The sequence below is a fragment of the Eretmochelys imbricata genome, chromosome 1, assembly GCF_965152235.1.
Source record: "Eretmochelys imbricata isolate rEreImb1 chromosome 1, rEreImb1.hap1, whole genome shotgun sequence".
Taxonomy (NCBI): domain Eukaryota; kingdom Metazoa; phylum Chordata; order Testudines; family Cheloniidae; genus Eretmochelys; species Eretmochelys imbricata.
Window position 1 is genome coordinate 261,748,420 of NC_135572.1, and position 505,018 is coordinate 262,253,437.

General features: G+C 43.7%; 5 protein-coding genes across 7 annotated transcripts; 3 read left to right on the forward strand and 2 right to left on the reverse strand.

Annotated features, from left to right (window-relative positions):
• Positions 1-82,361: 82,361 nt before the first annotated feature.
• LOC144259339 (uncharacterized) lies at positions 82,362-85,643 on the reverse strand. Its single transcript, XM_077807548.1, has 2 exons — positions 83,608-85,643; positions 82,362-83,019 (listed from the first exon to the last, which is right to left on the reverse strand). The coding sequence occupies exons 1-2, from the start codon at positions 84,272-84,274 to the stop codon at positions 82,934-82,936; spliced, it is 753 nt and encodes a 250-aa protein (XP_077663674.1). The 5' UTR covers positions 84,275-85,643; the 3' UTR covers positions 82,362-82,933.
• A 7,837-nt stretch (positions 85,644-93,480) lies between these two features.
• On the forward strand, positions 93,481-366,425 carry ABTB3 (ankyrin repeat and BTB domain containing 3). The gene is made up of 17 exons (XM_077829043.1): positions 93,481-94,661; positions 256,440-256,589; positions 280,888-281,092; positions 301,272-301,424; positions 319,833-319,998; positions 324,388-324,477; positions 328,826-328,927; positions 330,005-330,098; positions 330,204-330,339; positions 332,771-332,991; positions 335,614-335,792; positions 352,077-352,182; positions 352,986-353,088; positions 356,890-356,971; positions 358,249-358,317; positions 361,300-361,413; positions 364,496-366,425. Exons 1-17 carry the CDS (start codon positions 93,695-93,697, stop codon positions 364,703-364,705), a joined length of 3,147 nt encoding a protein of 1,048 aa, XP_077685169.1. The 5' UTR covers positions 93,481-93,694; the 3' UTR covers positions 364,706-366,425.
• Positions 366,426-382,671: 16,246 nt separating this feature from the next.
• On the forward strand, positions 382,672-421,785 carry PWP1 (PWP1 homolog, endonuclein). Of its 2 annotated transcripts, XM_077829075.1 has the most exons (15): positions 382,672-382,813; positions 383,027-383,085; positions 386,558-386,745; positions 389,437-389,522; positions 395,950-396,046; positions 396,694-396,804; positions 399,154-399,287; positions 400,249-400,322; positions 407,453-407,549; positions 411,049-411,110; positions 415,497-415,608; positions 417,588-417,678; positions 418,518-418,639; positions 418,983-419,088; positions 420,201-421,785. In XM_077829075.1, the coding sequence occupies exons 1-15, from the start codon at positions 382,748-382,750 to the stop codon at positions 420,314-420,316; spliced, it is 1,521 nt and encodes a 506-aa protein (XP_077685201.1). In that variant the 5' UTR covers positions 382,672-382,747; the 3' UTR covers positions 420,317-421,785. The 2 variants fall into 2 exon arrangements, with proteins under 2 accessions (XP_077685201.1, XP_077685211.1); XM_077829085.1 differs by lacking the exon at positions 383,027-383,085 and having other exon boundaries at positions 382,698-382,813.
• Positions 421,786-423,499: 1,714 nt separating this feature from the next.
• Positions 423,500-450,524, reverse strand: PRDM4 (PR/SET domain 4). 2 transcript variants are annotated; one of them, XM_077829063.1, is made up of 11 exons: positions 450,243-450,524; positions 447,831-447,964; positions 445,767-445,952; positions 443,549-444,343; positions 440,168-440,317; positions 437,278-437,396; positions 431,072-431,157; positions 429,206-429,333; positions 427,610-427,924; positions 425,894-426,062; positions 423,500-424,663 (listed from the first exon to the last, which is right to left on the reverse strand). In XM_077829063.1, exons 2-11 carry the CDS (start codon positions 447,961-447,963, stop codon positions 424,360-424,362), a joined length of 2,385 nt encoding a protein of 794 aa, XP_077685189.1. In that variant the 5' UTR covers position 447,964; positions 450,243-450,524; the 3' UTR covers positions 423,500-424,359. The 2 variants fall into 2 exon arrangements, with proteins under 2 accessions (XP_077685189.1, XP_077685180.1); XM_077829054.1 differs by lacking the exon at positions 450,243-450,524 and adding an exon at positions 449,439-449,506.
• Positions 450,525-463,004: 12,480 nt separating this feature from the next.
• Positions 463,005-463,610, forward strand: ASCL4 (achaete-scute family bHLH transcription factor 4). Its single transcript, XM_077807550.1, has one exon. It carries the CDS (start codon positions 463,005-463,007, stop codon positions 463,608-463,610), a length of 606 nt encoding a protein of 201 aa, XP_077663676.1.
• The last annotated feature ends 41,408 nt before the right edge of the window (positions 463,611-505,018 follow it).

Here is a 505,018-nt window from a genome sequence, read left to right on the forward strand (position 1 = left end):
AGAGGAACCTTATGTCCATTTTGCTCATTTTAGGGTTCTAAAATCTTGAAGAGCAAAGAATAAAAGTGAAATGTTTTTGAAAATACCTTTTTATGTTGTTGAAACAAAGTCTTATTGGAAGTTATATACCAATCCCAGTTGAGAACAAATGCTACCATCCAAGCATTCTGCAGCCCAGTGCCAGTGTCTCCCATAATTCTGGACATCTGGGCTGCTCTCCTATCTCTGCAGCTCATGGAGGCAGATCAGCATTTTGGTGCTGTGTGCTGTGGCCCTGCCCCCTTTGCTCCTGGTTGCTGCCAGTTTCTCATCCTCCACAGCAGCAGCAGACAGTGGAGGTTTCTGTTGCTCCTGTCCTTACTCCTCCAGTTTTAACTTTTTTGTCCATGGGCAATGGGGAGCAGTGTTTTCTTTCCTCAGCATTCCTCCTCCTCGGGTCATTTAGCCTGCACTGCACCCTCTCCCTACCAGCTCTTCTGCCCCTTAGCTGCTCTGCCATGCCTGTAAGAAAGCACTAGATTAAATCCAGGCTGTGCTCTATATGTAAGGCAGCCTTCCCAGAGTTGGTAGATGATGAGTTGTGCCAGGCCTGCACACAGCCTTCTATCCCTAACTCCGTTAGGTCCCGGGACTATGAGTCAGACAGACAGGTGGGGTCCCCCTAAGCCATGACTCCCAATGAGGGGAAATTGGACCAGGACCTCAGAGCAAGGAGATGCTCCAAAAGCAAGAAGGGCCCTGACCACTTGACTTGGGATAAATTCCAGGGGACCCTTTCAGAACAAAGGGGCAGGGGCCTGTGGGGCCACAAGACTCCCTCTGCTCCCAGTCTTAAAGTTTGTCCTGAGCACCCTGGGGGAAAGAAGCAGAGGTTCTAGTCAGCCTCCCAAGCTGACCAGGAGGGCTCTAACAAGTTCTTCCCTTCTCCTTCCCAGGGGAATGGGACCCAGTTGGGGAGGGTTCTGAGACTGATCTCTTGAAGGGAAGGCAAGCTGCAAAAGGCCTCACCAAAGCCATAGTAGAGCTGCTACACTGCCAAGGTGTGCTAAAAGAGTTTAAAAAATCTAAAAAGGGGAAGAAAAAAAACACAAATCCAGGAGATCTGAGTTTTCTGACTCCTCCACTCAGGAAGGGGAGCTGTCTGGTGCTGGCACCTGAGCAGGCTCCCATGAGTAAGCCTCAAAGAAAATGTTTCCCTCCAAACTCCTCCCCTGAGGTTGCAATTCCCCATTTGTTCCTTCTTCAAGGCAGTGATTAGGGATGAATGGAGAGAGCCAGGTAAGGGCAAGGCTTTATAACATTTAAGAACCAAAGGACTCTGTTGCTGAGATACCGAAGGTTGACGCTGCTGTTGTGGGGTTCGTCAGGGATATGTTACTTCCTCAGGGGGTGGGAGTGCTAAGCTAAGGAACCCACAGATGGAAAGATGGAGCCATTTTGCAGCCTGGCGTCTCCCACGATTCTTTACATCTAGACTGTTCTCCTCTCTCTGCAGCTCACTGAAGTGGATCAAAGTTTCAAAGCAACATTGTCTAGCCACGCCCCCTCAGAGCCTGTTTGCTTCCAGGTTCTCTGCCTCCGAGCCATCATGTGGACAGCAGTTTTTACAGTTCCTGCCTTCATACTGGCTTAAAGTGGCCTTTTTTGTCAAAAATTGGGGGGCAGGGTGAGCAGTGAGTTCCTCTTACTCCCTCTCCCCAACCCCCTCGGGTCAGTTTTTTTTAGCCAGGTGTTGGAACCATCCAGAGCCTCAGCTGTATTGTCCCCATGCTGACTCCTCTGCACCTTCCAGGTATGGCAGAGCAGCCTAAAAAGCACTGAATGAAATGCAAATAGTCTCACAGCCAGAGCACCATCTCCCAAGTGCAGCAAATGGTGAGTTGTGCCCAGCCTGCAGCCAGCCTTCTGTCTCTAATTTCTGTTAGGTCTGATGGCTATGAGTTGGTCGTGCATGTGAGATCCTCTATCCACTGGAGCAACCGTGACTTCAACGTGGGGAAAATGGACTAGGAGTTCATGGGCAGAGCAGGGAGAGGCTCTAAGGATGAGAAAGATTCCAGTCAGCTGACTCAGGGAGTAAGTCCCAAGGGGTCCCTTGAGATAGAGAGGAGAGGACGGGGGAAAGTCTCAGCAAAGGTGTTTTTTTGTGGGGGGGGGGGGTCTCCCTCCCTGAGAAATTTGAGTCCATGGGCAGCAAGGTTGTATCCACTTTTCAGATTCAACCTTTAAAAAAATCTTGAGAGCAAGCCTCTGAGCAACTTTCTCCCCTCAATATCCTCCCCTGAGGTCACAGTTCCCTACATGCCTCTTTTGTGGAGGTAATCAGGGATGAACAGACTAAGGCAGAGAAGGACAAGCCCATCAATAGAAATGATCTTAGGTTCAATAGGATCCAGGAACCAAAAGTCCCAATTACTGAGGGTATGTCTACACTACGAAATTAGGTCGAATTTATAGAAGTCGGTTTTTTAGAAATCGAGTGTGTGTGTCCCCACAGAAAATGCTCTAAGTGCATTAAGTGCATTAACTTGGCGGAGTGCTTCCACAGTACGGAGACAAGCGTCGACTTCCGGAGTGTTGCCCTGTGGGTAGCTATCCCACAGTTCCCTGCAGTTTCCGGAAATGAGATTCAAAAGTTCGCGGTTCTTTTCCTGTCTACCTGGCCAGTGCATCTGAGTTGAGAGTGCTGTCCAGAGCGGTCACAATGGAGCACTCTGGGATAGCTCCCGGAGGCCAATACCGTCGAATTGTGTCCACAGTACCCCAAATTCGACCCGGCAAGGCCGATTTAAGCGCTAATCCACTTGTCAGGGGTGGAGTAAGGAAATCGATTTTAAGAGCCCTTTAAGTTGAAAAAAAGGGCTTCATTGTGTGAACGGGTGCAGGTTTACATCGTTTTAACGCTGCTAAATTCGACCTAAAGTCCTAGTGTAGACCAGGGCTGAGATATCAAAGGTTGATGCTGCCATAGCGTTCCTGGCTTAACAATATGGTTGTCCCCTCAGAAAAAGCGTTCTATCCTAAGGGCCCTACAGAAATCAAAATGAGGCCACTTTCAAAAAAGACTTTGAGGTCTCCTTTACCTCCCTCAGGGCATCCCTAGCAGCTGCTTGCGTTGTGAGAGTCGTTCGGCTGGAAGATCTCAGAGCATTCTGGGCAAAAAGAACACACTGACTTTGGGGCTATTTTAAAGGAGTTTCCCTGCTGACACCACAGCGGACGTGATGAGATTCTTCTTCGAGGCGTGTCCCTGTGGGTGCTCCACTTTAGGTGTCTTGGCGCCCTGCACTTCTAATCAGAGATTTGTAGTAGCAGTGTGCCAGTTGGCCATGCACGTGTGGCAGCTGCCTCACGCCGCTCCGAGCGGCTACCCCACGTGCGCAGCCAACTGCCCCCGGTTCCTTTTCTACCATCCTTGGCTTCGGTCGAACAGCAGCAGCACTCCCACCAGTTTTAGCGGTTTCTATTCGTGTAGTGTGTTTTCCCAACTGTTACCCTTTCTTATTAATTTCTCCCTAAAATTTGTTTTGTTTTTGTTTTTAAGAGGAGTAAAGAGATATTCTTTCCCTTTCCCCCCGCCTCAGGCAGGCAGTCGCCTACTAAAAGAGTTATTAGAATGGGACTATGCCCCTTTCTTTCTCCAGCACAGCCTCTCAGACATGCCTGGCTCTGCAGGTTTTAAATGCTGACTTGCAGACTTTCCCTACCTGTCTCAGACAGCCACACACAGTGCGTGAGTTGCCTGGGGAAGACCCATATAACTCAAAAGTGTCTCCACTGCAAAAAGCTTACAGTGAGGACAAAGAAGGCTAGGGATCTCCAATTTAAACTTCTTATGATGAAGAAATCTCTCAGACTAGCCTTTGACCCCGAGTCAGACAGGGGATCCTCCTCAAAAACAGGTACAAAGGACCCCATTCCTAAAAAAGCCATGAGAAAGCGGTCTCAATCTTCACCACAGTGAGATTTGCCTCAAAAAAAGCGATCTCCAACTGCGGAAACTGCCCCGGGACCGATGGCACCGAGAGCGCCGGGCACTGTCGGTACCGAGACATCCCGAGGAGCTAAAGACCCCGTGCGGTCTAGCTCAGTGGTTCTCAAACTTTTTTTTTTCCATAGACCACTTGAAAATTGCTGAGGGTCGTGGCGGACCACTTAATGATCTTTCCAAATATTGTTTGTACTGTTAGCTAACTATTGTAAAGAGCTTTGGATAAAAGCGCTATATAAAGAAAAGTAATAATAATTAACCTTTTTTTGTTCTACAAATAAAAGCACACAACTCATATTTTAATATCAGTAGTCTCACCTTTCTAATGTGATGGATGTGCCCTGTCTCCCCCACCGCAGCAGCCCCCGAGCTGGGGCTGGGAAGGAGGGGGGGGTCTCTTCCCCCCCGCCCCCACAGCCGCTACAGAGCTGAGGCTGGGAAGGAGAACCGTCTCTCCTGGGCAGCCACAGCCCTGGAGCTGGGGAAAGGTGCCTCTTTCTCTGGCCACCACAGCCCTGCATGTCCCAAATTCCCCCCACCCTCTCTTCTGACCCCACTGCCCCCTCCCACCTACTCCCTATTCCCCCCAAGGCCACCACCTCACCTCACATGTGCATCTCCTCCAGGGTCCAGGCACCTAATTTGTGGAGCCATGCCTGCACGGCTCCACTAATTAGGTGGGTGGCCACCCAGGTGCGCACCTTAGAGGGAACTATCTGCGGATCACAGTTTGAGAACCTCTGGTCTAGCTCTCACGGAGGCACACGCAACAAAACTAAGCCGCCTCCTTTGGCACCGGCGGAACCTAAGAAACACCAGGCACTGAGCAGCGCAATAATGCTACCTGCTGCACCAATACAACGTAGCAAGCCTGCGGGCCAGGACTACTACCGCTGATTCCCAGCCAGAGCTTGCCTCTGCCACCGAGTGTTCCGGTGCCTCAACAATTCCTCAGTCAGGTGGACCTCCTCGTTTTCCTCCACTCCAGGGACTCTGCTTTTCAGCACCGGTGGCACCCCAGCCAGACCGGGACCAAGCCTGACAGCTATGCCCACTGGTTCAGCCCCTCCTCTCTCCAGCAATGAGAAGGATGTACACCCCATGCTATTCCTAACCCAAACCTGGACCCTCACGGCACTAAACACCCGTCAGTATGAGGGACTGGCAAGCTCCACAATGGGTGCCACCCCCATGGCACTCCCACCCAACTGGACATATTGGGACCCATGGGCATTATATAGGGCACAGAACATCAGGCTCCTCAATCCTGATAGAGCCGGAAGTACAACAGCTCCTCCATTTGGGTGCCGTGAAACCCATGCCAGTTCAGCACAGGGGCAGAGGTTTCTATACCCACTATTTCCTCACCCAGAAGAAATCAGGCAGATAGAGGCCCATTCTTGACTTGCGAAAACCGAACAAGTTTGTAAAAACACAATGCTTCAAGATGGTGACTCTTCAACTATAATTCCAGCATTGGAGAAAGGAGATTGGCTCTTGACCCTCGATGCTTACTTTCATGTTATGATCCACCCAGCACACAGACGATCCCTACAATTCACTCTAGGCAACCTTCATTACCAGTACAAAATGCTCCGCTTTGGCCTCTCCACCGCCCCGAGAGTGTTTTCCAAGATTCTTGCTGTTGCAGTAGCATACCTTCACAGGCAGGGTGTCATCATCTTTACCTACCTAGACAACTGCCTTCTAAAAGCACCAACACACCAGGCAGCAGTCAACTCCCCTCGAACCACTATAACTGTTTACAGACCTAGGGTTACAAATCAACCATCAAAAATCCACTCAGACACTGATCCAACAGTTGGAGTTCATAGGGGCGCACCTTGACTGCCGCACAGCAACAGCACGCCTACCACAGCAATGCTTCCTGACCTTAACAAACCTAATTGCAATTGTCAGACACAGCCCACAGATGTACGCCAGAATGTGCCTACAACTCCTTGGGCACATGGCTGTTACAACGTTTGTCATGAAACATGCCAGGCTCCACACGAGATGCCTGCAGGCCTGGGACCACACTGTATACATTCCATACAGACACTCCATCAACAGCCCTCTTACAATGCCCAACAGGGTAAAGGACTTGCTCCTATGGTGGACACAACGTATAAATGGTTGCTCAGGTGTCCCCTTCCAGCAAAAACCCCCAATGGTAACACTCACCACAGACACCTCTCTGGTGGGATGGGGAACACACTTGGGAGACAATACCATTCAAGGTCCTGGTCTCCAGAGGAATCCGATCTCCACATAAATCTACTGGGGCTAAGAGCGATCCGAAACACCTGCCAACACTTTCTCCCCCTAATCTGTGACAGGACTGTACAGATTCTTACGGACAACTTGGAGACTATGTTTTATGTAAATCACCAAGGAGGGTCCCGATCTTATCCCCTCTGTGCAGAAGCAGTCTGCCTCTGGCACTGGTGCATCTCCCACAACATACACCTCATAGCATCTTACCTGCCCGGATGGCAGAATGCAACAGCAGATGACCTAAGCAGGAACTTTGCACAAACCCACGAGAGGGCAATGGATCCCGGAATAATAACAACTATATTCAGATAATGGGGATTCTCCTCAATAGATCTCTTTGCAATGAAACACAAAAGTGCCCGTAATACTGTTCACGAGCCAGATTGGGCCACAACTCTCTGGGAGACGCGTTTCTTATGAACTGGGAGGCACCACTAATGTATGCCTTTCCCCCAATCCCTCTATTGCACCGTGTCCTACAAAAGATCAAGCAAGACAAGTCCGGAGTCAGCCTTATTGCACCAACATGGCCTAGATAAACATGGTTTCCGTACCTGAAACAGATGGCTGTGAGACCACTGCAAACCCTTCCCCTTGTGCCTCATCTATTGACACAGGACGCAGGTCGCCTTTGTCACCCCACCATCTCAGTACTCCATCTCAAGGCCTGGCTGATCCATGGCTGATGGGACTGGAGGCCCACTGTTCTAAGGAAGTCAAAGACATACTACTGAACGGTCAACAACTGACCACACAAAAGACATACACCCACAAGTGGAAACTATTCTGTATCTGGTGGCAGAACAAGCACATTACTCCACAGTCAACCCTGCTACCTATAATCCTTGACTATATACTGACTCCCCAAAAAATCGGGCCTATCTACTAGCTCACTGAGAGTACATCTAACAGCCATCACCACCTTCCACTCTAAGGTGGACGGAGTAACCCTCTTTGCTCACCCACTGACTAAATGCTTTCTCAGGGGCATAAAGAACACTACGGGACCCAACCCACATGTGGGATCTCAATCTTGCTCTCCATGCCCTCATGGGCAAGCCCTTTGAATCACTAGCGATGTGTTCACTGTTGCATCTATCCATGAAGGTCGCTTTTCTCATGGCCATCACATCAGGAAGATGAATGGGAGAGCTGGGTGCCCTAATGGCACACCCACCTTATACCATATTCCTCAAAGACAAAGTAATCCTACGACCACCTCCCAAGTTCATACCCAAGGTTGCCTCCCCTTTCCACCTCAATCAGCCCATTTACTTACCTGTATTTTTCCCCAAACCCCATGCTGACAGCAGGGAGGCCTCCGTCCATACACTGGACGTCCACAGAGCGCTAGCGTTCTATTTAGAAAGAATAAAAATGTTTAGAAAATCTTCTAGACTGTTCGTATCCACAACAGAAAGTGCTCAGGGTCAAACGATCTCCAAGCAGAGGCTATCTAAATGGATATCTACATGTATCCAGTTATGTTACCAAAATTATAATATGGAAGCTCCTTCTGGATTTGGCATTCACTCCACTAGGACGCTATCCACATTGTAGCATTTCTCATGAGTATGCCCATTACGGACATTTGTAAAGCAGCTACCTGGGCATCAGCCCATACTTTTACCAAACATTATGCATTAGAACAACTATCAGGTGCAGACATGCAGTTTGGACTATTGCTCCTCTCCACTGTACATAAATCAACTCCGAAGCCCCTACCCTCCACTGAGGGGCACTGCTCTACAGACACCTAAAGTGAAGCATCCACAGGGACACTCTGCAAAGAAGAAGAGAAGGTTACTCAGGTTGTGCAATAACTGAGGTTCTTCAAGATGGTTGTCCCTGTGGGTACTCCACTACCCACTCCTTCCCCTCTACTTCAGAGTTTCACCTCGATTCTCTGGGGTAGAGAAGGAACTGGGGGACAGTTGGCTGCACACGCAGGGTAGCTGCTCGGAGTGGCCAACTGGGGCATTGCTACTACAAACCTCCAAATAGAAGCGCAGGGCGCCGAGACATCTAAAGTGGAGCGCTGACAGAGACAACCATCTCGAAGAACCTCAGTTACTGCACAAGGTGAGTAACCTTCTCTTCTCAGCCAAAGCCAGGATGGAGTGAGGTGCCCTCATTTTGACTGATAGCCAAAACTGAGCCCATCAGCCTGGAAGTCTGGCCTCAGACTATCTACAATGGAACTGAGAATCAGACCTCTATCTATGCCAGTATAGGACGATGAGGATCATCAAACCTTTCTCTCTTAAGCTTTGCCCAGGATCTTCTACCACTGGGACTGCTGGAAAGGCTTACAGGTGCCTCCTGCCCCCATGAATGAAGAAGGCATCCCTCTGCAGCACAATGCTTTCTCAGAGCCATGAACAGACAACCAATAGCATTATATTCAGGTGAGCGACCAGTTTTAGTCTGCTGGCTGTGAGCTCTGGCACCTGTCAGATTTGATAGTACAGTGATCGTGCGGGGTGGTGGGCAGATGCATTCACTCTGTCTCAGCTGACTGAGCTTCACTCAGTTCCCGATTTTGCCCCATCATGGTTGTGGGGTGGTTGCCACAAATGCTAGCCTCCCTAGTGACCAAAGGAAGCACAGTTGTATGGAGGTGTTTTTCAGCAGTTGCACTTCCAAAGTGAATTAAGCTAAACCAAATTCAGGCCACTGTAATTCTGAATGTGAGTGTCCACACAGAGGTTTAATGCAGTTTAACTAATCAACTTTAATATATTTAGTTAATTTGGATTAAATTTCCTGGCTGTTCCCACGTAGACAATCTCTAAGTAAATTAGATAACTTATTCACTGTTGTTATGCTATTACAGGAGCCAAAGTACCCAGAGGATATATTGCAAGGCAGCATTCATGGCATACTTGAGGAATACCTGTCACTGAGCTTTGTATTGCTGCCACCTGGAACTCCAGTCATGTTTTCACTCAGAACTACTGTATTTAGGAGCCAGGGCTGATGCCCAGTTTGGGAGGACAGGCTATAATTAGTACCTGTTTGATCCTTTTGCAGGGGATTATTACTGCTACCTCCTGAGTGTGTGGCTATACAGAGGCAGTTATCTAGGGCAAAAAGATTACTTGCCTATAACTGCCGTTTTCAATCTATATACGTGTTTATGTATATTATAGGTGACACTGGCAGTGCTGCTTATTAAAGTTGTCCAACATTTACCATGATAAGACCCTGTTTTCAGTTGCTTCTAATTTTGCCACACTTCAACCATTTGAAGGAAATGTTCCATGCCAGACCTCTGCCTCAGGCTAAATTTGGTTTGTTTTTATGCACTTGCACTTGCTCTACAGATGGCGCTCTAAGAGTTGAATTATTATATTTTCCTGAGTAGCACTGCGTAGCTGCCACATCATGGCTCAAAGCGTTTACAAGCAAAATATGGGAAACGGGTTCACCAACTTACGAATGTAGTCCTACGTTCTTATGTGCCATCTCGCTTAGAGACTGATCTACAATTCCATCCCCTCTGTGGGGAGAGATAGCATTCACAGTGAATAGCCACTGAAAAGAGCATGCAAAATGCTACCTTCATCTGTAATGGAAATTAAGTATAAGATTGTTCTCATAAATAAAGGTTTCACTCAGTGGCAATGACTCACAGGCCATCAGGATACCTTGCTCACAGCAGGGAGAAAGAATGGGCATGAAAAAAAAATTATTATACACTATAATAGCAAAAATAGATACTGTGATTTTAAAAAAAATCAGTCCTCCACTGCTGGTTCATTCACGTCGTGAGGGTGTTTATACTGAAGCCAACCACCTGTGACAATCTGGTCCTTGTAGCTGAAACAGGCAAGAGGTTCTCTGTCCCTGAGGCAAAAATGACCAAAGAAACCCCACAAAAGAGCCATTCCAATATGCTGCATGTTGATGGCAAATGTAAAACTGGTACCTAGAACATTCAAACATTGTGCAAAACAGCTAATGCGGTCCTCCTCATGAAGCAGTTGAAAAGCCTGAACATTGATAAGTGCGCTGGCCAGGACGTGGTGAAAAGAAAATTGAAGACCATACATTTTTGTTCTCAGGCCATCCCAGTGACTTACTCCAGCAATAGGTAGCCATTGTACTTTCACCCAATTCCCAATGGGCATTGCAGGGTTGGTGGGTGATTAGCGTCTGATTCCATATTGGCTGTGAGCATCTTACCATCTTTGCAGTTTATGGTCCCACCACCACCAAAGCCAATTGGGCAGCTGCAGATACTTTTTGCCAGCAACTGTAGTCAAGTCCTTAATGATATTCTGAGAAGAGATGTCATCATGATCCTGGGTGACTTCAGTGTGCAGGTAGGAAAGGATAATGACAACAGAGCAAGTCCTCTCAGGAAGTTTGGTAGTGGGCAGAAGTACAGGAATAGGCAGCAGTTGCTGGAATTTGCAGCTGACAATGACATGGTGACCACTGATTCACTCTTTCACCACCCAACGATTCACAAGCAGATGGTTTCACCAGGGCTGTTATTGATTGTTCCCTGGTTAACAATCATTGGTGATCAATGGTCAGGGATGTAAGAGTTTGCGGAGATGCTGAACTTGCCCCTGACCACCAGCTTCTGCTGACAAAAGTGTACCTCTGACTTTGAAGACAGGCAATTAATGGGCCAAAATTACAGTGATTCAACCAAAGGCTCTTATTACAGCCAACCTATCAGGTGGCTTGCTGTTCTGGACTGCTTACGGCCATTGAATCATTAGTGACTGAAGTCACTCCCTCTATCTTCTGCTGAGGAATGGTGGTATTTCAAGTGATCAGTGCTGACCACTGCCAGCTCAGTGCTGAGGCCTTAGCCCTTCAAATGTCATCCATGATTCAGTGAAGAGGTGGTCACAGCTAACAAAAAAGCCGGGCTACAATTAGAGTATTCAAAGACATGTTTGTCATGAGCAAAAGCAAAGGCTGGATGAGTTTGATTTCAGAACATCATCAAGTAATTGCGTAAGAAAGATAAGAAATTCTGGTGGCCGACACAGGCAGCCAATTTAGACTTGGCTTCCATCGGGCACAGTCTCTGTACCTTTTATGCAACTTCGCGGTGTTTGTAGGGACAGGTGGTTGCATTGATGGGAAGATCATTTCAAGAGACTCCTCAGTTGTTGCTTGCCACAGTTCCTCTTCCATTTGAAAAGGTCAGGAAATTCTGGTAAAGCCACCTTCCTTCAGCTTAAGGACTGCAATCTGGATTTCTTCCTGGTTGAAGTCTGGGAAGGCGCCAGAGGTTGTAACACTTGCTGCACTCAAGTGAGAGTATTGTATCATGGTTGCACAGGATCTTCCAGACCATCTGGCATACTAATACCATCCTCAATGACTGGAAGAAGGTTATTCAGCCTCTGTTCAAAAAGGGCAATAAGGCTGAATGTATCGACTATAGAGGTATTACGCTATTGTCAGTCCCAGGGAAAGTCCTTGCTTCCGTGTTAAATTCTCTTATAAACAAAGCACTTCATGGCAAAGGCCAGGATATTGAGTGTGGCTTCAGACCTGGTTGTTCCACTATTGACCAGATCATCACCTTTAGATAGCTTTTCAAGAAGATGGCCGACTTTAATAAGACCTGCTCACCACTTTTGAAAGACTTCTATCAGGTTTTTGATTCAGGGCATTGAGCAAGGTTGTTGGAGCCGATGAGGTGACGCAGCAGCCCTGGCAAGATAGTGTCGAGGTTAGAAGAGCTCTATCATGGAACAGAACGCTGTGTTCAAGTCAATGGCAGATACATGGCATGGTTTCCCACCTCCTCAGGAGTGCCTCAAGGCTGTGTTCTGTTACCATCATGGTTCAATATCAGCATTGATTGGTTGATGGATAAGCTCGAAGCTGCGAGCTGAACACTATTCTGCTTCAAGATCTTGAATATGCCAATGACATCGCCTTGTTGGCTCAGTTCGGTGAATAGCTGCAGCTGATGGCTGATCTGGTTGGGCAAGAAGTAGTGCATGTTGGTCCAGATATTTGTCCGGATAAAACTAAATCCTTGGCCATTACCTTCAAGTAGCCTCCACCTCCAGATTACATCCAGCTCAGTATTAACCTGTCGGGATGGAACACTGAGCTGGTGGCCGCTGTCAGATATTTGGGCAGCATCATAGATGGTGCTGGAAGATGCTTGAAAGATGTGTCCACACGAAAAGCACTAGCTGCTGCCTTGTTTCAGGCCCTTCAGCAGCCCCTGTGGGGATGTCATGACATCAAGCTTTCTACAAAGCTGTGGCTCTATAGACCCACAGTTATGCCAACTCTATCGTATGGAGGTGAAATGTGGGAGCTAGGGAAAGCTGAAGAACACCGGATTGACATTTTCAGTTCTCGTCATCTTCGTCAGCTGCTTCATATCAAGTGACTGGATGAGATCGGAAATGAGGATATTTGAAGCTGAACTCCACAATCGCCTCCTTTCACACTGGTTCAGTTTCTGCGATTTTCTTGGTAAGGACATATAAGAATGGAAGACCAAAAAATTTCAAAGCATGTTTATCAAGGAATACCACCACACAGCTGGCAATCACGTGGATGTCAAAAGCTTCAGTGACGCGACAAGATTACCAGTGTTGGACATAAACTGAATATGCAACAAGACCACCTTAAGCATCATGCCAGAGATCCATTTAGGTGGCACTCTGTGTGCAAGGAGGCCACTTCTCTTTGGGATTTGTAATGATAATGATGAATTTGAAATCATGAAACAAAAAGCTGTCCTCTTGCTCTCAGCTACTGATTTTTACTGACGCAGTCCTGCTTGTATTCCTACAGAACTATATATGTATTCTCTGTTTAATCATATTCAGCATACACATTGCATGGAAATTGTGACTTTTCAAAGATTAACTAGGTTCTTCTGTGTTAAACATTTTCTTGAATATATTTGTCCCTTTGGGTGGTCATGTGGTTAAACTATGGAACTGGGATGTAGGAGATCTGGGTTCTATCCTGCCATGGGCTTTTTGTGTAACCTTGGTCAAGTCACTTCACCTCTTTGAGGCCTTTTTTACACACAAACTTGCACTGGTTAAACTAATCGTGTATTTTTAAACTGTGGTTTACTTAAAACCAGTGCAAGTTTCTTATTTTGGCTTATTGAGTGCTTATTTCAGTTTTAAAAAACACCATTCATTAAACCGGTGCAACATTGTGCATAGCCCAGGTCGGAGCCACAATTCCTACATGCCTCACAGAAGTCTTGTGTAGCTACATTAGTTATAACACTCACACCACCAAAAGAAAATGTTTTTATTTTGTTCAACATATTCCATTGGGCCCACAGTGAAAAAAATTCAAAAAGATTTTTTTTTTTTTTACATCTTGTGTTTTTTGTTTGTGGAGTTTGGACACCCAGGTTCCCCCCACCCCCTTTTCAGTTGAAAAAGGTGGGGTTTTTTTTAACTAAGACACAAAATTTTTATTCTCACTGAAACTAAATAAATTTTTTTCAGAAATTTCAAAATTTTTAATTTCAACTGTTTTGCAAAATAAATTAATATATATATTTTTAAAGTACCCAAGTGAATGTTTTTGGAGAAAGTTTTCATTTTAGTCAAAAAGGCATTGTCCGTTCGAAAAATATTGACCCGCTCTATAAATTAGTTAATGTTTGTGAAGTGCTTTGAAATCCTCAGATGGAAGGGGCTACTTAAGTGTAAATTTATTATATTTTATTTAAAAATTATCTAAATATAGTCATTCTCGATATATTTTTGTATGAAATTTCCTATCTTTTTAAAGAAAAAACATGGAAAAGAAAACATGGAAAAGTGCTTCACTCTCCAGGACTTTAATGCTTTCTAACCCAATGTCTTTCTTGTCTATTTAGGCTGTAAGCAGTTTGAGGCAGAACTGTCTCTCACTGTATGTTTGTACATGTTTGTGCCTAGCTCAATGCACCCTGCTTTTGCTTGTTGCTTCTAGTACTACTTTACTACAAGTAATTAAAAACGACATGTGTGGATCTTCCTCTGGCATGGATCCAACTGCAGAATCCTGGCCGCAGACTGGAAAGCTCTTCAGGACCAGGGAATGCCATTTGTCTTGTGTTGCATATGGTGCCAAACACTTTGGTGCCAAACGTGTAATAATAACACTTGATTTTAGATACTAACCAAATATTTACCAATTTTTATGTACCAAAGTTTAAAAGTAAGTGTTGGCCTTAGTTTTACAGGCCGGAGTTTTGATTAAATATGTAGAAAAACCTCTCACAGTTTGTAAAGAAATATTACCTTTGTATTTCTTTAAAGAGACCATCTCAAAGATTTATTACAGCTTTTTTCCATGCTGTAAAGCACTATCTGGAGTAATTAAATCTGTCAATAGAAATTTTTTATTGAAACGTTATCTTTATTGCCATATAGCATTTACATTGTGAGGTGCTTTGTTGTGTGCTATCAATCCTAGGCAAATATGTATTTTTATATCCAGATAAGAAAATATGTTTCTTAAATAATGCAGCAGTATCTCTCCGTGATCTCTTATTTTAGGCTCAAATTTACTTCTGCTTTTGGAAAATGAGTGGTTCATTTCCCCCTGGATACACACATGTAACTCCCTTTTGATATCAATAGATATTAAGAACATGTATCAGGTCATAGTGTTTAAGGTCAGAAGCCTACCCTGTTTTTAACCCTCTCTTAAAATGAAAAATCATGAGAATGAAGTAACAGAAAGTGTTACATATGCTAAAGCAGTGGTTCTCAACCAGGCATACGTATACCTGGGGCTACGCAGAGGTCTTCCAGGGGTACATCCACTCATCAAGATATTTGTCTAGTTTTACAACAGACTACATAAAAAGCACTAGGGAAGTCCATACAAACTAAAATTTCACACAGACAATGACTTGTTTATACTGCTCTGTGTACTACACACTGAAATGGAAGTACAATATTTATATTCCAATGGATTTATTTTATAATTCTATGGTAAAAATCAGAAAGTGAGCCATTTTTCAGTAACAGTGGCTGTGACACCTGTATTTTTTCGTCTGATTTTGGAAACAAGTAGTTTTTAAGTGAGGTGGAACTTGAGGCTATGCAAGACAAATCAGATTCTTGAAAGGAGTACAGTAGTCTGGAAAGGTTGAGAGCCTCTGTGCTAAAGAATATGGGATGGACATACTGGTCAAGTTTGTCAAAACTGGGTGCCTAACCACAGTCTCTAAATCAGTGGTATCCAACCTTTTTATGCCCAAGATCACTTTTTGAATTTAAGGACAACCCAGGATCTGCCCTGCCCATTCCCCAAAGCCCCGCCCCACTCACTCCATCCCCCCCTTTCTCTGTTGCTCACTCTCCCCCACCCTCACTCACTTTCACTGGGCTGTGGTAAGGGGTTGGGGTTCAGGAGGGGGTGCAGGGTGTGGGCTGGGGCCAAGGGGTTTGCAGTGTGGGAGGGAGCTCCAGGCTGAGCTTGACGCAGGGGGTTGGGATGAAGGAGGGGGTGCAGGGTGTGGGCTCTTGGAGGGAGTTTGGGTGCAGAAGTGGGCTCCAGGCTAGGGCAGAGTGTTGAGGTGCTGGCTCTGGGAGGGGATATGGGCTGGGGCAGGGGATTGGAGTGCAGGAGGGGCTACAGGGTGCTGGCTCTGAGAAAGAGGTCAGGGCTGGGGCAGGAGGTTGGGGTGCAGGAGGAAGTATGGGATGCTGGCTCTGGGAGGGGGCTGAGAGCTGGGGGTTGGGGTGTGGCCTCCCGCCGGGTGGCACTTATCTCGGGCAGCTCCTGGTCAGCGGTGCAGCGAACTTAAGGCAGGCTCCCTGCCTTCCCTAGCCCCACGCCACTCCTGGAAGGGGCCAACATACCCCTGTGGCTCCTGAGGGATGCGGGGGTCACGTGGCTCCACGTGCTGCCCCTCTCTGCAGGCACCACCCCCGCAGCTCCCACTGGTCACAGTTCCCCATTCCTGGCCAACGGGAGCTGTGGAGGTGGTGCTTGCAGGCAGGAGCAGCTAGGGGTGAAAGTAACTTAAAGGACTTACTGGTATGCCAAAGTCCTGAGCAGGGGGCATGGCCTCAACTGGAAGAGGCAAGGCCTTTAAATACCCTGGCCCTTTAAATCAAGATTTAAAGGCCCAGGGGCTCCGGCTGTGGCTGGGAGCCCCAGGGCCTTTAAATCACCCCCGGAGCTGCCAGCTGCAGAGGCAGCTGGGAGCCCCGCAGCTCAGGGGCGATTTAAAGGGCTTGGGATTCTGGCTGCTGCTACCACAGCGGAGCTCCAGGCCCTTTAAATCGCTGATGGAGCCCTGCCACTGCTACCCTGGGGCTCCAGCAGTAGGGCTCGGGCGGTGCTTTAAAGGGCCCGGGGCTCTGGCCACTGCAGGGAGCCCTGAGCCCTTTAAATCACCAGCCTGGGGAAGCCGGTCTGGTCCGATACGGTGTACTGGCTCTTGCCAGTACGCCGTACCTGACCGGGCTGGCTTACTTTCACCTCTGGGAACAGCGCACGGAGACTCCTGCCTCCCCACTCCCCCTACCCCCCAGGGCCAAAGGGGTGTGCTGGCTGCTTCTCGGAGCAGCCTGGGGCTGGGGCAGGCAGAGAGCCTGCCTTAGCCCTGCTGCACTGCCGGAGATCACAATTGACTGGGAGAGTCTCTAGGATCAACCAGTCAATCGCAATCGACTGGTTAGTGACCACTGCTCTAAATCCATATTTAGGCATCTAAACAAGTTTCCGTGACATATTTTGTTTTTTACTTTTGTGACGATTGCAAGATCTTTGAGTCAGTGACTATGTACTCTTTATTTGTACTGTGATACATCTGTGACACAGCCATTGGTGTCAACTGGCTAAGGGTTCATTCTTTACAAACTCCTGTCTCAGACTTGAGAAACTCATTTTCACTTTCATTACAGCTAATACACCATTTATCCAGAAAGGGTAGCATCTGAGGTCTCTACTGAAAGCTTGTAATTTGCCAATACTCATAATCCCTGAAAGATTGTGCTTATGGGTAATATTTAAGGAAAAATGTACCTATATTGAAAATCGTGCCCTCATGGTCTTGGAGTAAAAGTGAGTCACTAGGGAATCATGTCTCTGTGATGGCCCATTCAATCAGGAGGGAGTTGGCTAGCCAACTCCTCCCTGGCTAGCCAATCCCATAATGTAATGTAGTCCATGGAAAACCTGTCAAACTATGAACATCAATACCACTTGGAAGTGAAAAAGATGATAGGACAGATAGGTGATCCCCCTGCATGTGAATAAAGATTTAGGATATCACAATGTGGAGAAAGACACTCTGTATCCATTCACACAGGAGGTACCATGATGAGTGGGGGTGCTTCATGAAAGACTGGGTCCTAGCTCCTTGGGGCCAGCAAGCACTGCAAAAGTCTGGACTTTAGGGTGAGACTCTACTTTACTAGATGGGAAAAGTAACTATTAATAAGTGTAGGCCCTAGTTTGCATTTTATGATTTTGTTTTATATGTAAGCATTTGTTTCCATCACTCACGCTTGTTTCTATTTGAATCTCTTCGTTCTTTAGTAAATTTCCAATAGAACTCAAGTGCTGTGTGTGATATGGGAGGGGTGGTCTAAGGTAAAACTGCTAAACTGGGGTACACGCCTCCTTTGGGAATGGAGGATCTGGGATTTCTGTGGGCATCCAGAGATCAGGGGCTGGATACCACAGGGGGACACTTTAAAGGCACCTGGTGACTGGGGTGCATCTATTGTTATCCTGCAGGGCAAAAGCAGGCCTGGCATAGCCCCGAGGAGAGTTCTTGAGTGGCTAGCAGGCTGGTTGTGTTGGGGAGATACACCCAGCTGGCACAGACTCCTTCGCACTGGAGTCATATGGAGACAGGTGGGTCACAGCCCCGAGAAGCATCACAGCATCTCACAGACTTTTGGGTAGTGTAATATAATAAAAATATATGGGCTTATCTTCAAAGATGCTGATCACCCACAACTCCAGTTGAAGTCAGGGTTGCTCAATGCCTTTGAAAATTAAATGAATAATGAATAATCTCAATGCTTTTTTTCTGAAGGAAGCAATTTAACTTATGGGGCACGCAAATATCATGATGCAGTAGACTGTTTGGATGTTGTGTGTGTGTGTAGTGGGGTGGTCACCCCGCTCCAGCCCTGGAAGGGTTAAAAGCAGCCCTACAGAGGGCTGCGGCTGGGTAAAAGGGATTAGGAGCAGTTGGGGAAGCTGACTGTGTAGCTGACCATAGCTGTCGCCAGCTCAATCAGCACCCAGCTGGCCCTGATAAGAGGGCTGTGGGCCAGAAGCTGAAGGAGTCTCACACTAGCTCTGGAGTGGGAAGGACCTAGCTGCCTGGGAACCAGGTACCCAAAGCGGAGCAGTGCTGGGGAAGGGCAAAGGGAGCTTGGGCGCTCCAGCCTGGTAAAACCCCAGGCTGCAGGCCTTGTCAAAGGCCCAAAAAGGTACTGGGGCTCCAGAGGGGCAGCCTGGGGATAGGCAAAGGCAGCAGGTCCTACCCCCTTGCCAATGATGAGTGGTCATTACAGACTGCAGTCTGCCCCAGTGAGTGGGGGCTAGATGATGACTGGCAATAGCCACTGAGGCAAGGTGGGTTTAGAGGGTTGAGGGTTCCCCTGGGAGGAGAGACCCAGAGCGTGTGGGTCCTGCTGGGGCAGAACCTTGAGGTAAAGGGCACCGGGGGTCTAGGAGAGACATGGGGGCCTCAGGCAGGTGAGACACCAGCCTGCAGAGGGCGCTCCATACACTGGAAAAGAGCCAATTCACAGGACAGCCAGCAGGAGGTGCCACACTGGTGAGTCTTGCCCTGCTACAGTGTGAATGAAACATCTGACAGGGATGTGTTACCAAAATATTCCCATCTCCTAGCTACAGATAGTTTCAGTGTGTAAGATATACATTTATTAATTAAAACATCTGCTTAGTAAACATTAAGGGGGAAAGCATGATCCAACAGAGCCAGTGCAGTAAACTGGAGGCAAAGGGCACAGAACTAATGAAATCAATGTTAATTCAAATTATTATGGCCGAAGAAATCATTGGCCTCTGTGCTGTACAGAACATAAGGAAAGATACAGGAACTTCAAAGAACTTTACAATGGCATGGCCTGATCCAAAGCCCAAATAATCCAATGGGAATCTTTCCACTGGCTTAAATGGCCTTTGGATCACTAAGATCCCATTTCTCTAAACGCTTTCACACACCCTTAACTTTGTGCAGATGAGTAATTTCAGTGGGACTGCCCACATGCCTGAAGTTAGGCACATACATAAGTGCATTCAGGATTGGTGTTGGGGTCAAAGGGCCTGATTTTACACCACTAAAGTCAATGGGCTTTTACCATTGAGTTTTACAGGTGCAGGACCAAGCCCTAACTTACAAGCCTATTACATTGTTCAGTGGATCCTATTTCTAGTTAGCATTATTTATGTTTCATTATCACTCCTGTGAAGAACGGCATTATCCCACAAAGTCCATTTAAAATTGAAAGAAGTCTCCTGAAGGTTCAGGTTTTACTCGGGGTTCTTTCAACCCAAAGCTCTTGGTAACTTTTACTCTGTGCGAGGTGGTGTCAGGAAATAAATCCGGGGAGACACAGCCATCTGACCTATAGATGGCTGGCACAAACAGGACAACACGAGTGCTTTCACTTAAAGCTAAACTTTACTTAGTCTCAAGCACTTAGACACATGTCTGCAACAGGTTAGTAAAACACCCCAACCCTTGATAATTACCAAAGCTGAGTGTGGCTCTCGAGTGGCACAGCGGCGTCTGCTAGTGGGGAACACAAGATGCATCCAGAGGCAGAGTCCAGTCCTGAAGAGTCCCCCTACCTCAAACTTTCCCCCCTTATTTATACATTAGTAATAGAATGACATGTCCCTTAAAGAAAACTTGTTAAGCAAGCAGTTCCAATGGGTAAGCAAGAGGCTCCTTCTGATTATCGATTAACCAGGTGTGGGTTTTTCCAGAGTTTGCAGCCTTGAGGCCCCAGTAGACATTCCTGGGACACATACATGCATCTTAGAAGAGCAGGATCAGCAACGTCAACACAATTCTTATCAGGAAGAACGGGGGGTCAAGCTGCCCTTTCTGTGGCACCCAAACCTCCCCCCCTCCCCCCCCTGCCTTGGTTAAGCTAAGCTTGCTGACTTGGCTGCTTTTAGCAATAAGCCATAGTGGTTTCAGGCACTTTACCGGCTTGCCAAAGTCTCCCCGTACACAGGGAGGTGATGATTCATTCCATCCATTATTGAGTGCTTGTAGCATATTTTTATCTATGGTAGGTTTGTGCTGCTGCAGCCATCACGAGGTGATGCTTTTTCATCTGGCAACAGGTATGATTTGTAACAATATTATCAATAATTAAATCCTAACAATTGCAATAATCTTTACAAGTATGATCCTTACGTTTCCTTCATTGTACAGTGTACCAACAATAAAACCAAAGGGATTTTTTAAAATTTTAAATATCTTATTTTTATGCAATAGCATTCTTTTTTCCAAAATGCGCTCTTAATACATGACCAGAGGATATGTGAGTGGGTCCCTTTTTCGCTATGATTGTGCCAGCAGTCGGGCAATCTGTGATGTCTTTATTAGTTACTGAATGTTGGGAAATAGTGGGTATCTATTTTTCCATAGGAATTCTTGGAATGCATGTTGTGATGTGAAAATTTTGGCAAATTTTTCCTCCAATCATCTGTTATAATATCTATTTGTCGTTCTTGTACCAATGTATGCATAATATAGAATTTTCTTTGCTTCTTCTAATTAAGAAGAGAGCTTTGGGATATCTCTTGGATTCTTGACCTTTTTGTACCATTAGAAAACATTCTGCAGATCTAGCAGGAGCTGTCTCAAGGGTTGCAACTGTTTGTGCGAAAATAGGTAGTGTATAATTTGCAAATATTTATAAGATTCTGTTCTTGGTAATTGAAACTGCTGTTAATTGCTCATGATTTCAATCCAGACAGCTGGTTTGTTTTTCTGCAGAGCTCCCACAGGATGGGAGGCATTACTCAGTGCCTCAAACCCCAACTGGCTTTGCTTCTTTGCATCATTTTATTGTGTATATTCCACATTTCTAACCATACTTGACTGAGTAATGAAGGAGGCTGTGGTTTGTTCCATGTATTAGAAAGGGGAGCAGCAGGTATCTGAAGTATCCTAAGCCTTTGACTTCGAGAATTTACCAGCGGATAGAGGCATTGGGAGTTGCATGGAGCTTGAATAAGAAGAGAGGACAGAGAAGAGCCTGCATGAGCTCAGCCTTATGCTAAGTAACGTGGAAGTGGTAGTTGGAAGGATGAATGTCATGAAACATCTTGAACAGTGATTGGAGTTTAATTGAATTACAAATTTAGAATCAGGCCAAGTCCCCAAAAGGCAAGACAATGTTACATTGTTGCAAAGCAAATTTTGTCAAAAATGATGCACGGCTGAACAAATCACACTGGCAAATTGAAATGTGTGGGAAGGACACAGAAAGGAAAATGACAGGGAAGCTGGCAAATATTCTTCCAAGGATAAACGTATTAGAAAAGAGAGAGAATTAGTGTGGGTGACCAGGAAAGTACAAGGGGCTACAAAAGAGAGCATACCAAATCCCTATAAATCAATAGGGTAATCAACAGGAGTTATATAATTACAAGCATGTAAGAAGCTGAAGAAGAACAACATAGCAAAGGACAAACAAAAAAAGGATTTTACATAAATATAAAAGGAGCAGGAGGTCAGTAAGAGATGATAGTGCCCTTGAGGGGGATTTGATGACAGACTGATGAGGCAGATATTGCTGGAGAACGAAATGATTAATTTAAGGAGAGTGAATGAAAAGACAAGTTTCTTGAGAATAGAAAAAGCAAAAGTAATTGAAACTAATGGTGATGCTGAAAAGAGAGAGAAATTCAGAGCATCTAAAATCATGACCTTCAGCTGGAAATATGAAAGTTCTAGTGGATGAAATATAGAAGTCTGAAGTATGGCACTTTAACTCTGCCCTAGGAACATGGGGGCAAGATCCTCAGCTGGTGTAAATCAGACTAGCTTCACTGAAGACACTGATTTATGCCTTCTGATGATCTGGCCCATGAGAGATAACTAGACTGGAGGGAAGCAGATATGTGACTATCATATTTAATAGGAAGAACTTGGAAACTATTGATCTATTCCTCTAATTTCCATACTGCAGTTTCACTTCTGATCCCCATCCTGTGGTCAAGAGTTGTTGGTCAGGGAAAAAGCAGGACAGCCGTTGGTCAGTCTCAGATGGAAAAAGTCCATATGGCTTTAAGTAGACGGTAGTCATAGTTAATCAGCTGGACTGAGCTATCTGAGTCAATCTGAGGCCCAAATAAACAGCTTCATTCTTATTTAGTCAATGAGAATGAATCGGAGTGAAGCAGTTTATCTGGGTTTCCAGTTGACTTTTGATACAATACATATAAAAGATTAATGCATAAGCTTAGCAAATACCTTCACTCAGTTAGATAAACAGCTGACTATGTAAGAGAAGCTGGCTGTGGGTGCTAAATGGTTACAAAACAAGCAGGAGGTAGGCGATCTACTACAGGGATTAGTAATGGACACACTCTTGCTCCGTCTACATATCAGTGACTGAGAAGGCAAAACCATCAGGGCCTGATCCAAAGCCTATTCAAGTCAAGGGAAAGACTCCCATTGACTTTAATGGGCTTTGGATCAGGGCCTGGATATGCAATCATTCAGATGACTCCAAGACCCCAATGTAGCAAGGTTCTTAAGCACCTGCCTAACTTTAAATATTTAATGTAAGTAATCTCATTGACTTCAGTTGATGACTAGGTTTTAAATTAGACAGGCACTTAAGTACCTTGCAGAACCAGGCTTAAATGAGAGGGGTGATCAATACCAAAAGAGGAAGGAGGCTAAATCTAGAGCAGGGGTGGGCAAACTACACCCCAAACTGCATCTGGCCCTAAAGACATTTTAATCCGGCCCTCAAGCTACGGCCGGGAGCAGGGTCCGGAGCTTGTCCCGCTCTGGTGCTCCAGTCGGGCAGTGGGGTCAGGGTCTTGCCCCGCTCCGTGAGGCTCCTGGAAGCAGCAGCATGTTCTCCCTCCAGCTCCTACACCTAGGGGCAGCCAAGGGGCTCCACATGCTGCCCCCGCCCCAGGTGCCACCCCCGCAGCTCCCTTTGGCTGGGAACCATGGCCAATGGGAGCTGCAGGGGCAGCACCTGCAGACAGGACAGTGTACAGAGCTGCTTGGCTGCGCCTCCACGTAGGAGCCAGAGGGGGGACATCCTGCTGCTTCTGGGAGCTGCTAGAGGTAAGCACTGCCCGAAGCCTGCACCCCTGACCCCCTCCCATGCCCCAACCCCCTGCCTCAGCCCTGATCCCTCTCCTGCCCTCCGAACCCCATGGTCCCAGCCCGGAGCACCCTCCTGCACCCCAAACCCTCATCCCCAGCACCCACAATCCCAGCCAGAACCCTCACACACACACCCCTGCACCACAACCCCCTGCCCCAGCCTGGAGCCCCTTCCCACACACTGAACTCCTCATTTCTGGACCCACCACAGAGCCGCACCCCCAGGGGGAGCCCGCACCCCGACCCCCAGTTTCGTGACCATTCATGGCCTGCCATACAATTTCCATACCCAGATGTGGCCCTTGGGCCAAAAAGTTTGCCCACCCCTGATCTGTAGAGACCTTGGAAAAAAACAAGGACATTGACATATAAGTGGCTTATTATTTAATGAAAACAAGTAGAAAATAATGAGAGGAATGAAAATGCAGCGTCCTTGCTTTTTGATAGCAGAGGTAAAAACAGTTTATTTAGACCGTTATTATTAATATCCACATGTTGTTTTATATTTAATACACTGAAAAGGGGTGAGATGTTTTAGTTTAATTTTAAAAATAGCTGTGCACATCTATTGCAGGAACCACCAATTATTTTAACTTTATTTATTTGGGTGGATTAATTTTGTAGCCAGCCACTCTATTAATTCCCTGTAGGATAAGGGAGGACAGAATCCAGAGAAGAGAGACAAATATATTGTCAGTTGTATACGTGTCATTTAATTGACCATCCCGCATATACTGTCATCCCCAATTCCAACATTACCTTTCATAGCAAGTGCTAATGATCGCACAGCCACAGAAAATATCCGAAGAAATAGAGTAACCCTGATAGGCCCCTCCAGCCAAAATGAAATTCCCTGTAAGATCTCCATTAATTAAAATCTCTACAGCTGGATTCCCTTAATTGTAGGAAATGAACACAATCCCTATAGTTAAACTCTTCATTCAAAGGATTTCTTCCTGCATCTACAGAGATAAGCAGCAGTTGTTTGGCATCTAACTTGACTGATGCATGATGTTGCTAACTCTTCTTTAAAATGATCTGCTGCTCAGGGTCCAGCAATAAACCCAGTTTGATCTCTCTTTGAAAATCCCCTCATCAGACTATCACATCTAAAGTCTAAATCTTGGCTTTTAGGTTAATATCAGTATTCACGAAAGCAAGTCACCATCTTGTGTCTTACTGTTTTTTACCCCTGAGGCCAAGCCTACGCTAAGTTTTGCCAACACATGTTACATCAGCATAAAGCTGCCGCAGTTAGTACCTCACTTGTGCGTGTGCATTCTTGGCTTCTTGTGTTAGCGCTGCACATGCTCACCAGGAGTGCTTGTGTCGATGCCCAGTGCAGTGCACAACCTAACACCGTCCAGCTCAACATCCAGGAAGCTTTGGCAATGCAAGGTGGAGCAGAAACAAATCACACAACAGTGACTGGGAACGAGGGATCAACTTTGCAGAGTGCCCTTGTCTCCAACCCACAATGTCATCCATATCCCATAATTTTCACACCTTCTTTAAAAATCCCACAAACCCAGCGTGGTCCTTCATGGGCCACGGACAAGCCAGTGCTTCCCACAGCACATCCAGTTTGTGGCCAGATCTCACTATTTCTTCCTCCACAACAGCTCTAAAGTCCAGCCTTTTCTCCTGGTCACAACATTCAAAGTCTGGTCTGGTCCTCCACCATCTGGATTACTGCATCCTCTCCCTCTCTAGCCTCCCTGCCATCCATCTTGCCCCTCCTCCCACCCCCACCTGTGACACATTGCAAGTGCTATAATCTTCTCTGCCTTTCACACACAACATGTCACCTCCCTCCTCTGGCTTCCCTTTCTGCACTGCATTAAATCCCAGTCATTGTCCTGCTTACTCCTCCTCTCCCACTCAGCCCTCCCCATCCTGGTCCCTCACTTCTGGGCAACTCAAATTGGCAGACCCAAGGAAGGCAGATATGAAAAAGAGGAGCTATGGGCAAAACCTGCCTGAATCCCATGCAGCGAGGACATGTATTTATCTTTTTTTTCCAGCCTGTCAGTCTCAAAAGAAGATTCTCTGGATCAGACCCAGAGCTACTGAGGCTGATTTTACTCCTCAGTTGGTCTTTCCTACCACAGTGAGTGAACAGCTCCCCCCTCAGGGGCGGCCTCTAATCAAAAAAGTGAATTGCAGGACTATGGATGGGAAGATTTCCCCCCAAGTGCCCTATGGATACAGCTACATTTTCTGCTGCTGTTGTATTGATTGAGGGACCCATCAGCAGGGTGCCCCTAAAGGTTCTCAAATAAGTATTTCTAACTATAGACAGAGGAGATGAGATTTTAACCCAGGCAGATACAACTCAACCTGAAAAGAGAGACTAAAGAGATCTAGTTGGACTATATTCAGGGAGCCTTGGAGGGATGAGCAGGGTATCAGGATGCTACAATACTACGGTCATCGATGCCCCACAAAGCAAAGGAAAAAAAGAGTAGAGTTCCATGATTCCTTCCTCTTCCCCTCCTTGAACCAAATTCCCAAGAGATTTAAGAAGGAGAAAAAGGTCATAAAGCCCTAGGGAATCTAGGAAAAACTCTTCAAAGCCAAACAAAAATCTTCCTCTGCAAAGGAAGAATTTTCTGAGTCAGAACAAGGGGAGGGCAACCAATACACTCCTTCCCCATGTCGGTCATAAACCATGGTCTGAGTTACTCTGCAGAGTTGTGAGGAGGGGCAATGCCAAAAAGTCTCCTCCTTTACCAGCCAGGGTTTTCCCTTGGGCTCACTAGGCTATTCTAAAGCATCTAAATATGTTTATGTACCTCTCTTTAATGAAATGGAAAGAGAGAGTTTTCCTCACCTGCTCACTTTGGTTCTTTTTCAGGACATACCCACCAAACTGAACAGGCTGTTTCCTTCATGCTACCTCAGTGTACATTCAGTTACTGTACTGTGTAGCAGGGAGATGCCTCAGAAAGACCACTCTGAGGAAAATTCCAGAGGAAAATATGAAAACCAGGTAGATTGAAAAATGTACACTCAAACACTACAGAGAGGTTGTGATAGTGAGCTTGCTTGATGAGATGAGCTTGCTCAAGGTCTGCTTCACACCCCAGATCTTGCCAGCCAACTTATTTTACTACCACCCCCACACAAGGTTTTTTAGTGTGTGTGTGGACGGGGATTGAGTCAGTGGGAACTCAAGCTATAACGTGGTAACTCTGTTGTGAAGACATGCTATTAAAGAGAAAGCTTATTCATACCATAGCCAGAGGCCTTTGCCATTAGTGTTAAACAGCTCTTAAATGTACCACAAATATGTTATGCTGCTAGGAAAAAAAAACTGGTGTGGTGGAACACTAGCTGTGGCATTTATCTGAACTTCAGCAGAGGTAACAATGAGGTTCAGAAGCAGAGCAATTTTTGCTCCAGTAGATGTGACTGATCTCTGTGTATGCATCAGGGAGTGAACTTAACCCTTTTGGTCCCATATGAAGAGCTAGTTGGAGGCTTCCTGGATGCCAAAATAGTGACAATAGCTTGTTATCTGTTACTACTAAGCAGTAACGTGGATGTTCAGGTAACTTGCCTGGCCTCACACGAAGAGGAATTTGGGGAGCACCACCTGGAGAGAGATCCCCTGGTAAGATGGCTTCACTGGACCCGAGGTCCAGGAGGCAGTGTGGGTGCACAAGGCCATTGTGAAGATAACCTTGATACTTGATTCTTATGGGCTTGGTCCCCTGAGAGCTGCGTTCACCTTAAGGGAGCCACAGCTTTTGAAGAGCAAACTCCCTGTTCATTCTGCTGGGGAACAAATACCCCTCTCCATGAGGGATGGATCCTTTGGAAACTCTGAGTCTTGCCCTACCATGTAATAAACAAAGATTCTGATTTCTGACCCTACCCATCCCGTTGGGGGTGGCTAGCGCTGCAGAACACATGGACTGCAAATGCGTGTGGCCTCCATCTGGGGAGTTATGGGGGGAGACCTTATACACCTACATGGAGGTCAGTCCCAGTCTAGCCACTGTGTGTGTGAAGAAATGCTAATTTTTCTCATATCCATTCCTTCCCCAACTCTCTCTCACAGATTTCCCTTGTTTCCTCCTGGCTACGCTCAGAAATTCATTCTTTTCCCCACATCCCCACCCTGCCTCCACAAATCACCTGCTTCTAGACAGACGACAGACATATCCTTTCAAGCCTCCTTGAGATGGTTCCTGACTCATGTGGAGACAGAAGGCCTCAGAACTGTGAACCTTCCTGGAGTCAGGGGAGGAGCAGCAGAGAACAACTGGCACTGAGGTTGCCTGCTTTTCCACTGGGGCTTTCTCAGTAGCCAGTAGAGGGAGCTGTTTCTCTCTCGAGTGAACGACCTGTGTTTGTTTCAGTTGCTACTAAGACAAAAGGCCCTTTTGGAGACAAAGCTGCATGCAGTAAACACATCTGCCCCTTGACCCTTTCCTGAAAATGGTCATTGGACAAATGTCCAGTTTTCCATTGGTCTAGACTAGGCCCGGTAAGAGAGGATACAATGTGCTGGGACAGTGTAGGATGGTGGATGACTGTCCCTATGTCCAGCACAAGACCTCAAACTCTTCTTGTTACTCCTGCATACCGAAGGCATAATAATAGGTACTTGGCCCAGGAGGTTAGCTGCCTCTTGCTCAGTTATATATCTTTCCCTCATGCTCATCTTCGCCACTCCCCTCTTTTGCTGCCGTAGGATCTGGCCTATAACTCACCACCTTACACATCCTGTTGTACACATATAATGAATTAATGAAAAAAACTACATGAAATGTGGGCCTGCTGAGCTGACTCTCTTAAAAATATATATATATATATATATATATATATATATATACATACATATACAGGATACTATCAAAAATTCTTCAGATTTGTCTTACTATTGCTCTGTATTTATTTCACTGAAGAATGTGATTCTCCACTACCTACAAACTACTGTTTTTGCTTCTCACATGAGATGTGGCCACATTGTGCAGTGCAACAAAGAAAGTGCAAGGCACCTGTGTAACTGAATGGGTGTCTTCTATGCGCATTGGGAAATACAGCCAGCAGAAACCATAATAATCTCTAATAGCTTATGTCCATCCCTCTTTGTTCTGTGATGGCATTTTTAGGGTTTCCTGTTTGTGGCACTTGTCCCAACATTAGAAAAAAAACAATTTTTTTTTTTTTTGGCAAATTGTGACTCATTTATAGGAGTAACAAATCTATATTTAGTTTGTAGTTTTTAAAAATAGTTTCCCTGTGAATCATATCCAGTGTTGCCCCCTTTTTGAAGTCCCTGGTTCCCAGGAAGGAACTCCCAGCTACTGTGGAAGAACTCTCAGGTCCACTATCCCTTCTGCAAACAATTTTCAGCACCACAAGAATAGCAAATGTTGGGTATTGTAACTAAGCCTGGCACCCTTGAGGTTATATGGTGTTCTCTGGGCCAGATCTGGTACTTCATGAAGTCATTCCATCAGGCTCCCTGTCCACACACTGGTCTTCAGAAGGATGGCCTGGTGGCTAGAGCATTAGCCTGTGACTCAGGAGAGCTGAATTCAATTCTCTGCTTCCACAGACTTCCTGTATGATCTTGGGCAGGTCACTTAAGGTAAAATTTTCAAAAGCACCTACCTGACTAAGGAGCCTAACTCCCTTAAGTAGACAGCTGCTTCTTTGTAGCACCATTTGGTGGAGGATTGCAGTCCCTGTTGCTCTCGAGCAAAAATTCAGTTACCCCGGTCCTTAGCCTCCTCCAATGTGAGAGTTCACTTTCCTTCTCTCTGGGAACCCGATAGTTGGTAAATCCAGTATAAACCACCACGTCTAATTCCAGGAATCTTAAATAAAAGCAGGGTTTATTTGGCAGGAGGGCAGAAAATAAAGAGAACATTGAAAGGCATGTGAAGCAGAATTTAGGCCCTGATTCAGCAAAGCTCTCAAACACATGCTTTGCTGGATGGAGTTAAGCAAATGCTTTGCTCAATCAGTGCCATAAGCATCTAGATAAATCCCTAAAATAAGTCCAGCTAAACCATCTCTAGCCTTAAGTGCATAGACTAACGTATAAACAAGATGAAAACCTTTCAGATTGGAATGTCTTTGTTCTGACTCACAGCACCATGCTGTCGGTCAGCTCAGTTTTCCAGCTACTCTCTCACATAGTTTATCTGTCAAGGTATGTCATGTCCCAGTATTTCCCACATCCATCTTGTCTTTGATCTGGAAATGAAGTGTTTGCCCACTTTAATACCTTATAGTTGTCCTTTTAAATCCCTGCTCAACAAGGACCTGATCCTGCCTGGTGCAGACCATTCTTGTCCTGATCTAGCAAAGCACTTAAACATCGACTTTGGTGGTTCACGGGCACGTGCTTAAATTTAAACATGTGCTAGACTGGGGGCAAAATGTTCAACAGCTGGTCAAATTGAGCCCTGCTGCTATAGGTTTGTGTCAGTTCCCAAGCACAGTTATTTTTGTATATAATGCAAGTGTTTCTCTCATTGTTTTATATTAGATTTTAGTTTATTCTCCTGGTTCGGTTTATAAGATTTAAATCCTATAAAAGTTCCTCCCCACATGCACACATACTTTAGCCAAAGACATTTGATCTAAAGGAGTATAACCAGCAGGTGGCTTTGTCAATAAATTCTCATTAACATCATTTTGAGAGGATGTTTCATGCACATTGAGATTGTTATAAACATCCCTTACTAGACCCAAATGACAACTTATTTTATACTAAATATTAAACTGTCTATAGCACTGTATATAGCATTTTGTACAAGCCTTTTCTTAATATTTTGTTTTAATCTAAAATGTGAACCACTACTTATTTTGGATGAGGATATGTGACATTCCCTAGGGTGTAATCTGAACTGCTGTGTTCCCTTAGCTCTCCAGCTATATAAATAATATAGCAACAGCAAACCTCTCCAGGCTCTGCTCGCTCACTCAGCCACCATCATGTAAAGCCACTCCCAGCTGAGTACATGAATGCTATACCCAGCTATCCATGAATTATATATAGGGTGACACCCACATATCCCTCAGTCCCAGCCTTGACCCCCAGAAAGTGGATCTTGTATCGTTCAGTAGCTCACTGGAGTGTACAAGCTCATAAGTAGTGTGTCATTCCAGCAATGGATAATGAATACTCACCAGCCCTTTTGGCCTGAGTAGAGAGTTCCCAAACACTTCAATCAAATAAACCGGTTTAGATAAAACAATAAAGCAAGTTTATTAACTAGAGAAAGATTTTAAGTGATTATAAGTGACAAGGCATAAAAGTCAGAATTGGTTACAAAAGAAATAAAAAAAGAAAACCACACGTTAATTCCTAAATTTTACCAAGCTAAACAAGATTTGAAGCAAACCTCATTCTCACCACACCAGATGCTGCAAGCAATTCTCAGTTCACAGTTCTTCATTCACACTCTGGATTTCCACTCAGCCTGGAACCACTCTGCTTAGTTCAGTGCTCTTCAGTTATACATTGATGTTATGAGCAGAGAGATATAAGGTGGAGAGGAGAGGGTCCTGTGGAGGTCACTGTCTTTTATCTTTATACCCACCTTCTCTCTTTGAGGATTGCCTCTCCACCAGGATAAAGATAAACAGTCCACTGTGTACATGCGAGTCACACCATACCTGGTAGGAAATGTAAATTTCTTGCTTATACTTCCCCGTTGCTGAAGAATGGCTGTTTAAGTAAGTGATAGCCCACTTGGCTTTGTTGAAACCTGTCTGGGGTTGCCCGTGTGACTTTGTCTCTGAAAAACTAGTTTGTGGGCATTACCCAGAACTACAACATAATTCAGTAACAGTCATATAGCAAGATTTTGTAATTTTACATGCATTGATGTTACACACATCTTAATAGGACAATAATGTTCAGCAGCTTATGAGTTATCAGTGATACCTTACAAGGCATGCTTTGTACCAAACATATCATAACCATATGAAAGTGGTGAACATGTGGTACAGGGTGTCACAGGATAGAGAATTTTTTTGTTACACATCTTAAAATATAACATATACATATGTATTTAATTATATGATAAGTTAGCAGACAGCAGTCAAAGTGATTAGTTTGTTGTAGTGTCTAACAATAACAGTAAAGTCCTGTTTTTCCATTGAGTAAGCATAGCCATCAGTCTGTTCACATACTGGCCAACCCTCCTTCATCATCCTTCACATTATTATAGTTGATAGTAGGTTTGCCACTGACTTCAGTGAGGTAGACTTGGGCCATTTACCCTGAATCTCCCAAGTTATTATCGGACCAGTTATTATGTACAATATGATGACTTTGAGTCTGATCCTGTTCCCATTAAAATCAGTGGCAAAACACTGATGGACTTCAACTGGAATTTGCTTGGCCTCATTGGGCCAATTCTTGCTCCAATATTGTTGGAATTCACCAGATGGCACTTTAGAAGTAGTTTTACAGTTTTGTTTAACTGAAGATATAGGCCATTAGATCTTGGAGAAATGTTTGTTGTTAGGTGTGATGCAGTTCTTTCTAGAAGCTAAGCATATCACCAGTAAACATGATTCTCTCTGCCTAAGTGTCTTTGACTAGAATAATCTCACAGGTGCAGAGGTACAGGATAAAAACATCCAAAATAAAGGAAAACATTACATGGTGTCAAAGTATTACAAACTTTAGACATCTCACTTGCTTTTTACTGTTTGAGATATTTGTGCTCTTTCTGATGTTCTCTCAGCTTGGACAGGGAAAAGAGACTTATTATTATTTATATGTATCGCAGAGGTGCGTGGAGGCTACAGCCCTATTTTATAGATCCTCTATAAACATATAAGGAAAAGATGATCCTCCTCAAAGAGGATCTAACTAGTCTGTTCTACTTTTGTTTCTAGTGAGCCTACAGTCAGCTAGATTTTTACTTCCTATATTCTGTTCTATTCAGGTTCTTATATTGTCCTTATCACTGTAGGATCTGAGCACCTTCTAGTAGTGTATTGTGCAATGTAACTAATATTTGTCACATGAGTCTTGCTCTTTCTTTTATCCTCTCCCCAAGAGGAGAATTGTGTGTGCAGTGTCACATTTTGTTTTGGTAGTGATTTGTTTTGGGTAATTTTTAAAATTGTACACAAATTCCATACCCTAGTAGAATGTTACACTGTTGCAAACATTAAAGGGAAATTAATATTGTTTAAAAATTGTTTCCACTGGAATTTGGGAAGTTTAAAAAAAGACTTAATATTTCTATTGGTCTTAGACTTAGTAAAAGCTTATTTTTAAAAAACCTTGCATTGTGGGCCAAATTAGACCTGTCTGTCTCTTTAATTTTACATAGTTTATAACAGAAACAATGATGTGTTGGAAGGACATATACTCACAGTTAATGATTAATTGGGCCTTAGTTTAGGCACTTGCCTATCCCTTGACTCCTGTAATCAAATATGAATTAGCTGAAACACCTCCTTCCCCCGACCATGTGTCCTTTGCTTCATTATATACACCTTCCCGTTAGGTAGCAAATATCTCCCGAAGAGCAAACACAACAAACTACTGATCCTGTGCTCCTTACTCAGGCAAAACTCCCACTGACTTCATTCACTTTGGGAAACGCAAGACTGGGCTGCGATCCTGCAATTCACTGTGTGCAGGCCCTCTGCTGCGTCTGCATGGAGCCTCATTTCAGAGAATGGGGCTGTGCTGGGGTGCACTGCCGTGTTCTTACACAGTGAATTGCAGGATCAGGGACTGCGCAAGGAAACTGATGAAACAAAGGGGCAGATCCTCCACTTTTGTAAACTGGAACAATGACAATTTACTTGTCCCAAGGTCCTTAAACTTCTCTCTTTTGTATAAATGTCCACATGATAGCTCTGCTTCTAATATGTTGATTACAATGCCATACTCCACCTATTCTCAAGCTATCCAATTACACAGGTTCTCTGGCTGATTGTCATCCATTTAGTGTTAAATAGACATGGAAAACAATACAAGGTTAGACTCTTGGTCTTGTTCTGATCTTGAATTCACACTTTTCATGAAACAGGCTGAACTCAGTGTTGCAGCCATATCAATAGTTAACAACTAGAGGCGAAAATGTTCATCTGTTTCTTTTACTTGAGACACTCAGATCAATAGAAAGAGTCTTCTCTCTTTTTGACTTGCCTATGCAAAATTGTCATCAATTATTAATCAAAGTAGATTAGACTTCATTGAAGATATGACTTCCTGCAGCAAGATACAATCTCCATAAATGTTAGTTTAAAGGTGCATCCTTTCTTAAAATGCTGCATGTTAAAAAACAGCAAAAAAAGCTGTTATTAGCCGATTGAAATTGAATTGTCAAACTGAAATGAATTTAATTGGAAAAATGGGTGGTGCAAGTATTTTACAGAAGTATACGTTATTGTGCACAGTAAGCATGCAGAACAATATACTACAAGAAATGTCATGCAGGGACCTCAGTAGGGTGCAGCAAATCCTATCTAGCTTTATCTGCTCTAGAGAATTTTAAGCAACTCTGCCTGGGTGAAATTCACCACTGTGCAAAAGGCCAGCACCACTGAAATACAACATAAACCATAGGGAACGAGCGCACTAGGGAGTGGGGGACCCCTTCGAGCCAACGTTATAAAAGAGACATGAGGTTTCTTCCAAGCAGATAGCCCTGGCTTCCTGTGGATCCCCCCTAATGTGCATGGATCAGCTGGGAATCATCAGGGTTTCTGGATTGGTGCCACTGCCCGTCCCACAGGGGCACAGAATCAATGGGGAGTTTTGCTTGAACCAGGGCTAGGCCCTATTTTTACAATAAACATCTTTTAACAGTTATCCTACATTTCCAGTCACTTAGTTTAAATGCATGTAAAAACATACAGTATGTTGCCTCTTGTATTGTTCTGTCATGAACATTATCCCTCAAATACATTTTGATGCAATACAGCCAGCTAACGTGGCTTAAAGATCAATTTAGAGGGACTGTGTGATCCCTGTCAGAAATCATCAGCGTGCCACACTCTCTTTATTATTTTCTTCAGCTTTACTTTTCAAATGTGTACAGAGAATGAATAGGAAACAAAGTGCTAGACAATTATGACCTATTTAAATTATATATTGATAGCCCAGCACACAGTGGAAAGTCATTAAATAAATCATCATAAGGGAAACAACTCAAAATGATCTTTTTTTTTTGCATTTGCTATACACCGTAAGGGGATGGAAGGCTTTCATAGGGAAATAAAAATTCACATACAATGAATGATACATGCAAAACAATATAGTATATCATAATCTAATGAGAGTGACATTTTAAAACAGAAGATTAAATGGATTCCCATTATGTTCCAGGAGAGGAAAGCTGTAATTTAGTTTCCTTGTGTTAGGTTTCTACTTTTTGTGATTTGTGTGTTTCTTTATAGGAAAATTTAGCCTCTGTTTTTGAGGAAAAAATATCTGTTTCTAGAAAATTGTTTTCCTTGAATTCTATAAAAAGTTGCCCCTTCTAAAGCCAAATGTTCTGGGTATCAGGTCCCAGCCAGGGCTCAATGTTGTTTCCATTGGAGTCAATGGCAAAATGCCAATGAACTTAAATGGGAGTAGCAGTGGTCCCAGCTCCCACAATTTTATCAAGAGTCTCATAACATTTGGTGTTTTCCCTAAAGCTACAGCTCTTGGAGTCATGGGATTATGTGAGACATTTCAGCTTTCATTTTTGAAAGAAGTAAGTTTCTAGCCTTAATGGTAGCATAGAAAAGCTTGAAAATGGAAACCCTAAAAGTTCAAAAAAACCTGAAGGCAAATAAAAAGAATACAAGCGATACTCTTTTTTTTTAAAATCTCATGATTTTTAGGACAATCTTACGATTTGTTATGGAGGACCTGACTCATGATTTTGGAAAAGCCTTAAGGTTGGCAATATTGGAGCAGGTTCAGGTGCTGTTGTTCTGATTCAGCAAAGCATTTAGGCACATGGTTTCAACAGGAGTTAAGCACATGCTTAAAATTAAACATATGCTCAAGGGCTTTGCTAAAAATGGGACCTAAATTACTAGTATCTTTAGACCCTAATCCTGCTATAGGAACTGTTTGGGCAAACCTTAATGCCTGCATGAATCCCTGTGCAGGATCACGGCCTAAATTATTAAAACCGGAAGAATTTTAAAGATCTAATTTGCTTTTCACTGATTATACTATTTGTTTAATTTACCTTTCTCTCAGTTGAGACAATGAGAGTAGACTAAACCATCTTCACTTCGTTTTGCAGCTTTTCATGTTATCATGCAATAGTGCAATGCTGCAATATCTGATTTGCATGCATGGCATGGGAATGTTTGTTTGTTTTTAAAATCTTTGCCTTTAGATTTTTTTTTAAAAAAAGAGAAAGTTTTCCATCAATGTTAAGATTTACAAAAGTTTACTTTACAAAAAGGACATTTTTGGACAAATTTGACCTGTGTCCCTTTAAATTTTGCATCCCTGACCTTTTTGTGTTCAGTTCACAATGGTAACATTCATTTAGTTTTTGCATAAGATTTATATTAGGGCCTAATCCTGAGAGGGCCTAATCCTAATCCCAGTTTTTGGGGGCTGATCATTCTTCAACTGACATCAGTGGGTACAGGATCTGGGCTAGAAATATATCCTTCTTAAGAAAGTAATTTTTTAACACAAAAATTAAAGAAATGAGCTACATTTCAATATCACAACAAATCATGGGTCAGACCCTCTGCTGATATAAATATGCTGATTTACATTAGCTGAGGCTCTCACCCCATGTTGAGAAACCCGAGTAGCAGTAGCAAACCATCAGGAATAGGCTCACATATATTAATACCTCATAAAAGAGAACAAACTGTTCTTCAGAAAGAAGAAAAATTGCACATCCTTGTGTGAGCGAGTTAAGTGTCCGTTACCTATATACAATTTCACTAGGGTGAAGATTCTAACGGCAAGAAAAGAGCACTACGAAAATAAAGCTTTAAAAAAAAAATCCCCTGTCAGTAATACTAGCAATGCAGACAGTAGCTGAATATACTTCGACATGTAAAACTTGTGTTGTTTAATATTTCATTGAATATTACTGCTTTGATTATCTCAGAGAGTTGTTAATATTAGAAAATTAAATCTGCTGTTTATATAAAGGCTAACTCCCTCTGTCCCTCTCCAGGAATTAGTTTTGAGCCAGGACAATTACTAGCTCTGATGGTGGAAGGTTTCTCTGCCACTACTGTTGCTCAACAACAATGAAAAAACCTTCCTTACTAAAAGAATTGCACTAACTGTGCTAGAGAATAAATGTTGGGTCTGTGAACTTTAATTGGCTCCTTTTCATCATAAGGGAGCAACCCCTTCACACAGTGATCTCAGTGCCTGCAAGAGGTGCAGATGTGGATGAAAAGCAGCGCGCTCTCTCTCTCTCTCTCTCTCTCTCAAGCTTAACCCACATAAGATGGGGGTGATGTTAGTAGCAAGAGAGAAAAACATTTTAATAATAACATTTAGCATCCATACACTGCTCCTACTCTGTAGATCTCAAAGCCCTTCACACAGAAGGGGAAGCATTATTATTCCCATTTCCTGACGGGGAAACCAAGGCATAGGGACGTTAAATGACTTGCCCATGGTCAACGATAATCAATAGCAGATCTGGTAACACAACTCAGATCTCCTGATCCTCAATTCAGTGCTCTGTCTACTGAACCGCTCTCTCTATTGAACCACACTGTCTTGAGGAACCAGTTAGATTCTGAGTGAAGCCTCAATCTACTCCCACCTCCCTCCAGTTGTTAAAGTAGCATACAGTGTCTAGTCTCAGAGTCCAGCTCGTCTCATCATTGCTTCTAGATACTCACAGAGCAAAAGTGATAAGAAATGCCTCTTCCCACCTTTGATTTGCCAAGAGATGGTGCCCATTTTTCAGATAATAACCTATTCGCTGTGGTCCAATCTTTTGTTGCCTCCCCGTTGGCCTGCTGCAATACTATCCAAGGCTGAAGGTGGTGAAACCTACACAGGAACTGCAGTTTGTACAACATAAATGCTGTGCTCAGATACCATGGTGATGGGCATCCCTATAAACCCCTAAGGCCTGGTCTACGCTACAGAGTTAGGTCAACGTAAAGCAGCTTATGTTGACCTAACTCTGTAAGTGTCTACACTAAAATGTAGCTCCTACTGGTATAACTCGCCCACTACATGATTTAATAACTCCACCTCTGTAGGAGTCATAGCACTTAGGTCAACATATTTAGGTCGACACAGTGTCAGTGTAGACACTGCATTGCTCACATTGATTGTTGCTGCCTTTCAGAAGCCGTCCCACAATGCCCCACCTAAAAGTTAAATCGGTGTGAGCGCTTCTGGTGAGGACGCGCACCGCTGCCACAAGAAGCGTAGTGTAGACATGTACAAGTGATTCAATTACTGCAGTGGCTGTATGTTGACGTAACTGAGGTTGACTTAATTCTGTAGCGTAGAGTTGCTCTGAGGTAGATACTGTTTAAGCAAGAAAACCTTCCAAGAGCACATCACATGACGGTCTCGCTATTCACTTCTGACTATGATTCAAGATCCAGATCCTGATTTTTAAGGCCTTTCATGGGATAGAGCGTAGTTATCTTAGAGACGCTGGGCCAAATTCTGGCCCCTGTTCTTGCCCCTCTATATCGCTCCAGCCCCAAATGGGCTGTAAAGGGACTGAAGCAACCCCTCAGGGAATTTCTCCACCTCAGCAGAGGTACAGACACAGTCCTGTACAGTGCCCCCTTGCAGCCCTTGGCCTTGGGGTGTGCTGTAGGTGGCAACCCATAGGCAGCTGGGTAGTGCTGCTGTTAGTTAGAGCAGTTCATGGGTCTTCTCAAACTTACACCAACGGCCACATCACTCTTTGGAGCAGCCCAACAGCTGGCACAAAAGCCACAATTGTCGCAGTCCCTCTACGCTGTCAGGCTCCTGAGATGCACAGCTCAGGCTCTGACCCTGCCACTCCAGTCACAATACCCTGGGACAGCAGCGCTCAGTAGACACAGTGCGGCTGATGGAGCCCGGAGCAAAATGGGACAATATGCTCCCAGGGAAAGGCCTCTGACTCTGGAACTCTGGGTGGGAGGGGATCAGATCACTAACCCCCTACGCCTGACCATGTTCAGAGCAGGATGCAACCCCCACCTGGTTAGAGGAGACTCAGCAATAACAAAGACTGAACAAATGGAAGGGGAAAAAAAGACCTGACATAAGAATGCCTGAACATGGGAGTGATAACAGCAGGGTCCCTTATGGACAATTTGCATGGGACTTATATGGGGGAATGGCACGTCTGAGTAAATTGCAGCCCTGCTCCCCATCCCAGGTTGCCCTGCTAGTCCTGAAAGTGGGCCGGAGTCACTAACTTTCATCAAAATGGTCGCTGTGCACTAGCGTTCTGACTTCGGTCTGGGAGGAAGGAGCTCGACCCGTCTCCTCACATGCCCCAATACCATAGCTGGGAGAGTGTGGGTTGGTGCAGATGTGTGTGCACAGTGTGGATGTGGACTCAGAGGTCTATGTGCCCGGAGTCTCCTTAAGCACTAAGGGTGAAATCCTGGCCCTACTGAAGTCAACGGGAGTTTTGTTAGGATTTCACCCCACATGTTGGGCACAAACCAGTTTGCGCCCACCCCCCCCGTAAGCTAAAGCAAGTTTGACCCGTAAGTCAATCACTTTCAAATGCTTGTTCCCTAGCTCACTCACAATAGAATTTGGAGGTTGGCGCCAGCAGACAAAGTAGAGCGGTGTGCTAAAAGAAAGCCCTGGTTTGCAATCTTTACACAAGCAGAAGTCCCCCTGAAATCAACAGAAGACTAAGCCGGTAGTACTCTGGACTTTTTTTTTAATGTTATCCATTCATTGGATATATTTAATCATTAACTTCATATTAACCCCTGATTTTAGTGCTCTCAATGGCTAGAATGTGCTTTCATAGCTTCCTTTCAAGGCCTTTTCCTAGCTTTCATTTTAAAGTCAATCACATCTTATGCCCTGAGATTTTCGTGCAGCTGTGGGAGGAAAAGAGAGACAGAGAAGGCAAAGATCCTTTAATAGTACTGGAGACCTTAAAGAGTGTCCTTGAAATAAATAAATAATGTCACTTAAAAAAATAAGGGGGGAAAAGTCATCTTTCTGAATGAGGCCTGTTCCCAGATTGTGAGGATGAAATAATTAAAACGTGCACATGCATAATTGTGTTCTACCTTTAAACTTGCGAAGATTTCTTACTTTTGCTCCTGTTCTATCTCCTTTACATTACTGACTGGTTTCCATCCCTACTCCGTGTATCCTTGGAAAGGAGAAACAGCAGAACTGAGGCCAACCTTACTCCCAGGTTCCTTGGCAAGAGAGAGTTTTCTGATGAGGGGAGTGTAGAGCGTACGCCTTACCAAAGTAGGCGAACACCTCAGATCTACTACTCTATTAAATTGGCTGGTGCTGCCTTGGATTTTGTTTCCAATCATCCTTCTCTTGAGCTGATGTGGCCACTCCTAGTTTGTCTTTGCTTTGATAGGAAAAAAAACAGCAAATATTCAGGTGACTCCCATGTATTCTGAATATCTGAAAGAACTTATTCAAGTTATGCTTGTGTTCTCTCGTGTGTTCCGACAATCAGCTGATCTCATTGATCACAATGCTTTTGAGGTTCCCCAAAATTTGGCTGGGTAAACACAGATGTTCTACATTTTCTAATCGCTTGTAGTTCTTACTGGGCACCCCAATTTTCCAAACAATTTCTTAAATCTATTTCCTTATTTCTTCCCCCTCCCGCCTGCCATTTCCCCCCCTCTATTATTTCTTGTGCACAAATGTTTAAGTAACAAATATTTTAACTGGCATGGACCAAATCCTTACTCAGTCAAACTCATACTTGATGGATCCTCTTGTTATAGGGAGGCCGCTGAACAGATCTGTGGCAGTGGATGGGGGAATCATGAGTGGCTCTGGGGGAGCTGCTGTTAAGGGTGCATGTGTGGGTCTGTGTCTTCTCATTTTTCTGACCACTTTGTGCCAGCTTTCTTCAGCTGAGCTGGCTCCCCTGTTTATCTGCTAGTACATTTTCTACTCCACAATAGCAGCAGCCACTCAGGGGAAATGGGGGGAATATATGGGCAGAGGGAGGGGGACTAGGCCTCATGTCCACCTTCAACAGCAGCCTCCTTCTTGGGTTAAAGAGGGAAGGGAAAGGAGAGGGAGTGAGAAGGCACAATAAGGGAATGCACCTCAGATAGGAGGAGGAAGCAGGATGGATCTCAGTTGGGAGAGAAAACTCAGTGGAGTGGCCACAGTGGGGAGCAAAGGAGGAAGTGGGTTTGTTGAGAGGAGGGTGAAGGATAAGAGGAACGTGAGGGAGACTCCTTGGAAACTAGAGAAGAGCCAAAGGAGGTGAGGGGAAGAGAGGTCAAGGACAACATAATATGAGGGAGAGCAAGGATGATTGTAAGCAACTTGAGATAGCGACCGTGTCTTCCTTGTGCAGTGTCAAGCACACTGTCAGCGCTTAATCAGTAATGACAGGGGAATCAAGGATGAGGGGACCAAAGGATGAAGGGAAAGGAGAGGCTGCTTTCAAGGAGAAGACCCAACAAGAGGAGCTGTAGGGAGAGGGAATAAGAGAGAAAACAGAACGTGAACATGAAAAAATACATGAAATGGAGATGATAGAATAAATCAGAGATGGGAGGAGAGAAAAAACAGGTTAAAGAAATGAAAGGTGGAAAAAAATCTAGGAAACATTACTAAGTTTGATTTAATGTATTTATGCTTCTATATGTTACTGCATTTCGTTCTCAGGGGGTCTCTGTCAGGGTAAGCTTAGATGGAACCACCATTCTGAGCGCTTATGATATTTATATTGGTGCCTATGCTGGATTCTATCATTAAGTAGCTGGAGAAAAAGTCAGGGAAAAAAGCTAAATTGCACCAGATTGTACTCCAAACATGCTGGGGGCCTAGCAGCTATTCAGACCATGGGCTTATTGGGGAATTGTGTCTGAAAATCCTTTTCAAACATTGGCAGCTGTATGTGCTGCTTCTAGTGCCAGCAGATGAAATGCACTTCTCCTACCACAGAGGAGGCTGGGAGTAGCCTAAGGAGTCTCCCCTGTGTTATTTAAAAAGAATCTTTTAATTTGGAGGGATGCAAAAGGGTTGTGGGCTCCTGTGATGGGGTGTACAAACCTCACACTAGGCAACAAGGGGTTAAGGGATCATTTTGGGCTCAGTCAGCTCTGCCCTGCCACACCTGCAGCAAATGTTCCATCTGCTGGAGGAATTGAAAGGCAGGGAATTAACTCCTTTGGGTGACAGAGTTGGAGGTGGGCAGACCTGTCCCCTACAACTCAAGCAGAGCAGAGGGAAACCTAAAGGCTCTGACACCACTGCCCAAAAGGGGCCCTTCTTGAGGGAAAGGAGGCTCCACTACAGAGACAACCAGAGAGGGCAGTATCCTGTGACCTTGGACATTGGTATCTTCCTCTTATTTCTTTTGGTTTGGCTTTCCTCACCAGGCAAAGGCCTTGGGCTGAGCTGACCCCAGCGGGGGAGACAAGAGGAAGAAGCTCAGGGAGGACAGTCTTAATCAGCCTTGGTTGCCAGATTACTGGTAGCCCAAAGGGCCCTGGGTCTGAGCCCAGTGGAGTGGGAGGGCCTGGGCTCCCCTCCTCACAACCCCCTTGGCGGTCCAGGGTTGTGGTGTGACCACTACGCCACACTTCCCAAACAGACCCTGAGTGAGGACTGTTACAAAAGAATCCCCTCATAATTCTGACACGGGTTGAGTGTATCCCACTGTTCAGTTTTGTGTGTCCCTCTCAGCATGGCCTACAAAGGATAAGAGCCTACTCCTGCTCCCATGAATGGAGCTAGTCCTTTAGTTCACTCTGTAGCAGCTTATGAACCACAGACTTGCAGAGCTCAGACCAATCCCCATGATGACAGTTGTTACAGAGACTTATATCCTCTGCACTGGAGGGCCCAGGTTCAAATGCTAGTGATGACCAAGAATACTGTCTTTACATGGGCATTTTGGTGCTCACCAGAGATAGATACAGAAAGAGAGAAGAAAAATGCAGGTGTAAAATGTATGCTTCTGTCCTGCAAAGCTGGCTGCATATTAACAAAATGCTTTGGTAATAAAGGGGAAAGAATTACTAATTAATCTCTTTCCTTTTTGTTTTCTCTGGAGGAGGCTTCTATTTGTATACCCTCATTAGTGAGACTAGGTACAGGTGTATACCATCTGGAGCATATCTAATTAAATTAGGAAAATACAAAATGGGTGTGGCGGTTCTAAGAGAACATGAGTGATGGGGTGGGGGCAAGGGAGGTATCACTGGGAATCATGTTTCAGCTTCAATATCATTCACTTAGAGCCATGTCCTTAAACAGAATGTACAGCCTAGCTAAATGGGCTTTGTGTTCAGAGGAATGTACATGGGGTTGAGAAACAGACTTCTCAGCCCTGGCCTGCAGTAACCGGCACAGAGGCGCTCCTCATCTGGCACAGCAGGCCGTGGGGAGAGGGAGTTGAAGCAGGCCGCTGCTTTTCCTGTCGCTACTCTAGCATGGGGTTTTGTGGCCAGGACCTCTGTATTTCACATGTACTTCCTGCCCCCACACTCCCCTTACACAGTGACCCTTCATTCAGAAGCGTGTGTGTGTATCAGTTCTGTGGTGTGGAGGAGTATGTGGTGCCCTCCTATGGAGTCTCTTTGCATCCTGTAACAACACCCTCCCGCCCCTGTGCCGAAAAGAAACACGCCATTGAAATCCAGACCTTTGTGAGTGGGCATGGAGAAGATGGGGGGAGGAGGGGGCCATAGTGTTTGGCCCTAAATTCAGAGCTAGCTGATTTTTTTTTTTTTTTTTTTTGGTAAGTGGTGTCCATCAGAGAGAGAGAGAGATGGAAAAGAAGCCATGAAAGATTTTTGCTACCAGGTCTCCCGTTAGCTAGCTGAAAAATAATTGGGGAGTGTGAGAAGCTGTGGGAATCTAGCCATGTGACAGACTGCATGTGGGCAGGAGTTCATCCTGAGAGAGTCACCCAGAGACCGAGGGAGAAGAAGCTGAACACTCTGCTGGAAATGGCCCAACTTGATGATCACTTTAGATAAGCTATTACCAGCAGGACAGTGGGGTGGGAGGAGGTATTGTGTCATGATCTCTGTGTGTATATAATGTCTGCTGCAGTTTCCACGGTATGCATCTCTCATAAATATAAAGGGAAGGGTAAACCCCTTTGAAATCCCTCCTGGCCAGGGGAAAGCTCCTCTCACCTGTAAAGGGTTAAGAAGCTAAAGGTAACCTCGCTGGCACCTGACCAAAATGACCAATGAGGAGACAAGATACTTTCAAAGGCTGGGAAGAGGGAGAGAAACAAAGGGTCTGTGCGTCTGTCATACGCTGGGTTTTCTGCTGGGGATAGACCAGGAATGGAGTCTTAGAACTTTTAGTAAGTAATCTAGCTAGGCATGTGTTAGATTATGATTTCTTTAAATGGCTGAGAAAAGAATTGTGCTGAATAGAATAACTAATTCTGTCTGGTTTCAGAGTAACAGCCGTGTTAGTCTGTATTCGCAAAAAGAAAAGGAGTACTTGTGGCACCTTAGAGACTAACGAATTTATTTGAGCATGAGCTTTCGTGAGCTACAGCTCACTTCATCAGATGCATACCGTGGAAACTGCAGCAGACTCTATATATACACAGAGAATATGAAACAATACCTCCTCCCACCCCACTGTCCTGCTGGTAATAGCTTATCTAAAAGCCATTTCCAGCACAAATCCAGGTTTTCTCACCCTCCACCCCCCCACACAAATTCACTCTCCTGCTGGTGATAGCCCATCCAAAGTGACAACTCTTTACACAATGTGCATGATAATGAAGTTAGGCCATTTCCTGCACAAATCCAGGTTCTCTCACTCCCTCACCCCCCTCCAAAAACCCACCCCCATACACACACAAACTCACTCTCCTGCTGGTAATAGCTCATCCAAACTGGCCACTCTCCAAGTTTAAATCCAAGTTAAACCAGAACATCAGGGGGGGGGGGGTAGGAAAAAACAAGAGGAAATAGGCTACCTTGCATAATGACTTAGCCACTGTCTGTGTATCTTTTTTGTAACTTAAGGTTTTGCCTAGAGGGGTTCTCTATGTTTTTGAATCTAATTACCCTGTAAGATATCTACCATCCTGATTTTACAGGGGGGATTTCTTTATTTCTATTTACTTCTATTTTTGTTAAAAGTCTTCTTGTAAGAAAACTGAATGCTTTTTCATTGTTCTCAGATCCAAGGGTTTGGGTCTGTGGTCACCTATGCAAATTGGTGAGGCTTTTTATCCAACATTTCCCAGGAAAGGGGGTGTGTGCAAGTGTTGGGAGGATTGTTCATTGTTCTTAAGATCCAAGGGTCTGGGTCTGTAGTCACCTAGACAAATTGGTGAGGCTTTTTACCAAACCTTGTCCAGGAAGTGGGGTGCAAGGTTTTGGGAAGTATTTTGGGGAGAAAGATGCGTCCAAACAGCTCTTCCCCAGTAACCAGTATTAGTTTGGTGGTGGTAGCGGCCAATCCAAGGACAACGGGTGGAATATTTTGTACCTTGGGGAAGTTTTAACCTAAGCTGGTAAAGATAAGCTTAGGAGGTTTTTCATGCAGGTCCCCACATCTGTACCCTAGAGTTCAGAGTGGGGGAGGAACCTTGACCGCATCCGATGAAGTGAGCTGTAGCTCACGAAAGCTCATGCTCAAATAAATTGGTTAGTCTCTAAGGTGCCACAAGTACTCCTTTTCTTTTTGCGAATACAGACTAACACGGCTGTTACTCTGAAACTCTGCCTTTTGCAGTATATAAACTGTGCCCCCATAGCTAGAATCCTCAGTAGACTTACTGAGGGGGAACGGTTATAGCTTGATTTCTGAGTTATCTCTGTGGGACTAATCCTATGATTATTGGTAGTCCTTACATCTCCCACTCGCCTTCAGTGGGAGCAGTAGATTCTTAGCGCCACATGTTATCAGGCCCCTTGCAAAGGCTGTTAAAAAAGTAGAGCCATGTTCTGCCATCTCTTACATGACCTATTTTCAGTGTAAATTGCACAACTTTGGCACCTTGTGTCCACTCCTGAGTGTTTTCTGTTAGAATGTGTGCTTGTGCTGCTTTCAAAATCAGTCAGAATCCTGTAATGGGGAAAGGTCACTAATACTTTTTATGCTTAAAAATGAAAGGCACGTGTAAAACATGCTCTTTCCCCACAATTTAGTGCATGAGATACATAGTGGCTTTAAAAATGTAAGAGATGATTTAGCTATAATTTTCTCCTATGGTCACAGGCCTGTCTCCGCATCGTTTTCTCTGTTTGTTACTGTGATGGTTCATTATTTGTACTACAGATGTGCCTAGAGGCTCCAACTGGGACCCCATTGTGATAAGTGCTGTACATACACCTAGTGAGAGACGGTCACTGTTCTAAAGAGCTTACGGTATAAGTAGACAAGACAAAAAAACAACAGCTGAAGTGACTGACCCATGGTCACCCAGCAGGGCAGTAGCCGAGCCAGGAATAGAAATCAAGTCTCCTGTGTCCCAGTCCAGTGCTGTAGACCCTAGACCATACTCCCTCCCCTGGTGAGGCCCCCCTGATCTTGCTTTCATTTCAGTCAATAATAACTCCTAAGCACTTCGATCGGAGATAGATTAAGCCCTGACTTTTATAATCTTACCCTTTTTAATGGTAGAAAAGGTGCTTTTTTTTTTTCTTTTTTCTTCAGTTCTCTCTACATCCTTCAGGTTCCGGGAAGGAAAAAAAAATCTGTAGGACCTGATTCTCCTCTCACAATGGTGTAAATCAGGGCAGTAACATCATTGATAAAACTGGTTTAAGTGAGATAAGAATCAGGGCCCATAGTGTCTTACTATAGGTGACAGGGCTGGAGAAGCCTTCCTAAGTCACATGGTCCAATCACCCTTGTATTAAGTAGGATTTTCATATATCTCACTGAGCTTCTTCCTTACTAATTTTGGATGGGACAGTCATTACAGTAAACACCCTCTGCTGATCATTCTGCTGAAATATCCTGTGTGTCAAAATGTTTTAATGTACACTCTAACTTCCCCTTTGAGTTTCAAGCAGGTGCTCCGTATGCCGTCATGACCTCTGTAGCTAATAATCCCTCCTCTCTTTTTATTATCTCTGAAATATTTGTGGACAGTTACCATTTTCCTTTGCAGGGCCATGAATATTGAGTTCTTGCAACTCCTCCGTATGTCCCCTTCCTAATACTTTTTTATTGCATTTGTCTAGTCTCTCACTCGTTTGTCTTTTTTTTGTGATGCTAGACCCCAATCTATCAACACTATGGTTTTATCTAAGCAGTTGGAAAAGGCATCATTACCTTCCTTGTCCCACATATATATATGGAGGTCTCAGCCAAGGTTCCATAGTAACAATTGTAAATAAAAGTAAAGTAAAATTTTTGCACATAAACTGGGATTTTTTTGTATGAAAAAGTCTGTGTATCCTCCCCAGACCTACAGCACTTTGAGTAGAAATGTTTTTTTTTTCTGAGAATTTACAAATACTTCTGTTGATTAGTTTGAGTTAAAATTAGTTAAAAATGGGGTACTTTAGGAAAGTATGCATCAGTATCAAATCTCTTTTGTCTTTAATGTTCCTAATTACAGAATAACACACATTCTCTGTAGTTAAAATTAATTGAAATTTTGTGCCCAGGCTATTTTTGAAGAAATGAGGTTATAATTATGCAACATTATTAATATTTGTTGTATTTAATTGTTATGATGATCATAGGCTACAACAGGGTCTGGTTATAGCTCAGGTAACTCTAGGGACCATTGTGACATCAGAGGTAACTCAACCAATCACCAGCAGGCCTCTACAGCAAATTTGCATGCAACAATTCTACTGGCTATAATGAGTGGTATGACAGGGACTAGACACGTGTCAAGAGTTCTCATTGGTAGATTACTTGGCCCAGCTGTCGCTGTTCTTTAAAGATTTTGTGGCTGCCTGCTGGCTTGGGCTTCCGTGCTTGCAAGGCTCCCCATGGCACTGATGCCTCAGCTTGTCTGCACACTGAAATGGCACTGCCAGGGGAAGTGAGGCAGGAGTGCAGGCGGAGCCCTTAACACACACAGACATTGGCATTCAAGGACTAGACTCTCCCTACCCCCGTTCACATATCACCAGTTTCACAACCACAGTCCTCTAAACCAATAAGTTAATTGCAAATTAAGGACCAGATTCACCAGTATGCTTTGACTGATTCGGTGATGTAAATGAGCTGTAAACCCAGCTTAACTGGCTGATTGCACTTTGCACTGCTGTGGTGAATCTGCCATTGGAATTTAAAATATAAAAATTAATTCAAGGTTGATAGTACATATCTTCAAATTAGAAATATTGCATGCTGGCATTCTCTTGGGGCTTTTTTTGTTTAGTGTTCTTGTATGACATGACATTTTAAATCATTTTTTTTAAAAACCAAGGAAATTCCTAAACTGTTTGAATTGGATTTTCTTTCAGGTTGAGAGCAAGTACCAATTTAAAGATTAAAAAATATTACTGGGATGTTCCCCAAAAACAAACATTATGAATCCAGGATAGCAAAAGTAAGGTTATACTGAAAAGCAATTCAAATATGCTAAAGTAAGAAATACACAATAAAGGCACATAAATAGCCTTAACTCTGTCCTGTAGTGACACCGTCAGGGAATGTCTTTAAAAATCCATTTAATCTAATCTGAGACCACACACAATAAAATGCCTGAATTATAACTGTATGGTTATTGCATGGTGTCACCACAGGGCAGAATAACCATTGTTCATGCCCACATGGGGATGGTTTAGGAATTAAAGGTCCACATTTGACAAAGGCAATAGTTACCACTCTATTTCATGCCCTTTCCAAATATTTCAACTCTGCAGGCCTAATCTCCTCAACCTCTGCCAGAGATGTTATCTTGCTCGTTAAACTATGTACAAAGGGGCAAGTCAAATGTCCTTCTAATTATACACATCTGATTTTGTAGCAGTGCAGCTTCTATAAAATGCTAGATTTCAATATATACATCATGAGCCTGACTCTTCATTCCACATGAGTTTTACACCCTGGTAATCTTAATTTAATTTGTACCAGGCCTTGCTGGGGCTCAGCCCTGTCTCCCATTGTCATGCTGGGGCACACTTGCATGCAAGGCATGACCTTGTGGTCATGGGTGCTCTGGGGCTGGAAAAAAATTAGTGGGTGCTTAGCATGCACTGACCGCCAACTCTTCTCCCCACCTCATCTACCGGCAGCCCCTCCGATCAACTCCTCCCTGCCCTTCCAATGCCTCCTGCCCGCCCCAGTCAGCTGTTCCATGGCATGCAGGAGGCACTGGGAGGAAGGGGGAGGGGAAGAGACAGGCTGTGGGTGGAATGAGGCGGAGAAGAGTTGTAGCGGGGGTGGGAAGAGCAGGGGCTTGGGGGAAGGGAGGGCAGGGATGGAGTGGGGGTTGAGCACCCCTGGCCAAAGGAAAAAGCCGGTGCCCATGAGGAATGTTATCAGTATTGCTTGAGCCTCAGCACCTCTTTCATTACAAACTGAGCTCTGAGTGTACGTCTGTAGTTACTTATAACATGCAGCCATGTAAATGAAAGGAGAATGAGCTCCAGCCTGTCTACCCACAGCAAGATCCTGATAACCCAGTCGGGGGGGAGGGATAGCTCAGTGGTTTGAGCATTGGCCTGCTAAACCCAGGGTTGTGAGTTCAATCCTTGAGGGGGCCATTTAGGGATTTGGGGCAAAAATTGGGGATTGGTCCTGCTTTGAGCAGGGGGTTGGACTAGATGACCTCCTGAGGTCCCTTCCAATCCTGATATTCTATGATTCTATGAATTACCTCTTTGATCACAGGAGTGAACTAATACAATGTACTTGGGAAACAACGCAGTGGGTTCAGTTTAGAAGTTGAGGTATTTCAACCTTTAGACCAGTAAGATATTACCAGTACAAGCTGTATTTCTTTTTCATATATAAGGAATACCCACTCAAACCGGGCAGGGAAAGGACCCTAATTCAATCACGTACTGTATTCACTATTGCCCACATCCTGAGAGAAAAGAAAGAGGCCCAAGAGCTGTAAGAGTTCTGGGAATGTCTGTCAACCCATGAATTCCTTGTTGTTTGGTGGAATATCATTGCTGATGGCGACAGTCAGTGTGATTAGAACTTCTCTAGTGTGGCAGGAAACGGATGGTTTGAGAACTTGAAATGCAGTCATCAACCTTGAATAGCCCTGTCCTGGCAGGAGCAATGGGGGCTACTAGTAGAGCCATTGACGTCTAACAACCCTCTATCAGCATCCCACTTGATGGCTGGCTCATGGAAAATCTCCGCCTCAGAGGAAGAGCAGGAAAAGGTGTCACAGGTGGATTTTAAAGAGATGGTCTCTATGCCAGAGGGGCAGACCATTGCCAGAACCAGAAGACTAAGCTGGAGGAATATGGGCTGGAGGCACCTCCCTGAAAGACACTGACCAGAACCCAATAGACTCTCTGAAGTGACAAGGATGCTGAGGGAAGAAATTGAGTTCAGGTGTGTGTGTTTTTCGTAAATCTCCTGGGCTGTCTGAGTAAAGTGTGTATTTGCAAAGAAACTTTGTAAATACACACTTTACAAAGCTTCTGCGTCCTTATTACTTTTCACATGGTCCATGAAGGGTTAAACTATAATCAAGATTGCCTACAACGTGGACCCTGGGAGAGTGTGCATCAGTTCCTAGGGCAGTTTGGGGGTTCAGCACTGGTCTCAGGGCTGAGGGCAGTTAGTCTCACATCCCAAAAAGGGGTGTCAGGCAGTCTGCTTCCCAAGACTTATGTCTGAGAGGCCAGAACTAGAAACCGTGTCTGAACACTGCTCTGATCCATTGGGCTTGGGAGCACATCAGAGCTGGAGGTTGGGTCCAATACAGCAAACTGGTGACCATCCACAAAGGGAGGACTCAGCCAGGGCTGCAACAAAAGCAACTCAGCTGTGCACTATGGTGTCATTCTATCAGTACAGCTCCCAGAACTGTGAAGTCAGTACTGTGCCTGAGTGGGAGATGAAGCCTAGTACCTCTCCAGAAAGGAATGTTGAGTACTCACATTAGGAGCAGAGCAATGGAATGCAGTCTCCTGGCCACAGGGTTACCTGGGGGAAAGTGAGGGGGGGGGAGAGAGAAAAGAGACATAAAAATAAAACTTCAAGAGCCAACTTGGGAAGAAGAGGAACCCAGCTGTGTCCCTGAGAACAGGTATAGTAAGGGTACTTTCCTGTGCCATGCAGCTAACACTGGATTCTCAGTGAAGGACATAAGTGTGTGTATTTAGTTCCTCTGTTGGTGCAGACTAGGGAAATCCCTGGATCAGTGAGGCTGTGAAGGCTTGTTCAGCTGCTGAGTGCCAGGAACACAGTGATGGGACAGATGCTGAGACATCAGGGTGGCTGCTAGACTAGGATGGATTCTGAACACCACTGACCTGCAGAATCAGAGAGCAAACAACTTCATACAGAACAATATTCAAAATGCTAAATAAAGTTCTAAAAGGAGCATACATTAATATCTGGGAAAAGATCAGCCATCCAACCAAGTTGCATCACTGCAGAGCCCTAATCAGAACCTCTCCATTATCAGAGCCCTCCCCAGTGTGAGGTACGGAAAACAAAACCGAGCCATACAAAACATAGAATCAGTGATCACAAAGTGGAAGAAGAAAAGGGAGGGCACAGAACACAGTGCAAACCCAGAGATGAATGATAGTGCTCTCCCTGGTGCACAAAGACAGCATCTGTATTGGGATGTCATTCTCTCCACAAAAAAGCCCACCACTGTGAAATCCCTATTGAGGTGCAGAGCTGACCTCACCTGAATGGGACATGGAGCCTGGCTTGCCTCTCCAGAAAGGACTCAGCAGCCCAGTTGAGTGGGAGGAAAATGGCTGAGGGTATGTCTACACTGCAACGCAAGCCTGGACTCAGGCTTGGTCTACACTACAGTTAGGTTGACATGAGGCAGCACCCCTAGTTCCAGCACTTATGCTAGCATTCACAGCTGGCTTGTCCCTGGCAGCTTGGAATAGAATGTCTCTTTGCCATTCAGGAACCATTCAGGATTGTTATGTCCTCCACAATGTGGAATGCCTGAAAGGACTGAGAAACTGTAGCTAGCAAACCATGGCAACTGTCTTCCTTTCTCCCTTCCCCAAAGGCTAGAAGGCTCAATTTTTAAACATCTAATATTTGTGAATTTCACCGTACCATGATATTTGCAGGCGTTACACTCTGCTGAACTCTCAGTTGTGTTCCTGGAGGGTCTGGGAACTTAACCATTACTCTGAGAACTTACTGCATTGAATTTTACAATGCATCAGGGTATGTCTACACTACGAAATTAGGTCAAATTTATAGAAGTCGTTTTTTTAGAAATCAGTTTTATATATTCGAGTGTGTGCCCCCCCCCCCACAGAAAATGCTCTAAGTGCATTAAGTGCATTATCTCGGCGGAGTGCTTCCACAGTACCGAGGCAAGCGTCGACTTCCGGAGTGTTGCACTGTGGGTAGCTATCCCACAGCTCCCGCAGTCTCTGCTGCCCATTGGAATTCTGGGTTGAGATCCCAATGCCTGATGGGGCTAAAACATTGTCGCGGGTGGTTCTGGGTACATATCGTCAGGCCCCCGTTCCCTCCCTCCCTCCGTGAAAGCAAGGGCAGACAATCGTTTTGCGCCTTTTTTCTTGAGTTACCTGTGCAGACGCCATACCACGGCAAGCATGGAGCCCGCTCAGGTAACCATCACCGTATGTCTTCTGGGTGCTGGCAGACGTGGTATTGCATTGCTACACAGCAGCAGCAACCCCTTGCCTTGTGGCAGCAGACGGTACAGTACGACTGGTAGCCGTCATCGTCATGTCCGAGGTGCTCCTGGCCATGTTGGCCAGGAGCGCCTGGGCAGACATGGGTGCAGGGACTACATTAGAAGTGACTTGACCAGGTCATTCTCTTTAGTCCTGCAGTCAGTCCTATTGAACCATCTTATGGTGAGCAGGCAGGCGATACGGATTGCTAGCAGTCCTATTGCACCATCTTCTGCCGGGCAGGCAAGAGATGAGGATGGCTAGCAGTCCTATTGTACCATCTTCTGCCGAGCAGCCATGAGATGTGGATGGCTTGCAGTCCTTCTGCACTGTCTGCTGCCAGCCAAAGATGTAAAAGGTAGATGGAGTGGATCAAAACAAGAAATAGACCAGATTTGTTTTGTACTCATTTGCTTCCCTCCCTCCCCAGTCTAGGGGACTCATTCCTCTAGGTCACACTGCAGTCGCTCACAGAGAAGGTGCAGCAAGGTAAATCTAGCCATGTATCAATCAGAGGCCAGACCAACCTGCTTGTTCCAATAAGAACAATTACTTAGGTGCACCATTTCTTATTGGAACCCTCCGTGAAGTCCTGCCTGAAATTCTCCTTGATGTAAAGACACCCCCTTTGTTGATTTTAATTCCCTGTAAGCCAACCCTGTAAGCCATGTCGTCAGTCACCCCTCCCTCCGTCAGAGCAACGGCAGACAATTGTTCCGTGCCTTTTTTCTGTGCAGACGCCATACCAAGGCAAGCATGGAGGCCGCTCAGATCACTTTGGCCAATTAGGAGCACATTAAACACCACACGCATTATCCAGCAGTATATGCAGCACCGGAACCTGGCAGAGCGATGGCGGGCGAGGAGGCGACGTCAGCGCGGTCATGTGAGTGATCAGGACATGGACACAGATTTCTCTGAAAGTATGGGCCCTGCCAGTGCATGCATCATGGTGCTAATGGGACAGGTTCATGCTGTGGAACGCAGATTCTGGGCTCGGGAAACAAGCACAGACTGGTGGGACCGCATAGTGTTGCAGGTTTGGGACGATTCCCAGTGGCTGCGAAACTTTTGCATGCATAAGGGCACTTTCATGGAACTTTGTGACTTGCTTTCCCCTGCCTTGAAGCGCATGAATACCAAGATGAGAGCAGCCCTCACAGTTGAGAAGCGAGTGGCGATAGCCCTGTGGAAGCTTGCAACACCAGACAGCTACCGGTCAGTTGGGAATCAATTTGGAGTGGGCAAACCTACTGTGTGGGCTGCTGTGATGCAAGTAACCCACGCAATCAAAGAGCTGCTGATATCAAGGGTAGTGACGCTGGGAAATGTGCAGGTCATAGTGGATGGCTTTGCTGCAATGGGATTCCCTAACTGTGGTGGGGCCATAGACGGAACCCATATCCCTATCTTGGCACCGGAGCACCAAGCCAGCGAGTAATAAATCGCAAGGGGTACTTTTCAATAGTGCTGCAAGCTCTGGTGGATCACAAGGGACGTTTCACCAACATCAACGTGGGATGGCCGGGAAAGGTACAGGACGCTCGCATCTTCAGGAACTCTGGTCTGTTTCAAAAGCTGCAGGAAGGGACTTTATTCCCAGACCAGAAAATAACTGTTGGGGATGTTGAAATGCATATAGTTATCCTTGGGGACCCAGCCTACCCCTTAATGCCATGGCTCATGAAGCTGTGGACAGTAGTCAGGAGCTGTTCAACTACAGGCTGAGCAAGGGCAGAATGGTGGTAGAATGTGCATTTGGACGTTTAAAGGCACGCTGGCGCAGTTTACTGACTCGCTTAGACCTCAGCAAAACCAATATTCCCATTGTTATTACTGCTTGCTGTGTGCTCCACAATATCTGTGAGAGTAAGGGGGAGATATTTATGGCGGGGTGGGAGGGTGAGGCAAATCGCCTGGTTGCTGGTTACGCGCAGCCAGACACCAGGACGGTTAGAAAAGCACAGGAGGGTGCGGTACGCATCAGAAAACCGGTTTCTCCGCTTGCTTGCTGTGAGCTATCTACAACCTCATCATCATAATCATCTTCTTCGTCCCCAAAACCTGCTTCCGTGTTGCCTCCATCTCCATTGAAGGAGTCAAACAACACGGCTGGGGTAGTGGTGGCTGAACCCCCTAAAATGGCATGCAGCTCATCATAGAAGCGGCATGTTTGGGGCTCTGACCCGGAGCGGCCGTTCGCCTCTCTGGTTTTCTGGTAGGCTTGCCTCAGCTCCTTCAGTTTCACGCGGCACTGCTTCGGGTCCCTGTTATGGCCTCTGTCCTTCATGCCCTGGGAGATTTTGACAAAGGTTTTGGCATTTCGAAAACTGGAACGGAGTTCTGATAGGATGGATTCCTCTCCCCATACAGTGATCAGATCCTGTACCTCCTGTTCAGTCCATGCTCGAGCTCTTTTGCAATTCTGGGACTCCATCATGGTCACCTGCAGCTTGCCACGCTGGCCAAACGGGAAATGAGATTCTAAAGTTTGCGGTTCTTTTCCTGTCTACCTGGCCAGTGCATCTGAATTGAGAGCGCTGTCCAGAGCGGTCACAATGGAGCACTCTGGGATAGCTCCCGGAGGCCAATACTGTCAAATTGTGTCCACAGTACCCCAAATTCGACCCGGCAAGGCCGATTTAAGCGCTAATCCACTTGTCAGGGGTGGAGTAAGGAAATCGATTTTTAATAGCCCTTTAAGTCAAAAAAAAAAAAAAAAAAAAAGGGCTTCATCGTGTGGACGGGTGCAGGTTTACATCGATTTAACACTGCTAAATTCGACCTAAAGTCCTAGTGTAGACCAGGGCTCAGTTGTGTTCCTGGAGGGTCTGGGAACTTAACGATTACTCTGAGAACTTACTGCATTGAATTTTACAATGCATCATTTTTCAGCCTTGAGATTCCAAAGGCACTCTTTCTGAGGAGGCACCGAACCTCTTTGAAGCACTGAGACAATAATGCACCGTCTAAGGTTTATTTTGAAGCCCTCCCACCTCAGCAGCCCAACCACAGGCCAGCAGGAACATGTGGTTTCACACCAACACAGAGCAGCTGTTAAGAGGAAGTATGTATGCAATGACTTTATGGTGGACGCTGTGAATGGGGCCAAAAAGCAGCTATAGTACCAAAGGGAGAAGGATTCCCAGCAAATGGAAAGACACAGAGACACTGCAGAGTGCAAGAACTGACTTTCAGTGCAGTTTCTATAGCAGGAACATCACTTGAGGGAGAACCTCTCTAAGAGGCTGCTTGTGCTAATGGCTGTGAGTTCAGGCTCCTGCTCCACGTGAGCCCTCTCTGCAGTACCGTGTCCTGCAGACCAGGAATGGATTGGACAATGTCATGGTTGGGTAACCCGTGCAACAGGGACTGAATGCTAGCTGGACAGGGCAAATATACCCCTCCCAGTCCTCTAGCCCCTTGCCGTCCCCACACACATGCAAACTCTCCCCTTATGATGGCTAAGTGGTGATGTCTCTGAGACTGGTTCTCTACCCTGTATACCATGGTGATAGCTGTTGTTGGCGGGAATGCTATTCCTGACTGTCTTCAAAGTTGAACTCGTGGTAGCAGGCAGCTGGTCGCTCTCAGCAGAAGACCCTTGACTCTGGGGTTGCAGTCTACAAAATGCCCACTTTAGTGACCTATATGTATGACATGGTTCAAGACCAGGGATCCTAGAAATCTGTTTGTTTGCTGTGGGGGAAAAAGCAGAATTTGCATTTTTATAGAGAATCTCTTTCGTCTTTTACATTTTTGTGGGGAAAACATGAAAACCTAGACTAACTAAATTTTTACTGAAAGTACCACTGTCACTTATTCCAGTGGTGCCCAACCTTATTACACAGGAGGGCTGCATAAACCTAAGCACAGCCTTGTGTGGGCCAAACAAATCTAGATATTTTAATAAGATATCAGCTGATAGCCTGAGTCCTGCCGCCCAGCACTGAGAGCACAAGCTTGATCTTTTGTACATTTAAAAAAAATTTTCCCTGAAAAATATAGAGTACAGAGAGAAGTATTTGGTGTATGTCAGAAATACAAATTGCAATTCTATAAATTTGATGGTACTGCTAGGCTTCGAACTTGCTTAAGAATTGTAAATATATCAATAAAACATGTTCAACTGATAACTATATATAGTGTGGCTAAGGAAACTAAAGTTCAGCGTTTAATTTTACTCATGGAAAAACAGATTTTTATGGTTTGGGGGTTTTTTGGTGTTTTTTTTTTTTTTTTTTTTTTTAGCAGAGAATTTTGGGTTTTTTATCATAGAAAAGTAGGGTCCCTGCTCAAGACACATCTGTTCAGTCTGACTGCTTAGCTGGCAAGGGGATGTATTGTAAGCGTGTGAACAGTGGGCAGATTTGTAACCAAAAGAGGATTTGGTGGTGGTGGTTGGATGATTGAGTTGAGGGTGGGGAGCAGTTTGGTTATGTGGCCATTATACATGCTGTATGACTGGCACATAAGCAATCACAACACAAATGAGTTCCTGTTCTGGGATATATTCTTTGCCTGAAACTGGTATTTTTGAAAAGCATTCAGGGCCTGATCCTGCAATGTGCTGAACACCATCGCCTCTTACTGCAGACTGTTGGAACGGAGGGGGCTCAGCATCTGGAAATAACTTCCTATTCTTTTCTTTCTCTCTCTCTCTCTCTCTCTCTCACAGCAGGCAGCTATTGCCCCAAGAGGAAGGAATTAAAAGGAAGCTCTGACCTGTCTCTGTCCAACACAACAAAAGATTCTGTACAGTGAAATTACTTCAGCTTCTTCAACTTTTTCAGGGCTACATTGCCATTTACAAAAAAACATGTTTTCACAGCTAAATTGTATTAGCTACAATACAACCCCTAACGGCGCTTAGATCTTCGTGCAATGTTTGAAGTACCTTCAGGGGATCATAAAGGCCTGGGTGGAGAACTAAGCAGCCACAGAAAAACAAAGGGCCATTCCTTGAAATTAAAAAATAATGAAGTTTATATTCAATGCAGAGGGAGCTCCCCGCCCCCTTCCTCCTCCCCCCCCCCCCCCACCAAAGGTAATCAGGATTTGGAATTCCCTGCCCTAGGAAGTCCTGGCAGAATGATGGGGGTGGGGGAATATGGGCATTTACTTGGATACCAATGGTATTTTCAGATATAGGTGAGATAGACTAACCATAATGATTCTTACTGCCATGCATGCAGTGGAACTGTTGGCCATGTTTGGGGTTGGAAGGCATTGCCTCCTATAGCATCCTGGCAGGAACCTTCGAGAGTTTGTCTTACACGAGAGCCTTGAGCGGGGATAATTTTTTTGACTCAGACAGGCTTATCCCACGTGATTTGATTTTTCTGCTCTAGCAGGGAACTGGTTGTTGATGGACGTTGGTCTTTCCCATCTCTTTTGCCTACAGGCTTTCTAATCTTTCGTATGCAGGGAATGGGCTAGTTAACTCACTGCTTTGCCAAGACAAGCCAATGTGCCTTCAAACCCTTAACACCTGGAGTTATAAAAGCCGGGGGGGGGGGGGGGGAGGAAGGAATGTGCTACTGACCTGATTAAAGCTTCATGTTCTGTGCTCACTAGAAAGTAAACAGACAATGGAGAATTTGAAGGCTCTCAAATGAGCAAGAGAAGGACATTCAGAGTGCACATGGCAAAAGGGCAACATGCAGAAAGGGCAGAAGGTAGAGCAGAACCTCACTGATTTGCCTTCTTGATCAAGAGTGGGATTGATGAAGGGATCTAGATGTTGCAATGCTGAACATCACTGTGCCTAACATCTAGGAGCCTAGAAAATCATGAGCACAACTACAATCCTCAAAGCCTACGTTAGGCACCCAGGCTCCCTAAACAATGAATGGGGGGGAGAGAGAGAGAGGTGCCTCACAATGTGATCCACAGAAGCCAGAGTGCTAGGCGGGGAGCCACCCAAGCTAGCCAAGGGGAGAAGCTGACGACAGAATGTGCTAAGTCAGGTGCCTCCCTGCAATCTAATCTCTGACAGTGATCCATGAATGGGAACCTGGAGTCAGGCACCTTAGGTGCCTAAGGTGTTTCTTGCAGGAATGAGTTTGGTGTTTCATCTCTCCACACAAAATTATAAGAGCCGCTTCCCCCATCTAACTTTTATCCCTGTGGGTGAAGCACTCACCTGAGGGATGGGAAACCAGGTTTAATTCCCCCCTTTCTACCTGACCAGGAGAGAGAGGATTTGAACAGGGAGTCTCCCACCTCTGACTGTTGTAACCACTGAACTATGGGGGTAGTTTGGCCGGGGCAGGGGGGACGTCTCTCCTGTTGAAGCTGAACAACTGGGGTCAGCCAAGATGTGGGACCAGAAATTGACCAAGATCTCAAACTTTACCACTCCTGGCTAGGAGCCACCAGGTGCAGGAAGCGCTGACGCAAGACTAATTGAAGACCCCTGGGAGAGTTGCCAGGAGTACAGTTTGGAGTTAGTAATACTTCTTTTGGATTCTGTTACCCTGGAATGGGTGGAACTTACTCATCCAGAGGGCTAAGTCACCACAGCATGGGACCATGCTGGAGGTGGCTGCTGACCTCTGAAGACCCAGTGGGAAACTGAGGCAGAGTGAGTCATGGGCCTCAAAGGGGACACTGCAGCAACCCTGCCTTATTGCTATAAAGACAGAGATTTGGAACCTAATAAGGGGTGTTTTTATGAATCTGCTGACAAGCTGGAACCATAGCTTTAAGAGAACTGTGAATGTCCCTCTTTTCTAAAATGGGATGTTAACTCTGATATCTAATGATAACTATGGTGTATACTTAACTATTTCACAGCTGATCATTGGTCAGAGTTCTCCTAGAGTATCACTACTTTTTATCCTTGTCCTAATGCTTTCTCAAGGCCCTTGGCTGATTTTTAAATCTCTTTTCATAATTCATGGACCAATTCTTTTGAGCCTCACTCATATAAGGGATTGCACTGAAATCATTGGTATGACTAATAGTAGTATGGCAAGCAGGATAGGACTGCGGATATGCAGATTAGTGAAATGCTCATTAGTGAGAATCAGCTATATTCCTTCCCCTTGGGAGTCCCTTATAAAGTTAAAATGATTCTTTGAAAGGACCAAGTCAGAATTTAATTCTTTTCCATTTAGTCCATGTCTAAACTAAGTTTTGTGGGCATATCTGGGTTGGTTAGGAATGGCTTTGTTTGTTTAAATCCCTAACCAACATATTTACACTGCCCCCCCCCACCCCCGATATTAAAGAAATCCCTGTATAGATGCAGTTATACTAGCAAAAGAGTCAGTATAACCTGCATCTCTCCTAGGGACATTTGCTGGCAATAGCTATACCAGCAAAACCTTTCCAGTGTAGACTAATCCTTAGCTAGGCTTTTGCCCTCATCCTGCTCCCAATGAAGTCAATAGCAAAAGTCCCATGGGGCAGGAATCTGGGCCCTTACTTATATAACGCATGAACCTTTCCAAGGAGAACAAACGAATGCAATCCCAGACTGCAACAGCAAGTTATTCAAGGAGGAGGGGGTGCAAAACTTACTACTCTCACAACTCCTGCTTTTTACCTTTTAGACTAGAGAGAAACACAATACTATTATTTAAAACTTAAACAAAAAAGGGGGAGACTCAAAAGTGCCAAAGGGACTTAGGTGCACAAGTTCCATTAAAATCAATGGGACTTATGCTCCTAAACCCCCTAGATGTCTTTGAAAACTTCCTTCATAAATGTAGAAATAACATCACTTTTTTGCAGCTTTTCCTCCATCCTGCCAAGTTCCTATTGGCTGAATTCAGGTCCAATACGTTACCCTGTGTCCTCTCCAAATTTTTCTGTTATTGCTTTCTAAACTTTTTATTAGGGGAAGGAATTAAGAATAAAGGACCTGAAAGAATCAAGTGTAACCAATATTAGGTATTAACTATGTTATCTGAGGGTTTATCTTCACTTTTGTGTTAGCTCAAAGTATAACTCAAGTGTTGTCCATGGACGGAAGTCAGATTAGGGGGGCAAGTCTCTAGTTTTTTAGGTGCTTTAAACTCCAAGTAGCTGGCTCGTCAGAGGGTAGGAGCTGAAGCTTGAGTGCTGATGATGCTCAAACTCCTAATGCACCTAGGGAGGCAGCCACTCTGTGATTACAATCATGTTGCAGTGTGGCTGTGTTAACTTGAGTGTAGATACCACAAGCTAACTTTCCAGTGAAGACATAGCCACATATGCTGAATCTTGGCTCTGGCTAGAAGTAGCAGGTTTTTTTACGATAAAATGTTTGTCTCCAATATCTTTTATGCCCTTCTTGTAGAATCTAGAAAATGGAATTTCTCTTCTGCCTGGCAAACATGGACTTGTCCCACTACCGTATGTCTAAATGTAGACAGTAGGATGACTTGCAGACCTACTGGCTTGCAGGATCACCCTCTCAGTTGCTCATTTTCACTGCCACTGGGTGTGTATATAAATCCCACTTCCAGCCGAGTCAGTTGAGAATTGGGATAGAAATAACATGCAAAGATGATGATGCCTTATTTACAGGGTTAAAAAAATGAGAATTCCCATTATATATGTTCAGCTCCAGTTTTTATGTTCCTAGCAGAACTCCCAAGTGCACCTACATATTTCTGTACACTCCACATCAGACAATAGTTGTTTGAAGGCAGATTACACCCTTGCAGGAGTTATCTAGTTAATCCTTTCAGTGAGAGGTGGGGCCTAGCGGGTTGAGCATAAGAGTGGGAGCCAGACACTCATTGTTTAACATCTATTTTGCAGTAGAGCCTATAGGCCTCAACCAATGAGGGCCCCATTGTGTTAGGCACTGTACACGCCTTTAGTAACTCCTGAGGGCTAATTCTGGGTGTGACACTGAATCTCACTGTGGCCTTGGCCAAGTCAGTTAACTTCTCTGTTTTTTCAATAGAGATGTTTCCTTGCCTTTCCAATGGAGATAGTACATACTTCCCACTAAATTAGTGTCTGAAGACGAAAATGAGGATTATCAGTGATCTTTGGGCACATGGGTTGTTCCTGGAAGGCTCCATTGCTTTTCCCTGAAGTCTTAAGACTTGTCTACCCTGGGGACTTGCTCCAGTCATAGCCATCAATGGCTGTCACTAGTGTAGTTGGAGTGGTGCAAAATGCTAGTACAGATAGGCCCAAAGTCTCTCTGTAGCTTCCCAACCCACATGGACAGACTCGGGCTTGTGCTTCCATGCTAAAAATAGCTGTGTAGACGTTGCGGATTGGGCTCTGAAGCCCCCTCTCCCAAGGCTTCAGAACCCAAGCACTAGCCTGGGTCACAACTTCAAAGCACTGTTTACACAGCTGTTTTTTTAGAGCAAACCCAAGTCTGCCCCAGGCTGGGAGGTTGTGTGTTGCAGGCTGTGTAGACATACCCTGTAAGCCATGATTTGCAACAGTCCTGTTTATCCCAATTTTGAGCGGGGAAAAGCTGCACAAGTGCAAATAGCAGCTTTCCCTGTATACTACATGTTTGTCCTGGGGCAGCTACACCAGTAGTGGCTGCCGCTTTCCCATTGGCCGGGAATGGTGAACCGTGGCCACTGGGCGCTGTGGGCGGCCGTGCAAATGTAAACAAATGGTCTGGTGGCCCACCAGTGGCTTGCCCTGATGGGCCGCAGGTTGCCCACCACTGAGCTACACCGATGGCTGAAATCCACACTGCAGACAAGGTCTTAGGCTTTGTCTATACATGGCATTCAGAAATCAGTGTCCGACAACTGAAGTGGTGCTTGTGCAAACCCCAAGTGAAACCACAGTAAGCCCAACTGGTGCAAATTGTGATTTTTCTTTGTTCACCGTTGGGGTTTGCCCTGATACAACTGTACCAATTTCCAGCCACCAGTTGCAAAACTGGGGCTAATCCTACGTATAGACACATCCCTTTTGTGTAGAGGGGAAAATGTGTGGTGCCTGAGTGTACTCCTTACTGAGCCAGAGATCAGTGCCAGTGACTGCAGCTCCTCTAAGAAGAGCAAAGAGGGATGACTAGTGTATAAAGCTGACCTGCAGAAAACAGGCCAAATTCACCCCTGTTGTAACTCCATTGATTTTTTAATGGAGTTAAACCAGGAATAATTCATTTAAAAGTCCTGCAATTGTAGTATGATGTCTTCATTTCTTGCTGAATACCCTCCCTTACCCTTGTCTTTGGGCAAATCAACTTGCAACGAGGGAAAGTGGCACCCCAGCATACACTCTCCTGGGAAAGGTCACTTCCCACCATAGAACCCCTATGCCAGACCTGAGCTGGGAGTTACAAGGGTTAAGGACAGTTCTGTGAGGATTTTTTTAAACAACCTTCAGCCAGGCCTTAGTATATAGTGCACATCTCACAACTGGGGTTATCTCATTGGGGTATAAAATCAGTCAAAATAGAAAAATCCCTCCTTCCCCCCAAGACCAAATAGACCGAACTTTCCTTACATTCTGCATATCAGCGCCATTCTGCAGGATGTTTCCATGATGGGTGCGTGTCACATGAGTGAATCTGGCTATCAGGAGCTGTAAAAGGGTGGGGAGGAGGCAGACAGTCACAATATGTGCTGTGTGTCCCTCCTGACCCTGTTTGTCTGGGGGCCCTGAGCATGTTGTTATGCAGTTATGTCTGGGTCACATTGGAGGGCTCTATTCTCATGCAAATGAATCAGTTGTAGATTTTTGCCCTCAGGCTTCTGTCTCCCTACCTCCCCCACACACAAAATTTAGCATCTGTAGAAACTAATCAAAATTTGAAGTTGTTTAGTCCTGCGTTTCCCCTGGAATTCAGACTCTGGGTTTAGGCAACGCTCCCTGGCTAACAAGAACCAGCAAGTTGTGCCTTAATTATTCCCATCAATGAAACATGCCCCATTGCCCAATGACGTCAAGAGCGAACTCTGAGCATTCTGAAAGAATATAAACATTGACAAATGGGAACAGACTCCCACTGTGATTAACTGAGAAGATACTTGCAGCTGGAGAATCATAAAGAAGTGTTTACCTTAGCTTTGATGTGGGGATCTACTGACTGGGAGTGCCCCGGCTAATCTAATGTAGTAACTTCTGATAGACTGCAAAGAGAACATGGTTCTTTCTCAGGAAAAGCGCCTATTGCCTGGTGCTTATGATCTGTACCTGTCTTACTGAAGTGACAGTCACCAGACAGCATCCTGTAGTCCTTACTCATTCTATACACAGGCAAACTCCCTTTGACTTCAAAGGCAGTTGGAGAGAATAAATACTGAGAACAAACTGAGTTAAGACCTCGGTATTCAGTGCGCCGTTCCTGTGAATTTATATCCGTGTAACTCCTTTGATTGCACAGAATAGAGAGCCTGATCCAAGTCTCGCTGGAGTCGGTGGGGCTCTTTCCCTTGACTTGTGTGGGAGCTGGATCCAGCCCACAACTAACTGAATTCTGCCTTTCTTTTTCTCTGAAGCAAAACTCTCAGTGAAATCAAAGGGGAATTTAGCTTGCATCAGAACCGCAGAACTTGTCCCAGTGAAGTTACTCTGGCATTGCAGCAGTGCACCTGAGAGCAATATGTGACCCACCATCTTGTTTTGTCTAATGAGTTGTACCCAAAGCCAAGGCTTGATGCATTTTGTCTAGATGAAATAGTTTTGGTTTTATGCTTTTATTTATACAAGGTGTAACACATACACATTCATCATCAAACTGTGCTTATAAAGTGCACTGTGCAGAAGAATCCCACAGCACGGTACAATGAAACTCCATACCAATATCGGTAATGAAGAGCAATTAAAAGTAGCAGCTAACCTATATTTCTTTAGCCTACTTTCAAGTGTTGACGTAAACCCAGGATTGCAAATGGCAGTTGGAAGCACATTGCATTGTCCAGGGGCATAATTACAGAAAGCTCTAGCTCCCTTCATCACATGGTTCTAATTAGCAGGACAGATTAAATAACAAGTTGATACAGCTCTTAATGAATCATTCATAAGCATACATCTAAGATAATTATATGCAATTGGTCACACACACTCATCCCCGTAAGCCCAGGCATGTGCAGAACAAGTGAACTACTCTGAAACCTGAACATATCTTGCCCATGTAAAACTAAGGGGGAAGAGTTGGGGAAGGAGCCAAAGTAGGTGACCTAGCCCAACAAAATGGTTCATTCCTGCATGACAGACAGGCGAGTGGGACAAATGATGAGTCCACCTGGCTTCAGTAGAGGTCCAACTTGAGAAGGCTGGTGTCTCCGCCTCTTGTCACAGTGGCTGTCTTGTTCAATTTTGTAAATGACGACAGAGGTCCTGCTCCTGTGCTGCCTCAGCATTGCTCAGGAGCAAGGTAAAGGCAGTTATGGATTCTGGGGCTAGCTAGGACCTTCAGGCTGCTGTATCTTAACACTTGGCCGCCAACAGCCCCAGAGAGCAGTTCTGGAAGCTAGGAATAGCCAGAGCACAGCAACAGTCTAGTCATGCCCCCTTTCCCCAGCCAGACTTCCTACCTCATGGCTGAGAGGAGTTGGTATATAGAGCAATGACGCCAGCTTTATACCAGCCAGGCATCCTCCATTTCCTCCAGTGCCGGCTTGGGACTAGTTTCCCTTGACTTCTTTCCTCTTCACTCCTTCAGAACTTTACTTGAAAGATGGGACTGAAGGGGTTAATCCCACTCCCCAGGTGTGGTCTGTACCTAGTCCAGCCCATTATGGGATTGTTGTAACACTGCTGGTGGACTGTCTCCTCGCCCCAAAGGAGCCTAGTCAGACTGGACCACTACCTCCCTACGTTACATGGTACATTAGGCATGGAAGACTTTTGGAAATGTGTCAGGGTGCTGCAGGATGGTAGCCAGATTAAGGTCTATAATCTATCTGGCTAAGGTACTCCTGTGGTCCCTCATTACCACAGTATGTATCTGAGCACCTCACAAGCTTTAATGTAGTTGTCCTCATAACTCCCCTGTGAGATAGGGAAGTGTTATTACCTCCATTTTAGAGAGAGAGGTGTTGTAACACTTAATCCCTGGGTGGCTTGCTGCCCATTGGAGTCCTCGGCCCTGAGGTAGGTGCCCAGGTTCCCAACGCAATGCACGGGGAGTTAGGGATCCTCCGACTCCAGCAAGCTGAGCAGGGAGCCATCTAAGCTAGTCAGGAGTGAAATGCTGAGGAGAGGGGCTTAGCAAGATACTCCAACTCAGCTGCTTCGGCACCTGACAGGCCAGAGATAAGTGTCTTCCTGGGAGTTAGGTACCTAAACCAGGTCAGCTGCTCAGGCAATCCATGCCCGAGCAGCCAAAATCGTGTCTGTCTCTGGATATGTCTACACTGTATGGGGGGCTGGAGGGGAACTAACCCCAAGCCCTGCAGCAGTGAGTCTCAGACCCCAAGTCTACAGACACAGGCTTGTAGGCCTCATGCTGTGGTACTAAAAATAGCCAAGTAGATGCTCTCATTTGGCTCCCACCGCGAGCGCAGGCCCTGAAGCTTGGGGAAGGGGGGTTGGTTTCAGAGCCCAAGCTCTAGCCGAGACGGGAACCTCTACGCAGCTATTGTTAGCATTGTAGCATGAGCCCAAGTCTGTAGATGCAGTTTCTGAGACTTATTGCTCTGTGTGTGTGTGTGTGTGTGTGTGTGCGTGAGTGTGTGTGTTACAATGTAGACATATCCTCTGTCTCCTCCTCACGCTCGATGCCTCTCTCACACAGGCCCTGTGCCTCTGGCTGTCTCTTGTGCAGGTGCTGTGCTGCCCCCATTTAGTCTGCAGGAGGGCCTCCTGTCTAACATCTATTGGGTGACATCTATTGGGTCCTAGGCATTCTCTGAGGACACCCACAGGATCAGGCCCCAGTCCCCACTGGTGAGTCAGGCATTTCTCTGCCTCATTGGAGAATCCTGCTTTCGGGGCTTGGCTTGAACTAGGCCTTCGAGCCACTCACTAGCTGTGGGGAAGCATCAGGGCTTAGGTGGCTTTGCAAATGGCCACTGGGAGAAACTTAGGAACCATGCGGACTGAGTCAGTCGCTGAGTGGCAGTTGTACAAATGCCAGTGGAGCCTCAGTGGTGGACTTAGGCACCTAGGCCCACATTGTCAAAGGTACTTAAGTGACATGTCCAAGGCCAACAGGAAGTCTGTGATGAATTAGGGAATTGAAATGGGATCTCCCAAGACCCAGCTTAGTGCCCTAACCACTGGACCATCCTTCCTCTCCATAATAGTGCTAGTCGGTACTTACGTTCTGGGAAGAATCTGGGAAAGTGACTAATTCTATTAGGAAGGAGCCAGGGATAGGGTACTATACCTCCTGATGTTGAAAATGGGCTCCTTGAATTCTAAGCCATCTCACATCTTGGACATAGCGTATACTCTTGTGATGACAAAATTGCTGCAGCACTATGTTCTCAGTGGAACAGATTTTTTTTCCCGATGAATCTCTTGTTCTACTCTCAACATTGTGTGGGCACAGACCCATGTTTACTCAACTATGCAGCCAAAAATATGGTGAGCTCTGGTTCACGTGAGCATGTGGTTATGCTAAATGCGTCATCACAAGTCACCAGCTACACAAAATACTGAGCCATGGCAGGGAAATCAGAGTGTATGGCACAGAAACGAATGGAATAACAGTATTTGAAGCCAGAAACTTTTTTAGAACAATATATTCTTTTTTAAATTCATGTGATCAGAATAGCATTTTCTAAAGTGAAACGTTCCTTTCAAACAGAGCTGTGTTTTGATTTCTGATCTGTACCAGGAATGCATTTTATGGGATAAAATGGAAAGAATTATGGCAGAGATTTGCAGAGCAGGGCAGGAGCTTTACCACACATCTTCTATTAATTATCTCTTAGCTGTGTTGGCTCTGCTGTGATAACAAAAGTAGCATGTCACAAACTTTTATTGTTGGCACATCTTCTCCCTGTCTGTACCGGCCAGGGTAAGAAGGCACTGTTTTGACAGTCACTTTTTTGAGTGGAACTGCACTTTAATGTTGGGTTGGGTGAGGTAAACCCAGCACATCCCTCCCCAGCTATTGTGAACTAGGGAGAGTCAAGGGCCTTCTGCATATTGACCCTGTTCCTACTCTTATCTTCTGGGATGAAGCAGGCTCCTTTGATAAGAAGAGCTGAGAGTAGATGTTGTTGTGCTTTAGCACCTCAGCTGTACATATTTGGAGTGTGGGTAATTAATGCTGATGACATTTTAATGGAAATTATTACTTGTTTTAATGAAGTATACATTTAACTGGGTTTTATGTCCTCCCAAAACATCTTAAATTCAATATTTTGGGTTCAGCGATGCAACTCATCTAGCAAAATTCAGTCTCACTGGTGTATACTGAGCCCTGCTGATAAAGCAGGGGGAGGTAGTGTTGTGTAGTATAGTGGATAGGGCATTACACTGGCACCAAAAAGGTCTCTATGCTCTTCTTGGCTCTGACACTGCACTGCTCTGCAACCTTGGGTAAGTCTCTTCACCTCGCCGTGCTTCCCCTTCCTACCCTTTGTCTTGTCTATTTAGACCATAAACTCTTTGGGGGCAGGGACTGTCTCTGTGGGCTTGTATGTTGCCTAGCACAATAAGGAAAGGGCCTCTAGGCATTTCAGTAATTCACATAATAAATAATAATGATGATGCCATATAAACCTACATGAGCAGGGGAGGGGCTGTCATCAGGGAAAAGGAAGGATAAAAGAGGATTGGGTAGCTATGGTCCCTAAATGTGCATTAACCCCTCTTCTTAATTTAAAAAAAAACAAATAATCAAGAGTGGCCCATAGACTCACCTTACCCACTCCACTTACAGAAAGTGGTGCCAGTGAGCAGAACTGCACTTTAAAGCAGCTCATCTGGCTGCACAGCACATGTGAATATAGCAACTGGGTTGGAAGAAGGAAAGGGGTGCCCAGCCAGGGCAGAGGCTTCCAATGTAAAAATACAATTTAAAAAAATACCCTGAACTCTAGTGTTCAAAAGGTACATCAAATAAACTAAAAGGTAACAGGTTAAGAAAATCGTAACCAATCACGTGTGCTGCAGACACAGACAGGATGGTGTGGAGCCGACACTGATAGCCTATAGCTCTCCACCAGCTGCACTGAAATCACTTCTGATGAGTAGGTTGCACAGCTGTGAAGAGAAGCAGCTGTGACTAACCCTATTTAGGGTGTCATACCCAGTTCAGTTATCTGGATGTGGTAAATAGTCTGTTCCCTACTTTGGAGCAGCTGGTTTAAGAGCTGAGAACAAACTTGGAACCTGAGTTCCTGCACTGTGCACCTGACTTTACTATGTGCCTCTCTGTGTAGGCACAGGGTCTGGCTATGCTGAGCTTATGATATGATTGGGGTTTGGGGTGTTCCCTTCCTTCCCCTTGGCCCATTTACAAAACTACATAGACAGTTTCTGAATAGGGTATCATATCTGTCTTTATTGGAAATTTAAATGAAGCTTTTACCACAAAAGTCCACCTGGCTTGTCAGAACACTGCTTTGCTCTGGACAGCTGGAGTGGAATCTTGTTCCCATTGATTCTAATGGGAGTGTTGTCAATGACTGCAGCAAGGCCAGGATTTCACTCCAAAGCCATGCTACACAATGAAGAAAAATGGGGAATCCTAAACTCTGATACTAACATTCAGCAGAGAAACTCACTTGTTATAATATCCTACATTAGCCCTTTAATGTTCCAGAAAGCCCCGTGTTCCTACTTTGCTTGTAACAGACCCTCTTTATCTAAAAACTTCAGTATGCTAGCACAACGTTCCTGTTCTAAGACCTGTGACTTTCTAACCACAGATCCTAATTTTAAAATGCTTAAAAGCAGCACTCAGTCAACTAATGACTTCATTCATCTAAGCTATGACTACACTTAATACAGAAACATCTTTCAATGTAACAACTTTTTACATTTCCTAAGACTTGTGATCTTAACTCTTTTGGGCCCACACTTTATCATATATTAAGGATACATCTATAAAGGATTAATACAAGTTACAGGCACAAATAGTATGTTCTAGATGGTTACCAGCATCTATAGGGACTCTATAGCAATCTCTAATAACTGATTAACCATTCATTAAAACATCTATTAACCACTTATTAAACCTTTTATGAATAATTTATTATGTGCTCTTAATATAATGTGTGAACTGTTCCCTTCTCATAGTGTATTAAATTTTATAGTGTTGCTAAACTGTGGATGTCTTATGTAAACCTCTTTATTTAGGGTATGTCTACACTACGAAATTAGGTCGATTTTTTTAGAAACCAATTTTATCTAGTCGATTGCATATGTCCACACTAAACACATTAAGTTGGCGGAGTGCGCCCTCACTACCATGGCTAGCATTGACTTACAGAGAGGTGCGCTGTGGGTAGCTATCCCACAGTTCCCAGAGTTTCCGCTGCCCATTGGAATTCTGGGTTAAGCTCCCAATGCCTGATAGGGCAAAAACGTTGTCACGGACGGTTTTGGGAACATGTCGTCAGGCCTTCCTCTGTGAAAGCAATGGCAGACAATCGTTTTGTCCCTTTTTTCCTGGGTTACCCGAGCAGACGCCATACCACGGCAAGCATGGAGCCCGCTCAGTTCACCGTCACCATACGTCTCCTGGGTGCTGCTGGCAGACGCAGTACTGCATTGCTACACCGCAGCAGCTCCTTGCCTTCATGGCAGATGGTGCAGTAGGACTGATAGCCGTTGTACGTCTCTTGAGTGCTCCTGGCAGACCTAGGTGAAGTCTATCAGGCGCCTGGACAGACATGGCTATTCTCTTAGAGCACCGAATGGGAGCCAGAGACTCCAGGTCATTCTCTTCTTTAAGTTTCATCTCATGAAGATTCAGTATATGGAATAGCATGCGAGCTGGAGGCTTCTACCTCAGACTGCTCTCCCAGCTGGCAGCACCGTGTGGTCGCCCTACCCCTTGCTCCCATGGCTCATGAAACCTAGACACTAGTAAGGAGCAGTTCAACTATAGGCTGAGCAAGTGCGGAATGGTGGTAGAATATGCCTTTGGACGTTTGAAAGCTCGCTGGTGCTGTTTGCTGACTAGGTCAGACCTCAGTGCAACCAACATTCCCATTGTTATTGCTGCTTGTTGTGTGCTCCATAATATCTGTGAGCGTAAGGGGGAGATGTTTATGGTGGGGTGGGAGGTTGAGGCAAATCGCCTGGCGTCCAATTTTGAGCAGCCAGACACCAGGGTGATTAGAAGAGCACAGCAAGGTGTGCTGCGCATCAGAGAGGCTTTGAAAACCAGTTTCATGACTGGCCAGGCTTTGGTGTGACAGTTGTGTGTTTTTCTCCTTGATACAAACCCATCCCCTTTGTTGATTTTAATTCCCTGTAAGCTAACCAACCTCCCCTCTTTGAAATAAAGTAACTATTGTTTTGAAACCATGCATTCTTTCTTTATTAATTTGTTTAAAAAATGAGATAATGGACAAGGTAGCCTGGGTGGGGTGGGAAAGGAGGGAAAGACAAAGCCACACTAAAAATCAAACTGTTTGAATGACAGCCTTCTGTTGCTTGGGCCATTCTCTGGAGTGGAGTGGCTAGGTGCTCAGAGCCTCCCACCTCCCCTGCGTTCTTGGGCATCTGGGTGAGGAGGCTATGCAACATAGGGAGGAGGAGAGGTGGTTATACAGTGGATGCAGCGTGGGGTCTGTGCCCTTGTTGGCTTTCCTGCAGCTCCAACAGACACTTCATCATGTCTGTTTGCTCCCCCATTTGCCTCAGCATTGCGTCCTGCCTCCACTCTTTGTGCTCACTTAATTCTTTCCTGGCCTCTGCCACTGAATGCCTCCATGCATTAAGCTGTGCCCTATCAGTGCGGACGGACTGCATGAGCTCAGAAAGCATGTCATCGCGAGTGTGGTTTTTTTCGCCTTCTAATCTGTGATAACCTCAGGGACAGAGATGATAGGAGGAGCGTAGAAACATTCTACGCTCTATGATTCTGGGGGGACTGCATGGTCACCTGTGCTGCTGAGTTTGCCACGCTGACCAAATAGGAAATGAAATTCAAAAGTTCCAGGGGCTTTTCCTGTGTACCTGGCTAGTGCATCAGAGTTCAAAGTGCTGTCCAGAGCGGTCACAAAGGAGCACTCTGGGATAGCTCCTGGAGGCCAATACCGTTGATTTGTGTCCGCAATACCCCAAATTTGACCCAGCATGGTCGATTTTAGCGCTACTCCCCTCGTCAGGGAGGAGTACAGAAGTCAATTTTAAGAGCCCTTTAGGTCGACGGAACGGGGTTGGTTGTGTGGACACAGTCATTTTTAAATCAACCTAACGGGCTAAATTCGACCTAACCCCATAGTGTAGACCAGGCCTTTGTCTCTAGAAAGTGGATTTTGTGTTGGTGTTAGGTTTATGAATAACATTTTGTAATTTTATGGGGGTTTGTATTGGTTGGGGTTTTTTATTAATTGAGGGCAGATTATGGGAAGAGGCACACATGAGAAAAGCAGGAATAGGCAATTTTGGAAGCGCAGAATAGATTAATAGATTCCAAGTTCTGGAAGGGACAATTATGATCATCTAGCCTGATCTCCCGTATAACAAAGACCATAGAACTTCCCCCAAACTTCTACTTCAGATCCTTTTTTTTTTCTGCTAGAAAAATATCCAATCTTTACTTAAAAACTGCCAGTGATGGAGAATGCACCATGACCTGTGATAAGTTATTCCAACAGCTAATTATGTGCTCTGTTAAAAATGTACACCTTATTTCCAATCTGAGTTTGTCTAGCTTCAATTTCCAGGAATTGGATCATATTACACCTTTCTCCGCTTGACTGAAGAGCCCATTGTTAAACAGTTGTTCCCCATGTTGGTACTTATAGATGAATCAAGTCACCCCTTACCCTTCTCTTTAAGACAAATAGATTGAGCTCTTTGAGGCTATTACTAAATGCAACAGGTGGCTCTGGGCAACCTACCGGTGGCCTTAATGCAAGGTAGGGTTAAGCTGGTTCCCCTTCAAAATGACTTAAGTCTGGAAAGCACATTGAAGATGAAGAGCACTACATAAGCATGAATAGGGTGAACAGATGTCCCAATTTTATAGGGACAGTCCCGGTATTTGGGGCTTTTTTTCATATGGGCTCCTATTACCCCCACCCCCGTCCTGATTTTTCCCACTTGCTATCTGGTCACCCTAAGCATGAAGTATAAATAGAGCTGTCAGGGTTCCCTCCCCATTCTGAACTCTAGGGTACAGATGTAGGGACCCGCATGAAAGACCCCCTAAGCTTATTTCTACCAGCTTAGGTTAAAACTTCACCAAGGCACAAATTCTCAGCCCTTGGATGGTAAGCTGCCACCACCAAGTGTTTTAACAAAGAATCAGGGAAAGGACCACTTGGAGTTCCTATTCCCCCAAAGTATCTCCCCAAGCCATGACACCCCCTTTCCTGGGGAGGCTTGAGAATAATATCCTAACCAATTGGTTACAAAGTGATCACAGACCCAAACCCCCGGCTCTTAGGACAATAGAGAAATCAGTCAGGTTCTTAAAAGAAGGATTTTATTTTTAAAAAAAAGGTAAAAATCACCTCTGTAAAATGAGGATGGAAAATAACTTTACAGGGTAACAAAAGATTAAAAAACACAGCAGAACTTTCTCAAGGCTTAGTTTCAAAGTTACAAAAAACAGGAATAAACCTCCCTCCAGCAAAGGAAAAATTCACAAGCAGAACAAAAGATAATCTAACACGCCTTGCCTGGCTTTTACTTACAATTTTTATAATGGTTTATAGGAGAAGGAGTTTTGTGACCTGATGCTTCTCTGCTTCCCAAGAGAACACACAATATAAAGTCTCTTCCCCCTCCCCCACCCCCGATTTGAAAGTATCTTCTTTCCCCATTGGTCCTTTTTGTCAGGTGCCAACCAGGTTATTTGAGCTTCTTATTCCTCCTTACCTGTAAGGGGTTTCTAGGCTACCCTTAGCTGTATGGTTATGGCAAGAGCTATGCATAAAAATTGGTTGTGGATCCTTTTGAAGGACATATGCTAACTAGAGAGATTAGAAGATGTGTTTAAAGGGACATTGTCAAGACAAATTGGAGTCTGATCATCCTGCAAGTTGCACTGAAGTCAATGTGGGAGAGATACACAAATCTGTTAGTGCAATCAGGGAAGGAGCTTCACAGCCAGAATTTCAAAAGTGGGTTTTTTAAGTTAGGCTACTTGTTCAGGTGCCTGGCTTTCTGCTATTAACATAGGTGGGAGTTGCGGATGCTAAACACCTTTTGAAGATCAAACCACTTAATTCAGTGTCTAAAGCCTCGATCCTACCATCCGATTGGGGCAGGTGACCTCGACACCTACGTGGAGTTCCATATGGGCACAGAGGTTCACCAGCAAGGATCAGCCTGCAGGATCAAAGCCTAACAACTGGAATTAGGTGCCTGGCTTCAGGCAATGAAGTTTGGAATCATGGCCTATTTTTAGGGCCAAAGTATTTGTCATGACTAGTAGTTTCAATAATTTAGAATCTAATGCTCTATCTAATGCTTTGGTTTTTTAACTTTTTGTATTTCACTCAATTGTGCAATAAGAACAGCTACACTGGGTCAGACCAATAGTCCATCTAGCCCAGTATCTTGTCTTCTGACAGTGGAGGGAATGAACGGAACAAGGGAATTACCAAATGATCCATCATCTGTTGTCCAGTCCAGTTTCTGGCAGTCAAAAGTATAGGGACACCCAGAGCATGGGGTTGTGTCCCTAACCATCTTGGCTAATAGCCATTTATGGACCTATCCTCCATGAATTTATCTTATTCATTTTTGAACCCAGTTACAGTTTTGGCCTTCACAACATCCCTTGCAATGAGTTTCACAGGGTGACTGTGTGTTGTATGAAGTATTTCCTTATGTTTCTTTTTAAACCTGCTGCCTATTTATGTGATTCAGTGACCCTGGTTCTTGTGTTCTGTGAAGGGGTAAATAATACTTCCCTATTCACTTTCTCTACATCATTTGTATCTTTACAGACCTCTATGATATCCCCCCTTAGTTGTCTTTTTACAAGTTGAACAGTCAGTCTCTTTAATCTCGCCTCATATGGAAGCCATTCCACCCCCCTAATAATTTTTGTTGCCCTTCTCTGTATCTCTTTCTATTCTAATCTCTTTTGAGATGGGGTTGTGACACTCTGTACCCCAAAGCAATACCCAGGCACCCCCATATTCACCACTGTCATACAATTAGGATATGTTTTGTACAAAGTATGCCTTGTGAGGTATCAGTCTAAAAGTCTTGTTCTGTTAAACAGTAATACCCTGTTGGATTGTATGTGCTATCATTGTATGTGAAGTTATGAAGTTTAGCTATGTATGTGCTACTGAAATATGTTGTGAGATAAAGAACACCCAGAAGCACCTTTCAGGTACCACAATAAAAAGGCCAAACAATGTGGATGGCTTATTGAGGAAATACACACAAGCACTAGGATTACCCCAGGAACTGAGTACAATAGAAACCTCTTGGAGATAGCACTACACAATGGGAACTGTTTAACCCAAGTCACAGCAAAAGAGCTCTCCAGCGCCTTGGAAGAAGATATAAAAGGGGAAAGTGACATCATGACTGGACCTCACTCTCCCTACAAAAACACACCTGAAAGTACCAGAGGAAAAAGACTGAACTGGGTTGGAAGTGCTGGCCCCAGGCAGGAAAGAAGGAAGCCTGCTTGTATATGTAAAAGCTAACCTGCTTGTACTAACTGCGTGAAACACTGCTTGATTCAAATCCTAACTAGTACATTAGGCTTAGATTGTGGTCTTGTTTTATTTCTTATGGTATCTACTTTGATCTGTTTACTCTCACTTATAATCACTTAATCTGTCTTTCTGTGGTTAATAAATCTATTTTATATTTTACCTAAAACAGTGTGTGGTGTCTGAAGTGCAAAGGAAAAAATCTCAGCTTAGGAACAAGAGTTGGTGGACGTTCACTTTTCTTTGTAGAAGTGGCAGACTGGGTAATAAATCCATAGTGGTTGAGCTTTTGTGGCATTTGACCAGGGCAGGACAGTACAGCGCTGGGGTCCTAGGCTGGGGTATTTTGGCTGGAACCTCTCTATTCTTGATTCATGCAGTGGCTGGCAGAGCATTCATGAACACTGCTGGGTGTGGCCCATGCCTGTGGATGTTGGTGTAAGTGCAAGCTTGGAAGGCTTGGCAGCTTGTCACTACATCACAGTGCGAAAGGGAACCCAGAATGGTAAGAAAGAGGGCTCAGCCATACCTCAGTCCCAGGGAGCACCCCGGGTGGGGGACCCATCACAGGGGTGACCAGAACTGCAGACAATATTCAAGGTGAGAGTGTACCATGGATTTATATAGAAGCATTATGATATTTTCCATTTTATTCTCTATCCTTTTCCTAATGGTTCTGAACAGTCTGTTAGCTTTTTTGACATCTGCTCAATGTGCAGCAGCAGTTTTTAAAGAACTATCCAAAGTGACTCCAAGATCTTTCTTGAGTGGTAACAGCTAATTTAGACCCCCATCATTTTATATGTATAGTTGGGATTATGTTTTCCAGTGTGCATTGTTTTGCATTTATCAACATTGACAAAATGGCAAAGGAAATTCACAGTCACAGTTCTGTGAGATCCATTTGTAACTCTTTCAGTGTTGGACTTAATTAAGATAATTAACTTTGTCGCTTGAAAATTTTGCCACCTCACTGTTCACCCTCTTCCAGTTCATTTACAAATATGTTGAACAGCACTGGTCCCCATACAATCCCTGGAAGACACTACTAATTACCTCCCTCCCTTCTGAAAACTGACCACTTATTCCTACCCTTTGTATTCTATCTTTTAACCAGTTACTGATCCATGAGAGGACCTTCCCTCTTATTCCATGACTGCTTACTTTGCTCAAGAGCCTTTGATGTGGGACCTTGTCAAAAGCTTTCTGAAAGTCCAAGTACACAATATCAACTGGATCACCCTTGTCAACATGCTTGTTGACTCCCTCAAAGAATTTGAATACATTGGTGAGACATGATTTCCCTTTTAACAAAAGCTGTGTTGACTCTTCCGAAACATAGTGTTCATCTGTTTCTTTACTGTAGTATTCAACCAATGCGCCTGGTACTAAAATTAGGCTTACCAACCTGTAATTCCCAGGATCGCTGGACTGTCAGCTATATCTCTTGCCTTTCGCTCTCTTTGAATAATGCTGGGGTTTTTAATTTTCCATCATAGTGGGGAATAGTTACATCAGTAACACTTGTACATATTGTTTTTTCAAAATATTATGAAATCTTCTCGTTAAACTTTATATTTTAATGTAGTTGTACAAAGTGTTCAAGATTTCAATGTCTGAACTTCCCCATTTGCACTAAGTCTTGTAAAGTTACTCTCCTCACATTGCAACTATCAGTCAGTGTCCCATTTTAATTTTGCATTGTCTACTGTAAGTGGGGCACTACTCTATTCTTATGAATTTCACTTATTTTAAAGAACAGAACTCTTCTTTAAATACAGAAGCTCAGTGAGTTTTTTAAAGCTGTATGCTAAAACTAGGGTTAATTGCCAGAGGTAGAAGATTGTTAGCAGGAAAGCAAGCTCAAAGATGGGAGTTGCATTAGGAATCGGTGTTTGCAGTGGAATGACATTAAGGATGAATTTGTCACAAGCTTTTAATCCACTTGAGTTACTAAAATAGCTTTTAAAGAGAGTTTGATCATTTTGAATGGAAGGATGGGCCAGTGGTTAGGGCACTTGTTTGGTACTCAGAAGACTGAGGTTCAATTCCCTGCTTTACCACAGACTTTGTGACATTAGCCAACTGTCTGTGACTTGCCCAAAGACAGATAGAGTTAAGAAGAACACACAAAGTATCAGTGATGAGAAGGGTATGGCAGCTGGTAGATCTGGAAGGGGATACACAATAAGAAAAGTTTGGTAACCTCTGGGCTAGGCAACAGAAAGCTCAAGGTGCCTCCAACAAAGAGTTTTTAAAAGCCACACTAAACATGCTTCCAGGGAAGGGTGGCTTGTGGGTTCTTCCCCCTCCCCACAGTGATGCACTGCAGAAACCACAAACATGTCCTTCTGCAGACCTATCGCTGCTGCTTTCCTGGGACTCGGTGCTAAGCTTCTAGGCATCAGCAAACATAAGAAATATTTAAGTTACAAAAATTGAAAGCAGCAGCTTGATAGATCGTATTTCTTAAAGAACATGAAATTCCCTCAGGTCACCAGCTGAATAAAGTGGATAAACCATAATCCCTTCCTGGACTGTAAATAGTTTGTCTATTACTGGTGGGAAGGGAGAGGGGAAGAGAGGAATTTGGGATATCAACTAAGAGGAGAGGTCCCCTATAAATACCTCAGGACTTGCCTACACATTGTCTGTGTGAGCAGTAAGGGGATTGTGTAACTAGCTAACTAGTTTCTGAAAATACCTCTGTCTAATAAAAGCACAAACCCACAGCAGGTTTGCACCAAAGTCTTCCTCCTGGGTGGTGATTTGCCCCTTGCAATGTGCTGCCTGGACTCCTTAGGATTTTACAAAGCTGAACTTGAGCTCCCGGAGTCGACTAGACTCCTAAACGGAGAGCCCACTCGTCCTTCCTTAGCTCTAAGCACAGGCTACAATGTTAGTTTATTAACCAATGCTGTACCGGTTCTGAACCAATCTATTCAGATCTCAGCAGGGATGCTGAAACAAGTTCCACAGCTGAGGAGGAGAATTTCAGTTCCACCAGGGCTTACCTTGTTGCCCTAAGAGATGAATGGCCTGTGAATCTTGGACAAGCTGAATTTTGACTCTGGAGACAAAGACAAATCAAGAGTCTTGATCCTTTGCTACTGCCCTGCTGGACCCAAAGCTCCAATACAGTTTACTGATGATGATATTTACTCTTATATAGCACTTTCCATCACCCATCCCATCCCCTCTGCTAGATCGTTGAGATCTGGCTACACTAGAGCTGGAAGGTGTAATTTCTGGCTCAAGGATACATACTCACACTAAAAATGGCAGTGTGGCTGCCACGGTGTGAGCCCCAGAGGGACTGGCCGCTCAGAATACATACCTGTCTGAACCTCTAAGTACGTACTTGGGGCAGCTCACCCCTCCTGCTGCTCATGCCACTGAGGCTACACTTCCATTTTTAGCGTGCTAGCTTCATCAGAGCTAGCACAGGAATGTCTCCTTGAGCTGGAAATTACCCTGAGAGATCTAAATCTGGAAGGTGCCTCTCCGGCTGAGATGTGTGGAAAAGATCATGGCTTTTAAAAAATGGATTTGCCACTGATACTTTGCTACATTTGCTAATCTCAATCTTTTTGTTTTTTAGCATAAGTTTCTGGGTGAGTTCTCCCCAGTCTCCTGCTGTATACAGCTGCTCACTGTTTGCAGTTAGCATTTCAAATGGCCCTGAGTGTATAGTTAAGTTTCTAGGGGATACTTCTAAACATTTTTCAGTCTGTTTTACATTTATTTGTAATGGTTTCAGCCTGACACTTTGGGCAAGAGAATAGAATGAACAAACTGTGATAATGCTCAGACTTGAGCTTTAATCAGTAGTTAAATTAGAAGCATCATACTTGGTGTGGCTGGGAGAGGGAGAAGGAGGGGGAAAAATGCATAAACTTGCTTCATTCTGTAAATCTTCCCTTTGAAACACGTTGGGTGCATTTTTTTAAACCCCTGATGAATTGTTAGAGCAAATAAAACAATGGAAAGACCTTTCATATTGAAACAAATTATTTGGAGTGCTTTTCTAATATGTCAAGTCCTTTATCTGAACTCTGTTTGTTTATAAATGTGCAGCACCCTATATACAGTAATAAAAACAAAATTAGCATGGAAAAAATCTTTACTGTTTAAATAAAAAGTTTATGAAGTTAAGGACATTTGTCCAGAGCACATTTCCCCCCCCCCTTATACCCCCCCGCACCTTGTCCTGTGAGAATACAGCTACCCCAACAGCAGGGTCTTACAGCTGTGCCAGAGGTCAGTGACCCTACAGGCCAAGACTCTATTTTGACTGCTGACCCAAACACAATTGGTGAAGTGCCAAGTACTATGTGCTTGTGCAAGGAGATGCACAGGAGATAAAGGGAGTAGAATTACAGATAGCTGGGGTCAGAACCAAATGACACGGGCACACTGGGAGTGTTTCAGAGATGGTGGCCTGGGGGCAGGAAGGGGAAGGATAATGGAAAACAAATCTTCTATTTAGATGACAATTTCACATTTTTTCCCCCTACACACAAGTATCTTTAAAAAGTATTAATGAGGGAGATTTTCAAAAAATCTTTTGGAAATTCAGCTTAACATGCATAGCCTTTCTTAACAGTAGGAAACAAGCAAGCGCTAATTATTCAACCCCTGTAGTGGGAAGGAAATGGATTTTGAGCGCATCTTCCCTTTGAAATTCCTTTTTCGCAAAAGTGCTCTGCCCATAGCTCAGGGAGGTCCAGCTTATTCCCATCTCTAAGGGTATGTCTACACTACAAAATTAGGTCGAATTTATAGAAGTCGGTTTTGTAGAAAGCGGTTTTATACAGTTGATTGTGTGTGTCCCCACACAAATGCTCGAAGTGCATGTAGTCGGCGGAGTGTGTCCACAGTACCGAGGCAACCGTCAACTTCCGGAGTGTTGCACTGTGGGTGGCTATCCCACAGTTCCCGCAGTCGCCGCCGCCGCCCATTTGAATTCTGGGTAGAAATCCCAATGCCTGATGGGGCTAAAACATTATCGCGGGTGGTTCTGGGTACATATCATCAGGCCCCCGTTCCCTCCCTCCCTCCCTCCGTGAAAGCAAGGGCAGACAATTATTTTGCGCCTTTTTTCTTGAGTACCTGTGCAGACGCCATACCACGGCAAGCATGGAGCCTGCTCAGCAAACTGTCACCGTATGTCTCCTGGGTGCTGGCAGACGTGGTACTGCATTGCTACACAGCAGCAGTTTCTTGCCTTTTGGCAGCAGACAGTGCAGTATGACCGGTAGCCGTAGTCCTGGGTGCTCTTTTAACCGACCTCAAAGGGGTCAGGGGCGCCTGGGCAAACATGGGAGTGACTCAGCCAGGTCATTTCCCTTTTAAGTTTTGTCTCATGGCAATTGAGTCCTACCGGCAGTGCACTGTCTTTTAATCAGCAGCCAGCAGAAGATGATGGCCAGCAGTCATACTGCACCGTCTTCTGCCGAGCACCCACGACATGACGATGGCTAGCACTCGTACTGCACAGTCTGCTGCCAGCAAGATGTATAAAGATATATGAAGTGGATCAAAACAAGAAATAGACCAGATTTGTTTTGTATTCATTGTTTTGAGTTCTATCCCTGAGGGGGCCATTCAGTTTCTTGCAAAGCCACCCCCTTTGTTGATTTTAATTCCCTGTAAGCCAATCCTGTAAGCCATATTGTCAGTCGCCTCTCCCTCCGTTAGAGCAATGGCAGACAATTGTTCCATGCCTTTTTTCTGTGCAGACACCATACCACGGCAAGCATGGAGCCCGCTCAGATCACTTTGGCGATTAGGAGCACATTAAACACCACACGCATTATCCAGCAGTATATACAGCACCAGAACCTGGCAAAGCAAAACCGGGCGAGTAGGCGACGTCAGCGCGGTGATGAGAGTGATGAGGACATGGACACAGACTTCTCTCAAAGCACGGGCCTGGCAATGTGGGCATCATGGTCCTAATGGGGCAAGTTCATGCGGTGGAATGCCGATTCTGGGCTCGGGAAACAAGCACAGACTGGTGGGACCGCACAGTGTTGCAGGGCTGGGATGATCCCAGTGGCTGCGAAACTTTCACATGCGTAAGGGCACTTTCATGGAACTTTGTGACTTGCTTTCCCCTGTCCTGAGGCGCAAGAATACCAAGATGAGAGCAGCCCTCACAGTTGAGAAGCAAGTGGCAATAGCCCTGTGGAAGCTTGCAACGCCAGACAGCTACCGGCCAGTCGGGAATCAATTTGGAGTGGGCAAACCTACTGTGGAGGTTGCTGTGATGCAAGTAGCCAACGCAATCAAAGATCTGCTATCAATGATAGTGACCCTGGGAAATGTGCAGGTCATAGTGGATGGCTTTGCTGCAATGGGATTCCCTAACTGTGGTGGGGCCATAGACAGAACCCATATCCCTATCTTGGCACTGGAGCACCAAGCCAGCGAGTACATAAACTGCAAGGGATACTTTTCAATAGTGCTGCAAGCACTGGTGGATCACAAGGGACGTTTCACCAACATCAACGTGGGATGGCCGGGAAAGGTACATGACGCTCGCATCTTCAGGAACTGTTTCAAAAGCTGCAGGAAGGGACTTTATTCCCAGACCAGAAAATAACCATTGGGGATGTTGAAATGCCTACAGTTATCCTTGGGGACCCAGCCTAACCCTTGACGCCATGGCTCATGAAGCCATGCACAGGCAGCCTGGACAGTAGTCAGGAGCTGTTCAACTACAGGCTGAGCAAGTGCAGAATGGTGGTAGAATGTGCATTTGGACATTTAAAGGCGCGCTGGCGCAGTTTACTGACTCGGTTAGACCTCAACGAAACCAATATTCCCACTGTTATTACTGCTTGCTGTGCGCTCCACAATATCTGTGAGAGTAAGACAGACGTTTATGGCGGGGTGGGAGGTTGAGGCAAATCGCCTGGCTGCTGGTTACGCACAGCCAGACACCAGGGCACTTAGAAGAGCACAGGAGGGTGCGGTGCTCATCAGAGAAGCTTTGAAAACCAGTGTCATGACTGGCCAGGCTACAGTGTGAAAGTTCTGTTTGTTTCTCCTTGATGGAAACCCCCCGCCCCTTGGTTCACTCTACTTCCCTGTAAGCTAACCACCCTCTCATCCTCCCTTCAATCACCGCTTGCAGAGGCAATAAAGTCATTGTTGCTTCACATTCATGCATTCTTTATTAATTCATCATACAAATAGGGGGATAACTACCAAGGTAGCCCAGGAGGGGTGGTGGAGGAGAGAAGCACAAGGAGGGATGGTGGAGGAGGGAAGGACAAGGCCACACAGCACTTTAAAAGTTTAAAACTTATTGAATGCCAGCCTTCTGTTGCTTGGACAATCCTCTGGGGTGGAGTGGCTGGGTGGCCAGAGGCCCCCCCACTGCATTCTTGGGCATCTGGGTGAGGAGGCTATGGAACTTGGGGAGGAGGGCGATTGGTTACACAGAGGCTGTAGTGGCGGTCTGTGCTCCTGCTGCCTTTCCTGCAGCTCAACCATACGCTGGAGCATATTAGTTTGATCCTCCAGCAGCCTCAGCATTTAATCCTGCCTTCTCTCATCACGCTGTTGCCACCTTTCAGCTTCAGCCCTCTCTGCAGCCCGCCACTTACTCTCTCCAGCCCGCCACCGCTCCTCCCGGTCATTTTGTGCTTTCCTGCACTCTGACATTGTCTGCCTCCACGCATTCGTCTGTGCTCTGTCAGTGTGGGAGGACAGCATGAACTCAGAGAACATTTAATCGTGAGTACGTTTTTTTTGCCTTCTAATCTTCGCTAGCCTCTGGGAAGGAGAAGATCCTGTGATCCTTGAAACACATGCAGCTGGTGGAGGATAAAAAAAAGGGACAGTGGTATTTAAAAAGACACATTTTATAGAACAATGGGTACACTCTTTTATGGTAAACCTTGCTGTTAACATTACATACATAGCACATGTGCTTTCGTTCCAAGGTCGCATTTTGCCTCCCCCCGCCGCATGGCTAGCCCCTCATCCCTCCCCTCTCCCCATGGCTAACAGCGGGGAACATTTCTGTTCAGCTACAGGCAAACAGCCCAGCAGGAACGGGCACCTCTGAATGTCCCCTTAAGAAAAGCACCCTATTTCAACCAGGTGACCATGAATGATATCACTCTCCTGAGGATAACACAGAGAGATAAAAAACGGATGTTGTTTGAATGCCAGCAAACATACACTGCAATGCTTTGTTCTACAATGATTCCCAATTACGTGCTACTGGCCTGGAGTGGTAAAGTATCCTACCATGGTGAATGGAATAAGGCTGCCCTCCCCAGAAACCTTTTGCAAAGGCTTTGGGAGTACATCCAGGAGAGCCGCGAATGCCAGGGCAAATTAATCATTAAACATGCTTGCTTTTAAACCATGTATAGTATTTTAAAAGGTACACTCACCAGAGGTCCCTTCTCCACCTGGCGGGTCCAGGAGGCAGCCTTGGGTGGGTTCGGGGGGTACTGGCTCCAGGTCCAGGGTAAGAAACAGTTCCTGGCTGTCGGGAAAACCGGTTTCTCCGCTTGCTCGCTGTGAGCTATCTACAACTTCATCATCATCATCTTCCTTGTTCCCAAAACCTGCTTCTGTGTTGCCTCCATCTCCATTGAAAGAGTCAAACAACACGGCTGGGGTAGTGGTGGCTGAACCCCCTAAAATGGCATGCAGCTCATCATAGAAGCGGCATGTTTGGGGCTCTGACCCAGAGTGGCCGTTCGCCTCTCTGGTTTTCTGGTAGGCTTGCCTCAGTGCTGCGTGAAACTTAAGGAGCTGCTTCGGGTCCCTGTTATGGCCTCTGCCCTTCATGCCTTGGGAGATTTTGACAAATGTTTTGGCATTTCGAAAACTGGAACGTAGTTCTGATAGCACGGATTCCTCTCCCCATACAGTGATCAGATCCCGTACCTCCCGTTTGGTCCATGCTGGAGCTCTTTTGCGAATCTGGGACCCCATAATGGTCACCTCTGCTGATGAGCTCTGCATGGTCACCTGCAGCTTGCCACGCTGGCCAAACAGGAAATTGAAATTCAAAAGTTCGTGGGCCTTTTCCTGTCTACCTGGCCAGTGCATCTGAGTTGAGAGTGCTGTCCAGAGCAGTCACAATGGAGCACTCTGGGATAGCTCACGGAGGCCAATACCATCTAATTGTGTCCACAGTACCCCAAATTCGACCCAGCAATTCGATTTCAGTGCTAATCCCCTTGTCGGGGGTGGAGTAAGGAAATCGATTTTAAGAACCCTTTAAGTCGAAAAAAAGGGCTTCGTCGTGTGGACAGGTGCAGGGTTAAATCGATTTAATGCTGTTAAATTCGACCTCAACTCCTAGTGTAGACCAAGGCTAAATTGGGACAGCCAGCCTGTCCTGCTTGCAGCATGCTCCCTTTGTGTATCTGGCAGCCTGGGTGTCAGCTTCTGTCTGCTGCTGACAACCCACTCCCCACACTGCTCCTTCCTGAGGCCAGCATTCTTTACATGGAGAATTTCCTTTGATCCTAGGCTTGGCCTTGGGAAGACTAACCTGTTCTAGCCTGAATAGAGCCTTATGACCTATTCTCCAGTTAACAGATTTTCCATTGTTTCCTCCAGGACTCTTACCTGGCTCATTGTTTTATCTTGCCTGTTGGGTTTCTGTAACAACTCCCTTTGATTCAACTTCTGGCTCTCAGGAAGGTTGCTATCAAAAAGGTAACCTGAGGGGAATGTGTGGTGGTGATGGATGTTTGTTTGTTTGTTTTTGTTTTTATTTAAAAAACCACCCATAATTCCTTCATTCTTCACAGAGGAGGACACCCATTACCAGACAAGCTACATTTCCAGTCATTCTTTATAGTTCCTAAAATCTGATGTAACTCACACCTTGTACAAGCTTATAATTGTACCATAAAAGTGTGAGTCTCTAAAAAACAGAAAACACTTTTACCCAGAATTATATTTATTTTAGATAAGGAACAAAAGTAAAATCTCTCTCATGGAGAGAGCATACAGTGGTTGTTGCTTTGACCGTCTCCACTGAACTCTGAGAACAAAACAGCTGCTGAACTCAATGCATGGGGAGTACTTAGAGCTCTAAAGTTTCAGTATACAGAAAACAAGGCTACATACAGCACATGCAAAACCAGCCAGAAAGATAACAACTCACAGTAGGAGTGAGGATGCTGCATGACGCATTGTAGGATACCTTCATTGAATTACTTTGTGACTTTGTCCTTACCCATAACTATTTTACATTTGGGGACAATGTATACCTTCAGATCAGCGGCACTGCTATGGGTAGCCGCATGGCCCCACAGTATGCTAACATTTTTATGGCTGACTTAGAACAACGCTTCCTCAGCTCTCGTCCCCTAACGCCCCTACTCTACTTGTGCTATATTGATGACATCTTCATCATCTGGACCCATGGAAAAGAAGCCCTTGAGGAATTCCACCATGATTTCAACAATTTCCATCCCACCATCAACCTCAGCCTGGTCCAGTCCACACAAGAGATCCACTTCCTGGACACTACAGTGGTAATAAACGATGGTCATATAAACACCACCCTACACCGGAAACCTACTGACCGCTATTCCTACCTACATGCCTCCAGCTTTCACCCTGACCACACCACACGATCCATTGTCTACAGCCAAGCTCTGTGATACAACCGCATTTGCTCCAACCCCTCAGACAGAGACAAACACCTACAAGATCTCTATCAAGCATTCTTACAATTACAATACCCACCTGTGGAAGTGAAGAAACAGATTGATAGAGCCAGAAGTGTTCCCAGAAGTCACCTACTACAGGACAGGCCTAACAAAGAAAATAACAGAATGCCACTAGCCGTCACCTTCAGCCCCCAATTAAAACCCCTCCAACGCATTATTAAGGATCTACAACCTATCCTGAAGGATGACCCAACACTCTCACAAATCTCGGGAGACAGGCCAGTCCTTGCCTACAGACAGCCCCCCAACCTGAAGCAAATACTCACCAGCAACCACATACCACACAACAGAACCACTAACCCAGGGACCTAACCTTGCAACAAAGCCCATTGACAACTGTGCCCACATATCTATTCAGGGGACACCATCACGGTGCCTAATAACATCAGCCTCACTATCAGAGGCTTGTTCACCTGCACATCCACCAATGTGATATATGCCATCATGTGCCAGCAATGCTCCTCTGCCATGTACATTGGTCAAACCGGACAGTCTCTACGTAAAAGAATAAATGGACACAAATCCGATGTTAGGATCCTGATCCAAACACCCATTAAAGTTGATAGACTGCTTTGAGTTTTGGATCAGGACTTACTTGAGACTCAAGTGCAGTATTCTGCCTTGGTTTGGGGGTCCTTCCCCCTAGCCTAACAAGCAATTTCATAACCGTATTTCATCTCCTACTCCTGCTGGTGTAGATATGCTAGGGAGCAATCAGTCAGCTACCTGGTTCTGCTACCTTGAACAGTGAGTGACAGTCAATAGCCCTTCAGGGTAAAGTGTTACCTGTGATGTGAGCACTGTTTTCCTTCCTTGCTTGGAGTCACTACAGCAGAGATTTCAAATTTTGCCTCAAATCAAGGCTGCTCTGCCAGGAACACTAGGGCTGCAGATGTTTTGCACATAACTTTACAGGTGGAAAATGACAGTATTTGCTTGTACATTTATCTTTTATGAGTGGTGAATTAGATATGTTACCTGTTTGATTTCACCAGCAATAAGAATGGACACTAATCAGCTATGTCCTCCTCTGCAACTACCAGAACAAGATGGCATTTTAGGACTTTTTAGGGCCACATTTGACCCTCAGGCTGGAGGATGGGCACCCTTGCATTAAGAGTGCACAATGGTCTAAATTATTTCCCCAGAAAGTACTAGTGCAACTCTCAAGCCCTTTGCTAGCCAAATGCTACTTTTCTACTGTGGATTATTTAATTCCTAGTGAGAACAGATTCTGGTTCAGGTGCAAGATGGTCTGTGTGCAGACAGTTCAGTGGTGGGAGGGAAGTCAGGGGACATATTACCTATGCTGTTTTGAATCAGAGTATCATCTTTTGCCCACTGATGTAAACTGGCATTGATCAACTATTGTGTGTGTCAGTTTCACTGACCCTCTTTCAGATATCAGTCTTCACTAAGTCAGCGTCTCCTTGAGGGACTATCCTCTGAGGATACTGCTCAAGAAATCTCTGTCTGAATTCTAAACTCTGTAAGACTGATTCTGACATGTGTCTCCAAGACAGTGAAGGGTTTTCATTGTCTGGCATCCACCCAACTCTGTTTTCTTTGATTTTTTTGCTAAGTCAGTTAATGGTACCATCGAAGACTGCAGCTTGCAAAGTAGGGTATACATTTTGTGGTCACCCAAGGAATGTTGCAATATGCTTTTTCGCTTGGGACTGAGGATTGTTTCTGAAGCTCCCAGTTGTGGCATCTAGGCACTATGTATTGGGACAGGTTTTATTTTTCTAAACTGATCTGGTCTCCCCTCCCCTTCCAAGGAAATCTGTACTTTTGTCTAGTCACATTTCCTAAGATAAACTTCATACGGCTAAATTCAGTGCCTTGCATAATGACAGGTTTCAGAGTAGCAGCCGTGTTAGTCTGTATTCGCAAAAAGAAAAGGAGTACTTGTGGCACCTTAGAGACTAACAAATTTATTTGAGCATAAGCTTTTGTGAGCTACAGCTCACTTCATCACTTCATCACTTCACTGAATGCATCCGATGAAGTGAGCTGCAGCTCACGAAAGCTTATGCTCAAATAAATGTTAGTCTCTAAGGTGCCGCAAGTACTCCTTTTCTTTTTAAGATAAACTTGTAGCCCTTTTAGTAGTTCCTGCTGTTCCCTCCAGGCCATGTGCTAGCTCATTCAAGTATGCAGCTGCAAAGACATCCTACCCTTGGAGAGCATCCCACAGGCAATGAAAGGTCATCGAAGGCCACATTGCATTGCTTTGAATTAATCAATTTGGGACATTTTTTGCCTTCTATAATTTGATATGGAAATCTTACTGAGGCTACAGATTCCATAAGGCCCCAGAATTTGTGCAGAATCAGGCCCTGGAATCTGGCTTTCGTGGCAAATGTAAAGCCAGAATTATAATTTTGAAAAGAAAACTCTTCAAATATGAACTGACTAAATCAACAGCATGACATCTGTCTGAGTCTGCAGGGAGCCTGAAACAATAGATCTGAGATGTGAACTGCCGCATGCATGGTTAACTCTATAGCCTAAAGATGGTTGTTTTAATGTCAACATTAACTATTTTAATTCTGATCACTGCAGCATAAATGTCCAACTAATGTGCATAGTCCACGCGCCCAAGCTATCTCCCGTGCCTTCCCAGGCACCAACAGCTGTTCACTACCCAGCTTTCATAACATACAGTTTCCCCCTGATAATGCCTGAGTGCAGTCATGTGTTATCAATGCAAAAAGTTGCAGCTCTCTGAAAATTTAGGGGCAGAGTAAAACAAATTGAACCTGTTTAGAAAAATCTCCCAAGATATTCTGTACATCTACGTTCATTCTCATTAAATTCTAACATGGAGATTTTTACTCAGTTAAGTTGAAGCTGAATAGAAAATTTCTAATCTGCTGCACTGGAGTACTGTAGACACCAGGGGGGACCCTACTACAGAATCTATGTTCACTGTACAATTAACCTGGGCTCTTAACTGGATTTTACCCCAAACTCCCTACTATCCACACAGAAAAACCTCTGACCCAAGTTTGGAGGTGCTTTAAGACTGGCTAGCTGACCCAGCTGAGGATACAGCTTAGATTGCAGGCTCTGCTTTAACTCTGGCTGGAACCACCCACTTTGCAGTAAGGATGCTGGCAAAACCACTCAAGTGCTGATCATCCTCCAGTACCTATCCCACAAGCCCCGCCAAAAATCAGACAAGTTCTCCCAAAATTAACACAGTTGACAGGGAATGAATCCTAGAGCCTCTCAGCACAAAGAACCATGCATTATGCCCCCAGACACACATGGGCAAGTGCAGAAACAGTGACGTAGGTAGGGCTTTGCTGTGGGGACACTCATGCCTAGGCTAGGGTAACCCAGGGCTCAGACCTGGGAGCCAATCACTTGGGTTAACTGTGCAGTGAAGACTTACAATTCAGCTTACCACATAGTATGCAGGACCTTAATGTTAATGCCCCTTTCTTCTTGCATACCACAATCTGAGGACTGACCTAACTAATACGGAAGGGCTCTAACCTTATCATAGAACCATAGCGTTAGAAGGGACCACAAGCATCATCTAGTCTAAACCCCTGCCAAGATACAGGATTTCTTGTGTCTAAACCATCCAAGACAGATGGCTATCCAGCCTCTTTTTGGAAACCTCCAGTGAGGGAGCTTCCATGACTTCCCTAGGCAGCTTGTTCCATTGCCCTACTGTTCTTACAGTTAGGAAGTGTTTCCTGAGATTTAATCTAAATCTGCTATGCTGTAGTGTGAACCCATTGCTTCTTCTCCTGCCCTCTGCGGCAAGAGAGAGAAACTTTTCTCCATCTTTTTTATGGCAGCCTTTCAAGTATTTGAAGACTGCTGTCATATCCCCCCTTAATCTCCTCTTTTCCAAACTAAACATACCCAGTTCCATCAGCCTTTGCTCATACGGCTTGCATTCCATCCTTTTGATCATCTTTGTTGCTCGCCTCTGGATCCTTTCCAGCTTCTCTACATCCTTTGTATACATTGGTGACAAAAATTATACACAGTACTCCAGATGAGGCCTAACCAGCTCTGAGTAAAGTGATACCATCACCTCCCATGACTTGCATGCTATGCCTCTGTTAATGCAACTCAAAATTTCATTTGCTTTTTTGCAACAGCATTGCATTGCTGACTCATGTTGAGGTTGTGATCCACCACAACTATCAAATCCTTCTCAGCAGTGCTGCTGGCCAGCCAGTTTCCCCCCATTCTGTATTTGTGTATTTGGTTTTTCTTCCGTAAGTGTAGCACCTTTCATTTTGTTAGCTATAGCCTAGTTCTCCAATTTATCAAGATCCCTCTGAATTTTAGCACCATTCTCCAAAGTGTTTGTAAACACCCACCCCCAGCTTTGTGTTATCAGCAAATTTGATCAGTAGGCTCTCTATTCCTACATCTAGATTATTAATAAAGATGTTACATAACACCAGACCCAAAACAGATCCCTGTGGAACCCCACTTGAGACCTCCTTCCAATCTGACATCATTCAATTTTAGTTACTCTTTGTTTGTGATTGTTTAACCAATTATATATCCACTTAATAGTAGTTCCACCGAGCCTGCAGTTCTCCAGCTTATTTATGAGACTTATTTATGTCATGTGGGACTGTGTCAAAAGCCTTGCTAAAGTGCAGGTATATTAGATGCACCACATTCCCCCTATCCACCAAACCAGTTACCTTGTCAAAGAAGAAAATCCAGCTGGTTTGGCATGATTTGTTCTTAGTAAATCTATGCTGGTTGCTAGCGATCACCCTTCATCCTCCAGGTATTGGCATATTGAATGTTTTATCTATTGCTCTAATAGCTTCCCAGGTATTGAGGTCAGGCTGACTGGTCTATAGTTCCCTGGCTCCTCCTTTTTCGGCTTTTTAAAGATGGGCACTATGTTAGCCCTTCCTCTCTTCATTATGGTATTCACTCTAATCCAGAGCTCCCCCATCCTCTGCTTATTCATTATGGCTACTGTGTGAGTTCTGTGGCTTTTAGGGTATCTTTTGAAAATCTATTCTGCCTGACATTTCCTGTTTCAAAGTTGAAAATGCTGTCAAGATATCTCTTGTTTTTCTCACTGTACCTCCCTGAAGTAACAGGGTAAAATCTTTCTAGGTGTTTTCAGGGATGTCATACTTACCCCAACTAGTCTATGTTCTCCTTATAGTTGTATTAATGCCTTTCCTTTAGGAAGTTTATGTTGAAGGCCTGCCAGTTTTTGCTCCCTTGAGAGGGTAAATCTCTTAACTGATGGGCCTTGTCTGCTGAAGAATTATGACTGACTACACTGGCAGGATGAAGAAATGTTTGCTAGCCTTTTATACTTAAAAGGATAGATGTTTGCTGGTGTTTTACGATTAAAGCAATATAACACTTCTGCAGAACAGAAGTATACACTTAGGAGTATATTCTCAGTGTGTTGCATGGGCTCTTTGCCATGCAACTCCCATTAGCAATAACACCCAGCACATGAAGATTAATATATACGCCAGTAGGTATAAGTTGTTCATGCACTGTGCAGGAATTTTTAGCTATGCATATGAAACTCTAACCAACATTAATAGGAGTCTCACTTTTCAAATCCTGCCTCATTCTTTGGGGGTTAATTTTAAGAGTTTCTAGGGGGTTCAGAGTACTACTTTTAATTATTTGGAGATTGTTTTCCAGATTGAAACTATGCCTTCTACTACTACATGGCAGTTTGTTTAGTTCTAAATCAAGTTTTTTTTGCCAAGTGCCTTTGTTTTGTTTTTGGAAAATTCAGCAAACCACTGGAATAAAAAGAATGTGAGGGAAATGAAGGAGAGAGAATCCATTTAATCTGTTTGGGAGATAATGCTAACAGGTTCAATAGAAACCTGTTTTATACTTCCCCATTGCTACTTTTTTTTCCTTCAAAAGACACACGTACTGAGGGCCTGATCCAAAGAGTTTAAATTCATGCTTAACGTAAAACATGGGACTATTGCTGCCGGAGTAACCCTGTTTTTTGAAGCAGAACTACTTCTGTCCAATCTTAGGTCTTTTGGGCTTTGGGGAACCCCCTCAGAACTGCCTCCAAAATCTTAGGTCTCGACTGTTGGTATTGCCTCCACCACGGGTGATGTAACTGCCATGCCGGCAATGCACAACAAGCGTCAGTGAGTGACACTGACTAAAACAAAGGAAGAGTGGAGAGGTGTATCCTGCCTGGGCAGGGGCCAAACAGAATACTTCCTGAGCTCAGCAGTTGTCCATATTCACTTAAATGATCTAGTCCTTAACCAAAAAGGAAAAAATGATGTTTGGGGGGTGGGGGTGGGGGCAGAGAGACTTACACGGGGGTTCTGTGATCAGCTGAGAGGAAAATATCAGGCTTTACAATTTGCCACTGTCTCTCTCACACCACCCACAATCAGCTGTGCATGCTCTAACCTGTAATGGTGCTTGTTGCTCCACGTAATTAAATGGAAGGGAGGCAGATCACTGGCATAGGTGCAGTCACAAAACCCTTAAGTATCTGTGTTGGTATGCGCCCCGCTCAAGGCCGTCCTTACCCGTACGCAGCTGCGTGCTGCTCCAGCCCCTGCTCCGCTTCTTCTCCATGGTCCCCGCCCCCCACTCCACCCCTTCCCCAAAGCCCCAGCTCCGCCCCCCCCTTCCCTCCCCCACTCCCCCGAGGACTCACCGGCGGCGGTAAGTGGAGCGAGCCGGCCGCAGCCCGCTCCGCTCCCCCGGCTCCCAGCCGCGCCGCCGGTGAATGCTGGGGGGTGGTTTCCCCCTGCCCCCCAAGGCCGGGAGCCAGGGGAGCAGAGCGGAGCGGGCTGGGGCCGGGTCGCTCCACTTACCGCCGCCCCCTGAGTGCGGGGTCGACTTGGCTGCAGGAAGTGCAGCGACCCGGCCCCAACCCGCTCCGCGGGCTAGTGCTGGGGGGTGGTTTCCCCCACGCCAGCCCCCTGTCCGCCCCGGAGCCCCACACAGCCCCCCGCTAAGGACGGACCTGGCCCCAGTGGCGGGGAACCAGTGGAGCAGACTAGACCCTTACAAGAACTCGCAGCTGCTGGATCTGTTTTAGGCTGGTTTCTAATTTCTACTACCTGCCAAGGACACAAGCCTGGGATTTCGGCTATCCTTAACCCCACAAATCACTACCCCTTCCTGGAGCTTTCCCTCCTCTGTTTTGGAGAAGCTACATGGCTCCTGTGAGTTCTTTTTCAACAGCAAAGTTCAACCCAAACAAATGACCAGAGAGAGACTTAAAAAAAACAAACAAACAAACAAACAAACAAAAAACACCCCACCCCACCCCCAGGTCCTGGTAAGAGGCCCAGAGCCGTGCGGGTCCGCACTCTGGGTCTTGAGTCTCCATGAATTCCAAAGAGTGACGCTCAACTCCCCCTCCTCCTGCCGCTGGGGAGGAAGTGGTGAAATAATTAGCATATTCCAATGCTATTGGCTCGTTCTCGAGCTGTTTTACATAGGCCCGCCTCTTCCCCCCTCCCCACTCCCTTTTTCGGCTGGCTGCCTGGGTTTTGCAGTATAGGGCTGCCTGCTAGTGCAGTGCAGGGACCGGGGAGCAGCAGCGGCGGCGGCGAGAAGGGAACATTTACACACTTTTATTTTTCCGGCGTTCTTCCGCCGCCCGGCTGGGAGCGGGGCTGCCGAGCCCCTCCGCGGAGCTGACCCGGTGCGTGGGCCGGGAAGAGGCTTTGGAAGGCACAGCAAAGTGGCGAGTGGGCTCTGTCTCGTCTTTCCATTCCCCCTCTGGTTTCCTGCGGGTGCAGCATGAAGTGCAGCTATGGCAAGGCGAGGTAAGACAGTGGTGAGGACGCTGGAAGATTTGACCCTGGATTCTGGTTATGGTGGTGCTGCGGACTCAGTCCGGTCCTCCAACTTGTCCCTGTGCTGTTCGGATTCCCACCCGGCTTACCCCTATGGAGGAAACGGCTGGCAGCATCTAGCTGACTCCATGCACAGTAGACACAACAGCTTTGACACTGTCAACACGGTCCTAGTGGAAGACTCCGAGGTGCTGGACTGCTCGGGGCAGCAGTGCTCCAGGCTGCTGCCTGACCTTGAGGAGGTCCCCTGGACTCTGGAGGAGGTGGAGGCGCTGCTCCTGCTGCGGCACCGGGAGCCCCGCGGGCCGGCGGCCAGCCCCGCCAGAGATGCCCTGGCCAAGCTCTCCACCTTGGTCAGCCGGGCGCTGATCCGAATTGCCAAGGAGGCTCAGCGGCTGAGCCTGCGGTTTGCCAAGTGCACCAAGTACGAGATCCAGAGCGCCATGGAGATCGTCCTGGACTGGACGCTGGCCTCCAGCTGCACGGCGGCCGCCCTGGGCGCCCTCTCCCTCTACAACATGAGCGGCAGCGGCGGGGACCGCTTCAGCCGGGGCAAATCCACCCGCTGCGGGCTCACCTTCTCGGTGGGCAAGTTCTACCGCTGGATGGTGGACAGCCGGGTGGCCGTGCGCATCCACGAGCACGCCGCCATCTACCTGACCGCCTGCCTGGAGAGCCTCTTCCGAGACATCTACGGGCGGGTGATGGCGGGGGGCAGCGCCTCGGCCCACCCGCACCCCAGCCGGGGCTCGGGCTCCGGCTCGGCCCCCGCCGCTGGCGCGGAGAAGGACAAGGAGAGCGGCGGCGGCGGCGAAGCGCCCAAGTTTACGGTGGAGTCTCTGGAGCAGACCGTCAACAACGACGCGGAGCTGTGGGGCTTGCTGCAGCCCTACCAGCACCTCGTCTGCGGGAAGAACGCCAGCGGTGAGTGCGCGGGCTGTGCCCACCTGTGGGGCCCGGGGCGGGGTGTTAGGGGCTGCCCCCCGCTCCCCGCGTGCCCTCCTGTGAGTGTGTGTGGGGGGGCTTTAGGGGCTGCCCCCCTCCCCACGTGCCTTCCTGTGTGTTTGTGGGGGGGGGCGTGTGAGGGGCTGCCCCCCTCCCCTCCTGTTTGTGTAAGGGTGTGGGGGGGTGTTGGGGCTGCCCCCCTCCCCACGTGCCCTCCTGTGGGGCCGAGTTAGGGGCTGCAGCCCTCCCCGTGTTGCCCACCTGTGGGGCCAGGAGCGAGAGGGTCATGGTGTGCAGCCTTCCCCGTGTGCCCACCTGTGGGGCCAGGGTCGGGTGGCGGGCCTGGTGTGCTGCCCACTCGGTCTCAGTGCAGCGGGAGGGGGACGGAGGGGTCTAGTCTGTGACCACCTGGACTGCCAGCGGGGAGGGGGCCCCCGGCCACCTAGGCCGTTCTTGTGCCCCTCGAAGTTTGCGCTGGGAGCAGACTGTGTGGCGAGTATTGTCGGGAAACCCAGCCTCAAATGCGCGCGAATGCTGCGCATTTTGACCCCCCCCTTTTTTTATTTGGATGAAGTATCAGCTGTAGCCAACCAACCAAAAATCCCTTCTGCGACCCGCAGCCGCTGGCGGGCGTGGGGCCCCCTCACTGCGCCCAGACCCGCATACTTTGCGCGCAGGCCCCGGGAGCCGCAGTTTTGCGCATCCGGAGTGGGAAGGCTGGTCCGGGAAGCCAGGACTCCCTCTCGGGAAGGGCTGAGCACCTGTAGTGAGTGGGAGCTGCGGATGCTCAGCATCTCCCAGGATCTGGCCCTTGTGGAGCATCGAGAGCCTACACACCCCCGGCACATCTAGGGAGCGCAGATGGCTGCACATAGCTACCCTGCAAAGCCCCATCCTGCAGCCCTTCGGGTCTCAACTCCAGCCGGAGAAGTGCGCCCCCCGGAGGGTTGCAAGCTCAGGCTGAGGCTGTTTGGTAATTACCCTGCTGGCTGCTGCCCTCCCGCTTGCTGCGCCTTCTGTAGGTCGAGCGGGAGGTGTTTTCCACCCTATTGTGTCTGATCGGCTTTTACTCCATGTACATTTGGTGTCAAGCCCTTTCTACCTTGAATACAGAATTTTAGCAGGACACGAGGAGACTGTAAATCGGGGCTAGAAAGAGCCTTCATCGTGCGCTCTCCCCCCCCCGCCCCGCCATCTGTATGGAGTACCATGCCGCAAGTGTCTGCGGCGGGCTAAGGTTTCAGTCCGACAGAGCTGGGGGGAGAGAGGTGTGTGGGTGGAAGAGGAACAGGTCCTTCTGCATCACAAAAAACGAGCGTCCGATCTCATTAAGGGTGGCGGGGAGCTGTCAGACAGCCCCGTGTTGCTCTCTTGGGGGTTCAGCGCTACGGTACCATATGGATGTGTGCGTCTCCGCTGCAGCCTGTCGCCAGCACAATGGAGACTGGAGAGGGGGTGGGAAGAGGGTCTTGGTGGCATTTTTGGGCATTATTTACAATGACATCCCTAATTAACTTTCTGGCATCACGACTGATGGGTTGATTGAGCGGCTTGTGTATGTGTGTGTGGGGGGGGGGTTGTTTTGTTTTTCTTTTTTCTTTCTTTTTTTTTTTTAGGGGCTTCTCAAAATGGTTGGGTTTGAGCGACGCTTGAGTTGTAGACACACACTTCAAAGCTTCAATTTTCCACAGGAAATGGTACAAGCGTAACTGAACACTGGAAAATGAAATAAAACTTTATTTCATATGCGGTGGTTTGGCCAGAGACTGCGTGGTTGGAGCTCAGATGCAGTCTTTCTGGGCAGATTTCATTCATGTTGCTGCTTGTTTACTGAAAGCTTGACACAGATGCAACACAATGATGCATCAACTTCCTGGGGATTTTTTTATTTTTATTTTATTTTATTTTATTTTTAGGAGGTGTCCAGCATTTTAAAGGTTTAGCTCTCATTTAATAAAACCCCGGTCCCTGGAATTGAAATTTCTTCTATTGTCAGCTAACCTATATTCATAGCTTTAGGGAAAATGCAACAAACCTATGATATGTTTAGTGGGCTCAAACTGAAATTGTTTTTCTCTTTTACTCACACTCTTTATTAACCTAAAGGAAAATATGTATACAGTTGAGATGTAAAATACTGTTTTGAAAACAAGAAACTGAGTTCAGCTTTTGTCATATCTATAATTTAACTCTAAGTTACTATAGCCCAACCATTGCTTTATGCATGATTACCTGTTTTGAGACATCCTTTCTGCCAGAAAGGATCTAGAGGGGTACAATACAGAGGGAAAACAAGGGGTAGATCCCCAGCTGGTGTAAATTGTCAGAGCTGCATCTGTGTCAGCTTGCCATTATGGACCACCTCCACAAACTGATCTGCCCTAAGAGCTTTATTTAGCCTTAAATCAGAATTTCTTTGCTGTTAATGGGTTGTGTCTCATGATCCTTATACTTTATTTTAACACAGTTTGTGTGTGCATGCATGGGTTCTCTCTAATGGTGTTACTGCCATGTTTTTTCCTTTAGTCACATTATTGTGCCTGTATGTTTCAGATGGCACCATTTTTCTTTTCTGATGTTGCAGTGTTGTCCTTACAGACCTGTATTGAGTCTTTCATTTTGTAACTCCCATTGTAGCACCTCTGTGGATTTAAATTAACTTCATTCATGACCCTCATTCATCTCCTTTTCTGACTTTATTTGAGTTTTTCATCTCTATTTTGTTTGTTGCTTTACCTAGCATTACCTCATTTGTGGCTCAGTCCTGAGTCAAGCAAAACTCTCTGCCATCAGTTGGAACCTCCCTTGGAAGCCTGTTCCAGAACTTAACTACCTTTATGGTTACCAAGTTTTTCCTAATATCTAACCTACATCTTCCTTGTTGCAGATTAGGCACATTACTTGTTTTATCTTTAGGGGACATGGAGAAAAACTGATCACTGTCCTCTATAACAGCTCTTAACGTATTTGAAGATTGTTATTAGGTCCCCGCTTAGTCGTCTTTTCTCAAAAAAATGGGCATGTTTAGTCTTAACCTTTCCTCATAGGTCAGATTTTCTAAACCTTTTGTTATTTTTGTTGCTCTCCTCTGGACTCTCTCCAATTTATCCACATTTTCCCTAAAGTGTATTGCTCAGAATTGGACACAGTACTGCAGCTAAGGCCTCACCAGTGCCGAACAGTGGGACAGTTACCTCCTGTGTGTTACATATAACACTACATGCATCACATTGTTCACTCACATTCAATTCGTGATCTGCTATAACTCCCAGATCCTTTTCAGTTGTACTACCCTGAGGCAGTTATTCTCTGTTTTGTAGCTATGCGTTTAATTTTTCTTACCTAAGTTAAGTACTTTTAACTTACCTTTATTAAATTTCATTGTGTTGATTTCAGACTAATTATCTAATTTGCAATGTCATTTTGAATTTTATTCCTGTCCTCCAAGTGCTTGCAAACCCTCTGAGTTTGAGATTATGGGAAAATTTTGTAAGCATGCTCTCCACTCCCTTATCCAAGTCATTAATTAAAACATTGAATAATACAGGAGTCAGGACTGGCCCCTTTGGGACCCCACTAAATATACCCTCCCAGTTTAACTGTGAACCATTGATAAATACTCATTGAGTACAGTCTTTCAACCAGTTTTTCACCCATTTTATAGTAATTTCATCCAGATCACGTTTCCCTAGTTTGCTTATGAGATTGTCCTGTGGAACTGTGTCAAATGCCTTTCTAAAATAAAAAATATGTCATGTCATAGGTATTAAATCAGTTATTAGCTCTCATTCCCTGCTAAATAGAGGAACTACACTTTCCTTCATCTTTCTTTTGCTCCTAATTTATTTGAAAAACCTCTTCTTATCGCCTTGTATGTCCCTTACTAGGTGTAACTCATTTTGTGCCTTTAGCCTTTCTGATTTGTCCCTATATGCTTATGCTATTCTTCTGTACTCCTTCTGATTTATTTCAAGTGCTCACTATGTGCTCGGAGCATTTTCACAACAATTAGTTATAAATGCTAAAATGATTACATTCTCCTCCCCCACCTCTCAAAGATTTGTTTAGTTTATTTACTGATATAGCCCCATCACCATAATATCTAAGTGTCTCACAATCATTCAGGAATTTATCCTCACAATAATTCTATAAGGGAGGGAAATATGATCTCTATTTCACAGATGTGGAACAGAGAGATTCACGTGATTTGTCCAAAGTTGTACAGCAAGCTTATGGTAGGAGCCAAGAACTTCTGAAGCCACATCACTTGGTCCCCCTGTTCAGTGGCATAACCAGAAGACCATCCTTCCTCTGTACTCGCTGTGACGTTATTGACTTGAACTGGGACCTTATAGAACATTGTTGCAACCGCATCTTGTATAAAGGGGGTCAAATAAGGTGTCTAAAGACAAGGTTATAGTTTGCTGGTTATGATTATGCTATCTGTATGCATGGATCATTTTTCTATTTAAAGTTAGGGTATGTCTACACTTACCATTTAAAGCACAAAAAGTCCCTTTTTTGCGCTAAAACTGTGGGAGCATCTACACTTGTTAATGACTTTTTGTGGTGAAACTCAGAAGTTTCACCGCAAAAAGAAAAACACCTTCACGAGAGGCATACAGCTCTTACCGCTGTTCTTTTTGCGCTGCTGTGAAAGTGAAGACGTGTTCTAGCAGTGTGAACCACCCTTTGGCCTCCGGAGGATATCCCACAGTTCTAAAAGTGACCACTCTGGCCAACATCTCCGCTGCTCTGATGCATGGATGTCTGCTCCTCCCCCTGTAAGCCCCGGGAAGTTTGAAGCTCCTTTTCCCTTTGTTTGTAGATGTGGTGGGGAAAGCAGCCAGACAGCAGGAGGTTTTAAAAAAATGCCACGAAGAAACCAGGAAGTGATGGGGCTCCTGAGACATGAAGCAGGGCAGCACAGGGCACTGAGCAGGGACCCAGAATGCCTTCCACTCACCCCCCAGCCCTTCTCACAAGACCTATCGAGAGAGCTGAACTGTGGGATAGCTGCCCTCAGGGCCGGCTCCAGCTTTTTTACCTCACCAAGCGGCGGAGGAAAAAAACAAAATAAAAACCAAGCCCAGTTGAGCTGCCACCGAAGTCCTGCTGAAGAGGAACCGCAGGGCCCACCGCCGAAGACCCAGACGTGCCGCCCCGATGATGGACGGAGTGCTGCCCCTTTCTATTGGCTGCCCCAGGCACCTGCTTCCTTCGCTGGTGCTTGGAGCCAGCCCTGGCTGCCCTGCAGCACTGCTCTTATCGGCGATGGAAGTGCTGGTAGTGTAAACGCTCTCTGACGCCTGAGGAATTGAGTGAGTACACAAACCAGCACTTTACTTTCACTGGTTCCCTATCACTGGTGAAATTTACAGCGCAAAAACTCTGTGAGTGTAGACATACCCTTATAATTATTGGTTCTATACTGTCTGTATTTCAAACTTATGCTATGCTTCTGGGTGACACCCCAGACAAATTGGTGTCAGCTGTGCCTCGCCTGCTTGATGGTCCATTAAGGAACATCGGCTATACAACTGACCCATTGAAAGAGGGCAGATATACCTTGTGACTCAGCAAGGTATGCAGGGACATGCCTATGGACAGAACTCTGAGGTTTTTATTCTTGCCATGTGCCCAAATGCTTGTCTTTGGAACAAAGAAAGAGAGGCCACATGACAAGAGACTATAAAAGACTGCTGCAGCTCCTCCATCTTGTCTTCAATCCTGCTTCATACCTCTGGAGGGACTTTGCTACAAACTGAAGCTTTGAACAAAGGACTGAATGACCCATCCCAGCTGTAGATGTACTCCAGAGACTGGATTTGAGCCTGCAGTTTATTCTATCATTGCTACAAGCCTGAAGCAAGAACTTTGCCATTACTGTATGTAGTTGATTCCATTTAACCAATTCTAGCTCTCATCTATATCTTTTTCCTTTTATGAATAAACAGCATGATTTGAGGGTAAGATCTGATTTGTATATTGACCTGGGTCTGGGGCTTGGTCCTTTGGAATCAGGAGAACCTTTTTTCGTTTACTGGGGTATTGGTTTTCATATCTATTCACTCCATAACGAGTGGCACTGGTGGTGATACTGGGAAACTGGAGTGTCTAAGGGAATTGCTTGTGTGACTTGTGGTTAGCCAGTGGGGTAAAACCAAAGTCTTCTCTGTTTGGCTGTTTTGGTGTGCCTTAGAGGTGAAAAAACCCCAGCCTTGCACTGTAACTGCCCTGCTTGAAGCAATTCATCCTGAATTGGCACTCTCGGTGAGGTCCCACCAAGGGCAGCATCGTTACACTCACCACTTGACTTACAACCATAACAACAGTTGGGTACCAAACAATGCTCTCCCCACTCTTCCAGTCTACCCTCTCCAAATGCCCAGGAGATAATGTAGGGCAGGGGTGGCCAACCTGAGCCTGAGAAGGAGCCAGAATTTACCAACGTACGTGGCCAAAGAACCACATTAATACATAAGCAGCCCCCTATCGGCTCCCCCACTCCCGCTCCCAGCACCTCCCACCCAACTGCAGCCTGCTGATCACCTCCCTGCACCTCCTGATCAGCTGTTTTGTGGCGTTCAGGAGGCTCTGGGGGCAAGGGGAAGGAGTGAGGGCATGGCAGGCACAAGGGAGGGTGCAGAAAGGGGTGGACTGGAGGCAGGGCCTGTGGCACAGCCAGGGGTTGAGCAGTGAGCACAATGGAAAGTTGGCACCTGTAGCTCCAGCCCTGGAGTCGGTGCCTATACAAGGAGCCGCATATTAACTTCTGAAGAGCCGCCTGTGGCTCCAGAGTCACAGGTTGGCCACCCCTGATGTAGGGTATATCGTGTGTGAATGTTTCATAAATTGAGGCCCCAATTATACTGTCAGTGGCATGTGAACAACAGTTACACATGCATGGATCTGTGTGGGAGTAACAAATGCATGGAATAGTCCACCAGACCCTGATGGAAGCCAATTCCAGAGTCAGGGACCCCTTGTGGGGAACACCTTACCAGCAGACCCAAGCCATGTGAATTGGGGGACTCCAGACTTAGTGCCTTTGCTGATTGCAACTGTGGCAGTACCACTCAAGGAGGGAGGAAGTCTCTGTGGCAGGCAGATCTCAAATCATTTAGGGTTTTATAGGTGCAAGTCCACACCTTAAATTTCACCTGGAAACAAAACAGGCAACCAGTGAAGATCACAGAACACCAATGTTTCTTCTTGCAAGAGGCTTGCTTGGATATCAAATTCTGCATCTGAATATGGAATGGTTGCAGAGGCTGTTTTAAACTCTAAGGGGGGATGGAAGTGGTGGAAAATTGGCCTCAGGATTGGAGAGTCACAAATGACTCTTCCATGGCATTCCCCAATCAGTTGTGCCCAGTGTTTACTTGCCACATCTGAGGATCCAGCCCAGTATTTTTAGCCATAGTTAGATCCTCAGCAGCTCCTGGATGTCCTAACACTATTTGTGTTACAAAATAACCTTCTACCAATTGTGCTCACACCCTTTGAGTCATGGTGGCTGATATAGTCCTTGCCAGTTCTTCTACTTACTTCTGCCAATTGTTTCCTCCAATCCACTAGCCTTGTCGGGATTGAGTTCAGACAGCTACCTTCACCCAAGCAAACCCTGATCTTATACACTGGCTCATTCATTGCAGTGCACTGCTGGGTGAGAAATAATGGAGAGGTGGACTACACTGTAGCCTCCTCACTAACCTCAAATACATATATTTTACAGAAGGGATGACAAAATGGAACCCTGCGGTTCCCACAACAGAACCATTGGGGTAAATATGTACTGCCCCAAACTGCCCTCTGCAATTGCAACTGAGTTAATTTCTAGTTCTGTATTGCAACCCAATTACCTCAGAATTACTCTGTATTTTTTCTGGACAACTAGAGGTTTTAATTTAATGGCTGAGTGAAAATTAACAACTTTACATCTGGCCTCTGGGATTTTGTTGGTACACAAATTTAAAAGCTCCATCAAACATTACACTTGTTGTACTTCATAGTATGTGCACATATGTTAAATTATTTTCCTTGGAATAGTGGGAAGAAAATATTGAAGATTCAGTAAAAGGCAGTAAAAAGTCTTTCTTCCCTCCCTCCCTCCCTCTGAAGTCAGTGGAAAGGATCTCACTGACTTGATGGGCCTTGGATCAGGCATTTACTGTGCAACGTAGGAACCAAGGCCTTTATTTTCCATTTTCATAGGAAAACTCAAGGGAGGGGTAAAAATAGCCCAGTATTATCTAGGCTCCATCTGAACTAAACTGAGGATTGGTATTAGCTTTAGCCTATAGTATAATATATAGGGAATGGGTAGTAGTTTAGAAGCCCTCTAGTGTGTCTCCCTGTTTTCTATTGCAGAAGTCAATAGATCAGGGGTGGGTAAACTTTTTGGCCCGAGGGCCACATTGGGGTTGCGAAACTGTATGAAGGGCTGGGTAGGGAAGGCTGTGCCTCCCCAAACAGCCTGGCCCCCGCCCCCCACTTCCCGCACCCTGACTGCCCCCCTCAAAACCCCCGACCCATCCAACCCCCCCTGCTGATTGTCCGCTGACCGCCCCATCCTGGGACCCCCACCCCTAACTGCCCCACTGGGACCCCACCCCCTATCCAACCGCCCCCCGCCCCCGCTCCTGTCCCCTGAGTGCCCCCCGACCCCTATCCAATGCCCCTTGTTTCCGTCCCCAGACTGCCCCCTGACAGTCCCCCCCTCCTCCCCGGACTCCCATGCCTATCCAATATATGTATTTATGTAGCTAAGCCTTGTTTCCTTGTAGTTATTAAATGCAGCTATTTATGTGGCTTCTTTATATTCTTAATGTTGCATAGAGATCAAAGACAGCAAATTGAAGAAAAACTGGGGTTAGGATGGGATTGGCTAATATGTGTTAACGAGCCCTGATCTAACGTTTGATCTCTTTTCCTAATCTAGACAAACTCTCTGGAGACTGAAAAGCAGATCACAGACAATAGTAACTTGTGTAGTTTAACTAGACATGTTAAGGTTTAAAATGATTATATAAATAAGGTATTATCTGGCTTAATTGTAAATGCTTTGTTATTGTCTCTGTTGTATTGCTTCCGGTATTGCCATTAAGATATTAAGGGTATAGGTGCATTGTAAAAATAAATCTGAAACTTCATTTGACCTACCATCTAATGTGACATCAGAATATTTAGGGACAGATAAAAGACCAGTCTTGACTAACAGGCCTTTTCTTTTTCCTTGCTTTTAATTCCAATTCCACCATCATAGTTTTTTTTCCCCATGCTGCAGTATCCTCCTCATTTGCTAGGAAAAAACCTAAGCATCTTTTGGACTTATTTATACTCCTTGTTTCAGATAGTCTCCTGTTACCTTTTTCCCCGCATATGTTTCCTTCTACTTGAGTTCCGTATTCAGAGGCTGAAATTTGTAGTGGGATAATGTATGACTCCCACTTTTCTTATGTCCTCTTTATCAACAGCTGTGTATGAAAAATCCCACTGCTGTGCTCCCATTGATCTCCATAGGGAAGTAGCTCTGAATTCTAATGATGGCAATGTAAAGGTCAACATTAACTCTGTCACTGCTGATTTTTTTAATAGAAACATCCAGCTGCTTTGGATTGTGGACTTAGTTTAAATAAAGTAGTAGTGCTGTTTCCCTCCAGTCTTGCTTTCCACGTCTTGCATCAGCACCTACTCGCACTCCTCATCTCTTCCCACCTTCAGCACCTTTCCAATTCCTTCCACTTACACCATCACCAGTACCAGGTCATATTCTCACACCCAGTCCCAGCACCACACTGAACTCACAACCTCACCACCAGTGCATTTCTCCATACATCACTTTACGGCACGCCTCTGCATGTGGAAGGTTTCAATTGAGGAAAGAATATTAGAAAAACAATCACATGCAGAATATTTTTTCCCCTTTGGTTTTTTCCGCGTTCTGTTTCTGGCCAAAAGAGATTAATTCAGCCTATCGTGTAATGATCTATAAATATAATTACCATGCAGCCAATACATATTTCAAGATTTTTAAAATGTACAGATGCAGTCAAAAGTAAACTAAATATAGTCTGCATAATTGGTTACATGTACTGTTACTTCACCGGAGGTGTTCAATTGAACCATCTGAAAAGGCGTACTTTCCACAGAAGTATATCAGCTGAAGCATCAAATCTGAAAACTGCTTCTATGCTTGTCTTTCATGGATTCCTGAGAAGACATATTCTTTAGCAGTGGGACAAGCTTGCTTGATTTTTGTTTGATAGTTAAATTTCTTTAAATTTGCCATGATTTCCACCCCTTCCCCCCCCCCCCAAAGAATGGAGAAATCTTGGTGTTGTGGGCTCAGAAAAACATAATTTGGTGTATAATCACTCATTATACATTCTGTAAAGTCAAACTAGTTTTCTGTGAAATTAGAGGTAGGAGGTTATTGAACAAATGCAATGAATCAATGAGAGGCTTGGTTTATTTTCACATGGGTAAAATGAGGTGAGGTATATGTTATTACAGCAGCTTGGAAACAAGGAGCCATTATGTATGTTTGTCAGTTTAGTAGAATGTATGTATAACAAACACCTACTGTAGTAGCTTGCTGAGGTGCTGGAGACTTGCTTTAGTTTTATTTTAATAAACATTTCACTTTGAATTGACTTGGTGTTTAATTGTGTTTTGAAGTGTGTACACACTTGGATTGGAATCCGTGAATTCTTAAATATTGGGTCTAGATTTCCTTTCCACAGTGGCTTCTGGGTTATGAACAAGGCATGCAACATCGTCCACATTTGGTTTTGTTGTTAGTGTGTTTAAAGAGGCTTCCTAATTCTAGCAACATTGATTTAAAGACCATCCGGGCAAATACCCTCAGACATGCACATGTGGCTCCCATTGGTTTCTGAGGCAGCTACATATGCATGTCCAAGGCCAGAATTTAGCTTTAACAAATCAAGAGAGGTGGGACTTCTTGTCACTGTCATTAGAGTGGTGTCAATCATGCTGCTGTTGCCATTCTTTTGCGTTTATTTTGATTCATGCACTCACTCCATACTAAGCAGCACCTGTGCTTTGCTCTAATTGCTCCTGGACACATTTTGAAAAGTTATAATAATAGACTACTCCAGTAACACCCTGTTCAACTGATAACAAGCATATATTATAACCTAGCAGTTGCAAACATGTTTAAGATCTTTACAAACTCCCACCAGAGTTCTCCTAGCACCTGGCAGTTTGGGAAAAGAAATGAGCCTTTGTAATATTATTTAAAGGTTGATTTTTGTAAAACAGGGACAATTTCAGATGGGAATAAGGATCAGAGCAAATTTCAAGGCTGAGGGACCCACAGAGAGAGCTCCTCTCTCTGTGGCAGAGCCGCAAAGAGAGGCTTTCAGACAAGTAGGTTCTGGGCTATTTAGGGCCAGTTAAGTATACTGTGTTAATGTCATTCAGTCAAGATTACCTGTTTGTTAAACATCCTGGGCCATTTTGGTAACACGGAGTAAATCTGTAATAAATCCATTGGGCCAAATTCTGTCATCCTTAATTGACTTCAGTGGGAGTATTGTTCGATTTAAGGACTATATAATTTGACCCTGACTTCATTGGCATTAGTCCAGACTTTCATGATCATAACTAAATTCAGAATTTGGATCTTTATATACTTACAGTTGAGTCAATAATAGATATTTTCAGTAATTCTGACTTTTTTAAAAAAAAATCGTAAAATACGGAAGCAGAAGAAACAAACACTGAATTCTTCTAGTGGTTGGTGGATGAAAGCAAAGTTCTAATGTAGGGTCTGTGCTGCAAGTTTTGTTTGAAGTTGGAGTGTCAGCTAGGAGTTAGTGAGTGTAACTGAGCCAGGAAGGAGGGGGAATACTCTGAGGCTGGCAAATTCAGGGTCTGATCCTATAGACTTTACTTATGTGAGCATTCCCATTGATTTTACTGGAATTATTTCCATAATAGTAGCAGAACTGGGCTCTAAATGATCAGAGAAAAGGGAATTCCAGAGGAAATTAAAGAAGGGGGCCACAGGACCCTTTCAAAGGAACAGAGAATCTGAATGAATTGTCCATGAACAGAGGGGAGAGGTAAATAACCCTGGGAGAGTGTCCGGGTATTTAAAGGTACTATGCTTTTAAATCCCATTACTGTAAAATCTTGCTTACCCAGATGTAACCAGGAGGGTAGGGTGGAGAGGCGTCTCAGCAATGGCTACAGTGAATAAACTTGAATGGTCCTGAAGAATCCTCCAATTATCAATTTAATTGATCCTTTACTGGATAGTACGGAGTTCTGGATATAGTGCCTTTTATGTATTGTATTTGGCTATGTTGCAGTGTATTTAGGCTGTGGAGCCAAGCACCATGATCTTAACTACGCAAAGGCTTGCAAATAGGAACCAAGCACAAGAATGAAGGGGAGAGATAATGGAGCCTTCTGTAGGGAAGGAAGCAGGGACTAAATGCTCCTGCTTCTCTGGGACCTGGAAACGGAAGAGCTGGTAAGAAGTGAGGGTGGAATAAGCCCCTGACTGAGGAGGCATTTTCAAGTATCTGAGAGACTGTGTGAGACTTACAAATTCTTCAGCTGGAGGGTACTGAATTTTTCACCAAAAGGAGGAACATTAGAAGTGAGATTCATCTCAGATGGGTGACCGCAATAAGCAGTGCAGAGAAAGCTGGGAAGCTTTTACAACATTGCATACAATAGTTTCCAACATATCACAGAAATGAATAACTTTACTGAAGCATATGAGTTATTCTTTTCAGGCTTGTTGCAAAATGAATGAAAATAGTAAGAGCTAGATTTTGTTCTCAGAAAAGCTATTATTTCAGTTGATGTCTATAAATTAACTGTTATAAACATCAATATTTGTTAACATTTTCCTAGGGCTATTTGTTTTTTCACTTCTCTAAAGCAGATTTTCTGTAAAGCTACACATACAATATATTCCAAATGTACTGTATATGAACCCTATCCTCACTTGGGCTAAATTTCCATTGACTTCAGTGGGAATGTTGTCTGTGTAGGGACAGCAGGATTTAGCTCCAGTATTGGATAATAAATTAAAGGGACAGTTAGTCAAATTTTAGCCCCAAATTTAGATTTTGTAAAAATAAACTTTTATAAAACCTCAAGATTAGTAATAAAGTTGACATGAAAATTGTTTTTAATTCCAACAAAAAGGGCTCTTTGCAGTGTTGTTGTGAACTCAACATTGTGCTAAAAACTGTGAAGTGAAACTGACTAGAAATGGAATGCAAAGCACACTGAAACTGCCTCACCTATTTTCACTGGCCAATTTAGGAAACATTACAGATAATCAGGCAGCACATATTTTAGGCAGTAAATTAGATTTTAAAAATAAAAGTTCAGTTTTAGTGATCTGGCATGTTCTTAGTAAGAACAATGGATTTTTTAAAAATCCGATGTTTTTTTTAACCTACAAGAAATGACAAAAAAACAAACAAACAAAAAAGAAACCCTAGTTAGGGACCTGCCATAATTTTATGTTGCTATCAATTTATAATCCAGAATTCCTATATATTACTATCCTCACAAAATGTTGCCTTTGGTTAGGTTTGGCTAGTGACAACAATCCTAGGAGCTGATAAATATAGAAACTGACTCTAGGAATGTTCAAAATATTTTTATTGCTTGCAGTACCTAACCTAGATAATATTCATAGACTCATAAAAATGTAGGACTGGAAGGGACTCAATAGGTCATCTATTCCAGTGCCCTGCCATGAGGCAGAACTAAGTACTATTTAGACCATCCCTGACAGGTGTTTGTCTATCCTAGTCTTTAAAACCTCCAGTGCTTAACTACCCTGACAGTTAGGAAGTTTTTCCTAATGTCTAACCTAAATCTCCCATGCTGCAGTTTAAGGCCATTACTTCTTGTCCTGTCCTCAGTGGATAAACCAAACAATTTATCACTCTCCTATTTATAACAAACTTTTTTATACTTGAAGACTGTTATGTTCCCCCTCAGTCTTCTCCAAACTAAACAAACCTAATTTTGTCAATCTTTCCTCAGCGGTAATATTTTCTACACTTTTAATCATTTTTATTTTTCTCCTCTGGACTTTCTTCAGTTTGTTTGCATCTATCCCAAAGTGTAATGCCCAGAACTGGACACAGTACTCTAGTTGAGGCCTTATCAGTGCTGAGCAGAGTATAAGAATGAATTTTTGTGTCTTGCTTACAACACTCCTGCTAGTACATCCCAGAATGATGTTTGCTCTTTTTGCAACAGTATTACATTGCTGATTCATATTTCGTTTGTGATCCACTATAACCCCCAGATCCTTTTCTGCAGTACTCCTGCCTAGGCAGTCATTTCCCATTTTGTATTTGTGCAAAGTGTAGAACTTTGCATTTGTCCTTACTGAATTTCATCCTGTTTACTTCAGGTCATTTGTCCAGTTTGTCAAGATCATTTTGAATTCTAATCCTGCTCTCCAAAGCGCTTTCAACTGCTCTCTGCTTGGTATTGTCTGCAGACTTTATAAGTGTACTCTCTGTGCCATTATCCATATCATAAGATATTGAACAAATCCCTGTTGACTGTTAACTTCCACCATAGAGAGTGATTTGTGAACTACAGATAAGGTAACCAGAAAACCTTAAAATATTTAGTCTTTGAGCTTGGGAAGAAATAACCAACTTCTCATAAGATAAAGAATTGTGAACTTCCTTAGCAGGATTCTTCCAGCCAAAAGCTGGAAATCACTGTAGGTAGTTCAGTGAAGCCATCTGCCTAATGCATGCTAGCAATTAAAGCAGGATGCTTGAATGTTTTTATTAAAAGATTAACTATAAAATGGAAAATATAATAGTAACATTATGGGCCAAATCCTGTTCCCCTTAATCATACAAATAGCATAATTGATTTCTAGCAAGGATAGGCTCTCACCCTTGTTGAATGCACATATGAAGCCATTGGTGGGGTTTCTAAGGAGACATGGGCTGTGATTTAGTCAACTTCCTGAGGACTTTCAGCTCTATGCCTCAGTCACTTCCAGCCAGTGGAATGCGTACCTCCTGGAGACTAAAGGACTAGCTGGCCGAAGTTGTGTCCAGAAGAGATTTAGTTGATGATAGTGGATTGGAGAAAGAGACCAGATTACTTGGGTTAGCAGGATTTTATTGTCACCTTGATTACAGGTATCACCTATTTGCTACATTCATCATTGTGTCACATGCTGGGTTGCTCCTGGATGCATGGGTAGTGGCTGAGTCCCAGAGCACTTTTCTTTCATCTGTGGTAGGCACAAAGAGTGCAGCCTTGCTACAACTATCCATGCCTTTTGTCACCTCAGGATTAGGTTACTGTAATGCACTCTACCTCAGGCTATGTATCGAGACCATTTGGGAATTGAATCAGAATGTGGCTGCCTACTTATTAACTGTGTGTCATGCAGACAGCAGTTTACGCCAGTGCTCCACAATCTGCACTGGCTACAAACTGGTGTCTGGTGGAGTTCAAGGCGTTGTTTTAATTTACACAATCCCAAAGAGCTGCGATAGCTGTGATTGAGGGAGCCCCAGCTCAAACCCCTCCCTTAGTTTGAATGAGAGGGGGCTTTGCCATTGCTCCCTCCCTTGGTCCACTAGAGTCTGGATTTGTGAAGCCTCTGCGAATACTGTAAAGCTATTCATATGTGGGAAGAAGGGGCTTGATTGGTTGAGGATGTGATGGGTTTGTTACTGCTGCTGGGTGGGTGATCTGACAAGGGCAGTCTCATGGAATGATCTGATGTTGTTGACCTGAAAGGTATATGACTATTCATAGAATCATCATAGAATCATAGGACTGGAAGGGACCTTGAGCGGTCATCTAATCCAGTCCCCTGCACTCAAGGCAGGACTAAGTATTATCTAGACCATCCCTGAAAGATGTTTGTCCAACCTGCTCTTAAAAATCTCCAATGATGGAGATTCCACAACCTCCCTAGGCAATTTATTCCAGTGTTTAACCACCCTGACAGTTAAGAAGTTTTTCCTAATGTCCAACCTAAATCTCCCTTGCCGCAATTTAAGCCCATTGTGTTTCTTGTCCTATCCTCAGAGGTTAAGAAAAAAAAATTTTCTCCCTCCTCCTTGTAACAACCTTTTATGTACTTGAAAACAGTCTTCTCTTTTCTAGACAGACAAACCCATTTTTTTCAATCTTCCCCCATAGGTCATGTTTTCTAGACCTTTAATAATTTTTGTTGCTCTTCTCTGGACTTTCTCCCAGTTTGTCCATATCTTTTCTGAAATGTGGCACCCAGAACCGGACACAGTACTCCATATGAGGCCTAATCAGTGCGGAGTATAGCAGAAGAATTACTTCTCGTGTCTTGCTTAGAACACTCCTGCTAATACATTCCAGAATGATGTTTGCTTTTTTTGCAACAGTGTTATGCTGTTGACTCGTACTTAGCTTGTGACCCACTATGACCCCCAGATCCCTTTCCGCAGTACTCCTTCCTAGGCAGTCATTTCCCATTTTGTATGTGGGCAACTGATTGGTCCTTCCTAAATGGAGTACTTCGCATTTGTCCTTGTTGAATTTCATCCTGTTTACTTTAGACCATTTCTTCAGTTTGTCCAGATCATTTTGAAATTTAATCTTATTCTCCAAAGCACTTACAAACCCTCCCAGCTTGGTATCGTCCGTAAACTTTATAGGTCTACTCTCTATGTCATTATGTAAATCATTGATGAAGCTATTGAACAGAAACGGACCCAGAATTGATCCCTGCGGGACCCCACTTGTTATGCCCTTCCAGCATGACTGTGAACCACTGCTAACTACACTCTGGGATTGGTTTTCCGACCAGTTTTGCACCCACCTTATTGTATCTCCGTCTAGGTTGCATTTCCCTAGTTTGTTTATGAGAAAGTCATGTGAGACAGTATCAAAAGCTTTACTAAAGTCAAGATATACCACATCTACCGCTTCCCCCCATCCACAAGGCTTGTTACCCTGTCAAAGAAAGTTATCAGATTGGTTTGACATGATTTGTTCTTGACAAATCCATGCTGTTACTTATCACCTTATTATCTTCTAGGTGTTCGCAAACTGATTGCTTAATTATTTGCTCTGTTATTTTTCCGGGTACAGAAGTTAAGCTGACTGGTCTGTAATTCCCTGGGTTGTCCTTATTTCCTTTTTTATAGATTGGCACTATATTTGCCCTTTTCCAGTCTTCTGGAATCACTCCCATCTTCCATGACTTTTTAAAGATAATTGCTAATGGCTCAGATATCTCCTCAGTCATCTCCTTGAGTATTGTTGGTTTTAAATTTAGTTATGGTTCCAGAGTCTTGAGATTGATATAAGACATCAAACCAAATAGAGAAATACTGTTCTGGCATGAGAAAGGTAAGTGTAAGTGGGGGAATAGTCCCGCTATTGTGGGGAACTTTCCTGGCTTCTGCATTACCCCGGTGAAGCGGGCTAGCGAAAGGATCTGAGTCCTCGCTCCCACTTCCTTTACCCAGTGGCCTCCCTGCCCTTGAGGACTCCCCTTCCACTCTCCTGTCTGGCAGAGTCCTCGTAACCCCAACAAGGCTAGGCCCAGGATTCCGGGGGGGCTCGACCCCCAACCCTGTTGTGGTCACCTAGGACAGGGGCTAGGGTGTCCCCACTCCGGGGTACTCTCTCTGCACTGAGCACTTCTCTGACCCACTGATTATTACATACAATTTGAAGCAAATGCAAGTTATTTAATCAACAATTAATTTTAAAAAGAATAAGGAAAAATGGGAAAGGTTAAAGGAAACACATCAACCCACTCTGTGGCAGGGAACATCACAAACAGCGTCTCTGGACTGTCCGGACAGTTCACAGTCTGTTCCTCGTAAGTCCCAGGCCTTCTTCTTAGGCCCTGGCTGTGCTGCAGGGATGCTGTGGGTTGGACGCTCGCTCTGGTGGTGGCCACAGGCTCTAGGTGGCAGGGCCCTTCTTCCCAGGGTCGGCCCCGCCCTGTCGGGGTTACCAATCCCCCTTCGAATCTGGCCTGCAGAGTCTCCTGGCTGAGGCATCCCCCTGTGTTGGGCGCACTGCCTAGGGTCCCCCCTCGCTCTCCCCAGCTGCTCATGACACCTAGCTCCAGACTGCTCCAACCCCAGCTCCAGCTTCACTCTGTCTTAGCTCCAGCTCCACTCTACCTCAGCACGGCTGCTGCTCTGCCTCCAGCTCCCTGGGCTGCTTCTCTGGCCCCTCTGGCTCTGGTTGCTGCAGCTCTTCTCCCAGGGCAAGTCTGCTCTCTCTGGGCTATGCCTCTGGCTTTGGGGCTGCAGCTCTGCTCCCAGGACAGGGTCTGCTCTCTCTGGGCTGCTTTTCTTGTCCCTCTGGATCTGGCACAGCTCTGCTCCCCAGCTAAGCTCTGGCCCCTGCTTTCTTCTTAGCTCGGCCCCACTCTGTCTGACCCAGGCAATTCTAGCTCACACAGAGGACGGGACCTCCCTGGCAGCCTGACTCCCTGATTAGCCTGCCCGCCCTGTCATTCAGGCTGACCTGGAGTATTGGCCTCTCCCCATTGTTCCTGGGGACTGTCAGTCTCAGGGTCCTGATTCCCCATCGACCCCCCTTTTAGTACTGGGAGCTAGCAACTAAAACACCCCCACTGAATGTTAGTAAGGGGGCAACAGTCCCCTAACATAAGCATGATTTAGACCCTACATAAAAGGTACCCCTGCAACTTGAGGTATGTGTTAAGTTTTGGTTGCCTCGCCTTCAGGAAGATATTCCCTGGCAGACACTGAATAGGGCAATGAAAATGTTTAGAGGCATGATGGGGATTAGTTATATGTGATGACAAACAACAAAGACTGAGTTGTATGGTCTGGAAAGAAGTATAAGAAGGGATTTGGTTGAAGCATACAAAAGTAATGAAGGCAAAGTGGAAACTGATCAGACGCTCCCCTCTTCCCCCCTCCCCCCTCCCGAGCCATACTGTGAGATCATTAAATTTAAACCGAAAGGCAGTACATCTACAACAAATATCAGGAACCACTTTGTTATGTCGCATATTGGCAACGTGTGGAGTATAGTGCTACAGGAAGTCACTCGCAAATAGCTTAGCAGGATTATAAGTGGGCAGGATAAGTATGACTACAGTATTAATATTTGCTGTTATGCAAAGCAGTTCATCTCCTGTTTCAGGGCACAAGCTTCTTCCTCCCCAGACCTCCTAAGCACTGCATGGTGGCTTTTGACCTTCCCCTAAGGCGCTGCTCAGTGAGCAGTATAGTAATGCAATCCATTTCTGGAACCCTTACTGATGTGCAATAATCCAATTAACTTCAATAGACCTGCTTGTGTGAATGAGTAAAGATAGCAGGATTGAATGGTCTAATGATCTGAACTGCTCCGTTATGACCATTGCAATAGGGCTGATTCTGCAATCCTGATATTACTGAAGCCAATGGAAGCTTTGCCTGTGTTAGGAAATCTAGTTAGGGACCCTGTGTTTTTAGCAAGTTGTCAAGATGTAGGTGTTTTTGCTATAAATCAGAGGTTCAGTATTTGCTAAAGGAAGTCTCTAGTTTATTGCATTCTTTCTTAGTCTTTCTAAAATGTTTTTTAAATCATCATCTGGACTGACTTTTCTTTAAACAAAAATATTGACTGTAGCCAGAAGTAACATATCAAGAAGTAATGTTAAAATTACAAGATATTTGAAAAAGAAACTCCAACCATTTGCATTTGATTAGGGACAGGTGTTTAACTTTCACACAGCTGGTTTTTGTATCATTGCTGGAATTTTTAACCTACTAGAATAAAAACCTCACTAAATCTGGTATCTTTGCTGTAGCATTGTAAACTTGATGTTCACAAGGGAGAAGAACGTGAGATACCACTTCATTACTGTGGATCGTTACATCAATAATGTAGTAATGTAATGGGAGGAATAATGAGTTCTAATGGTGTAACAAGTGTGTTTACTGGTACTGTATTACAATTAATTGTGGCTTTCTTGGAATTAAGTGCTATTGGACAACTTCTATTAAAACTTAAACTTAACCTCCCCAATGCAAGAGCTTCAGTAGTCTTAGCTGATCATCTCTCAAAGACATCAAGTGTGTGCCCCGTTAAGTGAGAAGGATGGGTAGCTGATTGCTCTTTAGGTCATGTAATCAATAGGGAGGAACTCTCATTTAGAATATGTTGTCTAGTCCCATGATGATGCGGGGGGCAAGGATTGGAGTTGGAAATGCCCTGGAAATGTACAAATTAAAACTCATTGGGATAAATTCTCTACTGATGTAAATGTGAAAAATGCCACTGAAGTCTATGAAGCTGCAGCAATTTACAGCGGCAGAGACTTTGGCCCATTGCCTGGAATGCTCCATCCTGCAAGGAGGTTTTGATCTTGCTGGGAAATGGTAAATGGTTGCTGCTGACTCACGGAGGCAGGTGGATTGTTACACCCCACCCCAAGGTAGAGTAAACAAGAATAGCTGGAGAGAGTTTGTGTGCCTACCAGTCCTGAGGCAGGAACCCTAGGGGCAGCAAGCCTGGGGAGAAGGCATTCGCTGAACTTTAACAAATGCAAACAATAAAGCAAAAAAGGTAACTCCCAGGGAGGGGTGAGTTTGGACTCTATACAGCCCGTGGACTTTTGTTTTAGAGTAGACTGGAAAGGGCACTTGTCCACGCTGCCTGGAGTGGCTCGTGACCAGGAGTGCATACCTCAGTGCAGACTGTCAAAAGCAGGGCAGGTACCCCCAAACTGGTGATGTGTTCTATAATTAGATTTCATCAACCCAGAACCAAATGTGAGCTCCCAAAATACTACAATAGCCTTACAACGGAGTTACAGACAGTTCCTGTAGACACCATAGTCTATCTTGCCACCTGGCAAGCTTGACTATGTGATAAATGGTCACACACCACAAATATTCCAGGTTACTCCCAGTCCCAAGAAACCAGTCACTCACCGAGGTTGTATTGCATCCTTGGTCTCACATCAAAGACAACTATGGTAGCCAATTCTATAGCAAACTAACTAAAGGTTTCTTAGCTAACAAATGAGTTATTGAGAGGTTAAACCAGGTAAAATATATGAACAGGTGAGTCAGTCTATAATTCCAAATGGTAGCAGAGGTATAGTAAGCTGCCAGTTTCCCAGTAGTCTCTCCGGGCTATTCAGAATTACTCTGGGGAATCTCTGTCATCTTGTTCAGTTATTCAGCCTTGTTAGGGAAGGAACCTTAATCTCTGGACTGTTTGGATTCTGAGTCCATACTTATAGCTTCTTCTCACAGAAAATAAGTGGACAGGGTCACCACCCACATGGGCTTTTTCTCTGATTGGCAGAGAGAAAGAGGAGCACATTTAGTATCTCTGATCATCACACACAATGACCAATTGCCTTCAAATGTACAAGAATTAGTACTTTCCTGTTCTTCATTTGCATTACACAGGGCTTCTTTCTTGTTGGATGGGTTGTTTCAGGGGTTCAGGACCCCTCAGGGGGTTGCAAGGTTATTATGGGGCAGGGGTCACGAGCTGTCAGCCTCTACCTCATACCTCACTTTGCATCCAGCATTTATGTTGTTAAATATATTAAAAAAGTGTTTTTAATTTAAAAGGGGGGGTGGTCGCACTCAGAGGCTTGCTATGTGAAAGGGGTCACCAGTACAAAAGTTTGAGAACCACTGGGTTATTTAGTTACAGGGGTATATACAGCGTGAATGTTTGATATTACATTATACCAGGGAACAGATAAGTGAAAACAATGCCTGTAACATCCCATTAGTTTTCATGAAGTTTAAACACCAAAGACATTCTTATACATTTAACAAGCACTTTGATCTATATAAGTACAACTGTGAATTGACCTGGCTTCCAGCTATACATCTGTAAGTGTTCAGTGAGGCCTGGCGCTTTGGCATGAGCTGGCATCTGGTCTGCCAGCATCACAGCATGTTCTTCCTCGTGTTTGTCTGGGATAGGGAAGGGGATTGTGCCCACACCAGAGGGGCCAGGCAGCATGACCTTCAAGTAGCATGGAACCAGAGGATCTGTGATGAAACAATCTGTCTCCACTGATTCTGGAGCTGCTGTATGGACAGGCAACCCCTCCTTGCTGTTGCTTACGGCCCTCTCCCTCGTAGCATGGCTCAGGGAGGAGCTGCATTGACTGCTTTCCCCCTATGGCAGGGGTTCCCAACCTTGGTTCGTGGCTTGTTCAGAGTAAGCACCTAGCGGGCCGCGAGATGCTTTGTTTACCTGAGCGTCTGCAGGTACGGCCGCTCGCAGCTCCCAGTGGCCATGGTTCACCGTTATTGGCCAGTGGGAGCTACGAGAACGCCTGCCCTATGGCTATGCCTCTGCCTCTCTTTCTGAGGGGGCAAGAAGCATTATGGGGAAAGCTAATCCTGCTTGTAGCAGCATTAACTTCATCATGGACTTTTTCTTGGAAATCCACTGAGTCTGGAGGGGAGCGTTCCAGGTAGATTTGCTGCTCTCCTGCGACCTGCACCCACCATGTGCAGGGGAGCATCCCCTGGCTCAGGCAGGGCATGCAGCATAGAGTAAGTTCTGCTCCCTATACCACATGTTTAAGGCACCTTGTAACCATATATGGTTTTGTGCCTGTAACGGGGTGCAGACTCACCACAGGGATGCCTCCTGCTGATTGGTTTGGGAATTAGCTCTTTCAGCGGTGCGCATTAGCTAGTGGTATCTCACCCACCGTTCCTCTCTGTCTCCACCATCCTCACAGTCAAACCCACGTAACTCCTGGCCCATGGCGTCCGCTTCTGGACACTGTGCTCCAGCTGTGCCGCTCCGCTGGCTCTCCCCCCATTCCAGGGAACCGGCAGCTTCTGGTTCTATCACTCGCTTCAGTGTTTAACTGTAGTCCTCGTCTAGCCGCTTCCTCCAAAGGCAAACTGCAGTCTGGCTTAGCCACTCTCATCACTGGCAAGTGGGGGGTTTGGGGAGGGGGGCCAGGCCCACCCACTGCTCTGGGCCCTGACCTAGGGACCCTCTAGTGGCAGCCACTTACTGCTCTCCTCCAACTCTCCTCTACTGCCTGTTTCCCTGGGCCACTTCCCCTTAGCCCCAGCACCTTCTCTGCCCCTTTGTGTCAGGGCCCCAGTCTGGCAGTCATCAGCCTAGAGCTCTCCCAGCCTCTTCTGACCCTGCCCAGCACTGCTCTGTCTTAAGTGTATCTCTAAGAACCAGTTCTTCTCTCTTTGCTCTCCAGGAGAAGATTGTGCTGCTCTTTGCCCTGCGGCCTTCTTATAGGGCCCAGCTGGACCCTGATTGGCTGCTTCAAGCCTCCACTTGATTGGCTCCCAATAAGCCCTTCCAGGATTGGCTGGGGCTATGTGCAGCCCCTCTGGCTTCCTTTAACCCCTTCCACGCTAGAGTGGGGTAGCTGCCCCACTACAGTGCCCCTCCACAGCATGCCGTGGGGGAAAAGTAGGTCCCTTACCTCTGAGAGAACTCAACATGGATGGGAGAAAGGAATGGTTAGGTACTTCTGTTGAGTTGCAAAGGAATTTATGAATTAGCACAATTTATAACAAATATGACCATTTTCCCTGGGATTTTGGAATACATGCTATTTAATTAAATATTTCTTGTGAGCTACTTCAGTTGTTTTGCCTCTGTCCATATTTTGAGTGCAGTAGATAGACTCAATAGGAGTCTCACAGCTAAGTCCCTAAGCATTTGTGGTTAAAATTTACCCCCAAGGATCCAATCCTGTACTCCTTTGGCAGGCAAAGCTCCCTCTGATTTTATATCAATGGGCTCTAAGATGTCTCTCTTATCCTTTGTTATGATCAAGAGTGGGGATACAGATAGAATAGGAGGGAATATATATTTTTAAAAGATACTTTATAATAGACCTTTGTCCCCTCTTTGAAACTGATCAGTCAGTTTCTGAACAGGATTTAAGTGGTAGACATCTGCTAAAGGGGTAACTTTTTCTTTTCAAAAATGAAAGGACAGCTTGGTTTTATCTTTTACTTTGTTTTAAAAGAATTGGGTGACACATTTAGCCATTTCATAACAAGACAGACATTTTCCGGTATTTTATTTATCTGTTTTTTGCAATGATGGGTATGCAGTTTATAAAAAACATACATTTTCTAAGGGATGATTGCTTTTTTTTCTACTTATACATTGTTTAAAAAAGGGGCTGAGTCAGATAACGGGTATATGTCATTTTACAAAATGTACGGTATGCATTTAAAAATGGGTCATCTGCTTTTTTTTCCATGTGGCAGACAGAGCATACACAGGTGCCTGTGTGGAATGAACTTACGACCAGATCCCACTCCCAAGTAAGTCACTGGGAGATTTGCCATTGATTTAATGGGAACAGGATCTGTCCCTTACTTAGTAATGGTATTCTTTGGAATTTTGCTATTACAATTTCTTGTAGCCTAATATTTTCCTCATCACCTGAAGATGCTCTGTATTAACACATTCTGTATACCATAGATCACCATCAGTCGGAAGTCACAGAAGTACACAGATAACTAATGCTGTTAGCTGCCTTTCCTCTCCTGGGGGACCAGGATAGCCTCTTGTCATTTTATGGGAACATGGAGCCTTACTTACTCTTTCTCAAATTTGCTAAGTGAATTAGCTGCCGACTTTCTTCTAAAGAATTTATAATCACAATGTAGTTTATTTGTAGAGCAAGGTGTTGCTTAGTGGTCTCAGTTTTCAGGGGTATATGAAAATATTTGCTGGTTTCTCTACCTAAACTCTCTTTAGCAGTTTTTTTTTTTTTCTGGGCTTGGATGCAAAAAATCTCCAAATTACATCCAAAGTTTATAATGAAACCCAAACCTGGTTTCATGCCTTCAAGTTTTGTTATGAACATTTCACACAGTTCTGCGTACTAGTCTCGCATTAGGTCTTGAATTCAATTATCTTCATTGTAGCAGGCCCATTCACTTACATTTAGGTCATATACTTATGAGCCAGATCCTCAGCTGGTATGAACTCCCATTTGAAGTCAGTGGTGGTATGCCAGTATGTTCTGGCTGAGTGTCTAATGCTGTATCTTCTCATATTATTACGAGTTGACCTAAAAATCTTATACACGTCCGTCTGTTAATCACAGCAATTTACTGCTAGGTTGTGTTACTTCTGTATGATATTCTGAAAAACATGTCCTGTGTCTGAACTCTCATTTTGTGCGACACTTTCAAACCTATCTTTAGGGACAGTCTTTATATTTCGAGTGCCACTGTGGATGGAAGCAATCCTTGGAATATGTGCACTTGAACTACCACAAAGTGAATGACTGACATCAGATATAAGTGCTTGTTATGTCAAAGCTTTGGTATGTCACTCATTTGTAATGACAATCAAATGGATGCTGTCCAAACCTAGCAAATATGCCATTCCCATTGTGAGAAATAATAGCCTGTTGCCATCAGATTGCCTGATGCCTGCTGTCAATTGATTGCTGGCAAGATACCTCTCCAAGTAATCACTGTAGACTATCCTGGTCAGAGTTCTCTGGGTCTAAAATCTCTTTTCTTTTTTTTCTTGCTCCAGCAAAGGGTGAGATTCTTCTCCCTTACAAAGAGCCCATTACGGAGCTGCTGGAGAAAGTATATCCCCGTGTGTGTGTGTGTGAGTTTTCTGCATCACATTTACATGCATATTGGCTGAGATTTGAGTGCCCACATTTCAGTCTCTTATTGCTTGATTTTTATATGGAGACAAAAGAACTGGAAAAGGGAGTGTGTGAAAGAAAAACAGAAAATGAGTGTCAAGCTTGGGGTAATTTGGAGAGTAGGAGGATGGGTTGATCTTTTAATTAAATTTTGTTTTTGATTGCTCAGTGAAACAAAAAATGAAAAAATGTATTACAGGAAACAAATGTTGTAGAGTAAATTTTCAATGTGTGTAGCTGAAGTTCAGCTCTGAAATTTGTGCATTAAGTGCACAAGTTTGGCAGGTGCAATTGAGCCACCCATATTTGAAAATCTGGCCCCATGTTGGCTTCTGCGATTTGGGAGTTGTCAATCTTTAAGGCCCAATCTTGCATGTTGAAATCAGGTAGAGTTTTGCTTTTGACTTCATTGGGTGCAGGATCAGGCCTATGCTGAGTATAATTGAAGCTGACTTAGTTGTAAATGGGCAATGCACATAATCCAATAAAACTGTGTAGTTACAGTATCACATGGGGGTATGCAGTTAATTGTTCTATTAGTAATCATAAATCTGAAATGGTTGTCAGATGTGTGGTCCATAAGAATCTTTTTCCCCATCAATTTTTAAAGCGCATCCTTTCAGAAAAATGGGCGTGGATGGGAACAAAGCATATTACCTTCACAATACACAGCCTGAATGTGTCCATTTTACAACACTGATTTAAAATTAAATCCAAGTGTTCATAAAGATTTCTGTTCCATATTTGGAAAGAAACAGGGTGATGTACTTGTATCACATGAGGATGATGAAGTACTTTCCAGTCCATTAATAACGAAGGAGGGTGTTAAATAGCTACGAGGGGATAAACATTTTCAAATCAGTAGGTCCGAATAACTTGTACCCAAGAGTCCTAAAAGAGTTGGCTGAGAATCTCTCTGGCCCTCTGATATTCATCTTTAATAAATCTTGGAATGCTGGAGAAATTCCAGAAGACTGGAAGAGTGCTAATATTGTGCCAGTATTCAAAAAAGCAAGCAGGATGGTTTGGATAAATATATGTTGGTTATACTGACATCAGTACAGGGCAAAATAATGGAAAAGCTGATCTGGGATTCAGTTGATAAAGAATTAAAGGATAGGAATATAATTAATGCTAGTCAACATGGTTTTATAGAAAATAGGTCTCTTTGAACAAACAATTCTTTGAGATTACAAATTTGGTTGATAGTGGCATAGATGATTACCTGATGATTACTTTAGATAAGCTATTACCAGCAGGACAGTGGGGTGGGAGGAGGTATTGTTTCATATTCTCTGTGTATATATAAAGTCTGCTGCAGTTTCCACGGTATGCATCTGATGAAGTGAGCTGTAGCTCACGAAAGCTCATGCTCAAATAAATTGGTTAGTCTCTAAGGTGCCACAAGGACTCCTTTTCTTTTTGCGAATACAGACTAACACGGCTGTTACTCTGAAAAGTGGCATAGATGTAGTACACTTAGGCTTCTGTAATTCATGATTTAGTACTGCATGACATTCTGATTAAAAAGCTAGCAATATATAATATGAATAGAGTACACATTAAATGGATTAAGAATTGGCTAATTGACATCTCAAAAATAGTCATCAATGGAGAATTATCATTGAACTGGGGTGTTTCTAGTGGGGTTCTGCAGGGATTGCTACTAGGTCAGAGGCTCAGCATTTTCACCAGTGATCTGGAAGTAAATAGAAAATGACTGTGTCATCTGTAAATTCTATCAGCAAAATTTGGAGTGGTAAATAATAATGAAGACAGGGCAGTCGTACAGAGTGATTTGGATTGCTCGGTTAAACTGGGCCCATTCAGATAAAATTTGTTTTCATACAATCAAATGCAAAGTTACACATTTTTTGACATTCGCCCCTATTAACCTCAGGTGGGGCCAAAAAGCGTTGGAGGACCTGAAATTTTTACCTGAACCCAAGTTCTCCGACACTTCGCACTGACTTATTTTTTTTGAGGGGAAGGCCAGAAAAGGCAGGGGATGTTCTCCAGAGTAAAAAGGTGGTCCTGTATGTGCACACATCAGGCTGAAGAAAGATCAGAGCAAGTACAAGATTTGGTTTCTCCAGTCTAGCATGCTCCAATGTATTTGTGCACAGTCACAATCTTCCTGCGCTTTTAGAAGATACCGTAGCAAGATCAAGAACAAATTGTAAAAGTGATCTGGCCAGCTGCCTGGGACACATACCCTTTGTCAGACAACCAAAATACCCTATGGCACAGATTGAGTTTCTGACTGTTAATCAGGAGTGATATAAACTAGCAGACATGCTCGTCTGGAGAGCTGCTTTGACCACCAGTGTAGATATGCCCCCGACCCTGCACTGAGAATGATCTGCAGCTGATATCAAAGCTTCTGTTAAAGAAAACAAAACAAAAGTAATTCAATGTTTTTAGTTTAACAGAGTGAAGAGTAACCAAAAAAAAAAAAAAAAATCAGTGCCGAGGGAGGACATCTCTTCTGGAGATTATCACAAAGAAGTCATTATGGGACCCAGAACTTACCTGGAAGGAGCTTTTTGGAAACCAATATTCCACTGGGATGAGGGAAAGCCCTGGTGACTCAGCCAAAAAGCGCGCACCCCTGTTTTAAGTTATTTATGTAGTAGCCTTCACTTTCCAGGATCTTGGAAGAAGTCGCCAGAAGTTTGCCAGTTAAGTGACTTTATTTTAAAAAGCAGCAAACTCAGGGCCCCAAAACAAGCAGAGATGTTGTTTAGTAACAAGAAACGGACGATGGCACCTTTCCCCCACAGCCAGGGTGAAGTGGGGTGGGGGGAACAGGAAGAGTGTTTTCTTGAGAGGTATCCAATTGAGTTGTTTTGGGGGAGCATTTTTGGGGGTGGGGCTGTTTTAAATGTCTAGGCAAGATGCACAAAGAAGCTATCAGCACATAGCAAGCCTGTTTAAAAAACACTGCTACAGAAAGCAGCTGTCTTTCATATAAACTCAGTCCCTTCTCCCAACAGACCCAAGTTCTAACTGCACAGGTCCAGACATGACCCTAGAGGGCAGAGACAAAAGTCCACTTAATCACCGCTTAGAGGAAGTGTTGGACAATTTTGGGGGTGGGGGTGGGGTGAAGGTTATGTGAATGAAGGCTGCCAAGTCTAACATTAGTTTGCCAACATTTAAATGACCTTGAGATGCACAGTGCAGCCACCCTTTCAGAATATAAAAACAGGTGCAAATAACTAAAACTTCAGTAATCACGGAATATCCCTCTGTGCTTCTTCATGGATCACTTGCAATAGTTTTACTTAAGATTTGCCATAATGGATCGGACCACTGAGGCACTAACTCTGGTATATGGCCCTCGGTAGTGGTCTTTGCCAAGTCTGGAAAGTGTAAGAATGCCGAAGGACCAAAGCTGCTTTAGAATATTTCTAAACTTACACTGGGCAAACTTATAAGGGAGAAAGGTTAATGTTTAAACACAAAGGTTTCATACTACAAATATACTTATTAAAAGGGGGTGTTTTAATTTATGCATCCAGAAAGATCATTTTCACATTAGTGAAATAAACTATGTAATTCTGATCCAACTCCACACTTGGACAGTATATGTTGAAGGCATATAATAGAACCTGCCGACAACTAACACAGAGCTGGGAAGGCTATTTGTTAAAATTCAGAGGTATTGTGTAAAGAACCTCTCGCGTGGCATAAAGATGCAACAAGGGAAGAGTGAATTTGAATGGAGAGAACTGCTTTAAGACTTGCCAGACTAGGAGTCACAAACTATGCTGAAGACTGTGGATTTAACTTATGTATAACCTTTCCAGAATCCAAACAGAATGGGAATTTTTTACTGACTTTAGTCCCCTCTCCTTCAGAGAAACAAGATCCGGAACAAATAAAAATGCCACCTTTGTTGTGGACACAGCAAGCTGGGGTGGAAGAAGGAGAGATCTACCACAGGGAGGCTTTTACTCTGTTGGGAGAAGTCTATTAAGTGATCTCATTGCAGTTAGTCTTTATCTTCCAATCAAGCACATGAAAATTAAAAAAGAAAAGCTTTTACTTCACTAAGAGTTTTAAAGACTATAAAATATACTGAATGACTTCCCCTATCCTCGAATTTAAGGCATCCCAGTTATACCATGGTAGTCAAATCCTGCCAACTTATTATTTTAAAAAAATATATCAAGCCATAACTAACACATTTTACCTGCCTTCTTAGTTATCATGAGAATGCGTTGCACTAACATTTCACCATGCAGCTAAGCCCAGTTGAATTTTAGTCATAGAATTTAAGATTGTCCAAGTCAAAACTTCAAATGTTAGACTGAACTGGGTAACTGTGCTCAAAAAGACAAAAAACCTGTATCATATGCAAAAATGCCATTAAACCCTAGGAGATATCAAAATATTCTGTTCTCTGTTGGGATATCAGATTTTGTAAATTTATGGGGCAGAAACTAAGTAAATGTTAGTGTAACATTTTAGTTAAAACACCTACAGTAGAAGAAATATTTGCTATGATAAGCAGTGTTAAAACAGAATGGTATTACAATAAAAAATGTCCTTACAGTTCATGAAAAAAAATCTGCATTTTAAGAAGAATATTCAGAAAATATCCAAGATAAAACACAGATTTTTGTAATTTTTTTAAAAAGAGAGAAACATTCTCTGTTTGTTACCAGACCGATGCACACGCCCTCCTTCTGTGGGAAAACGCTGCAGCCGATCCCGTCTCTTTGCCTTTTATTTTTGGCGGCCTCCTTTCAAAAACTCTGCCCTCTGACCCGGGACCACTGGAGTACGGGGAGCATGCATCAAGGGTCCATGGCAGTGAGAAGTCCCCACATACGCTTGCTCTGTGAACTGGCTTAGATGCTTCTCTGTAGCCCCATTTGGTTGTGAACTTGTGTATCCAGTCTCAGTGTTAGTGTGCAAAAATGGGGTGGAAAAGCTCTTGGCTGACTTTCAAATCCAGAATAGGTGTTTATATATGCAAATACATGTCCTGCCTGCACAAATAAGTATGCACGCATTTTTGTGATTACAAGATTAGAAGCCATTTAAACATTGGGCCCAGTAGATTTGTCTTATAGCAGTCATGACTTTTTGCTTTAATATTTCTATAATTGTTACAAATTTCACATAGTTCATTTTGTCTTTTACCCTTACATACCTTCACGAAACAGGACTTGATGAGTCCATGTAATATGAGAACTGGATATTTCCTCCATGGTAGCGTGTCAGTAGTGTCTGTGCTATTAGCTACAATTCCGGGTGCTTTCTGCCAGGAAAGCGTTTCCCTGTACCCACTTGGTAATTCAACTCGCTTTGCTGCTCATGGATGTGCGGAATGGGACTGGCTAAGGATCACATAGCCTGCTGCTTGTCAGATTCTAGTTAAACTCTGGCTGTGAAGCTGTGATTGTGCCTGTCATATTTTCCCCTCCTTTACCTTACACTTTTCCCATTAAAATAGTCTTTTTATTGCACCAAGGACCCTAGTTGGAGACTTGTGCAGCCCCCTGTGAAATCTGCCTTCTCACTCCCTTTTTGGTGTGATTCAGGACTTTGGAGTCAGCAAAGACTAAGGAGACCCCTTTGCTGTAATAAGAAACAGACATAAAGTCCCCTCTTGCCACTACACACCCCTTGTTTTTATTTTCTCCCTGTCCCCTCTTTGAAATTGATGAAGTCTGGGCTATAGATGCAGTCTGTCCCTTTGGAGGCCATACCTACAGAATGGGGAACTATATCCTGGACAGCTGTGACTGTGAAAAGGTTTGAGTCATAGGCCTGGTCTACACTGGGTGGGAATCGATCTAAATTATGCAACTTCAGCTACGTGAATAATGTAGCTGAAGTCAACGTACTTAAATCTACTTACTGTGGTGTCTTCACTGCGGAAAGTCGACGGCTGACGCTTTCCCGTCGACTCCGCCTGCGCCTCTTGCCCTGGTGGAGTACCGGAGTCAACAGGAGAGTGCTCAGCGTTCGATTTATCACGTCTAGACCAGATGCGATAAATCGACCCCCTGCTGGATCGATCGCTGCTCATCAATCCAGTGGGTAATGTAGACAAGCCCATAGAAGACAAGCAACTGAACATGATCTCTCAGTGCAGTGCTATGGCTAAAAGGGCTACAGTTATGCTTGGATGTATAAACAGGGGAGTAGTGAGTAGGAGTGATTTTTACCTGTGTATGTGGCATTGATGAGACCATTGCTGTACTGGAATACTGTGTACAATTCTAGCATCAAGATTTTAATAAGGATGTTGAAGAAATTGGAGAGGGTACAGAAGAGTCACAAAAATGTTTTGAGAGCTGGTGAAAATGTCTCACAGTGAGAGGCTTAAAGAGCTCAATCTGTTTAGTTTATCTGTTTGATTACGGGGTATAAGCACCTTCACGGGCAGTAAATACTGGGTTCTAAAGAGCTTTTTAATCTAGCAGAGACCGGCATAACAAGAACCAATGGCTAGAAGCTGAGGCTAGACAAATTAAAATGGAAAATTAGACACAAATTTTTAACAGTGAGGGTGATTAACCACAAGAACAAATTACCAAAGGGAGGAAGTAGTTTCTCCAGATCCAGACTGGATGTCTTTCGGGAAGAGATGATTTACCCAAGCACAAGTTATGATTTAGTCACACATAAGGTATTGGGTTCAAATACAGGGGTAACGGAGTGAAATTTATTGGCCTGTGATATATAGATCAGACTAGATGATCTAATGGCCTTGAATGCTGTGAAGAAAAAATGCATTCTAATATAGTAGAGTGTTAATAGTTTATCTCTGTATCAAACATATACCTGTGTGATTGAGGTTTTTTGGTCTTGATTTCTACTGAGTGCTTGTTTCTGCCTCTAGTTGCTTTTAAGAGTTTAAAATATAGAATACAAAAGATAAAACTCACACCATATATATTTAATGAACTGCGTGAATAATAGTATACTTGTCCACAGCAATAGAAACCACTCCATTTTACAATGCTCAACCAACTCCTTTCATAAATGCTTGGAGGAAGAAGGTCACTTTTATAAGGTGCCCAGAAAGGTTAACAATTCCATCCAGTTTTGTCTGTTTTCCCATGCATCTACCATACAAAAATAAACAATTGTTAGAAATAGCTGCATTTGAAACACTGTTTTCAAAGAAGGAATTAACCCTCCTAGCCAATATTCTTCACTTTCCATGACATCAAAATAATGGAGGTGAAACTGACATGTGAAAAGTGACATCTGAAAGAGGGTAGGTGAAATTGACACACAATGTGCTCAGGCTCAATATATTGTAATGGATAAAAGTCATAATGTTTCTGAATCAAATAAGATATGTGGTGTCTCTCCTGAGGAACCCTGGCTTTGTCAAAGACCTCCTTTTCCCTGAGATCATTTCTTTGAGAAACCATTTGTATTCTTCTCCAGAATATAGCCTATTACGTGCATTTAAACTGAATTTCCTTACACCATGGAACAGTGTTTTAAGCTCCATGGTTTTAAGCTCCAGACTGCCAGTGAGCTATTTCTCCTAAGTCTTTTTTTCCATGCGAGGTTTTTATCTTAAATTTGGATCATGAGGTTTGACTTAGAATATAGCGTCTGGGTTTAGTTATTTGGCGTAATACACCATCCAGATCAGCCTGTCTTTAGTTGTTTGACCATTTCCCTGATACATCTTTTTAATAAACTGTTTAAATGAAAACCTCATATTGCTTCAGAAAGTCTTTCCCTACTCCCAGTTTTACTGAGCTGGAGTTTGCCAAGCTTAGTGTCACATACCACACATTATGCAGCATGTTACTAATTATTGCACATAGACACAAGCAACCCCATTCCATACATTCTAGTTTTCCATTTGTTATGAATTAGGAGTCATGCTGCTGGTAGACTCTGGTGTTCTCTGCATATCACGCACAGGACAGGCGCCTGACAGAAAAAGGCATTTGCTTTGAATTAGATCTAGGTAGCATATTTCCCCTCTCTCCCACCTCAAAAAATCAAAAACAACCAAAACTAAAAATGCTTCAGACTTCTGCCACTTTGAACAATTTGAAAAATTCACAAACATAGATATGGGAAAATACCGATAGCTGCTCTCAGTGTGTTTCATAACCTGATACCAAGGAAACTTGGGAACCCCAGGGTGCAAGGTACAGTCCTATCCTAGATTAAAGGATGGCTCAGAAATAGAAAGCAAGCATGGAAATAAATGGCAAATTCTTAAAGGTGGCCTGAAAAGTCATTTGAAAATTGAGTTACCCTAATGCAATGGGGTGAGTAGCCCAGATAGAACAGATAGAGGGTTATTTAGCACATACATTTTTTTCCTTTTGAAGTTTCCCAAAGTTGCATCAGCAGGTTCCTGCTGTACTGTGATGCCCTAGAATGCTTCATTGTGTGATGTCTCTGATGCCAGGAAATTCAACTGGGCGATTGATCTGCCATAGCATATCAGTAGAATGGGGATTTTTATATTATTTGGCAAAGTTTAAGGAGACTGATCACATTTTATATCCTTTGATAGATGTATTAATGAAAGACTGTAAAATTACTATTCTTTTGGATGCAATGTCATCTTCTCTCTTCCTGCAATCCCACTCCGTTCCTTCCATGAACAGACAAACTTAGTGAGGGGGATAATCGTCCTGCCCATGTTGGTAGGATACCTGAATGATGCACCAGTGTTCTGGCATTGCAATTCCTGTGTCCCTATCAGCAATGCTGGAAATAGTTTTGCTTTTTAAATGCCACTGGCTCTGCAGCCTGGCCTCTGAAGTCATTAGCTCTATCTATAGTGCACTGAAACTTTTAGGTTTTGTGATTCAGGTTTTGATCACTCAATTCGTTGCCTCAGTTTCCTTCCTCTGCCTTCCTTCCTTAAATTTCAACTGTGTTGAATCTTGGGTTTTGCAGGGATGATGAAAAGAGCTGAAATCATTCTTACTAGTGTCCTGAATCTTAAGATAAGTGGATAGGCTGCGCTGGCTTTAACTATTTAAGGTATACAATGCTCTATCTGCTTGGGGAGTTAAAAGCCCCGAACAACAACAATAAAACTTCATGAATGGTAGAGCTACAAACTGTCTAGAGTAGACTTTCTTGCCTTGAATTGAATTTTGTGCTTCATATCCAGGCACCTGAAGTGTACCATATATGGATTACTGTGTATTTGTTTTGACATTGTGTGGTAATTGTGCTTATATATACACACACTGTGTGGTAATTGTGTGTGTGTGTGCACACACAATGCAGTGTGCACACACAATTACCACATTGTGTGTGTGTGAGTGTGTATAAATGCTATTACCACACAATGTCAAAACAAATAGTAATCCATGTGGATGCCTACTGGTACTACTAAAGACAGAACCGCATAACCATGGGGTTAAAATTACTAACATATTACTAGAGATTATTACAATGGACAAAGGAAAGGTACCAGTAACCGTCATAGGAGAAAAGAACAGTAAGCTAATAAAGGCTGCACAGGAAGGGTGGGATCCACAGAGGTACTCTTAGCATCTAAGTCCCAGTTATGGTTCCACTCAATCTATAAAACTCCAGTCGAATTCAATAGGTGCCTAAACTAACTTGCCACTTAAGTTTTTCAGAGTAAAAAGTTCCCTAGGTGCCTATGTTTCTGCCTCTGGGCATGCAGACTGGTGCCTCACTCTAAGCGTGTGAATGTCTATCTCCCACCTACGCCCCAGAGAGATTCACAAACTGGGGAAGGCAGACATTTGGCTGCCTACGTCATGTGTGGAACCCAGTTTGGTAGGCATGCTAAGAAGATGCCTTCTGGGTTGGATCCCATTCAAAATCTGTGTGGGAGGGGGTGCTGGTGCCACCCCTGCTGCCCAGCTTCAAACTTCACTGTTTCACGGTGGAGAAATAAACAGTCATTGGGCCAGAGAGAGAGAGAGTGTGTGACTCTGTAGTCTGGTGGTTAAGATACCCACCTAGGATGTGAGTGACCCAAGGGCTAGTTGCTCTGCTCCAATCACATTTTTATTATCGTTCTACAGTGGAACAGCTTCAACAGGAGAGACTGAGCGAGCCCTCCCATCAGAATATCCCATAGCTCAGTGGTTAGAGACTCTCCTGAGAGTGGGAGACCCCTGTTCAAATTCTCTCTCTCCCTCTGGCAGAGAGGGGAGAATTGAACCTTGGTCTCCCACATCCTAGTTGCATGCTCTAACCACTGGTCTAAAAGTGTGAGGGTAGACAATGGCATCACCACAAAATGCCTAAGTTGCCTGACTGCAGGCAGCAGGTACCTATTGGTGGATTGCAAAGCTAACATGGGTGCCTCCCTTCAGCCTGGACTTAGGTGTCTTTCTAAGAGAGGGGCGGGGCTTAGCACCCGCCACTGTTTTTGGCATCTCCCATTGGCTAACTTAGGCAGCTCACCACCTAGCATGCTGGCTTTTGTGGATCCCATTCTAAGGTGTCTATCTCTCCCCATTCATTGCATAGGAAGCCAGGCATCTGACTCGACTTTGTGGATTGCAGTGTGTTTCCTGTGACTTTTTTTTCCCTAGGCACCTAAAAGTTAGGTGACACAACGCTCAACACTGCAATGCCTATGTTCCTTTGTGGATTCCACCTGTGTAGAACATCGTCATTTGGAATAATTCATTTGCACAAGCATCTGCCAGGCTGGAGTTTTGCTGCTGTCCCTTTCCCTCTCTCAAAAGAGACTTTTAGTAAGACCCTCACATTCATTGCTGAAGTTGCTGCGAGATGAATGATGTATTTGATAACTCTTGGAAAACAAACCCCACAGTGTGGACTAAAGTAGCAGGCTTTTCTTACGTTTCTAAATACGTAGGGTGAACATATTTGAAGCCAGGCTCATCCATTAAGTTGCTCATGTACTAATTAAGTAAAATTTCAGTGAAACCTTGGCCTCTCTAAACTTGTCACCTGGAATATTGGGCACTGGGTGTTTCAAGGACATTGGGCGTACCCAAAAACAGAGTGGCTATTTCTGGAAATGTTGGCCAGTCAATTGGAAGTTGCTGTTGGGGCACATACATATTGCGACAACAAAATACAATCTTGGCAGATCAGTGCTATTGCTGTGGACCCTGCATCTGAGCAGTGCAGGATTGTGGCTGTAGTGTCTCTGTAACTGCTGTTTCCTTTCAGGGGTGAATCCATTGCTCAGAATGGAACAAATGTTACGTTTTGTTCAGCCACGCTCACACGTACTACAGATGCGTGCATTTATCACTATGACAAACTTCCATTACAGTAATATTCCCTATCATAAACAATATATGTAAATGTGGTTTGCTAACTCTCTCTGGTGAACATAGATATAAGAGATATATTTTTTGCTACCTGTTCTCAGTAGTTTTATTTTTAAAAATGTATTTTTAAGTGTACTAGGAGTTATTTTTAAAAGTAAAGTCCTACAAATATTTATAGTTCATAGCATTAAATGTAAAGACATAATTCTTGTAAAATCAGTTATAGCAAATTGATCTGTAGTGGAATGCAAATCTCACCATGTTTCTATCATTTCCTTATTTTGAGGATGATAGGATGGATTAATATACAATACAGAAACATGGTCAGTAATTAATTTGCATCAGTGTTTTTAGCAGTAGGTTTGAATACAGTACTTGCAAAAATACACTGGAGTTTTTCATTTTTTAAAAATGCTACATAGAGGAAACGAAGTGCAGAAAAGGATTTAAAATTTGGTTTGTCATCATGATGTCACAATTGTTTCCCAATCTGTATATTAGAATAATAAATAATTGTTTATTATTTGCATAGCAGTGGCGCCTAGGAGCCTTAGTTATGGTTCAGGATCCCACTGTTGTAGGTGCTGTATAAACACCCACATAAGACGAGACAACAGATGGACACAGGGAGCATAAGGAAACAATGAGACAATAAATTAAAACATTATAGTACACCATAGGAGGAAGAGCTATATCTATCTGAGCCCAACAGAGCCTATCATCACAGAATCTTAAGTGCCAGAATATATTTAAAAACCTATAATCAGATTAAATGTTCTGTCAAAAATTAAAGTATCTAAGGAAAATGGAGAGGAGTGTGCTGTAGTAGGTAGAATCAGGTGATTGGCTTCTTTTAGGTCTGGATCTTCAACCTCATGTGCAAATCAAGTGGCAATTGAAGGAAAGTTTGTATACACAAGGATAGTTCAGTTTGGACAAACTGAGACCAATGAAATTTCTGAGGAATATTAGAATGGCCATGAATTAATAAAATCCAGTAGATTAATAAAATCCAGATCATTGGATTAGTTGCTGAAATGTTTCTGGACAATAGGGCTAACAAAAGAAGAGGATCTGATTCTTCACAAGGTTTGGGAAGCAGTATCTCATTGGGAAAATTTGCCCATTGGCTAGTCCATTTCTGACCTTGAAGAGGAACAGATCTGAAATGTACTCCCAGAAGATCATTTTGTACCTGAGCGAGCAGATCTGAGGGGTCAAACTCACAGAAACCCTGCTTTACTGTCACTGGGCATTTAAAAAGGACAAAACCAACACACAGCTGACTTCTTTATAGTCAGCTCCATTCTCGAAGGGGCATCTCTGATGCAAGCTACTCCTGGCCCAGTGAAGAGCCTCCCTGATTATTTTTTTCTCCACAGCTGCAAAGGGTGGTTCAGCTCTTCCCCTGCAATAGAATTACAGACTCTTTTTGAGGTTCTAAGCCTGTTGGGGCAGGGACTGTCTTTTTTTGATCTGGGTTTGTATAGCACCCTATCACAATGGGGTCCTGGTCCATGACTAGGGCTCCTAGGTGCTATGATCATACCAATTCATAGTAACTGGTACTCCTCTAAATTTCTGTACTTGAATTTCTGGAGACTCACTCATTTTATGTAGCACTTAAATTAGCAATTGGCAAATAGTTTTGTTTTTCTGAGGGAGGCACTGCAGAAGAGCCCCCTTTCCCTTCAGCAGACTCTGCCAGTGAGGCAAAGGTGGTGGCAGATAAGCCTAAGCCCCTTAAAATCAAGGAGCAGATGGTGAGTATCTTGCAACACTGCTCTGCAGGTCAGCCTTGAAGAACCCTGTGCCTAGGATACCCTGCTGTGTTTTTACATCTGCACAAAGACATCAGATAGGAGGGAGCTGGGGAAGGTTCTAGACAGAAACTTTGCAGTGAAACAGAGACCGAGTAGTTTTAAGGATAAGACTCTTCTCCCTTATTGTAATAAATTTCCTTGTTCAGTGTTAGAAGGATGAGACCTTCTGTGAATCTTTCACTGTCCCATGACAGGGAGCTCTGCTTATCCCGCTTCCAAGGACAGCGGGTCAGGAGCAGCCAAAAAGCATGCTTCTCTCTCTGTGGCTCCAAGCACATGGATCCGGCTGTTAATATTGTGCAGGCAAGTTATCCCCCAGTTCAGAGGGCAATCCCTGAGGAGCCCAACTGACCACTGTAGCAATGGCTTAACAAAGGGTTCTCTTTCACTCTCCTCCTGGGGGTTTCACCAGTTGCCTTGGCTGTGTGCTGATCAAGACTTCTTTTCAACACTCCTCTCACCTGCTGCATGGCAGGAACAGGTACTCTGAGGCTCTATGCAGTAGGGAGGGCAACTTTTAGGCCACTCAGAACTTTTCATGCAACTCAAAGGTTAGATCAGGGGTAGGCAATCTATGGCACGCTCGCCAAAGGCGGCATGCGAGCTGATTTTCAGTGCCATTCACACTGCCCAGGTCCTGGCCACCGGTCCGGGGGGGTGGGGGAGGGCTCTGCATTTTAATTTAATTTTAAATGAAGCTTCTTAAACATTTTAAAAACCTTATTTACTTTACCTACAACAATAGCTTAGTTATATATTATAGACTTATAGAAAGAGACCTTCTAAAAAAGTTAAAATGTATTACTGGCACACGAAACCTTAAATTAGAGTGAAGAAATGAAGACTCGGCACTTCTGAAAGGTTGCCGACCCCTGGGTTAGATTAATTCTCCTCTTCCCTCCCTCTCCCCCACTTCCAAGAATGCCTGTGAGAAGCAAAACATGAAAAAAGCTGCATCTCATCCTGTATGGGCTACCGAGAGGGTTGCTCTGGAAAAAGTTGCTCCAGGCTGTACTGAATATTTTAGGACCCAAAAGGACTGTCCTGTTGCTTGTGGATCAAGACAACTAGAAAGACATATAAAAAAAGAATCAAGTTCGGGATAGAAATCCTTGAAATGAACCCTCATAGGCAGTCCCCTGGGAGATGGCTATCTCTGACCAGCAAGATGCAAATGCTTATTATGATCAGAGCCAATAACTCCAAAGAGGATTGTCAAATCTAAAGAGAAGGGAGGACCCATGTTCCCATCCCTGCCTTGACAAGGTGTGTGTGTGTGTGTGTGTGTGTGGTTTTTTAAAAGCACAATAGAAATGAAGATACTATTCCAAGGAACACAAATTACCATATTGGTTGGTCTTTTGATTTACAGCTATTGTAACAAGCCCTGCCTGGCTTTTATATGATGTGAACATATCCTGTAAGTTCTAGGAGCTTTTGAATGAGCCTTGCAGAAATAATTCAAATGTCATGCTTTGGATGTGCAATCAATATTTCTGTTATCAATCATCCATGATAAACAGCATGCTGATGTCCTGATATGGTAGTGGTATCCAGAACATAATATATGGTGTAAGCTGTTAGAAGGCAAAGAAACTTGAGGGCTGAATGTGCTTGAAGTGTAATCTACTGCCTCGCTCCTAGTTGTGGTCCCACTATGGCAGAGTAGAGAAGATTGCACTGCAGCTTCCTGTTCTGTGGGCAAGTCAAGGATTCCATTTTCTGTGGCTGTCAAGCCAGCCCCGTTCCCAAGCAATGCAATCCACTAAGAAAGAAGAAGAAGAAGAAGAATCAGACAGTGGCCTGAATTCTGCTTTCACTTATGCTGGTGTAAATCTACTGCAGCCAGTGAATTTATTCCAGATTTATACTGGTGTCACTGAGAACAGAATTTGTCCCAGCTTCTTTCCAGTGTCTCTGTCCTTTTGTGGGATGTCATCAAAAGCAGTATTTTTCTGTGGATGTCTGTGATGCTATATAAATAAGGAATATTAAAGTCTAGATAAATTAAGTGCCCTTTTTTCTACCAAACATGCAATTTTCTCAGGCTGCAGGTTTGTTTTACTCTGAGGTGTTCTTTCTGGACTTCTGCTACTCATCGTGTTGTTCTCAAGTGTTTTCATGTTGCATCCTCTGCTTTTTCTAATATAACAGCTGATCAACAATTTCCTGGCTCTTTTTGCTTTGACCCTTTTCAAATATAATTCCTTTATTCTACATGTTGCTTTTACCCAAACCCCTAGTACTTCATCAGCTCTCCATGAATGTCAAGAACACTTTTTGTTGGTTCTGTGGTTTCTTTAGATCCTTTCTATGCATGTAATTTGGTCTTGTTGTGATTTTATAAAACTGGGGCTAAATTTATCCTTTGTGTAACTCCATTGACGTCAATACAGTTTCACCAAGGAAGAATTTGGCTCATTGATTTTAAACAGCTATTTCTTCTCTTTCCCTTATTGATCAGTTTGTCCTGGTTCGTCCAAATCATGAACTGCAGCTTCTTCTTATCCTTTGTTAACATATAGAGAAATAGCTGTGGAATACTTCAGCTATCCAGAAGTCTTATTATTTGGTCCCCTGCCTTGTATGACAATGGACCCATTCTCTCCACAGCATTTCTTTTCCTGTAAGTATTTATAAAATCTTTTTCTTGTTTCCTTTTACCCTTTGAGCTAAAAAAAACTTAACTACTTTTTGCCTCCTTGAATTTATGTCTTATAATGTTTCCCCTCCACTTTATGCTCAGATTTTGTTATTTTATGCCTTCTCCATTTCCTGTATAATTTCTCTTCTCACTTCAACCCTAAAATGGGTTCCTGCCAAGAGCCAGCTCAGCCTTTCCCTTGACCCTCCTGTTTCTCTTTAGCAATGGCATTGCTTTTTCATGTGTCACCTTTATGTTACACCTTTGGGACAATCCATTCTTTGCTTTGAAATACAGCCCACTAATTCCTCAAATTTTGTCTCAGTGAAGAGTTTGTTTTTCTGATTACTGATTGTGAATGTCTTTGTTAGTGTTTAGTTCAAATAAAACTGGCTCCAAGATTCCTCTTTTCTTCCAAGACCATAATAAACACTCCTCTGTTGGTTGGTACCAACTTCCATATTGCCTCACCTCTTGTTGCCTTCCTAGTTCTTTGAAACAAATTATTATCTGCACAGATCAAAAAGTTCTTTGATTACCTATATTTTTCTGAATGGAATGTGTTTCCCAACAGCAAACTTGGTAATTACAATTTCCCACTGGTGCCAGATGGTGATGATAGGACATATATAGAGCTGACATTTTTCAGAGCAGTGTAAACTTAACCTCACAACACCTTTGCGAAGAAAGTATTATTCCTATTTTACAGCTAGAAAAGTGAAGGCAGAGACTAAATAACTAGCTCAGGGCCACACAAGTTGGGGGTCAGTGGGGGGCGGGGGGAAGTATTAGGTCTCAGGATCTAGATGCTTGTTATCCACTGTGTCCTGCTCCACTTGTTCCAGGAGGCTGCCATGTGACACAAGATCTCTTTTGAAATCTTGCTAAATTATGTTTTAGTGCAGGTTGCACAACCTATATAGGGAAGTGGGGTGGGTTTTTTTTAATAAGCATGAGCTGGGTCACTGTTTTTAGTGCTCTCTTCTTTTTGTCTTATTTTTGTGTCTCTGCTGTGAAACCAGATGTGCTCAGATTTGGCAGCTATGTATGCTATGGCTAGCTATACATAGCAAATACGCAGCTCACTCCAAAAAATAAGAGCAAACAAATCTGCTTTGTAGGGACACTGAGGTAATTCACATGGTATTTATGTAATTATTTGTTATTTTTAGTCTGAATGGCTCTCTTCTTTTGTCACCTTTTTTAAAAAACAGTTTATGAATGGAAATTTTGCTTGAAGCTGCACTTGGATACCTTGTAGCAATACAATCAGCTCTGTCTGTGGGCTAGTTCTCAGCCTAGTAACAAAGGAATGTTATGAAGATCTGTTGGAAGTCTAGACCAGTGGCTCTTAACCTTTCCAGACTACTGTACCCTTTTCTAGAGTCTGATTTTTGTCTTGAGTACCCACAAGTTTCAACTCACTTAAAAACTACTTGCTTACAAAATCAGACAAAAAGACAAGTGTTACAGCATACTATTACTGAAAAATTGCTCACTTTCTCATTTCTACCATATAATTATAAAATAAATCAATTGGAATATAAATATTGTACTTACATTTCAGTGTGTATAGAAAATAGAGCAGTATAAAACATTGTATGAAACTTTAGTTGTACTGACTTCGCTGGGGCTTTTTATGTAGCCTGTTGTAAAACTAGGCAAATATCTGGATGAGTTGATGTACCCCCTGGAAGACCTTTGCATACCCCCAGGAGTACATGTACCCTGACTGAGAACCACTGGTCTAGATTGTGCTGAACTCACTTGAAACCTACACACCATTTACCAGCTGTATCAATATATTTATCTATCTGTTACAGACTAATAACCCTTTGAGTGTTGTGGCTTTTAAGGCAGTCCTATTGTATTCAGTGGCTTTTGAGGAGATGTCAGGGTATATGAGTGTGTGTAATGCTTTGAATCGGCCATGAAGTAGAGTGTTTGGATTGTTCCTCAAGTATGAGAATGTTTTGAATCTAGGCTTTTGTTCTGGTCTTTATAATAATAGAAATAGCATGGAAAAGCCCAAATAGATGCAATGGAAACAGTCTAATCTATGATTTCGTTGGGGATTGGTCCTGCTTGGAGCAGGGGGTTGGACTAGATGACCTGAGGTCCCTTCCAACCCTGATATTCTATCAAGGTTCTTATAGTGTGCTTGCCATTTCAATGTCTAAGCACTTTACAGAAGTGTTGCATCATGTCCTCAAGCAGTATGATGCTTAGTTCCTTTCCTGTAATAGGAACAGCAATTTACAGTAAAACTTCTGCTTAAAGGGAACTGTTCGGAGGGGTTGAATAAAGGGATTTCACTTGGAAGATGGTTCAATGGGTCAGAGCAATTTACTGTGACTCGTGGAATATTGTATGTGGATTTTCAGAAATGAACCATTTTCCTCATTCTGTAACACCATTGTCATTTATAACTACCCAAGGTAAGGTCTGTGAGAGTCCTTCTTTAAGGCTAGTTACTCCTCATCCCAGAAACAAGATGTTTACTAAAGTGATAGCTAAAACCTGTGCTGATGCAGCTTTCTCACTGCATTCCCTAGCTCCATGTACAACTTCTCCCTGGCTGAAGTACTTTTCCCCAAAGAAAAGTGTGACAGCCCTCCCAAATCAAAGAATGGCTCTGTCTACATCTGTAGGTGATAGTAGAGGCTGCAGTGACTGGTGGCTCTGGGGTCACTACTTGTCACTACTACAGAATCTGAGAACTTTCCAAATGTTTATGAAGGTCTCCTCAAACTGCCCCTGTGAGCTAGGGAAGTGTTTTTATCCCCATTTTAAAGATGGGGGAATCGAAGCACAGAGATTTGCTGTGTGACTGTGCGTCACGTTAATCGGAGAGCTGGGAATTGAAGTTGGATCTGTTGAGTCTCAGTCCAGTGCTTTGCCACAAAACTGTCCTGTCCTGCTATTTGGGAAAATAAGACAACACAAGGACACTGGAGAATATCTCTGTCCCCTAAGGGGTTTTGCTAGGTCCTGCACCTAATTCTTGCCTGTGTCCCAGACCCTGTTAGCATCTGGGTGACTGTGTGGAGTCAGTTTCCTGGGGGCTGGAGTTGCAGGGAGAGGAGGGTGGGTCAGTTGGGGAGCAGTATTACTACCGGTTTTCAGTGAGCCTGACATGAGCTCAGAGCTACAACAATTCCTGTAGTGAACCAGGCATCCCCATCTCCGCTTGAATTTCAAAACACGCTGTGATTTCCTCCAACTTGCCTGTTGGAACATGCTTCACTCCTGCCCTGCCCTCCCCTGTGCTGCTGTAAATTCTGTTGTGTCTTAAACAACACTTCTGCTCTTGTGGACAGGTTTTACCAGAACTTCCTCTTTCCCCAGGGGGAACCACATCCACTTACACAATCCTTGCTGAAACACGCTGGTTTCTGACAGTGTCAAAAGAGAATGCATATAGCATCCCAGAAAATGTGTGTATCTAATGTGGATAGTGGGCCCTGTGTGCTGTCTGAGAGCGCACCTGGGAGTGCTCATGTGGTATGAGAACCTTGGAGAACTAATTTACCCTGTAGAGTTTGAACTCTAATTTTAACTTCTTTTTAAATTCTTCCTCTGAATTAAATCTCATGATTCTACTCTCTGTTAAAATGTAAATGAAAAACAGTAATATAACCTTGTGCAACAGTGGAAATCTGTAGCTGATGGTTAGATCTGGAGATTAAAAACCTACATTCATACTGTAGAGTGATGTTTATGAAAGATTGTGATTTGGAGACACTTCCTCATCAGGGACAGTGTTGTGAGTGTTGGAATTAGGAGATGTGCCCTGGAGACAGCAGGGGTTGGGAACACCACATGGCTGTGTGGAGCAGCTCAGTATAGAAACTCTCCAGTTTGTTTCATTAAAGTTTCATTCCTTCCTCATTCACTGGTTTGTTATTTATGAGCCCCAAGATTGTTACAAGTACTTTCTTCATCTGTCATGATCTGGGTTTTGGGGTTTTTTTTTTTTTTTTTTTGCACATGTTTGAGCATGTAAGAACTTAACTGAAAATTGCTAGATCAACCGATTATGAGCCTCAAACCCGCTCTTTGCCCGGTCCAAGCAGCAGCTAAGTAAGCATCCCCTCACCAGACTAGCCCATCAGAGTGCCTCAAACTCAATCTGGAGGGAACGCCTCTGGGATGTAGGAGGTGAGAATAGTTCAGTCTCTCTGCCCATCTAGTCCTTGGCCACTCTGGTGGTTCATTTTCCATGCACAGTCTGTCTGTGACCTTGTGATGGGTTTGCTCTTCTCACTACTGGATGCTGCCACCTGCAGGTAATTAGCTTGATCAGGCCACCACCCCTTCCAGCGTTTACACCTCATCAGTTTCTCCTCTGCAGCCCTTCTCTTTCTCTCAGGAACTGCAGCTGTCTCCTGGTGACTTAGCCCTTTGGCCAGGTCACTATTGTGGTTTCCCCTTCCCGGGGGCTGGGGGTGGGGCGGGTGTGGTGTGGTGTATCAAGTTACCTGCTCTCCAGCAGTCTCAGGTCTTCAGCTTCACTGCCTCATGGTGTCATGCACACAATGGATGGAAGGGGAACCCAAGCCTACCCTCTACTCAGCAGCCAAGATACATTCTCTGTACCATGCTGCCTTTCCCTGAGCCACTTTCATTATCTCCTGACCCTCCCCGCTCCTCTGGCTTTGCCAATCTCTTCACTCCCTCCTCCCAGGGAGTAGGCAGCTTATCTCTGCGGCCTCCAAACACTCCTCCCTCTTCCCCAGGGAGTGACTACAGCCTTTTCCAGCAGTCCACTCCCCATTTCTATTTTCCTATCTTTTTATATAGGCTCCACCTGTTCCTGCACAGGTGAACCTCTCTCTGCTTAGCTGCCTCCAGCCTAAAGCTCCCCTGTCTGCCGCCTAATTAGTTGATTAGGCCCAGCTGGCCTAACTCAGTGCCAGGGCCAGTGTGGGGAGCACACCCCATCATAGACCTTTCTGCAGGGACTGTCAATAGGGTTGGTGGCTGCGTTGGCTTTTGTGACACAGACCTCTGGAACTACATATCCACTTTGAAAGAACAACTGAACAGCCATCTTGGGGGAGTGACTTTTGGTTGGGTCTGCTCTGGGCGGGATTTGAATCTGGGATCTAGAGGTAAGATTACATATCCCATAACCTGCCAACTAATGCTCAGATTTAAAATGTTTAATAGGTCATTCAGTCAGTAACTCTACAATAATACAATAAGTCACATTTAATATGGATTTCCTTTAGGACAGGCCTAACAAAGAAAATAACAGAACGCCACTAGCCGTCACCTTCAGCCCCCAACTAAAACCCCTCCAACGCATTATTAAGGATCTACAACCTATCCTAAAGGATGACCCAACACTCTCACAAATCTTGGGAGACAGGCCAGTCCTTGCCTACAGACAGCCCCGCAACCTGAAGCAAATACTCACCAACAACCACATACCACACAACAGAACCACTAACCCAGGAACTTATCCTTGCAACAAAGCCCGTTGCCAACTGTGCCCACATATCTATTCAGGGGACACCATCACAGGGCCTAATAACATCAGCCACACTATCAGAGGCTCGTTCACCTGCACATCCACCAATGTGATATATGCCATCATGTGCCAGCAATGCCCCTCTGCCATTTACATTGGTCAAACTGGACAGTCTCTACGTAAAAGAATAAATGGACACAAATCAGATGTCAAGAATTATAACATTCATAAACCAGTCGGAGAACACTTCAATCTCTCTGGTCACTCAATCAGACATGAAGGTCGCTATCTTAAAACAAAAAAACTTCAAATCCAGACTCCAGCGAGAAACTGCTGAATTGGAATTCATTTGCAAATTGGATACTATTAATTTAGGCTTAAATAGAGACTGGGAGTGGCTAAGTCATTATGCAAGGTAGCCTATTTCCCCTTGTTTTTTCCTACCCCCCCCCCCAGATGTTCTGGTTTAACTTGGATTTAAACTTGGAGAGTGGTCAGTTTGGATGAGCTATTACCAGCAGGAGAGTGAGTTTGTGTGTGTATGGGGGAGGGGGGTGAGAAAACCTGGATTTGTGCTGGAAATGGCCCACCTTGATTATCATGCACATTGTAGGGAGAGTGGTCACTTTGGATGAGCTATTACCAGCAGGATAGTGAGTTTGTGTGTGTGGTTTTTGGGAGGGGGGTGAGGGGGTGAGAGAACCTGGATTTGTGCAGGAAATGGCCCAACTTGATTATCATGCACATTGTGTAGAGAGTTGTCACTTTGGATGGGCTATCACCAGCAGGAGAGTGAATTTGTGTGGAGGGTGAGAAAACCTGGATTTGTGCTGGAAATGGCCCAACTTGATGATCACTTTAGATAAGCTATTACCAGCAGGACAGTGGGGTGGGAGGGGGTATTGTTTCATATTCTCTGTGTGTATATAAAGTTTGCTGCAGTTTCCATGGTATGCATCCGATGAAGTGAGCTGTAGCTCACGAAAGCTCATGCTCAAATAAATTGGTTAGTCTCTAAGGTGCCACAAGTACTCCTTTTCTTTTTAAAGAAGCTATGTTATAAGTGCAACTACACAGCCTCTTGAGTGGATTGTTAAAGGAAAGTGACTTCGGTGGATGAGGACTTAGCAGACTTCTCTCTGTCTTCTGCAACTCTGTAAAACTGAGGATTTGTGAAGCAGTAGAGCATTGCTATATCCAGATACTAGAACTAAATTAATGAATGTTTGCCAGCTGGTGGCCAGATACTAGAATGGTGTTACCCAATTAGCTGAGCCTCCATCCAGTAAACTGGCTTTGCTGAATGTGTGCGCATGTCCTGCTCTTTATCTCAGCTGATGCTCCAATTCTTGTTTTAGGAGCAGAGTATCATGTGCTGTGTCCTTAAATCCCTGTTTTCCCTATTACTTCAGCACTTGCACACTCCAAATCTTTCCAGTGTGACTGACCCTGCTTGAGCCCAAAACCCAAGTGATGGTAATTTACAGCACATTACAACAAATGTATGAGAAAAATCTGTGAAACAGTAACATTAGTTGTGTCAGAAAAACTGCATGACATTCGAAATGTCCTTTCAGGTTTCTGTTTCTGGCCAGTTATGAAATAAGAATCCTAAGAGCTGAACTCGAGGATAAGAAGAAAAAAGGCGTTATTCAGAGGTATGACTCACCTAAGAAAGTGTTGGTAAAAGTGCCTAGTCATTTGAGCTCAGATTTTTAAAGGTATTTAGACGTTGCTGCTCTTAGTGTGACAATGCCTAACTGATTTAGGAACCTAAATATTCAAAAGGGATTTAGGTACTCAAGAGCCTAAATCCCATTGGCAGCCAATGAGTTTTAGGCTCTGAGGTGCCTAAATCCCTTTTGAAAATGAGATTTAGATGACTACTAAATCAGTTAGGCATTGCCATACTGAACACAGCAACACCTAAACACAGTGATGGGCAAGCTGTGGCCCATGGACTGCATGTGGCCCATCAGGGTAATCTGCTGACCATCCTCATTGACCGTCTGCTTCCTGCAGCTCCTATTGGCCAGGAACGGGGAACCACAGCCACTGGGAGCTGCGGGCGGCCATGCCTGCGGACGGTCAATGTAAACAAACTGTCTCATGGCCTGCCAGCGGATTACCCTGATGGGCCGCAGGTTGCCCACCGCTGCCTAAACACCTTAAAAAATCTGGGCGTTGGCCTTTAAGGAACTATGATGGAAGGATTATCTGAAATGTTCAGGAAAGCAATATTATGGACTAAAATCTGCCCTTAGATTTGCTGTTAGGCCACCATCAAAGTCAGTGGCTGCCTTGCAGTCACATCTGAGGGCAGAACTTGGCCCTATAAGACTACAGAGTGACAGGTTTGTGGTGTTTATTGGTACACAGACTGAGTCGGCAGGTAGTAAATACTATACTATATACAAATAAATTGTATAGTATAAAAATGCTTCAAGGAGTGGCACAGACTGATAGAGGCTTAAATTATAACAAACAACCCCCCCCATTATGATTTTCTTTCATGCCAAGAATTACAGTATTTTTCATTCCACAAAACATAAAATTTAAAAAATTCTTATATAGCACTAAATGGATTGGTTACATAGTTTGAGCAGATCTGTGGTCAAGCTCTGATAAATCTTGAGACATGGTCATATAGCATGAAATAATGTCGAAGATGCCTCTGTGAAGCTGTCTATTCATTAATAAATGATTTGGAAGAAGTACTAGTAGTAAGTTGTATATTAATTCAGTTGTCTGCTGATATAAAACCAGGAGAGATTTCTGCAAAGTGGCAGCAGGATTGAAATTGCAGGAGGACTGTGAAAGGTTAGAAAAATGTAGAAAGTCAAAGTTGGAATTAACATAGATGAATGTAAATATTAATGTGTTTGGGGTGAAGATAATATCAATCAGAAATATACAATGAGAACAAGCAGGAATGCAGAGAAAGCCCAAGGATGTCAGCACATAACAAATCAAACACGAGCGTGCAGTCTGATGTATTGCAAAACAAGCAAATGCTATTTTCCTTCCAAGACCCTGTAAAAAAATATGTCTAAGACCATTAGGGTCATTAACTGTGTTCTAAAATGGGCATGTTGAGCATCCCTGTGAATTGGAGGTAAAATAAGCTGGTTTATACAGAGTTGCACAAAAGAGAGTGCCTAGATTCACTGTAATTTTCTATGGTGTTCCAAAGGATACACTCTCAGGCTGGAAATCATACATGAAATTATTGTACATTCCGCTGTCACCTAAGAAGCTTAACACTGAACTCTGGAAATTGCATAAAATGGAGAAAAAAAATACAATTTTACCATTATGACTGAAACTCTGAAAAAGGAAACCATATTTTGACCTCCTGCTTCCTATTCATGGGGATGTATTCATGCCAATGCATTGCATGTAGGCACTCGGAGGACTTGCTCTTCCTTCCAAGCCTTAAAAGACAGTGTTTGATACACTGGAAGTATGACTGTGGGCTAAATGTCACCCTCTGTTGCGTGAGTGCACTGACAAAGGAAGACTGTCTTGGCATCTTTTCTTCCCCTTTCCTCAGTATGCCCACAAAGCAGCAGGGAAGGATTTATATCCACCAATCAAGAGTGCTAGAAGAGCCCATCCGCCTAAATAGGAAAAAGAGACTGGCCAGCTAAAGGATGTGGCCGTGCCTGCAGCAAAATATATCTGCTGTTCTTTTTCAAACCAGCAATAAGGTGCATCAGGCAGCAGGTCCCCCCCGAGTCCATGGGTACTGATATGGTGCATCTAGTGCCAAATGTATAGTCAGCACCACTCCTTCATTCATTCCTGTGTGGCCTCATCTCTTAAGGGCCAAATCCTGCCCTTTGTGTCCTTAATGGAGGGGAGGTGAGGGGTAATTAACTAGTGAGTCATTCTAGTCCTAGTAAAATAATTAGCCCTGGTTACTCAGTTATACAGGGTGCTGGTCCCTGTCTTGTACAGAAAATGTTTTTTATCAGAACCTGGCCCTGCTTCTGAGAAGTGAACGTTAACGCAGTATGACTTCTTGTTTTTCCTGTGATGTTGTTAAATGTTTTATGCAAATACCAATAATAGTATTAGTAAAGTTTCTGCGCCAGTCTTGTTGTTGCTACAACTGTTCGGCAGTTTTCCTTATGCTTTTGTGAGAGAGGGCCCAGAAAGGGAGATAAAATTCTTGACTCAACAATTTGTTTAACACAAAGCAAAAACTTCATCCCTGGAGACAAAAATAAATAAAGTAGCAAGCTAGAAATGACCAGTGCCTTTGCCCCCTCCTCGCATTCTTCTTTGGTGTCAGCACATCCATTCGAAATCCCCTTCTGTGACTACCTTTCGGTCTGCATATGTCAGCAGCCCTCACCAGACTGAGCCAGTGCTGAGGGGAGAGCAGACTTTATATCTGCATCAGATATCCCATGATACCTAGCTTCCTTACAGGCAGAACTGAATTCCTGCTCTAAGCCAGTTGCTCCTCCATATAGGAAGATGTTTCTTTCATGGAATGAAGAGACAAGAAAGAAAGAAAAGGTGGCCACCTGAGAGAGAGAGAACTACCCCCCCCCCCAAGTTTTAGCACTCCTGTTACCAATTATAGACACACATGCCATAGTCACCTGGGTTCAAAAAACAGTTATTTGCCATTGGCTCTACATACTCCTTCAAGAGAAGAAATGAAGGATAAGAAAAAGCAGCTTTTAACCTTTTAACTCCCTGCATTCCAGGAACCTTTTAAAAGACAGTCCTCTCTACTTGCCATGGGTGTGCTGATACAAACAGTGTGTTAATGATTTGATCAGTGATTCCCAAGCTGTGGTCCATGGAACACTTGCTGGCTGTCTTTGGAAGGCTGGCTGGCATATGGTGCTGTTTTTCCTTGTTTCCAGCTGCTACACCACTTTAAAAATAGTTTAAAATATGTTCACCTGGTATTTTTAAAGCTGCCTACGAGATTTTGACGCCTCATTAGAATTAATGGGAATGGGGCATCCACAGCCAAGATGTCTTTGAATAGATCATCTTAAATACTTTCCTATTACAGAATTGTGTTGCTGTACTGGCCAAAGGGGGGGCGGGGGAGGGCAGATGTTTGATCACCACAGGGAGAGGAGGTATCTATACAATCATGAACGGAAGGGGAAGTGCTCTGTGTGATTGTGAATGGAATGGGAGGACAATCTTTTTTATAAGATGTCCACATTAGGGAAAAGTCTGAGAAGCTCTGGCATAAATGTCCTGAAAGTTAATGCTCCTCCCCCCTTTTCTGCTACCTAGCGAGGTATGTGGAATGTACCAGTGTTTTCTTTTTTAAAAAAAGTCTTGTCTTGTCTTTTATGCTATGATTTTTTTTTAATACAAACTGTGTCACAGACCTTCCTGCCAAGCAATGCCTTAGTCCTAGCCCTCAAACACCAGGAAGCTAGCCTGATACCTGTGTCTTTACTTCTCAAAGCCAAATTTTCCATCCCTGCTCCTGCACCCCCCCCCATCCCACAGTATGTAAACGCTCAGTCATTCCCTCCTGTTGCCCTGCATATTTCCACTAGTCCCCATGGTTACTGGTTCCCAGTGCAACCTCACACCCCCCCCAGGCTTACTCCCTGTTGGAGGCTACAGTTGGCCCATAGGCATATCAGTCTTCTGGGGGCTAGCAGGCTGGGTCACCTCCCTCTGGTACAGGATTCTCTTTTGGGGGCCGCTGTCAGTGATTCTGGGACAGTGGGTAGCATGTATCCTGACTGCATGCCATGGGACATGGGGAGGTAACTTTTCTAAGCAAGCATATCCCTAAAAGTGCAACCACATTGTTTGGGTTTACTTAGAACAAAATGACATTATTATCCCTGCATGGGGAGCTGTTCCCCCCACCCCGTCCCACATTGATTTAAGCTGTTTACTCAGATGCTACAGTGACAGGAGCCACCAAAATATTATAGTGAATGAATAAATAATTACAGGAGTCCTTATGGGACCTAGAATAGCATTTACCTTCTTTGGAGAGCATGAGGACAGACCCGAGGAAGTTGACTGTGTCCCTTTTAAAAGGACATACGTTGTTTGCAGTCTGTTCAGAGTGTCGTGCCTCAGAACATGTTGGCTGTATTTTGATGTGCAGAGTTAGGATAGCTTCATGCACATCGTGGAGCGTGGAGCTATGATACACAGATCAGACTGTATCCCAGAAGGAAATCTCTTTTCAAGGAATGACGTTAGAGAGCTGTACCACATCACTTTATACTTTCATCTGAAAGAATGATATTCTCTGCAGTTAGTGTATTCCTCGAAGAGGAGTCAGGGTTATAATGTACATAGTCCCAGCAGTGTGGCAGATGCATCTCAGGCACACAGCTTATTTTTGCAACATTACACAGCACCATTTGATGATGCTATCGGATGGAGTTTGATGTAATGTATGACTAATGCCAACTCTTGCAAGACAATAGAGAAAAACTTCATTAATCTGCATACCTTTATAATTCCCATACAGAGAAAAACCTAGTCATTCTCACTCTCCACTTCTCAGAAAAGATTTACTAGAAGAGCCCTGTAGTGAGAGTAAGAATTCTTTATTTTTACTAAATATGCTACATTACGTTTACCAGCACATTATCATAAATAATTGAAACTAAACTGCTGATGCCACAATAAATAAAGCATATTTTTACAATGCAGTATCCGTGCTTTGTTGTTATGTGTGTAACTCCTCTGCCAGATGGAGTCTGCAGCAACAAGGGCCAGGTTCAGTATTTAGGGGTTTGTTATCTGGGAAAGTCCCAATGAATGAATGTCGCTTTAGCACATCACTCCCGTCTCATTCAGCCGTACCCCACTCACAGTTGGCTGTCCTCCTTTAGCGAAGACCCAGAGTTCAGAGATGAGTTCACAGGGTTTTCATCTCACACTTGGCACCAGGGGCGTTGAGCAATGCTTCTGCTGCTGCCTCTGCAACTAGCTCACAGCTGCCGCTGTGTCTCTGCCACCATCGCTGGCCGTTGTCCTCTGCTAATTCTGCTTCTCTGCCACTGCTGGCCACTGCTGCCACCACTTCTCTGCTACCGCTGCTGCCATGATGCCATATTCTGAGGTTCTGCTACTTAACGCTGTGGTTTCAGGTCTCAGTGATTTCAGCAGGTAGTGGGAAACCTGACTGCCAGTGCAGTCTCTGTGTTGTCTTTCTTTGTCCCCACACAAGATCTAAGGACTAGATCTGCTCAGCAATGATGTCAGTGCTAGGAATCACCAACTGGAAACAAGAACTCTCAATTGAGTTCTAATCACCTCTGTCATTAAACACAGGAGAGGGGCAGATCACATGGTGTCAAGGACTCTTTGGGCAGAATCCACACCACCAGGTAGAAACGTAATTCCCCAGCCACGCTCCTCTTCACTGGCATTTGGCATCCCTGCACCCGCTTAGCAAGGGAGGTTCAGTTTAGGCATGGGTGACGGGTAGCATAGGCCAGGGAAGACTGTGCCTCCCCAGCTAGCCTGGTGTGGCCCTGCCCATGCTCCGCCCCCAGCCTCCCTTCTGCCAGCTTTCAATTCTGTTCCTGCTCTTCCGTGGCAGAGAGGCTGGGGTAGGCAGGCTGTGGAGGGTGCTTACAAGGCCTAGGGCTGGGGGCTCTGGGGCTTCGGCTATGCTGCCTGCCCCGTGCTGGGGTTGGAGCACTCTGGCCATGCCACCCACCCCTTGTTCTGGGGCTGGGGCTAGGGGTGCTCCTGCTGTGCCGCCTACCCACTGCTACGGGGCTGGGGGCACACAGCGGGAGCTGGTGGCCACGGAGTGTGTGTGTGCTCTGGGTTCTGGTGGGGGAGGGGGTGGAAGGGACAGGGCCTTGGGCATAGGGGGAGGGGCCAGGGGCTAGCCTCCCCCAACAGCTTGTTCACCCGTCACCCATGAGTTTAAGGTGAACTTCTCAATCAGGGCATGCTAAGCACAGTTCTGCTCCCCTTTACTTGTACAATCAGGATAACAACATTTCATTGCATATGAATACCAGAGTGATTTGTAACCCAAAACCAGCCAAAATCTATCATTTTGGCAAAGCGGCTCCATCGTGCTGCACACCGAGGCAGAGTAGGCTTGTCTATGCAGACATGGTCTGCTCTTCAAGTCTTTTCCCCAAGTGCATCATCCAATGTCAGGGGAGAGCTCATTCAGATCTTCTTTACATGTGTGTTCAGCTGGGGTCTGATCCTGAGAGGCACTGCGTTCCCACAACTCCCATTCAACAAGTGTCCATTCTGATCTTCAAGCAACTCTCAGGATCGGACCATGATCACTAAAGGGTCGTTCCAATTCCTGTGGAAGTCAAATGGAAAGACTACCGTTGACATCAGTGGGGCTGGATTGGGTCCAGTACTGCAAGATACTGGAGTGTCGTTTACACATGGAGGAGAATGGGGCCTGAAGTGGTTTATCTATGTTAATCAATTCAACCTGACATCTAGAGCCATGCTGCCCATACAGGCCTCTTGGTGGCAGGGAGGACTCTCTCTCCACAGCAGATGACTAGGAGCAGGGAAACATTCCGTCTGCTGAAGCAACTGGTACATGAAAGCAAGGGACGGCTAGTGCACCTGTCGTGAGTCTCATTCCCTGGCTCCCATCCTAAGGCTTGTGGTGTGCTTTACCTCTACTTGAGTGTATCAGCAGCTCTAGCAGGAGTGGGGTCATTGACCCTCACACCACAGCAGCAGTGGAAAGTAAAAGTGCTTCCTGTGTACTGCAGGACCTTATTGCAGTGGGAGACAGTGCCTTAAGTGGTACGCTCCCGAGTTATGAGACAACTAATTGATGTCCCTTCAAGATCCCAGAGCAGGGACTGCCCAAACCCAGCATGGTGCAAGAGCAAAGAGCCCACACCCCTTCTCACCTCTCCCCCTTGCTAACCCTGGTAGCTCTGCAAGAGAAGACAGCCCAGCGACCAGGTGGATGTCAGTGGGAAGGCGGGTGGAGCCAGGATCAAGATCTAAACATTTTAAAGCTGTGAACGCTGCATCAGCCAATCTGTGCAAACATTTGTAGACCTGAGCTGGTAGTTGATGAGTCCAGCAAGAACCCAAATGCACCATGATTCTGGATGGGTTCTCATTTCTCCTCCAACAACCCTATTCCCCACACCTCTGTGGATTACTAAGGGTGGTAAATGGGTAATCTGAGCCACATAGAGTAAGTGACTTGCCGATTAACTGCACAGTGAGCCAGCAGTATAGAACCCAGGAATTCTGTCTCCCAGGTGGTGCGCTAACCACTGGAAAATACTTCCTTCCTACATCACTAAGCCCAGCTGGTAAATTAGAAGTTGCTGGAGCAGCTAGAATACTCTTTTTCCAAAAGGCCTTTCTGCAGGTATTTATATTCATATACTATGCTTGAAATATAATTGTGTGGAATTCTTGGTCCTGAAAGGTGAGTATATAATTATTTGATTTCCCCCCAACCTTCACCCCCTTCTTACCCATAGTAACATGGGTTTTCATGTTACTATCAGGAGGGGGCAGAACTGTGTGAATTTTAAAAGATATGTATATTTAAGCTATCCTGTATAAGTAAGGCAACAATTGTGACTTAAAACAAAAAGCCTCCTTAAAGAATAACTGCACATTTTTCCACTTCCAATTGTTTGAAAACACAGGGTTAGTTTATCAGACTATGCTGCACGCTCTTGAAACCCAAGTCCAATAATTACACACATTGCTCAAGCTAGAAACGATTTAATCCTTTTTCAAAGCAATTTAGTCATCGCTATCGGTCCAGGTCCACAGAGATTAGACCATGCAAACACAAATCAGCAAAAGTTGGGTTCCAGTAAGATTTAAAGTTTTATAGAGTCCTGGAAGGCACTGGCAGTCATCTTAATGTGGAAAGCTTATGCACAGACCATAAATATGCTGAATGCAGAGCTTTTTGTGGCCCTGAGCAGAGCACATCAATTTTTAAAAAATGTAGCTATTTATGTATATTTGTGCAGCATTTTATGTTGTCATGACCAATCCGCAGCTTTCTTTTGTCCACATTCTCAGGCAGAGTAAGGAAATCTCCTCTCCCACCCCACATCACAGTCCGTTGTGCCTGAATACTACTGTAACACATTAACAAAAAATAAGTACCATGATTCAGTGTTTGGGGTCTCTTTAGAAACAATATTATCGTTCTGAAGCTTGCAAGATTTATTCAGATGATCTTTGTTCCAAAAATGTTGTTTCCCCACCTTCAGCTAGTTCACTATTGCTCAATGTCGATGGGAAATAGTTACACCTCCCTGAAGTAACCATAAATAATTCTTTGTTCTCCCCCACTCTCCTCCAGCCAGGCACCTCCAAAGCGAATTGTCCTATGTAGCTTTTGTGTTTCAAGCCTTCCGCTATTTTGATTTATTGGGGATGGAATTGCCCCTGTTTTCTTAAAGTAAACTACTTTGATCCATACAGTTGTTGGCATGCCCTCTAAACCTCGAGATCTCCTAATAAACTATCTTTACGCCAAGTCTTGGGTTCACACTCTGGTTTTATTTTTTCCAATCAGACTCCCATTGATTTCAATGGGAGTTTGCTTGAATCAAGACTCAATGAAAACCGCAGGATTTGACTCCCACTGTGCCTAGTTTTAACCCTTCACATTTGGGTGGCAGTCTTAGCTTTCTATACTTAGATGTGCCCTGAGACCTTAGTGCTTCTGATTTTTCCATCTTGAAAGCTTTTAGTTATGTCAGCCTGCTCCACCACCATACTTGATCATGAATGTCTTTCTTGGGGCATGTAATGTCATGTCTGTCCAATGACTTTAATTTAAAACATAAACTATATTTATTTGGCATAGCCTTTGGCAGCAGATTTTGCTTTTGTAAATAAAATTGAGGGAGTCTGCACATGAAGTTTAATGCTGTGAGCTATATCCTGCCCTCTGTTACACTCAGGTTATCTTAGTGAAGTCTGGAAAAGCACAGATGTGACTGAGTGCAGAGTTTGACACTGTGTTAGGTTTTCTTTGTAGCGTTCATTTTCTACAGCACAGTCTATTAGGAAAACCATTCTCCCTTCCCATTTAGCTCTGTGATAGCTGTCAAAGCATCAGCAGCATGGTTCTGTCTTTTAAAATGTTGGCATTTATAAACAACAAAAAATTGTGGTATGTTTAAAATAATAAGCAACTATGCAATACAAAGCTGTAATTCTGCCAGGGATTCTGGTGACCTCATAAACTACATGAGCAGAGTCAGAGTGGTTTGTCACTAAATTCTTTGATTATGGATATGTCTACACTGCAATGTAAGCCTGGGCTCAGACACAAGCCTAACCCTCCCTTCCGTCCACGCACAAATTGCCCTAATCCAGGGCTCGGACCCATGGTCCTAAGACCTTGTAGGGCTGCAAGGTCTGAGTACAGGTCAAGCCTTAGTAGGGTTTGGGCCCTATTGCTTTGCAGCGTAAACGCAGCCCCACTTGACTCGGGTCCTGGGAGTCCTCCAAAAATATTCCACAATCCCATGGGCCAATTTCCTTTGTCATCTCTATCCCCAAAATCTTCAATATACTCCTGAAAATTGAAGCAATCGCCCTTAGTGTACTGCAGCAGCTCGATGAGTCATTGTTAACCTTCCCATTTTTTTCTGACCACTGAGCTGCAAACACACCATCAGAGGGCCTTCTGTGTTTGCAATGGAGACTGAACAGAAGAAGCCTTTTGCAAAGCACAGACCGTTCTAAGAGGAAGTGTTTCTGTGATGAACTTATGGTGGAATTTTTGGACAGGGCCAACAAACACTTAAGAACATAAGAACGGCCAAACTGGGTCAGACAAAAGGTCCATCTAGCCTAGTATCCTGTCTTCCGACTGTGACCAATGCCAGGTGCCCCAGAGGGAATGAACAGAACAGGTCATCATCAAGGGATCCATCCCCTGTCACCCATTCCCAGCTTCTGGCAAACAGAGGCTCGGGACACAAGTTCATGGAGGATAGGTCCATCAATGATCTAGTTCTTTTTTTAACCCTGTTATAGTCTTGGCCTTCACCACATCCTCTGGCAAGGAGTTCCAGAGGTTGATTGTGTGTTATGTGGAAAAAATACTTCCTTTTGTTTGTTTTAAATCTGCCGCTTATTAATTTCATTTGGTGACTCCTAGTTCTTGTGTTATGAGAAGGAATAAATAACACTTCCTTATTTACTTTCTCCACACCAGTCATGATTTTACAGACCTCTGTCATAGCCGCCCTTACTCGTCTCTTTTCCAAGCTGATAAGTCCCAGTCTTATTAATCTCTCCTCATATGGAAGCCATTTCATACCCCTAATCATTTTTGTTGCCCTTTTCTGAACCTTTTCCAATTCCAGTATATCTTTTTTGAGACGGGGTGACCACAGCTGCACGCAGTATGGAAGATGTGGGCATACCATGGATTTATATAGAGGCAATATGATATTTTCTGTCTTATTGTCTATCCCTTTCTTAATGATTCTCAAAATTCTGTTCGCTTTTTTGACTCGCTGCACATTGAGTGGATATTTTCAGAGAACTCTCCACAACGACTCCAAGATCTTTCTTGAGTGGTAAAAGCTAATTTAGACCCCATCATTTTATATGTATACTTGGGATTATGATCCTGTACCAAAGACACAGGGACTTACGGCTAGAGGGAAGGCACGCAGAGAGGCAAGAGGGAAGGTCCAGGGTGGCTGCACAGCTTGAGGGCAGGGTTTCAGTGCCGAAGCAGGCACTTGCTTTGCAGTTCCTGGAACTGGAACGTTGGCTAAGGGAGGAGGACCGAGCTCAGCAGAAAGAGGAGTTTGGGTGGCTCATGTCACTAGTGACCACAAGAGTAGTGACTCCTGCTGCATCACCCACCCCATGGCCTGAGTCCCCTGTGTGCTACCCTGTGCTGCAGTTGAGAAGCAGCTTGGAAGACTCCATGGCTGGGTGGCACATGCAACTGGGTCCCATGAGTGGCTGGGCAGGGCAACCTAGCCCCATGCAGCCCTCCATATTGAGTCTTTCCCCGGTGGATGCTTCCATCTCCATCCTACAGTGCCATGTGTATGACAAATGGGGGAAAAAGGGAAAGGGAATCAGGTGCCATGGTAGAAGGTTTCCATCTTTGGCATGGTTTCCCTGGTTGCACTTGTTCATGCACTAGGTGTTTGTTGTTGCTGTTTTTTTTTTTTTCATAAGGTTCTGTTGTTACTGATGTTTTGGTGTGGTAATGGCAGCTGGCCTGCCTGGCAGTGGGTGAATGTTGTACTTTTCTAATACGTTCTTACAAATAAAGGTTTTTATTTCATCAAGAAAGTTTATTTCTATCACTGCTTCACACCATATATAATGTATATTCAAAATAATAGCAGTAAACACATGATCAGGGACAATTAGGATTTAGTATGCAAAGGCTATCTCTCGGTATGGTTATCTGTAGCAATTCATACTTCAGTCACTTCCTTACATCAATCCATACTGTGAATAACCAACCTCCCCCCATTTCATAAGTGATCATGTCATTCATAAGTACCTTGTATGGCGCTAAAATTCCACACTCCTCCCCACAATCAATGAGCCCCCTTCCATACCACCATCCCTCCACAAGCACATTCATATAGGTACTATTCCCCCTTTTCCATTGGTCCATGCAAGTCCATGGTTCAGGTGCACTCTCTGGCTGAGGGTACCGATTCAGCAGCCCATTGCTGTGATAGGTCCATTCAGTACGTATTAAAAATGTTTTAATTAAACCAACATGTACAAGGTAATGGGTAATAACTAGCCATGTTAGGGGACAGTAACTAACTATGTCAGAGGGCAGTACTAACTTGTTTGTATTGGGGTATAAAAATGTATCTCAAAGAAAGAATCTTTGTTCAGCCTAGGGAGGAATGGAAATTCCCACCATTCACTGAGCTGGTCCATTGTTCCGGGCATACATGTATTCGTGGTCCTGGAAAGTCTGTGAGATACTAGTACCGTGCTCCGTCAACAATAAACCTGGTTGAGTGCCTTCATCCCTTAACTAATCTTATGGTCATTGGGTGGCTTACTCAAGGTCTGTCATGCCAGCTGTCTGCACAGGGCTGGGGCGGCACACAGGGGGAACACACACACGCAGCCAAACGTCTATTAACATCTAACCACAATGTGCACAGCACTTTATACTCACTTTGGTTTTTAAAAAAAAGCCTCAAGGACCATACAACCTAAAGGCCAGATTTGGATATCAGTTACCCTGGTGTAAACCCAGAGTAATTTGGTTGACTTAAAAGGATTTACTCTGGGTTTACACTGAGATCAGAATCTCTCCCCAAATTAAGCTCTGCATTCACTTGCTATCACCAAAAATCTGCACTTCCGTGTGATAAAACACAGGCCCAGTAAACGTTCTAAGCAGACGTGGTCAGCATTATCTGACACAGGCTCTCACCCTGTGTTCCTACCAATCCCACATCCTCAAGGGATTTCTTTGGCCCAAGCCTAGACAGGGAACCCATGGGATCACATTTCTGAGCTGGAGCCACATCTTTGGAGGCTTAGGCCTTGTCCATACACACAAGTTGCACTGCATTACCTGTACCAGTATAATTAAAGTGGTACAATGCCCCATAGTGTGCAGGCAGTTATATTGGTATAAAAGCAGAGGTGAAAGTAAGCGAGTCCGGTCCGGTATGGCGTACCGGTAAGAGTTGGTACACAGCTGGCCATACCAGCAGGGCCGCTGATGAGGGGGGCTACAAGGGGCAGTTTCCCCGGGGCCCGGCAGTTTAAAAGCAGCAACCAGAGCCCCTGGCCCTTTAAATCATTGCCAGAGCCCCAGGGCTCCTGGCTGCCACTACCATGGGGCTCTGGTGGTGATTTAAAAGGCGTGGGGCTCCTGGCCACCATTACTGCAGCCGGAGCACTTGGCCCGTTATTGCTGCCGGAGCTCTGGGGTAGCAGCAGCGGCCGGAAGCCCTGGGCCCTTTACATTGCTGCTGGAGCCCTGGGGTAGCGGTGGCGGCTGGGAGCCCCAGGCCCTTTAAATCGCCGCCGGGCTGCCCTGAAGGGTTGGCTGGGGGAGCCTGGCCCCTGCCCCTTCTGGTTGAGCCCCCGCCCCTCTCCACTCTCTCAGGACCCCATCTGCCCTGCGTACCGGTAAGTCCCTTAAATTACTTTCACCCCTTTATAAAAGTGCTTATAATCCTATAGCTATCCCCAGGCTTGATCTACACTTAAAACTTATGCCGGTGTAGCTATGTGGATGAGAGGTGTGAAAAAACCCACACCTCTGATTTTCATAGCTATACCAGCAAAGCCTCCCATGTAGACACAGCTAGCTGGACAGAAGAGTGTTTCTGCCAGCATAGCTAACATTGTTCCTGGAGGGGGTATTTTTACAGTGGCAGAAAAGCCAGTGTATGCTGCAGCTACACTAGGGGGCTGTGCTGGCATTGGTTTTGTACAATAGACATAGCCCTATGTAAGAGGAGGAATGAACTATATACCTTTCTAATGTAGCTGATAAAGCTGCATCTGCAGTAGGGTTTGTAGTGGTATAACTATACTGGTCAAAAAAAATCCCACCTTATAACTGAAATGTACAGGTACAAAATCTGTGTGTTGACCAGGCCTTAGGGAGTAGTGTGGAAGCAGCCTCTGTGTAAATATACAGTTGCATAATTTCCCTCAGATCTTAGGACATCTGTGAATTTGTGAGCCATGAACCTCAGTTTAGAACAAAAGGAGGACTTGTGGCACCTTAGAGACTAACAAATTCATTTGAGCATAAGCTTTTGTGAGCTACAGCTTACTTCATCGGATGCATTCAGTGGAATGAAGAAGAATTTTCTGCCTATCTTTTGCCTTTGTATGGGGCTATACGTTGGTGGGCCTGATTTGGCCTTTGATTATCCTCTATTCTCAAACATTTCTTTCTAAGGGTATGTCTTCACTACCCGCCAGATCGGTGGGCAGCAATTGATCCAGCAGGGATTGATTTATCGCATCTAGTCTAGACGCGATAAATCAACCCCCAAGTGCTCTCCTGTCGACTCCTGTACTCCAGCGCCGCGAGAGGCGCAGGCAGAATCGACGGGGGAGCGGCAGCAGTTGACTCACCATGGTGGAGACACCACGGTAAGTCGATCTAAGTACGTCGACTTCAGCTATGTTATTCACGGAGCTGAAGTTGCGTAACTTAGATTGATCCCTGCCCCCCAGTGTAGACCAGGGCTAATTATAAATACCTAATTCCGCAGGCACTTCTTTCAAACAACCTGTGAGATTCTGAATGTACTTTAGTAGTCTCAGGTATACAGATAACTAGTTGTGTTTATTCAATTGTAGTGGAATCTCCAAGACTGTCAGCAGAGGATAAGACAAATTGTTTACCAATTTTGATAAAACTGATGAATGGCTTGCTCCTGCCATTGACAAGTGGAAAGAAATTAGTCCAGGCCTCTGTTACATGATGGTCATATGGTTCTAATTAAATTATTTCTCTCTGCAGATTGAGATCCCTAGGATGAGGTCTGTGGTTCATTGAAAACTGTGTAGAAATTACAAGCTGTCACTTTAAATTTCAGGGGGCTTGTAGGGAAGCATACGTGCTGGGCCTAACAGCAAATGCAGTCAGTCAACAGCTAGCCAGCTTAGAGTAATGTGGCGTGAGTTATGCCTCTGTTCTAAGGAGCTGCCTGCTTTGTGTTTCTCTGTTTTGGGGTTCTTGTGTGGTTTTGTTCTGAATGCTAAGAGCTAAAGTAGTGTTATGCTGCAACCTTCCAACAAGAGTGTTTATGTTTTTATCTGACTTCTCTGTGTGTATGCTGTGAGAATACCAAGGCTCTACAGTCTTCCATTGAGGTGAATAGGTGTGTATATGTGTAATTTCCCTTGAGGTCAGAAGTTGGTACATGCGTATGTAGAACTTCCATTGAGGTCAATAGGTCTTTGTGTATCTATGTGTGTGGGCGTGTGACTTTCACTGAGTGCAACAGACGGTGTGTGTGGGAAGTCCATTGAGGTCAGTAGGTGGTGTGTGTGCGTGGCCTGGTCTACGCACAAAATTGCACTGGTTTAACTAAAAGTGTGATTGCAAACCAGGTTAGTTAAATTGGTGCAACTTTGTGTGTGAACATTCTTAAACCCATGGAAGAGTCACCACCACATTGAGGACTTCCACTAATTTAATTACATCAGTATAGTTACATTGGTGCACACTCTGTGTGAAGGCAAGCCCTATGATTGGAAGGCAGGTTAGAGGCCTGAGGTTCTAAAATTCCACTAAGGTTTTCATTGACAGCAGTGGATCAGGTGGTATTTACAGCGTGGTATGTGTGTGTGGTAGTGTGGTATTTACAGTGTGGTATTTACAGTGCCTAACACTGTACTAGTTGCCCTTCCCTGGACTGGTCTACAGGGCAATTGTACGCTGGTGAGCTTGCTTGGCAGGCTAGGAAGAATTCAGTGCCACCCCCATGTCTCATTCAGGCCCTTCCCTCAGGGCACAGTTTGTTAATTCCAATACACACACTCACAAACACAAAGTAAAACTATTCCCCAAAGTAAAACAGCCTAAAGGGACCCAAATGTCTTTCCCTTTGCCCATCCATCTCTCTCTCTCTCTGCCCCTGGAAAAGGGACACACCCCTTCCTTTAAAGCTCAGCTGAATCATGTGACAGGCAGGCAGTGCTTAACCATTTCCTGGCTGTCCCATCCTGTCACAGCAATGTTATTAGGTGTACAGTAACTGTTTGCGGATGATACGAACAGCCCTGTGCTCTAGATGCTGCATTTAACAACATACTTTCTGCATCTTCCATTTGATGCTTCACACAAAATTTGGATTATTTCCAAGTCTGTTGATTTTTTACTATGCTTTTGGGTATCGTTGTGTTTTGAAGACATCTTTAGAAGAAGAATAATGAATAACTTGATCATACTAAAGTGATTATTACATTGGACTTTGGAATGCTATTTAACTATACAGAAATATATGCCAGATGCATACTGGGACGCATGCCAGATCCTCGTCATAATAGTGCCTGATGGTCAGGGAAGATCACTGCTAAGCAGAAGCCTGCCATTCTTGGCTACACCAGCTGTTGTACAAGTTGACAGTTGGAGTTACTTGTTTTGCATCTTCCACAGGGAGAATTTCACATTTAATAAACAATTGATTATGCTAATAATTAATGTGAGGGTGAAATAGTTTAATCTGAGGATCTCAAGGTGCTTTTATAAGCAAGTCAGTGCATATAATTATTGCCTTGTCACAGATGGGTAAAATGAAACTTGGTGAGGTTATGACAAGCCCAAGGTCCCTGAAGTGAGCCAGCGGCAAAGTTGGAAATAGAGCTTCAAAGTCCTGACGCCCAGTACTCGTCTGCCGCTGTCACTGCTGGCTACCACTCCTGCTATGCACACATGCCTACTTATTATTTATTCAGTTTATTTATTTGTATCACAGGAGCATTTAGAAGTGCCAACCAAGATCAGAGTTCCATTATGTTAGGCACTATACAGACCCATTGTAGAAAATGGTCCCATCCCCGAATTATTTATAATCTGAGGCCTTAGTCCCACAGACACGTGCTTAACTATGTGAACATAAGAAGTCCCATTGAGTTTAATGGCAGTATTTCCTGGTGTAAAATTAAGCTCATGCCTTAAGTGTTTACTGGATTATGATCTAAACAGACAAGACAGACCAAGGTGGGGAACTGAGGTATGGAGAGTAAGTGATTTGCTCCAGATCGCTCAGGAAGTCGGTGACAGAGCTGGGAATTGAGCCCATATCTCCAGACCATTGCCTTATGTACAAGGCCAAGCTTCCTTTGTAGACTCGGTGTAATATTCGTTTAAAGTCAGGTGCTTTACACTTACACTAGTAGCTGTGACAAGTTGTCAGTTGTTAACTCGTGGGTAGAGCACCTGGAGCAAAGTGGGTGTCTCAGTGTTTTATTCCAGGAACTGAGCACTAATGAATTGTTGGATTCATTGACTGGGCGGAAGAGCTGAGATTCAAAACATTTTCTGATTTTTTTTCCCCCTCCTTTTCACAAAATGGATGCAGCTAACTGTTTTAGACATTAATTGAAATACCATGTAAGAGGACAGTACCTATCTATTAACCAGTTTCAGAGTGGTAGCCATGTTAGTCTGTATCAGCAAAAACAATGAGGAGTCAAAAGTAATCAACTGTTGAGAATAGGCTACTTCCACCTTAACTGAATTTGCCTCGTTAGCACTGCCCCCCCCCACCCCACTTGGTAAGGCAGCTCCCATCTTTTCATATATATACTGCTTACTGTATTTTTCACTCCATGCATCTGGTGAAGTGGGTTTTAGCTCACGAAAGCATATGCCCAAATAAATTTGTTAGTCTCTAAGGTGCCACAAGGACTCCTCGTTGTTTTTATCTATTAACCGTTGCTTAATTAAGGATATTCAGTACCTGCCAGATAGTTGCTCTGTCCTTGACCAAAAGGTATAATTAGCTATGAAATTAGATGTGACCCAAGAGAGAATATTTTGTTGGGGGAGCCAGTCCGCAATGGCATATAATACGGTTTGTCTGAGGCACTTGCTGAATGACGCAAAGCAACCAAATCCTCCCCTGAGGCCTTATCTCAAACCGAGCAGTGATCCTCTCCAGTGCTACAGCGCCATAGGAGACCTGGGCAGCATACTAATGACAGAGAGATACACAAACTGAGCTGTTCTTCAATAAAACTGTGCACCGCCACCCTGAAATTATTCCACAGAAGTTTAGTTGGCAAAGTTAATAATTCACAGTTGTAGCTGATATCATCACCCGTATAATAGCAATGTGTTCAAAAGCCCCAGTCATTATTAAATATGCATGGGCTCACTGGATGCCGTTTCAGGATAATTAGTGTGTGAAGGAAGCAACAGTGCTATTGCTTATAGAATTATGCCAAAAGTAATTCCTACATGTTCACATTTTACAGGCTAGTAATTGTTCCACATCATCTAAATTTAACTATGTTGTTTTAAGGGGTGGCTTCCTTTACTATTTGCTGCATGAGCAGGCAGATATTGTAAATGATTTAAAATGTCAGTGGGTAAAGAGTCTGTGAAAACATTAACCTTGTTGCATTTCATTTCCCAATATCACATGAGTTGAATGCCTATGTGATTGCAGCACGGATGGGTGTTATAGGATGGAGAGGTTAGACTGGACAAGAACATTTATCTGTTTAATCTCGTCTCTGTCTGGGACTGGACATTTATATCATGCTCCGCATGGTGGTTTCTGAATGTTGGGGACAGAAGGTTAAGTGTTTCTAGATGCACTGTAAACAGAAATAAAATAAAATAAAATAAATACTTGGCTATTCTGCAGCCTGAGTTGTCAGAAGCATTGCCTATAGGCAGGCATAATACCAGTCAGAGGAACTACTTTCATTTATAGAACCACAAATATCTATGCTTTACCTCATATATGGCCAGATCCTCAGCCGGTGGGGAGTGATGCCTGTTGACCCCAGCTGAGGCTCTGGTCCATAGTGTTTATTGACCAGTCAAATTTCTCCCAGCTCTCCCTTGCTTCCTTATCTTCCCCTGCTCCCTCTTCTGGTTCCTTCCTCCCTCCTGCTGCACTCCTCCCCCTCCCCAGTCTGGTGCTTCCCTCATGGCTTGTGGTTACATTGGTTTGCTTTGCCTTAAAAGTGACCTGCAGCAGTTTGTGTTTTGTTTTGGTTTTTTTAATAAATGTGTCAACCCAACAGTAATGAAATGAATGCCACAAAGAGCTGCAAGCTCTGTAGATGGGACCCTCATGGTTCAAGGCAACTGTGCCTGTACTCCCCCTCCATGGCCCACTAAGGGCACCCACTGTAGGTTCCCGGCTCCTCAGCCATCACCTCTGTTGGGCGGAGTCCTGTGTCTGTCTCCCTCCCGACCAGGGTTTATCCAGGCTGCACAGTTCCCTGCCTGTGCTGTGATATCCCCAGCAAGCCAGACTTCTTCAACCGGCTGGTGTCTGCACTTTGCTTTCTCTCTGAAGGCTATGAACAGCATGGTCGCCAGCAGTTATGAGTTACCACACAGCTCTTTATAAGCAAGCCCATTTATTCTTAAGTTGAAAGCATTACAGAGAAAACATGTAAAAACAATAAAAGTTCCTGTATGCATGCTAGAAGCTTGCCAGAGGCCATCCATCAGTCTTATGGGGCCTCAATAGGACAAAGTCCTTCGAGTCTTTCCCAGGAAGAATTGGGGGCCCCCTTGGACAGAAGGTCCTGTCCATTTGCTGGATCAGAAAGAAGGCCCTAAGTCAGTGTAAACTCAGGCTATTTATCCAAAAGTCCTTTCTTTGTCTGTTGGTCTCTGGAGAATCCAGTTTGAACTAGTATATGCGAGTCTCTCCAGGCGGTGAGACCTCTCTGGAGGTGTTGAAACCTGAGGGAATTTGCCTAATTACACCCCCAAATACACACACACACACACACACACACACACACTCTTCTTGGATCCTGGAGGGAGGTGTGGTCATTTTCTCTCATGGAATTTGCATACAGTCCCTGGTCCATAATGATACATAGTCTTAATACAGTAAGATTCCCAGAGATACGGCAGGAAAATGCCATAGGTGTCAAAGGGACATCTAGTACATAACTAAAGGTCCATTTTAAATGAGTTTTCTCATTAAGGCCCCAAAGTCTCACCAGCTAGTTCCATCTTTCTGTGCCATCACTAAGCCCTGTTGTACAATGGAGCACAGCACCTTTGAGTATCCAAGAAGTTGGAGACCTAAAAGACTTGCTGGTTCATCGACTCCCTCACCCCCCTGCCCATGTACAAATGTTCTATACAAGTCATTTAAGGCCTGATCCAAAGCCCCCTGAAAACGGTAGAAAGCCTCCAGTTGACTTCAGTGGGCTTTGAATAAGGCCCTTGAAGCTGGCTGATTGTGGGGAGTGGAATAAATTCCAACCATCAAAGAAGCCTATGGCCTGAATGCAGTGTCTTATTCAGCCATGCCGATATTCCCAAAATGCAGTTCTGAAAGTTTGTTCTATTATTTCATACCAGCAAGAGTATATAATATGCACACTTTCGCAGCACTCTGTGATAAACCCCGCAATTTACCCAGGCTTCTGTGGGCCACTTCTCTTCTACTGCAGGACATAGTGGTGGGTATGACTTTGTAGGATGATGCAGAGCAGTGGAACTGGTACTGGTCAGTGCATATGTAGTAAATTATTCCAAAGCTATAATTTTTTGTGCTGAATGTCCTTTTGCCTCTTGCTGTTTGGGACATTCAGCACATAACAAGGATTAACTCATAGGTGAGGGGGAGGGAATCTCAACCATTCCAGATCAACTTAAAAAAGCCGTGTCAGAAGTTATCCTGTATTTCTGATTCAGCTTTTTTTAAAAAAAAAAAAATTATTGAGCTGTATAGCAGGCCCCAACTGTGTTTTGAAGAGCAGTCTGGAGTGCTTGTCAGAAGGAAAGGGTCTGTTTAAGACAGAGTGTTCAGCACTCACAATGCTGACACTGTTTTCCTATTTGGGGCCTGATTCTATAGCTCAGTGCGTTTTTGCGTATACACATCCTCCCCACCCACATGCATTTAGAACCACGTTTGTAAGTGCTCAGCACCCACAGTTGGGCCCAAATTTTCAGGAGCTTAGCTTTCATTTAGTCCCAGATTTTCAGAAGTAATCAGCACCCAGCAGCTTTCATTGTGACACTTAAGGCCTGATTTTCAAAGAAGTTCAGCATCCAACTTGCTGAGCACCTTTGAAAATCTGATCACTTACTTATGAGCCTAAGTGGGAGCTGAGCTCTTCTGAAAATTTTGCCCCAAGTGTGGGTGTTGCACTCTTTTAAAAATCAGATTCACAGAAAGAGGGTGTGTGTATGTCTGCCCATGCATGCACACGCATGTAATTTATACACCTTGTAAATGGATTTTCAAAATATAGTGATTACTTAGGAGAATTAATCAGACGTATTGGATAAGTTCAAATGTAGTTCACTTGATGGAGAATTAATTAAACTACTGGCCCCACTACCACCTAGCTCTAAAGGGAATAGCAGATATGGTGGGGCTGCAAAGGAAGACTGGCTAAAGGAATGTGGATGAGGAAATGGATTAATAGGTGGTTTATGGTGTATAGCATTTCACGTTTGGTCTTGAGCCTCACAGTATGCCCATGACATAGCAATACCCTAGCATAATATGTACTGTGTGTCAGCCTGTCTGTTTCATTCCGTGCACCAATCACCATGGTAGCTAGGTGTAATAATCTGCTTATTGTTAAATATCTACCAAAAAGTAAGTTTTCAGAATATTTATATTTTGTATTCAAGACCCATTTCTAGAACTTTGAAAACAGAGTACAGTAAAGTTGGTCTCAACAGCTTCAGCATTTCCTCTGTCAGCAAAACTAACTGGAACTCTCGTAAGACGTTCCTGGGCTTGATTCTGAGCTCTGCATTAAACAGTAGATACCTGCATTTTTTCTAGTTATCTCTGCTCAGTATAAAGGCACCATGATTTACAATGTACAGCATTTTGGCCAGTCTGGGTGCACTGATCTGGCTGTGGCTAGAGTTTCTGTATTCTTGCTTTTTGCTAAAATATGGGCAGGTTGTAACCTACATCTACTGGCATAAGTACATCCAGATTTCTGCTTATATAGTTTTATATATCATGTGCTTTATTGTGTCTGTCCAGTCCAGACCGGACTTACTAGCTATTTTTGACCCTCCGTAATAATTGAGAGATGAATGGTGAAATAGTCTGAGTGCAGGACTGGGAGCCAGGAACATTATGGCATTGATTCCTTTTTGTATCCTGAAGTAATGCATTAAGGCTGAGATTTTCAAAGGAGTCTAAGGGAGTTAAATACTCAGATTGTATTGAAAGCTAAGTGGGACTCAGCATTTAACTCCCTGCTACCTCTTTAAAATCCAAGCTTTAACCTCACCTTCCCCATTGGTAAAACAAGGATAACAGGTGCCTACCTCTCAGAAGTGTTGTGAAGATTAATCAGTGAATGGTTGTGAAGTACTTTGAAGATGAAAAGTTCCAAGTATTGTCGTTGCTATTAGCACAGCAACTGTAATTAGCATTCTGGGAAAAAATAAACCATCTTTGCCAGCAACTGGTTTATAATATCGTGAGAGCAGATAAAAAGAAAAGGGAAAATGGTCAGAGCGGAAAGGGAAGGCATGGGGAAGGGAAGAAGGAAACCAAGTGGAATTTAAGAAGCAAGACACAAATACAGTACTGCTAGCTTATGGAAAGAATGTTCAATATAAACCCAAGTGGGGGAACATTAAATTCCAGGCTTACTGGTTTCAGTCACTGGAAGTTATATCTGAGGTGGGCAGGCAGAGTTGAAACCATGGCTTGACTAGAAGAAAAATGAGGAGGATTTGTAAGGACGATACAGGAAGGGGGCTTTTTAAAACAACTTTCTTTCTCATTAACATATATGAGCTTTCTATATAAATTTAAAAAAATCTTATTCATAACCTGTATTTGTTATCTTTAAAAGACCCGTTTGTGTTTGGTCAATCTCTTACCATTATCTGGGTATTGACTTCGTTCAAATTAAAAAAAGAGTAACCATTTTAAAACCTTCTGGGTCCTTTTCCAAAAATGAGCTATCACACATTTGCCTACTAGTCTAATTATGTGTATGTTTACATAGTAATTAGACACCCAAGGCTGGCTTATATCAGCTGATTCGGGCTGCGGGGCTGTAAAATTGCTGTATAGGTGTTTAGGCTCCAGCTGGAGCCCAAGCTCTGCAACCCTCCTCCCTCACTGTACAGGCCCGCAGCCTAAGGCCAGCTGTGGGTGTTTAAATGCTGTGTAGACACACTCTGTGTTACTGAGCTGGAGAACAACCCATCGATAACCTCTTTTTGACTGTAAACTAATAGAATCGCTGTGAGTTTTGGGAATAGCCTGACTTTATCCTGAGCGTTCTGATCTGTGAGAGTGATGGGTCGTCCATCAGGATAGGTTGTAGATCCTTGATGATGCGTTGGAGAGGTTTTAATTGTGGGCTGAATGTGATGGCTAGTGGCGTTCTGTTATTTTTCTTTGTTGGGCCTGTCCTGTAATAGGTGACTTCTGGGTACTCTTCCGGCTCTGTCAATCTGTTTCTTCACTTCAGCAGGTGGGTATTGTAGTTATAAGAACGCTTGATAGAGATCTTGTAGGTGTTTGTCTCTGTCTGAGGGGTTGGAGCAAATGCGGTTGTATCGTAGAAGGGACTCCCATGCAGCCACCCATTTTAGAGTTGTTGCTAGAAAATCATCTGGGTACCATAATAAAAATCAACAAATATTATTATCCCTTCCTCCACCCAGAGCAGGGTGATTTTATCACTTAACTAAAGCAGTAAGTCTGTATTACTGTGTATAGAGTCTAAGTGTTTTAGATTTACAAAATCTTGACTGCTTAGTGCCATTTCCCTCCAAAGCCGAAGTGTGTTTTTGATTAGCTAATTATCCCTTGCCCTTGAGGGAGACTTTGAGAATTCAAAGTGAGAAGAAGAGATGATGAGGTGGATGGATGAATACAAACCTGTTCAGGTTTGAGTTAACCAAAGCAATGTTTGGGATAGAACCAGTCTGCCATATAATGTAAATGTAAATTAAAAGTCCAGCTAAGACACTGCAGACAGGAGAATTGAATCTTGCCATCCTTTCTTGATGGAGACAAATATAATGTTGAGAGGTTGCTATTATTAGCATCTAACATGCAGATATTATTCTCCTTTTTGATGTGCACCCGGGAGCGGTGGAGATCAAAACTGAGCCGTGGTTATAGATTTGAATGATAAGCAAGTGATTTACTGGATGTGAATAGGGTTTTACAGCTGTTCTCTCCAGACGTTCCTTGAGAACACATTTTAAATGAAATGTAGTAACTCTAGAAATGGACCTTAAACAAAGCCTCAGAACCAAATTGCCAAGAAATCTGGAGAAGTTTGGGTCAGGTCTAAATTTGTAACTAGCCCCTTTCTCTATGAAGGATCAAACCCAACCTATGATTTGAACACCCTGAAACCGTGCAGTAGTTCAGATCCAGATCTAAACTTCATGACTAAGTTAGCCATCTATAGTTAGCACCAATTTCCCTGTCTACCACATAAATCTGTCCATTTCTGTGATGTCCCAAATGTGGTCCAGCCAGTTGCTAAGAGAATACTGCTGGTTCATTGTGCTCCTAACCCAGTGTAGGAATTGTATGCTGTGTAGGCATTGTATGCCGAATATAGAGTAGCACAGTGTATTGGATTTGTGTAGTTTGAATATATTATTTTGAGTCATCCCTTCTGCTTGATGTCAGCCCCTTTCCTTCTAAAAACTTTTGAAAATTCCCCTGCTCTGTGCAGCATTCCAGCTATGATGGCCACATGCTGCTTTGCTGGTCATGTACTGTAACAAACACACACACACACCTTCAGGTCATAAGCTCTATGATGAAGGGACCTTGTATGTTTTGCATGGTTTGCATCTTGTACAACACAGTCATCTGCTTATGATACTGTATAAATAATAGTTAATGGAGACAGATCCCAGCTGAAAAGTTCAGATCCAAACTTCCAAAATTTAAGGGGGAGTTGGATGTGGGGTTTTGATTAAGGTGTACACCTAGTTTATTAAGGCCCAGATTTGGATACCCTTACTTATTCTGAATAGCAATCAGCATTGCCAGCTTTCTGAATTTCATTCCAAGTTTTGCAGTATTTGGTGTATTTTTTTAAAGTCCCAGCTTCTGGAATAAGATTTCAAGAGAATTTGAGCTTACTTTTTAAAAAAGAAAGTTTCTAGCCCTCGTGGTTGCAAAGAGAAGCTCAGAGACCAGAAGTAAGTATATCCTAAAGACTCAGAAACTGGAAGACACACAAAAAGAATTCAGAGTTCATTTCTGGGGGGCCTGACGTGATTTTTGAACATTTGAAGTTGGCAACATTGAGCATCATCTCTACAAGTATGTCCCTTTGCAGTCGATGCCCCGTCTAGATAAGGAAAATATACCATGTTTGAAAACGTTATCTAACATGTTTGTTTTTAAACACAACGTTGCAGCTAGTGTAGAGACAGTTTAACCTTTTAAAACATGTTAACTAGTCATAGTCAGCCTTAAGGTTGCACATCACCACACTATCACTGCAGTTTTCATTCACTGGCAGCCTAGGTCAAGGACTGAATGAGAATGGATACAGAAAACCCTTCTTATTCATCCAAGCGGTCCTTCAAGGTTGAGGTATACTGAAGGAAATACCAGTGTTTCACTATTTTGCTGTGCTTGTTCATTAGATTTTAGGCCTGCTCCCATCCTATTGAAGTAAATGAGATCTTTGCCATTGACTTAAATGGGTGCATGATTAGTTCCGTACAAGAGGGCTTCTATTTCCAGATAGATACCATATTTTCCATAAGCACTAAATGCACTAGGGGTAAAATTCATCTTTGTTCAGAGGACTAGCACAAATCTTATCCTCAAAAATAGGGCTTAAGTGGGACTTTAGCATTGTGCATGGGGTGAATTTCACCACAGGAGATTTTTATTCCTAAATACTTAGAAATATGAAAGCAGTAATAACTAGAAGCCAAAGACTAAGAAATATCTGTATTCTATAAAGACAATGGCCTGCCGTATAAACAAATTTCCTGGCAATGTATATATAGGAATCATATATGTAGCTAGAAATACTGTACAATACTTTATTTTAATGTCAGGACTGTCCTTTCTTAGAACAAATGAAACTGTCATTAGTAAAAATGATGGGGAGAAGCTTTCCAAAATGTCTCCTATGTCGTGCTTTCACCAATAAAACCTTTAGTGAATGCTAAAAATATGTGAGCAACTTTATAGAAGACAAGTATCTATGTAATAAAGATTTTCCAGAAAACTGTAGTTTAACTGCAGTGCACGTTAGATGGAGAAGATTCAGAGAGCAGTAATTTGGAAAATGTACACCAGTAAAAATACTTGGAACCTTTTGGACTACAATTCCTTTGAACTGTCTTGCTTATTCAGGGCAAATGTTGACATTTTCAGTTTGCAAGTTTAAGGATCATTAAGAAATGGCTTTAACATTCTAGGCACAACTGGAGCTTTCTGATTGTGTTAGTGATGTCACCCCCATGTCTACCATGCCCAGATCAGACCGTTCTCCTTATTTTTATGTCTAAATGTAATTTCGTAATGGCATTTTGACACTACTGGCACAATGCCTTAGAACTCCACCTGAAGCATGCTAGGGTTGTCCAGTAAAAGCACCGCTTGTTGGGTGTTATTACTTAATTGAATGTTTCAGAACTTGGTCCATATTCATCCCACGTAGATATAAGGACATTGGTTTGGGGAAGGAAAAACACTTTTTTAGGTTTTTTTAACATGACTTTTTGGGTAAGACTAATGCTTGGACTTATGTTGGTATAACTATGTTGCTCAGGGGAAAATTTTCCACCCCACTCAGCAACATAGTTATATTGACCTAACCCCCCATGTAAACAGTGCTATGTTGACCGGAGGGCTTCTCCTGTCAACATAGCTACCGCCTCTCGGGAAGGTGGAGTACCTAAGCCAAAGGGAGAAGCTCTCCCGTCCCTGTAGATAGTGTCTTCACTAAATTCTACAGCTGTGTCACTGCAGCACTGTAAATATAGACAAGCCTTGCGTGTAGTATCAGGGAACAAGGGGGTCTGTGCCTCACTTTGGTATGAGGATGGCCTCTAATACTGGTGTTTCCATCTCATAACTGCTATGATCCCATGTTGTACGGTAGTAACATACTCCTGACTGATGCAACAGTAGTGTTCTGTATAATACACAACTTTTATAAAATCACATTTGACAGAATAATCTTCAGCATGCTTACATGTGTTTTTTGCTTTCCCAGCAAAGTAAAATAAACATTCTCCAGAAGCTGATCTGCCATTTTGGAAATCTATTTGGGAGTCTTACCTTTTCTTTTGAGGCTATTTGACTGAAAGAACTGCAAGGTCAACTAAGGTCATCGCTTTGTCTCATCATTAGACGTTTTATTTATTAGTGTTACTATGTTAGGCCTTGTATATACAAAGGAAATTTGCACTAGTGCAGCTACTATCAATGTAATTACCCTGGTGTAAACCCTTAGATGCCCTGAACTGGCACAAAGTGGGTCTCACACCAGCATAACAGTTCAAACCAGTAACATACCAAAATAAGCGGCATTACATTGACGTCAGGGGTGCTGGAACAATTTTTATAGTGGGGTGCTGAGAACCGTTGAACCAAACTGTAAACCCTGGATATAACGGAAACTACTACAAGCCAGGGGGTGTGGCAGCAACCCTAGCACCCCTAGTTCCAGCACCTATGGATGTAATTACACTGGTATACATTTCCTGAATGTAAATGGGGTTTTAATAGCTTTTGGATTACACTCAGGGGCTTTATTAGGAAGCGGGAAAGTATCAGTATTGAATCTATTTTACCTGTTGACTTTGGACCTGGTCTGATGGGTTTTACTTGCTGTATCCCAGATGAATCCGTGGGATGCTGGAAAAATTCTTCAGTAATAAGTATCAAAGCTTGTCTCAATGTGGATAATTCAGTCTAGAAAATATAGTGGAAAATCAGGACACCCCCCGTCCCCATTAGAATAAAAATATGTTAAACAAGTGTGGCATCGCTTTACAAGTTATATGACTAAAATCAGAGTCTGAACACCAGGTAGAGGGCTAGGGTTGAAAGTTATTTTCAAGGCCCTGCTTCAGAACCCCATCCCTATCCGGCAGAGCACTTAAAGACATGCTAAACTTTAGGCACATATGTCCCATTGTGACAAGCTGTAAAGGCGTTTCATCGTGTAAGGAGTTACCAAGCTCATATCTATCACCTGGGCGATCTGGGTAGGGTAGATCTGGGTAGCTTTCCCTTATAAAAGGGAAGGGAAAGCTAGTGCAACAGAAGGTACCATAGGGGAAGGGTGTATCTTATCTCCTCCCAGCTGGCTGATGCTGGAAGAGTCTCTGGTTGTTTTGATGCAGTAGTTGGGGTTGATTTTGTTCTGGATTTGACTTTTGGTTTTGGAAATAAAGCAAGCTCCGAGGAAAGAGATGTGACGTGACCGATAGATGGGACTTCTGTTTTTCCTTTCCAAGCACACCGTCTTGCAGCCATTGACTTCAATAGGGCCTATGCACGTGCTTGGACTTAGCATGTGTGTAAGTGCATCACTGAAATAGGGATGGACTTAAGCACATATTTAAATGCTTTACTGCATTGTGGCATAATTTTTTTTTCTGGAGATAATTTTCTTCAGTGAAAGGTTATGCCATTTAATTCAAGGATGCTGGATTTTATTTTCTATTTTTAACAAAGTCATTGGATTTGCCAGTGTGAAAATAAACATATGATAACCTGGAATGTGAGTCTGACCCAACACTAGAATAATAGAATCCCATTCTGGACTTTCTTTGGGACAGATCAAAGTGCTGTGTACAGTGCCTTTACAGTGAGTGACAGGCTGTGCACACACACTGAAATATCAGTACCTTACAATTGCACAGGCAGACACTGGGGGGTGTTACACTTCCAACACGGGTTTATAAATTTAAAAAATATTGATTTTTTTTTAAATTGACTGTGATCTTGATAGACTGGAGAAATGTCTCAAAACTGAGACAGTGAAAATTAGTAAAGACAAATGTGTGATTCATGCAGGAAAGAATAATCATGTGCAAAAATATAGAATAAGGAAAAATTAGGTAAAAGTGAGTAGCACAGGGAAGGATCTGAGGCTTAGAATGAATAAAATGAATGATTCAATGATGGGATCCTCAAAAAAGGCAAATGCTATATTGGGATCTGATCCTGCAAACTCTAACTCCTGTGAGTAGTCCATTTGCAGTTACAGGTTACGATTTTTTAAAAAGCAGCTATTGATTTTGGGTGCCTCACCTGAAAGGGAGCTAATTTTCCGAGGGCTGGTGCTTAGAAATTTTTGAAAACCAGGTCCTTGGAAGATGTTTCTGGTTTGTCACCCGAAATCACTAGTCACTTCGAATATCTTGGCTCTAGTAATAGGAATATCACATGTAAAACATGTAACTTTTTATGCATTCCGAGTGTTACTCTTTGAAGGACTGTGTTCACTGCTGGGTACCAGTGTTTATAGAGATGGGCATATCAGAGAGTGGGTAGAAATGTTCAACACGAGTGATAAAAGGTTTGGAAAAATAAGACTTATGGGAAAAGGTTAAGAAGTAGCCATATTTAGAGAAAGGGGAGACTTAAAGGGACATAAAGACATAATTGATCTCTGCCCTCTATCGTTTCTCTTTATTTGCAGTCAGTTAGGACATTAATAGTGATGGTATTAAACTGCAGCAGGGCTAATCTAGGTGCTATTAAGGAAAGAAAAAAGTCTAAGATCATTTCAGGAAATGAACAAGCTGCCAAAGGAGGTCTTGGCATGACCTTTATTGAATTGATTGTAAGTTCTTTGGGGGAAAAAACTGTCTTTGTCTTTCTGTACAGTGCCTAGCATAACAAGGCACTGATCATGACTGATCTGTGCACTCCCATAATACAAGAATAAATAATAATAATATGCAAGACTACACAAGATGCCTTTCTCTTCAGAATGGTTTAGAATAGTAATGACATTGATTCTATGGTGATCCTGGGGAAGGGCCTGCATGACCCACCCAAAATCATTTCCAGCCCAAGGCCCTGATTCAGGAAAACATTCTATGCACATGCTTAGCTTTAAATCTGTGCTTCAGGCCCATTGACTTCAAAGGGGATTAAGCATGTGTTTTCCTGAATCAGTGTCCATGTGACTATTTTTTTAAAGAGCATAATTGTGCAGGTTTTTCAAGGTTTTTTTTTTTTTAAATGATAATAATTTAAAATAATAAAGTGAATCCAAAGCATTGGAGGATCCCCTAGGACTCTAAGGCTCTAGTGTCATCAAAAGCCAGAACTTTAGGTTTCAGTTTCAGTCCCAGAATCTGTGCCTGTGAAGAACCCACAGTGGGATCTGGATCAATACTCAGCTGAGGAAAACTGGCTGTTTTTATAAATAGCTCCTAAATCCACCTGTAGACTCTAGGTGTTCCTTTGTCTGGCAGTGAGGAAAATACCAGCGCTGGAAAGATTAGTCTCTGTATTAATATTTTTGAATAGCCTCCATATTTTCTTTTCTGAGCGCAGTTCATGTATATTCTGCAGCAGCTGGGAGAGCCAAAAGGTCCTCAGCACCTCCTGACTTTGAAGCATATGTGGGAAATGTGGTGAGTGCAAGAAACAGTTTTAAAAACCAGACTTGTAGTCTGCTTATAGAACTAGTATTTCTCCCTCAGAAACAGTCCTCCCCATAGGGCTCTATTCTCCTCAGTGGAGAAACATAGGCACTTATGCTGCCAGGCTTGGGCTGTCCCTGCGTCTGGGACTCTGGGGGGACATTGACTTCCGGGGAGCTGCAAACACTCAGCACTCTCAAGGACAGGCTATCTGTAAGGACAGGACAGCCAATGCTTTTTATTTAACTTTTTATTTTGTCATTATTAACATGCATGAACTGGGAAAAAAAGTAATCTTTCAAGTTGTACAGATGCTCATCCTGATTAACATTGACCGAATGCATTCACATTTCCACACAAGTATTATAAATCTTACTCACAGCGATTTCCACATATCTCAACTTCTAATTCCACTTTATTTACCCTATAAAGCAGTCGTTCTCAAACTTTTGTACTGGTGACCCCTTTCACATAGCAAGCCTCTGAGTGTGACCCCTCCTTATAAATTAAAAACACTTTTTATATATTAACACCATTATAAATGCTGGAGGCAAAGCGGGGTTTAGGGTGGAGGCTGACAGCTTGCGACCCCTCCCTGTAATAACCTCGCGACCCCCTGAGGGGTCCCGACCGCCAGTTTGAGAACCCCTGCTGTAAAGAATCCAGAGGCACAGCACAAATTCTAGTTTAGAAGGTTGACTCTATAGTCCCTGGCACACATTGTCCAAATGTAGTTACTTCAACCTCCTCCTTTGAGATCTTCCAAGCTTCTATTGCTTTTCCTCTATAAATCATGTAAGTCATACCTAACTGCTACGACTCTTCGTATAGAAATCATTTGCCCTTGTCCACTTCTGCTTATTGCACTGCTGATTTTTACTTCCCATGTCTGTTGCTGCTTCTGCAGATTTAAGGCTTGGGCATGCATGAGGTCATCCCTGTGCCAAACACATCAAATGATGCCAGAATCCATGCAGGAATATTTGATACCCTCATAAAGAGTTGAGGCGGTTAGCAGTAAGGCTCTGATTCAGCAAATATGTAAATAATCCCCTCCTAATTCAGAAAAGGACTTAAGTACATACTTAAGTCCCATTTATTTCAGTGCAGCTTGAAAATAAGCAAACGCTAGAGTGGCTTGATTTATCATAAGAATTGCCATGCTAGGTCAGATCAATGATCCATTTAGCTCAGTGCCCTGTCTTCTGACAGTGGCCAGTGCCAGATGCTTCAGAGGAAATGAACAGAACAGGGCAATTAGCAAGTGCTCCATAGCTTATTGTCCAGTCCCAGCTTCTGGCAGTCAAAGGTTTAGGGACACCAGAGCGTGCGGTTGTGTCCCTGATATGGTTTTATGTGGTGGGGCTGGTGGTGATGAAAAGTATCTAAGTGGATTCTGACTCGTGAATACCGTACTTCCACTGTTAGAGGTGTAATGTTCCAGCCTGCTCTAGATCCTGATACAGCCTCAGCTTTGCTAAATCATTTGTTACATTCAGGAGAGGTTTTTGATCGGTGTCTGCTGCTATTCCATGGTCCTTGTCTCTGGCGCTGTAGTTCAGCAGTGCATGTTTTTTGAATCTGTAGTCTTTCAACAGCTGAGCAATAGTTTACATTTCTTCCACAGTAAATTTAGTTTGCAATGTACTGGCCTAGTTACATAAGTGATCTGAATCCCTCTGCATCTCTTTTGTGGTTGCTTTGTATTTACTACTCCCTTCAGTTTTGTGTCATCAGCAATTTAACAATTTTACAGCTGGTTTCTCCATGTAATTTACAGACATTACAGTGAGAAATAGACACTAAAAATTTGGCGCACAGATTCCGCTACCCCAAAATGAGCTGCTTTTATGGAGAAAAATGTAGATGGCAGGGAAACAGTGGCAAATATTCTTATCCCATTCAGGCAGTCTGAGGACTGATGAAAATTAGACAATCTGGGTACATAGTTTTTAGGCTATGCAATTGGGAAATCTGAAATCTGTGTTTCTAGCTGGATTCCCAGCTGATATATAAACTGGTGTAGCCATATTAACAGCAGACAGTGCTGTCAGAATCACCTAGAAGGATATCTGCAGTGAGACACCAGCTTAATTTCCTCCCCTGGGAGACTTGGGTATTTCTTCAGTTGGCCTTGTTAAAGTAGAGGCCTGTTTGGGGCAAGGAAGCTAAGCCTGTCTGCCCTCCAGAGAAATAAAATCTGAGGAAAGATCCTGAGCAGAGACTGTTTTCAGAGTAACAGCCATGTTAATCTGTATTCGCAAAAAGAAAAGGAGTACTTGTGGCACCTTAGAGACTAACCAATTTATTTGAGCATAAGCTTTCGTGAGTTCTCTAAGGTGCCACAAGGACTCCTTTTCTTTTAGCAGACTGTGTTAGCCCAGAGATCTGAAGTGCAAAAAAAAGAAATGGATGGAAGTCTGTACAGAACACCTGAACTCACCATGTATTTCAGGGCTTGTCTACACTTGAAATGCTACAGCAACGTTGCTGCAGCACATCAGTGTAGACACTATTTATGCTGACCGGAGGGGTTCTCCCGTGGCATAGGAAATCCATCTCCCCAAGAGGCAGTAGCTAGGTCGATGGAAGAATTCACACCCCTGAGATTTTTCACACCCCTGAGCAGTGTAGTTAAGCCAATTTAATTTTCTAGTGTAGACCAAGCCTCAGACATTCCTCCAGCAGTGACACTGACAGGGAGCCACAGATCAGTAAAGAACAATGTCTGCTCTTTTATATGGTGGCCTACTTGCTAACTCATAGCAACTATATGGTTCAGAACTAGCTCACTGAACAATGGGCATTTAGGTCTACCTGTAGCCTCTAACAAGAGCTTTGTCCAGGGTTTAGAGAAGAGAACTGAGAGTCAGGAGGCCTAGGATCTATAACCATTTTGCCACTGAAACACTGTGTGACTTTGGGCAAGTTACCTAACTTCTCTGAGCCTCAGTTTTCTGTAAAATGGGGATGGTAATGCTCAATAATACAGGGATGTTGTAAGTTCTTTTGAGATGTGAGATCCTCATCTGAAAGGTGCTATAGATATGTAAAGTATTAATTATAACACTCTTATTCCCCACAGATAAAGAATCCACTCCTGGCCTGTTCATAACACACAAATGATCAAAGATGACTGCAAAGGAAATCGGGGAGGAGGGAGTTTTTGTGCTATTTTCTGCTCCATTGTGATATTCAAAAAGAGTCTCATTTATTTATTGAGTTGCTGCTTATTTTTTACCTCAGAAATATCAGGCTTCCCTGTTTTTTGCTGGAGGAGTCTTTGGAGGCCTGAAGAACCAAAGTGGGATAGGACATGACAGAAGTTAGGACTGAATGCCTAGGCAGCAGTTCTGCAGAAAAGGACCAAGGGGTTACAGTGGACGACAAGCTGGATATGAGTCAACAGTGTGCCCTTGTTGCCAAGACGGCTAACGGCATTTTGGGCTGTATAAGTAAGGGTATGTCTACACTACGGAATAAGGTCGAATTTATAGAAGTCGGTTTTTTAGAAATCTGTTTTATATATTCGAGTGTGTGTGTCCCCACAGAAAATGCTCTAAGTCCATTAAGTGCATTAACTCGGCGGAGTGCTTCCACAGTACCGAGGCTAGAGTCGACTTCCGGAGCGTTGCACTGTGGGTAGCTATCCCACAGTTCCCGCAGTCTCCGCTGCCCATTGGAATTCTGGGTTGAGATCCCAATGCCTGATGGGGCTAAAACATTGTCGCGGGTGGTTCTGGGTACATATCGTCAGGCCCCCGTTCCCTCCCTCCCTCCGTGAAAGCAAGGGCAGACAATCGTTTCGCACCTTTTTTCCTGAGTTACCTGTGCAGACGCCATACCACGGCAAGCATGGAGCCCGCTCAGGTAACCGTCACCCTATGTCTCCTGGGTGCTGGCAGACGCGGTACGGCATTGCTACACAGTAGCAGCAACCCCTTGCCTTGTGGCAGCAGACGGTACAGTACGACTGGTAGCCGTCATCATCATGTCCGAGGTGCTCCTGGCCACGTTGGCTGGGAGCGTCTGGACAGACATGGGCGCAAGGACTAAATTTGGAGTGACTTGACCAGGTCATTCTCTTTAGTCCTGCAGTCAGTCCTATTGAACCGTCTTATGGTGAGCAGGCAGGCGATACGGATTGCTAGCAGTCTTACTGTACCATCTTCTGCCGGGCAGGCAAGAGATGAGGATGGCTAGCAGTCGTACTGTACCATCTTCTGCCGAGCAGCCATGAGATGTGGATGGCATGCAGTCCTTCTGCACCGTCTGCTGCCAGCCAAAGATGTAAAAGATAGATGGAGTGGATCAAAACAAGAAATAGACCAGATGTGTTTTGTACTCATTTGCCTCCTCCCCTGTCTAGGGGACTCATTCCTCTAGGTCACATTGCAGTCACTCACAGAGAAGGTGCAGCGAGGTAAATCTAGCCATGTATCAATCAGAGGCCAGGCTAACCTCCTTGATCCAATAAGAACAATAACTTAGGTGCACCATTTCTTATTGGAACCCTCCGTGAAGTCCTGCCTGAAATACTCCTTGATGTAAAGACACCCCCTTTGTTGATTTTAGCTCCCTGAAGCCAACCCTGTAAGCCGTGTCGTCAGTCGCCCCTCCCTCCGTCAGAGCAATGGCAGACAATCATTCCGCGCCTTTTTTCTGTGCGGATGCCATACCAAGGCAAGCATGGAGGCCGCTCAGCTCACTTTGGCAATTAGGAGCACATTAAACACCACACGCATTATCCAGCAGTATATGCAGCACCGGAACCTGGCAAAGCGATACCGGGCGAGGAGGCGACGTCAGCGCGGTCACGTGAGTGATCAGGACATGGACACAGATTTCTCTGAAAGCATGGGCCCTGCCAATGCATGCATCATGGTGCTAATGGGGCAGGTTCATGCTGTGGAACGCAGATTCTGGGCTCGGGAAACAAGCACAGACTGGTGGGACCGCATAGTGTTGCAGGTCTGGGACGATTCCCAGTGGCTGCGAAACTTTCGCATGCGTAAGGGCACTTTCATGGAACTTTGTGACTTGCTTTCCCCTGCCCTGAGGCGCATGAATACCAAGATGAGAGCAGCCCTCACAGTTGAGAAGCAAGTGGCGATAGCCCTGTGGAAGCTTGCAAAGCCAGACAGCTACCGGTCAGTTGGGAATCAATTTGGAGTGGGCAAATCTACTGTGGGGGCTGCTGTGATGCAAGTAGCCCATGCAATCAAAGATCTGCTGATATCAAGGGTAGTGACCCTGGGAAATGTGCAGGTCATAGTGGATGGCTTTGCTGCAATGGGATTCCCTAACTGTGGTGGGGCCATAGACAGAACCCATATCCGTATCTTGGCACCAGAGCACCAAGCCGCCGAGTACATAACCGCAAGGGGTACTTTTCGATAGTGCTGCAAGCTCTGGTGGATCACAAGGGACGTTTCACCAACATCAACGTGGGATGGCCGGGAAAGGTACATGACACTCGCATCTTCAGGACCTCTGGTCTGTTTCAAAAGCTGCAGGAAGGGACTTTATTCCCAGACCAGAAAATAACTGTTGGGGATGTTGAAATGCCTATATGTATCCTTGGGGACCCAGCCTACCCCTTAATGCCATGGCTCATGAAGCCATACACAGGCAGCCTGGACAGTAGTCAGGAGCTGTTCAACTACAGGCTGAGCAAGTGCAGAATGGTGGTAGAATGTGCATTTGGACATTTAAAGGCGCGCTGGCGCAGTTTACTGACTCGCTTAGACCTCAGCGAAACCAATATTCCCACTGTTATTACTGCTTGCTGTGTGCTCCACAATATCTGTGAGAGTAAGGGGGAGACGTTTATGGCAGGGTGGGAGGTTGAGGCAAATCGCCTGGCTGCTGGTTACGCGCAGCCAGACACCAGGGCGGTTAGAAGAGCACAAGGGCGTGGTACGCATCAGAGAAGCTTTGAAAACCAGTTTCATGACTGGCCAGGCTACGGTGTGAAAGTTCTCTTTGTTTCTCCTTGATGAAACCCCCCACCCCTTGGTTCACTCTACTTCCCTGTAAGCTAACCACCCTCTCCTCCTCCCTTCAATCACTGCTTGCAGAGGCAATAAAGTCATTGTTGCTTCACATTCATGCATTCTTTATTCATTCATCACACAAATAGGGGGATGACTACTAAGGTAGCCCAGGTGGGGTGGTGGAGGAGGGAAGGAAAATGCCACACAGCACTTTAAGCACAGCACTTTAAAAGTTTACAACTTTAAAATTTATTGAATGACAGCCTTCTTTTTTTTGGGCAATCCTCTGTGGTGGAGTGGCTGGTTGGCCGGAGACCCCCCCCCCACCGCGTTCTTGGGTGTCTGGGTGTGGAGGCTATGGAACTTGGGGAGGAGGGCGGTTGGTTACATAGGGGCTGTAGTGGCTGTCTGTGCTCCAGCTGCCTTTCCTGCAGCTCAACCATACATTGGAGCATACTGGTTTGGTCCTCCAGCAGCCTCAGCATTGAATCCTGCCTCCTCTCATCACGCTGCCGCCACATTTGAGCTTCAGCCCTCTCTTCAGCCCGCCACTTACTCTCTTCAGTTCGCCACCTCTCCTCGCGGTCATTTTGTGCTTTCCTGCACTCTGACATTATTTGCCTCCACGCATTCATCTGTGCTCTGTCAGTGTGGGAGGACAGCATGAGCTCGGAGAACATTTCATCGCGAGTGCATTTTTTTTTCTTTCTAAGCTTCACTAGCCTCTGGGAAGGAGAAGATCCTGTGATCATTGAAACACATGCAGCTGGTGGAGAATAAAAAAGGGACAGCGGTATTTAAAAAGACACATTTTATAAAACAGTGGCTACACTCTTTCAGGGTAAACCTTGCTGTTAACATTACATACATAGCACATGTGCTTTCGTTACAAGGTTGCATTTTGCCTCCCCCCACCGCGTGGCTACCCCCTCAACCTTCCCCCGTCCCTGTGGCTAACAGTGGGGAACATTTCTGTTTAGCCACAGGCAAACAGCCCAGCAGGAATGGGCTCCTCTGAGTGTCCCCTGAAGAAAAGCACTCTATTTCAACCAGGTGACCATGAATTATATCTCACTCTCCTGAGGATAACACAGAGAGATAAAGAACGGATGTTGTTTGAATGCCAGCAAACATACACTGCAATGCTTTGTTCTACAATGATTCCCGAGTACATGTTACTGGCCTGGAGTGGTAAAGTGTCCTATCATGGTGAATGGAATAAGGCTGCCCTCCCCAGAAACCTTTTGCAAAGGCTTTGGGAGTACATCTAGGAGAACCGCGAATGCCAGGGCAAAGTAATCCTTTCACATGCTTGCTTTTAAACCATGTATAGTATTTTAAAAGGTACACTCACCAGAGGTCCCTTCTCCACTTGCTGGGTCCAGGAGGCAGCCTTGGGTGGGTTCGGGGGGTACTGGCTCCAGGTCCAGGGTGAGAAACAGTTCCTGGCTGTCGGGAAAACCGGTTTCTCCGCTTGCTTGCTGTGAGCTATCTACAACCTCATCATCATAATCATCTTCTTCATCCCCAAAACCTGCTTCGGTATTGCCTCTATCTCCATTGAAGGAGTAAAACAACACGGCTGGGATAGTGGTGGCTGAACCCCCTAAAATGGCATGCAGCTCATCATAGAAGTGGCATGTTTGGGGCTCTGACCCGGAGCGGCCGTTCGCCTCTCTGATTTTCTGGTAGGCTTACCTCAGCTCCTTCAGTTTCACGCGGCACTGCTTCGGGTCCCTGTTATGGCCTCTGTGCTTCATGCCCTGGGAGATTTTGACAAAGGTTTTGGCATTTCGAAAACTGGAACGGAGTTCTGATAGCACGGATTCCTCTCCCCAAACAGCGATCAGATCCCGTACCTCCCGTTCGGTCCATGCTGGAGCTCTTTTGCGATTCTGGGACTCCATCATGGTCACCTCTGCTGACGAGCTCTGTATGGTCACCTGCAGCTTGCCACGCTGGCCAAACAGGAAATGAGATTCAAAAGTTCGCGGTTCTTTTCCTGTCTACCTGGCCAGTGCATCTGAGTTGAGAGTGCTGTCCAGAGCGGTCACAATGGAGCACTCTGGGATAGCTCCCGGAGGCCAATACCGTCGAATTGTGTCCACAGTACCCCAAATTCGAGCCGGCAAGGCCGATTTAAGCGCTAATCCACTTGTCAGGGGTGGAGTAAGGAAATTGATTTTAAGAGCCCTTTAAGTCGAAATAAAGGGCTTCATCGTGTGGACGGGTGCAGGTTTACATCAATTTAACGCTGCTAAATTTGACCTAAAGTCCTAGTGTAGACCAGGCCTAAGAGCATTGCCAGCAGATTGAGGGACGTGATCATTCCCCTCTGTTCAGTATTGGTGAGGCCTCATCTGGAGTACTGTGTCCAGTTTTGGGCCCCACACTACAAGAAGGATGTGGAAAAATTGGAAAGAATCCAGCAGAGGGCAACAAAAATGATTAGGGGGCTGGAGCACATGATTTATGAGGAGAGGCTGAGGGAACTAGGATTATTTAGTCTGAAGAAGAGAAGAATGAAAGGGGATTTGGTAGCTGCTTTTAACTACCTGAAAGGGGTTCCAAAGAGGATGGGATCTAGACTGTTCTCAGTGGTACCAGATGAAAGAACAAGGAGTAATGGTCTCAAGTTGCAGTGGGGGAGGTTTAGGTTGGATGTTAGGAAAAACTTTTTCACTAGGATGGTGGTGAAGCACCGGAATGGGTTACCTAGGGAGGTAGTGGAATCTCCTTCCTTATTGGTTTTTAAGGTCAGGCTTGACAAAGCCCTAGCTGGGAAGATTTAGTTGGGGATTGGTCCTGCTTTGAGTAGGGGGTTGGACTAGATGACCTCCTGAGGTCCCTTCCAACCTTGATATTCTTTGATTCTATGAAGGCGGAGAGGTGAAGTGAGGTTCACCCAGTCCTCAATGGAGTGGTGAAGGGAATGTTCACTCTTGCACAGTGGAAGGCTGATATTTTTTGGATATTTCTAAGGGGTTTTTTTTTTTTAAAAAGTAAAACATCTTTTTAAAAAGAATTTACTTTTTTTATAAAGGTAAAAAGAAGAGTAAAGAAAGGAAAGAAAGAAAATTAAATATGATTTCTACGTTGTTATAAGACAGTGGTCCCAAACTTTTTACCTCGCTCCTCTCTTCCTCCCCGCAAGCCGAGCTGGGGCCGGGAGCAGGGATATGGCTCCGGGAGGGGGTGACATGGACAGGAATAAGGGGGCTGAGGCTGGAGCCACAGCCGGGGCTGGGAGCAGAGCGGGGTGGTGCTCCCTCCCCGCCCCCATGGGGGTTGGCCTGGGCCCCAGCCATGCCCCCGAATGGTCCTCCATGCCCCCCAGATTAGGGACCTCTGCTTGTGTAAGACACAAATATTGACGTTACCGTTTTGACAGTTATAAAAGTATTGTCACCTTGACAAGCTTATAAATTAATGTTAAAAAACCCATATTAACAATGTACAGTTTCTTAAAACAAATCAATGCCATTTCATACATCACAGGAGAGCCATTAAAGGGGCAATAAAAGGCACAAACACTCCTTTTTTTAATTTGCTTTGTAGCTTGCTTAACAGATTTACCCTGTTGACTGTAAACACTATTCCAGAATACAACCGGTACACAAACTGTGCATGTGAGTATAGCACATACATCTTGCATCAGGGCTAGAATGCTTCGTTATCACAGTGATATGGTAGGTGTCTGTGACAAGGTTGTCTGTCTCTTTAGAGACATTTTGGTTCTGCTCTGGTCCTATGACTCCCAGAGATCCAGTTCTTTTTCCTGTTGTAGGTTTCTTGTCTTATGCAGTATGAGTGTGTGAGTGAATAGGATAGCAATGAAGTGTGAAAGGAAGGACACTCTTCTTTTGTTTTCTTTCTTTGTGTTAATTGCTGCCGGGATTTGACTTGCAAGGGGAGTATCAGGTGAGGAGCCTTTATTCCCCCTGCCGCTGCCAAAGCTGCAGTCTGAGTAGCACTTACTCAGCCAAGTGTGGGAGTAAACTGGGACTTTATTCCACTTTACCCCCCTGCAAGGCTAAGTAAGAGCTAGGGACAATACTAGATCTCCCTGGAAACTGTGCTAACTGTAGCCACTAGGACTGAGGGTGATTAAATTAATGAGATAGTGTTTGTTCTTTCTAAAGAGCCCATTGAGACATCTTTCCTGGAGCCATGTGGGAAGGGATGAGGTACCAAAGGATGGCTGGAGGCTTGTGCAATTCAAAGCTAAAGAATCCATCAGTCCAAAAGTCATTGTATCAGTGGGAGGGGTTCTAGAAAAATTTCTCCTTATGATAGAAGGCTGACAGGCCCAGGCTCTATAGAACAAAAGTCTGGAGTGAGTGAAACTCAAGTCTAACTAAAAACATATACTCACATTTATTGGTCTTCATTAGAAATCTAAATAGCAATTACTAATAATATTTTGGGCAACAGATTGATTGACTTCAAGAAAATTTACTGAGGTGTCTCTAAAGTGGCAATCAATTGATATATTATTTAGAAAAATACCAGAATATTTATATGTGCACCCCATAGTTTATAGAAGTGTTCTCAGGTGTTTTGTTTTCAGTATAGTAAAATAGGTTCACACTTCATGTTACCACATTTGTAATGAGGACTTTATGGAGATACAGTCAGTAGATTTAGGAGAAGCTTTTTTTCCTCATATAGATGATGTGTTCTGTACTCTTAAGTGAGTGTCAGAGAGTTGGGGTCTCATAGGTTGATTACCCTAATGCATCATAAAAGGTCAAACTGGGTCAGTTGTCAACTTGGCATATTTGAAATGGGGATCTGATGTCCAAAATCAGCCTTTGTAATGGCAACTCTATAGACGACATATGAGTGAGGTGTTTAGGAGCATCATAAATGAAATCTGGATTAATTGTGCTCAAAACTAAGAGGAAATAATAAAGTTTAGACAGGTTTCAGAGTAGCAGCCGTGTTAGTCTGTATCCGTAAAAAGGAGTACTTGTGGCATCTTAGAGACTAACAAATTTATTAGAGCATAAGCTTTCGTGAGCTACAGCTCACTTCATCGGATGCATACAGTGGAAAATATAGTGGGGAGATTTTATATACACAGAGAACATGAAACAATGGGTGTTACCATACAGACTGTAACAAGAGTGATCAGGAAAGGTGAGCTGTTACCAGCAGGAGAGCGCGGGTGGGAGGGGGTGGCGGGGAAACCTTTTGTAGTGATAATCAAGGTTCGTCATTTCCAGCAGTTGACAAGAACAGTAGGAGAAAATAAACAAGGGAAAATAGTTTTACTTTGTGTAATGACACATCCACTCCCAGTCTTTATTCAAGCCTAAGTTAATTGTATCCAGTTTGCAAATTAATTCCAATTCAGCAGTCTCTCGTTGGAGTCTGTTTTTGAAGTTTTTCGTTGAAGAATTGCCACTTTTAGGTCTGTAATCGAGTGACCAAAGAGACTGAAGTGTTCTCCGACTGGTTGTTGAATGTTATAATTCTTGACGTCTGATTTGTGTCCATTTATTCTTTTACGTAGAGACTGTCCAGTTTGATCAATGTACATGGCAGAGGGGCATTGCTGGCACATGATGGCATATATCACATTGGTAGATGTGCAGGTGCAGAACGCTTGATAGAGATCTTGTAGGTGTTTGTCTCTGTCTGAGGGGTTGGAGCAAATGCGGTTGTATCGTAGAGCTTGGCTGTAGACAATGGATCGTGTGGTGTGGTCTGAATGAAACCTTGGAGGCATGTAGGTAAGTATAGCGGTCAGTAGGTTTCCGGTATAGGGTGGTGTTTATGTGACCATCGATTATTAGCACTGTAGTGTCCAGGAAGTGGATCTCTTGTGTGGACCTGTCCAGGCTGAGGTTGATGGTGGGATGGAAATCGTTGAAATCATGGTGGAATTCCTCAAGGTCTTCTTTTCCATGGGTCCAGATGTTGAAGATGTCATCAATGTAGCGCAAGTAGAGTAGGGGCATTAGAGGACGAGAGCTGAGGAAGCGTTGTTCTAAGTCAGCCATAAAAATGTTGGCATACTGTGGGGCCATGCGGGTACCCATAGCAGTGCCGCTGATTTGAAGGTATACATTGTCCCCAAATGTGAAATAGTTATGGGTGAGGACAAAGGCACAAAGTTCAGCCACCAGCTTTGCTGTGACATTATCGGGGATACTGTTCTTGACGGCTTGTAGTCCATCTTTGTGTAGAATGTTGGTGTAGAGGGCTTCTACATCCATTGTGGCCAGGATGGTGTTATCAGGAAGATCACCGATGGATTGTAGTTTCCTCAGGAAGTCAGTGGTGTCTTGAAGATAGCTGGGAGTGCTGGTAGCGTAGGGCCTGAGGAGGGAGTCTACATAGCCAGACAGTCCTGTTGTCAGGGTGCCAATGCCTGAGATGATGGGCTTCCAGGATTTCCAGGTTTATGGATCTTGGGTAGCAGATAGAATACCCCTGGTTGGGGTTCTAGGGTTGTGTCTGTGCGGATTTGTTCTTGTGCTTTTTCAGGGAGTTTCTTGAGCAGATGGTGTAACCCTCAGTGGGATCAGAGGGTAATGGCTTGTAGAAAGTGGTGTTGGAGAGCTGCCTAGCAGCCTCTTGTTCATATTCCGACCTATTCATGATGACGACAGCACCTCCTTTGTCAGCCTTTTTGATTATGATGTCAGAGTTGTTTCTGAGGCTGTGGATGGCATTGTGTTCTGCACGGCTGAGGTTATGGGGCAAGTGATGTTGCTTTTCCACAATTTCAGCCCATGCACGTCGGCGGAAGCGCTCTATGTAGAAGTCCAGTCTGTTGTTTCGACCTTCAGGAGGAGTCCACCCAGAATCCTTCTTTTTGTAGTGTTGGTAGGAAGGTCTCTGTGGGTTAGTATGTTGTTCAGAGGTGTGTTGGAAATATTCCTTGAGTTGGAGACGTCAAAAATAGGATTTTAGGTCACCACAGAACTGTATCATGTTCGTGGGGGTGGAGGGGCAGAAGGAGAGGCCCGAGATAGGACAGATTCTTCTGCTGGGCTAAGAGTATAGTTGGATAGATTAACAATATTGCTGGGTGGGTTAAGGGAACCACTGTTGTGGCCCCTTGTGGCATGCAGTAGTTTAGATAGTTTAGTGTCCTTTTTCTTTTGTAGAGAAGCAAAGTGTGTGTTGTAAATGGCTTGTCTACTTTTTGTAAAGCCCAGCCAGTTTAGGCAGCACAACATATTGCATTTCCTTGTAAGTGTTGTAAATAGAGGTTTCAAAGGAGCATTCAAGTACTTTCTGCTGTTAATTATCCTTAAGAGGAATTTTAAGATCTCAGGTCCAGGGTATACAGTTTTGGGCTCTTGCAAGGGTCTCTCAGCAATGAAGTTGTACAGTAGAGACAGAAGTAGAGCTTGTTGGAACATTTTTGATTAAATGGTTTTTTTTTTCATCAACATAGATATGCTGTTTCATCAGAACCAAAACATTTTGTGAAGATGTATTGATTTAGATGAAATTTTTGAAGAGTTTGAGATCCAGATTGGGTTCTTTGGTCACTTCCAGAGAGAGAGAGAAACTGGAATTAAAGAGCTGACCTTTCTGATTCATAGGTTCTTTGACCATTGTTGAGTTTCTTTGTTAATAATTGTGTCTAGGAAACTTCTAACTTTAGGTGTGTACAAAAATCCTGAGAAGGTAGATTTAATTTAATTCTCAGATGTTCAAAGATATGGCCTGGAAAGAATCTCCAATGGTCAGCAATTGTTATCCCTTCTTTTAAAAATAGTGTCTTGTCCTGGGGAAAAATGTAGCCTGCATATCCAGGAAGTCTATGAGAATTTTCACTTTGCGCCAAGGTACCTAAATGCCTTTTCCTGTATTTGCAGATTGGTTCCTAGGATAGGAAAACCTGACATGCTAATATCCTCCTGTCCATCTAAGAGAAATCTACTACATAGAATGCAGCTTACAACAAAAAAATCTTACGGACTTTGAGGCAGCTTTAGATTGATGTATTGTCAGATCTATATAAACATCTACAACACATTGTTAAAGTAACAAACTTCAGCTCCGGGTTGATACAGTGATCTTAAAGTACTGCAAGTCTTTTAAATTTGCAGGTGTCTGAAGATTTAGAATGCATGTTTATAAGGCAAGACTTCAGAGGCTATGCACTGAGAATAAAAACAGGGCTGCTATATGTCCTCATGTGAGATCCTACATCTGCAGCTGAAAAATGATACAAGTGAATGTGGTTCTTGCACCTGACCACCTGCCAAAGTGTTTGCCTGCCTCAAAGAACTGGTGGCAGATTGATTGCCTGAGCGTGTATGCATCATGACATGTCTCTGGGAACTTGGATACCAAATCCAAGGTCTGGCATTTGATATTGTGCACCTGCATATTGAAAAGCTATAGCAAAATGACATCGTGTGCTTAGAGTGAGATGTGTGTGTAACTGGTATCTCCCGGACAGCTGGGAACTGAGCATTGTTATAGAAATCATGCGTTGTTTGCAGCTGATTCGGTGTTCATATGAGAACTCTAACATATTGGTTATTTATACTGTCCTGACAAAATCTAAAGTTTATGATGACCAGGTTAGTGGCTGAGTGGCTAATGGCTGCAGGGGTCTGAAAAGCCCCAAGGCACAGGAAGCCGAAGGCTGCTGTTATCACATCTACTACATGCCAGGCGTGGCTCCCCCCACATCTGATTATGAAAGAGTATTTTGTTAAATGTTGTTAACGTGCCACAAGTCTTTGTAATGGGATATAGTTTATAAACTAAGAAATGAAATGAAATTAATAAATTTCCCTTGTAACAGCTGACAGATATCAATAGCCTGTTTATTAAATCTGTAGCAGTTCTTCATTGAGCTTGCGAAATTATGGTCTTGGGGTATTCTCTCCTTCTCCAAGCCCTCTGTTGCTTCCATCAGAGCCAGAATAGCATTGTGCTTCTCTCAGGGATCAGCAAACATATGGGTCACTGCCTGTGAGTGGATTTCTACAGTCAAGATAGGTGCTTAGTCATTCCTTTCAGCTGAAAGTGCACTCGTAATTTTAGGATTAGCTACAGAGATTGAGGTGGGGGGTATTTGACTTGTGTGGCTAGTTTATAAATATGCCTACTCCCTGACCTCTTTTTATGCATGTTAGTCTCTGATACAAAATGGAGTGCAAAGAAATGTAGTTTAAATATTCTTCACTTGCCTTACATGCATGTTCCTTAGCACAAACATCTAGGTTTCTAAACCCCCCATTTTCTGGTGCTTAAATCCTGGACAGCATTTCAAATAGCTAGGTTTAAGGATCTGAGATGTTATCCCAGTGTAAGATTCTGCTGAACTCCAGGCAGCTGGCTTGGTTCTTTTTCTCAAATGCTCTCATTTTTCTTTTTAAAACCAGTCAGTTCTCTGTCATTCTTCAGCTGGTGTCAGTCAGTGCAGCTCCTCAAAGTCAATGGATTTATTTTTATTTATTAGATGCTCTAATGCCTTGTGACACATGAGGCAACCCAGTCCATCTAATGACATGTTTCTTGCTCCATTATAGTCTGTTTCCATGACAGTGGCATCCCAAATGGTTTTCTTATATGTCATCTGTTGTCCTCTTTTTCATCTTCCACCAGCTGGTATCCAGTCAAGGGCTTGTCTAGGAATACAGGGTTTTTTTTGACACCTGAACAACATGTCCAAATCACTTCAGCCTTCTTTCTCGAATCATTGTCTTCACAGTCTGCTGTCCAGTCCTTTGTAACATATCTACATTGGTTACTTTATTCCACCATTAGACACCAAGTATTGTTTGCAAACATCTCTGATGGAATGCATTATGCTTCCTGTTCTGGGTTTCTAGTATTTGCCATGTTTTAGAAGCATACAATAAAATGGGTATCACATTGGCATAGCATAACTTTATCTTCCGTGTCCAATGGTGTGTTAACAATTGGCCAGATTCTCACGTGGGATAAATTAATTTAATAAATAAACAAATAAAGGATTTACACCCTATGAGAATCAGGCCAGTTGTGAAAATACCAGAGGGCAGGCGTAGTTCAGTGGTTAAAACAGAGGACTGGATATTAGGACAACTGGAAACCCAAGTCTAATTTGCCTGTGCTATCTAAACCCTGACTGCCACAGACTTACTGTGTGCACAGATCACTTCACCTCCCTGTGCCTCACTTATTCCTTACGGAAAATGGGGATTTTAATACCAACCTTCATAGCGATATTGTGAGATTTGATTAATGTTTGTAAAGTGCTTTGAGATCCTAAGCTGGAAGGTGCTATGTGTTGTTCTAAAAAACATATGCCTAGACCTTTGCCCATAATATGTTTACTAAATAATGGACAAGTCATACAGAACATTGTAGCTAAGCTAATATAGTGAATGCATCCGATGAAGTGAGCTGTAGCTCATGAAAGCATATGCTCAAATAAATTTGTTAGTCTCTAAGGTGCCACAAGTACTCCTGTTCTCACAGTGAAGGGTATGTCTTAGCTGGAAATAGACATCAAATAACAGTATAGTTGTGGTGGCAAAAGAGGGAGCTCAGTTCGTTCCACCAAAGTATGATCCTGTCTGAAACCTTAGGTACATACTCAGGCACCTATCCCATCCTGCTGCTTGTGCCACCATGGCTCCTCTGCTATTTTTAGCACACTAGCTTGATCAGAGCAAGCACGGGTATAACTACCCCAGGTGAAAATTACACCTCCAGCTCTCGTGTAGACATACCCATGAGAGTGTTTAGTACTTTATTATTATTTATTATTTATTATTTGTTAAAGTGCCATATTGAAGCTGGTCAATATTAACAAAATGAAGAATATTTAAAATGAATGCTGTCATCTTTTTACTAGTTTGTTCAGTCAAGCCCATTGCCATTGCACCACATGGTCTTACCCACAAAGATTGGGAAATCTGTACTCTCTGGGTAATTATTGGTGGTGTTTAGTTTATACTATTCTGGGAAGCTGCCATATTAGAGGAATCCTTTTTCTCTCCATTCAGCAGATGCTGGTGAAATTCAGAATGTGTGGGGGAGCAAGAGTTCATCAAATTGCTGACAGCTATGGCCTACATTTTCAAAGATGAATAGTGATTTTGGATGCCTCACCCTCTGAAAAGAACGTCAAGTTGGGCACCCAAAATCATTTGTCACTTTTGAAAATTTAGACCCTATGTCTTTTTCTGTATTAAAGTGACTTGTATTTCACAACACACACACACATTTACTTAATGTAATTAATTTTGTATAAATAAAACTAGTCAGTACCATCCTTTAGCTTTATTTCCTCTATTCCAAAAGATAAGGAGTTGAAATTCCAGCTAAGAAGGTTTGTTTTTCAAGTAATAATATTCAGCATTGGTGGTAAGGGACACATAAAAAAACTAAACCACTTAGAAACCTCTTTTTAGATAACACTAGTTCACTGAAAACCCAGGAGCCCTATTAAACAAGCAGCGTAACTGAATGGCCTCACTTGTTCATGAGTCTTGGAAAACTTTCCTTTGTAGACATAGTAAAATTAGCTCCATGCAAAATAGTAATTTTATTGACTCCTTATTTTCTCATGTCACCACTAAACACAGGCCATTCAAAAATAAAGTGTTTATACTGAAAGACCACACCCTTTAGGAATACTGATGACAGAGAGGGGTTTGTCTGTTTTTTATTTTCCTATGAGAAATACTGTTTTCTTTTTAATGATTAAGACAACAGATGGTTAGCAAGAACAGACATACACAAAAATCATAGTTACAAAAAAAATCTGTCTCAAACAATAATATAGTTCAATGAGCTCTGATTTGCACCTTAAACTCCCCATTTTTAATTTGTTCAATGGCAGTCGGACCTTTTTTTTTCTTGCTAGCCCTGGGCACAGTACTTATATCTAGAATCCAAAGAGACCATCCTTTTGTATGTCTAACATAACTATCTCTATCCAACCATTTTCCCATATTCTGTAACTCTGTCTTTATCTCCCTACCTTCGGAAGCATCCCTTTCCTCCTTCAGAGTGGCAACAGTAAAGAATAAAGTCTTGAATGTCGTGATCCTACTCTGTCAAGAGGAGAAAAAAATAGTAATTAGGTCTTCTGAGATTCAGAAAGCCCAAACTATTAGTAAATTCCAATGCATTATTTATTTATAGATATCACAATAAAGAAAACAGAGGTCTGTAGACAAAGAATTCACAAAAGCTTTGGTAGCAAATGTTTTAGTTGTGATAGTAATACATCTTTTGCTGTATACTTCCCCAGCCATATTAAGAAAACTTTTTTAATAAACAGAATATTTTTCCAATAAAACTCTGTGAATATCAGACATACTTGCGTGTGCTTGTACATACACACATATAACAGTTGCTAGACTATCCACATAATAAATGAATGACTGTCACTTTGAAAATCTCTTTCTTATCCACACATTAAAACAATTCACAGGGCACCAAATAGTTATGAATGCTCACAGGTAATTTGAAAATAGAAGAAGTCTTTTCTGCTTATAAAGCTTTGGTCACCGAATCAGGTAACCAAACAATACCGTGTGATTTAGGAGACAAATCATACAACAAGACTATGGAGTAATGAATAGCAAATAACAGAAATACTCCAAGTTTTTATGAGTGACTTCACTGGGTTTTGGATCAAGCTCATAATATCTAGTTTGCAAACAAGCTATAAATTAACAATTATTTGCATAAGCTGTCACACAGTTGAGAACACAACACATTAGAAACTTTGAAGACAACTTGCAAACATAAATGGCTAAATTTGTCAGATAAATTATTTGCAACTAATAATTCAACCACTTGTAATTATTATGGTTCTAACAATTTTTTTTGCTTAAAATCCTTATTGTGTACAATTGAAAAAGTTCACTTCACTTTTTAAAACTTAAGTGTAACCGACTGATGTTGATGTGGTTTTCTGTATCTCTATGAAGGGTTGTAAATCTCCTATAATAGAGGCCTGTTGTGACTCTAATACTGTCATAAAAATAAAGGGAAGGGTAACCACCTTTCTGTATACAGTGCTATAAAATCCCTCCTGGCCAGAGGCAAAGTCCTTTTACCTGTAAAGGGTTAAGAAGCTCAGGTAACCTGGCTGGCACCTGGCCCAAAATGACCGATGAAGGGACAAGTTACTTTCAAATCTGGAGGGGGTGCGGGGGAAGGCTTTTGTCTGTCTGTGTGATACCTTTGCCGGGAACAGATCAAGGGTGCAAGCCCTCCAACTTCTGTAAAGTTAGTAAGTAATTTAGCTAGAAAATGCTTTAGGTTTTCTTTGTTTTGGCTTGTGAAATTCGCTGTGCTGGAGGAAATGTGTATTCCTGTTTTTGTGTCTTTTTGTAACTTAAGGTTTTGCCTAGAGGGATTCTCTATGTTTTGAATCTGACTGCCTGTAAGATTATCTTCCATTCTGATCTTAGAGTTGTTCTCTTATCTTTTTTTGTTCTTCTAATAAAGTTCTGTTTTTTAAGAATCTGGTTGGGTTTTTTGGGTCTTAAAAATCCAAGGTTGGTCTGTGCTCATCTTGTTTATTCTCAAGCCTCCCCAGGAAAGGGGGTGTAACAGCTTGGGGGGATATTTTGGGGAAATAGGAACTCCAAGTGGTCCTTTCCCTGATTGTTTGTTAAATCACTTGGTGGTGGCAGTGTTTTACCTAATCCAAGGGCAAAGACTTTGTGCCTTGGGGAAGTTTTAACATAAGCTGGTAGAAATAAGCTTATGGGGGTCTTTCATGCAGGTCCTCACATCTGTACCCTAGAGTTCAGAGTGGGGAAGGAACCCTGACAAATACAATAACCCCTGGGATATCCTGTGAGTTTTATAGAGTACCTTTGTACTGACTGAGTGTATTGGCTAACAACAGGTGGCAAAAAATCAAAAAGGAAAATCTGTTTGGACAGAAGGAGAGGTACCTTTTTTTCTTACCTCTCTGTCAAGATAGAAACTTTCACCTCTTTTTATTGTCCAATACAACTTAGGGATGTCCAACCACAAGTAGTTAAATTTCACTTTCAAGAGTCACGCACAACTAAAGATTCTTTGGATGACTTCTCCAACGCGTTTCAGTTATATTACTGGAAGTTAGTCTGCTAGATATGATAGAGTTAAGAACTGTTCTCTTGTACATAAAATGTGTTTTCTGCATCACCAGTGTTTTTTCTTGCATAGGCCACAAATATCAAATACCATTTTAAAAAAATGATTGTAGTACCCTAGTGCCTCAGAATCCTAGTCATAGACTAGGACTTCATTGTGCTAGACGCTGTACAAGCACAGAACGAAAAGACAGTCCCTATCCCAAAGAACTTACGATCTAAGTATTTCGCCCTTCTAATAGTTCTCTCAGTTCTTGGGTTTCAGTTCAACAAGACACTTATGCACATGCTCAACTCCTGGGTCTTAAGCACAGACTTAAGTTCCTCTCTGAATTAGTACCTTTATGTAGTTCTGTCAATCTTAGCATATTTGGTATAGATAGATATATCCCATAGGTCACTTGACTGTGAGCCATTATGGAAACTTTTAAATAGAGTGATAGTCATTAAGTAGTCAACGTTTGTTAACAGATCTTACAGAATTACCAGTGCTATTTCTTTTCCTAAGTGTAGGAGGGAACCTGTGGTATTTAAGGTACAACTGTGGGCAAATGCTGGCTTTTAATGGCAACTAACAATAGTTGCCTATATAAATGTTATGGAATTGTCTTTTAATAAGCCTATCCAGATTTATTAACTTTTTAATATAATAGGAGTAAACAGAGGAGCATGCAGAAAGATGCCTTTAGAGAGATTTCAGTGTATTTTTGTGGAGGGTGGTTTGTCTGTAAGATGTTCATCTGTAAGTTGAAGCTGAAATATATCAGTGACATTTTTGTTGCTCTTTTTCATCTGTACACTTTCTTCGCTTGTGACAATGTCTTCTATATAATTTCTTTTTGTTTCGGGAATTAAAGATACTGTAACAATAAGTCATTTCTAAATAGACAGTTTCAAAGGCTACTATAAATTCTCTGCCTGTTGGCATTGCAGACTAGAAGAAAGATTGAATGAGAAGTTTTATTAACTGTAACCATAGCAGTTTCAAAGACACTGGTTACACTAGAAGCCTTTTGGACACTTCTTATTCATAATGGCCTGAGTGTGTCCAAAGCAGTGTGATCTATAGCTTTTAATCAGCTAATGGATTGAATCTCTCTGCAAAACTTAACGGCATTCAATCTTGTTAGAGCAGAAAGGATTTTGCTAACTCAGAACAGCATAAGTTCTGGACCAAAGCAACAAAGTCAGTCTGGGTTGATGAGTGATAAAGCAACATAATGTAGAATAAAAGGTTGCATTTGGACCAACTTCTCGGAATACTTACCCTCTGCCCGATGGTGCTTGATGCCCATGTGGGTTTCATTTTGGGGTTGGTTTGGTCTGGCTACAGCTAAGGTGCACAACTGCAGGGTGGAGAGATTTTTCCCATGACTTTAAGGGCAGAGTTCCGTTAGGCAGCTACAAAATTAGGCTTTCACCTCTGGAAAACCAAGTTCAAATGTGCAAGATAAAGCAGGAGTGACATACATATACTTGGCTTCTAGCTACTTTTTAGTGGTCAGCTGCACAAAGTCATTATTTAATGAGTTGAATGTACTATGCCTCATGATCTCTCTGTCACAGAGAGAATAGACTGAAGCCCTGGAATGGCAGGAGAAGCAGGACAGGACTGAGATGCAAGGGAGAACATGCTACTTTTGAGTTAAAATGTGCTGAATAGGGCAGAAATGTAAGTATGCAATGTGCATATCTCACTATGCATTCCAGAGTAGAACATATATAGAAAGTGTGAAGCTTCAAATGAGTTTTGTGAGGGTTCCCTTGTCAGGATTGTTTCCTCATGTCTAATAGCTCTGTATACTGATGAATAGTCCTCATTTCCATTATTAGTTCTGCCATCAGCTGTTTCCTTTCATCATTTCCTCCACACTTCCAAAACGGCACGTTCAAATCAGACTAGAGTGTTGACTTGAGTCTTAGGAAATAACTATTACTAAGGAATAAAGGGATCATTCCATGCCAAACACCTTTGCAGTAATTACATTGGGGTGGCCTGCAAGTACTAAAGCACTAACCTCAAGTATTTATGTGCTGTTATGCCCCACGTGCTATTGCTAAGTGAGGCATTCACCACATACAGTAATATGTTAAGACAAGCCTCTTTTTTAGGGTCTTGGGCTTCAGACTAGTTGGCTCCCACTTCCTGTGACACCCCGCCTAGCATATGCTATATGACTGAAACTAGCCAGTAGGGTAAGATAGTGCCTCTTGTTTAAACCACCCTGGGTTTCTGAAATGTTAAATGCCCTTTTATAAATATATGAACAAACCTTTTGTTAACATCTGCTGTATTGACTTGAAAAAGAGGCATTTTTTGTCCCCTCAGAGTGGGGTTCTGTGGTGGATATATTATTGCAAATATAGGTGCTGTTTCTACCCAAAGATTCCATTGACTTTATCAGGAGTGGTATATGCTCCACATCTCTGAGGCCAACATTGCATATGGAGGCATCCAAGTCCAAGGCAGTCAGCATCCCTTCTGCCCTCAGAGGGTGAATAACTTCTGTACACTAGCCTCAAAGGCAGCGTGTCCCATTTATCACCTGCATTCATACTGGGAGCAGGGGATGGGCCGTCTGAGCTGGGAGATACGGAAGATGTGAAAGAGCAGGTTGAGGTGTCGGCGGCCTCCCCGTAGCATGGGGTAGCAGTAGCAGTGGTAGAGTGGCCAGTTGAAATTGACTGAGGCTGCAGGGTGGGGGAGCAAGTGGCCAAAGATCGCTGAGGCAGCTTAAGCACAGAGAAGGCTACTGCCAGCTCTTTGTAGAAGGTGGAAGAACCTGATGTGTATCCCAACAGCTCTTGCATGTGATAAGACACCGTTGTTCTCTCCTATTAGATTTTCTCTTCTCTGTCATTTCTTGTGTCATCTTTGTTCTCTCATACTCCTTCCCCCATTCACTTTCTGTCCCCTTCCTGTTCCTCTGCAACTCCCTCTCTAGCCTCTGAGTGAGCGACTGATTGCTTTGAGCTGCCATGTCAGATACAGTGTTGTCTGACAGCTATCTTCAGTGATCAGCCCTGGGCCAGGAACACAGAAATTGTGCCCTCAACTCTTGAGACCTGAAGGGGCAAGAGAGGCCAGCCAGCCAGCATGACAGGGTACCCTTATGTCAGATACTTCCCCTTATGTAATAACTCAGCAAAATGTCTGTAACGGAAAACGTGCTACAGCAGCAAACACTTAAAAAAAAAAAGAAAGAAAGGAAACCAAACGCTGAACCGGGCTGCATTTGAGTGGCATCTTACTCTAGCTTCTCAGTGCCCCCAAGGGCTGCCTGGACTATAGTTTTTTTAAACAGAACAGCATGTACATATCAATTCTGACATTTCATATTCAGGTACCTGTTAAACCCCCTGCCTCTTTAAGGAATTGTTAGTTTCTTTTCCAATTTATGTTACAGAATTGAGGCTATGGCCTTGAGAACGCTGCTGCAGTTATGCTGGCCTGCATGGGCCCCGGCCCCATTACCTGACCCGTCCCAACAAAATGTATTGCCGGGGAGGGAAGAAGGAATGTGGCAGAGGCTACATCTCCTATGCTGCTATCCACTTTATGGGTACACCACGCAAGCTGGGCCACGTGCTAGCTCTTAAAGAGGATGCCTTTATATTAGAGTTACATAAACACATATGGTGAAATTCACCTAGGTGTGGAGGGCCTGCATTTCTGTTCTGCAGTGAGGCTGCTCAGGAGGAAGGATTTCACACTGTTGTAGAGAAGCTTCTGCTTTGCTTAACTATTGCAAAGTATCATCTGTGATCGATGTTATTTTGTGGTTGTGGTTTTTATTTTTGACGTCACGGGTGCTAAATGTTGTCTTGCGTGTGGTGGTAATTAATGGTTCTGTTGAGATGGGAAATAGAAAAGATGAAAGACAGTCTTGTCTTGCTCCACACTGTGCTCAAAACAATTCAGAGGGCCTCCTTATTACTGTTTATCATTTGAATTACAGTGGAGTCTAGAGGCCCCAGCTGAGACCAGGGCTCTATTGTGTTAGGTGCTGTACATGCACATATCAAGTGGCATTACTGTCCCTAAGATTTTACAGTCTAACTGGACAAGACAGTCAAAAAGTGGGTGGGGGAGAGACAGAAAGTTTTATTATTACTCTCAGTATACCACATCTGTAAAACAGTAAGTGACTTCCCCAAGGTCACAGAGGAAGTCTGCCACAGATATGAGATTCGAACCCAGTTTCCCAGAGTCCCTCTCCAGTGCCTTCACCACAAGACCCATCCTATTTAAGAGGAGAGATCTGCTTGATTGGTTTCTTTTTTTTAAGAGATAAAGAGAGAGTTTTTTGTTGGGGGGGGGAGAACTACTGTCCAATACCAAATTCTTCTATAGATCACTATATATATGTAAGCGGGGGAATAGTCCTGCTATTGTGGGGAACTTTCCTGGCTTCTGTACTACCCCGGTGAAGTGGGCTAGCAAAAGGATCTGAGTCCTTGCTCCCACTTCCTTTACCCAGTGGCCTCCCTGCCCTTGAGGACTCCCCTTCCACTCTCCTGTCTGGCAGAGTCCTTGTAACCCCAACAAGGTTGGGCCCAGGATTCCTGGGGGCTCAACCGTCAACCCTGCTGTGTTCACCTAGGACAGTGGCTAGGGTGTCCCCACTGAGGGGTACTCTCTCTCTGCAATGGGCACTTCTCTGACCCACTGACCATTACATACAAGTTAAAGCAAATGCAAGTTATTTAATCAACAATTAATTTTAAAAAGAATAAGGAAAAATGGGAAAGGTTAAAGGAAACATCACTCCGCTCTGTGGCAGGGAACATCACAAACAGTGTCTCTGGAATGTCTGGGCAGTTCACAGTCTGTTCCTTGTAAGTCCCAGGCCTTCTTCTCAGGCCCTGGCTGTGCTGCAGGGATGCTGCGGGTTGGACACTTGCTCTGGTGGTGGCCACACGCTCTCAGGCTCTAAGTGGTAGGACCCTTCTTCCCAGTGTCACGCCCACCCTGTCAGGGTTACGATCCAAGCCTGGTCTGCAGAGCTGAGGCGTCTCCCTGTGCTGGGCCCGCTGCCCAGGGTCCCCCCTCGCTCTCCCCAGCTGCTCACCGCACCGAGCTCCAGACTGCTCCAGCTCCAGCTCCACCACTCTGTCTGTGCGCTGCTGCTGCTCTGCCTCCAGCTCCCTGGGCTGCTTCTTTGGCCCTTCTGCCTCTGGTTGCTGCACCTCTGCTCCCAGGACAGGTCTGCTCTGCAGGCTGCTTCTGTGACTCTGCTCCCAGCAGACCTGCTGACCTGCTTCCTGGGCTGCTTTTCTGGCCCCTCTGGCTCTGGTTGCTGCAGCTCTGCTCCCAGGGCAAGTCTGCTCTCTCTGGGCTGTGCTTCTAGCTTTGGGGCTGCAGCTTTGCTCCCAGGACAGGGTCTGCTCTCTCTGGGCTGCTTTTCTGGTCCCTCTGGATCTGGCACAGCTCTGCTCCCCAGCTTAGCTTGGGCCCCTGCTTTCTCCTTAGCTTGGCCCCACTCTGTCTGACCCAGGCAATTCCAGCTCACACGGAGGATGGGACCGCCCTGGCCTCCTGACTCTCTCATTAGCCTGCCTGCCCAGTCATTCAGGCTGACCTGGAGTATTGGCCTCTCCCCATTGTTCCTGGGGACTGTCAGTCTCAGGGTCCTGATTCCCCATCGACCCCCCTTTTAGTACTGGGAGCTAGCCAACCAAAATACCACCACTGAATGTTAGTAAGGGGGCAACAGTCCCCTTACATATAGCTCATTTTGAAGGTCTTCCTCATATCAAGGACAAGATGTTGGTCTTTGGAGAAGGACTTTACTTTTGGACTGGTTGGCTTTATGTATACCAAAATGTATACTGTATGTGCAATGGCTCTGAGATCCTAGAATCATAAAATAGAAATGTAGGCCTAGAAGGGAACTCGAGAAGCAATCAAGTTCAGCCCCCTGTGGTGTGGCAGGGCCACGTAAACCTTGACCACTCCTGATATGTGTTTGTCCAGCCTGTGTTTAGAAACCTGTAATGATGGAGATTCCACAGCTTCCCTTGGAAGCCTATTCCAGAGCTTTACTACCCTTAAAGTTAAAAAGTTTTTCCTAATATCTAACCTAGGGAGATTAATAAGCCATTACTTTTGGTCCTATCTTTAGTGGACATGGAGAACAATTGATTACCATCTTCTTTATAACAGCCCTAAACATATATGAAGACCTTTATTAAGTCTTCCATCAGTCTTCTTTTCTTTCCAAATTGCCCTCTGACTATTTTTCTTAGCTTTCCTTCAGATTGGGATAGTTTGCAGTTGTGCCTTTAATATGGTCTCCCTGAGAAACCACCAGCTCTCCTGAACTCCTTTTCCCCTTAGATTTTCTGCCCGGGGTCATGGGACCTTACCTACCAGTTTTGAGTTTGTTAATATCTGCTTTTTGGAAGGCCACTGGCTTCACTCTGCTCCTCTCACTCCTTCCTTTCCTTGGAATCATGAAATCTATCATTTCATGATCCCTTTCACCCAAACTGCCTTCCACCTTCAGATTCACAACCAACGCCTTCCTGATGTTCAGAATCAAATATAAAACGGCTGTCCCCCTGGTTACTACTTCCACTTTCTGGAACAAAAAGTTCCGCCCAACATATTCCAAGAACTTACTGGAAATTTTGTGTTTTGCTATGTTACTTTTTCAACAGGTGTCTGGGTAGTTAAAGTCTCCCGTTACTACCGGATCCTGTGTTTTGGATATTTCATGTCACTGTGAGAACTGTACCATGTGTATTTCTTGACTATTTTTGTGGGTTTTGATACATTTTGCAGTTTTTGTCACAAAATGTACACCATGAGTAAGGCTCTATGTTTGTCACGGAAGTCATGGATTCCATGACGTTCTGTGGCCTCCATGACTTCTTCAGCAGCTGGTGTGCCTGGCCCAGGGGCCTCCTGAGTAGCTCAGGCAGCCCCTGGGCCAGGCACACTGGCTGCTGCTGGAGCAGTCTCTGGACCCCCCACCCCCCCCAGCAGCAGAAGTTTGGGTATGGGGGTGCTCAGGGCTGTGGGTTGGGGTGCAGGGCAATGCTTCCCTTGGGGGCTCCCCGGAAGGGCAACAGCAACTCCCCTCCTTCAGCTCCTAGCTCCATGTGCTGCCCCTGCCCACATGCACTGCCCCCGCAGCTCCCATTGGCCGCAGTTCCTAGCCAATGGGAGCTGCAGAACTGGGGCTTGGGGCGGAGCGGAGGCAGCTCATGGAGCTAGGAGTTGGAGGTCGCCGCTTCCCAGGAGCGGGGTAGGGAACCTGTTTCAGCCCTGCCAACTCCTCTCCCAAGCACCCCCAGGCTGCAACTCCCCCTTCCGAGCACCCACGGTGCCCCTGGCCCATGACTCCCCCGCCAAACATCCATGGTGCTCCTTGGACCGCGACTCTTCCCCGCCCCCGCAACAAGCACCTGCGGCACCCCCCAGGCCGCGACTCCCCCCTGAGCACTGGCCATGCCCCCCTCCCCAGCATCTGCGGCACCCCCAGGGCCACCCTCCCGAGCTGCTCCCCCTCCCCTCCCCACCCCCAAGTTTTAGTCAGGGGTATAGAGTAAAAGTCATGGACAGTTCACGGCCGTGAATTTTTGTTTACTGCCCACGACCTGTGCATGACTTTTACTAAAAATACCCGAATACCCGTGACTAAAATGTAGCCTGAGCCATGAGCTGTGAAGAATGTGAGCATGGCTAAGCTAGTACTTCTGTGGGAACGTTAACTTTTCCATTTTTTTAATAGGTTTGCACACTTAAAATACCAGTGTCCAGATTTGCTGGGCTCTATGTGAGTGTGACAGGGTTCTGGGCAGCAGCAGCAGCCAGGCCAGCACTCTGAACACTGCAACTCCAGTGAACTGCCCTGAGTACCCCTGACTTGGGGAGCTGTGTCCAAATGATAGATTGGGATGGAGAGAATTAAAAGGCTAATTAGCTCATTAGCCCAGAGGGTACAAAAGGCACAGGAAGGAAGTGCTGGGGCAGGGGAGTGAAGTGGGTGGATGTCAGGAGGATGTCCTCTCCCTGTCTCAGGAGCTGAAGACTGTGTTACTGTTGGTATGAGGCAGCATAATCTATAAAGGTGGTTGGAAAGATAACTATATAAATTGCGTGAAATGTTTTACCTGAAGGTCTCCAGGCCGTTTGGGAGGCTAGAAAGTAGGTAGGAGCAAGTCCGCCCTGCCACAGTGGGTCTGCAAAGGGAGAGGGGCATTAAGAACCTTTTCCCCTCTCCTTGCCTCTTGTACCCCTATACAGGGGCTGGGCACAATCTCAATCTTTGCACGGGCTTTGAGTAAAAGGACAGGAAGCCTCTAGCATTGCCGCTGCCACTAGAAACCTCCTGGATGCCAGCCAGCAGAGTTTGGTGGCGTGCAAAGAGGGAGATACCACATGTTCTCACTGGGAGGAAGAATGGTCTAGAGGATAGGGCCCGGCACTTATATGCTTGAGAGCTTTCTTGGTCACCGACTTCCTTTGTGAGTTTGGGCAAATCACTTAATCTACCCTGTGCCCAGCTTAGGATAACACATCCCTACCTCAGATGGATGGTGTTGAGGATAAATTTAATGGTTGTGAGGTAAAGGAGGGCTGAATAAGTACCTAGATAGATGGAAAGAATCCCACAGGGTGTAGTGGTGTCTCAGCTCCCCTTGGTGCTCCTGGAGCCTGGTGCATTGCACTTGCCCTAATGATGCTCCCCTGGGGCAGTGCACCTTGACAGCAGTGGCTTAAATCTGAAAGCAACCTATTAGCCGGAAGATTAAAATCCACAGCTTTGTGCATTTGATAAAGATAAACACGTTAAAAAAACACACTTACAGTGCACCAGCCTTTCCAGCTGCTGTGTTTACACTGTAATGCATTATTATGAACATTTGGCCAATGAAAGCATCTGTTTAACATTAATTAATTGGGTTCCTCCCTCTTATTTTTAATTAAGAGGATTCCTGAATCCCTTTCCCTCCACCTTTCTTGTGAATCCTCCCCACATCTCTTGTATTTCCCAACCAGGAAGTCAGTCTCCAGATAAACAGGGAGCAATGTCATACTGTAGTCAAATGGCACTGACTCCTGCCAACAAGAATCACAGGGCACAGTCTGAGTGCAACAGATGTGCTCTCAGCCTTTTGACAGTATGAGAGAAAAATGCTTCTCCACCACAGTAAACAGCCAAGCAGATATCATCTTGCAGTTGCTGAGGAGCATGTATGTGGGGGTAGGAATGGGGAATCCAAAGCTGTGCTTCAGGCCCTTTTAAATTGAAAGCGCTGGCTCCTCAAGTAATCCTACTATGGTGTTTATCTAAAACACCATAAACATGCCAAATGAGTAAATCCCAGAACCAGCTGATGCCAAAGCGATGGACAATAAAACTCCTCATAAACATGAGATAAAGAAATAAGATTGGAATCAGCACAGCAAATATCTGAAAAGCAGGCATTCTATGGCAGAGCTGCAGACAGGTATAATACATTCGTTTTTATGCAGTGTGTTTATCTTTCATCTTCATGCTACAATCAGATTGACGATATACTGTAAGTCATGAAGTGTAGCAGTTCGTTCTTATACACACCATCCAGAAGAGATCATACTGATAATCAGAGAAGTCGTGAATATTTATAGTTTGAGGAGGATTTTTATGTGTTCGTCAAATGGCTTTTTCTGTTCAATATAAAACTTACACTAGTGGAAATTCCAGTAGACTCTAATAGTGTGTTTCAGCTGGTCTTTACTGGTTTCTGCTTGCCTCGTTTACTTTTACGTGGAGGAGCACTAGCCCCAGGATATGGTAAATCAAATGAGCCATTGGTCTGTTCTGAAACTTAGCTGGTCAAGTAGAATTATCAGGACAGGGACTTCCACAAGGGTACGGAAGCCCTGTTGTTTTGTAGTGTGTGATTCAGTAGAATGTAGCCATAGCCTTCGGAGCCACACAAGCTTGGAAAGGCTGTGGGTCATGACTGAGCTTCTGGCTGATCTATCCAGCGTGCTGTGGAAGCCTCACAAATAATTGAATAAAAAGCACCATCATGGTGAGCTGTCCTAAGAGAAAAGACTATATGTAAATTGTATCCTTGCCTTCCATGTACCACAGCCTCTAACTCGCAGCCAGTTCATCTGGTCTTTCACTGGGGCGATACAGCCATCCTTGAGATACTCTAGTCCAAAAAGGTGTGGGTATGGCCTCCAACCAGGCCTGTGGGGCCAAGATTTTCCTCTTTCCTTCTCTCTGCCAGAATCTCGCTTGAGAGTTTCCTCTGTCCATCATCAAGATGCATGAGGTGGGGCTTTCCTTCCTGTGCCCATTTACTGAGGGTAGGGACCTGATTATTGTTGACTGACCTTGTGCGTAGACGCCACTGCCTCCACTACATCAATTGTTGTGGCTTATTCTAGTGAGCGCTCGGCCTAATCTTACGCCGAGCAGATCTTTCAATCATTGTCTTCTTATATGACCTCAGATATGGAGCTGCCAGCCAGGGAGCTCTCGAGAGCTGTATCCAGGGCCCCTTAACATTCTTCTTTGACTAGGAAGGGAAGTCTAGTTGGATAAGGGCTGGACTAGGACTCAAGAGACTTGGGTTAATTTCTGGCTCAACCTCAGGCTTCCTGTGTGACCTTGGGCACACAGTTACTACAGTGAGGAGAGCTATATAAATAAATAGAACACAGACCTGCCTTTATGTTAGGCTCTCGGACAGCAGGGTGTGGAGGGGAAGATTCAATGAGCACAGAAGTGAGTCTCCCTCCCATCCATGACATTGCTCCTGTGAGCTAGATTGCCCTTAATGGGGAGGGGACAGTTGCAGGTACTAATGGAATTCTGAAGGGAGCTGCTTTAAATGGTGTTTTTTCCCCTTGGAGCTGGGAGTATTTTCTGTGTAGCCTGGGATGCGCTCTTTCGGCTGGATGGGGTCTGTAGATGTGTTTTCTTTTAGCATGCTCTCGCAAGTCGTACAGACAGAACACTTCAGTGTCTGGTACAGGAAGGAGGAGCAATTATTTAAAGTACATTTAATCTTTCTTTAATTAGAAGACATGCTAAATTAAAAGGCCCAAGTGCAATCCCACAGATGTTGGCTTTCTGTGTTACATTAATTGGTATGAGAATATAATGTTTTGCTAAGCTGCATATCTGCATTTGATAGCATTGTTATGCTTTTACATACTGTATTAAAATTGAGACTAACTTGACCTATATATATAGATCACAGGCAATGTGGAACTTCTTCAGAGCTGGTATTGGTGGATAAGTCTTCTTTAAAAAAAAAAAATCTATCGTAATCTTACAAAAAGTACTAGGTTGCTTTAGAACTCTTTGAAGAACAAGACTTTTTACTGCAGCAACTGTGTGGTCAAATGATAACTTTCCATGTCAAAACCACAGGGTAAATTTTCACAAAGATGCAGCTGAGCTATGCAAAATAGGGAGCTGCTTATACAAAACACACAGCCACTTGCTTTGAAAATGGAGCCATTGTGTGCATCAAGAAGAGGAAATACCGGGACTGGTCTCAGTGCTATCAGTGAGAATGTGATGTGTCAGTTTCAAAGCCCCAGCATGAGCTGAGTTTGATTTTTTCTTGTTTTTGTTCCAAGTTGTTTTAGAAAAACCACAACTAATGTGGTGTAGTGGGCAGTCTTCTAGACTGAGGCTCAAGATAATAGTAGCGTGTAGACGGAAGCAGCCTTTTGTTTCGTTGGAAGGTTACCTTTCCCAGGCAGAAGAGGGGTGGGAAAGGGAGAGAGAAACTATATATGTCTTTACCGTACTATACATCTGGATACAAATTACTCCCATATGTTCTCTGTAGGATTTTTTCCCTATGAGCAGAACCGTTAGGTATCTGAATGCAAATGTAAAACCGCTGGGCAATATATTGATCTCAATGTGTACACACTCATAACTCCCATCAGTATCAGTCCGAGTTGTGCTGCAGACTAGGGGCAGGATGTAACCTGAAGGGCCCAGTCTTTTTATTGTTGAGGTCAGTGCTTTGTAACCAGATGCTCAGCACCATTGAAAATCTGGCCTCTTTTGTTTAGGTGCCTAAACAAAAGCTGACTTTAGGTACCCATGTCTGAAAAAATTGGCCCCAGTTTAGTCTGTGTCAAAACCTTCCCCTTCTGGTTGATGGGTGGGAGGAAGCTACATGCTCTCTTGCCACTCGCCATGGTCTCCCTGCTGAAGGTTGGGTTGAAGTCCACGTTCCTAGTTGCTCTCTGTCCCTCACAGGTTGAAAGGAGGAGGATATTTCACCAGCTTCTTCTCTTATGTTCCTGCAGAAGTGACTCACTTCCACACTGTCTAGTCCACTTGCTTAACATTCACCGCTCTGCTTTAAACCCAGACACCAAGAGCTGCTCTCCATCCACAGGAGCACTTCTTGCTCATCTAAGCACAACAGGGGATGCCCCGTTTGTGTGCTGGCAGAGTAGGCAGAGGTCCAGTCTGGAAGGGTGTACAACCATGCATTCAGTCAATGGTCATATGCATAGGGATTTATCATCCATATGCAAGAATGTGTGCATGTACCTTACTTCGAGAATTCCAGTGGACTTATACTCAGTCTTGTACCTGTTAGAAATACAAGGTGGTGCTTTATTGCAAGGCTTTATTATGTATTAGGCTGTGCTTTAATCAGAAAGGAGTTCACCCTCTTGTGCAAAAAGACTCCTTCTTGTCATCTGGTATCTACCCCTAGAGGCAAATAAGAGAAACCTTTCCACTCACCTTGGACCAGAAGCAGAAATAACAGGGGGGAGGGGAGAGGAGGAAGGAGGTGAGGATTTATTTTTAAACACAGTTGTCAAAGTTCTGAGGATGTTATAATCAGCAATTATATTGGTCAGGATGTTTTAAATCAAAAGTATTGATAGCACATTGGAACTGGTGCAAGAAAGATATTATATCTTGTATATTTTAATGTAGCAGAAGGTTGCTTTGTAATTGAACCTTAATTGATTAGTGAGAGCAAATCACCTTATGATCCGTGGCAAACCAGGAGTACTAGAATGATTAAATGTACTGATGAAAATTCTATTGAAGTAGGCATAATTATTAGGAAATAAATGAATAAATATAGAATACTGCATTTTAAGACAATAAGACAGTCAGCCTGGTTTTTCCCTGACTTATACCGTTTTATACTGGTAACTCGATTGACTTGAAGTGGAAGAATTATTCCCAATTTAAACTGGTGTAAGTGAGAGGAGAATCACGCCTGATGTATTTAACTCAAAATTCACTCATTATCTGCAAGGCAAAGCATGATGCCCATTGCCAACTAAACGGAAATATTCCTTGAATTGCCAGGGGTTTGTGGCTTTCTCACTGTTCCTTGCTCTGCTCTGTGTTGTGGTTTTGGACTAATGTGGTTTAACCGTTGAAACAGTCAACAAAATTCCGCCACCCTCTAAGGTAAGATTTTCAAAGATCTTTATTCTGTAGCTGTTCCTCTGGCAATCAGTGCTGTCATACAGGATGGGTTGACTAAATTTTTGCAAGCATTCGTGTCTGTACAAAGCACATAGGTCAACATTCTGAAGGTAATGAAAACCCTTTGACATACTGTCATATAAAATCAATGTCTTTGATTTGTAGCACATAAACTATGGTTAAAAATGTAAACTAATGCAAGAATGCACAAATTGCATTATTATAAGGTCTTGAAGAGGGGAGGTGGGGTTAAAGGGCCAGAGGCTAATGAATAGGATTTCATTCACAAGCAGTGGTGTGACTGGTGAGCAGTCACTATGCCCTTTTCCAGGTTGGCTCCGAAGTGTTGGGTAGGGTGCCAGGAGATGGAGATTTTTGTGGCAGGTTCAAGCTTCGCTGGAATACTTTGACCTGGTCAACCCCCAATCGAGAGACCTTTGAAATATTGTCTGCACCATCTTGCAAATCCAACCAGCATGCAAATACACTAATCCCCCAGCAATGACCCAAAATTTCCTTAAGTACCTTACAAGGACTTATTGCCATTGCTTTCTTTCTAAAGCTGCTCCCAGAGACTTTCGAGGCAAATGTTTCTTTTGAATCCCAGCAGCACGCTTAAGGTAAATAAACACATGACAAATTGATATTTTAGTTAAATTGAGCCTCACTTACTATAAAAGTGAAACTAGAGTGTAACCACTCTACATAAATAGTTATCTTTCTCTAACATCTGTTCTTATGCATATCACATCTTTATATGACTGAAGAGTTTTTTCTCTTTTGATACCTATGGCTGGTTCAGATATCCAGTCAGACAGATGTAAAGAGATCAAGACACTGCTTCATCAGAGCACTTAAGCACTTACTTAACTTTAAGCAGGTGAATAATCCCATTGACTTTAACGGGACAATTCACCTTCTTAAAGTTAATACGTAGCTAAGTGTCTTGCTGAATCAGTGTCTGAATGAGCAAATATAGATTAGAGGGAGGAAGGAATACTGGCTCTAGGGTTGCCAATTTTGGTTGGATGTATTCCTGGAGTTTTCATCACGATATTGATTAATCTTTAATTCCTGAAGACTCCAGGGCAGTCCTGGAGGGTTGGCAACCCTAAGTCTGTTTTGGGAGTAAATAGCACAGAGAAAGTTTTATACGGTGGTTGTGTTGCAGTTCTTTTAGTGCTGTTGAAATGTTTGGGCCTGATTCTCTTCTCACTGCATTAACATCAGTGGAGTTACTTCTGGTTTACACCAGTGCAACTTAGAGGAGAACCGAGCCCTACCTGATAGCAACTTGTTGCGTGGTCAGGTGATATGGGACTGAACGTCAGGAGTGGTTTCAAAAGACTCCATTAGGCAGTGGAGATCAAGCACATCACTGAGGTGATACACTGAGCCCCACAAGGGACATTCTGTGCTTCAGAAAATGGCATGATTTTTCAAGGATGAAAAAAAGGTTACAATGGAACACCTTGTCTTTCAGAATGGCTGTTGGTTTCGTTCTTTAACCATTTTCCCCTGCAGCTACATACAGTTTTTTCTCAGAACCAGAGCAAACCTCTCCAGAAACATGAATGGCTACATTTTCTTGAAAAGCTTTACATGAAACTGTTAGCAGCAATAACTATACAGTCATTTAGAACAAGAACTGCATTCACCTTGTGTCTATGGTATAATCCCGTCTAACATCTGGAAGGTATGGGGTTCTTTTCTTTAAGCTTAAGGAAGTGTTTTTAGATATGGTAATTAAGAAAGAAAACCGCACAGGTTTCCTCTTTTGATACAGCGTACCTAAAACGTGATTTCAGGAAATACTTAGTCTTGCTATATAAACTAGAATACAAATAATCCTAAATGTGTATGTATAGTATGTATATATGGGTCTGCATAATCAGACATACAGTCCAACACAAAAGCACTACATTGGGTTATAGTTAAAGTTGCTTAAGTACAACAATCACTAATCCAAACATTAAAAAATTAGGAAATCCAGTTACATCAAATGTCAGCAACCAGTCAGCATCAACTTGTAGAAAGCATGCTGATAAGCAAACACCCCACTAAAACAACCTTAACTCTGCCCCTTTACAGATGCCAGCCTGCAATTTTAAATTTTTTGTTCCATTTTTACCTAAACACTTGTTTTTTAAAAAAATCCCTAATTAAGAACTTTGGCTCTGATTTTTAATGGTATTCAGGCATGGCTTCACTCAGCATCGCAATGCCTAACTGATTTAGGAGGCTAAATCTTATTTTCAAAAGTGATTTAAACTCTTAAAAGCCTAAATCCCTTTGCTAGCTGATGAGATTTAGGCTCTTAAGAGCTTAAATCAATTTTGAAAATGAGATTTTGCCTCCTAAGTCAGTTAAGTGTTACAATGCTGAGTGCAGCCATGCCTGAATACCTGTAGAAATCTGGGGCTTCATGATCATGTCTCTGTTTTTTAAATATTTATTATATTTGGATCTGGTAGTTTTTCTGGGGGGGTATAAAAAGCTTTCAGACCATATCTGAAGTCACCATAATATTTTTAAGTCGATGTACCGGTATAGTGAACATACCACTGGCATACTCCCATCTTCCCTTTGTCATCTTTATTCATAAGGCCTTTACGTATTCTGTAGTCTGTGGAAGCGCTAATGTTAAAATATAAGATGACACTTTTTCATCAGACTTTGCTTTTTTAATGTAATACACAAAGCTTATAAAAACAGAAAGTGCTAACGGTGTGAATTGGTGATGCATGGAATGGTTAACTGGTGGCACAAGGTTTGATCATGAAAACTAGTGAATGGTGACTTTCAGCACATACTACTTGCCCATTCATATATTTGTCTAGTATGCCTTTCTGTGGACTTGGAGGTGGCCAGAATTTGCACTACAGTATAACCAAGAGTAAAGTATTCTAATGTGTGCGGTCACTGGTGATTTCAAACTCTTTGTTATAGATGGATACGGTCTCATGTTTCTTTTTCAAATTATATGTTTGCATTGCCAGGGGGTGGAGGTTAAAGTTGTTTGAGTGGAATGTTTGCTCATGATTGTTAATATATTTAACTCTGAATTTGTCCATGGATAAAAACGTTGATCCAACGGCAGAACTGCACAAGTCAGGGTCTTGTAGACCTTGCAGACATCGGTCAGAGTAGGCTACCTTCTGTTGGGAGCTTTGCACTTTGGTCAGACTTGCTACCTGTTTCACTCACTGGCTATTGTAGGAGGAAGTTCAGAAATAAAATAAACAAAATTTTGAGAAACACAGAGCCACATTCTGCTCTCACTTATATGGCAGGATGCGTGTCCACTGTGGCTTGGGCTTGTGGCAAAGTTTCCTGGCCTGTGACCCAGCTAGGAACCCCTAAACGGGTATAACTATGGAGCAATGTCATTGGGCCATATTTTATTCTACTCTATTCTGTTCAAGTTGATATGCCTTGCCAATCACCATGGAACCTGAATACCTTCAAAAGATGCATTAAGCAGTGTGGCTACCATCTATCACATATAGTTCCTCCTCCAGTTCTCTCCTTGGGGGAATATTTGCATGGGTGGGGTTTTTCTTTTGTTTTATGCTTTTGTGTGTGCTTTTATTTATGAAGGCCCCTGTGAAGACATGTGCTTTGCATTTGGGTTTTAGTCCTGCAAGGTGCTTCACTCTGGCCCTGATCTAGCAAAGTACTTAAGCACATTAGTAGTCCCATTGAAGTCTATGTAACTACTCATATGTTTAAGCACTTTGCTTAGAGCAGCCAGGTGTCCGGTTTTCGACCAGAAAGTCCTGTCGAAAAGGGGACATGACAGTGTCTGGTCAGGTCTACTGACAGGACACCCTAAGTTCGGTTACTGTGGGTGGGGAGGCAGAGAGGTGCCAGGTCATCACCCATACCAGCTCCTATTCAGCCGGGGCTGCCTCCTGCCTGTGTTGGGCAGCTGCAGTTCCCAGCACTGGCTCCGCAGGTGAGAATCCCTCCCAATCCAGGCTGGGGGGCAGCCCCGTCCCTACCAATTATGGTGCCCTACGCAGCCCGAGCACCTGCTTCGTCCCTCCCCTGCGGAGGGTCTGGGCTGTGCTCAAGGTCTGCAGGGCTGTGGAGGCAGGAGCTGTGGGGGGGCCGCTTTGGGGGGCCCCACAGGCCCAGAGTGGGCCCGGTAATTAGCAGGGGGCCTGGCGCCAGCACGAGCCCACTTCGCTCCCCCTACCCCAGCCGTGTTGCTCGGGGGAGGAGGCTTGGGGAATGGGGTCCGCCCCCCCACACTCACCGGCAGTGGGAAGCGGAGTGATGGAGCGGGCTGGGGCTGGGTTGCTCTGCTTCCCGCCACCGCCAGTGAGTGCGGGGGTAGGCTTGACCCCTGCTGCCAGCACCAGGCCCCCCTGCTAATCCCCTGGGCCGCGTCCGTCACTGGGGGAAAGGGGTTGAGACAAGGGGTGGAAAATGGGGGGCGCGGTGGGGGTGGGAAGAAGCGGGGCAGGGGTGGAGGGAGTTGTCCTGGGCCCTGCACCCCCCTAGGAACATCCCTGCCCCTTGCAGTGGGCGCACCCCACGGGGGGCCAGCTGGGGAATGGCGCTGGCCACCGGCGCTGCCGCATATGAAGCACATGGTTGCGTAGGGCACCACGAATTTGGGGGCAATTTTTTGGGGAGCAGAGGGGAAAGGCAGAGCATTATAGTGGGAGGGGGAAGAGGAGCAAACAGAGGCGGGGGTTTGGGGGAAGAGGTGGGGCAGGGGTGGGATCTCAGGGGAAGTGGTGGGGCGGAAGAGGTTTCAGCACTCCTGCTGAGGTGTCTGTTTTTTAAATATTACAAAGTTGGCAACCCTAGCTTTGCTGAAGCAGGGCCAGAGTGCTCATTCATGTACAGAATTGAGTCCTTGGAACTGAAGGGGGTGGAGTTTATGGCCACTGAAACTAACTGAGTTACTCTGGATTTGCACCAACACAACTGAGAGCAGAATCTGACCCATAGTCTTCTCTTCTAGCCATCCAAAAACAGAATTAAGGGTTGAAGATGTATGGGCAAATTGCTGATTCAGATGTCCATAACTAAGGGCCTGTCTTGCAAACATTTGCTACCATGTGGAGACCCATTAGAGTCAATGGGGCTGCTCACTGTAAGGAAGCACAAATACTCAGTAGTAAACATCTGCAGTATCAAGCTTATTACCCTTTCTGCATGTTGAGAGCACAAGTAACATTCATTGTTGGTTAGAAATGTTGCCATTTGCACTTGGCGTTTGTAAGGAGTTCTATCAAATATCATTGACACAAACTATGTATGTTACAGGGCTGCTGTTTGTCCTTGGGATTCTGGTGACATAACCGTTCAGGTGAAGAGTACCTTAGCTCTGGTGGCGCTAGCAAGCTCTACTGTAATTTAGTGATGACATGCGTTAACCTCCAAGCTCTCAAGAGAGAATGGAGATGAATTCTTAGTGACACTGTGAAAGCTAAGCTAACACTTCTTAGTTACCACTCCTTCACATGGTTAATGGAGGTCTTTGTGATGCACTGTAGCACGCCAACACTTATGCTGTGCTGCATAATGTAACACAGTTAATATGTGCAAATATCTCCGTACACTATCCTTGAGCTTCTTTTAGCAATTTTATCTTTTAACTCCCTGCCGATTAATGGCATAGAAGTTGTTGGGTGTTAAGAACAAGAGGCATTTTTGATCATCTTTTTGTTAATTCCTGCTAGACTAGGGTGGGCAAACTTTTTGGCCCAACGTCCACATCTGGGTATGGAAATTGTATGGCAGGCCATGAATGCTCACAAAATTGGGGGTTGGGTTGTGGGAGGGGATGAGGGCTTCATCTGGGGTGTGGGCTCTGGAGTGGGGCCAGAAATGAGGAGTTCCGGGTGCGGGAGGAGGCTCTGAGCTGGGGCAGAAGGTTGGGGTACGGGGCTGGGAGTGTGAGAGCTCTGGCTGGGGATGCGGGCTCTGGGATGGGGCTGGGGATGAAGGGTTGGGGGTGCAGGAGAGTCCTCTGGGCTGGGACCAAGGGGTTTGGAGGGCGGGAGGGGGATCAGGCTGGAGCAGGGGGTTGGGGCGTGGGAGAGGGTCAGAGGTGCAAGCTCTGGCCAGGCAGCTCTGCACGCTGCCCTGTCTGCAGGCACCGCCCCTGCAGCTCCCTTGGCTGTGGTTCCCGGCCAATAGCGGCTGCAGGGGTGGTGTTTGGGGCGGAGGCAGTGTTTGGAGCCCCCTGGCTGCCCCTATGCAAAGGAGCCAGAGGTGGGGATATGCCACTGCTTCTGGGAGCCCTGGCACACGTGGAGCGGGGCAAGCCCCCGACTTCAGTCCCCAGAGGGAGCTTGAGGGCCAGATTAAAACATCTGAAGGGCCAGATGCGACCCCTGGGCCGCAGTTTGTCCACCTCTGTGCTAGACTATTACAAAATTAAAATGTTTCTTAAGTGGCAGAGATGGGTTAAACCAGGAGTGGTTTTGGTTTGGCAAATCAAATGACAACCACAGATGGTTTGAATCCAGGCCTCATTTTATCTGAATCCCCAAAGCTTGGGGAAATTTGGATAAACTCTTCTGGTTTTCACTCATATCTGTCTAGTAACGTTGAAAATGGCTCAGTTATCTTACAGAATCAGCGTGCTATTACTACTAGAATTGGTATTTTAATAGTACCTAGAGGCCCCAGTCAAGATCGGGGGTCCATTGTGCTAGGCACTTTCCACTCAGCTAGTAAGAAACAGACCCTTCCCCAGAAAGCTTGCAGTCTGAAAAGCAGACAGAGGGTAAGAGAATAGAAGGAAGTAGTGTTATTCCTATTTTATAGCCAGAAAACTGTGGCTCAAAGAGACTAGGTGACTTGCTCAAGATCAGACAGGAAGTCTGTGGTAGATCTGGGAATTGAATCCAGATCTCCTGAGTCCCCATCTAGTGCCTTAACAAGAAGACTGACCGTCCTTGATTTTAATACATAATCAATACTATTATCTTCTCATTAGAACTGAGGAACTATGACTCAATAAAAAATATTATATCCATAACATCGGCAGATGTAATGTAGTGGTTCTCAGTATGTAGTACCTGTCAGTATAAAGTATACTTGCTCGAGCATAAAGAACCTCAGAATGTTCCTTAATAAGATTAATATTGTATAATCACTGTAACGGGCAAAAAATGTACAGATTGTAGTTTGTAAATTATTCTAGAATGGAGACAACCTATCAAATCCCATTTGAGTTTGGAACCATAACTGCAGTAATTCGTAATATGTTTCTGGATCTCTGCATCCTTCCTGGTGAGAGAGAAATAGTGAAATGATATTCTATCAAGATGACACAAGCCCTTACATCAGAGGGCTTGGTTGGCAGGAATCACATCTCAGTGCACCATGTCAGTCTTTGCAGTATCAGTGATGCTAACAGTGCTGGAGATAAGAGTCGTTCCTAGCAGAGAAGTGACTGAAGGTGGGGGGAAATGGGGAGAAGGGGTGTGGTGAGGCATGTTTTCCCACCACCCTTGGGGCTTCACTTGTAAACACACACTCTCTGGCTGAGGAGGGCTGGACTTAGATCCTTCATGAGGTCAACAGCCTTGTCTAAGCAGCGGACAGCAAAACCTGCTTCCATCTTTCCAGGGCTTGAGCATGCTATTTCTGCAGCACTCACCAACTTGCCAGCCTGGGAAGAGAAATATTGAGCTCAGATCTGAAACTGTGATTCCCCCACCTAGAAGTTTAATTTACTGCATCAAGCTTACCCATTTCCTGCCTTTTTTTTCCCCTGGTGGTAGGTCCCCAGCCTTCTAAGCACAGGTAAAATTTTCTGTTTCTTCCATGTCCAGTAAGGTGAAAATGCCTGGTCCTTTTAAGACTGACATTACTGCTGCTCCACTAATAGGCTGGTGGTTATGGTAAAATCTTCTTCCTGGTCTCCACTGTCCCACAGGGTTGACGTTCTAGAGGTCATTCTCAACCTGACTCTCCCACCATGAGATACAGTGTGTTGCTGCTGGGTCATTTTCTAGGTCACTGGTATGTTCGCATCCTTTCATGTTATACAAACCTAACATATAGATATTACAGTGACTAACCCAAACACGGCTAATATGCTGCCACAGAATTTGTGTCAACAAATTAAATGATTCTAGTGTTATGTTTTAGCAAGTTTTAGAGAGATTTAAAACCAAGTCAGTGGCAGTTCTTTGAGAAAGAGGGCTTAGAAAACAGCATATAGTTTATTTGGCACAGAGTAGGTGTGAATCATATGGAGTCCAGATGTTCCTTGTGCCTTCCGAAAGGTAACAAATCGAGAGTCACTGAAGGAGGAATTTCAGACTAAACAAATGAGAAAAATATGTTGCTGAACACAATAGAACTTTTCAGAACGATAATCTTTATTTCCTCGCCTTCTCCTTGTCTAGATCTCCCCTCTCAGAGCCTTCTATGGGAATTTTTTAATTAAAACAAAACAAAACAGAAAAAACTTGATAAGGCAGAATAGTGTCTTAGTTGTTTCATTCAGGTCTGGCTCAGCATCTGTCTGATTTTGAAGTTGGCAACCAAGAGACAAGATGCCCTGTTTTGAAGGGGCAATAAGGGATAATAAAGACCTGTTTAAAGATACGTTTTTAAGATTGGCTCAAAATTTGACCAGTATGCTCTTCAATATCCATCTCTTTCTCTGTATTTTCCCATTCTCTTCCCTATATAAATGCCCCAAGAATTCTTCTCTTAAAATGTTGATGCTAATTGTTTCTTTAATAATAAAAAATATTTTGCATTTACAGCATTCTTCATAGAAAGTCAAAGCATATTACAGAGGTGAATAAGCATCATTATCTGCATTTTACTGATGGAACAACTCAGGCACAGAGAAACTAACATCCTGACCCTGCAAACTTTACGCATATAACTTTACGTTGCTTACAATGGTGAAGTAACTCGCATAAGCGTGTGCAGGATTGGGGCCTTTGTGAATTGCTCTTGGGCACTTAACAAGGGTTTGTCTACATGATGCCAGCGAAGCACAGTAGAGGGGTGTGGTTTGGGATGTGCTGTAATGTGTTGGCTCTAACTGCCCCATGGAGACCCTGCTGGCATGCTCTAAAAGGTACCTCAGTTTGCATTAACATAGTCCTGTTTGAAACTGAACTACATTGACATGAATGCATGTAGAGCGTGCCAGCTGTATCTACAAAGGGCAGCTAGAGTGCAACATGTTAGAGCACTTTACAGATCCCCCCCCCACCCACGGTGATGTGCTTTGCCACTCCATCTAGACAAGCCCCAAGTCAAGAGCCAGTCAAGTTGGGAGTAGAATCCAGGTCTCCTGACTACCAGGTTGTTGGCAAAGCCACTCTTTGAGACTAATTACCCTACCTTGGGTGCTCCTAAAAACAAGTTTCACTGTAAATCAGAATTGTTTCTATGTTCAGATATATTGCTGAAGAGACAAGGTGTCTTATTTTGAATATATATACACTTGCCTGTTCTGTTAGATGCTTACGACCCCAGGCTTGCTCATGTATTTTTTTAGGCAGTCAGTAGTTTTTATGCTCTTAAGCACCATTTCTTGAGAATCTTAAATAGTGTTTGTGACGCATGTCTAGAAAGGTTTAAACATCCTGCAAAATAAATAACCCTCAAAAGACATGTAGGGAGACAATGTTTGTGGTTTTGTGTATTTACATATGTATGAGTAGGATTAACAATGTAATCAACAGTCCCTGTCTATGCTGTATTCTGATATAATTTAAATGAATTTTAAATACAGGATATCTCTGTATTCATCTCTCTTTGAAATGTACCGTGAATGGTGGAGGGAAAAAGCAAATGGCCTTATGTTAATTTGTATAGCTAAGTACCGGTGATGGACCTCCTTCAAAGTCATCCTAATTACCTTTTGTTCCCCAAGGAAATCCCAACCTGTCAAAGAGGACGTGAAATTGTATAAAAGATCCTTGGGTACTGATTCTGTCGTCTTAGATCTGCTTAGGCTTCATCAGGGGAAGTTTGAGTCGCAAGACTGAGGTCCCAGTTATGCTAGTATGCCCTGAATAAGCTATTTGAACATTGGACTATGATCTATGAACTGAATTCTAAAGGAACTCTTTGCAACTACAAAGCTCACCGTCTCTGCTATGAATCTGAACCTCAATGGATTGAACTCATATCTGTATGTATATTGATCTTTTAACCACACTCTTTGTTTTTTAATAAATTTTAGTTTAGTTAATAAGAATTGGCTGTAGCGTGTATTTGGGTAAGATCTGAAACATTCATTAACCTGGGAGGTAATGTGTCTGATCCTTTGGGATTGGTAGAACCTTTTCTTTTATATGATGAAAGAAGATTTTCAGAAATCATCGTATTTGACATGGGTACCTGGATGGAGGCCTGAGGCTGGATCACTTTAAGGGAACTGTGTTGCTTGGACTTCTGAGTAACCACTGAGGTAATAAAGAAGCTGTTTTATGCTGTCTTGGTAAATCTAAGTATTGGAATATCCACCAGCTTTTGGGGGTTTGGCTGCCCCATTCTTTGCAGTTCACCCTAATTGAGTGACCACAGCTGACTCCCCACTAGGACCCCGGTCACAGTGACGTAGTCATGCTTGGATACACATTACCACAGGTTAATTGAGTTTTTGGATCAGAACCACATGCTTGTTAATATTTAATTTTTATGTTGGAGAGTTTAAGGGTTAAAAATCAGTTACAGTGAATGACCCATGATCAAGATCCTGACAGAAAAAGCCTGGAAGAATTGTGCTTACAGAGAGGGTTGTATTTTAAGTGAAAGGCTCCAGAGCAGGAACTGAAAAATCTGTTAATTGCCAGTGATAAGGAAGCAGACCCAGCAAAAATGCTTGCAGTGAGAAACCAGCAGCTAGAACTTCAACAAAAGCAAAAGCCAGCTGATATGGAAGGAGAAGCTGCTGAAACGCCTGTCTTTTGAACATGAACAAAAAATGGCATATATTAGATTGCAGGAACTAGAAGCTAAGGCACAAGTGGACAGACTTAAGCTCCAACTCAAGAAAATAAAGGAATGACAGGAGCTGTATCATCCTGAAAAAACAGTTCCTCTCAACAGCAAGGATGGGGATAGAATCTATCCAGTTTGTAACAATGTTGGTATGTTGTTTGACTCTAAGCAGTTGTCTGTGTGTAACCAAATTTACCCCAACACTGCCACCTTTTATGTAAATGCTTTTACTGTGAGCTCAGGTGAAGATAACCCCATAACCTGTGCAGAGAATGTAAAAGTCAATGGTAAAAGCTATTTAGGGCAAATTACAGCTTCTAAACGTCACTCTTGTTAAAACAGATTTTGTCAAAGGGGAAGATTATTTACCAAATCAGATTGTGAATATGGTAGTCCTCTGTGAGTTTACTGTAAGTGTGCCTTTAGCCAGAATCCATCTTGAATGGAATGGTGTTAAATGAAGTTATAGCTGGTGTAGGGAAGTTATTGCCTAAGGATCTTTTGATTGGGGATGATATTAAAACTTTGTTCAGTCAAGTTTATGACATAAACCAGTCACAGGAAAGAAATAATCCTGAACCTGTGTCTACTAAGGGCAAGGATTTGCCTATGGAGGGTTTCTCCAAATGTTTGTATGAGGAAGATAGCTGTTTATCTGTTCAAAGAATCAGTGCATATGTGGAAAAAATTCCTAATTGTCTGTCTGGTATCTCAGAAGTGAATCTGGCATTAGATAAGGCTCAGGAAGATGTTTCTCTAGAGCAAATTAAAGTTGGTGATCAGGTTAAAGCCCTATTTATTGAGGAAGAAATTGAGGAAGAAAAATTGAGGAAGAAAAGGGTAATTTTTTTATGGGTGATGGAATGTTGGCTAGTAAAGCTTGGGAAAGTAAGCCTGGCCCAGATAAAAGTGATGTGCTTAAAGTAGCTCAGTGTAGTAAGACACTATTTGTGGGGAACCCTGATATTCTATGATTCTATGATCTGCTAAGGGAGGGAAAGGCAAAGAAAGTTTAGATGAGCATAGGCAGCCTTCTGAGTTGATGGCTTTATCTGATCAGCAGTTTGGGAAGGCACGGTTAGTGGAACATAAGTATGCCTATACCTTACCTGTTACCAGTGTGGAGAATTGTGACAGTGAAGGAAATGTTCCTGTGTCTGTTAGGGGTAATGACTTGCCTATGAAGGGAGCTACCCCAATCTCCAAGCAATTGTCCATGAACAGTCATGTGTGCTGGGACAAAGGAAAGGCTATCCCAAGCTGTTTGTCTGTTAAAGGGGAATGTTTCTCCAGCTCTTTTTTCTGTCTGTAAAACAGAAGAAGCCTGTCAGCCTGTGATGTTTGAAGATTTATCAAATTTATTAGAGCATAAGCTTTCATGGGCTACAGCCCACTTCATCGGATGCATAGAATGGAACATATAGTAAGAAGATATAAATATATACATACAGATAAGTTGGAAGTTGCCATACAAACAGTCTTTCTTCTGGGGAAAGTGTGTTGGTGCCTAGTGACCAAAATCTTTCATATGAAAATGAATCCGCTGAATTTGCTTTGAAAAAATCCATTGTGGATAGCTTTGAGGAGATTTCAGATGGAATAAAAATTGTTAGGGAGTTTAAACAGCCATATAAGCTTTACCAGCTTGTCGGGGAGACAATGGTGTTGGGACAGTTCTATTGCATCACCTCCAATAGGGGTCCTAGCACCTATTGGGTGAACTGACCATCAAATGCTGTGCCTCTAAGAGTTAATTTCATAAGGAAATACATCTGTCTATAGCACTTCTTTCCTCTCCATCTCTTTCCCTGGATAGAATAATAATGGGAATACTTGGTTCTTACTGCAATTTTCAAAGCATTTCACAAAGGTAAGTATTATCCCAGTTTAGCATGCTCTTCATACTCCTTCCTTCCCTTTCTGTGAGCTCCTTGATAGACTTTTAGGGCCCAGTCCTGAAGCCCTTAGTCCTTAGTTAAAGATTCCAGGATCGGACCTTTGGTTACTCACTGCTGTATTGGGCCTCTTTAAGAAAGCCAGATTCAAATTCCAGAGGATCCAGCCTTAATCTGCCCCCGAATTTGGACAAGAAAGTAAGTATCTCTTCAATGCATCCAATGTTGTGGGGATCACCTTGCTCAAATTAAGTGAGGAAATTGGTTTCACTGGTACAGACTCTCTACATTTGCCCTCATTAAGACAAACTGCTAATGAAAGTATTAAGATGTATTTTTGCCTCTTTGGAGATTAGAAGGCTAATGAGTAAAGAGTAGAACTAATGAACGTATCCTTAATCTTCTGCTAATGGAGAAAAACATCACTTAACTATTCTAATGACTTGGGCTCTACAAGCAACATTCCATGCTTTTGGATAGTTCTTGTTGTGGATGTTAATGACGCATACACTCAGGAGGCCAAATTGGTCCCTGGTGTAATGCCACTGAAGCTAATACATGTATACACCAGGAATGAATTTGGGAGGCTTTTATTTCCATTTTCTTGTGGGCAAATGAATCACATTGCTTCTTTTAGTGATGATATTTTCCTTGCTGGAATACTTTATGCCCTCGCCCAGGCACTAGGGAAAGATTGTCAAAGTGCTGGCACTTAGGTGCCTAACTCCCTTTGAAAATCAGTGTAAGTTGGGTGCTTCATGGCCATTTATGCCTTTGAAAATCTCTCCCTAGACTCTTTCTTTTAGAGGAAGGGCATGGGGGTGTTGATGTGGTGGCACAGTGTAAAGGGCCAGGTTTTAAGGCTATAGCTAACTGATTGGTAGTGTGCAGGAATGACATATGGGAAAAGCATATACTCTTAAATTATAGGCCACAGATTCTGGTTCCCATCTGTGAATGTCTTTGAAAGGAGTAAGTATTAAGGAGGTGCACTTCCTTGTTTTCAAAGACCTTCATGGACTGGCTCCTGGTTGTTGTTTCCCTGTGCGTCTCCCTTCTCTCCCTCTGCTCATCGCTTGCTAGCCTCCTCCCTCTTCCATTAGGTTTTTGCCTGGGTTTGGGAGGATGCAGCTGATCCACTAGTGGATCTCTTCTCTGACAGTCCACTGTTGATTAAGTGTATTCCTGCACTGGGGCTTCCAGGTTAGTGACCTTGCAGAGACTATAGCATACCTTGAAAAGCAAAATGCAGAGCTTTCAAGGAAAGGTTTGTTCATGGGGACACCTCGGGGGGGAGTGGGAGAGAGTGCCATTGCTCGCAGCAACAGCAGGGCACCCAGCCTCAAGGAAAGATGGAATTAAAAATGGAAGAGCTCTGAACTGGATGTGAACCTCAGAAAGGTTGGGGTTGGGGGATAGTGAAGATTTAAACTAGTTTCTATTTACTTGGCCTGTGACCAGAATGCTGTTTTACCTCAGTATTGCAGATCAGATCGCTTGTTCATTGAAGATAATGAGCGTTTCCTAGGCAGCTAAACTTTATGTGGTATTTTTGAAATTTAAAAAGTAAACAACATCAGCATCCTACCTGGGTGGCAGTGAGGTTTCTGCTGGACTTGTTAGCATAGGCGCCGACTTCCGCTCCTGCCGGCGGGTGCTCAACCCCCCTCTGCCCCTGGCCTCGCCTCAACTCCACCCCTTCCATGAGGCCTGCCCCTGTCCCTCCCCCATTCCAACCCCTTCCGCAAAGTCCCCACCCCAACTCTGCCCCCTCCCTGCCCCTATTCCTACCCCTTCCCCAAATCCCCTCCCCGGCCCCACCTCCTCCCCTGAGCGCGCCATGTTCCCACTCGTCCCCCTCCCTCCCAGAGCGGCATTGGCCGAGCTGGAAGCCCTGGGAAGTATTTGGAGGAGCGAGGTTGCGGCACCCTCGGGGGGGAAGGGGGTGGAGGAGGAGGTGGGGTGGGGGGGGAAGGTGAGCTTGGCTGCCAGTGGGTGCAGAGAGCACCCACTAATTTTTCCCCATGGGTGCTCCAGCCCCAGAACGCCCACAGAGTCGGCGCCTGTGCTCATTAGGTCAGATTATTTCTCCAGTCACCTCCTGCCCAGTCCTAGTGGAGGGAAAGGGCTAGGATTAGGGCTGTCGATTAATTGCAGTTAACTCACACGATTAACTCAAAAAAATTAATCGTGATTAATCACACTGTTAAACAATAGACTACCAATTGAAATTTATTAAATATTTTGGATGTTTTTCTACATTTTCAAATATATCTATTTCAATTACACAGAATACAAAGTGTACAGTGCTCACTTTATATTATTTTTATTACAAATATTTGCACTGTAAAAAGATAAAAGAAATAGTATTTTTCAGTTCACCTCATACAAGTACTGTAGTGCAATCTTTTCATCATGAAAGTGCAATTTACAAATGTATTTTTTCTGTTACACAACTGCACTCAACAATAAAACAATGTAAAACTTTAGAGCCTACAAGTCCACTCAGTCCTACTGCTTGTTCAGCCAATCACTAGGAGAAACAAGGTTGTTTATGGAAGATAATGCTGCCCACCTCTTAATTACAATGTCACCTGAAAGTGAGAACAGGCATTTGTATGGCACTGTATAGCTGGTGTTGCAAGATATTTACGTGCCAGATGCGCGAAAGACTCATATGCTTCTTCACACTTCGGCCATCGTTCCAGAGGACATGCTTCCATGCTGATGATGCTTGTTAAAAAAATAATGTGTTAATTAAATTTGTGATTGAACTCCTTGGGGGAGAATTCTATGTCTCCTTCTGTTTTACCCACATCCTGCCATATATTTCATGTTATCGCAGTCTTGGATGATGACCCAGCATATGTTCGTTTTAAGAACACTTTCACTGCAAATTTGACAAAATGCAAAGAAGGTACCAATGTGAGATTTCTAAAGATAGCTACAGCACTCGACTCACAATTTAAGAATCTGAAGTGCTTTCCAAAATCTGAGAGGGATGAGGTGAGCAGTATGGTTTCAGAAGTTTTGAAAGAGCAACACTCTGATGGGGAAACTACAGAACCCGAACCACCAAAAAAGAAAATCAACCTTCTGCTGGTGGCATCTGACTCAGTAGATGATGAAAATGAACATGTGATGGTCTGCACTGGCAGCATTATCTTCCGCAAATGAAAACAAACTTGTGTGTCTGAGTGATTGGCTGAACAAGAAGTAAGACTGATTGGACTTGTAGGCTCTAAAGTTTTACATTGTTTTATTTTTGAATGCAGGTTTTTTTGCACATAAATCTATGTTAGTAAGTTCAACTTTCATGATACAAGTACCGTAGAGCAATCTCTTTATTAGGTGAATTGAAAATACTATTTATTTTGTTTTTACAGTGCAAATATTTTTAATAAAAAATAAATATAAAGTGAGCACTGTACACTTTGTATTCTGTGTTGTAATTGAAATCAATATATTTGAAAATGTAGAAAACATCCAAAAATATTTAAATAAATGGTATTCTATTATTGTTTAACAGCGCAATTAATCACAATTAATTTTTTTAATTGCTTGACGGCCCTAGCTAAGATTGGTGTAATGAGGGTGAAATTTGACCTGTGATGCCTGCTTATCCAAACCGATTAGGATTTGGTTTTACATGTGGTAGAATAGAGATCTAACAGATATTTTAATTATTTCAAAGTGTTATACAGTATAAAATGCATTAGATGATCTTAGCACATTGAGTACATAGGCAGATATGATAGCTGCTATGCTCTCCGCAAAAATTAACACAAAGCCTTGGACATCTGAACCTGTTTGACTGAGGTAAGACATGTTGTCCAGGACACTGGGATTATTTACATGATGATTTATTATATAAAAGCTTGAAGTCTAATAATACAGTCCGTGAAAAGGAATGAAGGGCATCAAGTCTGGAAAACTGTGTGCACTTTTTGCATCCGATGCCTTAAATTAACAGTATTTCTGACACTTTCCATGTGCTACAGTAGGACCCAGAGTGGGTCCGTTGTGCTAAAAGTAATGCAAACATATATGGTACCTGTCATAAAGAGCTTGTAGTCTTAACATTACTCAAATTATTTGTCTAAATTTTCAACCAATGTATCTTAAGCATTCAATAACGTGTGTAGTTAAGCTTGTAATTACATGTACAAAGAAACAGATTTTCATAAACGCAATGTTAGAGTCTGTTGGAGCTTGGGTGCTCAGATGTTATCTACACTAACTGGAGGCTCATGTGCATGACATGCAAGAGCAGACGTGATTGGGTGGTTTTTGCTTCTCATTTTGCATATACTTCAACTTCGTTGGTTTGTTAATCCCTTGAGGTGAAGCTTGTTATACTGATTCCATTAAAAGGCCTTGAGGGGAATAAAGACAGTTCCAAAGAGCTGCTATTTAGTATTTGCCAGTCAAATGCAGGATTAGGTTCTGTGGTGGCTTACCTATTTCTGCCTTTCTAGTGTGGCAGGAGTTCTGAGGATGTAGAGAATAGGGGCCAGATTCTCAGCTGGTGTAACTCAGTGTAGCTCCATTAAAGTCAATGGAGCGCCACCAGTTTACATTGGCAGAGAATCTAGTCCCTGAAACATATGCTCTGTGTGACATACAAAACCTCTGATAGATACTGGACCTAATAGAAGAAATTTTACCTGACTTGAAAGGAGATTGAAATAATGTCCTGGAGACTTTCAGCAGTAGAGTTGGGGAATTGATCTGGAGACAAGAAATTCTTGTCGCCAGGAAGCATTAATGATTGTGATAATCAAAGACTAAGTCCTCCCATTTGAGTATTAATGATATGGAGAACAAACTGAAGGCTTATAACCTTCAAACTGCCATGGTCCTTAAGCAAATCTCTGCTCAATGCCACAAAAAACCTTTTGGACATCAACATTCCCTGAGTTCTCTGAGATTTTGTGCTGCCTGTTAAAGCAGGGAACCTCTAAATTGACCCAGAACTGTGTTACTTAATGAGATAATCTTTCATTAGAGGAATACAATTTTAAAAGCCAGGAGAGTGAAGGGTGAAATCCAGTTTCAGAATATTCCTGTTTCGTTTTTACTAGATTATTCAGCTGCCCTACTTAAGGGAAGGAAAACTTTTTTGCCTATGAGAAACAGCATTTCACAAAAAAGCAGGTTTGTGTTCTTATTTCATATCTCCTGCAATGCTACTCCTCGAGGAATATATTTGTCAAAGGAAGTTCACTGCTTCCTAGAGGTCCAGACAGATAAATCTGATAAAGGATGGTTAGCCACAAAATAAAAACCGAAGGTGTAACTTGAGATGCATCTACTTGGGATCTGTGTTTCCGTTTCCCCTCCCACCTTTCATCTAACTTGTCTATTTAGAATGAAGCAGGGATCCTATGGAAAATAGTAGGTAATCATGTAATTAAAGATTATCATAATGCATCTATCCAGGAGTGCAAAATTGAGGTTACACCGGTAAACTTAATCTGGTATTTCCTAAATTGATTACTTGTCTTTGCAACTGTAATGTTCTTTTAATGTAGCTTTGTGGATGTCATTAATATGTAAAAAGAATGAGGAGTACTTGTGGCACCTTACAGACTAACAAATTTATTTGGGCATAAGCTTTTGTGGGCTAAAACCCACTTCATCGGATGCCTGCAGTGGAAAATACAGTAGGAAGATATATATACACACAGAGAACATGAAAAAATGGGTGTTGCCATACGCACTATAATGAGAGTGATCAATTAAGGTGAGCTATTATCAGCAGGAGAAAAAAATCTTTTATAGTAATAATCAGAATGGCCCATTTCCAACAGTTGACAAGAAGGTGAGAGTAACAGTAGGGGGGGAAATAAGCATGGGGAAATAGTTTTACTTTGTGTAATAACCCATCCACTCCAGTCTTTATTCAAGCCTAATTTAATGGTGTCCAGTATGCAAATTAATTCCAATTCAGCAGTCTCTCGTTGGAGTCTGTTTTTGAAGTTTTTTTGTTGTAATATTGTGACTTTTAGGTCTGTAATTGAGTGACCAAAGAGATTGAAGTGTTCTCCAACTGGTTTTTGAATGTTACAATTCTTGACGTCTGAATTGTGTCCATTTATTCTTTTACGTAGAGACTGTCCAGTTTGGCCAAGGTACATGGCAGAGGGGCATTGCTGGCACATGATGGCATACCTCACATTGGTAGATGTGCAGGTGAACGAGCCTCTGATAGTGTGGCTGATGTGAGTAGGTCCTGTGATGGTGTCCCCTAAATAGATATTTGGACAGAGTTGGCAACGGGCTTTGTTGCAAGGATAGGTTCCTGGGTTAGTGTTTTTGTTGTGTGGTGTGTGGTTGCTGATGAGTGTTTGTTTGCTTCAGGTTGGGGGGCTGTCTGTAAGCAAGAACTGGCCTGTCTCCCAAGATCTGTGAGAGTGATAGGTCCTTCAGGATAGGTTGTAGATCCTTGATGATGCGCTGGAGAGCTTTTAGTTGGGGGCTGAAGGTGACTGCTAGTGGCGTACTGTTACTTTCTTTGTTGGGCCTGTCCTGTAGTAGGTAACTTCTGGGTACTCTTCTGGCTCTGACAATCTGTTTCTTCACTTCAGCAGGTGGGTATTGTAGTTGTAAGAACGCTTGATAGAGATCTTGTAGGTGTTTGTCTCTGTTTGAGGGGTTGGAGCAAATGTGGTTGTATCGTAGAGGCAGAAAGCTGGAGGCATGTAGGTAAGTATAGCGGTCAGTAGGTTTCCGGAATAGGGTGGTGGTTATGTGACCATCACTTATTAGCACTGTAGTGTCCAGGAAGTGGATCTCTTGTGTGGACTGGTCCAGGCTGAGGTTGATGGTGGGATGGAAATTGTTGAAATCATGGTGGAATTCCTCAAGGTCTTCTTTTCCATGGGTCCAGATAATGAAGATGTCATCAGTGTAGCGCAAGTAGAGTAGGGACGTTAGGGGACGAGAGCTGAGGAAGCGTTGTAAGGTGTTAAAGAGAAATTCTGGCATCTTGTCTTATTTGCATCATGTGTGAATATGTTGTAGCTCAAGAGAATTGTTACACCCAAGTTATCCAAACTAGCCATGTATCTGTATCTCCTCTTATAGATGGGTAAAATCACCTTCTTGTGTTTGTATGTGTTTTTTTCTTCAGTACATGTGATGAAAATATATGATAGGCAAATTTGGCAGCCATTTGATATTGGATTGTGCTGTTTAATTTTAATCCAGGGCGCACTCTCACCAGGAATTAAAATGTTAGTGGATCAGTCATGGATAAGGCTTAGAATAAGGTATATTATCAGATTAGATAGGATTTACTTTATGGTGATGCTGGTTATTGTTTTGTAATTTTCATATTTAATTTGTTCCTTTTTACTTTTCTTATTTTGTAGTTGGCTTTTACTTTTTTGTGGTAGGATTTTATTTTTTTTTAAACTTCATACAAGCTTTTTGCAAAGGAAGATAAAATACTCTCCCCCCACTCCATGCTTTCAAAATCTCTTTCAAGTTCTCTGAAGTTTTTATTTGTATTTATTTGAATTAGAGAACAAAGCAAAGAATGTTTTAAATAAATGAAACCCTTATTAAGTGACACTTCCAATGGGCAACTCTTTTCTTAGGCAGTTACCTTAAAATATCCCCAAGGTTTCCAGTACAGTTTTATACATTTGGCTCAGTGAAGATCAGACTGTACAAGGCAACTGATTTTTGCCGCTCCCTTGCGTGCTCACCTAAGACAGGTTTCACTGTAAATCGTAATTACTTACGTGTGCAAAAACATAGCCTAGACTTGTGTCTGTGGAAGTCAATAGCAACACTCTCATCAAATTCAGGGGGTGCGGACTGAGTCCATATTATCTAAGATATGAAATGTCTAATTAAATTGAATATATGTGTCAGTTTAAATAGATGGTCCTGCTTACAGGACCTCCCACTTATTTCTGTGATCGTATTTAGACATTCATTACTTTTATAATCTTAATCACCACCTGTTAAAAGAGTAAATGTGTGCTATTAGACTGTGTCTGTTTATGGCACAACAGGAAGCAGAACTGGTTTAAAAAAAACAACAACCCAAACCTACTTTTGCAAACAAACAAAAAAATAGAAACATTGAAGTTATTTGAGTTCTGATGTATTCAAATTAGCTACCCATTTAAAATATTTCATGGAGGGTTTTAATCCCAAAAAGCAGTAATGAAAATATTATTGAAATTAGGGCTGTCAGTTAATCACAGTTAACTCATGTGATTTAATTCAAAAAAATTAATTGCAATTAATTGCACTGTTAAACAATAAAATACCAATAGAAATTTATTCAATATTTTTGGATGTTTTTCTACATTTTCAAATATATTTATTTCAATTACACAGAATACAAAGTGTACAGTGCTCACTTTATATTATTTTTATTACAAATATTTGCACTGTAAAAATGATAAACAAAAGAAATAGTATTTTTCAGTTCACCTAATACAAGTCCTGTAGTGCAATCTCTTTATCATGAAAGTGCAATTTACAAATGTATTTTTTCTGTTGCACAACTGCACTCAACAATAAAACAATGTAAAACTTTAGAGCCTACAAGTCCACTCAGTCCTACTTCTTGTTCAGCCAATCGCTAAGACAAACAAGTTTGTTTACATTTACGGAAGATAATGCTGCCCACTTCTTAATTACAGTGTCACCTAAAAGTGAGAACAGGCATTCACATGGCACTTTTATAGTTGGCATCACAAGATATTTATGTGCCAGATGCACTAAAGACTCATATGCCTCTTCATGCTTCGGTTATCGTTCCAGAGGATATGCTTCCATGCTGATGACACTCGTTAAAAAAATGTGTTAATTAAATTTGTGACTGAACTCCTTGGGGGAGAATTGTCTGTCCCCCTGCTCTGATTTACCCACATTCTGCCATATATTTCATGTTATCGCAGTCTTGGATGATGACCCAGCACATGGTGTTCGTTTTAAGGACACTTTCGCTGCAAATTTGACAAAATGCAAAGAAGGCACCAATTTGAGATTTCTAAAGATAGCTACAGCATTTGACCCACTTTTTAAATATCTGAAGTGCCTTCCAAAATCTGACAGGGATGAGGTGCGAGCATGCTTTCAGAAGTCTTAAAAGAGCAACACTCTGATGCGGAAACCACAGAACCTGAACCACCAAAAAAGAAAACCAACCTTCTGCTGGTGGCATCTGACTCAGCTGATGAAAATGAACATATGTTGGTCCGCACTGCTTTGGATAGTTATCGAGCAGAATCTATCATCAGCATGGACGCATGTTCTCTGGAACAGTGGCTGAAACATCAAGAGACATATGAATCGTTAGCACATATGGCATGTAAATATCTTGCAACCCCAGCTACAATAGTGCCACGTGAATGCCTGTTCTCACTTTCAGGTGACATTGTAAACAAGAATCAGGCAGCATTATCTTCCACAAATGAAAACAATCTTGTGTGTCTGAGCGATTGGCTGAACAAGAAGTAAGACTGATTGGACTTGTAGGCTCTAAAGTTTTACATTGTTTTATTTTTGAATGCAGGTTTTTTGTACATAAATCTATTTTAATAAGTTCAACTTTCATGATAAAGACTGTGCACTAGAATACTTGTATTAGGTGAATTGAAAAATACTATTTATTTTGTTTTTACAGTGCAAATATTTGTAATCAAAAATAAAGTGAACACTGTACACTTTGTATTCTGTGTTGTAATTGAAATCAATATATTTGAAAATGTAGAAAACACCCCAAAATATTTAAATATTCTATTATTGTTTAACAGTATGAATAATCATGATTAATTTTTTTAATTGCGATTACTTTTTTTAATCACTTGAAAGCCCTAATTGAAATTATTAAACTGGGATTTTGGTAAATGAAAAATTTCAATGAAGTTTTTGATTTTAAAAATGCCCATAAAAATATTTAAAAATGCATGAAATTTGTCATGAAAAATATTGTCAATACCCATTTTGAATTCTTATGCATTCTGGTATGTGAAGCTGGGAGAAAACCAGATGGGATTCCAAATATTGCTTCATACAAGGACCTATAAAACCTTGGGCTAGCCAGGGGTTAATTATTGCTAAATGTTTGTCATGCACCTGTTTTTTCAGCTGGGATGGTTAGAGAAAAGTGTTGCAGAGATAAGCATGTTCTTTTTGGAGAACAAGAGATTATATTTTCTTTGAGTTTTATGCCTTTCAACTGAATCTGGGTCTTGGACTCTCCCTTTGGTTTGCGAGGTAATCTTTTAATAAACAGCTGTGTTTTACTGTAAATATGCCAAAAAAAGATTCTGTGGGCCTCATTCTCCTTTCTCACTAGTTTTACATGACTGTAGTCTCTGTGAATGATTCTGGATTTACACCAGTGTGACTGATAGATGAGTCTGGGCCCTATATCTCTAGGGTGGTATTAAAAAATCAGCTTTGGTCTAACTCTCCACAGTGAAGTCAATGTGAGTTTTATGCCTTTATGTCTCTGAACTCATCCCCACCCTTGGGCTTCAGCTAGGGTTGCCAACTGTCTAAACACACAAACCCAAACATCCTTGCCCCACCCTCTTGCCCGCCCCTTCCCCAAGGCTTTGCCCCTGCCCCACCCCTTCCCTGTGGCCCCGCCCCTGCTCACTCCAGCCCCCCTCTCTCCATTGCTTACTGTCCCCCATCCTCACTCTCTTTCACCAGGCTGGAAGGGAGGTTCAGGTGTGGAAGGAGGTGCGAGCTCTGGGCTGGGGGTGGGGTCGAGGGGTTCAGAGTGTAAGATATGGCTCCAGGCTGAGCCTGATGTAGGGTATTGGGGTGGAGGAGGGGGCTCAGGCTCTGGGAGGGAGTTTGGGTGTGGGAGGGGGCTCCTGGCTGAGCATGGGGCAGAGGTTGGGGTGCAGGAGGGGGTGCGGGCTCTGGGAGGGAGTTTGGGTGGGGGCAGGGGTGTGGGGTCGGGCTCTGGGAGGGAGTTTGGGTGGGGGCTCTGGGCTGGGGTAGGAGATTGGGGTGTGGGAGGCGGTAAGGGGGGGCAGCGCTTTCCTCAGGCGGTTCTCAAAAGCCATTGGCACATCCCTCTGGCAGCAGCTCCTAGGGGGGAGGGGGGCAGAGGGTGTCCACGCTCTGCCCTGCCCGTAGATGCCACCCCCTCCAATGGGAGCTGCAGACTTGGAGCTCATGGCGGGGGCAGCGCATGGAGAACTCCTGCCCCCCGGGGCCATAGAGACGTGCTGGCTGCTTCCAGAAGCGGCGTGGGGCCAGGGCAGGCAAGGAGCCTGCCTTAGCCCTGCTGCACCGCCTGACTTTTAGCAGCCTAAAATCTCCTGGTTTGGCTGCAGCAGCCTCCAGGAGATAGAGCCCAATTCTGGGAGACTCCCGGTAAAACCGGGAGAGTTGGCAACCCTAACTTCAACCTGAGCGGAAACATCTACCTCACTGTTTTTCCTTGCCATACCATGAGGCCAAGTCTGTAAACTCAGGGTCTGAGATTCATTGTCACAGATTTTTTTTTTTACAATGTAGACGCACTCTTGCTGCCTAGGTCTGTTCAGGTGGATGAAGTAATATCTTTTATTGAACGAGCCTCTGCTGGCAAAAAAGACAAGCTTTTGATCTGCCCAGATCTGAAGAAGAGCTCTGAGTAGCTTGAAAGTTTCTCTCTTTCACCAACAGAAGATGATCCAGTAAAAGATACTACCTCTCCCACTTTGTCTCTCTAGGTCTGTTAAGAGCATTCTATTAAACTAATTGCTGATTTAAAATCATTCGGTATTATACTTTATTGTGAAGAGGAAGTTTAATGGAAATACTAATGAGTTGTATTTTTTACTGTCAAAAGCTGTCAAGTTAAGAGCTGGTCAAGCTTGGAGTTTCTCATCAAAGGGAAATTCAATCATTTTGAAAAAAAAAATTCCCAAAAAGAACAAAAAATTGAAATGTTGAAATTTCCTACAAAATGAAATTTCCAAAAATGGTTCTTTTTAGTGAATCAAAATGTTCTGTTTTGATTTTGACTTTTTTAATATTGGGTTTAATTTTATTTTTAAAATAAATATTAAACGGTAATTTAACATTCTAAATTTATAACAATATAAAATAATTGGTTATGAGTACTGGCAAAATGTATTGTAATTGGTAATTTGGTAATTGATACTGTAATAGTTATTGTAATTGGTACTTGGTATTCTACGTGGTAATTGAACTTGTTCTAACTGGTCATTGGTAACTGGTATTCTATTTGGTCATTTGTATTTATATTCTAACTAATTGGTAAATGGTATTCTAATTGGTTTGATAATTGGTGCTTGATTTGCTCATTGGTAATTGAAATTCTAACTAGTCACTTGTAACTGGTATTCTAATTGGTAAGTAGTGTAATTAGTAGCTGGTATTGTAATTGGTATAAAATAAAAAAACATAAAAATAACATAAAATAAAACAAATATTTCACCTTCAATAGTTCTTCTGAGAGTTAGTTTATTACTACTACTACTTTGGGTGCTGTTCATACTGTATAGCACTTTTCATCAGAGGTTCTCAAGGTATTTTCCATATGTTAATGAAGTAAGCCACATGACATCCCTGTCTTACATATGAATAAACTGAGGTACTCAGAGGTCAAATGACTTGCTTGAGGAATTTATTGACAGAACTGGGAACAGAAGTTGGCAGTCCTGTCTCCACTCCCCTGCTCTAACTACTAGGCTGCATTTCCTCGTGCTTTAGAAAAAGAAAGACTATAGTTACTGTTTTAGAGTAGCAGCCGTGTTAGTCTGTGTCCGCAAAAAGAAAAGGAGGACTTGTGGCACACGAAAGCTTATGCTCAAATAAATTAGTCTCTGAGGTGCCACAAGTACTCCTGTTCTTTTATAATTACTGTATAGAAGAAAATGCCCACACCTGGACAAGGAGCATATTTCTAAAATGGATCCGAAAAAAAATCAGTTATTGCTACACTCCTTATTCCACTCAATTCCCTGTTATTTTGGGGGGCCTGATTCTAATTTCACGCAGTGAAAATCATGAGTAACTCCACGGATGTCAATTCAGTTACACTGTTGTAAAACCACTATATGCGGGATCAGAATCAAGCCTCAACTTTTTCACTAGTCCTCACTTAATCTATGTTTTAAAATGTGTATTGGCTGCATCTTTTTGCCATTAACGTTTGGGCTTTCAACATTTTGTGTTTTTTAATTTCCTTTGCTGCCTCTCTGTTTATTTTCCAAGGAGTGCAGGATCCCAGTTTGTGTTGCCAACTATTTTACTCACATTATAGAGGAGGAGGTTGGGTCGAGTGGTTAACAGACAGGACTAGGAATAAGGAAATCCTGAGTTCTGATCCCAGTGGTGACAGTGATTCCCTCTCTTGTTCAAAGCCACAGGTGCTTAGCTCTCTGTTTTAGATCTCCAGGATCCTAATGTGGGGCTCATACTACTTACCTACATCACAGGGGTATTGTGGAGATTAATTACTTAATATTTGTTAATTGCTTTGAAAATGTATAGTGCTATGTAAGTGCTAAGTATTGTTGTAATGTTGTTTCCTTTATTATAATAATACATCTCATTATATGGCAGTTATCTGCAGTAACATTTTAGTCCCTTTGCAATAAAACAGAACTACCACAAATAATGCACCCGTTTAAATTAACAGGCTAACAAAACCAAAGTACTATCACCAAAATATACAGCTGCTCTCACCAGCACAACGTACAAACGAACCTAAGTGAACAGACTCAGTTGTTACAACGGACCTTGGCTACCACAAACTACAAACCCCAGCACATAACACTGCCAAAGAACCGCACACGTTCCCCAGATCTGAAGATCTGACTCAGGTGTGGCTACGTATCTCTGTAACCTTTATTTCCACCTAGTGTTCTGATCTGCATTTGCAGAACCTCTTGTCAATTCTTCCATCCTATAGAAAAAAAGGAATTATCCTCTATAGGTTCTTATACTGCTGTCATCACCATGGTATCTGGGCACCTTCCGGCAGCACATTAAGCAACATGACTAACATTTGTCATGTGTTTCTGCTCTCATCCTTTCCAATGAGAGAAAAGTGTGCAGGGGAGTGTCTTGTTTTGGGAGGCTGGTTTTTTTTAAAAAAATATATATATAAACCTGTTGCCATATATTTATGTTAGAGAAGGAAAGGTCAAAGAAATGTGCCTTGCACTTGGAGTGGAAAGTGGTGACGGTTGTGGTGGTCCATAGTTTCGGGGGCAATTCATTCCACAGTCTCAGACTGGCCCCTGAGAAAGTTTCGTCTCTCACACAGACAACCTTTGCCATTATTGTAGACAGTTCCATTGGGCCAAAGGAGGGTAGTTGTCAACCACACTCTTCATCCCAAAACCAGGGACAGCTCTACCAATTTTGCCGCCCCAAGCAGTCGCTGCCGAATTGCCGCCGCCGCAAGACCGGCGGAGCTGCCGCCCAAAAGCTGCTGCTGTGGTGGGAAGAGCAGCGGGGCTGCCGCCGAATTGCCACCGCGGGACACTGACTGCTGTCCCATTTTGAATGCCGCCCCAAGCACCTGCTTGGAAAGCTGATGCCTGGAGCTGGCCCTGCCCAAAATGATAGGCAATCTTTTAGATCTCCTGGGCCCAGTCCATGGAGTGCTTTAAATATAAAGGCAGAGAATTTGGACTTGATTTGATATTCTATGGGAAATCAGTGTGGAGAGTGGAGGACAGATGTATTGAGTTTATTGTAGCCTCTGTTGCTGAGTGTTCTGTACCATCTGGAATTTCCTAGGGGCTGAAGGCTTCATGCCCCAGGTATATTGCAATGTTGTAGCCCCACTGAGGGGTGACAAAAGTGTCCATAACTCCACTTAGTCTAAACGCTTCTCTGACAATATGTTTCTTGTTTTATGGATTTTTGTACAATATTTTCATAATTAGAAAGTTCCCTCTTTATAAATTATTTATATTGTGACATTCTTAATAGCTGTCCCATAAGTACCTCATCTTTCACCGCTCCAGCATTGGGTGCTCTAAAACTCCCCCACCCTCTCGGGTTCCATATTTATTTGTTTATCTTTAGTAGTGCCTAGCTTAATTCAAGGCTCTGTACATAATTAAAACCAGAATTATTTCCATATCAAACTGTAACATTCATCTTACAGAAGAGCACATATGCAACACTGCTACACAAACCCACCAAACATTAATGATGACAAGAAGACCACATTAGCTCCATTACATCCTCACCCACCATCCCATTTCTTCCCTAAATGTGCAGAGGATGGGTGTGTCAGAGGAATATTTCTCCTCCTTCATCTTACCCCATATGTTTTCACTATTTCCACTGTCCACATCTGCTTATACTAATTGTGTACATTCTTTTGATAGAAAGCAGTACACCATCTCCTTATCTTTCCTTTCTAAATCATATTGCTCTGTTAGCACTTCAGTTATGTGCCTCTATAATACCATTTCAGTCATAATTGCACTCATGCATGAAAACCTCTAGTTCATACTGTATGTTTACTGTGTTCTAAAAACATCCCAAAATGTTTTATCCACATTTCTCCTTTGTTCTTAAAGCATTACCTCTATTATTCATATTTTCCCTTTACTTTTGCCCATGATTTACACAGTCCAGAATTTTGTTCCTCTGCAACTGACTTGGAAGATCAAATATTTTAATGTATGTGAAGTACATGCTTATGTTACAACTGATGTGGACCTTGAACAATGAGTTCTTTCTCCAAGGTGCTGCAGGAAGGTGGCTTTGCAGGTTCGGTAGGTAGCGCCCTCTTTTCTGAGTCAGTGCGGACTAAATCCCTCACTGTGCTGCTTGAGCTGCCATCTCTCATATAAAGCATAAAACGGATCATCCCACAACACATTTTTTTACTCCATTCTCCCTACCCCTTAAACTCTGTGAGATGCAGTATTATCCTGCCGTAGGCAAAGCAGAAAAGCTCAGTATTCAACTCACCTCCTTAGCCTCAAATTGAAGGATAAGACAAGGTTCTTTCATATTTTCTAGTTGTCCTTACGATAGCACCATGGGAGCAGAGTTTAGTTGATCTGTGAGGGCCTTAAATGTAGATTTGTATAACTATTAATCTTCTTTGGGGGTTATAAATAAAGTTAAAACCTTAATTTCCATTTTTGTGTTTGTGAGAAAACTACAATGTTCTCAAGGGGTTGTTTTTTTTGTTTGTTTGTTTTTTGTTTTTGGCAGAAGTAAGTCTAACTCCAGATTAAAGAGTCCCCCTAGACCACAGGATTTTATACAATAACCCTTTAAATTATTTGAGATGAAAGTGATATACATTACTTGATCGCTCCATCAGCTGATGCTAACCTCAGTCTCAGTTTGAGGTAGTCATCCCTTATGCAGAGCTGGAAAGAGCAGTATAGGGTCACATTTTTATGTCAGTACTGAAGCCCTAGGGCAGTAATTGTAGGAGACAGTCTCCGTAAACTAAACATAGATTATTAAGAAGGAGGCTTAAATCCAGGACCTACATTAGCTTTCTCTGAAATGCTACAGTAGGTGAAGAAAATACAAAGCAAGTAAGTAAAAATAGCCTGCTGAAATATGTCAGTCCCCAGATGTGCTCAGGGTGCATCTAAAAATAACAGTGAATAGCACCGTCTTTGCCAGTAATTTTTGGACAAGGATGAAAATAACCTGGGGAAGCTACTAGCCAGGTACAGTAAGACATTTGAGAGATTCAGCCCTTAACTATGTTTCAGTGATACCCGAAATATCAATTCCCAGGTCCAAGCTAAGGCCTTGTCTACGCTGCCACTTTACAGCGCTGCAACTTTCTTGCTCAGGGGTGTGAAAAAACACCCCACTGAGTGCTGCAAGTTTCAGTGCTGTAACATGGCAGTGTAGACAGTGCACCAGCGCTGGGAGCTACTCCCCTCTTGGGGGTAGTTTTTTTACAGCGCTGGGAGAGCGCTTTCACATTGCTAGTGAAGACAGCCTAAGATTAGTTCACTCCCTTAAGCACAGACTCCTAGCTGTCACATTGGGCGTGGGAGAGGTGCATGTCTTTCTGGATTATAGTGTCCATCGTAGTGTGATGTAATGCCATTACAGAACTGTGGGAAGTAGGGGAAAGTATTTCTAGTGCTTTAAAAGTTAGGAGCACCTTTCCAAGGCACCATTTAAGCAAATCATTTAAGCACATGTTTAAATCTATACCCTATTCAGCTAAGTACATAGTTAACTTTATGAATTTGGCTCAGAAGAAACATATTTTGCTACCTTATGCAAACCTTGTGGCACAGAGGCTGGTCCAGATACAAAGTGGAATTTTATTATCTCTATATTACTTTGATAATGATATAGGAGAAGATCGTATCAGTTCTTGTCCTAATGAACAGTTTATCTCTTCTCACTAATAATACCTCAGTCAGAGTTGCAGTATATTTCTGTCCCTGAATATGATAAAACAAAGTCTTAAAAAGAACAAAACCAAAGGGATTGTATTGATGTACTTGATAGTCTGTTAATCACCAGTGTATCTGGTACTGTACAATTGGTCCATGGTGGAGCTTTCAGAGGCCTGTGTATCAAGGATGTCAATCAAGGATGTTGCCGGAGCACTGTGGCACAGTTTAGTTCACTGTAAATGAATGGCTGAATGAAAGGCACATAAACAGAGCTCTGTTAGTAAGAGATGGATTTATGTCTGCTACGGGGGGAGTCTTGAGGTGAAAAATAAATAAATAAATAGAAAGGGTGGGGGAGGGGGTTCACATCATAATACAGGCGCAGTCTGTTCTTTTGGTGATTCTGAGGGACAGCCACCATTATGTTTTATTATTTGTGTACTGTGTGTCACCATCATACCATAGCATTCTGCAGGATGCTATGTTATGTGCACTGTGATGCTGCAGCCATCAGTCAGTGACGCCATCAGCCCCAAATCTTGTGAACCCAATAGGATTGCAGGTTACATAACACAATCCAGATTCAGTATTTCTGGGCAAATTTTAAAAATTAAAGGAAAGTTACAGCTCCCCAACATAGGCACACTCTGGGGAATGCTGAACAGAAGAAAAACTAGTTTGTTTTCAAACTAAATTCTAAATAAAAGAAAGTGTATTGTTGGAACAATTTTAATGGGTTAATTTCTTAATTAAGCTCAAAGATAGTTGTTAGCCTGCTTTTTTCCAAGGTCAAAAGAAGCGTACTAGCAGGACTGGAGCCCATGAATTTGTGAACTTGATTTAGATTCGGGAACTCTGGATTTTCGTTGAAAGAAATTCATAATAATTACTTAGGACTTAGTTTTATTTTAGAAGTCAAAATGAACCCTATAATTGATTCATTTTCCCCATGACATTCGGCTGACACAATTAAAACTTGCTCAGAATTCCAGTCACTCCTGTAGTGTTATGCATTGCAATTAAGATTTCTGCAGGGTTTCAACTGTATGTTTTTACACTGACAGAAAATTAATCCTTTTTGAACCCTTGTCCTCTTCAAATACTCTAACCTTCATATTCTCATAGTTTTTATAGTTCCCTATACTTTAGAGTTATTGCCACTAAGAAGTGTAGGATAGATACCAATTTCTTATGCCCATCGCAGAGCATATAATTGGAATAAGTACAACTTTAATTAATTATAGAAACCACTTTAATAGCCTACATCAGGGAGAGAGTTCCAGGCCAAGTCTTAGGCTTGGTTGGCTCCAGGCATAAGATTTTGTTTAGACCCAAAAGTCTGGACGTATATCCATCATGGCAATAGAAGAAGTGCCATTGAACCATGAGTTAGAGCGTCTCAAGTTCCTGAGACCAAGTACTCCTTATGAATGAGACAGAGAACAAAGTGATAGTGCAATGTCCCTTTTCTTGGTGAAATCAGCAAAGGAATCACAGATTGAATACCACCATTGACAAGGCTCTAAGAGCCTGGTGACCGTAACCTGAAGATCTATTCTGACCCTCAGGAAGGAGGAAGCAGATATGTATCTCCTGTGAATTTACCTTGTGGAATGACCCATATTGTTTAAACCTTTCCAAAATTAAGAGATCTTTGTATCTGGGGTTTTGATTTCAGTCCGTCTCTATTCAATATCTCTATTCAATATGACATAACTAATCTTTATCAATCTATATTCATTTCAATAATTAACTTACCCATGTCTTATTACTTATAGAAGTAGTTTTTTAGAATTACAGTATAAACTTACAGTTGAATTGGATTCAGAGAGTGCAGTTCACCAGCCCTTTCCCATTCTTAACAAAAACAATGTGAAATCCAACGGGACCTTTTCTATATGTATTACAGGCAGAGCTGGTAGCACTGCCTAATAGTCAGGTTGCCTGATACTTCCCATTATAAAACCCTGTTTGCAGTTTTTATAACTTGTCCCAAATGGTTAAAGTTTGGCTGATGTTTTCCACCCTGGGTGTCTGCCTCAATGATTCAGCCATTTCCAAGAGCAAGGCTAGGGAATAAATGTTGTTTTGCAATATTTAAAAAATTCTGGCACCCTTTTCTTTGAGAGATCCTAGCACATTTCCCTCCCCCTATGCTTTGGAGGTTGGACAGGGGGGTGGCCTTTGTGTCACGGATGTGCCTTTTGCTGTTCCTGTGAAAATCTCCCCAAGTTTGTCCTCAGTATAAGTCTTCGACGAATCTCAGTTTGCACATACTCGGTAGAGACTTCTTAGAGCTTAGTAACTAAAATACCCGAAGGTTTTGTGCATACTGAACATGCGCCATCCCCTCACAACTCCTGCATGTGATTTGAATGTGCATAGGGATCCCTAAAGAGCAACTGAGCATGTTCCAGCCCAGGGCTATTTAAACAAAGCTGGACTTTCCCTGCAATGGCTGCTCTAGGCCCTGCTGTGGATCAGGCCCTGGAGCTGAGAACAGGGAGCTTGTCTCTCATGTGCTTTCACTGATCCTCCTTCCTGGATCCAGTCAGCCTAGAGGAGGAAGCCATCTAATTTGAATGCAGAGGAGACAAGAGCCAGACAGAGGGAGAAAAAAGAGTAAACTGGGACTGAAATAGGACAGTGAAAACCGTGACTGAGATTTGAGACAGGAGAAACCGGAACAAGTGGAGGGGAACAAAAGCTGTGAGGAAGGGAAGATAGAGCTGATGAGGAGCTAGGATATGGGGGAGGATCTAGGATTGGCTCAACAAAGAGAGAGTAGGACAAGGAGCCAGGGAGGTGTGGGAGACAGTGGAGACTGAGGCTGGATGAGGATCCTAGTGAGGGAGACTGGGACTGGGAGCCCGTGAGGGAGGGAAACAGGCAGTGGGGATGACTGGATGCTGGGAGGAAGGAAAGAGACAGGTCAGATTAAGAGCCCAGATGGGGAGAGTAGGACTGACTGGGCAAGGAGACTGGGAAGAGAAGCCTTAGGAGTGGAAACTGGGACAGATAGGTGAGAATTGGACTGGGATGAGGACCTGGGGAAGAGAGGTTGGCAGGGAGGGAGCAGAAGGATCTGTGTCCCCTAGAGCAGTGCTACTCAAAGTAGTGGTCCGCGGACCGGGAGCCATCGGCTGCCAGTCTGCGCCCACATTGGGGAAAAAAATTGCCAGTCCCCCAACATCAAATAGCTTGAGAAGCACTGACCTAAAGCACATTCCTCCCCAGAGCCTGAAATGGAACCCAAGATTCCTTGAATCTTCATCATTCCACTTCCGTCAGCAAATATTTGTGAAACCCTCTAACAAAGTGTGTCTCTCAACCCCCGTTATTGCTGGTTCACATGGAGGACAACAACCTTCGAGGGCTATCAGTTACTCTGTTAGCTCAAGTGGCAGAGGTCTGTGCAGTGGGTTTAAAGGTTCCAACCCTGCTGATGAACCATGTGGGTGTCAGTGTGATGCTATATGATAGAATTTCTGTTTTTTCAGTTTGCCTTTTTAAAAACCTAGGGAATTACATAAACACAAAACCCCTGACTTTGCACACTTAATGTTCTTTTAATGTAGAGTAGTGAAAAGTTAGGAAATGCCAGAATTAAGGTGTCTGTGCAATCTTAATTTGGCCCCTTTGTGAGTGTGCATTATGATACAGTCCTTAACAGCATGATCACATACTAATTTTCCCCCACAGGACCCTTACCTCATTCAGTGCACAGGATGGACCTACTCTGGGGGTGAATCGTGGTTGCGTAGTGAAGGAGACTGTTATCTGTGGGACTCCTGCTTCATTTACTGCAGAAGTTAGAAGGTGTATAGTGAACAGGGTGGCCACTGACACATCCCCAGAATGCAGGACACATCCAATTGGTTGTCCCTGTCCCTGCCCATATGACCCTGCCCCTGTCAGTTTACCATGTGCCATTTTGTAGAGCGTGCCATCCTGCCCTTGCCAGCGTGATCTTGTGCACACACTGTGTGTGAGTTCATGCTAGTGGGGGCAAAGCAGCATGCCTGTGATACTGGACAAAACTATGTCTGATTTTATATCAGTACCAGACAGGGGTCAAACCAAACAAAACAAGGACTGTCTGTCTTAAAACCGGACAAAAGACCTGCCTAGTTGTAAATGAGGCAGGTGATTCAATAAGGTAGTTGAATGGTGCTCTGGGAATTGGATTCTATCACTGCGTCTGCCACAGAGCTCCTATGTGATGCTAGTCAAGTCACTTAAACCAGACTTTTCACGGGTGATCACAAATTGTGTGTGTTCTCATTTCCTGGGTATCCAACGTGAGACCCTGAGGTCTGATGTGCAGAGGTGCTGAGCACTTGCAAATGTAGCTGAAGATAGTGGGGGCTGTACTATGAACACACACAGGTATGCAGTGCTTAGTACTCTTACAAATCAGTCTTAGAGGTCTGAAATTGTGCACTCAAAATTAGTGGAAACTTTTTACCTTAATTTTTTTGTGTCTCCGTTCCCCTCTGTAAAATGGGGATAATACCACCCCTCATCTCACAGAGATGATGTGAAAAAAATTAACTAATGTTTATGAAGCACTCAGATTCTGTAGTGTTGAGTGCCATAGAAAAACCCATGAGGAAATTATTAATTCTGACTTTAGAGCAAGGTTTGAACAGTGTGCCGTAAATAAGGCCCAGGGCCACGCGTTGAAGAGTGAGGAGAAAACATAATATTGAATAGCTGTTCATTATTTGAGCACCATCCGTGCGCTGAATGAGACAAGGGTCCTATGTAAAAAATAGTATGTTATCATGTAATTAAAGACTGTATCATGATACATATGTAGAAGGGGGTTGAAATAATGGTGCACAGGCAGCCTTAATTCTGGCATTTCCTAACTTTTGAAGTATTTGACTTTGCAACCTTAATGTACTTTGGACCTATTTTTTTGAGTGTAATATATATAGAAAGAGATGAATGTAAAAAGGTCAATCTAGCTTTATCGATATAGGTAGAAGGTCAAATCTGGTTATATATTTGACTTTGTATATAACCAGATTTAACCTTTTACCTTTGCAAGTAAGTACAACTTTTACTGGCTGGAAAAAATTGCTGGTATAATTTTCAGAAAATAAATTGGCTTATTTGAAGACTAAAATTGCATCTCTGTATGTTGGAAAATCCTGAGCTTGGAAATGAGAACTTTGCAAAGAAACCCTGAAAGGATCAAAGAGAACAAGTTAAATGTCTTCTTTAAAAAAAAAATCTTTGATCAATTACATTGGTAGCCATTAAGTTAGCAAATATATTGTACAGTAACATTTTGTTGTACTGTTATATGTACTTGGGATTTTTTAATCAGCTCCGTTGCATTTAAACTATTTTGTAAAAATGAGGTTTTGGTTAACCATTTTTTGACCACCAAGTCTGAAATACTCCTAGAGATATGAAATTTCTTTTTATATTTTTATTCAGTGGTTACATAAGGTGCTTGGCTGTCTGGTTCTTGCTCACATGCTGAGGGTGTGTAACTGATCACTTTATGTGGAACTGGTCCTGGGAAGGAATTTTCCCCCAGGTCAGATGTGGGGGGAGGGCCATTCGCCAGGAGAATATGGATATTTCTTATTTAATCAATTCACTGCCATTGCAGAGACCTCGGGCATTGATGTGCTTTGGTTCCTGCTATTCTCTGCCTGTGGCACAATAGTTTAGTCTCCTGTGGACTATAGTACTTTGTTCTAATTTTGGTTGCTGGCTTTAGTGTATGGGTGCTGGATGGTGTTGGTGGCCTATGATATACAAGAAGTCAGATTAGGTGATCTGATGGTCCCTTCTGGCCTTAAACTCTATGACTCTAAGAATTCTACCAGATATGTGCTGACACTTACTGGTAGGGACAGAACTGATTAATTTTTAGCTAACCCTATCAGAGGCCTGGACCAACAAATCCATGATATTAACAAGTGATTTCTGCTCAAACCAATCAGAATTTTTTAACAGTATTTAGCTTCTTCTTAGGCCTGGTCCACACTGGAGAGGTGGATGGGGGGATCGACCTAAGATACAAAACTTCAGCTACGAAAATAGCGCAGCTGAAGTCGATGTATCTTAGGTCGACTTACCTCGTGTCCTCACGGCTCGGGGTCGACTGCTGCCGCTCCCCTGATGACTCTGCTTCCGCCTTTTGCTGCGGTGGAGTACAGGAGTCTACGGCAGAGCGATCAGGGATCGATTTATCACATCTACACTAGACGCGATAAATCGATCCATCACTGCCTGCCGATCCGACGGCTAGTGTGGATGTACCCTTAGTAAAGATCCTAGCCTACTTAAACACATACTTAAAGATGAGTATATACTTAAGTAGTTGGCTGAATTGGGGCCCAAGGACAGCATATTGGTAGTCAGTGCAACCATCCTGACCTGAGCTAAATCATTTGCAAGTGAAAACATTGGATTTAAACACACCCCTCTTCAAATGAGAAACTTCACTGAACTTGAAGCAGGATCTTGGAATGCACAACCTACCAGCAGTTATTGGTAGACATACTGCTAATGGGTTGATCTGGGATTTGAGAATTCCAGAATTTTTCAGAAATCCTTCCACAGATAGATAATAACAGTTGAATCAACCAGATCTGAATCAATCAGATCTGTCCTATCTAGGTATTTATAGTGATCTCATCATGATGGTAAGTAAACGCATACTAGACAACTGAGGTGATGGAATACCACTCTAAGGCAAATAAATATCCCTGTATGTTTCTACAAACGTTATATTTCTTTAATTTCACTAAGGTCTGGGCCTTAACATCAGGCCTTGGTAATTTTACAGACTCATTTGGAAAGGGTGGAGTTGTAAACCAAAGCAACAGCTGATGTTCACCTTTTCAGACAGTTGGGTGAAACTTCTGGTTCGTTTTGTTGGTTAATACCCTACTCTTTATCCGGGGGTCTCAGCACACTCAGAATCACCTGGAATTCTCGGCACTGGGGGGTAAAATTCTGGCCCTATTGAAGTCAAGGAGATTTTTGTCATTGACTTCAGCAGGGCTAACATTTCACCTCTGAAGCATTATGTTATTTAACAGCTGTACCATTTTTTGTTCATATCTATGTCTCCATGTGTTTTAGGTCCTGGATGCTATTTATTGCCCAATTCAGGAAAGCACAAAATCACATGCTTTACAGTAACCATGTATTTAATTCCCATTGATTTCAATGCTTAAAGCTAAGCATGTGCTTAAGGGCCCTCCCTGAATCCCTGTGTTTCCCTACATTGGGATCTATAAATTGCTTTTCTGTCAGTGCACTGTGCGTTGTTCAGGTACAAGGCTCTTGCACATCTGATTTCAAGCTGGTGTGGAAGTCCCTTCCACAAAAGTTCATACCAACGACTCAATATTTTAAAAGTATGAATGAAGCATTTTGGTTTTTTTAATTCTTTTACATGTATTGTTACAGTATTTTGTATAGCACCTTGGTGTAGGTAAAAGGTGCTTTATAAATCTTACAATAAGAATCTACCTTCCCACAACTGTCTTGTCACCTCCCAGTCTATCATTTACACCTGTCTTTGTACCTGTAGATGTGTCCATATATGTATGTGTATATATATAATATACTGATGCTCAGGTGTATTTTGGCATGACTGTTCTGTGGACCACAGAATTATCATCACACTCTTCACAATCCTATTTCATCTGCTCATATGATGGACACCTCTGGAATGTACAGACTGCATTTGGTTGCAGTTTGGAAGAGGCCAACATTTCAACTGAGCCTCATGTATTTCTCCTGTTATGTATTTCTCACAGACATACAACAGTTGAGGATGTCCAAAAGGGAAGGAAAAAATTTGGCCAAAGGCTCCACTTCTCCTGTTGTGAAAAGTGCCATAGAGTCTTTAATGATAATGCAGAGCAGACAGAAAATTAATTTTTTTAAGGGTGAAATGCTTTCACCCAGCAAACTGCATGGTATTCCTTGTAGCTACTTTGGAATAAAAAAAGACTCAGTAGACCCCAGCAGTACTGAAACTATGGTCATGTGGAGTCGAGGGATTCCACGAACACTGCCTATGCCAAAAAAGCCAAATACACCTAGATGAATAAAGGAACATATAGAAAGTAAGGGAAAAATAATCTTCTTATGATGAGCATTTCACAGATATAAAAATATATTTGCAGTACCTTGTTAAAAGGATCATTTCAAACACCAGGTACTTGGCAGATATTGTAAAAGTCCCATAAAAATGCATTGTGTTTGCATGTGCAGAAGGGGGATCGTTGCAACATACAGGGTTTATTTCACTGTCATACATTTGTAAATAAAATACTCAGTCTCTGGTTGTTTCAAAAAGTCCAAAATAATGTTGGCAGCAGAGGTTAAGTAGTTCACAAGTGCCTTCCAAGTCATGCTTAGTCTGTTGCTACTTAAACAGCAGACCATACTTGACTTTATATTTACTTGTTTAGGAAATATGCCTTATCAGCATAGTTGTTTTTCTGCTTCACACACATCACAGTCACTAAACAGGAAATCATCTGTCATGGTCGGTCAGTCTAAGGGATTGATGGTGAATGAAAGAATGAAATTACACATTTTAAAAAAACCTATTAAATCATCTAGTCCTCCTAGCAGGAGCTCAGAGGGCTGTTCCCTACAATAACAAATTATTATCATGTTCTTTGTAATTTTGAATGACTCAAGCAACAGAAATTCCACTAACTCACTGTGTCTTGGGCCTTATTGTTAGGAAATATTTCTTGATGTTTAACTTAAATTGTTCTTGTGCAGTTTCATATTATTATTCATAGTTATTTTGATGAGGACCATTCTAAATATTCCTTTCCTTCTTGGTGTTTATGCTCTTCCAATACTTGTAGATACGTTACCAGGATATCTTTAGTCATCACATAGCCAGACTATATATTGGAAGGCCTTAGTTCTTGTAATCTTTCTGCATAAGCCAATGCCTATAGCCTATTAACCACTTTGTTCCCCTTCTCAAAATTCCCTTAAGTTCATCAGTGTTTTCTGGTACTGTGATACCAAGAACTGCATGCGGTTTCTGTTCACAGTCTTCCTAGTCTAGTACCATTTCACAGAGAGTGAAAATTATACCAATCTTTGCTTCACTGCGCCAGATACCTCCTGTCAAATAATGTCACATTTTTGTGACTTTTTAAAAACAGCTCCTAGGGAAGATGATTTAAACTTGAAAGCTGGTGTATTCATAGTGTGTAGGTCATAGATTTGCCTTTCGATTATCTGGTGAAAATCAGATTTGATGTAAAATTATACGTGTTTACAAAATGCACTCTGTGCATATGTACTGGATTATGTTAAATGATAAAACTAACAGTCTCCAAGAAGAGCTCACAGCTCAGGAGATATACAGTGTTTTCACTCTCAGCAACGACTGCATAAAAATTCCCCCAAGGGTGTTTGTGGTGCAGCATTGAAGGACTGTTTCTGCTTGGACCCATGGAGAGCATACAGCAGTGTGTGGCAGTTGCCCTTCTCCTTTCCACCTCTACTGCGCTCTCTCTACTGCCTGTTTGGTGGGTCCCCAGGTGCAGTGAGCTACCATCCACTCCATATGTTCCCCACTGTGGTCAATTTCAGTTTCTAAACTGGCAGTGTAAATCTGGCTGTTGCATATCTTGGCTAATCTCAAACCAAAGTAGAACCTTCTGGCACTATATGTCTTTCAGTTTGCTAAATCTTTCAACAATGGTACATTTTGCTTTTCTATGGCACCTTCCATCCAAGCATCTCAAAATGTTTTCCAGGCATTAATGAATCAGACCGATTAATGAATAAGGATTTGACAAGAAAATTGTGCCAGAGTGATTAAATGAGTTGACTAAGGTCACAAAGCAAGCCAGCCATGGAGTTGAGAATAAAATCCCTGTTTCTTGATTTTTCCTTTAATTGCTCAACAACGCTCCCTTGTATGTATAATATAATTTTAAAAACCATTTCAATCTTCTTTGTATAGCTAATTTAAACCAACATTTCTTTCCTCCCCCTAAATTTAATTGATGTATCTTTTCACTGAGGAAAAAGAATCAGTGTATGACATTATTTTCACTTTAAGGTTGTTTGCAGGGCTACAGTGTTATGCATTAAATAATGTAACCAGATTTTTTGAAGATGCCACAAGAATTGTTTACACTCTAGTTAGTGTTTTCAAAAGCTAATAGACTATATTATCTTGTAATAACAGATCAATTATACATCTCTTTTAGGCAGGATGTTTTTCTCCAAAATTAGTTTTATAATTATACACACCTCCATTAAGACTGCAGAGTATATTTTCAATAAATGGAAAGGATTCACTAGAGAGAATACTTATTAAAATGTGCAGGCAGTTCTGCATTTTATAAAGCAAAGCTGTACTTCTCAAAGCCTTCTGCATCTACAGAATATAAATATTGAGTAGTACATCGGGTATTTAAATAAGCCAATCACAAAAGGATTTTTAAAGCTGATTTTATCTTATGTTGTTTCTTTTCTTTGTCTCGTTTCTTTATTTCTCTTTAATTTTCTTTGTTTCCCCCACTATCGTTCCAGATGTCTCACTCTTTCACTTTGCTCTTCAAACAAGTTACACTCTTCTGTAGTGACATTCTGCTCCTGAGTATAGTCTCATTATGGCATGTACAACACCCGGATGAGAGCCATACTTGCTATCACCATGTTTAAACAGACTACCATAGCATATATTCTTTGAGTGTCAGTTGTGGGTTGATGTTGTCTGAGCACGGTTTCTTTGGAGCTGAGTTTGAATGTATCTAAACTCTGTTTTAAAGCCAGTGTAGACAGGACCTTCAATCCCAATATTGTATCCCCAATCTTTTGCCTTCCCTTTTTGGTTTCTCCTGCTCTCTCATTCAATCGCTTTACTTTTGCTATCAGTTCTGACTGTACTTCATGGATCCCAATTTGGTATTATGCCATGTCTCTTTCCTGTGTCTTTCCCTCCATAATATGCTGTATTTGTCTTTCTGGGCACTATGTGTGAAATTCTGCCCTCATTCAAATCAGTGGGAGTTTTGGCATTGACTTTAGTGGAGCCAGGATTTCATCCTACCTCCTTACTGTGACCTTGCTCCACTCTGGGCTAGTTTAAAACCTTTTTGCATAGGTTCCTCTTGCCGAGAATCCAATACACTGGTTCCCCAGCTGATCAAGGAGATTCTATGCTCTCAACTTTCCTTCCACAGAAGAAGACCCATGTGATATGAAACTGAACCCCTTCAATCAGGTCTATCCCCTCCCTGATTTGGGATTTTAGGGCCACTCTACGATAGGCTTTTTTAACCAACTTCCCCTATTCTAAGCTGGGGTTGAGGGGGGTGAGAAAAATACAAGACAATTTGGAACTAACAAGATACTTGCAAAACTTCACTGTTCAATTGCACTGCATTTCTTGCTTCCTATCCCCCTTCTTGTGGTCTCCTTGGATGGTAAGCTCTGGGTGCAGGGATCGTCCATGTCCTCATTTTAATCTGTAAAGCATCTAGTGCACTGTTGACACTATTTAAATCATCATCATCATCACAATCCATTATCATAAACAATACAGATCTCAATGGGAAGGTGGGGAAAAGACATAGAGGGTACAGTGAATATTAAATAAGTCCTAAGCATACTATGAAATGTTGTTGCAAAAATAACCCGTGACATTCTCCGGCTATATGTCTTGTACAGAGGATTCTCATGTAAAACTAGGAAGGTAATAACTGCTATACGCAGCATTGATGCAATCACATTTTGGCAGAGACTGTACCATTCTGGAGTCGCCAGTAGAACAATTAATACTACAATAGACCAATGGAGGGAACTAAGGCGTTATCACTGGAGCGGGCATTCAAAAAGAGGTTAGATAAAACTCGTGTGGGAATGAAATAGGGAAAAGTTTTGCATGATGTGTAATGTCTGAACACTTGACTCAGAGAATCTTTTTCATCCTTTCATTTCATGATTCTATGGCATGCCAATTTAGCGGAAACTGCCCCCCTACTCATTTTTTTATTGTGTGGCATCATTTTATTTTCAGACTAGACTTAAAAACAGAGGTTCTGGTCTGCATGGCCATTAACAACCCAGGGCACTTTTCATAAAAGTATGGACTTTGTTCCGAAATGACCCCTCTCCAAACAGCTCAGCAACACGCTGTGTGTTGATTTGTGGCCACTCTCCGCCATGCAGGTGGTTGCATTTCAATGGAGCTAAATATTGTTTCTGAAGTACTTTCAGGCCCCTTGGGAGGAAAGGTGCTGTTTAAACATTAGAAATTTTTATTATTACCAACTTGTCAAAAAATGAAGCGGTGACATTTTCAATTAACTTTTACTAAGCTTGAAGTGCCTGGGTATCTTGTGCGTGTGAGCTTAATTAGGTGCTTATTAATATCACAGTATTGTGCAGAGGTGCAGCTAGAATGATGATCCGTATTAGACATCTCTACAGCAGGTCCTCCTAGCTCTGCTCAGGGAAAAAAGGAGAGTCTGGAGCCGGTAGAAAGGTTTTATTTTTGTTTGTTTGTTTTAAGGATATTTTTCATGGAGTCTTTCAGTTCTAGGTCACTGGCTTGATTGACTACCACTCAGATCAGCAATGGCCAAAAATCATTACCCTTGGATGGCTGTTTGGTGGCCTTTGTGAAATTGGTTTGTTGTTTAAGAGTCCCAGGGTATGTCTACACTACGGAATAAGGTCGAATTTATAGAAGTCGGTTTTTTAGAAATCTGTTTTATATTTTCGAGTGTGTGTGTCCCCACAGAAAATGCTCTAAGTCCATTAAGTGCATTAACTCGGCGGAGTGCTTCCACAGTACCGAGGCTAGAGTCGACTTCCGGAGTGTTGCACTGTGGATAGCTATCCCACAGTTCCCGCAGTCTCCGCTGCCCATTGGAATTCTGGATTGAGATCCCAATGCCTGATGGGGCTAAAACATTGTCGCACGTGGTTCTGGGTACATATCATCAGGCCCCCGTTCCCTCCCTCCCTCCGTGAAAGCAAGGGCAGACAATCGTTTCGCGCCTTTTTTCCTGAGTTACCTGTGCAGACGCCATACCACGGCAAGCATGGAGCCCGCTCAGGTAACTGTCACCCTATGTCTCCTGGGTGCTGGCAGACGCGGTGCGGCTTTGCTACACAGTAGCAGCAACCCCTTGCCTTGTGACAGCAGACGGTACAGTACGACTGGTAGCCGTCATCGTCATGTCCGAGGTGCTCCTGGCCACATTGGCTGGGAGCTCCTGGACAGACATGGGTGCAGGGACTTAATTTAGAGTGACTTGACCAGGTCATTCTCTTTAGTCCTGCAGTCAATCCTATTGAACTGTCTTATGGTGAACAGGCAGGCGATATGGATTGCTAGCAGTCGTACTGTACCATCTTCTGCCGGGCAGGCAAGAGATGAGGATGGCTAGCAGTCGTACTGTACCATCTTCTGCCGAGCAGCCATGAGATGTGGATGGCATGAAATCCTTCTGCACCGTCTGCTGCCAGCCAAAGATGTAAAAGATAGATGGAGTGGATCAAAACAAGAAATAGACCAGATGTGTTTTGTACTCATTTGCTTCCCCCCCTCCCCTGTCTAGGGGACTCATTCCTCTAGGTCACACTGCAGTCACTCACAGAGAAGGTGCAGCGAGGTAAATCTAGCCATGTATCAATCAGAGGCCAGGCTAACCTCCTTGATCCAATAAGAACAATAACTTAGGTGCACCATTTCTTATTGGAACCCTCCGTGAAGTCCTGCCTGAAATACTCCTTGATGTAAAGACACCCCCTTTGTTGATTTTAGCTCCCTGAAGCCAACCCTGTAAGCCGTGTCGTCAGTCGCCCCTCCCTCCGTCAGAGCAATGGCAGACAATCATTCCGCGCCTTTTTTCTGTGCGGACGCCATACCAAGGCAAGCATGGAGGCCGCTCAGCTCACTTTGGCAATTAGGAGCACATTAAACACCACACGCATTATCCAGCAGTATATGCAGCACCGGAACCTGGCAAAGCGATACCGGGCAAGGAGGCGACGTCAGCGCGGTCACGTGAGTGATCAGGACATGGACACAGATTTCTCTGAAAGCATGGGCCCTGCCAATGCATGCATCATGGTGCTAATGGGGCAGGTTCATGCTGTGTAACGCCGATTCTGGGCTCGGGAAACAAGCACAGACTGGTGGGACCGCATAGTGTTGCAGGGCTGGGACGATTCCCAGTGGCTGTGAAACTTTCGCATGCGTAAGGGCACTTTCATGGAACTTTGTGACTTGCTTTCCCCTGCCCTGAGGCGCATGAATACCAAGATGAGAGCAGCCCTCACAGTTGAAAAGCGAGTGGCGATAGCCCTGTGGAAGCTTGCAACGCCAGACAGCTACCGGTCAGTTGGGAATCAATTTGGAGTGGGCAAACCTACTGTGGGGGCTGCTGTGATGCAAGTAGCCCACGCAATCAAAGATCTGCTGATATCAAGGGTAGTGACCCTGGGAAATGTGCAGGTCATAGTGGATGGCTTTGCTGCAATGGGATTCCCTAACTGTGGTGGGGCCATAGATGGAAACCATATCCCTATCTTGGCACCGGAGCACCAAGCCGCCGAGTACATAAACCGCAAGGGGTACTTTTTGATAGTGCTGCAAGCTCTGGTGGATCACAAGGGACGTTTCACCAACATCAACGTGGGATGGCCGGGAAAGGTACATGACACTCGCATCTTCAGGAACTCTGGTCTGTTTCAAAAGCTGCAGGAAGGGACTTTATTCCCAGACCAGAAAATAACTGTTGGGGATGTTGAAATGCCTATATGTATCCTTGGGGACCCAGCCTACCCCTTAATGCCATGGCTCATGAAGCCATACACAGGCAGCCTGGACAGTAGTCAGGAGCTGTTCAACTACAGGCTGAGCAAGTGCAGAATGGTGGTAGAATGTGCATTTGGACGTTTAAAGGCGCGCTGGCGCAGTTTACTGACTCGCTTAGACCTCAGCGAAACCAGTATTCCCACTGTTATTACTGCTTGCTGTGTGCTCCACAATATCTGTGAGAGTAAGGGGGAGACGTTTATGGCGGGGTGGGAGGTTGAGGCAAATCGCCTGGCTGCTGGTTACGCGCAGCCAGACACCAGGGCGGTTAGAAGAGCACAGGAGGGCGCGGTGTGCATCAGAGAAGCTTTGAAAACCAGTTTCATGACTGGCCAGGCTACGGTGTGAAAGTTCTGTTTGTTTCTCCTTGATGAAACCCCCCACCCCTTGGTTCACTCTACTTCCTAAGCTAACCACCCACCCCTCCTCCCTTCAATCATCGCTTGCAGAGGCAATAAAGTCATTGTTGCTTCACATTCATGCATTCTTTATTCATTCATCACACAAATGGGGGATGACTACCAAGGTAGCCCAGGAGGGGTGGTGGAGGAGGGAAGGAAAATGCCACACAGCACTTTAAAAGTTTACAACTTTAAAATTTATTGCATGCCAGCCTTCTTTTTTTGGGGCAATCCTCTGTGGTGGAGTGGCTGGTTGGCCGGAGGCCCCCCCCACCGCGTTCTTGGGCGTCTGGGTGTGGAGGCTATGGAACTTGGGGAGGAGGGCGGTTGGTTACAGAGGGGCTGCAGTGGCAGTCTGTGCTCCAGCTGCCTTTGCTGCAGCTCAACCATACACTGGAGCATACTGGTTTGGTCCTCCAGCAGCCTCAGCATTGAATCCTGCCTCCTCTCATCACGCTGCCGCCACATTTGAGCTTCAGCCCTCTCTTCAGCCCGCCACTTACTCTCTTCAGCCCGCCACTTACTCTCTTCAGCCCGCCACCTCTCCTCCCGGTCATTTTGTGCTTTCCTGCACTGTGACATTATTTGCCTCCACGCATTCGTCTGTGCTCTGTCAGTGTGGGAGGACAGCATGAGCTCGGAGAACATGTCATCGCGAGTGCGTTTTTTTTTCTTTCTAAGCTTCACTAGCCTCTGGGAAGGAGAAGATCCTGTGATCATTGAAACACATGCAGCTGGTGAAGAAAAAAAAAGGGACAGTGGTATTTAAAAAGACACATTTTATAAAACAGTGGCTACACTCTTTCAGGGTAATCCTTGCTGTTAACATTACATACATAGCACGTGTGCTTTCGTTACAAAGTCGCATTTTGCCTCCCCCCACCGCGTGGCTACCCCCTCAACCTTCCCCCCTCCCTGTGGCTAACAGCGGGGAACATTTCTGTTTAGCCACAGGCAAACAGCCCAGCAGGAATGGGCTCCTCTGAGTGTCCCCTGAAGAAAAGCACTCTATTTCAACCAGGTGACCATGAATTATATCTCACTCTCCTGAGGATAACACAGAGAGATAAAGAACGGATGTTGTTTGAATGCCAGCAAACATACACTGCAATGCTTTGTTGTACAATGATTCCCGAGTACGTGTTACTGGCCTGGAGTGGTAAAGTGTCCTACCATGAAGGACACAATAAGGCTGCCCTCCCCAGAAACCTTTTGCAAAGGCTTTAGGAGTACATCTAGGAGAACCGCGAATGCCAGGGCAAAGTAATCCTTTCACATGCTTGCTTTTAAACCATGTATAGTATTTTAAAAGGTACACTCACCAGAGGTCCCTTTTCCGCCTGCTGGGTCCAGGAGGCAGCCTTGGGTGGGTTCGGGGGGTACTGGCTCCAGGTCCAGGGTGAGAAACAGTTCCTGGCTGTCGGGAAAACCGGTTTCTCCGCTTGCTTGCTGTGAGCTATCTACAACCTCATCATCATCATCATCTTCTTCGTCCCCAAAACCTGCTTCCGTATTGCCTCCATCTCCATTGAAGGAGTCAAACAACACGGCTGGGGTAGTGGTGGCTGAACCCCCTAAAATGGCATGCAGCTCATCATAGAAGCGGCATGTTTGGGGCTCTGACCCGGAGCGGCCGTTCGCCTCTCTAGTTTTCTGGTAGGCTTGCCTCAGCTCCTTCAGTTTCACGTGGCACTGCTTCGGGTCCCTGTTATGGCCTCTGTCCTTCATGCCCTGGGAGATTTTGACAAAGGTTTTGGCATTTCGAAAACTGGAACGGAGTTCTGATAGCACAGATTCCTCTCCCCAAACAGCGATCAGATCCCATACCTCCCGTTCAGTCCATGCTGGAGCTCTTTTGCGATTCTGGGACTCCATCATGATCACCTGTGCTGATGAGCTCTGCATGGTCACCTGCAGCTTGCCACGCTGGCCCCAAACAGGAAATGAGATTCAAAAGTTCGCGGTTCTTTTCCTGTCTACCTGGCCAGTGCATCTGAGTTGAGAGTGCTGTTCAGAGCGGTCACAATGGAGCACTCTGGGATAGCTCCCGGAGGCCAATACCATCGAATTGTGTCCACAGTACCCCAAATTCGAGCCGGCAAGGCCGATTTAAGCGCTAATCCACTTGTCAGGGGTGGAGTAAGGAAATCGATTTTAAGAGCCCTTTAAGTCGAAATAAAGGGCTTCATTGTGTGGACGGGTGCAGGTTTACATCGATTTAATGCTGCTAAATTCGACCTAAAGTCCTAGTGTAGACCAGGGCCCAGAGGTAGCCACTTTACAAATAGCTCCTCAGTTCATGTTCATTGGCTAGATTAGTAGCATTTACATCAGAGAGAGGCCAAGTATCTAATGGGACAGGGAAACTGAATTATTCCCTCTTCCTCAAGAAAAGCATTGGGGTACATTATTGGGCTGGTGGGGGGCTGTGCCTGTTGGTGTACTTGTTTTGTAATGTCTGGTTGGTCTGTATGGTTGTCAGTCCATCACCTTTCACAAGCACTAAAAAAAAAAACCCACATAATTTTTTGTCCATATTTTTCAACATCTACCTTTTTACCACAGAGGCATCAAAGCTTTGCAAATTGCACAGGCAGCTATAGGGCCACATTTATCCTTGGCATAAGCAAGTGCAATACTCCATTGACTTCAGTGACTTTAGTTGAGGTGACTTCAATGGACCTGCATCTGCTTATGCCAAGGGTGAATTTGCCTCATGGAATGTGATACTGTTGACATCATGGCACATAGTGCACTGTTCACATACCTCAAAAAAGGGAGAATTGTTTCTGCCTCAACCACACTTTGATGTCACTAATATCTATGGTTTGAGTTTGGTGTTAGGGCTTTTAATAAGTTCTGTTCTGCAGTATGAAAATGATTTTCAAATTATAAACATTTGTTTCTTATATGTGTTTGATTAGATATGCTCTCCGAATGTTACTGTTGTGTCTGAATGAATGTATATCTGAGTTGGTCCATTTGGTAGGACAGTACATTGGCTTTATTCACCTCAGAGAAAGTGCATTACAGTTAAACTACTCTTGTGATTCTTCTGCATTATAGGCAGAGGTTCAAAACTTAAAACAGTTAAACAGCCAGGAGTTACATTTGCAGAACAAAAGCAATAAGTTTCTAGATGTCATTGCAGACAGCTTGATACTGTCCATTGTTTTGACAGTTAGAAATAGAATTTTCCTTATAGAAAGGTCCTATAATATTTTATAGAGAATAACCTTTCTATATAGAGGTTTTGAAACTAACCTACAGAATTCTATAGATAGAATTTTCTATTGAATTTGGTTGTTTTTAGAGTAATTTTCATAGAGCCCTGTTTAATTTCTCTGGAATGCTGTTGACTTCATCTCGATAAAATTCTACAGGACTTTCCTCTAAAAGTTATCCCCAGAATGGACAATGGCAACATGAGAGACTTAAGGGTATTCTGAAAAGTTAATGAGGGGCATTTTTGAGTATCTGACTCAGCTGCAATATTGTGTTATGTTTATATTATATGGCGTTTGTTTTATTAAAAAAACATAGGTATATTTTGAACTCCAAACACATCCTCTTGAAACATATACAGCAAGGTCTGACTGTAACAGCAACTGTCCATAGTGACTAAAATGACAATGGTCTTTTCTTTTCTCTCTCTTTTATTAACTCTAGGTGTTCTCTGCCTGCCAGACAGTCTGAACCTTCACAAAGACCAGCAAAGGTCAAATAAGCCAGGCGAAGTACAGATGTTTAGCCAATCAGAGTTAAGGACCATAGAGCAATCCTTGCTCGCTACCCGGGTGGGAAGCATTACCGAACTCAGTAAGTGCAACATCATTTATGTTCTTTTTTCCTCTTAAAGTAAAACAAAAAACCCAATGTATTATATGTTTCTATAAAAGACAGGCTGAAGCGCTATCAAGGGAGACTTCTTTAATAGTGGGAAGAAGGAGGGCCTTATTTGCTCCACAGAGATCCCACTGGTCAGTTTGGAAGCTGAAGGGTGGAACAAGGACTTAGAAGAGAGGAGTGTGAGTGTGTAGATGATACTCACAAACATACAAATGACTCCATTAGAATTTCAGAAGATCCTTCATCCCCACTTTCCCTCCCTCCACTTCCAGTGGGAGAAAAAACAAAACTTATAGAACACAAATTAGCTGCCTGGAAAATAAATTATTTGTTATTAATCAAAACACTTTTGGGGCAATATGATAAGCTGCTATACCTGTCACAGTTCTAAAGCTTTGATTTCAGTACAAATAAATTATTTATAGTTCCCTGAACACCATAGACATGTTTTGTTTGTAGGACGCAAATGCTCTGTGAATCCTAATGCAATGTAAAAACTCAGGGGTTGTAGGTGCATTTCTTTTTAGGGTTTCCCTGAAGGCAGAAACCTGATATCACGTTTATACTGTGTCCTCAAATTCAAATATTTAGCTGATTTCGTAGTTCTATGCAGTGTTTTCCCCAGGAATTGAAATTAGGGGGGGGGGTGTTCAAATTTACGGGGGGGAGGGGGTCAGGATGAGGAGTGAGATCATGAGGGTGTAGGTGGGCTCTATGGCATCATAGTAAAAACTGAAAAATGTTTCATGACCATTTTATTAGATTTTAAAATCATCACACAAATTAAAGTTGGCTACTCAAGCCTTCTATGAAGCACTACATCTACATCCCTCTTGGTTTCTTCTTATAATTTTCCACAACTCTGTTAATGAACTTCTTGAATGCAATGCATTCATCTTTGGTGGCTTCTCGTGTGTCCGGTACTTCCATTCCTTCAATTGATATGCTCATTAGTTCATTCACATGATCAGGCAGAAGACGACTTCTTTCAAAACACAAAATTCTATTCAATGATGAAAAAGAACGCTCAGCTGTAGCTGTTGTGAGTGGGAGTAGCAAGAGATGAATTCCTACTTCTTTCAGCCCAGGAAACATAGCATAAAGATTGGGCTGAGCCACTAGAGATGATAAAAAATAAGTTGAAGTCAAATCTTCATTCACTCGTCATATGATATTCCACTCTGGGTTCAAATTCCCTATTGTGTCCTGATCACCTGGCAGCCCCATTGCTGGTTGTGCCTCACTCCATTCAGCTGTCGGTGTTTTATAAGACAGGGATCTGTTAAAGCTACGTAGAGGTTGAGTAGAATCTAGAAGTCGCTGTTGTAGATTTTTAAGAATCAAGTCTGTGTACTTTTTCAGTTGTCTTAACAAACACTTATTGTCCTCTTCACTTAAGGATTCAATATAAATGCCTTCATTAGTCAACTTCTGGACTGAAGTCTTTGCTTCTTCCAATACTTTTTCAGTGGATAGCTCTCTGATTGATACAAATGTAGCTTCTATTGCTGGACAAAGATCTACTACTGTTGTAGCAGATGCCCGGATGGCATTGTTTAATGACCCAAGTGGTTTCGACAGTAGACTTACAAGAGAGAGAATGGCAATAGTCTTCTCTGAACGTAGTAGCAAAAGTAATCCACCAGCCTCACTACTTAGATCCATCCATTCTTGGTAGACACTTTCCAAAGCCAGTAATAATGGCTGGAGTAATTTTAAGACAACAGGCAAGGACCACTCATGAGAAAGCCAGAGGGTTTTCCCAGGTTGGACTAATTTGAACTTCAGTCCCAGTGTATCTTCTATATTTTCCAAGATATTCAGTCTTTTTGGACTCTTGCTGAAAAAAGACTATAATGAAGACATTAAATTTATAGCTTTTTTTTAATGTCTTTTGAAGAGTCTGCAGCTTGTACTAGCGCTAGTTGGAGTAGATGGCCTCTGCAGTGTGTATAGGAGAGATTAGGGTTACACTTTTCTCTGAGAAAAGCTTGTGCTCCACCATGTCTTTCAGAGAAGTTTGCAGCTCCATCAAATGCACAAACAGCCATCTGTTTGGGGTCCCATAGACAAGCATTTAACTCTTCTAAGATGTGGGTTGTCACAGATGCAGCCAATCTGTCTTCTATAACTTGAAAATCTAGAAATGCATCTACTGGCCTACCACTGACCTCAAGATAATGTACACAATGACTTAATACTTGATGACCATTTGCATTGGTGCATTCATCAGCTGTGTACGCAAATTTTTTGAATGTGGTGAGAGAGTTCTTCATTTTTTCAACTGTAGAGTCTTTCACTGTTGCACCACATGCATCTAGCCAGTCAGCTGAGTTTCTTGCAGACAGATAGTGAGCATTTGCTGATCTTGTTCGGAACTGGTGTTCAACTTCAGGATGAACAAGTGACAATGCACTTAACGTTGGCCTCCAGTTTGTAGTGTGTGGTATTTCTTGCTTAAATAGAAAGTATGATGCCACAGCCATGTTTGTTTGCATGAACTATGTTGTGTCTCCAACATGCTTAACAGCCTCATTAACACTCACCGGTGTTGTTCTTGGTCAGTGGAGACTCAGAATTCAGAGGTGCTTTCCCATGAGTTCATCTCCCAGGTCGGGGGCAAGAAGGCACCTTGCTCGTTCCTCCAGCTGCTCACTGTTTGCTCTGGCCACTGTTGTTGGTTGTGCCACCGTTCACGCCATCGCTCTGTTGCCAATGGCCCTGCTCTGTCACCTTCTGCTGCCACCTGCCACTGTGACCTCTGCGAGTTGGTCTCTTGAGGTTCCACCCAGCTCTCAGTGATTTTAGCTGAGCTCTCAGTGGGGGAACCTCACTGCTAGTGCAGATTGGGCCGTCTCTTCAACAGAAACACTGTCCCACATCAGGTCTAAGCACTTAGACCTGATTATAAGTGATTTCAGCTGTAGTGATCACTTAACAAAACAAAGACTATCCATGGAGCCTAATCAGCTCTGTCTTTAAACAGTGGAGAGGGGCAGGTACTTATGACTCAGGCAGCCCATCAAGCAAAACACCTGTCCCCGCTGTCTCTCTCGATGCCCCTCAGTCAGCACAGGCTAAGTACAGTTCTACTGCCCTTTACTCCTACAATAAGAATAACAACATTTCATTACACCTCCCCCCCCACATTCAAGTGATTTGTAACCCAACCCCAGCCAAAATCTATCACTTGGGCAACACAGCTCTGTTTGCTGGATACCTAAGTAGATTAGGTGTGAATGTAAATACAATCTGGTCCTGAAGCCTTTCCCCCCAGCCCCCAGCTCATCACTAGCTGTCAGGGAGAGCTCATTTAGACTTTGCTTGCAAATCATAATTTGAAATTATTAGGTTGGCCAACATCACCGAAATGAATGCAATGACATGGTCATAAAAAACAACAGCTGTATAAGGAAGCTAGTCTATGTTCATACTTTTCAAATCTATTATACTTTTTCAGATACATGTATTTTATCATACACTGTATATGCTTTTAAAGTGTGTATTAATGTTTCAATTTCAATTCAAATTTCCAAGCAATCACTAAATTGGCAACCCTGCATGTAACTAGTTCACAAAACTTGGGAGGGAGGGGTGTTGGGGAAATTCGGGGGGGGTAAACACCCCCATAGAGGGGGTGTAGGGAAATCCCTGGTTCTATGTGCAGTTGTACTAAGGGCTGCTGTGGAATGAGGAGCTGTAGCAGCACATTCCAAGATGGTGCGGTGGGTCTATTAGCTGTTGGCCCAGAACACAGGCAAATTATTCTTTGGGGATATAGCTGGAAAAAGGTACCCCCAAGCAGGGTGGGTTGATTTAAATCCAGGAGATTTAAATCAACGATTTAAATCATTATTTAAACCACCAAGTGGAAAGCCTCAATTTAAATCATCCATTTTAATCAAACTTTTCTGTTTGTATTTCAGTTATTTTCTAAAGAAAGGTTGCATTCTCACTGATTAATATAACCATTAAACATGCTGATTTACAACTAAGTAGAGCTTTTATATAGATTTGATACTTTTTATTATGTAGGAGAATACAGTATAACTATATACATTTATATATAGGTGAGTACACTATAACTGTATCCATTTATTTTATCAATTAATTATTCTTATTAATTGTACATTTTTAGTGTGTTAGAAAATGGTGACTGATATACTGGTTATTTACTAGATAATTAACTTTTTGCTCATGATTTGTGTCAAGCGATATTAGGATAGTAACTGGAATTTAATTTTGTGGGTACTGGACTCACAAAACAGCATATCAAACTTATAAAATTAAAATTAAACAAAACAATCTTAAACATTTTGGATATTTAAACTTCTCTTATTGAAACACGTCTCACATTTACAACTAAAAGATTTATTAAACAGAGGGATTAACTGTAGTCAGAAAATTAAACTGATTATTTCAGGTCAGCCTGGAAAAATTTTCAGATATTTGTAAGTAAAAGGGACTGGAGCTCAAGTTCCTACTTTCCTAATCTCTTGAAAATGAGACAGTCTCCTAAGGTACTTAGGCTGACCCATTGTGCCATATTTATAAAGCTTGACCTCAAAAGTTAGATGTTTTCCGCTGATTCTTTCTTTATATTGAAAAGCAGCCTCTAACTCAAAGTTTTTGATAGAGACTTGTGGATTTAGTTTTATTTAAATGTTTTAAGAGACTATAATAAATTTAGGCCTCAATATATTTTGTATTAAACTCAGATTTCATTTTAAACAGGTTTATTTTTAAAAAGAAAAATATATTATTTAAATAACAAACTCAAGAAAATCAGATTTAAATAAAAAAATCTTCCCCCTCTCCCCTTCCCAAAATCATTGATTTTTGTCTACCCTGCCCCCCAAATCAATGGGAGCTGTGTGCAGATATCTGAACACAGAATTCGGTGCCTTAAGCGTATTGATAGCAATCAAAGAGAGTCTCTAAGCAGGGAGCCACGTCTCCTGCCACCATGTGCACACATGCCATAGAAGAAGAGGTAGTAGTAGTAGTAGTAGGGAGGGGTGTGTATGTGTGTGTGTGTGCGAGAGAGAGAGAGAGAGAGAGAGAGAGAGATAGATACACACACGTAATACCACACCAGGTCACAATACCCTAGGAGCCAGACCCTAAATTTTGTGTACATCCTAAATAAACACCGAACAAGAGGGAAGAGTGAGCCTGCAACTTCAATGTTTTTCAGAGCAAGTAAAGTAATTTTTTAAAAACAAGTCTCTGGCAACCAAATTCTGAATGAGCATGATTATCCAGAGTTTATTTACATTAATCATTCATTTAAGTACCCAGAAAAGCTAGCATGCAAAAATAGGCAGATGCCAAGGAAAGATGCCTCTTTGCTTTCACCTTTTCTGTCTGGAATGAGGCTGCCTTGCTGGGTGACCAGCTGTTGGGCTGCTAGTATCTTTGGGGATAAGAAGAGCTATCTATCTCCCTGCAGGATGACAGCTGGCAAACTGAGCCCAATTACTGCCCTTTTTCTGTTTCCCTCTTCAAGTCACTAACTTTTGTATTTTTTTAATCTTTGCCTCTGTCCCAAATAAAACATAGAATAAAATATCTCCTAGCCTAAATGGATCAAGTGTGTTTTCTTGTCTAGTCTTCCATTTTCCCATTCCTTTACTCCCTCTTCTTGTTCTTCCACCTCCCTCTTTATAGTCTCTCTCTTTTCTGGTTATTTTTGTTTGCTATCTCTCTCTTATTTATTTTTTTATTCTTTCTTGTCCTGTTTCTCCTGTTCTTTCTAACAAACCAGGTAACATTCCCTCCTCTTTTCATATCTTAACTATGAAACATTTTTGTGTCTTGTCCACTCTCCCTTGTTCGATTGTCCTTTCTCTTTACTTTCCTCCTGCTCTGCTCTCCGTCCCCCACTCCCTCTCCTCCCTCACCCCCCTCCTTCATGCTGTTCTGGTCTTGCCATTGTTGTTCTACCTAACATCAGTCCCCCACTGCTCCTTTGTGTTTGGTTGTCTCTCTACCAAGATCTCTCATCAGTTGTGGAAGGGCTGGTGGGGAAGCTTGCTCTCTCATTGCCCGGCCTGTATCCATTGTGTGGATAAACATAAGACTTCAGTCTCCAGTGCTGTCAGTCCAGAGGCCCCCCGCATTTGAGGGCGGAAGGCCTTTTGTTCCTGAGGGGCTGAAGCCCACCACTTCCTGGAATTCACATAGGCCAGAGGCCTCTCCTTCATCCGAGAGAGCAGTGCCATTTGTTCTTCTGGTGGGCTCCACCCACTGTCCAGTGATTTAAAGAGACCAGAGCATTTAACCTGTAAAGGCTTCAATGGTTTGGGACCTGACTACAGAAAAGACCACCCCGCTTCCCATAACATACGGCCCATTGTATAATCAGCAGAGGTGCTCATGATGGGTTCCCTTGATTTAACAGAGGATGCTGGTTGCAGCGCATTTTTCACCAGGGGACCTCAGCTGTGAAACAAGCTTCTGCCCTTGGTTTGAGGCAGTCTGGGATTTACGGTATGCGGTAAGGCTTGTTCTTTTGCCCAGCCAGGTGTCTGAAGACAGTGGGGCCTCATGGGAGTGATTTGTTTATGGGGGAATGGGCAGTTTGGTGGGGAAAGCCCTGCCTCTATTGGGTTGTGCTGGGGAGGGCTTGCTGGCATTTTTCTGTCAGCTTGATGCTAGCTTTGGTTTGGTTGTTTTTTTATTTTAAATAATGCTAAAAGTGCCCAGAATTGCAGATGACTGCCTGGTTGGCAGCATTCTAAATGGAAATACATCAGACTCTAGCACAGAGTGTCTGGCCAGCTACCTCCTCATTCTACTTGCCACATAAATTCCTTTGTGCTGCATAAATCCACCAAGACTTGGATTTGGTAAGGAGCCTATAAGCTCTCATTGCATTTCTGTGTGTGTTGGGCAACTAGCTCCTGTAGTTCTCTTTGAAAATCCCACCCCAAATTGCTGCCACCTCCTGCTCGGTAATCTGTGTCTGCCTGCCATTTTGCCTTCTTGCTTTTCTTCCTCTGATGGTTGCAGGAGACAGAAGCGCACTCTCTACTCTGTGTGATATGTGGGTAACCGATAAGGAGCTCTCATGTCAGTGAGGCGCTCTCCTGTGACCAGCGTTCCAATTGCCCCGCCTTCCCCATGTGCTTTAGGATAGAGCAAGACGCAGTATTGAGCAGTCATGGTGACAGAGAGAGAGCTTGGAGGAGACACTGAACCAGGTGGCACAAGGGGAGGGAGGGATGAACTGAGTAGCCGAACACTGGATGGGAGAGAGCAAGAGGGATGAGGGAGAGAGATGTTGGGAGCAAGAAAGGAATGGGGAAAATGGATTGGAGAACATGAGAGACAGAGAAGAGAAAAAACTGATATTTAAGAAGGTAGAGACAATGGGCCAACTTAATTCCAAATGTAACTTCTTTGACTTTAATGGGTTACAGCAGGGATAGATTAAGTTCATTGACTTGGTTCCCCAAATGTTATCTTTACCTTGACATTTGTACCGGGCTCATCGCTGTAGTATCTGAGTACCTATGCATAGATGGTTTTCCACCTACCATCTGTTCCCACCGTGCTTCCTATTTGTTAATTTGCATGATGCCCAGGTTTTCCTGTGACAAACGACTACCACTCAGTATCTTCTGCAAGCAGATTCAGCACCTGGATCAAACAGGAGAGCTTTTGAGGTGGAAATGGCTGGAGAGGGGAATTGATGAAGATCACATGATCTTAGTTTTCTTTTGCAGCTGGATCTGTGTGTAAAGTGCTCCTGAGCTTGATATCAGAACCACTCCTCAGCTGATGCTGATTCAACAGTGTAAGGTGTTGTCTTAAACCATAAATGGATTAAGCTCATGGTCATATTTACCTCAGAGGGTACATCTTCACAGCAGAGCTAACTCATTAAGAACATAAGAATGGCCATACTGGGTCAGACCAAAGGTCCATCCAGCCCAGTATCCTGTCGACCGACAGTGGCCAATGCCAGGTGCCCCAGAGGGAGTGAACCTAACAGGTAATGATCTAGTGATCTGTCTCCTGCCATCCATCTCCACTCTCTGACAAACAGAGGCTAGAGACAGCATTTCTTACCCATCCTGGCTAATAGCCATTATTGGACTTAACCTCCATGAATTTATCCAGTTCTCTTTTAAACCCTATTATAGTCCTAGCAAGGAGTTCCACAGGGTTGACTGTGCGCTGAGTGAAGAAGAACTTCCTTTTATTTGTTTTAAACCTGCTGCCCATTAATTTCATTTGGTAGCCCCTAGTTCTTATATTATGGGAACAAGTAAATAACTTTTCCTTATTCACTTTCTCCAGACCACTCATGGTTTTATATACCTCTATTATATCCCCCCTTAGTCTCCTCTTTTCCAAGCTGAAAAGTCCTAGCCTCTTTAATCTCTCCTCATATGAGACCCGTTCCAAACCCCTAATCATTTTAGTTGCCCTTTTCTGAACCTTTTCTAATGTCAGTATATCTTTTTTGAGATGAGGGGACCACATCTGTACGCAGTATTCAAGATGTGGGCATACCATGGATTCATATAAGGGCAATAAGATATTCTCCCTCTTATTCTCTATCCCCTTTTTAATGATTCCTAACATCCGTTTTGCTTTCTGGACTGCCGCTGTACACTGTGTGGATGTCTTCAGAGAACTATCCACGATGACTCCAAGATCTTTCTCCTGATTAGTTGTAGCTAAATTAGCCCCCATCATATTTTATGTGTAGTTGTGGTTATTTTTTCCAATGTGCATTACTTTATTTATCCACATTAAATTTCATTTGCCATTTTGTTGCCCAATCACTTAGTTTTGTGAGATCTTTTTGAAGTTCTTCACAATCTGCTTTGGTCTTAACTATCTTGAGCAGTTTAGTAGGATCTGCAAACTTTGCCACCTCACTGTTTACCCGTTTCTCCAGATCATTTATGAATAAGTTGAATAGGATCGGTCCTAGAACTGACCCTTGGGGAACACCACTAGTTACCCCTCTCCATTCTGAAAATTTATCATTTATTCCTACCTTTTGTTCCCTGTCTTTTAACCAGTTCTAAGTCCATGAAAGGATCTTCCCCTCTGATCCCATGACAACTTAATTTACATAAGAGCCTTTGGTGAGGGACCTTGTCAAAGGTTTTCTGGAAATCTAAGTACACTGTGTCCACTCAGACCTTTACTTCAGTGTTGTCCCTAACCTGACTACTGTCCACATATAAAAACCTTTCCCCCGATTGTGGTGGTTCTTTCCATCCGGACTAGCTGAGGTGTAGGCTAGAGCTCAGGTCGCTGGAATGATCCAGTACCCTTGGGCTGTACCTTGCCAGAAAACCGCTCGGGAAAAAAAGCCTAAATAGTAGGAAAAACCCACAAAAAACAGAAAAATGTAAGCAGAGGACAGGATCTTAATTTCTTATAATGAGGCCGGGAGTGGATTTGATCATGATGCTGGGTGGGGATATGCGTCATGACGCCATGATGCTAGGTGGGATTTGCGTCAAAAAATACGTGCCGGGTATCGTTCAAAAAAAAAGTGTCCCACAAGACAAGTGGAAAAACCCGCAGGCATGACTGCCTAAAAATGCCAGCCCAATTGGCCAAAAACAAGCAAATAGTCACTTGTTTTAAGCAATTTTGGCAATGCTTATAGAATGCAGGCTAAATCACTCAAGTGCCCTTAGTCCTTCAGTGCCTTCCCATAATTCCCAGCACGTGCTCAGAAGGACAAAAAAGTTATCCTGCAATTCACTGGGAAAGAATCAAAGAGTTGGCTCATCTTAGTGCAGCACAAACCATAGGATGTGCTCCACAGTCTCGGGGCAGCAACCATGGTAGCAACACACGGGGGAGTGCAGTGGTGAGGACACAGTAGATCAGGTAGGGCTTTGCACTATGACTGCTCATACCCGGGCTAGGCTAACTGGGCTAGGTGCTCCCTGGTGCCAGTCATTCAAGGTAAATCTGCAATGAAAATACACCCAGAGATTGCCTCACTTCCTGTGCAATAGTAATCAACAGAAGAGCTGGAACTATCAGCCCCTGGTTTAATCATTCGGGGCTGGAGACAGCGCATTCTCACTGAGGGGTTTTTCAGATGTGCAGTTTGTTTCCCCCTCAATTGTCAGAGCATTTCTCTGTTGACCTTCAGGTCCTGTTGTAAAACCTGTTTGTTCTCCCAGGATTTTTGGGTGGGAAGGAATGAGTAGGTGGGTGGCTCAATAAGATGAGCTTTCTCTAAGGACACATTGGGGCTTGGGAGAGTTTATTACTGTTTAGGACATTTGTCCCTGGATGGCTGTGTTTTTAATATTTGTATATGGTCCCAGAGGGATGGGAATAGATGTATTTAATTGCAATAAATGAACAGACATATTTTTGCTGCATAATAGAATAACATAACTGAAAAACTCCACTCTCAAATTTCTGGTGGGTATTTAATGGCTAGAAGTACAAAAGCTTACTAGGGACTTGCACCCTAGGTCCCATTGGTTGCTAGACCAAGCAGAGAAAATGCCCCACAAGGGTTCTCTCAAAACATGGAAAGATCTGTCTGTCCCTGACTGGGGCTCTGTGATGTCAGATCCATCAGACTGCACTTGCTGCCGAACCCCAGGGGGCTGGCAAACGTGTACACTACCTTTGCGCTCCCCCTATCCCTGGGACAGCTGAGCCTCAAGGCTGCTCTAAATAACACTGGCTTTTAACTGCCCCTTAGGGGCTCTTACACCACTGGGATTACTGGAGCACAGAATGCTCCTGCTATGTCTTGTTGCACTATGGGATGCCCCCCTCATGTTCCCTAATTCTTGATGGGAGGCTTGGGAAGTGGTGGGCTAGAGCCAGACTAGGAAAATCTATCCCATGTTGGGGAAATTCTTGACTGCTATACTAAGGCAGGTTTCTGGCCCTTTGATAATACCAAAGCAGCACAAAGAGTCTAAGTATGGGACAGGATCTAGCCCTAGATGTTTACATCTCTTCAAATTTAGAGCAGAAAGCTACTTCTGGCTTATTTTGCGTCAAGAGATAGCCAGTTTACATTCATTTTCTAGGAGAGGAAATTGTTCCATGCAGGGCCATTTGGCATATCAAGCTGCGTATGTGGAGTTTTTTATTATTATTATTCAGGGTGTTAACCACAAGTAGTTGAAACTTTTATTTCAGTCTGGGATATTCTGAATGACTGGGAATAAATAGGAGCACAAGAGAGCTAAGATGGAGCTTTTTTATCCTTGAATAATATTTGATTTTCTGTGTCAGACATATTTAAATATGTATGTACAGGACAGCATTTCCCGCCCTCTTCAGTCTTGAGGAAAGCTTTTCTTTTTATCCTATGAAGATTCCCCACCCCACCCCTTTTGTTTGTTTGTTTTACTTTTTCAATTCTGAACCTACATATTTCTGAAATAACAAATCCCCAGGAGAATCTGCCACACTGTTGAGGATGAAAGGAAAGGTTACCACTCAAGTGTAAATAAGAACGTTACTGTATACGCCAGTGCTGTTTCATTTCTGCTCATGGTGACAGCCAAGCAAATGATGAAAGTCAGCATCCTCGCCCAGGCCTTTTAATCTCGTCTCAACCCTTTGCAGCCAAGAGGAGTGAGCAGTGTAGAAGCAGTGCAACAAATTGACTCAAGTCTGTAAACAAGAGGTTAAACCCAAACATGGAAACAAAAGCTAGGTGAAAGGTGTTTGCCTTGGGGTGACTGACTCTACAGTGTTCTCCTTGACAGTGAGTAGTTGTAAATGTTGTTTAGTGTCAGCATGAAGGCAACATTTGTCAGGTATTTTAATCAAACTTTAAAAGCATTTCTTCCGTGTTTCCATTTCTTTCCCAACTTCCTTTCCCCGGAGAACTGTCCTTTAGTTTGTGGGGTTCTTTTCATGGTGTTCACATTTTATTCTCTCTGTTTAAAAAGAAATCAAAGCAGCTGGTTACATTAATGGGGTGTCTATTCTTTTCCAGATATTGATGGAAAAAATTAAGAAGAGTAGAGCCATGATTACAGAGGTAAATGCACTGCTGTGCCCTGAGGGGGACACTCAAAGACCAGAAAGGTGTTAGGTCTCATGCTCTTACCTGTCATACCCCACTGACCAAGCCCAAGTTGGACTGATTATCAGCCATCTCACCTGGGAGGCCCTGGCTTAGGTGTCTCCGTTCCTGGAAAATGTCAAGCCCACTTCTGGGACAATTTGAGGACTTTGTTGAAGCTATGGCAGTGATCTTCCATGACTCAGGTTGTGAGGGTACAGTCAAGTCTGCGCTTCAGGTGTTGTAGCAGGGATGCCGGCCCGTTGCTAAATCTACAGTGGAGTTCAGATGTTGGGTAGTAGACACTCAATGGAATGAGGACGCGCAGCATTATCATTTCTGGCTCGGCCTAAATGAAGATATTAAAGATGAACTGGCACAGGTGGAATCCCCATCCAGCCTGGGCGTTTTCATTGACACTATGCATCAAGATTGATGACTTCTTGACCAAACGCTGCCAAGTAAAAAGATGGTCCTCCTGACTCCAGCCAGTCCTGTTGGCCAGCCCCCTCGTCCTTCAGCAGCCCAGACCAATGTTCATCTGTCGGTATCTTGGTGATGGGCAATCCGTGTCTAACTTATCTCCAACTCCCTCTCCAGTAGTGTCCCCAACACAAACCTACAGGTGCTGATGAACTCAGGTGCCTCAGGAAATTTCATGGATCTGAAGTTTGCCTGAGCAAACAAAATCCCCACCTGGCGCAAGGACTCCCCCGTATTAATGCAGCCCATAGACAGGTCACACCTTTCATTGAGACCAGTCACCCACCAGACGGCTCCCTTAGAGGTAAATACCCTTCTAGGGCACCAAGAAATCCTTCAGTTTGGGCTAATTTGTGCACTGCATTCATCAGCTGTCTTTGGCATCCCCTGACTCATCACCCATGTCCCATGCTTCCACTGGCGGTCAGGCATGTTATGCTTTGACTCCCTATTTTGCCAACAGTCCTGTTTCCTGAGAGCTGACCTGAGACCAGCAACCCTTCAGAGATGTGAAGAGACGATCCAAAGATGACCCCGCGACCCCCATGACCTCCTGAACAGCTCCAGGGATTCCTGTTAAATATCAACACTATGTCAACATGTTTGACAAAAAACAATCTGACAACCTACTGCCCCATCACAGCTACGACTGTCCCATCGACCTCCAGTCAGGAACAGAGGTTCCCTTTAGGTGCATTTACTCCTTCTCTGTACTTGAACTTCAGGCCCTCTGGAGAGATCCCAAGGAAAACCTGCAGAAGGGTTTCATTTGCCCCTCCATGTCCTCAGTGGGGCCCCCAATCATCTTTGTGGTGAAGAAAAACCGGTTCCTCTGGCCATGTCTGGATTATAGAGCCCTGAACAAGATAACAAGCTGAAACTGATATCCTTTACCAATTATTAATGAGCTGTTTGAAAGGCCACACTCTCTCAAGGTCTTCACAGAGTTGGACCTCCATGGAGCTTATAACCTGGTGAGGTTTCAGGAAGGAGAGAAAAGGAAGGACTGCCTTCCGGACCATGTATGGCCGCTCGGTCATGCTGTTTGGGTTGTGCAACACCCCAGCAACCTTCCAGTATTTCATAAATGACATCTTTAGGAACATGGTGGACCAATTTGTCATAATTTACCTGGACAACATCCTTGTAGTCTCTGAAAGTCAGGCCTTCCACAATCATTATGTGCGTATTGCCTTGGAGAGACTCCACCAAAACAAACTCTTCACAAAGCTCGAGGTTTCATTAAAGACACAGTGGAATTCTTGGACTATATCATCTCACCTGAGGGACTTACCATGGAGCCATGCAAGGTGGCGGCAATATCCAACTGGGCTGCACCCAAGGACATACATGGGGTGCAGGGATTCTTGGGATTTGCCAGTTTCTACAGGTGATTTATTAAAGGATTCTTTAGCTTGATTGCACCCATAATGGCACTCTTTCAAAAGAGAGCCCAGTTCACCTGGGCCACGGAGGTTTAGTCAGCCCTTGAGCGACAGAAGAGGGCATTCATCTCAGCACCCATCATGATTTACCCAGATCCCACTAAACCATTTATGATAGAGACCAAATTTTGCCATAGGTGCAGTATTATCTCAACATCTGGGCCCCCAAAACCAAATCTACCCCTGTGCCTTGCAGTCTCGGAGGCTACCCCCCATGGAAAAAAATTACATGTAGGACAAGGAGCTACTATCTATCAAGGCAGATTTTGTGGAGTAGCACCATCTCCTAGAAGTAGCCAGATTCCTGGTCCAAGCCCTGATGATGGACCACAAGAATCTGGAGTACCTATGGACTGCAAGACACTTTAACCAATGTCACATCCACTGGTTCCTGTTCTTTGCTTGATTCAACTTTGTGAACTATCACCCAGGTATAAGAAACAGGAAGATGGGTGCCCTGTCCCAAAGATGAATATCTCAAACCTGATAAAGAGCTCTTTATTACCATACTCAAGGTGTCCAGCTTTGTCAAAAGAACAATCAACAACAGTCTGATGTCCTCCATCTACTCCTTGATCCCTGATGATGTGTTCAAAACCCGAATCACCAGACCTTGAACAATTGCGGTATGTGACCCAACTCAATGTTCTGATTTCAGATTGGCCTCCTCTATCGGAGGGGTTGCATTTATTTTCTAGAGGGACAATATAGGCTTCCGATATTGAAACTATGCCACAATTTGCCTGATGCAGGCTGTTTTGCCCAGTTCAAGACCTGGAATCTGGTATCGAGGTGTTTCTGGTGGCTAGATCTATGAGCTTACATCAAGGATTATATAACTTCTTGTAATCTCTGCACAAGTACCAAAAACCCATGATCAAAACCCCTAGGTCTCCTCCAGCGTCTGCTCATGCCTCCACAGCCTTGGTCTATCAATGAACTTCACTGTAGAATGGCCACACTCTCAGGGACGCTCAGTAATCCTGGTTGCCATAGACCTCCTTACAAAGATGGCACACTTCACCCTGTGCTGTACTGTTCCTACTGCACGGGAGATGGCTCAGCTCTTCCTGGAAAATGTCTTCTGCTACCAGGGTCCAGACAGAGCTGATACTGGCCCCATCAGATTTTGCAGAATTTAAACTTCATTTTTAAAAAAATGTTAGTTAATCCTTTTATGGGTTGTGAAGAAGACCTTCCTAAAGTGACCCCATGCAAGGATGAGTCTGAAGAGTAACTCTTAACTGTTTCATGGTCCCTTGCAAAATGTGTTAACTCCTTATGCTAAAAAATCTGTTCCACCTTGTATTTAGCTATGACTCTGAGCAGGGCCACCCGGAGGATTCAGAGGGCCTGGGGTCTTCGGTCATCTCACACTGCAACAGAAACATTGTGTGAATTCGGGTTGAATTTACTGAATTGTTTCAGTTGAAGAAATAAGAAAAGATCAAAGCATTTCATTTTGACATTTTTTAAATGAAATGTTTCAATTTTTCAATTAAAAATCCTCTTTGTTTTGAATGTGACTGCAATTTTTTTTTTAAAAAAAGGATTTTAAAAAAAATGAAAACAAAAAAATATTAACTTTTTCAGTTTGAAAACTGTTAGGGTTTTTTAGGTTTCATTTTGACCACCAACCAAAAAAATCCATTATTTGAGCAGCTGTAGTTGAACCCACAACAATGGAAAAGCATCTTGTAACTGGGTCTCTTCTCTCATCAAAAACAGTCTTGAAAATGGATGACTCGGGTTCTGCAATAATGGGGTCACGAGGTACAGAGCTGGAATCTGGCCACTCACTGGTTCATATGTTCTTATGAGATCTAGAAATCTTCATGGTAAGACTGCAGCCTGCCCATTTGTTCTTGTGCTCTGGTCTCCAGTGTGTCCCGGGGCCAGTGATCCCTGATAGTCAGGTGGGGGAGTGAGTTAGAGAAGCACTTGCTAGCACGCCCTAGCTAGAGTTCTGGTGGTTTAATTAAACTACTTGAGCTTCTCTTTCACACCTTTATTAAGATGTCACCCAGACCCCTGGGGTTATTTGTACCTTTGTAATTCATACTTGCTCTTGGTTTATTTTATATGCAAATATATATAATACATTTCAGTGTGTTTCTATGTTTCATCCCCCATGTGGACTATTAGAAAAAGCTTTCCAGAAAGTGTGCATCATCAACTTAAAAAAAGAAAGGCTTAAGCAGGATTTAAAGAATTAACTTGTGCTGAGAATGGGAAAGTACCTAACAGATGGAGCAGCACAAGGAACTCTCCTGCCTTCCCTACCTCTCAAGAGTATAGAGTGATACGGGACTGAGATTTGGACTACATTGTAGGGTTGCAGGGCAAGCCACAAGCAAAGCAACTTGGGAGCCTTATTTTTTTGGGAGCTCTGAAGTTTCCAGGCCAGCCTTATCAGTGGGATCGGGCAATAACTCACTGAGATACCTTCACCCTCCTGGCAGCAATAACCCAAGAAGAGGAAAGAGGTATCTCATGGCCTGATTTGCATCCACATTTTTATCTCGTAATGTAGGGATTATGTTGCCTTTGGTCCCCATAATTTGTATGGTTAGTTACCCTGAAGATAGGTCTAGTGGAAAGAGTAGCTGGTGATGTCAGTGCTACAAAGAGCAAGATGGAAGCAGGAGCTAATAGCTGAAGTTCGAATGGGTCCACTGAGAAACTGATGGTTCTTACAAAAGTAATGAGTTTAGTGTTGATAGGATGAGGGTACCAAGAGGCAGGTTAAGCAAGACAAATACACCTGGGGACTCAAGGCAGCAATGGAATTTATTATATGACTAGAATGTGCAAAATCTAACTACTTTCTCTAACAGCTTCTGTTATGTCTTTGGATATTTACATGTAAGAACATTCTTGGTTATAAACAGGAATCTACTTCCTCCTCCAAAGTACTTGCCTGGTTTCTGCCTGCTATAGGTTTATTATTGTTGTTGTTTCATTTTAAAGCATTTGTATAGTTTTAAATTCAATTTTACTTTTCATTGTTTGTTTGAAATATCAGCTAAACACTTTGTATAAACGTTTCCCCCTACCAATCTGGTGGGTTTTTTGTGCGTGAGAAATGACACCCATATCCATGTCCCCATGTTTTGCTCTTCTTCAAAATGGATAGTCTCTCCCAATACTTCTAGTAGACCTGGATTCAAGCTGGCTGCAGTGGGGCAGGAGACTGGGTGGGGGAGGTTGGGAGAGAGGAGGGGCTGGAAGAATGGGGAGGGAGGCATGATAATGATAGGGGAGGGGGATGGAGAGGGATAGTGCCTACACCTCACGGGTTAGGAAAGGGAGTAAATGGAGTCCGCTCTCCAAGCGTTAAGGGGCAGGCTGGAATTTCTGTGTGTACACGTATGATGAAATTCTGACCCTGAAATGATCACACACAAGTCCAGGTTGGGCGGCTTCCAAAAGCTTGAAAATAAGACAGCAGACCAAAAAAAAAAAAAAAAGTGGTTTATAATTAATTGTTTAAAAGGTTATTGTTTTTAAGCCAGTCTCATGATATTTTTGGCATCTGGCTCATGATTTTGGAATGCCTGGGTCTGGCAATATTGAGGACTGTTCACAGTAGTGAGCATGTAATTGGGTATACAAACCCCACAGTGGGCCCAAAGAGGTTAAAAGGCAATACTGGGCCCAAGTAGCCCTGTCCGTCCAGGCCTGCCGAGCATGCTCTGACTGGAGGAGCGGGTTAAAAGGAGCTCAGAAGCCCAGGCAAATGGTGGTAACAGGCTACAGGACAGAGGAATCCTTCTCTGGGAAGCCAGACAGAAGGTTGAGCCTGAGAGGGGACCATAGAGCAGATAAGGCCTCCAGGCAGAGCCTTCTCCAACCACCACCACCACCCCTTTGAGAACCTGCAGGGCCCAGCTCCTTTGCACTTTTTTTTTCCATTGAGCAACTGACTGGTTGGACTATAAAGGCCATACCCCAAACTGAAGGGACCTATTGGTAGGAAGTAGTCCAGGGAAGCAAACTTGGACTTCCTACAGGGAGGACCCTGCTTGTGTTGCTTCCCACAGGGCCCTGGGCTGGGACTCAGGGGGGAGGGAAGCCAATGTCCCTTTACCACACCCCTTTAAGGGCCAAGGCCCAGATGTGGGTGAAAAGCTGAAGATGCCTGGCTTAAGGTCAGGAACAGGCACTTCCGCTGCCCTGACAGAGAGGTAAGGGGGTGAGAGTGGGGTGTGCTAACCACTGGGCCGTGTGGCCCTCCCAGCCCCCTATCACAGAGCACTACACTCTGTCTTGGCAGGATCAGGCCTATCGTATGCACCGGGGGGCCTGTTCATGCAAACACTTACACAATTGAACAACTTCATTCATGTAAGTGGTCCCACTGATGCTTTTCAGGATCAGGGCTAGTCATAACCACCATAGAATCCTGCATGGAGCTTGTGGGAGTTAGGGAGATCAGGCAAGTGCCTTCTTTTATTTCCTCTCTTTGATTTTTTTGGTTTGGTTTGATTTAAAATATTTTTATTTGAGATATAAAATAACCTTTGCTAAACCAATAACAGGGGGAAAAAAGAAAGGAATGCTTTACCAGCATGCTTTATAGATAGCTCACATGCTCTAGCTGGGTTCACTAGTTTGCAACACCACCAGCATATATATGGGAGCTGTTTCACTTTCACTGTCACATCAGATCTCTGGACTAAAGACAGTGATGATGTGCCTTAAATATTCAGCATTGCCTTAAACCAGGACTGTCCCCCATCCTGTGACGTTACATAATCTATTTTAATTTTTAAATTGTGTGTGTTTGACTCTATAGCTCATGAAAGGGGCCAGATGGACAGCTCCAGAGACTGAAGCCCTCTGTTTAGCCACAGAGGGTTTGTCTACACTGCAAGTGGGAGTGAGTCTCCCAGCCCCGGTAGACAGACTCAGGGTAGGTCTACACTACCCGCCGGATTGGCATGTAGCGATCGATATATTGGAGGGTCGATTTATCGTGTCTAATCTAGATGCGATAAATCAATCCCCGAGTGCTCTCCCATCGACTCCAGAACTCCGGCGCCGCAAGAGGCGCAAGCGGAATCAACGGGGCAGCGGCGGCAGTCAACTCACTGGCGTGAAGACGCCGTGGTAAGTCGATCTAGGTACGTCGACTTCAACTACGCTATTCTCGTAGCTGAAGTTGCGTATCTTACATCGACTCCCCGCCCCCTAGTGTAGACCAGGGCTCGGGCTAGATGGGCTCAAGCTAACACACTAAAAATAGCAGTGTGAACATAGTGGCTTGGGTGGCAGCTTGGGCGTTCAAGCCTTCCCGACCCCTGGTCTGAGCTCAGGTGGCTACCCTCAGTCTACACTGGAGCCGTGACATCTACACTGCTATTTTTAGTGCACTAGCTCAAGGCCATCTAGCATGAATCCATCTACCCGGGCTGGGAGGCATGTTGCCAGCTGCAGGGTAGACGTACCCAGAAAGGGCAGAGCACTGACACAGACTCCATCACACTACAGTATACTTTTCCCTGGCACAGCTGGCACTGCCAGTGCCAAAAGTTCAAAAATCATGAGATTGGCTTAAAAATTGAGATTTCTTGGAAGCACTTGAGTCACGTTTTCCAGCTTTTCTCTGAAAGTATGAGGAGTGGAAACTTACTTTTTTGTTAAATGAAATCTGAGATACTTACATAATCGTTGTCTGCAAGAGCTGGAGCTCTCTGTGAAACACCAGTTATCACGAGAAGGATAAAATTGCAAGAGCTGGTGCCACTGTGGTAGAGCGACACTCCATTCCAAATCGTTACCGTTGCTGAATGTGGTTGTGAAGAAGGGAGATCGCTGACACGATGGTGCATATGATTCATGCTGGTCTACACCTGACTGCAAAGTCAGGGTAGCCATCATGTTAGTTAACCCAGTTCTGCATACCCGCGTTCAACCACAATACAATTTGTACTGTAGACCAGCCCCTAAAAGGAGCACTTTGGGGTGTGGAGAATGTTTCTCGCTCTGTGGCTCATTGAATCCTGGACAGCTCTGCTGAGACTCAGGCCAAGTAAGCCTGTTGTGATAGTGACATGCAAGCTTGTCCATTGGGAACAGGATGACAGGTTCCATCCTGCAACTGGCTTTGTATGGGCAGACATATGTGCCTGCATGGACTGCCAGGGACTTCGGGGGAAGGCTAGTGGGCCTGTTTATGCAGAGCAAGTGGCCAGGATCAGGGCCTGAAATCACTAAACTCTATTTTTATGTATTGCTGGAAGAAAACATAAAAGTAGAAAACGTAGCACCCAAAGTGGTACTCTAAGGGGTATATACAATTCTGACAAATTATTACTTTCGATATATTGCTTTTATAATAAAGCATTATTAATTTATTAGTAGTAGTATTCATTTTTTGTATTACGATAGCATATAGATGCTCAGCGCCTCCCACCCGCCAGTGGCCCCACCAATCTGCACCCTGCCCTTCCTGCCAGCGCCTCCTGCCTGCTGCGATCAGCTGTTCAGCGGCATCCAGGCGGTGCTGGGGAGGAGGGAGCAGAGCGAGGGCGGGGTGCTCGGGGGAGGGGATGAGAAGAGGCAGGGCGGAGGTGGGGTGGGGGCAGGGCCCAGGGCGGAGCAGGGTCAAGCACCCCCAGAGAAAGTAGAAAGTCATCGCCTCTGGGCTCTAGACATACACCTAGTAAGCAACAGTTTCTGTCCTGGAGAATTTACAACCTAAGTAGATATGGTTGGGCAGGGAAGCAGGGGCACAGGGAAGTGAAGTGACTTGCCCCAGGTCATACAACAGGGCAGTGGCAGAGCCAGGAACAGAACCCAGGGCTCCAGACTCTTGGGCCAGTACTCTATCCTTTGGGCAACACTGCATCTCATTAAAATATTTTGCATTTACATATTGCCTTCCACCTGAAGATCTCAGTTCTTTACAAGCAATGATCAATTAAGTTTCACAATAGATGAATCAATATTTTAATTATTATTAAGATGCCCAAATATTTACCAGGTAGGAAAGGGAAGAACAAATTCTAGTCCAATATGTACTTGGTATAATATAACTGAATCATAATGAAACACACCAAACTACATTAATTCAGCATTAAGGTTGTGATTTTATATATTTCATAAAGTGGAAGTTAGGAAATGCCAAAGCCAAAGGCTGAAATCCTGGCCCTATTGAAATCAGTAGGAGTTTTGCCATTGACTTCAATGGAGACAGGTTTTCACCTAAAGTTACTTCAGCAACGTTAACTGGCTGTGTTGTAATGTTGTATCTTCTAATTTGTTCTTTTCCTCATTCGGTATCTGGTGCTGAATATGTCATAAAATATATAGCCTTTAAAGTGCAGGATGTGCAACACAGATGAATTAATGTTGCTGTATGCTAACTTCTGTTAAATTCTGTCCTGCTTTATTTATCATTCAACCCAATTGAAGTCAGTGGAGTTGCATGATATATAAGGCCCTGATCCACTTTAACAGGACTAATCAAGTCCTTAAATTAAGCACATACTTAAGTGATTTGCTGGTTTGGGACCTAAATGAAGACAGGATTTGGCTTAAGCGCAGTTCTTTTTCTGATCTTGTTCTGATTTTAATTCTTAAACTTGAACATTGCCTTCAACAGGATTTTTTTTTTTTGCATTTAATGTCTTTTTTTTTTTTTATCCGCCTGATAATATTGGTGCCATTTAAATTGGCTTCAGACTTTGAAACTTACATCTCCTGTAGGTGAAAGGGATGAGGGCAGGGTGAGTTCCAGAATATACTGCTGTTGCTATTTGCTTGTAGATAAATTTTATGTAAGACTGGATAATCTATTCAGAAGCACATCTCTTTCCATTGTGGACCTGATCCTGCACCCCTTTCGCACACACACTATCTCCTGACTTCCGGGGGAATTATGAGCATGTAAGAGCTCCAGATTAGTCCCTATCATGACAATGTTGTAGCAGTGGGAAAAGACAGAAACTATTTTTTAAATGAAAGCTTTAATCAGAAGAATATTGCAGAGTGCAGCAAAAATTGTCAAAACCCTAAAATCATGGACTCTGCAAATTTTTTGTGCCAGTAGTTTTCTTCTGTTCCTTGTTTTAAGACTGTGTTTTTTGGAGGATTGTGCGGTGCATTTTTCAGTGAAACATTTATATCCTCGCTTGTGCAAATTATCTCAGCCGCAGCAGCAGTCTCTGTACCAGTCTAGGCTGTTCAGAGGTGGTGCATTCTAATGTCATAAAAAGGGTGGAACTTCAGTGGGCAAAAAATCTTAATCGATCCCCACTGAACATGTTCAAAAGGGATCTTTCTAATTTGCTTGTAAATTTTTTATCCAACCTTCCCACCCCCAAAACTTGATCATATACTCACACCTCAGTGAGTATTTCTTTCCAAGTTTCAATGTTCAGCAGTTATTTGAGTCCCCTGCATAGGGACAAAGTGTGGCAATAATTTTTAAACCATTTTTTTCTCTCTGCTGTCAAACTCAAAAACAACTGAAGGAATTTTGCTCAGACTTTTATTTAAAAAAAAAAAAAAAAAAGCCCTTTTGAACAGAGACCAATTTTGAAAATATTTCATTAGAAAAGAAGACTTTCCAGAATGATCTGAGCATGTGAAAACAGAGTTACGGCCAAAGTTGTTTTTTTGCCTTCAAGTCAGTGGTCACTACCCAAAAAAATTCAATAAAATTTACCTACCTCATAGAGGAGTTGTGAGACTTAATTAATATCCGTACAATGTTTGGAGAGATACTTCATTTCTAGGTTGCCTGTGAGCCTGCTTGTCTGTCTGCTTATCAATGAAGCAAGCAAATCAGATCACTTTCTGCATATCACAATTAAAGTTTCTTCTGACAAGTTATGGAAAATAGAGACCCACACAGTCATAGAGAAACAATGAAAGCCTTCTAATGGGCTATATTCTGTTCTCTAGATACCTAAATTGCTTGAGTGATTCTAAAGCACAGTATTCTCTTTTGCTAAAATCTTTTAAGGCCTAGTCCAGGTGGATATGTTATATTTGTGTTAAACATTTCTGATAGGATTTTAACCATTTCCTGTCAGAGCCATGGGGCCCTACTCTGCCCTGTTACACAGACACAATTCCCACTAACGTTAATGAGAGTTACGCCTCTGGAACTGAGGGTGGAATTTGACAGTATGTGTTCAGTAAAAAGAAAAACAAATACTGTGCACTGGAATGTATTGTTTGCCAAAAGCAACACGTTGGAATGCATCTGGTTCCTTTGCACAATACCAAACTAAGCCATCTGATTCTGAATCTGTGTTTTCCTATTAGGGTGTGACATAAGCTCTGTGTGTAATATGATCATTTTTAGTAACAGTTTAAAGCTAGAAATGACAGCATTCAAATTGATGAGGGACACCTGTCCCTGAACTTTTAATATACACAGAATGGGGTTCCATATTTCCAGTAAGAGAGTGAATATTTAAAAACTTTTTTGATGCTCTACGTATCATACAGCAATGAACTCCACACTTATGGTCAGGGAGAGTTATTTACACAGAATGAAATGGCCAAATGTTGGTTTTAAAATGTGTGATTCTAGAATTGTGGGGAGATCTGGAAGGGTGTTTTTCTGGTTTTGTTTGCTTTTCCAGCGGTGGTGTAAAGCCCTTTACCTCTTTTAAAGATGATATGGCATGTTGTATAAAAGCAGGGCTTTGCCACAATGTCTGTGTCCAAAATTTCCCTCAACACGCACTCATGCTGTTCTCTGTCCCTTTTGGTTGCCATCTTATGCTCAGCAATGGCTGGATTTTCAGTGTTACTTTGTGTGTGTGTATCTCATGAAGGCACAGCCCTTGGAGAGGGGACAAAGGTAGGTTTGTGCTGTTGGGATTTTGCACTGCTCTGGGGACCTAAATAGCCTCCACCATAATTTACACAGCCCTGGGATTATGGCAGGTTTTCAGGGCTGCCCTTGACTGCTATGACCATGCCCTCTGCACCAGGACTTGTGAAGGGGTCAGTATAGGGTTGCTTATGGTAACTGAAGTGCCTTCCCCAGAAGAATTCTCCACTAAGCCCTTTTGGGGTTGTCTGCAACCCATATACATCACCACAGCATATAAACTTCTACAGCAGATGAACTGCTGTAACAGCCAAACTAACTTGATGTTGAAAATGAATAATGAACATAAACCTGTTCTGTCACTTTCTGTTCATGCATGATATTTTAACTGGAAAGCAAAAAGAGTTTCCCATATCCTTTTGTTTGAAAACTACCTGGGGAGAAGTTAAAATGGGTTAGATGAGGAGAAATAAAAATCACAGTTTTAGTAGTCATCAAATTTTTCCTTCTCAGGTGATCTGGTATCTCGAGCAATGCATCACCTCCAGCCACTCAACTCAAAGCAACATGGCAACGGCACTCCAATGCACCACAAGCAGGGATCACTATACTGGGAACCTGAGGCTTTGTACACTCTCTGTTATTTTATGCATTGTCCACAGATGGAATGGGAAAACCCTAATGTTGAGCCTTCAAAAGTCACACTGCAGATTGAAAGGTAAGATCTTATTTGCAATATTTAATATATGTATAAAGATGTTTTATTAAAAAGTCAGCATCGCTGGCTAATTGATCATTACAGGCTATGCAAAATATATTTCACTGCAGTCTGTTTTGGTTAGCATCCCCTTGAAATAAATTTCTCCTGCAATGAAGTGCTCCACTGCTGACCCAGTATATATCAAAAGTGACACCCAGTGGCTACATCCAGCAGATTGGTTCCAGATGTGTATTTTGTAGAGATTTCCTTTTTCATTCTTTGTCTCTTGGCTGTTCTGCATTTTGGAAAGGAAAATTAGAGGTTCCTAACAGGTTTGGGTTTAAATGTGTTTTTCTACAAATTAATAGGATTCAACAATGGTAATTTGGGAAGTGGAGAATGAATAGAATGTTGTATATAAAGGACAGGCTGTTAAACATACTGTGTAACAGCTATACTGATTGCACAGGCATGACTCATACTTACACTCAGGAGTAACCTTGGGGCTTCCATTCTCCAGGCTGGCAGGTGACGCATGTGTTTTGGGAGGCTGGAGATGCTGGCCGTATTGCTTTTAATACAGCTTTTGATGAAAACTGGGGAAAATAAAGGTAGAAAGAGAATGACAGGCTAGGTGTCAACTCAGTGTCCCAAGAAGATGGGGAGAAGGAAACAGTGCTCTAAACTCTAGATCATGTCAGTGCAAAATTGAAATAAAATAATTTTGCAATTAAGAAAGGAATATTCTCTATTGTTGAGGAACCAGGAACTTCTGAGTTGTAAGTCCCAGCTCTGACTCCTTTTGTGGCCTTAGGAAAATCATGAAACTTCCTTGCTTTAGTTTCCTCATCTATGCCTACCTCATAACGGTCACTTGAGGATTAATTAATGTTTGTAAAGTGCCTGAAGTTGTAAATTATTAACATTTTCTTAACTTCTGTAGGGCTTGTCACCATGCCAGCTAAGCCAAAGTTTCAGGCTGGCCTCCACAATTGCATTTCAAAGTATGTATGTGGAAAACTCTCATTTGCACACACAAATGAGCAATTGTGCATCTAATTACTTGATTTGGACATTAAAACATGGAGTTTGCATACTGGAGAACAAATTTGAAAACGTGGCCCAAAAAGGCAAAGGATGTGTGATATGCTGTTCTGACTGAAACTATTTTGTATCCATTTATAAAAAACAGCATAAGGTGGAATTTCTGGCCCTACTAAAGTCAATGGGACTTTGGGCACTGACTTTAGGGGAACCAGCATTTCACCCATAGTGCCTTTGTTAAACTGTGGGGCGGAGTGAGGAATCCTAGGTCATTCTTCTTGACTATGCAAGAAATTTAAACAGGGACCACTTTCAGTGTTGCCAACTCTCAACCTATTATTACGAGCCCTGTAATATTTGGTGTTTTTCTTACATCCCCAGCTCCTGAAGTCATGAGAATTTCAACTTTCATTTACAGTATAAAGAAAAAGTAAAATTGTAACACTCATGGTTGTAGAGAAGAGCTAGAAGTCTTGACCCCAGATGCTCAAAAATCAGAAGTGAAATAAAAAGAACCCCACACTTATTTTTTAAAATTTCGGGATTTTTCGGCCAGTCTTATGATTTTTCGGGGGGTTGGGAATGGGGGCTAACATGTATTTTGAATGCTTGGGGTTAGCAATACTGCATGGAAGGTATTATAGGGAACAAAGTTAAAGAATCTCCCTACCACTAAAAAAGGACCTGATTCTACAGCCCTTATCGAGATGAGTAATACCATTGATTTCAGTGAGAGTGAATAAGAACTGCAGGATCAGGCCCCAGTTTTGTAAGATTTCTAAAGACGTCACAGTGTTAAATGCAAAAGGACAGAACATTTGAAAAATTTTCTCTTTTTAAAATTTGTTTTCATGTTTTTTTTCCCTTTTCTAAGATGGTCTGTTATATATATTATATTTTTTAGCAGTTCTTCAAGTAAATATTACATAAACCCAAGGCAATTTTGTTTTTTTAATACTCTGGCAAACTATCTTTCTTTGCAAGGCCCGTTTAGCAACTGTGGTTAGAGCCAGAGTAAGTACTCTGTGTTGTTGCCAGAAGCTCGTGGTTAATTTTGGAAAGAGCAGAGATTCCTTCTATTGCCTAATCAAACATGCTTTAGTAGTTAGTACCAGGAAACACAAGTGGAAGTGAGACAGAGTAAAACATATGCCTAAATATTTTGCACTGAAGTATGTTCTATAATATACTATACCAACTGTATATAACCATCTTGGGTTGCCCCACAGAAGAGATTGATTAATCTGAATTCTATTTAGTGCTTTAAAAAGCTTCCCTTTTAATTTGCCACTGAAGGATACCAGCGGTATTCCTTATTGTGCAGTCACTCTTTATGGCTGGTTACTTATCTCTAGCATGTTCAGTTTTCATTATGTGTTTTTATGACTTCTGAGGAAATAGGATTGTTAAAACATGAGATTTTTATATCTAACAGTTCTAATCCTTGTGCTTTAATTTATTTAGGTTCCAGATTCTCTCTTCTTCTAATGCTGTTCAATTGCTTTTATGTTGGCAAACAACAAAAAGAAGAAAATTTAGGGCTAGATTTTCTACCCCCTTCTCTGGTCTTTTTGTTGTCACTCTGGTCGGGCAGAGGAGCCAGAAACTCAGTGGATCTGGACATAGGAAAATTTACCTGGCATGGTAGAGTCCTCAGGTGTCATGAAGCCAATGCCACTCTCTTCTAACATCCCAACATAAGGGTCATCCTCAATGCAGAGAGGAATAGGAACAAGATGTGGTCAGAGTGCATTGTGCTCTCGCCATTCTCCTCTTATGGGTGGGCTCTTGGGAGCTGTTACTGGCTGCTCCTCGGCTTCTCTAAAATACACAGGTATTGTCATTGAACAATACAGGAACTCAGGGAGCTGCAGCTCTGCTCCCCTTCCTGCTTCTTCTGCTGAAGAAGCTGCACGTACTAGAGAATCTGGGTTGTAGTCTTTATTGTTATTTGTATTGTGGTAACATCTAGGACACCATTGTGCTAAGTGCTTCACAAACACATACCAAAAAGATGCTGCTTACCCCAAAGTGCTTACAATCTAGATATGTAGAACCAGATTTTACCTTTGAATAAGTCTGGCCCCTTCTATTTGTATAGTATTTCTTTGAACTCAACTAGGTTTTTGTTTTTTAATGAAGTAAATGAAGACGAGTGCAGTATATTTAACTTAATAGAATATATTAATTAAAGGGGGGAGGAGTGTTGCCAACTCTCACAATTTTATTAGGAGTCTCCTGATATTTGGTGGGTTTTTTTCATAAAGTCCCAGCTTTTGGAGTCATGGGATTATATGAGAATCTCAGCATTTAAATAAAAAAGCAAGTATCCAGCATTCATTTTGAAGAGAAACGCTGGAAAATGTGATCTGAGTGTATCCTAAGGGCTCAAAAACTAGAAGACTAATAAATAGGCCCCTACGTTTGTTATTTTTCAGTCTTATGATTTATAAGCCAACCTCATGATTTTTTTGAATGTTTGAAAGGAATTGGCAATACTGAGTCAATCAGTTGGTTGATTGGCAGTACCACAGGAGTTGTCATCTTGGTCTTGAGTGGCCTATGCAATAAAATAAGCTATAAAAAGTGGTGCATGTGCCCAATTATGCAATTTTTGCTGAAACATTTTATATTTTATTGGAATTGTCTTTATTATATGTTAAAGGTGTGAATACAATTCAAATACTTCATCCATCGTCTCACGGAAGTCTCTACTCTACATAATTCTCCCCCTCCCTCCTTCCACGTCTGCTCTCATTTCATCCTACTCTCTCTATTGATGCCTATACTCCTAAGTGCTCCTTATGTCTTCCCATTCTCAATTTCACACCTTCTTTCATGCTAAGCCTATGTCTGTCATGGTGCACCCTTCACAGAACACCCATCCTCTCCTGATGCACTGATGGCGAATTTGAAGACAGAGGGAGCGATTTCATTTGGAATGAAATTAACCCCGTCCAGAGAGCCCCCACAGAGCCGGTACACCACTCACATTCTATTTTGAGTATGGACTTATGTGGGACTTGACTAGTGCATAGGCCTTGTACTGGCCTTCTGCACATAGGTAAATTTCACTCCCAGTTAACTTGCTCTCTCTACATTCAGATCCTCCTAGAAGTATGTTTCTTTTTCAAGGCCATCAAATGACAACAAGCTATGTATTTAATATATATATAATTAAATTAATCACCCGATACATTGCATATAATAATAAAAAGCAATGGATGGCTATTCTAGTCCTCTCTTTATGTATTAGTCATGTTTGTTTATTTAGGAGTAGATCATGCCTGGTCCTACGTGGCCACCTGGGGAGTCAGGTCCTTTGCACCCTCTGCGTGGATGGAGTGGACTTGCCTGAGTCATGGCTTCAGGCACTTGTGGGGGAGAGCAGGAGTTTCATATCAAGCAAGCGGGCAGATGATGGGCAGTCCTATGACTCTGCGCCTTCCACCTCTGATTCTGTAACCCTTATATCAGATCTAAAGTGGGATTTAAGTGGTGCAAAGGACTTGGGCCAGATTCTCTGGCCCATTAAAGCCACTTTGTGCTGCGTAAGAGCCCGGAGAAGGTCAGTAAAGTCTCTAACACTTCCTAAATTATTGCTAGTAGTGCTTTAAGAACCTGAGAGGCACAGTGTCTCTATTTGCAGATTGTGCAATGTTTCTTTTTCCTAAGTAGTCCCTTACCCACGTTTTATCCGCAGCTGTATTGACAGGGTCCTCATTACTCCCTAACTCTCTCTATAGAATTTCTTTCCTCATTAACAACTCATTGAAAAAAGCAGATCAGAAGCTCAGCCATTTTAGAACCATTCATTAATTTTATTCACCAATTTACAGTGCTTCCTCTCTAGTATTTCTTCTCTCCTTCTTCCGTGGGCAAGCATTTACTCATTGTATTACTTGGCTGCCTTTGTCTTTTCCTTGCAAGCCTTAATTGACTTGCTAGGTCCTTGTTTGGTTCCTGTCCCCTTTTCAGTACAGATTTTTTTTTTTTTTTTAAATCCTTAAACATTGAGAAATCCCTTACAAAGCCCCATGGGTCAATTTTGTTTATTGCATTTCCACCTTCCTTCCATGCATGCTGGAATTGTAGTCTGTGGTGCTTTAATTTTGGTGAATGCTCCCCAAACCATTCTCAGTCTGAATAATATCCTAAGCCTTGTCTACACACAAAAGTTGTATTGCTTTAAGCTATACTGGTATAGTTAAAGCAGTACAACCCCTTGGCTAGTGTGGAGTAGGAATGAAATGAACAGGTATTAGACACCTTTGTACTGGTATAATTGCATCCACAGTAGGAGTTGTACAGATATAACTATTTTGGTAAAAAGGTCATGCACCTTACTGAAGTTGTGATACCAGTCCAAAATCTTTTGGTAGACCAAACCTGAGAAAAGGCCAAGAACAGTGGAGCAATTGCAAATGATCAGCCACGTAGATGAATAACAACTAAATTTCCTCATCGTTTAGCTGAAAAAGTCAGATGGTGAAATCCTGGCCCTGTTGAAGTCAGTGGTAAAACCCCAGTTGACTTCAGTGGGGCTAGGATTTCACCCAGGGACTGGAAAAAGAAAGTCCTAAGTTCAGCTTTTGTGTCTCTTTTTATCCTTTCATCCTAAAAACCAAGCTTCCAATTTTTTTAATCTCTTCAAAAATAATGGTATTGGCAGCTGCCAGCAGTATGCTAGATTGCACATGTTATGGAAAAAATCTTAGGCAGTATTTGTAGCTCAGCTGTCAGATAGTATATCCTGGCTGAGCTTGTGCTGTACACTAAATCTAATTTATCAAGCTAGACTTAAGCTGTCCTTGTGATTGCTCTATTTTTTAAAATGCAGAAAACTCTGTTAATGCAACATTAACAGACATAACACATAATGCAGAACATTCAAAGTTGTACTCCCCAAAGCAATTGTAACTCTGGTTTCTTTCAGTGTATTTATATCACTGTATAGTGTTAATTGTTATGCCAAAATATCTGTGCAATGTATTGGAGTTACAATTCCTATAAGAACCATTACTCTGGCTCTGCTTTTAAAATATCAATCATTAATTGCATTAATGTAGGCTTTTAAAATGTTCTCAGTGTTTTTAAAAACAAGAAAGTAAAAGAGGGATTGCACATTCAAATATTGACATTTTCCCCATACACCTGTGTAGACTGGAGCATTGAAATCTTGGTATGTTAAAAATGTAAGCTAAATTCTCCCCTCAGACAGTTCCAACTTTAGTCAAATCAGTTATACTGGCCTGCATAAGTGAGAGGAGGATTTATCCTTTAATTTAAATAAAAAATACCAGGTTGTGCGTAGACAGTATGCGATTTTCAAACATTTAAATTTAGATCATTCTTAACTAGGGCTCTGATAACTGGAATCCACCACTAGCATGGACCTATGTGCCAGTGTGGACCCATGTGCCATTAACCTCATTGGTACAAGGATCCATACTATTGGATCCCAGTCCAGAATCAGGATCCACATGTCAAAAGTACTGTGCTCCCTGAAGACTAGGGCCATTGTAACTGAAGATATAAATATGAAACATTTTGAGCACAAAAAGGCATCTGAAAATGTATTAATAATTGGAAGAACATCTTTCCATGCTCTGGTAACTCTAACAGTGGCCCATTAGCATATTATCAAATTTTCTAAATTAAAACAAACCTTTTGAGATGAGAACAAATGTGAAAGATTTCAATTAAAAGGACCTTTTGAAAAGAAAGAAAGAAACGTTATCCCCCTAAGAATCAAGGCTTAAAATGAAAGTAGCTTCTCATTCATAACTTTAGAGTTATTGGCTCAAGATTGTAATCAAAAATAACTTTTATTTTAATGGCATAGGTAGAAAATTTCTTTCTTAATTATGATCTTCCTCTTTTCAATTCTCTTGGTAACTATTTTGATCAATTTGTTTTTTTAACTAAATAACAGTACTTAGATTCTGCCATCTGTACTCCCATTGAGCAGTAGCATACGCCACGAGTGTTCCCCTTTGCAAAAACCCGTCACATCTCTGCTGAATGTAGACCGTCATCTAATTAAACCTCACAATAGCCCTGGAAAGTAAGTAAATACATATTACTATCCCCATTTTACAGCTTGTGAAACTAAGGCAGGTATGTAATTAGCCCAAGGTCACAATGGGAGTCATATCTGAGCTGAGATTAGAATTTGTAATTTCTCATTCCCAGCCTTGTACTCAAACCTCTAGTCCAGCCCTTTCTCTAATAATTTGTCTAATAATAATCAGTACTGTCAAGGTTCCTCCCCCACTCTGAACTCTAGGGTACAGATGTGGGGACCTGCATGAAAAACCTCCTAAGCTTATCTTTACCAGCTTAGGTCAAAAACTTCCCCAAGGTACAAAATATTCCCCCCCGTTGTCCTTGGACTGGCCGCTACCACCACCAAACTAATACTGGTTACTGGGGAAGAGCTGTTTGGACGCGTCTTTCCCCCCAAAATACTTCCCAAAACCCTGCACCCCACTTCCTGGACAAGGTTTGGTAAAAAGCCTCACCAATTTGCCTAGGTGACTACAGACCCAGACCCTTGGATCTTAAGAACAATGAACAATCCTCCCAACACTTGCACCCCCCCTTTCCTGGGAAATGTTGGATAAAAAGCCTCACCAATTTGCATAGGTGACCACAGACCCAAACCCTTGGATCTGAGAACAATGAAAAAGCATTCAGTTTTTTACAAGAAGACTTTTAATAGAAAATAGAAGTAAATAGAAATAAAGAAATCCCCCCTGTAAAATCAGGATGGTGGATATCTTACAGGGTAATTAGATTCAAAAACATAGAGAACCCCTCTAGGCAAAACCTTAAGTTACAAAAAAGATACACAGACAGAAATAGTTATTCTATTCAGCACAATTCTTTTCTCAGCCATTTAAAGAAATCATAATCTAACACATACCTAGCTAGATTACTTACTAAAAGTTCTAAGACTCCATTCCTGGTCTATCCCTGGCCAAGACGAGCATAGGCAGACACAGACCCTTTGTTTCTCTCCCTCCTCCCAGCTTTTGAAAGTATCTTGTCTCCTCATTGGTCATTTTGGTCAGGTGCCAGCGAGGTTACCTTTAGCTTCTTAACCCTTTACAGGTGAGAGGAGCTTTCCCCTGGCCAGGAGGGATTTCAAAGGGGTTTACCCTTCCCTTTATATTTATGACAAGTACATATATGCAGCAATGCTGTAGCTGGGTGTTTGAAGGACAGTAGCTTTTAAATACAATCCTGTAAATAGAAAGAATGAAAGATACTTGTATTTTCAATTTTTCTTTAAAAACTGAGTTTGACCCACATAAAAAATGAAGTATCATATTAGACTTTAGAATGCACATTTTTCATTCTCCTCTAGCTATCCATTTCACCTGTTTTTACGTTGTTTATACTGCCACTGCTAACAGTAAACAAAGAGGAAAGCCTGAGACAACATATAAGTAAGAAGGGAGTTTTAAATCTCTGAGAATGCCAGGAAACAACAAGGCAAGAACGCAGTGCATCTTGATAGCCTGTTAGTTATTTAGGAGCATCTTCAAGGCAAATTGCTTTTTGCAAGGAAAAGGGATTTGCTACAACACCTTATATAGCTAAAGTAACATTATTATGAATAATTAAAAGATCCTGTGTAATATCCAGGGCCCATTTTAACATTTGTCTTAGGGATTTACTGTTTTACAATTCTATCCATTCTATATTACCACTCTGGAACGTCTCAGAAATAACCCCAGAAATAAGAAAGAGATTTGATATGTGGGAGCACTGCAGAGAAGTAGTGTCCCTGCTCTGTTTCTGCTTTGAAGAAAGTATGTGTCGGGGAGAGAAACAGGGGTGGTGATGGTGCAGAGTTGCCAGATCTCAGGGAGATTTGGGGAGCGGTGTGACACAGCACAGGAGAGCAGGCCAGCCAGTTGCCACATGAAGAGGAGGAAATTGCCAACTAACTAGTCCCTGCAGGTGACCAGAAAGGAGAGAGTTAGCAGGTCACTGAGCTCTCCCAGAGGATACATATATTAAATGGGGAGCACTGGATAGAGCTGTATAAATAACCAGTTTTTTGGTTTGGTGGCCCAACTGAAAAAATGCAATAAAAAAGATAATTTGGGGCAATGCAAAACAATTTTTCAAAAAAAATTTCTGCGAACAGACAAAGCAACATCCATTTTGGATTAAACAAAATGTTGTGTTCAATCCAAAACAAAATGTCTTGTTTAGTCTTGGGGGTTTTTGTATCTGTAACAGCATGGTGAATTTGACATGAATTCATTAAATGTTTCCGTCAACCTGAATCTGCAAAAAAATTTTGGTGAACATTTTTTTTTGCCCAGGTCTAGCACCGGGCCTCTTCAGGAGGACAAGGGGCATTACATATGAACGTCCTAGATTGCCCTGGTCCTGGCGCCAATTCAAGGATGCATCTTGGCTCGGGAAGGTTTGCGGAGCACTAGTGAACATATAAGATGATGTCCTGTAGTATGACCTGACTTGGGCGACTCACTTAATTTCAGTGGGATAGCACAGCGTGTAAATCAGTGTGGGGAGGGCAGCGGGTCACTACCTCCCGAGCTGAAATCCACTGATAGATCCTCTTACAAAGTTTCTCCCCAGTTGTTCTGTTGGGGAGATGGGTTGCCAGACATCTGCAGAACAGCCCAGGCTGTATTAGGCAATCTTAGCTAAACTAGGGGGGGATGATATCTGTCCCATTGGCCCTGCCCTCACCCAATGCAAGGCTGAGCACTCTGCACACTCGTAAAGGGATGGGGGCTGTGAACCAGAAACTCCTGTGCACCTCCCTCCACACACAAACACATGCACACAGGAGAGCCCCCTCCACATGCAGATCTGAAGGCACAATCTACTTTTCATCACTTAGGCCCCAGAATATGTATGCTTTTGCTATAATAATAACTTAATTAAAATATACACTTAAAAAAGAATAACCAGGTGACTAGTGTGATACAGGCCGGCTCTTGAATACAAAGGCAAAATAATGCAGCAGTCAAACTCTCTTCGTTATAATCTTCCCTTGCATAGTGAAGATAAACCAGTTAGGTACACTTTAATAATGCAATACCTGAGCATAATTGTATCTTTCTCATGATGTGATTAGGAAATATTGTCATGTTATCGTGTAGACTACAGCTTCCCTACTACTTTGTGTTCCTCATTATCCCTCAGTACATGAACAGTTTTGAAAGAAAACTTCACGTGCTGCATAAACCCTAGTAGTGCATTTTTAGCCTATTTCAATGGACCGTATATGATTTTCTCCTCAAAAACACAAATCCTAGTGACTCTGGATACCGTGTTGTGTGTTCCCTTCATGAAAAATAATGGGTAAATTCCTTGCCTCTGTGTATGCAGTGGAACCGCCCTTTAAACAAAATCTTCTGCCAACTTCTATAAAATACTGATACTGCCCTCTGTAGGCTTTTACTATATGAAATAGCCACTGCACCTTTTAATTTTATTTCTTTACTAAAATTTGCAAAATGTAAGTACAAGAAAGAAAGAAAGAGAATGTAAAATATTATAGTATTATGGTTAAAACTCCCGTAAACAGTGCTGCCTGTTTGTAAATATAGTGGGCTAGGTTTTCTGCTGGCTGCCATGGTTTTGAGTTGCAGCAGTGTGGGGCAGTAAGGAAGCCAGTTACATCTCCCTGATTGCAGGAACAACCCGACTGGGGTTTCGAGTAAGTTTATGATCCATTTTGGAGAGTGCTGCCCTGCCCTCTTTGTGTCTTGTGATTTGTATTGAAACGCTAGGTAAATGCAAATACCCATTTCTACGACCCAGCCTGCTTTTCCCTATCTGGCTTGTCGCCTAAAATTTACAGGTTCCTGTTAATTATTTTATTTTGCAGAATGTTTTTTTGGATGTAATTTTTTTGGTGTCTGCAGCCCATGCTGAGCATTATTACTCATCCACTGCAATTTACAAGCTTCTGATACTGTGCACCGACTTCTGTAGCTCTGCTTTCTGATACAGTAGACCTCCTTTATTCCTTTTCTTTGACGGCACAATATTTTTGTTCATAATGGTGCTGAACCTGCTTGCTTTCCCCAGGATTACTGCCAGCAGCTTACAGTGAGTTTTCTACTTTCAGCTGGGTGTTCAAATTCCGCTGGTTGTTACTACTGATTGGAGAAGACCTCAGCAACTTCCAGCTTTGTTTAAACAATCTGCCCCAAGCATACTCCTTTTCAAAGGCAGCAGTCTAGTTCCCATTGAGAAGGTGATGACCATCCCTTCACTCTAGGTTCTCGTTTCCTTCAGTAGTTCCCAAGTGCTTGATTAGCTTCAGTCCTGCTCATGTCTCATCTTCTCCAGTACACATGGAGAGTTCCAGTCTCCCCTTGCCTTGCTGTTATTGCATGAGAGGCTAGTGGTGTTTCAGAAAAGGCAGCTTTTGTGGCACTCGACATGAGTTTTCTAAGTAGTCTTTGATATGTAGCCTCTGTGACTTCTTTCTTACAGTTCTCTGCCATTGATACCAGTACGCCCCATAAGTATAAATTCCTCCCCAATAAGCTGATTTTACATTGCAGGTAGACAAAGTCCCTTATAAGTAGTAGTCCACAGACTATTTAATTCTCTTGATCTTTGCACATTCTGCTGTCTGTTTGGTTAGTGATGGAATCCCCTGCCATCAGTCTGTTATTCTCAATTGTTTAACATTACTAGGTCCTCTTCTCCTGGAGATAATTCCTTAGGCCCTAAGGTTTAAGGAACAAGGAGTAGTCCTACTTCCCTGCCTATTCTGGAAAGTTGGTCATCAAGGGTTTCACTTCAGAAAAAATTCAGGGGGTTGGGGTGAGCACCTCCTGGCCTATGGTGGGGAGGCTGCCATCTCAGACATAGGGTGTCAGGGGGGACGCAGGCCCACCCAACTCCCTGCATCCCAGCCCAGGGCCCTAACAGTGGCAGGGTGATCTGCCACTGGGTCAGTGGGGATTCCAGTCGCAACATGCTGACTCACACTCCAGCAGCACAACCGGACTAGAGTCTGGTCCCCCGGGGCTACTTCCTACCACAGTCTAGGTGTAGGGTCCTGTGGTCCAAAGATCCCCTGTCTCCTCGGGGTACTCGGCCACGGGTAGCTCCAGCAACTCCTCAGGGTCCTCATCTTCCTCCCCGACAGCAAGGCATCAGTCCACTCTGGGGCTGGGCTGGGCTCTTGCAGAGGCATTTGCTCGGCTGCCAACCCACCGGTTTGGCTGGGAGTCCCTTGGAATCAGGCTCGATCTCCCAGAGGCTATTGAAAGCAATCAGGGAGATTTTAGGCCACTAAAAGTCCAGCAGTGCAGTGGGTCTAAGGTAGGCTCCCTACCTGCCCTGGCTCCGCGCCGCTCCCAGAAGCGGCCGGCATCTCCAGCAGTGGCTCCTAGGTGGAGGCACAGCCAGGGGTCTCCGCGTGCGGCCCCCGCCTCGAGCGCCAACTCTGTAGGTCCCATTGGCTGGGAACGGGGATCCACGGTCAATGGGAGCTGCAGGGGCAATGCCTGTAGGCAGGGGCAGCACGCAGAGCCACCTGGCCGCCCCGAGCCTAGGAGCCACCGGCAGATATGCCACCGCTTCCGGGAGCCACCCAAGGTAAGCATCGCCCAACCAGAGCCTGCACACCTAATCCCCTCCCATACCCTAACCACCTGCCTCAGCCCTGAGCCCCCTCCGGCACCCAAACTCCTTCCCAGAGCCTGCATCCCGCACCCCTGCCCCAGCCCTGTGAAAGTGAGTGAGGGTTGGGGAGAGCGAGCGATGGAGGGATGGGGGCTGGAGTGAGTGGAGGCGGGGCCTCAGACAAGGGGCAGGGTGGGCAAGGGTGTTTTGGGTTTGTGCAATTATACAGTTGACAACCCTAGCATCTGCTCCCCAGAAGAGACGTCCGGTCTCTCCTGTGGCTCAGCAGCAACTGAGCTCCAGGGCTCTGTCTCCTTTTCTGCTTCCTGTCCTGCCCTGGTATTTCCGTGCAAGCTGGTCTCCATATTGGAAGAGAAGATTGAAGGTCTGGAGCAACAGATAACGACCCTGCGTTGCATACGAGAATCTGAGGATTTTCTGGACAAAAGTCAGGATATGCTTCTACAGGCACAAAGCTCTAAAGATTTAGAGCAGGTTGCACAGCGGAGCCAAGAGGCCAGTGAAGAAGCTTGGCAACATGTGACCTCCAGAAGAAGAAGGGGGAATGTCCGGGTTCCAGCAATGCAGACACAGGTAACTAACCGCTTTCATGTTCTCTCCACAGGTACCATTGCGGAGAGTGGACCAGATGATATGTCTGGGGGGAGAAAGCAGAAGGAGACTCCGCCGGTTGGAAGGCATGAGATGCACTGTCCTGAGATTGCGGGTTCCACGACCACCACTCCCAAGAGAAGGAGGCGGGTGGTGGTGGTCGGGGACTCTCTCCTCCGGGGGACTGAGTCATCTATCTGCCGCCCTGACCGGGAAAACCAAGAAGTCTGCTGCTTGCCAGGGGCTAAGAATCGCGAGGTGACGGAGAGACTGCCGAGACTCATCAAGCCCTCGGATCACTACCCCTTCCTGCTTCTCCACGTGGGCACCAATGATACTGCCAAGAATGACCTTGAGCGGATCACTGAGGACTACGTGGCTCTGGGAAGAAGGATAAAGGAGTTTGAGGCACAAGTGGTGTTCTCGTCCATCCTCCCCGTGGAAGGAAAAGGCCTGGGTTCGAATCGTGGAAGTCAACGAATGGCTACGCAGGTGGTGTCGGAGAGAAGGCTTTGGATTCTTTGACCATGGGATGGTGTTCCATGAAGGAGGAGTGCTGGGCAGAGACGGGCTCCACGTTACGAAGAGAGGGAAGAGCATCTTTGCGAGCAGGCTGGCTAACCTAGTGAGGAGGGCTTTAAACTAGGTTCACCAGGGGAAGGAGACCAAAGCCCTGAGGTAAGTGGGAAAGCGGGATACCGGAGGAAGCACAGGCAAGAACGTCTGTGAGGGGAGGGCTCTTGCCTCATACTGAGAATGAGGGGCGATCAGCAGGTTATCTCAAGTGCTTATATATGAATGCACAAAGCCTTGGAAACAAGCAGGGAGAACTGGAGGTCCTGGTGATGTCAAGGAATTATGACGTGATTGGAATAACAGAGACTTGATGGGATAACTCACATGACTGGAGTACTGTCATGGATGGTCATAAACTGTTCAGGAAGGACAGGCAGGGCAGAAAAGGTGGGGGAGTAGCACTGTATGTAAGGGAGCAGTATGACTGCTCAGAGCTCCGGTACGAAACTGCAGAAAAACCTGAGTGTCTCTGGATTAAGTTTAGAAGTGTGAGCAACAAGAGTGATGTAGTGGTGGGAGTCTGCTATAGACCACCGGACCAGGGGGATGAGGTGGATGAGGCTTTCTTCCGGCAACTCGCAGAAGCTACTAGATCGCACGCCCTGGTTCTTATGGGTGACTTTAATTTTCCTGATATCTGCTGGGAGAGCAATACAGCGGTGCATAGACAATCCAGGAAGTTTTTGGATAATGTAGGGGACAATTTCCTGGTGCAAGTGCTAGAGGAGCCAACTGGGGGGGGAGCTTTTCTTGACCTGCTGCTCACAAACCGGGAAGAATTAGTGGAGGAAGCAAAAGTGGATGGGAATCTGAGAGGCAGTGACCATGAGTTGGTTGAGTTCAGGATCCTGACACAGGGAAGAAAGGTAAGCAGCAGGATACGGACCCTGGACTTCAGGAAAGCAGGCTGCGACTCCCTCAGGGAACGGATGGGTAGGATCCCCTGGGGGACTAACATGAAGGGGAAAGGAGTCCAGGAGAGCTGGCTGTATTTCAAGGAATCCCTGTTGAGGTTACAGGGACAAACCATCCTGATGAGTCGAAAGAATAGTAAATATGGCAGGCGACCAGCTTGGCTTAACGGTGAAATCCTAGCGGATCTTAAACATAGAAAAGAAGCTTACAAGAAGTGGAAGGTTGGACATATGACCAGGGAAGAGTATAAAAATATTGCTCGGGCATGTAGGAATGAAATCAGGAGGGCCAAATCGCACCTGGAGCTGCAGCTAGCAAGAGATGTCAAGAGTAACAAGAAGGGTTTCTTCAGGTATGTTGGCAACAAGAAGAAAGCCAAGGAAAGTGTGGGCCCCTTAATGAATGAGGGAGGCAACCTAGTGACAGAGGATGTGGAAAAAGCTAATGTACTCAATGCTTTTTTTGCCTCTGTCTTCACTAACAAGGTCAGCTCCCAGACTGCTGCGCTGGGCATCACAGCATGGGGAGTAGATGGCCAGCCCTCTGTGGAGAAAGAGGTGGTTAGGGACTATTTAGAAAAGCTGGACGTGCACAAGTCCATGGGGCCGGACGCGTTGCATCCGAGAGTGCTAAAGGAATTGGCGGCTGTGATTGCAGAGCCATTGGCTATTATCTTTGAAAACTCGTGGCGAACGGGGGAAGTCCCAGATGACTGGAAAAAGGCTAATGTAGTGCCAATCTTTAAAAAAGGGAAGAAGAAGGATCCTGGGAACTATAGGCCAGTCAGCCTCACCTCAGTCCCCGGAAAAATCATGGAGCAGGTCCTCAAAGAATCAATCCTGAAGCACTTACATGAGAGGAAAGTGATCAGGAACAGTCAGCATGGATTCACCAAGGGAAGGTCATGCCTGACTAATCTAATCGCTTTCTATGATGAGATTACTGGTTCTGTGGATGAAGGGAAAGCAGTGGATGTATTGTTTCTTGACTTTAGCAAAGCTTTTGACATGGTTTCCCACAGTATTCTTGTCAGCAAGTTAAAGAAGTATGGGCTGGATGAATGCACTATAAGGTGGGTAGAAAGTTGGCTAGATTGTCGGGCTCAACGGGTAGTGATCAATGGTTCCATGTCTAGTGGGCAGCCGGTGTCAAGTGGAGTGCCCCAGGGGTCGGTCCTGGGGCCGGTTTTGTTCAATATCTTCATAAATGATCTGAGGATGGTGTGAATTGCACTCTCAGCAAATTTGCGGATGATACTAAACTAGGAGGAGCGGTAAATACACTGGAGGGCAGGGATAGGATACAGAGGGACCTAGACAAATTGGAGGATTGGGCCAAAAGAAATCTGATGAGGTTCAATAAGGATAAGTGCAGGGTCCTGCACTTAGGACGGAAGAACCCAATGCACAGCTACAGACTAGGGACCGAATGGCTAGGCAGCAGTTCTGCAGAAAAGGACCTAGGGGTGACAGTGGACGAGAAGCTGGATATGAGTCAGCAGTGTGCCCTTGTTGCCAAGAAGGCCAATGGCATTTCGGGATGTATAAGTAGGGGCATAGCGAGCAGATCGAGGGACGTGATCGTTCCCCTCTATTCGACATTGGTGAGGCCTCATCTGGAGTACTGTGTCCAGTTTTGGGCCCCACACTACAAGAAGGATGTGGATAAATTGGAGAGAGTCCAGTGAAGGGCAACAAAAATGATTAGGGGTCTGGAACACATGACTTATGAGGAGAGGCTGAGGGAACTGGGATTGTTTAGTCTGCAGAAGAGAAGAAAGAGGGGGGATTTGATAGCTGCTTTCAACTACCTGAGAGGTGGTTCCAGAGAGGATGGTTCTAGACTATTCTCAGTGGTAGAAGAGGACAGAACAAGGAGTAATGGTCTCAAGTTGCAGTGGGGGAGGTTTAGGTTGGATATTAGGAAAAACTTTTTCACTAGGAGGGTGGTGAAACACTGGAATGCGTTACCTAGGGAGGTGGTAGAATCTCCTTCCTTAGAAGTTTTTAAGGTCAGGCTTGACAAAGCCCTGGCTGGGATGATTTAATTGGGTATTGGTCCTGCTTTGAGCAGGGGGTTGGACTAGATGACCTCCTGAGGTCCCTTCCAACCCTGATATTCTATGATTCTCTGATTCTGGTGAGGGGGCGGGGCAGGGCATGTTTGGCTCCACCGGGAGAGCGTAGTGGTCCCTCACGCTCCAGTTCCAAGGGAGGCCACTCAGCCTCACTACAGGAGCACATAGACCTATGAAAAGTCTGTGTGTGTGTGCAGGGGGCCAAGTGACACCCCTGTGAGTCATATCTGGAGGGGTCCTTTGCCTCCTTTAGCCAAGATACACTGCCTGCCTCATTCAAATAGGGGAGCCAGATACTCTGATAGGGGAGCCAGATCCGCTGATGAGAGGCCTTACTGCCTGCCTTATATGTCCTGTTCAGCCCCAGGTATATCTTTGTCTCATGTAGATAATCTTGTTCAGCAATCCAAGCCTCGAGGGGCTAATGCTTGAACCCCAGAGTGCCTAATTTATGATGCAATAAACTGGGAGTTCTTTATACTGACTAAATTGCTACAGGCTTGCTGGCTCCACAGGTCAGATTGTACTCACCTACCCTGATCCTAAGTCATTGTTTGGTAACTTTATCTACCACCCTGTTACCTGGTCTGTTTAGACTAGATTTAAACAAAATGTCAAGATCTCTGGTGTTTTTCAACTTTATGTACATCAGGTGAACTGTCACTGAGCTCCCCTAGGCCAACCCCTTGCTCCCTCAGCTATCTATCATTCGTTAACTTCCTGGACTGGGAGGTTTAAAGGCCAAACCACAGCCCCTCTCTGTGCTCAGCCACAAGCACACATGCTAATCAGCACACTTGTAATACAGCCAAATGTTTTTACAATATTCCCAGTAGCTTTTCTTTAAAGCAGCGAACAGTTGTAGTCACACAGGCACTCTCCCAGCTCTGACCACCACCACTACTGTCACTACAAATTAGGTGGCTCATGGAAGCCTGGGAGGATGCATTCTTTTCTCATCAGCTACTCTAGGATTCAATGGCAAGATCTCAAGGATGCAAAGGCCGCAAAAACAAATAGTCTCTCATCTGGAGGGTGACAGAGATTTATTTAAAAAAAAAAAAATGAAAATGTCAAGTCAGCAAATGACTGAATAATTTAGGAGGAGATTTTCAAAAGGGTCTGAAGGATTTGGGAGCATCATGCCCCATTGAAAGTTACTGGCACTTTGGCTCCTAAATCCATTAGGCACTTTTGAAAATCTCTCCCTTAAAGAATATTAATGTCACAGTCGTACAGAGAAAAGTCTTCAGAAGAAGAATAAATGGTATAATACTACTTAAAGCTGTGAATGGGAAAAAAATGTTCCAAGGGCTCAATGTCCTATTAAATCAGGTGTCCCAAGGTGGGTATGGAGTAAGGTTGTGTATGTGAAATTTAAAGTATTTGCCCAGTAGGCACCTAACTCAGTCAAATGGGCTTTTTTAACCCTGCTGTGAAAAGGGAATACAGGGAGAGGGGTATGCAAGGACAAAGAACACCAAATGAAAGGGGGAGAGTGAAAGAAGAAAGGAAGTCATGCAATTCTTGATTAGTTCCTCGACCTACTTGTCCGTCCCTGGCCACCAGAAGTCTTGTCACAGTTGTGTTTTGGTTAGACCCATCCCTAAATGTCCTTCATGTGCCAGGTGAATCAATCGTTCTCTCAGAAGTGTAGGCACAAGATGGTGAGTTCTCAAAATCCATTCCTTTACGAGGGACAATTCACATGATGTACATCTATATGGTTGCAAGTGTGCTGGTGTCTTTGTCTTGTAGGGCCATCCATTGACTATGTTAAGTCTTTAGGTCCTGAAGTACCTTGTCTTCTGTCATGGCTGTTGCCCACTCTGAGGCTGTGATGACTCTGATAGTGATGATTGACAATATATAGCAGTAGGAATTCCACCATCGCCTAATCTCGTTCTTGACTCTCCAGGTATTAGGAGAAGTGTGAGACAAGGGAGACTGCTTAAAAGATTGGAAGACTCTATTACCAGACTCAAGTAACAGTTGGAAGTGACTGTTTAAAGTCTTACAATGGTGATTCTAAAGGGGAAGGGTGTGTTGTATGTAGCTAGGTGCAGATAGCTAACCCAATTTGTAAGTTTGTTGCTAGGTAGTTTCTGTAGCTTTGAGTCCAGGAACTACAATTCCCAGGAGGCACCAGGGGAGGTAGAAGGAAAGGAGGAAAAGGAATGGAAGAATGTCAGCTCTGTGAAAGACTGAGGGGAATAAACCTGACCTTTGCTGTTACTAAACTTCCTGAGTCTTCCTCAGAGAGGTTTAGGTATAAAAGCACGGTCAACTCCTGGTAGAACGGCAGGCTGAATACACTTTCTGGAAACGGGAGTTGTACATGTTTTGTCCCTGTCTACACTAGTGCTCAAACCATGTTCAAACATGGCTGGGGTGGGGGGACCAGAGGGGTTACTGTGTTTGACACCAGCTGTTAATTATTCCTAGCATACAACACAGCCTTGTTATATAATAGTTTTATAATAGTAAAAAGAAAATCCATGTCCTCACTGATGCTAGGCTCAATTTAGACTGTAATGTGCACGCAGCTTTAGTAGAGGTGATGAGAAATTGAAAAGCTGAATGAAAACAACACGTTACGGAAGGGGGTTTGGCCAAACGGCAACTGGGTTTTGAGCATATGATTTTTTAAAAAACACATGACACAGTAGCAGGTAATTTCCCCCAATTTTCATGCCCTGTATTTATAATAGTTTTAATTTGAACAGCAGTAGACTTTTAAAAATATGATCTGTGAAGCAACCCTCAGATACCTCAAAAATACAGTAGGGTCAGCGGTACTCAGCCTTCAACAATTTACAAGCCATGTCATCATTGAGCTGCAGAGAGCCACAAAATAATAATGTGGTGAGATTATGACATTGCATCAATCTGAGATAATGCGGCATTTGGAAACTTCGTCACACATCAACTACCTTCTCTCCTCTTCCTTTGACTACTAGGTTGGGTGGAAGGGTTCTCTCTCTCCCTCCCTCTGCTGGTGGCAGGGTGGGAAGGAAGCTCTGACTGACACGCATGTGTGTTCCTGTGAGTGGGGTTCTGCTTGCTTTTCCTGAGACTCAGTATGAAGCATGTGGATTCCCAGGCAAATGTAAGTGGTTGCTTTGAGGTCCACACAGGGCCATAAAGATGAGAAGTTCATGAGCTGTGATTTGCATTTCATGGGCAAAAAACGCACCCCACCCTTTCCTGGAAATGGTGCAAGTCAGATGCATGGGTTAGACCTGCCTGGAGTTTGCTGAGCTAGTTTGATCACTCTCTAATTTTGATGTTAAAAGATTAAAGGCACTAGCTGTCCTGTTTTGCTCTTTCTAGGCCATTCATAGTGCTGCCACCCCTGATGGAATGGATAAGGGTTGCTTTGGCTCATGCAGGGCACCGTCGCAGTTTCTCTGTGGACAGTGATGATGTACGGCAAGCAGCAAGGCTCTTACTACCTGGAGTTGACTGTGAACCTCGACAGTTAAAGTAAGTTCATGCAAAGAAATAATAATTTGGAAAACCTGTAGCTCTTTCACAGTGACAGTGATTTAACAGGCAGAGTAAGGGCTTTGTTATGTCCTCAGATGTGCAGAAATCTCCTTCTCGTCACTGTATCTTGTAAAATCAGCTACTGTATTTGTTCACATGCCTGTACGAGCCAGTTTCACAGGCTGCATGGTAATGTGCTTGCATACCTAACAACTGGATCAAGCTCTGAATCTGCTCATAAAATCTTGGTTTGTCTTTTACCATTACATTCTGCTTTATAATAAGAGACTGAAGTCTTCAGTCAATTATGTCTGTTTCACTGTGTTCCTGTTACAAAATACTGAGATGTAACGTATAGGATTGTATATATTCTATTGTTTTCTGCAATAGTGGTTTATACAGCACATTTACAGATAAAACCAGTTTTTGTAATAAAATTACATTTTTGATCCTGAAATCAATTTAATTCAAAGATGTTGCAGGTCTGAATAATTGGATGCTTATTTTTAAATATGTGAGATGTGACCTTCTAATGTGGCCCTAAAGTATATGTTTTCAGTATATGTTTTTAATGCGCTGCCTTTTCTTACTCATATATGTATGTATAAAAACAGCTTCGTAATGCATACTTGATTCTGGGTTATTTTTGCTTTAGATGTCTGTATGAAAAGCTCTTATGACTGTGTCACAAGCGGAATTATTCATCTCAGGTGCTTTATAGCTGCAGCACACGGTCGCCAGGCACTATCTTAGAGTCTGGTGAATTCAAACCTAGGCTCATATTTTCCAGAAGCCCTGTCACTCATACTCGGGTGATATACAGGTGGGCTTTTCTGCCACACAGAAGCATGGAACCTGCATACGTGATTAGGTCTGACAACGTGCATCACAACAGCTGTATTTTGTTGACTCTGGTTTTCCAGTACTCTTTCACTAGATATTATAATATTTTATTTTGAGACTGGAATAATGCTTTCTTGGTTGAATATTTTATTAAATGAATATGTTGAATTTAAAAGCTACATCTTGAGGTCCATATTTCAAATACTGACTGTAACTGTTTCATATGAAGGTAAATATCCTGGGCCTGATTGTCAGTAGGACTTAGTATTTCACGATTTCAGCTGAAGTCTATGAGGTCTGTCAGTACTCATGAAGCTCTTAATTTTAAAAAGGCATAACTAAAAAAACCTTTCCAATTGAACTAATTGATACAATTGTAGAAAAGTCAATCAATATTATTTATTCTAGCCCCTTGAAAGAACAAAAATCATGTTTTGATATGATAAGAATATACAGTTTTTCTGTAGTTAGCATGTGTATAGAAAAACATTGACTGTTTTTACCCATTCTGCCATTTTAACAGAAGTTAAAGTTTCAAAATCAGGTTATGTTAGAGTGAATTGTAGTTATGTCCCAGATAATCGACTGATTATTGAGAAGAAATCAGTGATCAATTAAAGCAGCCATCCAGAATTCAGTTTATAAAGAAAAATAAACTATAGCCACTTTTCAGCTGTCTTACAGTCTGGAATGAGAATGGAAAGTACGATCAAGAATTAATGAGGGTAGAAATGAAAGGTTAGTTCTGAGAAAAGAGCTGGGACTTGCCCTGGATTTGCTGTTGTGTACTTCACTTGACTATATGGGCTTGATTTCCATTCCCGTTTCCCAAAACTAAGGTCACTGTATACTGTTCTGCCAGTGTAAGGGGGCCTTCAAGTGAGTGTTACTGTGACATTTAAAGGCCCTTCAGACTGCCACACTGGTGTAGAGTGTGCTTGGTGTAACTGAGAATCAGGCACTGTGTGTCTATAATATTGAGATCAAAGGAAAGGCTGCTGCTTGTTGGAAAAATATCCAGGCAAAGCATCATGACATTAATTTGAAATCTTGCTACTTGTAATGTTTTGTTTGTGCTCAGTACAGGCCCTCAGCACTCCTCATTTCCACCCAGTCCATGTACCAGCCTCTCATTTCTCCCCAGTGAGCAGCAACAGCTTTGCATCTCCCCAGTCCTCATCAAGCATCAATTCTATAGTTGCCATGGCTTTGAAATATTTTCAAGGGGCAATTCTTCAAATAAACTGAGGGACTGAGGACAGCTGGAGGATTTTGCATGTAGTCTGATATATTTTAGATTATTTTGTATAAAAAATAGCCTAACTACTGGGAGCCTTAAGCCTGAAAATGTTATCTGTTTTTTCTTAAGGATCTTTTCTCTTACTGGTCTAGAAGGGAAAAAACAAAAAGACCCCCCTCCCTCCCCAAATAAAACAAAAAGAACCAAAACTAAATAATACACCGTATGCTACATTCTCTGTCCTGTGTCTACCATTGTGACATTGCATTATTCCTCTATGTTGATTCATGGCCTATTGTTAAAAAAGGTAAGACAAAATCTGCTTCCACACTGCAATACGTATTATAGAAAAGAAGTTTGGAAGAATCTCAAAAGACTTGGAGTTTAGGATCTGTTCAGATAAAAAATCGACTGTTCAGTGTCCTATCTGAACCTCCAGCAAAGAGATCTCCTACCATATTTTTGTGACACTTCCCAGCTCAATAAGACACACCTATGGTCAGGCACCTAGTACGTGGTTTTGTAAATCATCTCAGCCTTCTTTCTCTCCTTCCTCCCAAAATTTCCCTTCCTTCCTCCTCCCTCTATCTCCCTTCTAGTGCCCCTTCTCTGTCTGCTGTGCTCTTCTGCACAGAGCAGGGGAGCCAAAAAGGAGGAATGAAATCTGTCAAGAGTGAGTAAGATGACTGCCTGCCTGTAGCTAGCAGATGCATCTGCAGCTGAAACTATAACCTTGATGGTCAAGGGAAATCCTGCTGCTCTGTGGGACATAGGGGGAAAGTTAGGGTCTGTTTCAGCAAATAAGAATTGCTGGTAAATATTATCCCATCCCCCAGTGTAATGGTCTCCTTCACTAACCCAAATTCCAGTATCTCCAGCACCATCTGATTCCTTCCTTCAGCATTTTCAGAGGTCCCGACCTGCAAATCTGTTTTCCGTCCTCACCTCGTGGCCTGTCCAGTTGCCACTCAACAAATCACACTCCCAATCTTTAATACTGGGTTCAAAACCATTTTTTCTCCTGCCCCAACAAGAGGAGTAGAAAAAAGTGGATGGAAAAGCAGTCGGGACATATTGAGGAGAGCAATTCTGCTGACCTACTCTCCCATCTGGGAAAAGATCAGGGCAGATGATCTGAGTCAGAGCGTGGCAAGCAGCCTGAGGACCTACTCTGCTGAGAGTTAAAGGATAATGTGGTATACGGGTTTATTTATCTCATACACAGTGATGGCAAGTGTCATATCTGCATCAAGTATCATCTGCAGCTTCCCATATGGAGACCTGAAGGGGTCAGTTTTGTCATTTTCCAACGCGTATGTGAAGCCAGTCAGAGCGTTAATATGATAACATGTTCTGAAGAATCAATATTCTGGTGATATCAAGATCCATATCCCTACCTTTTCCTGCTAAGGCAATTCTATCTTGATATTTTCTCCCTATTTTGGGGCCAGATTCACTCCTTTGGTTCTGCTAGCTCAGTGGCTCTCAACCTTTCCAGACTACTGTACCCCTTTCAGAAGTCTGATTTGTCTTGCGTACCCCCAAGTTTCACCTCACTTAAAAACTACTTGCTTACAAAATCAGACATAAAAATACAAACGTGTCACAGCCACTATTACTGAAAAATTGCACACTTTCTTATTTTTACCATATAACTGTAAAATAAATCGATGGGAATATAAATATTGTACTTACACTTCAGTGTACTGTATCGTATATAGAGCAGTATAAACCAGTCATTGTCTGGATGAAATTTCAGTTTGTACTGACTTGGCTAGTGCTTTTTATGTAGCCTGTTGTAAAACTTGGCAAATATCTAGATGAGTTGATGTATCCCCTGGAAGACCTCTGAATACCCCCAGGGAGCTGAGAACCACTGTGATCTCAGGTTTCAGGCTCCTGGTAGCAATATGTTCACATGGAGCTGGAGCATGGTAGCACAAGCCTTCTGCAACCCAGTTCCAATGGGGATCCCAGAGTGGGCTGCCTTAGCCCACATTATGATCTTCTTTGGGGCTAGCAGATACACTAATTCAGAAGTCTGGTGACCCTCTACTTGCAGGGTTGCCCTAGAGTTGCAGTCATAAAATAAAGCTGCTTCCCCCTACAAGGGAAAGATGAGCTGTGGTATCTTTGCTTGCCTTCCTCTGCGGGTTAATGTCTCACCCAGCACAGAGAGATCTTGGCTTCATTTGTTCCTTATCTTGGTGCAGTCGAACTAGTCCCTTCCATGTTTCTGAGGTGGGGCCCCCATGCAAGATTCGTGTTCAGCCACATCAAATGCTGCACAGTGGCCAAATGATACAAGTAAAGATATATGGCCTTGTCCATCAGTGCCACCAGTGCTCCCTCTTTTCCGTGTCCTGGTATGAATCCTGACTGAGAGGGCTCCAGGACACTAGTTGGAATTGGAAACAAATCTTTGTGAACTTCCCTATTAGCTTGCTCAGCAAAGAGAGATTAGACAGGAGGCAGTAATTAGCAAAATCAGTTGCCTCAAGAGATGGTTCCTTAAATACATCCATTCTGTGCATCCGATGAAGTGGGCTGTAGCCCACGAAAGCTTATGCTCTGATAAATTTGTTAGTCTCTAAGGTGCCACAAGTACTCCTGTTCTTTTTTTGGAATTAAGTAGTGTTTAGTGGTGGGACAGGCTCCAGCCAGGTCAACAAAGTTCTGAAAATAGGAGTCATTTCTGAGCAGGAGCTGAACATGGTTTGACAATGGTCAGGAGTGGCTTCTCTCACCTCTGAAATATTCAATATAGGTGACTTTTTCTCCTGGAGGCAGACCTCGCCACAGTGATCCATGCCTAATGGATGATGCTTAATTAAGATTATTGTAATGTGCTTTATTTACAGCTGCCTTTGGAAACAGGTCACACACTGCAACTAGGGCAGACTGCTCCTGTGTAACTGCTCAGTGATTGTTTTTGCACCCAAGGGCAGATGAGAACCTACCTTCACTGTCTACCTCCTATCCAACAAGCATAGCTGCCAAGATTGTGCAGCTCCTCATGTGAGATGAGAGCCAATTAGCCCCATCATGGACATTACTGGCTGTCTCATGGTATAATCTCAAGAAGATGAGAGAGGGGGCCCACCATCTCAAGGGCTCATAGCTCTGCAGTCTTGCTAACTCCTGTGATTTTATCACAAGTCTTGCAATATTTAGTGGGTCTTCTTTGGTGTGTGTTTTTGTAAGCCCCAGTTCCAGGAGTCATGAGATTATTTCATTTTTGAGAAATGTTCAGTTTCTAACCATCATGGTTGTGGAGTAAAGCTGGAAAAAGTGACTCCCAAAGGCTCAAAAACCAGAAAGGAAATACAAAGAATCCAATTTATTTATTTTAAATCTCATCATTTTCAAGCCAATTTCATGATTTTGGGGCACTGACTCATGATTGTTGAATGCGTGGGGTTGGTGACACTGACTCTAGAATGCTCTCTTCCTCTCAAGAGCACATCTTTGTCATGCTAGGCGAAGCTCAGGATATTTTGTTTTCTTTTTACTTTTACGTTCCTTGGGAGGTTTGGTTTATTTTAATAACACATGATGCCATTTCCAGTTTTAAGTGAGGGGAAGACCTCTAGTGGTAATTAATATGATAGCACTTACATTGCAAGCACATCACATCTTTATTTATATGGCAGTGGCTAAAGTGATGCACCTCCTAAAATGACAGCCCAGACACAGAAATGGGACCAGATTACACTCTTCGACTTTGTGTACACACAGGGTGGGGTGGAGTGGGGTTGGTTAATTTGCACTGAGTTTTTTGGCACACTCACTTGGATGTATTAAATAGCATGCAGTAATTGCATACAGGCCGCCTGCTGTTTTCAGGTTCAGTACCGATCAATACTGCTGTCTACGCATCAGGGACTTTGTGCAGAGTAAGCATGCAGCATTCTGGACAGCTATCCCATAGTGCTCTGGTGGAACCCCATTGAAGTCCATGGGACTGTACGGGTGTGAACATAGCTGCCCAAGTCGTGAGGCTCCATGTGAGACATTTCTCTGCCTGTGCAGTTGAGGTGTTCTGTGTGCGGGGATAGATCCAATCTCTCCTATCCTACAGAGGGGCGGAAGGGGGAGAGGAGCCAAGGGTAGCTGGGGAGGGGATAGAGGGAGCCAGGGAGATGGTGGACACCAGAGTGTTGGAAGGAGTCAGGGGCAGCCTGAAGGAGGGAGGTTGTTGTGGGGCGGGGTGACATAGAGCAGGTTGGATGAGGGAATGTGGGGTAGCCTACCTTATTGTGCCCCAGGCTCCTCCAGCCTCTTCCTCTCCTCACCCTGCAGCAAGGACTTGGTCTAGCCATCAGCGCCTTCATCTCCCAGCGGCCCACAGCGCTGTCTTGAAACCAGCAGCAGGGTGTTGAGTGTGGAGGTAAAGCAACAGTTTCTCTACACTCAGTGACAGCACCATAGCAGTGCCAGGTGGTGGAGGGGGTGAATTTCAGGGGAGCCCTGCTGTTCCTCTGCAGGCTTGCTGTGATTGTGGCTTTGCTAGGTGTATGACATCCTCCAGGCAGGGCTAGGGGAAATGCACTGTGGGACTGCTGAATGTGTGTCATGTCCAGTGCATCATACACATCAGCCGTGTGTAAATTAATGCAAAATGTGGCCCCATAGTATCTAAATCCTTCAGCAATAGTTCCCATAAGTCGGAGCATTTATATGTGGCTGCAGTGATGTATGGGGCTGCTCCAAAGTTCTTTACTTGTCTGTACCCTTTGCCCCATTCCTACCTGCTAACATCTGAAAGCTGTAAAGCTCCAGCGATTTGGAACAGATACAGTGATAATAGTGCTGATGGCTGAGCTCTTATTAGCCCTAGCCAAAAGACCAGGGTCTATTCTCATACTCCTGGATCCTGGCATTCAATATAGTCAGTCACAGGACACAGCTACAGCCATTCCACTTGAGACACGTGGCAGGGGTCAATAGAAATACTCGGAAGTAGTTGAAATCTTTTCTTGAGTGTAGTGATGGGAAATGACACTTCTGCCTTCAGACCTCTCACGTGTGGAGTTCTCAGAGCTCAGGTCTCTCCTTGGTCCTATTCAATATTTATGTGCAGCCACTGGGAGAAAAGATGAAACTTCTTGAGCTCAAGTGTCAACAATAAACTGATAACACATCTCTGCTGTTTGCAGTTTGTGGTAACTAAGGGTAAAAGCAGTGGGGAGTGCTCAGTAGCTCAACTATCTCCCCTCTCCCTGGCTTGAGGGAGCAGTACTTCCCAATAACTGCTTCTTTTCCTGGATGGGTGTGGTGAGAGTTCTCCCTCCTGTTTTAATCTACTTTAGCCATGGATGATAACTCCAGGATGATTCAGTCATCCCAACATGGGGCTGAGATCAGCATACACACGTGGAAGAGTTGGCAAAAGCTGAATCCTAGCAAGACAGAAATTATACCTCTGAGCAGAGGGAAATGATTTAGAGAATTGGTCACCATGGTACAGCCCCCGCCAATTGAGGATGCATACTCACAGATAATCGAGACAGTCAGTCGTTCGGAGTTTGTCTGGATTTCTTGCTGGCACTATGCTTGCTTTTAGCAACAGCCACACAAAACATCTACAATCTATGACCAGCTGGGAAATCAGGTCCCAACTTTGCTGGTGATGAACTGACCATGAAAATGGTGTATCACCTCCTATCTGGCAACCCTGAGAAGACTGCAACTGGTGCAGAAGGCAACCACATCCCTCATCGGCACCACAGATTACCAAGAGCACCTCACCTCTGTGCTCTGCTGACTCATTACACTGTCCCACCCATAATAAAGAATTAAGTTTAAATATCTCAGTCCTTATTTTCAAAGTGGCCTAGGCCCAGAATACCTAAGAGACTGTCTTGCCCTCTGGGACCGTCACTGTCATTGATGGCTCTATTCCTCAGGAACAATAGGATTGTCTACCTCAGGGTTCAAGCTCATCTGGACACAAGACATGAGGGCCTTCTTTGGGGCTAGTCCCACACTATGGAACTCTCTCTTGTGGGAAATAAGCACCAGCATAAACCTATATACCAGTCCAAATGCAAGGAGTGCTGCTTTGATCTGGCTTAAAAACAACATATAGCGTAGCTTGGCTCTCTCACCAATAGAAGTTAGTCCGGTAAAAGATATTACCTCCCCTGCCTTGCCTCTCTAACATAGTGTAGCATGTTCATTTACTCCACACCCCACATACACACATGCGCACACACACAATTTCCCCCTGGAGGTGAATGAAAAGCAACTGCATTTGATAGACATTAGTCTCCTTATTTAATTTTCTAATTCTGGAAGCCTCTCAGATCCCATGGTGATGGTGCAGCATAAGAATCTGAATAGACTGGAATAAATAGAGACTGGGGGGGAGAAAAATATTGCCACTGGTTTTACTGTTGTACTATACATTGGGCAGGGGGAGCTCTTTGGAGGGACAAAATAAGATATTTTTCTATCTGATTAGGAACAGTTCCCCTTAAATAGGGGTAGTTCGTTTATATGTCTCTCTCCTTGAGTGTCCTTGTTCTTCCTACAAATTTTGACTAATCCTTTAACACCAGCGGTGGCTCCTGCAATAATTAGGCACAAAAATGCCAACCCAGTATGTGGCTGCAAACAAACTCTGTGACAAAATCCAGCAGTCCCTTGGTGCAGATTATGCCAGAAGATGAAGGGAATGTGAATACTTAAAAGGCAGCATGCAGGTTTCCTGATGTGAATCTCAACCTATTTTGCCTACTTGATATCTGAGGCCAATAATACTAAGGAATTATTTAAGTCTAGGCCTTTTTCAGTGTGGGGCCAGAACACACTTTGATTTTACTTGATGTAATATTTCATATACTTGAGTTCTGCAATGAAATAGTTGTTACAATACAGACAACAAATTGTACAGTATTATAGTGGTTATGAGGGGTTTGAATTAATTATTCTTATTAGAGATGAGCCAGAAACAAACTCCTGCCCATAAACTTGGGGATTATTCAAAATCAGAAGCCTTATCCAAATTTTACAAATGGCTGCTGCCTTTATAAAGAGGCTAGAATATTAAAAATACCGTAATTTGACATTTGAATCTGGATCCAAATTTTGTAGTTTCAGCACATCTTTAATAGGTTTGTCAGTATCTGTAACCCATTTATCCTCATTGTCTCCTTGACAAGAATGACATGTATATTGACATATATCCGGAATGTTTTTATTTCATTGTTTAATATGGATCCTGATTAAAATAATTTAAAAGATTTTTATTTTCAAATTTAAAAAAGAGACCCCTCCTCCACCTTTGGCAATAATTAAACTTAGTCTTCGCAAAGTGGTTGTAACTGGACTAATTTTGCCATTCCTGTTAGTGAAAACACTATAGTTTCTGGATAGCATTTAGATTGTGCTCTCCTTACCGTTATCAATATAATATTTCCACTCAGAAAACACCTGAGAAAAGGAATGGTCACAAAGTTAAATCATGGTAATTATTAGTATTATTTCTTTTGTGACAGCATCTATGAACCCCAGTCATGGACCGGGCCCCCAGTGAGCTAGGTGCTGTACAAACAGAGAACAAGAAAGATGGTTTTTGCCCCAAAGAGGATAAACTTTCCAAATGAACCATTATAATGAATTAAAATATTAAGATGCAAATAATTGTGGAATCTACCACAACTTTACTAAGTTATAGTCAAGCAAACAACATCTACAGACTCATTACCTTCTTTTTGCATTTTAGACAAAGGGCATGGTGAGCAGTTTCAAAGAGCCAAAACACCCAGATAACTTAATTGATGGAGAAGGGTTTGAGGCTTACGTCTCAGTTTGGGCAGTAAGGTTTTAGGTGCTCAGATATCATGATGATGATCATGGTGGGGAGAAAAAGCCTAGATAGAAGTTTCTGGCCTTAGTTACATCGATGCAACATTATTGACTTCAATTGACAGCAACATAATGTTCTGCTCTCCATTTCTTACAAATCAGTTGTTGCTTGAAAAAAAATTACATATATAAAGTGAGAACATATTTAGAATACGTTTTCAATGGGTTTTTTACATTTCCAAAGCATTACAAAGTTTAAAAAGTTGACCACAACAGCCCACAACTAACTGTGATGATGAACCCAAAACCAAGTAATTAAAAAACCTCTACAATATAAAGTAACATAAGCTGTACCTAACACTGTTAAAATAGAAGCACCTTGCCCATGCGTTATCCATTAACCCAAACTTATTCAGACAACAAATAACTTATTTTTAGAGAGACAGCCAAGCTCTCTCTAAATCACACACTCCAAGTAAATATGAAAACAATTTTCGAGTCTTAGCTGCCAATATTAAATCTGACAGTTATGCTTTCATAATATGTGTAACCTTTCTGCCAGGTAGAGCCAGCAGCAACCAGGGCCGGGTTTAATATCTAGGAGTTCCTTTTCAACAATACAACACAGAACTGAGTCAAGCCCCCACCCAGTAACCTGGGAAAATTACACACCACCCTGGGCGCTTCTGAGAGGCAATACTTACCCAATCTCAAGCACAGAGTCTGTGTAGAAAAGGAACTTTTAATGAAAGGGGAGAAGTCACCCAACATTACTTAGGGAAAATGCCACAAGCAGGATTCATAAACAAAACTGTGAGCAGGACACCCACCCCAGAGTGCGTGGGGCAGTGCCTTCCACCTCATGTTCTTGAGTTCTACAACCAAAAGTTCCTTTACAGTGCCCCCCTCTGCTCCCTCACCATACCCCACTCGCTGTGGTTGTCCTTGGTCAGAGAGGACCCAGGGTTCAGAGGCGCATCTGTGTGAGTTCACCTCCCACCCGGGGAAGAAGACACGTGGCTTGCTCCATCATCTGAGCACTTGCTCTGGCCTGGCCGCCCCGCCAGCCGCTGTTCCTCGCCGCCTGGCCGCCCCGCCAGCCGCTCCCGCCAGCCGACTGCTCACCACTTTTGCCCGCTGCTCCTGCCGGCCAGCTGCTCACCACTTTTGCCAGCCATTCCCCACCGGCTGCCCGTCAGTCACCTTCTGCTGCCACCTGTCTCTCTGCTGTGACCTCTGTAAGTCAGTCTCTTGGTGATTTTTTTAGCTCTCAGCAGGCAGGGCAGAAACAGTGCCACACCACAAGTGATTTCAGCTCTTATTGAGTACTTAAAGTAAAAAAAGGCTCCTAATGAAGCCTATTTAGCTCTACCTTTGAATAGCTGGGAGGAACAAGTTAAACCAGACTGGGGACCATTAGGGAGAATCAACACATCCTGTCTGGGACACCTGTCCCCACCCCTTTTAATTTCACAGCAGTCTGGCATTTGAGCCCCAGCCTTAGCGAGTTCCTTTCAACTGAGCGTGACCCTTTAATCAGGACAGGCTCAGCACAGTTCTTCTCCCCTTTACTCATGCAATAAAGATAACAACATTTCACTACCCCTGCATTCGGATTTAAAATTTTTATTAAAGCTAATGTTAAAATTATATAATACACAGGTTAATGAAAGAGTATCTGTACATCTGGGTGTAGTGCTTAGATTACATTAGTGCAAAAGTACAAAATCTGGTTTAAACATCAAAAAGTACATATAGTACATAATCTGAAATAACTCACATTTAGGTGAATAAATTTAACGATACAGTTAAGATATTAGAATCAGATTACTCGGGTATATTACTCATGAAAAGTTATACAGAGAGTTGGTTGTAGAAAGTAAATATAGGAATGGGTGAGCATTTGGGATAGGTTGTCCCTTAGTAGATATAAACCATCAGAGAAGTATTTTAGTTACTTTCCGATTTCGCTTCTCATCGGCACTCGAGCTCATTTTAGTGTTTTGTAACCCAACACTAGCCAAAGTTGATCACTTTTGAGCAACACAGCTCCTGTCTGCTGGATACCTTCCAAGAGTACGTGTGTTCACATAAATAAAGTTTGCTCCTGAAGTCTTGGCCCCCTCCCAGCTAGCTGTCAGAGGAGAACTCTTCAGACCCTGCTTATATCTGAATTTGGAAAAAACAGACAAGAGAAAGAATTTACCCTGCAAATAAGGGCACATTATACAGACAGACTGTTAGCTTTTGAACCCTTTCAGAAGTTTGAATAGTCCAGAGGATGACAAACTACCATGATGACCAAAAAAAAAAAAACCCTTGGCAGTGGCCACTTGCAAGTAATTAATGTTACCATGGTACTTGCAATACAAAGCCACAACAATGTTAATTACTTGGAATGACAACATTGTAATGATTTTGATGGTGACCACTGTAGAAGAAATATCTGTGAAGAATTAAAAAGGGATTTGGAGAGAAATATGTCATAGTGCATTTAAGTTGAATAATATAGTCTCTGGAGCTTTTAAAATACAAGGTTTCACCTGCTCCTAATTTTCTCCTTCTTTACAGTGGCCATTGTTTGTTTGACCCAAGAGAGGGAAAGGAGGTGTTGGAACATGTTGATTCAGTGAAATTTAGAGCACAAATAAGAGGAAGTTCATATCCTAGAATATCAGGGTTGGAAGGGACCTGAGGAGGTCATCTAGTCCAACCCCCTGCTCAAAGCAGGACCAATCCCCAATTTTTGCCCCAGATCCCTAAATTGCCCCCTCAAGAATTGAACTCAGAACCCTGGGTTTAGCAGGCCAATGCTCAAACCACTGAGCTATTCCTGTTGAGCAAGAGGGCATTGATCAATATGTGTAAATTTGTGGAAAATCTGGTGCTAGGTGTGAACGTAGATTGGGGGCTCCAAGCAGCCTGGACATCCTTTGAGGCTGCTGACCCATAGAAAATTGGTGATTACCACCGCTTACACTATAGGTATGGAGGTGGCATTTTATTCAGAGGGAGTAGTCTTTGTCATTAGGCAGCCTCCTGAGCCTGCTTCCTTCCAAGGACTAGACTCTTAGAATTTGTCTGACGTAGTTGTTGTACAAGAAGTGATGTCCTAACACACGTGACCAGTCCTTCCCTGACTAGCCAGTAATCAGCCAGCCAAGGAAGAAATTCTAAAGGTGTCATGTGGGCTGCAGAATTGCAACCATTACAGAGCTATCAGCAAGGGAAACGAGAAGTAATCTGCTGGTCAGCCAAAGATTCCCAGCTCCTCCCAAATCCACAGTGCCACTGTAAAACAGCAGTCAGGCTTTTACATCGTGGCTGGTGACTTAAGGCAAGAGACCCCCACACCCTCGTTTTCATTCATGAGTGGTGGCATGAGAGATCCACCAACCCTCAGACAAATGAAAGGATTTTCGTTTAATTAAAAGAAAAATCATAGGAACTTGTCACTTATCCGTGCTAGAACAACACAGGGAGGTTACTCCATCCCTGAGCCTGCTCCCATGGTCTCGACAGCCCCAGAAGCAGATGGGCAGGAACAAAAGGCAGCTGTGGATTTGTTTGGAGGTGGCTGGTTCGTTGTAACAGACTGACCTTGCCTTACAGTAGGATGTCCTGCCAAAAGCTAACATCTGTGTCCTGTGCAGTTTGCAAGGCTATAAATACTTCTGGGGGGAAGAGCCATAAATTGGCCATGCAGTTGGGCTGTTTGGTTCTGTTTGCATTGGCATTTCAGTCACACTTAGGGAAAGACTTCTATTTCTATGAACACACAATTTCACATGTCATTACCCTTAAAAGCACTCTTGAAAATATAACCCTATATGTTTAGCTCTCTTAACCATTCCTTGTAAGTCATATTTTTCAAGATTTTTAGTATTTTAGCCATTCTTTCCTGACCTCTCCGAATCATCACTATATTTCCTGTAGCAGTGTGCAAACCTTGTGTAGTATGCCATGTACAGGCTCACTTACCTCCTTAATTTTACGTTCTCTTCTATTTGGTTCCTATGCTGTGTCCATTACTGTAGTGTCTTTCTCTGTTAAACTTCTGTTTATATAACATAATATTGACCTCAATCCTGCTGCCTTTATTCATATGAATAGTCCCACTGATTTCAATGGGACTATACAGCTACTTGTATGAGTGAGAACTGCAAGATTGGGCTCAATACTGTGTTTGCTTGGGGTTTGTTTTGTTTGCTTTTGTTCGTGTAGAGTTTTAGGGGATTTCTGGTAAAATATTACACTTCCCTTTCCATTTTCCATCTACTAGACCATCCATATGTCATTTTTTTTGCAGTATTACCAATGTTCTCCTATTCTGTACTTGTGTTTCCTGATTTTTGCTCTGTCTCTAAGACTACTTTGTATTTATAATAATTGAATTTCATTTTTTTCCAACCTACTCATCACTCTCACTTTTCAAGATCTTGTTACATTTTCTCCTCGGAAGCATTTACCCTTCCCCACATCCTGCTTTTTAAAAAATCACTCCCCAATTTGACCATTTATCTACTCTTTCCTCCAGGCCATGAGTCAAAATATTAAATACTGTCTGTGGGATTCTAGCAGATATTTCTCTCTGCTACAGCAGCTGGAACCAGAATCCCCACTAGCCATGGATGCAGCAATGCACTAGTGATGGATCCTCTGTAGGATACCACAAGGCATTGAACCATCAATAATCACACTGAGCTTGTTTTTTTCTAATCAGTTTTGTGCTCACCTTATGGTAGTTCTGCCAGTTCCCATTTCTCCAGTTTTCCTTCAGGAATATTTTGTCACTATGTCTCAGGAAAAAATAGGTGTTTAGATTTGGGCAACAGCCCCAAGCAAAGAATGGTGTTTAACGTGCACCACCCAGGAGTAGCCCCCCCAGAGTCAATATGACTCAGACACACACCTCAGAGTCACTATTGTTGTTGTTGTTGTTGTTTGTTTATTTTATTATTTATTCTATACTTTTATTTATATTACTGTAGTACCAAAGAGCCCTAGTCACGGACAGAGACCCCATTCTTTCCTGGCTGCCTCCTTGTTATAGAGCAGTGAGAATTTGCCAATGGCCTATATCAAGAGTAAATTACGACCTCCACCCTTCTGCTGGGTCCGTCTATATCAAGAGTAAATTATGACCTCCACCCTTGTGCTGGGTCCGGTGCACTGGCCAGCTGTTAGAGAGATGGACCCCAGGTTTCAATCTCCTATTCTGGGGAGGAACAACTAACACCTACACCCCCAAACTCCAGGACTTGTAACCCACATAGGGATGTAAGAGAAGTTTGTGCTCCTCCTTATTGCCTTGTGTGAGTGTATAGTGCAATTCATACCTAATCCTTTTATGAAGAAGCCCATTTAGTAATACTTTGCATGCACCAAACTAAGTTGACTTCAGTGGAGCTGTGCCTGCGTATACCAGCATTGAATTTAGCCTGTTGTATATTTAGTTTGCCTATTATATGCATATATGTGTAAATGGTGAAGAAATAGTTTAATGTAAGCAGTAATTCCTGGTGGCAGATGCTTTTGCAGGTTTAAGATATTTTCTAAATCTTTCTGTGGCTGTTTGTCAGCCATTTGGACCATATTCTGTTAGGCCTGAAAAATCTGGAAATGTTCAGCTAAAATTTAGAAGTTCACAATCTCCTAAAAATATGTTGAACACCCAGTCTCCCATAGTATCTTTATAATAAATATTTTATTATGTGTATGTTTATATTGCACATGCAATCACTAGCATTTTATGCTATGATGTTATGAGTCGGGCCCTACCAAATTCACGGCCATGGAAAAACACATCACAGACCGTGAAATCTGGTCTCCCCCCATGAAATCTGGTCTTCTGTGTGCTTTTACCCTATACGATACAGATTTCACAGGGGAGACCAGCGTTTCTCAATTTGGGGGTCCTGACCCAAAAGGGAGTTGCAAGGGGGTCACAAGGTTATTTTAGGGGGGTCGCGGTATTGCCATCCCTACTTTTGCGTTGCCTTCAGAGCTGGACAGTCAGAGAGCGGCGGCTGTTGGCCAGGTGTCTAGCTTTGAAGGCAGCACCCCACCAGCAGCAGCGCAGAAGTAAGGGTGGCAATCCCATACCATGCCACCCTTCCTTCTGCGCTGCTGCCTTCAGAGCTGGGTGGCCGAGATGGTGACTGCAGATTGAGGGCCCAGCTCTGCAGGCAGCAGCACAGAAGTAAGGGCGGCAATACCACACCGTGCCATCCTTACTTCTGCGCTGCTGCTGACGGCGGCGCTGCCTTCAGAGCTGGGCTCCCGGCCAGCAGCCGCCGCTCTCCAGCTGCCGGGCTCTGAAGGCAGCGCCGCCGCCAGCAGCAGTGCAGAAGTAAGAGTAGCAGCACCGCAACCCCCACCTACAATGACCTTGTGACCACCCCACAACTCCTTTTTGGGTCAGGACCTCTCCAATTACAACACCGTGAAATTTCAGATTTAAATAGCTGAAATCATGAAATTTACGATTTTTAAAATCCTATGACCGTGAAATTGGACTGTTAATTTGGTAGGGCCCTTGTTATGAGTAACAAATGCAGCTGTAGTTTGTGCCAAACATGTGGCATACCGTGTGAACTAGTAAAGCAGCGATTGCTCCCAGAGATCTCAGTGTCGTTGACCTGAATCCTGCATGTTTGTGCTTTTTAAAATTGGCTCAAACTATTGTGCAAAGACAGTTTTATTATGGATTTGCTTTTTAACCTGTGTTGTAAGCATATTATTCCAGGAGAATCTGTTATTGCCATTACTTGCTATTTTCTGTGATTGTGTGCTCTGCAGTAATCTTAAGTAATCTTACAAATTCATTGTTGTGATAAAGTTTCATCCTTGTGCCATTGAGTAATGATGGAACTGTCGAGTGCTTATTGTGTCTGCATCAATTTTTTAGTTCTATGTAGATGTCCTAAAATCGGGGGGGTTATGGGGCTTTCTCTTTGTACATACTGTAATGAGTAAATCTCTTTGTAATGTTCTCTAGTGTGTTTTACTGTTGTACAGTTTCAAACAGCACTACTTTAAAATACATTAGGGAACCTTTGGTGTGCCCCAGCAGGGTCTACACAGACCAATTAATGAGCAACCCGTGAGTGTGCTTTAGAAATCACATCCCCACAGTCTGCATTACTGCTGTGTAGATGAGCCCTTAGATACAAGTAACAATTTCTGTTGTTTTTGGTGGGTTTTTTTGTAAAAACACTGATTTAATTTTTTGTGGGGGAAGGTGGCTGGGTGTTGGTGTTTATCCGTTAAAACTTAAAATCAAAAACCTTAATCATATATTATGTAGAAGTATACATTCTCTATTTTATTATTCTATATTCTGTACAATGAAAATTGTTATATAGATACCAAAGATTTATCACTTTATTTTGATATTTATTAAGTAATTTATTAGAATAAAAATACTCCTAGATCTACATTTGGCATTTTCCCTTTTGATCCTTATTTAGACTCTTCATTCCCAATTACTCCATTCCTTCCTGACTTGCTGTTAGTGGAAGGCTTTAGAACTCAAGTGGTGCTGTCCCTTACAACTATAGAGCAGAGTACAGGCCAAAGAGTGCTGAGAAATTGGACTCCACACCCCACCGCTTCCCAAACATGTATCAACGTCAAAGAAAAATACATCTTTTCCTTAAAAAGATAAGGCTGAGTTGTGTAAGAATCAGATATGAAATGCCTGTCTTCTCTGGATTTACAGCTTCAAATCCTGACTGGATACACCCAGCCCTTCATCCTTCTGAGGTAGATACATTGAGCTCCCCACAGTTTGCTGCTTGAGGATCTTTTGAATAAGACCATAAAAACTGATGTCTTAACTACTCAGTGTGAACGTTGAAGATTCTATGGCACTGCTTGTAAGGGTGGGAAGTTTGTCCTGGTTGCCTGGCCAAAATTGCTGTCGTCCTCTTCTGGTGTGCAGTGTGCTGAACACTGATTGTCCTCAAGCTGCCACTTTCTGCCCCGGAAGGAGTTATCTTTTAGCAGAGCTGAATTCATATCATTTGTGAAGCCTTTGGAATGATACTTTATTATTTTTGTTTAAGCATCTATGATTAAAGTCCATCTCCACCCAGGGCCAGACCCAAAGCCCCTTGAAGTCGATGGGAATTTTGCAGGGGTCACAAGGTTTGGACTGTTCCCCGGGTGAGGAGAACTAATGTGCAGTTAGAACAATATACATGGTTTCTTATAACACACGTAAGTAGGAGAAAATAGAAAAGATGGACTAAAAGCTACCTTTCAACTGACTTAAAGTAAACAACATGAACAATAAAAGCCATTAACTTGCATTAGCATTTCACATTCAGCACTTCAGTGCTGCAGCTGGTTCAAAGGAATATCAAGAGGGCAAAAGAGGGTGACAGTGTGAGAGTGGTGGGCGGGGGACCTGCGTCATTCAAAGGTAAAGTGAAACAGTGATGCCATAAATGATGGTGTCTGTCCTCTGATTGTTCTCTGATGTAGCTATTTCTCACAATTCACAGAATCGACGACTGCTTCTGTGCTTCTCGAAAACTGGATGCAGTAGCCACAGAAGCTAAATTCAAGCAGGATCTGGGATTCCGAATGCTGAACTGCGGCCGAACGGATCTAGTTAAACAGGCCATATCTTTGCTGGGGCCAGATGGAATTAACAGCATGAGTGAACAGGTACAAAATTTAACTTTAAAAGCCAGGAGTTGTGACTATTTATTAAAGAAAACAACCTTCCAACACTCTAACTTTATAAACAGATGGCTCTTAACTTAATCCTTTTTCTCTGTTACTTACTGTTACTAAGACTCCATCAGGTGTACATTCAGGCTAAACTTGGGCCCGTAGGAATTATGGATTCTTTTCTTTAGTGTTGAGGCAGATATAGCACATGAGTTAGCTTAAACTTTTAAAGTTACATTGATTCAGGAGAAATCATCAAAAGGTCATAGGAGTGCCTGGAGTCGATCTGAATACATAGTTGACCCTGGCTTGTGAACAATAGTGCCAATTAGGATGCTGGTTTTTGTGATGTGGACATCTTTCCAATACAAACTGGTCTGAGGTTCACAATGCATTTCACATAGACCACCAAACCCCCGTCAAGTGAATGTTAATAATGTTCACTTGCATATTGAAATAGGCCCCAATTTGAACTGGTGATCTGGAGACAGAAATCTCCATATTTCATTACTGTTTAGTCATCTTATCTTTTAGGTGGTGACTTACAGATAACATGGGAAATACTAAGGATTACTACAACAAAAGGGAAGTCTCTGTAAAGTGTACAGATTTATCCAAAAGTAAATTTACCTCCATGACTGCCCATCAGTGGAAACTTTGGACTGTGAAGCTCATGAGATTGTTCCCAATTCTCAAGCAGGAAATATTGACACTTTAGCAGTCATGGACAGTGCTTCATCCTTTTGAAGTAGAGTTCCATGTAGTTTACTGTGAATGGATCTTTATTGTAAGACCTTAAGAAGTGAGGTTCCCATCTGCTCTACAAAAATATTAAAGATCCTGGTGTCCTTAGCCAAAAGTTCACATTTTGCTTCCAGTTCTGCAGTACACTGTTTGGCAGGGGGCAGCCAGCTTCCACCCCAGAGATGGTTGCATTTGACCAGTGCTGTATGTATATAATATAAAAGAAGGCAGAGAGGAGATATGATTGCTCTCTATAAATATATCAGAGGGATAAATACCATGGAGAAGAATTATTTAAGCTCAGTACCAATGTGGACACAAGAACAAATGGATATAAACTGGCCATCAGGAAGTTTAGACTTGAAATTAGATGAAGGTTTCTAACCATCAGAGGAGTGAAGTTCTGGAACAGCCTTCCAAGGGAAGCAGTGGGGGCAAACGACATATCTGGCTTCAAGACAAAGCTTGATAAGTTTATGGAGAAGATAGCCTAATTTTGGCAATTAATTGATCTTCGACTGCTAGCGGTAGATATGCCCAATGGCCTGTGATAGGATGTTAGATGAGGTGGGATCTGAGTTACTACAGAGAATTCTTTCCTGGGTGTCTGGCTGGTGAGTCTTGCCCACATGCTCAGGGTTTAGCTGATTGCCATACTTTGGGGTGGGAAGGAGTTTTCCCCCAGGGCAGATTGGAAGAGGCCCTGCGTTTTTTTTGCCTTCCTCTGTAGCGTGGGGCATGGGTCACTTGCTGGAGGATTCTCTGCATCTTGAAGTCTTTAAACCACTATTTGAGGACTTCAGTAGCTCAGACATAGGTTAGAGGTTTGTTACAGGAGTTGGTGGGTAAGATTCCGTGGCCTGCGTTGTGCGGGAGGTCATACTAGACGAACATAATGGCCCCTTCTGACCTTAAAGTCTATGATTGTTAAATGCTTTGGGATGAAAGGCTCTACAGAAACGTAAAATATTACAATCAGAGACCTGTAAGGCTAGAAGGGACCTCAAGAGATTATCTAGTCCATCACCCCACACTTAGGCAGGATTAGGTATCGCTAGAAGATCCCGGATGGGTGACAGTTCTAATAGCTTTAGTTTGATAGAACACTGACCTATAACATTAATTAGTTAACATTGATAAAGTGCTTTGTAAGTGTGAAGTACTCGGTAAGTACTAACTATTACTGTTGTTTTTATAGCATGGAGTTCATTCCATGGTTAGTATGTTATAGTACTTTTAAATGATTATTCTTTTAAATAATTCTACACCTTGAAACTTTTCATAGAAAAATTGCTGTGCTCCAAGGATTCAGTCCTGCAAAGTGCTGCTCCATATGGCCTGATCCATCAAAGCACTTGATCATCTGCTTAATTTTAAAGTGATGCTTATGTGACATTTGACTTAAATGTGTGAGTCAGTGCTTTGCCAGACCAAGCCAAGTGAGTCTGCGTCTTGCAGGACTGAGCCGCCAGTGACTTGAATATTGAAAGAACAACTTTTTCATGTTGCCAAAAAAGACAAATTCCCTGTGTGCCAATTGCATGTGTTATTTATTATTTGTTGAGCACTAATTATGTGCTCATTAAAAATATATCTCCCACATATGAAGTGAGAGGTCTCATGCAGTGACACAGAGCAAGCCTGAGCTACAGAGCAAACCTCCAGGAAGGGCATATGTAAAAACAGCAGTGAGAAGAACTGCAGAACAGGGCTGATCAGAATCTCAAATTAACTTTTAGGCCCCCATCCTGCAATGTGTAGGGTGAAATCTTGCCCCCATTTTAATCAGTGGCAAAACTCCAGTTGGCTTCAATGGGTCCAGATTTCACTTGTAGTGTGCAGACTGCTGTGCTGAGACAGAGCCCGATTCAAGTCAGTAGTGTGGTGGAGCAGTCTGCGCATGTGCTGTGTCTTGCAGGATCAAGTCCACATTTGTTTTGTTAATCCTTTTCTGTCAAATTTTAACTTTAAATTTGATTTGCTCCTTGTGTTAAGTATTTATTCTTTTAAATTATGTTTTTTAACTTATGTTCTAAAAATTATCCCCAGTTATCAAAATTCAACGCTCGCATACAGTTTTTGTGAGACATAGGGACTGATCCTATGCAGCTTCTTATTGGCCTGACCATAGGCCCCTGATGTCCAAGGGGACTTTTACTGTTGGCTGCAATAGGAGCAAGATCAAGTCCTATTTGAGTGTGATCTGTACTCACCCAAGTATTCTCGTTGACTTTAGTGCAGCTGTCAGACAGAATCAGGATTATTCACATGAGTAATGGGATCATGACCCCCATTTCTACAGTTATTAATAATATATATATTTAAAAGCACATCTTTCTCAACAGCAAATCAAGGACTTGATCCTGCTAAGTGCGCACTGATTACAGTGGTCATTGCAGATGCTCATCACCTCGCAGCATCGGGCCCAACATTTTATTTTTTATTTTTACTAAAAGACACCTGCCCCAAAACACAACAAACCTCAGCCTGGAAAAAGAGGCTTTTTCCTCTCAAGGAAAACGTGAAATACGTTTAATTCAGCAAAAATGCTGGAGCTCAGTTCTTGCTAGAGAGAACAGTGTAGTGGCTCAGCTTCTGCCCATTCTGACTACCTCATTTGTCTCTGTAAATAATTTTGCTCTACGGCAAGGGACAGATTAAGCAGAAAGTGTGTGATCATGTGACAGGAAATTGATATGGGACCATAAGACAGACAATAGACATGTAGTAGAGGTACCATGGTCCAGTGGTAAACTTACCATGGAACAAGCACACTCTTGATTGATCCTCCCCCGCTTTTATTTAATAAATAGCTTTTTGTGCTGTAATTTTGGTAGATTTAATTATACCATCATGATTTCATCTAGACTTATTTCCATTGCCAAAATAACACTAACCTTAAGGGAAATGTTGATCAGCTGCAGTGGGTATTCCAGACTAATACAAATTGCAGATTAGAGTTTCCGTAGTGAAGGGTCAGCTATTCTAGTTTTCATAGGGCAGCATATCCTTAGAGCTAGCAACTTCCAACAATGCTGTCTGGCATTTCATTTAAAATTAAGTAATTGTTTAGGACTGTGTACAAAGCTTCTAGATTTCCAAGTGCTAACAATGCTGACAGTGAATAGACAGCGCTCGAGTCTAACGTATCTAAAGGGAGTTCATTATGTTGTTAAAGGGATACTGTCAAGAGGTATAGACTCAACTTCTAGGTTTTATAAAACAAGAGTTACAAAAACCTTAATATGAATGGAAGTATTTTCATTTGTTATTTTTTAACTGCATTGGAAATCTTATTGCTTTGGATTGAAACGTTCCCCTACTATTGGGAGCCCAAAGACAACATTGTTCTTTATTTAGAATACAAGAACTAGGAAATGAAACTGACAAATCTGATTTCATTGTGTTGAGTAAAACGCAGAAAGGAAACAACATAAATGATAACAGTAACTTAGATTTTTAAAATGTTCAGCTTTTAATAATATTAAAGGGTTGTTTGTAACAGAGGTAAGATTTTGTTAAACATTTAGTGTTTATCTTGACAATATACATTTAAAGCACTAACTCTTTTTTTTTTTTTTTAAGATTCTATTGTAAATTTGTCAATTCCTTTGTTTGTTTTTTAATTCCAATGAATAGGGCATGACTCCACTGATGTATGCTTGTGTCAGGGGTGATGAGGCTATGGTGCAGATGCTACTAGATGCTGGAGCAGATTTGAATGTTGAGGTGAGGACATTTTATTATGATTACAACTTTGATTTCTTTCTTTGTTTATATCTCAGACAGCCCATTAAAATTATAGCAGAGGAGGAAAACCCCAAGGCATTTAAAAATAAAATTCTGTTACCAAAAGCGTTAACATTTGAAATGAATATTGAAATGATCACAGCACTTACCGGGGCACCTCAGTATTGGGATCCATTGCGCTTAAAGGGTCAGTTTGTCAGTGGTTTACACCCAATGTAATAGTACTGATTTTGCTGGAATTGCACAGTGTAAATTAGCATAGAATGTAGCCCCGGAACTTTAAATGTAAGCTGCTCATTCAGGAGTCATAATTCTAATGCAAAGGATGGGACTTCCTGAATCGCAGGTGAGTTAAAATAGAGAGGTCAAGGCAGCACACTTTTCAAATGCCCCTGTCCCCAAGTTTGAGAACTTTTATACATTGAGCTGTCCATCTACCGCCCAACAGCACACAAGTAATATAAGGTACATTGTTGTGTTTTATAAAAAGGCTTTGATGAAAGCTGGTGGACGAAGGAGGGTTCCAACATGTAAATATCTCTTGGTGAATATATGTAACAAACATACAGTCTGTCCACCAAACAGATTGTTACCTACCCATGTTGCATGGAGTGGTGTAAGTTTTTAAAGAGCCATTTAAAATACATGAAGAGTTATTTGTCATGTTTGTAAATACTTATCATTTCAGTTTGTTGAGGTCATGAATAAATTAAACTGTCTGATTCACTTATCTGTGTTCCATCCGTTCTGTTTGGATTTAGGAAAGCTGTCATTAAAGTGTAATTGCTACTTTCAGTGAGACATTTTACTTTGTCTGTTTGTTTGTTTTAATTTAATTGAAAAAAGGATAATGGATGGTTTGGGCATTAGGGGCAGGACACAATTTTTCACCTGTAAGTCACCACTTTGAATCCACTCCGGTCGATAGTGACTGACAGTCATTACTATCTGATTGCTGTTCGGTGGTTTATGTGAAATCAGTTGTTGATTTCAGCTCAGTTCAGTTCCTAGTGGAACAAACCCCCCTCCCCCAAATCAACCATCAGTTGGCAAAAATTATCCCCCTTCATAGCAGTCGTAATAAAGAGGCCAGAGATTTGACAGGCATGGAGACTGACCTGTCCTGCAACCCAGGGTGTCAAACACCTGGCCTTCTGAGTTCATCTCTTATTTTCTCAAAAAGAAAAGGAGTACTTGTGGCACCTTAGAGACTAACCAATTTATCTGAGCATGAGCTTTCGTGAGCTACAGCTCACTTCATCGGATGCATACCGTGGAAACTGCAGCAGACTTTATATATACACAGAGAATATGAAACAATACCTCCTCCCACCCCACTGGGCTATCACCAGCAGGAGAGTGAATTTGTGTGGGGGGGTGGAGGGTGAGAAAACCTGGATTTGTGCTGGAAATGGCCTAACCTGATGATCACTTTAGATAAGCTATTACCAGCAGGACAGTGGGGTGGGAGGAGGTATTGTTTCATATTCTCTGTGTATATATAAAGTCTGCTGCAGTTTCCACGGTATGCATCCGATGAAGTGAGCTGTAGCTCACGAAAGCTCATGCTCAAATAAATTGGTTAGTCTCTAAGGTGCCACAAGTACTCCTTTTCTTTTTGCGAATACAGACTAACACGGCTGTTACTCTGAAACCTCTCTTATTTTCTGGGGCCCCCCCCCTTAACAAATTCAGATTCTGCAGAATGCAAGCTTTCATTTCAAATAAAAAGGGAGTTCAGTCCTTGTGGCTGTGTAAATAACCTTCTAAACTTGCACTACATATAAATTTAAGCAGTATTGTGTTCCTGAGTCTGAAGACAACCTGAACCAATAGCTTTCAGAGGGGTTTGAACCTCCCTGGTTGATCTCAAAGGAAAGTTCTCACTAAAATCAAATCATGACACTTCAAGAGCAGGATCTTCAAATAATTAAGGTGTGCAGTTATACAGCTAATTTGTATATACAGTTACCACAATAATGTGTGCAAATTGGGTGATTACATGAATATAGGCCAAATAAACAAAGGGTGAAATAAGTGTTCTTGAAATTGCCCTGTATATTTTTTCCCCACTTTGCTTTGCTAAATAAAAGTTTTGGCCCAAATTTCCAAAAGTGACCCCTAATTCGGGATGTCTCTGCTCTCAAATATCCCCCAGTTTAGACTCCAGGGACTGATTCCTGATATGCTGAGTACCTAAAACTCACATTGAAGTCAGTGAGAGGCGTGGCTGTGTGTACCAAATGTCAATGTCAGGCCTTAGAGGGGCACTCAGTGTTGACCTAACCCTACTCCCATTAAAGTCAGTGGTAAAACTCCCATTGACTTCAGTGGGAGCAGAGTTACCCCAATGGTAAGTGCTTTTGAAAAGCCCAACCTAGGTATCTTAAAAAAAATAAAGGCACCCAAATGTAGAGGTTGTTCTAGAAAATCTCGGCCTTAGTGTCTACATAAGGGCATATTTTACTCTTATTTTTCAGTGAGAACTCTGCTATGGATTGAGGGTAGCACTTGAGTCTAAATTCGTAGACAGGGCTCACAGATCATAACTGAAGATTTAATTTGGCCCTGTCCACAGAATATATTTGACTCCCCTGCTCTAATCCCTAGAGGGGTGCTTGCCTGTGCTCTAATTGTTTTGTAGAAAATTAGAGGACTTTAGTCTCCAGGGTTGTCAATCCCACTCTATTCACAAGCACTAAATTCACTAAAAAGAATTAAAATTTAAAAAATGAAATAAAATAAAATGTTAATACTTGCATTTCCTCAGTGTACGCCACAGGGAGTTCCCTGAGCTTTCCTGTGCCAATACCAATCCACGTGAGATGGGATGTAATTAGCTGGTACATGGTTATATTTAGGGACTAGTTTATCCTGAACCAAGCCTATTCATTCACCTTGTCTACGGCTACTTCTCCCTCTACTGCTGGGCTGGAGCTGCTTGACCCCATTCATTACACAGTGCTCCCAGGTTCTGAGACGTCACAGGCCTAAGTTTAGACTTCAGCACATTTCTTCTGGTGTTAGAGCTCTGTGTGTGCAGAGCAGAGCGAAGTGATTTCAGGAACTCAAGGTTTCTCTTTGGCTGGGGTGGATGACACAGCCAACTGTCTCATGCAGCTCTCCTCAGCTGACAAACCACGACTGCCACACCAGCTACTACCTCTCTGCCCTCACCCCTGATGTTAGCCCTGGGGATGGCTAGCAGGACGTTATGTCAGAAGCTTGGCCATGATGGCTGCTGATGCAGCCAAGCATCTGACGCCGAGCACATAAGATAGTGAATGTAAAACTCCCTGCCTTTCGCAGGGTGGCTGGCCAATGCTTCGTTCAGTCCAACTTCAGTTCTTCTACCGGTGCTATCTTACCATGGACTAATAATAATTAATTAATCAATCATTACTTTGCACTTCAGTGTCATGCTCCATCCAAGGATCTCAAAGTGCTTTATAACCTTTCATAAAATGTTACTATCCCTGTGAGTTGCATCATATTAAAGATGGGGAAACTGAGGCACAGAGCAATTACATCAGTTGCCCAAGGTCAAGATTAGAGGCTTTAAATATTGATGCTTAGTGGGAGGAAGGACTGATGTGCAAATGAAAGGGTTTTTTGTTTAAAGAAAACAGTTTTTAGTTATTTTGGGCCCAGCACACCTTTAGATTTAACTAGAAGGGGAGAAAGTAGTAAACAGATTTTTTTAAATATCCTCTAAATGGTGCTAGACTCCATCCATTTTAAACGGTCTTCTGCTTCCAGTCAAGGAACAGCAACATGGGTTACATGTCTTTAAACTTGAGACCGGGGGTGAAATCCTGGTCCCATTGAAGTTAGTGGCAAAACTCCCATTGATTTCACTAGAGTCAGGTTTTCACTCCAGGATTTTTGAGAAACTCAGAATGCTGTGAAGCAATCCCAGGAGCAGGGAAGAATGAGTGGGCATAATATGAAGCCCCTGAAGTCAATAGGAAGTGTCCCTACATGTAACCATCCTGACAGAGCCACCTCCTCAGTGAGCATTGGCATAAGCCCTCGTGCAAATTTTGACTCTGTAAAAGTTGCTGGGAGGCAGTGATTTAGAGGGAGCAACAGCTCTTGGAAAAGAGACTTTATTTGCTATGAGCTTTGATCAATCTCTCAGTAAACAGCATGAAAAATTCTTCCTAAGTAAAAACTCTGCTGGAAAAAATATATAGAACCAATCATTTTCTGAGGTTTTTTTTCTATCACTTATACCCATGTGCCTAGCTTTCAGGCAGGTTGAGTTTTATTATTTAAAGCTCTTTGAAGCCCATTTTAAAAGAAAATAACTTTAATTTGTTTATAGGTTGTCAGTACTGCTCATAAATATCCATCCGTCCACCCCGAGACCCGCCATTGGACAGCTCTGACATTTGCTGTGTTGCATGGACATATTCCTGTAGTTCAGGTATTACTGTATTTCCCTACCTGCATCTCACTTTTTATTTATCCAGTTGGGTTGTAATCTGCATCCATCTCAAGCCTGGTACCCCTCTCATATTCATATTGGTTACTTCTTCTATCATTTACTGATCTGATATGGTGATCTCTGCCTCCAAATCTTAACCAATATGAGGTTTAAATAGGACAATTTTAAAGTACAGTTGCATCAAAGAAAGTCCGTCAACTCCTCATGCTCCTTTCTGACCATTTGTTGTATGTGTTTGTTTATTCATTCATTACACTCTTAACAATATTTGCATTTATTAAAATATTATAATACATGTGATATTTCAGAAAAAAATCCTCTGAGTTGTTCCATAGTCAGAGGAGTGCTCAATCACTTTATCCAGACATGAAAAGACGTGAATATGTTGGCTTTGTGGTATGGCATATCAAGAGTTGAGAGAGATTGTTTTTCAAAGTAATTGTGTCAACATGGCACAATTAATGAATCACTAGACAAAGGAGATCTAGGGTATAGATGGCCAAAGACAGGTTGAATGTGTCCCCTCCGATTCTGTAGTGCTGTCCATGGCCAGCCTCATCTTTAATAATAATAATGAAATAGAAATGTACCCCAGGAGACTGCCGGTTCCAGCATGCATTGCTACAACTTGTTCCTGAAACCCTCTTCTCTTCTGGAAACATCTCTCTATTAAAGACGGAGACAACTGAAATCTCGTCCATTTTATGAAAAGTATGTGGGGCTCCAGGCAAGCTGTCAGTGAGGCTGTTGGTTAGGCCAAGTTTGAGTGCCTCAATCTAGTACATTACTTCACACTACTGATCTTCTGCCCAGGTCAGGAACATTGGGTAGTACTTGTTTGGCTTTGGAATATTCACTAATACTCTAGGAGTCTGACAGTGTATCGTGAGTGAAAAAGAACTAATTGAATAATAGAAAAAAAATTTGCATGTCACTTGTCTTCACTGCATCCAATGTGTGGATAATGATAAATATTAAACTTCAATTTCTCACAATTCATAAACTCTGAATTCTGTGATGTCACCAACAACTCTAAATGGTGCATTTTCTTTATAGCTGTTGCTGGATGCTGGAGCAAAGGTAGAAGGTTCTTTAGAGCATGGAGAGGAAAATTACTCGGAAACTCCTTTGCAACTGGCAGCAGCTGCTGGTAAGGACTCTCCTTCTGCTGGAATAAACTCTTCAATTGGGAAATATGACTTAGTTGCAAAAATATTGGACTTTAAAAAAAATTAAAATCTCTCTTGGCATACAGGAAATTTTGAACTGGTGACTTTGCTGTTGGAGCGAGGCGCTGACCCCATGATAGGAACAATGTACAGAAATGGAATTTCCATGACTCCACAAGGTGACATGAACTCTTTCAGTCAGGCTGCTGCACATGGACACAGGTAGAGTGGGAATGGGTCTCTGTTGCATGGGTCAAGTGATTATGGTTTGCCTGGGAGGCTGACATGGAGGGACTGATGTATGGTCTTCAGTGTTAAAGTAGAATTCTGCTGCACATGTGTGGATAGTGTGACAGTCAGATGTGCCCCTTTTTGGTATAAGAGACTTGAGATTGGATTTAGGGATTTCTGTTAGTGTATGAGTTTGATCAGTTTGAGGTGCACGTTGCTTTTTCGATATGTGGAAATGGATGTGAATGCCTTCTGAAGTGTTGCAGTTTGTTGTTTACAAAGTTGTAGTCAATGCTGAAGTTCCAGTGAGTGCTGGAGGACTTCCCTGAATGTATTTACATATTTCTAAAGGTTTTGTGTGTGTTGTGAGTTTCCTGCAGCAGCCATAACTGTCATTAAACAAAGTGGGGTTTTTTTTGTAAGTGCTGATATTTTTGTTTGTGTTAACATTATGTGTGTGTCCAGAGACAGCGTGTTGGGAGCATGTTATAAATTAAAAAATAAATTAAATGAACAACTGATATGTATGAACAGTTATTTGTGCAAAATCCAGGTACTAATTTACAATATTATGGATTAGTATTAGGACCTTCACATTCATACTTTTCTACTTGTAGCCTTCCAGAGGAACGTAGATGCAGGTTAGAGACAGTATCTACATTATGTTTGCTTAGAGAAAAGAGCTAACAGCCTAATGATATGCTATGTAGCTGTCAGGGCTGGTTCAGACAATGCTGCCCATCTGCAGCCAAAGAGCGGCCCCTTGCAGGGGCGGGGTGAGAGGGGACGAGTTTGTTAAAATGCCCATGCAGTGCCTAATGGTGTGGAGTGGGAGATGCTTCGTGCTGTCAGAGAGCGCTGCAGAGCAGCGTCCCTTGTGGAAATCAAGGCTTTCCCCCCCTATATTGTGCACCAGCTGAGGCACATCACAGATTCACATTCTCCCCACTCCCCCAACTAGTTTTACTGGAAAGCTCCCTCCACTATTCCTCTACCCATACACACCTCTAGACATCATGGGTGGCAAGTGAACTCCCCCTTCAAAGAGGCTAGCCCCCCCACCCGACAGAGCCCCGAGCGCACACCCACCCTATGGCCAGAGGAGCCCCGGCCGGCCTGCCCCAGCCATGCCGACCTGAGCCACCCCAGCCATGCCAGCTAGCCTGAGCTGCCCCAGCTTGACCAGCTGGCCAGACCCCCAGGCTGGCCCAAGCCACCCCAGGCCGCCAGCTGGCCCGAGCCCCAAGCTCCAGGCCACCAGCTGGAGCGGAGTCCCCACTGGCTTCAGGGGAGAGGGGGGTGAGGGCGGGGCCGCAGGCAGATCGGGGTGGGGCCATGGCCTGGGTTAGGGGAGACTTAGCCTCCCCTGGTCTTCAATACCCGCCACCCATGCTAGCCGTCCCTCAGTTATCCAGGACACACTGCTTATTCTCTCCCACACACACCCATTGCCCCCTACCCCTACTCAATGCTTAATCTGTGGCAGGACTTGCAGTTCACAGCTCTAGCACCTCTGGACTTGCCACATCAGTTATGAAAGAAATAAAATGACTTGAGCCCCGACACCTCTTTCATTACAAATTAAGCACTGCCCCTACCCGTGGAACTGAATGTGTGCTGCTACCAGAACATAAGTGCATGAGGTGGGTGGGAGGTTGGGGAGAAATTGCACGCTGGGTCTGATTCTCCTCTCACAACACCATAAACCAGGAGTAGCTCCGCTGAAGTCAATGGAGTTACACTGCTCTAAACCTGGTGGGAGTGGAGTATCATGCCTACTGCTGAGTTTGGGGCCTTGCAGCTCAGTGCCCAAATAAATGGCTTTGCAGCTGGGGTCCCAGGTTTGCTTGAACCTGCCCTGCCAGATGTAGTTGAATGATTAGTAGCTCCAGCTTTACCGAGACTGCTTTGACTGTTAATTGAGAATGATGGTGTTTTCAGTGGTTTTAGACAGCTCCCTTTTTAAGTTTCATCTCTATCAATTATTTGCTACTAAATGCATCCTTTGTGAATAGAAACTCTTTAGTGCCTAAGACAACTCCATTTTCCCGTAGTGTGGGATAGCTTCTGCCAAGGTTTTCCACACAGGCTTTTAATCATTTAACAGTCACCGCTCGATCATAAGTTTCTGATTTAAGTTTCTGCTGTACACGTGACATTTGTACGGTGCGGCTGCCATTCGTTAGAGCAACGGAACCAGTCCTGCAGCTATGATATGGGCACAACTCCTGAACTGGTAGGAGTATTGCCTGCATGAGGGCTGCAGGAACTGAGCACTAGGTGAATTAACATTTCGTAAAATAATTCCTGATTGGCCTTCTGAATAGGTTTCCAAACCTGCCATGTTGCAGCCAATATCCCGGGCAGAAGGAAAACACAGTAGCTAACTCTGATTTTCTCTCTCTTGCATTGTGGCTGACAGGAATGTATTTCGTAAGCTGCTTGCTCAGCCAGAGAAAGAGAAGAGTGATATTCTGTCCCTGGAGGAAATACTGGCTGAGGGAACTGACTTGGCAGATGCTGCACCAGCTCCTTTGTGTGCCAGCCGCAACAGCAAGGCCAAACTGAAAGCACTGAAAGAAGCCATGTACCACAGCGCCGAGCATGGATATGTGGATGTCACTATTGACATAAGGAGCATAGGTCAGTCTTGGTGTCCTCTGCACTTTACCTCCCATGAGAGACAACTGTCATGTATGTTTTGGTGGGAGCAATGCCTGTCACTCACACTGACCACATTTGAATGTTCCTGAGTTTTTATGAAAGCAATAATTGGGGGAATTTCACGTGTGTGGGATTGAAGAACCGGAGTCACAGCTTTACACCCAGTTTGCACTGACTGACTCTCCTCTGACTCTTGGAGGATCCATTGAGTCAGTTTTGTTTTAATGCCAAGGAGCCATGGCTGACTAAGATAATCTTCTCTGCATGGCATGTGAGTTGCTTTTCTTTTCACAATCATGTATGCCACACATCACAAAATGTGGCAAATCTCATATACATTTAGACAGGTTTCTTTCTGTTATGTTGCGTCATGAATGGAATCACCTACTCCAATTAGGTGAACTCAAACATTGTTTTTCAGATGCCCTTCAGGCAGTTGGGTGTAAGCCACAGAGCATGACCCACTTACAGCTGTAGTCACCCCCTCACATGGAGGTGCTGGAGAACGGATACACCAGGTCTTTTCAGCCTCAGTTCTTGGTAGAATGCCAGGCACACCTAGGACTCATTCGTTAAAAATGCTTCAGTTGCTCCGCTTTGTAGGCTCTGGCACGTAGTGGTTCCCAATAAGCACTCTGATGCCTGGCTCAGAAGAAAGGATGATTTGCTAGGGCTGGCTCCCATCAGCAGGCTTCTTCACCTCTGCTTAGCTAGGTGTCCAACTAAAACGTCAGTTCTGGGGCAGCTGTGCCAGCTGTTCATGCACCAGCTCTCACAACCACCCATCTGCTTCCAAACACCACGCTCCTCCCAGCACCAACCTCCCAAATGTCACAGAACCTTCCCCCTTTTGCTGCTTGCAACCCTCCTGGGGGAGAAAGGCAGTGAATTTGCTCAGCGCACTAATCACATAGCTCTGCGACCCTTTCAAACACCCTCTCCAGGGCCAGTCAGTCACTGCTCAAGGAAACCGTTTTGTTCTGATTGTTGACTGTTTTACAACATGTGTTAATCAGTGCTCAGTGAGAAACCAAAAGACTTCTGCTGCCAAACATGCTTCTGAGCACTATATCCAAGAACACTTGAGTCTTGGAATCCTGTCACATGGATCATGATTTCTACTCTGAGTTACAACCTTTTACAGGTTTGCATAAACACACAGGGATGGAATGGTTGTGCAACCGGTCTAACAAAGCACCTCCTACTAAGTGAATGTGAAAGGATCTCATGGCAGTGGGAGAGGGGACGGTTGGACTCGAGATCCTGCCCACTTGTAGGGATGGAGGGGAGAAATGGGCATGCAGCACCTATAAGGACCCAAGATCCAGGGTGTGGACAGGAGAGAGGAGGGTTATATTTCCTCTCGCACTCTTCTGAAAATGTAACCCATTGGTGAGTGTGTGTTACAGGTCCCACACTGTGCCAATCCCCAGAGGATATGAGTTGTTACAGCTCGTGGTCAAAGAGACTTGACTGTTTAGTTCAAGCTGTAGCAGTTTATGCTTTTAATTCTGCAGGTCCTCAGTTTAATCTCTGGTGTCAGCCAAGATGGCCATCACACAGGCATGTAGGTTGGTCTACAATCCGTTCCTTAATGAATATGATTTGGACTAATTTATCTGTCTTCTACTACTGCAATTTTTATTTAGTGTGTGATAGCAATTCCTTTTACATTGTTAAAGTGCAGTTCTGCTCTGACAAGTAACTGTAAAAATGGGACCTTCTGACCCACCTGATGCTGTATCAACATAAATGGGGATGCATGGTTTGGAGGAGTGATGAGGCGGATATAAACATTTTCCTCTCCAGGTCACTGGTTCAAATCCAGCCAAAGTTGGCAGTGACTAGATGTTTTTACTGTCTGATGTCTCCTTGGTAGCCCACTGCAAATGAGTGCGGTGGCATAAATCTAGTTCCTAGATGAGGTCCACATCACAAATCACCACTGCAGTGAACACTAATTGGCTCAGCAGAGAGGCTAAATAATATTACTTAGCTCTTATATAGCACTTTTCATCAGTAGAATAGGTGCCAACTCTGTGAGTGCTCTGGGGTTCAAGCACCCACTGAAAAAAAAAAACAATAGGGGGTGCTCAGCACCCTTGAGCTACCGGTCGGTGGCAGGAGTACTTACATGATGCATAGTGAAACAAGAAGGTACAAAGCACCCACTGGCAAAAACAAGTCAGCACCTGTGATTAGTAGGTCTCAAAGTACTTCACACTCTGTAATAAATTTATCCCTACAACAACTGCTGTGAGATGGGGAAGTGCTATTATCCCCATTTTATAGATGAGGAACTGAGGCACACTGAGACTAAGTGACTTGCCTTAGGTCACACAGGAAATCTGTGGCAGAGCAGGGAATTGAACCAGGGACTGGACTACCTTCTTATACTTGGAGGCGTGTCCCTGCAGATTAGGATTGAGGCATATTGATGGGCATTACTTGTGGGGTAAATAGGAGGTCAGTTTCTAGGGCTTTCAATTTGGCACCATTCACAAGCCCTAAAGTCATACAATTAAAAAACAAATTAGCTATGCCTCATTCTGTGATGGTCTGGAATATACACATACCTTTAAAATTCATCTTTTTGTACAGGAGTTCCATGGACACTACATACATGGTTGGAGTCTTTGCGAACTTCCTTTCAGCAGCACAGACGGCCTCTCATCCAATGCTTGTTAAAGGAATTTAAATCCATTCAGGAGGAAGAGTACACTGAGGAGCTCATCACACATGGGTTGCCTTTGATGTTTGAAATACTGAAAGCAAGTAAGGTATGAGAAATTGTGGATTTTGAAGAAATTAACACAACCTCCACACCGTCCAAAAATCTCTGCAATATTACACAGATCTCCTGAAACTCATTACACTATGTGAGATTTTCTGTATTTGTTTCCTGATTTGCAAGTGCAGATGTGTGGGTTTAAAAACAAAACAAAACAAAAAACCACGACAGCTATATACATCTACTGATAGGACAGCTTAATACTGACACTAACAGTGAGCTGGAGAGACATCAGAAGCTAAAGCCTAGTGGTAAAATTAAAGTCACAAGGATCAGCGTAGTACAGCAAGAGATGTTGATAGCTGAGTCAACCAAGGTTAGTCTCTCTCTCTCTAGTTTGCTTTCTAGGGCCATACAGCAACGCTAATATTCATATTTGCTTTGGATTTCTTGAGCCAGTTTTCAGTTCCATATATTATCTTCTCACAAGCCTTTCTGCCCCCCATGTGGAATCTTTTGTGGGGACTTATACAACCCGACAACCTATTTAGGTCATAGAATATCTATTTCTTTCCCTTTAAATATCAGTGGAAAAAATCTTCCACTATCTTGGTGGCCTAATGTCCAGGCAAAAACAATTTAAAAAAAAAAAATCTCCCATAAACCAGCATTCATTACCCCCACCCCCATATCATTCCTTCAGTCAGACCTTTTCTGACCCAGACAACTGAGCTTTTAGTGAGATACATACAAGTATGCAGCTAAAATAGAGCTGGGGCAGGTGTCCAGGGAAAGTGGAAATATCTTCCCCCAATGAAGGCTGGATATTTTCTTTTCCAACTTGATTCAGCCAAAATTAGCTCCCCTGCTGCTCCCACTGACTTCAAAACACAACCAAGTCCTCTCCCAGAAAGCCCCAATCAAGCATAATCTATTACTGACAAGAAGCAAGTATTTTAGTGGCCAAATTGAGAAGCAGCAGGAGTCTGATATCAAAACTATTTGAATATTATTTTAATGATGTATTATGATACACATTAGTAAGGCCCCCCCTTGCTTGTTTAGCATGAGAGTGAATAACATTTCCTACCTACCTCCTGAACACCAATGTAGGCAGCATATAATCTGCAGCAGCAATTTAGTTAATGTTAAAAGGCAGAGGTTTTGACCTACTCACTGAATACGAAAAGATTGTGGAACTAGCAGTTAGTCGGAGACCTAGACACAGATGTTTCTTACATTCCACTCCAAAAGTGGCCAGGGCTCGGGCTTCAATATATATTCCTGTAGGAATGGATTCCAGGGGCGAAGGCCTGTTATTGAGATCATCCTGCCCCTAGCTCCTATGAATTTCAACTTCAGAATTAGTTGATGCTGGATCGGTATCTGTGGAGGATTCTAGAGATAGCTTTGAGGAAATTATTCTAAATCCTGGAATGTGTAGGCCCCTCAACAGGCCTAATGCCTATTTATCCAACACCGGACAGCAAATTGCTATTCTATTTGAAAGATGAAATAAAACAATTGGACTGAAACCTTTACAGGGATTATTTAGGAACTTTAATCTGGGATAAAGGATACAATAAATTGTTGTTTTCTTGGGTGACTACAGCCAAAGCCAGTGGTTTTCACATGGTCAGCTTTAAAATAATTTATTTAGACAGAATTATACCCCTCTGATATGTCAAAATAGGTCTTCGGGAGTCTCTGTCTTGTAGGAGGCATTGTAGTAAAGTAGAGCCAGCTTGTTCTGCTTTGGGTTCACTTTAAAGCCAAACTGCTGGAGGAGCGGGGGAACAACTGAAATAGCAGAAAAAGCCAGTAAGATAGAAATTCCATGCTATCCAACTTGCCTCCACACTATATACACACACATCATTTCATATGCTCAACTGTACAGTGAATCATTGTGTGACACTATAAAGACTTAGAAGATGTCTGCCAATAGCAAGAATTATTGTCATGGCCTTGACCAAATGGGCTCTTGCGAACAGCTCCTTTGCAGAAAGAAGGCTAGAACATATACACGGTGTCTAAGGCCCTTTGTTTTCAGTGTTTGTTTTGTTTAAAATTTCTTGGGAATTTATTAGTGTTTATTACAAAAGTTAAAAAAAATCAGTGAAAATCAGTGCAAAAACAAAAGGAGTACTTGTGGCACCTTAGAGACTAACCAATTTATTTGAGCATGAGCTTTCGTGAGCTACAGCTCACTTCATCGGATGCATACCGTGAAAACTGCAGCAGATATTATATACACACAGAGATCACGAAACAATACCCCACAGTGGGGTGGGAGGAGGTATTGTTTCATGATCTCTGTGTGTATATAATATCTGCTGCAGTTTCCACGGTATGCATCCGATGAAGTGAGCTGTCGCTCACAAAAGCTCATGCTCAAATAAATTGGTTAGTCTCTAAGGTGCCACAAGTACTCCTTTTCTTTTTGCGAATACAGACTAACACGGATGTTACTCTGAAACCTGTCATAGTGCAAAAGCAAAATCCTTAGAGTTTTCCAGAATAAATATCAGGGTAAATGTCACTCTCTTCTGTTTTTGTGTCTTTAAACTTTTAGGAAAGCCCCTTTTGTTCTGAACTGTAGTCAGATACAGCTTTTCATTTTCAATCCATTTTAGCAAGAAAAGTAGTTCTCTAACTTTTATTTGCTTTGAATGCTGACAACTATCTCTGCTGTCTGTAAAGCTAGTAACGTGTACGTGGTGGGCGTGGATCAGACAACAGAATGTACACCAGCAACTAATTCCAGCAGTTCTGCCCTGGCTCCCCGCTCCAGAAGGAGAGATGCGTGGTCCAGGTTGCCTTCTGGAGCAGGGAGCTGGTTCTGGAGAGTTCTGGCATTTCCAAAATTTGGGTGAAAAAAAAAATCAGTAAAAACTGAATAATGGCTTTTGTAAAACCCAGGAAAGTTTCGGTAAATCCTAAAATAAAGGGACTTAAGAATATTGGAAGGAAACAAGGAACTTTTAGAAGCTTTCCAGGAGAAAGATTCTACAAAAAGACTTAAGTTGTCCCTGGTCATGGTGTGGGAGAGCTGTGGGGAAAGGTATTGGTTCAAGGGGCCTCCCACTCCACTTGCATACTCCATACAAGGGCCAGGGCAGAGACTGTTCCCTCCATGCACACCCAGGAATGGAAATCCACACATAGAGGGGTGGGAAAGGAGCGGGTCTTTGGTTCAGACCCTGTCCCACAATTTGTAGAGTCAGGGGGAGCATGATTTATCCAAAGGGACATGCCCTCCCCTGTGTGCTGGGAGCTCAAGGAGGGATTATGCCTCCTTTGTTAAATACCACAGGCTGGCCCGAAACATTTCCTTAACAAGTGTGTTGGGGGGAAATAAAGGTAAAATAAGTAACTTTTTACAGAAGAGACAGAAGTCACTAAAAATTTATTGGTCAATATAAAAATAGCATGTCCCATATGATGCATATCATGATGCTCAGTGTATTGTTCTTGAGTGACAATTTATATTTAAGAATAGCAACACTTTGCACTTCTATAAATAGTTCCATTCATCCAGTAACTTCAGTATTAATGAATTGCGCCTCATTATCCCCCTGTGAGATAGGTAAATCTTATCCTGGTTTTACAAATGGAGAAACTGAGGCACAAAGAGGTATGCAGCCACATTTTCACCATGGGAGCTGCAGGGTGCTCTACACATCTGAAAGTCAGGCCCAGGTTGTATAAAGTTGGGCACCCAGAAGTTGAAGCACCCAAGATCAGTGGCCACTTATTAAAAATGTGGTCTAAGTGACTGTCCCATAATCATGGGGACAGATCCATGAATAGAACCCGGTTTGGTTACTCCCATTCTTGTATTTTAGCCACAAGACCTTCCTTGCCCTCGCTCAAATTGAGCTGCTACATGAGGAAACATTCCTAGAAGTTCCCAAGCTGCCTAGAGTTTGTCTACACTGCACACTAAACCCGGGACGGTGGGAACCAGGCTTGTGAACTGGGTGTTTCCAAGCCTGTGCTGGAGTGTCCACACTGTATTGTGAATCTGGATTTGCAGTTGCTGGACCTGGGTCTCACAGCTGTGCTAACACATCCATACTGCACTTAGCAGATTCGGGTCTATGGCTTGACTTGCATCCACACTGCAGAATGTCAGAACTTGGACCTGTGTCCCCCTGGGGCTCTGGCCCACCTCCCTAGCAGTATCTAGATTTTAGGATCCAGATGCAAACATTCCTGTGGGAAGTTTGCAGCAAGGCAGAACTGCTGTCAGAGTTTTGCTGGCTGGCTGGCTGCAGTTGGCATTCTCTGCTCCCCTTTATATGCTGAAATGCTGCTGCTGAACACAGAAAGAAAAACATATTTTTGGAAACGCCAGCTTTGGAACAAAGAATGGAAACAAAATCTAGTAAATCAGGCAAGATGGGTGTGTGTGGATGAGCTGAAGTCCTAGATAACATTACCTCTTAGAAAGTGAAATCATGGGAAAAACAGTCAGTACATTTTTAGCAAATGTACTGAGACAATTGGGGGAAGATTTCCAAGGCACAAATGGAAGTTAGGCACCCAGCTCCCATTGAATTTCAATGGGAGTTGATCTCCTAATTTCCCTTTATGGTTCTAAATATCTCCCCCTTTTAGCAAATGCATAATCCAGTGATATTTCCATGCTTCTGAGACAGAAATATCAGAATGCACAGATCATTTGTGTCCAACCCTGAGGGGGAATGCTGGTAGTCAGCATGAACCCTTCACCACGCCAGGAACAAGATGTACTAGAGAAGGCAGTATCACTAAAAAGGATGAGGAGAACTCAGAGAGAACAACCCTGGTTTAAAGGACAATTTAGAGAGCCACTATAACAAAACTTGCGACACTAAACCTATCAGTAAAGTAGTGGTCTGCCAGAGGACTTGGTCCTTTGGATGAGGAAAAATATTGCCATTTCTGGGACAAATGAGGCTCTTAACCACGCAAATTCATGTCCAGCACACAAGAGTGGTTTACAGACAGAAGTAGGAGACAGTAAGGAGCTATCAGCCCTGAGATAAGCTTTAGAACAGGGATCGGTAACCTTTGGCACGCGGCCTGCCAGGGTAATCCCCCTGGCGGGCTGGGTTGGTTTGGTTTGTTTATCTGCGTGTCCGCAGGTTCAGCTGATCATGGCTCCCACTGGCCACGGTTCACCGCTCCAGGCCAATGGGGGCTGTGGGAAGCAGCACGGGCCGAGGGATGTGCTGGCTGCTGCTTTCCGCAGCCCCCATTGGCCTGGAGCGGCGAACTGTGGCCAGTGGGAGCTGCGATCAGCCGAACCTGTGGACGCAGCAGGTAAACAAACTGGCCCAGCCCTCCAAGGGGCTTACCCTAGCAGGCCGCGGGCCAAAGGTTGCCGATCCCTGCTTTAGAAGCTATATAGAGCAGAAAACAGAGTTTTGACCCCTCTCAAGTATTGGATATCTTGTTATTGCAGAATTAGAAGAAAAGAGAAAGAGATGCCACTGAATTACTGTATGTCAACATCTGTGCTGTGCTGTTCAAGACCCAAAGAAAATTCACAAAACTTCTCATTGAAATCTCTAGTGTCCAATAAAAATTGGTGTTTACGTAACACAAAGCTGGCTTTTGATTATTATTCTGCCCTGTTATAGAATATGTGCATTCCTCCAGTCTGTGCTAAAAATGCCTCCATGAAGAGACTTTTCTTTGTTTCTTGTTTACAAAAGAGAACTCTCTGAGATGTTCCAGCAGAGTTTGACTGTAATATGGTGGACGGGGTTGGGACTCCCCACCGCAGCGCCTCCTGCTGTTCAGTCCGGGAATTAGCTCAGTTCATGTGGAGCGCCCTCTGCCGGTGGTGTCCCGTCCGTCTCTCGCCCTCGATTGGCATCTCAACCCACGTTGCTCCCAGCTTGCGGCATCCTCTTCAGGACACTGCCCTCCAACAGTGCCCCCAAGTCCACACTCGCCCCCTTCTGGGAAGGGGGTGGGGGTTAACAGCCGTCTTTCCAGTTCACTCCTGCCGCAGCGGCCAACCACAACCGCTTGAGTCTAGCCCCTCTGTTCAAGGGCTGGTTGCAGTCTGTCACGGCCACCCTTCCATGGCCAGGTGCTGTACAAGGAAGAAGGGGGGGACCCAGGCCCACCCACTACTCTGGGTCCTGACCCAGGGACCCTCTAGTGGCAGCCTCCCTGCCCTGCTTCTCTCCCCTTGTCTAACTGTCCCTGGGCCACTTCCCCTCTGGCCCGTCGCACCCTCTAGGCCCTTTCTCTCAGGGCCTGCAGTCTGGCAGGTATTGGGCCAGAGCCCTTCTATGCTCCCCCAAGCCTGCCCAGCACTGCTCTGTCCGAGGTGCCTGTCTCCTGCCCAGGAGACAGACCTTCCCCCATGAAGGTCTAGGACAGACTGCCTGCTCCCTTCCTGGGCAGCCTTTATATAGGGCCGAGCCTAGCCCTGATTGGCTGGCTGTAATACTGACCCTGATTGACTCCCAGTAGGCCTTTTCCTGATTGGCTGCCCTTCTGCACAGCCACTCTGGCCTACTCTAGCCCTATCTCTCATAGGGGTGGGGCAGGCGCCCCACCACATATGGCTACTGCTAATGAGCGGAGAAGAAAGCTACAGCCTAGAGCCTAAACTAAAGATGAGCCTGAATTAAAACCTCAGATCTAAACATCCCCAAACTTTTTAGGATGTTTGGGCTCAGATCTCAAATATGCTGCTTGCTCTGAACTAAGATTCAAATTAAAATCACCAGAGTTCCATGCAGTACAGCAAGAGATGTTGTCAGCAGTACCAAAGAAAGAACTGACATCATCTAGTGCGTACTTTGTCCATGGATGTTAATATCCTATTGTCTTTAGATGTCTTGGGATAGTTTTCAGATATGAATCTTAAAAAATTCCAAATATTGGCCCTTGCAACCTTCTCACTGCCCCCTACACCGAGCCTCTTCCATAGTGTGGGCATGGGGCTGGTATATGCCACTCTATTGGATCCTATCTGAAGCCCAGATTCAGAACAGCACCTTAGCACATGATTACACCTCATTGCCTGTGCTTAATAACTGTCATGAATAGAGATGCTTTACTGAATCAGGGCCTGACACTAGAGGAATTCTCCATATGTCCAGTTTCCTGGTGGTGCATTGACCAGACAAAACTATTTGAAACCTTCTGGGTGGGCCTTCACCTCCATTAGCATTCTGTAACTTCCCTGTTGTTTCTACTGGTGATATCCTAGGTCTATCCAGGACATAATCTATTAAGTGGGTTATTAACCAGGCTTTGTAGTAAAGCTGGCTAAGAAATGCAGATTTGTTTTACAAAACTGTTTCCTCAAAATTTCAGATTTCCAAAAAATGTCGACAACTTTCTAAACTGGTCAAAAAACAGCAAAAAAAAAAAAAAAGGTTTGTACAAATTTGCAATGAATTTTTTTGAAAAATTGAAAAACATTTGATCAGCTCTTCTCTGTACACAGTAGGTAATAATCAATTTTTGAACAATAATCAGCTTTATTTTAAGTACATAAATGGATTTCTAAGAATTATAGTTACAAGGTAAGGGGAGGAGGGAGATGTCAAGGACAGTGAATAAAATAGAAGATTGACAAAGAGAGGTGTGGGTGTGGAAATGTAAAAAAAGAATAGAAGTTGAGATCAAAGATGACGGAGTGGAGGAGAAAAGAGAAAACAGGCAAGAAACAGAAATGGGAGATGAAGGACAACATTTTCAAAAATGTCTAAGTGATTTAGGTGCCTAAGTCCCATTTTCAGTAGTGACTCAGGAGCATACATCTCACTGACAGTCAATTGGATTTAGGCTCTTTAGTCACTTATGTGCTTTTAAAACTTTTGCCCAAAGATTGTCTAGATTTGGTTAGTCCTGCCTCAGCACAAGGAGCTGGACTTGAATTTTGGAGGTCCCTTCCAGCTTTACATTTCTATAATTTCTATAATCTCTTCAGAAATAACAGCACTTATGAGCCTCTGGCAAGAAGCATTAACTATTGTGAAAACAATTTTCATGCGTCTGGAAGCAACAGGAGCAATAGGAAAGGCCTGAAATATCTGACATCAAGTAGGAGAATAATTATAAATTGAAACTTAACTAAAAGAGGAAGAGGAGGAGATGTGTGTCCTATTACTGTGCTGCCAGGTTTCATCTATGTTAAAACAAATTTCTAGGAGAGGTCTCTCAGAGTATTCCAACATTCAGCAGGTGCTGTTGATCTCTTTTCTTCCGCTCCTCTCTCCCCTTCCCATGTCAGTTAAAGTGAAGGGCCAGACACAGCTTCTGGAAATCTTCAGGTTCCCCGGTAGGCCCTGGATAATCCAAGATGTTGGGTTGGAGAATGAGGAAGCTGGATGTATGTTGCATTGAACAGAGTATAATCAAGTGGGTCTCCTTTTGAAAATTTCCCTAGCAGTGTGAGGGGTTGAAATTGACTAACCAAAGAACACAGCTTGTGAAGATGAGTTAGCTCCAGTGCCATAGGGGAAGATCCAGGAGGCAATGTATCTCCCTGAGCTCCTAGGGGCCATGCCTTAGACGGCTGTAGTACTCTGCTGAGTAGGATGGAAGGAAAGGCCCATCTAGGGCTGGTTGAAATGTTCCCATTGACAACAGTTTTTCAATGGAAAGTTGGGTTTTTCACAAAAAGTTTCTGCCTTCCACAGAATATTTTGAATTTCTATCAAAAAATCAAGCTCTTGAAAATGGATGCATTTTGAATGATAACCATAATATTTTGATTTGGAAATACTGCCACTGTGCCTTGTAGGAGTTGTAGTTTGGTTGCTTCATGTGCCCATTCTCCTCTATGGGTTGGGCTCCCTAGCTGGAGGTACATTCCTTATGGTCACAGACTCCCATGATGCACTACCTCCCATGTCCAAGAGAGGAGATCGTGGTGCATCATGGGAGTTGTAGTCCAACCAGGGGAGCCCACCCTGTAGAGGAGAATGGGAACATGAGGCACCGCAGCAGGAATTCCAAATCAAAATATTTTGGTTTTCAAATTTCCACTGAAAAATGGAAGTTTTCTATGGGAGGGGGAAAAAAAGCCAACATTTTCTAACCAGCTCTAAGCCCATGGTCCCCATCTTCTCATTGCCCCTCCTTTCTCTTCTTTGTAGAGGTTAGCTCCAATGGGGGCACTAGCCCGAAGCTGTCTTTTTGCTAGGGATAGTGCAAGGACTCCAGCTTGAGGTTAGTCCTAAATAATGCCATGGGGAAGGAATACCCTTTTCATCCCCAGTGTCCCTGTGCACCCACTCAAGGGCCCTTCATCTCTTAGCGGTGCCCGGATGCATGCTGTTGTATTCTAGGATCAATCACATACAGAATGATAAGCTCTTTCTGGCAGGAGGTAGGGACTGGAGGAGATCACAATTTTCATTTTATTTTTTATATTGTAAAAGTAAGTATTGTTCAGCAAGAAGAAAAAAAACAGTGTAACCTGCTCTAAGGACCACCTCTAAGTGATCCATGGCCATCAACAGTGACCATTTTAAAGAATCCTCAAGATGACTAGTGCAGTTTTGTCTGAACTTCAGATAAGTAGGTGATGGATCTTTTTTCTGGGCCATTGGATGGTCTCTTAAAACAGGTTTCACCATACTCTGGTACTTGCAGTTGTCTGTAGTGTTGCCTATCATCATTTTCAGTACTTCTGTGTCTAAACAGTTCAGAATAACCAGGACCCAAGTCCTCCACACATGTACATCTTGCATTCTCCATGTGAGACGTGGACATCAGGTACAGAGTGGCATGTTAATAACAGATTATTAACTCAGTGTCATCATGTTTTTGTAGCATAGATTCATATTCATACTAACACGGATTTGATTTTACTGCCTTCTGTTCACATGCTTACCTGTACTGCACCCAAAGGATATTTGAGCAGAAGTTTCACAGTTTTACGAAGAATGCTGTGTATGTGACTCCTGTTTTGTCAGAAACTGGATGCACTGTTTCTATGATATGTCTGCCCTCTTCTAATTTATCACCCAGGAATTAGACTGAGCTCCTGGAGCTGAGGTGTCTGTACACAATGCATGGCTGTGATATAAAGAACCTTTTGAAACAGAATCTTGGCAGTTTTCCGAGCATCACCTGCGATTAATTCCATTTTGCCATGCAAGGGCCTGCATTTGATGCTAACAAAACCTATTTTGTTATGCAGTTCGTTGCCTCTAACTGTACATCCAATCTCTAGGGCTTCCCTACCTTACAGTTGTTGACTAATAGTAATTATGTGTATGCTATTTAATCATCTAGGAGCAGCCCTCTGAAGTGACATTTAACCAGGTTTGATGCAGCTAATAAAAGTGAATTCTACTGCAGAACCTGACCAGAAATACCTAGGGAAGAATGAAAAGGTTCAGAGAGATATGACACAGAAAATCTCTTACTAAAGTGGGGATGGTCATTCAGACATGGGGGGGCGGGCACACAACAGCCTCTGCACCACTTAACTCCATATGTCCCTTTATGGTGGTGAGAGGTGTTGGGTAGAGTAATCATTCAGGGGCACCTCTGCCTGCCATGGACTGGTTTCTCAATAGATTGGTTCACCCTGGTGAGCTCCCACTGCTGCAATTATCCAATGGAGCTATGGGCAAACAGCATAGTGTAGAGCAGCCTTCAGGCTGCTGTATGTTTTGCCAGGTGTAGCCAGGCTCCCAGCAGCCCTAGGATCCAGGAAAGCAAAAGTGGCTTAAAGGTACCTTTGCATACATCCATATTCCCCTGAGCTGTGCCATGGCTCTGCTAAAAGGCAGAGACTGAGAGACCCTGAATAATTGTTACCTTAGAACATTACTTTTCTGTTTAGAAGGTATGTGTCTACTGTAAGTTAGTGTTTGGGGGCCTGGTATCAAAGTGAGTCTTTGGGAGGGATTTGAGGGTCTAGCAGGAAACAATAGCAGGAGAAGGAACCAACGTGATAGGGAGGCTGGCATAGATGGGGCTTGAGGGAAGGGGATGTGATTAGGAACCAAATCCAAAACATAGTCTGGGGCAGAGATGTGCAGGGCTTCAAAGGAAAGGCCAAGAAGCATAATTTGTTACAAAGCCAGTGGAGGGAGTTATAGGAGTGATATGGTCTAATCGACCATCTTAGCAGCTGTGTTTTGGACAGACTGGAGAAAAACAACATGGGACTGGAAGAAGCTGTAGGAGAAGATAAGGGCATGGTCAAGTATCTTAGAAGTCAGAAAGAAAGAGAAGAACTGAATTTTAACCTAACTGGACACAATAAACCAATTTTCCCCCTATTATGATTCTTTCTTGGGTTTGTGATCCTAAGAAGAGCTGAGTGCCCTCAATAGCTCTCAAAAGTAAATGTGAGTGACGGGTGTTCAGTATCTCCAAGGGTGTTCAGCACCTTGCACGATCAGGCCATAAAATGAGATGGGTTGAGGCAGGGAACTCTAAGGAGCAAATTGTTTGGAGTAGCCTTTGCTGAGCACTGCCACAGACCTTCAGCAAAGGGGGTTTTGAAAGACCATCCACACATACAGCCCACTGGCTGGTTCTATCTTCCCTCTTCTGCTCCAGAACAGTGAGCAAAGGGTCTCTGCTCAGGGCGCTTGAAAGGCTTCAGCTTTGCGTAGACAGAGAAACTCATTCGTCCCGCCAACCAATGTCAATGCAATATATTCACAAAATATTGCAAATTGCTTTCAATCTCTTCTGAAGAACGCTGTTAAGGCAGACAACTGCCTCTGTCCTAACAAAGCAAAATTTCTTACTGCCTCCCTAGCAGAAATACCACCTCCGTGAAGTGACTGAGCTGTCGTTCCCTCTTGCCTTTGTGTAAATTACCTCTCGGTTGGGTAATATCCTCATTATATCCAATGTGAAACTGTATTCCCTCTCATACCATATAGAAATACATCCAACTCTCCTCGCCAGCAACTGAATACCCATGTATGAAAGGAGGTTGGCCTCAGTCCAGTTCTCAGCATCACATATGCTGGCAGCAAAATCTTTCCAACATCAGACTGCAGGAAAAAAAGACAAATTGTTTGATCCTTCAATTTCAATGTCATCCTAGACAAAAGAAGCTCCTGCAGCCTTTACTTTCTTATCAAGTGGTGGGGTGACAGGGATAAGCTGATCCGATGGGGTAAAGAAGAATTTCCTCCCAGACTGTGCAGGTGTTTCACAGGGTGGGCTTAGTAACCATGGCAGATGCTGAACTATCTAGTTAAGGTGATGGTCTGAAGGAATGTTGGATTTACTGGATTGTTTCTATCTTCCAGTATGGCAATTTTAATGGGCCAAGCTCCATTCTTCATTGCTTGTGCTTGGCTCCCAATGGGAGCCCCCCCAGCACACATCCAAGAGCAGAATTTGGCCTTAAGTTCCTCTGTGAAAGCTATTTATTACTCAGCAGCCCAGGATCATAGACTTCCATCTCTGACAAAGGCTCCCTTTTATCTACCCTCTCTGCTGCTTCTTCCTGCCTGGTTTATTGTTAAAATCTGCAGGCTTCAGAGATCATATCCAGTATCCACATCCCTCAAAGGCCAGCATGTGTGTGGGAGTCTGAGCTACCCTGTTCTAATGACTTTCTCCTTTCCGCTCCACGTCCTTGGTGAAAACTTATTGTTTGGGAACCATGAATCTGAACTAGCAGTGAGTTACCCTCCTGTCGTCTTTTCAGCTTAGCAATTTTTTGGCCTTTCAGCTGTGTCTGTTGATTTTGTGAACTACTGACTTTGTCAACACCAACCATATGTCTGGACTGCCCCCAAAATGAAAACTACTGACAGTACTACAAATACAAAGTTCCACACTGTGTAAAATAGAATGATTTGTTTGGTTTTTGCTTTCTCTTATATTCTATTCTCTATATAGAATTTTATGGTGCGTTCATCAGTGTAGTATCTGAATGCCTTCCAGCAATGCATTAAGCCATGTGACTATGCATCTGTTATGTGTTGTTTGTTCTCTCAACCTCCCCCGGAGGGAGAAACGGGTGCAATGGAGTGTCTTGTTTTGGTAGTGTATGGGTTTATACATATACACACCTGTTACTCTGTGTTTATGTAAGAGAAGGCAAGGTCAAAAAAATGCACCTGGCACTTGGTGTAGAAAGTGGTGAGGTTTGCGGAGGTCCTTATTTCCCTGGGGAGTTCATTCCACAGTCTCAGAACACCCCCGGAGAAATCCGTGTCTCCTGCACAGACAAGCTTTACTCTTATTGTTGCAAGCTCCATGGTGCCAAAGGAATGAAGTTGCCAATCATGGTCTTTATCCCAGAGCTTTAGACAATCTTTTAGAGACCTTGGGCCCAGGAAGACATGGAGAGCTTTGACATTAAGGACCAAGACCTTGAACTTAATTCAGTATTCTATGGGAGGCTATTATAGAGAGCAGAAGCCAGGTTTGATGTGCTCACGGTAGCCTGCGTTGCTAAGGAGGCGTTCTGCAGCATTCTGAACTGGTTGGAGTCTCCTAAGTGCTGACTGCTTCGTGCCCAGGTATATCACATTGCTGCAGTCCAGCCGAGAGGTGGCGAAGGCAGGAATAACTGAGGCCAGGTCTTCGTCCACCAGGATGAGATGGAGTTTCCAACTGTAAGATCTCTTTCCTATAAATCTGCGTTCCCAGGAAAGATCAGAAACTCCAAAATCAGGCACATAAGCACCTGTGTGATTTGTTTTCATATATACATCCCATGTCACTTATTTGAGGAGCTGTGTGACTTACCTGTGTGACCTATATCACCCACAAGCTGTTCTTAGTCACACCAGCCTGGCCTACACAACTCCACATGTCAGCACTCTCTTGCTCCTAACTCTGTTCCCTATCCCTTTTCGTCCCACGCCCTGCTCCACTTTTCTTAATTGATATACAATGTGTAAATCTATTGCACAGCCAGGTAGTGTAACTAAGGCCCTGTCTACACTACAGCTTTTACCCGAGTTTGTAGTCAGAGACACAACAGTATCATGATGTAGTTTGTGTCTGCAGTACCATATGGTTAATACTCTGTTAATAACTTGTGGCAGCTGACAATGCTTTGCCCAGGTCAGTGTCCTAAGGTGGTTACAGTCTTCCTGTAACCAATTTATCACACCATGTTTTGCAGTATAAATGGGACCTCCTAAATGCCTGTGTAATCAGGTTGGCTAGCCCTCCTCCTTTTCAGTTCTCTGTGTGGAAGGACCTCCCAGAGTGCAATGCTCCACATGCTGCTGGTGTCCTGCTTTGCATGTCCTCCAAACACTCTGTCCCCTGGTGAGGGACATGGGGATAGCTGCCCAGATTTCCCCATGTGGCACTGATACAAACAACCTTCGACAGCAAGGTAGATGTGGCTACTTAATCTTGGTTGACACATGGGAGTGCTGCAAAAAACAAACAAAACATGCTCTGTGGATGCAGCTCAGCCTTGTGTGTTGTAATTGGGTCAGACGCATGTCATGAACCAGTTACAAAATCATGGTTGTACCAGTAGCATAGGCAGGACACCCAGTCGCTTTCCTCTTTAAATCTGGTCTTAAACCTTCCTTTTCTCTTAGGCGTCTGATTCACACTCTTTGTAAAGTGCTTTGCTAAGCTCTGTATAAAAGATACTAAATACAAATATGCTGCTAGTGTATAATGACGTCCTTGTCACCAATTTCTTTAAGCAAAACAGCAGGTGTTTTTCCCGTCTCTTGAGCTGCATTCCCAGACTCCCTGCTCAGGTTTTCAGTGAAAAACACATTTCACCCTTTTTGACAATCTGAGTTGCTTGGTACCCCTGCAATCTACTTCTGAGCGTTTCTCTTAGCATTAAGTCTGAAGAAACAGGAGACACGGTCTGTCCTTGGATGCTTTTGCAGTTTCCTTCGAAGTCATCTGGAGGTGCATTCGCACATCTGAGGGCACAATTTGTATTTTTCTTATACTAATCGATACCGTAGAACAGTTGTTCCAATATCTTTGCCACCTCACCTAACATTTTATGTAAGTTAAGGAATAAGTGACTATTTCCAGAGCTCAGTGAAATCTGCTTAGGAATTAAAGCTTCACTTTCTGTTCTATGCGCTGTGCAGATATTTTAAATATAGAATTTAAACAACTCACATTTTTAATGTTATGTTTATTTTATATCTATCTGGCTATTTCTGTGGCCTCCATCACTGCAGTATCTGAGCTCCTCACAATCTTTAATACATTTATTCTTGCAACACCCCTGTGAAGCAAGGAAGTACAGTTATCCCCATTTTACAGATAGGAACTGAGGCCCAGAGGGATTAAGGGCCATAGTCTCTGCTTATGTTAATTGACATAGTAGTCCATTAACTTCAGTGAAGCTGGCCCCTTTTTCACCAGCAGAAATCTGACATTTTCAGAAGCATATAGTCCCATTTTCAAAACTGATTTAGCCACTTAGGAGCCAAAGTCCCATTGACTTTCAGTGACATTTAGGCTCCTAAAGACCGAAGGACCAGATCTTTAAAGTATTTAGGTGCCTATAGTTGCCTAGTGAGATTTTCCAAAACACTTAACTCCCATTGAAAGCGGTGGGTGTTAGTCACCTAGGCACTTTTGAAAATCCCACTAGGCGCCTATTTGCATCTTTAAGCACCTAAAAACCTTTGAAAATGGGACTTAAACTCTTAAGGCACTTAGACATTTTTGAAAATTTACCTGTAAATTACTTGCCCAAGATCACACAGGAAACTTGTGGCAGAGCCAAGAACTGAACCCAGCTGCGAGACTCAGATTAGTGGCTGCATCATTAGACAATCCTTCCTTGTTTACAGAAGCTAGAATAACACCAATAGGGTAAATACCAGTGAAAAGGATACAAAATTACATCAGAGACATAACTAGAATTAAATTAAGAAATTATATTACAAGATATAAAACAGCTATCAACATACAAAGTAGGGTCTGTTTTCAGGAGCATTCGCACATTGCAGATATGTTTATTTAGTAACATTTGTTCTCCTAAAAAAGAAAATAAACCATTTTAAAAAGCCAGCTTAGTCATTTTACAGTAAAAATGAATTTTAATAATGAAATTAAATCCATATTTCTGTAGAACTCTGCTTATCTGAAGGGAGCAGTTGATATGGAATTTATCTGGATAAAAAAAGGCTTCTGGTAGAGGAGTTTTTCATTTAAGTGATGCATATTGGGAGGGAGCAACAACAAAAATGTGGATGATGGGGGATTGGATAAGAAGAATTGATAATTGTAAATCAAAATTTTTGACAGAGCTTTTGGTGACCACAATTTGGTCACCTTAGAATTGCGCACTATTCAGGGAACTCTCGGGAATGATTTGAGCTTGTACCTGTTAACCCACAAGCTTATACTTGTATTTATTTCTTTTGTATAGAATGAAGTGATAAGTCAGCAACTGTCTGTCATTTTCACTCATTGCTATGGACCTTATCCTATTCCAAAGCTTGTTGAAATCAAACGAAAGCAGACCTCTCGTTTAGGTAAGTCACAGGTGAGGTGCAGATCACAATGTTCACAGAGTGCTGTCCTAGGATTTGGAGAGATCAAAAGAAAGGAAAGAGGTAAACGCTAATGAAAATGATTGAAATAAAGTAAGTCTTTGGGTTTCTAAGCATTGCTGCAAGAACTCTGGCAGCAGAAATGTGATTTCAGTTTGAGTGCTCTGGAGCCACTGCATTCTTCTATATACTAGGCAGTCGTCGTGGCCAGAAGACAGAGCACACCAAACTATAAAACGCAGAATTGGAAAAACTGGTCTGGGGCCCGATCCTGCATTTCTTACTCGCCTAAAATTTCCATTGAAATCTCTAGGTGTCTTTGGATGCCCAGGATTGGACCTGCAGTTTTGCAAGTTACTTTTGGGTCTGATTCCTTTACACTCAGGCCACACAGCCAGAGTGGTGTAAAAGGGCCTTAATGTACATGAGACTCAGGGCCTCTTGTGTCTGCTTAAGTACAGATGTCACTAGGTGCAGAGGGAGAACAGGACTAGGGAGCAGTTCAAAGTTCAGCCAAAGTCTAGAAAGAACTGCATGTGATGGATGACTGTTATCTTATATGAGATAAAAATGACTTTCAGAGTTTTTTAATTGACTTTGTACAGATTCTGTTAGAATATCAATATATCTTCCACCTCGGACTATTCAAACCAGCTTCACAGGCTTTTCTCATTTAAAAACATGTCCCCTTAAGCCATTGTCTTTTCTCACAAAAACAGGAAAATGCTTTCTATACATTTCACCTGTTCCCAACTAAAGTTTTTCTTTTCCTTTTGTGATTCCAGATCCCCATTTTCTTAACAATAAAGAGATGTCAGATGTTACATTTCTGGTGGAAGGAAGACCATTTTATGCACATCGAGTGTTACTATTTACTGCATCCCCAAGGTAAATGTACAGGTGTATTTTTTTTAATAAATGCAAATAATTTAATCTTTTCTGCTGTTGAGATTTGTTGGCACTAATGATTCAGGTAATGGGCTTCAGTCTTTGGGTTTGTTTAGAGAGTATTTTCTTGACAGCATGGTTCTGATTGGTTTGTAGGACATTTAACAAATGACGGGCTCTAGGCCCCAATCTTGTAATGCGCTCCATGCTTGCAAACCCTTGCACCTGTGCAGAAGTCAATGGGGCTCCCTTTGAACACAGGAATTCACTTGCATGAAGCTCGTTGCAGGATCAGGGCCCTAGTAATGAAAGATTCACACTCCTTTTATGCTCCGTTTTCATATGCATTGAATGGCCAAACCCTCCTTTGCACGTTTCCTGTATGCATTTTATTTATAGAAGTGTCCATTACACAACCCATTGGGAGAGTTTACATTTTTTAAAATGGAATTAAATGTACAGAAACATACCAGGCAACTTCCAGTGGCAGCATTCATTGTCAATCCCCTACTCCAAAGACTGGAACCTGGAACAACAGCTCTAAACCAGCTTCAAGCAGGGTTTCCTTCGTCTCCGAGTCACAGGCCTAGTCACAAACTTGCATCAGTTTAACTAAAGGTGTGTATTAGCTAACCCAGTGCAAATTTTGTGTGTAGGCACCCTTATTTTGGTTTGAGTGGCTTATTTCCATTTAACAGGCGTTTGTAAATATACAGGTGCAATCTAATCAATATAGCCAGTTTTAAACAGATGTAAATGTATCCATACAGCAGTTTGCACCCATTTAACTAAACTGGGTTTTAAACCTATTTTAGTTAAATTGATGCAACTAGGCCACACTCCAGCAGATATTTGTCTTAACGGATAAGCTGGGCTTGCAACATATTCAGAAGGTCAACTTTTGGAAAATGTTGGGGATGAAATTCTGGTCCTGTTGAAGACAATAGTAAAACTCCCATCGGCTTCAGTGAGGTAGGATTTCATCGCTACTATCTATGATGAATCCAGCCCATTGTCTTAACCATGCATTGGGTGGAAGGTTTGGGTTACAACTTCAGGGAGTGGGAAAATCTCTTTCTTGTCATCATACTTTCTACTTTTGAGAGAAAAATAGTGGCACTTGAAGTCCAAACTTGCAAGTATCCCTTGGAGAGCAGGAAGGAGCTGGGGCAAGGCACTCCTCACCCTTCCCCCTCCCCCCAAAAATATTGAATTATTAACCTAGGAAATTATTTCCTGCTATCTAGGAAACACACCTTTAAATGTAGATACCTATAAACAAGTGTAAGGAACCTGGTACCCTTACCTGCAGCTGGATTTACAAAGAAAATATCATTGAGAGGGTACCTGTGTATATCACCCTTCTCAGACAAAATTTTGTAGACTGCCGTTTCATGATTCTCAGCTTTCTTTTGTTTTATGTGGTAGGAGATAATTATTTGGCTGTCAACGCCTAATTAAAATACTACATTTACACACACACATACAAGCTGTACCAGCCCTAATATGGCAATCAAAAAAGAAATTGCATTGTCTGCCATGGATTAGCACTGAGAAGGAAGATAGGCACATAAGAGAATGCTCTGAGTCATGAAATAAAATGTCAAGAGTTAAAAGGTTATCCTGAATATTGTGAGATGCCTCAAAGGCAAAAAACATAGCAAACAAGAGGTACTGGTTTGAATACAGCCAGTGCTGGTTGTGAATGAAAGCATTTACTATCTGTTGGCTGTTTGTGAACTGAGTGGTGGTCTCAGACTAGTTTCAAGTGGAGATATGTCCCTGATAACAAAAAGCACCAGCAAAAGCTGCCAGACTTAGCAGAGGTGCATTGAAAAGGCAGTCCTTCGAAAACAAAGGTATGACACATTTGGAAGACTGTACATTTGCTGTCCTTGCTTAGCTGTCCTGTGCATGATGATGTGCATTCAAGCCCTGATTCAGGAAAGCATTTAGACCTTTGCTTAAGTCTGTCCCCCGTCTAGGCCAATGCTTATGTGCTGTCCTGAGTAGAAATGTTTTCTCGAATCAGGGCCGAAAAGAGGTCTTCAGTGTCTAAAGTTGTCAATTACAGTCTAGTAATTTAAACATTTTTAAAAGCTAAAATCCTAGATTTATAGGTAAATATCTACATATCTGTATAAATATCACATACAATTACAATGAACTTAAATGAATTCTACTCTGCTTTTATGTCCAAATCTGTGGTTGAAGTGAGAATTTTAACATTCTGAGAACAGCGATCCATCCAGTTCTTTCTCTCCCCTTCCCCAAACTATTGTTTTAAATCTGCATTAAAGTATTAAACTTCTTTATGTAGAATCTTCAACATTTTGTACTGGCCATCTTGCAAGCCAGGACAATGGAGATGCGAGAGGGAAAAAAAGCTGCAAATATTTAAAATGCAAGCTGATATCAATCCAAGAAGAAATTCTGAATTTTTAAAAATTGCAGGTTTTACTCAAAAATGGCACTATCTACATTCAAAGAAACAGTCAGTCCCTGATCCTGTAATAAGTTCCAAGTGGGCACAGCATTTATATTTCCTAGGTAGGTTTTTTCACAAAATTAGTTCTTCTTCGAGTGATTGCTCATGTGTATTCCACAATAGGCGTGCGTGCTTGCCACAGGCACCGGTGCCAGACGTTTTTCCCCCTAGCAGTACCCATAGGGGGAAGCACCCCCCCGCGACCCCTAGAATGGCGCCTGCCTGGCGCAGTATAAGGGGAGCTGTGCGCTCCCCCCACCCTCAGTTCCTTCTTGCCACCAGTGAAGGTGCGTCGGAACTGCTCTGCTCCAGCTTTGCTGTAGCTCATCCCCCAAACTGTTCGTTCATTCAGTATCCGTACCTGTAGTTAGTTAGCTGTAGAGCTGCACAACTTAAACTCCGGGGCGCGGGGCATGCCCCGGCCCGGGTTCACTGACTAACTAAACTAACTAAACAGCTAACTAACTACAGGTACTAATACTGAACGAACGAACAGTTCTGGGGACGAACAACAGCAAAGCTGAGCAGATCAGTTCCGACGCACCTTCACTGGCGGCAAGAAGGAACTGAGGGTGGGGGGAGCGCACAGCTCCCCTTATACCGCGCCAGGCAGGTGCCACTCCAGGGGTTGTGGGGGGAGGGGGGCTCCCCCCCTACGGGTACTGCTAGGGGAAAAACTTCTGGCACCAGTGCACGTGGAGAGCACGCACACCTATTGTGGAATAGACAAAGCAACACATCTCAAAGAACACCAGTTCCTGAAAAGGTAACTGTCTTATACATTTTCCAGAAACTCAGAATGAAATGTCCTAATCAATGAGGTTTCCTAATTTCACTTTGAATTTAGTGACATGCCTCTAAGGGGGCGTCTACACTGCAATCGAAGAAGTGATTGCAGCTCAAGCAGGCATACCTGGGCTCACTTTCATCTAGCTAGCTTGGCTAAAAATAGCAATGACGGTGGAGCAGCATGGGCTGTACAAGCCTGCCCACAAGTTGGTATGAACTCGCTTTGCTAGCCTGCACGGGGGTCCACGCTGCCACGTCTTCATTGCTATTTTGAGAGTTGTGCTAACTAGATTAAAGCTAGCACGGGTGTGCCATGCTGCATTCATGTTCCCAATTATGGTGTAGGCAAACTCCCTGCAGTATATAAACCATCATATATTTCAGGATATAAATCCCGGTAAGCTTCTCCACGTTCTAATGTCCTATTTTCACAGTAATTGATGGTCGCCTCCCTTCCACTTTGCTCTATTTCAGCAGAAAGGTAATTGTAGTGTGGTATTTCAATCTTGCTCATTTTTATTTAGGTTTAAAGCACTGCTATCTAGCAAACCCTCAGCTGAGAACACTTGTATTGAGATCAGCTATGTGAAGTACCCCATATTTCAGGTAAAGTCTGTGCCCACATACCATCCGAATGGAATGTGTGTCATCAACAATTGTATGTACCCTGCACAAATTAATGAAATTACATTTAGTAAATGAGACATATCATACCTTAGAGTAGTGGTTTCATAAGCAAAGGCCTCAACTCCCTTTATATAGTAACCTGCATTATCATGCTGATTGCAGTCAAATAACATGTGAGTGACTAGATTTAACTGTGTATATTTCACTTCTGTAGTCTTTGAAGACAGAGCAGTGCATTTCAGTAGAACATTTGCATAGACTTTTGAGTTCTTTTTTCTCATGTTTGGTATTCCTGCATTTGCACACACAAGCTGGGAGGATGTAGAGGCCTTTCTTTTCCTAGCAATATTTGTTTACTCAAATTTTGTAATTCCTTCTGTGAAAATGTGGAGCCAAACTTACTGTCTCACATATTAGGCTAGATGCAGTGTATTCAAGACCTTGCATGCCTAAGAAAAGTTTATTTTAACCAGAGCAATGACAGTTCCATTTACTGACTGTTAGAGCTGCAGATATTTTTCAGTGTCACTTACAGCTGCCTGCAATAACATTTAAACTTAATCTAAGTTTCCTGAGGAGAAATATTATTTGGCCCATGTTACAATGCAAAATCCCAGCACAAACCTTCTCACCAACCATGCTTGCCTATAGAAGTGTGGGAAGGAGGGGGTGTGGTTTCCCAGAAAGGGAAGAAATCAGGGAACAGCCACTATATGTGGCATGTTCTCCTGAATAAGTGGTGTAAAAACGGTATCAGAAAATGAATGAGCTGGGATCAACTTGTCCTGTGAGCTACCTGAACCTCTTTGGAGAGTCACAGCACTGTGGCTAATAGGGATTGGGAGAGAAGCCTTGCTACCTGTGAAGAGACACCTAGAACTGTGCAGAGACAGAGAAGATATCCATGTATGGCCTGACCCCTGCAGGTTTTTGACCAGTTTGACTGACAAATCCGTAGCCCTGCACATTGTTTGGTAGCCTCACACGCCTTCCCCTACCACACCATTCCCATAATGCAAAGTTAAAAATGGTGCTCATGAGTGGCTTTTCCAAAGCGGCTTATTTTTCAGAGTAACCTCTTCACTTGCGTGTGTTTTACTCAAGCAGGAATGATATGGTTCTGTGAGCCTCCCCATGTTACACTAATGACAATGACTGCTGAAGCAAAGGGAGGCAGGACAATGAAAGGAAGACTTATGTAGTGAACATGTGTTGTCTGCTTTTCATAAGTAAACAGTCTCTTTGTTTTGTTTCAGCTGGTTATGCAGTATCTTTACTATGGCGGTGCAGAATCACTCCTGATTAAGAATAATGAAATAATGGAGGTAAGAAGTATTTTACTCCATTCCAATGGGAGTTACAATAAGTGATCTCTCCAGTGTTCACATAGCTGCACATGGAAATGGTCTCCATCAAGCGTTGGCAAACAGCACATAACTCTTCACCAGATTGTTTAGTTTTCCCCATGGCTACAGTGGCATCTGTCTGCACTTTTTGAGGAAAGGAATCAAAACCTGCTTTCATTTCTTCCTCCAGTCTCAGACTGTCTCTCTACCACTTCTTCCTGCTTCCCTGAGTTCAGAGTTGATCCTCACTGAGGTGCCACCATTATGAATACCCAGCTTGCAGCCTCCACCCCCAATTCCAGTTAACGTAAATAAAAGTAGGTTTTATTAGACATAGGACAGAAAAGAGAGAGGAAAAACCTCAAAGCAAAAGATAATTTGAACTAAAATGTCTGGCCAGACACTCTGAAAAGCTCTTCTAGTAGAGCAAAAAGCTTGTGTTACAAAATTTGGAAATCTTTCCCTCAGCATGGTACAACAGCCTCATTCTCTTAGTCTTAATAGGATGTCTCTTGCCACTAAATCAGTCTATTCCCCTTTCCAAGCTGTGTCTCTGGGGTTGTTAGCTAGGAGTCAAATGTCCAGAAAAGTAGAATAATCTCATGTGTAGTTCCTCATTCAGGAAGATATGCAAGCATATGCCTAACTTTAAGCATGTGAGTAGTTCCATTGAAGTCAAAGTTCAGCTTCAAGTAGCCAGATGCTTAACTGTGTTGCTGAATTGGGACCTTTAAACTGCCTCCTGAGATGGAAGGAAGGGGGAATATTTTTTTATCCCAAAAGCATATCCTCCTGTCCAAGGAGTCCAGTTACACTTTTCATCTTCCCCCTCCACCTGCCCTCCCCCACAAAAAATACTGAATCTGACTTATCCTCTCCCCAGCCAAATGTGCATAACTTGTATGGATTTTAAGTGATCTCCTTCCAAAATTCTGTGCATTGTTATTATCAGCCATTGTTCAACCAAGTGGCTCCCAATAAAACACAAACTAAGGCATATTTGGGCAACTTCCTCGCCAATCTGAGCTGGAAGCTTTCATATCCACAGCTTTCAGGTTATATCAGGTAAAACTAATATAGGACACTAAATATTAAAATCACTGATATTTATACAGTTGGTAAAAATCATAGTGCACAAACTATATAGTATCAGAGGGGTAGAGGGGTTATATAGAATCTGCCACTATATTATTGTGCAGTGTGAGACACCCAAGCAAGGTGTTTTGACAGAGATAGTGCTACCGGAAACTGGCAGCAATTGGATATGATTGGCCAATGAGAGTCTATTTTGGTGGGTATCGTAATGCTTATAATAATCCTGCTGAGGAAGTTTTGGAGGGGGGAGTATTTGTATAAGTAGACAAAACTGGAATTAGTCCTCTCCAGTTCAGTGGCACAGTTTTAACTAAGCTCAGTTGAATTAACTTCCTTTCTCTTACTAAAACCAGCTGTTATTTTTCAAATTCATTCCCACAACTTTGCAAAGAGGCCGATAAACCCTAACTCTTCCGACAAAAAGTGTTCTCAAACTAGATAGGACAACAGCTTTACAGATACAGATCTATACACATAATCAGCTAGGTAACACGCCCTCCCTCTTTCTGAATTGAGACTATATAAATATAGACCTCCCCAACTGTTGACTGGATGGGGAAAGAGAAAGGCCTATTTGGCCTTATATGGGTGTCGCCCGGCACATGGCCCCCTCTGAGGGCATTCCCATGGGCTTTACTGTCAAATATGGCAGCTGTGTTGGACAAAACGGGGGGGTTGAGCAGCCTTGAAAAGACTATGCAGCTGCCTAAGAGAAGGCTCCTAATCCCTCAGGATTCCCTTTGTTTCCTGTGGTTTAAGAGCCCTTGTGGATCACAGGTCTGACTCCTTGAGCCACAGTGGCAGCTGGAGCCTGGATACGGCCCTAGTTTTCTAAAGTTATATTTAGCAACTTGCTTTATTATAAATGTGGTAACAAGAAGCACAGGAAATACTGAAATCTTTGCTGCAATTCATAATTGGGGCCATATGGCTGCTGTCACATCAGCACTGCAGATTTTCCAGATTTTGGATTTATTTAGGAGATTATTTAGGGGAGCTGGAGGTGAGTGGATGGACAGGGCCAGAACAACTTTCTAACAGTTTTTTCCTAACAGCCCTGGCCTGCAGTGTGAGGGCACTGTTGGGTTCCACTGAGCAGCACTTTGTCGGGTATTCCCAGTGATAAGTGTTATATAAATGGCTAAAAATAGATAGAGCTCCCAGCTCAACCTCATATATGTGTATTGATCAGAGCAAACTGCGTAGTGCTGAAGAACCCCTGCCTACCTTCCAGAAAAGGGATTGGGTGGAGCTCTGCCAGCACTACCCTTTTCCACCAGCTGAGATAAGAGGTTTGAACCCACCTGGTTTCATAGATTTTAAGGCCGGAAGGGACTATTGCAGTTGTCTAATCTAACCACCTGCAAAACACATGCCATAGGTTTTCACCCTGTAATTCCTACATCAATCCCATAACTTCTGTTTGTGCTAATGCAAAAAGCAGGGTTGAACCCTGGCTGTTTGTTTCTAACGTGTAGCTGGGCAGATTCTTCAGAGTCACATTTGTGGAAGGGCTGTAGGCTCTGATGGTTATGCTACTTCCTCGATAGTGCCCAGAGATCAGGGGAACTTATACACTTCTGTCCCACACCCCCAAAATGGCAGCATCTGGATCTGAATGTTCTGTTTTCCACTCATCACTTACCAACAGCCGCTCATCATAGTTTAAGCTGTTATGTTACTTCCCTTTGTAACACCAAAAAGGGTAAAATCAGCAAAAGAACCTTCTTATTATGGCAGTTAAATGACTGATAATTAAATTAAATTAAACGTAATTAATTATAAGTCTGTGTATAAATGTAATAAAATAGCAAGGAAATGATACTGTTTAATACGGTCCTAACACTTTTTTTATCTGCTGTTTAGCTTCTCTCTGCTGCTAAATTTTTCCAGCTTGAAGCTTTGCAACGACACTGTGAGATCATCTGTGCAAAAAGTATAAACACAGAAAACTGTGTGGATATTTACAACCATGCCAAGGTAAAACAATTGTACGTGTGTGCATGCATGTCTGTCTACCCCGACTGTGTGAAGTTCATCGCCAGGTGATAGGCAGTGATAAATGTATCACATGCTTGTGCAATTTGTCACATATCTATGACCTCATCATCTGTCCCTATAGGCCACTCTCTGGGACTTATTGTAACATTCCACATCCCTAAGCCATTTCAAACAGTTGCCTTTAAAAAAAAGTAATCTTGCCTTCCTTCCTCTTGCAAATGGGGATATTCCCACTAACATTACCCTCACTGGAGGTTCATGATGAGTAGTACTTGGCCTTAGTAGCTGACAGCTTTTCTGTATCTAAAAATGACACATTGTCAAAGTCTAATGTCTTACAACCCTGCAGGGATAGTAATGAGACTTTTATACCATTGGAGAGGAAAAATGCCCAGCTTCCCAGTTGAATCCAGGATTCCATAATCCTCCCAGTGGTCCTGAATTATAGGATATTAAAGCATGATGTTTTTAGACTTAGAAAAACTACTTTAGGTGTTTTACATTTTTTAGTTTTATTTTTTCCTCTCCTTTGGAGCATTGTATAGTGGAACTCACATTAACTAAGGCTTGGCAGGTGGAGGGATACAAAATAAAGTCCCAATAAAAATATGTTACAAGCATTCCTAAAATTATTTTTCTGTAACATGTGGAATGTACAAAAGAGCTAATGGTGTGGTGTGACCTAGGGATTTGATCAGCACTCGTTTGAGGTGATCCACAGGCCATTCCCAACTCCTGCTGATCAAATCTTTATTTCTCACAGTCATGTATTCCCAATATATAATGCTATGCATTTGATGTGCATAGGTATGCCATCAACTTTTGAAATAGGAAAACATTTCATTCCTGAAAATGAGTTATATATGAAGTGTATCTCAAGGCCTATCTTTTGTGATAGAAACAAATGAAGGAACAGAATAATCCTCCACCTTGAAAGGCACCTGATTTATTTCCCAGCTTGTGAGACAACTTCTGGATTTAGCAGGGGTTTTTAATTCTAGTTAAAAAGAATCATTTCAATTTTGATTTCAACTCTTGGGCCTTTTCTTCAAAAAGTGAGATAAACTACACTGGATTTTTTATCTCTGTAGGCCCCAATTCAGCAGTTCATTTAAGCATGTGAGTAACCCCACTGAAGGCAAGGTTGGGCACATGCTGAATCTGGGCCCTAGTTCACTTCTGTGGGCCAGATCCAGCAAGTGCTCAATGCATGGAGCTGTCACTGAATTCTGCCAGTGGAAGGTATGTCTATATGGCAGACTTATGAGACCAAGACCCTTCACTTCAGACTTGATGGTCTGTAAATTGTTAAATTGTTCACATTTCAATATTCAGTTCTTCTCACCCTGCTCAGAATGCAGGTTTTACAAGCAGCCTCTATTTCTTGTCTTCTGCTGGCATAGAGTGTCCCCAGATCACAGGTGCATTAGTTAACTCTGTGGCATGGGATAGTGTTATATTCTGAATATTCAGTTCATTTAGATGGTTGCTGAGGACTTTCTATTCCTGTGATTATAAAGGACCTTAGGAAGAAATGGTCATTTGATTAGCATAGCTTTCAAGTTTTCATTTTTACTCCAGGTTCTCTTTACTGTGTGCTCTCTCCAGAGAAAAGCCATGTGATTTGGCAAATTGCATTGGTGACACTGGTTGATTAGTTTCTACAAGGTACCAGTCATGCTTTCCATGCATACCCCAAACTTTCAGTGAGGTCAATAGGAGTTTTGAGAGTACACATAATAATACTCAGCACTTCCCAAACATGCCAGCTGGGGATCAGATTAATAATAAGAAAGAAAAGAGAAATATATTATTTCCTCACTGCAATGTACTGTACATTGAAATAGAATAAGGAGAACGGAAGGAGGAGTAAAGAAGAATGGAGTGAAATCTTAAGACAACAGTAAATCCACCAAAGAAAATTAATCCAGTCTCTGATCCAGATCCTTAGATGGTGTAAATTAACACAACTCCCTGATTTCAATGAAGCTACTTCAGTTTACACCAGCTAAGCATCTGACCTTCCAGATCCAAAATAATGTTCTCCTTTAGAAAGCTCCTAACCTGCCCTGAACTGTCCCTTATTTTGGAGTCAACATTTGTGTCATCCACAGATTATGTTAATTTAGTGGTGGGCCTGTACTATGGACTCTACTTTCTAGACTCTGCAGAGTAAAGATCCCAAGGCTGAAGATAGGAAAAGCCATCTACAGTTCTGGGTTGCATAGGCCTCCCGGCAGCTCCATCCACTAGCATGTCCAAAGCTTTCCATTTGTTCTCAGAGCTCAAACACACCAGGAGTTTGCCCAGGCTGGTGGATCCATGGAGCACTTTTCTGTGTGCTTTGCAGAACACGCTCAGGGCCTAGTCCTTGACTGGAATGCTCAGGGCTACTACTTGCATAAACTCAGGATCAGGCCATTTGCTCACTACTTCTTATGAGGCAACTGCTACTTCCTGTGCTCTAGTGAATCACGTAGTGCTTGCTTACTCGCAAGCAAGATGGGATACACTGAGTGTAAAGGAATGTAGTGGTCCCAAAAACAACATACTTCACATGCAGCTATTTTCCAGCTGGAGATATTTCACCCCAGGCCTAGAGTACATGTCTTTAAGCAGTTACTTCTGATGGTGGTGCCGGTCAGGTGTGTCATGCTTGGCAGGAATGCTGGGAGACAGTGTTGCTAGACCTGGCCTCTAGTAGATCTCCCCAAATCTACTGGTTTTGGTGGTGGAAACTTTGGGGCCAAATCCTGGCCCCAATGACATGCATGACACAAATCCCATTGATTTGTATGGGGCCTGAATTTCATCCTTGGAATTTTGCCTCCAAGGTGACCTTAGTTTATTGACGTAGTCTTAAGTCTGGAATTTGTCATTTGAAGCAAACAATGTGAAATATCACTTGACACACACATATATGTGGGTGTCAATGTTCCCGTCTGAAAAACGTAGCTAGTATAGTTTGTGTGCAGTTTGTAATCTTTACTTCTCATGAACAGTATTTATTAACCCATACCTATCAGAGTGATTACCTTTCTTTAATCCCCACTTTTTGTAGTTTCTCGGAGTCACAGAACTGTCCTCCTATTGTGAAGGCTACTTTCTAAAAAATATGATGGTCCTCATTGAAAATGAAGCTTTCAAACAGCTGTTGTACGACAAGAATGGAGACACGTCTGGTCAGAATGTACTACAAGACTTACAGAGGACGTTGGCGACACGGATTCAGTCAATTCATTTGTCTTCTTCAAAGGGCTCCGTTGTATAAAGTTCAGGAAGGAGATCGCGCTCAGAAAAGACACTGCGAGTTAAGGCTCCTGTTGCAGTTGCTTAAATTAACATACAAAATTCTACTTCACATTGGAATATTTTTTGTTGTTGTTGGCCAAAGATGCTGCTTTTAAGCTGCAGCCTCACTTAGATGAGGGAATACTGAACGTATGGCTCCTACCCATTTTTGAGAAACAAGGATCTAGCACTATTCTGTGAATTACTGTTATGTTCAGTTCTGATCGCAAAAGTGTGTGGTCTTGGAGCTAGTGCCAACAAAAGCCAGAACTCACCAATGAACAGCAGAAGCCTCTGCCTGAACAAAGATGCCATGGACCACTTAAACTGACAAATGGATTATTTAAGGTTATTTTGCTCCACCAAGTTATACATTTAAGAAGTGTACTGTACCTATCCCAGATTCCATTCTATTGTGCATTTAAGAAACATAAGATTTGTTAGTTGCTGTTTCATAAGGGTCAACTGTGTTAGAGAGTTGGTAAGACTGTTATAAATGAGGAAATATATTGGCAAATTTTTAGGGGTGGGAACTTTTTAAAATTGTTCATAACAAATGGGGTGGCCTTGTAGTTTAAAATCTATTTCTTAAGCTTAAAAATTAATTTTTGACAGAGTTGTGTTTGCGAATCTATGTAACACGTTTTGTTTTTTAAAGGCACACTGTGTAAATACTGTATACATATGAGCAGGTTTTGCTTGTATTCTTTCCCAAGGTGGTATAATCTTGCCTAAATGGTTATGGTTACACCAAAGAGGTACATTACCAAGACAATATCTATTACAGTAGTTGGGGAATAAAAATCTGCATGCTAATTGTGATTTGGGGTTAAAAACAATAACAAACTCAACATGCATTTGCATGGTAACTGTACCTGTGAAATGTTATGTTTGTGCTTTGTTTTGCCAAGACTGCTTGTCAAACTCCATTTGTGAAATTAGCATATTTACTTTTTTTCTTGGTGCAAATGGTTCTCACAGAAACTTGTTGGAAGATGCTGATTTCTGTTTGTTACATGAAAGAGTTAATATCAGCCTTTATTCTAGTAACATGTCAATATTTCGCTACTGGCCAGAGATTGTGACTAAGGTAGACTTTTTAAAATTATTATTAAATATGTACTATAGAATAATTTCTTACTGTATCTTCAGAATGTATAGGTTATCTACAATGGAGGTGTGCAATGTCAGGGCTCAATTTATTTTGCAGCATACTGTTAGCAAGAGAGATCTGTTAAGTGCCACAATTTTCCTGACCTCTTGTATTTGATGATACCTTTCATGAATCGGTTGATTTAAAACATAGGGAAGACCTCAGTAAAGAGTAGGAGAAAGGCGCTACCTTTTCAGTGGCAAAATTACATGTATTTCTTTTCTAGCATGCTTTTTGAAACTGTGCCCGGTTCACAGATTTTTAGAAGCTTTAATTTGACAGCGCATGATAACTTCTTGGTCTTTTGTTAGAATATTTATGTCCGGTGCTATTTCATGTTTATAGCTTTTGGAATGCTCAGAAAACACAGTCTTTGCATTAGTTATCACCATGATAGGAAACTGTTTTATTGTTCTGATCTGTAAATCCTCCTGTATGCTTGATCATTTTAAAGCCTATACAATATCTGCAACAAATTACAAAATTGTCTCAACTACCATTAATGTCTCAGAGACACAGCATGTCAGCCTAACAATGAATTACCAGACAATTTGTTTCTGCATATGATATGCCATATAAGATGTTGTCTAGAACATTTAGCTACTGGCGACTTACTTTTCTGTGAATGTTGCAATGCTAGAGAAGCAAGAACCTGATAAATGCAACTGCAACTCTTGGGGGTGCTTATATTATAGTTTGGTGTGCTTCCTCACTCCTTGAAACCCATTATTCCATATTGGTAACAATCTACATATAAAAACAAATCTCACCCAGCAGCTTAATGTTAACTTCTCTGAATATAAAATTATAATGCTCCAGATTGTCACCCTGTAATCAAGTAGGCCAAATTTTACCCTCAGGTACCCACAGAGCTCCCACTAAAGTCATCAGACATTGCAGACTTGTATCCACAAGCAGAATTTTTCTCAGTGGGAAATAAAAACACAGGTATAAATTCAGCGAGGCAATCTGGTGTCTAACAGAACGATAACCACTGCTTATGTAGCAATGACTTCAGGGCATACATTAATAGCAGTCCAGGGCATTGGTAATGGGATATAGATCCCTATACCCCTGGGTAACTCATTGGAATATTGATGTTGACTGATGTCACCAGCACAGAAATCCACCACAATAGATGTAACTTCCTTTGGCAGTGTCAGCAAAAAAAAATCAAAGACTGGATGGGGAAGGGAGACTTCTCTCCTGTCTCACCCTGAGAACTGGCTCCTCTAGGTTAGGACTGAGATGCATAGGATGGGCTGTGTTGGTAAGCTTGAAGTGTCACCGACTTCGTGGTATCTGTTCTGCGGCTAAACAGAGGACTTCACTTGCTTAATCTGTAGTACATCTTTCATGAGCATACATTCACTCGCAGTATCCTGTTAGGAACAAAGGGACAAATTCTCCCTTCACTCTGTACCCAGGGCTTACCATAGACTAAAAGGGAATTGTGTGAGCATGCAAGGCAAAATTAGACCCAAAACTAGTCGCAGCAAAGCATACCTGCCTCTGAACAAACGCATTCCCTTTGCTTCTTCAGGGGCTCATTAATCTGGAACACTGAGCACGATCTAATGCTTGGTGTTCCAGTGCATAAGCCTTCAGATTTAACTTACGCTACCGTGGGATTTGCTTTGCTGGTCTCAACTAAACATGAGCAGGAGAACAAGATTATAGAAGTCTATGGGATCAAAAATGCTCCTGAAAGAAGATTCTGGCTATTGATTGATGCAGCAGTGTCTATTGCTATTAAAGCTATTGTTAATGGATACATTAGAGTACATTGGATGATTAATGGTTTGCATACACTGGTGGAAAAGCTCATGGGAGGGCTTATTAGGGCAGCAAAAACTGCATGGTTTCCATCACGGAGTTTCCTCCATGTCCTTCAATTGGAGGCAGAGTTCCCAGACTCAAATAAGCAGGGGGTACAGACCTGGGGTCCCACTGAGCTCCACAATGCACAGATTCTGGAGTCCCTCTGAGTGCTTGAGCCGCACCTAACCGGACCAGAACTGCTATCGTTCCATTTCAGTAGAAGCCTCTATGATGAATTTCATCCAAAAAATACTTAGAATGTGACCATGATGCCTATAAGACAGCATATCCATGCAGCAATGAGGCCTATAAGACAGCATATCCATACAGCAATCGTTATTGTAGTGGTACATAGCAGCGTCCTTTAGAAAGTGCTGTTATTTCAGGAAACAAAAGCCTCTGTTCAGTAATCCCTGTACCGATTGCAATACTTCATCCATTTTGGGGGAAGAATTCCCTCAATCCTCCCAACCCAAGGAATTTCAGATGGTTGGGTGTACTGGAAATTCTTTTTAAAACCCTTAGAAAAAGTGTATATACATTTTTCAATCATAACTCGCACTCCCCCTTCCCTCTGCACAACGATCTAGGGCTTTTTTTTTCCCCATCTAGGTTTTTATAAAGTCTCCCGTCACTGTGGTATCTGGGCATCTACAGGCACTTTGACCTTTCTCTGTTGCAAGTCCTGCCTTCTCCTTCTCTAGAAGAGACACAATCTCCTCTTAGCTCCCTTAATTGCCCCACAGTCCCCAGAACACACCCACCTTGCCTAATCTGTTGCCAGCTCCTGCACTCTCCCTGTTCTAGAACCAGACTGGTTCCCTCCCTGACCCTGGCAGATATTATCTCAACTAACCCACCTCTCCCCTATGGTTCATTGCCCCATAGTCAGCTTGAGAACTGGCAGAGGAGGTGGGCTGGTGGAAACATATGATAGGAAAGTTTTGGGGCATCAGAGAGCAAGGTTAGTACTCTTTTTCAGGGAAAACTCCAGAACCACCTCCCCATTACTCAAATCCTCCCTGTTCCACAGATTGGAGACCATTCCTCACCCCTCCCATCTTTTAGAAACAGATGACTTCCAAATGTTTTCTACTCTAGAAAATGGCCAGTTTCCTAAGGGAACCTTTCTCAAGGTTAAAACTTTGCATGCAAGTTCTTGGCTCACAAGTGAATTGATTGTGCAAAGTATATAAATGTATATATTCCAACTGGTGCATGTGGAATTAGTGGAAAACCTCCCACCGGCACTATCAGTAGCTCTCTGCTAAGTTTCCACCTGCCACTTTGTAAACTGACACGGTTCATGTGGAAGATCCACTGACCGTTGGCTTCATAGCAAAAATTGTACTAGTCCCTTTTGGATGCATTACAGTGTGTGGTGTGATAGGGAGTTTTTCTGGAACCTCCAGTTCTGTGCCAAAATGTACTGTGGTTTGATGTTTGAAGATTTTTTTTTTCCAGTGATTTCAGCTCCTACTGAAATGAGCTACATTTCAATGGTGCAGTAGTGAGAGAGAGAGAGAGAGAGCTGGCCTTTTCTTCAAAAACAAAAATCAAATTAAGGGCCTACAGTCCTGCACACAACACCAAGGGAAGTCAATTGGGACCTTTTTGTCAGTGTGTTACTGACATACGTACAGCTGTCATTAAAGTGAACACACTTAAATTTATATACAATACTGAGATTCAAGGTTGGGCTCAAGCCATTTCCCTATATTATTCACGACAGGCCAAATGCTGAGGTGTGCATAGTACCTGCAGCTTCCATTGAAATCAATGCAAGTTGTAGATACTCCGAGTCCCTCAGGAGTCAGCTCTATATTAATAATAATATTTACATAGGACCAGATCCTGAAGTCTGTATGCATCAAAGCTGGTACTGAAATCAGTTGGTGTTCTGCATGAATAAGGGTGGATTAAAAACTGAATAAGAACTTTGGGATTTGGCCCATGGTGTCTTTCATCTGAGAATCTCAAAATGCTTTACAAACATTACCGGCCTGATCTTGCTGCTCTTACTCCTGCTTAATACCTTATCCCAGAAATAGTCCCATTGACATTAATAGGACGAAGGATGGAGTGTGGTATTAAGCAAGGAGAGGGAGGGTGTCTGCATCTAGCCTTTAATAAACATCACAATGTCTCTGTGAGGGAGATAGTTATTATATCCATCTAACATGCTGGTAACTCGAGACATAAGCAGGTTAAGCGATTTGCCCAACTCAGTGTGAAATCTAGAGTTTTGCCCTGCTGATATCGGCTATTGTAACCATTCGTGGGGAGCTGTATTCTCATTTCTAATATGCATGCACTCCTCCCATTGACTGGATAGTTGAGCTCTAGGAAATGTTAACTTTTCTATGTCAGTATAAATGTCTGCATTGCATCTGAGAGAGTGAATTTGTCTGAACACCTTTGGCTGGTGGCTGACCTTGGCCATTCAACTTCCCATTGTTGCTGCTGCTGTGTTTTCATTAAAACTTCGATTACCTTTCCCACTCACTGCGGTTATAGATGAGTTTTTCTTATCACATTTCTGAAGCAAACAAAGAAAACAACCTGACATATCAAAGCAGAAACAATTCATGTTTAAAAATAAGGCAAGTTAGAAAACAGGGACGCTCAGCCATACAAGGATGTGACCGTTATAAAACAGTCACATTAGAAAACAGCGCGTTCTTTAAATGGTCAACTTCAACAAGATATTATGTGGGCCACAGCCATAACACCAGTCAGGGATGGCTTAGTGATCTAAGATTCAAATTAACTAGAATCCTTCATGCCACATAATCAAATCCCAGCAGCATTGACTGACCCTTTCATCACCCTATGGTGGATAAATTCAATACCATCTAGTTTACTATTTGGGGGGGAAGCGGTATCGTTCAGGTGAGACCTTATAAAATCTGGTCCTCTCCACTCTACATGACCTTTAAACAGCACATACATAGCGCTTCAAGTGGAGGGATTTGCCCCATTATCCTTAATTGAAAGTTCCCCTTTCCCCTGTTCTTGTGCAGTGAGCTGTGTGCCAGTTGGATGCTGCCCCGTGCCCCTGTGGTGGCTGGGTTTCAATGGTGCTGTAGGGCTCTAAATCATGAAGCGCTTTGAGAGTCTTCAGAATGAACAGTGCTACATAAAAGTAAAATAATTCATCCTGTCAGAGAGCCCAAGCTAAGTACAGTCAAGGCTGGCTAGACCTCCAGTAAAACGTGCTTCAGAAGGCAGTGCTGGTGTGTCAGAAAGTGGCTTTTCCCCTCTTGAGTCCCTGAACCAATGCCCTAGCGTGGTGTTTGGGAGCACTGTGCTCTGGGTGGTGACATCTTTCAGATGAGTCAGAAAGCTGAGGTCCTGACCCCTTGTGGTCATTAAAGAACTGCTGGCACATTACACAAGAGTAGGTTAGAGTTGTTGACCTCAGGGTCTTGGCCAAACTCCAATTTAGTAATTATATTGTGCCTACCAAAATTCCTCTTGTGTATTTCAAGTAGGTATATTATTCACTTCCTGTCCTAAATTTCTGTGTACTGTTGAAGTGTGCTGTTGTAAGCACCTGCCTTTCACCCTAGCATTTGCTTGTATGTCAGTAGTAGATGAAGAAATTTGTGTGTGAGAGAGAATTATGCATATCATAAATAAGTCAAACTCCCACCCTATGTTGCATGGGTGCAAGTACACAGTGAAGTACGATACTCTCCTAGTGCTCTTTTCAGCACTGCGTGGAGGGCCTGGCTAATGTGTCTCCTGGTACTTTACGGACCAAGGTGATCTAGTTGGGACCCATGCTCCCCTCTATACTGTGTCCTGCATCACACAATAGAGAGGTCTGGATCCTGCTAGTTTTAGAGCAGCATTATGGTGTTCTGAAAAGAGTTCCCTCAGCCTCTTTGCACTAATGAGATGGCTACTGGACTATCCTTCAGTCCAGCTCATCTGCAAGCCTTCCCCTTGTAATATCACCTGCACAGAATGAGTCTACTCAGAGCAAGATCTTGACTCTGTAAAGCATTTTAGGACCCTCTGGGACAAAAGATGCTTTATAAAATGAGATATTCTGTATCTGAACAGTTCATGTTCTGCGTCTTCTGTTTTTTACATGTGAAATGTTTTTGTTTTTTTATTTGTGTGTGTATGTGTGTGAGAGAGAGAGAGAAAGAGATGGACAGTATATAAATTTACTGTATATCTTGTGAGATGTGAAATCATGTCTGTAATGAGGTCTCTTGTTAATGTCAGTCAGCCTTCCCCGATACTAAGGGTTCGGCAGTATGCATTAGTGAATTGAATAGCTAAACCTCCACTTGCCCAAAAGGGCTTACCTTTGTACATAGATTAGCATTTTTAACATTTGATATAAGATCATTGAAAGTAATTTGTAATTTAGATGAGGGGGAAATGGGCATTCTAGAAAAAAAAACCAATTCAAATTATAGTGTGGGGCCATTCATAAAACAAACCAAAAGGCTTGGTGCAACACCCATTGAAGTCCAGTAGATTGGGCCCCATTTTTTAGCTGTTATTCAGACATTAAACAATTTGCCATGAATCTGCTATATGTGAATCTGAAGTGTAGATCATGTTGCACCTAAGCAGAAAAGCAAAACGCATGTTTGTAATTGGGTACCAGTGTCTATGTGCTTAAGTAGGGAAAGATACCTCCCCATCCATCTCCATCTCTGAAGACCTGTCATTGTGTTCTTCTGTTTACCTCAGAAAATAACAGATGAAAGAATCCCAGCACCAATGCTTTGGTGACACAGAAGTGCTAGCACTAAACATGAGACATGCTTGCTAGCTTCCTTCATCCTTGTCCAAGTCTATCAGTTATCTCTTTCAGATTTCAGTAAAAGTTATATTTATAAAGTTATTAGGGAAAAATGAAAACCAGAGAGAAAGCCATGATGGAAAAAATTGCTTCCAAGAATAAAACAGAACTGTAGCGTGAAGACTTCAGATTACAAAATCTGCAGCAAACCCTTCCTGCGGAAAAAAGACAGCTTTTCGCTTCATCTTGTAAAACTAATGATGGTTTGATTACTTGTTGGAGCTTTTTTATTAGTATTATTATTTCTGTATCTAGCACAGGAAGCTCTTATATGCCATCTCTCAATGAGGTTTCTATGGAAAAGGTTTCTTTATTGGGAAACAAAAATCGCACAACCAGATAATACTATCCAGAGCACAAGGAAGTGATGTCCTACTTTATGCAACCATCATTTAAGTACTGGCTTTTGGGTTTATATAAGTGTTCTAGTTATTTTAAAATGAACAATATAGCTGGAACATTTGTTTGCCCTTCTCATTGTCCATTTAAGCTTGTACAAACTGCACAATAGTAAAAGTCACTGCACAGAAAATAGGGGAATTGTGGATGATTTGAAGGATTAAGCAATAGTTTAGCTCAATGGGTAAAATTTTTGAAAGGGCCTGGTGATTTAGGAGCTGAAGGCCATTTTTCAAAAGAGACTTAGGAGTCTACCTCTTATTGGAAGTCATTGGGACTTAGGCACTTTTGAAAAATCTTCCCCAATATCAAAACTGTTCAGATGTTAATATTATGGAGCAAGCTGTCTACACCCAAGAAATTAAAGGTTAAGGAGAATAATCTACTTTTAACTCACGCCGTATTTAATATGAGATACCAGCCTTAATTTTAAATGTAGCCACTTTTGTCTAACTGTGTCACAACCTGAATTCTGCTTTAAAATATTTTTATTTAATTTCCTTGTTTTCTTTTTTAAAAAAAAGTTTAAAAAGAAGGTTTGTCTTTCAGCATAATGTGTTCAGTCTGCTAGATCTTTATGTGCTCAATCATATAATGAGATCCTTAGCACGTTATCAGTGCTAAAATGTCTTAGGAAAATTTCTGAAAACATGTTCACTGAGTGCACCTTAGAATATTTTAACCCCCGATCTCTGATGTTAAGTCTTTTAAAATCTCCAGTGAGATGAGGATTCATGTCTTGCCAAATGTCATTTTGTAAATCCAGTGTTAACATTGTACAAACACAAATTTGTTTTTGTACAATGCACAAACTTCAGCATTTGAAACCAGCAAGGATTTTTTTTCTTTAATCTGGTTAGCCAGCTCTTCTTTTCAAGTGTAAAATAATTTGCTTTTAGTTTGCGACTATGTATGCAAAGCTTCTGCGTGACTTGTTATAACCAAGTTAAAAAATGGGAAGCTGGGTTTAGAGAGAAATTTAACTGCAGTAGTGCAAAAGGTACGCTTATTTTAGGGCCTGAGCTTACTCCCACTCACAGCAATAGGAATCCTTCCATTGACTTCAGTGGGAGTTGGATCAGGCCTAAAGCAGTTTGTCGTAGCCTTTTTGATACCAGGGACTGGCTTGCTGCCTTCCTAAACTGTGTCATGGAGATCTCAGGGACCGGAGCCAGCCCATGGACTGGTCATTGAGAAACACTGTGCTAAAGGATATAATCTCCTCTCTCCCCATATTCAGAACTGTGGTTGGTATCAATGAGAGGCTCCCATAAGGACTGAAGGGAAAATATGCCCTGAAGGCCCAATCCTATTGTCCTTGTGCATATTGTCCCAAATTCAGCAAAGGCACTTAATTAAGCATGTGCTTAACGTGTGTGACTTTAAGCATCCCTTTCCAGCAAAATACTTAAGCATTTGTTGGTTTCAATGGTACTTAAGCATGTGTTTAAAATTAAAGCGAAGCACATACTTAAGGGTTTTGCTAAACAGAGATGGGATTACTCATGTACTTAAGTGCCCTGGTGATTCAGGGCATTCAAACTTCCAGTGATTTCGCTGGAAGCATCATGTGACGCGTTTACAGGCTGCAGAATCAGGCTCAAGTGTGGGGGTGAAGCATTTTTATGAATTGGACCTGCCTGAGAAAACAATGGCAATTTTAATTTCAGGAGCTGACATTCCATTAACATCCGTTTAGCTGGTAGGGTTAATATGTAATATTTACTATAATTACATTTCATCTTTTTTTAAAAAAATCCCTCTCTTTAAGGCAGCACCTGAGTCCAGCAAGTATGAAATAATGCCAAAGAACTTTAAATACTTGCCCATATGGCCAAACCCTGCTAACTTGCCCAAACAGAAGTGTCCCATCAAAATTAAGGAGAGCATGATTTGGCCCATGGACTGTACAAATTTACTGATGTGTGAACACAAGTCCCAATTCAGTTCAGTAAGACTGATTACTTCCTGGAAAAAAACACATCCTCCCAATTCACCCTGGTTGTAAATGAATTGAAGTCAAAGGAGTTATAGCAGAGATGAATTTAGCTCGCTGGGTGCCGTCCAGTATGTAGGCAAAACTCCCAGTGAAGTCAGTAGGTGTTTTCCTTTGTAAGGACTGCATAATTGGGGCCACATAATGAACTATATTTATCAGACAGACAGACCATTCTTGTGTAAACGCTGTTGGTAGCTTTGTGCGAAGGCCAAAAGAAACAAAACAAAATCAAACTTCATGGGAACACACCAGAGAATAATAAACTTGCACCTTGATAGAATAGCTTTATTTGTGTATATTGTATGTAAATTTCAAACCAGAGAATACATGCCATTCACTGTACGTATCTGGTTACTTGGCTGGCAGTGCTGTGCGCTGCTGTTTAGGAGCTCCAGGTTCTCTAGTCTTGGGTTTCCAACTTTAAAGGTTGCTGGAGACCAAGACCTTGGGGCCAGTCAAAAATAGGAGGGATGGAGTGATAGCCACCCACTACAAATGTGGTGAAGACTATGGATCAGGACTGAGGTTAGCTTTGGAGAAGGTTGCTTGCCCACACTCCTGGCCAGCGGATAAGTCCCTCCTTCATAGTCATGTACAGTAGAAGGGAAGTTATTGAGTTTCTGGTGGTCCACATGGGTGGAGTATACTCAAAATCCTATTTGAACCAGTCTTTAATAGGGACCTGGTGTGGTAAGAAGGAACCCATGATTTAATGTAACACAAAAAGGACCACAACAAAACAGTGTGTATATACCTATCTATCTCCTAATGTCTCTGTATTGAATGGATTTGATAATTTGTAAAAAAAAAAAAAAAAAAAAAAAAACAACTGATTGCTCATGTTGTGTTACTGCTTTGAATTTCTTTGCATGAACTCTGGCATATAATTCTTTAAGGAAAAAAAATATATATATATATTATAGCCTGCAAAATATTCTTGTTGGACAGCCATGTTTTGTGCAAATTGTATATTATTGTTGTGAGCAATATTGGAATATGAACTTTTATTAGTTGTTGGCATTAAAATATGTTTTCATTGATAGTAAATTTGTCATATTATTTTTGGGTGTGATGTAACATGGACTTCCATATTTAGGTGTGAGCACAACTACCGAAAGGGCCATTTTCAGTGCAGTGAAAATATCACCAACTTTCACTAAACAGGCCGGTATGCAAATCACATTCATTTTAATGCACGTTACAAGCTTATTTATTCATGCCAATTGATAGGCCTATACTTTTGTAGGCTCGCTATAGCAATGCTTGACTTCATCTTTGAAAAGATCATGCTGTTAGCGCCTTTTCATAAAGATGGAACTAAAGCCCCAATCCAGAAAAGCATGTGTTTAATTTTAAGCACCTGAGTAGGCCCCTTAACCTCAGTGAGACCACTTGCATGCTTAAAGTTAAGTATCTGCTTAAATGCTTTGCTGGATCAGGCGCTAAAAAAAATCCAGTTTTCTCTTGCCCTTGGATAGTCAATGCTTTATTTTTAGCTTTTCAGGCAGCACATTTTCCAGTGTCGGGGCCTGTGGAAAGTGAAATATTAATACGGCTTTATGAGAGCTACAGCAACTATCTAGTCATTTGGCACTTGACGTTTATAGCTTTTAGGTGGCTTGTAAACACCATAAATAGCGATTTGCTCCATGTTTAATTCTGCGAAATGTGTTCTATTTTGATTTAAAATGTTTAAAGTTAATACATTGACTGCCTTTTCTGTACATTTGTTACTTCAAAGGTTTGATTTAAATTATAACCATTGTAGTCTATTTTCAGACTTTAAATAACAGCTGACAGTTCTGTATTTGAGAGGCAAAGTTATTAATAAATATAGCAGATTAATATTCTAATCCCATTTTATACGGCTCCCTCCAAAGGTTTGTCAGATTGCACTGAATACACCTGAGCAGCAGATGGAGCTCTTTTGAGTGTGTTTATGAGCCATCCCTGCTCAATAAAGATTTCACTTTTTCTAGCTTAGGAAATGGTGCTGTGAGTGTTTTTTGTTTTTCCTTCTCCAGTTCAGATATTTCTCTGTATAATTCAAACACCAATAATGCTGAGATTCTCCCAGTAACAGGGTCCCAGGAATCTTATGATTCTATGGATTTTACAGCTGGGAATTCTGACGGTTTTTAGTTCAGCACTTACAATGTGATTGTCATTGTACAGAACATGGAAAAGACATGGTCCCTGCTCCAAGAAGCGTTCAGTCGACAGCCCTGATCCTGCACATTCAATTTGACTTCAGTGAGACGACTTGTGCTTAAAACTCAGCATGTGCATAATAAGTCTTTGTAGGATCTGGGCATAACTAGAGAATTTGGATACATAAAGACCTGGGTGATCAGAAGTTGGAGTTATCATATAATGGTGCAGCAAGCGTATAAACTAGGTGGCAGTTAAATACTAATAGGTGTCACAAAAGCAGTATGCTTTGGAAGAGATATTAAAAAGGATTTCAAAGCAGGTGTTTAAAAACCTTTGATTTCAGGTTTTTTGAATCAGCATGTTGACTTTAACTGTTTCAGATCTTGTATGATTTGGGAGATTTAGAGGCAATTACTGCCCTTATATTCTTGCTTACAACTCCCTTGATTTCAACAGAAGCCATATGGATATGTGAAGGCAGGACTGTTCCCTTCATCTGCATTTTGTTTATTGTAAAGCCAAGTGGTAGTACTTTTTCAAGCTCTGCCCACAAAATAAGATCTGCATGTGTGAATCATCCCAATGAGATGCTGCTCACAGTAGATTGTGCAGATATTTAAAATATGATCATGTGTGCTGTTAGGCTCCAGGGGGCTCCTTGAGCTGATTTCCCCCTTAGAGGTGCTTGAATGTGCCTATGGGCTCTGCTAAGCACCTTGGAATTGGCTCCTTTGTGACTAGAAAAGGAGTACTTGTGGCACCTTAGAGACTAACCAATTTATTTGAGCATGAGCTTTCACGAAAGTACTCCTTTTCTTTTTGCGAAGACAGACTAACATGGCTGTTACTCTGAATCCTTTGTGACTGTGAGAGATACCACGTTTCCTCCCCCACCCCACCCACTCCTGGTGCCACAGTGAGACATCAAATTGTTCAGCTCTTTGACCCTTCCGTCAGCGTAGAGCATCTTCATTAAAGCTGTACAGTGGCACACCAATGCACCATTTTAAGTGTAGACTTGCCCCTAGTGTAGTCACTTTTATTCCATTATGAGTGGCCTTTTTCAGTTTAGTTTATGGAGAAAGAGTTTAGGCTAAGCTGCAAAAAGCCACTCATATACCAGAATGAGGGCAAGTCTACACTACAAAATTAAATCGACCTAAGTTACATCAACTTACAGCCACTGCAGTAATTAAACTGCTTTTGCACATCCATGCTAACAGCGTCCACTTAGGGACTTATACTGGTATAATTATACTGGTATTACAGTACTGGTAAAACTTTCCCATGTAGACAAGGCTTACTTTATTTCTCGGAGAACAAGATAGTAACTTCAGAGAAGTGCCGGTGTGGTGTATGAGTATGTACTGTATTGGCTGGGTCCGAGCCCTACTGTAAAGTGCTGGGGGTACTGCATAAATGATGATGTTCTATGCATCAAAGAGCTGGAGTCTACTCCTGAAATACTGAACATTTAAAAAGAAAAGGAGGACTTGTGGCACCTTAGAGACTAACAAATTTATTTGAGCATAAGCTACAGCTCACTTCATCAGATGCATTCAGTGGAATACAGACTAACATGGCTGAACATTTAAAGGAACTAGTATTTAACAATACACAAAAGAGATGGGGATAACCACTATTGAGCCAAAACCTGACCCTATCAGCTTCCGTGGTGAAGAGCAGCCAGAGTTGTGAGGCCCTACAATTGCTTTGATGAGTAGAAGACACCCCCTCAGGTAGTTGTGCAGCCCTCAGATAACCACTCAACACCATTCTTCTTCCTGACTCAGTCCCACATCCCACTACCCTCTCCACATCATGTGGGGATTAAATGATGTCCTGGAGGCTCTGTGTTTACATAGAGCTTTCCTGTGTCCCAGCAGGGGAGTATCATGTGACCAAGTGGTATAGGGGAAAATACTTGTTGCAGTAGGGAGGGAGGAGATTCAGTAAAGTGACTAGTAATATAAAGTACAGCAGAACACCAGGGTGGAAATTACTTACATTGCAATTACCCCAGAGGCCACAGTTAGGCTTGGGGCCTCATTGTGCTAGCACTTTACAAATACAAGACAAGACACAACAAATGGATGCAGCAAACAAGGTGTGAGAGATGACAGAAGCTCATTACAAATACTGTATTTTGATAGATATTACTGTACGTCCTTCTCACTCCAGCACCACAGAAGGCTCACAATCAAAAATGGAAAATGCCCCCACAGCTCTGTCTGCTTGACATATGGCTAAAGTACTGTAGTCATCCTGTCTGCCAAGTTTAAAATTTGCTGTCAAACACTTGTGTTTTATAATGTGAACTATTCCTTACCTTAACCTCATTTAAATGCTTTCCAATACTTGTATTTCTCAGTTAACCTCTGAAATAAAAGTTTAGTGATGCAAATAGCAATGATTTCTGCCTGTTCAAAAAAACCCCATAATCCTACTTGTTAAAATAGACATTTTCCCATCCTATGACGATTTAGTTGGATATAGTGTGTAGGATACTAGCATTCAGAAAGGGAAAAGAAAAAAAATTCCTATGAGCTAGTTATACAATTATGGCGTTTTATTTCCTGCACCATCCTCTGAAGCATCTGATACGGGCCATTGGACAGATCCAGTGTGTTAATTTCTGTTCCTGTGGAAGGACTTTTAGAGAGGACATATCTTGAGGACACCTTTATTATTTACTGAGCACAGTTTAATGTACTTGGTGATGTTCAAAAAGAGAAGATAACATGGTGCCTTCCCAAGCAGTTTATAACCTAGATCAGACACAGGCAGTATGGTCCAGACACATACAATGATACATAAGCTGATCTTATTTTGAAGCAGTGCTAGGTGGTTGATTTTGTTTTTCATGTTTATTTGTTTATCCACCAATTTTGGTGGATTGGTGTTGAAAAGCTCCAGAACAAAAGTGTGAGAAGTCCAGAGACATGAGGAGGTCAGAGTTATGAATTTCCCTGCAGGGTATGGATGGGGAGCTGTAGTTCAGTGCAGAAGGTAAGGGATTTGAAGAGGTGAGTCAGAGTGACTAGTGAGGGAGATGATTTTAGAAACCACCTTTTTGCTAGTAGCCTGGAGCCGGCTGAGCTGAGATGCCAGGAGGAGCTGGATGCAGCAGTCTGTTATGTTGGAAGATACTAATACCATCAAGTGGGGTTTTGATCTCTAGACAATAGTAGACCTGGTTAGAGCTAAACGGTGTTTTAAGCACCCTTCTTACAGGGTAAATGGAAAGCGCAATTAAGCGAGCAAGATAGCCAGAGATGATAGAAGCTACTACCAAAAGCAATAGGGCCATATGGCAAAGCCTGATCAGAAGCTAAGCCATGTGTGGGTTCCCTGATCACAAACCCTGAAGCTAGGCGGTAGTTTGACAAGTTGTGTTTGTTATGAGATGCAGACTGGGAGAAACACAGCTGTGTGTAAAAACAACAAGGAGGCCGGTGGCACCTTAAAAACTAACAGATTTATTTGAGCATTCATGGGTAAAAACCCCACTTCTTCAGATGCATGGAGTGAAAATTACAGATGCAGACATAAATATACTGACACATGAAGAGAAGGGAGTTACCTCACAAGTGGAGAACCAGTGCTGACAGGGCCAATTTGATCAGGGTGGATGTAGTCCACTCCCAATAATAGATGAGGAGGTGTCAATTCCAGGAGAGGCAAAACTGCTTTTGTAACGAGCCAGCCACTCCCAGTCCCTATTCAAGCCCAAATTAATGGTGTTAAATTTGCAAATGAATTTTAATTGTGCTGTTTCTCTTTGAAGTCTGTTTCTGAAGTTTTTTTGTTCAAGTATAGCTACTTTCAAATCTGCTACAGAATGTCCAGAAAGATTGAAGTGTTCTCCTACTGGCTTTTGGTTGTTACCATTCCTGATGTCCGATTTGTGTCCATTTATTCTTTTATGTAGGGACTGTCCGGTTTGGCCAGTGTACATGGCAGAGGGACATTGCTGGCACATGATGGCATATAACATTAGTATATGTGCAGGTGAATGAGCCTCTGATGTGGTCGGGTCCTCTGATGGTGTCGCTAGAATAGATATGGGGACAGAGTAGGCAACGAGGTTTGCTACAGGGATTGGTTCCTGGGTTAGTGTTTCTGTGGTGTGGTGTGTATTTGCTGGTGAGTATTTGCTTCAGGTTGGGGGTATGTCTGTAAGTGAGGACTGGCCTTCCTCCCAAGGTCTGGGAGAGCAAGGGATTGTTTTCCAGGATAGGTTGTAGATCGTTGATAATGTGCTGGAGAGGTTTTAGCTGGGGGCTGTACATGATGGCCAGTGGCGTTCTGTTATTTTCCTTGTTGGGCCTGTCCTGAAGTAGGTGATTTCTGGGTACCCGTCTTGCTCTGTCAATCTGTTTCCTCACTTCCCCAGCTGAGTATTGTAGTTTTAAGAATGCTTGATAAAGATCTTGTAGGTGTTTGTCTCTGTCTGAGGGACTGGAGCAAATTTGGTTGTAATCTTAGGGCTTGGCTGTAGACAATGGATTGTGTGATGTGTCCTGGATGGAAGCTAGAGGCATGTAGGTAAGTATAGCGGTCAGTAGGTTTCTGGTATAGGGTATTTATGTGACCATCACTTATTTGCACTGTAGTGTCCAGGAAGTGGATCTCTTGTGTGGACTGGTCCAGGCTGAGGTTGATGGTGGGGTGGAAATTGTTGAAATCTAGGTGGAATTCTTCAAGGGCCTCCTTCCCGTGGGTCCATATGATGAAGATGTCATCAATGTAATGCACTTAGAGGAGGGGCGTTAGGGGACGAGAGCTGAGGAAGCGTTGTTCTAAGTCAGCCATAAAAATGTTGGCATACTGTGGGGCCACGCGGGTACCCATAGCATTGCCACTGACTTGAAGGTATAAGTTGTCCCCAAATCTGAAATGGTTGTGGGTGAGGACAAAGTCACCAAACTCAGCCACCATGTGGGCCGTGGCCTCATCAGGGATACTGTTTTTGACAGCTTGTAGTCCATCCTCATGGGGAATATAGATATAAAGAGCTTCTACGTCCATGGGGGCCAGGATGGTGTTTTCAAGAAGATCACCGAAGCATTGTAGTTTCCTCAGAAAGTCGGTGGTGTCTCGAAGATAGCTGGGCGTGCCGGTAGCGTAGGGCCTGAGGGAACAACCTGGCATGACCCTGAATATCAGCCTGGTGCTCTCCAGTGGCACCATGACCCTCACCCCAGCAGTACAGAGAACAAATACAGCTCCCTCTGCTCCCCCAGTCCTGCTCCACCCCTGGCACTTCCCCCTGGCTCCTGCCCCAGCCCACTCCAGGCACTTCTCATCCCCCTGGGCCCGCCCCCACCCCATGTCCTCGGCACACCCCTTGGCCCCTCCTACTTACTCCCAGCCCCTTCCCTTCCCGTCCCTCTGGCCCCGCCCCAATCTCTCCGTGCCAGCGGCTGAGTTCGCTCCCCCTCCGATGGGGGCGGAGTCTCTGCCTCCTGCGCGTCACTGGCTTCCAGGCCCCACCCCCGGGCGCTTGCTGATGACCTCCGGCAGGCCTCCTCGCACTCTCCCTGCCGAGTCCGAGGAGGTTTCAGTAGGAGGTTACGTCATCAGGAACGCGACAGTTTCTGGGGCCGCGGCGGCGGTAGGAGCGCGGCGCGTGCGAGAGTTGCCCGCACGTGCCGCGGCCGGAGCCATGAGCTGCCCCGTGACTTGCGCCGCCTGGGTGCGCAGGGGGGTTGCCAGGGAAACGCCCGACAAGGTGAGAACCCGCGAGCCGGGGAACGCGCCTCTTCCCTGACCCCCCCCCTCACCCGCGCGCGGGCCGGCGGCCGCCTCGGAGCTGCCCGCGGGGCGCCCCTGGGGCAGGGCCACGGTCCGTCCCCGCGGCGCGCCGGGCTGAGCGGACCCGTCCGGGGCTGAGCGGGGCCCTGCGCTCCCCGGCCGCTCGGTCTCAGCGCCTTTCCCCTTCTAGGTGCGGCTCAGCGCGGAGGAGCTGAAGCGGCTCGTCGGGGAGGCCGCGGAGACGCTGCGGTGAGTGTCCGCCTTCCCGGGGGGGGGGGATTCCTCCGTGTGCCCCGGGGCAGAGCCTGCCCTACCAGGCAGGGGCGGATCAGGGTGCCCGGGATACGTCTCGGTGCACAGCAGCATGGGCCCAGCCCCGCCGCCGTCCCCACTGAAACCCCCGGCCTGGAGGTGCTTTGACCCCGGGCTGGCTGGGGAAGAGGGATTGGAGCCCAGGGTCTGCCCTAACTGGGTGGGACTGGACCCTGCCCGCCGGCAGTGAGGACTCCGGCAAAACGCACTGAGTCCCTGCCACCCTTCCAGCACCTGCCTGTAAGTCTCCTTGAGCAACAGACACGTTGTCCCATAGTTCATTGGGAAAGAATCCCAGAGCATCTCAGCACAACAACAGCGGGATGTGTGCCCCCTCCCTCCCCCCGGCACACAGGGGTGAAATCTGGGTGTCTGTCCCCCAGTTTAACTGTGCAGTGTCCGCATGGCCTTGAGCAAGCTGTGTGTGAGTTCTGAGGCTGGGGAATGGGGAGATTAGTCATCTGTACTTGCCCATTGATAGGGAGTGTTGTCAGCTCTTGCAGTTACACAAGTGTCTCAACTTTCATGTTAAAAAAGAGTGAGTGTCTGGCCCTGCTGATTGTGGAGCAACGCTTGAAAATGTGACCTCCGCTCCCACTCTCCCCTGACTCAAAAAACAGAAGACAAATACAAGGAATCTCATACTTATTTGTAATAACATGATTTTTAAACCCATCTCTTGATTTTTGGCTGTCTGATTCAAGATTTTTGAATGTTTGGAAGAGCCAATACTGCAGACCTGAAAAACAGTTGATGTTAAATAAAGAATACTTATATACCAGAGGTGGGCAAATGACGGCCTGCAGGCCACATCTGGCTCGTGGGACCGTCCTGCCCAGCCCTTGAACTCCTGGCCCCTCCCCCACTGTTTCCCCTTCCCCCACAGTTACGCCACCACACGAGACTACAATCTCCTGCCGCTCTGAGTGGCATGGTAAGGGGGCAGCAGTGGGGGTTGAGTAGGGAATCCTGGGGGGCAGTCAGGGGAAAGGGAGCAGGGGGCGGGGAACGGGGGGGTTGGATAGGGGGTGGGAGTCCTGGGGGGCCTGTCAGGGGGTGGGGGTGTGGATAGGGGTCAGGGCAGTCCAGGGACAGGGAGCAGGGGGGTTGGATAGCGGGTGGAGTCCCGGGGGACCTGTCAGGGGGTGGGGTTGTGGATAGGGGTCGGAGCAGTCAGGGAACGGGGGGGTTGGATGGGGATGGGGTCCCGGGGGGACGGTTAGGTGCAGGGGGTCCCGGGAGGGGGCAGTCAGGGGACAATGAGCGGGGGGACGGGGGTTGGAGGTTCTGAGGGGGGCAGTCGGGGCAGGAAGTGGGTGGGGGTGGATAGAGGGCAGGGGCCAGGCTGTTTGGGGGGCACAGCCTTCCCTACCCGGCCCTCCATACCGTTTCACAACCCCAGTGTGGGCCTCAGGCCAAAAAGTTTGCCCACCCCTGCTATATACATTCACTGCGAAATAGCACACCGCTCATTTTACCTAGGTGGAGGGTAACAGTGTTTATTTGTTAGAAATGATCTTCTGGTCCCCAATGCCACTGGGGCTCTGCATTGGTGCAGTGGTCTGCCAGGACAGATCTGATTGCGGGGCCCGAGTACCATGAATTCCATGTGCATTCTGGTGAATATTGTCAGCTCCCCTCCACCTGATCTCAGCTTTCATTTTTTAAAAGTCTACCCTTTTCTTTACAAAGAGAGCTTTCAAAATATTAAGCAATTACCATACTTGTAAGTTCTAATGGCTGTCCCTAAAAATCACAAATGTTATTTCTTTATTTCTGGTCTTTTAGAAGTGTAACCTTTAAGAGTTGCTTCCTCCCCCCTTGACTTTATAATTCTACTGCTGTTACCTGTAGCTTTGCACATATAAATGTAAACTGCATGCAACTTTCTCTTATGGATTCTCTCCCCCATCCCCATTTGAAAAGTATGCAATGCAAGATTTGAGGAGCCTTTTGTTGATAATTATGCATTTTGTTAAAATTCATTGTGGAAGCTTAGAGAATCACATCTAACAACTAAAAACGTACTTTGTAGAATTCATTAGAACTCCAGTCATTTTATTTCTGTACAAAGATCACAAGTCAGATTTAAATTTAGAATATGTAATGATCCTGCTACCAATTTTTACTCTTGTTATGGGATAAATGTCATATGAAGGGCAAGTGTTGTTTTATAAAACAAGTGACAAAAATAGCTCTTCAGCAAGCTCTTTCAAAACTGAAAGATCTTTGCATTAGATATAGATTAGATATTAGATCCGATGAAGTGAGCTGTAGCTCACGAAGGCTTATGCTCAAATACATTTGTTAGTCTCTAAGGTGCCACAAGTACTCCTGTTCTTTTTTGTGAATACAGACTAACACAGTTGCTACTCTGAAAGAGTTCTATTATAGACACCCTTGATCTTTGTGCATTGGTGTCAGTGGGAGTTTTGAATGCAGGCATAGTAAATATGCCCACTTGGGAGCAGTCTCTCTTGGAGTTCTGTCCAGTGTTAGCAGTTGGGTGTCCTCCTGCACAGTGTTGTATTAAAAATAAAAATTCAAGAATTGTTACATTGCTCAACCTGCTCCTGTTCAGACCTCTGCATTGTATATGTTGGCAGAATCTGAATCATTGCCTTGGGGAAGGAAGCTTTGTGAAAGTTTAGGGTATTTGGGATAGGTTTTTTTTCCTGTAGCAAATGTGGTGTGAAGCAGGTAAGTCTGCTACAGATACTTAACTAATGAAGCATATGCTTCTTTTGGACAGAAGCAAAAAGAATTGTTGGAGCCACTGGAGTCTTTCAAAGAGTGGGTGGGGCTGGTCATATCAGGCAGGAAGACATTTTTAGCAGCTCCATTTTGGGTGAGTGAATCAGGGGATGTGATTTTGTTGTTGGGGATACCGGAGAGGTTACTCTAAAGAAAACAGGCTATAATGAAGGCATAAATGAGAATTTCAGCTTATGGGATATAGAGGGAAGATCAGATCTTCAAATGTGGTGGAAGAAAGAGCAAGATTTGTATATAGGCTGGGGTTGTGTGGAGAACAAAAAAGAGGAATCAAAGATCAAACACACCTATGTGTAAGAGGGAGGATGATAGTGTTGTCACAGTAATGGAAAGGGTAAAGAAGAGGGGTTAGGACACTCAGTTTTAGCCGTTTAAAATTAAGTCGTATTCTATCAGGAAGACATACTAGAGAAAATGTCATTGGTAGGCTGAAATGCAGGTCTAGCTAGGAAGAGACAGGAAAGGAGTGGGAAAATAGATTTGAGAGTCATTGGTATGGAAACAATAGTTGTATTCATGTGAGCAGGTAAGTTAATATTCCAGTGCCAGTCCCCAGAGCAATTTAGTGAAAATGTTCTAAACTCTTAACCGACTCTCACACTGATAATTCAGTGAGTGTTTTTTCCTTATACAGAGAAGAAGCAGATGATAGTGATGAAGAAGAACATGGACAGGCTGCAGAAGACAGCATGGATGTTGCTAGTGGTGAGACAGCTGAGCCTCCTCAAGAAGATGGGGACCAGGAAGAAGACACTGAAAAGCTGAATGATGATGAGCTGGCAGAGTATGGTTTGGATAAATATGATGAAGAGGAGAATACAGGTAATGTCAATCTATTTCTCCTGTCAAAAGTGCAGTGTCAATGAAGAACCAGGTGTTTCTCTTTTAGGTTTGGTTAATGTACTTATTGTGAAACTGTCATATAGCTTTACAGGTTTCCTCAACAAGTGCCTTGAAATTCAAGGTTTGAAAGGCCCACTTGCCCAGACTCAAGTATAAGTTTGGAGAAAGCTGAGTGGAGCTAAGGAATGGAGTAGCTGGAGCTATTGGCCCTGTCCGTGCGGGAAGGGAACAAGGCAGAGAGCTGTGTTGGTAAGGCGGTAGCTCTCTTAGGATATATCTACACAGCCCATGGCAGCAAGCCTCCCAGTCTGGGTCAACAGACTCAGTCTGGCAAGGTTCATGCTATTGCTGTAAAAATAGCTGTGTAGACAGTACTTTGAAATTGTGGCTCTGGCTCTGATGCTTAGGGAGCGGGGTGGGTATCAAAGCCCAAGCCGCAACTTCAGAGCGCTCTCTATACAACTATTTTTAGAGTGTTAGTGTGAGCCCCAAATCTGTTGACCCAGGCTGAGAAGCTGGCTGCTGCAGGCTATGTAGACATACCCTGATTTGGAACAGCAGCTTCCCTTACTGCAGTTCCAGTGCAGAGCAGCTGCACCGTCTTTGAGCATGTTTCTACCAACAATACAGATTTATCAGGGAGTTCCTGTTGCTTAGGTTTGGAACCTGTACTTCTCTCTCAGTTCATTCTTAAGTTTTTGAAACAATGTCCTGCTCTTATATTGAAAGAAATGCTTCATTATAGCTACAAGTGCAGGAGTTCCTAGTCTGATAGCTCTATCACAAGCATGGAAAAAAGGGTTGTGTTGTCTCATATATTCAGTGATCACAACTCCATTTATTCCAGGGGTGGCCAACCTATGCCTGAGAAGGAGCCAGAATTTACCAATGTACATTGCTAAAGAGCCACAGTAATATGTCCTCAGACACACGCAAACACCCCGCCACCCTCCCCCACTTCCAGCGCCTCCCACCCACTGGCAGGCCTGCCGATCAGCTGTTTCGCGGCATGCAGGAGGCTCTGCGGGGGAGGAGCGAGGGCATGGCAGGCTATGGGGAGGGGGCGGGAAGGGCTGGACTGGGGGGCGGGGCCTGTGGCAGAGCCAGGGGCTGAGTAGTGAGCACCCCGCCCCTTCCCCCCCCCCCCCCCGGCACATTGGAAAGTTGGCACCTGAAGCTCCAGCCCTGGAGTCAGTGCCTATACAAGGAGCTGCATATTAACTTCTGAAGAGCCGCATGTGGCTCTGGAGCCACAGGTTGGCCACCCCTGATTTATTCATTTAAAAAAAAAAAAAATCTTCCCTTCCTCTGAAAAAAGCCACTGTTGTGCTTTAACTAATAAATGGTATGTTTGGTCCAAATATTTTTGTTGCTTTATTGTCTTGAGAAGGAAAGTGGCTGCCACTAACTGGGCTGTCCTTTTATTTGTCTATATATAAAATACACCCAGAAGAGGAAATATTTACGTGCATGTGTTATATAAATTCTCCTCTCCATAGTCACTTGCCAAAAGTTCACTACTATGCAGTTTTTTAATTTGATTTTTTTTTTTTATAATTAGTGCCCCATTGTAACGATGCTAGTTCTCCTGGGACCCAACTGAGAGTGCCAATTCAGGACGAATTGCTTAAAGCAGGGCAGTTACAGCCCAAGGCTGGGGTTTTTCCACCTCTAAGGCAAACCAAACCAGCCAGCCAGAGAGGACTTTGGTTTTAGCCCATTGGCTAACCACAAGTTACACAAGTTTTCCGGTATCACCACCAGTGCCACTCATTATGGGGACAAATGCTTATGAAAACCAATACCCCAGTAAAAGAAAAAAGGCTCTCTCGATCCCAAAGGACCAAGCCCCAGACGCAGGTCAATATACAAATCAGATCTTACCCTCAAATCACGCTGTTGCCAATCCTTTAGAATCTAAAATCTAAAGGTTCATTCATAAAAGGAAAAAGATAAATGAGAGCTAGAATTGGTTAAATGGAATCTATTACACACAGTCATGGCAAAGTTATTAGTTCAGGCTTGTAGCAGTGATGGAATAAACTACGGGTTCAAATCAAGTCTCTGGAGTACATCCACAGCTGGGATGGGTCATCGGTCCTTTGTTCAAAGCTTCAGTGTAGCAAAGTTCCTCCAGAGGTAAGAAGCAGGATTGAAGACCAGATGGAGATGAGGCATCAGCCTTTTATTCTCTTTTCCAGGTGTAAGAACACCTCTTTGTTCTTACTGTGGAAAATTACAGCAAAATGGAGTTTGGAGTCACATGGGCAAGTCCCTGCATACTTTGCTGAGTCACAAGGCATATCTGCCTTCTCTCAATGGGTCAGTTATTAAGGACCATCAGCTACACGAGCCATCAAGCGGGCTAGGCAGAGCTGACACCAACTTCTCTGGGGTGTCACCCAGAAGCATAGCATAAGTTTGAAATACAGACAGTATGGAGCCAGATTCATAACTTTAACTACAAAAATGATACACACATATAGACATCATAATCATAACCAGCAAACCATAATCTTGTCTTAGACACCTTACTTGACTCCCTTTATACAAGATTTGGTGCCCCTACTGGACCTTGGTTGCACAATGATCTATACGGTCCCAGATTACGTCAATAACGTCACACCCATAATTGTTGTTAATTGTGATATACTGAAATTTTCATTATAGATGCTGTGAGCCTTGGAGACACCTTAGCCAGTCTTACGGTATATGGGAGTAACGAACGTGATCCTTACGTCACTATTAAAGATACTGTAAGTTTTTTTTAAATCTTTTGCGGTCTTTCAAGGTTTAGGCATCTTAAATAGCATAAACTAAATATTACATACAATTTTCAAAAGTGGATACGGGACTTAGGCTTCTAGATGCCTAAGGCCATGCCTACATTACAGACTTTGGTTGACACAAATTAAATTGTCATGAAGCCCCCCAAGTTATATTGCTTGTGTGTGTGTATACTTGGCTGCTTGCATCAGCTCAGAGCATACTCAACAGGAGTGCTTGTGTTGATGTAAAGCGTGGTGCACCATGCTTTGCAATCCTAATGTGCTGCTGTCCGACACAATGCCTTCTGGGAAGTTTTTGCAGTATGTAGTGAGATAAAATGACTTGCCCAGGGGTCTTTGGGAACTAGGGGTCATACATACGAGCAATATAATAAATTGAATGGCTTTATGCCAATATGCAGCTTCCCTCATCCATATGTCGTAATTTTTGCACCTTTTTAAAAATACCACAAACCTGCATAGCACTTTTTGCTATCTGTCGTCTCTTGACAGAAGCAGTAAGCCTGCACAGCTCTGCATTGGTCTCATGAACATTGCAAATACAGGATGCATGATCCTCCAGTATTTGCAGACCCATAGGAAGAACCATAGTGATGGGGGATGTGACTTTTTCTTTGAGGACATATTGTTAAGGACTTAGCAAAAAACAACTCAGAGTTGTTCATGGTGTTCACGGAGCAGCTACAGACCCTGGAGCCCCACTTCTGGGCCTGGGAAACAAGCACTGACTGATGGGATGACAGCATAATGCAGGTTTGGGATGACGAGCGGTGTCTGCTGAATTTTGGATATGAAAGGTGGCGTTCCTGGATTGGCATCCCATGCTTAGCCCAGCCCTCCAGCACATGGACACCAAAATGAGAGCTGCACTGATAGTTGAGAAGCAAGTGGTGATCACACTCTTGAAGCTTGCAATGCCAGATTGCTACCAGTCAGTGTGAAATCATTTTGGAATTGGAAAATCCATGGTAGGGGCCATTGTCATGCAAGATATTCTATGAAGTGTGTAGGATTATTAATTGTCAGGACTGTGATTCTTGTCAATGTGCACTACATTGTGGATAGATCTGCAGTAATGGAGTTCTCTAATTGCAGTGGGGCAATAGGATGCTTCATCAGTATCAATGTGGGCTGGTCAGGGAATGTGCATGAGGCTCGTATCTTTAAGAACACAGGACTGTTCAGAAAGCTGCAAGCAGGAATATTCTTTTCCAACAGGTGGATTATCACTGGTGATATTGGAATACTGTAGGGATCCTGAGGGACCAGGCCTACCCCTTTCTTTCTGGCTTATGAGGCCATACACTGGCTAACTCCACAGCACCGAGGAAAGATTCAACTACCACCTCAGCAGGTGCAGAATGACAATTGACTGTGCTTGCGGTAGATTGAAGGGACGCTGGCAGTGTTTACTCACAAGACTGGATCTCAGTGAGAAAATCATCTCAATGGTTATAGCTGCCTGCTGTATGCTAGATATCTTCCCTAGTACTCTTCTTTCTCCTCTTCAGAGTCAGGCATTCCAGGGATGTAGAGGGGGCACCCTTCAAGGCTGCAACAGCAGCAGCTGTCAATAAAACAGACAGCTGTATCATTGGATTTATAGCCACAGTGGAAAGTGACGGATAAGTTTCAAAACTTCCTTCCCTTATTTTCATAAATCTTTTTAATAAGACATGCTTATTGACACTTCAGCTTTGGAGTGCCTCTGCACAGCACTGCTCTTCAGCCCGAGCCATAGTGTGTATGGCCTGCCAGGAGCGAGGATGGGAAAGCAGAAGGGAATTAGGATTTTTTGGTTGTATGAAACAATATTTTGGTCCTTATTTCCATGAGTATAGGGCAATGGCACTGAAGATTGGTACTATTTTCCCCAGGCAGTGTTGATTTTAGCTGATGTCTCACTCCTGAAGGTAACAAAGGCACAGAATACAGCTGCTGCTGGCATTCTGAAGCTGCCTGCCACTAGCTTGTTGGCTGCAATGGTGCCAGGTGAGCTCGTCACAGAATGGCATGGGAAAGTGTCCGACTGCAGAGGAAGAAATAAGGCTGCTGCTCTAGAAACCTTCAGAAGTGGATTGCAGAGGACCTCCATAAAAATTTCATTGAGATTTCTCGGGAGGATACAAGGGACATCCCTGTAGGGGACCTGCTCTGCATGCCCTCCCCATACCAAGTCCTTCAAGGGAATGAAAAGCTGATAGCAACTCTACCTCTGTTTTACTGCTACCTATACTTGTATGAGTAAAACAATGAAAAGTCTAAACCTATTTCTTGTTAACTTGGGGATGGGACGGGTGTCATGTTTACATTTAAACACTAAAAAAAAAATGCATGAACGCACTTAAGCAAGGTTCCTTCCCCTTCATCGGTGTTACCAGCTTTGCCCGTTACTTTGGGGTATGCTCATTTATTAGGGTTACTCTTCTGGGGGTGGGGGTGCGTCTGTAATTCTATTAATGTACCGCTTGTGTCACTTGTGTTTTCATATGAAGCTCTACTCCTCCCTTCTGCAAGTCCCGTCCCAATGGAACTATCTTGCAGGACCTAGGTTCCCCGGGGCTGGGTTCCTCCAGCCCCAGAATCAGATGAACACACACATATTAACAGAGTACGTCTGAGCAGGCTGGGTCGAACAGCACTTCCAAGCTGCCACCCTCATATGTCACAGGTTCAGCACGTCCCTATCCCCACTTTCACGTTACAATTGTCCTGGTAGTAACCCACTTGATGAGCAAACCCCACAGTATTTTTGGGCGCTACAGGGATCTTTACCATAGGTAAGAGAAGCGTTGCTGCAGGGTAAATGGGGAAGCTAAAAGCAGAAGAGTAAAGTTCAGAGAGAGAGAGGGAAGCAACCAGCTTAACCATAAACGTTATTTATTGAATAATAGTGATAACTACACAAGGAGAGCCTAAACCAACATAACAGTTACATTATTAAAGGTTACAAAAGTCATATATAGAAAATTACACCTGATCAAACAAGTCAGGGTTAGAAAGTTATACCTGAGGTAGAAAAGAAAACAGAGAGAGAGGGATCTCCCCAATCCATGAAGCTTGAACTGGTCGGGGTTCTCAGGTGATGGTGGTAGCTCAGGGTCCTGAGTGCTGGAGACAGGCAGAGCCCCCAGCACAATCAGTCAGGAGAAGATATAATTCCAGTGGAACTGATGTAGAGTTTGGCTCCATGCATCAGAACATACTTGAGCGTGGGTAGGGGTTTCTTGTAGGGAAACAAGAATGGTTCAAGGGAAAACACTAGATTTGTTTATGGGTAAACTGATGACTCAAGGGTTTTCTTTAGGCTAGACAATAAGGGCTGACCACTCCTAGCTATGGGTGGTGTTCCTTCAGGGAGCTCACAATGCAATTAGGCTGCTTCAGTATTTTGGATATCGATCAAAGATTTATTACTAGAATTGGTCTGATAACTGCTGAGTTGGGTGTGTGCGGGTGTAGGTTCATTAACATCTGGAGCTGAGATTCCCCCGGATGCAGTGTTTCCCTGCTTCTGTGGTTGCAGAGTTCAGTGCAGTTCTTGCCTTGGAATCTCCTTTCTCCATTCTGTATGCTAATGGAGATGCCTCCCTGTACCATCTTTGATGCAGATGAGGCTAGGGGAGTTGCCATAAGCCTGTCACCCTTGTCAGGAGGGGTCTAGGTGTGTCTCCCGCCACCTTTTAATGTGCTCTGCAAGTCTTTTCTCTGTTCAGTTTTGGTTCAAGCAAAGGCTTGGGTGGGGGTGGGGGGTGTCCTTCAAGAGTCAAACAGGCTGGATACTGTGCCCTGGTTCCCCAAGAACACAGAGCTGACTGGTATCATCGGGCTCATCCATCCTTGGTTGGCATGACCAGCTGGACTCCCCTCCTGCCCCTCCGTGTCCTTCTCCTCTCTGTTCACAGCAGGGTTCTCTGCCTTGGTCTGTATGATGCCAGTGGGGTCTCTACAAAGTATGGCATGCAGCTTGTAAAAGCTGCAGGTCTGTAGCTCAGCACCATATTGATTGTTAGCCTCCCTCTCCTTGTGGTATGTCTGCTGCAGTTCCTTCGTTTTCACAAGGCACTGCCACTGATCTCTGTCATACCCCTTCACCTAAAACCATGTGCGATCTTTTCATGGATGTCCATGATTCTTTGCTGGTCCATAGCTGTGTTTGCACAGCCTCTTCTCACGCAGGCCCAGGAGATCCAATATTTGCTGTCTACTCCGACAGGTGTTTGTCTAGAGCATGCAGATGGCTTGGTCAGTTGCAGACAAGGGGATACTGCTAAGCGTTCGTGGTAAGCTCGGCTATCAGGAAAAGGCATTTAAAAAATGTGCAGTATTTTAAGGAGGGAGTTGGCTTCTGGTCTCTGTGACCCCTGTAGAGTGGAGTTAACAATTGTGACTAGAGCAGTCATTGTCTGGCATTGTGAGACAGCGGCTGGAGATCTGTTAGGATTGACACAGGTCACACAGCATCTGCACTTGCTCCGTGTCGACCTTTGCAGCTCAACGCCATCCAAAGAAGTGGTTCTACTGCATCACCTTAACGGGGTGCTTACATCATGTGGGGACTGATTTAGGTGTAGACGCACACACAAATAGGTTGACACAAGGCCACTTACTTTGACCTAACTTTCTAGTGTAGACCAGGTCTTTAGTCACATTTGAAAATAGGTCACGTAGGCACTTTTGAAACTCCTAAGTCATGTAGGCACTTTTGAAAATTTTACCAGTTGTTGTCAGTGTTCCCTCTAATTTTTCCCACCCATGTGCATAATGAATTTTTTGTTATGTGCACCAATATAGAGGTGATGTGTGAGACATACCCTCCATATTGGTGCACATAACAAAATTAATGTGGCGGGGTGGGGCTGAGGGGTTCGGAGCGTGGGAGGGGGCTCGGGGCTGGGGCAGAAGGATTGGGTGCTGGGGGGGTTAGGGCTCTGGGGTGGGGCTGGGGATGAGGGGTTTGGGGTGTGGGAGGGGCTCGGGTTTGGGATGCGGAGGGTGAGGGTGAGGGCCCTGGTTGCGGGTGCGGGCTCTGGAGTGGGGCCGGGGATGAGGGGCCCAGGGCTGGACCAGAGGGTTGAGGCTGGGGGGGGAGAGCTCCGGCTGGGGGTACGGGCTCTGGGTCGGGGATGAGGGGTTTAGGGCTGGGCCAAGAGGGTTGGGTTGCAGGGTGGTGAGGTCTCCGCTGGGGGTACAGGCTCTAGGGTGGGGCTGGGGATGAGAGGTTTTGGGGTGCAGTGGGACTCTCCGGGGCTACGGTGGGGAGAGAGGGATCTTCCACCTCCCCCCAGCCCTCCCAACTCTCTCTTCCCCGCAGCAGCACCTGGGCTGGCAGGGAGAGGCTCCCCTTCCCCGGCTGCGGCAGGGCTGGGCTCGGGGAGGGGACATCTCTTTCCGCCGCAGCCCTGGGCGCCTGCACAGTGCTTAACAGGCAGCTGCATGGCCGTGCAACTCAGAGGGAACTTAGGTTGTTGTGTCTGATCAGTTTGATCACTCTTATTGCTGGCCAGTTAATTTATTTTTCTCCATAGTTGTAACTGCAACATTTTGGGAAGTCATTCAATTTGAAAATATGCATGTCTTTATTTTTTTAACATAGCACTGAAAGGAACACGGCTGATTTGGGGCTTTTCTAAACAGGGACACTCAAGAAAGTTAAGTCAAATTAATTAAAGGTGTGAAGTAAAAACACATTACAGGGCATTAAACCCGTGTATGGATACTCTCATTCAGAAGTAAAGTGGCCATAGTTTTCTGTAGCTGAATCCCAAAGGGATTTAACTAATGTGATTTCATTTCACACCTTTAGTTAATTCAATTTAACTTTCTTCTGAGTATTGTGTGTAGGCATGCCCCTTTAGAAATTACATATCTGAACATTTCTTAGCCGTCATTGTTACAAATAACAGCAATTGTATACTTTAATCCAGTCAGAGTAGTTTCCAAAATTCTGGAAAAACAGTTAGAGTAGGCTAATAATTTAAAGAGGGCTTGTTAAACTATATAGAAGTTCAGGGTGTGCAGGCCAGGTAGGAATGATACCGATGTGTGGGGGAATAGGAACTGAAGAGCTGGTGATTTTGGGGGGTGGGGGTCTGGAAAGATTTTGGGCAGCAGATTGTATTGTGTTAGGGGTACTTCTCAGGAGGTGATTTCATTTTCAATACTGACACACTCTATTGAATCCATCTAGGCCCACATAAACGTTCCCTCAACTCATTTGATTGTCTAGTCTCACTGCTGTGACACTTCCCCTCTCCCCTTCACCTTGTAGGATGGCCTCAAGGGCTTGGCTACCTGACCTTTTTCAGTTAGTGGTAAGAATTAATATTCTGTGCTTCAGAAAATTTTAAATTTTTTTTAACGCCTTAAGTTTTCTCCCTCCCTTGGCCCTTAGGAGCAATATGAACAGGAAGATTTTTTGATTAAGCCCAGTGACAATCTGATCATTTGTGGAAGAGTTGATAAGGACCACTGCAGTCTAGAGGTTCACCGTGAGTAAACAATATTTGGTCATAAAAGCGGGCCTAGAAAATACTCTGCTTATCCAGTCTGATCCCTATGGCTTTGCAGGACTGCTCCCTCTGTTGTTGTTCATTTATCCTGGCTTTTGGCTAGATGGTGGCATCTGGCACAACTACATTTCTTGTGCTCTTACCTCTGTAAAATAACTGTTTAACAAACACTAATGAACCCTGACCTGTATAAATATACTGAGAACCTGTACAGTGAAACATCAGCCCATCAATAATACACTCTCATTCTTATTTTATAAATACACGTAGGCAACAAGTGTCTCTTATATACCAGATGTTTTAAAATAGTCTCACGAATACAAATGAAGATGATGTAGGTGTGCAAGGCATAAACTGAATCAGTGTGTACTTGATGTAGATAAGTACATCATTCTTCGGTCTGTTGAATTTGTCACCTAAAGTAAATGTTCTGTGGTGCCTAACGTTATATAGAGAGGCTGTGGCTCTATGTTAGAAACTGACAGCATCACAAATCTAGCTTCCAGACATTATCTCTACATTGGGAATATTAATATTTGCTCCATCTGACTGTGGGAATGTACTATGTAGAGTGGCTTATTTTTCTCTCCACTGACATAAGTGGTTTTTCAAATTCTCTCTTTCAGTTTATAATCATGAAGAGGACTCATTTTATGTACACCATGATATTCTCTTACCTGCATACCCTCTAAGTGTGGAGTGGCTTAACTTTGATCCTAATCCAGATGAATCTCCAGGTAATAAATGTCTTGAGGGTGCCAAAAGAGATCATAGCTGTCTAACAATAGCAATTTTTAAATATGAACTGCACAGCATTTTAAGTTAATTATGACTGAATAATGATCTCCTGCAGCAATATTAACACAGAAGCAAAGCCAAGACATGGGAGGAAAAATTAAACATGGTGGTGAATGTAACAGGGGGTGCTCACCTCGAGTACCTCCTAGGGGCAGGGTGTGATACTGCAATCTTTGTCTCTGCTCATTGCACCCCCTGTAGGTTGCCGACCTTGCAAGATGGGTCTTCAGTGGCTCAGCCCTCCAGCCAAGTTGCACAGTTGAAAAATGAACCCCTTCTGGGGTCGCAAATAGTGCACCAAACTGTCTCCTCTCACCAGGGTCTTCAGCCCGGTTTCTGAGCCCTTTAAATCTGGCCCTCTGTTCGGGCTTCTGAAGGAGTCTTGTCCCCCTTTTGGGCTTAGGGCCCCTTTGCCAGTGGGGGAACCTGGGCCTGCCCACTACTCCAGGTTCCAGCCAAGGAGTCCTATAAACAGTGACATATTGCTTCCTTCACTTAGTTGCTGCTGCATTCCCTGGGGCTCTTCCTACCTGGTCCCTTTACTTTCACCTATTACCTTAGAGTTAAAGTTCTCAGGTATAAAGGTCTCTCTCCCAGGTCCAGTAAATGCAGCCCATCAAGCTCCTTTCTCCAGAGAGGAGCACCCTTGCTCATCTTTCTGGTCCCAGCCAGGAACTGACCTGCTATGGTCCTGCATCTCCTTTTATCTGAGCCTGCTGGGTTCTGGTTGGCTGCTTCCTTCTGGCTTTTCTAGGGAGACCTGGAGGACGCACCTTCACTGCTCCTTTCTGGAGCAGGGTGTAGTTGGACCTCAGTGCTTCCAGCAGGGGGCCACAAAGGGCCGGCCCATCACAGTGAACAATTTTTTTTTTAGAGCTGTATGTATCTGCAGGGTTCTTTTAGTAATGTCATTATACCAAATGACTAAACTAAAACACCAATACTAATACCAAAGGCAAACCAAATCTACTAGGCAGACTAAAGGAAAACTTTTCTTTAGACTTCTTGTTTGCAGATGTGTTTGGTTTTGTTCAGAGAAGACATGGCCAACAGAGTCAACCAAATTTATTTTAAAATAACACACTAAAAATTATATTTTATAATTTGGGGGGCTGTACATAATTTTCTTTGCATTTTTATCATTAATTGTACTAAAGGGAGGGTACATGCATAAAAATGTTGGCTCCGAGTACAATTGTATGACAGGATTGCTTGTGTTGGTAGGGGGCAGGGCTCAACAGCCCTGGGGCTCACTTCTGGTTTATGTCCTATGTTCCTAAAGCTCATTCTTCAGGGTTTCAGCCAGCCACTGCTCATGGCAGGGTCGTGAAGGGATTTTTTGCCCCGAGTGTGTTCTGGAAGATTGGGGTTTTTTTAATCTTTTTCCTTTGAAGCCTCAGGGATGACCATGGCTAGAGAAGGGATATTACATGGTCTGGGCTAGGTCTCTGAGGTGGCATTCTCCATTCATTCATTCATTCTCTCTCTCTCTCTCAGAGGTGATGGCTGGCTAGTTCTTGCTGACAAACTCAGGGTCTAGCTGATTTAGTCTAGCTTGAGAATTTTATCTCAAGTCAGATTGGTAGTGATGTTGGGGGATTTTCACTTCCTTTGCAGTGCCTGAGTGCACGTCACTTGTAAGGATTATCTGGTCTATCTCACTTAATCGTTTCCCTGCCACTGCAGGGGCATTGCGTATTGGTGCACCTTGATCCCTCCTATTCTGTGCCTGTGGCACATAATAGTCTGATCTCCCTGGGCAGTAATACTTTGGTCTCGTTTCGGATGTTGGGTTTAGCGTGTGGGTGCTGGGTGGTGGTGGCAGCGGCATGTGCTATACAGGAGGTCATACAAGATGATCTAGTGGTCCTTTCTGGCCTTAAACTCTAGAACTCTGCCTTTTTGCAGGCAGTTTCTGCTGATGTATCTTTAAATGGACACTAACCATGTACAACTGGTAAAAAATATGCCATTGAAAGACTCTGGGCACATAGACGAGGAGTACTTGTGGCACCTTAGAGACTAACCAGTTTATTTGAGCATAAGCTCATAAGCTGTAGCTCACGAAAGCTTATGCTCAAATAAATTTGTTAGTCTCTAAGGTGCTACAAGTACTCCTCTTCTTTTTGCAAATACAGACTAACATGGCTGCTACTCTGAAATCTGGGCACATAGGCATTAATTTAAAATAAGTACTGAAATAGACAGCTTGGTTGTATCGCCCTACACTCTTTGCATATATTAATCTAAATCAACACTATAGTTGGCATTTGGGTTTTTTTCTGCAGGAAATTATGTTGCAGTGGGTAACATGACCCCTGTTATTGAGGTCTGGGACCTTGATATAGTGGATTCTCTAGAGCCAGTCTTTTCCCTTGGAAGTAAAAAAGAGAAGAAGAAGAAGAAGAAAAAGGGAAAGAAGGTAAATAATGTGTGTCTGCTGATCTATTTAGATTGTAAAATCTACAGGCAGGGACCATGTCTTTGTCTTTTGTTTGTAAGGTTATGAGCCCAGTAATACACACAGATACTTGCATCTCTGTTTTTTTTTTTGTTTTGTTTTGTTTTTTAAATTAAAGTGTAAGGTCTGGTTTAGTTACCTCTGCCAAAGACACTGCATCTGAAAGATATTATTTCGGCAGTTCACAGAAACTATAAACATGGCTCTGTCCAAATAGCTGCTAATCTATACATCATCCAGCTCAAGGGCCCACTCTTCTGCGTAATTGAGAAAAGGATTTACCTTTTTTACCCCCTCAGACCTTTAGATAGTAAAAAGCCCAGTGGAGTAGGTTAATGATTCTATGTAATTTGCTGCTGAAAAGTTTGGACATATGAGTAATGTTTGCAGTAGCATTTCATTAATTTAAAAATCTAGAAGATCTCTCTCATGGTTACTGGGTTGGGGAGAGAAAAATAGGAGGAGGAAGGATCCTGGAGGGACTCCCATTTACTCAGAACAATGTTCTTTGTAGCTTAACCCTTTCATTTCCTAACTTAAAAAAAAAGGTAGGCATTAGGAGGTGGTGAATCAGTGTTGATTGAGGAGAAGGGGGCAGAGTGGGAACTAGAACACTGGGAATGAGCAGGGAGACTGTGGGGACCCAACTGGTGAATGTTTGAATCTGTGCCAGCTGGCGAAAGGGAGTAGCTATTGCTGCATGCTGGCCAGATAAGGGAAGAAAGGGGAGAAGAGGCAAGCTGAGAGGAGGTGTTGCAGAGGCAGCTCTGTACAGAGAGGATTTCAGCAGGTGGGAATATGTTGAATTATCTCACTGTTCCTAATCTGTGCATATAACAGTACGTTAATGAATAAGAAATACATGATTTCTCCTGGAAGCTGTAACTTTTTTTAAACCTCTTTAAAATGTATTTGTATGCAGAATTCATCTGCAGAAGGGAATCCGGATGGGCATACTGATGCAGTTCTTGACCTTTCATGGAATAAACAAAACAGGTAAAAGAACACTTGAATGATTACATACAGATAACTCTCTAAATTAGTGTACATCTTTTTGTATGAAATATTTACACATACCTATAACTTTATTGCTTAAAGATCAGCTTAACATAATGCAGAAGTTAATCCAGCTGGAAAGTACTTGAACTCTACACAAGTGAAAATTGAGACCATCTCCAAGTTTTTTTTAAGAAGTGTTTTTTGGTTTTTTTTTTTGTGATTTGTATTTTTCAAATTTGTACCTAAAACAAAGGTGGCTTTTAGCCATCTCAGCGCTCCTGCAGGCCTGGTGACATTTGGTCCGTGGGACAAATCAAAATTGTCCAAAGGTGGCTCTGATTTGTGCCAAATTCCAATGGACCGGGTGGCTAATGTGCAGGGAAGCCCAGGCCATGCCCTCTTTTTTTTCCTGGCTCTTCCCCTCGGTGCTGAAGTCAGAAAGCAGGGAGAGGTGATGAAGGAGCTACTATAGCACAGATATAGAATTATGTCTCCATCTCCCTGGGCTTACACTAGGCAGGTGGAGTCCTCTGTTGCTTGGCTACACCAGCTTTAGGGTTCGCTTCCCACTGCCAGAGCAACACACAGTTAACCTGTCAAAAGGGGAGCAGTCAGACCCTTATGCTTAAGAACAACAGCTTCTTTATTAGCTCTTTGAGTAGTGTCCCTCTTGGGGCTTCGCTTCAGGTGCGCATGCGCCTCTTGAGCCCTTGATTGAAGTTTTTCAGTTAACCGTGTCAATTCGTCCTGTGCATGTGTCCTATGCCTCTTCATGCCCAATGCTGAGGCTATATAAGGGTGCATGGTTAAACCACCCTCCATTCCGTCTCAGCTGCCTTGGCCTGAGAGGAAGCCTTAGCCTGTCCACCTTGAGCGTGCCTCTGCTCTTGCACTATTTCTCTAGTGTTTGAGGGAGTTTTTATAGTTTAGTTATTTAGATAAGTAGTGAGAGGACTGTTTTACTCTTCTTTCTCCTCTAGCAGGGCATGCTTGGCTTGCTAGGTTTCAAATGCTGAGAGGCTATACCTATGAGCGACGGCCGCTATATGTGTATCCATTGCTTGGGAGAGTCCCACATCTTCTAGAAGTGCAATGTCTGCTTTGCCCTCGAGTCCAGGATAAGGGAAAACAGACAGATTAAACTCAAACTGCTAAATGATGGAACACTGCCTTTGGCCAGCTTCTGAGTCAGGTCTCTGGACCGATCCAGTGCCCCTTCTACCGTGGCACGGGCTTTCTCTAAGAAAGGGAGCACTTTCTGGAGGATTCAGGGAAGGTTTCCAAAAAGAGGTACTTATGTAAGTCTACCGTGTATGACAAGGACCAAAACAGACTGGATCTCTTTCGGTGAAAAACCTATTCATTGGCAACCCTGCAATTCAGGATTGCAAATTATCAGGTTGTCATGGCCAAATATAATTTTACAAACTATAACAGATTCATGGTTTTTATTGAACATCTGCCCCAAGAACATAGGGAGCAATTTCAGTCCATCATCTGTGGGCCAATTGGTGGACAGAACTGTGCAAGTATCGTTTGATATCGTTTGATGCTATGGACGCTGCTGCCAGGTCCATCTCCCCAGTGGTGGTTATGCATAGGGCATCATGGTCCCATCTCTCGGGGTTTCTGAGAGACTCCAGAACACCGTGGAGGGCTTCCACTTTGATGCTTGTAAACTGTTCTCTGAAACCACGGATGAGTCTTTGCACACTCTGAAGGACTCTAGGGCTACTTTATGATCACTGGCATATATATATATAGAAAGAAAAGGTTTCCTAGGTCACAGAGGTTGCATCCATTCTTAGTTTTCTGGGTTCCTTAGATCCACCAGAAAGAGAGATTTCAGAGGAAAGAGGGCCGCCCAACCACTCTCCCTGACCACCCAGCCAGTTTCGAATCAGTAGTTTTGTTGGGTTGGTCAAAGGTTCAAATCCTCCAACTAAATTTACTGCAGTGCCCATTAGCCCACCTCCCTGTCTGGAGACTACCTTGCCCATTTCCAACATGCTTGGAGCAGGTCACTACAGACATTTGGGTTGTAGAGGTCATAACATTGGGCTATACCATCCATTTTACGTCACTCCCTCCCTTCCACGCCCCTTCCCTGTTCCTCTTCAGGGATCCCTCTCATGAGCTTTTATTTAGACAAGAAGTGAACTCTCTCCTTTGAATAGCAGAATAGAGCTAGTTCCTCCTCCTCACAAGACAAGGGATTTTACTCAAAGTATTTTCTTCTCCAAAAGAGAACGGAGGGTGGAGACCGATCTTACTTCTAAAACGTCTAAAGAAGTTCAGAAATTCAGGATGGTGGCTTGGGCAGCTGTAATTCCTTCATTAAGAAGGGGGTTTGGTTTCTGGCCCTCAACGTGCAAGATGCTTATTTCCACATAACAATAAACCTATCACACAAGAAATATATGTGCTTCATCATTATAGGACAGGATCATTTCCAATACCAAGTTTTTCAGTTTGGTCTTTCCTTGTCCCCCAGAGTGTTCTCCAAAGTCCTGGCAGTGGTGGCTGCTTACCTGCGACAAGAAGCAATCCTAGTCTTCCTGCACCTTAATGACTGGCTACTCAAGGGCCGTTCTTACGAAGCAGTGCTATCTTCCTCCCAGACAGCCCTTGCCCTGTTCCAGGAGTTGGGTCTGCAGCTGAATGTAAAAAAGTCCACATTAGTCCCAGTACAGAAGACAGTTTATAGGGGCATATTTGGACTTGTTGGCAACCAGAGCCTATCTTCCTTTTGACAGATTCGTAGCCATGTCAGATTTGGTATGGGCAATTCAGGGGAGCCCTTGAATCACAATAAGGAACTGAGTTCAGCTCCTGGAACACATGGCAGTTTGCATCTTCGGACCGGTCACAAAAGGTTACATTTCTGCTGCTTTCAGGGTTGGCTCGGAACAACCTGTTCTCCAGTCAGACGCACCTTGGACAGACAGGCTATAAGCAAGGAACTCCTTACACTGGTGGAAGGATCAACTCACCATCTGTGCAGGTGTTCCTTTCTATCACCCAGCCCCATCATGGTTGGGGGGGAGCACACCTCAGTACCGTCGCAACTTAGGACAGATGGACAACTCAAGAAACCAGTCTCCACATCAATATGTCAAAGCTCAGGGCTGTCAGGAACAGTTGCCTTCATATCTTACCCCTCATTGGGGCAAATCAGTCTAGGGTCATGATGGACAATGTATCCTGCATGTTTTTTTATTAATAGGCAGGGAGGAGCGAGATCTTCCTCTCTGTGCACTGAAGCTATGAAACTGGGATTTGTGCATAGCTCATCGGATGCAAATTTCAGCAGTCTACCTCACAGGTATTCAGAACACCACGCCTGATATCTTCAGCAGACACTTCTCACAGGATTATGATGGGAGCTAAACACCAAAGTTCTCCATATTATATTCCAAAGATGGGGGCTTCTAGAGTTCCAGGAACAGGAAGTGTCCTCTTTTCTGCTCAAGATGGGGTTTGGGCTACCAGTCCTTGGGAGATGCCATTCTTCTTCCTTGTGTTTCCTCCAGCACTACTGATACTAAGAGTGAGGAACAAGATCAGACAGGACAGAGCCAGATTTATCCTTCTAGTAGCAACCTGGCTGACACAAGTTTTGTACCCTTACCTGCTTACCTGTGTCCAACCATCATTCAAGCTCCTGACCGTTCCTCATTTCCTATCACAGGATGTGAGTTGTGTGCTTCATCCCACTCTAGTGGTTCTCTGCCTCATGGCGTGGCTCCTGGATGGTTTACGGGGTTAGAATCCTCCTGCTCTACAGAAGTACAGCAGGTCTTACTGAAAGAGATCAACCCACATTACTTACCCGCAGAAATGGAAGAGATTCTTCTATTGGCATTGCTGCCTCCAGCCTGATTTGGTGCCACTTTGTCATCCTGGTTTACATGTTGGATATAAAGAAATTGGGATTATCCATTAGTTCAGTTTAAGTTCCATTTGGCTGCAATATCAACCTTTCATCCTCCAGTAGAAGGATGCTCCATATTTGCTCATCTAGTATTGTCTAGGTGTAGTAAGGGTCTGGAGACTCTCTATCTGCAGATTAGAAACCCTGTCCCAACCTGGGACCTCAACCTGATACTCAGTTACCTTATAAACCTCCATTAGAACCAATGGCAACCTGTTGTCTGTTGCATTTATCTATAAAGATGAACTTCTTAGTAGCTATCATATCAGCCCGTAGCGTTGTGGATGTTGGAGCCCTAATGGCCGATCACCCCCTACCCATATCACTTACGGTGTTCTTTAAGGACAAAGTCTCTTTACATCCATACCCTAAATTCTTACCTAAGATTCTATCGGAGCTCTTCCTTAATCAGTCCATTCATCTACCAGTATTTTTGCTGAAGCCACATGGTTCTCCATAGGAATCCTGTTTACACATCCTGTATGTTAGAAGGGCATTAGCCTTCTACTTATATAGAACCCAGTAATATAGGAAGTCACCTAAGCTCTTCATTTCTTTCACGAATAGATCCACAGGGTTCTCGATTTCTACTCAGACACTGTCGAGGGGGCTATCTGGATGTATTGTCACTTGTTAGGATGCTGCAGTCGTTCATCATCATCATCCCCCCCCAAGGGTGATAGCATGTTCAACCAGATCACAGGCAATAAATAGCTATGGCATTACCGAAGAATGTACCAGTATCTGAAATATGTAGGGCTGCTGCATGGGCTTCAATGTTTTCAAAACGTTGCGCTCTGATCCCAGCTGTCAGATTCAATGCAGCATTTGGGTCTGCAGTGCTGTTTGCAGCATGGGATTCTATGCTGAAGCTCCCTCCTCCATCAGGGGAAACTGTTTGGAAGCCACCAAAGTGGAGCAAACATCAGGACACTACTGGAAGAAGATGATGAGATTACTCACTTTGTGCAGTAACAGCAGTTCTTCAAGATGCCTATCCCTGTGGGTGCTCCATTACCCACTCTCCTTCCTGTCTGCTTCAGACTGTTCCTTAGGGGGGCGTTTGGGTGGAGAAGGAACTGAGGGCACTTTGCCCGCATACTCTATATAGCCTTGGTATCCAGCACGAGGAGACATAGGGCATGTGCAGGTTGGATGGGCACTACTAACTGAAAATCTCTGATCAAGGGCTCAAGAGGCACATGCGCACCTGAAGTGGAGCACCCCTAGGCACCCGCATCTCAAAGAACCGCAGTTGCTGCACAAGGTGATTAACCCCTTCTTTCTATCACCTAGGTTGTTCTTTCAATAACAATTAGTACAGGATCCTCAGCAAGGGTCTTGTAAATGGATTTTCCATTAGATACGGTATGATCTTTTCCTACTGCTGTTAACTCTCTCTGAGGATACACTTGACAGTTCTGCATCCTCGTTTTCAGCAGCTGTCAGCAATCTCCTCTGAAAACTCCTGGTTTTATCCAGATATTACAGATGAAAAAATTCTCCTGTAGATATTCACTGAACATACAAGAAATTATTAGATGTTAATCAGCCACATGTTGTCTACTGCAAAAAGAATGTGTCAGATGACTAATGTGAATGTAAGAAATGATTTAGTGATGGATCAGTGAATGGTACACAGTTTGTGTGCAATCTTTCAGCCTTTATCATGGCTAACACCAGCAGTGTGTAACTAGAAAGTCAATGTCATGATGACTAAAAGCAGCTGGTCTTTGTAGGAGTAATTTGTGTGACCCTGTATAATATTAAGCCCCTGTACGAAGCTGGATAAGTGATTGGCATTCCTGGTTCTGTAGTGTACTGAGTAATATAACCTTGCTGACACCAGTGGATGTTGCAGGAAAAACTAATCCTAAAATGCAAAGGTTGGGTGCAAGTCAAGAACTCAAAGAGCAGTCTTAGTGCAGCATTTTTAATTGCATTTTAAAAAGTAAGACAAGCTATGACAGCTGCCTACAAATCGCTTTCTGGCTGAAGGGCCTCACTGGCATTATTTGTAAAATGTCCTTGTAATCTGCACTGTGACTTTTGTAAATTTCTCCTCTGTGGCGTCGCTTTGGGGGAACAGTGTTTTGGAGGAAAGTCAGATGTCTTTCAGTCAAGACCTTCATTCTAATATGGAAAGCAGGGGAAGGCTTCAGACAGTGTGCTAAATTATAAAATCTAACACCTTTAGACAAATAAGGGTGATTTTTGTTGTGCATTTAATAAATCTCTGACACTGCTGCTTGGGCTTTGTCTGATTAAAGTTCTTATCTCTGTATTTACAGCCCTTACCATCATTAATTTTTAAATATGAAACGAGGGCCCAAATGTAAAAACCATGCAAGTAGCTCCTTTGACTTCAGTGGGATGACTTGTCAGAGTAACAGGTTTCAGAGTAACAGCTGAGTTAGTCTGTATTCGCAAAAAGAAAAGGAGTACTTGTGGCACCTTAGAGACTAACCAATTTATTTGAGCATAAGCTTTCGTGAGCTACAGCTCATTTCATCGGATGCATACTGTGGAAAATACAGAAGATGTTTTTATACACACAGACCGTGAAAAAATGGGTGTTTATCACTACAAAAAGTTTTCTCTCCCCCCACCCCACTCTCCTGCTGGTAATAGCTTATCTAAAGTGATCACTCCTAAATGGCCCACCTTGATTATCATACACATTGTAAGGAGAGAGTTGCAGGTTCGGACTATTTAGTTAGTGGAGAGTCTGAAGAGGAAAATACTTGCCAAAAATGGGTTTGTTTGTCTCTTAGCTATGTCGATACAATATTCAAATCTATACTATGTAGCTCATATTTAAGAACCCCATCTTAAAATGTCCAGAAAGGAATAAGTCCTCAGATTTCTTAGTCATATCACTGGTACCATATAATTGACAGGAGAATATTTTTAGTTGGGGGCTGGGGGAGAGAAACACAACTGTATGAGCAGTACACTAAAGGTATAGCCCTTCCATACAATACTAGATTTTCTGTTCAGAAATATGTAACATATTGCCATTAAATACCGAATGTGTTGTTCTTCTGCCAGATTATCTTTTATGCTTGAAGGTTGTAGGCTGTAGACCTGGGCTTACTTGAGATCAGAATCAGTCTGTGTATTTATGACCTAGGGCCACTATTTGTTCACATGTATGTAAATGTCTAAAGCTTTTGCTTTTGTATGTTGTTAGAAATGTGTTAGCAAGTGCCTCAGCTGACAGCACTGTAATTCTGTGGGATATGTCCATGGGTAAACCGGCAGCAAACCTTACTTTACATATGGACAAGGTATGTGGATATTGTTATATTTCTTCCGTTGTAAAATATAGAAAACAAACTGCAACTTATTACATTGAAAGGTTAGTGGCAAACTCTAATGTTGCAAAACTGCTTTGGTTATAACCACCATGTCAAATGTTCATAATTTTCTGAGTGAATCACTTTTGTGGATTACACTATTTAGGCTCTGTCAAAATCTAATTTGTTTTATCCTTTGGAAAGTTAGAGGGAATATTTAACTCAGATTTTTAGGGCATCTTAAAATGCTTTTCATTTAAATGTAACCCCATGACTGTTTTAAGACAAGGAGAAGCCTAAAAGTGCTGTCATAAGTGACAGAAGAATAGACCTGAAAAAATGGGTTAGATCAGGGGTCAGCAACCTTTCAGAAGTGGTGTGCCAAATCTTCATTTATTCACTCTAACTTAAGGTTTCGCATGCCAGTAATACATTTTAATGTTTTTAGAAGGTCTTTTTCTATAAGTCTATAATATATAACTAAACTATTGTTGTAAAGTAAATACAGTTTTTAAAATGTTTAAGAAGCTTCATTTAAAATTAAATTTAAAATGCAGAGCCTCCTGGACTGGCGGCCAGGACCCGGGCAGTGTGAGTGCCACTGAAAATCAGCTTGCATGCCGCCTTTGGCACGTGTGCTATAAGTTGCCTACCCCTGGGTTAGATTGTCAATAGTTCCTTTATAGGACAATGAGTAATGGTAACAATGTTTCTAGCCCAGGTATGTTTTAATTAGGGCTGTCAACTAATCGCAATTAACTCACACGATTAACTCAAAAAAATTTATCATGATTAATCGCACTGTTAAACAATGGAATACCAATTGAAATTTATTAAATATTTTGCATGTTTTTCTGCATTTTAAAATTTCTTGATTTCTATTACAACACAGAATACAAAGTATACAGTGCTCACTTTATATTATTTTTATTACAAATATTTGCACTGTAAAAATGATAAATGAAAGAAATAGTATTTTTCAGTTCACCTCATACAAGTACTCTTTATCTTTTCTCTTTATCATGAAAGTGTAATTTATAAATGTAGATTTTTTTGTTAGATAACTGCACTCAAAAACAAACCAATGTAAAACTTTAGCGCTTACAAGTCCACTCAGTTCTACTTCTTGTTCAGCCAATCGCTAAGCCAAACAAGTTTATGTACATTTACAGGAGATACTGTTGCCTGCTTCTTATTTACGTCATCTGAAAGTGAGAAGAGCCATTCGCATGGCACTATTGTAGCCGGTGTCACCGGTATTTACATGCCAGATATGCTAACCATTCATATGCCCCTTCATGCTTCGGCCATCATTCCAGAGGACATGCTTCCATGCTGATGATGCTTGTTTAAAAAAATAATGCGTTAATTAAATTTGTGACTGAACTCCTTGGGAGGAGAATTGTATGTCTCTTGTTCTATTTTACCTGCATTCTGCCATATATTTCATATTATAGCAGTCTCGGATGATGACCCAGGATGTTATTCATTTTAAGAACACTTTCACAGCAGATTTGACAAAATGCAAAGAAGGTACCAATGTGAGATTTCTAAAGATAGCTACAGCACTCTACCCAAGGTTTAAGAATCTGAAGTACCTTCCAAAATCTGAGAGGGATGAGGTGTGGAGCATGCTTTCAGATGTCTTAAAAGAGCAACACTCAGATGCAAATACTACAGAACTCAAACCACCAAAAAATAAAATCAACCTTTTGCTTGTGGCATCTGACTCAGATGATGAAAATGAACATGTGTTGGTCGAGCAGAACCTGTTGTCAGCATGGACACCTGTCCCCTGGAATGGTGGTTGAAGCACGAAGGGACATTCGAATCTTTAGCGCCTCTGGCACATAAATATCTTGCGATACTGGCTACAACAGTGCCTTGTGGCCGCCTGCTCTCACTTTCAGGTGACGTAAACAAGAAGCGGGCAGCATTATCTCCTGCAAATTGTAACCAAACTTGTTTGTCTGAGCGATTGGCTGAAGCAGGACTGAGTGGACTTGAAGGCTCTAAAGATTTACATTGTTTTGAATGCAGTTTTTTTGTAAATATTTCTGTGTTTGTATTTTCAAACTACAGGTCGCAACCAAGTGCTGGGTCATGGAATATAAGGCACTGGGTCGTGGTGATTCTGGTCAGTACCGCCGACCAGGCTGTTAAAAGTCCCGTTGGCAGTGCTACCCATCTAAGACAAGCTAGTCCGGGGCACAGCGTAGTGTCGGAACAGGTAGGGAAGTGGCCAGCAGCAGGTCTGCCCACGCTCTGAGCACCAGCTCCTGGCCAATGGGGGTGGAGGGTGGTGCCTGCGGGCGAGAGCCGCACGGAGCCACTTGCGTACCTCCTACCTAGGAGCTGGAACTGCTGCTGGCCGCTTCTGGGGCGCAGTGTGGTCTGCAGTGCCAGAACAGGCAGGAAGCCTGGCTTAGCACCCCCACTGCATTGCTGACTGGGAGCTGCCCGAGGGAAGCCCATGGCCCAATCCCCTGCCCCAGACCTGAGCCCCCCCAAACCCAGAACCCCTTCCTGCACCCCGAACCCCTCATCCTTGGCCCCACCCCAGAGCCTGTACCCCCAGCCGAGAGCCCTGACCCCCTCCTGCACCCCAGCCCTGAGCCCCCTCCCACATCCTGAACCTCTCGTTCCTGGCCCCACCCCGCAGCCCTCACACCCCAACCCTCTGCCTCAGCCATGAGCCCCTCCCACACCCTAAATCCCTCATCCCCAGCTCTGTTGCATCACAGGCATCAATAATTTTCTTCAACTGGGTTGCCAGAAAAAAATTTTGTATTAGGTGAATTGAAAAATACGATTTCTTTTGTTTTTTACAGTGCAAATATTTGTAATAAAAATAAATATAAAGTGAGCACTGTATGCTATGTATTCTGTGTTGTAATTGAAATCAATATATTTGAAAATGTAGAAAGCATCCAAAAATACTTGGTATTCTATTATTGTTTAACAGTGCGATTAATCTTGTTAATTGCTTGACGGCCCTAGTTTTAATATATGGCACCTAGATATTATGATGACAGGTGCTTTAGAAATACTTAGCTCTTTGTAATTAAAATGTGAAAATTATTAATATAATCTCAATCATCTAGTCAACATAGATCACTGCTCTTGGCAAACTTCTCATGTACTTGTTTTTTTTCTTTGCTCCTGCATGCATAGTTATACAGTTGTTTTTGTCCAACTGGAAGCAGATTTTTTTTACCCACCCCAGCTTATTTTTTGAAGATTTTTGGCAAAAGAGGGAACACCTCTTGTTTCACCTCTGGTGAGGTCCTCTTGGAAATCTAAAATGAATGTCCTCTATCTTGCTAGATGCATACTCTGCTCTGTGAAAAGGTCTTGAGTACCAGCAAGTATACCAGAGTTATAGGGAATAGTGCTGTACCTTATCCTACATGACACTGACTGAAACAGGTGTCCTGTATGTATTTTAAATCCCAATGTGTGTTTCTAAAACTTTCAATGTCCTTATTAGGTCCAGACGCTACAATTTCATCCATTTGAAACACAGACCCTTGTTTCTGGATCTTATGATAAGTAAGTGGGGAAATATTTGCTTTTTGCACTATTGTAGGTGGGTCTGGTAGCACCATCTTGTATTCAGGTTGCTGGATACTTCCTCTTATAAAACCTAATTTTCAATAGCTTATAACTTTTTGCCAAATTTTTAACTGTTTGGGATGAAGTTTTCCATGCCAGGTGTCTGCCTCATGATAATTTTTAATTTATTAATTCCGCCAGAAAGCTTTGGCTGCTTCCAGATATGAGGTTAGGGGAAAATGTTTTCTCCCGTAAAATAAATAAATAAATAAATAAAAATCCTGGCTACGTTTTCTTTGTAAAGCTCTAGCAATCCCATGCTTTGGAGCAGGTACTTGAAGTTTGGCAGAAGGTGGTGGCCTTTGTCTCGGGACGGTGCATTTCTTCATTCCCATGAAAAACAGCCTAAATTTGATCAATTTAGAAGCCTTTGACAAATTGCAGTTCACCCAGGCTCAGCAGAGACTTCTGTGCTCTTACTGTTCCTCTCTCCACTGGGCCTAGGTAGCACAGATGAGGAAGTAGGCTGATTTGAATGAAGAAGGGACACAAACCAGACCTATGGGAGGTGTAGATTAGGTTAACGAGACCTGTGGGAGGTTGGGGGGAGAGGGCTGAGTCTGGAGACACTGAGGGCAAGCAAACTTGGAACTAGTGGGTTGGAGGGAAGGAGATGTGGTGGGGGGAGAACGGATCTGATGGGGAGCTGAGGTGCAGAGGGAGAACTGGGAATGGCTGGACAAAGGGGCTGGAACAAGTAGCCAGGAGAGGGATATAGGGGAACGTGGGTTGGGGGAGATGACAGGAGGCATGAGAGTGACAGATTGGCTAAGGAGCCAGGAGGAGTGGAATTGGGAATGGGTGTGGACAGTGGCTGGGATGGTGTATGTGGAATGGTGAGGATAGGGCTTGCTGGGCAAGGTGACTGGGACTAGGCTGAGAAGCCTGAGGAATGGAGATAGGGACTGGAACAGAGACAGAATTGGAATTAGGGACAGGTTGGAGAGGATGGGGCAAAAGGGGTCATGTTTGGGGGAAATGAGCAGAAGTCTGTGCTCCCTAGAGCAGACTTTTTTCTAGAGCTTGAAATGGAACCCAAGATTCCTGAGTGTCAACATTCCTCGTTGGTCAGCAGATACGCTGCAAAGTGTCCCATCCGCCTCTAGTGTGGTCCACATAGAGGATGGCAACCTATAGTTACTGTTAGCTCAAGTGGCAGATGTGTCTGCAGTGGAGCTAAGGGTTCCAACCCTGACGATGAGCCATGTCTGTCAGTGCAGTACCACATGATGGAAATTGGGTGGTTTTAGTTCCCTTTTTTTTTTTTAAACGTAGGAAATTACACAGAACTGCATAAAAAGGCCTTTATTAAAGTTGAAAAGTAAAGCACTCAAAAGTTCAGAAATGCTAGAATGAAGGTTGCCTGTGCAGCCTAAGTTTGGCTCCCCTGTGTGTCTGCATTATGGTGCAGTCTTCAATTATATGATCACAGCTATTTTTTCCACAGGATGCCTGCCTGACTTGGTACTTGAGATGGACCTGATCTGGGAATGAACTGGGGTTTTGTAGTGAAAGAGACTTTTGTCTGTAGGATGCCTGTTTCATTTCTTGCAGAAGTGGAGAGGTGTGTAGTAAATGAAGCAGGGAACTGTAGGAAGAGAAAAGATGGTCTCAGGTCGAATGCTGCCCTGGGGAATGGGATTCTGTCCCTGCGTGAGTTCCTTGTGATCTTGGGCAAGTCACCTAAGCCAGATTTTTCACAGATTGCCACTCACTGTATGTTCCTCATTTTCTGGATTCCAAACTAGAGACCCTAGGGTCTGATTTGCAGAAGTGCTGAGCTTGCCCAGTTGCAATTATAGTCAGTCGGAGCTCTGCTTTGAACTTATTAAGTGCTATATAATGTTAACTACTCTGAAAAATCAGGTTCTATATGTCTCAAATAGAGCACCCAGAATTAGTAGATGTTTTTGATATTAATTTCTCTGTTCCTCACTTCTCCATCTGTAAAACTGGGATAATATCCCTTCACAGAGGTGTTGTGAAGCTAGATTAATGTTTGTGAAGCACTCCAATACTATAGTGATGAGCACTATAGAAAAGCCACTGAGGAGATTCTCTCTTTGGAGCAGGGGTTGAATAGTGTGTGTAGTAAATAAGGCCTGGGGCCACATGCTGCACAGTGAGAAGACAAAATATTGAGTAGTTGCTCGTCCATGTTGTGCACTGCATAAGGCGCAGGGATTCTGTGGAAAAAATAGGATGCGATCATGTCATTAAAGACTGTATCCTAATATGTGCTCACAAGAGGGCTGAATTAAGGTGGCACAGGCATTCTGCCATTTCCGACCCTTTCCTCATTTCCTAACTTTTGAGTGCTTGACTTTGTGACCGTAATAATGTTCTTTTAATGTAGTTGTGTGTGTGTGTGTGTGTGTAATATATAAAGGGACAGAAAGTGTTTATAGGGGAATACAGAGATTCCAGCTTTGGTGTATAGTCGCTTCGCTGTTTCTTAGCTATACTTCCTGCGTGTTGTTCTCTGCTTAAATACCAGTCATCCTGTTTCATTTATTTATTTAAGTATTCTCTTAGCAGGTCTTTGTTTCCAAAGCTTGCATTTGGCTACTTCAGAAGGATATACTACCTGTTCTCATATTTGTCTGAGAGGGGAGTAATTTTATCTGATTAATGGTACCCACCATTATTTCATTCCATAACTACTCTTTCCTGTCAAATTTCTGTTCTAGGTTTTAATATTTTTCCCTTCACATTGCCACATTTAAAAATGTATCCAAGGCAGTCACACCTTTTCATTTGCTGCATTTAGCTTATCTTAGAAATCTGGTAGAGTCTCTTAAAATATTTAGATGGCCTCTGGGATGGTTTTGAGTCTACTCCTATGCCCAGTTTTCCTTTTTTTGCTAGGGTAGACTTCTCCAAGTCGTCTGCAGCCAGTCCTCCAATGCCATAAGCACCCGTAAACCATTGTACTGATTTCCTTGAAGTATCCTGCGACCTAGAAGTAGTTGAAGGCTTCTGAAGGATGTCTGAGAAAGAAATGTTTGTTGAAATGAGCTTTCATGACATAAGTCAAGGAAATCTATTAAAAGCTATGCTATAGCAACAAATGTGCTTTTCTGCTGCGGGATGGAAGACATGAGGCTTTCAGATCAGTGTTTGGGCTTTATGTTTTTGTTTTTAAACTACAAGATTATATTGTGAATATTAACTGAGTTGAAGAGGTTTCTGAAGCTATGGTGTCTCTTTCCTCCTTTCAGGGGTGAAAGTAAACCGGTATGGGCCGGTACGGTGTACGGGTAAAAAGTGTCTGCCGGTACTGCCCCGTACCCAGCTGACTTTAAAGTGCTGCTGTGACTTTAACATCGCTGCCCCTTTTGCTCCCCCCGGCGGTGGCGGTGGCCCTGCCGGGTCCCTTAAAGCACCGCTGCTGCAAAGGACCATGTTTAAAGTGCTCCTGTGACAGCACTTTAATGTCGTTGCCCCTTTTGCCTGCCGTTGGTGGGGGGGGAGGGAAGGAGCAGCTGCCCTGGGGCTGGCAATTTAAAAGGGCCTGGGCCTCCAGCCACTGCTGCTGCTACCGCAACAGCGTCCGAAGCCCCAGGCCTTTTAAATTGTTGCTGGAGCCCTGGGCGGCGTGGGCCAGGCAGTGTGGAAGGGCCGGCTGGGGGGACGCTAACCCCCAGCCCCTCCCCTTCCGCCTGAGGCCCCGGCCCCCGTACCGGTAAGTCTTCGGCTTTACTTTCACCCCTGCCTCCTTTCATTAACATCAAACAACTTTGGCATGCTTGCTGCCACTTGAAGAGTTTCTGCCCCATTGGGCTCAACTCAAGAATTATCGGAGTCCCACATGAGCCGCTCATTCTCATCATCTCATCTCTCGCTCATCTTAAATATAGGATGTCCCCAGCCACTTCTAAAGCTTAATGTCCTGTTTAAAGCGTATTTGAAAATACACACAAGATGCATTTTTCATAAATTGATTTCCAAACTAACTGGTTATTTGAAACTAGTAAAATGAAATTATGTATGTTCATATTGAAGTGATATGCTGGTGTATAATTCTGGCCCCTATGCGATAGTATTTCCTGTGTAGTGATTGTATTGGAATTTATCTGCCTCATTTAGTCTCAACAGAATGGCTCTTGTACCCTCAAGAAATACCTTGGTCCGTAATATAAATCCTTTCTACATCTTTAGCATCATCTTTTATTTGCTTTTCAAAAGTCAATCTGAAAACCTAAATGCTTCCTGTGTTTTGAAGCTGCTTTCATTCAAATTCATGAATAAATTAGTGAGAACATTGCTAGGTAATAATGATAAACCAAACTTCATGAAATGTTCTGATGTGATTTCTTCTAGGTCTGCTGTCCTATATGACTGCAGAAGTCCACAGGATAATCATCGAATCTGGCGGTTTAGTGGACAGGTTGAGAGAGTGACTTGGAATCATTTTTCACCTTGTAACTTCCTCGTGAGTATATATTCTATAACCACACGCTTATGGCTGTCAATGGTGCACTTTACCTGCTAATCAAAGACAAGGGTGTAGCTGTTCAGTTGTTGTCACTGCTATTTCATGGGCCGAGTTGAGCTACCAGCATTTTCCCCGTTAGGTGTATAGACCTTGATTGATAACCCGCCAATAATTAGTAATGCTGATTACTTATGAATTTGGTATCTTTTTCACATGAATGCAGTTACACCATCACTCAGCCAATTTGTACTGTTTCCTTATCACCCTGGAGACTTATTTCTGAGCCATGTTTCATTAATTTCTAGTGGTTGAAGTAGATTTTCCTCTGCTGCAGCCCTGTTGTCTCACTGATACCCTCTATTGAGATGTTACTTGCTCAGAATTTTTATTTCAAACATTTTAAGTATAGATGAGACCACTTTAATTTAATCCCTTACTTAAGCACTAGAAGGCACTGTCTGACAAGTGTAGCTGGTCAAAAAATATTGGAAATTTTAATGAAAAAACAGGGTTAGACAGGGATTCAGTCTCCACATCCATTCACTTCTTTGCTTACAATCACCAAACGTGACTTGCATTTCATTGCATTTGTGAAGTAATCACCTTTTTGCTAAGACCACCAACTCATTTTACATAGACCAGATCAGATAACTTTTCAGTCACTATTGACCGGGGATAGATTTGAAGTGGTAGCCAAGAGGTGAAAGGCTCCATATCCTCTGACATAGTGGGGAACAGCCCAGATCAGTGAGGGGCTGTGTCCCCCTGTCCTGTAACTTGTGGTGCCTTGCGATGCCTTGTCACTGTAGCATCCAATCTGGACTGCTCACAAACAGCCTTCCAGCATGCAGGTCACTCCCAGATGTTTGTGTAACGGCAGCCTGCCAGTCATACTCTAGCTCTCACCAGCCGTGGTGATACTGCAGGGTGATCCGAACACACTGCTACTTCTCCCAGATTTTCCCCCAGAAATGCATGTCTTATACTGCCCAGCCCTCTCCTGGGCAGTCCCAATTATGTTAAGTCCGTTATTCCTTTAACGGATAATATACACTAGACTGTTATCTTAAAGAGTTACCCAGGAACTTCAACTTAAACACACTGGATTAAATAAAACAATAAAACAAATTTAGTAACTACAAATAAATTGATTTTAAGTGAGTACAAGTAATGAGGCATAAACGTCAGAAATAGGCACTAGAAAATGTTTTATTTTTCTTGTAACTAACTTCTCAGACTATATTAGATTCAAGTAAAATTTCTCACCGCATCCTTCTAGCAGCTTTACTGACCAAACTCTTTAGATCAGAACCTCTCCCCCACAGTTCCATGGCTGTTTCCTTTGTCTTCTCAGGTGCAGAGAATGAGGTGGGCAGGGAAAAAGAGTGGCGTCTGGGTGTGTTTGCCCCTCCTTTTTTATAGTTCCTGTTTGAAAAGCATTTCCAGCTGAGAACGGGAGACAGGCAGTCTGCTGAAAGAAGGAGACTCCATGCTGTTTCTTTGTTTACATGCAGATCTTGGTCCCTGCCTCCCTTCCTTGTCAAAGACTTGTCTGGGAAATGTACTTCAGGCATGATTTTAGCGTATGTTCATAACTTTACCTATAATGTTGCTATATGCACTTTACCTTGATATTACTGATCAGCAAGTTGAGTTTTCAAATACATCACAAGGCATACCTTGTACAAAGATTATTATAATAGTGCGGCGGCTGTGAACACAGGTGTTTTCCATCACATATCCCATTACCTAGTGTTTGAGTCATGCGGTGTGTCAGCTGTGCAAGCTATTTAAGTGCAAGCTTAATCAAGCGTAGTTTCTTGTTTAAGAAATGTGTTCTCATCTTGTTCAGGATACTGTAATATAAAGTCTGACTTTGATGGATTTTACAAACTTTAGATTGGATGCTTAATTCTTAGGCTGTTTCTAGTGAATTGATACGGCAATTTCTTTTGACAACGTAATGTTTTCCCCAGGCTAGCACAGAAGATGGCTTTGTGTACTGTCTAGATGCTCGTTCCGATAAGCCACTTTTTACTCTGAAAGCTCATGATGAGGAAGTATCTGGTAAATTTTATATCTTCCTTTTATATGTAAAACATGCCCATTAACGTGTAGTTGGAATAAGTCTTTTAAATAGTTAAGTAAATATGAACTTGTTTGAGAGAGAGAGTCTTTTGTTTAGCAAAAACCTTAAGTACTAACCATGGTAGCTGGCCATTTAAATGGCCTCTTGGTCGAGTTGTATTTTAAGGGATGTATGTTTTGACCATAGTGCATTTTTCTCATAGAATTGCATGAATAAAAATGTCAAAGCAAATATCACTGGTTTGGGTCACATTCTTGAATGAAGTAGTTTGCACAAAAATATTCCTGCATGAAGAGGTTTCTGCAAAAACAAAAGAAACACCATTGATCTTTTTTGTATTTTAGTTTTTTAGATTAATAATCTCTCTCACACTCTGGGCCAGTGATGATTATTACTAACACGTACACACTCTGCAACTGACTCAAAAATGAGCACATAGTCTGGGATAACAAAAAGAAGTGCCTCTCTGATAGCTGAAAGAGGAGGCCATGAGGCTGGACAGTTGTCAGAGAAGCCATGAAGTAAGGAATTAGCAGTTGGAAGAAGAGGATTGAGCAATGATTGCCATCTGAGAGGTCCTGGTTACTGCCAGAGGAGAAAGGGGCACTGAAGGTTTTTCACACCCAGAAGGATCCCTGCTTCTCCCACTAAGTGTGTGTGTGGGGGCGCACAATGTTTCTGTTGGTCTCCCAGTCCTTCCTTTAAGGCACATGGAGAATATGAGGTTCTTTTGACTTCCCTTTAAAATGTTACACAGGGAAGAAAAATATGTAACAATTAAATGGTGATTTTAAACTGATCTGTTCTAACTTTTCAGGACTCCAATTAAGCAGTCAGATCAAAGGGTGCCTTGTGACATCATCTGCTGACAAATATGTGAAAATTTGGGATATATTGGGAGACAAACCAAGTCTGATCCATTCCAGGGATATGAAAATGGTAAGTAGCTTATATGTCATTCTAAGAAAGTTTACGTATAAACCATGATTAATAAAGCTCACTTTTGATTTTAACCAGGCTTCATTGTCTTCATTAACCAGGCTTAACACTTCACATGAATTGGGCATCTTGTCCTGGGTACTGTTAGTACATCACACAATTCAACACATGACTGGCAGCCTCTGCTTTAAAGCCTTGGACCAGAAAAGGCAATTATTTTTTAAAAATCATTCAAAATCAGTTTTGAAGAGGCATAGGAGGGCCTTACATTTGTTTAAGTTGTTCTGTCAAGGTGTGTTAAGGTGCCTTTTTTTGGACATTAAAACAATATTTTTTCCTCTAGGGTGTTCTCTTCTGCGCAGCTTGTTGCCCTGATTTGCCATTTGTCTATGCCTTTGGAGGGGAGAGAGAAGGGCTTCGAGTCTGGGATATAAGCAGTATTTCTGCAGGTAACATAATCTCATTAATCAGAGTTTCAGGGTTCCATTTCTTCTCCCTAATATACTGCATATTCAGTAATACATCAAACGAAGCAACAAGGTGGTTGAGAGAACTGCAGGCTTCCGGTGGGTAATGAGGTGTATCCAGCATCCTGTTACGTTGTTCTGCTGCTAACAGTGTGCCACGCGCTTTGGGTAGATTAGTCCCTGTCCTGATGAGGTTTCAGTCTAAGTGGAACAGGTGCCTTGATCTCATGCTTTGAAATATGGCATTGCAGTCTCACAACGAAAGTGTTGGAATCCTGCTTTTTTTTTTCTGTTCTTTTTTTTTTTTTTTTAAAGTGTGAATCTTTAAAAAAAAAAAAAAAAAAAAGTTCATTTTGGTTAAGAATTTTGAAGTGAAGCCTCCAATGTTTGTTAAAAATTATGTATTTTCTTTCAAGGTGTATACAAAGGTGACATTGGTTTAGCTTATTCTTTTCGTTTGTCTAATGTACTGTTTTTTTAAATGCTGGCTGCATGGCTGAGGTTGAAGATCTTCAGTTACTTTTTATATTTCGTCTCTAGAACCACTGGCTTTTAATATGCAAAAAAACTTTTGGCTGTGGTTTGCAACAGTTGGACTGGTTTTGTCCGCATGCCCAATTGTATTGTTTTATCGTGTTATAAACAGTAGTGATGTTGGATCTACCTTTTAGAAGGCATGCAGAAAATCAAATGAAAATCTAAACCCTAAAACCAGAATTAAATTAATACCTTATGCAAAACTTAGCCTATCTCCAAGTGTGAGTAGGTGGATACCACTTAAGTACATAGGAAACAACCTGCCTTTCTCACACTTCTCTTCAGATAGAACAATCACAGACCATTTGCAACATGACCACAGAACAGCAGCCAGCAGCTCTGTGCAGGAGAAGAACCATGCCTTCCTCTTAATGTACTTAGCATAATTTCTTTGTTTTGAAATATAAAACTTAAACCCTCTTGGTTGAAAAAAAAGCTTTCAAGACTCTGTTCGACTAAGTTTAAGGTTCCCATTTCATTACTGTAAACCATGCTCTAGCTGCTGTAGTGATCTTCTCTCCAGGATACTGGCATTTATGTAATCTCTTGCGTTGCAGTGAATGAAGTTTTTGGAAGCAGAGAGAGGCTGGTAGCTGCCAATACAAACTCTGCAACTAGCAGCTCCTTTGCCAGCAGTAGCAGCAAAAGTCCAGAAGCAGAAATGGAATCATGACGGATCAAACCTCACACAGATAGTATATAAATGCAAAACATCAAACCAGAGTATACTTTTGGACCTCAGTTAATATGTATTCTGCACCCACTGGTTTGGAAAGTGTTTATGGAAGTGTATCAAGTTTCCTGCAATCTGCAGCTTTTTTTCATCTTATGGGAGGAAAACATGGTCTTGTGGTTAAGAGATAGGAGTCAGAAGTTATGGGTCCCTGCCTCTCACTAACTTGGAAAAGAGGCACCTTACTTTACCTAGCACTGAAATGGGGATTACAAACACACATGTGATGTGCTAACTTCACTTGTAAAGTGATCTATATAATTTGGCAGGAAAGAACTGTGCTACTGTAGAGTGTATATAAAGGATTGTAATAAGTATGGATTTGTTTTTAGTTACAAATGAAAACTACTTCAACTGAAAATTGCCCTCGTATTTAAGTCAAGGGCTGACCAAAAACACTTTTAGTGTAAGTAGTCAAACAATGCTTAAGTTCCCCCAGAGTAATCTGAGGATGGACTGTTTAACAAATTTCCAGTATCGCTTCTGAAAGATTAACATCTTATTTTAAATCTCTTAGAACAGTGTTTTTCAACTGGTGGATGGCAACCGCTAGGGGGAGGGAGGTGAAAGGCAATTGAGGGCACTCAAAAGTGAAGCACTGTAAAACTACCATATAAAGAAAATCTCACTCCCTAACCCTTCAACGTCAATTATTCTGTAAACTTCTCAAATTACACGATTTATTGTTGTGATATTGATACATCCCCCCTGCCCTCTCCCCCAAGTAAATGGAAGGGGGGTTGTAGAAATCTTTGGCTGTGAATAAAAGGTCACCAACCTGAAATATGAAACTCATAACCAGCCACAGGCTTTGGCCATTACACAAAGTTATGGGTATTCTTTAAATACAGTATCTTAGACTACTAAACACATGCAACTATCCCACATTCTTATTAAACTGGAGGGAACACAGAGAGGGCTTTTAAACAGTCTCTAATTAGGTTTACCTAATTATGGCATGGGTTAGGATAGCAGTAGCTAATGGATATGAAGTGTGCATAATGGAAAGCTCTACGTGGTGTGTACTTAATCTTTAAACAACACTGCTTCAGTATGTGCCATTTTAAAATAAGAAAGACACACCAAAGTAAATCCTGCCAGGATAAAAATAAAAAGGGCGGTTTGTACTTATCCCAGTGCTGGCTGGCTGCCTGGGGTGGCGGACTTGCTGTCCTGTCCCAACCTCTAGCTTGCTGATCAAAGCAGGAACTCTCAGGTTTGTCTGTTCTTGCCATAGCTTGCCCCCCTGTGTGCTTTAGTTCTTCTTGTATACTCCAGAGGAGTACTGATCACTGGATTTCCCCCCCCTCCCCCCCCCCCAAGTAGTCCATCCCTAACCTATAGTCCTGACATTGTTTCATTCTGTCTTGACTCCAGTCTTCTTATTAAAGTATCTTTCTGTCACTTAGGTTTGGCTAGATGGTGGGGTTTTTGGTTGCCAATATCTCACAATAAAGTTTCCGCTTCTGGGATGATGATCTGTGAGAAATTCAGTTTCTGGTTTCTTTTTAAAATGAGGATAGGCTGTGTGGTATTTTGTTTGTTTTTACCAATATACTGACTTATACCAGTATACGCCCTAGTGCAGTTGTAATTACACAAAGGTGACACACAGCTTATTTCCCATGCGAGAATAACTTTGTACATAGTAGGGCAGTTGTACTGCTTTAGCTTTATCAGTATAGATTAAAAACAAACTAGCAAACTTTTATTAAATTCCATACTCCTTGGGCTGGGTCACTGGTGCCTTTTTTTAATTGATGATGTATATTTGAGCCCCCAGGAGTTGAGAAAGTACTGTATTGTCAATTAATACTATTATGTTTTCAGCTAATTGTCTTGTAACTTTTGGAAGGGGGAAAAAAATCAATCAGTAGGTAAAATCTGCTTTTGTTTGTGCACCTAGGTTCAGTTAACAAGGGATCTCCTTTTGTACAAGTGAACTTTACTTTCTGCTTTTCAAGGTAGGAAGTGTAGAAGTAGTAAAGTGCCTATTTTCAAAGGCTTTATGCTTATGGATAGTCTGTCTTTCATATAATGGAGTGTTTGCTAATCCTATGCTCCTTTAGTGGCTGAGATGCAAATTATGTTTCTCCAAAGCAGTTGTGCTTACTGTAAAAAATACCTGGACTTTTCAGAAACTAAGGGTGTGCTGCACTTCCAGCTTGAATTTATTTTCCAGGTGCTTTTGCCATGTAAACATATGAGCCCTACTGCCACTATGGGCTGCCCAGAGCATACCCACCCAGCTGTGATTGGAAGATCTGACTTCCCCTGGTTTGATAATCATGCTGGGCCTGAGGTATAAAAGTCATCCAGCTGCTTGCCCAGAGGCAGAAACTTGGGTCACCTAGGGAAACTTTAGATGCCACATGAGTTTAGATAGAAGGCAAATGGGGGATTGCAGGCATCTAACTATCTTTGTAGGTCTGACCCCTATCCAACTTCTGTAAACAAAACCCGAGTAGATACTCATTTACACAGTACATCCTCTTTCCACTCATATGCTCCTTATGTATTTTGCCCCCACTGTGTCCCACAGCCTGAATACATATAGGCATTCTGTTACCCCACACCTATGATTAGTTCAGCAGCTACTCATTGCATTTTCACCAGGATCTGTACATCTTTAACCATGTAAAGTGCCTACAAGGGATACAGGCAAGGGCTGGGACTTAACAAAATCAAAGTTTGGGCTGGAGACATATCAGCAAAGTTCCTATTCGTAGTGCAGGTCACTCTTCCTCAGCTGTGGTATCTTTCTTCAAACTGTTCTTTCCCAGAGGAAGCTCTACAGTTTTCAAGTAATTGAGTAAGAGACTGTTAAGAATAACCAGAGCACTCCTTTTGCCATGCTTGATGTTAAATTCAACCTGGTTGACAGGCTCTCAGCAGCCATTTTATCAAAACTGGCTCTGAAATGACAGTTTTTCAAAATAACGTTTGTGTATAATGCTTAACCGCATGGGGACAGTACCAGCAAGCCCTACAAAGGCAGAATTGGGTTAGGAGTGTGGCACATGTTGAGACACACACTGAGGATCTGCATTTTTCCACTGTGGTCTGGAAAAGCATAAATTCAGAAACTTTCAAAAGGGAGACTTGTAATTATGAGAGAGCACCTTAGAAAAGATCCATATTTTAATTTTTCCAAAAGGAAAACAGGTTTGAATGAAATACATTTTCATTCCATAAATACATTAGCAGCAAACCCTCCCACCATCACCAGCACCTCACATGGCTACAGTTTACAGCTTAATAATGAGTAATATAAACTAGCTGGACAATTTCAAACCTCTGGTGTTCTGAAAGCCAAGTCAACCCATCAAAACTGAACATATGGAATTAAGTAGGATCACTACATGCCTCATCTCCTATTGAACTGGAAATTAAGAGGCAACACTTATCTGAAAGCCAAATGTTGGTCTCCTATACAATTTTGTGCTCAGGTACTTGTGTTATCCACCATGAGTGCTGATTTCACGGACTATTTTTTAACCAAAGCATTTAATTTGTACTTCTAGAAGGAAAGCTGAGCATTCGAATTCTCTGTATTATGCTCTGAGCCTCAGAGAGAGAACACAAACCCCTTTGAATTAAAGTGTCAAAATACACAATTTTTTTTTCTTTTAAATCCCCAACATACTTTCATGGCTTTGTCAGTTCAAGATGTTGGCTCACAGATTCCTATGGTAACCAAATCTCATTTTTGTTTCATGATTCTTCCATCCAAAGAACGGAGCAAGGTGACTCTCTTATCCTGTCAGTGTTTATGAGCAAAATATAGGAAAGACAAGAGTCAGTCTGTGCACAGTGTATTTTTATGATCTCCTTACTAGAAACTGTTCCTTGTCAACTGATAAGTGCGTCATCCATTCTCATTCAGAGTTTTAGCCATAGGGCTTAGTAAATAGGGATATAATGTTTCATTGATAAAAACATGGTGCTTGGGGAAAGGGGAGTGACTTTTCCTCCCTCTTCCATCACTTATGTCCAGAGAGAGAGTCATCTGTCGAATACACTCCACTGTTAATCCTACAGTCTTCAGTCCTCACTGACTCTATTAATTCTTCCTCCTCCGAATCCTCCTCTTCCTGTGCTGAGAGACTGGATGTGGGGCCTTTACAGATTTTTAGGTGGCGAGTGAGGTGATATTTGGTTAGATAAGCCTTGGAGCATTTTTCACACACATAGTCCCTCTTTCCTTCATGGGAGTTGAGATGTTTCTTCAGGTGATTTGTCCTCAGGAACAGCTTGTCACACCTGGGACACTTGATCTGCCGTTCTCTATAAGGGATTGAAAAAAAGTTCGGTTTTCCTCATGAGACACAGCAGCTATACATTAACAGTCTTGTTTAAGTGATTAGAGGAGTTTGGAGAAAGGGGGTTGCTTAAAATAGTGATTAAATTATAACAGTGATTAAAAGAAACCAGTTTACAAATGATTTCACATATGGGGTGAGACATCTGCACAGGGTTTACAAGCCACTGTGTGCACACAAAGGCTCCATATCCTCAGTGTAGGTTGCTTTGTCACACTGGCAATAAATCTACTAGGGCCAACAACTGTATAGCCTCGTTATAAAGCTCTTCTAGGGTAGAATTCATTGACCAGAACAGTTTGGTTAACCAAAACTCCATACTGGCGCAGGAAGTTGGAAGGATGGTTACCCTGGTACCAGGGATCTGCCTGTTGTTCCCAGGAAGAACTGTCCAAATGTGGCAAAATTATTTCTTTGAAAAATCTCTGTTCAGTAGACACATACTAAGAGTTTGGCAGCTAAATTCTCTAAAGATTCTGTCTGCACTGCTCCATACCAGGGCTCAGCATTGGTGCTCAGGGCCAGCTGCTGTGATACCAGAACTGGGAGCAGGGAGACTCCCTGGCCTGTGCTGTCAAATGCTCCCTAACTATCTCAGGCGCTGTGGAGAATAAATCGGCCTGACAAATGCAGAAAGGACAAGAACTGGGAGGGGGATGGGTGGAGGCATTAGATTCAGCAAGGAGCTCACGGGGCAGGGGAAGACAGATTGGCTGCAGATCCCAGGGTGGAGACTGGGAATGCTTGGACAAAGACTGGGATGAGGAGTTGATAGGTGAGAATGCTAGTGAGAGGCTGTGGCATGCTTTCTGATTCTGCATGGTCACACTGGAACTTGGAGAGTTTTCAGCTGAGAATTAGGGACAAAAATCAGTGGATTACCTTCCTTCCCAAAACTGAGGGTTGAGAATGCTATTACACAATGCAAGCAGGATGATTTGGGTTTTCTCTCTAGTAAGAAAAGCAAATTTTGCAGAAGCCTTGGAAGGTTCAATGGTAGCTTTCCTGTCAAAATATTCCATCCCCAACAGATGGCCAATAACACAGCCATCCTAGAGTTGATCAAGATGCACTTCCCCATAACCTAGAGTGATATTTATTTTCTGAGCATGTCCACAAAGTATTCTGTATTGTTTACGCCATAGGCCTGCTCTAGACTTCCTGCTGGTTAGCTGCCATACTTAAGGTCACTTACTGTGTGTGGGTGAGTACATGCTGCTTGAGGTCCTGCCTCCGCATGAACAGCTTATCACAGTAATCGCACTTCAGGTTCTTCTCCCCAGTGTGGATAACCATGTGTGATTCCAGGTGAGCCTTTTGGGTGAACGACTTGTCACAGAGCGCGCAGCGATAATTTTTCTGACCTAGAATTGCACACACACACAGTGACAATGAAGTCTGCAAAAAAAACCCCATCATTCACTTCAGAAAAATCTTTCCCTGAAACATTAAGAATTCACCTGTCTATTTCTGCAGCTCTGTTTCAAACTCAGCATGATGACTTATTAAAACAACAGTCTGGGCTAGCCATGCGAGAAATCAAAATTTGACACCTGAGCTCAATTCAATCACTCCAGAGCTGGGAGCTTTATAAAGAGGCAGGATACCCAGAGACGCTGTGCAATTGCCTTTGCAATTGCAGCGTAGATAAGGTAAATCTAATGAACAGTTTGTATAATCAAATATTTTAAGCACTTTGGGGTACATCTGAATGGAAAGTACTCTTACAGTTAGAGTGCTGTCATTGAGTGTTCAGTACTTGACCTGAAGACTGGTATTTCAAGGTTAAGAATTGGGACACTGAACACTCAAACACTGCCTCGGTCCTATTGCTGGTTTGGCCTTCTGGGTAATCTTGGGCAAGTCTACTAATGGCTTTTAGCCAAGATAGCTGACTGCCAGATGTTGGGACTAGACAACAGTGGATGAATCAGTTGATAATTGCCCTGTTCTGTTCATAGCATCTGGAATTGGCCACGGTCGGGAGACAGGATGCCATTCTTATGTTCTTACATCCCTTTACCACTCTGTTCCAGTTTCCCCATCTGTAAAATGGGGATAATGATGCTTATAACAAAAACTTTGAGCGATACTGATGAAAAGTTATATACAGGAGTTAGTAATTACCACCACCACCAGGTACCCATTTAACTAAGGCAGTCTGCAAAGATATTTACCTTTCAATTTCCTGCCTTTAAAAAGTTCATGTCGTAAACAAGCCTACTTTGTGGCTCCTATAGTCCTATCGTGCAGAGCAAAGTAATTTATCCTAGGATTTCGGGCTGAAGCCATAAACCTCAAGCAATATGTAACTGGTGCCATCCACAGACTGACAGCTTATTTAGATTTAGCCTCTGAGGAATGAAGAGTCTGGATAAAGGCTTGGTTATGTACCTCAATGTGATTAAACCAGTGACTGAGGAGTTAAAGCTGGCACAGATGGATTACTGAGTAAAGGCAGTTACCACCTGACAAGTGTTCAGCAGTTGACATGGAAATGAGATGGTGGTCTTGGTTCAGTTCCTAGTGGATAGGTGTCCATATCACAAAACCCCCAACATAACTGGCACTTATGTTAGCAGTCTCAGCACGTAAGGTCAAGAACTGAATGGATCTGGAGACTGTTACTCTCTCAATCCATAGGCAGGCCCTGGATACTGAGGTGCTGAGGGCGTTATCAGTACCTGGAGACAGAGACAGTGCTTCCAGGTCAAGGCTGGAGCAGGTAGAGGCAGCAGCTGGGATAAGTGCATTGCTGCTGTATGTATAGAACTTATTTTGTGAATGAACAAAGGATTTCAGTCTCCGGGGCTGATAATCTGGCACCTTTTGCCAGCAGTAAGTTTACTTCAATTCAAACAACACTTTGTGAAATGGCATCTTAAAGTCCAACTCAGGCCATCTGCCTTACCTGTGTGTATCTTGAGGTGAGTCCGGAGGTTGCTGGGATCGCTGAAAGCTTTGCTACAGAAATCGCACTTGTGTGGCTTCATGCCCATGTGTCCCATGAAATGGACATGAAGTTTGGAAGGAGAAATGAAAGCTTGGGGGCACATGGAGCACTTCCACTTCCTTTCCTTACTGTGGCCTGATCCATGATTGCTGCTGTGTCCCTGGCTGGGGAGGTGGTTATGGATGTGACTGCTCAGATGGGCCTTAAACTCTGTGTAGGAAGTGCATTCCTTTCCACAGTGACAGACGTGCACATCTGGGTGTTCAGGGACACCTGTAACCCAAAAGCATTTCTTTTGATTAGACACACCATTCCTTCACACACTCAAAACATTGCTGGCCCACTTTATAAATAGTGCTGGCCCACTTTATAAGTATAAGTATGGCTGCATACTTTCCCCAATTTCTCTGATATTACATATAATCAAGTGCTGTGGTTTTTCTACAGCTTGTTAAATTGAGTCTTATGCATGCTTCAAAGGGTATCAACAGACTACAGTGGCTTATGATACCGGTTCTACCCACGAACCTTGGGAACACCAACTAAAGCTATTCATAAGCTACAGGATGGATGAACTGTACTTCAAGTGAAGTAATAAGCTCAACAGACAAAGGTCTGGGAAATCAGAATTCTTTCACTGACTCAGTCACTCGCTGTGCTACCTTGAACAAGTTTCTGTGCCTCGATTTCCCCACCTGTAAAAGGGTGATAGTGATACATATTCACACTTATAAAGTGTTTGGGATCCTTGGATGAAAGGCATTATATAAGTGTACTATATTAATCGTAGTAATAGTACTGAGCCAAATTCTGGTAGATCTTATTCAGTTCTTAACTTCAATGGAAGTTTTGCCTCAATAAAGATTAAATACAGCTGGATAAGAACTTTAGATTTTGGTCTATCATAGTCTAACAGAATTATGGGCAGGAGCAGCATCCTCCAACCCTTGAAGTCCAATGAACAAGCAACAGTCATTTTAAATTCTTTCCTCCTTTGTGCTTGGTTCCTCCTGCTTGAAAACTAAAGGTGGACCTAGAGTTCCCTTGTTAATCAGTGCTGGCATCTATCAGGCTCTCAACTAAGCCATGCAGGTGAAGGGAAGCTTGCACTGCATTTGGTACTATACAACAGTTTGGCTCAGTGCCCTCATCCTTCTGCAAGCGCTAAGTTCACCATCATTTGTTATGTGGAAATTTAAACTATGAAGAGCATTACACCAATATCTGTTATGACCACACAAAATCTTGAGAATCTTACACATCCTATTATTGTCTCTCCCAAGTTATGGATGACAGAGAAACAACTCTCTCTGTCCTACTGGAATATGAAATCTTTTCATTCTGAGCAGAGAGAAATTAAAGGGCTGTGATAGCAACAGTGAAGAACCTGTTATTTACACGTAGTGAATTGGAATTTATAGGAATACAATGCAACTCATTACCAAGTGCAAACAAAAAACTTAAGGAAATCCCAACTCACATACCAGAGGCAGCATATAAAAGGGAGCTCATGTTCGACTTTGTAAAAGCAAATAAATGTGCCTGTCTTCTTACCAATCTGTCTAGCATAATCCCGACTGTAATAAAAGAGAAGCTCTTGTTCAGGAGGGATGTCCCGTGAGGTGCAGAAGTACATTTTTCCATCATGGGGATAAGCTACCAGATTCTGCTCTTCCCGATTCCTACACCAACAAAGGAGACTTTAAACACCTTTCAAAATTGTCAGCTTTGCTTTTTGTTCCCAAGCTATCAGTAGTACTAAAAGACAATGGAATCTCCTTAAAGAACTCTCAGCATCCTGTGGAGAATTTTCATTTCAGAAACAGTTCTTCTCAACTGCAATTCTACCACTTCCCTCATTCTTTATTACTAGGGATGATGACATGAAACTCATTTATTCCAATTGCTTAGTTCCCTATAAAGTCATTGCGTATTTGTGACATCATAATTGGTTGCTGTGAAAACAACTGACATCAGAGAGAGCAAACTGGAGGAAACGAGCAGATGACCTCTTAAGAGAACTAAGACTCTTTTTCATGCTAATGCCCCTAATAAAAAAGACAAGGGAAGAGAAATACAAAATGAGTCTTATAAGCAGAATTAACTGAATTTAAAGCACTTGCAAAGTTTTCCAGGAGGCAATAGTGTCTTGCTAGCCTTGCAGATCAACTAGGTAGAACATGCAAGCAGCACTGCACCACTTTGCTAGAAGATCCAAAGCCAGGAACAACTTGATTCCCGCTCACTAGCCTGATGAAGTGAATTACAGAGGAGACCTCCTTTGTATCTCATGGAGTAATAGGGAAAATATTATATCCTTCCTTCTGACCCACTCATGGGGCAATATTAACATCAGTTTGCACAGCTCTCCTTGCAGGCTCCCAGGTAGAGAAAAAGGTATAGCTATCAGTAGGGATTAGGAGAAAGGTAGTGAATCCCAGAACAAAGGGATGGTGTTGGCCCACATTGCAGTACCTGGAGCATCTTATCAGTAAAGGTATAAAGCAAAAATGCAAGCAAATGCCATCTTAACAGATATATTTTAAAAGCTGTGAGGAAGGGAAGAGACAACAATAGACCACCATATTCACAAAAGCAGCAGCTGGCATAAGGCTTAAAAGGACAAATGACTAGATTCAATTCACAGGTTTGGAGTGATGCTTTACCATATAATTAGTTTTCCCCGTAATACCCTGCCCAGCCTCTTGCTTGCTGCTTTACTGATTTTCTCCTAGCAACAATCCCAGCTTCCTAGAAATCCCTCAAAGGCTCACTCAGCACCACTCTTTAATTATCACATAGGGCAGCCACTGCAGTGGGCTGCACATTCACTCTTCAAAATTTCTCTAGGCCATGGGCAGACTTCAGAGTCACATGGAGTCAAGGGGACTGGCTGTTTGCATCAACCCTCCCACTCCCTCACAGTCCTTTAACCCCAGCTTCACTCCACGCCTGCCCTGTACCCCTACCCCTCACTTTCTCTTTTCTTTCCATTTAGTTGATCCCCTTGTAAATAACCCCTTCCAAATAAACAAATAATGGAACTAACATGACATTTGCCACCAACACGTTCACTCTACTTGTGTTCTACCCCCACCCCCACCCTGTGTCTGTCTGGTCTATTTAGACAATGTCTCATTGTTTCCTTGTACATATCAAACCCCTCCTCTTTCCCCCACCCCCCCATCTGTCTGTATCCATCTGTTGTCTCTTGCCTTATCATAGATCATAAGCTTTTTATGGTACGGACTGTCTTTTTGTTCTGTGTTTGTACAGTGCCTAGCACAATGGAATGCTGGACCACAGGTGCATGGGGCTCCTATGCACTATGGTAGTACAAATAATGCAGTCTTTTTTTTTTTATAAAGGACAACACCATAGGGTCCAAATCTGCTCAATCTGGGTAAACATAGCTCTCACCGGGCTCTGCGTACAAACATCATCCAGTTACACTCGTTTTCATCTGTTGTAATGATGTAGAACTCCAGGACGCCATTGTGGTACATCTGACAGCAAAGACAAAACAAACAGTGTCAGGATAATAAGTGGCAGTGACTTTGGTCAGAGCTCATCCCTTTCTTTAGGGGAGGAATTGCTTTCCTCCCACACAACTGCTATCTGACTTCACTGTGTCTTTCCCGTGCTGCCCCCAATGGTGAACCAAGCCATAACAATATAGGGGCACCTAAGCTACAGGAAGTGATTTAACGTCATTTCTTCTCCAAGCTTGTCTTCAACCTCAAAGGGTAACGCTGTACCTTGCACAGAAGTTCCCTGATCCCTCCATCGAACAGGCCTTGCAACAATCACAAATCCTTGGTGTAGAGAGAAAAGAGTCATACACCATTGGGACCTCATATTCCTAATGGGAGCCGCCGCCACCACCACCACATCACAAATCCCTCCCCCACCTGCGCCCCCCCACCCCTCAGGTTAGCACAAACATCCTGACCCCTGGGGACCAAGCTAGAGACTGACGTATGGTGATGCCTGACACCACAATCACTAGTCTTAAATCTGCTCATTTATTTGAATATTTTTCTCCTCCCTGCTTCCATTTAGGCTTTTGACAAATATTTTCATCTGCTTTTCTAACAGGCCAAGCTTCAGGAATAGTGGTATCTTGTGGCTCTCTCCAACTACTTGCTCCACACAGCTCAAATATTATCCACTGTATTTTTAAATATTTTTTAAATGATAGTAACTGCAGTTAACAAAGGTTTATCTGATTGACAATGAATGAATGCAGTTCATTTTTCATCACCTCTAACAGCATTAAAATGAGAAAAAGATTGCAGGGAGGTAAGGGAGGGTGTAAGTATGTACACCAGAATGAACGTTAAAATGATTCGTTGGCCTGAATTAACTGTTAGTCTTTAAGATTGTTACCTCTGCATAGTCACCCTTGTTGGACTGGTGCCTCCTGGCATCAAGCTGTGGGAAATCTTTACAGTAATGTTGATTGTGGCCATTCACCCTCCCTCCCCATCATGGAGAGTTCCAAGGGTATAAAAATGGGAGTGGCCCCATCCATCCCTCAGCTGCTTTCCTAAGTTTGGAATTCTTGACCTGAGAATTTGGGATGGAGAGTGAATATGCAGATTTGACACTTTTGAAGAACAATTGCTGGTAAGTAACCTCTCTCTTCGAGTGGCCTCTGCGTACTATTGCTTGTGGAGATTAGCAAGCAGTACAAATACTATAGAAAGGCGGGCTGAGTTGTTCTAGGTGAACAAGGAATACAAAATTGATAAAACTATGTGGCGTGTCAAAAGAAGTTACAACATGTCACTCTTACAGCTCAGACCTCAGTGAGAGAATTTTTTTGCTGCAGACACCTACAGTTTCGAGCTTTGCAAATTCTATGAAAAAAAAAACCAAACAAACAAACCGTAAGACATGCACTGGATGCTGCCTTTGGATCAGTTGACTATGTTAGACGTTACCAGATGAATGAACATGTGCAAGTCCTCACTTGGGCATAAGGGAGACTTGGGGAAATATAGACAAGTTAGCAGCCAGTGTAAGATGAAAATAGAGATTAATTGAGACAGAGTACTGTCAAGAAAGAGTGGTGCCTTTGTAATCAATCAGTTTTATGGCGGTCATAGACATAAGTCTGGATAAAAGTAACACCAGGTACCACTGGTAAGGAGCCTGTCTTGTACCAAAATCTAGCTATAGACATGAATGCACCAATGACCTGATGTCCACGACACATCAGGAAACAGTTCACACACCCGCTCTCGCTCTTTTTTTTTTTTTTTTAATTTGCTGCTTAAATGAAAGCATCCCATGGATATTTGTGGTGAGTTGAACTGGAATAATATGGCTATACCACAAGGAGAGAGAATATAATGCCAGTGTCACCTTATTGGTAGCAATTGCTATGTGCTGACTGGTCAAGGAATAGCAAACATCAAAAATCCCAAGGAATTGTTCTTAATGTCAGCTGAGAATCCCAATTTTACACGTTAAGTGCTTTCCCACTGGGCACTGAGACTGGAGGGAAGTTTAAAACAATATGAAGACACTTTCACAGAACCTGTACCTGACACAGATTACCTGCTACACACAGAGGATGAAAATCCAAGGTCTTCCTGCCAATGCAGTAGAATAGATTCCAAAGACATGGCACCAGATGGCTTAATCTAATCAGAACTGAGACTTCCGGTGCAAAGGCAGCATGGTCCTGGAGAGGCTGCCACTTTTTTTTTTTCCTTTAAATAATAAAGCATTGCTCCTTGGAAGCTCAGAGCTGTCAGTATGCAGTTGAGTGAACATAAACAGAAGAAGCATGCAGAACCAGTAATCCAGCATCAGAAAGATGACAGGGGTGTGGACTCCAGGAAAGCTTTTTGTGGCCTGTCTTCAGAACAAAGCACTGACACTGCTGTTTGGAACCTAGCTGTCTCTGGGTACCAGTGGCCTTGGATGGTTTCAAAGTCAGGACATTAGCACTGGATTAGCAATTGTATTCATTCCCAGAGGTGCAGCTCTGAATGAGACTCAGTAGGTACTGAAGCCACCTCAGTCTGGGCCTGGGAATGGTTTCCAAGGTTTCAGTGCTGAGGGTATCTTGGCACAAGGAAATCTCAGCTAGGGTTTCAGAGCAAAGAAAGCTCATGGCAGCTCCTACTAAGAACCCTGACCTGGTTTCAGAAACAGTTCTACTGATTTTGTCTAGAGGGACTCCCACAAAAGAAATACCTATATCCTCATTCAACTATCTTGCAAGTCCTTCAAGTAAACCATCAGCAGACATCACCTCTGGGTACTATTTAGATAAGACTAAGTATCTGACACTGGAAGTAAAACACACTTCTGGGATAAGAGACCCAGATTTGGGAGTGATGACTCAGTAGACACCAAACAATCAGGGATTACAGTGTCAGTAGTGCCAGGATTTCAGCATCAGACTTGGTCATTCTAGATAGATCTGCAGACCTCTGAGCCATTTAAACTAGGAACAGAATCCCACTGCATGTGTTTCTCCTGGGCTTGCACAGCTGGATCCTCAGTACTTCACTGCCACATGTAGAGTTGATGGTATTAGAAAGTCAAGAGTGACAGAGCTGGTGCTAAAAAGTCAAGGGTGTCAGAATCAGTTGACCTTGAGAGATCAGGAAACCTTGATGACACTTATGGATGGCCCGGAAAGGAAAACTAAAGGTTTTAAGTGCTTTCCTACATCAAATGACCTATCACTTTGGTGGGGACTCCACACAGGTCTGCAATGTAACCAAATAAAACAGTGCTGATTCCAGAAGTACAAATGAGAACTCAGTGTGCAACACTATGGAATATTGGTCATCACAAGTAGCCCACTCCAGGACCTAGCCCTAGACTAGAGAATGTTCCATTATGTTACAAGTTTAACTGTCAGTGCATTGTGTTATATCAGCTGTCACTAGTGGCCTGGCAAAGGCCATATTGCATAGCTGGTATCATATACATCAGGGGTCAGCAACCTTTCAGAAGTGGTATGCCAAGTCTAATTTATTCACTCTAATTTAAGGTTTCACATGCCAGTAATACATCTTAACGTTTTTAGAAGGTGTCTCTGTATAATATATAACTAAACTATTGTTGTATATAAAGTAAATAAGGTTTTTAAAATGTTTAAGAAGCTTCATTTAAAATTAAATTAAAATGCAGATCTTATCAGTTTTGTGTGATCTTTTCCTTGCTGAGTTTTCCAATGTCTGGCATGTATTTGGATACTTGAAGCTGCACACAGGCTTGTGAGTGATCCGTTGTTAACCGGCTCCCAGAGGGACAGAGGACAGATTTCATGTGTGAAAATACCTGTTCACACAGGTATGTGGATCTAAATGCTGAAAGAACTGCAAACGCAATTTTCTTCAAACAGTTAAATTTCACTGGCAGTGAGGTCCAGCAGGTCAGAATAGAGGCCCCATGATCTCTCTCAGTAGCTTTAAGTGCACTTTGCAGATCTCCAAACTTTGATGCCCATAATTCTGAGCGTTTTAACTGAATGAGCTGCATTTTGAAATCTTCAACACCCATCCACTGAAATACAGACAAATCCAAGTCGCTTTCATTGAACTTTTCAGGTTTAATTAGAAAAGAAAGCATTGAGCCAAATCGCTGGAAATCTTGAAATCTGTCAGAAAATTATGATTCCAGTTCTTGCATGTACATTCCAATCTCATCAACACTGACAGTGCAACATGCCAATAGCTCTTTTATGTGTTGGAAGTAGCGGAAAGTCGAAGTTCAAATATCCCGAGAAAAAAATGCTAGTTATTCAACAAATGCCCTCCAGGTTTCATAAAGATCCAGAATCGTTTGCCCTGCACCCTGGAGATGGAGGTTGAGTTCGTTTAGGTGAGAGGTGATGTCAGTTAGAAACATGAGCTTACACAGCCATTTGTCATCATCCAGTTCAGGGTAGTTTTGTTATTTTTCCGACAAAAAGGCCTTGATTGCATCAAAACAGTTTACAAAGCACACCAAAACCTTGCCACAACTTAGCCACCAAATGTTGCTGTGAAGTGGAATGTCATTATAAGCAATGTCCATCTCTTCTAGCAGTTCTTGAAACTGTCTGAGAGTCAAAGCAGATCGAGTAACAACGACATTCACAATTTGCACCACAGTATTCATTACATTATTAAGCTCTGAATTAGAAATTGTAGCACACAGTATTTCTTGATGGATAATACAGTGAAATTTGACTGTCGGGCGGCCAATTTGATCTTCAAGTAACTTTACAAATCCCTTCTGTTTTCCGACCATGGAAGGAGCACCATCTGTTGTCACACAAAATATTTTTCTGATGTCAACTCCTCATTCTTCAAAATGGTTTACAAAAGTTTCTGCTATATCTGCTATATCTTTTGTTGCACCATGCAGGGGTTTTAGGCAACAAAGTTCCTCTTGGATTTCACCGGAAGCACAATATCTTGCAACAACTGCCAAACGTGGAACACTGTTTATATCCATGCTCTCATCAACTACAATGCTAAACACTGCTGTGTCTTTTAATGCAGTTGTCTGCTTTTCGTTAATGTTTTCTGCCATTTCGCTTACGCATCTCTCAACTGTTGTGGCAGAGACAGGCAGTTCTTTTATTCTAGATACGCATCTTTATTTGGCAAATCATTGAATAAAACCTCTGAACTGCAGAGGAAAACTTCTTTTATGTATTCCCCATCTGTAAACGGCTTTCCGTTTTTTGCAATGTACTGTGCAATCTTGTAACTTTGTCCTGTGGCTTGATTTTAACTTACACTTAAGCATTTTAAAAACACTGCTTTGCTTTTCATATCCTGCTACCGCCTTTTTGATCGATTGAGTCTTGTCTGCTTCATCAAGAAAGGTTCTCTCGTGCTTTGTTTGTCGCACATCAAGTGTTCAACATTTTCAAACACAAAGCACATACAAGCATGGTCCTTCTTTTAAATAAATCCAATGTGTCTGTCCAAGAAGGCTGAATGAATGGACATCTAACTTTGCTTTCTTAGGAGCTGACATTTTGTCACATGTACCCCTCAACTTACAGTGGAAAAAAAAATCGCGACAGATGGCACACACAATATCAAAAGCAATGCGCTGTTCCATGTGACATGATAGTGATGTAAGCAGCAAATCAGGACTTAAAAATATTCCAGTAGAGTGGTGCTGGAACAATTTTTAAGGTGGGGGTGCTCAGCTGCACCCCCTCTTGCCTATCCGCACACCTCACTGCCGCAGGCTGGGGCCAGTGGACCACAGCTGGGGGCAGCTACAGAGCCCCGGGCCAGCGGCCGGGACCCCAGGATGGCAACAGAGCCCCCGGGACTGGTGGCCGGGACCCACAGCGGGCTGAGCGGGGCTAGTGGATGGGACCGGCATCTGGGACCCCAGGACGGCAGCAGAGCCCCCGGGACCGGTGGCCGGGACCCAGGCAGTGTGAGTGCCACTCAAAATCATCTTGCGTGCCACCTTTGGCATACATGCCATAGGTTGCTGACCCCTGATATACATATACCCCCCACAAAAACCGTCTTGATTTGGGGGTGGGTTAAAGAGAAGAGAGCATTCAAGTCACAGTTAAAACTACCACTAACTGGCAGTTTTGACACTGACATAAGATTTAGGGAGACTTGACATACGCTGACCTTCCAAATGTGATTGGTTGTCTTGTCTGTCCAATCTGCTACTTCCAAAGAGTGACTCTGTTGCCCAATCAGAGGTCCAAAGCAAGTCCTCACAGGAATGGTCTCCCGAGTCCACACACCTATCAGCAGAAAGGCACTGACTGCAGAATCAATTATTTAAACAACAAGTCAAACAACTAAAAGATGCAATGTTTGTGAGATAATGTTCTGAGGGTTATACCTGGGCATCAGACCATAAAACCTTGTATTCCACAAATGGAATACAATTATTATAGAAACAAGTGCCACCACCATCATATAACGCCCCTGTGAGCCATTTTGTTCTAATTACAATATTTATTTTTGGCTTCTAAAGCAAGTCATTTACTTTCAGATGAGCTGTAAAACTAAGGTCCTGACCATTTATGCCCATTAAAAATTTTATTGCATTTTCTGCAGAACCAGAAAATTATCATTTCAGTACCTACCTAATTCCCATGAATTTAGCCTACCTAATCCCCATGAATTGCCAGAACTGTTGCTGGGCACCGTTAAGTAGATTCTGCATTTCTCATCAGAGGCAAATGTATTTCTGTGATGAGCAGAGAAATTCCTGTATCCAGATTATTATTATTATTAAACATTTATATTTATAGCCCCACACCAATACATTAGCTTCCAGGAGCAAAGCGGAAAGCTCACAGAGCACAAGGGTAATCTGTTCCCAACAAGAAGCATCACTAAGCAAACCAGCTGCTCTAGCTGAAGTTTCCAACTAGTCTTCAGACCCTTGACGAGTGCAGTGCAATAATCCAATCTTAAAGTGACAAAAACATGGATTATAATAACGAGGTCCACATCTAAAGGGAAGGTCACAACCAACCTGCCAAGTGCAGATGGAAAAGACGGCACTTGAGCAATTCTACTACCAGAACATCCAGAAGCAACTAGGGATTCAGCAAGACTCCCAGACTGCAAACCTGAAGGTATGTCCACACTAAACCACTGCAGCTGTGCCTCTAGCGCTTGTTTGTAGACACTACCTACACCAACAGGAGAGGTTCTCTCATCAGCACGGGTAATCCACTTCCCCAAGAGGCGGTAGCTATGTTGACCTTGCGCTGTCTATATCGGAAGGTCGGCATAGCGATGTTTCTCAGGAGTGTGGATTTTTCACACCGCTGAGACATAGCTATGCCGATATAAATTCCCAGTGTAGACCAGCCCTAACTGATGAATAGTGGTCAGATATCAACTCCGCTGTTCCTTCTGATTGTTTCCCCTAAACTACAATTGGTATCTCTATCTTATCTAAGTTAAGCCTCAAGCAGCTTGCTCTTGTCAAGCTCCAATTTCAGCCAGACACTGGGAAAGTTACTTAACTGCAGTGTCTGGATTTGATGACATGGAGTCCTGAATCTGGGTGTAATCCACATACTGAAGGTAACAGAGCCAGTCTGCTTCACTGACTCCCTTAACTATCTAATAAACAGGAAGGATAACTTAATAAAATCAATTAAAAGAGAATTTTTAAAGCAGATGAGCAATCATCCAATACTATCTCCTCCCACACCCCAGGTGGCTTCCCCAAAAATAAAAATGGATTGCACAGATTCAAAAGCAAGTCAATCAACCCAGCTAGGGTCTGCTGGCACATCAACAGTACTAAAGCTGCTAGTAGGTCTAGCACCGTGGCATCATATTGGAAACCTGATCTTCATCCATTGCCAGGAGATAATCTTCCAACACAATTAGTACAACCTCTATACCATATTCAGGTCTAAAACCAAACTGACCGGTGATAGGAAAGTTAGGACTCATTATTGCTAGAGCTGCCTCATCACAATCTCTTTGATAATCTTCCTCAAAAAAGAAGACTCAAGGTAGGGAAGGATTGGTAATACTGACCATGTCAAGAGAGAACATGTCAGTTCTTGAACTGGTTTAAGTCCGTCTAGTTTCTTTGACTTCAGTGGAGCTATGGAGATTTACACCACCTGGATCTTGTTCGATCTGAATGGAGCCTTCTTTCAGAAATGCTGGCTCCTTACTCTTCCACACATCAACAATCTCTTCTAAAAGAGACTAAATACTCCTTGAATGAAATATGCAAGTCTAAAGTTATGTTTTACATGTATACTTCACTTATTGTGGCTATGCAACATTTCCAGCATTTCAGAGTAACAGCCGTGTTAGTCTGTATTTGCAAAAAGAAAAGGAGTACTTGTGGCACCTTAGAGACTAACCAATTTATTTGAGCATAAGCTTTCGTGAGCTACAGCTCACTTCATCGGTAGCTCACGAAAGCTTATGCTCAAATAAATTGGTTCGTCTCTAAGGTGCCACAAGTACTCCTTTTCTATTTCCAGCATTGAAAACAGAATATATTTTGCCTAGACAGGAATACTGCAGGACCTACTTGTTGCTGAATGGTTACTAAAGAGAAACAAATAAATTTCCTGCGCTAATGTTTTGGCTAGACTAGACATTAAAAGTATGTTACAACACATTAGCAAACACGTCCGAAAAGTCTAGTGCAGACAAGGCAGTATATACTTTAACATGTGCTAAACAGGGTGAGTTGAAGCTTAGGCTTTGCTCCAGCCTTCAATCCGACCAGTCTAGCACATCATAAAATACACATTGCCTTGTCTATACAACACTATCCAGTATTAGCTAACACATTTAATAAGCCACCCTAAAACCCTAGTCTGGGCAAAGCCCAAAAACATGACCACAGACCAACACTTTGTGCATTGTAAGTGATCATGGTGACTGTCTGAAGGGAACACCTCTGGAGTCACCTTCTTAATGTGTAGACCCTTTCCAACTGTGTTCCATAACTATATTAATATCACTGGGGTTTGTTTTACTGCTCTGTAGAGATATATGATAAATAGATCTTCCTTACCTACTTCAGGTGCCATGATAGACTGCCGGAGAACAAGCTGTTTTGGGAGAGAAAGTCTGGCTCGGCTCTCTATTGGGGTGTCAGGAATGAAGGTTACTGGCCCATGATCTGGGCAATCTGATGGGTAGGCCTTGTCACACAGCGTGCACCCTGTGCGTGTAGAAAAAGGACAACACAGTTCAGTGAGGTATTATTTATTATTTGTATTACAGTAACACCTAGAAGGCCCAAATGACACAAGACCCCACTGACACACATAGGGTAGGAGGAAGTACTATTATACCCCTTTTATAGGTGGTGAATGGAAGCAAGAGAAATTAGGGCCTTGTCCAAAGTCACATAAGAAATCTATGACAGAGCTGGGAATGGAGAAATCCTACCAGGATCAGACTACAGGCTTCTTCTGACTGGTAACTCATCAGCTTCATTGGATTTTAACCTCATTAAGATTAATATGTTGTTTTAGTCAGAAGAGCTAATACATAAAAATGGCCCCTTCTTACTCCACACAGATTTGCTTGGCGATGCCTCTACCTACTTTACTAACTTTAACAAGTTTTTCTAACCTTATCCCTGCATATCCAGTATATGAAAAAGGAAGTCTATTCTTCCTTCTGCATCAGCAACAAAACTGGAGCAGAGTTCTTATTGCAGCATCCTTTTTACTGGTACTGATCCAAGTGGTAGAAAAAACAGCTTCATTTGAAATCACAGGTGGAGTAAGATTTACTGGCAGTTAAAAAATACTGGCAGTTAGCCATCTTTCTGACTTGCATATTCAGCACATCTGACAAGTAACATGTAGACTGCTCATGTGTGTAGAATTTTTTAGTGAAGGGAGGCTAAGACTTCAGGATTCTTCCATTTCACCACCATCTTAAAGGTTTTTTTTTTTTTAAGCTTCCTGTCTATGATCTTGCCACATGAACACCTTCATTCCAGCAGAAACTGAAACCCCTGTAGAGGAACTTATTCGTATATATTTATACTGTGTGAAGTCTATCACTAAAATTGAATTTATGGAATGCCAGTGAAAGGAATGGAAATTTGTTCCCAAGAGCGCTCAGTGGAGTAATTTCCAATAGCTGTCACTAAACATAAATCTCTATAGAACACTACTGAAAATTATTTCCATCCACTTTAAATACAATCGGGAGAAGTATTTTACACTATGACTGACTGTCACATAAAGAGTTTGCTGCTCTACTTCATTATGAACAGAGCTGACAATCCTCACCCCTCCATAATACCTCATCTCTTCACCTGGAAAGATGCTACATAAAAATTAAACAATGGCAGATTTGTGTGTGCATCCTGGAATTAATGTGTTATGGGTCAAATTGCAGTACCCTTACTCAGAGCAAGTAGTACCTCCCCAAGTGGTCTCACCAACTCCAGGAGGACTAATGGTGGTATTAGGTATATTCAGTGTGGCAGGTGATCAGCTGGTATAACCTGTCACAGCTCTCATAAAGTCAACAGAGCTATGACAATTTATACCAGCTGATGGTCTGCCTCCAAAATGAATAATGGTGTCATAACGTGACCCTGTATGAAATACATATTGAATGAGTATATGATCATATCCACATCCATTGCTGGACGGATGAGCGTGTAGGGCTGACATTAGAATGGATTAATGCATAAGGATGATTCTCATGTTTAGAGCAATTGCAGTAACAGGTTGATAATGTGAAATAGCCCCTAGTTCAACAACTGAAAGATAGTGTGGAAATGAATGAAAATACAACACTTAGAATGGCATCATTAACTTAAAAAAAAACAAAAACTGGACATCTACATCTTGTAGTGGAATGGATGAGAAAATTCATTGCCCATACTTTATCTGAACATTAGTACTCCTATCTAGAGAATCTCAAAGTATTTTACAAATAATAATTTTAGCCTCAAGATATGTGAGTAGTTATTAGCCTTGGTGTGTGCTTTCTATTTTCCCTATTTGTAAAATGGAGGCACTGAAAAGAGGCACCAATCTCCCACAGTAACCACGGAAAAGAAATCACATTTGAAGTAACTGGAAAAAAATCTCTTCCCTCCTTACTTTCATGTATCTGGCCACAAACTCATTTTATTAAGAAGTAAAATGAAAAGCCAAAATGAAAGCTTTCAGCTGAAAAGTTATTCTTTACAATAAAACATATGTCTACACTGCCAAAAAAAGGTGTGCTCTTAATCTGGATTAGCTAACCTGCATTACCTAATTGGGGTTGAAACAGCAGTTTAGACACAGCAACTCTGCTTTTAATTGAGGTTAGCAGCTCAACTTAAAGCCCATAACGGGCTGCTAACCCCCGTTAAAAACAGTTGCTGTGTCTATACCACTGTTTCAATCCCAGGTTAGCTAACCTGAAATAAGAGCATACTTTTTTTGAGTAGTGTAGACACACAAGAGTAGCATTCTGCAATGCCATCAATTTATGCTTTGTCAAGTCCTTACAATCATTTGATATCAGAGAGATCAGATTAAAAAAATCTCTACATGCACATAAAATCATGCAAAATGTGGAGATTTTTAAACTAAATGTATTTCTTCTTCAAATGCTTGACTAGTCGATCGGGGATTCTGATGGGGTGTAGTAGGACAGAGAAAGATGAAAACCAGATAATGACCATGATGCTGAAATTTAAAGGCCTTCATATTAAAATCCAGCCTCACAGTTAAGTGGCAGCAAGCCAGACAGACAGGTGGTGGAAGTACTAGACAGACACAGATCTCTGCCACAGGAAATGAACTTTGTGATAATCTCAAGCACTACCCTTCAGGCAGTCCAGGAGGGATGACAGGCTCTAGAGCAAGTCCCGAACTCCTCCTCTTGAAAGATCAGTTAGCCTCAAAACACAAAAACCCTTTTATAGGAGTCATTGGAAAAGTTAGAAGAACGTCCCTTCCCCTCCTTTCTGGATTTTCTGTTGAGTGCCTCATTTCTCATGGCTCTTTACAAGTCATTCTATGTTATAATCATGGATATATACATGTGATGTAATTAAAACTTGTCAAATTAAAAAATTCATGCAATAAATTTCTTTCTTAAAGGACATTAAAGGTCAAGAAATCCACAAAAGCCAAAAAGTTCACAGGATAATGATTAAGATTCCAACCTCCAGGCAAAGTGAGAAGACAGATACAACAGAATGATGTTAAAACGGTGACCCATTATACCTAGTTGTTGGAGGTTTAATCATCCTCAACTGCAAATTTTTCTGCTTTTTTGGGTTTGTTTAATGGCCTTAACGGATTCCCCACCCCCACTAAAAGACGTCTATAAGGCTCGCTGCAATAGTCTTGATATTCGCACCCCTTATAACAGTTACATGATAAATGCTACCCAGAGGTAGAAGCAAGCACACTGGCACACTCACATATGGTAAACAAGGTAGCCATATTCTCCTTGTTTGAATTGGAGTCTTCCATTTGCAGAGATGATGGTACAAAGGCAAGACTGTCTGAAGACACATCCACATGGCCTGGCCCCATGGCTACTTCCTGGTTTATGGAAGACACAGCCACAGGCTCGAGACTGAGGCCCACTTCATGCAAGGAGACAGATTCCAGGGAAGTTAGGTTGTGTGAGGTAGAGAGCGCCACGCTCACAGAGTTGGTGCTCATGGCCACGGTATGTATGGAGTCATTTAGTGTGCTGTCCGATATACCGCTTACCCGGCCTGCAATGTGGTCAGGCTCCATGACAACAGGAATCTCCAAAGTGTTACCATGAATGGGTATGACACCACTATGACCCACTGCATCTGAAGCCAAGTTACTGCCTACCGTGTCTACAGCTAATGGTGCATGATTCCGGGAGCCATTTGGGATTTGTGAATGATCCCCAGCTACATCATCCATCGTAAGCTCCTCAGTCATCCCATCAGTAGATATTGGACTGGTTACCCTCGAAACACTCTCCATAGCGATTGTGGTATCCAGTGCTACCTCATGGCTGTCACTAGGATGTAGGCTTTGAGCACCATGTGTGTTCACTGCACGAGAGTCCATGGAGACAATCCCTGGTTCCAGGCCCACAGTTCCACTGGGTTGGAAGGGATCTAGGGCTGAAGGATTATTGGAGACAGATAAAGCTGGATTGCTATCGACATTTATAGTGTTGGGGTGGATGTACTGAGGTGGAGGTCTGTCAGCTAAATAAGATAAAATACCTGATGAAACGGAAGAGGTGGAGAAAAGGAAAAAAAGAAGAGAAGGTGAGTTTACAATATCAATTTTCAAACAGTAATAAACAATCCACAACTGCAATCCATTTAATCACACTTTATTAAGATCTCTTTATGAGTCTAACTGCAGTTTCCTTTAAACATTCCCATTTATTTTCAATTAAGTTAAGACAAGACTCAGGTAAGTCTTACAAATACAAACTCTTGGCAATTCTGAAACATCCCAATCACAAAGAAATATGCGACCACCATAAACCTTTCCCAGTGGCAATATAGGTGCAGTTTAAATTTGTAAAATTATGATGAATCACCTTTGCTCGTTTCCACCCACCAAAGCAAATGCTCTACTAATCTGATAAACTCAGGATTGCTGAGACTCTGGCAACATCTGACCCAGACTTCATAGTACAAGGAGTCAGAAAGAGTTTACATGGCAATTTGGGTATAAGTATGCTTTGCTTTCTTATACAAAAGAACATCTCAATGAAGTCTTCAAAAGATTGCTAGTGGAACTGCACATTTCATATTATGTGATGATGCCAATATACTTCTGTTAGGATTAAAGAAACTGGAGGAACTCCTTCAGGATTTACCCATTTATTTTAAAATATATATTTTATACACTTGTTTCAATCATTTGTATCAGCCAATATGTCTGGCTACAGTTCTTCCTCCAGAACCCATCTATTCAACTCCTGGATCAGCTGGGAGAGCATCATTCAAGAATAACATGAAGGCATTTGCTCTTTTCCCTAACAGCTAAGTCACCACTTCTTCAGCAACCCTAAACCTTTTTGCGCTAGGGACTGACAGCCCGATATAAGGACCTGAATCCTAATGCACCTGCCCATCAGCACCAGCCACCCAGCACCCTCACATATAGTCTCAGGAGAGAGGCCAATGGTGCACTGTAGGGACAGGAGGCCAGCACCTGTGCTGGCTGTTTAGGGTCACCATTCTGTATATGGTCACCATGCTGAGGCCTGTGAAAAGCTGGGAAGCCTCAGCAAAACAGAGGGAGCACAGTCCTTCAGCACTCTGTTAAGGGGAAGGAGGTGGGGCACAGCTTTCGGGAAAGGGGCAGCGACCCTTTGCCCCATGCCCTCCCCACAGCCCGTGCAGAAAATAGGGGAGAAAACGGCCCAGGCAACCTCCAGAACCCCACCACCTCTCCAATGGAAGGGCATTGCATTAAATGACGTGGTAATTTTCTGCACTTTATATAGATGTAGAATAGATATATTAGACTTGAGGAAGAATCCAGGGAATTTGTCATAAGGAATGCCATGCAGAGTATTCTTTCACAGTCTTTAAGTATGCACAGAAGGGGAAAAAAAGCTACGTAGCTCTTCAGGTGTTCTGTAACAGCACCTATCTCAACTTCAATCTTCAGAGCTATACTACTTACCAGGTAGAATGTGTCTGAAGTAGCTGCTCTCCAGGTGAGGATAAGGTGGTGGAGGTAGGGTGTAGTTTCTCTCTGGTATACCACACATCACTCCTCGATCCCCAATACCCATTGGGAGCATCAGAGATAGGGCAGAGGGCAAGGAACTCAAGGAGGGGCCCAAGTTTGGAATTGCAACTGGCAAGCCTGCAAGAAGAAAATGCCCATTAAAATTCAGTGGAACTATGTAAGTTTAATGAACATGTAACCAAGACAAACGTTTACTAAGTCTTACGGGTTTAGTGCAGTGTAGGAATATAGTCAAAATTCCCATTACCGTTAACTGGGGAACAAATATTTCATAATGGGCTCTTCAATCTAGCTGACAAAGTTATAACCCGATCCAATAGCTGGAAGCTGAAGCAAGACACATTCAGAGTGGAAATAAGTCATACATTTTTAACAGTAAGGGTACTTAACCATTGGACCAATTTTCCAAGGATAATGGTGACATTACTGCCAATTTTAAAATCAAGATTGGATGTTTTGCTAAAAGATATGCTTTAGGACTTATTTTGGGGAAGTTCTATCACCTGAGTTAGGCCAAACTAGATTATCACAATGGTCCCTTCTGTCCTTGGAATCTGTGAGTTATGCAGCCAAAACCACACACACTGCACTGAGCTATGTGAATTTACATGTTCTCTACTATAGGGGTTTCCCCTAGTTAGTACAATGAAACATCTCAGCTTTCATGTGCATATTTAGAATGTTGCCAAGAGCAATCTGAGGGATAAACAGAACCCAGTGTTTCCTAAAGCATGTTCTACATCTGCCTTTTCCCTGTAACTGCAGATTTTTACTCCAGGTGAACTCCCAGCATATAATTTTTACTGATTTATTAAGATACAAGTACGTGCAAGTATTATGGCTGTATTTATGGTTAGCAGTTAGAGCTTTTTTGTTTAACATATTTGAAAGTTTTTGGTTAATTAAGAAAATGTCATTTCAAGTTTCTTTAAATTGTGTATAATTTTCTTTAGTACAGAACTTTGTTTATTAATTTTATTATGGGGCTGGGATGGGGCAAAGGGGGAGAATGAATGGAATAAACAGCAAAAGGAGAAGGTAATAAAAGACGGAAGGGGAGAAGAGAGAAAGAAGGATGTACAGGACTATGGAGGGCATGGGAGATAAGACTGACACTGGAAGGACTGTGAGAATGCTGGGGCAAACAACTGATCAGAAGACAGAAACTGTCCAGGGTTCAAGTTGTAAAAAGCAGTCCACTGACACTGCTGGGGTCAAGGGACTGTGCAGGCACTGAGGGCATGGAGTCCTAGCTGGGCCCACCTTGCCTTGCTGCTGCTCCCAGGGGCTAGTTCTACCTTGGGAAGTCATGCTCCATTCCCAAGTGGCTGAGGCAGGTGGAGTATCCCCAGAAGACATATCATTTCTTCTAGAATCTGGGGTTCTGCTAAGGTCTAGCTGGGCCTCCTGCCCTATGGCTGCATTTTTATATACTGTCTCATTCTCTATTTTATGTTTTCACTTGTAATGGACACTTCTGTGCAACTTCCTGAAAACTTTGTCAGGAAAAGAGGTGTGTTTTATCATTTAATATAATCTGAGTGTGGCTTTTACATAGTCTGGGGCAGATTTCTCAGCAGCAGCTCTTATTTCGAGGGACTCAAACACCACAATGATGAAAGCAGCACAAAAGGAGAGAGAGAGAGACAGGTAGCTCATTAATACCCTATTAAAAGAAAAAGGAACTTTGGCAAGAACTGTGTGGGACACATCCATTCTTGCCACAGAAAGCACTGCTTTTGCCTTGTCTACACAAGCAACAACTTTCAGGTGTCTCTTCATCCCACAGTGTGGTTTACAACCACGAGATCAAATGTCAAATCTGCTCATTTCACCCCCCTGAGGACTCCAGCCTTCAGAGGACAAACCCAGATGCCTCTATCCAGCTATGAGCACTTCACACTTATGCTACTTTGGTTTTCAACTGTTATGCAAAATGCAAATCCATAGCAAGTGACAAGTATCATCAGCCCTTCTTGCAACTCTCCAAGTTACCTGGTGCCGGTATGGCATTGTGAGTGGGTGATGCAGTCAGTCCCAAGTGACTTCCTGAGACAGGCAGGGCATTGCTCACAGAGGATGAGGTCAGCTGGTCCATCCCTACCGAACTCAGGTTCATTTCATTCATCCTACAAAAACAAACAAACAAAAAGAATATCATTCTTAAGTTTGTTCAGTCCTAGAAAAATAAGATTTGTATACAACGTATGTCCACTAATCAAAATGTCCACCTCACTAATCTAAGCAGACAATATAGTTTTTCCCCATTATCAAATGGCACACATAATTTTTGTAGATAACATATATCTAATGTTGATCAAATTAGATAAAATGAAACAAAAATCAACACTAACAGACAAAAATGAGATCTCAGCTCATTCCCTGCTGCCCAAGTATTGAACAATATTGCTGAATGAAAAGTAATTGTACATACTCTTATGCTGAAATATCCAGTCCCTATAGTACAAAAGAAAGGAGATCTACTTTATGTCTCCATTTTTAGGATTTGTCAGATTTGCCTTTTGAGGGGAGCTATTTGATTTCATTTTTTAAATAAACCACAAGCTAGAAAAGACCTCTCAAGACTCAAAACACTTTACTGTGATCTAGATTCTGTAAATATATCTTTACAAGACTGTCACCATAATTACAAATAGCTGTATTAGTTCCTTCTATACTGTCAGTAGCTGGATTGTTTATATTAGAAGTTGAACAACAGCACACAGGCATTTTGATCTTTATGGTTTATGGATTTAAACTCATTTTTTAAAGGCAGAATCAAACTAAATCTTTCTTGGGTGGAACAGATGACTCAACCGGTAATAGTTGTTTGCACTGTTGTTATAACTGCGTTGGTCCCAGGATATTCAAGAGACAAGCTGGGTGAGGTAATATCTTTTATTGGACCGTTGGTGTAAGTGACAAGCTTTGGAGATATAGAGGTCTTCCTCAGGTCCTAAAGAAGAGCTCTGTGTAGTCTGAAAGCTTGGCTCTTTCACCAACAGAAGCTGGTCCAATAAATGATATTACTTCACCCACCTTGTCTCTCAACTAGGTACAGAACCTTCAACTCACTAAGGGCTAGTCTACAGTGGCAGCGCTTTAACATGGCTTGTGTAGTCGCTATGCTGCGACTACATAAGCCATGTTAAAAAACCGCAAAAAAACCACCTCCACGAGGGGCGTGGCACCTAGCACTGTAGCATTATCTACGCTGGCGCTTTACAGTGCTGAAACTTGCTGCATTCAGGGAGGTGTTTTTTCACACCCCTGAGCGAGAAAGTTGCAGCACTGTAAAGTGCCAGTGTAGACAAGCCCTTGGTCCACTATGACCCTGGAAAGTAGCAACAAAGTCACTTCCACAGGATGGCCGTTCTGCAAGTAATTAATTGGTATTCAAGCCAGTACACTTAATGGACATGTGTACACATCACACTACATACTAGTTGACAGTCTCAGCAGAAGTCAAGGACTAGTTCAAACATGGATACTAAAACTAAACTCTCTCTCACCCCATTTAGGGGTCCCTTCCAAAACAGAATAGACACATACTTGGCAGGATTGAGGGCAGCAATTTGGATTGTCACTGCCTATTTTACCTACTTATGTTGACAAACCAAGCCCAAGACTTTCAATCCAGCGCAGATCACCAGCATTTAATTCGCTTAGACAATTGGAAGGAAAAATATTTTGCAGAAGTAGCCAACAAAATTTCAAATCCAGGTAGGTTAACGCACATTTTCCTTGTCATTCAAAGTTCAAATCCACACACGCCCATGACCAAGTTTTCAGTTTGGGGATTCAAGTGCTGATCCTGACCAAACACATGCACGTGCTTGCGCTTCCCACACTGACTTTCCATGGACCAGGGCTCTTTTCTTGCTTTGATGCTGCTGAGGAAGTCTGCCCAGGGATGCTCCCATCCCAGGAGCTCCTGCTCCTCCATCCCGCTCCCCGCAGCTCAAGTGGCTGCGGAAAGCCCCCGAAGGGGAGGCTCGCCCAGCAGCCGGCACCACCAGGTGCAGGACACCAGGGCAGGGCTGAGGTCTAGCTCCGAAGCTATAAACCAGGGCACGGCTAAACAGCGAGTTTTACGGGGGACTTTCAACGCCTCGAGTCTCTCCGCCGCGGTCTGGGACTTCCGCGCCCGATCGGCCAGGGCTTTCGCCCCGCGGCGCGGCCCAGGAAACGGACACCTGCAGGCGGCCGGGCCGCCAACAGGGAGGCGGCGGCGGCCGGCTCGGATCCCGCAGGACCAGGGGCCGCCCGGAGAGCCGGGCCGGGATGGGGGCCGCACGGCCGGCGAGGAAGGGGGCGAGGCTCGGCGGCTCCCCTCCGCGCTCCCGGCACAGCGGGCCCGGGCCCCGTCACACTCCCCGGGGCCCCGCCGCCGCCGCCGCCGCTCACCTGGGGTGCTCGGGCCTCGGGCCGGGCGTCTCCCGCAGGCAGCCGCAGCATCGGGCCCCTCAGCCCCCGCCCTCCCGCCGGGAGCCGCTCCCCGCTCGGGCATCCGCCGGGCTCCCGGGCCGCGCTCTCGGGGAGCCGCCGCCCCCGGCAGCGAGCGGCCGCCCAGCCCCGGCCAGAGCCCCAGCGGCCTCATGGGCCGGGCGGGGAGACAGCGGGCGGCCGAGCGGCGCGAGCCCCGCCGCGGGGAGGGGGCCTGACGCCGGCACAGGCCGAGAACCCGCCGGCCTCGGCCCGCGGCGCCGCTTCAGCTTTGTCCGGCCGCGGCATCCAGGAAGCGCTGCCGCGCGGGGCTCTTCCCGCCGGGCACCCACCTCCCGCCGCGTCGGCACCGCCGCGCTTCGCACGGCGCCGCCACCTCCCCCCGGCGTCCCCACCGCTGCTCTTCCCGTCGCATCGCCACCTCCCCACGCCGGGGCCGCGCGCCGACCGCCGCGCTTCCCGCAGCCCACCGCCTCCCCCCCGGCTGTCCCCCTTCCAACGCTGCCCCGAGCTCGCCTCCCGCCGCTGTCTCCGCCCCAGTGAGTCTCCAGTCTGGGGATTGCCCCAACCCCCCCGCGTTACATGCAATGCTGCCCATTTAGTTGTGGGTTGGAAATTTGAATTGAAATGGAAACTAAAATCCACACTTTAAAAGCATACCCAGTAAATGAGACAATACTTGTACCTGAGAACGCACAATGGGTTTGAAAAGTCTGAACAAAGACTAGCTTCCTCACACAGCCCTTATTTATGTCAGCACATTTGTTTCCGCTATATTGGCCTACCCACTAATTTCAAATTATTATTTATAAGCAAGGTCTGAAGGAGCTCTCCCTGGACAGCTAGTGATGAGCCAGGGGTGGGGGGAAAGGCTTCAGGACCAGGCTGTATTTACAGGCACACACCTACTCTGCCTAGGTATCCAGCGGACGGCGTTGTGCTGCCCAAGTGATCAATTTTGGCTGGTGTTGGTTACAAATCGCTTAAGTATTAAATGTGGGGGTCATGAAATGTTGCTATCCTTATTGTATGAGTACAGGGCAGCAGAACTGTGCTTAGCCTGCCTGCATGAGGGGGTCTCCCTCAGTGCTTAATTTGTGCTAGGGCTTGCCAGGGCTGAGCCCTGGCACCTGTAGGCATGGCAGTTCATAGCCCTGGGACCTCTGGGCTTGTCACATCAGTTATGAAAGTAACAAACTTGCTTGAGGCCCAGCACCTCTTTCATTACAAATTAAGCCCTGGTCACCCTCAACTGAACGGCACTCCCTACACAGGAGATTTGGATGCCAGATCCTAGTGCAGAGAGAGAGAGGGTAGGGTACAGGTGTTTTGTTTGGTGGTGGCTCTGCCTAAGAGTCACAGGCACTATTTGACCTGCCTCTCTCTCCTGTTTAGAGAGAGAGCTGATTAGGCTTCATAGAGAGTCTTTTGGTTTGTTAAGTGACCACTAGAGCTGAAATCAGTGATAACCAGGTCTAAGTGCTTAGACCTGCTGTGGGACAGTGTTTCTGTGGAATAGACAGCCCAGCCTGCACTAGCAGCGAGGTTCCCCCACTGTGAGCTGAAATCACCGAGAGCTGGGTGGAACCTCAAGAGACCGACTTGCAGAGGTCACAGTGGCAGGTGGCAGCAGAAGGTGACAGAACAGAGCCATTGGGAATGGAGCGGTAGAGTAAACGGAGGCACGACAAACATCAATCAGCGGCCAGAGCATTGGACTATGTTTTAGTGACTTCGCTCCAGAATGCTAGATTTGTGACTGGGAAACTTATATAAATATACATTTCCTAGTAGGCCAAGATTTTTAAAATGTATTATTTACCAAGGTCATTATCTCACATCATCACTATCTCAAGAGGTCATTATCTTGGGGAGTTTCTGTACTAAAGGTTTTTATTATAATTATTTTTTATGTAAGAATGGCCATATTGGGTCAGACCAATGGTCCACCTATTCCGGTATCCTGTCTTCCAACAGTGACTATTACAGGTGCTTCAGAAGGAATCAACAGAACAGGGAATCATCGAGTGATCCATCCCGTCATCCACTCCCAGCTTCTGATGAACAGAGGCTAGGGACACTCACGGCATGGTGTTGCATCCCTGCCCAACCTGGCTAATAGCCATTTGATGGACCTAACCTCCATGAATTTATCTAGTTATTTTTTGAACTCTGTTATAATTTTGGCCTTCACAACATCCCTGGCAAAAAGTTCCACGGGTGACTGTACATTGTGTGAAGAAATACTTCCTTTTGTTTGTTTTAAACTTGCTGCCTATTAATTTCAGTGGGTGACCCCTGGTTCTTGTGTTAAGTGAAGGGGTAAATAACATTTCCTTATTCATTTTCTCCACGCTAGTCAAGATTTTATAAGCCTCTATCATATCCCCACTTAGTAGTCTCTTTTCCAAGGTGAAAAGTTCCAGTCTTTTTAATCTCTCCTCATATGGAATCTGTTCCATACCCCTAATCATTTTTGTTGCCCTTCTCTGTCCCTTGTCCAATTCCAATATATCTTTTTTGAGATGGGGTGACCAAAATTGCGCGCAGTATTCAAGATGTGGGCACATCATGGATTTATATAGTAAAAGTGGAGAAGCTTGGTTTGCCAGACAGATCGGATAAACCAATACTGACAACTTATATGAAAAGGCTGAAAAATACCATGCCTCTGGACTGCATCAACATGCAGAAAGCCTTATAAGCCAGTCACTGTCAAAGCCAATTTTAGAAGAACTTAATGAGGCTGTTAAGAACGCTGGAGACACAACTCAGTTTATGTAACCAACATGGCGGTTGCATCATACTTTCTCTTTAAGCAAGAGATATCACATACTACAAACTGGAGGCCAATGTTAAGTGCATTGTCACTTGCTAATCCTGAAATTGGACACTGGTTTCGAACAAGACTGGCAAATGCTCGCTATCTTTCTGAAAAAACTCAGCTGACTCTCCAGAAGCATGCAGTGCAATAGTGAAAGACTCAGCAGTTGAAAAAGTGAAGAACTCTCTCACCATATTCAAAATATGTGCATACATGGCTGATGAATACACCAATGCAAATAAGCATCAAGTATTAAGTCATTGCATATGTTATCTTGATGTCCGTAGTAGGCCAGTAGATGCATTCTAGATGTTCAGGTTATAGAAGACATATCAGCTGCACCTGTGACATCTTAGAAGAGTTAAATGCTTGTAAATTGAACCATAAACAGATGACTGCTTGTGCATTTGATGGAGCTACAAACTTCTCTGGAAGACATAGTGGAGCACAAGCTTTGCTCAGAGAAAAGTGTAACCCTAATCTCTCCTATACACACTGCAGAGGCCATCTACTCCAACTAAAGCGCTAGTACAAGCTGCAGAATCTTCAAAAGACGTTAAAAAGCCATAAATGTAATGGCTTTTTATTCTATCTCTGAACAGGAGAGAGGTCGGTAGCACGGGGTGGTGGGTGGCGCGGGGCTCGGCGGGGAGGTGGGTAGTGCCCTGCACCACCCACCGTCCCGCTCCACCCACTGCCCCTCGCTACCAACCTCCCCACTGTGCCACCCACCATCCCACACTACCGACCTCCTCACCGCACCCTGCGCCACCCGCCACCCTGTACTATCGACCTCCCCTCCGCACCTCCAACCACCCTGCGCTACGAACCTCCCCACCGCCCTGTGCCACCTACAGCCCCACACTACTGACCTCCCCGCCGCGCCCCGCACCACCAACCGCCCCGTGATGCCGACCTCCCTGCTATGCCCCATCCCACCCACCACCTGCGCTACCAACCTCCCCACCACCCTGCACCACCCACCAACCCACACTCTCAACCTCCCCACCACGCACCGTGCCACCCACCGGCCCGCACTACTGACCTCCTCACCGTACCAGCCACCGCCCTGCGCTACCAACCTCCCCTCTGCGCCACCCACCACCCCATGCTACAAACCTCCCTGCCGTGCCCCGCACCACCCACTGCCCCACACGACCGACCTCCCTGCCGCGCCCTGCACCACCCACCACCCCACGCTACCAACCTTCCCACTGCACCCCTGACTGACTGCCACTGACTGCCCTGTCACACCCCACATGACCTCCCTGCCATGTCCTGCACTACCAATAATTCACCACATCCTGTATGACCAGCCTGTTGTGTCACCAACCTCCCCTCCACATCCCACATAACCCAGCCTCCCCCTTATATCCCATCCTGCCCCACCCAGCCTCCCCTCCCTATGCAACCCAACCACCTTGCTGCGCCCAACCTACCCACCACACCCCACACAACCCGACATCCTTGCTGCATCCTGAAATCCCTGTCATGCCCTGTGCCATTGACTGCCCCACCACACACAAGCCGACCTCTCTGCCCCTCCCAACCTCCCCACTGCGCTTTGCATCAGCGACTATTCCACTGCGTCCTGACCATCGCATCCTGCATCACCTCCCTGCCACATCCTGCAACCCATTGACCTCAGAGCCGCATCGTGCCCTGCACATCCTTCCCACTGCGCCCCACCCAGATGCACCCTGTACCACCTGACCAACTGCCCACCTGCAGCCTGCTCCACTCCGCCATGCCCCGCATGACCTCCCAGCTGTGACCATGCCACCTGACCTCCCTGCTGTACTTTGTACAACCTGTCTTCCCCGCCACACCCTGGGCCCCAGGCTACCCAACCTCCCCGCCACATCCCACTCTCCCTCCCCCGCAACTTTCCTGTCCAACCTCCTTGCCACGTCCTGTGCTGCCTGACCTCTCCGCCGCACTCTGCAAAACCTTACTTGGCTGCACCCCTTGACCTCTTTGTTGCACCCCACAAAACCTGATCTCCCTGCCAAGCCCTGTGCTGTCCAACCTCCTCTCTGCACTACACATAACCTGACCTCCCTCCTGCACCCTGTGCCATGCAACCACTCCACCAAGTCCCACACCACCTGACCTCCCCCGTGACGCCTTGTGCCCCATGCCACCCAACCTCCCTTCTGCGCCCTGACCTCCCTGCCGATAAAATTGCAGGAGTTGGCAAAACTGGTGTCATCTCTTTGGTGGAACGTGAGATACAAAAATATGAAATCACGCTTGTGAAGTAACATTGTGATACCGTCACAGAAATTAGAGATGGGAAAGAAGGTATTAGTTCTCTAGTCCCTTGGCTGGGCATGGTTATTCCCTTCAGTACTTTTATTTTTTTTTAAAAAGGGCAGGGTGGGATTTCAAGGTGCAAAGCAATACTTTCATGTTGGGGTCCGGAATATAAAAATTTGGCTCTGTCATCTGATTACAGGCTCTTCAGGGAAGGGCCCATGTCTTTATCTGTACTGTAAGGTACTTTGCACACTTTTGTGCACTGTACAATAGTAATAACTCTTTCTTAAAATGTTAGCTCTGTCACTCACAGTTGCCTATCATTTGTTCCCTATATAATTAAAAAATATAGCAAAAATACAACAGCCAACTGGCAAAATAACCTCCTGTAATTTGACTATAGTCACCAGGGGGTTATATTTCACAGCGCTTTTATCACAGGTCCATGGTTTTCTAGTTATACTCTTGAGACATGGTATTCTTCTAACATATGAAACACCACACAGGGAAACACTGATTAAGGCTACACATGCATTAGAATCTCTTAATGTATATGAATAGCCTTGTAGCTCATAATCACTTAGGACTCATGTATATAAATCACACATACTGCTCAAACCAATCCACAAGCTTCCCTTGTACTATGGTTAACTGTTAGCAATTCTCTGAAACATGGTTATATGTATCTGTAATCTGATCATGCCTGACTCTTAAATGAGGCATCATTAAATGTTCAAAAGAAATGTTTGGATGTCTGTGCAGGAAGAGGCTTGATGGTGTCTTGCTGTCTGCACTCCCACCTTTTGATCTTAAAAAATCAGTACTTCGGTGAATCTAAAATACCCTCATGATTTGGAAGAGTCATTCACTGCAAACCCATCAATTCTTTTTAATGGAGGATATAATCTCTCAGCATCATTCATGGCTGAGACAATGACATCATCCAGCTCTTCTACATTTTCCAGGGACTGTCATGTTCTTTACTGAACAACTAACTCTCTTTATAGCTGGGTATATCTATAGTGCTAAACAGACTTAGACTAGCAGGCCAGTGTAAGAACCTTGCAGGGACAGAAAAACCTGGTAACAAGCGATTTAGGATTCTGTGCTTGATTATTTGATCTCATTTTTTTACTGTGTAATGGTTCATCTGGTCGTCTCTACTACTTTTTACCTTTCTCAGCAGAAACTCAGCTGCACAATTACAAGCATGCAAGTGTTCTGGTAAAGCAGGTAATGCCAGTTTTAAATAGAGCCCCAAGAACCTTTTTCTACATTACTCCTTCCAATACATGGAAAATGGCAGGCGACTTCCCAGATTTCTGTCCTCTTTGTCCTCCCTGCAACTTTGGAATATGTCTCTGTGATGGGATCCCTGGGGTACAACCTGGGACTGTGAGACCACTGTGCCCCCTTAACTCACTGATCTGGGGTTGTCTCCCACAATGCCTTACTGGTGACAAGCAGCAAACCCCTCCAGGTGCTGTTACCACTCAGTACAACCCCATGTGGAGCCCCACACCCAGCTAGATTGCATGAATGCTCCCAGAGCCACTCACGAATCACACAGAGAAAGGCACCAGCCAAATCTCTCCAGCACCCAGCCTTGTACCTCAGGAATACACCATGCTCAAGACCCTTTCTTGAGTAAAGCAAGTTTATTAATTGGTTTGCCACTTCATCAATACACCAGCCTTTGTAACCTAAGCGGATTTACGAAGCACTTCAGTCAAACTCACTGCTAAGGATAAACATTTGAATAAGTTTATTGATTATAAAAGCTAGGTTTTAAATTACTGTAAGTGGCAAAAAGAATAGTTACCAAAGGAAAATAAAAGATCACACAGTCTAAATTCTCAACCTTATTAGACTAAGTAATATCTGGACTAAGCAGTTTTTCTCACCCCACTGGATACGGCAGGTTGGGTACAGTCTTTCATTTGCAGGCTCTCTCCCTGTTAGCCTGGGGACCAGTCTCCTCAGCTCCAGCATTCTCATTGCCTTTGGCGTAGGTGGGGAAAGAGACAGGACAAACCATGTGGCCTCTGTCCCCCATTTTAAATCCTCAGCCCATGTGCTTGGATAACACAAGTCTAGGCTTGTCTGGTGGGCATTGCTGAGGCAAAGTTGAGCAGTTCCCCTGTTGTGGACTTGTGAAGTACAAGGGAGTCATTGAATTGTAACTCCTGTGCTGGACAATGGCTGTTGATGGTTGTCCCATATCCCCCTGGGCATTGCTTACCTCACTTGTTGTCTTTGGGGAGCTAATATCTGGGCAATTCCCCAACTCATAGCATATTTTAGTGACACCCATACAACACAACCTCATAACTTCATATGCACTAATGATATACATATTTAGAACAGTGGATTTCAACACATCATAACCTTTCCGATGATACCTTACCTGGCATGCTTTATATGAATTATCACCATCATATACAAATGATGAATATGGGGGTTACAAGGCACTCCCCCGAGGTATAAAGTGTCACAGTCTCAATTGCACTCTGTAGCACCATCTGTTATATTAGTCCTGGACCCTGTCATATGGACAGACCGATAGTTTTGCTGAATTAATGTCAGTTCTGGTAGTGACATAAGGCCAGTTACTACTGGAGAGGTGTCTATGTCATTAAAACCATCACCTTGTTTCACACAGGCCATCAAACAGCAATCAAATGATACCAAGTTATGGTCACTATCAGCCTGAGCTGTATTGGAACCAGTAACAGAAATGAGCAGATCTTTATATCACAACCTAGCCCTTGAACCATCCAATCCTCCACCCTGTATTGCAGTCACATAACTTTACCCCTTTAGAAAACTGATATTTAAAGACCAGTTTAAACCATATAGTAATGTCTAGGTAGGTCAGTGACAATATTAAGTGCAATTGCCTGAGAAATTCACCTGTGTCTGCAGCGAGATGTGTGCTGAATGTCTGATGTGCTGTAACAAATATTAGGAAGAAAAATGTTCTAAAAACCCATGAACAATGGATACAGCTTTTAAAAAACATTTCTTCCAAAAGGCAAGACATTATTTCTATGCTGAGTATTTATTATCTGTCAGTATATTACTAAGGCAACTGTCCTGTATCCACTGGAAGCCTGAACTCATTCCAGATATTTGAGTCTAGTTTTCTAACACCAAACAATGGATTTTCCCCCCGATTTGGTGTATCACTCATTAGTCAGCACACAGATACCATGGTGATGGATATGGTATAAGAATTTAGATTAAATCCAGCTCTTATTTTTGGCTGTCATACTGGGACAGATGCCACATTCTGAAGGGCAGACAACAACCTTATAACCATAAAAAATCATAGATGTTCTGAGCTGTAGCATATTTTGGATTCCTTAGTTGCTCTATAAATGCAAGATATTTTTATATTATTATTATTCTATTGCAGTATACAGTTAACACAAGAAATTGGCAATGTATAAACTTTGTTTTGTATCAAGTAAGTTGCAGTGAAGAAGACAAACTAAAAAGCATAACAAAGGCATACAAGCATAAAGCAGACAGTCTTCCTTCAGCACATTTTTCTACTTCCTAGGTGTTAGTTTTATAGATAAAATCATTTTAACATTACCTGTTGGGAAACAGGTGTACTTGCATGCATCCAGCTAGTTCTTTTACAGATCCAGACTAACACGGCTACTCCTCTGATACTTGACAGCTAGTTCTTGTGCTTCTACCAGCGCATTTTAATCAGTCTGAGCTTAATTTCAGACAAGAGCCACAGGGAATACTTGCCACTGGGAAGCTGTTGCTGAAAATATGCCACTGGCTTCAAGGCTTCACACAAGAGATGTACATGATTCCAGTTTGTGTGAGTGGCACCAACAGCAAGATGGAAAGCTGAGTAATAATATTTGCTATTGGGATTTTTTGTCACTATTACACAGTCAATATTACATTGTTTTGGCTGTACAAATCATATTGTGAGATATGCAATCAAAACTATAACTAAACTGTATCTGGAGGGAATAATTATTTAAATTTTATTTCCCACATAAATGAAAATATTTTCTGGTAGTTTCACATAGATAAGTAAGAATGAACATTAAAGTACAAGACAGGAATGAAGAAAACAGGTTATAACGTCACAGGAAATGGAGAATTTATGGACTGGCCCAGTGTAAACTTGTATATTAAAAAAAAAGATGGGATTTAAGCAGAGGCAGATTAAGAAGGAATCCATAAATCCTTGAGCTCTTGCTCCAGAGGTCTGAGGGGCCTTGACTCAGCAGTGAATCACTGAGAAACTAAGAGCCTGATTCTCCTTTCATAGCAATTTTTGCACAGGTGTAACTCTATTGACTACAATGGAGCTATTCCCAATTTATAACAACATGAACAGAATTAGATCCTAAAATTCTGTCTGGGTTGGGAGGGGATTGTGTGAGGAGATCAAAGAGTCTATAGGTGGCAAGGCATCAAGGAGAGTAGATTGTTTGCAGGAACCTGAGAAGGGAGATCAAGGTATACAAGGACCTATATATTTCTAGAAAGAGTACTGTTTTTGGAGCTAACCCCTACATTGTCTTAATCTATCCCTGGATTTAAGATGAAAATGCTTATGAATTTCAATTTTACAGTGTGAGGGGCTGTTTGTGTAGGTAAAGTGAGCAGGATCTGGCCTGTACAGAAGGCCAGTCCACAAAATATGCATCACTTTAGTCCTACTTAAGCCCTCACCAGAGAGGAGTGGGACTTAATCGGTGCATAGGCCTCGTTCTGGTTCTCTGCAAGGGACAAACTTCAGCCTGGGAGAATCCCATTATCTTGTCAATATGATCATCTAAGCAACAAAAATTAGCAGCATATTTTCACTTTTCTCGTGTTGCTGAAGCAAATCATTCCATGCCAGTGTGGACTCTGATATGCACCTGGCTTTTCTGACCATTCAAATCAATATTTCTTCTATGATCATTTTACATTTTAAAATAATTAAGACAATGGATTTACTTTAGGAAAATCGTGTATCCCTTTAACACAGGGGGGTTTTCAGCACTCTGGGAACTGCAGGCGAGCAGTATTTACAGTAAATATTGAAATAAAAGTCTGATGGCAATGAACAATGTTTGTGTTACTGAACTGAAATATAATTCTGCCTTTTGAACATGGGTAGACACTAGGAATGGTTTTAGAGACTCCAAAGCCATCCAGGATTTTAAAGAGCAGTAGAGAATTCTTCAGGGCTTTTAAAGGTACACTGTCTGTTTAAAAATCACACAGTTTAAAAAATAAGTGCCAGTCCCGTGTTGCTCATGACACATTAGACTATTTTAAATGGAAGCATTATACAAATCTAATTTATTTCCATTTAAGCTGTTTGTTTGCTTTTTGAGTTGGACAATGACAACAGACCAGTCAGCATCCCATTTGTTTCTAGAGAATCTTAGTCCCTTATCTAGCACAGTGCTGTAGTGCAGGGATCGGCAACCTCTGGCATGCGGCCCCTCAGGGAAAGCCCCTGGTGGGCCAGGCTGGTTTGTTTATCTGCAGCGTCCATAGATTCAGCCACCGCAGCTCCCACTGGCCGTGGTTCGCCACTCCAGACGAATGGGGGCTGCGGGAAGCGGCGGCCAGCATATCCCTCGGCCCATGCCGCTTCCTGCAGCTCCCATTGGCCTGAAACGGCAAACCGCGGCCAGTGGGAGCTGCGATCAGCCAAATCTGCGGACACTGCAGGTAAACAAACCAGCCTGGCCCGCCAGCGGCTTTCGCTGACGGGCCGCATGCCAAAAGTTGCCGATCCCTGCTGTAGCGTTTGAGTCACAAAAGCTGCAGGATGAGGTTTAAATAAAAAACAAACAAAACCCCAACTATTTTCATTTGTTAAATTAAAAACATATCATGAAGTCATGGCTACGCTAGTGTTTGCTGAGACCAAAAGCTGTCCTTAAAGTTATGGTGAGAGTTCTATTATGACCCAGTGTTTTCACAGATTTTAAGGCCAGAACGGACCATTATGAACATCTAGTCTGACCTCCTGCATGAACAACAACAATAGAACCTCCCTCAGTTAATTCATGCAGCAAGCCCATAACTTTTGTTTGAGCTTTAGCTTATGTTTTAGAAAGACAGCCAGTCTTGATATAAAATGTTTTCACCCCTGATGAAAAGTATCATTCTAATTCTAAAGGATCTCTGGATGAGCACCTGTTCTGTTCATTCCCTCTGAAGTATCTGTCACTGGCCACTGTCAGGATACTGAGCTATATCGGGACCATTGGTCTGACACAGTATGGCCATTCTTCTGTTCTACATAAATGGTACAAAACACTATGGCCCCAGTCCTCTGGGCTGGTTGAGCTGTGCTCAGTGTAGGACCCAGAGGTGGCTATATGTCACCTTTGTGCTTCCCCAATTTCTGAGGCTTCTTGGGGCTGATTCTGCCCCTAGCATAAGTCAGGGCAGTCTCAGGACTGTTTGCAATGGTCCCCAGGTAAGCTGAGCATACTTTGAAAATTAAAAAACATGCCACTTCTGTGGCAATGTTTTTTAGGATTGCAAAATAACCTCATACAAAAAGCCAAGCATACTTTTTAAAAAGTGCATACTGATGTCACTACTGCCAGCTGCTGACTCTGCACATGCATATTTCTTGGAGTGGGGAATTTTGTTCACTTATTTAAGCCCAGATCCTCAAAGGTGCTTAGAAACCTAACTCTCACTGATTTCATGGGTCAGAATTTAGCCAAACATGTTGCAACAGCAGCACTGCCATTTGGGGGGCAATTTAAGGGTTTTTTTTTTTGTTAAGGCAGCTGGTCCTCACCAGAGATGATCAGACCATTTTCCATCAGACCAGAATTTCAATGAAAAACAAACAAAATAATCATGAACATTTTCTCAAAAAATATATTTTGAATTTTTGAACCCAGCTCTCCTCAGAACTTGCTGGAAAAGCTTTCTTTTCAGCTGAAGAAAACACCAAGAAAACACGTATTTCCTTTCTTGGAGACATGCATGTAATCTTCATGTGAGATGACTTGCAACCACAAGAGAGCACTCTTTCCTTTGATGATCTCTCAGCCTTCCTAGAAAGGTAGAGAGATACCATATAAGTTTTGCATACCGCTGGAGAACCCGCTTCAGTTAGATTGGAACAGCAGAAACAACAAAGGCTGCAGATGCATTTTGGATTACAGTGTGAAAAGCCTGTGGCTAGTTTTTCAGCTGACAGGAGATCTTGGTTCCTGAGTGGGAGGAGTTCTGCCAAAACTTTGAAGAGCCCTATAAACTTTGGAAATTACCCATCTTTTGGAGACAACTTTATCAAAAGACATCGTGAGTTACAATACAAGAGAAGTGTTTAGAGCCTGGAAGCTTGTTTATGTTTGGTGTTAACTCTGTGGACACACTTTCAAGCTAGAAGAAAAGGAATACAGGAACCCTCTTATTATCTTTTGAAAGATGAAGATCAGAGGAAATGCTAGGTTTAAAGTGTGGAGTGATGGTCCTAAAAGCCAGTCTATAAATTAGATGGCATCCTGTCTCTAAAAAAGATTGAGGAGTAGAGCTGATTTTCAGTCATATAGTGGATTGTTAGTTTTGCCTTTAAATCTGGTCAAGAAAGGAACAGACTGTGGGGCAAAGGACCCAATACAAATGTTTCCTCCATGCATGGATTAATGCAAGATTTGGAAGCCAAATTTGAAACAATGGACAGCAATAAAGATGATGGACTATTGAATGGGATGTTATTCTCTGGCGCTATGTCCATGGGTAATAACCATGTGAATCCTCATGGGTTACCACTCAGAGAGCCCTTTGGTGTTCCCTTCCATTTTGATCCAACTTACTGGGACCAAGCCTACCGTGGTTATTCAGGTAGATTTTCCTGCATCCCTTTCTCTGGATATGTAGGAGTCTATGACTATTCTTTTGAGCCTGCCTTCATTCGAAAGAGAAATGAGAGAGAGAGGCAAAGAGTGCGTTGTGTGAATGAGGGGTACACACGCCTCCGAGAACATCTTCCCAAGGAGCTTGCTGACAAACGCCTCAGCAAAGTGGAGACCCTAAGAGCTGCAATAAATTACATTAAACACCTTCAGAGTTTGCTGGACTGTCAGCCATTAGGACCTACCACTAAGGAAACCATATCTGCTAAGGAAGCTACAGATGCTTCCAGTCCTGATCTAAGAAGGGAATGCAACAGTGATGGAGAGTCTAAAACCTCTTTATCTTCATCTCCATACAGTGAGTTTGAGGAGACTTGCATCTAGGAAACATCATTTTCAGAAACAGATGCCTTCAAGACCAATCAAAAACTCTATTATTGTATCTAAATCCACACAATCTTTCTACAGGTCAAAATGTATCCTAGGAAAGAGAAAAGAGCCAGGGAAAATAAAGGTATCGTCAGTCTCTGAGAGGACCTTTTCACTGTTGTTGCATGCATGTAGCCTAAAGGTGGTTTGTAAGCATACACAAATTCCTCTCAAGTTTCCTCAGCCGTATTTACTAATTGTGGTTTAGATTATTAAACTTGAAACAGTTTTTAAAATCTAAATTACTCTTCACCTTTTATGCTGTTGGGTTACTTTTTGCATTTCACTCAGTGGGAAAATGAAAATAGATTAACCAGGTTTGGAGTTTTTTCCTAGTCAGGTTTATTTTCTAGTTTCCATGCATTGATACAATGATGCAATGTTTGGTTTGCAAATATTGTGAATGCGGGCTGGGAGGGAGAGAGGATGTAAAAATTAGATAACATATGTTCCACTAACATTTTTAAAACTCATGCAAATATTTCTATTAATATTAGATTTTGAAAAACAATTTAAAAAAAATGAAATCTACATTTGGGGTTGAATCTATTTGGCAATGTCCTTTTTAACGCAAGCAGATGGTCCATAATTAGGATGCTTTGGAGGTGTGAGTATGTGAAGAAAACTTGGGACTTATTTTAAAGAATTACTCTCAGCAAATGGCAGACTGAAATTTCCATCCTAACCAATACTAAATTAATGTGTTAAATATAGTTCTGGAAAACCCCAGTCAGACAAAGTCATAGTGATGAAATTGTGGTGAAGACATCCACCTTTTCCCTGTGCACCTTCATTTATATAAATTGTATTTGCAGAAAAAATGCTATTGATTATGGCATCTATTTGATGGTCGGAGGTAATATGAATGGAAACATACTCCTGTAGTGGTCATGTACTAGTGTCTTCAGAAAGGCTGAAATATATCAAGCTACATTCATATGAAAATGTGGGCATTTTTCCTTAAATTAAAAGTATTGTATTACATTTTAAAACAGACTTTTCTAAAATCCATACCTCAAGCTCTACAATATATATTTAATTTGAACCATTGTCACTCCAAAGGCAATCAATTTTTTTCTCCAAATCTCTCACAGTTCTTTTTTTCTTCATTTTCTACTTTCCAAGGCCCTGATTCAGCAAAGCACTTAAGTATGTGCTTAAAAAGTTATGCATGTGCTTAAGTGCTGTGTTGAACCAGGGCCCAGAATGTTGTATTCTCTCTTCCCCCTTCAAATGATCTACCCCCATAACTTAAAATAATACCAAAATAAACATTTAAACTCCCCTCCCCCACAACATTTCCAAACTTCTACTTATGGGCCTCACTTTGATTTGATGTTTTTCTCTTCTTACCTTCCTTTCCAGATACTTTGACTGAAATCCTGAAAATGTTCATGTACAAATATGAATGAACATTAGTGCTGGTCAGACACCTCAAAACATGTCCATGAATATTTGCTTAAATAAAAAATTGAATTGACTCTGACTGGTTTTATTTTCACTTTTCATGGAGATTAGTGAATGAGAAATGTTCCCAGAAACTGAATTTTCAGGGAACAGGGGAAACTAGACTCAAGGAGCTCAATTTGTTTAGCCTAACAAAAAGAAGGTTAAGAGGTGACCTGATCATAGTCTGTAAGTACCTACAAGGGAGACAGAAATGTGATAATAGAGGGCTCAAAGGTATAACAAGATCCAATGGCTGGAAGTTGAAACTAGACAAACTGAGACAAGAAATAAGGGGCACATTTTTAATGGTGGAGGTAATTAACCATTGGAACAACTTACCAAGGGTTGTGGTAGATTCTCCATCACTGGAAAATTTTTAATCAAGATTGCAAGTTTTTCTAAAAAACATGCACTAGTTAAAACAGGCCATAGGACTTCCCCGAATTAATTCCTGTGTTATACAGGAAGTCAGATTAGATGATCACAATGGTCTTTCTGGCCTTAAACCTATAACTCTATGACAAATTGAGAGAAAACAAACATTAAACTCAGAAATGTGAATAGAAATGTAAACCTGTTAAGTGTCCTCTTCATCCAATTAGGGAATGAAAAAACAATTATGTGACATACGTGTCCAATCAGAACTAACCAGCACAGCTCTCATTTCAAATTTTGTATATTCCATATTGATTTCTAGTAATGAGTGGCTCACTAGCAATTTAAAGATCAAAATTATTCAGCAAATAATTTTAAAGAAGAAAAACATTTGGAGAAATAATCATCTGCCCATGAACAAGTCACAAACAATAAGGAGCTAAATTTGGTTTCTGAGTTATTTGCTATGAATTATTCATTCAGCTCTAATAGTACTAAAAAGCACTGTTAAAAATGAGAGTGAAGCACAGAGGCTTAGTCACCTGCTCTTTATATACTAGCTATGTTCCCTTTTTGAAGCAGGGCTGCTTCCAGTCTCCAGACAGTGCACCTCCTGCTGCGTGGGCAGTTGTCTGTGGGGGTATGGATGATGTTTCCAGAGTTGGAATACATCTTTTCAGGTGCATATGTTTTCACATTTATCCTTGGGGTGGGAGGGGAGGGTAAGGTAGTAGTCTGAGAACAGGACTAGGATTCCAGACTTTCCTGGCTTCTACTCTTGGCTCCAGATACTAAGGCCACGTCCGTACTGCAACAGCACAGCTATGGCTGTACTGCTGTAGTATCGTAGTCTAGATCCGTCCCACACAACAGATTCAGATTCTAAGGCCAGAAGGAACAATTACGATCTTCTAGTCTGACCTCTATAACACAGGGTATAGAATCTCCCCGAAATAATTCCTAGAGCAGATCTTTTAGAAAAACATCCAATCTGGATTTTAAAATGGTCAGTGACGGATAATCTACCATGACACATGGTTAATTACTCTCACCATTAAAAATTTATGCCTTATTTCCAGTCAGAATTTGTCTAGCTTCAACTTCCAGCCATTGGATCATATTATACCTTTCTCTGCTACACTGAAGAGCCCATTGTTAAATATTTGTTTCCCATGTAAGTACTTATAGACTGTGGTCAAGTCACCCCTTAACTTTCCCTTTGTTAAGATAAAAAGATTGAGCTCCTTGAGTCAATCACTATAAGGTATATTTTCTAACCTTTTAATCATTCTTGTGGATCTTCTCTGAACCCTCCTCAATTTTTCAACATTCCTCTGGAATTGTGGGGTTTTTCCATTGATGCAGGTAATCCACATACCCAAGCGGCAGTAGTTAGGTCGGCAGAAGAATTCTTCCATCAATCTACCTGCATCTATGGGGGGATTATGTCTATCTAACTATGTTGCACAGGGTGCAAAATCTTTCTCACATCCCTAAGTGATGTAACTAGATTGATCCAATTTTTACGTGTAGACCAGTCCTGACTCCCTTTGTGGCCTCAGACAAGAGACTTTAATCCTCTGTCCTCAGTTTCCCGATCCGTACAATGGGGTTTGTGATTATAGAGGTGCTGGTTGTGACTCTATAGTTAAGACAGTTGAGTTTTTCTCACAAACCTTTGTTATCTAAGAATAATGCCTATTCACCTATAGTACCTCATGTGAAGGCTGTGAATGAATCTTAATTGTTGTAAAGTGCTTTGAAGATGAAAAGCATTGTATATATGTATAAGTGTCATTAATAGTGAAATCAATCCAAACCAATAAATTCAATATGGACATAATGACCATGTTACCTCCTGAGTATTGGATAGAATTCTAAAGAGTTTTTCAAATCACATTGTACCTCAAAGGCCTGTATTGGGGACATTGCAGAGCCAGTCCCAAGCCCCCCGCCCCTTCCTGGTTTTACCTGGCATATAAAGAGAGTGATGCATGCCTTCCCCTCTGTGGCAAGCTAGCTCTGCTGGGCAGAGAGGGGGATGATGCCGTGGTTCTTCCCCCTCCCAGCTTCCTTTCAAGCGGCTAGTGACCCAGGACATGCTAACAGAGAGCAGCAGTTACACTCAGGAGAGAAAGGGATTGCATGTGAGCATGGAGAGCTCCTGGAATCATCATCTCCTCATACTCTCTCCCCTCTCCCCCCCAATGAGCTAGACACTGACCGGTCTTTCGTATTGTTATGTGGCTCCATTTTGTTACTTGTAAATCTTTGATGTTCTGCCCTCAGAAACAAACCCTGGATAGGTGAAATAATACTGAGAAAAAAGACCGCTGGGGTCAAATCAAGTGAACTTGTTGCAGAGAAACATTTCAATAAGTTTGTGGCGGTAGTTCTTATTCTTGTTTTCAAGTTGGATATTTTACTCCTTTTAACAATTGTGAAGGCTTCTAATAATGCCAACCAGACACTAAAGATTAAAGAGTTAAAATGTAATAGCCACCAGTAGGTGATTATTATTTATGAAGGCTGGAAATGAACTGTTAGCTGGGAATGAAACTCCTTCCATGGAACACTGTACTGGGAAAAAAAGATCCTTCTGGGAGAGAAAGCTCTATATTTTGTTTTCTCACAATCCCTGTTCTCATACAAGTATTGTGCTTTGTTTTAGCACAAGGAAGTACAAAATTGCTGAAGAATTCCCAAATACAAAATACAAAAATCCTATATGTAAAAATGTCAACAAAATTTTCTAGTGAATACTGCAGTTCAAAAGCTTTCCTAAACTGTATCTGTCTAGACAAAGGTTTTCTTCAAAGCTTCTAAAATGTATCATTATCAGACTCTGAAAACAGAGGATGATCCAACTTGTCACCCTGGGAACTAATGTTTTCATAAAAATGTTGAACAGAAGAATTTGCTTCATTTGGCACAATTACAATTTGCAAGAAAGACAAGTGCTGCTATCCTTAGGAAAATGCTCAACAATTTTATCAAACTTTTGCACACCAAATGCATCCTCTTTAATCTTTCTATCACACATGGGAAAAGAATGTCTGAAGCCCCCCTACCCCCTCCTCCTCCCATTAAATTATAAATCCATTTGCTCCTTGATATTATCACAATTTTAAAGATGTATAATCCTGGCCATGGAATTGCTTTTAATCCCCTAATAGCTATCTAGCTGATTTCCTCAATCAAAGCCCATCCATACTGCTTTCATGTTATATTACTCAGTGTCAATAAATGTCCAAAGAAAATCACAAGGCACTACAGGAAAGTATACTTCAGACAGTAAAGCAATCAAAGCCAGTTATCTCATTGGAATAAGTGAACAGGAAGCATATGCTTAAAAAATAACTCCTCTTTCCCTCTGTCACTGAGAAATAAAGGAAGAAGAAGAAGAAGACAACCTGAAACATTATAAGGGGGAAGATCCACAGCTGGAGTTGAAGTCAACAGAATGATGCCAATTTATACTTGCTAAGGATCTGGCCCAGTAAGTTCTGAAGTTCCTAAAAAATATAAAGTAAGCACACTTACTTTCTACAGGTCCCCAGTATAACCCCCAGTCTATCTGCAACTGACAAGCAAGAGAATGAGGCATGAACACATTGCAGAAAAATGTAAAGCTACACAACCATTGTTAGACTCTTAGAATGCCCAGTAATTATATAGTGCGGGACATCCATACATCTCAAAGCGCTTTACAAAGCAAGGTAAGTAATATTCTGTACCTAACTGAAGCCTTGCCAACAGGAGAAAATATATTATATTATAAAGATATCAGCCATCTATTTCTCATACATTTCATTCATTCTCTTGGACCACAGCAAATGAGTCCAGTGATGGCCCTTTGGATCAATTAGAGATGGAAAAAAGCTGTGAGATCACAAGCCCACCCCCTGGAAGGACAGACTAGGGGAATCTATGATATTAAACTGACGCCACACCTGGAATCTCCTCCATGTGCCAGGCTCCTGTTGAAGTCCATGGGATGTCAAGCATGGAGATGTCACAGGACTGGGCCCATGGCTCTTGTAAAATCAGTCCAGTTTGTCAACAATTCTTGTAATTTGCAGCAATTTGAGGATGATGGCACTGCTACAAAGAGGCTCCAAGCTAGGTGCAAGCAGGAAAACAGAAATGCACTTCATGCAGCAGAAAACATGCTCCTTCCAGATACTGATGACCTATGATCCAAAGCTCAGTAAAGTCAATGGGAGTCTTTCCATTGACTTAGTGGACTTTGGTTCAGGCTCTTCGCTCTTTAAAGGAATGATAGGATCACAGTTTTTAGAACCAGAGAGGACTGTCCCTCCTCACCCATGCTCATACTCCTATGATTCAAGCCAGGGGTGTTTGAACTTTTTAAAGATAAAACACTATTAAGGCAGGCTATCCCTTTGGCTGCATGGTTTTATCATCGATAGTTCACTGGCCTTCCCCAGTTACAGCACCTGAAAATTTTCTTTTAAAGAGCCAAGTCAAGAGCTGGGACAGGGGAAAGGAATTATGAGATGCTCATCACTGTGTAGGATTCAGTTCCACAGGCTTATGGGCTTAATTCTGCAGTCCTGATGCAAGCAAACCTTCTACTGAAATCAGCTGAGTTTTGCAGGTATGAGGACTGCAGGACAGGACCCTAGTCCAAAGCTATCCTGCCTCACTTTTAATGTGACTAAGAATAATGATGCTTGGTTGCCTTACTCTTCATCACCAGGACTTGTCCTGCCCTGCCCTGACTAGGCAACACCCTCTCACACACCACTGAGAACTGGAAAGTCAAACTGTTCCCCAAAACACATGTGCTATAAGGGCAGTTGCTTGCACCAAAGCCTGGCCTGAGGGTTGGGCTGAAGGTTTTGGATTCTATTTTGTCAGTGAGGTAAATCGTAGGAATACAAACCTCCGCCCAAAACTTTACGAGGGCGGGGAGGCTTAAAAGGGAAAGCAAATCTCACATGCTCTGGGAGTACATGCACAGGTAGGGTTTACTAGATTGACTCCAAAAGAAAAGCAGAGACCAATTCAGCACACGAGCTGTTTCTTTTAAAACTAGAATGATCAGCTTGTTTGGCTTCTCCGTATTTGTTGCTGCTTATGACAGATACAGATTTCATTGCCAGAAATGCTAGCCATATTCCCTGAGGTGGATGGGCCCTTGCAAGCCCCATGTTAAAAAAGCCAGTCTTTGGGCCCTGGAAAGGGTTTCATTTTTAAAAAACATGTTTCTCGGCCTTTTCCTTGCGAAGACAGTCTGGACAACATAAACCCACGTAATCTAATGCAAGCCAATTGCTAGATCCCTGCCTGTGTTGGGGTTTGTTGCAATGGTGTAGCGACACTGATGTAGCTGCCTCAGTGTACCAGTTTAGATGTACTGCATCAGTGTAAAATGGGTTTTACACCGGTGCAGCGTGTTTACGCTGGGGAAGGGGCGCATTGATGTAGCTGCACCAATGAAGTCACACCAGTGGAAAATCCTCTCGTCTGGTCAAGCCCTAAAATAGAAAAAAAAGAATGCAGCGGAGCTACAATTTCCGCAGCAGGAAGCTGTAGGGACTTAAAGATCCCTTCTCTCCCATACCACGTGATTGTCCCTCCCAGATCCATACGTGGAGGGAATCTCTACAGGCAGAGCTGCCTCTCACAAATATGCAGAAGGGTATGGAATTGATGGAATTTTTTTTTAGGAGGCGGAATATGAAACCGATGGATTTTTCTGAGGCGTGGAGAGGGAATTTTACCCAAGGAATGTCATCCATCTCATCAAATGAAATGTTACATTTCTGAGCTAGCCCCTTGTTAAAATGTCAGCAGCGCATCACAGCAGCTGCATGAAATAATGGATATGGGCAGAGTTGGTTCTGGATCCAAGCTTCCAAAAAATTCAAAAGGTGTTTGCATCCAGGTTTCGTTCAGCTTGTTACAGAGATAGAGCCATGAAGTCTGGATTACACTGGGCTTTGAGCTCCTTTACATTTTGGGAGCATCTGGATCTGGGATTTTGATTCCACTGAGATTCAACCTGGCAGGGCCGGCTCTAGGTTTTTTGCCGCCCCAAGCAAAAAAAATTTTGGCTGCCCCCGACCCCAGCCCTAGGCTCCCCCCCTCACCGCTCTGCTGCCCCAGCCCTGGGTTCTCACCCCACCCCCCACCAGTACCGCCTGCAGCCCCAGCCCTGGGTCACTGGTAACTCGCTCCCAGGGAGAGTCATCAGCATCCTGCTCATGACACTAGCAGGAGCGAAGGCTGCATCCACCCAACTTCTTCCCGGCGCCCAGGGGGACCCTGACTCCGTCTGCCCCCCCGCCCCCCTCCAGTCGGTCTGGCTCTGGTAGGGTAGGGGTAAGCAGCGGGGCTCCAGGGCCGCACCTCAGCCCAGGGTCCCTCCAGCCAGGGTTCCCGCCTCCAGGACTGGCTGGGAATCGGGAGGGCAGAGCCGGGGAAACTGCCCCGGCAGGGGGCTGAGGAGCCGGGGCAGGGCAGCCCCAGAGGGAGTGGCCGGCGGGGAGTGGAGCCCCGGAGAGCGGGATGCGGGCCCCGCATGGCAGTGCCCCAAGCACCGGTCCCCTCTATGGCCTCGCTGCTGCTGCTGCTCCTGGCCACCCTGCCACAGCCCCTGAGCGGCTCGGGCTGCTTCGCCTTGCCCCGGCTGAAGCGCTGGGGGGCAGCCGCCCTGCGGCACTTGCAGGTGGCTTCGTGCGCCCCACGGGGCAGCTGCCAGCCCGAGTGTTCCGCTCTTCACGTGTTGGAGCCTGTTGAATGGCTCATCCGTGGCCGGCAGCATGAACCACAGCAGCCCCAGGGTGCCCCCCGCGCAGAACGCACTGCTGCTGCTGGACCCCAGTCCTGGGGTCAGCTTTGGCCACCCAGTGCAGCTCTTCCACCTGGACTTTGGCATCAGCTTGGGGGCCGGGACAGCATCTACCTGGGTGAGCGCACACAGAGCCGGCCCCCAAGCCAAAAAAAAAAAAAAAAAAAGAAAAGGATGGCCCGAATGCCGCCCCTGCCAATGTGCCACCCCAAGCACCTGCTTGCTTTGATGGTGCCTAGAGCCGGCCCTGCAACCTGGGGGCTGGGAATAACAAAATTTGCCAGAAGCTGGGAATGGGCAACAGGAGATGGATCCCTTGATGATTACCTGTTCTGTTCATTCCCTCTGAAGCACCTGGCATTGGCCACTGCTGGAAGACAGGATAGTGGGCTAGATAGACCTTTGGTTCTGACCCAGTATGGCCGTTCTTATCCCTGTATTTTGAGAGGCGCAGAGAGTAAAAATCACACTGATAGAGTTCTCATTTCTTACAGGGTGTTTTTACAGCCATACTGTCCTGGTTCTGGAGATAAATAAAAGACTTTCCTCCCCAAGGCTGTCAATCATCAGCGCTGAGCACCAACCAACATCTTCCATTTGCACTGATTTCACTAGAACTACTGGTTATAAAATAAGTAACATTTTCAGATCTTATGTAACTGACCTTATTTCCTTAGTTACATAGATGTTTGTCTAGATGTGCCTCTTTCTTAGGGTTGCCAACTTTCTGATTGCAGAAAACCAAACATCCTTGCCCCGCCCCTGCTTTGCCCCTTCCCCAAGACCCTGCTCCTTCCCTGCACCATCTCTGAGGCCCCGCCCCCTTTCCACTCCATTCCCTCTCCCTTGGTCACTCGCTCTCCCCCACCCTCGCTCACTCACTCATTTTCACCAGGCTGGGGCAGGGGGTTGGAGTGAGGGCTCTGGTTGGGGGTGTGGGCTCCAGGGTGGGGCCAAAAATGAGGGGTTTGGAGTGTGGGAGGGGGCTCTGGGCTGGGGCAGGGATTTGGGGTGCAGGGGGGTGAGGGCTCTGGCTGGGGGTCAGGCTCTGGTGTGGAGTTGGGGATGAGGGGGTTGAGGTGCAAGAGGGGGCTCTGGGCTGAGGCCGCAAAGTTTGGAGTACAGGACAGGGTGTGGGCTCTGGGAGGAAGTTTGGGTGTGGGAGGGGGCTCAGGGCTGGGGCAGGGGATTGGGGTGCAGAAGGGAGTTTGGGGCACAGGTTCTGAGTGGTGTTTACCTCAGGCGGCTCCTGGAAGCAGCTGGCATGTCCAGCTCCTAGGCGCAGAGGCGGCCAGGGGGCTCTGCGTGCTCCCCCTGCCTGCAGGCATTGCCCCCCACAGCTTCCACTGGCCGTAGTTCCTGGCCAGTGGGAGCTGTGGAGACAGCGCTCGGGGCGGGGGCAGCATGCCGAGCCCCCTGGCTGCCCCTACGCCTAGGATCGGGACATGACGGCTGCTTCTGGGAGCTGCACGGAGCCAGAGCAGGCAGAGAGCCTCCCTTAGCCCCACTGCACCGCTGACTGGACTTTTAGCAGCCCGGCCTTCAGTGCTGACCGGAGCTGCCAGAGTACTTTTTTGACCTGGCAGTCCAGTCAAAAACCAGATGCCTGGCAACTCTTTCCACTCAAGAAACACTGGAGACCTCACAGACTCTCCAGCAAGGGATTCCTCCTATGGGAATACTCAGTTGCCTGAGGTGATCTGCTCAGCACCAAACTTGATGACACTAAAGCTCTCTGTTCCCTGAGAGAAACAAAGCTGATAAGGACAGGTTTCAGAGCAGCAGCCCTGTTAGTCTGAATCCGCAAAAAGAACAGGAGGACTTGTGGCACCTTAGAGACTAACAAATTTATTTGAGCATAAGCTTTCATAAGCTACAGCTCACTTCATCGGATGCATTCAGTGGAAAATACAGTGGGGAGATTTATATACACAGAGAACATGAAACAATGGGTGTTACCATACACACTGTAAAGAGAGTGATCAGGTAAGGTGAGCTATTACCAACAGGAGAGTGGGGCTCACGAAAGCTTATGCTCAAATAAATTGGTTAGTCTCTAAGGTGCCACAAGTCCTCCTTTTCTTAAAGCTGATAATGAACAGTGTAATGAACAAATGAAATAAATGAGGGGGGTGGGGGGAGAACCATGTTTTCAAGGTGTAGCACACTGTGCAATATCACACCAGTCACTTGTCATATGGTCAAACTCAGAGAAACAAGAAACAAATTAAAAAATAAAACCGTTGGGAGAGGATTAATTTCTGAAAACAAGGGCTTAAGATGACATGCTGACAGGTGTGAAGTTATAAGCAGGCAGTGAGATTTATGGAAGGAAATTCTGCTGAGAGGGGGAAATCAATGCCACTTCTGCCAGGTGGGGTAGTGAGCTGATGCAGTATTCCACCTCTGGAGGCCAGGGTGTCACAGTTTGGCACCCACTCAAGGCTCCCGGCTCCTCAGCTGTCCCCTCTCTTGGGTAGAGACCCATCTCTCTCTCCCTCCTGACCTGGGTACTTCCATGTTGCCCAGGTCCCTGCTTACACTGTGAGTTCCCCTGCAAGCCAGACCGCTTAAACAGCCAGTATCTGCGCTTTGCCTTCCCTCCAGACGCTATAACCAACATAACTGTCAGAAGTTACAAGTTATCACACAGCCCTTTCTAAGAAAGCACATTCATTCTTAAGGTGAAAGCATTATAGAGAAAACATAATAAAACAATACAAGAATATATAAACAATTAAAAAACATTAAAGAGCCCTGCTTACCAAAGATCACCCCCAACTCCAACAAGGGCTCTGGTAGGAGGCAGTCCTTCAACACCCCCCATGGGGTATTTCTGTTGTTACAAGTTCACAAAGACTGTTAGCTCCTCAGGTAACAGGTAATCAGTAAACAAAGGTCCCCTCCTTAGGGCAAAGTTTCAAAAGGCTAAGTTCTTGCATAACCGGAGGGGTTACATTTGCACACACCTCCCCCTAGAGATTTCCTGGGAAACCCACTTTGTTCCAAAAGTTCATTCTTGTCTGGCACATTGTTTGAAATAGTCCTTTGAAGTGCATAACACTTCCCAGGGTTTTCATTGGTTATCTTTCCCCCCCAGAGACATTACATGGAGTTCTACAATAATACATAAACTTTGCATTTTTAAAAGAATGGACTTTAAAGCTACTTAAACATGGGTTTTTCAAGGATACCTCAGGAAATTGCCATATCTGCCACACTGGGTTCAAATCTTTGGTCATGGGTGAAATGAGTTTGTAAGGCTAAACCTAGTCCCCTAGTAGGCCTTGATCACTTCACAGGGTCTTCGCAAAGTTTGTCATAATACGGTAATAGGTCATCTCTGCCTAGGAGAAACCCCAGGCTGATATAAAAGGTGGTGTGGGTGACGATTGACTCACATTTGGAATTGTGCATGGACTCCAGAAAAGAAATATCAAAGAGTGCTACAAGGTCAGGGTGGAGGAGAAGTAGAATGGTTTAGAAGGCTGGAATAACAGAGCCACTGGAGATGTATCTAAGGCACTAGGAGTGCTAACCACTTTTCCAGCAACACCTCTGCCACACCACCCCAGGCCCACACACAAAGAAAATGCCAACAGTGCAGAGGCAATCACACCATCATTTGTGTTACTCTTGCTTCGAGCAAGGTTGACCACCATGAGGTCCCCCACCTGCCAATCTCCATTAATACAGTGCCAGTGTAGATGGGCCTTGCTGATGCAACAATAGCCCCATAACAGTTCTCCCACTACCATCCCACAATGCACCAGTCACTGCTTAGGAACCCTTTCTGGTCCACTTTCTGCACTTCACTGCATAGGGAGCAAGTTTGCCCCAAATAACTTACCTGTAAAAATAGCACGGCAGCACCCACCATGGGTTATTTTCCTAGGAATCAGCTTCTCCATCAGAGATCAGCTCCATTCTGCTTCGATTGCTTGTGTGGCTCCAAATAGTCCTTCCTATGAGTGTGCTGCCAGATGGCCTGAGGCCAATGTGTGGGGTATTGGCAGCATTCTGGGGAGAGGAGCAGATAGGGGGTCAATTGAACTCGGTCATAAGGGGAACTATGGTCTCTGAGATGGTTTGTGAGGGGGTCTAGCAGAAATGGGCATCTCTGGGAGCAGTGAGCATCACAGGGAGAGAAAGGACCAAGGGACTTCAGTTCATTACAGCAAAGCCTGGGACAATAATAGAAGGTCAAGTGCAGGGCAGACATCATGTCTATTATTTGATGAACTGGACTGAATCCTTGATCCCCACCCTTCTCTGTAGACCAGTGTGCTACTGGAAAGCTTGGGGACTGCGTACAATGCGGTGGTGGGGAAAACACTGGCTCTGTGCACTGAGAAAGCCAGATGGATGAGGAACTGCACTGGGTGCCTGAGCCATTGCCAGAATCTCAGGGCATGTTTTGGAAGGCACAGGATCCAGACACGGCAGTGGAGCTGACAGCCACACTAGTTCAGCAGGAGGAGGAATCAGAGGACAAGTAGCCTTCTACACTAAGCGTGCAGTTTTTTGTTGCAGTATGTATGGCAGGGGTGATTCTGCAGGCTCAGGGCAGAGGAAGAGATTTTTGCTGCTAAAAGGGTGGATATAGGGTAGAAACCTCTACTTTCCCCCATGCCCTACCAGTCCCCACCCACCTCTGCCACTCCCCCCAGTTACTCCCACAATAAGAGCTCCCAAGCCCCTCCACACACCCCTTGTGAGGTTCTGAAACAATTCCCCGATTTTGGCCTCCCTCCTGATCAGCCCCTCTCTGCTGTGGACTGCATCAGCTGCTGCTCCTGGTTAGGGAGGAAGTGCCCTACTTCATGTGCACAGCAGCCAGTAGTGCCAGACCACGTGGTATGGGCTCAAACTGACAGCCCGAGGTTGGATTTTTTCACAGAAAACACAATTTAAAAAGCCTAAAAAGAAGAGACTCTCACTGCCAGCAACTGTGTATAGGGCGCTGTGACCCAAGCATTTACATGGCAGTGTATCCATCCGCCCATGTGTCAGCCAATGGCTCCGAATTCACATGCTGCTCTCATCTCCCTGCAATCATATCTAAGGCAGCCTTTCTGTTTAATTCATGCAAAACTACTGTAGGCATATTTGTTAGCAAAGTGACGTACAATTAACACAGGCCAGGAAAGTTGGGGGTGCGGGAGGGGTTAACTACAGAGCTTATCCCACCCGCTGTAATACACCAAATACACTCTTGAAGGCCAAGTGGAGATTCCTTTTAATCTTAGCCCTTATTTGCCCCCAGGCCTCAGCTGTTACGTCGACTTTCCAGTTATGCACACACACAGAGAAATATTAGATAAAAACATGAATACTTTTGCTGGACGGTTACAATGTAACACTTTACTTCTTAGAATTCAGAACACACAAGGATCCCCAAACAGAGACACAAAGCAGGCTGCTCTCCCTGTAAAACAGAGAGGCACAACTCACCCCACCTTACCATAGGCTGTCCTTGACTGCGGATGACTGCTGCTAGCCCAGATAGCACACTTCTCTACTGAGCCCTGTTAGCCTGCAAGCAGAACCAGAAAACCCCCCGGAAATTTAAAGTGACAGCCTACAATTTTAATAGAGTTTTCATTACACCACACTAATCTTGAGTCTGGTGCTGGCCTCATGTCAAACGTCTGACTGCCCGAAGCTGAGACTGGATGACAGGGGATGGATCACTTGATAAATTGACCTATCCTGTTCATTCCCTCTGAAGCATCTGGCACTGGCCTAGATAGGCCGTTGGTCTGACCCAGTATGGCCATTCTTATGTTCAAATGTAAAGTACTAGCCCCATTGCCTTATTTTGGTATATGTGATACCCAGATATGATATTGGACCTGGCCTGTGTGATATTTACATGTGTAATAAAGTATCTTCTGGGGTAGAGGGAAGTCTCTGTGTAATTAACACATCAGTCAGACTGTTCTTTAAAATTCACAACACTACAGGCCACCCTTCCCTACTAATACAAACCACGCCTAAAACCAGGAGAAAAATGAATCCACCATCAACACCACAAGCCCACCCCCACAAAAGCACTTCACAGCAGTTATCTATTGTCCCATCAACACCTCCACTGCTTTTGTAAAGCCCGTGGCTTTACAAAGTAAGGGCACAGTTGTGACCCTGACTACATGCCCATCCAAGTGAGTCAGAGGGTAGAAAGTGCCCTGTTCCTCCTGTGTGGGTTACTCACATCACCCATAGTAGAGCTGGGGAAGAGAGCCGCTGTCAGGAGGCTGCTATGCCCTCTCCTATGCAAGTAGGGGGCAGAGCCTTGCCTGAGACCATGTGGAAGGGTAAGTCATCTTCCCCAGGGATAGGGATAGAGCAATTACATCCCCCACCGTAGCAGGAGGGGAACGAGGGCCCAGACCGGCACTCAGAAGCAGCCTGAGTCCTGGGGCCGTGCAACTATCTGCTGTCTCTTCAGTGGGGCTTGTGGCAAAGCCACAGCTATGCTCTGTGAAGACTGACTTGCCCCAGATTGACTCCAGTGTAACAGATCCAGCGATTTCAAAGGGACTAGACCCCATGAGTAAGGGTATGTAGGATTGAGTCCTGTCCCTCAGAGCCTTCCAGGATCTCACAAAGTGCCTTGAAAATGCTGTACTCAAATGAAGCTCTCTGAGCGACACACCCCTGCCATGAGCAATGCCCTAAAATTGCCCAGTCCAGGCACAGGTGTGAGCTTTACCATTACGTTTAATATACATGCCGTTTCCTAATAGCACTCAGACACCCCAGGCTGTGCTTTTCCAGGCAATTATTGGCCTTCTCTGATGGATAAAATCAATCATCCTTGGGCAGGACGCCTTCCCTTCCCTGAGTGTCATGTCCAAATGTCTAACTGCTCCATCTGAACAGGACGCTGCCTTTAACACGATCATTTTGGGGGTAGGCAGAGCTCTTGCGTATTTCTTTTCTAAAAGAAGTGCTGAAAGACAGCTCTGCCTTTTCTCCAGTAGCTGGCTGTGGAGATGACAAGCGCATTCTCTCACTCTTGCTGAGGGACTTTGATGCAGGTGCTGTCTTAGGCTGTGACCGTGTCAAGTTTCACCACCTAAGGAGGGTCAGTGCTTGGACGGCAGACCTCCCAGGCAGAGGTGACGGGGGTGGGGGACGGAGGGGGGGAGGCCTGTGGACTCAAGTGCCTCCTCCCGGTTTGCTCCTTGGCTTGTACTGAGCGTGCTCACACAGACTGAGCATGCTCAGTAACTGCTGAAGACAGCTGCCATGAGTTGGCTTTGCTCCCAGGGAAGCTCAGGGCAGCAACAGCATGAATACGAATGACCGTACCCTCTGAGGATGAAAGCCCTGTGCAGGCGGCCAGCACAAGACCTATGCACCACATAAGTCTTACTTAAACCCTTGGGGAGCCTGTGCTGTCACTCTGCACGGGGCTGAATTTTGCCCTGTGTCAGTTGCAAATCAATGACCCACAGTGTGTTAAGCAGCACTGTGCTGCTATAAGTACCAGCTTTAGGGGAGGCAGCGTGCTATAGTGGCTAGGAACCTGGACTGAGAATCAAGAGACCTGCATTTTATTCCCAGCTCTGCTGCTGACTTGCTGTGTAACCTTGGGCCGGTCACTGCCCCGCTCTGTGCCTCTGTTTCCCCTCTCACCTTTTGTTAGTCTTGTCTATTTAGTTGATAAGCTCTTAGGGGGATGGGCTGTCTTTCACTAACGCAGCGAGGCCCAAATAAATACATTATTATTAATAAATATAATAATCTCCCAACTGAGAAGTAAATCGGTTGTGGCCATTAAAGTTCCCATAACCTTTAGTCACGTGAATTTGGGTTGCCTGATGTGCTGGCCAAGTTGCATGTTGCGTTAATATATTGTGCCTACCTGCAGTCCCCACTGGTGGTATGAGTTGAACAGGATTTTTCCCCGTCACTTTGTGTCCCAAACTGATGGGTAATGTCATTGCTTGCTATTACAGAGATGCTCTCAGTGGTGTACTATTTGTAGGGTGTGATGCTGGCAGACCAGGTGTCAGCTCATGTGAAGGTCCCTAGGCCTCCCTGAACACTGACAAATGCATAGCTGGATACCAGTCTGGCTTTTATCTGGGTGTTAGTATTATTAAAATAGATATTAGATTTATAACAATGTGTTTAATGCTTGGACTTTATGAAATGCTTGTGAATTGCTGCATGCATTAATCTCACTTATAACATCTGTATCCCATGTTATAAGTGTGGCATGCTGCGCTTCAAAGCAGCACCCTGGAACCCCTGTATTCACCACTGTCATATAATTATGATATGTTTTGTACAAAGTATGCCTTGTGAGGTATCATTTTAAAAGTCTTGATCTGCTGAACATTAATATCCTGTTGGATTGTATTTGCTATCATTGCATGGGAAGTTATGAAGTTTCATTATGTGTGTGTTACTGAAATATGTTGTAAGGTTGGGAACACCCTCAACCACCCTTTCAGGTGTAACAACAGAGGAGCCAGATGCGCTGATGGCCCATTAAAGAAATCCACACTCCCCAGGACTATCCCAGGAACCGTATACAAGGGAGACTTGGCAGAGATATCATTTAGATAATGGAGTCTGCTTGACTCATGTCATAGCAAAGGGTCTTTCCAGCAAGCTGGAAGAAACTATAAAAGAGGGGAAGTGACATCATCACTTGACTTCTCTCCCCCCCACAACGCAACACCTGGAAACACATCTGGAGGACAAAGACTGAATGGAGGAAGTGGCCCCAGGCTGAAAGAAAGTTCCAGCCTGGGTATGGAAGATCTGTAACCTGCTAGTATTATCTATCAGGGTGAGACACTGCTTGATTCAAATCCTATCTAGTTTCTAGAACTCAGATTGTTATTTTACTTTTATTTCTTAGGTAATCAACTTTGATCTGTATGCTTACTACTTATAATCACTTAAAAACTATCTTCCTGTAGTTAATAAATCTGTTCTATATTTTACCTAAAACAGAGCATTTTGACTGAAGTGCTTGGAAGATCTCAGGTTTCAAGGGCTGGTGCACGTCCACTTTCCTTTGTAGAAGTGGCAGACTTGGTAATAAACTTACACTGATCAGGCTTCTGACCAGGGCAAGATGGTACAGCTCTGGGGTGCAAGGCTGGGGAACTGCTGAAGCCCCTCTATTGTTGATTCATGAGTGGTTGGCAAAAGCATTCATGTAACTCAGTTGGGTGTGTTTCCCTGCCTGTGGATTTCTGTGTAAGTGCAGTACCTGCCAAAGGTTTGTAGCTTGTCAGAGCATCACAGTGTGAGGAAGGAGCCCAGGTTGGTAAGCCAGAGGGCTCAGCAGTACCCCAGTTTCAGGTTGCACCCTGGGGAACCTGTCTCAATAAGGTAATATTTAAGTGTTTGCTCCGTAACTATAAAAGTATTTGCTATGAAACTGGAAACCTGCACAGTCCGGAGAGAAGTATTACCAAGCGTGAAATACTAGTTTATCCAAGAGGTGTCATTTCCTGCCCGACAAAAGAAGGCCTATAGATACCAGATAAACTATTGTGGAACATCCCACCCCAGAGTAGCCCAGTGGTTAGGGTATACACCTGGGATGGGGGAAACCCAAGTCTCTGTTCAGGCGAGGTCTTTCTCTTGTGGGGAGGGACAGATCAGTGGTTTGAGCATTAGCCTGCTAAACCCAGGGGTGTGAGTTCAATCCTTGAGGAGGCCATTTAGGGATCTGGTGCAAAAATTGGGGATTGGGCCTGCTTTTAGCAGGGGGTTGGACTAGATGACCTCCTGAGGTCCCTTCCAACCCTGATATTGTATGATCAGTGGACAAAAGACTTTGTTGATTGTTTTCCCCATACCCATGAAGAGGGGATGTGTACAAATGCTTGTCCCATCACAGCTTGAACTGTAGGTGAAGGGAATAAAAATCCCTGTCAAGAAGAAATTGTCATCACTATGCTACATGGAATTTGGAGAGGGCAGTATTTATAATAATAAGCAAGGGATCCCCAAGCGGTTTAGCTTGAGTTAGCCCTAAAGGACGTATAGAGCTTGTACATTACAGCAACTCCTATTACTTTTTGGAACCTGAGACAGTAACTCACTTATGTATGCAGAGGCACCGATTTTCTAATGTGCCAGGGAGTGCTCAACTCCCACTCCGTCACAGGCCCTGCCCCCACGGCCCCACTCCCACTCTGCCCCGCCTCTTCCCCTCCCCTCCACTGAGTGCACTCCCTATGCCTCCCTCCACTCCCCTAGCGCCTCTTGCATGCCACTGAACAGCTAATCACTGGTGTGCAGGAAACACTGGTGGAGATGGGGAGGAGCTGATCAGCAGGGCTGCCGGTGGGCAGGAGGCACTGGGGGGAGGGGAGGAGCTGATTGGGGGAGCAGCTGGTGAATGCTGAGCACCCACCTTTTTTTTTCCCATGGGTGCATCTGATGAAGTGGGTTTTAGCGCATGAAAGCTTATGCCCAAATAAATTTGTTAGTCTCTAAGGTGCCACAAGGACTCCTCGTTTTTTTTTTTAAAGCAACAGTAGAGGATACCTCTAAATTTCTAGCTTTGCTTCTGCAGTAGAGGATGCCTCTAAATTCCTAGCTTTTTGCACTGGCACAGAAAGCGTTTTAGACATTTTGATTTTATGTTTTTGGAATCACATTTGAAGCCTTTGGCACAGGATTTTCAAACAAGTGACAAGTGGTTTTGAATACCCAGCTTTAGACACCTTTAAAAGGGCCTGATTTTCAGAAAGTGCTGAGCACCTGCTTTCTGACATTCGGGTCTTTTTAAGGTGTCTCAAATTTGGAGGCACCCAAAATAATTAATCACTTTTGAAAATCTTGGCCTTTGTTCTATGCCCATTTTCGTGCTCATTATTATCCATCTGCCAAAAGTAAAAACACCTGCCCCCAACATGGAAAAATATGGAGTGCAGACTGGCCAGAAGAAAGTTACCAACTCATGTTTTATTTCATCCTTGCTGTTCCTGCCTGCCTTAGGTCTCCACTCTGTCATTGGCTACGGTTCATTTTCCATTACACAACATGACTGGCCAACTGCCACTTTAAGTTCTACACACCATTAGGATGTGGACCCTTGAGCTGAGTTCTGCTGCCTCTCCCTGGAACTCTGATTCGACAGGCCTCAGTGTCCATATTTCAGTTTCTGAGCCATTAGGTCCCAAAATCCAGGACCCTGATTCCAAGCCAGTGGGAAAACTTCATGTGACAGACTGGCAACATCCTGAATGAACTTTATTGAATTAAGTTAAATTGTGCTGAATTAGGTTTAGCACCTTTGGGGTACATTTTATTCAAAATTCAATTGTGTATGTTATTGTGGCATTGTATGTACCTTCTCTAGTAGGGAGGGGGCTGCTAATGTACTTCCTCTGTTTTCAACCCTTTGAAGCCACCCACACCCCCAAACTCCTTCCCCTGGAAAGAGATGCATGGACTAGTCCATACTGGATTCTCCAGGGATCAACAGACACAGAAAGAGGTTTTGGATAAATAGCCTATTTTCAAACTGGCTCAGGACCTTCGTCCTGATCCAGCAAACAGACAGGACCCCTGGTCCATGGAGGGCCCAAGTCCTTGGGGAAGTGTTGGAAGGACTGGGCCTACTGAGACTCCATAAGACTGAGGGCATGTTCAGAGCTGAAGCTGTGATGAATTTGTAACCACAAGGAATTCCCTGGGGTTGGGGTGTTGAAGGCCTGCTCCTGCTAGAGCCCATGTTAGGACTGGGGTGGGTCTCCGGTTAGCTTATTAGTAAGCTTGCTTAGAAAGAGCTGTGTGGTATCTATCACTGTGCGCAGTCACACTGCTATCCGTTTCTGAGGAGAGAAAGCAAGCAGGCCTGTTTCAGCAGCTTCTCTGTGCTAGGAATAACACAGTGAAGGCCAGGAGCTTGTGCAGCCTGGAAATACCCTGGTCAGAAGGGAGGGCGATGCAGGTGGTCTCCACCCAGGAGAGGTGATGGCCAGGGGAGCTGTGATCCACAACTGGACCACTGAGGGAAAATACAGGCATAGTTGCCCTGAACTGACACACTCCCATTTACCTCAATAGCCTTTGATTTATCCCCCAACATGGGATTTACATTTTACAGTATCAGAAAAGCCACCTCTCTCTCTCTACTGAAGAGGAAGTTCTGATCCATATGTGCTGTCTGTGGCCCTAAGAACCCCCCAGTGCCAACTGGCAAAGGGGTCACTATTGTGTAACAGCAACCCCTAACAGGTCTGAAAAACTCATTACCCCTAGCACACTGCTTTCATAGTATTTATCCATAAATGATGTCATGTGTACTGCTACCTACTATGTAAGGAACCCTACATATACAGTGCAAATTTGTTCATACAGTCTGTATTAAGGCAGGGTTTCTGCCGAAGAATGGATGCATATTCGCCTATCTATCTGGGGGTCACATGTAAATTAAGCATTATAAGCCAACACAATAGCAGCTTCATTTACATGCAAAGTCATCAGAGGGAGGGAAGTCAGCAGGGAGACAAGACACTGGAGACTGAACCACGGTGGGTTGCCCTATCTTTGGGGGCAGACATAACCTTGGGGAATATAAGGAGAAAGCAAAATGACACCCCTTTATCCTGCACTAGGAAGTAAATGAACAGAATGTTTATATTCATGAAAATGGGATCTCAACCAGGCTGAATTGAAACACAGCAAAAGACATTCGGGGTGAGAGAAACTTCCCTAGGCAGACAGTTAGCCTGCTAAGTTAAGGTTACTCTAGAAAACATGTTATGGTTTTATGTAACCTTTCTGTCTCCATTATCCTTACTCATGATCGCTTAGATCTTAATCTTTGATAACTGTATGATTGTTTTCATTATAAATATATCCGAGTGCTGTCATAATAAGTGATAATCCTGAGTTGAACCAAATAAACTGGTGTATACACTGGCCCTTGGAAACAGCAGACCTGGTATTACTATAAGTGTTTATAAGGGGCTAAACACTAAGGGGGAACTCTTTGAAAGGGGTTGGGGACTGGGGTTTGCCTACTGGGGAAGGATGTGAGGTGAGTGAAATTTACACAGAGTTCTAGGCATATGAAACATTTATCCTTCCTCATAAATATAAGGGAAATGAAAAAAATATATTATGTTGGCCTTCTTCACAAACATGGCTTTTCAGTCCATGGTAAAACTGATAAAAGATCTCCTTACTGAGCTTTGTCTACAGTGGGAAATTTTTGCATTGGTGTAGATAGACCAATGTGGTTGCACTAGCTCAAAACCCTAGCGTAGATGTGCTGCACTGGTGTAAAAAGTGACTTACAGCTTACCTTGGTCTGAAAATTCAGCACAAATAAGGCCTGAAACAGATGTGAATAAAAAATTGTTGGCCTGCAAATCAATGGGGCAGGTTTAAAGAGAAATGGTCACTAGGGATAAGTGAACCTTCAAAGCTTTGGAAATTCTGAGACATCCCCCAAAGCACAGGTCCTTTTTGGAACCTCCTTGGGCTGGAAATCCTTGGAGAATGGGCTTTCTGGAGAAATTTCCAGGCTATCTTGTTTTAGCCAGGTCATAAATACCAACAGAATTAGCACCAACAGGCACTTCAAAAGGGAAAAACATTGTAGGACAACACTGGTGGTGCATTTTGCCTGGCACACTATATATCTGAGGCAACACCCTCGTGGTTAAATCAAACCCTTCTTTTTTGGGAAAAAAAAAATCTCAGACCCAGTGGGAGAGATTCATTCACTCATGAAAGACTTGGCAGTTCCCTCCAAGTCCTGAACCTTATCCAAATGATAATTATATCCATTTGAAATTCCACAAGCTGAAGAACTAGCCTCCAGCAATTCAACAAAGGCTTCTCCGTACTCTGTGGAGACTTTACCAGCACTTTCCTTCTTTCTGTCTGCCTGCTGCTGAAGTGCATTTTCATTTTTGGGGGGAGGGATAGCTCAGTGGTTTGAGCATTGGCCTGCTAAACCCAGGGTTGTGAGTTCAGTCCTTGAGGGGGTCATTTAGGGATCTGGGGCAAAAATTGGGTATTGGTCCTGCTTTGAGCAGGGGGTTGGACTGAGGTCCCTTCCAACCCTGATATTCTATGATTCTCAGGGTTTCCTGAAGACCTAGTATCATCTTGAGTGCCATCCCCCCAAACACAAAGGAACACCCCACAGGCAAAGTGAGTGCAGTTGAACCTTAATATCCTTCCTTCTGCACAGTTGCAAATGTATAATTAATCTTGCTCAGATTTATACGTTTGATCTGTCTCTATTAGGCTTTAGATGTTTTTGAAGGAAAAGGTCTAGCCTGTGATTTGATCTAGAGAATGTGGGACATGCCTAGTTCTTTTACAGGCAAATCCTCCTCTCAGCAGACAGCCTGAGTTGGGCAGGGTGCTGGAGGAGTGCAGGGGATGGTGGTGGGGGGACAAAGAGCAACTCATCCAAGCTTCCTTAGTTCAACAGGTGACATGGCCTGGGTGGTGCTAGCTCACCCCCCTGCTGCTACACTACTAGGCCAGTCAGGAAAACCTTTTTAGAGCTGCCACAGTATGGAGACTGAGTGCTGGGTAGAGATTAATCCAACTCCCACTTAGGTCAATGGGGTGGGGTGGGGTCTTTACATTGGCTTTATTCAGAGTTGGAGGAGGCTTCATGAACTGGGCAGGGGCCATGCCGGTAGTTTAGTCTCTCTTGCTCCCCTGCAAAATAGCGCACAATCTCTGTCATTCGACACCATGGAAAATCCCTCCTCAAAACATTTCCTCTGTACCATCTTTCAGCAATGCCGTCTGCAAGGTGCCTTCAAACGTGGCAAATCTGTTCCTGACGTATTAAGTGGCTGAAGTTGTTCATCTCTGTCTCAAGGACTAAAGTGAGGGGAAAGGTAGGGGAATGCAGCTCCCTCCGCCCCCCCCCCCCCCCGAGCTCCTCCTTCTCTCCTTCTCCTGGCTTCCCCCAGAGATCTCCCTAGCCCTGCCTGGTCACTGTGTGGTGAAATGGGGACTCATCCAGCAGGGAATATGAAGTGGGAGCGGTAGTCGGTTGGGGAGTTTATGAGCCTCCAAACTGTGCTTATCACAAGGTGGAACAGCGTTAGCACATAATGGGCGAAGACGACAGGGCCCCAGGAAGAGGCAGCAGAACAGACAGTTTACTCACAGGGAAGGGCATCCTAAAGCTTGTGAAGAACTTGCTATTTCTGCCTTCCTTCAGTCTCCATTCTGTGACTGCCTGTGGACCATTTTCCATTGCTGCTTCTCACAATGCGACAGGCCAACTGCCTCTTTAAGTGCACTTCAATCTAGACCTGGTTCTATTCCATTCCTGCCTCCCTTCTCCCCACCACCGCTCTGCCAGTGAAACTCAGACCTGCCCTGAATTATTCCATGTTGTTCCAGTCTCAGGCTCCCACACTCTTCTACAGGTGCACCTTCATCTAGGTGCTAGTTCAACCCTGGCCTTGGCCTGCCAACCACAGAATTGTAGAAATGTAGGACTGGAAGGGATCTCAATAGGTCATCTAGTCCAGTCCCCTGCACCGAGGCAGGACTAAGTATTATTTAGACTTTCCCTGACAGGTGTTTGTCTAATCCAGAGGTGGGCAAACTACGGCCTGCAGGCCACATCTGGCCCCCGGGACTGTCCTGGCCAGCCCTTGAGCTCCCGGCCAGGGAGGCTAGCCCCTTGCCCCTCCCCCACTGTCCCCCCTGCCCCGCAGCCATGCTGCCACACGGGCAGCACTCTGGCCCGCTGCTCCTGTCAAGCAGAGCAGCAGCATGTCTAGCTCTGGCTGGGCGGCACGGCTTCCTGACATGCTGCTCTGAGTGGCATGGTAAGGGGGCTGGGTCCGGAGGGTTGGATAAGGGGCTGGGGGTTCCGGGGGCAGTCAGGGAGGACGGGGGGATTGGATGGGGAGGAGGTTCTGTGGGGGGGCAGTCAGGGGATGGGGAAGAGGGGGGGTTGGATAGGCTTGGGATCCCGGGGGGCCTGTCAGGGGGTGGGGGTGTGGATAGGGGTCAGGGGACGGGGAACGGGGGGAGGGGGGGTTGGAGAGGCATGGGGGCCCAGGAGGCCTGTCAGGGGGTGGGGGTGTGGATAGGGGTCTGGGGACTGGGAGCAGCGGGGGTGGATAGGGGGTGGGGTCCCAGGAGGTGATTAAGGGAGGGGGGTCCTGGGAGGGGGCGGTTAGGGGACAAGGAGCGGGTGGGGGGGTTGGATGGGTCAGGAGTTCTGAGGGGGAGGGGGCAGGGCAGGGGTGGGGGCCAGTCTGTTCAGGGAGGCACAGCCTTCCCTACCCAGCCCTCCATACAGTTTTACAACCCCAATGTGGCCCTCGGGCCAAAAAGTTTGCTCACCCCTGGTCTAACCTGTTCTTTAAAACCTACAATGACAGAGATTCCACAACTTCCGTAGGCAATTTGTTCCGGTGCTTAACTACTTTTACAGGGCATGGCTACACTTGCAGATGTAGAGCGCTTTGAGTTAAACCAGCCTTCGTAGAGCGCAGTAGGGAAAGCGCTGCAGTCTGTCCACACTGACAGCTACAAGCACACTGGTGTGGCCACAGAGAGCACTGCATTGTGGTAGCTATCCCAGCATGCAAGTGACTGCAACGTGCTTTTCAAATGGTGTGTGTGTGTGTGTGTGAGACAGGGAGTGTGTTGTGTGTATGTGAGGGGAGAGAGAGTGGGTTTGGGGGGGGCTGAGAGCATGTCAGCATGCTGTCTTGTAAACTGAGACAGCAGCAGACCCCTCCCCTCTCCCCTCACACACAGCATTCCACAGTAATGGTTGCTTTGTCTCGGAGCAGATAAGCAGCCGGCTGTCAGAAACGGAGCTTTCAAAGGGCATATCCACATTCCTACAGTGAGTTCAAAGCAATGAGAAGAGTGGCCACTTGACTTAAGGGGATTATAGGACATTTCTTGAGGCTGATCAGAGCGCAGGAATGCAACAGCTTGTTGACACTGATGCCCAGGCATTTCAGCCAAGGCGCAGCAAGCGTTAATCTTCTCACCAAGGTGGAGTACCAGGAGCACTCTAGCCGTGGAGTCAGAGCGCTCTACGTGCCTTGCCAGTGTGAATGGGTAGTGAGCTGAGGTGCCTGGGGCTGCTTTAACGTGCTCTCACTCGCAAGTATAGCCAAGCCCACAGTCAGGAAGTTTTGCTAATGTCTTTAACCTGAATCTCCCATGTTTCAATTTAAGGCCATTACTTGTCCTGTCCTCAGTGGTTAAAAGAACAATTTATCACCCTCTTCTTTATAACAACCTTTTACTTACTTGAAGACTGTTAACATGTTCTGCCTCAGGGCTTGGCTACACTTGCAAGTTAGAGCGCATTAAAGAAGTCCCGGACACCCTACCTCACTACCCGTCCACACTGGCAAGGCACGTAGAGCGCTCTGACTCCACGGCTAGAGCGCTCCTGTTACTCCATCTCGGAGAGAAGATTAACGCTTGCTGCATCTTGGCTGAAATGCTCGGGTGTCAGTGTGAACGAGGCTTTGCAGTACTGCGCTCTGATCAGCCTCCAGAAACATCCCATAATCCCCTTAAGTCAAGTGGCCACTCTTCTCATTGTTTTTGAATCGCTGCAGGAATGTGGATATGCCATTTGAAAGCTCCGTTTCTGACAGCCAGCTGCTTATCTGCTCCGAGACAAAGCAACCATTAGTGTTGAATGCTGTGTGTGAGGGGAGGGGGGAGGGGTCTGCTGCTGTTTCAATTTACAAGACAGCATGATGACATGCTGTCAGCCCCCCCAAAACCCACTCCCTCTCCCCTCACATACACCCCCCCCCCATTTGAAAAGCACGTTGCAGTGACTTGCATGCTGGGATAGCTGCCCACAATGTACCGCTCCCAATGCTGCTGCAAGTGCCGCAAATGTGGCCACACCCGTGCGCTTGTAGCTGTCAGTGTGGACAGACTGCAGCGCTTTCCTGACTGCGCTCACCGAAGGCTGGTTTAACTCAAAGCGCTCTACATCTGCAAGTGTAGCCATGCCCTTAATCTTCTCTTCTCCAGACTAAACAAATACAATTTTGTCAATCTTTCCTCATAGGTCATGTTTTCTAGACATTTAATCATTTTGTGGCTCTCCTCTGGATTTTCTCCAATTTGTCCACATCTTTTCCAGAGCGTGGTGCCCAGAACTGGACACAATACTTCAGTTGAGGCCTAATCAGAGCTGAGTAGAGTGGAAGAATGACTTTTTGTGTCTTGCTTACAGCACTCCTGCTAATACCTCCCAGAATGATGTTCACTTTTTTTGCAATAAAGTATTCCATTGCTGGCTCATATTTAGCTTGTGATCCACTACAGCCCCCAGATCCTTTTCTGCAGCACTCCTTCCTAGGCAATCATTTCCTATTTTGCCTAACTGTGTGGTGGTATCAGGCCTGGAGCAGCAGCGGGGTGCCAATGGAATATGGTGCATTGGCAGAGCTGTGTGTGAGGCCCAGAGCGGCAAACGCAGAGGGGTAGACATCAGGTTTGAAGCGCACTGGCAGAGCAGTGCAGGGATTCCAGGATTGGAGTAGCAGAGGAGCACTGGCACGTGTGGGGGGGAACCTGAGGGACCGTCACACTCATCTCTGTTTCTAGCCAGGTCTATCAGCCTCACACAGACATGAACAGCAGGAGATAATTCACTCTCCAATGAAAACCCAAAATTGTAGATATTTATTTAAACAGCAAAAAGAAACAAAGATGAAAATGGACGCACTTCAAAAAGGGAAATTTCCATTTGAAGAGAATTCAAAGCCAAGTTCAAGAAAAATTCTCCCCAGAGCAGCATTCGCCTCCTCAGGAGAGTGTATCAGTTTCTTCTGACAGCATTTTCATGGCTGCAGGATAAATAAACCCCACTTCATTGGTATTATATTTTACAGCCACAGACAGAGCGAGGAGATTAAACTACTTTGAATGAGTCACCAAAGAAGAGAGGTGGGTGTTGAAAAGAGAGTGATGTGAAACAAGGACCGAACACAAAACAAACAGAATTTAGCCTTTCATCCAGAACTCCCTAGAGCCTGGAATTTCCCTACTGATAGGAGAAGAGTAAGTGCATAGTCTGAGGGGGAAGGGTCCAGCGGAAAGGAGACACGTACTCAAGGGGCCCAGTAGTAGTCCCCAGATGTGCTCGTGGAACACTCAGCACACATGGGGAGGGAAGAGGACATTGATGGCTTTCTCACACTAATCCAGGAGACTCCTGGGGACTGAGCCAGTCCCTGGCGCAAGTTAGAGAAGTGTCAGGGCTGCTCTCACTTGTGCTGATGGAGAACTCCCAAGGAGTTGTTTTGCAGGAGCCCTGCCTCCTCCCACCCAACGGTGCTCCCAACCTGTCCTAGAACATTGCCTGTGCTGGGAGCAGAGCCAGGAGCACCTGTTTCAGGGCTCGTTATGCCAATGGTATGCCAGATGAGGAATTCTGTATACTGAGGTAAACCTCAAGCACTGCCTTACGGCAGCTATAAATTCCTTTTGTGCTGCTGGAGCAGGACAAAGGGGAGTTGGAAGAGGTGAGGGGTCCACCTCTAGATGAATGTTTTACTAGATAATATTTGTGGATGTATTTGACCATGTTATCATTGTAATGTTTAACACCACCCCAGGCTGCTGTGTGATGATGGAAAAAGAAAATGGCACCAGCTGAGCAGCCACCAGGGATCCTTCACTATTGTGACATCCTATTAGATGTACATTGCACTAGGCAGCCTCCTACTTACCCTATGCTTAAAATCACAGTGGGGATTGCCTTTGCTGGCCTGGTGACCAGTTCACACTAGACTAGGGATCTGCTTTGTAATCCTTTGGCTACAGTGAGCTCTAATGTGGGTGGAGAGTACAGAGCTAGGAATCCAGGCTAGCTAATCAGCTGTTCTGCTCTTAATCTAAACCGGGTTACACATATGAATAAAATACCCTGCATCAGTTTTAGAATTCTTATGAAAGCTAGGTCCCATTGGAATTTTACGTTCCTGGAAAGATGGCGTGGAGAGAAGAACCAATCTGGTCCAAATTAGAGACAGTACTGCCTTGTACTCAACTGTGGTGCTTTTGATGGTACAATTATTATTATTTGTATTACGTAGCCTCTAGAGGCCCCCACTAAGATGGAGTCCCTATTGTGCTAGATTCTGTACACACACACACACACACAAAGCCCTGGTCTACACTACGAGTTTAGGTCGAATTTAGCAGCGTTAGATCGATTTAATCCTGCACCCGTCCACACAACGAAGCCATTTTTGTCGACTTAATGGGCTCTTAAAATTGATTTCTGTACTCCTCCCTGATGAGGGCATTAGGCTGAAATCAACATTGCCGGGTTGAATTTGGGTTAGTGTGGATGCAATTCGACGGTATTGGCCTCAGGGAGCTATTCCACAGTGCTCCATTGTGACTGCTCTGGACAGCACTCTGAACTTGGATGCACTCGCCAGGTAGACAGGAAAAGGCCCTTGAATGTTTGAATTTCATTTCCTGTTTGGCCAGTGTGGCGAGCTCATCAGCAGAGGTGACCATGCAGAGCTCATCAGCAGAGGTGACCATGGAGTCCCAGAATCGTAAAAGAGCTCCAGCATGGACCAAACGGGAGGTACTGGATCTGATTGCGGTATGGGGAGACGAATCCGTGCTATCAGAACTCCGTTCCAAAAGACAAAATGCCAAAATATTTGAAAAAATCTCCAAGGGCATGAAGGACAGAGGCTATCACAGGGACCGCAGCAGTGCCGCGTGAAACTTAAGGAGCCCAGGCAAGCCTACCAAAAAACCCAAGAGGCGAACACCCGCTCGAGGTCAGAGCCCCAGACATGACGCTTCCATGATGAGCTACATGCAATTCTAGGGGGTGCCCCTACCACTGCCCCACCCCTATACATGGACTCCTGCAAGAGGGGAGTCTCACTTTGTTTTTTCCTAACCTTCCCCCCCAGATGTTCTTGTTAAACCCTGGATTTGTGCTGGAAATGGCCCACCTTGATTATCACACACATTGTAAGGAGAGTGGTCACTTTAGATAAGCTATTACCAGCAGGAGAGTGGGTTTGTGTGTGTGTGTGGGGGGGTGTGTGTGAGAAAACCTGGATTGGTGCTGGAAATGGCCCAACTTGATTATCATACACATTGTAAGGAGAGTGATCACTTTAGATAAGCTATTGCCAGCAGGAGAGTGGGGTGGGGGGAGGTATTTTTTCATGCTTTGTGTGTATAAAAGATCTTCTACACTTTCCACAGTATGCAGCTGATGAAGTGAGCTCTAGCTCACGAAAGCTTATGCTCAAATAAATTGGTTAGTCTCTAAGGTGCCACAAGTACTCCTTTTCTTTTTGCGAATACAGACTAACATGGCTGTTACTCTGAAACCAACACCAGGGATGAGGATTTTGGGGATGAGGAAGATGATAAGGAGGGGGCGGTTGAAGATAGCGCACACCAAGCAAGTGGAGAAACCATTCTCCCCAACAGCCAGGAACTGTTTAACACCCTGGAGCCAATACCCTCCCAACCCAGGCTCCTGGACCTTGAAGGCGGAGAAGGCAGCTCTGGTTAGTGTACCTTTGTAAATATAATACACAGTTTAAAAGCAAGCGTGTTTAATGATTAATTTTCCCTGAAGACTTAGGATGTATTCACAGCCAGTACAGCTACTGGAAAAGTCTGTTAACATGTCTGGGGATGGGGCGGAAATCCTCCAGGGACATCTCAATGAAGCTGTCCTGGAGGTACTCCCAAAACCTTTGCAAAAGGTCTCTAGGGAGGGCAGCCTTATTGCGTCCTCCATGGCAGGACACTTTACCACGGCAAGCCAGTAGCACGTCGTCTGGAATCATTGCATAAGAAAGCATGGCATCGTGTGGTCCCGGTGTTTGCTGGCATTCAAGCAACATCCGTTCTTTATCTCTCTGTGTTATCCTCAGGAGAGTGATATCATTCATGGTCACCTGGTTGAAATAGGGGAATTTTATTAAGGGGACATCAGAGGTGGCTGTTCCTGCTGGGCTGTTTGCCTCTGGCTGAAAAGAAATCATCCCCGCTGTTAGCCACACGGTGGGGGGAGGAGTGAAGTGATCATCCCAGAGAATTGGGTGGGGAGGGGGTCAGTTGGGTCTGTGCTGCACGTTAACCCGAAAACATCAGCCCCTCCTTTTAAATGGCCAATGTGTCTTTTTCCGTTTTAATCTCGCTTTTTTTCCCTCCTGCAGCTGCAAATGTTTCAACGCTGCAACTAACATCTCTGTCCCAGAGGCTAGCGCAGATAAGCAGGTGAAAAAAATGCACTTGCGATGAAATGTTCTCTGAGCTCATGCAGTCCTCCTGCACTGAAAGAGCCCAGCAGAATGTGTGGAGGCAGACAACAGCAGAGTCCAGGAAAGCACAAAATGAACACGAGGATAGGATGGACGCACGAGAGGATAGATGGCTGGAGCAACAGGAGAGGTAGCGGGATCAAGAGGAGAGGTGGCAGCAGCATGATGAAAGGAGACCGGATGCAATGCTGAGGCTACTGGAGGATCAAACTGGTATGCTCCGGCGGTTGAGGTGCAGGAAAGGCACAGAGCACCACTGCAGCCCCTGTGTAACCAACCGCCCTCCTCCCCAAGATGCCCAAGAACGCGGGGGGGAGAGTGCTCCGGGCAGCCAACCACTCCACCCCAGAGGACTGACCAAGCAACAGAAGGCTGGCATTCAATAAGTTCTGAAGTGCAGTGTAGCCTTGTACTTCCCTCCTCCCCTCATCCACCACCCCACCCAGGGCTTCCCTCCTCCCCCACCCCTCCCAGGCTCCATTAGCAGTTATCCCCCTATTGTGTGACGAAATAATAAAGAAAACATGAATTTGAAACAACGACTTTATTGCCTCTGCAAGCAGTGATCGAAGGGGGGAGGGGAGGGCAGCTGGCTTACAGGAAAGTAGAGTGAACCAAGGGGCGGGGGTTTTCATCAAGGAGAAACAAACAGAACTGTCACACCATAGCTTGGCCAGTCATGAAACTGGTTTTCAAAGCTTCTCTGATGCGCAGCGCACCCTGCTGTGCTCCTCTAACCGCCCTGGTGTCTGACTGTGCGTAATCAGCGGCCAGGCGATTTGCCTTAACTTCCCACCCTGCCACAAACGTCTCCCCCTTACTCTCACAGATATTGTGGAGCACCCAGCAAGCAGTAATAACAGTGGGAATATTGGTTTCGCTGAGGTCTAAGCGAGTCAGTAAACTGCACCAGCGTGCTTTTAAATGTCCAAATGCACATTCTACCACCATTCTGCACTTGCTGAGCCTGTAGTTGGACAGCTCCTGACTACTGTCCAGGCTGCCTGTGTATGGCTTCATGAGCCATGGCATTAAGGGGTAGACTAGGTCCCCAAGGATAACTATAGGCATTTCAACATCCCCAATGGTTAATTTCTGGTCTGGAAATAAAGTCCCTTCCTGCAGCTTTTGAAACAGACCAGAGTCCCTGAAGATGCGAGCGTCATCTACCTTTCCCGGCCATCCCATGTTGATGTTGGTGAAACGTCCCTTGTGATCCACCAGTGCTTGCAGCACTATTGAAAAGTACCCCTTGTGGTTTATTACTCGCTGGCTTGGTGCTCCAGTGCCAAGATAGGGATATGGGTTCCGTCTATGGCCCCACCACAGTTAGAGAATCCCATTGCAGCAAAGGCATCCACTATGACCTGCACATTTCCCAGAGTCACTACCCTTGATAGCAGCAGCTCAGTGATTGCATTGGCTACTTGGATCACAGCAGCCCCCACAAAAGATTTGCCCACACCAAATTGATTCCCAACTGACCGGTAGCTGACTGGCGTTGCAAGCTTCCGAAGGGCTATTGCCACTCGCTTGTGAACTGTGAGGGCTGCTCTCATCTTGGTATTCTTGCACTTCAGGGCAGGGGAAAGCAAGTCACAAAGTTCCATGAAAGTGCCCTTATGCATGTGAAAGTTTTGCAGCCACTGGGAATCATCCCAGACCTGCAACACTATGCAGTCCCACCAGTTTGTGCTCGTTTCCCGGGCCCAGAATCGGCGTTCCATGGCATGAGCCTGCTCCATTGCCACCAGGATGGCTAAATTGCCGGGGCTCGTGCTTTGAGAGAAGTCTGTGTCCATATCCTCATCACTCTCGTCACCGCGCTGCCATTGCCTCCTCGCCTGCTTTTGCAGGTTCTCGTTCTGCTTATACTGCATGATAATGCGTGAGGTGTTTACAGTGCTCATAACTGTCGCGATGATCTGAGCGGGCTCCATGCTTGCCATGGTATGGCATCTGCAGGAGAGCAGGGTTGCAGAGGAAGTGGTGGTTGGATGACCAGTTTTGCAGACTTACTGCAACGTCTGCTGCCAGGACACAACAGCTGAGCGGGCAGCACACTTGCCATGGTATGGCAAGACAAGAGCAGCCAAGCAGAGCTGCAGTGGAAGTGACCCTGCGACACCACCAGGAAAGCAGGAGAGCAGAGTGGCAGCGGAAGCGGTGGATGACGACGACGGTTAGCAGTCCTACTGCACAGTCTGCTGAAAGCAGTATGGCGCCTGCATAGAAAAAAGGCGCTAAACGATTGTCTGACATTGCTTTCACGGAGGGAGGGGCGTCTGACGACATGTACCCAAAACCACCTGCGACAATTTTTTTGCCCCATCAAGCATTGGGAGCTTAACCCAGAATTCCAATGGGCAACGGAGACTGCGGGAACTGTGGGATAGCTGCCCACAGTGCAATGCTCCAAAAGTTGACACTAGTCTCCGTACTGTGGACGCACTCCGCCGACTTAATGCGCTTAGTGCATTAGTGTGGGGGGACACACAATCGACTGTATAAAATCGATGTATAAAAAAATCGACTCTATAAATTCGATCTAATTTTGTAGTGTAGACATATCCTAAGAGTCAGCCCCTGAACCAGATATAGAAAGGATAGACACAAAAGGAGGGGAGAAAGGAAGTATTATCCCCATTTCACAGCTGGGGTACCGAGGCACAGAGGGTATGTCTACACAGCAAAGAAAAACCTGCATCTGACCCGTGCCAGCCAACTCGGGCTGTGGGGCTGTTTCATTGCTGTGTAGACTTGGGGCTTGGGCCACAGACCTAGGACCCTGTGGGGCAGGAGGTTCCCAGAGCTCAGGCTCGAGCCCAAAGGTCTACACAGCAATGCAACAGCCCTGCAGCCCACCAGCCAGAGTCAGCTGGCACGGGCCAGCCACAGGGTTTTCTTTGCTGTGTAGACTTACCCAGAGAGATTAAGTGACCTGCTGTTGGTCAGACAAGAAGTCTAGGGCAGAGCCTAGAGCAGAAGCCAGGTCTTTTGAGTTGTAGTTCAATGCCTTAGCCTCAAGACCATCTTTCCTCTCAAGGAATCTTCCTTTGACAGAGGACACCAGTCCTGCCAGAAACAACTTGGGGGGAAAGAGATGCTGATGGTGTTCTTGGCTGCTCTCGATAGCCACGGGATAGTTTGAATTCCTGCTGGGAAAACAATGAGGCACATGTTTTGCTGAACAAACAAGGCTGCATGTTTCTTGATCAAGATCTTATCTTTTTTCTTGTCTGGTGACCATTAATGGAAAAGCTATGGGATCTGGCATGCAAAGTCCACAGAAGCGCATACGTTTTCAAAACAAAAATGCTTTGGGGTCTGGCTCAGTTTGTTTGAAGTTTAGGAAACAAAACAAAGGGACAATCATTCTAGACCAGCACGATGATCACGTTGTAATGGGATCAAAGGTCTGCTTGTGAGAGAGGAAAGGTACACTAGGATCAAGCGTTCTCCCCTCCCCCTGTTTCATTCCCCTAGGCCCTGGAATGAGGGCATTGAAACACCGCATGAAAAATGACCTTCAGTCTGTCACTCCCACATTGGTAACAAACCCCAGTCTCTCTCACATCTCCAAATCCCTCCTCGGAAGAGTGAGCCAATTTGAAAGTCAAGTCAAATGGACTCCATCAAAGGCTCTGCCACTATAGCTGACTGGGTCAGATGGCAGAATGAGCCAGACAGCTACATGTGGCCTTGGTAAATAACCACTCACCAATGGGGGACAGAGAAGGAATTTATAAATGGAGAAGATGGAAAATCCCACCCCTTACAGTGATGTCATTATCCCTGATAAGCCTGTCAAAGGTTCTGCAGGCAGTCGCTTTTTGGTAGCCCAACTTTTGCTGACCTGGCTCTACTCAAACTCAAATTAGCCCTTTATTTTAGTTCTGCTGTCGGGGGAGGGTGCCATTCAAGTGCCGCAAGCGGGTGGGCCTGAGATGCCAAAGCATAGGTAAGTGTGGATGAGCCTGGGGCTGGAGCTCCTGGCCAGCTGGGCAGGAGAGCGGGTGATGCTGCCTGGAGCTGCCAGCCTGGCAGGGAGGTGCACGCAGCATGGCTCGCCACTGTGGAGCCAGCGGGCCAGCCCCTGGGTCCCCCTGCACACCCCGTCTCCTCCTGCTCTGTGGTCAGGGGACATATGGCTGGGTGAGCCCCTGGGTTCAGAAACTCCTTCCTGTGCAGCCCGGCCAGGCTCTGGAGCCAGGAGCTGGTCCTTGCACCCTGTGCCTCACACTGCTGTTCTCAAACTCAAGGAAAGGGCACCAAAATAAAAGTTCACTCAGGGTGCCATTTTCCCTAGGGTCAGCCCTGGGGGGGAGAGGGGAGAAGAGAGAGAAAGTGTTTAAAATATTTACAAATGACAAAGACTCCTATTTCAGAAAGATGGACTGTGTCTATTGGAATCCAAGTTTTAACTAACACCACAAAATATTTTCCTGGATGGATAAGTGGAGAATAAATTGTAAAAGCATACAAAAGTTATTGAATAATATTCCCTTGTAATAATCTGAGGTGTGTAATAAAAATATTAATATTTAAATATTTGCTAGAAAGCTAATATTCAAAGGATGCTTTTCTCCCCATTCCAGTAAAGGGCGTAAATAAGTAAAGTAAAAGTAAAAGTAAAAGTAAAGTTGTGTGTGTGTGTGTGTGTGTGTGAGATATTATATATAGGGGGATATTATATATATAGGGGGATGTAGCCAGAGGGAAACATACACATAAAAACTTTCTGTACTAAACCCAGTTGTACAGCCAAAAGCGACAAGATAATGCTTGTAACATCACTTTTTTTTTGTAGATTGCTTATAATACCCCCTTTACAATAAATGAATCGAGAAAACCCATAATAGAAATAACATACTTGCCTTCTAGCAAACATTTAATTATTTTTTCTTCCCATTCAGAAAGTGGCTAGGTCTAGTTGAGCCAAACATTGTTGAACAGTTAGTAAAACTGTTCTGTATCAGATTTTAAAATTGTAAGAGCAAAGTTGTCTGTAATGCCACAAAATTATACCATGACCTGCTTTACAAGGAAAAATGACAATTAGTTGAAATAATCCAAGCCCTTGCAAGAAGGAAACAAAAACTTTTTTTTATAAAAAAAACAAAATAAAATTTCCTAAGGAAAACAGGTTAAAATTATTTAAAAGCCAAGTCCTAACTACCTAGCAACAAATCCTTTCATTCTAATTGGTACTTAACTGTATTTTTTAAATGTAATGAGTTATGAAAAGTATTGGTAACTAGCAATGTGATATGAAGCCTTTTACCTTAGGATTGAAATCCAAATCCAGGTCCGGATTCCTGTGTGAAATGAATTTGGTGGTCTCAGTCCAGTTCTTCATTGGATCCAGATGTGCATAGATTTTCAGCATCAGAAGTGGCACTAACTGGAACTTTGTTAGCAGCCTCAGGAAAGAGGCCAAGGATTGACTGGGCCTGGAGAAAACCTACTCTCTTTGTTCTTGAGGCTGTCTCTCTAGGGCAGAGTTGAGGTACACTGGCTGGTGTTGGTTAGTGAGTCTAGAGGACATCTACACTGCTTCTGCCTTTCCTGCAGCTAAAGAGAGGACTTTGGCTCATAGGGCCACCAACCTGGCAGCTTTCCCTACTTCTAAATTCAGTGAAAGATCACATTAAAATAAGAATAGAAATAGATATTTTCCATTGTTGTTCGCAAGGCTGTAACTGTATTGATCCTAAGATCTGAAGAGCAGTTCTGTGTAAGCTCTAAAGCTTGTCTCTTGTTGGACCAACTTCTGATGGTGAAAAAGATATTACCTCACCCACCTGGCCTCTATAATAGAAACAGAATAACTCTGGGCCAGCTCTGTAGTCTGGTGGTAGCACTGGCATAGGGAGGATCCAAGTATAGGCTCCTGGTAAACTGTCCAGGTCTCCTAGTACAGTATTTGCTGGAAAGGTATCAGGGACCGAGAAGTTTCCCACCAATTGTTTTGGATAGTATGCTACCAATTTAATACATTTTGGGGGACAGCCCATTATTGTACAAAATCTCATGTTGTTATTTAATACTTGGCCATTTCTCTTTTAGTCAGACGAGCATCTTTACCAGCATGAGCTGTACCACGTCCTCCCATTCATTCCTCCTTCAGACTGAGCCCAGACATACAGCACAAGAGAACAGGTTCTCCCAGTGGTCACTTCAAAGGAGAATAGGTAGAAGTCCTGCTACCTGCTCTGTGGACTGAGGAAGAGGACCAGGAACCAGAACTCCCGAGCTCTATGCTTCACTCTGTTAATGACAAAGGGTGGCCCCTCCACATATCATAACTTCTTCCTGCCTCAGTTTCCCCATCTATAAAATGGCAGTGATACTTGCCCCTCTCTCCTGCATGTCATGAGGACGAAATAGTTAAAGCTTATCAAATACTAAGTGAAAATGAGCCCAACCAATCTGTTCAAGTTTTATATTTGATATGAACTGAAACGATGCCTCTGTTCTTTGGAAAGGGGCAGGTGCTAGTTCCCAGATACTTCCAGGTTACTAATGACAGCACTGAGAAAGGAGGACCGGAGATTATTTTGACAATATAGCAGGAAAACAGAGGTGTATCCATACTGGGAATTCTCAGCACTTTTCCAGGATTGCTAATTCTCATGCTTTTATTACAAGTCTTGCAACGTGTGGTGGTTTTCTGAAAGGCCCAGCGCCAGGAGGCATGTGATCAGGAGACAAGTTCAGCTTTCCCCTTTTTTTAAAAAAAAGATGTTTCTGTGGAGAAAAGTTGGGAAAATGCGATCAAAAAGCATCCTAAACAAAAATAAAAAAACACTCAAAACTTACCATTTAAAACAAGTCTCATGATTTTCTGGAGCCCAATTCATGATTTTCGAATGCATGGGGTTAGCAATACTGTTGTTCCCACTACTGCTGCAGTCAGGGTGATGGAAACGCTAATGTTATACCTAATGCAGGCATTTTTAGTAGCATCACTGCAGTCTGCTTCGGGGTGAGGCACCTGTGCCTTACCTACCTTAGAACTCCCACTGTTGTCTGTCCTGGCAGAGCTGCATGGGAGCAGTGGCGAGAAAAGAGCAAGCTGAGACATGGCTGGAGAGGCAAAAGCAAATGCCAATTGCAGGCAGGGTCCTCTGAGTAATTGAACTCTTCCTTCTGAAAGCAAGAGCGCGTGTTGGCACATGCTCCAGGAGGGATATTGCTTTGTCGGATTGCTTTGAAGATTGGGGTGAGGGGAGAGGCTGGTTAAGTGTGTTTATGTTTGAGAGGAACAAAGGAGTGCGGAGGAGAGGCCTGGCTGCCTGTGCCAGAGATGTGTCAGAGATCACACATTCCTCCTGGGCCAGAGATTCAGCCGTGGGACCACCAGCGGAGGAGGCAGCAGCGCATGCTAGGATAGGAGCACCCTGAAAACAGAGAGAGAGGGGACATAAGAGAACAAAAGCGTGCTTCAGTCAGCTGATAAGCATAGTATAAACACATAGCTTAAATAAACTCAAGGGGAAAAAGGAAGAGGAGACCAATGACTTGTCTACACTTACAGCGCTCGAGCACTGCAGCTGTGCCACTGTAGTACTTAGGGAAGACACCACCTACGCCAGTGGGATAGCTTCTCCCAGCAGCATAGGTAATCCACCTCCCCGAGAGGCCGTACTATGTTGAGGGGAGAAGCCCTCCCATCGACATGAGTGCTGTCTGAGAACTGGTTGCTATAACTGCATCGCTCAGGGGTGTGGATTAGCGACAGTTATACCGACATAAATGTGTAGTGTTGACCAGGGCTAAGGAATAGTGCACCTATTAGCGTACTGCAGCAGTGTTAATGATCAGCAATTTATGGCAGATCCATAGCACACTTTTTTTTTTTTGGCACTATAAAAGCGGATAACCTTTCTCCTTTGTCCTCAAAATCCAAACACCCTCCCTCCCAGATCCCCATGCCTTGAAATCTAAATGTTCAGGTGGCCATCATATTTAATAACATTTGGAGACAAATTACATTCCCTAGCAAAGTAGGGAAATGTGGTCTAAATTAAATTATAAAGGGGGTGCACAACTACTTGAAAAACCATATTCAAAAAGAGTAGTGATCAATGGGACACTATCAAACAGGAAGGACACATGTAATGAGGTGCCACAGGGGTCTGGCCTGGCTCCAGTACTGTTCAATATTTTTTATTAATGGAACGGAGTATGCTTATACAATTTACAGAGGACACCAAGCCGGGAGTAGTTGTAAACATTTTGGAGGACAGAATGAATGTTCAAAACAACCTGGACAAATTGGATAACTGATTTGAAATCAGCCAGATGAAATTAAAGACAAGTGCAAAGTACTACACTTAGGAAGGAAAAAAAATCAAATTGCAATTGCAAACAAGGCTAATATTCAAGGGTGTAACAGGAATGTTACATGTAAGATTTGGGAGATAATTGTCCTGCTCTAGTTGGCACTGGTAAGACCTCAGCTGAACAGAGGCAGCAACACAAATAAAAGGTTTAGAAAACCTGACCTTTGAGGAAAACTGTGCATGTTTAGTCTTGAGAAACAACAACAACAGAGGGAGGAACCTGATTAACTGTCTTCAAATGTGTTTCAGGTGATTATAAAGAGCCTGGGGATTAATTGTTCTCCAAGTCCATTGACAGTCGGACAGGAACTATATGCTTAATATGCAGCAAAGGAGGTTTAGGTTAGATATTAGGAAAAGCTTTCTAACAATAAGGATAATTAAGTAGTGGAATAGGTTTCCAAGGGAGGTTGTGGAATCCCCATCCTTCAAGGTTTTTAAGAGCAAATTGGACAAACACCTGTCAGGGATGGTCTAGGTTTACTTGGTCTTGTCTCAGCATGGGGGGTTGCACTAGTTGATCTCTTCAGGTCCCTTTAGCCCTGCATTGCTATGATCTCTGCATCCCGTGTGTTTATTGTGCCGACTCTTAGAAGGTGATTATTTTGCAGGAGTCAGCTAAGGGAGTAACAAACTGCACTGGGCTTTTTCTTTAAGTGATTTAATTCTACAGTGGTTAATTTTGTTAGAAACAGCACCTGCCTATTGAGTGCACTATGATCAGATACTGCTGTTCTTGCCAGGAGGTGTTATTTCATTCCTTCTGTAGGCTTAGTAGCACAGGGCGCTACAGCAATACCCGTTAGTGGTGGTGGAGTTTTATATTATGAGAAATTACTAACAGAGATGATCCTTCACATACCACTAAAACCAGAAGTATCCCGCCATTCTACCTCTTAGAGAATTTAAATATTCATACCTTAAATCATTCTTGTATAGCTTCACTCCTGGGGGTTTCACTCTCACTGAAGGTGGAAGTCTTTGTATCTAAGCACCAGTTTTCGTGCACTGGCTCCAACTAGACATAATGCAGACACGTACTATATAAGTTCTCCATTGGCCAGCTCTGCCAGGGGACTTCACAAGACATCATTAGAAGATAAAGTGAATACAGTTGGGCAGGGATAGTAGTAGTGCCTGCCACTGGACAGATTGAGAGTCCAATAGCTCCACTTATGGGGTGTAATCCCCCACCCACCAGTGGTTTCTGCAAAAAAAAAAAAAAAAAAAATAAAGCCTAAAGAAAATACTGTCAGCTATTCACTTTTTGACTGTAAATGTACTAAGGCTCTGTCCATCTTTTCTGGGTGAGGTGTGGGAAACATCTTTCATGCTCATCACAGAGCTCTCTAACTCTCCTGTATTCCAGCAGCCCCTACAGGGACACAATGTGTGTGCTACCTGCCTTCGTCACCTACTCTCTTCATTTGATTTAGCCCAACTATCTTGTTTTCTAATGTATGTTCTGCTCCTTGGGGTGGGGACTTTTACCACATTTAATAAATACATGTTTACATCCAGAGTTGAAGACAACAGAGCTTCTATACACCTATAATCCTGCAGAAGCTGTTATGCTTTAAGTGAAGACACTACCTACACTGATGGAAGAGCTTCTCCCATTAGCATAGGTACTCCACTTCCCTAAGAGGTGGTAGTTATGTCAGTGGGAGAATCCCTCCTGTCAACATAGCGCTGTCTACACTGGGAGTTTGGCTGACATAAATGCATCACTCAGGGGTATGGATTTTCCACACCCCAAGGGATGTAATTATATCATATTAGTTCATAATGTAGTTCAGGGCAGAGTCAAAAGTTTTAAACTCTAAATTTGTCCTATTTTAAAACTGTTTTGGCCAATAGTAGTATCTGGAGAAATCTGAGTTCTTTTACACTCTACTCCTCCCTGGCCAAGAAACTAACGAAGACAGTTCTGTACAGTTTACCAAAAATTCCCAACACATTGGTACTGGTACGGCAGCACCTGCTAACAAAATCGTCAGATCTAGGTTCCATTAATCCTCATGCACAAAAATTAACTGTAAGGAAAAGGTCAAGTAGAATCTCATAAAAAAC

What these genes read in the sequence shown, in the direction of transcription:
- ASCL4 (XM_077807550.1), top strand. Translation starts at nt 463,005, where the DNA reads ATGCATGGATTAATGCAAGATTTGGAAGCCAAATTTGAAACAATGGAC.
- PWP1 (XM_077829075.1), top strand. Translation starts at nt 382,748, where the DNA reads ATGAGCTGCCCCGTGACTTGCGCCGCCTGGGTGCGCAGGGGGGTTGCC. An exon ending in TGATGAAGAGGAGAATACAG is followed by an intron (nt 386,746 to 389,436) that starts GTAATGTCAATC and finishes TTTTCATTATAG; the next exon opens with ATGCTGTGAGCCTTGGAGAC. An exon ending in CTGCAGTCTAGAGGTTCACC is followed by an intron (nt 396,047 to 396,693) that starts GTGAGTAAACAA and finishes TCTCTCTTTCAG; the next exon opens with TTTATAATCATGAAGAGGAC.
- PRDM4 (XM_077829054.1), bottom strand. Translation starts at nt 449,491, where the DNA reads ATGCTGGTGATCTGCGCTGGATTGAAAGTCTTGGGCTTGGTTTGTCAA. An exon ending in GGCTACCTTGTTTACCATAT is followed by an intron (nt 440,318 to 443,548) that starts GTGAGTGTGCCA and finishes CTACACGCACAG; the next exon opens with GGTGCACGCTGTGTGACAAG. An exon ending in TATCATGGCACCTGAAGTAG is followed by an intron (nt 437,397 to 440,167) that starts GTAAGGAAGATC and finishes TTCTGCTGATAG; the next exon opens with GTGTGTGGACTCGGGAGACC.
- LOC144259339 (XM_077807548.1), bottom strand. Translation starts at nt 84,274, where the DNA reads ATGCACTGGCCAGGTAGACAGGAAAAGGCCCACGAACTTTTGAATTTC. An exon ending in AGGTGGAGAAGGGACCTCTG is followed by an intron (nt 83,020 to 83,607) that starts GTGAGTGTACCT and finishes ATCCTCCACCAG; the next exon opens with CTGCATGTGTTTCAAGGATC.
- ABTB3 (XM_077829043.1), top strand. Translation starts at nt 93,695, where the DNA reads ATGGCAAGGCGAGGTAAGACAGTGGTGAGGACGCTGGAAGATTTGACC. An exon ending in CTGCGGGAAGAACGCCAGCG is followed by an intron (nt 94,662 to 256,439) that starts GTGAGTGCGCGG and finishes TATTAACTCTAG; the next exon opens with GTGTTCTCTGCCTGCCAGAC. An exon ending in ATATTTACAACCATGCCAAG is followed by an intron (nt 361,414 to 364,495) that starts GTAAAACAATTG and finishes CACTTTTTGTAG; the next exon opens with TTTCTCGGAGTCACAGAACT.